Genomic DNA, 498477 nt, shown 5'->3' on the forward strand with positions numbered 1-498477 from the left:
TGATGGTAGCTTGTTTCTCAATGAACAAAAGACCCATAAGGCGGTGTTAAAACTCAATAAAACCTGAATTTTCAGAGCTGAGCAATTATGCATGTTCATTGTGAAAGTCATAAAGAGAAGGTGATATGTCCTATGTGGTTTTTTGAATGGTGGGGAATACGGAGATGGCGATAGCTTGCGTCTGTATGATATTGCTTTGGGATGCAAGGAATAAAATGGAATAAAGGTTTCGGCTTTGAACGGAATAATAGAACTATGGCCATACATTCCTACTGAAAATATAGGAAAATGAACAGCTGAGAACAAACCTATGGGTTAGCACCGGAGAAGAGGTTAAAATAGAAATCCTTTCGCTCGTCTGGATGTAGCTCTCGCTTGATCTGAGCCGTGTGTGTCTTTTCCTGGCTGCAAAACAGATGGTCTTTATCGGCAGAGTACTGGGAGCGAGAGACCCAGCCAGCACTGGGAGGGCACGGTGCCCACCTCCTGGGGGGAGACCAGATTTTGCAGTATTCACCCGCAACCTGTCCTGGAAAGCGAAGGAGGGACCTTCGCGGAGCTACAAAGCGGTGATTAGTTTGTCTTAGTCACAGTTTAGAGCCTGGAAGTCTTTGCCGCAGGGAGGAGGTGGAAAGGCAAGCAGGGGCTGTGCACGGCGCTGGTAGAGTTGAGGGGAAATTTGGGGAAAATAAGGATCCCGAATGCTTGGCTCAGCTCCAGCTGTGCACGCTCCGCAAAGGATGGCAAACCGAGTCAGGGCTAAACAGGATCCGAGCGTCCGCTTCCAATTACTTCAGGATCAATAAAAAGCGAAAGAGGGAAATAATTTGGCTGAGGTGTATTTTGGGGCATTCAAGCCCTGGTTCTGGTTAGCGAGGCGGCAGCGCTAAACATTTGGGAGTGTCTCTGCTGCCTGCACCATTTGCTATCGCCTGTGCACTGCGCTCACCCGTTGGGTTTGCTGCAACCTCGCTTTATGGTGCGGTAAAGAAAATCCCTTGGTTCTGCAAAGGCGAGCTTCTTCCAAGACAGCAAAGCTCTTGAGACCTCGTTAATTGCTGCAAGTGTATCGATAGTATTTTTTTCTTGCCAGTTTTAAAACATGGTCACTTGTAACTATGAAAAAGTAGGATTGGTGGTCAAATATGGTTGCAATATAGAAATAGCAGTTTCCTGGCACGCCACAGGATCAAAGCTGAAGTCAATAATTTTGAAATGGTTATAGTATTTATAAGAGGTGTGAGATGGAATAGTTACCATATGTAGATATCATTATTTTTACAGAAACATTTTTTTGTAGTAGTATTTACATACAAACATGCAGATGTTCAAGACCCCGATCCCACTTGCTATTCCAGACATTAAAGGCTGACAGAGACAATTCGGTGAGGGCAGGTTGTGTTATAAGCTGTACCCAAACTTGCAAGGAAGACAGCAGGACTTCCGAAGTAAAAGCAAGCCTCTGAAGCTTTGGGTGACTCTCTAAAACGTGTGGAATCTTGGGCTCATTATCATCATATAACCACTCAAGTTATTAAAGGTGAACAGAGTGGGGGCGCTGAAAAAAGCTGCATTTGTCCAGCTCCTCGGCTTTCTGTGATTGCTGAACGGTGTTTCTAACTGGGAGTAAACAGCAAAGTCCCTGAGCAGAAGAATAGATGGGTAAAAAGCTGCATTAGAAAGCAACTTCCTGGATACATCAGGGACAATAACGGAGCTTTTAAACAACGCTTTGCTCCGTAGGTGTCACGAAAAAGAGGGCAGCCAGAAGGCAGCCTGATTTCTGGCACAGGCTGGTTGCGAAGCACTTGGTGGTATTAGAGCGTTCAGCTGCCTCGGGCAAAGGAGGTTAGCTGCGAATCCTAGGATAGAAACCTCAGCCTTGCGCTCCTTATAAAAACGAGAGATCTGAGTAATGTGTTTTTAAACAAAATCCCCAAACAAGGGAACAGCTGGAGGTATTTGTGAATGGTCCCAGTCTGAGGAGCTAGCTGGAACTTTTTCTGTGGGTTTCTGAGGCTCTCGTAAGAAACTGAACCGAGAGCTGGATCTGGGATAAAATAGCCCAGAGAGCAGAGCGAGCTGTGAAAGAGCTGTAATTATCTTCTGACAAAGCAATTAAAATTTGACAAGCAAAGGCAGTCTTGGGCAGCAGAATGAAGCTTATGGAGGTGGACAGGGCTCCAAATGTGAGTTTCATAGTGAATCCAAAATACCGTGGGGGGGGGAAAGTACCCAAGGCAGAAACCAGGGTAACACTCAGTGTGAGAGTTATACCCCATGGAGCCACGCTTAACTCCTCAAATACCCAGACAACTAAGGAATTGCCTCCTGCTTATGTCTTTCACTAGGGACTTTGTGATTTTCCCTTCTAGGTTCTCCAATGCTCCAAACTGATTTAGCTGAAGACTGATCTTTTTAATTCCTCCCCCCAGTACTGTGGTCTTGCTTGCACTTTGGGACAGGAGAAGAACAGAAAAGCCATCATCCTCCAACACCTTCCCTGCCTAGGGCTGATAGCTTTTGAGCATTTGAAGGTCTGCAGAGAAAGGCTGTGTGTGTAGTTACTCAGCCAGGTGTGCTGCTGGGTTATTTTAAAGAAATGGCTTTATATAAATTTCATTACTATGTGAAGGTGGATATTTGGTCTCTTCTACCAGAATTTTGCCATTTGTTACTATTTTAACTAAGCCTTGTTAAAGAAAAATGGCTCTATTTTGCTCTTGTCTCTCAGACGTGACAAGAACAACATACACATATGTGCCTGGCTACTTTTTCTCTGTGGCTGACACTCACCAATCAGATAAGCTATGAAAAGAAAATAAAACCAAACCAGCCACTTAAGGACTGTCACTAAGTCTGACATGGTATTGTGTGTGAGCTCCACGTTTTCTCACATTTGAGAAAACTGGCGCAATAACTTGCAAATCTGGAAGAAATGTACGTGCAGGTTGACTGCACAAATGAATTTAATCGTTTGCACAAAATCTGTTTTGCTTCTTCACGCTGTAATGACACTGATCTGATTATTTTTCTTTGCTTTAACTGACAAAATGTATCTCGTTGGTGTTTGAATAATTAATGCTATAGAATTCGGCTTTGATCCAGCGCCATGCCAGGAAATGCTGTGCTATCCAATCTGCTGCAAACCAGCATTTTCTAGTGCATTATTTTTATTCTAATGCTGTAATATGGAAAGCCCTGCAGTGCATTGGCTAATGTGGCTTCTTCTGTCTCTTCATCGCAGCGGTTGGCTCTTCCCTAACCTGTGAGAGCTACAAATCCCATTAGTTTAAAAGCAACATCAGCCTGAATATCTTCCCGCTTACAAACTCCAAACTGCGTTTGTCTGTTAGATGTATCTACAGAGCCTGGTTGTAATTGGGGTGTTTTAAAACCTGCTGGAGCAGCAAAGCCCCACGAGGTGGGAAGTCCGAGGGAACTTATACAAGCTTCACGCGGCGGGTTTCGTGATGCAACTCCCCGGTTAGATTGGAGACTACTCAGATCTCTGCGGGAAAGCTCATCACGGCCGCCGCTGTCCTGGTGCTCAGAGGACATATCTGCTATGGGGTAGGCTGGGTTACCTGGGAAAAACCTTGGAGGTCACTTTATTACTTCTCTGAATGATTCATGGACCTGCTGACTGAAAGGGAAATCCTTCTTTCGTTTTCAAGAAGAGGGAAATATTAATAATGACACTGTGCCTCTCTCATTATTGTGTGGTGATATAGCAAACAGGGAATGTAATGAGTAATATCAAATAATATAATCACAACAATGAAACAGTATAATCGATAATATAATCAAACAGTTGATTATAACCTAATAGGGAGCACGTCCCCTCCTTCCCTGTGCAATCTGCAGGAAGGCTACCTGTGGTTCTTGCTGAGCACGCAGCCCCGGAGCCTTTCTGCCAGCGGAGTGGGGCAAGGACTTTTGGACTCAGCGCCTGCCTTTTGCTGTAAATGGATCGAGAAGAGCTTTTTTAAAATTATTTTTTATTTTCCTTTTTTCTCCAGCTTACTCTTGCATGCTGCAACCCCCAACGCCCTTCCCTTCGGTACGATGCTTGACCAAATGTGCATTATCTGGTAGGGTGGAGCATCCAAGCAGAAGCTGGGAACGCTTTTGACTCTTCTTCCTTGCTTTGCTACCATCTTGCAGAAAGGTCTTGGACCAACTGCTTAACCCCTTACGGTCTGTTTTTCCATCTGTAAAGCACAGAAAGATTACTGCCCTTGGCCATACAAGTGTTTGCCTTGGGATGAGTAGGGGGGTTATTTATACAGCGCTTTCATGATTTGAAGGGCTGCTCTAATCTATCTTTTATCACTTTAAAACAATAATGGCAGAAGGTAATGGCTTAAATAACTTGACACATCTGGCCAAATATCAGTGAGCATCAAATTGTGCCAGACCTCTCAAAATGCATAGAGAAGAGTACTTCTGTGCTGACTAAAAACCTATCATGTTATTCCATTTTTCAGTTCCAAAAAATGCTCACAGGGTGGAGGGAAGGCGGGTGGGTGAAGTTGTACTAAGCAATTCTTGGTACGTTTGGAAGGTCTCCTTTTCATCTAGCAGGTATATTGCTTTGCCTGATAAGCACTGTAGACGGCCTGATTTGACAGGATAAAATGCAGCAAGTGGCAACATTAATCTCCTTTAGCCAAATGAAAATGATATCTTCCCTGCAGATCTCTGTCTTCACAGATCTGAGAGGCTGCTGCCAGCAGTGGAGATGTTTTCTTCCTGGCGTCCCAGCGGCTTCAGTGTGGAGATACAGGTTGGGTACACCTTGGCATCCCAAATTCCCATGAACTACTTTAATTGCTTATCACCAAGCACCTGTGAAAATCACTGCCTCCTTTGCAGCTCTGTTCTTTGAGGATATGGATAAAGAAATAATTGAGTCTCAAGTTCATGGACCTGGTCTCCGTTCCTCTGCCGCAGGCAGGAGGAGTTGTGTGGAGGACAGTGGTGTGACACCAGTATGAGAAAAGACAGAAATGAGAGGGGGATGAAGGCTTTTGCAAGGCAAACTGTGGCATACGCTCCTGCAAATCTAAGCCTGGCAATGTGGATGATGGATTTGTTGGTCCTGGGACAGTCAAAAATCAAAGGCATAATTTGACGTGTTCATCATTCCCACATCCACACCGTGTTATTCAGTACACTGTGATCAAAGCAAGGTGTGCTGTACTGAACAGAGTTAGAGTTCAGCTTCTAATTCAAATGTTAAAAAAGCCATAGGACTTCTAATTAGGAAAAGAAAGTTTAATTCTGATAATTAGTCAAAGAGACATGCTTGAATTTCAGTTTTACTTCTTCTTTTAGATGGCTCAGAGCAATGAACAGCTCATTATTGAATAAATGGACATACTTGGCTATACTTACTGCGTTATGCTAACAAGATGCTTTCCCTCCTGCCGTGTGTTGGAGGTTGTTGGTTCCTTTTCCCCCAGCACGTTCATAGAGAAGGTCCTTGGGTGGGTCGGCTTATTGGCAATGCGTCAAAGGTTTGCTCTGCTCCCAAACTCATAGCCAGTAAACCTGTGAAGGCTGCTGGGACTCAGTAAGGAGGCATCACCCAACAAAAATGACCTGGGACCAGGCAGTGGAGCCTGCCGTTACCGCCTTATGCAAACCCCAATAAGCAAGATTTGCCTAAGATTTCTTGTATGAGCAGAACATATCAGTAGACGTAGCAAACAGGGAAGATAATGGGTATTATATGTAATGGGTATTATTTATGTTGTATAATGGGTAAAACTCCTTTTGAGGTTTATTTTCAGAGCCTGTTCATGAGCGCGTTGAGAGAACTAATGGGCAATGAGAAAAGAGATTGTTTGCTGTGTTAAATGACCATCCAAACAGCATCTCTGAAATAAAGGAGAGGGAAAGGGCATGCAGTGGAGTTTTATTACTGGAAATCTGTCAGTTTTGGTAATTCTAGGACAAAAGGAGGAAAACATTAAGCAAGAAACCTAGAGGAACTTTGGGGGAAAAAAACCAAAACCCTAAAAAACCCCAGATGAAACCAGCTGTGGGTTTTTTAAGGCCATAAAGCAGAGTGAAGCTGGTGATGGCACTCCCAGGCCATGCACCTTCACACGGGCAGAAAAGCAGGGAACATTAGTGCTAAAAGCCAATATGGGTGGTCCAGTAACACTCAGAGAAAGGGACATAAAAGGGAAGTGTGCTTCTGGGTAAGTTTCTGAGCTAAAAATATGGACAAAATAGAGGTAAACTTCCCAATGTCGTTATTAATCACCTAAGGAGTTGGACAAGTGTGCAACCTGTAGGTGCACGTCTGAGGCAGGGTAAGCTGTGAACACTGATGTCTGACAAGAAACAGGGAATTTCTACTTAAGCTTTTGATGCTGGTTATAATGGGGGATAATTTCTGAGTGGAAAACACATGAAAAGTGTCATTGTTTCTACAATGCCCTGATGAACATTGTTCAACTTGAGCTTCCTCGTCTTTTTCTTTCCAGTACTAAAGGGGTCACTGTCACTACACAGCCACCACAGATGGCTTTGCCTCCCATCAGAGCTGGCTAAAGGTTTCTGCTCTTGGCTTCCAGTGATTTCAGCATGCGTCTCCCATTTCCTTCTCTTCCATCGTTTCGTTACTCAAGTAACTCCTGTCTTTGTCTCCTATGGAGTAGTTGGGTAGTGAAGCTTTTCTTTTTTTTTCCCACTTGGCAGAGGGAAAATAAATTTTCTTTAGCACGCCAACAGTTAATTTTTAAAGGCATCGTTCAGCAGAGCAACTTAAAGAAAATCTCAATCAAATGAACTAAATAAGAATGGGATCTTTTCCGTGGGTTTATAGGTGGCAAACTAAAATGTCAGGGGGTCATGTATTCATCTGTCAATGTGTAATGCAATTAGACAAGATAATTGGGCAAAGTAAGTTTTTACTGAGGGCTGAAAAATGTATTAACTTTCCTTCATTAGCTTTGATAGCACTGCACTGTCATCGGGGGTGGGTGTAAACTGCAAAAATTAGTCTGGATTTAAGATCAAAGCAAGAAATTTTCTAACGGGGAATACACATCCAACCAGCTTTCTGAATGTCCCAGGCTCAGCTTGCAGGAGAAACAGTATCCTATGCTTGCTTTGCTTCACGTGTTGATTGAGGAGGGTTCAATAACTGAAATGGCGGGGGCAGTTGTAAATATGAGCCCAGTAATATCTCTTAATTTAATCAACACTTTACAAAAATCCCATTGGAGTGTGAACAGCAAAAATGGATTAGAATTAGGAAACCTGAGCTCTACTTCTTTTTTTTTTTTTTTTTTTCTTCCCCTAAGTTTATGAAAGACATCTAGATGTCTTAAACAGGGTCATAAGCAACAGGAACCCATGGAGACTGGGGCACGAGTTTGGAGTGCTGCCTTCTGCGTCTTTAACTGTCCCTCCAATTGTCTGTATACCTTGCACATTGTCCATGACTTTATATATGCTATCATTTTCAATAGCTGGCATATTTCAAGTATTGAGTCTGAAATAGTCGTAGCCTATACAGGAGAAAAGGGAAAGTAAAGTCTGTAACAGGGAGGTTTAGAATTATTACCACCGAATTAAAAAGCATGCTTCAATACTCAATGGGAAAGTATTAAATGGTGTACTGACAGTTTTGTTAAACTCAAGTAAGGCAGCACACGTGATTTAGTCTATCCAAGCTTTCTATTCACCATGTGTATGAAGTCTTGTGGTAGTAATCAGCTGGCTATATTCAGAGGAAATTGTTTCTTTATGGTTTAAAGTGGAAAGACTCTTCTAGATAACAATATATTGCATCCAACAGGACCCTTCTTTAGCACATTCAGCGTCTGGAGAAAGGAGCAAATAGCAAAAAAATTAAGGGAGAAATTGAAGAGCAATGGCCTTGAACTGATGTAGGGCCCTAATTCAGCAAAGCACTCAAGCGCATGTTTAACTTCTAATCTCTGTCAGGTTTGATGAAGGCGTTGTGAACCCAAAAGCTTTCCTACTTTTTTCCAGTTACACCAGCGGGTGTAACGAAAGTTATTAATTCAGGATAAAACTTTGTTTCTTATGTCAGTAGGTCATTACCTAGATCTGCATTGCTGCTGCCTTGCACCATCCAACCTGCAGGGATCTTGGTTATTGACACTTATTGATTATTGATGCTTATTGACACCTTCAGCACAGGCTCTTCTCAGACCTGATTTGCGGCATCAGGAGTAAGATTGTCTGGGGTCCTTTTTAATGAAGCAACATAAACATATGGTTTTTATGTTACAGCTGAAGGTAGAAAAGAATTATTTCCCATAGCCATGAGCTCCTGAGTTAATCAAACAACAGTGTGTAGCATCGTAGCAGGTTTGTTACTGCGATTTAAGCACCGCATAGGAACAGCCACCAATGAGGAGAAGGATGATGTATTGGTACGAGCCTGAATTCCCTCAAGATTTAGCATTTAAGGTAATTACTGCACTATTCCTTCATGTTTCATGTACAGGAAGCTCTTGGATAATTATCAAGTTCAGAGAGAAAAGCACACGAATAGAAAATTTGTGGGTTTTTAAGATGTGCTTAAAGGTGGCTTTTTGTCTGCTGTGCACCATTCTGTTCAGTTAATGGACACGAAGGCAGTCTGCTGCTTTGTAAATAGAGTCGGAACCATTTACAGAAACTCAACGCAGCCAATAAAACAAGCAGAAGGACAGGATGGCATGCCTTCCCCGCACAGACCTGGGGCTGCCTGGCCACAGGGGATGCCCACGCAGGCGAGGCACCGGAGGGATGGCCCCGCTGGGGAGAATTAACATGGAAATACAGCCCCTGGTCCTGGGAAAACGCCAGCGCTGTAGCTCAGGAGACAGAGGAGGACCCCAACAGGGTTTTAGCTGGGATTTATTGGCAGCAAGTGAGTTATGCTTGTCCCTGTTCCTCAGCCACGAGCTTTCCCTCTGCTATAGGACTTTTATTCTCCTCTGTATAGGTCAGGCGGGGCTGATGAGATCTTCCCTCGGATGTCAAGTGCAGGAGGGATGACGAACCCGGCAGGTCCTGAGCAACCTTTGGCTGATGCAACGGCCTGTGCCAAGGCAGCCTGAGCCCCCACCATGCCCCCTTGTCCCCTCCATGCCCACTTACAAACGAAGGCATGCCCGCCACCAGGTGCCCTCTCCTTCTTTTGGAGCAGAGCTCGTTGGCCCGCCAGCACTTCTCTTTCTCCGCAGCCTTTGCCAACGTTAGCACAGGCAGCTCCAGTGATTTTCATGCAAAGTATAAATGCAAACATAAACCGTGGGGCTGAAAACCAAGCATGGCCTTTGCCCCTACTGCAAAGGGCACGCGTTCGAGTCCATCCCAAGAAAGCCCACAGCTTGGACAGAGCTTTCATGGCGTGAGGGCATCAGGGGCGTTAACGAAGCATTTGTACTCGATGTATCGGGACCCCCGTCATTACAGATTATGTGTCGGATGATCTTGAGCACCACTGACAATATGCATTTGCAACAGACAGATATCGTTAGCTGTTTCTGATTTCTCCCTGAGGATGCAGGAATTTTTGGAAACCACCGCTTTGGTAAAGCTCTCCAGTAGGAATTGAATGATGATGTATGGTACTGCGGAACCTAGAATTTGAACAAGCTAGGTTAATAAATGCCAGCAAGTTACCATAACTCACAAATTAAAGGCCCTAATTTTCACAGTCAGGCTGCAAGATCTAATTAAGGCTGGTGGTGCAATTCAGTGTTTGGAGAGTAACTGCCTTGTTTAATTTATCAATGGATTTTGCTACCTTCATTTTTAAAAAGTACTTCCCATAATTTTTATAGATAAGCATGATAAACGGGGTAATGTGAAGGGGACTGCAGGGCGTGAGCCGTGCAGTCCCTCCAGGACTGGCAACCAAGGCGAGAGCTTGTTTGGGGCCATTCAGTACGAGGAGCGTTTTTCCCTACCAAACCTCTGTTCAGGGTCAGAGAGTCTCTTTACCCAACCTGTGCAGCCCTACAAGCAGGAGCTGACCCTCATCCTCATCTGCTGCGTATTGGCTAGCACGGATTCATCCCTTGTGCTTGGAGAGCCTAAATAAAAGAGCGTTGGGAACTTAGAGGTCTTTGTTTTCAGCTGGGTGATGGGAGGGTGGCTGAGAGCGGGGTGAGGGGAGCTAACGAAGGAAGATAAAGGAAGACAGAGACCTCTTCCTCGGGACCAGGTCCATCCGCAGGAGAAAGCTCTGATTCCTCGGTGGTTTGCACTTGATTATTACTTCTCGCCGGGTTTATTTTATAACCTTCATCTCTTCAAACAATGTCAAAGACAGCTAATGCCCAAAATGGATGGTTCGCTTTTTATAAATATGAATATTATTAAGTATAATTGGTACATCGCTGTTATCTTAGAGGCGTGCGCCTCAGGCTAGGCACCTCTGATGTATCTGCAGGCCATCGCGTTAAGTCTGGCAGAAGGATTAAACAACCCTCAAGTCACTCTTTGTTTCCCAGGAAATGAGCAGCTAATTGCAAAGCCCACACCATGTGACGCTTTTGGGTGCTCCCGTTCGGCCGGGTTATCGGGATATTCTTGTTATACCACAGGCTTCTCCTGGTGAGAGCAGAAAAGGGGATTATTTATGAAAATTCATGTCAGATGCTTAGAGCAGCTTCCACCCTGGGAAATGAAGTCTTTGCATCTTGGCACCTTCAGGTACTAGCACCCATCAGATTGCAGCATGCCGGGAAACTGTTCTTCGCAGGCTTTAAATAATCCAGCTCCTGCCCAGGAGAGCCGAGCTGTGCCCACATGTCCTCACTCCGCACTGGCTGCGGGGTGAACGGGCAGGGCAGCCAGTACCCAAACCCATGCAGCGATAAAAGATGTGGCTGTCAGAGTTTGGGAGAGGATGCCTTTAGTGATACTAGTCTCCCGTAAGAGATACAGGATATAGAGGCCGAGCAAATGGACTCCGACACTCCTGCATGGCACTCATGAACTACAAAAATTTCCAGAGGAGCTTTTATTTCCACATTATCAGCTCTTCTAATCACCTCTCCTACTAGAAAATCAGCTGGGAGAAAGAAACAACGCCAGTGCTGCAGAAAACTCACCCGAGTTGGCCGGTTAGATTAGAGAGCTGCTTCAATTCGGGAGGTAGATACCATCTCCCTTATGTTTGTCTGTGCAGAGTTATCTCCTCAATAAACCTTTTTTTGAGCCTTCAGGTAATCAAATATCAGCTGTTAAGTAAAAACCAAGTATTTTGAGCGTGGCCCCTATGCGTGCATTAACTACTTGATTTTAACGGGTAGACGATTAGCTCCTCATAGCAGGGTTAGGGTTAGGCAGCCCCTTTTTCTGGTATTTCATGCTGTGCTCAACCTGCCCTCGCTCACAGTGCTGCACGCACAATTCATCCTGGTATCTGTTGTGCTGGAGCAAACGAGAGCCCTGCAAAGGGACAAAAAAGCCCAGCTTTGCCAGGGAAAAAAAAAAAAAAAAGGCATCACCTCGTTATCCATCTAAAGACCCATGCGAGAGATGAGTGTGATGAGAAAATTTAGCTGTGAGGAGCCTGCTCGGGCAGCATCTCCTCATGGGGCTCCTCCGCTCGGCCCGGTGGGGACGAGCGCGTGGCTGGCTCGTCGTGGGGGGGCAAGGTTCCTCTCCTGCCGTCCTTGGCCAATTTTGCTCATAAAGCTGGTTTTTGGAGTGGTTTCCTGCTTTGCTGCTTTTCTCCATTTGGCTGGGCATATGCTATGAGAGCTGGGGGATTTGTTGCACAGGGTTTCTGTGTGATGGGAGACACTCGGGCCCTCGTTTTTACTGAAGGAGCTAAATATCTGGCATCAGATTTTTGAGCACCCACCGCTCCAGATGAAATCAGTGGGGAGCTGCATGCACTTCAAGTTTCAGAGCTGATTTAGCTTTGATTTGCATCTGGTATCTAGGGCAAACTCTGGGAAGTGTCTTATTTCATCCAGGCTCACCGACGTCTGTGATTTTATCAGAAAGTCTCATGGTATTTGGTATGTTTTTTTCTTAACTGTTCCAGCTTTGACTGTCAATTGATCATGTCAGAACTGAATCATTCAGTTAAAAATAAAAGCCCGTGTCCCCTGAAACGTTGAGTGGCAGTCGGGAAAACATAGAAGCTGCAAGAAAAAGAGAAGACAAATTGCAAGAAACTAGGACTTTCTGTTGTGGACATCTTGCAAGGGTTCCCCTGCCCAAAAAGCAGAGGTTTTGGGGAGGTCCGGGTTTGGTAACGCTGCAGGAGAGCAAGCAACGTGGGGTAGTGGAGGGGTTTCTGGATGTGTCATTTGGAAAGGCAGGCTGCCCAGCTCTGCCTGGTTTTATCACAGGTAAATGATAAAAACATTGGGTTTTTAAAAGGTAAATGATGTTTTAACAAAGCAGGGAGAAAGCGGGAGAGTGACTCCAGTTGCACAGTCCATAGCAAATGGGGGAAGAGCTCTGCTGGTTCAGCCCTACCGGGTAATGCTTCTTCCACGTGTGGTGTGTTTGTGTGCATCGCTCCTTTGGCAAGTCCCTGTAGCAAAAACCTTAAAATGAAGAAATATAGAACAACTGAGCAAGCTTAAGTATTTTTTCACTTCAGGCACAGAGCGGCCACCCCAGCCTGGGACTCACCGCAAAGGCATGCAGGACAGGCTGGGTATGAGCAAGAGAGATGCTCTTTTTGAGCCGTGCGTTTTTTCCCCATCGGAGGGGATAACCGAACGGGGGGGCTCCGAGCCGTTTGGCGCAGGGAATGGGAGCCGGGGCTGTGGCCGGGCTCAGCGTGGCACCCGAGGGACGTCCTGATCGGCCGCCGCCTGAGCAGCGCATCGTTTGTTTTGCATATTTGCCAGCCCGACATGCAGAATCGAAACGTGCACTTTGGCTGAGGTATCGCCGTAAGCATTAATCTTGCATGAAGCTCTCGAGGCTGCTGGACCCGCAGCTCCCCCAGCTCTGTTTGTGAGAACCAGACAGCTGATAAATGTTTGACCAAAGCTGCCTTTCCCATTTTTAGGGTTTTTTTTCTTTCTCTCTCTGCACACCCAGCGTCATTTCTCACGTCCCCAGATGGATGGAAGGGAAAAGGCAGCTCCTTGCCCATGGCTCTCTGATCCCCTGTACCGGGCTGCAGCCCACACCGGGTCCCCGCACATTAACGCCGTGCATTCAGCAGCGTGCAAGGAGGAAAATTTCCTTTAAACGCGCGGAGTTGGGGAGGTTTCCCACATGGACGGCTGCCCTTTTGTCCACAGCTATGACTGCTGCTTTGGGCAGATGGTTCTAATTACAGACGTGTAATTGCAGCGCTGCGCTCGGCCATCCCAATGAGGGCCCACTGCAGGCAGGGCCATTCCTCGGAGAAACGCCAGCCTTGGGCTTCCAGCACCAGAGTGAATAGTTGGGAATATTTCTTCTTCCCTCCCTCTCCGCCCCAGCATTCCCCAGGCTCCACAAATCCTAACTTTCACACACCCGGGGAGGCACAGTCATTGTTATCTCGGGCCCGTAAGCCAAGGAAAGAAACATGAGGACAAAAGAGCAGCTTGTTTTGTTAGTTGTTTTTTTTTTGTTTCGCCTCCCCAACGTCATAATTCTTATGTTACTAAGTCATTCTCTAATTCCAGCCTGCTTTAGGATATCTTTTGCCAGCCATGGATGCCCTGTGGAATTGCCCTTTTTCCTCCATTGTATTTGCCTGCTTTCTTGCAGATAATAGTGAATACAACATCTTGCATCACAGCACTTCTTGGAAAAAATACTGTGTGCGGTAGCCATGCTGTCTGACAAGGGGACACCCAGATGGCATGAGGGAAAATGTCCCATCCAAGCCTGTAAGGGGTAGAATAGGTGCAATAAAACCCTTTTTGTTGCTATTGTGGTTGCACAGGTCCCCAGTGTGCAGCTACTCCTCAGCATAACATTGCAAACAGCACGGTAGCAGGAATGAAGGGGAAGTTTTCGCTTCCCATCAAAGCAGGTATAGGTAGGCAAGGCAGCTTTAGCTGCCTGAGATTGAACCCTGCAAACTGGGTGAATGAACTGGAGTGCTGCAAGGTTTCCATTAGGACTGGCTGAGCTCTGCCTTTGAATTGCTGCCTGCATTACGTGCGGCTCCAAAATTGCATTTGGCTGCAACGGGAGAATTTGTCACTCTGGCACCTCCTAACGCAGCGCACCCAGGCACAGGGGGTGATGTGCTGTGATTAAATCAAAGTGGAGGCCAGCAACCAGGAGCTGTAGTAGTACTGGAGGTAGGTGTGAGTGTGTGGTGGGGTATTCTCATCCCCTATTTAATTACAGACTTCTCAACCTCAATGTTTTTTTAGTGTAGCTTTCAGCGTGGACTGCATTTTATCACCTCTTATTCAATTACTATGTAGATTCTGTTTAATTTACAAACACGAATTTAGTAAGGGAATACAATACAACAGAAGGGCATGTGCTTAAAAATAATCTAAACTATTTGGGAGGCAAATGAGAATTTTCTGGCCTAACGAGAATGAGATGTACTTAGTGCCCCTCACAGATACCAGTCATGTAATTCACCTGCAGATGTTGAAGCCTTTGAGAAGATAAATTGACATTTTTTAAAAGGGAGGAGATTGGCCACAGGACTCGGTGTAGCTCATCACCAGCGAAGTCAGGCAGAGTTAGCCCCGAAGATCACAGCTTGTCTAGAAAATTTCTCAAAGCCTGCTCAGATGGTGGTGAGGGAAAGTGTATGTTCAAAGAGATGTCAGTGTTGTAGAAACATTGCAGGATGAGACTTGGATGCCATAGCATCCTGCAGCGATATGGGCACCTACACCCGGATTCCTTTGTGCTTCTAGATGGTGGATGAGGCATCCCACTGGGCTTCACGCGATGCTTTGGGGTGGAAAAGTCCTTCTGAGTCCAGATTGCAGATTCAAGACTGTAGGGACTGGAAGCTCATTAGGTAAATGCAGAACCATAACTCAGAAAATTAACTGTCTTCATTGCTTGGGCCGTTCTTCAAAGCCAATTTTGAAAACTAAAGTTTCTGCTGGACTCTGCACTTTTAAAATGGTAGGTGGAGAAATTATTTGAGAAGAATTATGCTTTGGTCCCCTCCTTCCTTACCTTCATCCCCCTAGTCCAAGAAGCTGTTTTCCAAACCTCACCTGGACACAAATCTAAGCAGCTGTGGTAGAGAAGAGAGTTACGCTGGCGCAGTTTTAGTTAGTGAGCTGCCACGTGCCCGTTGCCCCTAACTCGCACCGAAGTGCGTTGCGGCGGATGGCAGGACACTCGCTGACTTCAGGGGCTTTGCGCCAACTCTGCGCTCCATGTCCATGCGTGTCCATGCCGTGCACGAACACCCGTGTGGATAAGCAGGGCTGGGTATCGCCTGTTATTTTGCACGTGGTGGTCCAGCTCTGTTGATTGAATTCCAGATTGCGGGTCTGTGGCCGTAGCAAATCAGAGCCATGCCACTTAACCCCAGAGTGGGTTTCGCCAGCAGCGGGGATGTTATTTCTCCTAAGATGCTCTGATACATTTGGTTTTGTACTGGCTGTCTTCAGCTCTGCCGCCATAGGCATTTCATCCACCTGGTCAGAAGATGATCATGGTGAACTACAAATGCTGCATTTGTTTCAAATTGCATTGATCCGCGGGCAGGCTTTATTCGGTCCTCGATGGCTGCCAGGAATGGTAAGTAAGTGGCAGGTGCCAGGGCTCTGTTTTCCTCCTTTTATAATCGTATATTCCAGAATCAGTGATTATAAGTCATTAAAAGCAACAGATTTCTTATTAATGAATGCTTTGTGCCAGCTCTTGGGGCTTTGCAGTCATGTTTCCAGTGCTCATTTGGCTACGAACCTCTCCAGAAGAATGCCATCTCCATGCACTTTTCTGACGTTTGCCACTTGCTCGCTGCTGTAAGGACTCACTTGTGGCACAGTGAGAACTCTGGAAAGTGTTTCATTTAGAAACAGTTCTCTCTAACTTTATATAGATGTTTATTTCTTGTCCTTTATTTATTTTCTTCGCTAATGGTGCTAGCACAGAAGGAGACTTTTTTTTTTTTTTCCTAAAGCTTTTCATCTACTTTTAATGCCTCTGGTGTACCTGGGCTCACGCTCTGCCTGCGAGTTTCAGACGTGTTTGTGTGAGGAACGGGTTCCCTCGACAATTTTCTCGAAGGAAAGTGCTGGCCGGGTGGGGAAGTGCAAATAAGTATGGGTCAGAGGCAGGACGACTGGGAGATATGAAGAGGTCGCAGGAATAATTTGCTTAATAAGATGTGTCTTCCTACCTACCAGCAGTTAATGTTATGCTTAGTCCCTGAACCGTGAAAGGTTATAAATTACTTGTTTATCTACTTCATTTCTGGATGTTTTCATTCACTGCATGACATTCAGATCTCTTTTTCTTAATCCTTCTGCTTTTGTGCACTTAAAATCTTGTGGCAATGGTTCTAATGAATAATTTTTTAAAGTAAATTCAGGGTTCCAAGGGCCTATTTTCCCCCAGCAGTATCTGTTTTGGAGCTTCGCTTCTTTATTTCGGATAGTATGTTTAGTAAATTATATTTTCACTTCTCTTGTAAAATGCTGTTAAAATTGGGGGGGAGCATTTAAAGGGGCACGGGGAAAAGACTCTTGCCAGAGTTCATCCCAGCCATGAAGGGCTCAGATAAAAGCCCAGTGCCAGGTAATCCCAACATACGAATCCTACCGGCACTGGGCTTTGGAGGACTCTGTGCATTCCCATGACGCTTTTTTTTTTTTCCAACGAGAACTTTTCCATAGTGTCTTAGTATCAAAGTGGGCAAAGACAAGAAATAAAAAGGAGGAGGCTGGAGGACTATGTAAAATTCAGAGAGAGACAAGAGCAGAGGAGGAGGAGGAGGAATACGTGCCCCAAGGCGAGGGACAAGGTTCCAGGGAGGGGAGAGGACACAGGGATGTTTGAGAACTTCTTTCCTCTTCAAAATCTTATTTCCCAAAACCCACCTGACAAGTTCGGCAGCTTCACTTGGGAGTGAATACTCTGGTTGAAGGGGAAAAAAAAAAAAAAAAAAGCATAAAACTCTGCAAGACAAGTGCCAAGATTGGCACCGGGGGTTGCAAATCTGTTGGTCAGTCTGTGTCCGGTGAAATCAAAGTTAGAAAAAACAAGAAAAGGCTATCATGAACTGATTAAATACTGCAAAATCACCTCAAAGCTATTCTAATATTTTAATAGAAATTTTTAAAATTTTTAAAGCCCACCTAAACATCGTTATGAATGTTTAACCCGTGCAAGTGGAAGCTAACGTGGGCAAAAGGTACGAAACAGGCGGTTTAATAAAATCAGGTAAATTTTTCAGTGCTCGGTTATAACAAACGGGTCATGCAAAAAGAGCCCTTGTATTTCCTAACGCTAAAACTAATGTGAGACATACCAAAATAACCTATTCACCATCAAACTGAAACCAGAAAAGTAGGTCAAATTTCTAATAGAATTTTCCATTTTTCCCCAGGTCAGGCTACTTTGTCCTTGCCTACACCACCAGAATCAAACCACCTGTATTTTCCTGGTTGCTTAAGCGGTTGCATGAAAATTTACTAAATACATTGTATTGCCAAAACATTTCTAAGCAAAGTTTATTTGTGCCCATTCTGTTGCTAATTCCTCTTGTAAATATTGTGTGAAGTGTTTGTTGTTTTTTAAAGTGTGAGCAGCTGTAGTGGTCTGGGAGCAGCTCTAATGAACAGATGTGTATGTTAGAAAAAAACCTTATTATCTTGCTTTTGTTCACCAAAACTTGCTAATTTGGGGTATTTGCATTTCAAGCTGCAATTTTGTTATATCCCAAAGGTGTAATGGTGGCCTTCAGAAGGAGAGACTGTTTTTGCCTTCGCCTTCCCCTCTCCCTTATTTACCTATCTGTAAAATAGAAACACGTGAATTATCTGCTCCAACCGAGTTTCCTAATGTTTCCTTCTGGTCTGCAAGAAGCTCACATAAAATACACTGGAAAAAAGTTGGCTGTAATTCAGTGGAAAATGAGGTGTAGCTAATGCATACAGAGTTTCCAAAACCCTAAACAGTTTACATTAGCATAACTTATACAAGGAAGCATAATAAGGAAAGAATTTGGCATCCCTGAACTCCTCTCTTCACATCTTTATTTGACCGCGTTCTAATTCTCGCCTTACCTAAATAGCAGAAACTCTTCTAGTGCTTCAGTAGGGGTAGGCTTAGATTTTATCATTTTGGTGGTCACAGCCATTGCTGTTCTCCAGCTGTTTCCAGGCTCAGGGAGACCTGCAACATGCAGCAGCAGCTACTGAATTCCTTTGTCCTCCGGGAGATGGTTTCCTTTCCCGGTCTGCTCCCCTGATTAAAATAAATCCAACACATTGTTCAGCGTCTCATGCATCACTGTTTTTGGGTTGGGTGTTTTTTTTGGTTTTTTTTTTTTTTTTGATGCTGACTTTTTCCTGCGAGAAGAAAAGGAAAAGATTTAAATCAGTTTGGCATTGTTCGGGTGATTTTTCTGTCTAAGCCACCAGCAAAAGCTGGAAATCTACTAAAAAGCAGTGCAAAAGTAGCGTTAGTCATCTGAGGTCTTAAACTACGTGTCTGCTGGGAAACTGAGTGTTCAAGGTGTTAATGTCATTGGGTGGTGATCGGGGGCTCAGCCTGGGAATGGCCCGTTGACGCATTCGTAACAAGAGATTATGAAAAAGAAAATCAAAGCATCTTCCTGATAATCCAGAAAAATCTTCTGCAGATCCCTCTGTACCACCATTGTGTGGAAATCCTACTGAACACCATGGATCTGTAGAAGTCAAAACCAGGGGATTTTTACTCCTTTCCTTAGATTGTTCTTCCTGAAGCTAAGATATACATACATACATATATATACGGTTATAAGTATAGAAGTTTATATGCATATATATATAATAAACGTGTGTGTCACTTTGGGGATGTATTTCCCTGGCCTCCGCCTGAATTTCCCTTTATTTCATTTCATTCCTTTGTTTCTAGCTCTGTCCTTCTTCAAACTATTAATTTCCTCCATGTCTTTGGCACTGGCATGTTTTCAGCACGTTCCGCCTTGTATGTCATCTCACTGTGCTGCATGTATTAGGGATCCTTTTTAACCTTTGTTGTAATTGAGTGTTCCAGTAACAGGTCGTTTGGGCTGCTTTTCTCCACCACGAGGTGAAGGTGAGATTATTGTAGGGTCATTTAAGAACAGGGTGATATCCTCCCTGATTTGCAATGGGAACCTGTTATTACGCAGCTTGAAAACGTACTGGCAGTTTATGCACATACCTCATGCTGCAAACTCATATCTTATTTATTGCCCACCATTTAAATTAAGTCACATTTTCAGTGGCTCCAAGGCATCTTTTCCCCCCTGAATCTCTGTTTCCAATTATTTTCCCCCAGATGTCATTAGTTTGTATTTGCCAGGTTGCATCTCATTTTGTTTTCTGTCTTTTTGCTTAATAACAAAAAACATAAGGGGTCACTTTGAGGCAGTGGAACTAATGGGCAATCATGAATATTAGGGAAGCTTGAAAAATTATTAAGGTGATGAAATCTTTCTCATGCTACATGCTAATGAAAACTCAGCATGTGGCTGTTTCTGAGATAATCCTATTGCTAGACTGATTGAAATATCATTGTGAGTGCTTTCTTCTAAATATACGTATTCTAAATACATATACATTTAGCTTCCCGTGAAATTGGAGTTCCTTATTCTGCTTTTCATGAACTCTCATATGAAATATATTAGATGGATGTTTGTAAAATCTTATAAAGCTGCTGTTGCTTGACATTTTATGCATTTTATAGAGTGATAATCTTGAGTAGCCAGCTGAGCATGCAGATGCTCAGTATGTTGTACCTCCTGCCTACAGCCAGTTAATGCCTCCCTTGCAGGTCAGTGGCTATAATGCAAGATGGGGACTTAGTACCCTGCTGGTCTACAAGAAGCTAAGTACAAAGGATTTTTAAACAAATCTTGGAAAATGGTCATATTCACGGCCATATTAAAAAGCAAAATATTTCCTTACTTTTCCTCTCGCCAGGACATACTGGTAATGCAAGCACAGCTTTACTGGGATGGTGTAGGGAGGTAACATTTGCTGCGTGAGCCTGAGCTACCGCTTAGCACAGTTTGCAGCAATCGCAGCGTGTTGCAGATACTGGACGTAATTGGGGTTGGTTTATGGCAGTTGGGTGGTTACCAGGTTATTGCTTCTGTGGTCCTCAGCGAGCTGTCATGAGGTGGCAAGTGGTCAGGCTCTTCAAATGCAGCGAACCTTGACTCGTGGGATCGCCACGGGTTCCTCGTGTGCAGGGGAGTATGTAATAAAAAACAAGAGAAGAGCTTTTCCCTGCATGACCCCTTCACTGTGCTTTGGGTGACTTTTATTCGCTCCATGGGCTGAGTAAAGTCCCAGTCTGGGCTTGGGCTGAAATAAACATCTGTAGCTGAATAACTGCACTAATGCAGTGAACACATAATAAAAGTGCGGATTGTGTGCTGGGATTTTTTTTTGATTCGGTACAAGCAAAATTCTCTCTCCAGAATGAATGGCAGCTATTCATGTCAATGAGAGGAGGGAGAAAGAGTCAGGACAATTTTACTAACCTTTAGTAAGGCTCTCAATCTATTTATAAATTGCCATCAATGTGTGGCTACACATTCAGCTAAAGACAGATGGCAACAGTTTAGTTCAAATGCTCTTTTTTCTTTAATGCACTAAACCCATTATGGACTTTGTTGCGGTTTTTACTTCAGTTAGATGCCAATGCTTAACGTTGCTGCAGCTTGGTCCCTCGTTACCCCCGGGACGACTGCAGGACTCTTCCTTGGGAATGCCTTCCTCACCAGCCCAGCACACATGGATCTCTCCTCCTCCTCCTCCTCCTCCTCCTCCTCCTCCTGAAAAGCCCCATTGTCACGTCTATTCCGAGACCCCCCCTTTGCTTCTCGCTAACCCTTCCACCTGCGTTGTTGTCCTTCAGCTTCACCTTTCCTTACCTTTCACCCTCCCTTATCTACTGACTTTAAGTTGCGTTTGAGGGACATCAGCACCCGTAAGGATGAAGGCCGTGGGATTAGCACCTCTGAGAGCTGCACCAGTGCAGGAGGAGATGGTGGGCAGCCTCCTATGTCACTGTCTTTCCAGCTTCAGGGACTGGAAATAGTCTCTGTTAGTCCTAGCAGATAATTCCTGCTTATTCCCCCAAGAAGAGGTCCCTTGATGCTGCTCTGACTCCCTGCCAGGCTAACAGACCTCTTTTACTATTTTGTTTCTATGAAATAAAAGCTGTGGCTACTTGGATGTATTTCCCTGTGGTTTTTCCAGCGGCACGGCTGCGAGGCTGTGCTCCTCGCTGCACGCCGGGCAGGCAGCCCGCCGGCGCCTGGCTTGAGCACCCACCGCATTCACCTGCCAAAGGGCTGAAGTTTGCGTGATTAACAAGGGTAAGGGGATTTCCGAGCAGTTTTAACATTCTAAATAATGTATAAAATAATAATAATACAAAAAAAATCAGTAACATGTCAAAATGTGTCTTTTTGTGTTCAAAATATCCCAACAATATCCCTATTTTCTCCAGGTGAAGCTGTTGGATGGAGGTAGCGTGGCAGCGCAGAACGGTCACGCTCACCATGGCCGGGGTGGGAGGTGATGCTTTAGGAGAGAGCCATTAGTGGGTTTTATTGACATTGAGGAAAATCTGGAATTCTAGACTTTATATAAATAGTTGCTGGGTTTTTTTGGTAATATGTTGAGCTGGATTCTCAGAAATCATCAGGTGAACTCTCTGGCCTGTGCTCCATCTCAGGCACTTGTAATGATCAAGTTTGGCCCTAAAAGCTGCGAAGCTGCTGATCACGTGCGTTCCTGTATTGCAGTTTATTGGATCCAAAGGTCCCAATTGTATACTTACTTTATCTTTTTGGTTTTTTTCCTGTATATCCACGTTCTTTATGGTGCTGAAAATGAGACTCATACATCTACTGATTAATCCCGTACACCAAAACCTTCCTCCGATGGAAAGAAAGGCCACCACTGTCTGTTGTACTTTCAATAGACCCTTCTCGGGTCTTTTTGTACCAGGCTGTAGTTTGGCATGTTATGGGGAAGTTTGTAAGGAGGAAAAATTTCTGCTTAGCTGCTGAGATGATTTTCTCTAGAACTATCTTCCAGGAGGCTTCTCCTGATATTTTACATCACATGAAGCTAACCTCTTTGGCTTTGTGGCATATGTGTCTTACAAACGTGCTCTCTTCATAAAAGCTTCGGAAATGCTCTGAAGCCCGAGACTGCAAGAGCTGCAGCAAGGACCAAATTCATGCTATGTTGTCATAACAACAAACAATGATTTGAAATGCAGATTTTTCATCTTTACTCTTTAGTTGTGATTGAAAGCTCCGGAAAATGGGGGATTTGCTGTACAGAGATTGCACCTATTAGAATAAGAATGTGATAACGGAAGTTGGTAGGATGCCCAAGGGATAAAGAGTATGATTTATGAAGCATTGAAACCAAGAATTATATGTGTTTATAGGGTGGCCTATCCAGCTATTTCAATTCAGCCTGTAAGACGGGTGTCACTGCTGGGGAAGCTCTGGGATCTCTGGAACAAACTGCTTTACTGCAGATAAAGCATGAACTTCTGACCCTCTGATAAACCCATGGAAATTACAGTCTTTGGTGTTTGTTTCAAAACAGGTGTTTCATCCCTTTGAGCAGATTAATTGAGTTTGCTGTGTTATTTGCAAATAGCTTTTACTGCTAAAAACCGGTGTTTTCGTTTTCCAAGGAAGGAGTCCTGTTATTCCCCCGCATCTGTCCCTTCATTAGCCACGGTGCTGGTGTCACCCTGCTTTTGCACCGGTGCCGTGGATCCGGTTTGGCTCCCGGCTCAGCTCTTCGCAGTTGAACCCATGCAAAGCCCCCATGCAGATGTTCTCTGCATCTCCTCCATGAATGCCCACCTGGAGCTGTGCCCCTTCTCTCCTGCCATTGCAAACTTACAGGTTGCTCGTGAGCAAACCCTCCCTGGGGGAAAAAAAAAGCGCTTTTACTGTGGTTCGGCACACGCGTGGCTCAGTCACCGGGTCCTCCAGGAGAAACCCCCGTTGCCATGGGGCATCCCAGGCTGCCATCCCCACCGCTCCTCCTCGCTCAGGTGGTTGGGCCACCACAGCAGAGCAAACATCGCTTCAAGGAATGCAATTTCTGGCCCTTTCTCTTTTGATCCTGCAGGTCTCTTAACAAGCACCATGAGTTGGGGAATTGCATTCGAACTCAACAGCCAATTTTCAGGAGCGATGTCTCGCTCTGCTCTTTCCACCTCTCGGCTCACTTTGCGAGCGCCGAGGTGAGCAAAGCGCCAAGCAAAATGCAAAGGGAGAGAAGGGTCGGTGGAGCGGGGGTATTTTGGGGACCATTTCTGCAATGCCAAAGTGCCGGTTTTGAAAACAAGGTCTAATGTGGAAAACCCGCATTGCAAGACAGCATGAGTTTGCACAAGGATGCTCAAAACTGCATTCCAGCTTGCTCAGCTGGTTCCCTTAACAAACCTGTCACACCAGAACAGAGAGCTGCCGGGGGGGGGGGGGGGGGTTGCCTTTTACAGCATGGAAAATAACCTGTGCTGGCACCGAAGCGTTGATGCTGGGCCCTTGGGATCAGAACCACCCACCCTCCAAAGATCTTCACCCCATGAGCTGGCAGATAAATCATGGGAGAGCAGTAGAAGGTTTTTCTTCCCTAGTTATCCAAGCATAATACACAGGACCACGTGGTTATTTTGCTTTGCTGAGCAGCCCTTCTTCCAGAAGGGGGTGAATCACTTTTTCCTAAATTATGCCATTTTTTGTACGTTTCTTTCCACCTTGTGATACAAGATGCGGTAGCCCAGCCACAGTGGTGCCTGGGGAGGGAGGGGTGAATTCACAGCCCGGTGCTCAGCCACTGCCTCCACTTTAATATTTTATTTTCAGATAATAGAAAATCACATTCTGCATGTGAACTCCAGTCTGTTTTCTCTACCCTTTCTGGCTTGATTCATGCTCCCTTTGTTACTCTTCATGTTTCATGATGCCTCAAATGTCAGAAACCTTCTTATTTCCCTTGATAGGTTTTGTGATTTCCTTAGTCATCCATATCTGTCCTAGCTCTTTTCTTGTACTAATATTTCTGAGAAGCCAACTCATTTCCTGAGCTTTAGACAAGGGCTGTTTCTTTTCCTTTTTATTTCTAATCTTAATTTCCTTTTTCTGTCCCTGTCCATCCTCTTTCCATTCCCTCATTTATGCTTTTCCTGTTACACCAGCACTTTTCTCAGTTTGCCTGGGTAAAATCTAGCGATTTTGATTTTTATAAAAGAATAATCATAAATAAAGTGAATATGCTTGGTATGTCAACACAGGCAAGATTTGTTCTGAGCAGTGTAAATATTCTTGAGATCTGAGAGCCCTTGAAATGAATCTTTCACCCTTTGGAAAAAATGTGCTTGATCGCATTTGTTCGTGCTCTGCAGAGCGCTGGGCCAAGCAGGAAGAGCACATCAGTAGCCTGCAGTTATTTTCAGACATATACTGCCAGCATCACCTATAGAAACAGCTGTTAGACAGAAAAAAAGATAGGGGAAAAAACGGAAGCAAGTTTCAGCTCCAATTATTTCTGGTGACAGGTGCAATCTCCAAAGCTGCAGAGATTTCTGCTTGCTTCAGATAACTCTCTCCACTTTGGATGTCTGTCTCTGAACCTCTTTCAGCGTTACTTTGCAGGAGAGCGGTGGGACGGTCTGGTGGTCCTGGCCAGCTGGCCGAGGCGCGGGGTCCGGGGCTGCCACGGGTGCTGGGGGACCCGCAGCTGGCCTGCTGCTTCCCCTGCAACCCTCCACGCTTGATTTGCACCCTAAGAATGTGCTTAACTTCTGCCTCGTCTTATTCAGTAACAATTCGGGAATCAGCGACTCTTATTTAATAATAATTTGCTGTTCAGGACAACTCACTGCTATGGCTGCTGCGGCAAGGGCAATAGCTTCATTAAGAGATTTTATATGCTAAATTATACTCTGCATTTTATTCCTTGTGGCGGAATTTATTCCTCCCTTCCTCCCCTGCAGGGTCACAGTTGCAGCCTCTCTTTTGCCCATCTTTCTTAGCAAATACCAAGGCAACACATTCTTAATATTTCAGCAACATCTATTTCCTCTGTCAGCAATCTGATCCCACCACATTTCCAGAGGCCCCTTGAGTCTCTTTCAATGATCCTTTTTTGTATTCCACACTTGGAAAAAAAAGGAAAAAAAAAGATATTTGTATTTGTCTTAACCTCTAAGGCAATTTCCATTTTCTTTCTCACGCTGCTCACCTCCACCCCACGCACACGCACTCCCTTCACGCTGCGCTGTTTGCTTCTGCCTCGGATGGGTCAGGGGCTTCTTCCCCCTCTTGACTATTTCTGCACCTCCCCGTTCACGCACTCTGCACCATTACACATTTATTTATCGCTAGAGAACTCCAGGGCATGCAACCATTTTCTTTGCATTGTTTTCGACCCTTCTATGGCTCAATTGTTTTCCCTCAGCAACTTCAGCTTGAGGCTCTTGCTGTATATTGCTCATCAGGAGCAAATTGGCCACCCTGACTAATGATAGCAGTGTTTGGCTTGCTTTACACAAGCTAATGGTCAGGTCAGAGGTCCGTGAGTATGTGCCATTGCGTGTTAACTAATGTACATCAATGGCAGGTGGATATTTCAGACACGGGCACGGAAATGGATATGGATGGATAAGGTTGATCAGCCACAGAAAAAGAAAAACTTGGCCGGTTTAAGGTTATGAAAGACCTGAGATGCACTTATTCAGCAGGCTGCATTTACAGGCAGGTCTCCATCCAGCCACAAATTTGTATTCATAAAGCAAAATGTCTCCTCCTACCAGTGAATAAGACATGCTCAACTTCTGCAGTCCTTCTCTGAAGGCTTAAACAGTGCATGGCATAGAGGGTGCCCTCTGCAATTTTACTCCATCTGTGTTAGGAAAATGGGCACATTTTTCAATGGAATAAATCAACATAATATCCCCACACAGACAATACAGGTTGAGACGTTTTTATTTCTGTTAGTAGATCAAAGTAAATAGTAGACTTCCCATTAAGGCTTGCTTTAAACTGAATACGTGTGTTAAAACCCTAACTGTTTTGTTTACAAGTAGGTTGCTAACACATCTTAAACCACATTCCTCTTAATCCAGATATGATCAGAGAGACAGGGCTTTTATGACTGGCTAAGTGCTCCTCCAGCATTTCACCTAGCAGGATCAGATCAGCCAGCGGCAGGAAAGCTGCCGGGTTGTCATCAGACCTGTTAGCAAAAGTTGGGGGCATCTGCAAAATCACTGCAATGCTGGGACGAGTCATTTTTCTCTTCCTTTTTAATAATTTAATTGTTTCATGCCTGACTATGTGGATGATAACAATAATTACAGCATTTTTAAGGCTGCCTCGGATAGCAAAATCACTTTAGAAATAAGGGAAGTGGGTTTATTCTCCTTTTAGGCATGGGGAAAATGAGGAGTGGCTCGGCCAGCTTGGGTCATCCCGGCTTGGAGGGGTTGCAGGAGCAGGTCTGCTGACGGGCTGAGCACCTGCGTGCCAACGGCCGGGCACGGCAGCTATTCTAGAACTGCAAATGTTCTCCAAAGCCAGCAAAACTTTCTCAGAAAAAGAGCAGGCAAGTCCCTGTGACTCACGGCAGTGACTCAAGGATGACCTGAAGCCCGAAAGGTCTTTGTAAAGGCCAGAGAATTACGTTTGTGTCTGGGATTTTTCATAAGAGCTCGAGTGCTTTTCTCCTGCTGCAGGTCAACAAGTTCTCATTCATAAGAGAGGTGAAATCTGGTTACCTGCAGCTCCTTGAGCGCCTGTTTTCAAGTAGGTTGGGTGGAGGGGAGCAGTTGCCTTGAAACACTGTTCTTGTTCTGGTGGGGACCTTGAAATCATGGGATAAACTCAACCTCTCCTGAAGTTTCCTGAATTTACCAACTTAACAGGCAGGAAAATGTCATCTACTCTAACAAGCTCTGGATAAAATTCAAATTGTTATGGTGCTTGGTCAGGGTGAACCTGTGGCTCCTGGGTTTCATCTGTTTCTGCTCAAGATACTTAATATTTTGAAAAAGCTGGAAAGGAGAGGGGTTGTAGGACAAGAACAAGGAGCTGTGGGGCAACTAGGTCGTACAAAGGACCTTTTGATGGAGACTGAAGTCTGGAAAACTTCAAAGCAGTTTGTTATTAAGGATAAAACCCATGCATTGTTATTTGACTTGAACATACAGCCTTGCAGCTGCCAGGATGTAATTCCTTTAATTTTCATTCCTGGGGTAACAGGTTGGTGTTGGCTGGGAGCCGTGCATTAGGAGGGGGGTAGTCACTTTTCACCTGAATGTACTGTATGGGCAGCAGGAGTTCAAGAAGTAGCGCTTGAAAAACCAGCTATTTCCCGATACGTTCCAGGAATGTATCTGGATGTTGGTGCTTCGTCCTCAAAACAGAATTTGCACTTGACTTACTGCCCGGGATGCGTTTGATCACAGCTTGAAGTGCAACGTGGCATGTGGCAGCCGTTCCCAGCAGCAAGGGAGCCCAAAGCTGTTTTTCTTTACCTAGCTCTGCATTAATAGTCTCTCTTTCAGCATTTTGCCCTTTTCTGTGTAATCGAGCAACCTCTCTAGAGCTTCCTTAAAGTTTGTGGAAGAGTCCAGGTTGGTAGCTATTAAAACTGGTGGGGTTTTTTTTTAATCTGAAGCAGCAGAATTGTGCATTTCCTCGTGCCAACCGAGCGAGGTGTTTGGACAGGCACCCCGCCACAGAGAGAGAAAGCAGCTGGCCCAGAACCCGTTGAGTCCTTCATATTTTCCCTTGAAGTGGAGTGCTGTGGAGAGCCATCCACTGGGATCACAGACTGGCTTTCCATGTCTGAAACAGCCATGGGTAATCCTGGCTGGATCAAAATCCATGGCCAGAGCTGCAGTTCTTCCAGATGCTGGCTGCTGCCACAGCTAGTCTGCTTTTGTGCAGTACCTGCCCTTTTAACTCCTTGCTGTGTGCTACATACTAAATATGTGGCATTGCACTGGCCAAAGAGGACACACAGTGTTTCCTAATCCGTTTCCAGTAGCGCCAGAAATCGCTAAGAGCCACTTCACAGAGAGTCGTGATGAGAATTTTTAATTCCCCCTCTTTGCAGCACAAGATATTTTCGGCCTGTATGGCTCTATTATGATGCTAAGCAGTCTAAAAATGGCGCTTTTTTTCTGCTTCCGTCATTTTACATCAAATACAGAGTGTCATCTCTTTGCTAGCAGATCGTGAATGGGGTATGAAAGTCCTGATGTCATGCGCAACAGCAGAATGCTCTGCAGTTCTCTGGGCTTCGAGGAGTATCTCTGGCAGCGCTGATAGGTCTTTGGTTTATGCGGTTCAAATAATTTGTTCATCTTCTTATTCTTCCGTGAATATTTCCAGCCAGCCAGGGAGAAAAAACCTATTTTTAGGCTCTCTTGCTGTCGCAGGTGTAGCTGAGCTGCTAATAGGAAATTCTTTGCAAGGAGCTCGGTCTGCACGAAGTTGGGTGAGCTGTGGGCAGCGCACGGCGCTCATGCTGCTCGCTTGCACGTTTCTGTCGGGCAGCTCGTGACACCGAGTTTGGAGGAGACAAGTGTCGATTTGTCTGTCAGTAATTTTGGCAGCATCACAGTGACTTTTAATCAACTATTTAAAGACTTCGTGGCTGGTGGCCAAACTCCTGCTGCAGATTCAATGAAGCAATTTACTCTTCTGCTTTTCATCACGCCTGGATCTATTGCACGACGAGACGATGTCGTCTGAGGCGTGACAGCAGAGCCGTGCTGCGTGGCTGCAGGTCCGGAGGCTGTTAGGCATGTCCCTATACCCGCTTACATTTCTGCACTGGCACAGGGTTATGCAAATCTTTGGTGAAGGTCAGGTTGCTGCTGGAGCTGAAGCTCAGTCTGGAGACAGCAAAGGACAGAGTGCATCTTCTTCGCCTTCCATTTGGCTCCTCATGAAGCTGGTCAGCCCACCACAAAGATAAAAGCCAGGGATAAGGTGGTCTTACCCATCCCTATCACATGCACGCTCAGAGCAAGGATGCATTTGGGATTGCACCCCCCGGTTGCAAAACGAGGTGCAGAAGCTTCCTCTCCCGTCCACGTTGCTGCAGGCGCTCTGCTTTCTCTGCAGGGTACAGAAAACAAGAGGCTGATCTATGTGCCCCTAAATCCCCACTGCCCGCAGAGCTGCTGCTGGCAAAACCACTGGGCCAGTGAATACGTTTTGTTTTAACTTGACGGGCTTTTTTATTATTATTATTGTTATAACAACCCTTAATCATCTGGCAGTCTTTAGCTCTCCTCGAGGAGGAGAACAAAAGATACGCGAAGGGACTCCTAATGGGAAAATGTAAGTCAGTTTGACACTGAATTCCCCCTGCTCCTGGAATTTCCTGTAGCAAAATGAGTTGCCAGAGCTGAAGCAAGAAAACTGCTTCACTGTTGCGGCTGGAGTATTTTTTCACTGCCTTGCCATCAGAGCAATCATGCACAGCTCCATTAAAAAGCCAAGCCTGAACCCCAAACTGGTGTTTCCCTTCAATCCTCAACTTGGAAAATATTGGCATCGGTGACATGCCTGATGTTCTAGCTAATAATGCATCATTTTGAGATTGTAAAACCTAGAACCCACATCTATTACTTGTAGGCTTGCAGTCAGGCTACCTAAGGAATTTCCATTAAGCCCTTAATGGTAATTTTCCTGAGGTCCACTCAACCAGCAGGTGAGATCTCTTTTCAGCTGGAAACTATAGGAATGTGCTGCAGCTGCTCCCTGGGAGATGGGGTAAAAAAGGCTTTTCTATAAAAGTAGAGGAGTCAGCATGTATTTGGGACTATGCTGTAATCTAGGCAACACCTACTGAAGGTCCAGACCCAACTCTGGTATTTAAACAGCTCGTACTCCATCTTAAGGTATGTTGGAATTGTCTTTACATTTTTGAGGACCAGCCCTAGTTTTTCATTTTAGAGTGGCTGTGTTAAGCAAACGACTGCAGTTTTTCTGCAGCTGAAAAGCTTAATTTCTTTCAGTGAAACAAAAAATGAAGCCCTGTTTCTCTGATCCTGGGCTATTTGGCAGTGTGCTGGATATCACTCTATTCACAGGAGACGTTATTACCAGAAATACAAGCAGGTTATTATTACTCATGCCTAGCCTGGGTTGTGATGGGTCTCTCCAGGATCCTCTTCTATTCACTGTTTATTTTCATTAGTGGTTTGGATGATATAACAGATGATAGAGTTAGAAAACTTGCAGATGATCTGGAAGGCAGGATTGCGATTCAGATTGACCTTGGCTCATTGCACTGCTGCTCTGCACAAGATGAAATTCACTGTGAAGGGTAGCAAAGCCTTTCTCTTAGTAGGGCAAAATCAACTCTGCAAAATGGGGAATAGCGACCTTGGCAGAAGCGTGTGCTAAAAGTATTTGGGGTCCATCACAGATCACAGTAAAAACATGGTTCAGCAATGCAATGCAGTTGCTAGGAGAAAAAGCAAATACCATTTTCAGAGGGCAAGAACAGCGTTGTATGGAAAGTCATTTCTCCATTTGGTTCATCACGGGATACATTGAGGCCAGGTTTGGGGGGAAGTGCCGTGCCTGTCAGGTTAGTGGGACACAGGGATGTGCTACCTGTGGATGCTGTAAGGTCTCCAAATGGGTTTGTCGAGGCTGGTCTGGGGGTGCGTCCCCCAGCTCCGGGGCAGGAGGTGGGACTGGGTAGACTCCTGAGACCTCCCTGCTCCGGCTTTCATGATTACCTGCTTCTGGTGTCACTGTGCTACCGAAGCACCCGGCTCACAGCTCAGCAAGAAACACATTTGTGCTGTTAGTATTTACAGTCTTGTGTCTAGATAAAAGCAGGTATTTATATACTTGCAGTAAACTAAGATCTTTATCTGTGCAACTGCTTCTAGTTGCCAGTAAAGAAAGGTTTGGCATTTTCAAGCCTTTAAATGTTTTCTTTAGAAAATAAACCTGAATCTCTTTGAAACTCTTTTTGGCTGAGGTAAACAAGGTCCTAAATTGCTCCAGAGTGTTTGAGTTTTGCTGCCCTAAGAAAAAGCGTCTTTAAGGTAAACCAGTTTGAGCTTTGCTTTGGCAAAGTTAAGCCCTGACTTTTCTCCCCACACTATCAAAATCAGAACAAGCTTGTATTTGTTAGTGATAAAATGAAATCAAAGCTTCCTCCAAATTTCTGCAGAGATGGATAGCCTGGTCAGGTCCCATACATTTTTATTAAACTCAGACTCAAGTAATCTAGGTTTTTCAAAACGAAATCTCTCTCAGTCCTTGGCCTAATGCTTGCACCTTCCTGGACATCTTGGCCGCATCACTCAGATACATGGCGTGAAGGCTTGTCCTGCTTGTGCTAAGGCTGAGCACACAGGCAGAGCTAAGTAGATCTTGACTGGGGGTTTCAAGTCATGGTTGCGGTCCCCTGGGAGCCTTGGAGCTTCTTTGTGGGGTCTTTAGGACTTGATTAAGAAGGATGCAGTGGAAAATTGTGAAGGTCCATAAACCAAAAAATGGTTGCAAGCTTTTGTTTTATACTCTAAATATATATATTCAGGTTTATTTATTTATTTATTTAACTTGCTGGCCTATGAAGACAGTATTTTCATGAGGTGGGCAGTGGGCTAATGCTTCTCTCAGAGTAAGACAGCTTTTAATGTGTTTCTTAGCTTTAGCCTGTTAGAGGAGGTCTCATTTAATCGTGGCAGGACTCACCCTATTATTAGCAAAGTCCATCTTTGTTAGGTTTCCACTGGAATAAAATAGTATCTGACCCCATAACAGATTCCCTTTCAATGAACTACTGGCAAAGATCCTTGTGAAGGCTCTCTTTCGAATAAATTCTTGGCAGAGCTCTGGGTAATGAGATTTCCATTGAATAAGCTGTTAGCAGAGCACCTTTTAACTCAATTCAGAGAGTCAGAGAGGAGCCCTGGGAGCCGGGAGTCTCCAGTTTGGTCTCCGGCGGTGTCACTGGGCGAGAAGCCGGAGGTCTGTCCTCGCCGTGTCTGCAGGACGGGGGTACCCTCGCCTCCGCACCCAAGCTCAGCTGGGACTTGGAAATTCCCCCAAAGTCGTCAAAATGTTTTACTGGGTGCGATGACATGACCCTTGAGGACAAGCATTTCTGTCCCTATGAGCTGAAAGTTCCAGGTTTGCTGTTTGATATGGGAAGTGGGGTGACCTTCAGTATAAACTTTTGGGGTAACATCTCTATGTAACTTCTTTAAAACTTCCCTTCACTGTATTTCTGGATATACCCAGTCTTATTCCCTCATTTGTGTCATTTCTGAAAGGCGGTAGCAAGTGTCCAGGCACGGCAAGCAAAATGTACCTCTTTCTCCTCCCAAATGTCATTTGCCTGTTATTCCAGCTTTCCATCAGAGCTTGGGATTATGAGTGGTCGGCTTTCACGCTACAAATCTTTATAATGGGATTAAGCGGATAAGGACACGTAGAAAATGATTAGTGCTCTCCTGAGAGCCATTAATGGTTTTTAAAGGCCCTCACAGAAGTAACATCTACTGAGTTACGTTGCGCAGGAAGAAACTTGCACTTCCTTTAATGCTAATTTTAGAGAGGCTGTGGCTCTTTGGGTAATAAGCACTGATTCCTCAGGGATCTGCTGAGAATTGTCAAGCATATAGATTTAATCACAAGTGGGATTCTGGTTGTAGTGCCGATAATACATAGAAAATCACGCATTTCATTAACTGTTTTTTTGGATGAAGGCAGGCAGGCAAGACAAAAAGTCTCTATTCCCCTTCCTTCTGATCCTACACTGCCTGCTGCTCTGCAGGACCAAAAGCAACATCTTCCGGACAATAAATTTTTGCGAGAAAATGCCCTCAAATTCCCTTAGGTGAGGTCTCAAGCACCTCTCCAGCCACGTCGAGCCAACCCGTGAGGGCTGCATGGGGGCATTTGCACTCCAGAGCATCGTCTGATGCCAAGGTTTGCAGCAGGTTCAGGGGTCCCCAGGGCACACAAATACACGTGGGAGTGCAACAGGGAGAAAGAGCTCCTCCGCGAAGATTTTATTTACCGTCTCAAACACCGCAGTGATGAGCTCTTTCTCTGAAGGCACCAGCCGTCCTGGTCTGCTGTAGATAAGAGCCGCAGGATTAGCTCCCCCAGAGGGAAACCCTCCTCTTGCTCCGAGGTTTTGGTGTTTCACGCCAGCTGCTCTGCGAGCCGCGAGATCTGCGTGCAATCCTGTTTGTGTCGCAGCCAACTGGCATCCTACTCAGATTTAGTATATTCGTGGAGCATGTCAGAAACCTGTGTCTTGTTGAATTATTACCGTGCTGGCTGGGAATTACTGCTGCAATCAGCCAGAGGGACAGGGACCCCCTCTCACTCCCCATCCTGACAACTTCAGCAGGCTCAGTGTTGTGTGTGTTTTGAATAGGGTTACTATGTGGAGTGACTGTCACCTTCTGAAGGGAAGTCTGATTATTCCAATTGCATTTGGATATCATCATGGATTACACTTTTTAACCACAGCAAACTCTCTGGTTTACAGTGAAGGATGAATGCGTAGGTAAATAAACACACACTTGGTGAAGAACGAATCGGTTTAAAAATCTGGAAAGTTCCCTTATTGGCAACGCTAAACTCAAGTGCAAGGCATGAGAAGAGCAAAGATGGCTAATAGTGAACAGACAACAAGAAATACCATTCCTCCAGGCTGGGTTCCTGATGCTGAAAGTAGCAGCTCCTTGGGGAAATTCTGGGCTGCAGGATAACATGGCTAGCAGCCAAAGTAGCCCTTGCTTCTTCAGATGCTTCCTAATTAAGTTCTGGCTATTAATCCGTCTTCCTGGGTTAAAGTTCTTCTATGAAATAACAAATTAATGTGAATCATCTTGAGGTAGAAGCATGAGGTTGGTTTGATTTGCAATCGGGTATCATCCAGCCCATTTAAAGTGGAAATGGGCTGGTTTGTGTCCGAGGCATAGTGAAGGCTTTGGAACTTTTTTTAATTGCTCCTAAAGCTGTATGGGCTGCCCTATTCTCCAATGCACTGATTAAGGGTGATTATAGAATTAGCTGGAAAAAAAAATACAGCGGGATGTCATTGCCATGCAGAGATATTCTTGTGTTCCTCCGTTCCAGGCTCTAATCCTCAGAATGACTCATCCCCTTTAATATTTTTCATAAAGCTACTGACATGGCATTGTTATTTACCCACCTAAATCTGTTCATGGCAGCAGCCTTCAGCTGCTCACCTGCCTGCACTCCTTTTGAGCGCAGCAGAGAAAGGCATCCTTCTCCATCCATCGGCTGTGCCCAAGCAGGAGAAGCTCTCCTCCTTTGGTGAACTTTGGGCTGAGCTTTTGGGGAATCATCATGGCAAGGCTGGTGGATGAAACTCATGCTTGAAATTAAAGACATGCTGGAGCTGAGGACCTTGAGGACCAAGGGAGATGACAGCAAGCGTGACCTCCTGCCTGTCCGTGCAAAACACAAGGTCATCCACTTATTATCAAAGGATCTAAAAAGCTCATGGGGAAAATGGGGGTTGAATTCAGACCATAACCTGATAGTCTTTGGGCACCCCTGCCCTAAACCCCTCCTTCAAAGGGCCCCAGAAATTGCAAAAATTTTTAATAAATGGGGATCTGTTTAGCCCTGAGGGTCGGTGGGGTTAGGGTGACCTTGCTGTTCCTGGGAGCATGCATCTTGAACCCCAACGTGGTTGGGGGTGCTTTTGTCTCTTGTGGGCATGCCGAGTCTTTGCCACTGCGATGCTGCTAATTTCTTTTGTCTGCTGGGCTCTTCCCAACTGTCGGGGTTTAACCCCAGCCAGCAACTAAGCACCACGCAGCTGCTCACTCACTCCCCCCCATCCAGTGGGATGGGGGAGAAAATTGGGAAAAAAGAAGTAAAACTCATGGGTTGAGATAAGAACGGTTTAATAGAACAGAAAAGAAGCAGCTAATAATGATAATGATAACACTAATAAAATGACAACAGTAGTAATGAAAGGATTAGAATGTACAAATGATGCGCAGGGCAATCGCTCACCACCTGCCAACCGACACCCCGCCAGTCCCCGAGCGGCAATTCCCTGTCCCCACCTCCCAGTTTCTAAACTAGATGGGACATCCCATGGTATGGAATACACCGTTGGCCAGTTTGGGTCAGGTGCCCTGACTGTGTTCTGTGCCAACTTCTTGTGCCCTGGCTGGGCATGAGAAGCTGAAAAATCCTTGACTATAGTCTAAACATTACTTAGCAACAACTGAAAACATCAGTGTTATCAACATTCTTCACATACTGAACTCAAAACATAGCGCTGTACCAGCTACTAGGAAGACAGTTAACTCTATCCCAGCTGAAACCAGGACAACGACCCGTTAGATTATAAAATGTTTGGGGCCGAGTCTGTCGTCTCCTTTGGTATACACCACGTGGCAGGAACTGGATCTTGGAGGTGCTTCCTAGGCACAACCATAATAAACGTGATTAACGTGTGAGGGTGCAACGTGACTTCTATTTAATTGGTGAGTGAGTGAGGTGGTTAGGAAGGAGTGACTCAGATATCACAAAGCTTCGTGACAAGCCTGAGTGCCAGGGGTGCTCTCTGCTCTGTACCACCCACCCCTGCAGTGCTGGCGGCTGCAGCGCAGCAGCACGCAGCTCGTGGCGACGTTCCCATCCTCGGTTCCCCTGTATCCTACTGCATGAAAAAACCACCTCACCACGCTTTAGGAGAATCTGTTGGAGTGCAGTTTTCTCTAAACACCTAATTTTCTACCAGGCCAATTGCACCTATTTTCTAATATGCAGCTGTGACACTGTAATGACTTGAAAAGCACCGTTCTGGGTGCCCTCCTATCTACATGAGAGCAGTCATGGCATCTAACCACTCTGCAGTGCTTCATCCTTCCCTGACTTAAACTGCTTGCAACATCCTGCTTTTATCAGGCAAGAGAACCTCACAGCAACTCTGTCTTTAAGTTGGACAGCTGTAGTCCATTAGCAACTGCCCGAAAGCCGAGCTCTGCCTTCCAGAGTAGCTGATCCTTCTGATCGGTCATTTTTATTAGGCTGAGATTTGACTTGAGAGACTCATGAGCATGAAGACGGACTTTTTTTCCTTGGGTTGAAAGTGCGGATGGAATTTAAAGCAGGTGAGGAAGGAAGCTATAAAAGATCTTGCTGTTATTCACCTTTATTGGGCAACACGCGTCATGTAAAAGGGAGAGGAGGAAAATGCATCACTGGTAATTGAGGCAAGCTGCATGGAGAGAGAAACCCACAGAAGCCAATAGAGATTCACATGCTCACCTGGATTCAAAAAGCACATTAAAAAAACACCAGCAGAGGAGCAAAATTAAAAACAGTAAAATGGAGGGGAGAGATTTACACGCCTCTGCTTAGAAAATTAGCATTAAAGTAAGATATCCTGGGCAAGCAAGCATGATGTCTGGTACATTTAACAGTAGCTTTGTGGAGTAGTTCACGGATCTCATGGACACCAGTGACTCTCCTGTCTGTGCTATGGAAGGTAGCCTTGTAGATTCACCAAGTGGAGTTATTAAGGAAATCACAACAATTAATAACAGAAGAGCTGGCTCTGCAAATCCTACTTTTGCTTTCTCAGCCCTCCAGTTCAGCCCCTAGAAGATGAGGGAACAAGTCTGCTTCTCCATAGCCCTGGGGGTCAGCTCGCACTGGGGTAATCTCCTCTTTCTGGGCTTGGGTGCCCACTGGCAAAGCCCCCCACTTCTCTCTTTTTTTTTTTTTTTTTTTTTTTGGTGGATAGGAATGAACACGTGTGGCTGAAGCCAGACCAGAGCAAGGTGTTAATGCAGTGCCTGTGTGCAAAGCGCTTCTGCATGTGCTGGATGTGCAGCCGAGGAGGAAACTGGAAAGCAATTTTGTTTTCCCTTTATCTCCACCTCCTCCTGCTCTCCCCTTCCCTAATTGAAATCTTCTGCTGAAGGAGATGCGGAGGCAGTTTGGGGGAGGTGGGGAGAGATGCTTTTTAATAATATGCCTATTGAAGGCTTCATGTGTTCTGCCTAATGCTTTGTTTGCCCTTGTTCTGTATCAACTCGGCGCACACAAGCTATCAGTTTAATTAATGGGAAACAGGTAGTGCGAACAAGGACCAGCCATTCAGAGTGCTGCCAGAGCTTCCCTCCCTCTCTCTCTGATCAGATCATTCCCGACTGTCCCTCCAGGCTGGAGCTATGTTTTGACCTTTGGAGAAGGTATTGGGAGACAAGATAAAATGTAGGGCTGCTATTTGATGTTGCTTTTAGTTTCTGCTGCAAAGCTGTTCTGACCAGAAAGCTGGAACTTGGGCATGGTTGGGTATCTCAGTGGTGCGGCACATGTAGAAGTTTGTGATCATTCCCTTCTGCAGGAGCTTTATTTTGCAGGATATACCCCAGGACTATATTGCTACAATAAAGGCAATGGTATCTGGGAGCCAAGCGAGGTATGGGAGCAGTTCAGAATTTCTCTTTATGGAGCCCTGGTTTTGGAGTGGAGGGGAAAAAACAGGAGAAGGGGGAGATTAATCTGTGCAGAGTGCACTGCCCCTAATGCTACCTTGATGGGTAAGTAACAGCTAGGGGTATTGGATACAGTTTTCCTGAGAAAAGGAACTTTCAAAGCCTACTTTGTGGCATTTGGTTTCGATAATCATTCTTTAGCCTACACCCAGAGCGTCCACCACCATAATATCTCACCCGCTTTAGCCCAAGGTATGATGCAGCTCATCAAAGTGCAGCCTTTAACTAGCCCATTGCAGCAAGCAGGTTGTTTCTCAGCATCGCCTTCCAGTAAAGCTGTTTTCTCTTGGTGTAGGTTTGTGATTCCTTCTGTCCTTGTAGTAGGCAATAACCTAGGTCAAAACAAGTCATCGCCTTTTTCCTCAAGATGAACAACCTGTTTTCTCCTCAGAAAATGACTTGTAAATCTCTTCTAAGTCAAGTTTTCTCCTTTTAATTGTTCCTATAGTTTAAGATTGTTTTGTAATGAAACTTTTTAGGACTTCAGTTCATAACAATTTAAAAAAAAAAACCACAAACAAAACCCCTCCTATGCTGTGTAACTCCTATGACCTGATTGTGTGTTAGCACTTATTGACTCTGTGGACCACGGGAGACTTAATCTAATGGGGCAAAACAAAGGTCAAAAAATGTCCCTAAAGGTGTGTGTGTTAGATCTCACCTCCGGAGTTGTTACTGTTCTCCCAAGTAAGTAATTTGGCCAATTACACATTTTTAGGTCTGCACTGCGCTTGCACAGAAAGCATGTGTGAAGATTGCTGATTACAGTAGGCTCACACAGTTGAAGAAGAGTTTTCATCACGAAAATCCCACTCTTGTTCAGAAACTGTTAAAATGCCACTGAAGACAGCAGACTGTTAGTGCTCTGACTCCAAGTTGTTTGGGTGTAGCAGGAATAGTTCCTGGTTGCCAACAGAAGTTTGCAATTTCTTCTCGGTTTTGAGGCTAACTTTAAGCATCTCTTTGTTTGGAGCAGCACGATTTTTCTCTCTGAGTAGTAAGAGATGATTTCCTGGATGTCATATCTAAGCCTCGATGAGATCTGAGGTGAACCTTCAATCAATTAAATATTTTTCAAGAGCCCAGAGCGACACACAAAACTGACCCTGGTTTTGCTGCCTGCAAGCTGTTGACTCCCAGAACGTCAGTCCCCCAGCAAAATTATTTTCACTATGCAGTAATAAGCTTAGCTGCTGCTTAGATGTCTAAGAATGTTAATGAATGATATTAAAGATGATCCACCCTGGGGTGGATGTCCCTCTTGGAGGCACCCGGGAGTGACATTTTGTTCCTTATAGCCAGTGTGGCTTCAGCATCTGGCCGTTGGTTTTTGGTATCTCCTTTTTCTTGTGGAAGTCCTTATATTCCAGTCACTTAGTCTTCTTGGCATAAACCGAACAGACTAAATTATTTGTCTGAGTGACTCTTGAGTAAGATTTGCAGGATCAGGCCTCAAATATCCTCTCTCTTCCTTTCCAATGTATTCGTACTGGGACAATATGTGCAGGCGATATTCTGGGTGGGTTAACAGGGTGGCAAATTAAAATAAAGGAATCGATGTACTGTATACATGTCGAAGGATCACCCTCTTCCTCTGCGTGCTTGTACAGACGGATTAGGTATGTTACAGTAAATCAATGTATTCAATTCCTCTGGAGTTGCTGGAGATACCCGAGGACTGCAGGGATAGAGCAGAGGTTTTATCGCTCTTTCATCAGTAAACATTGCAAATGATCGATTAGACAGTGAAATGTTTGGGATGGCTTTTGATTATCAGGTCTTCAGCTGCTTAAGCCTCTCTGAACTGCACTGGGGCTGCCAGGGGCACTCCAGCCAGGAGCATCTCTTATCGGTGTCGCAGGACCGAGGGTTTTTATCCCTTTTACGAAATGGCTCGTCCCTTGAGCATCGTCTGCGCCAAGGGTGCGGTGTTTCTCTCATTCCATCAAATCCCAGGCACGCTGCAATTATTGAAATGAAACAACTTTAAAATATCTCAGCAAACAGCACTGATTTGGAATTAATCACAATTTTAATTTGACAGAAAGCGATCCCGCTCTGCTCGCTGTGATTTCTCCTCTTCCCACCCACGCAAGGAGCCTGCTGCAGGGTGTCTGAGGGAAATGAGACATACAGCCTGTCCTGCCTGGTAAAAGCCTATTTAAGTGATCAGCCATAGACTTGGTTGGAATATTAGGCAGTAAAACAGTTTTTTGAGAAAACGAGATTGCCCCCGGCACTGGTAAATCCATTCAAAGATTCAAGGAAGCTGGATGGATATGGTGACATTTGGGAGGCAATAGGTATTTTTCTTTCTTAATAATTCGTAGACAGAGAGACTATAAATTAAATAGTTTTCAAACACAGGACCAGATCCTGCTCTTGTCCTCATTTTGTACCTGTTTCAGTCTCACTTATTTCCTAGGTTGTAATACTGGGAGGGAAAGCTTAGATGTAATTTCTGAAATACCAAGGAAGATGCTTGGATTTTAATGTTATTTGGTAGGGTCCATGCACATGGGAAGTGACTGGCTCCGCTCCATCAAAAACCTGATGTTTTAATGGTGGGGGAGGGAAGCAAATCAATGTTTTACCCAGGCCAGGCAGTGACGAGGACGATTCTTTTGGCCTCGGACATCTCTCGGAAAGGATCCCCCATGCCGGCGGTGCATTTAAAACGCCTGTGATGGATCTCTATCCAGGCTGGCTGGTTTAACAAAATGCTGATTTCTCTGAATGGAGCAAGATGGGAGATCTGTGCAATGTGTGGTTTTAGTAAATTAAGTGTTACAAATGCTGCCACCGCCCATCCCCCCTCGCATATGTTCCCACTTTCCCCAGTATTAAAAAACAAATAGTCTGCAAAGCAAAACTGTCTTGAATCTCATTGCCTCATCTACTGCTTTCCAAACAAGGAGAAATCTTACAGGTCGTATATACCAGCTGTATATTGCCGGTCCTGACTGTACAGAATAGGACCATAATAAAGAGATTATGCGTGTTCATGCCTAGTCCTTGCTAGATTAGCTTTTAAATATTTCTCTTTTCCAAGAGGAAGAAACAAATAAATGAAGTGCTCTTCCCTGGGGCTGCAACAACTGTTGGGAGGATTTTGATTACTGTTGGCTGTGTTGCTGGAGTAGACGTGTGTGATTAAATATTTGGTGTGGGGCTTGAAGAGACCAACCCCAGCAGTGGCAGAGGACGCAGTGGTGGTATCCTCGCAGCCCTTGGGCAGCAGCGGGAGGTGAGTCTGGAATGCAGGATATTTGCATTCCTTTCACCCAATACTTTCTCCAGAACTGGGAATAAAGGAAGATTTTTTCCAACAGTCCCGAGCCAGGATTCATACAGGGAGGAGAGGAATTGGTGCATGGGGGGCAGGAGCAGAGCGAAGGAGCAGGGACCGACCTCTTTGGGTATTAGGCTGGATGCAGAAGAAGGTGTAAAAGGCAGCCCAGGGCTGAAGCCTCGCATAGGGGGAAAAAGTAGTTGCACTCAGGTGTTGCCCCTGTCTTGCCCTCCCTTACCCTCTTGTAAATCAGGAGGAGCTTTGCTGGCTTCAACAAAGAGCATCCCTAACGCTTCAAGGGAGGATCGATGCTCGAACGGAACTGGTGGAGCACATGGCCTGATTTTTGGGAAGCGCTGAAGGTAACTCTGGCTTCAGCTGAAATCCGTGGGAGCTGCAGGTGTTTGCACCGCCGGGTCTGACAGAGTAAGAAATACAGCCTCCCCGTGCTGCCTGGCTTCCAGGAATATTAAGGGGCTGCTGTTAAGCAAACTGTTACAGTGTAGTCTTCAGGGTGCGTGCCAAGTTTCAGCCTGGTGCAATCTGAAAAGTGAAGATAGAGAACCTGGGAAATTGAGATGCATAATGGAAGCACTGACAGATGCTTAACTGAAATATTTTCAGGCCCTGATGGCAGGATAATTTTTGTATATCTGACTTTATTTTTAGAGTTTGATTGATAGTCACAAGGAGGGAAGAGGAAAGCTTGAATCTTTGTTCTGAAGGAGTCTGCAAGACCAGGTTTCCTGTTGTGCCATGTTACAGTTACTTTCAACACGATTCTTGCTTCTGATTAAAATAATTCAATGTGTTTCTACAGCTGGCGGGAGGTTGAAGCAGTTTGTGCAATGCGAAATGTAATAAATGTTTCTGAAGGCAGGGAAAAATATTTAGCAAATCTAAACTAGAGTCAAGTCCCGTCTCTCTTAATTTGACTAAACAAGGCGGTAGATAAGGCTTTTGCTTTTGCAGAGCAGGAATTTCAATTACTCGCAGGAAGTTTTCAAATTAAGGAGGAGGAGGCTAACAATGAAAATCATTTCCTTAGGTTTCAAGTTCTGCAATGTGATGAGCCAAGATTTAGAAGTGATTAAAATGATAAGCAACTCCGTAGTCCTTGCCAATGCCCATGCACTCCAGCTAGTTGTGGCAACCAGTGCTGGGGGAGCAGGATGCCATCCTCTCCCAGCAGCCGACGGCTACTGCTTTGGTGCCTTGCGTAGCGTGAATGAATTGTTGGTCCTTGTTAGGATTTCAGCGAGGCCCTATGCAAGCAGAGAGAAATCGTCAAGAAAAAGGCTGCAGGAGTAAAACATCAGCCTGTGAAACGGGTCTTACCTCCAGCAAACCCACCGCTCTGCACGGGCGGATGGATGGAGCGGCCACGGGGCTGCCGAGGCGGCTTCGTGTTGGGAATGGGACTATGGCGAGGCAAATGCAAGAAGCCTAGAGGCAGGACAATACAGGGGTCATTTTTTATTTTTTCTGTAGCACATTTTCATTCTTTCAGATCTTTCATCGTTCCTGATGCTTTGCTCTGGGTTGTCCCTATTTCCTTACAGTTTTCCTTAAGTACAGTGGTGCAAGTGGGTGGCACAGTTTGAGCCAAGGTCTCCTGCGAGAGAAGCAGGGTACTTACCTCCGGCTGTGTAGCTAAAAGCAGAGTTATTTACTTTTTTTTTTTTTTTTTTTTGTACCACTGGACCTAAGGACCCACCTCTGCCTGTGGCATGCCCCAGCCACAGGAGGGAAGCAGCCAACAGCCTAATGCCCTCTCAGCGCTGCAAGGAGATGCCATCTCCAAATGTGCCGGCACCTCCAGAACCTCCTGGCCTTGCCTGGACGTCTCGGACACTTTGATCTTTCCAGGGAAAAAACAAAGGCATAAGATGTCAGAGGTGTCTGCAGGACCGACGTTTTTTCATTAGTACAAGCTCAGCCCGGGGAAAGCTGCTGATCCCATAGAGCCTCTGTGGAGGCTTGATGCAAGTCTAGATCCAACCAGGGAGCTCATATTGTGAGTTTTTGGCCTGTGACTACCTTAATAAAGAGGCTAAAATAAGCCTCAAATATTGTTCCGAGAAGCTAAACATGAGCCATCCTATTTAAGAAAGAGAAAAAAAAAAAAAAATCAGTATTTAAGTTGAAATGGAATTGGGGCTATTCTATAAAAGCTATAGTGACGGGATATTTGAGGAATGTGGATTATTAGATCTGAAAGCCCAGGTTAGTCTGCGCTCGGTTCCTCTGGCCGCTCTCAGCAGCTTTTCAGCGGGATGAGATGGTGCGAGGGGCTGAAAGCCGGCGGGAGGCCGGGGCAGCCAACGGCCCCCCTCAACCCTCTATTGATGGCTCCATCAAACCCAGCAGGAGGTCATTTTTAGGCATAACACTTGTGCATAAAGCCCAGGGATAGAAAGATCATGGCCAAATTTAATAAAGCTACTAGCATTTTCAGAGTTGTTTTATTTGTCTTCTATTATGTTTTTTATCACCCTCTTATTAGGCAGCAGCTATTCTGTGGCTGCTTTCAATCTCTTTCTATCAGGCGGCTGCATTGATAATCAATTTTTTGAAGCACAGATCTTTTCCGGGTTTGAATTATTTGGATTTTATTAAATAAATGTGCATTTGTGTAGAATTGAAACTTTGCTCCTTATCAGGATCATCTGTCTTGGTGAAATGACTTGTAACAGCTGTTCCGTGAAGCAAAATCTGATAGAAACACTGGGAGTAGATATAAACACAAACATTAGTCACCATGGAAACAAAAGTTACTGCGAGATGGCTCCAAAAGCTGTGCTTCTATATGTTTCTTATCCTAACTAAATATTCCCATGGGATTTTGCCAGCCACTTCATTTAAAGCCATCTAGGAAATGTTCTGCTTGCATGCGTACCGATCGCTCGGGAGTGGCACCTCCAGATTTGGGTACCGCGTAACTCCGCTCTTAAAATCAATGGGCTTCTTGATTTACCCCGACTGCCGGAGGCTGGGGAGGGACAAACCACCATTTTAAAATACCAAAGGGCAAAGTTGAATTTAGGTACTTGCAGAGGAGAGCGCTTCCGCTTCAGGCTGCCGGTTTAACCCAGTTCCAGCCCGGGATGCTCTAAATCCCTCTGCAGCAGGTACGGCTGCGAGCGCGGTGTGAAGGGTCTGGGCTGCTCTGCCCACGTGCTGGGCTGTAATCTGGATAATCCGGGGGGCTTTGCTTCTCCATCTGCCGGTTCTGCGATTTCTCCGTGCTCTTTAAAAAAATACATCGATGAAGGAAGAAGGGCTGCGATTCAAAACCGGTTTCTCTGTTGGCAGAGGAGCTGCATCTTGAGATAACCCTTGGAGACTGCTGAAATAAATATAATCACTGGACGAAGACTGGCATCTTGCAGAGACGAGCCAGCAAAGACCTCATCGGTGATATTGGCCAGGATATAGAAATAACCACCGCGGGGCAAACGTGGGTCTGTTTGAAGGGACTGACTTGCTCGGCCGGAGGTGGTATCACGGCTCGGGGTGTTGTGCGGCATCTGTACGCGGCCCTGAAACCACCCGGCAAAGGAGCTGCTGCTCCTGTGCTTTCCTGGGCCTTCGGTCTCCTTTTTGCAGGAGTTTTAAGAAAATCCACGATCACCATAGCAACCGCCAGCTCCGTGGCACGTGCGGCTTCCCGCGGCACACGCGAGGGCTGGGTGCCTTCGACCAGGGGTGCGGGGCTCGGCACCCTAATAACGACCAAAGCACTGCCTGCTCTCACCCCCCCGAGCCTGGCAAACTGGCCAGACCAGCCGGAGCGGATGCACTCAACCGGTACATTTTCTGCCTTCGATTTGTCGACGCGGTGAAGGTTTGGGTGCCCACGGGGAGCTGAGATGCAAGTTCTCCCTGTTCATGCCCTTTATGCACCAAATCCCTGTCCTCGCGCCGTTGCAATCCTTCCCCGTTTGGCTGTCTTGGGCGAGGCAGGGAAATTGTTATTAATTGTTTTAGCATCCGCTCTGGGGGACACCTGTGCATCCTGATCTCATGATGCAGACCGTTAAAAGGCCACCTTCTGCCTTTCCGCGCTGCTTCCACAGTCAGACAGTCCCCGCTGCTGCGGACTTTCTTTTTTACGCAGCCTTTCCAAAGGTGTTTCGTAGCCCGACTCACCCGGCAGCATCGCTGAACAAGGCAGGCGGGTTTGTCCTGGGCTTTTGCAGGGTTTCGGTCAACGCAGTGCCTAAGCATTTTGCAAACTTTTGCTGAATTCCTCGTGGCGATGCCTGGCCGAGCTGGGAACGTGTCGTAGAAGAGGAACAGGTTGGGTACAGGCCTGTGTGTGAAGGTCTTATCTCTCCAGTGACTGACAGCTGCTGGAAAAGTGCTTTTGGTTGGGGGCTTTTCCTTTTTAAAGTTCCACTGCCCTACTTCAGAAAATACTGACGTATAATTGAGTGAGCCACTGGGTGCGTTAGTTTGTCGATCAAAAAAAGGTAAAATCCAATTATTTTTTTTTTAATGGCTTCTTTCCATAGAAATCTTGCTCCTAGTTATCATAAAGATCTATTTTAAAGGAACAGAGAAGAAAAAGAAAAGAGCAGAAACCTAGGTGGCAGGCTCCCTTTGAAGTCTGGCTGCTCCCATCTCTGCAGCAATTCCAAATTGTTTTGAAAATGGTGATGGGCTGACTTTTATCTGCCCGGGAAGCCCGGGCTACCAGAGATCTCATTGACCCAACTGGCACAGGCGGATGCTGAAGCTTAGAGGAACTTGCCACCCAAGTTCAGTGTCACAGGTACTGAGGGTTAAGAAAATTAACTGTGGTTAGGGAAAATTTGGGACGACATTGAGAAATGCATGCATTAAGGGTGGTGGGTTTTTTTTTTACAGTATGCAAAAATGCAAATTTTTTTTTTCCACAGGAAATTTAAGCATTGGGTTTTTTCCCCCTGTGTCTGTCTGTCTTAATTGTTTTACCTAAAACCCCCTTTTTAACTTAATCCCTCCTCCCCACACACTTGATGGAAATCAATTGATCACCCACACTAGCTACTGGCACTTGAGCTAACAGACAAACCCGAGAAGGAAAATAATCCCGGGCTGTCTGAATAGCCAGTTCCTGCTGAATCCGGTGAGATTTGGGTATCCAATTCACTTAGACTCCTCCTCCTCTTTGCAAATCCCAGCCCAGTTGCTCCCAGTAAGTCTATCCCACGCCAGACTGAGCAGTCTTGGCAGGCACCGGGCTCAGTAGAATAAATTATCCTGGCTTGTCAGCTCATTCCCCCCGACTCTTTGCAGGGATTTCATTATTATTGGGGAGAGGGGGGTGTCGTGCTTGAGTAACCACGTCGGGTTTGGCCTCGGTGATTATGTCATTATACCCACGGCAAACATTTTGAATAAATATTAAATAATCTTACAAAGTCAGACCTTGTTAGCGCTGGCAGCAGAAGCCAAGCGGCCGCGAAGCGAGAGCGCGGGAGGGGGAGGTTTGTGCCATTCAGCCCTTCTAAGGAGCAATTCACGATGTGCGAGCCGAGGGAGACGCCTCTTGCATAACTAAATGGGTTCGTTGTGCCATTAGGATTCACGAGGCTGCGGGGAGTCGCCGGGACCTCGCAGCGGGGACACCCCGTCGTTCTCCCCTCCGACCTGCAGCAGCAGCGGGGCGAGACGGGCTGAGAATCTTGCTCAATTTGCAAGAGCCCCTGCTTTGCCGCCTTTTTTGCATTTACCGGCCCTTGGGACCTCCAAAGACCCTCCTTTTCAAAACAAACAAATAAACAAGACCTGTGAGGATAATAGTAATAAGTAGAATATTATTATTAATATTATTAATAATAATAATAATATCAAGGATAATGATAATTAGAAAAAAATGGAGTCTTGTTCATGTACCTCCCCTTTCTTTTGAGTTTGTATTAAATCCCCAGAGGCCAGCTCAGCAAAGCATCACAGTACCTATTTCAGTACATCCCTGAGGGCACGTGCCTACAGCGGGCTTTGAGGTACGAGCGCAGGTAACGTGAAGGGGGTAAGAAACATCTGTTGGTAGATTGGGATAGAAGAAAACCCCATGAGATAAGGGAATTGCTTTCAAGAAGATGGTTTCATGGCCATGCAAGTGCTGGTGACCGGTGTGATATGGTGATCTTGCTGAGGGAGGGAGGCTGCAGGGGCTGTGAGCTACTGAGTGTTTAATTTGGGGTTTTATAAAGCACGATGGATTCAGGCTGGACAGTAGGCAGCTTCCTCAAATCCAACATAATTGGGTCTTTAATCTGCTCAAGAGATTCCTGAGCTGGATACCGACACTATCTCCTCCTTTTGATGAGGGTGGTACAAAAAGAAAAAGGAGAAAAAAAGGCACATGATGTGAATTTATTTGCATCTTCCAACAATAATCCAGTCATTCTGCCCGGGAAATGCGTGTCCTGCTTAATGCCCCTTTATGCAGTTTTTTTTTTATGATGCCCAAGAGTTTATTTACAGATTTATTTTGCAGAGGTGGGAAACGACAGGCAGAAAATGCCTTTCCAATTTTTTTTTATTTATTTATTTCATTATGGTTTTTTTTTGTCAGCAGTGGATTGGCTGGGGGTTGGCTGAACCCCCTGGCAGGTGGGAAAACGCCAGCTCCCCGAGCCCCAGCTGTGCCGCTGCAGAGAGCCATTGGAGCAAGTCCCGAGGTCTGCAATGCAATTGCATTTCCTACAGCAATAAATGGCAGTTGTCAGAGCTGAGCATTTCTATCCTGCCTTTATCGCCTGGTTTTGCCTGTTCCGGCTCAGAACGGCACAAGCAACAGCCGCTGATGCTGGTCCCGGCTGGGGTCTGAGCCCCGGCTCTGCGACACCCCAAATTTAGGTATTTACTAAACATAACTAAAGCCAGGTAACAGTCAAGACTCCGGCTCCATATGCAAACGTCTCAGAGTCCCAGGCAGAAAACTGCACCGTAATGTTTTTCCTCTTTTGTATAAATTACATCTGGAAAACACAGAATTGTTAGGATTTTGAAATAGGTGCCTTATTTCAACTTGGTTTGCTAGAAACGATGCTGTTGCACAGAGTAATTACATCATAAATTTGTTAGAGGAATATAAAGCCATAAAAGCAGTGGTAATGGTTTGCAATTTAATAGCTGAATTGTAAATGAATTTTTCTATAGCAGCTTTAATGTAGCAGGCTGCTACAATTAAGAGAACATTTTTTGGGGTGCCTTTAATTTTTTGTTGTTGTTGTGAAGTTCAGTGTCATTAATTCTCTCGTTTAAAGAAGCCGTATAGTTAACCGCTTCAAGTAGTAGAAGACAACTTTGACTTCCTTCGCCACCGAGAGAATATTGTCCCAGAGAAAACGTTTTTAGCCCATTTGGCACTTATATTTTCCTATGGCAGCTACCGTGGAGTTGCACCACGTCCTGAGCCTATGACCTTCATCTCCTTTCCCTGATATCGTCCATCTCGCTCCCGTGACATGTGGCATCTGCCATGGTGGTGGAAAGCGAAGAAAAGTGAGCCGTGCTGTCTGGCTCGGGCAGCAGATACACCCTGCTCATAGCATTTAGTTTATCTTATTTATTTATTTATTTGTTTGATAAAAGAAGATATAAATGGAGGTATGTGGGTATTGCAGCGCTGCAAGGATGCTCCATCCAGCGATGGAGCTCCATTACCCTCCTTGCACGAGACTGTCCCCTGCCGCAGTGCCCATTTCTTGCTCTTCCCCTTTCCGTCCCTCTGGATCCCAAATGTCGTTCAAAGGCAGCTCAAGCTTACTCAGACGCAATTTCGTTTGAGCGGGTGCCCCCAGCCCCAGGCCGCTGACCCTTCACGCGGCGGTTTCAGCGACAGGGTCCCCAGTGCCGGTTTCTCTTGGTTTGCCTCATCAGGATCCTCTCCTGCTTCTCACGTTCGCCTAATTACAGCTTTCTACTTCGATACCGGCATCACCTCGGTGGCCTGCGTTTGAAGGAAACGCTGTGAAATACCGTATCCGATTTGCTTGCAAGCAACATTGGGGCAATTTAAATTTTTTATAATTATTGATGGCATGTAATTACGTTGCCAATAACACCTGCTATTTCTATAGAGGAGTAGGGAACTGTTGCACCGTGGTGTGTTGCAAATGCAAATTGACACAGGCAACCCTAATCTGGCTACGGTGCGCGATAATTAAAAGACACTGTTGTATGTAAGGGCCACAGAAGCTGATGGAGACCTGACACTGCTCCGAGGGGTGATCCTGAATCCCCTCCTCCCGGTGATGAATCCAGTTTTAGGGGAATGCGTAAGGGCAGTGCATGTCCCAGTGCAATTTTCTCTCTTGTGCATCCTTATTACTGTAACTAGAGCTTCAATTTCAGGGGTTTTTTTTGTTCATCAGCCCTTAATAGTTGGTAATTTGCTAGTGCTCCAGTCGGTGGGTGCAATGTGTAGAGCCCTGCCCCACTACCAGCAGGGATTTGACCTTGCAGTTATTCCTCCGTAATCATAAAAAATCTGCTCCCTTGCTGCATTCTAGACAGAGGCGGGCAAGAGAGAAAAATAATTCAGCGAAAATTGGTCTGAAAGCGTGCTCTCGACGTGCCCCCTCCCCTTTGTCTGAAGACTGGGAGTGCAGCAGTGCTGTTTGCAGGGACCTGCTCCTGGATGCTGGACACGGCCGAAGCACCGGGCTGTGCCAGTTTTCGGGGCATCCCCTCGGTCTGTTCCCAGCGCGGCCGAGGGACCCGAGCAGCCGATTTCTGCGTCACCGTGCTCGCTCGCTCGGGTGGAAGGTAGCTGGGAGATGACCGCAACTCTGCTGCACCCGAGGGTTGGGAGAACAGGCTGGAAACCATCCTCTGCCTCCTTCCGCCCCCCTGAAAAATACAGTTTATCTGTCATCTTGCAGCAAAACCCTCTCCAAAGTCAGCACTAGCTCAAGCAGGGGCAGCCTGCACCTTGCTATGAGGCCTGTGGGGCGCAGATGATTTGTAGGGTGCTGTGTGACCGAGCAAAACCAGGGTCCCCTATTGCAGAAAGTGCCGCCCACCTCTCCCCCAAAAAAACCCCAGAGGTATCTTCGGAGCAGAGGGGTGAGCCCTGCACAGCGAGCTCCTGCTGCTGCCTTCGAGGGATGGGAAGGTATTAACTGGTCTGATGACCAGGGATGCAATTCCTGCTCCGGAGCTGCCACTGTCCCGCCAGGAATCTGCTGGGGAAGGCAGCACCGTTGTGCGCAGCAGTGGGTGCCACTTTCCAGAGCATTTATAGATGCAAATGGGGAGCAGGGGAGGGGAATGGAAAATGTAAGAATCCATTGGGAACCCTAAGGGCACAGCGAGCGCTGAAATCTGAGCTCCTGAGTGAAAGCTGGTGTCTGTGGCAATGGATTTCAGGCAGTAAAAAAGCTTCAACGAGGATGTTTCTGATGAACTTTAAATCCCTGACTCTGCTTCAAATATCCCATACGAACACGCCCCACGCGAGGTCGTGCCATTTAGTGGACACACTGCAAATTTCTCAACTTTTCTTGGAAAATCACAGAAATATTTTGATCTTTCAACCCTCCACCCCAATGCTTGATCTTGACCTTGAAATTTGTCACCTGCCATCTCACCTCTTACGTGGCCGAGCCTGGTCGAACTTGTCACACGTCAGCATTTGCGTTTGCTGGGGATGGAGGTAATTTCTGTAAGTCTGGGAGAGTGTTTGTACAGCACCTAGCACCGGAGCATCTCGGCCTTTTTACCTAACAAGTGCTTCCACAATATAAATATTTAAGTATAATAAACAATTATGATCAAGTTTCTTGGGTGACTGCACACAGCAAGTGAATTTAAAATTCATTTCCCATGGGTATTGAGGCTTCAAATTCACTTTCTGTGAATGTTCATGCTAATAAAACTCCATTGCACAGGAAGAGAACACAAGAGAGATGCAAATACGACAAGGGCAAATTTGCTTAGGTTTTCAAATGAATATTCACCAAGTTTTTATTATTTTTAAGTATTCATCCCTATTTGCTATAAAAGGACTATTTTATCTTTACTCTCCAAGCTCAGTGAAGCATGTATGTCTGAGGTATAATATACATTTCCTTGTACTGATGGAAAGTTTTGTTACTAGCAGGTAATGAGTACATTTAAAATGGACTTTATCTTCAGGAAAAGTAAACCCACATGAGTTATCACCATCTTGATTAACATCTGTATTTCAACACATCTTGCAGTTTAAGGCTGGGATTCTTCCAATAAGCCTAAGGGACGTAAGAGCCACCGCTCCTGCTGAAATAAAGAGTGGGTCAGAGGCAAATTCTGTTACTCTCCTTTCTAACCCCCCTTACAGCTCGGTCTGGATCAGTGTCCTCACAAAACTAAACCCATCTGAGCAGGGTTTCTGTGCTATTTTGGTGGCTTGTTGCCAACCTCCCTGGGTTTTTTTCCGCTCTAAAGCCGCAGATTTCAGATCCAGATTCTTACACCATGATTTTTCCTCTGATTTTCTTTGCTCATCTTTCATCTAGCACTGCCCTCAATTACGAGGATGCCGGAGCTGCTTTCTCTTCACGCAAGCTAAGCTCACATTTGGAAGGACTTGGGGGGTCACTGTGTCTCCTTTTTGCCTGAGGCAGAGGTAGCACTGTTTTGACATCTTCATTTGATTTCCATCCTGGAATTGAAAGAAATGCAAATTAGCAATAATGAATATTTTCATTAAAAGTGTCTAGACATTATATCTGAGAACAGGATAATGATGATGCTACTTTCTATAAAATAGTATGAAGTAGACCCAGGCCACTTTATTTTTTTCATCAGAAAAGATAACGTTTATTTTAAAAAAAAATGTAATTTAATGTAAGTGAAATTAGGGTAATTGCTAATTATGTAACTGCAAATGAGGCAGATCTTTATCTTGAGGCGAGCTGGTCTGGTGCAGATGATGAACCATTAGTTCTAATCGGGTGTCATCAGAAGGCAAGAAAATCAGCCAAACAGTCCTAAGTCATTTCTCGCTCTTGTCCGGACCTTTTGGAAAGCGGGGGGCGTGAGGGATGAAGCATCACCCCCTCTCACTGCAGGTCTGGCCTAATATTTAGCCTAGGAATGTAAATGTGGAAGTTACAAAAGGTACCATGTTTTTTTTGTTCCTTGTCCCTTTGTCCTGCGCCACGACAGAGCGAGCTCCCCACCTACCAGCCCTGCATTCCCCGCACCTCGGCTCACATCTTCGCCATCAGGTTTGACGTCCCAAATATTTTCAAGCTTAGTATCCATCCTTGGGCCTCTGGCACTATGACAAACTACACTCGATGCCTGAAAAAAGTTTTGAGACTTTTTATTTTTTCTGTATGCACTGGAAGTTAATAATACAAAAACTGCCCTAGAGCCAAGTACTGCGTTATGAAGTCACTAACTTTATCGGATAAACATATTACCCTCACATGAGCTGCGGTACATGGGTATCAGAAAAATTAAATGCACTTGAATAGCTTTGTAGGTATATATCTCTGTATCTATAAAACCTACTGACAGTGAGCAAACACAAGAGCTTGGCAGTTGTCCTGCTCTGTTTAATTGCCATCAATGAGTTTTATACGTATCACCTTCTTAAAATCCCTCTGCCAACAGTCCTGCCAGCTTAGTGATTTGAGTCTAGTCCTGAAGACCTTTGGGGTGACGAACGTGCTGGTACCCACAGAACCTCCTGCATGCACTGGAGCTTAACTGCACGTCTAGATTTTTCTAAGGAATCCATCCAGCTGTGCTTTTCAAAAATTATTATTAATTTAGCATTTTGCATCCTCATTTTTTCCGCTTCTCCTATATATCTGCTCGGGCTTTCTCTGACACCACCCGCAGTGTTCCCTCTCTGATGAGAACAGCAGCTTTCCCTTGGATGGATCCCTCTTGTTCCACGAAGCCTTCATCCGAAGGCACCTCCCTCTTCTCTGGTGCACCAGGCTTGGGGAAAACTTCCCCACTTTCATGAAAAGCTATTAATATCTATAATATTAATATTAATAAGCCTCACCTGAGTTAGCCAAAGGGCTAGATAATGCTTCAATCCTTCTCTGCGATAGAGGACTGAGCTCCTCTTGGCGTGCCAGCTGACGACCAGTGCCATCCATCTGGGACCCCAGATTGCTCCCAGTGGCAGCCGGGAATCAGACAGAGGGACCTGGGTCCAGCTGGTCACCCTTATCTCCAGTTATCCCCCAAAGTGTAGGCACCTGTACGAAAACCTTGACAGCCTGGGGCATCCCCTCCGGACGCGGGCCGTCCTGCCTCCCCCCTGGACATGGGCCAGGGAAAAAGAAGAAAATGCAGGAATAACAGGAATCATTGCAGATGATTTTACCTGTTGTATATCAGAAGCAAAGAAAGAGTTGACAGCACCTCCATTTGATCTCTGCCATGAACTGACTTAGAGCCAGAATTTTTCAAAGGCTGCTAATCACCTTGGTATTGATTTTATACCAAGATACTTTATCACACTTGTGTGTTTGCTGTGGGTTTGGGAGGGGGAAGTGGGTTTTTTAAATTTTTTTTAAAGTAATCTACGTCAGAAGCTAAATGGACTTTATTAGAAGCAGCATACCGGCCACCCTTCCATGCCTGGGTGTTACATTAGGGTAAATCAACCCCCAACAGATTTCATTAAAAACTCCAGTTTACACAAAACACATGTGCTTGTGCAATACCTAAAAAGCGGGGGGATTTGCTACCATTTTTTGGTTTTGTACACTGCACTAAAGTAGAATATATGCTGAGCCATTTTGAGTCAAGATAGCCCGAGGAGCCATGCCCCCGTGCTTACAGCTTTGCATTCCCTGGTTTTTAATCCTAATTTCTCTGCCTCTGCCTCATTAGTGTCGGAGCACCACAAAACTTGCCCATCACATGAGAACTAGCGCTCCTCCCAAGTGCGGCACTGTACGAGAGCACCAATAACACACTACGATTCTTTAGGCAAGAGATGAAGGAATTGTTCCTTATTTAACTGGAAAGGCTTGCTGTGTTCTATGGGTTGCAGCAGGTGCCCTTTTCCACCGGGTTGCAGCAGCCTTTCACACTCAGTTTCAGCCCATCTGTGCCTCAGTTTCCCCATCCTGTGAAACAAGGTCTGCAGTATTTTCCTACCTAACAAAAGAAATAAAAGTACTTGTGAATTATCTCATGTAAAGGGGTTTCTCTCAGTCCTGAAGAGGTGTTATTTTTCACAGAGTAGACGACTCCAGCCAATCTGCATTACGAACAGTCAAGGAGATGGACACCATTATGCTCCAAGTCCCAAATGCATAGAATCAATGAATACATACTGAAGCCTTAAAACATGACTATAAATTATATAATGTGTATATTTATGAATATTGCTCCAGTTTTTCAGCTGCCTTCTCAATGCTGAAACTTTATCTATGTATATTTTTAGAGCTTTCATAATTTAGTGGGGAATGTAATTGCATGTTTGTAATCTTATGCAATACAGGATTAGTCCACCCTGCTGGTAGCATCTTGAAAAAAAAGAAAAAAAAAAGAAAAAAAGACAAAAAAAAAGAAGCTAGTTTTACTGTTCCACACTCCCCAACCACACTCTTTTGTTGCAAAAGTGGCTGGTTTGCCAGCAGGGCGATCCCCAAACCAGGCGTGCCCCCGGCATCGGTGCTGCCGACAAAACAAGGGAGGATGACGACACTTACACCAAAGCGTGCTTTCTCTCACCTGAAATGAAAAGGAAGGATGCTTTGCCTTGGGTAGCCTTGTAAGAATAAATTAAGTTTCCCTCTTGTCTAGATTGCGCTGTGCGGTCCCCGAAACACCTGCGGGAATTTTGGGGATGCCAGCATGCACCCTGGGTGGCAGGTGGCAATGGGGAAGGAGCGCTGCGCATGCTAAATCCCCTCTCCTTTACTCTGTGGAGCTCTCCAGTTCTGCATTAATCTTAGGATTATTTTAGAGGCCTGAACCACACTCAAGATCTTATCTTTTCCTTACTTCACAAATATTATAGTAAAAAATTACATTTCTCTCTAGCATCTTCCTCTTCCAGGATGCTCTAGCTGACTCTACCCATGTGCGCTGCCCTGCAGACCCCGTTTCTAGTTTTGTTTGCTGGGGAGAGAGGGAGGCAAGGGCTGTTCTTCCACTGGTTTTGCCGATGGTATTTATTGCCACAGTTGAAATGGATGGGTACAAATGTTTATTCGTGCCTCTTGCCCAATTTAGGACAGTGGTCTTGCCTGTAATCTGCCAGGCTAAGGCATCTAGAGGGTCATGAAAATTCAAAGGCGTCTGAATTTCACTCTGCCTCTTGCTAATGTCAGATCTTCATAGGAATTGACTTCACAGGACAAAGAAACTGTCAGCTGAATGCTGATGCTGTATTAATGATAGGGTGCATTGACCCACCCCGGTGTGTCATCATTGTTGCGAAGGAAACACAGAGGCAACCCATAATCACCTTTCCTGCATCTGTCCCACTAACACCTAATTTAAGTACATATTTGTCTGCTGATTGATCACAGGATTTTTTTCACGGCACCTATTATCCTGCTATCTAAGCATTTCAGAATCTCCCTATTGATTTAAGTTTTTATATGATCCTTATAATAGTGTCTGAACAGCTGGTAAATTGGGTCTGCAAAGCAAATGTCTCTGCAAACTTCCCATTCTTCCAAGAGGATGGATGATTTCTTGTAGTAAGTCAGTGGTACCTGCTTTTCCAAATCACCCCTGTAGTTCTGCAAAACCCAACCACGTTTTCCCCCTTGATTTGTGACAGGGAAGGGAAGGGGAAATGGCATTTCATACAGACTTTGCCTGAAGTTCTTTCTCTTTCCTCCCTATTTCTCTCTCCCTTTATGGGAAGCTATTTGTGAAATCCAAGCAGTTTCACAGAACTGGCACGTAGACTTCACCACTGCTGCCAAGCGCGTCGGTACCGCGTGTCCACGCTTGGGTCCACGCTCGCTCTCCTTGCTCCTGCGAGTGTATTCCCGCCGGGTGCTGCTGAGCTATTTGGTAATTCCCAGCCGCACTCATGGGTCTCCGTGACTTGCTGGCGTTCCACCCGCTCACCCACCCATCGCTGCCAGAGGTCCCGTGCTTTGCAGAGTCACCCCCAAGCACCCACGCAGCCCCTGCCAGGCAGCTCAGCCCTGAAACCACCCGGGGGGGACCAGCACCAGAGCTCAGGGCATCCTTCTGCATCTTTCTGCATCCTTCCTTCTGCATCTTTCTGCATCCTTCTGCATCTTTCTGCATCCTTCCTTCTGCATCTTTCTGCATCCTTCTGCATCTTTCTGCATCCTTCTGCATCTTTCTGCATCCTTCTGCTGGGAAGTGGCTGGTGGAGGGCAACGGCTGTGGACCGGTTCAGATCAAGTGGGACCTTGCACTTGGTCGATGCTAAACCCGGCTCCTTAGGGATATTTCAGGCCTAACCACAGTGAAAATAGTTTTTGCAGCGAAGTACAACCAGGCGGCTCAGCTGACGTGGATGCAGCTTTGGGGCTCACCCCTTCTCTTAGCCAGACCTACAGCACCTATGTAGGAACAACCTGGCGAACCTGCTCCTGGGTGGGGAGAGCTGGGCTGGAGCCCACCACAAATCAGAGGTCTCCATGCAAGAAAGCTAAATTATCACAGCACCATCATCGTTACTGCTTCTATATGCCGTGAAAGGGAGCACTTCACGCACAGTTTGCAGCAGGAGGTATGTTAAAACAGGAGGGTGGATCAGAGTTAGATTTTTGTCCAGGTCAATATGACCCACGAGATGAAGATGAGGTCATCTTGGAAATAGCTGCAGCATGTCAACCATGATTGACTGTGTGAGTTTTAACGGCTTCATTCACTTCTCAGTTGCATGGACTGACCCGAACCAGGTGGGAGACGTCTGACAGTTTATACGTCTCAGATGACAGACATCGTTCATCAATGGGAAGAAACCCCCCCAAATTTGCACTGAGTCCAGTTTTATGTTAAGCAGAGACCCTGAAACTCCTGGGTAATTGCACTTACAGTTCTATAAACCTAAACAGCAATCAACTGCCCTCAATAGTCAAGAAAGCAGAAACCATTAAAAGTTTTGGGTACATTGCAGCAAGAGCTCATCACTGACACCGATACCTGCTTGTGAAAAGCTGGCTGCTGACGTCGTCCCCATAAACATTTAAATATAGGCGGAATGTACACAGATTCATCGGATTGCCGTAATTCATTAAACAAATGTTGGGTTTAATAGAGCTGCGTATAAAGGCTGGTGCCATAGATGCGCTCAGCTGTGAAATATGCTGTGGAAGTCATTTGTTTGCAAGGGGTCGAGAAATCTGCTTCCTATTAACGTAAAATGGGTTTACTGTAGAAAAATCTCTGGGATCACATTTTTCTCTCAATCATCCCTTCTCAGTGGGATTCCTTGAGGTTCGCACTGGGTAACCGAGATGTGTCTAAGCTGGGGGGGGTTGGATCTGGGGTTTGTTTTGATCCATTAAGCTTGTATCTCGCCGTGGTGATGTAATTCCCCCAGTCCGAGACACTTTATAAACATTAATGGGTTTGTTTTCACGGTCCCAAGGGATGCGCAGTGCAGGAAGGTCACCGGGACCCTTTCACTCGCACAGAAATGGAGGTGGGGAAATGTGTCACTGCAGCATCATGGGGAAAAACAGAATATTCACCCAGATTTTTTTAACCTGTCCACCTTAGGTCTGTTTAATCCTGTTTTAATAACCTAACTAAAGCACTAGCATTACAGTTACAGCGCAGCAGTAACACATCAGCAAGGTTTGCGTTAAGATGCTGCTATATACTCCAACCAAGGAAGGAAAGAGTTGGTGCTGAGTATTTTAAGAGCAAGAAGGGGGGTCAAATGCAGTTGTAAATACACAAATAGAAATGTGATCTTTGTAGAGGGGAAAAAAAAATTGTAGACATTAGCAACTATTGTAACTTGGATGGAAATGACTTAGCGGAGATGTGCTACAAGAGACTATTGAACTCGGGGCACGCTGTGCTTTTTCTGGTGATTGCTGCTAAAGTTTGCTCGTCTCTCGGACCGGATTTTCTTGGTGAGCTTTTCTTTGCTGGTGAACGGCCACACAGATGCCTCTGGTGACATTTGGAAAGGGCCAAATTGCCGCTGTTTGCACTGCGGTGTGCCAGGGCGTAACAAAGTAGAGGCGCAGATCAAAAATCCCGTCTTTGGCAATCTTTTTTCCAATCACAGAAAGTCAGTTTTAGAGGATGTGCTGAAAGAAGCTGGTGATACTCACTGCCCTTTCAGCAGGGAATGGTTACTGTAAGCAGAGATACATGGAGCAGATGAGAAAATAATGTAAATATACTGACAGAAGGTAATTTTTCTTGTGGAAGTGAGATACAAGCAGATAAAAAGTGATCAGCAGAATTTACATAAGTCTTCACCATCTCAGAGGTCATCATTCTGCAGGGTGACACACTGAAATTCATTTTTATTAAATTCTGGTTGATTATTTAATTGGAAAAGAAAGGATTTAATTGAATCAAGTCAAAGGGCTGTATTAGATTACGTTCAACCTTAACACAAAAGGCTTTTCCCATTTAGTTAAACTGGTTCCTTTGCATATTGTACATATTAAACTACAAAAAGTGGTAATCTGAATAGCAAATTGAAGTGTTTGGAAGGCCTGAATGGTACCCACGTACTACTCAGCCCTTTTTCATCCCCTAAACCTTCTCATATTCCCTTTACTGCGCTCCTTAGGTTGAAACAAGAACAAAGACGATGGGTAATAGTCTCAAATCTTCCTCCATCCACGTTTATGCCATCTATATATTCTTGAGAAATAGCCTGCCTGGATGTGATGCTACTACCAGAACACGTTGCCCAAAACTGAGGGTTTTTTTCAGGTTTTCAAGGCTACCCTTGCACCACCTGAAAAGATGCTGAGTGTAGCTAAGGCTGAATCGCGACTCAAGACTTGGTGGCGTAGACTCAGGTTTCCCGTGTGTCCTTAGGAATATTCCTGACCTCTCTGTGCCTCATCTGCGCTGTCAGGGACTCTCATCCCTTAGGGACAGGCACTTGCTGCAGAGTCGTCAAGCTCCTGGTAAAAGCTGGCATTAAAAGAAAAAAACGCAAAGTAATTTTGGGAAATAATATGTTTCTAATTTTGGCTATTTAATTAGCTTTTAATTTAATTTTTTGTTAATTCAAAACTAACACAAGAAAGGGAACGAGGCCTAATTCCTTTCCTAACGCTTCATTTCATCCCAATTTTGAGGATTTCTGCAAAGGCTTGGCCTTCCGAATGGGAATCAGCACAGTCCAAAACAATCCTCAGGTATCGCACTTTGAAAATATCGCACACCCTGGTGAGATTTTTAGTCCTCCCTTCCTGAAGGCAGTTTTGCTGCCTGAGCAACGATCGGGACCTTTCCGCAGCTTTGTGGGTTACCCGTATCTCAGAACCGGGGTGGTGGCGAAGGCACATTTGGGGTTGGGAATGCATAGGGGTGCACACACGCGACAGGGCATGGGATGGAGAATCAGCATCGCTGCAAACCCGGGGCAGCAACGCCGCGGGGTACATCCCACCGCTTTAATTGCAGGCGGCCAGCAAACCCCGGCCGCTCTCACGCTGGAAGTCCCTTTGCTGCCCCATGCTCGTGCTGGCACTGCTAGTTTTCTGCCAGGCTCGAGCTCTGCCAGCCGATATCTCGGGATTGCTGCGACATTGCACGCTCTTTCCAGGCGGATACTCGGAGAAATCAAATCCTGCTTTGAGAGATGGAAATCAATTTTAAATGGACCCTGCTGTTCCCTAGTAAGGACAGGAGGAGGTATGAGGAAGGGGAGAAAATCTTTCAAGATATCTTCAGGGGAATCTCAAAAGGACTTAGAGTAATAAGGAAGATTTTTTAAAGCGAGGTTATTAATTTACGGATGAGTCCACAGGCAACTTTAAGAAACGTATTTTTTAAATAGCACACACGCTAATGTAGAAATTCTCTTGCATCGGTAAATTAAAAAGATTCCAGCGCTGCCAGTATAGCAACTCAACTAGTCTATTATTAAGGTTAGATTGAGTAAGAAGCATAATTTGGACTTTGCTTCAGCAGCTGAATGTGTTCTTGGAAGGCTCAAATCAGTTTTAACCTGATTTTTTATGATAAAAATAATGTGCTGCTACTTTAAAGCTGAGTTCCTTTCTGCTGAAGTTTACATTTTATTCAAGCGCAATGACTAAGTTTTGCATATATGGTACTGCGATTGCACATGCAGGTTATCTGGTTACATACATAATTCTCTCATTTGCAAGCACAGTTTGCAGCAAATACTCATGCAAATTAGGCATGAAACCGGGTATTTATCTTGATTAGAATTCAGTTTCTACATATAGTTAAAGAACTTTATCTCATTCAGGGATGGCTGCATAGATGATGAAGAAAGAATTTCAAAAATTGCATTTATTCTCCTTGTGCGTTGTTTGTCCGCCCTTTGGGAATTCATTAAGGAAAGGAGACCTTGCCACCAGTATTCTGAGTGCCCCGGCCGAGCACTAGTTGGTTGGGTTGCAGACACTGCTGGAACCTCTCAGTCAAAAATACCTTTCCCTTGAAAAAGCCACTGCACCATTTATCTGAATACTAGATTTTCTTTGTTTTACAAAATCCTGTTACAGATTACAAGGCGTAGATGCCACTTGACAAGGACTCGGTCCTTTCCACTCTTGGAGAGCTGGCTGTACGCCCGATCCAGACCAGGTCTGAGGTTTTGGGGGACCCAGGCCGATTTTAGTGTTGTTTTTCAGCAGACTGACATGACAGATTGACCCGATTTCTGTTCCTAAAAGCTGCCTGGGGACACCGCACACCAAACCCCTCTGCTTCTGCAGAGCTGCATCCCAGCGCGCCCCGGGGACCCTCACTGCGTGGGACAGTGACGTGCTTCTGCTTCACCTCATGTCAAGCCTTTCCCAGAGTCATCTTCGCAGCTCTCAGAGAAGGGAAGCCCTTTTCTATCATTTTCGCTGCATTTTGCCTAAGGTCTCTGCGACGCCAGCGGTGACACAGGAGGAGCATCCTGAAGTTCAAGGAAATGCCCCCAGTTCTCAGGTTGTTCAGCCAAAAGCCTGCGTTTAGGCAAATATCGGAGAGTTTAGCAAATCGTACGGACGCGGGCAGGACCGCTTCCCCCTCTTTCCTTAGGGATTGTGATTTTCTCTGGCTTGTCCCTCAGCGAGAGCCCTTCCTTGCCGGCCCTGTCTCCCCACCCCGCTTCCCGCACCCACTCCACGTTTCCGCAGGCTCCCACCCCGCTGCCGCGGGGGGCTCCTAAACCCCTCCGTCAACTTTCTGGAGGCGCACGTGGCTCAGACGAAACCAGGCAACGCGGCTGCCCCGCAGCTTTCGGAAGCAGGGATGGGTTCGGGGCGATGCAGGCCGCGGTTTCCAGAGCAGCATCATTTCACGGGGGGGGTGAGGATGAGCGCGGCTGCCTGGGCGAGGATGGCAGCTCCGCAGGCTCGCTGCAGCCCAGGCCCTGGCAAACGTGCCTGCGGATCCCTTCGAGGCATCGATAAGGCACAGGGAAACATCAGCGCTCCCTCTAGCAGTCGCCGGCGATGATACCAAATAATTCTCGATTTTTCACCCCGGGTTCGTGCCACATGAACCGCCAGCGTAAGGACTCTCGCATCGGTGTCAGCGTACTGCTTGTTCTTCTCCCCCCCCCCCCCCCAAATTCTTCCAGGGGGGATTTTTTTTGGAGCCCGTTTTACCTCCACCTGCTGCACGCAGCTTTTGGCTACGGCCGCCCACGCGGGGTGAACCTGAGCCCAATTAGCAGAAAGGCACTTCATTAAGCGGGATGTTCAGCCCACTGCAGCACTCGCAGCACCCCTAAACTTCCCGGGTGGGGGGGTGGGTGTGGGGGGGGGGGTGTGTGTGTGTCTCGCTATAAACGCAGCGCTACCGCGGCCGCCGCAGGGCTGCCCCCCCCCCCCCCACGCTCCCCCACTCCCCCCCCCCGTCCCTTGCCCGCCCCACGCAGGCGGGACCCGCCCCCACAGCAGACGCTCAGCGCCGCGTTAACGCCGCGCAGCGCCGCGGATGCCCTCGGCCGAGCCGCGATCGCCTCCGTCGCGGCCCTGCCCGGGCTGCCGGGGGGGGCAACAGGTAGGGGGCAAACACCCCCCCCCACCCCCAAACCCCTCACACAGCCCCGCTCCCCTTTGCGCACCTCCCCCCCCCCCCGCCGCTGGCAGAGCCCCGCTCCCCTCACACAGCCCCATTCCCCTCACACAGCCCCGCTCCCCTCACACAGCCCACTCCCACTCGCGCGGCTCCCCCTCAGGCAGCCCCTTCCCCCGCCCCCCCCCTCCTCCTCCACCGGCACAGCCCCCTTCCCGCCCTCTTTCCCCCCCCCCCCCGCGGCGGCGCATGCCGCTCCCGCTCTCTCACCTCTCTCCTCCTCTTCCTCCCTCTCCCCCCCCCCCCCTTCCCTCCCCAGGCCAAAATCCTGCACATGATGGACGACAACAAGCAGCTGGCGCTGCGCATCGACGGGGCGCTGCAGGCGGCGGGCCAGGAGGTGACGGCGCTGCGCGCCGAGCTGGCCGCCACCGGCCGCCGACTGGCCGAGCTGGGCAGCGACCCGGCCATGGAGCACGGCCCCCACAGCGCGCAAGGTGGGTGCCGCCGCCCGCGAATTCCCCCCCCCCCCCCCGGGTGGGGGTGGAGGTGATTTGGGGGGGGGGAGTGTGGGGGGGGTGTCTCTCCGCGGGTGCCGCTTGGGAACCGCCTTCCTTCGTTATTATTTTTTATTGTTTGTTTAGTTGCATTCTGCGGGGGGTGGGGAAGGGGGGGGGCTGGAGCGAAGCCGCCCGGGGGGGGGTCGGTGCGTCCCGTCGGGACCCGGCTCCACCCGCCGGTGGCGGGTTTCCCCCTTCCATTTCCAGCTGCCTCCTAATTCCCTGCTACTTCTTCCACCTCTTTCGCCTCAGCACCGCCAGCCCAAGGAGGGACCCCCCCCCCCCTCCTCACCCTTCCTCCCCTCCACGCTCCCCCAGCACGTTGCCGAACTCGGCTCCCCCCCCCTGCACCCCGGCTCCCCCCCTGCACCCCGGCTCCCGTCACCGGTTTCGTAATTCGTGAGGAAAGCAGCCATGTTACAACCGAGAGCCGGGCGCTCCGGCCCCGCCGTTCCCCCCCCCCCGCCGCCTCTCCCGGGTTGCCGGGCTGGCCCGGGGTCCCGGAGCTCGTCCCGTCCCGGGGCGGAGGGCAGACCCCGGCGGTGCGGGGGAGGCGAGCCGCCCGCCTCGGCTGCGGGAGGGAGAGCTCTCGGTACCGTGCGTGGCTGCGGGGAGCCCACCCCCCCGAAACGACCGGTCCCCGAGGCAATGCCGCCTTAGTTCCGAAGTCTGGCTTTGCAGAGACACCCCCCCCCCGCCGTGCCATGCGTACATCCCCCCCTTCCTCCGCCCCTGAACCCCCCAAAAGTTGTCAGCAGGCCGCGGAGCTGGAGCAGGGGGAGGCCGAGGGTGGAAAAACGGGGCGCGGGGGGAGCGGGGAGGGATTTGCACTCTTGGCTTTGCGTGAAGGTTAGCAAACGGGGTCCGAATTGTTGCTGCGGCGCTCTTGACAGAGCCCGGCTCTCGCCTGGCTGAAATCTGCTGTTTTCTGCCAATCAAAGTAGGGCTGCCATCACTTAGAAACATTTAAATACAAATATATATATATTTTTACCAAATACTTAGGCTTGCATGACAGTTCACCCCGGAGCAGCCTTGGTGTCAGAGCAAAAATAGTGGAAGCGCTCCCCTTTCCCGATAACTGAATTTACACCCATGTGTACTGACATAAAAATGTCAGTAGCTGTTATTTACTTGTTCCTTATTTTCTGTGAGTATCTCTTGGTAGGGTGGTTAGGTATTATTTAACAGTTGCGTTTTGGTTAAGCTGTAGCTTTTTAAGGGTAGTGTAGGTCTTGGTGGGCATCGCTGCTCCTGGCAGGCTGCTATTGCACTGCCGGTGTTTTGTTGTCCGTGGCGTTAATGCAGATTGATTTAGAGGGATTTAATTTGTGGGTTTCTTCCATCCACCTTGTTGTGTTTTGGCGTTTCGGTAGCAGGGGTGTGGTGTGCGAATTCTACCTGTTAAACAAAGTTAATCCATCATCAGGTGGATTTGCTGTGTGGCAGGAGCTGGACCCAGCAGAGCTTCCCGGTAGCTGCGGGTATGCGGGGAGTAAAGTTCCATGTGCAGTCAGGTATTTTCAGAACTGATACATGCATAAGTGCCTGTTGGTATAACCTGAACCAGACCCTGCCATATACCGCATCCAGGCTACGGAGGCGCTTTCTTTTATTAAAAAATCTGCTGAAGGGGCAGAAGGAGGATGCCTTCGTCCTCCCCTGCCGGAGCGAGGGGATCAGGAATGCAGCTGGTGACACGCTGTAGAGGGCATCAGCGTGAGCGTGGAAATGCAGCCTTCCAGCTAGAGAAGCAGGTAAAATCCTTCGGCTGCTCATGCACACACCTATTTCCGTGAGTGTGCTCCGTGTTTTGTTTCGGTTCCTCTCAAGGAAACTCTTGGAGAGAGATGCGTGTGTTTTTGCAGACAGGCAGTGCCTTTGTTCACACAGCGTGCCCGGCAAGGGAGGCGTGTGTGTGTGTGTGGTTCTTCAAGGGTCAGGGCTTCTTTTTTGTTTTCCTCAGAGGTTTTCTAATCTGAGTGATGGAGGAACTCCTCTTTGGGTTCCTTTACTGTTGGCATGTTGTAAAACAGTCTGGTATGCTGTAATGGTGCTGAAGAAATGTGCTCTGTTCCCCAAAGTGCACGTATTTCTGCTTAATAACTGTAATTACGTGTGTTTTGTAGTTGTGGGGTCCCTGTGACCGGTGGCGAGGAGCAGTCCCATCTTCGGCTGGTTTTGAGAGCGCTTTGGTGGCTGCTGAAGTTGCTGGAGGGGTCACTCCATCTTCCCACTCCTTAAGCTGGCAGATTTGGCTCAGCGTGCTGGTTTCTAAGAGCTAGGAGAGAGGACGCTTCCCTAACGAGGCGTGACTCCGTGGCCTTGTAGCTGTAGATGTATTTTTTTCCTTCCCTACAAGTTTAAGAGGCTATTATTTAAAATGTGATATATCCAGCCGTGTACCACTGGTGTTGTAACAGAAGCCAATCAGTTAAGTGTAAAATTGCATCTGAAGTGCATTGTGTTCATGGTGCTTATTGAGGAGAAGGGGGAGAGTGCTTGGTCTCTGCAAAACCCGCTGATTGGATTCACTCTCTGTTTTGGGTTTCCTCCCTAAGTTTGGTACTATTGTTTATATACTGCCATAAATGCTCTCCTACATCACTCTGTTTGTATAGGCAGGAGGCCCAAGGTATCTGTAGGGAGCCTTATGCTTTTTCTCAAGGATTTTGAGACGACGTTCAGAAGGATGGGGTGAAAACAAGTATCTCTGAATAGCTCTGCTGTCGTGCGTCTCGGAAGTAGGAGGGTTGCCAAGCTGTTTGATTTAGGCAAATACATTAAAGGCAGCAGGAGTCTGGTGAATGGGGTGGGCAGCTGCTTACCTGCAAGCGCAAATGTGGGATATGCTGGTGGTGCTCGGGTGGCTGGTGGGTTTGTGGCAGGGATCTGCTTTGGTCCTGGTGGAGAAGCACGTGGCAGAAGCAGCAGGTCCCTTTGCTCGTCATGGGAAGGAGCTTGGTGATCTCACCGCTGCAGGCGGGTGCTCCAGGTCAGTCCCAAGTCACGCGAAAGGAGGTAAATGTGTGCCTCCGTGCTAGGCTCAGTCAGTAATTAATACCGAGTTTGTGAAATGTGTTATTTGTATAATTATGGTGCAGCTTGAGACAGCTCGAGGTAATAACTCTGCCCCTTTTGTGCACACTGAGACTTCTTTCCGCTATAATGCGCTATTTTTGTGGCGGTGAGGTATCCTTCAAGGGCCTGTTTTATGTAATTTAAAACAAAACTGGAAGAATTCAGCAGAGAGGGAGAGCGGCACTGGAGGGTGGGTGTGCGTAGGTAGGTAGGAATGAAACTTCTGTGTTGTTACAGTCCTTAGCGCGAGTGTTAATCACTCGAACCTCTCAGTCCTGGCAGTCTTTTTTAAACGGTGAGTTTGCTGGAAGAAGTATTTTGGCTGCAGCCTCTGTGTAAACCTGGATGCAGATGAGGGTGGAAATCAATACTGCATGTCCCCGGCACTTAGCACAGCAATTACAGGCAGCTCTCGGTAACATTACTGGAGCCGTGTGTCAGCACCCTCGTGTTTGAATTCTGGTTTGAATTAATATTGGTTGAATTAATTGCAAGCAAAAGGCGTGCCTGTGCCCTGTGGTCCGGGGCAGGATGCTGGTGCTGACGGAGGGGGTGCAGGTAGGCAGGCAGAGCATCACAGCAAGCGCTGTTGCAGCGTAAGGGTCAGCTGTGGCCCCCGCTCATTTCTGAGTGCACCTCTGGGCTTTTGGCTTAGGGTCTTTGCTGAATCTACGTCTGTATTTTCGGTAATTTGAGTAAAAGCAGTATCTGTGGGGAAATCCAAAGATTGGGTGCAAGGGCTTGCCGTGCTGAATCAGGTGGTTGGTCTGTTTAGCCTCATGTTTTTGCTTTAGTCTCCTCCCAGCATTAAATGGAAAACACCTTAATTAATTAACACTGGTAAGGTGCTTGAAGATGTGACGCGCAATCAATAGCTAAGTGTTATTAATAATGCCTCCCTCAGCATTTGGCTTATCTCGCTTCCTATTTCAGAGCATTGGTGGCACGGGGTGGTCACTGTATCCAGCGTTGCGTGGAGCTGGGGTGCGATGGTGGGGATGGTGGTGGTTGCAGGGACGCTGCCAAAATTCAGCTGGGAAGGGAGCAGGAGCTGCCCCCTGCTCCTGGAATAAAGGATTTCTCCTCCTTGCTTGTGCAGTGATCTCGAGCATATGCAGCATAAGAAAGATTTCAGTCGTGTCTTGGTAGTTGGTGATGCCAAAGGGCCAGGAGGACCTTTATGCTCATGACAGCCTAAAATAGAGTTTTCTCTTTTTCTCTTTGATCTCTGTACACTTTCATAGCTACAATGCAAAGACTTTGACTTTTGCCCAGGAGGCAATCAGTTACCTCTGTGCTGTTGCTATTTTGCAAGTAATCATCTCGAGCTGTTGAAAATGTACCATTTTCATCTTTTCAGATATCTTCTCTGCTATTTGTTCTTCCAGAGCTTGAGAGCTGATAGTGTAAAGGAACCTGAGGAATTTGGATACCTCAATCCAGTTGTGTATCGGGAGCATTTTTGCACCACACTTATTGCAAGATCAAGGTCTTGCTCTACTATTACTCTTTCTAATAATTTCCCACTTTATTTACCTCTATCCTGCATAGTTTATGGGGTAAGGGAGCAACTAGTTTCATGCTCTGGAACAACTGCAAGCGCTGGGAAATAAATCTGTGCGTAGCAATATTCACATGGTTGGTTTAGATGCAAGGAACTGGCTGCAGGTAGCACTTCAGGTCCCCGTTACATCTTAGTCTTTGAAGATATTAATTTGAAATGTCCTTTCCAGTTTTCCTATTCAAAAGCCTCATCTGCCATGGTTAGCATAATATTTACATTATCCTTCTTTTAGGGTCTGTCCGAGGGACTTTCAGTGAAGTTCCTGAGGATGAGTAAGCTCAAGTAAACTCTGAAGTTGAAGGAGGACTTAATCCAGAGTTTCTGACTTGCTGATTCGTAGCATAACCATGAAGATGTTTGGTGTTAGACTTGCAGATGGGGAGAGGGAGGTATAAACAGGTCCTGGTCTTAAACTTGGGGAAGATTAAGGGCAATTTTGTCTGTTGGATTTAGGCACTCTCAGATAATCACTGGTGGGGCTGGGCATCCTCCAAAAGGACAGTCTTTCCTCCCATTACTTAGTTCTCCGTTACTACGGATACATTAGTAAACTTGGTGTTCTCTGGGACTGGGGCCAGGTGATGCAGAAGAATCTGCATCCTTAGTGTGAAACTCTCTGAGCTGCCAGAAGAGGCTTTGCAGCCGGGGATGCTCATTGCCCAGCCTTTGGGGGCAAGCATCTTCCCTCGAGTGGTCCCTACTCCCCTCCTTGCACCAAACAGGGCCAAAGTACATTGCTATAAATTAGGCACTAAACTTCAGCATTAGCACGATATATAGCAAAGCTTCAGTCTCCAGCTTATTAAAATTCAATTCTCATAATTTCTTGTTGACAGTGAAGCGTGAGATAAGAGCTCGTGGTACTGATGCAGCAGCTTGCAGAACCGGTGTGCTGGTAGCGCGGCGTGCGGGGCCAGGCTGCGGTTACCTCTGCGTGCGAAACCCTGGGGAATCAGACAACCAGAGGCCTTGTGTTTCAGAATACGTCCTCGCCCATGGTATGCTGAAGGCTCAGGGAGTTGCTCCTCGCTGCTTTGCCATCTATTCCTGCTTTCCCTTGCTGTATAATTTTGCCTGAGTCTTTATGGCTGATGCTTTCAGGTATTGAGATGGATTTTGTGGAAGCAACAGGTCTGGAGACCTCAACCTAGAGAAATGCATGTTTTGATGTTTGGAGATGTGTACTGTGTTAGCAGTAGGTGGAATGGGTTTAGCTTCTTTTAAGGAAAAAGAAGCAGCAGGCCTGAGCTGTCTCACCAGAATACAGACATTGAATAACTGCTTTTGAAAGCATTGGCTGAAGTCCTTTTTGTAGTCAGTTTGTTTGCAGGAGTTGCAAAAGGGAGGAAAAGCCCTTCCCGAGATTTTGCTCGTGCACCCCTGGCCAAGGGGGTTAATTGGGGGAGCAAGGGTGAGGGTTTGGGGGTGCCTCCCCCGGGCGAGAGGCTGAGGTTGAGCAATGGTGACAGGCTGTGAACCGGGGAGACCTAAGATAACAGAGGCTTTATAGAGGGACAATGTGTCGCCGGGCAAGAACAACTTTGCAGAGGTATTGATTATGATTCAGTGTGACACTGGCTGGAGGCAGCGGCTCGCAGGAACATCCCGATACCCCAGTGCCCCTCAGCCTGGCTTTGGCTGCGTGGCTTCAGTAATCTGATAAATTGCTTATTTCTCTAATCTTGTTAGTCCTTTCCTTCCCCAGATCCCTGTAAGGAGCCGCCGGGATGGGAACGGAGCTGGCCGTGTGCGATGCAGGCTGGCTGCTCCCAGCTAGACTTGGTGTGGGTGGCTTTTGGGGCACGTTTCTGGTTTTTGGCCTCGCCTGATGAAGTGATGTGTCTGTGTCCAAAAATTGCTGAATTGCAAAGACCTCTGCTTTTGAGTGCAGAAGACAAGCTGCAGCAGAGAGCTGTTTTTGCATAGAGCACCTGATGAGAAATGGGCTTTCGTCATTAGGATTTCTGACACCTGCGTGGTGTGAGCACTGCGGCAGGCAGGGCCGTGTTTGCCGTGCATTTTGCTTTTCAGATGTGTGGTCAGCCGCAGATTTTAAGTACATGTGACACCACGGCTAGAGTTTGCTTTTGGATCTCTGGGATGATGGCAAAGGAGCAAAGATGCCCACAGAAAGATGAAGGGGAGTGTGGTGCTGTCATGAAGTCATCGTGGATCTCCTGCGGGCACCCAGGAGACCCAGCGTTTGGGAGAGGATCAACCTTATCCTTGAAGAAGGAGAAGGGACTGAGCGATGCTCTGCTGCAGCGTGGTCCAGGGCTGGGCTGCATCCTGGTCTTGGAGAATCACCCGTGTCTCTTGCTGCTTCTGCAAACTTTTTTTCTGGAAGGACCATCTCTTCTGAAGGCATCTGTAAATCCATTTCTCACCCTTCTTGGTCCTTACAGAGTCATTCTGCCTCACATCTTTTCATGCCACTTCTCCCTCTAAATTAAAATTTCACAGGTTTTACGGGCTGCATCTGGGAGCTGAACTGTCAGGGTTATCTGACGGGGAGCTGGTGTGTCACTGCCTTTGCTGCTGCTATCCCAGGGGACGTGCTCCTCTCCCGTGCAATCTCTGCTTTATTGTCCTGCTTTGCTGGGTGGCATCCGGGGGAGAATCCCAGACCTTTCCATCACCACCTCTCTCGTGAGAGCGTGCGTCCTCCCTCGCTGAGGAGTTAAATCGCCTTTCTGCAGAAAATAGCATGCATTAGCGGGGGGAAAACTAGTATTTGGTGTGAATACTTGTGATATGTGGGATGTCAAGAGTGCGAGCGAGCACAATGCCATGCTGATGCCTATCTTCAGGTTTTTCTCTGACTCCTTTTTGCAGCAGCAGTCAAACCTAGAGAGCTGACATTGCTGTGGAGAGGTAGTTTTTTGCAGAGAAGGGGAAGCGGAGCTTGTGCCTCTGCTCCAGCAGATTGAGGACCTAGACAATGTTTGGTGTTTGTAAGCAAGAGCCTCTCTAAGTCTTGAGTATCTGGTTCATTTGCCTTTTTGTTCTTATAAAACCGTGGGATTTGCAGAAGTGGACCTGTCTTTCTGATAGTGACAACCTGCACCAGCCAGTACGTTAACTTGCCAGCCAAATCCCTTGGCCACCTTACAAGTGGAGGGTTTTCCAATAGTGAGTGCACACAAGCATGCATGGCATTTAAGCACAGAGATGATGATAGATGAAGGCTGGCAGCATACTCGCACACTTCTGCTCCAGCCCGTTGTTTTGAAGCAAACTGTCCATCATCCTCCTCTGGAAATTAACTGGGGAAAAATAGTGTGGGGTCACTGTCGGCCTTTGCCAATGGGCTGAATGGGAAGTCCAGCACTGGGTCTGCGTGGTGGTCGTGCAGCAGGCTAATTGCCTTAAGTAACAGCTTCCCTTGCTCCCTTCGAACAGCAGAATATCCTAAAAGGCTTACTTTGGTGTTGTGTTCTTGTGTAGATATGCACGAGAGTGTTGCATGCCCTTCAGGGATGAGTTAAAAGGTCTTTGTAAGATTCTGCTTTTGGTACTTGGGCTGGTTTGAGCAGTCTCTGTGCTCCCATCATAAAGCGGTATTTTTTTTTTCCAGGATATTTCTGATTGCTGTAAGATACCGTTGTGGGTCAAAATTTGCTGTAGGCTCACAAGCATGGGAAGTGTTTGCCTGTTTTCCAGGGAGATGTGCTGTCTTAGGGGTGGAAAGCAAAGTGAATTGATTTGGGGAATAGATTTGAGGAACTTACCTTTGATGTCTAGATTTAGACGGTCTAGATGCTCTCTTAAGTTGCAGGCGGGGAAAAAGAACATCTTGGAAGAAACCTAAAGGAATGCCGTAAAGGTTTTAGTGGGACTATACTGAGATTTTCAGTCGGAAAATCTCCAAATGCAGCTGCATTTTGAATTTTGAATAGCAGCTGCCCTCTGTGAAAGCCAGGAGGGCACAGCATTTTTTTGGCACGGCTGTCACAGCCTGCTGCCTGGGGTCTGGGCACAAGGGTGCTGCTGGAGAAGACTTTGGGGGCTTGGTTTTCAGCTCAGAGCCGTGTACATCTGCAGTGCTTCTCTGGAGTGAATCCTCACTGAGGGTGCAAGGAAGAGCAGAGCCCAGCTCGGAGTTACTTGTTGGGCATCAGGTGCTTCCTCGGAGCAGAACAACATCATTTTGTGATTTCGTGTGACAGCAGCACGTTCAGAAAATAGATTCCTCATCCTGTGATGGCAAAATATTCTCTCCCTCTGTGTGTTTGGCATTGTTTTTTCTAGCCTTAAACGCACCCAATTATTTGCTTTTATGTTTGTCAGTTATTGCATTATCTGCTCAGGCAAAACATGTCATTTTATCCACCTGCAGATTCTTAATGTTAATTCCTTGAACTTTTACATCCCCCGTAATGTATCTGGAGTTGTTAAATGGCTTTGCCCAAATTTGTCATTATTTCTTTGCTACCAAAGCGATGGTTCAGGCAGGAGAGGGGGGACCACTTCAGGTGGAGATGCAACGTGCTCCCCACCACATTTGCATCACATAATTGAATCTGCAAAGATTGTTGTTGTCATCCTTGGGAACAGAGCTCGTTTTAAAGCCGTGCAGGGTTTTGTTCAAATGAGCTTTGGTTTCTTGCATGATCTCCCTTTGCGGTTGAGAGAGGTCCAAACAAACCGACAATTTGGGGTGAGAGGGCTGATTAATGGAGTTCCCTAAATTTCCATGAAAAGCAGGGAGAGTTGGTGGGGCTGAAGCTGTGCAGTTCCTGGGGGAAAAGCCATCAAAGGAAAAAGATCCTGGCGGCCTGGGTCTGAGAAACCATTGAAAGGCCACCTATTTAGCAAAATAGCTGTATTTAGTGCCACAAAGGTATATTTTGGAGTAGCGTGTTGTAATATCTGCAAAAATGCTGCAGGATTTATTAATTACAAGGTACCCGGACAGTTACGTTGGCTTCGGGATAGATTCCTGCGAGGCCCTGGAGTCCTGCTGCTTTTGTACACGGATGCTTTTGGTCAGTTGTTGGAGCTCCTGGGAGCGGAGGGGAGCCGAGCGGCTCTCCGCTGGCCGGTCCCCAGCATCTCCTCCTGGGGATGTCCCCTGCTTGGTGCCCAGCGCTGCCTGCCCCAGTTCAGGAGCTGCTGAATGAGCAGTCTTCAAAGGGAGAGAAAGGGGTTAACGGGGCATGCTGGAGCAGGGGTTGCGAGCTGCCACCTTGCCCTCCTTGCCTGTGTTCTCATGCCCATGTCATTGTGTGGCTTTGGTCCGGCTCTGGGACTTGAGCTTCCAGAAGTTGCTTGCGAGCTGCTCGAGGTTTGCTGCAGTGGTGTAAGGGTCTGTAGCAGCCGCTGTCCCAGGGGCAAGGTCGCCGGCAGCTGCTGAGGTTGCTCCCAGTGCAGCAGCGAGTACAATTTATTGTGGCTTTCAGGCAGAGCAAAAGCTTCGAAAAGCACTTTGCATTTTTGCCACCTTTGCAGAGATCCTTTTTATGTGCTGTTTCTCCTTGAACATGCATCATTTCCAGGGTATTTTGGTAAATGATCGAGTTTAACTCATCTACACCCTGCTTATCACTGTGGTTTCTGAGTGCATTCGTTAGGGACCAGTTTGATTTTGGGCATAATTCCTCTGATGGGCGCATTTGCTTTGTAGCAGCAGAAGGTCTTTGATTCAGCATTACACGTATGGCAAGATTAATGGAAAGCACTTTACTAAATAGCTTTGAATACCTTATAGGTTCCTTAAGGATTCTTTTCTTTTTCATTTAAATGGAGCCATATTATCTTGGGCTGAGGTTTGTTTGATGCCGTTGTGGTTTGCGGACTGTAGTGCTCCCCTGCACTGCCGGGGTTGGACTGCTGCATGCCAGAGTGTCTGTAGCTCCTGGAAATAGCCCGATGCTAAAGCTGGATATATGGTTGTGATTATTTTATATTTGTTTTACTTTGTGGGGGGGGAAGCATGCATAAAAAAGCCATGAGAGCTCTGCCTGTTAATTAGTCCAACAATAACGTGGTAATGACCACCCTGCAGGATTAAAAACCCATATGCAGATAGCGCATTAACTCCGCTTGTTGGCAGCATTAAATGATCCAGATAATATCAAATGAGCAGAGCTGGCTGGTGTGCCAGTGACAGCCTGTCGATACCATGATGTCAGCATGCATACCTTTGACCTCATCACGAAGTTTAGTCAAACCTGGCTTTGCACCGTCACGTTTTCCAGTGGATGTGAATATTGCACATGGAGAAATCAAGTAAATCCTCGGTGGCAAGAGACCCTGTGTGGATGGCCTTGGGAGCAGTATTTGGGTATAGATTTGAAGTGCTACAGCCTAGTTCAGGGCCTTCATTAATGTGCTGATATACCTGGTTCTTGGACACATGGATTTGGTGGGGCTGCCAAGGATCATTTACCATAATTTTGGAGGGTCATTTCCACCCCTTGGTGTGACCTTTATGCCAGGAGGTGGTTAGCAGCTCTGTGACAACTTGAGTGACCTGATCTAGTTCTTTGCCACCACGTAAGCTGAGCGCCTGGGGTTGTAAGGTCCGACGAGGAATTTTGGCACCCCTGTGGTTGCAGGGACCTGCCCCTTGGTCAGGACGTGCGTAAGGGGCTTTGGCTGTTGGGTTGGTAGACACCTGCTGCAGGAACTCGTGCCCAGCGTCATCTTGGTCTGGTTGCTTGAAGTCGCCCAGATACCTTCAAAAATGCTGGTGTTGGATCCTCCAGCGTGTTCGGAGCAGGAAACAGCTGAGCTTTTGCATTCTCTTGGAGAAGGAAAATTATCCGAGCCTTGATGACTTGCAGTGATTTATGCTGGTTTCTTTTAGTTGCAGCTGTACATAAAGACTCCAGATTGGGGGATATTTTGCTTAACTGCAGTTTTTGTGAGGTAGCTTTCATTTGCCAATTCATTTTTAGTCATTACTGCCAATGCAAGTACAAGCTTATTTTGCAGCAATGTTTCACATCTTTCCTGGACTTGAATCAGCAAATGAGTGTTGATATCTTGGTGACAATCTGGTGAGGAGAGGGGAAGTGGAAAAATTGGAGTGATGCTCTGAAGATAATTTTGTTCATGCCTTTTTTTAATCTCAGTGGTCAAAGACACTTATCAAACCAAGTATCTTGAGCAAGAAGGGTGAGCTGTGTATTGCTGGCTACAGGTGGATGGCATGAATGGACGTAGTGCTGGAGATAACCGGTAGAAAATTATCAAACATACTCTGGTTCCTCTGGGGTGTGTTTTCAGTGTATCTTGAATTTCTTTAAGTGTGTGTACACAGTTCAGAGGGTAATACCATTAATTAGACCAACAAGAAAGACTAATAGAAGTGTGTAACCCTCTATAGTATACTAGGTTTATTCCTGATTAGTAGAGCTGCTCTGATCTCATCGTAAATCTGTGTATATGTCATTAGGAGAGCAGTATTAAATTGGTAATTAACATTGCCAAAAAGTTTTCATCGTTTGTTCTGTTGAAAATGAGTAAAAAAGGGTAAGGAGAACAAACCAGCACAGAACTTTGAATATAGGATAAAAGCACAAAGATTTTCCTTTATTCCAGTCTATTAGGGAACAAGGGTGGAGAGAGGAGGTGTAGGGTACCACAGATGCTATGGCGGAGGCTTGAATTAAATCAAGGAGGATGTCAGCTGCCCGCCTGTAACTCATCCCCCCCCATGCTGTGGCTTTTGCAGGCACCCTGCAGCACTGGGCCAGGGCCCTTTTCAACATGTATGCTGCGACAAAAAGTCCATTTCTGCCTCTGCATGCCTGCACGGCTCCCATTAATGTCGGGGAGTTACAGGAGCCTGTCCAGAGCAGAAAAGATCCCATAGATCCCAATACAAGTGCTATGCAAAACACCCTATTTTATCAGTGCGCTCACGCTCCAGCTGGGTGAATATTGTCCTGGGCAATATACAGCCAATTCTTTCTGAATTTTAGCCAAAACTTTGCTGGGTAAAGCAGCAGACGGCGTGCTTGCTGGCGTGCTCTGCAGGCATCTCCATTTCGTAACGACAGAGAAGGGACGTGCAGGAGAGTTGTGTTATTCGCAGGCGAGTTGTTCTGGGTGGTATTAAAAGTATTATCACGATGAGGTGCTGGTCAGGCGCTGAACTCCGTAAACACAAGTACGGTGTCTGTCTGGGTGACTAGTGCCGTTGCCAGCAAAGAATCCTAATGGGGAGCCATTGCCGGTGCGTTATCCTGCCGGGCTGGGATCCGCACACGGCAGTTTCCTTCCTGCCTGTTTATTCAGGCAAGCACGAACTTGCTTTGTTAGTTATTTCACCTATTATAAATGATGGCTAGCAGGGAAGATTAGCTACTTTCTGATGAACTCATGAATGTCTGGGGTTGTTTTATATATTTTTATTTTTTTAAGTTTATTTTTATGGTGGAGAATAGCATCACAACCAGGAGATTTTTGTGGGGATGGTACCTGTGGTGGAATTTTGTCTTTGGTGCTCTTCAGCGTTTCCTTTAAACTTATTTGCATGAGATTGAACTGCTAAGCAAATGTTCCCCATGTTTTAACCTGTTGCACAGCTACACCGTGCCTTTCTTTGTTAGCCTGCTATGGAAATGAAGGCAGATAACTGGAGCTCCTGTTGTGCGGATGTGCTCGCAAACAGACGAAAAGCAGCGAGGTCCTTATCAGCACCCCGTCGATAAATGAGGGCGCAAAAGCCCTGGCGTGGACCCACATCTCCTACTTATTTGGAGATTAAAAGCTCTTGAGGCTTTGGTTTGTTGTGAAAGTTAATTGCGAAGCACTTGAACCTTGGCAGGGCTCCCATGCCGAGACTCGTCATGCCTGAGCTGAGCCCTCCAACAGGTACGGCTCTTGTCCGGGCTGGTCGCTGGGGCTCTCTGTGCAGTTGCACAGGAGGGACCGGGACCTCCAAATAATTTGGATGTCCCAGGAGGAGGTGAATGGTCCTTGGGAGATGCCGGTCTCTCCCCATCGACCGTAGCGTGAGCCAAGGCAGGAGGCGAGATGATCCCACCCATGGCGTTGATCTCTCCCGCTGGCTGCATCACTGCTGAGGCACCGCTTCAGCTTAATTAAGGGTTGTGTTTGGTAAAGGCTGTTGTGCTTGCGTCAAATTACGTCTGGAGGTGCCTGCAAGCGGAGTTGGTTCCTTGAGGGTGTTCCCAGCGCTGCTTGTTGCCCAACACGACTCCATGACCCACTCGGGCTGGCATCTCTTCTGTCAAGTCTTGGTGTCCCAGAGCATCCACTGAGATCTTCTGGGGTCGTGACGCACATCCAGGACCACTGTGTTTTTGGATTGATCCTCCAGGTCCTTCAGGTGAAGGTGGTAAGGAGGTGTGAGTGCTGTCAGGTGAATGAACCCAAAAGGCCCTGCCTCTTCTCTTCATGCTTCGCCTTGCCCCTTTCATTAGCATTTAAATAGGCTCACCGTAGGAGCTTTCCGCATTGCTGGTGCTCTGAGAGATGGGAAGTTCTCAGCCGGGCTGCTCGGCACAAACCTGAAAGAAAAGCAGAAATAAAAGCCAAGCCACATGATTGCACAGCGACAAGGTTTGTTTTGATTTTTTTTTTAAGATACTTTCTGATAGCTCCTTCCTGGCCAATGCCTGTGCAAAACCTTATTCACCAAGTAGCTGAGGGATCTGGTGAACTACAGGATGGGTGGTCAGGTTGTAGGTATTGCCATGCTGGACATCTGCGGTGGAGACTGAGGGTCTAAGGCTCACTGTTGTGGGGCTGGTTTAGACAGGTTGGTCCAAAGTTGATGCTAGCTATAGATGTTGCTTTGCTTCGGTTTTCAGTTTTCATCACAAACTCCTGTGGTTTTATTAATGCCAGGGGTTGTGCACGCAGGGAGGTGCGATGGGAAAGCCCCACTGTGCACGAGGGATCAGCTCGATTGTCGTAAGAGAGGGCAAAAAACCCCTAACAGTCTCAAGTATGACAAATAGAGCGTTCCCCATTTTGTGTCTCCATCCACCATTTAAAATAAATAAAAATACTGCCCCATCAGTATTGTTTTCTACCTGCGCTTTTATGAAACAAAAGTAAATGTTACTGATCTGGCAGCACGAATGAAAGGAGAATGAGAAGCGAAGTATGAAATGAATTGCCAGCCAGTTTTTATGTTTTTCTGTATTGGTCTTGTGGCATTTCTGTCGAGCAGGCCAGAGCACAACGTTCCCTTACATAATGCTCACATTACTGGAGTATGATTATATCCGACTGTCACAGATGAGGATGCTGTATTTATGTCTCAATGAATTTCATTCCTTGGTTTACATGTCCCAGTCCTCTGGGGAATATCACAAATCCAGTGTTACAGAGTACAATGGCATGTTTGATTTATCAACTCTATTAATGATCTGGTTGAAGGGAGAAACAACACATTAATTAAATTCACAACCGATGATTAACTTGGTGTTGCGAGCACCAGGCAGGACAGAGATTTAGCACGGAGAGAAGTGTAGGCAAGGGATGGCAAACCGGAGTGCAAATGCTACCGTTGCTCGCAGTAGCGGACAAAAATGTGAAGAATGGGGATTTGGTGAGAAGATGATGCTTAGAATAAGTGAGGGTTGTTGGGCTGTCTGCAGTCTCCACTGATTGTGGCCAAAATCAGTGTTGCTGTAGGTGTTGCAGGCTTATACTGGTATATACTGGTGCAGTGGGAAAGGGGGAGTGCTGGGTATTCACGCTCAGGAGGACAAATTAAAAAAAAAACCAAACCCCTACGGGTTGTCAGGCATGAGTATTTTGGCGCTGCTCTGTTGATGGTATTAACATAAATTCAAGCTGACCTAAGTGCACTGGGATAAAAACAAACATTTACCCTCGGAAAATCCTCCGACTGAATGTGATTTTCACCGTTGGCTTTGGGCTGTTTCGTGTTTTGCATTTCTTTTCTGTGGGTTTTAGTAATGAAAACAAACAACTTGGCTTCACCTTGGGTTGTACTTAACTTCATTTCCAGTCGTTTTCTCTTGTTCCCATGCATTAACACACTTAGTAGCTGAGCTGCAAGTAGGCAAGTGGATGTACTTTTTTAGTTTGGATTTAAGGTGTTTGTTTTCTAGCACAATGCAAAATCTCTGAAGTCAAGGCTGACTAGTTTCTCTTGAAGGATCTACACATACAAGTATTCCTACATGGTATACTAAGTGCCCAGCCAGTTCCATAGGCTTTGGTGTATATAGCCACATGCTCCAAGCTAAATGTGTGTATAGTGGGCTATTGGCCCCTGCCAGTGCATAACCTCCTCCCCTCTGCTTTTTGGTTTATATTCCTCACCTTCCTAATTGTCTCCAGCTGAAACTCTCCCTTAAGAGTGAGCTCAGATGGAAAATATTTTTGGGCAAAATGTTAACAGTTTTTTGGGGGGGAAAACTTTTTTTTTTTTTTTTTTAAGGGTGGAGTAAGCTAGAGGTGGTGTATTCATGAAAGAAACCAAAGATGCTTTATTTTAATAAAGGTGCCTGTGGATTGTCTGAAAGGAGAAAAATGCAGCAAACCCACCTGTCATTTACAGTGTACTGAGCACTACAAGGGGAAGTTTAACCAAAACCCTCTTTTCATCTAACTTGGTGTGGGTTATTGGAGGGAGGAATTTGAGGACCCATTTGCAAGGAATGACATGAATTATTTGGGGCTGGGCTAAATAAAATTAACTTTGGACACTTAAGTGAATTAATTTGTCCTTGTCATAACCCCCAGGCCACACGAACAGTGCTCAGGTTGTTAAAATACTGTTTTAAAATGAAGAAGAATTTTTCTAGCTCACTATCTTTCTTCTTGGTCGGAAGAAGGATGTTATTTTAAAGATCAGTTACCATTGTTCAGGTCCTATTATGCCATCTCAAAGATTTCTTTTATTTATTTTTAAAATGTTTTGCAATCGATAGTTTTCTTTTTTCTCTATAGTTTTTTTTTTTTCCTTTTTGTGCTGCATTTTCTTTCTGTACTATACCCTGGGGTACAATTAGGAGTGTGTGCTGCCATTCTGCATCTGAGTAGTGCCAGGACTGCAGCAAGCATTAAAGCCCTCAGAAGGTAAATATTGCAAAGGATGTAACAGAAGGACTCCTGGAAGAAAACCAAGCCCACAGCGTCTAGGGGATTTATCCACCCCTTGATGTCTGAAGGCTGCAGAGGGGGTGGTTGAGGGCTTGTAGGATCTCGCGGACCATGGATGGGACAGACCAGGTCCGATCTGGGATTAGAGAAGAAGGTGTAAGGTTGGGCGCTCGCAGGGACGTGGGCAGAGCAGCCTGTCGGGTTTGCAGCGGCACTGGGCATTGCTGCGGTGGCAGAGAGATGTCCCTTACTCCGCATTCTTGAAATGCTCGTCAGATGCTGTAGCTCATCCAGCAGGACTAGGGTCACCCCTTCCTGGGAGGGGGAACTCAAAAAAACCTCCACTTTGCTTGCTCTGCTTCTGCTGAGTGTCCTTTGAGCACTGGTTGTAGACTAAACTGTTCCTCGTCCTGCATCAGGACGGGAAGAAAGGACATGGTTAAAAACCCTGGTTACAGGATCCTTGCAAAGGTACACAGGTTGTGCCGGTAATGATGGTTGAGCAGGTAAGCAAAGGGCTAAGCTTTGCTGTAAAATGCAGGTGCCCAGGTGTGTTTCACCCAAGAGCGTAGGCTGGAGTAGTCATGCAATGGGGAAACGTCGCGTTGTCCATGGGGGTACGCGTGGGAGAGCGTGGGGATGGAGAGCTGTCCTGAGAGCAGCGAGAGGCAGGTTTGAAGCTGTGCATCCCCCACTCTTCCTCTCCTCCTCGTGCCGTTATATAGGGCAGGGGCTGAGTCTGGTTAATGCGCAGCACAGAGGGACCGGGTGATATTAAAAGAAAACTGTGAGAACGCTTCCTGCGTTGAGTGCTTGAAGGCATCCCTCGTTCCCCTGGCTGTTATCTGCAGCAGCATCCCTGTCCCCCACCCCGTCTCCTCTAACGAAGCAGTGACACGCACAGAAGTGTGCTTGCTCCCAGTAACGCTGGGAGAAAGTCACTGGTTCACGCAGCGCCTTGGCAGGTTTGGCAGGAGTTGTCCTCCCACAGAGAGCCCCCGCGGGCCAGGGCTGGGTTTGCACCTTGCGTGGTACGAGGAGCTTCTGGCTGGACCAACATTTTTTGTATTCCAGAAATTTTTGCGTGTCAAAGGGGTGTGTGGGCAGTGGAGGCAGGCTGGGGGGGGTTGGGGAGAGAGCAATGCTGTGAGCAGCAGAAGCAGAGCCTTAAAAGGAGTTTTCAGCAATTTTAAGGTGAATTGTATTAATTGAATTCCAATGGGCTTCAAATGTTCCTGCCATTTGATGTGTTGGGAGAGATCAATCGCTATTTTGGAAGATTAATTTATACAATTCAGATCACACTTGTAGGGTTTTTTGTTTCATAGCGTTTCTTGTTTTACTAATGGCAATTGTTTCACGTCCTCTAATCTATTATACTTTTTAATAAGGCATATAATTCATTATTTAAGTGGTAGTGTTCTGATAATTAGATGAGTTATTTTTGTCAGTGCTGATTAGTTGGTAAGTACAGATTAGTATTTGAAGACGCAATGTGGTCCCTTGATATTTTTCTTTCAAAGAGGTGACGTGGCACTTGTTTCACGGCGTTCCCAACAACTTCATCCCTTACAGCGGGAGGAAGGTGCCTACAAATTGCGAAGAGGGTTTGAAAGGCTCCAGATCTCATTTCCCCTGTAAAACTCATTATGTTAGAAAAACGCTATCGAGCGTAAGCTGGGGCTGGTGTATTGAAATTGCAGCTCCCTGGGCAGGCAGCGTCTCTTTCTGCACGTGCAGCACCGGGTGCCATGGGGGCCGTTACCCCAAATGGGGTTTTGGGGTGTGCAAGCAATATCTTGCATGTTGCAGGGCACGAACCTGCTGTTTGCTGCGTATGTCCTAGAAAAGCTTTGCCCCTTCACAAATAGAAAGCCTTGGCCTTTTTTTTTTTTTTCTTTTTTTTCCCCTGGAGTTAATTGCAGCGCGGGACAATGTGGGCTTTGTGCGCCCGTCCCCGCGCTGGGGGAAGGTTTCTCCTCTCCTCCCCTGCGGTGCTGACAGCGGAGTTTTTCTCGATTCATGATACAGAAGCCGTTTGCAGGATTAAGGCTTTTTTAGTTCATTTGCAGACTGCTTAATGGAGGGTGTGGTGGCCAAGGGGAGGGAGTGGGCACCTGCAGACTGTTATGACTCAGGTGCAGATATCCATGGGGTGAGACATCCTGGCATTCCCTGTCCCCTGCAAGCTAGACCAAGTGAAACAGTTGATACGCTGCAGCGTAATTAAGCATGTGTTTTTGGAGTTGCAGCCTTCTGCCTTCTCCAGGATAATACAAACCATGCTGCTAGAAGAGATGATGTAGTTGGAGCTGAGCCACCGCATTATTCAGGACCAGATCTCTGGGAGGAGGGAGTAAAACAAATTTATTTTGTCACTTGGTCACCCCTACCAAGGAAACCACAGTGCTCTTCAGTGGCTCGCTTTTATTGTAGACTGTTTCAACCCTCCCCTGGTTTAGCAGATGGCTCCAAACACAAATAAGCCTCAGGGATGCCTGTCGCTGCCTGTGACCCCAGGGAAAGTAGAAACCACATCGGAAATGAGCAGGGATGAGAAGATGCCTAACATTTTTCTTGAGCAAATAAATGTGGCATAGGGAAAGCCGGGGTAAGCTCTGTGCATTTATCGGTGCTGTGAGCGCGCCTCGGGCAAACCCCTCACACCGCGCTGCGATGCAAGTGGGGTTCCTGCTGCTTGGTGGTTCAAGGGCACCTGTGTTAATCAGTGGTTTCTGGTGTATCTGCAAAGGTGTGGTAGGGTTTGCATGTGTTTGCGGAGCCCCTCTGCCTGAGGACGGGAGTTGAAGTCATTGGGGTGCTCTCCCTCAAGTTACTGAGGGGGGTGAATTTGGTACTTGCTGTGTCTTTCCCATGGAGATCCAGCTGAGAGTGATGGTGGGATGGTTGCACGGGCTTTGGAGATGAGTTTGCAGACCAGTGTAAAAGCAGTGCAAGAAAAGGATTTACCGAAGTAGAAACAAAGGAGTGATACCGAGGGTTTCCATACTTCCCCTGGTTTTGAGTCTGTGGGGCTGTGGAAATAAATGAGGGGCTCAGCAGCTGGGAATGGGGGACAGGAGGGTCGGCCAGGGGGGCAGAAGTGGAGCAGAGAAGACCAATGATGTCTCCATCGCCCCATTGCAGTCCTGTAACGCAGCCTGGGATTTCCAGCCCCTCTTCGCTTGGCCTGCGGCGTTGGAATCGGCGTGTTGTAGGAGAAATGGCTTGTGCTTTATGCACAATCTCGCCGCTGCTGAAGAGGGGGGTCAGAGTGTAAGTCGGTTAAGTGGCCGGATTGCCCTGGTATGTTTGCCGTGGGATAATGGAAAATTCCTGCAAGGAGTCTTGCTTGATCTGGGGCCAGGGGAAACAGGATGAAGTCTATTCCACCAGCGAACTGATAGAAGAGTACACTGTGCATCTTCCGGCGCCTGCTGCCAATGTTTTTATAGGCTTCAGATTTTATTTTGAAGAAGAAAAGTAACAGCGCGCAAGGCCAACCTGCAGTCGTGCCAGACTTCTTGCCTGGTGTCCTCTTGCGCTGCCTGTGTGCCATTCCTTTGTATAATTTTGGAGGACTGCATGCACAAAGCCTGCGATAGCTTCATTTTCTGCTTCCCAGGATGATGGGAGGAATTCAGGGCCACATGGGTCCCCTGCCCTTAGACCCTGCGGTCTCTGCCCTGACACGGCATACCAAGCACGTCAAGTCTGTTGACACGGATGAGAGCCTTTCAGGGGCTGCGATAGTCTTTACATCCTCTTGCTTTCCCTAAGTGGGTTTGGGCCCACACTAATGCATGCAAATTTAGAAATGACCATCAGAATCTGTGGAGTTAAAGGGAATCTTAGAAAACTAGTGTCTAGCAGAAGTCTTTGAAAGGAGGTTTTAATATCTCTTAGGTCTTTGTGGCATCTTCGTGTTACAAAACTATTTGTGCTATAAGGCTTTAGACTGAAGGATTCAACTTGCAGTTCTTAGACTGTTATCATTAATAAAATAACTTTGCACTTTGATAGGCCCTTTCATTCAAGGATCTAAAAGTACTTTAAAAATGCTAATGAATTAAGCTCCTTGATAGCTCTTGAGTGCAGCTCTTTGTACAGGAATTTGGTCCAAAGCCTAGTGAAGTCAGTGGAAAGATGTCCATGTCATTAGCTCAGGCAAATCCGTTAATCTGTCTGTCCCTGCTTGTCCCATCTGCAGCCAGAGCTAATGACATGGACATTTTCCTGTGCCAGGAGCCCTCATCCTTTCCCCATTGGGATTTTTTTTCTTGATTTTTTCTGCCTGGCTCCACTGCTGAGGAGCACATGGTACATTCAAGGCCAGGGAGGGAGACATAAAGATTTAGGGCTACCTATCTTGTCTGCTATTGAGCTCTGACTTAAGGTCAGAGATTTAAGAGGAGTCCGGGTTGGAAATAACATAGAACAATCATGTAAGGGAAAGCCCTGTTAGCCCAGCAACGATGCAGCGTAGAGCAATAGCTTCGTGCTGTTCATGTGCCATTGCGGTCCAGCTCAAGGAGCGGTGGTTTCCTCCAGGAAATCTTGCAGCAGTGGGAAGAGCTTACCTGTCTCTTGTGGTTTCCAGTCCAAGACCATCCCATAAGCTTTATTCCTTCACCCATTTCTAGTTTGTTGAAGGTTTGCCATCACGCTTTGGAGAAGACTGCTCCTGTTGCTGTGGGATGTAGCTATGGACATGAGCAGCAGGGCTGGGCTGTAAAGCATGCATTGCTGCTGGTGGAAACTCTCTTTTGATCCAGTTCATGGCTGTCAACTGAACTACCAGGGGAATTCTTCTTGCTGTATTAAAAAAGATAAAAGCAGTTATGCCCCTGGCAAAGCTGTAGACACAAGGCACTGTGAACGTCTTGATGCCCCTTTCCTCTTCCAGCCGTACAATGGGTAGTGTAATGTCCTTACATCTGATCAGCCGTGACAATCTGTATTTTATGGATTCTCGCTCTTTGTCACCCTGTTACAATCTCCCCTCTCCCCTACCTTTCATTAATTGTCTCTCAAAACATCTCGTCACTGCTCTGATGATTTTTTCCAGTGGATAAGCCTGTTAGAGATAATCTGGTTTGCTGAATTTCCTTTCTGCTGGGCAATCTCCGTAATAGCCGCCTCAGAGGATTTCATTGTGTTTAGTATCAGGATGTGGCTTCGTATAAATATTCTGTTTCTCCATGGTTCTTCTGCTGATTAAGGTCTGTTCTTTCTCCTAAATAAATTGTCTCATAAAATACTTCTGAGAGGGGAGAGCTTCACGGAGACTTAGCGTGTGTTCGGTGCTTCTGAGCACACGGTCAAAATTCACTGTTGATTTTGGACATGTCAACTTTGACAGTTCAGGGGCCAAAACAAAGGGAAGAAGAGAGATGAGGAAGAGGAAAGAGTTACAGTCCTTAAATGTGACATCCTTTGTACTACAGGGTAGAGTCCTATGTGATTCTGGGGGTATCCCCTTTGGGATGCCCCATGGAGAAAACACGGCAGCCAAAAGGCACATCCTTTCTCCTTTTATCCATTTCCCCGCTATGCAGCGATCAATAGCATCATTTAATCTCTGTCAGAATTTTATCAGACTTCATGTAACCTGATAAGGACATTTGCCACTACTGCTCCTTTTGAAAAAGCTCATTTTCAGCACTTTTAAAAACAAACCTCTCCCTTTTTATATGTGCTTCAAGGATGCTTTTTCTTTTCCCTTTCCCTGTCCAAATCGGTGCTGGAGGGAGGGTCAGGAGATTACAGTTCTGTTCCTGGCGTTGCCAGTGAGTTGCTGAATGATCTTCAGCAATTCATTTGATCTTTCTGTGCTTCGTTCTCACAAATAAGGATGCTGGTAATAACTTTCTATTGTTAAAGCTCTGGTAATAACTTTCCATTGTTAAAGCTCTTGTATAGAAAGTGCTATATGGGAGTTAGAATAATTACTGTAATCGTTCGCAAGCGAAGGTGCTGGAAATAAAAGTTTCTGCAATGTAGGACCTTAGTTCTTGTTGAAGGGAATTATTAGAATAATTTTGGCAGGAATGACCAATAAAATGTGAATAAGGAAACCGCTTCTATTGAATTTATAGTTCATGGGGAGCTAGATGATTGAAAGATATGAGAGGTGTGGAAGGTGTATGTTTCCATTTGAACTGCCCTGGGAAAAAAAAGAAAGCATCTGCTTACTCCAGCTGATTTTGGTCTTGTCTAGCATCTATACACCATGTGGGATCCTTGTACACATCAGCAATGAGCCATTTTGGCCATTATTAAAAAAAACCCAAACAAAACCCACAAAACCACAAACAAAAAACCAACCCCCAAACTCCGAGAAACAAACCCCAAACCAGTGACATTTCCCCCATCACTGCTCCTCCTTCCCCTGTGGCTGCACAAGCTGATCTCATGCAAGAAGGCAATTTTAAGCAGTAAAGGCAATATACTGCTGACCATGATTGTCCATACAGTACCTTGGTACAGTAATTATAGGTGCATTAGGATAATGGAGACATAGGTAAGTTTGTGCTATACATTTCTCAACTCCTGGCTCCCACCTGTCCCTTATTACTTCTAATTTACAGCTTGCTAAAAATAGGTCTTGGAGAAGACTTGGAGCTGTTGAGATGGAGACAGAGCAAGACCGTAAATCACTTGACAGCTCATTTCCTTATAGCAAATATCTTACTCTTATGACTGTATGTTTAGATTAAGGAAGGGATAAAATGTAGCAAGAACTCGGTTTGGTTGCCGCATGTTTTGGTCATATTTCTTTTTCCTTTAATAAATAATAGCGTAAGTAGACAGGAACGGGACAAATCCTGTAGGAAAGGCCGGAACTGGGCATCAGTTTCTGTCGTCTGAACATCTGGGATTTGGGGTTTTTGGGTGCTGGTGAGGAAAGGAGAGCTGCAGTTAGGGCAGGAGCTGGGACCTGAGTTGCAGCGTCGTGCGCGGCTCTGCAGCAGGAGCAGCGATGCATGCACCGGGTGCCGTGGCACTGACCCGCCTGGGCTGGGTTATTTCACCTGACTCACTGTGAGGTGATGGGCAATATGCCTCATCTTCATGTCTCCTGAGCTCTTTTAGGCTTCGTTGTCACTGATTCTCTGCTCTGCAGCCCTTTGAGCCCCATCCCTGTAGCCAGGGGGAACTTTGCCAGCAATTCCAGCTGGGACGGGATTGAGACCTCGATGGTAATTTCCTTTCCTTATGGGCACAAGGGTCTCCAGAGCTCTTTGCAAACACCGCTTAACCTAAGGTGCTCTTGTTAGATGGGTCAGGGGCGTTATTCAGTCACTGGGTTAGTTTTATTCCCTTGGGATATTTGCTTTATGCTCTGGCTGGGGATGAGAAGCCAGCAGCCACAGCTGGGGCTGGTTTTTTGAAAGACATGGGCAGCTTTTTCAGAAGACCTCCATGTCCACCTCTGTCTTCTGCAAAAGCCACATTTCAGAGGGATCTGGTGGAGGTTACCTGTCTTCTGATGCATGTTTAATTTCCTTTGGCGCTACACCCCACGTAGCCTAAGCCGCTGTTCCCGTTCTTCATCATCGCCACGAAGGGACCAGCCAGATGAGAGCAGGTTGTGCTAAACCTCTGCGGTGCAAAGAAGAGTCAGAGGATCAAGCCTGTAATAACAGACTTCATCTTCTGGTGTGGCAATGTGTTTTAGATGAGCAGAATTTGAGCCTTGTCTTTCTGGATGCAGCTTCTAATAATCAGATCCATTATCCGAATGTCGCGCTGTTTTTTCACAGCAAATATTTTGATGGTGTTATGCGTGGCTGGGTATTTGCATCGTTTAATGGCAGCTCAGGAGAGACGAGTCTTGCTTCCAGATCTGACAATAACCCGTGATAAGATCGTGGACAAGGCTCTTCTTTCACCTGAGCTGCTGTTTCCCGACCTCAAAGTCTTTGCAAGAAAAATGCTATATGACAGCCAGGGGTTATAGCATTGCCTTAGATTTGTGCTAGCTATCTACATTGCACAACAACAAGAAAAAGGAGTTATCGGTGTCCCAGGAGGCAGAGAACAAATTTAGGTCCCGATCTTGCATGTGCTTATACAGCTAATTAGCTTTACTCAATGGAGCCCATTCAGCCTGTAGCACTTGTCCTTCATCTGTTCAGGACCACGCGTGTGAATGCTTATTGAAAGGCGAAGTCAATTGGCGCATTGTTGCACGTACATTATTTCTTATGTTCTTGTTTGAAGCGAGGAACAGTCTCTCGATTATAGAAACCTTTTTTTTTTTTTAAATGTAGTGCAGCTATTGCTGTGAAATTACAGGCCCAGGTAAATTTATGCTTTTCAATTCTCAGGTCTGAAATTGCTGAGCTCGGCTGTTTTGGGGCAGGAAACGTTTAGCAATATTTGTCATCGTGTGGGTTGATGTGGCTCCAGACGTGGGTGTCATGCCAGCTCCGGGACTTTGAGTAATAGACACATAATGACTGATTACCTGATTGTTGTTGGGTGGTTGTGTATCAGGACCTTTCTGTCTTAGCAATTAATCTGCTTGCTGATGAAAGCTTGACCAGACCTGCCGGGATCTCTCTTGTCATTTCAGTCATTCGGCAGCAAAAATTGCAATGCGACATTTATCACATTTTGAACTAGAACTTTACTGATGCTGTTTAAGGGTATAGGAGTACATAAAAACAAGCAAATCCTGTATGCAGCAGGAGAACATGAATGCTCAGTGTGCTGTCCAGATGGGCTCTGTGCATCTCCGCATCGCCGGGTCCTCCTGGGCACTGAGCCCAGGTAAGTACACGAGCTGCTTTTAGTTTGCTTCTACATTAAAACTACCTTGTCATAGCTAAGACTGAGCTTAAAAACTAGACTTTACACAGTGGTTCTGTGTTAATGATATTAACATAATGGTACTAACAATAGCTTGTTATGGGCAAATCTGCAGAGATGTCTCTTTCCATTTGACCTTGAGTGCTGACATTGGACTGGCTCGGTATTGCATTTTTTTCCCCATGTTTCAACTTGAAAGGTTCTTTAATACTCAGCTCGATGCTTCTGTTTTGCTTTTTCAATTCCTTATTATTTCCCATGGCTGTAATGCACAGTGATACCCCGTGCCAGGTCATTTCCAGGACTTGGACCCGAATTAGATTCGGTAGCTGGAAGGCGCCGAGCCTCAGAAATGTTTGTACATGATTCAGTTCCTGGAGGACAAAGGCTTATCCTTGGCCATGGAGCATCGTACACGCGACTCTCCTTGTGCTTCCAGGCACTGTAAGAAGAGAAACGTGGAGGCAGGCTGTTCCCAGGATAGTCCTGCCTAAAATTTCCCGCCTGCATGGCTAATTTTGAGTTTTGTCTCCTTTCCCAGCCAGATTCTCACTCTGAATCTTTATCAGATGCTAATTAGCATTCGTTCCCACCCAGCGCTGGGATGTTTATTAAGGTTTTTGAGAAAGGTTTGCACTTCTGGCGCCGTTGCAACCCTGCTGATGAAATCTCCCGTAACCCCTTCGTGCCTCACCTCTCCCCCTTGTGCCACTCTGCAAGTGCCCAGTGACCCCAAATTATTAAATTTCAGCTCAGGCATCTTGTGATGAGTAAGGTTTTGGGATAGATAGGGTGACGGCAGGATCTGCTGCGCTGGTATGACTTCTGCCACTGCTTGCTAGGGGTGCTCCGGTCGTGTGGTCCCGCAGAGCCCGGGGAGTCGCTGGTGTTGGTCGGAGACCGAATTCAACCTGTAGTTTGAAACTCCAATACAAGCTGCTGCCTGCCGGGTCTGTGCTGTGTATTACCCAAGTCAGCAGATGCCATCACGCACTTGCTCGCTGTTGCTCCCTGCTTATTTTTATTTGCATGCCTGGGATTCTTGCTTTCAGCTCAGCAGCAATAAATGAGCCATTTGCATAATGAATGGTTTTAAAAACTGCATCCCTGCAGTGCCTTGAGCCTTGCCCTTCAGAACGGCCCGTTTTCCGGGAGAAGGTGGCATAATTCAAAAAGCTTAAATTCCTCTGGGAAATGGAAGTTTGGGTGGGAAATACTCGGGTTATTTTTCAGCTAATTTCTCCCGTGGTTACATGGTGCCCTTGCACAGCTCTGTGAGCACAGCAGCATCGTAGAGGCTTTGGAAGCAAGCGGGGAAAATGCAGCGTATTGCTCTGTGTTGTAGCTGGGTGGGAGGGGATGCAATGGGCAAGAAATGGGGGGGGGGGGGAACGTGCTGGAAAAAGCCGCTCTGCTCCACTTCCTGACGGTCATTTGCTGTAGAAGTAACTTCATTTCTCCCCGCCTTGTTTTCTCATGTGAAGTTGCTGGGGGTGGGGGTTGTCTTTGCTCCTGGGTGGGGAAGGCAGCCTGGTTTCTGGGTGCTGCTGTCTTTCGCTCTGTAATAAAAAAGCATGCAAGCAGGTTTAATTTCCTACCCGTGTTTCCTCGAGATCCTCTGAAAAGAAGAAAGAAAAAAGACATTCGGCTGATTTCGTGCTCTCCTTTCTGCTTTTCCTTGTGCCTGTTGCCATCCTGACAGCGGTTTTGGCTCCTTTGGGGTAAATGTTCATTTAGTGCACCGTTGTCACCCTCCTGCAGCGATGCTCCCCCAAGGACAAACCTATGAATAGGACATGTGGCTCTTTGGGTAGAAAGGCTTAGCAGAGGAGTGTTTCTGCCTCTGCCGGCGTGCCCAGCGGCACGTTAATGTGAAAGGGGCAGTTCGGAAGGGGATTTCGGTGAAAGAGGTGAAGAGAGCGCACCTGCAGAATAGCAGGGAGAAAGCAGCGTGGAGAGCTGTGTGTTGGTCCCAGCTCAGCGGTGCGTGTGCCGTACGGGGGTTTCCTTGGCAACTTTTTCATCTGGCCTGCTGGGCATTTGGGAGCAAAAATGATGCGTTGATATTCTGTGCTTGGGAGGTGTCAGTCCCCTCTGATCCAAAAAGAGGAGCACGGCTTGCCCTAATAATCCAGGCAAGGCATGAACTCTCCTGTGTCCCCATGGATCCTTTTGGGGTGACCCATCTGTGGCCACGGGGCCACCAAGTGCCCAAGACCTCCACATCCTCCACCTGAAACTGGGGCATCCCCCAAACGTAGTGAGGTACTTCCCCCCCTGCATTGGGATCCTGGAGCAGAAATTGGGGTGCAGGACCCCCAAATCAAGCCCCGCCACCCCCAAAGGTGCAGGAGCCCTTGGTCCTTGTGCACGGGGAGTTTTCTGCTGTGTTCGCGCTGCCAAGGAGCCCTGCAGCTCAGCGGGTGATGGGTTTCCTAATCGTTCCTAATACAAAAAAGGAGGATGAATAATGAGCAGCGATAACTCTCCTGCAAATGTTAGCATCCCACTCGCTCTGATAAGACGTCGCTCCCTTTCAAGTCCCTTAAAATGCTATCTGTGTTTCCAGGACTCTTATTGCAAAAATACTGCAAGGCACCAGTTTCTGTTTGTTTTCCTTTAAACTACTTTCAAATTTCTGTTCGCCAAGTTTGTGGAACATGTAGCAAGCTTCATTTGAGGAAGAGGAGATGAGTGCAGTCGAGTCCTTAATGGAAAATGAACATGAATCAAAATCTAGTCCAAACCCTGTAATCTCTGCCCCACACAAGAAAGCTCCACTTCAAGGAATAAAAGTAGGAAAAAAATAGGTTGGATTTAATTGCTTTGGATGCCCTGTTACAGCAGAAGTGCAAAAAGACGATAAAAGATGCAATTTAAAGCTCAGCAGCGGCGGGTTGGAAACGCTGGTGCTGGTGTGCCGGGAGAGGGATACTTTATCCCCAGCACATCTCTGCTGAGTTAAGATAAATGTTGAGCTATTAAGTTCCTGAGAGCAATAAGAGGCTGGAAGAAGGTCACTTACTGTTTCCCCTATTTTGGATTTGCCTCTGTGCTGCATCACTTGCTCTCCGGTGCTGTAAGGAGGATCCCCTTTGTCCTCTGGCATTCCCCCAAATGAGCCTCCCAAAAAGTGCCGGGGAGCTCAGGACAGCCGGCCTCAAGGCACAGGGGGGGGTTGCTTCCCCCCATCCCTGCGGGACAAAATGCTCAGTGACTGAAATACCCCTGGGGATGGCAGGTGCCTTCTTGGGGCGGTGGGGACCCTGTCTCACCGCCCGTGGGGGTGAATAAAGCTCCTGAAGCTGGGCTGGAGCTTGTCGTGATGTGCGGGCAGGGGTTGGGTAGCACTGGGAGTCTGGCGTTGTTAGGATGTCTGTCTGCTGTAAAGTACTTTTGAAGGGCTTTAAAACTCACTGTTGTCTTCTGCTGAGCAACTCCTGGTAGAATCGTGATGCTCAGTATTGTCTGGCCAGGCGCAGATGGAGTGTGGAGTGCCAACAGCATCCGCAAACCCTGTGGGTACCCCAGTTTTCTTGCTGTCCTGCCTCTGTCCTGGGGTGGAAAAAAACAGAGCAGGGGGAAGACGCTATGGGGAACGCGACCCAGCCAGCGACTCTGCTCCGTCTCCCTGCATAACTCCTGATTTTTCTCAGGCACGGCTCTGCCAGATAAAAAGACTGAACTGCAGGAGGACAGAAGAGGGGAAGAAGATGAATCTCCCGCATTCATTATTCTGTATGCAAAGAACATCAAAAGCACTAATGGAAAAGCCTTTTTATATTTTTCATCAAAGCAGTTGTTCAGATTTGGCAGGCTGATTTCTTATCGGTAAAATATTTATGAATGAAGCAGCTGTGGGGTACTGCTTTAGGAGGACAGCAAGTAAATGTTCCCTCCCTCCTCGGTAAATATGTTTTTCCACTTGGTCCTTTTTTTCCCTCCTCTGTTCTATTTGTATTACTTCTATTAGAGGAACTTGTAGGTGAGTTGGGACTGAGTTTGCAAACCACAGGTAGTAAGATGTCTTTATTGTTTTGCTTTACTTAGCAAAAAAGAGGGGGACAGTGATAAACCAGACCTTGGGGAGGCAGATGGGCTGGATGGGGACAGCAACGGGGGTTGCACCCTGACTTCTCTCTGCTGGTGCTTCCATGTTTAACCTGAAAATCTCTTCACTTATTTCTATAGCTAATAACTCATCAAGGGTTTTTTTTCCCCACTAAGAAAGGCGATTCCACTGACCTAAATGAGGTTTATCTTTTTTCTTCTCTAGTAATTACACCCACCCACACATAGGGAGCATGAAATGATTTATGAAGGTGTTTTGATCCCAGTTTATTAATTCCTAATCCTGATTTATTATTATTCTTTCTAACTTTGCATCGTCACTTGGTGAGTAAGGTAGTTCAGAAAGCATGGATGAAGAGCTAATATTGAATTTCTGTGAAATATCGGGTGCTTAGAAGTAACAGCCCACAGAGGGGAACCTGCAGCACTCAGATTCGTCCGAGGGAATGGGAAGAGCAGCAGTCAGTATCAGTGTAAATCAGTGTGTCCATTCTCATGGACAGTGATGCTCTCAATTTATTTTAATAATAATAAACTGCTTTTCCTTCTGGCTTTGTCCAGAAGATGGTAAATCCAGTGCTGCAATAAATCCGTGTTTTGTACAGCGATCCTGTTCCCTCCCTGGAGATGGTGGGCAGATACTGCTGTCACTAGAGATGCCTGGGGTGGCAGATGCCAAGTTTGGGATGTGGGGCACTGAGCTGGGGTGGTGGGGGGACGGGGAGGACCTGCTGCGGCGTTGTAGAGAATATGGGAGTTCTTGGGCATCTCCGATGGCTCGGCGTGTGTCTGTGCAACGCGTAAGGAGGAATACAGCTATTTAAAATTTAAAGTTGCATTGCCATCGGGGTATTGCGTTCTTTAAATATAGAGCCTTTGAAATGCGGTAACTTCGGTCGTTGAAGGATAGTAACAGTAATTGTATAAATATTTATGTCATGTAAATGAGCAGAAATTAGTGGTGCAGAACTAGGATAGTTCTTCGCAATTTCAAAAAGTTGTCTTGAAATCTCAAGTTTTGACCACATGTGTAGGTGGATCAGCCCATAAAAATAGGAACAGTTGTCTGGGCTTGTTTCTATTTTTAAAAAAGTGCATTAACGCGCTAAAAGAGTGTAAAGTTCCAAACCTGCAGTTTCTGAAACAGAATTGCAGACTACTTGGTGCTGAGGTTTGCACGTCTCCTGGCTGGCGCTCGCTGGTATTTGAAGTGGGTGCGCATATGGTTATGTGTGTAAGTCCTGGCGAGTCTCCCGAGCTGCCGTGAAGCCCTCATTTCTGCATGGCAAACAGAGAGGAAACATAATGACATTTTGCGTTTGTTTGCTCTTTTAATGTTTCTTTTATTTTTTGTGTATTTTAATATTACAAAGCCTCATAGCAGACTTTCTTATTAGATCCTCATGTTGATTTAGCATCTGGTCAAACACTGTGTAATCACTTGCCTCTGACCACATACGTCCCAGTAAGAGGAGCTCCCCGTTAAGGAGCTCTCGCTGTCTTTAATGACCATCATACTTGTTTGGTTCCCTTGGTCATGGCAAAAAAATGCCCTCGGTGATGCTTTTCCAGGGATGGGGTGCCAAAGGGAGAGCACCAGTGGCTGTCCCGTTGCCTGGCATGCAGCAAAGCCCGTCATTGCAGCCACCCGCTCGGTGGCACGTCACCTCTCCCGGTGTCGGCAATGCTGAGTGGGATCTGTAACGCGTGTCCCTGCTGTGGCCGTGGAGAGGAGAGAGCCTCCCCGGCTGAGCTGCCGATGGCTTGGTGCTTAATGGAGAAGATGTAAAACTTCACACGCTCGGTGCGGCGTTAACTCTCCGGTCCTAACACGGCTTCAGCAGCGAGCTGGAAGGAAATGAGCTATTAATCGTCCTGACATCCCCTTTGAATACCAACATATTTCAGTCCTGTTAAGCCGTTGTGCTGTTGTTTATGGGTTTCGTGCAGAAAGGAGGAGCTGTGCTGAGTGTGCAAAATACCGCTTTACTTCTGTAATGCCCCCGCGAGAGCAGGCAGCTCGTCCTCGCCGCCAGCAACCCTCCTCCGGCCCCAAATCCTGCCCCACGCCCCACTGAATGCTTGCCTCGTGCAAAGCCGTGCGTGGTCAAGCATCGTCGGCTACTTGGAAATAATCACAACTTTGTGCAGATCCGCTTGCTTGAGGGAAATACCTGTTTGTCTGGGGTAACTCAGTTTCCCCTTCCTTGCTGTGCTAAGAAGTGGGTAATGCAGCCAGAGGGTTCCCCTCTGCCTCCTTTCTCCCGGATATTGTCTTGCTGCTCATCCTTTGCAGAGAGACTGATTGAATTTGAATTTTGCGGGATAGTGGGTTGGCGTGTTCATTAACCTGCACGCTGCTTTCCTCCCTTCGCTTGCATCGCTTGCATCTGGTTGAAAACACAAGACATAAGGGTGTTGGCAAACATGGAGAGAAATAATTAAAGCAGCCAAATTAGAGCCTGAATTGATGTATTCTTCTGTGCTAAATCCTTTGCTTTCATTGTAACATAGCTTGTTAACCAAGGCTAATCAGAAGGCCTGTCCACCAGACAGTGGAGGGCAGCGTGAGCGCAGCCTCCTAACGCCGTGGGCTGAAACGTAGCGTGACAGCCCATCGTTCTCCGTGCAAATTTTAGGATGCGCCGGTCATGAGCCGATCAGCCGGGACCCACACAGATGGTGCAATGTGCCGGAGGTAACCCTGGTCAGTCCCTGCTCTCGCCGCGGTGATGGAGACGTGACTGACGGAGCTGCTCCGTGAAACCACCCGTCTCTGGAGGGCAGCTTCGACGTGGGACTGTGACAGTGGCACCGCAGGGCTCGGGGTGCTCTGTGGAGGGAGGGGAGCAGGATGGGTCCTTGCCAGCAGCACTGGCCTCGGTAGCAGCTTCTCCAGCCTGTGCTTTATTAGTTGGGTTTTATTTCTTCCAGTTGGCGTTCCTAAACCCCAGGGTTTTCTCGCATCCATCTTGCTTGCACATGTTTTCCTTAGTCCGTGGGGAGGAAAAATACCTTTCTGCTTGTCTCTGCCACGTCCCAGTGCCAGCTTGGACATCTGTGCCTGGGGAAACCAGGGCACAGTGGTGCTGGGACCAAGGGGGGTGGAGGGTGTTGCACTGTCAGTCGTGTCACCAGCCACAAAAATTGCATTTAGCTGGAAAAACAGATTTTTCAACCAGGAGCCAACGGTGCCTGCTCACCAGGTTTGAGGGCACCAAGAGGCAGCAATATTCAAGTCGTACTTTTATCTCAGTGTCTTGCAGCAAGTTTGCTTGATGCACACGGGCCAACTGAGAGATTGCACTCGCAAAAGGGAGGGGAGGCAAATCCCACCCGTGGCACGGTCCTGCCTGGTGAGTTTGTGGGTGCCTCCCCAGATGACCGTGCAGCTGCAGCTCAAGCTGCTGACCCTGCTCTGCAGGAGAGGCTTGCAGTGATTTGTGGGGCAGGGAGCTTTCCTCTTTCCTCCTCTGCAGGCTGTAATTCCCTGGCATTATAGCATGTCATTTTTCTAGCATACCTGAGGAGCTGGTAAATAATGTCTAAGCCTGGAGAACCAGCAATGATGGAACCTCCAAAGGGAGGAGGAATGGAGAGATTAGGGCAAGAAATGAAAGTTGTCATTTATTTCTCTCTTCCATTCCTCCCAGCCTGAAAAAGTGGCCACATTCCTGGGGATCCCTTTATTTTACAGCTTGGAGCTTGGTTTGTTTTGTTGTTTTGTTTTTTTTTTAAAAGCCAGTGGATGCTGCCAGTTCCCATCACCTAATCAAAGCTCCTCTGTCAAAGGGCCGGCGTCAAATGAGCCGGCGGTCTTGTTATTACATCCCATTATACCCTCCGGCAGCGGCTGTACTTTATAACCGCCCAGGAAGGCTGACAGGTAACCAATGAGATGCATATTCCAGCGACAACCTCCTGCCCCCCCCGGGGGAGCCGGGACCCTCTTCGGTGCCGGAGCCGGGTCTCATTGTGGCTGGGTGCTTCCCAGGGAACAGCTGGGGCCATTGTCTGCCCGGCTGCCCCTCAGCCGCTGAGCGCGAGGCCATGGCGCAGCGAGGTTTGCTCTTTTGTTCCCTTCTAATTTCATTGTCCGTTCGGTATGGATTGCCATTAAATGCCTGCGTGTTTGTTGGCTGGATGGGAAAGGGAAGAAGAGTCGCCCAGAGACACGGGGATGGCTGAGATGGAGATGGGGAGGGGGGGAGCTGGGAGTATGGGGAGGGATGGGGGGGGAGATCTGGCTAAATAATTTTATCGTTGCAGATAGGTATTGCACCTCAGTGTGGCCTGATGGTGTATTAATTCATACCTTGTTTCACTGATGGGATCCAGCCTGCAGCCTTGGCACCACCACCCTTAAATTGGTATAACACGGTGCACCTGCTGCCATGTCTTGGGCACCAAAGGAGAAGGAATTGTGTTGATTTTGGAGCAGTGTCTTCCCTTCATCCCTCCCTGGTGCTTGTTCATTGTGTTTATTGTTTGTCATGATGAAGTATGGAGAGACTGAAATATTTGGATGTTTTATTTTTTGGGGGCTTGTGCCTGGGGCAGGGTGGGAGGCTTGGGCTAGATGTGGAGGGGTGAGGGATAAGTTGGGGTTGGGAGGGATTTTGCAGTTGGCTGGGGTGGAGCATGGTGCTTGGGATAACTTGGTGGATTAGAGTTACTTGCTGGTTTGTTACTGAGTTAATTGTGGGCTGTTTCTCTACTTAACTACTTCTAATGCAAAAATCAAAGCGATGCCAAACGTGGCTGGTTCTGCTCCGAAGCCAGGTGCTGGTAAACCCAAGGATGGTGATGCATCAGTGAGCTGCAAGCAGTGTGTCCACTAAGGCACGTGGGCCTGGGTGGGTAATATTGGCTGCAACATCTCATTTCTGCAAGGAATTGAGATGTCATTATAGCAGCCCGAATAATTGGCTGTTAGTGAGCTCTGGGCAGCCTCGGGTGAGACCCGTGTGTCAGTCTGCACCGTGCGTTCAGGTGGTTTTAAGCATCCTTTGGTCTGAGCCTCCTGCTGTGGAGGGCTGGGGGTGCAAGTTCAGGGCTGCAGCACGACGGTGCAAACCGAGTCTGTGGACAAGTGGAGTCTTTTCTGCCATTAAAGTGAGTTTTGCTCTCTTCTGTCGTCTTCTGGCTCTGGTGGATGTGGCAGCCAGGGGGACTCCAGGAGCACGTTTTTATTTGACAGAGGTTGCCTTCAAATCCTCCAGCCCCTGAACATGACAGCTGCTAAATCACCTGTTCTTACGCAGAGAACAAAGCTGTCCTCCGTGAACAAAGGAGAGATAATGGTCTGAAACTGGGGGGAAGGAAGAGCATCGCAGTGGAAAGGAGATGGTATCCCCCAGGTGAAATCAAGAGCCGCCAGCAAAGCTGCTGGGACTCAAGGGGTAGAAAAGCCTCCCAGCATGGTAAATAAAACCTCATTTGATGGTTGCAATAGTGGCTGGATCCATCCGGCAATGCTCCAAACAGTGCCCGGCCACGTGCTGCAGCAGCTAAAGACCAAGGAAGAGCCGCATCCAGGCTTGGCTGCAATTTGGGTTGAATATTGCTCAATTCCTTTGAGACTGTCCTGGGTGGCCGTTTGGGAAAGAAACAGGATGTAGACCTGGATTTCCCCTCGGTGTGTCTGTGTTTGCTGATCTGGAATCATGTTGCCCGATGCCGGGCTGTCTGGCGGGGCTTTGCTTGCATCCCTGTTGCAGCTTTTCGTTCTGCAGCTCAGCCTGCAGTGAAATGATGCAATCAAAACCCCAGCGCCGACTTCCCCCAACAGTGTGTTTTGCGCCGCCTGAGGTTTTCCTGCAAGCTGTTTGACCTCCTCCAAGCCAAATCAGCAAAGCAAGAGATGCTTCTAATAGCCTTTTGATGCTAAAAAGTTAATCCCTTGGTCCCAGCCTGGTGTAGCTGTTGGACATGAACATCATGCAAACAGCGGGAGCCGCTCGAAACCCAGTCTGGACGCGGCGCGCAGCGGTGGGCAAAGCCTTTCTCTTGCGTTTCTGAAAAGCGCTTTGCTCCCCCACGGTGCTATCTAAATAATATTAATAATTAAGGGCTCAAGCTGGGTGTGGATATGTGCTTCCCCGGGGTTGCCGTCGTGCACTTAAGCAACTGCGCCCAAGCCAGCAGATGCCACCTCCTCTGCCCGATGGCCTTGGCCGTCCCCGGCAGCACCACGTGGGTTGAGAGGAGCAGCAGTGATCGCAGCGGGAGCCCTTCTCAATATTTAAAGACTATTGATGGGCGAGTCGGGCTGGGATGTTAGAAAAAAGAAATGTCTAGACATAGCAGAAAGCGGAGAGGCTGCTTTCCCTTGGTGGATGAGGTCCGGCAGGAGAAAACAAGCTGCTTTTATTAATTTTTCCTTTCTTTTTCAATTAAAAAGTTGGGGGTTTGCCCTATTCTGCAGCCCAGCAGATGATGCAGGGGGAAGTGTGTTGTGTTGCAGGAAAAACTGGCTGATGCCTCTGGATGCCTCTAAATCTGTCTTCGCCTGTCCTGGCAGCAGTGGGACATCTTCCCCAGCATCTCAGAAGTGAAGGGAGAGCTTCAAGTTTTGCTGTGTTGTCAGTAATAATTAACCAAGAAGTAGGAGGAAGTCTTGTGAAATAGCTCTGGAAACGGCTCTTCGAGGAAGAAAAACGCATTGATGGGAAGACAGAGTCATTAGTCTGGAATTAAAGTAAATGGCTTTTCCTGTAAATCTAAATTTCAGGGGCAAAGACAGACTTTAATTTCTTCTGCGACTATTGCAGCGGACAGTGTTCTGAAATAAAGGTCTTGCAATGGCAATGTCGTTCGTGATCACTGTGATTTAGATTATATATGTTAGAGAAGAGGGGGGGTGGCTGCCGAAAGCCTAGTGTGGAAGTCACTGTGGAGCATCAACTAAAGAGGAGGCTTTTTAAGGTTGCTGTAAAACATAAGGATAAAAGAAGTCAAGCTCATTTTTCTCCAAGGACCTTTAAGGCTTGATTCTACTTAATATTTTGTCTGTCCTCTCTGGGCTGTGCTGTTACGGTTTAATCTGTTACAGTACAGTTTTGTGAATTTAGAGAGACATTTGAGGTCCGGGCGCTCTTGCTCTCTGCCCTCCCCCTTTCCTTGCTGTTTTTTTTGGTGGAGGAAGAAAGAGGTAAGGTTTTAGTGTATGTATTATAAATGACGAGAGGTGTTCTGTTTAGGTGACTCCTGCCTGCCCTGAGTGACCCTTTGCTGTGGTTACCTGTTCAGGTATCCTGCTTTTTTCATTTCTGCGTTCTCTCTGTTCAGATGGTCCATGTCTCTCCGTGCTCTCAGGGCAGGGAGCTGAATTAATTTTACGTATCTGTCTCTCCTGTCAATATTTGTGCCAGGAAAGCACTTGTGCAATTTCTTAGAGAAGTCACCGTCTCCCTTCACTGACCTTTTATTTCTTCTGTGGATGGAGCGTTTCTTCTTTAATATCCTTTGCAATCTTTGTTTCAGCTGCCGCTTATTCTCTTATCACTTTTTATACACTCGCCTATAATCTCCCCAGTTTGCATCTACGTGTTGCCTCAAGTGCTTCCCTGCTCTTTAACCCTTGAGAGGCTGCTTGTGGTTCCTCTCATGGATGGCAATGGCCCATGCTGCATACTTCAGCTGAAGGGCACCATTAGCAGTTGAGCATATTAATTTATTTTAAAACAGTCTTACTGCATAATTGCACTTGTCTTGAAGCAAAATGCGTACTGTCCAAGGGCGTCTCACAGCCTGAAGAGGCGAGATGGCACCCCGTGCCCTCTTCTCATACTTCTTTGCATTGATCTTGCATTTACCCTTCTCCAAGTCCTTTGGAGCTGCTGAAGTGACGTGAAATCAGCTGTTGCCTTTGGACCCCTCTCCAAGTCAGGATGACAGAGTGACTGTAGTGGGACCACGTTGTGTGTGCATGTGTGGTTTATGCTAGCCATCCCCACGGCACTGCAAACCTGCTGGCACCACTGCCCTAAAAGCTGGTAGGCCATGCAGAGCTCTGTCTTTGACTTTCAGACCATGAATTTCCTAGTAAATGCTTTCTGTTTTCTTTCTTGGTCTTTCCTCTCTATTATTTTATTCCATTTATCCTGGTACTTCAGTACAAAGCTGGTAGGTTTCTTACAAACACTGAAGAAAGAAGGCAAAATGGATCGTACTCAACATTATTGGTAGAGAAATGTTTGGGGCCACCTTTTTTTCAGGAAGAAAGAGAAATTATTGGCTTTTCATTAAAATTTCAAAGCAATAAGGTTTTGTTGCCCCAGTGGCCATCCACAGGGACCCAAACACTCTTGAATCTGTGTTGGCCCTTTTTGCCCTCTGCATGCCGTGCATTCCTCGTGTCCGGATGAGCTGGGGTCTGGGAAGTCTCATTAGTTCCTCATGATCCCCCTGGCTTTTTGCCATTTTCCCAATGCTTCTGTCCTTAGAGGAATTCCCCTTTTCTCTCAGATTCCTGTGTTCAGCTTTTGGTTTAGGAGAACATGCCCTAGCACAGGGCAGTAGGAATTATTTTGGTGACTTTAATGGAATTAGAGGAGCTGAGAGGACTTTCCGGGGTTGCTGATGGGAACAGACCGCTGTCGTCTTGTTCAGCAACCTGATTAAACCCACCCCCAGTAATTGCCGTATGTGTTACCCTGCTTTTGGAGGCACCTTGCCATGGTTCTCCAATGGCAAATTTACAGCCCTGCAAGAGCACAGAGAGGGAGACTGTGCCTAAAAATGCCCGCTCTGAGTTTTTGCAAATAGTACTTTACGTTGTTAAGATGACATAGTGGAGACCACTAAGCAGATAAACACCAAAAGCAATGACGATTTGTCCTTGAAAAGCTCCGTGGGCGGTTCGTGAGGAAAGGGGAGATGCATTGACTTGGACAGCTACTTATAGAAAACAGATGTGCAAGTTAGGAAACACAAGTGATAAATCTGAACCCATATGGCAGCCTTCTCACAAGCATTTAGAGTCACAGCCGGCCATGAATGGCGCTCAGTTTCTTTTCTGAAAGAAGAACCCGCCATCTCTTGGAAAACACGAAGACAGTTTTGTTTGTGTGTGTGTCCCCCCCCGCAAGCCTCCACTCTTGTTGGATGGAGCAACCTACATCCTACAGATGTTCCTCGTGCGCTGGGTAGGGAAGGAAGAACAGGGATCTATATCATTGGGACAGGTTTATGGTTTTTTCCTTTGCAAATGCCAGGACCGAAGGCATGAACAAGTAGTGCAGGATCTGTGCTGGTTTATGTAGCTGCCGGGGGCTGGCACTGATGTGGGTGGCTTTCAGCAGCACCCACAGTTGGGTTGGATTTTAAGCAGTCACAAAGTCTAGTTTCTTGGAAAACAAAAAAAACCAATCCCCCCACCCCAAAAAAAGGGGGGGGGGACTTCCTGATTTGCTGTCTCGGGACCTTCCATGGCTTCTCTGCAAGGCTGAGGGATTTCTGCTCACTCCCTGCCAAAACAGGCAGGACCCCTTAAGTGATGGACATCTTGGAGGTACCTTCAGGAGGACCCATGTTCTGCTGGTTTGGATCTCAGCTCTTTTTCCCTTTCTTCTCCCCTTTCTCAAGCTTATAATGAGAGGCAATTTCCAAGCTAACTATGGACACGTTATTTTTCTCGTACCCATCTGAAAACTGCTTTTCAAGCAAGTTGGGGCTTAGTGAGCTGTGTAACCTCCTCTGCATCGGAAAGCTTTTTCTGCAGTCCTCCGCCTCCTCAGCTTGTGGCATCTCCTCCTCATTGGCTCTTCTAAAGTCTTTGTATGGGAATCTAATGGGTTTTATCAGTTATTGTCTTATGAAATTAGAGTCCTTTCCCCACAATACCATAAGGAGACTAAAAAGAAAGCCCAGATTTATGGGAAACAGAATGAATACATTTATAACCTGAAGAAAGACTGTAGAAATGTATCATAAGGCAGCATTTTAAACTTCAGATCCCAGTTTAACCCAATTACTACTGTTCAGGAGTGGGTTTTTTCTGTTCCGGGGTGTGGTTTGTAGAGATGACTGTGGTGCAGGTCCCCTGGTTTTTATCGTTACCTTGGTCTTGCTGCTCATGCCCTGGCCAGCCGACATTCCCGTTACAGCAGGGCTGGGCTGTTGTATAATTTCCATCTCCTTTTTGATGTATTGCTGCACCCTAAATTAATTTCTTACCAATGCCATTTGCAGCCCCATGGAGTGAATGGGTCTCTGAAGGGGACTACATTGTTAACACTGACAAACTTCACGATAGAGCCGTGCACAAATGGACATAATGAAGGGAAAGAAGTGCCATGAAGTAATTAAGGAGTCTGGTGCTCTTTTCAGCCTGGCTGAAATCCCATGTCCTCTTGCAGCGCTTGCTGAGGGTCCTGGTTTGGAAGGAAAACCACAAAGCACTTACTGAGGCCACAGGTAGGAGGAGTGCTGGGGAACGAGGTCCCAGGCAGAGTTCCAGCTTGCCAAGGTTCGTGGTTATCCTGCAGCAGCACCGCCCAGAGTCAAAATTCTTGTGGGGTTATTCAGGGACTCATTCTGCTCGTGGAGCAGCGGGTCCCTGCTGTCCTTCACTGCCGGTGAGCGGCTCCCTCCCCCGAGGCTTATGGTTTGTTTTGTGGCTTTTGCTGATGCAAAGGTTTTGGCATGGAGTGAGCAGAATCATGAAGGTTGGCCTCCCACCCTATGTATGTGGTGGTTTTATATATATATAAGCGCATGCGCATTGGTCTGTTGCAAGTCTAATATGCTGCCACTGCTGTGCTGGCCAGAATTGCCTTGTCTGCTCCTGTTCCTCTCCCATCTCTCTGTGTTAAGCTGGCATCTTGCACCTTATCCTGAAGACTGAGAGTCATTTGGAGAGAAGCCATCCGTTTGTCTTCCTAGTGCCCCGCTCAGGCGTGTAATGCTGATACCTTGCACATGGTCCTGTGATGCTTTGGAAAATCCTCCCCGCTGCGGTCCTCTGGGCTGCTCTTGGGACTAGATGAGAAATGCACGTGTGTGGCACTTGTGAATGAAGGCATATGAAACTCGGAAGCGATGACAGCTATGCCAAATTACCTGTTAAAAATGACCTCAGTAATTATAACAGGAGAGTCAGATGAGGATAACAGGCTGTCTAATAGCATAGGCGAGGCTGTAATTTACTGAATGGATGACCTTTAGAAACTTGCAGGGCTAAGGACTTGTCTACCAAAGAGACCAGGACAACTGTTTAATAAACTTGGTAAAACCCTGTTAATTAACACATTTTTAAAGACTATTTAGTGCTCACTTCAGATGAACAGTGGTAGCTTCTTCAAGAGCAGGTTAACTCTGGCCTTTTCAGATACATTTCTGGTGTTGCTGTGGTTTCTCTGGGTTTGAAGTAGGATTTTGTAACATGAGGGAAGACTCTTGTGCTTTGTTTGAGTTAAGCAGGCTTAAAGCTGACTCTGAAACATCCCAAGAACCCAGAAGATCCAGGAGCTCAAATTCCCCTGGCATCTTCAGAAATCCCAGCTGCCGCGCCTCCCGCCGAGTATAAGTTTAGATGTTTTGCAGATGGCATTAAATCAAAATACTTGCGGTCAGTCCTTTCGGGTCTCGTTTGTCAGTGGCAGCAGTTCATTTAAGGGCAGGGCTGACTTGCGTCCTCTGCATCCCGCTTAGCAGCGGAGCTCAGAGGGCTTTTGTACTTCAAAATGTGAGGAGGAGAGCTGGGCATGTACAGAGATCGGTGTCAGCTCTCTCCAGCCTCTAGAAGAGCAATTGCTGATGGCTGATGTCCTGGTTGGTGCCATGTAAACCTTTTGCTCAGGGTTGGAACTAAGTTCTTGGCAGAGGTCTACAGGGTTTGGTGGACTCATCCTGGAAGCGATAGCTCTGGTGCCTCCTGCCCCTACCTGCATAGAGCCCACTTGCTTGTAAGCTTTCTTTTGCAGTGGAAATGGTAGAAAAACGTGGAAATTGTGCCATTGGGGAGTCAGCGTTTGCTGTGGCAGTTGGCATTGCCGAGCACTGTTTGCATAGATTGGAGCGGAGGCAATTAGGAGACTCCCACTGCTTTCACTAGAGGTTTTCCTGCATAAGGAGGCTTGAAGCAGAGGGGAGGACCATTACAGCATATAAACACCGTGCAGGCGAGCGGCTGGGGTCTAGAGGCATCTCGCAGCCTCGTTGAAGCCTGAAATATTCCTTGCTGACTGGCAAGGGGGCCAACAAGAAGTACGTGTCTCAGCAATGTGTCTCGCTGGCTTTGCGGCATGTCTCTGGGGAAGGTGCCATCCCCTCTTGCAAGGGGTGATGAGATGTGGAAGTGGGGCCGGACCCCTCCTCACTGGGCTTCATCTTAGGGGTTTTCCTCCAGTACAAATTTCTCAAAAGTTCCTTGTTCCTGGACTTGTTCTTAGATCTGCCCATACCCCATGCAAGTCCTTTTTTGTGGTGGAAAATTATTTCTGTCTGTGACGAAGCTGAAGCTGTAGCTGTGAAAGGATCGTTTCCACAGATGAGAGGAGTTCCATAGCATATAAATTGTCCGCATGGAGAATTTTATGGCATTGCTTCCTTCTTCTCCATCCCGTGCTCTGGGTTAGTGTTGGCATTGGCCACAGGCTCAGTCCTTGGCTGCTGGGACTTTGTTTCGTTCCCAGCTAGGAAATAGTTTCCTGTGTTTGCTGGCAAGAGTTTGCGAGTGTGAAATGTAAGAATTTGGGATGGGTTGTAGGAAGTTAATTTGATCACTTGGCAAGAGAGTGGGGTAATCCAGTTCTCATGTGTTTTTTATATCTGTGTTATTTTGTCGTGAAAGAAGAGAGTGGCAGCACAGGAGTTTGGTTCTCAGTGCATTAACACATCCCTTATTGTCCTGATGTCTTTAACATCTCTCTTTAAACATGATATTCTGCAGCGGCCCTTAGAGACCCCAAATCCTGTTTAGACAAAGTAAGCCTTGATGAAGCTGGACGTTTCTAATTCAATAACGTGGCTGGGAAAGGGCTGGTGTGAAAACGCTGGAGAAAAGAGCAAAATGCAACCTCCTCTCGCTTGCGCTGTGATATCCCCTTCTCTCTTACGCAGGGTTACTTGCTGGAATTTCACAATTTGTGTTTTGTTTAGTAGTAATGTGGATAGTCGTTTGTCTCACTGCTCCTGTGATGCTGACAAACTCTTAGGAAAGGCAGCAAAGGCGTAGGTGTTCCCCAGCGATGCCGTGTTAGGGGAGGTAGGCTGTAGCCTTGAGGGCTCGTGCAGGATTTGGGTCCCATGAAATCAGTGAGAGCTGGTGGCAGTGGGGTGGGAAGAGCTGGAGGAGGGTGTTAATGAGACAGCAGTCACCCCTCCTGGCTTTGGAAGAAGAAACGCAGCCCTGGTGCTGTGCTGGGTTGGGCAGCGTGTGGTGGGATGTGACTCTCCACGCCTCCAGAGAAAAGAAATTTGAAATTGAAGAGGAATTGCAAAAATGCGTCTAGTTACTTGAAGCAAACCAAACCAAACCACCCAAACTGGATCTCATTTTCACATTAAAATTATGCCTTTGCTCTTAGTTCGAATTCTGCTGGCATGAAAACTCAGTTGCTACTATAATTGAGAAAAGGTGGAGGAAAACGCGTTTTCTTTTGTTATACCTTCTTGTGCATTCGACAGCTTTGGGTACGTACTCTTATTTTCCCGCTCAGGATTTAGTTTTCTTTTAGTAAGGGTACCGAGAGATGGTGGGGGGTAACACCTGGGAGTGCTTAAAACTCATCGTAGAAACTGAGGATGGCTCTGTAGTGTATCATAGAGCATAGGAGCATCCCATTTATTCTCTGAAGCTTTCCCCTTTCTGCTTTGATCTGTGCCAGAAGAAACTGCCCAAGTCCGTAGAGCCAGCAGAGCAGCACCGAAGCAAAAGGAAGCAAAATACAGTCTGCGCTCAGTGCTGGTCGATCCAAAGGACTAAAGCAGGGCAGGTCTCTGGGCTGTGCAGAAGGAGCAGGAGAGGACCGCAGGGAAGGGCTCGGTGGCCTCGGTGACAGCCAGCCCCAGCCAGAAAATATAAAGTACCAGCACGCTAAGCCTCTTGTTTGCTTTAAGCTGTTTATTTTGCTGCTGAAGGATTTTATAATCTATTTGGCTGAATGGAAGCAGCCAGAGAACATCATTGTCTGAAATTCTCTCCTACCTGTGTTAGAGATACATATATATTTATATATTTTTAATATATATATATGAAATTAACTAAGCATACATTTTAGTAAATGCGTGTGTATTTACTGATGTTCAGCAAGGGGTATTTGTCTTCGATAGCATGCTGGGACGCAAAGCACAGGTCCAAGGCCAGGTCACTAAAGCAGGAATACAAAAAGCGTTCTGGAAGGCTGGCTCGCATCCATTATAATATTGCTAAATGCCATAATCCTGTGAGCCTTTGCTTTGTAATACGATAATGAGTTATTAAAGACTAAGGCAGGGTACTTTGGGGAGGGAGAGTGAGGTTTTGAGTCTTTTTGTTGTTGTTGGTTGGTTGGTTGTTTTTTTTTCTCCTGCCATGGCTGAGCCATTTCTCTTGGTTATTCTCCATTCATAAGATGCTGTTTCAGAAGTTAACGTTTTTAAAGGCTATAAAAATGCCAGTTTCAGTATGTTGCGTGCCTTTTCCAGACAAGATGAGCTGTTTTACTCTGTTCCCTGAGATATCAGCTTGCCCCACAGCCCTTGGGTCCTCTCCAGGGAAAAAAACCAAGGTTATTAGCTAAGTAAACAGCCAGGCACTACTGGAGTTTGGGACCGTGCTGAAAGCACAGCCTGGGCAATGGGAAAGGTGTTCCTGTGGCTACGCGTGTGCTCTGCTCCGTGTTAGCACCTGGCAGAATAATGTTGTTTGAATAAAAATTTTGGAAGTATTCTCGCAGCCACTCCTGCGTCTCGAGCCAAGGGCTGTGCATGTTTCTTGGAAATCCAAGTGAGGAAATTGTGTCATGCAAAGTGCCAGGACTGCTGAGGGGGAGGGAGCCGGTTCTTGCTTGCTTGGAAAATAAAGCAAGAATGAAAAAAAAAAAAATGTAGAGGAATGTACAAGCCATTATTTGCAAACTCATTAACTTTAGTTTTGGGAGCACTTGGCAGCTGTGGGCTATGTTCAAACTAAAGGCAGGTACTCACATAACTCCTCTACCCCACAGCGGAGGGAAGCCTGGATGCTTTTTTTACTGCAAAATACCCTTTTTAAACCTTCTTTTTCTCTGATCAAAAATAAACACCTTTCAGAGTCAAGTCAGTTGCTGGCTTTTGCTTTGTTTGGGTTTTAAAGCCCTTCAGATGGGAATGGGGCTGCATCCCTTGGCCCACCACACTGATTCCTCCAGCCCTAAGCTGCAGCACAGAGCACCCCGCTGTCCAGATACTGTTGTCCAGCAGCACTAGGATGCTTATTATTAACTATCAGTGGCAGCTTGGAAGCTGATACCGATCTTTATTATTTTACAAGCACAATAATTACTAGGTAGAGATGTTTTCCTACAGCTTAAGTGCTCTGCTGGTCCTTTGGATGTAGAGGATATACACGTTTGTCCTCAGTTGCTTGAATATTGTCTGGAGAAACTGCGATTTCTCCCAGCACACTAAATATCAAAGCATCACCTCTGAAGAGCTGTTTGAACCTTTTTTTTTTCTCCCCTAATTGTCAATGCGAAAGTTGAAGAAGGGACAGAAGAAGAGATTTGGATTGATTTGCTCCAGTACTTGTTAATTGATGTTGTACTGAAGGACCCCTCCACTTCACTATCTGGAAGAAGACAGCCCATCATCACTCAGTGATGGCTTGGGGCAGAGGTCTGTGGTGGGGACCGCGCTGTCGGGTGTTGCAGAAGGAACCTGTACCCCTCCGCCTTGTTGAGAAGTGCTGTCAGACATGGGAAAACATGAGGGGTTTGTCTTCGCTGTGGTGGGTTTAAGCTGTTGTGTGCAAGCCCATCGTGCTGTTGGTACGCTCTTCCCATGCAATTTGTGTGCCCCTCTTGGAGGGGGGAGATTTCTGATGGAAGATGATGGACAAATGACAAAGCCATCAATCCAAGCCTGGCTGCAAAGCGATAGGTAGGAGCTGGCAAAAAGCAAGGAGTTGTGTTCCATACTAAAAATAATAATAATATCCACGTAAATCTGAATCTGTATTAGAAATAGTAATTTCCAGGTAGATCTGCACAGACTTATCTCTGGCGTAGGAAAGCGACGGTGCATGGATGTAGGAATGCCAGCACTTGGTGCGTACGGATGGGAGCGTGGGAGGGAGAATGGATGTCATTTTTGAAATACATGTGCTTTGACAAGCCACCTGTGATAAGGGGAGCAAAAAAGGAAGGGTTTTATGCAGATGTGCAGCAGCCATCTCCCCTGGCAGCACATCTGGGGGCAGGGGTTAATGCAGAGCATGGAGGTCATCTCTGGTCCCCCCCATGTTGGGTGGCCATGAGGTCCCCTTTGCGGTTGCGTAGGCTCTGCCATCGTTCTCCTCCCGAGGCCGTCGCCCTGGTACCTGTGTCCTGGCATTTTGGACAGCAACTGAAAAGCTGCCTTGGGCACAGTAGAGCTGGAGGAAAGGTGGGAGAGTCCGTGTTGAAGCAGTGGTTGACTGGGACGGGAGGTTTGCAGAAGGTGACGTGGGGATGAAGATATGATGCTCAGGTTGGGACAGGGCAGCGCTTCCCCACTGTTTCAATTTTTCTTTCTTTTTGTGCTTCTCTTTGCTGGAATATGTGTATTTTCTATTTTTTTACCCTCCTTGTCTTTCTCGGGGCACAGCAGGTGATATATAAAGGGCTCCCTGCTGGGTTTGGCTGATATAAATCTTGACAGCACAGAGATATCTCCACTGTGGGATGCACTTCGGCTGCTGCCAAGGCACGGAGTCATGGTGGAAACCAAAGGGTGGGTGAAAAAGGTGAGAAGCCCCATGGTTTGGGGTAGCTGAACTCCTCCTTCCAGCTTTTCCAGGCTCTTGCTTTCCATGGCAGCACATGCTATAGGTCAGTAGATGCAAAGCCACTCGCTGGGTGTAACCTTCGGGTGATGCCTGCATCGGTCCTGTCACCAGCGTCTTGCCCAACATCACGCTGTCCCGTTGCAGGGGACCATCACCATCCAGGTGGCACTTTAAGTGACAATTCCAGCTGAATAGCGACATAAATACACCGTGGGTGCGTTTTTCTCTCTGGATGTCAAAAATGTGGTCTTTGACTTTATAGCTCACAAATGAGCAGATCATGGTTCCTCCGTGGTAATGTATCTCTATCAATTTATTTCTCATTAAATATTTTATGCGCTGCAATAAAAGTCAATAGTGAGAAAACAGTGGAGCTTTATAACCTGTTAAATCAGGCCTCTGCTTATACATACGGCCGCCTTAGGCTGTCGTTGGGGTTTAGAGTGAAACCGAATCAATCCAGCGTTCCCCCCACCATGTGACTGCGTGATGCTCAATACAAAAGAAGGGGGAAAAATCGTTGCATTTCAGTGACTCTTACTAAAGAGTTTGGCGAGTGGGAGAGGGATCGATCTCTGGGTGATCTGTGTTACAGACAGCTTTTTTTTCTTCTGTCTCCTTTCTCTCTGTGCACATGAAAAAGCAAAAGAGGTTTGGGTTTGAGGGAGACTATAGCGAAAATCTTTTTAATTAACAGTGGATTAGCGCTGGAGCTGTGCTTTAGCTGGCACAGCGGAAGATTGCACCTTGTTTTGCTGGGCAGGCAGGCGGCTGTTAATTATTGTTTGTGAGGGCAGGAGGGTGCAGTGGGGTTTGTCCTCCACCCCGTCCCTTTCCGGCACCGGACTCGCCCCTTACGGCATTTGCTCCGCTTGCGCTAATGGGAATTTATTCCCCCTATTTTTATTCTCATCAAATCTCATTCATTGCCAACCCCAAGTTCACTCGTGCCCTCTGCTTTTGGGAAGGGCTATGCTGAATCTCGCTGTTGGGGCAGGAGTGGGGCGCGCACCCCGAGCGATGCTGCAGGAGGGAAGGGGGTGCCTTGTGCTGGTGCCAAATGTCCCCACTGTGTCCCCTCCCCACCGTGTCCCCTCCCTGCCATCGATTCGGCTCTGTCGCATCTGGAGGCTCTTGCCGCGGTCCCGCTTTGCTCTAAGTGCAAAGGAAGGGAGAAAAATCAATTCCCATCAGTTGAACAGTGCCCTTTAATTTATTGCCGGTGGAGGAAGAAATTCTTTATCTCCTTCTCCTGGAAGGGATTGCTTTGCTGTTTGTTATTAGGGAGCGATGCTGTAACAACCCCCTTCCTCCGAACCCTGGTATTTTGATAACCTTTACCAGCCCGAGGATGTTCGCCCTCCTGTTTTTACTGTGAGAACTCTCTTTTGGCTAAGTAATTACAGGTATTTAATTATTTCTTTAATTTTGAGCTGCAAGGCTGTGCAGCCACTATCCCTGCAGAAGCAAAGTCTGCAAAGGGACTTTATTTTGATTTCAAACACAAAGGAACACTAAGATGACAAGAACGCATTGGATGAAGCTGGCTCACAGCCATCCCCAAAGGTCCTCTGACGTACACACGTAGGGTATTTGATGGCGTTTTTGTAGTTGGTACCTTGCATAAGGTCTTCTCATAGCAGCAAAGCCATCAAGCACCCGTGTGCAGGTGAGTTGCTCTTGCACAGGGTAGTGCTGTGACAGCGGTCTGGTCGGGACAGACGGACAGCAGTCTGGGGACATGTGGACTGCAAGGGGGCATTTTCCTCCCATCGTTCAAGGGATGTTCTAACCAGGGAAGAGTGTGCAGGTTTGGAAGCAAAAAGGCCTCATTTACAAGTGGTGTCTAGGGAACGCGATTGAGGTAAGTGGGAGGAACGTGCCCAAAGTTTTTGAGAGGGCTTCAAAAATCTCTCTCCATGTTTTTTCTCTGCATTGTACGTGGTACTGTGTAATTTCTGGCATTTATCAAAGACAAGTTACAGATAACTTGCATTTGACTTGTTGCCCATGCAGTTCCCCCCATGCCACGTAGTCATGAAATTATTCCACCCCTTTTATCCCTGAAACAGGAGGATGGTGCATGTGGGCAGGGTTGCAGTGGCTCTGCCCCTTCAGAAAGGAGAGCAAGAGCTTTGGGTGGCATGGTCAGATCTGCAGGTAAACCTTGAGGGCACATCCCCGAAATGCACCTAGGAGCAAAAGCTTGACAGTTTTTTAGAATATTTTTTTTTTTTCCCTCAGAAAAGTTTCCTGTAGCAGGATCTGGCACTGGAAGTCAGTGTGCACAGTTCCCTTGCATGTGCGTTCTCGGCACAAGTTTGGGGTGGGGGAGAATAAACCCCTCTTCAAATAATACTTAGTATTCAATAATACTTGATAGAAATGTGTGTCCCTCCCCTGCACATCTTCCTAGTACCAGGGTGGCACCACCTCAGCTGGGGGCTCAGCAAAGCCCCTGTATTTAAGGGGCTATTGAGACCTTCCCCAGGCCCGTATTCCTTAGGTTGAATCATAGAATGGTTTGGGTTGGCAGGGACCTTTAAAGCTCATCTAGTCCAAGCCCCCTGCAATAAGCAGGGACATCTTCAGCTAGATCAGGTTGCTCAGAGCCCCGTCTGTTGAAGAAGAGTTGGAGGCTCTGGTATCTTCTCTGAAGATGCTCCCTGCAGACACGGCTCCCTTGGCATCACCAGCTTCCCCGCCGCCTTGCCTCTCGCTGCCTCCCCCCTTCTCCTTTGGGGCCGTTTAGTGTAAAATCGCAGAGCGGTGCGGTCTGGGTCAGCCCTGCTGAAGCCATCGTGAACTACGCAGTCAAGAGAGGTGTCGAGCCTGTAAACCATAGGGACAGAAGAAATGACATTGGAAAGAGGAAAATGAGCTGGCTTCGGTATATTTGTGTGAGCAGAACAAAGCTCGGATGGTCCTTGCAGGCGTCTGGGCATCGAAATGGTCTCCCTGGCGTGCAGTGAAATGGGGCGGTTGTTAATCTGGTCTGCTGTGGTGGTTAGCAAAGGTCCAGCTCTTCTCCGTGGCTCATGGTACGTGGTGGCTTTGGCACCGCGTTCTGTTCTTGCATCTGACCGGGGTTATTTTTGGCCTGTAAACAGAAAACAGCAACGCTGCACAGAGCAGAGGGGGTTGTCTTGGTCCTCCTTGCCTTCCGACGCCGGTCACCTCTCCCGTTGGTGTGAATTGTCGCACTGTTGCAGAGGATAGATGTAAATGCATTGATTTACACCTGTTGAAGGTTTCCCCCTTCCTTCATCTTCCAGCTGAGGTCCTGAGCAGCAGTGGGAGATGGGCACACCAGAAATCAGACCTCATGGCGCTCCTCTTATGGGGAGTGATTTGAATCATGATGACTGCAGGGCGATGTTTTAATTATCTGTAATTGCTAAAGCGGGTTAGTGGCCAAATGAGCAACTGCAGATGCACAACTGGCCTAATTTGTTGGCAGCAAGTGTGAGCTGATACCTCAACAATGTGATTAGTGCTAATTTTGCATTTCTGCCAAAAAAAAGCCAAAACCTTCCTTTTGGGGTCTGAGGTTAGTTCTGGTCTCGGTCCTCCTGGTCAGAGGCTGACAGCGGTAGCAGGAGGTGGGCGACCATTGCTTCGTCTGCAAAAGCTCTTCTCGACGGAAATGCAAGGCGAATTCTTTGTGCCGAAGTTGCTCTGATCAATACCTTTCCTGCAGGGTGACTGATTTGCAGATGGTTTTGTACGTGGGCGATACCAGGACTGCGCAGCAGCAGTATGTGTGATTTAGGGAAGATGGAGAAAATTCAGATCCTCTCAATACCACTTAGTGTCAAAATTAGCTTGTCTCCCCTTTTAGTTACTCTGATAGTGTTTATTTGTGCGACTTTCTAGGACATCAAGGTTTTGCATCATCCACAATCCATCAGTTTAATTCCCTCTTTAAAGCAGTGATCATGAGTCTTAAAATAGAAAAAAGCAAGCAGCCTGATAGGCAGCAGGGAGCTTGTTTGCAGCCTCAGGCAATGCAGCTGCAGGCATGAAGTTCTCCTGGAGGAGAACCACCTGGGGGGTGGTCGTGCCCCCCCAACAATCCTAGGTCTTTTGCAAAGTCTAGTGCAAATCCCAATTTTGGGGGGCAGCAGTTTTGCACAGGTGAACTTCAGGGCTTTGTGAATAAAGAGACTTGCTTTATAAACCAACTGTGGGCTGGATTTGCATAGCTGATGGTGATATCTACCCTGGTTGGGCTTGGATGAAGCTTCTGATTTCTATCACCTGCCTTGAATGCCTTCCTTTGGGTCTTTTCCTCTTTGTTCCTTAGCAGGAAAGTTAGAGAGAAAGTGGGAACATCTGAAAGGAAGGGTGGGTCTTGGAAGACCTGGATGGCAGAGGACGCTGCCCACAGCTATCGAGGCGAGCAGAGCTGGTTGAGTGCTCCGTACCTCCCTGGGCTGGCCGTGGTGCAGAAATGCTCTGTTACTGATGGCCAGCGGTCAGCTCAAGGTAGGTTTGTGACAAAATCCCGTCGTTTTATGAGCGAGGCATATGAGATTTTTAATAGAGTTGCCAGTGAAGGTAAATGAAATGCAGGGGTGGTGACCCTGTGGAGCATGACCATCAGTCTGGGTTATGGGGATGAGGTATGTGGTGTTGAGTAAACCTCAGAAATCTGAGAATGGTGTTAGTTTGGGCTGGATTCTGGTTTTAGGGTGAAGGTAGCTCAATCTAAACTATTGCAGTTGATTTAATCTACATTTCTTTTGTGTGATTTTTAGTCTCTATTGTGGTCTCTGTCGTTTTCACGGGTGGTTTTGGTCCCTGTTCATGAAACATGCCAAATCCCGCAGTGGTAACCATATAGAAGACTCAAAAAAAAAAAAAGTAAAATTTAAGGGGGAATAAAGCCAAGAGGGTCCATTGGACTTGTGCAGAGCTTGGCTGAGGACCAGCACATATCAAATGTGCTGCAGAGCAAGTTTCTTTCTGCAGGATTTTACAATGTAAGGCAATTACAGAGCTAAACAGCATTCTTTAAGAAGATTATAATTCTGCCTTGAGTACGGACAGCCTTTCTGCAAGGGCATCCCAGTCCAGGTTGTGGCAGTTCTCTGGTATATTGGGGTTGAACCAGGTTGTTAGTGTTGTTGCAGCATTAATTACTCTGAAAGCAAAAGGTTAATTTGAATTTTTGTGGGTTGCAGAAGGTACCAGGAAGTGTGAAGCCTCTAATTTGGTGCTGTTGTGTAGATGCAACAGAAAAATGTATTTTTGCAGGGATGGTTGGTGAAAATGGTTGGGTGTGCTGGATCCAAGGAGATGCAGGGTCTGTGAGGTCCGCTGCTTTCTGGAAGCCAAAATAAAAGCAAACCTCTGTATTTCTTGTATTGATTTTGCTAGTATAGCCTGGATTTAAAAAAAAAAAAAAGGCAGGAAGGATGGAGATCTGTCAAAATGAATTGTTAAAGAAGTCATACTTCACATTTCCTTCCAGTCTGAGAAAGCAAAGCATGTCCCTCACTATGATATAGTGGCTTTTTTATCTCCTTTTTTTGTTCCAAGGAAGCTTTTCCAACCAGTGGGTATGCAGTTATCGCTCTGCAATAACTCAGTGAACATCAGATTTCTGCCACAAATCTTCTGAGAACAGCTGGAATCAATAGATGGTGTTTGTTTATTTTGATGCAGCAAAGCAAGGGAGAAAGAAACAATCAGGCAGGTGAGGGAAAACAAGAGCTTCAGCAGATTTTGTTTATATAGAGTTGTTGGGCTTGTTTTTTAAAAAATAAAATGAAAGTGCCAATCAGATTAGATTCAGATTTCCAGCACGGATTCAAAATGCGCACGATGTTCCCGAGCACAAAGACTGCCTTTCACGTGTGGCTCAAAGGAAAGATTTGTGCTTTTCTTGCTGGTGCTCCCCGAGGAATATTTGAATTATTACGCTGTGGCTGCTATTCCCACCTGCCAGCTCCATTACGGCTGGGAGGTGGGATCCTGCAAAGGTGGCCCCAGCGCTGAGCATGCCGGAGAAAACATGGTGTGGGGGGGCTGGAAATCTCGTTTCCCAAAGACGGTGACTACCTGTGCAAAATGCTGCTTAAAATTTGCCCCCGCTTGCTTGGTGAGGGAGGAGCTGCTATGGCTTCACGGTTTTATTGTGTGCCTTTTGTGTTCTGAATGGTCCCATGGCTTGCCCTGCCCTAGAACCCCCAAAACCAGAAACCGCCTAATATTGTCCCTTACAGAAGCCTGAATGATGGTGAGAGCCAGCTTGGGGGGGGAGAAGGCAGAGACCTCAGACAGACATGGAGCATCAATCTGGTTTATGGTGTAATTAGAGCTGGCCAAATTAAACACGGGAAATAAAATTATCCCGTGAATTTAGCTCTTTTTTTTGTGTGTGTGTGTGTGAATTAATCGCGACCCCATTCAGGTTTCTGCGCTGGCTGCTCATCATATAGCCCGGGTCGATAATTCCTCGCCCAGCGGATAATTCACAAACCGTCCGTGTCAGCGTTTATTTGCCGTGGGGGCTCTGTCTGTCGTGGGCTTATCATGTTTCTGTCCCCCGATCGAAGGGATGGAGAAGCAAACAGCAGGTGCTGTCATCTGCCCGTGGATGCGAATAAGGCTATCGATCAAAATATTAGAGCCGAGTGGTGATGATGGAGGGCCGGTGCATCCTCCCCTGAACATCAGGCGTCCGGGGGGCTGGTCTGCTGTGCCTGTACGTACAATGGAAGGGGAATGTGCCCCCCCACCCCGGGGTGCTCCGTTAATGCCACGCATCCCTCCTCCATTCAGTGGAGGAAAGGGAGAATCTCTCCAAATCCCTTACAGTTATTAAAATTGGAGTTTGCTGCCTGTTCCTAGGTCGTAGCTAACTTGAAACATCTCGTGATGCTTTGGGAAGAACTGCCCTTTAAAAGCTGATCGTTTTCTTCCCATTGCTGCAGCCCCTTGTTTTTAATACCGACTTGCTGAGGAGCACTAAGCAGAGGAGCGCATACGTTTCGTTTTTGCTTGGGTATAGCAGGCATGCAGAAATTATCACCAATTAAAGTGTATTTGACATGATATGAGCCAAACATGCTTGGGCATGTTCTTTCCCTGTGCTATTGGAGAGGTTTGCAGGAGAATTAAATTGGCTCAGGGGTGGGGGAAAGAGAGCTGGGAGGGTCCGCACCCACCAAAGCACACCTTGCAGCTGCCTCCCCTGTCCTTGCAACCTCAGAAAGGTAAAAGTCACCCCAGATTTGGAGCAGTGGTGTATTTGCCGGGACAGATGTGCAGTAGCCAGGGTCGGATTTTGCAGCACCTGCAGCTGGAGCACCGGGTGCTTCCAAAAACCACAGCTGCATCCGTGCATCCGGAGTGCCGCTGGCGTGCCGAGCGGTCAGCTCTGCTGCATCTCCCTCTCGGGTTGCCCCTTGCTTTAAAGGTTTATCCCACGCTGGGGCCGGGGTGGGGGCCTGTGCGAACCAGGAGGAAATAATAGTTTTTGTTGTACACCCGTTTCAAAGAGACTTTGTAGATAGCGATCTTCCCTTCATCACGATGTTCGCAGAGATAGAGCAAGAAGGTGGGGGGAAAAAAAAAAAAAAAGGAGAAACCCAAACAGCCTTCGCCACACTGTGTTCCCGGGTCAGCAGGGGAGGGGTGGGAGGTGGCACAAGTGGGTGCCTGCCTGGTCTGCCCCAAACTGGGGGTCCCCTGCCCCCATATTGCAGAGCTGGTGAGCTGGCATCTGCGGCTCGTGGTGGTCAGCAGCTTCCCAGCAGCTGGATTAGGACGTGTGGATGGAGGGAGGTATTTAAGCGTCTAATGACACTAATAAACACGGGCTGGGATTTAGGAAGGTAGCAGTATTCAAAGGGACTTTCAGTGGGATTTAGGCACCTAACCGGCTTAGGTGCTTCTGAAAATCCTGCTAAGCTCTTAAATAGCTGCTGAAAACGTACCCTGAAGTGAGGGATCCCAGCCTTCCAGGCATCCCCAGGTGCATGGCTTGCGGGGGTGCAAATGGGGGAAATCCTCCTTGCTCCCCAAATTAGCCCCAGGCTGCCAGTAAAGAATAAAACTGAGCTGTCTGCTCTATGCCTGTGAGCCTTTTCCTGAATCACCCTGTCCTTAGCTCAAACAGCATCCGGGGAAGCGGACATATTCTTAATTTAAAATGATTCTTAATTTAAAAATTGATTTTTTTTTTCCATCCTACCACCCTTGGTGCAGTTTTTTTCCATTTTTTTTCTCAGTCCCCTACAGCATTTCCCTTTCTCGTGTTTTTTTGCTGAAGTGGAGCTGTTGCAAAAAAAAAAAAACCCAAACAAGGAGGAACTCTTGGGACGAGTTTCAAAACCAGGATCGCCCGAACGCAGGGGGAACGAGTGGGAGACGTGAGCGAAGCGCTCCGGGTCGTCAGAGCGGTGCCAGATATAATTGTAATTAGGGTAATATCTTCAACTGAACTTGGAAGCTAAGTAAAGAGGGTAAAGGTTGAGCTGGAAATGAAAGGTGGGACCGGATGGCTGTGGGAATTGCCAGTGGGATTTGGGAGCCTCCCAGGTGCGGGTCGGCGGTTCCTACCTGGCCCCCCAGCCCTGGGTATGGGGCTGCTTGGGAGTTTCTCCCAAAAAGGGGGTCGGAGAGCTCATGTCGGGTGTCAGCATTGCCTTGGGGGTGGTTTTTCCCTTGCTGGGACTCCACTGGAGCTGCTGTTCCCCATAGCAATAGTCCTTCATGCAGGTTTGGAGGAGCTTTTGCATGGGAGCGTATACTGTTTCAGCTGCATGAGCAGAATACAGCCAGGAAGCAGGAAAAAAAATTACAATTAAACATCTACGGGGGGGGGTAGGGGGGAGAGGGAGGCCTTGTAAGCGTGCTGGGACTGGGTGACTGTGCTTTGCAAGTCGGCTGCTCCTTTCCTAGCAGATCTCTTCCCATGTGTATTCAGAGCAGCCTCTGCTTTCAGGTTAGGGATGGGTCTCGATTTGTTTGGCTCCATAGACCCAGCAAAGAGGAGAATATAAGGCGGTTCTTAGGCGGGTGCCGCAATCCTTCAGCGATTCCCAGGCGGGCTGCAGCGGGGAGCTGCTCTGCCCGAGGGCTGGGAGCATCGCTCCCACTGCGCTGGGGAGGCTGGAAAGGCTTGGCTGGCCTGCAGGAGCTTGCTGGGTCAGAGGAAAAAGAAAATAAGGCAAACAAGCCCTTTCCCCTCTCTCTTGTTTCATGAAGGAAGCGTATTTGATATGCAGATTGCCGAGGGGAGTTAAAAAAACCACTTGTGGAACCACAAGTGCCTGGTTTTGGCATTTTAAGGGGGTTTTGTTTAAATGATATCCTAGGCAAATGAACTGGGCCACAAGCTGAAAACGGCTTGGTTTAAACCCAGTGGTATTGCTTCCAGGAAGCAGGGTTGAGCTTAGGCCAAATCTGTAGAAAAGCAAAAATGGGGGAAGCTGCTGGCGGGGGCCCGGCATTTGCTGAAGCAGCCTTGCAGGTGGCAGCCCTGGGTTTGGGGCTGGAGGGCTTTTTATCTTTTCTGTCCCTGATCCAACATGTGCTTTTTATCCGTGCCCTGGTTGCAGCTCGATTTCCCCCTTCTTATTCCCACCGTGTTTTATCCCAGGTTGGAAGAGGGGCTGGGATGCTGTCGGCAGAGGGGGTGGCTGGGACCCCCCCGTCCTGGTGTTAAGCTGTTCAGACGCCCTTTGTGGATGGGATTTATTCAGGTGAGGTTTACTGAGGTGGCCTTCTGCGGGAACAAGCCTCTTACCTGCAGCAAAACTTTGTGCACGGTTGCTTATGGGATTTATCTCGCGGCGGATAAAATATTCTTTTCAAATGCGCTTGGCAAACAAATGAGCGAGGCAGAAATACAGATTGTGTTTGCTAATGGTAATGCGGTTGCCAAAGAATGTATAAACCGCTATTTGCTGGGAGGGAAATTCCTCTCTTTCATGTGAGATGTTGGAGCTGAAAAGCCCAGGATCGCAGCTTTTCCGAAATGCCATTTCTTGGTCTGCGTTTTGGTGCGTGTCTTTGGGGGGGGGGCAGTTAACACTGCTGTGCTGAAGGAGGACCCAAGTCAGCCAAGCCCTCGCTGACGCTGATTCATGGTGAGATCCTCTGGACTTCAGCAGGTCTTTAGGCAGCAAAGATAAATGCCAGGGGTCTGTTGCATGGGTAGAGATGAGGTCTGTGCTTGCGTCTTTAGTGCCCCAGCCGCTCTGGGGAGAACTGCTGCTTAGCTGCATCTTGAAAGATGATTTTGGAGCTTAATCTGGTTAGATGGCATGTTCCCCAGCTCCCCGCATCCTCCTTGGGCTTGTTCTTTCTGGGGTGTCAAGTGTTTTGTTGTACCGAGGATCAAAAAGTTCCCTGTCCTTGTGTAGTTTTTGCCAAGGAGGAGCGATGCTGCCTGGCTGGGGGTGGGTTTTGGCCCTCGGTATTTTCCTTGGCCAGGTGCAATCAAGGCAATATATGGGTTTATAGATGTAGTAAGGCGTAGTGGTCATTTTGGGGTTAGTGATCCCTGAGCGGAGAGGGGACTCGCCCAGCCCCAGGGAGCTGAGCATCCCGGCTGCCCTGCAGCTCCTTGAATCCACTGGGGACCACCAGTCCATGGGTTTCCAGTTGGAAACAGGGTTTGGCTTTGAAGTTACTGATTGCAGCTTTGGGGATAGATAAGAGGGAGAACTGAAGGATGGGGGAATGATTGGGAATATTCATGTGTGGAATTACCTCTTGCAAATATTGTATTTTTGGAGTATGCTTGCTTCCCCCGCCTTGTTTTGAGTGATAATCAAAACATGCTTTTGATTTCAAATTAAACAATTTAAATTAAAAAGACCTCCATGTATAAAAGAGTATATAGGCTGCATTATATTATTCTTGGGAACTCCTCCAGAAGACGGAGAGGGCCCGGGAAGCGCAGCCTCCGTGGTACGTCGCTGGCATCGCAGGATCCACGGGAGCTGCTGGAAATGTACAGTGTGAGCTGGGGGTAGTGATGTGCATCCTGAAGCAGGCTGTAAAATCCTGCCCAACTGAGTCAATACTACACATGGTTTATGCCAGCTTATAAAATTACCCCCAGTGTGGCGGAGGTGTATATCTCCATCGTACCGGCTGTCTGTATTTTTCCCAGAATGGAGTGAAGTTCTGCTCAAGGAGCTGTTAAAGGAGCAAGGAGTAATTGTTCTGTAGAAGGTGATGGGGGGGGGGGGAACAATCAATTTGTAACCCTTGGTGGGGCTGAGCATCCCCTTCATCAGCCTGGCACCCTCCCTTGTTGTATATTGCTGAATATAAAAGGGCTGTAATTATTAACATGGTGTGTATAGGAGAATTTAGCCTCTCATTTGAGTTGTCCTAATGACGCTTCAACAACTGGTGTGGAAGATAATAGGCTTTGTGGCAATTACATAGCCAGGGAAATGCCGTACGTGAATGGTTAGGATTCAGGCTAGAAGCCGGGGTGATTTTCTGCGTTTTTGTTAACGCACAGCTGCTTTGTAAAATATTTTGGCAAGACTTGCAGAGCTGTCCATCTCAGCCGGTCTGCTTCCCCTCATGGGGTTTGCTGCTGGCTTCCTCCGTCAGCCCTCATCCCACGTCGTGCGCTCACTGGGAGCGATACCTGTGCCAAAGTGGATGTGCTGGGCGCTGAGGGTTTGGTGTTGGAGTTATCTTTATGCCCCACTATTGCTTCTTCAGAGCAGGTACTGTTATTTGTTTCCCAAAAAAACCCCTTGGGTGTCTAAAAACTAGGATTTTAATTCACATTTGCATGCCGATGTGCCCTGCCATTCACTGAGGCTGTTGGGAGCATTCAGGGCCACGGCATCATTACGTGCTTACCTTTTTTACCAAAAAATAGGAGGACTGTGTGTGCGTTAAGATAATATTCTTGCAAAGCATGGTTGCAGTCCCTGCTGAAAAGCTGTTTTCTCTCTGAAAGCATGTTGTGTGTGTGTGCCCATGAGTGCCTGGGAATGTGGTCCTTTGCTGTTTGCAACAGGTTTGCAGTTCCTCTATGTTTTCCCGGCATCCTTCCTGAAAAACCCAGTGTACTTAAAAAGTCAGGTAGCAGGTAAAAGAAACTCAGTATGTCTGGTTTTTTTATTCTTGTGATTTTTTTTTAAGCTGGTTTCATGGTTTTGCAGGGCAGGGTCTGGGGATAGGGTTGTTAGCTGCTGACCGTACATTTAATGGTTGTACAGCAGGGTGCGCTTCTGCGGGTAACAGCCCCAAAATGTGAGCCTGCGGCAGGTGAGCAGGGAGGTAGGATGAATAGGAGGTGACGAGCCCAGAGCTGGTGACCCGGTAGGGTTGCAGCCCGGGCTGCGATGTTTTTTTTTCTGGAGGAGGGCGTGTAGCAGGATCTCCTCCAAGCGCTTTATTAGTGGGTGCCCTTTTCCTTCCCATGGGTATAAACCAGTGAGCACCTTGCCGACAGCAGCTGAGCAGAGGTGAAGCCGGGCTAAGTGCAAGGAAAAACCCTTCCCTTGGCTAGAGGAGTCTCAGCTGGGGCTGGGGGTGCCGGCAGGAGCATTGCACCAGTGAACGAGGGGCTGCACGACATCGACGTGGTCAGTGCACGGCATCGCCTTGGGTACCCGTGCAATTGTACAGCATGCGTTACATCCCCCCTGTACTGCCTATGGATTTCTCTGGCCCTTATTTGCTCTGGATTGTACCTTGTGCCGCTGGCACAGTCAAAACTCACGATTTTCCCCGCGTGGCTCTTGAACTGGTTTTCCTCCGTTCCTCTGCAGCAGTGATGGAGCAGAGACCGTGAGAATTGGCTGGAGCCGATGCTGGTTGTCTGGTCCTTAAGTTGTGGCAGTCCTTAAAATATGGGTATCCCCCCAAGGGCTCCCCTTTTCCTCCCTGAAACACAATTCCTCCAGGCATTTGGAGAGAGACTCCCGCGTGTAAATCTGCTCGTGTTACTGTTACAGGGTATTGAAGGCTTACAAATCCCCTCAAAGGTATAACTGGCACCTGGTGGCATTGATCAAGCCCAAGTAACAACAGCTACTAAAGAGGGCGGAAAGGAACCTGCTCCCAAACAGATGCAATTTCCAGGGAAAAGCTGGCTTTGGGGAAAACCCCGTTCTCCTGCACCCGGTCTTTGTCTCTTTTAAAGTTGAGGAGTGCTTTGTGTGGTACTGGTCCTTTCACAACCAGGCTTAAGGAGATAAGTTGCTCCAGGTAGCTTTATTTGTTGACCCTAGATCTAAAAAGAAAAAAATATTTTTAAAACCCCCCCAGCTTTTATCAATTGCAAATCATTTCCAGCAGCAGAATAGTCGTGGTTGCAATTTCCCAGGGCGACTTAACTGAAATAACTGCGTTAAGCATCGCAGATAACATCCAGTCCTACCCTATTTATAGCTGCGAAGGCAGGGGAGAGTTTCTTTTGGACTGGTTGTCTCTGGAGATGCTGCTTGTGATGCTGTAAAGCTGAACTGGGCTCTCTGTGGATTTCTGGGAGGGCAGCCTGCATTTCCAGCCCTCCTTGGGACCACAGCCTCCACCACCAGGATGCTACCAGCAGGGACGGGCCGCTTTCTGGCCAGCTGGCTCAGTTATTTGCCATAAGGAAGGGATTTTATGACATTTTAACTTTGCACGTGTGTTGGTCTGGTACAGCTTACAGGTGCTTTTTGCCGTATAAGAAACCAGAGTCACAGGACACCCGATTTCCTGGTGTCTGTTCCCAAAACCGCCAGTGTGCAGGTCCCGCTGTGCATTTCTGTTGCTGTATTTTGATTTTCTTCAGAATGCTTAGGGCTGCCAATGCCTGGAAGAAACTGTCTTCTCCTGGAGCCCTCCCTGGCTGGAGTTGGATCAAATAATGTCTCTCTGCCACACTTCGGAGATAAGGCAGGAGGCTGAGCAAACCTGCTGCTATCTCTGTTTTAATTTTTATTTGCAAATAGCGTTGAGCCAATGCCTCTCCGCTCGGATCAGCTTTTCTTATCAGAGGGATTATAACTGGCTCACTAAACAATATAATCCCTGTATAACCCCCAGCAATCTTCCAGGAGGATTTTGCAAGTGGGTGAAGAACAGAGTAAAATCTCTGACTATAGGATTAATTGGTATAAAGTCAAGCTTGTATTTGACCATGTGTTTGAAAAAAAACGCCAACAAAACACAACTACTGTCTGTGTATAAATACAAGTGACTGTATTTCAGCTTGTTTCCTCTTACATGATCCCTCAGCAGCTCCTATACACGTGGAGCCTGATTTGTGGGCACAGCAAATTGGAGGTATATGAAAGCATGCAAATTTGGGACTTCAGGTGTCCAAAGTGTTTGCTCTTGGGGCAGTGCTGCAGGTGTGCGTGTTTTAGAGGGAGATATTTTTGTATTTATAGGCCGTGTCTTGCTGCGGATGCTCTGGGGCTGTTCTTCATCTGCATCACTGCTCCCCAGCCCCTGGGATGAGCCCGGTCCGCGCTTTGCTCCAGGATGTGCCATGCTGCTGGTCTGCAGCTCTCCTGGGCAGATGTATTCGTGCCTGAGCAGGTTCGGCAGCCCAGGGGATGATTTTGTTTCCAAATCTCTTTTTTATTTGTTTTTTAACTTTGGAAAACTCAGAGCAGAGTTTGCCAGCGGTTTCCTTGTTGCTTGCTGAGCTGCTGGTATCGAATGCAAGTGGGCAGGCTGGGTTACTAAAGAGGTTTTGGTTTCCTTGTTGACTGTTCGCTCTTTTTTTTTTTTTCCCCTCCAATAAAAGGAAATCGATAGCAGCGAGCGGCACCAAATAGCTGTGTGTTGCATGATTTGATTCTTGTCCCAAGAACCGGCTGGGATTATCGGTTGTCTTTGCACTTTGAATTTTAATAGCATTAACTATAGCGTAGTCATGTTATTTTAAAATCCCGTCTAAAGTTGCCTTTGTAACGCAAAAGCAGACACTGCTTGGGTTGTGCTTTTCTCCTCCCTCGCCTGCAGAAATCACAACCGGAATTAAGAGACAGATTTTGAAGGTTAAAACTTCCCAGATTGTTTCCCTCTCAGTTGTCATTTTGGGACGGTTTTGTTTTCTTTCCGATTGCATCAAATATTTGTAATCCTGCAGGGACTGTAGTGCGAGGGTGAATCTCGCTCAAAAAACATAAAGGGATTTTTTTTATCCTTTCTGCAGCATAGCTGGGGGAAAATTGGTGAAAAGAGCAGTTACCAAACGCAGCTCAACTTGGCGAAGGTTGGGGCCGTGCTCTGCGGTGCCTCTCCTCACGCCTCTTCAATTGGGTATTTGAAGCATTGCCTGAGACTTTTATATTTAGAAATACTGAGCTGTCAGATGGAGACCCTTTCAGCCAGCCTGATTTTTAATTTTTTTTTTTTTTTTCTTCTGCTCTCGCAGGCGGTCCCCGGGGGAGAGAGGACTTGGCTAGCGTCCTGTCCCAGCACACATAAGACACAAAAGAGCTGAAATTTTAAAAACCTCCCTGTCTTGCTAAAGGAAAAAATAGCTTTGAACAATTTTGAGTCTTTCTGAGTGCACTCTGTGTGGGGTGTTGCGTGTCTGGTGTGTGAATGACCAGTTATTTCTTTAATTTTTCCAGTTTTAAACCTAATCCAGGGGTCATTACTGGGTGGCAAGCATGTCTTTGGCTCCAGGGGACTGCTCCGAGTGATCCTTAGAAACTCTTTATTTACCATGCCGAGGGTTTAGAGTACGGTGACCAAATCCCTGGGTCTAACCAGGTTGAATCCCCACTCATGGAGGCAGTTGTGCTGGTCACTCCGGACTTTGGTGCCTGTCACTGCACGCAGCCTGGCTTTCCCCAAAATGCCTCTTTATTTCATGCCCCCCTTGCAAATGCCCTGTGCCCAAGGCATCTTGCAGACAGAGCTGGGCATCCTTTTCCCACATACACAAAGTTAGAAGTATTGCATTTGCTCCTTCATGGCTTATTTTTCCCCTCTAAATCCCCAAGTTGCTTTGGTTATGTTTTTGTTATTACTGGCCTGATCTTTTCAGTTCAAAAATATTTTTTCTGGGGCAGTGCCCAGTGCTGGGCACAGCTCGGGAGAGGTCCTGTGAGGGCAGGGTAGAAAAGGTGCATGACATCGAAGTCTTTATGCGAGTAAATAGCAGGAAAGAACATCTTTTTTTGTCTTGCTCAAGTAACGCCTTGAAAACCCGTGCTTGAATTATTATTCTTGATCACATTTAGTTTTGAGTTAATATGATTGCTTCTTGGGTACCTATCTCCTAGGATCGTTTATTACTATTTTCATTTTCTAACTCTAGCTGTTTTAAAACCGTGGTTCAGGTTATAAAGTATATTTGGAAGAGATAAGGGTTCCTTTTATTTGCTTTGCTTTCTGAGCAGTACATGGGGAAAAATGCAGCAGACTTCTATACTGGGGGAGGGTCATGAACTTTTATTTATAAGCTGAAAGCTGAGATTTTCATGAGTTCATTTGAGTTAAGAAACTGAAGGGGGGTGGGGTGGGGGGAGGAAGAATCCAAACCAATAAATACTATTGAGACTTGTGACAAAGTAGTGAAAATTGGCAGCTCCAGTTGCTGCACATCTTGTTCCAGGAATCTCTCTCTCCTCTTTGCTCCCTGCATAAACTCCTGTTCCACCTTTCTTCCCTTCACGAGGTGCCCCTCGTCCTTCCCTGGTGCACGCTGTGCCCCAGCGCTGATGCCAGGAATATCAAGGATGTCACATCGGAGCCAGGATCCCTCTCCATGGCAGTGTCGCCGTCCCCAGCCACCATCCCATGCAAGGGCAGCAGGACTCGTTAAAATAGAAAGGGTATCGAGGGTTTTGCACATTCACCCTATAACTTTAACTAAGCACTTGGATGCCTCCTGGGGAGCTTTGAAAGGCTTTTAATGCAATTTAAAAATCAAACTGATCCTTCAGCTGCCTGTTTCCAGCCATGGTGCAGAGTTTGGGTTCATCAGGAGCCGGGTATAAACGCTGTGTTTTCTTGGAGCTTGATGTTCTCGGCTGCTCCGTGCTCACCTGGTGCTTTGTTGCTAGAGGAATTGTAATGCTTGACCTCCCCAGGCTTTCTGCATGTCCAGATAAAACATTTCAGAGCGTGGCTTCCTCCAGAAAGCATCACTAGTTTGCTTCATCTAGTTGGAAATAAAAAATACAAGGGGTTTTTTGTCTGCTTAGCTGGGTTGCTGCGCTTCCTCGTGTGCCTGGGATGCAGTTTTCCACCCTCCCCAGTCGTACCGATGCTGAGCTCATTCTGGGGGGGTCCAGCCCCAGACTCCAACCCATGTGTCCTCAGCCTGATGCTGCCAGAGCCTGGCCTTTTGCTCCTGGCTTTGGCATGCATCTTCTGTGGCTTCTGCTGCTCCCTTTGGGGTTTTTAAAATTATTTTTTTAAATTTTACTTTTTTAAAATTTTGATTTTATTTTATTTTCCCAGCCCTAGGTCTGCCTGGTGCGACGCACTGATAACTTTGTGAGGGCGGCTGCCTGCTGGCTCCGAGCGCTGCGGTGCGAGCTAAGATTAATAAAAGGCTGTCACTTTTATTAACTTTGCAACCTAGTGCATTATTTAATTCCAGGCAGGCACCAAGTGCAGCCCTCCAAGCTTTAAATGGCTTTTTCTGCCTTTGTGCATGCGTATAAAATAGATGCGCAGCGGGCAGCGTTGCACCACCCATCGCAACACTCCCATCGAGTAATACTGCAGGTATTTCAGAAAAAAGCACATTTTTGGTAGCGCTTGGTGTTTGCCTCCCCATTTCAGCCTGCCAGTACCGATTTGGGGTCAGTTTGGTCTTTTTATGGGGCAGGGGTATATTTGTTTCATTGCAGGCAAGTATGCCGTGATGTTTAGTGTGGTGGTAAAGTTTTTGGTGAAAAAATGGTTGAAAACCTTCAGGCCCTTGATTTTTGTTCTACACCTGGCAGGGAAAGACAAACTTTGCTGCAAAAGAAGTTTTAATAAACATAGTTTGGAAGTTCAATAAGTGACACATAAATAAAATATATATCCCTTGCTGCTTTGGCGCTTGGAAAGACCTTCATGTTTGGTTTTTGGTTTTTTTTTTAAATAAAAAGAAAAGGGCAGGGGGGAAAGCTTATGGGAACAGGGCTCCGAGTCACTCACCGTGAGGGGCTGCAGAGCAGGAGTGGAGATGCAGTGGGGCTGCTGGGGAGCATCCCGGTTAAGCGTGATGTGGGTTCAGCCTGCGAATTCGCCAAGATGAGCACTAGCCTTTTAAATCGACGCTAGCCCCTTTAAACATCAGAATTGGGGGCAGTTTTCCTGCTGTCCGCCCCTAACTTGCCATTAAATTGATGGGCTGTTTTAGCAGGGAGAAAGCTGCTCGGTACTGCCCTGCACCGTGCCATCCGTCTCCTTGCTGCAGTGCAGTTATTTTTATCTATTATATATTGTTCTCGGTAGAATTATTCTGCCCCCAGCCTGTAGATAAGGGCTGTTACTAAATGAATTTGAGCTCTTCCTTGAAGGTTAAATTGCTGCCTTGCAAGTTGGTGAGTAAGGCGAGGAGATGCTTTCTTTCCTTCCCCTCCACAAAACACATGGGCTTCAGCCCTGACCTGGCAATTTTGTCGAGTGTTACTTGAAAAAGGTGAGTATTGTACTGAAATGCTGCATTTAGTCCTCTGTATTGGCGACTCTTCCTGAGCCCTTTCTTACTAAGGTGCCCACCTGGGTGTCAGCTCCCAGGTGGGATCGGAGGCGGCAGTGCGGGGATTTTAAGTCACAAATTTGGGAAAGCTGCTCGTAGGCATCCCCGAGAGCAGTCCCATAGGATGTAGGTCACAGCCAGGGGACGTGGGATTTTTGGGTCCTCCTCAAAAATGAAGTGGCAGCTTGTAACCCTGCCTCAGAGCAGCAATTTGGCAAAAAGTGCATGGTTCTTGGTAGCACTGTCATGGTGATGCTGGTCCTGCAGACTGGATTAAACCTGGCCCTGGTGTTGGCATTTTCTGTGGGTGTGAAATTCATAACTAATGGCAGCAATACGGCTGCCGATCTTGTCCTGAGACTCCACTCCCCTTCCCGAAGCTTGGCGTGGAAGGATGAGGATGGAGAAGTCCGTAGGAAAACATACAGAAAACTTGACCGCCGGCTGCTCTGCCCAGAGGTTAATTTTTCAGTTGGCAGGTGAAATGAGAGTGTATTTAGTACTGGCTTTGCTGACAAGGAGTGGGTTGGCGACTGGAAGGCTGCCGTGGGATACGTCGGACGGGTAATATTAGGCCTTGCATCCCTGGAGGCTTTCCCTCAAGCCCTGTAGTTATTTCTCCGTTATTATTTATAACTCAGCTAGAAGGGGTTGCTCACTTAAATGAACCCAGCAGGACGGCAGCGTCGGCCCCATCCAGCTCAGAGTGTCTGCACAAACCTGCCTGGCTCCAGCCCCATCGCTCCATCGCGCCGGGTGGCCGCGGGGGATGCGGGGATCCGGCCCCGGCCGAGCATCCCTCCGCGGCACGGGGCGATGCTTCCTCTGCGGGTCCTTTTGACGGTGGGCCGTGTTGGTTAACAAACACGGCTGCCGCAGGTTTTTAGAAGCTGTTAGCATAACCATTAACTCTTCCTTTTAATTATTCAGGTTGCCTCTTTTAAATTTCTTTTTTAAGTGGAGCTAATAGGCTTTGCAGAGGAGGCTTCCAACCACAGCGGTTCCTCCCCGGAGGAGCTCTGTTTGTGCATCGCCAGCTAATCTCTTTTCTTCATTATCCCTTATCTTCCTCTAGCTGATTAATTGCTTTCAATTGATTTATAAATATTCTGTTGATACACGCAGCGGACAGGAGGGGAACGGAATGTGTCCGGGCATATGGGGTCATTGATCCACACAGCCCCCCCCAGGCTTTCCTAACCTGCATTGCAAAGCCCAGCAATTTCAGCCAGGCTTTATTCCCCCCTTTTTTTTTTTTTTTTTTCTTCCCAATTCCTGCAAGCAACCCAAAATTGCACTGTAGCATCACTTTGAGCCTGTGCCCATGAATGAGCCCTGTTGCTTTTCGTGGTCCCAGTTGAATAGCTGTTGGGACGCTGGGCACAATCAAGGGCATGCTAAGGTGGGTTTTGTGCTTTGCCAGCTTCACCAGTGGGAAAGGAGGTGCCGGCGTGATGCAGGTTTCCGACTCCATCGGTGCATCACATCCACTCCCAAATCTGTATCTGACCGCTGCGCCTGGCCCCAAAAAACATGAGCGGCTGAAACGTTCTTACCTTGCAGGTTTGGGGCTGCGGGAGGTGCAGCTGGGGAGGCGAGCGGGGTGTTGGGTGGTCTCTGCCCGACCTCCCCTCCGTGCAAAGCCTGCTCCCGTGCCTCGTGCTCAGGGAACGGCAGGTTTGGGGAGTGAAGAAATGGGGTTTGGGTAAGGTCTGTCCATATTGATAAATGCGGCAGGTTGCGTGGGCAGCAGCTTAGCTGGCAGCAGGTGTGGTAAAAAGATGTTTTCTACACCGAACTCCCTAATATGCATATATATGTATTGCTGGAGTGGTTAATGAAGAGGGATCATTAGAATTGCTTATTGGAAACTCTCTGGAAGCTAAAGGGTAGCTTCAAAAAAATAATAAAAAGGCAGTAACATCTGGTTAGTAAAGATAGTGTCCAAATCTGGAGTTGAGTTGCCTACCTTCAACCTCATTAAAATCATGCATGTCGTTGAGGATGCAAAGTGATTTTTAGAAATGAGAGCACATTTTTACGTATGGATAAATTATTAACCTTTTCTGGTAGGCTGGCTTGCCCTTTTTTTTTCCCCCACTGTTATTTCTGTGCATGCAGCCCATTCCCTGCCAGTGTCTCCATGGTCCCTGCTCCGGTGGACTGAGCTGGGTGGCTCTGGGGACACGATGGCCCTCGGTGGCCTCACGGTGACGTTCTGGCTGTGCAGAGGGTGAGATGAGGTTTCGCAAACTTCGACAAGAAAATGTTTCCCAAAGTTTGAGACCTGCCATGCAGCTCTGGGGTTTGTTGCTGTTTGATTTATTATTATTTTGGTTTATTATTATTGTCCTCTTTTGCGGTAAAGTGGCTGGTGGCACAGGCACAACCTCAATGTATAGCAACCTAATTACATGTTGCTAATGACAGACTGCCGATCGAGCGGGCTGTTTTAGCAGCCCAGGCTGCCGCTTCATCCTCTGTTTCGCAGGAGTTGTGTAATTTCTTTGTCATCACATATGGTAATATATTCGCTGCAGCGTGACATAGGATGAGGTTCAATGAATAATGTAAAACCCAGAATAACACTGAATCTATATTAGATGTGCTTTTCCCCCCCAGTGTTATTTTAAAAAGGAAAATATTGATTCTTGTGGGCTTCAGCGGTTCAAAGCTCTCGGAGAGCCCACGTTTTGCCGATCAATACCCAAGCCGAGTGGCTGGCCGTGCCCGCTCCCCTCCACGGCCGCAAATGTCCGGCTGTCGGTGCCATCCCTCACCTCCCCGTGCATCGTTAGCGCTGACGAAGCTGGGGAGGGCAGGAAGGAGTCGGTGACGTTTGCCGCTGGATCCACATGTGGCAGGAGCTGGTGCCACCCCGGGCAGGGAGCTCCAAAGGGCGCAGCTGAGGTTTTGGGTGCGTGGCCCATAAGTGATGTGAATTTAAACTGGCAACGAGCTCAGAAATGACAATTTGGGGCTTTCGTTCCCTTCTGACTGCTCTCTGAAGCAGAGGTGCTCGTTGCCGGGGATGGAGCAGGGCAGGCCTTTTTGGGGTTTAGGAAGCAGGTGAAACAACCCTCCCCAGGATACATTTTTTTTTTTTTTTTCCCCAGTTACTCTCTTTGAATGCTAATTAGGATGGATAATTTCTATTTTTTTTCTTTTTTTTAACCAAATTCCTCCTATTCTGATCTGTATCATTTATTTTTGTGGTCTATTATCTTAGTCTCCTTGCAGCCTTTTAGCATTTGAATGAATATATCATAAGGAACCCAGAAGTTGTTAGGCATCAAATGTCTGTGATGATAACCATCATTCTCATGATAAAATAAAAAACACAATAGAAATAACTGTGATGAGTTCAGGAAGCTGTACCAAATGAGATTGCAAGTGGGAGCACAGGAACAGCACCACGATGTTTGCCCTTTACTCGTTACTTTTTTGCCTCCTTTTTTGCCAGCTTTTGCAATGCTATTTTAAAGAAGGGGCAAGTCACTTTGTATGGCCCAGGTAGAGACATAAAAAAACCAAACTTTGGATTTTTCTCGCTGTCAAGGCTTGCTTTATTCACGGCAAAAACTCTGGGTGATGCACGTGCAATTGTTGGGAGCTTAAAATACTCCGGCAGTGCTGGAGGAGGAGGAGGTGCCAAGCGGTGCCAAGTTCCTGAATGAAAATTACTCTTACCGCCTCTGTTTCTGGAGCCAGATCTATGTTAATTAATCCTTCGCCTCACACGTTACATTTTGCAACCTCGCCGCCTTCGATTTTTAACTCTGTAAAAGCAGACGGAGGCTTCCTGAAGTGCCTCTGAAATTCCCAGCCGAGCGCTCTCCTCAGTGACAACGCCAATTTGTCACGAGTGAAATGTTTGACAAAAATGTGTCATTTCAGAGAAAAGTTTTCCTTGAAAGAAAAACTGGGGGGAAAAAAAAGAAATTGGCTCTGTTTCGAAACATCTCCTTGCTTCATTATCTTTTTTCTCCGAGAGATGGGGATGAGGAAGGGAGTTTCCATGGGTGTGGGGAAATGTTTTAGCAAATTTTCCTGGAAGTAGGTGGCGTTTTGGCGCAGGAGCCGTCATACGAGGTCTCCTCATTTTTCTATTCCAATCGATGGGTGTGTGGTTTTTATGGACAGCTGTGTTCTCCGGGTTAAACGTAGCTCTGCAAGGACCAGCTCCTGTCCAGAAGTGTATAAATGTGTCGCTGACCTTCTGCTGAGATACTTCTCACAGGGCTTAAGTTATTCAGCAATCACTGCAGGTGTCTGTGCCTTCAGCGCAATAACATACATCGACATCCATATGGTCAAACTGTATTTAATCAACCACCAACTGCCATGAAGTGTTTCGGTGAGAGCCGTATGTTTTTGAGTGGTGATGCTGAAGTCGAAGTGCTTCTTAACCCCAACTTGACTCTCCACCGCAAGTCTCTGGTGGACCCTGCCCTTGTAGGTGATGGTTGGGATTTTCAGCCCGACCATGAAGGAGTTAGGAGGGTTTGGTGGCGACCACCCATAGCCGGCTTGCTCCAGAGCTGTAACCCTGGTGGAACCTCCAAGCCCGGGAAACTGGAGATGCAGGTTTGTCTTCCGGAGGAGGACTTGATGGACAAAAATACCTTCCCCCCCGCCGAGTCTTGGCTTCCTCCTGGCTGGCGTCCCCTCCCCACCCCACTCCCACCCTTACTCAGCCCCAAATGGCAGCACCCCACACCCACAGACAGCGATAAATCTTTGCAGTAGCCGTGTATTTTTGCAGTTGCAGGATGGCAATATTTTGGGTTTGGGTTTTTATTTTATTTATTTCCTCCTTGCGCTTCCAGCTGCAGGGCTCACAGAAGTGCAAGAGGCCTCACCAAAGGAAATTTTGGGGGGATGCCGTCCCTTCGGGTGCACTGCAGCCTCTGCCGTGTCGTCCTCCTGAATCAAGCATTGAGCTTAAACTTTAAGCAACTCATCTCCAAGAAGAACTGAGCTCAAACAGCTAGATTTTGCTGGGTTTTGTGACGATGACTTTTCCCTAGAGGTTACAAATCAGCTTGGGGTTGTATGGAAATCCAAATTTCAGGCGCTGGCTCTAATACTGACCTCTTCCCTCTGCAGCCTCCCAGTTAGTGCACTGTGACCCTGGGAAAAGCCAGCTTTCCTTAGGGCCGATGCCATCTCCGGAGGGGACGCTGCACGAGCAAAGCTCCCTGTCGTCGTGTCACCTCCCTCCTGGCAGCAGCCACCACCGGCACGCAGTAGCGGGGTGCTCTAAAGGAGGGAAAGCAAACCCAGACCACAACCCTAATTTAACCGCAGCCGAAAGCGCCCGGCTGCATCGCGCAAACCCAGCCGAGACACGCGCCGCCTTTTAATTAACCAGCACCCGTTTTTCCGTGCACCTTCCAAAGGGGTTTTTCATTCAAGTAGGAAGGGGCAGGGAAATTCCCTGCAGGCGGCATCGCTGGGTTAAAAGCAGCGGTGCTGCGCTGTTGCGGCAACTCCCGCCGCATGCGTGCGATGGGGATGAGGACGGGTGCTGCGGGTGTGAGTAATGCTGCTTGGTCTACCATTAGTCAGCAGGAGCAAAGACACGAACCCAGCCTGGCCTTCCCGCTCCCTCGCCGGATTCCTCTGCCAGGGAGGAGCGCAGCGGGGTCGGACGAGGCTCCGAGGAGCTGCTCTTTGGGGAGCTTGGGGCTTGTGCAACGCCTGTGACGCAGAGAACCTCCTCCCTTTGCTTTGCTTCGGGGACGTCGCTGCTCTGCACCTTCCCGTGCCGCGGCAGATCGCGCCAAGAGGCGCACGGTTACTTCTGCGCTGTGCTCGTTCGTAAAGCGGAACTCGATGGGCAGGTGCTCCCAAACCCAGCCGTGTTTTCCTTGCTGGCGTTGGGGTTGCTCCGGCCGCCGTGGCGTCCCCGCCGCATCGAGGAGCTGAGTCGGCACGGGCGGGCGCGCTCCGACTTGATCCCCAGGGAGGGGAGTTGTGCAAACGGGGAGCGATGGGAGGTGACGCGGCGGCCAAGAGCGGCGCTTTTGTGGGCTTCGAGGTGCCGCGGTTGGCGGTGGCAGGAGTTGGGGCAACGGGGGCATCGCATGCCCTGGCGGCGATGCTGCGGGCGGTGCCGCGGCATGCACCGGGGCTGCCGGCGGCGCGAGCCGTGTCAGTGCCGGCCCGTTGCGTGCACTGGAGTTTGTTGCAATGAGAACCAGGGCTTGTTGCAAAACAAAACCAACTCCCTCCCCCTTCCCAAGCCGGTGTCGAGGAAGCGGGAGGGGAGGGAGGGGAGCAATGCCCGGGAGCGGGGCCTGGGGCCGGGGAGGGTCACAAGGTGGGTAAGGACCTGGTTTATTGACCCAGGCTTGCTTGGTGTAAGAGATGGCCGTGGCTGTATTTCTTCCTAGCCAGGGATGGCTCACTCCTCCCATGGTTACACTCTGTCACCCACTTCCCAAAAAAGCCCGTGCGCGCAGGGTGTGCCTCAGTTTCCCCATGCCTAAGATGCTGCTGCTGTAGGGCGGGGAAGCTGGGTTGGCGGTGACTGGCAGAGGCTTTGCATGCTGGGCGCTGTTGGAAAGCAGAATATGGTGATTTTCTGTGGTGGACTGTGTCTTCTGAAGTTTGTGCAAGTGTTGCCCTCCGGGGCAGAGCGAGAGTGGGAGCGTGCTGGGAGCTGCCTGCAAAGCATCCCCGGGGCCGGTGGCCACCCAGCCCTGAGCAACGCGTGGCCAGGCAGCGTTCATCTAGTGAGGAGAGCAGCGAAGAGACAGGCACAAATTTGTAAACCCAAAGTGCTTCTGCCCGGTTCTTCATCTCTTCGGTGGGGTGAAGAAGTTTTAAAAGCAGGGCTGCTGTGGAGGGCTTGGAACACGCGGCCCAGGCAGCTGGATGAAGGCAGGTAACGGTGCAGCGTGTGCCATAGGGAGCAAAAAAGCAACACGAGTCTGCTTGGGATTCAGAGAGTTTGTTTTTTCTGGTGTACGTTTATGCGGCTTTTATTATAGAAAAGCAAGCGGCCCCTACTTTCTCGCTGGGTTTTGCCGTGTCCCTGCTCGCCGCATCCCACCAGCTCCCCCTCTGTGCCCTTCCTCGCTGTGGGTCCAGCCCCGGTGGTTTGCAGGGCCGGTGGGGGGGGGGGGTCTGCCACGGCGCTCCCGCAGCCGCGGCTGTGGTGCAGTTGTAACCCGCCTGGACAAAACAAACAACAACTGCATTGCAAGAAAAAAGTACCGCATCTATCCCCCTCGCAAGGAACAGCTAGCACGAGCTGCGTGCCGGAGCCGGGGCCGCTTCACGGCGCGCTACCTTCCTCCTGCCTCAGTTTCCCCACCGTGCTGCCGGCGACGGCTGAACGTCGCGACCAGAGCGGCGGCCGAGCCGGCGTCGCGGGCGTTCTCCGCTGCCGCCTGCTCGGTGGGTGGCGGCAGGAGCGATGGCCGGCGAGCCGGGAATCATTTCCGCCGCCGGCCGGGCTCCCGGTTCCTGCGCGGCCCTTCGCTCCTGGGGCGGCGAGGAGAACGCTCGCCCGTTCCAGGCCCCTGTCCCACGCACCTCGGCTCGGCGGCGGGCAAAGCCACTCCTCTGCCGGCGTCACATCGGGCCGGGGGAAACTCGGCGACCGGCGAGAGGTCAAATTCCCGGCGCAGGTAGCACCCGCCGTGCTTCCGTGCCGTGCCGGGGAGGAGCCTGCCCACCCGGGGAACCCCCGACCCCGGGGACCCCCCAACGCTGCCGTTCCCCCGCCATGAAGTCGGAGCAGGAGGAGAGCAAGCCGGGGACGTGCCGCTGCGAGCACGGCTTTCCTCCGCGCTCGGCCTATTGTTCGGGTCCTTGGGGACGGCGAGGGGCGACGGGGGACGAGGCTCGCGGCAGGGTGCCGTGCCCCTGCGTAGCCCACGCAGGTAAGGGGGTCCCGGGGGTCGGGGGGGGGGGTTGTCCCGCCGCCTCGCAGGGCGGCACTGGCGGGGAACGCAGCCCGGCGTTGCATTTCTTTCCCTCGCTCGCTTTGTGCCGTTGGAGCTCGCTTCCTCCTGGGAGAAACAAAACAACGCCGGGCAGCTGGCCGAGCGCGCCTCGAAGCTCGCCGGGGCCGCGCAGGAGGGTGGCTGCGGGTTGCCGCGCTGCGGGTCGTCGTCCCCCCGCCGCCCCGCGCCGAGGGCGAAGCTCAGGGCAGGGGCGAGGGGCTTCGGCTCCCCCGCGGCGGTGGGGAGGGTGGCCGGGCGGCTCCCCGCGCCCCGTAGTCCATTTTGTCTGGCGGAGAAGTTGGAGCGCGCCGGGAGCTCGCGGAGGGCTCGGCGGCCGGCTTTGGGGGCCGGCACGGAGGTCGCAGCCCACCGGCCGGCTGCTTTTAAACCCTGCGTGCTTTTGAAAGCCTTTGCAACCTCCAGTCTGCCTCCTTGAATCCCTCTGCCCCCCCCCCCCCCCCCCCCGACCAGCATGCACAGGAGGTTTATATCAGGTTTTATTTCTTTACATGCGTTGTGAGACACCCGCCGGTGTGTGACCGGGGCAGCCGAGCGAGCGGGCTTCGGCTTGCTGGGAACGGTCCTTTGGGTTTTTTGGGGGTGTTGGGGGGTGCCAGGACACTGGGGGCACTTTGCAGGCAAGCGGTCTCTACCTGATGGCTGCGAGCGAGACGGGCGCGAGTGCGGGTTGATGGTGTGCGGTCAGGGCGTATGGCTGGGGGTCCTGTCCCGGGGCTGTGACCGTATGGAAGTGCCAAGGCTGAGCTGGGGTCTAACTCGGGAGATGCTCAAAAATGGTGTTTGTAAGGATTTAAGCACGTTGGGTGAAAGCTTTAACCCAAACTTGCTCAGGGGTGTCCGTACCTGTGTCCAGGCATGACAGCTCGCTCGCTTGCAGCATCACAGGGGTCGCAAGGGATGAAATCTAAAGCTTCCTTCTCTAAAAGATGGATGTCTGGAGCCAAAATTGACTTTCTTTATTAGCCTAGGAGGCTCTGCAGCGTGTGGCTGAGCACCCCAGTGCCCACCCAGGAGGGAGCGGTGGTGGCCGACATCTCCCCAGGGTCACGGAGCACTGCGGTGCTGCGGGAGACGCTGTGCCCGGGGATGTAGCCGGGATGCACAGCAGCGGGACTCGGCTGAAGGGGTGCGATGGGCAAATTACGGGCCCTTGTGCTTATCCCCTCGAGGAGATGATGGGGTTTGGTTTGGAGCAGCTGCGAGTCCATCGGGGTGTCCAGGTGGCAATGGAGGGGGTTGGATGTGTTGGCTTTGCACCAGCAGGTCCCAGGCAGTGGTGGTACCTGGGTCTTTTTGCAAATCCAAGTGTATTTTGAGCTAACCGAAAGGCTTTCTTGAGCACGACCCGTGCTCCGCAGAGAAGCTGGCTGTTTGCATGCCGGGGTGTGGCAGTGGTTGGTGTTCCTGCTCTGCCCCAGGCTGTCACCCAGCCTTGTGCCCGGCCATTTGTGCTTTTCCTCCAAATTACTCCTTGCAAAGATGTGCTGAGAGGGGAAAACTGCACGTCGTGCGGGCTGTTTGGGGGGGAGTGTTTGCTTGAACCTTGCTGCAGGAGACTCGGGTCCCAAGCTGGGGAGCTACTTAACGATCAAAGGTGATGAGATGCTTTTTAAAATACTAGCTTGACTCATTCCTAGGGCTTGAATCATTATCTTCTTCTAATAATGGTCTTTATCTCGTGGCCCTTCTGTTTCCCATCCCAGGACAGAGGTATATGTACATATGTGTATTTATATGTGTGTGTGTATATATCTTTTGGTCTATCTATCCTGGGCCAAAGCTCTGCAGGAGGGAGGAGGGACGAAGGGTCGCACCGTGCTGTCGATGGTTGAGGATCTCTTAGGTGATGCCGTTAGCGCAGAGATTTTGCATTTTCCCATTTTGCCCCTTTTTCCCCCCATTTGCATCTCTGTGCAGGGCCTGTGACGTAACCCTTCGGGGTGATCCACTGCTGATTTTAAGCTCTTGGTCCACCAGCGAGGCTTTTCTCTCTGCACACTGTTGGCCACCGTTGCTGATACACCGCTGCTCCGACCCAGGTCACACACTCTTGCATCTTCTGGCCGTTTATCTTGCTGATGTCCTGGATTAAAAAAAACCTTGCCTTGTGCCCAGCAAAGCAAAAACCATCTTGCCGGTAAACTTGCAAAAGCGGCACAAAATGCAGCTTTCACCTAAGATACTAATTTCACCAACATAAAGCTTGTCGTTTATACTGCATTCATTTTTAATATGTACCCTCCGAAGACAGAAGCGCGTGTACAGCAATTGTGTCAGCTGAGTTACATGGGAAAAAAAGGGCTTTTAAATGGATGTTTTTAAATGGATGCATGCTCCAAGACCAGTAAAAGGCTTTGCTGCTGCATGGCTGGTGGATCTGCTGCTGAGAGGAGTCCAAGACGGGATTTGCAGGAGCAGGAGTGGAAACTTCAGCCCCAAATGCTGTCTGGAGGTGTTCACCGCAATTAAAAAAAAATAAAAAATCTTATTTACTTTGTCTGTTAACACTAATCAGTACTTAAAGCATAAAGGATGCAGAATCTGACAGTGCTATGGAAGTTTGATGCTATCAACTGAAATATAATTAAGAGCCAATTATTTTGGTGTTGAATGGTAGTTTTCGTCAATTAGTCTGGGAAGTGTTTAAATTGCATTAATTTCATCACTGCCCACTTGCGGCAGATTCAGAAGGGGCTGGAACGAGCCAGCGTGCGATGGGGCTCGTCCGCACGGGGTGATGCCTCCTTCCCCCTGGGGGGTCAGGAGTTACAGTGCACAGACACCCCCCCCCCCCCCAAAAAAAAAAAAAAAAAGGTTAAAAAGAGGAGGTAAAAATAAAAAGGGGCAAAAATGCTGGGGAAAATGTGCTGGGGAAGCTTTTCTCATCAGAGCTATTGCAATTCAGAGGCAATTCCGAATAGCAAATGTAACTTTGTGCCCCAATATAGCAATGCTTGCAAGGTTGAACTGCAAAAAAAAAAAATTTCAAAATTATTGTGTTCTCTGGATCGTGTTTTGAATGCATGTGGACTCCCTCGTGCGGGGCCCTGAGCCCGGGTCCCCGTTCTAGAGGGCTGATGCTCGCTTCAAGCCACGTACGGCTCCTCCATGGCTTCAAATAGAGGCACAGACCCAGCCAGCTCGCAGGGAAGCGTATGGGAATCCCTGCCGAGCCATCTGTATGTGGAAGAAATAGAGGCTGGAATGAGGTGTCTGAATAATTGGCCCTGTTTTCTTGGTTATTGGAACTTTTCTGTAACAATTGTGAAGAGCTGCCTGTAAATCGCACTTTTTGGGTTGTTTATTTAGGTGCTTAAACTTGGCATAGCAGCAGGGATTTTTACCCCTCCCTGTTTTAAAATGAAGTGAAAATTTCCCTTTCAAGCCGAGTCATTCTCTTAATGCAATTTATGCAGATAAAATGGGCTTTCTCCTTAGGACTCTCTTGAGCCAGAGATGCTGGTTAAGACGGGATGGAAACTTGGCGGAGAGTGATGGCGAGCAGATGCTGGGTGTTGGGGCTGGGGGAACTGCTTTTGGGGGGGGATGATTGTGTTGGTGTCGTTTTGGTGGATGAGTGCTGACGGACTGGGGATATATCAGCGCAGGGTGAAAATCCTCTATGCAAATGAGGGTAATTACAGGTGTAAGGCAGCATATGGGATCACTGCTTCGGTCCAGCGTCAGTCCTCCTGGCAGCAGGTACTATGACGAAGCTTGATATAATGTCATATATAATTGCATTAAGTGGTTTCCAGAGAGAACTGAGGAGAGCAGGAGATGCTGTAGCCCCCATCGCTTTCCTGAAATGCCAGCTTCTTTCCCAGAAAACCCTTTAAAAACTTGCTGGGAAGAGTGCGGAGGGTTTGACTTGCCTTGAAGCCCATTCCTGGTTTCTACAGCGAAAGCATGAGCGGCAGCCCCAGGAGGGAGTCAGGAAGAGAGCAAGGACTACAACGCTTCGTGATGTGTTACAAGAGCTGACGGCGTGTCTTTCACTGTTTGAGCCTAGCAAGAGGTGTAGGGTTGTTCCCCTCAAACCTTGGCTGCGTGGATTGTGCTTTGCAGTTTTTTTATATATCTTTCTCTATATATACAAAAAAAGGATTGTGCTTTGCAATACTTATCTATTGCAAAAGAGATATATATTGCAAAAATAAATACATACTCCAAAGCACAATCCGTTTTTTTTTGTGTGTGTATATATATATTAAATTATATATATATAAAAAAAAAAAAAAAGCAAGTATCTTGAGTATCTGACTGATCCCAAGTTCAATAATTCAGGTTTCTCCGTAGGCTTTGGCTTGCAGCCGAAGCTATGCGTCCAGCAGCCGGTGGTGTGGGGAGCGTGGTGCTGCACGCTCCTTTCCAGATTGCACCTATAGCTTCTTATAGGTCTTGAATTTTAATCTTTCAGTAGTTTCTGCCTGTATCGGGAGCCGAGTACTAAGTTGGGGATTAAATTGCCTTGCTGCATGCTTTGGAGGAGGAATGCTTTTCAGTTTTTTCGCCATTTTCTAACCGGGACCAGAGGGGCATAGCGCAGTTTTGGGGAAGCTGTGTTGTGCAGCTCTTTATAGAAAGGAGCTTTGTAAAAATCAGCTGCAAATCTGCTTTCGGGCCCTGCCAAAGGACTTCTCCGGGATTCTCTGCTGCAGTGATCCCCGCTGGGCTGCCCTTCCTTGGGCTTGTTTCCCCTCTCCCCTCCCCAGAGCGGTCCCCGCCAGGTGGGGATTTTTTGGGTTCCCACCGAAATGCTGCAATTTGCAGAAATCTGCCGGGATCGGTCGCCCTTGCACAGACTGCCCTGCCTCAATCCTCCTCCGCCAGTTAATCATTTGCCAGGGAATAGCCTGCTGTATCTCCGGGGTGAAGCAGTTTGTAATGAAAGGTGAAAGTGAATTATTGGGGGGGGGGGGGGGGGGGAAGCGAGCACTTAGTGGCAGCCACTGGTGTTTTGGGGGGTTGCACGGGGCTTTCTGTGGCCGGGGAAGGTGCTGGGTGGGTTTTCCACAGTAAATGTTATACCGGGTACGAGTCCCTCGTGTTGTCCCCGCCTCGGGTTCCCAAAGGCTGGAGGGGAAACACTGCATTTCTGCAGTCCCTGGGGAAGATGACTTTGGCCTTGGCCGCCTCTCGGTTCCTGCTTTTCATATGGATTTCAGGAAAGCACTTTGGACTGCGCCGAAATCCCCAGCCCGGAGCTCGACTGTTCCTCGTTAGTGACTTTATTGCTAAATAATTTACAGAATGGGGCCTTGCCAGTTTTCATACGGGAAGCATTTCAAGTATGCAAACCAGATTTTATGCCTTCCTGGCGCAGCTGCTGGCCGGGCTGGGGGGAGCCACCTCTCCCCTCGCCCTGTCCTGCCGCCGGCGTCACCGCCTCGCTTCGCAAACGGTGGCGGAAAGGAAACGGCCCGGCACGTGTGCCGGGGGGACCTTAGCAAAAATAAAGGGAAAACCCACTATGTTTCCTGCTCAGCCGCTGTTCCCCAGGCTATCTGGTACTCGGTGGCACTGGGGAAGGGATCCCACCACGGTAACTTGGAGAGGGGGCATTTATATGTGATTTCTGTTTTATTTTTCCGGTAACTGTAATGTGTGCTGAGGGATTTGTTGGTTTTGGTTTTTTTTTTTCTCCCCGTGGCCAGGGGCATGGTGCAAACCTGGGAAATTAGTAAGCACCTTTGGATGAGTAATGGGTTTTCTCCCGCGTGTTCTCAAAGGGGGTGGGAAGCCAAGTCAAACTGTTCACACGCTCGCGTGAGTCATTTTGGATCACGATGTCTGGCTCGTGTGCAGGGTTGCAGCAGCGCATGCACGGCCGAGAAGTGTTTTGCAAGAAGAGGATAGCGAGGGGAGATGAGGGCGATGGGTGCAATGTGGAAATAGCAGAAAAGTACTTTATTACACTAAGCAGTGGGCACAGCCGTAGGAAATGAGATTGCCAGAGCTTCCCCCGGTGCAGAGGGGACCCGGACTGGGGTGATCCTGTGACCTAGCTGCTTTGAGGGGGTGTAGCGGTCGCTGGGCGTAAATCTGAAAAATTCAAGATTCAGCTCTGCAGGTGAAAGCGTCATCTTCCCCTTTCCAGTCTCAGAGGGATTTTGTTGAATTTTGTTGAGTATGCCTGTATGAACGGCTGGAGGCAGAGCTGAAAGCGTCTCACGGGGCACGGTGGAGCTCGGCAGCCTCTGTTGGACACTGGCCATATGAGCACCCCGTCGGCGAGTGGTTTGGGTGGGGAGGTGGTTCTTGGTTTATTATCATCATTATATACCATTACTTATTTTTAATTTCTTAATGCAAAAACCAGAAGCTAACACCCAGTGGAGGGCCCTCCCCAGCACGTTCCTGCCTTCTCCTCCTCTTCCTCCTCCTCTTCCTCTTCCTCCTCCATTCCCGGGGTGCTGCGAGCACCGCTGCGGGTTTTGGGCTGTGCAAAGCGGGTTTGCACGCAGGGTGGGCTGGGCACCCCAGCAGGATTTGCCCCGGGGTTTGAGTTTGCAGCGGGGCCGTGCCGGGAGCTGTCGGTCACTTCCTCGCATTGTGTCTCCTCTTCCTCCAGCGCTGCTGCGGGAGGAGGTGGCCCAGCTGCAGGAGGAGGTTCACCTGCTCCGGCAAATGAAGGAAATGCTGACAAAAGACTTGGAGGAGACGCACGGCAGCAAGTCGCCGGAGGTGCTCTCGGCCACCGAGCTGAAGGTGCAGCTGGCGCAGAAGGAGCAGGAGCTGGCGCGCGCCAAGGAGGCTCTGCAGGGTAAGGGCTGCGCGTCCCTCTTCTCGGGCATCTCTCCCCGGGACCCTAAAGTTGCAAGAAGTTCATTAACAAGGAAAGGAAAAGCCGTCCTTTCCATTTGGACTCTGAAGCGTGCGTTCACCGTGTGCACGGGCGGGGGGTTTGAATCGCAGGGCAGTGCTCCCCGGGACCTGCTGTCCTGCCCCGGCGAGGGGTGATGCGGAGCCGGGATGGACCAGGGTGCAGTGACGGGCTGGGAAATGGGATTGGGGGGGGGGGTGTTTGCAGTGTTGCAAAGTAATTCCCCTACAGCTAGCTGTAGAGTAGAGCCAAGAGAGCAGCTGAAATGCAGCTGGAGACGTTTGCGAGGTGAGGGCGGGTTGGATTTGAGCCCCTCGGACTTCTTTAGGAGGGAAGCAGCGAGTTTCCTGGTGAGTGCAATTTTCCTTATCCCGCGTGGAATTCTCAAGTGCTGTGGAAAGCAGAGGCTGGGTCTCCAGGTGACGTGCAGGGTCTCCTCCTTTCTTCATGCATTGATTTGGGTGTTTTCCTGCAGTGGTCAGGGCCATGCTCTCCCTCCTCGGAGAAGGAAAACGCAACATTGCAGCTTTTTCTCCCCAAAACCAAGCTGACAATAAGTCCGGGCGGGACAGTTTGTTAGCCGGAGTCAGGAGGATGATCCTGAGCAGGGGAAAGCTCTCATGCGTCAAACCCTGGCAGCAGTGCGGCTCTAAATATCATCTCAAATCCCCAACATGCCGAGTATAACTTCCACTTGTCAGCTTGTGTTTGCGGATTATGAAGAGAGGCTGTCAAAAGTTTTCAAGCTCAGAGGTTGAGCGGCACATGAGGAGCTGTGGGGTGGGAGAGCCCCAGCCCGCTGTGTTTCCCCAGGTCTGAGATGCTGAGATGCATGGGGCAGGCAGGGAATTGGGCTGAGTCTGGATTTGGCAGCGGGGAAGTTGGGAAAATTTTATTTTATTACTCTCTGATTTGCAAAAGCATCCCTATAAATTAGTAACAGCCGAAATATCTTCAAAATCTTGGGGCCCCCCCTGCTCCCCTGCCACTGGTGCAGCCTCCGGCAGCAGGAAATGCTCTGGGTTTATAAAACCGTAATTGGAGAAGAAAAACCTTAAGTAGAGAGAGAATATTTGCTCTATGCGGACAGGGAGGAGGAAGTGCTGATAAATGCAAAATACAGAAAAGCAGAACTATTTTAAGACTATTTGAAAAAAAAAAAGTCATCTAAGAGGCTGCAGTGAGGTCATATGCACTTCTGTGGAGGATAGTACAGAGGGAAAGTGAGTTTGGCTTGAGAATCGTGAGTATTTAAGGAATATAATGTTGGGTTTTTATTGGGCTTTTATTGGCCGCCATATGAGCTGCTGGGATTGGTTTTCCAGGACTTCTCTGCAGGTGTGATGGCTAGGAAGAGGGAATCTCAGCTTGCACTTGGAAAGGCCCGTAACAAGAAGCCTTTTTAAATCAATGCTCCTTCCCTCCCTCTGCAATATTGGAAAGCTTTTGCGTAATTTGGAAAAGCTCGCCGTGCTGGATCCGGCCCCGCGAGCTGGGCTGGAGGTGCTGGGCAGCAGAGCAGGCTTAGCACGGCGGTGGGAACAGAGATGGGTAATGTGGAAACAGGATCAGCAGCTGGAGGGGGGGGAATCCTTTTTCTTTTCCGCGAAAAATTGTCCATAGAGAAACCGTAGCCAAAAGGGGAGGAAAAATGGCAGTAACTGTGCCTAGTGAATGGTTCTGCCAAGGAGAAATGTATCTGCTGATAGAGGTATTTGGGGAAGTAACGGCTCTAGCGTAAGGAGCTGCAGGATAAGGCAGTGGAAGGAGCGTAGGGAAACCTGGCTGTGCTGTCCCATAGCTCAGGGGTTTGTGTCGGTCGTGTCCTGCAGCCAAAGAGCATCTCCCAAGAGCACGTCCCTCCTCGCAGCATGCATCACCGCAAAACCCCGCGGTCTTTGCTGAAGGATGCCCCGTGCCCAGCAGCATCGGCTGCAGCATCCCTGTGCCTGCAGCGATGCGCGACCCACGTTGGGTTGTGTGTAATGTCATTAGCAGATAAATTATATGGAAATCTGTCGTCGTTGTTGGCTCTGAGCCTGAAAGTACGACGCAGCTGGTTCAGATAGATGCCGGCTCGCCGGGACCTTAACGCAGAGGGAAGCGGAGAGGGTTTGCTGGCGGGGTTTGCTTTCGGGGGCTCCAGCAATTTTAAGAGCCTTCGTTTTGCGCGGCTGCGCAGGGTTTGGTTTGTGATGGTCTGGATGGAGGAGGGTGGGTTCATCGTTGCTCCTTGGCAATGCGTTTCCAGCCCTTTCCGACAGCATTTAGCACAGGGTAGTGTGGGCAATAAGCCTGTGCAGTGTCTTCCCCGTGCAGTGCTAACAAGCCCTTGCTGCGGAGGGAGGGAGCGAGGATCTGGAGCAGCACAGGATGCTCTGCGGGAGTAACCCGAGAGGTTTCTGTATCCCTGGCAGTATGTACTTTATGCGTCTTTATTGCTCCTTTTTCTGGGCTAGTTCCATCTCTTGCACTTTTTTTTAATCAATTAACTTCCAAATAAAAATCCTGCAGCGCTACATCCTATCGTCCTCTCATCCTTTGCTGGGTCTGGGACTCGGTGCCGTGCTTACAGTTTTAACAGAGTTATTTTTTGCCCTGGCCCTGGCTGGGAAGGGATGGATGTGGTCTGGATTCCTGAAGTGGAAATCTCCGACGGGAAAAGTTGCAGACAGCTTTATTACTGCTGGGTCCTGCTGCGGGAAGGGACCGTGCCCGAGCGCCTGGAGGACTCGAGGAGCCTCTTGGCCGGGTGACATCTCTGAGCGTGTGGGCTAATGGCAGAAACCCCATTTCTGGGAAGGATTATCCAATATGCTGGAGCTCGCCTGCGGGATTATCACGCGGAGAGCAAACCTGGTTTCTGTTTCCTTTTCAAGTGCCAAGGTGGAGACCTCGGGCTCGCTTTCCCTGCTGCTCGGGAAGGCGTGAACTGACTTCACGTCTGCTCTGCAAATGGGTTGTAGCCCGGTCTTCTCCCTCCCAAACCCACAACTCGGAGCTGTGACCCCCTCCGGAGACGGCATTTGGGCTGGAACAAGCCTTCTGCAGAAACCCTCAACACCTCCGGCTGGCCGCAGCAAGGGGGGGATAGCAAAGGAATGGGCGGATGGGCGTCCCAGCGGGTGGGTGTCCCAGCCATGGACCCAGCTGAGGAAGCCTCTTTCCACCAAAAGGACATGGGGCTCTGTACAGAAAACCTGTTCTTCTCCTTTTGAAGACCCACCTTAAGTTTGCAGCAGAAGTCATTGACCATCTTGTTGACCCTTGAGGGTTTGGTTTGAAAAGCCCTTGGCCTCACAGCAGGGTGTTTCCAGGTAAATTCCCCCAAGGCAAATGTCTCACCTAATCTTTTCCTCAAATTTGATGTTGCACTTGAATTTCCTGCCTGTGCCGAACCTCCGCACGCCCAGGAGCGAGCGCTGGCTCTGCCCAACACGGCGTAACATTGACGTCTTCAACAGCAAGATATTCTCTGCAGACGGTGATGGCTGCGCCCGGGGGGTGCGCGCGCTGATTTAATTACAAAGCGAGGAGCGGCGCTGCAATTCCTGCGCGGGGCTGGCTGATTTTATGGGTTAGTCATGGTGACAATATTGAATTTCATAGTTGGGATGGAGAAACAGGAGAAATTAAGTAAATGTTAATGGGACAGGATGGATTTACGCGTTCCTCTTGCACAGGGCATCACCGAGGCTTGAGCGGTGGCCCCTGAGGATGCTGTTCCCAGTGTTAGAAAATAAGTGTATGATTCAGTAAGTGATAAGTCAGCTCCAGTTCCATTCCTGGTATGAAAATCCACATCGCACAGGGTGAGAGAAGTACTCTGAAGCCGATGGGAGTCACAGGGAGCTGCCCTTCAGGAGGGTCAGAGGCAGGCTGCATGGGCTGCCAGTGCCCTGACTTGTGTTTGGCTCTGCTGCTTCATCCCGGGAGTGGGAAGCCAGGCAGAGACGCTGTTCTTGCAGTCCGAACTTAGTCATTTTTCATCTAATACCACATTACCAAGGTAACTAATTACTAATAGTAAAAAGCAATAAACTAATTACATCTTCTAAGCAAACCTGAGCTAGATGGTGTGACCACCACCCCATCATTCTCCCTCAGTTTGCTATTATTTATTTTGAAGTGGGGGGGAACGGTGTTTATAGCAGCCCCTATCTTAGAGAGGGAGATGCCTGGTTTTAGCATGCAGTAGCTAATTCCGATGCAGAAGTTGTTAGGTGTTGGAGCTGGACAGGGGCCGTGGGGTGGTGGCACCTTTGGTGGTGGCATTACGGCAGCTAGAGCCGTGCTGCTGCCTGGGGCAAGGTTGGTGTATTGGAGCGATCAGATTTCAGCTTGTAGGTAAAGTTGGAAACAGAAGGCACTGGGGGGGTGCGGGGGGGTATTTTTAATTGTTTTGGCTGTGGGAGGACCCCAACACAGAGCAGGTCCCGTTACTGCTCTGCATCCATCATCCTCCCGAAGGAGCGATGCTCGGGGGACGGATCGTGTGGCAGGAGGCGGAAGCTCAGGTAACGGGAGCGCGGTTGACCTCGCGCAGGATTAATGGTGCGGGGGGTGGTGGTGGCAAGAGCTGGGGGGGTTCACAGCACCGTTCCCGACCCGTCTCTCCCATCACTTGCTGCCGGGGCTGGTGCCAAATTGCCGAGTCTGTGGGGGGCTGGCACATCGCCCCCTCTACTTCTGCCATGTGCTTTGGGTGGGAGGGGGAAATAAATAATGCAAATAAGCTGCATGAGAGAAACACTTCCCGCTCACGGGATGGGTTTAGGATTTCTTGCTTCTCTTGTTGTCTTGGGTTTATGAACAGGTCAGAGGTTTTGCCAGAGCCCGCCGTGCAGACAGGCTGTGGGAGAGTTTCTTTAGATATTCCTGGGGGGGTTGGGATACAGAAACCTGGCCCTGGGTCATCAGATTAAAGAAAAGCCATTTCACTTCCTTGGATGGCCCCGATGGCCAGTGAAAACCCGCTTTATTCCTCCTTGGCTGCCCCTGCCGTCGTGCCGTGGATTGCAATGGCTCGTTTTCCCCGGCCAAGTAATTAGCAGGGCTTGTTTGCTAAGAACGTATTAAGCTGCTGCACCAAGCGGTGCTCAGTCCAGGAGCCGCTGGCAGCCCTAACTGCTCACTTCTGCCTAACTTTTTTATTTTTCTCCTGCCTCTTTGAATTAATTTCCTATTAATTGGGTTTGGAGTGAAGTTCTCAAATGACTGATAAATCTTCTTTAAGCTTAGGAGCTAATCGGTTTTGGAGGAGGGAGAGCAGTGGTAATAGAGGGGGAAAAAAGTGCAGTAATTTTAGCAAATCTCTTGGATATGAACTGAAACAAATGGTAAATTGTCCTGTTGGGTTAATAGGAAAAAATGTGCTCTTGCAATACCCCGAGTCCATCACCGTCTCGCATTACTGGTTGGTGTGAATATTAGTAAATATTCAACCTTGGGAGATGGTACGTACTCTTCTCCTGTACTTCTAAGCATTTTTTTTTTCTTTCCCGGCAAGCAACAAAGTGTTTTCCATAAGTCTTGAGAGATCCTGAACGCTGCCACTAATTAAAGCAGGTTGTATGCTATAGGGGACCCAATATTTAATTACATTCTTTAGGAGTTTTTTGTTGCCTCTAGCATCAGAGAGTGCAAATGTGACTTAAACTTTTATAAGAGCCTCTTGGTATCCTCGAGGCAATTTAAAAAAATAAATATATATATGTGTGTGTGTGTGTCGCAAAGTGTTCAAGGGCTTGAAAATAGAGGGGTTTTCAGCAGTGTGCTATCCTACGGGGATGGGGCTGAGACCGACCCTGCCTGGGAAGGGTTGCAAGGAGCAGAAATTCCCCCTCTGGAGCCCAAAGCACTTAACGTGTCCTTGAGTTGCAGCCAGTGCGGTTGGTAACTCTGGGTACCTGCTTCTGTGGGGTCTGGATCTCACCCCAGTATGGCTCAGTCAACTTATCATTAATTTTTCTTTTCCAGCAAGTTTTTAGTTCATGTGAAATAACTGGGCAGGGGCAAGGATGTTGTTAAATATACACAGGCGGCAGGAAAGTGCTTTTTTTTAAAACTTAGATGTGGTCTGGTTGTGATTATTTTTAGAGGGTTTCTGTAGTAATTTCCCAAGCTGGAAAAAAAGTAAGGAAAGTCCCAGTGTTGGAAGGGGCTGAGTTGTCCCAGCAGGAGTCACGGTCATTGAAGTGGGCAAGGAAGAATCCCAAGCGCTCCCTGTCATGGGACAGTGCGAATCGTTGCAGCATTTCTTAGCTGGTTTGTTGTTGTTCTGGGTTTTGATTTACCTCCAATGCTTAATGGCAGAGTAGTTGGTCCAAAGAATTTAATATCCTGGTTTTTAACAGATAAAAATCTCTGTTGTCCCAAACATCTCCCTCTTCTTCCACTATTTGGTCTGATTCCCCCCCCCTTTTTCTCTGCTAACCTGCAAGCTCTCTCCCCTCTTTACTGGCTCTACCCCAAGCACTTGTTTTATTATGCATCTTCCCAGCACACACTTAACAGTAATACCTGTACTCAGAAATAAGTTCCTACCTGAGTAAATCTCAAGCTGGCGGTTGTAACGAGCTTGGATGGGATGCGGGAGGTAGTTGAAACGTGTTATATAGAGCTGGCTGAGCAGGGTGCTGCTGCTCTTATTTAGGGGCTATTGCAGTGCATTACGGGGGCATGTTATATATGGTGCTGGGAGAGACCCTGTTATTAGATTATTCTGCCTGATGTCTGCAGTGCATATCTAATAACAGTGCTGTCCCTGCTTACACGCAGGTGGAAATGCTTTTATTATTTAAGAGAAAGCAGCTTGGGGGGGGGTGGTCCCCAGCTGTAGGAAGGTGGGAGCGGAGTTCCCCAGCATGAGCTTTCCTGTGCTGGGAGAAGGCAGAGACATGAAGCCAAGGGTACCAAAGGTGCTAATTGCGCTATTATTTCCTTTTAAGAGTGCCACAGTAATGATTTTTTTGTATTCCTCAGTCCAGTCTTTATCCCACACGCGCCTCATCAGGAGGATCTCAGAGGCACGTCGTGGTGTAGTTTAAGCCCCCAAAAGAAGTGGCAGATTGGACGTGTGCGTGGAGATGGGTCCCACTCGTGATGGTGCTATTATCTTCTAGCGGCTTTTGTAATACAGACAGCTCTTGGTGGCTTTGGGGTTGGTTTTTCTGGTGGGTTTTTGGGAGTTTAGGGGTTTTTTTTAAGTTAGAGAGACGACTTGCAAGGCTCCTCTCCTTGCAACACAGTGAGTGCAGGGAGCGTTGGAGGGACAGAGGGTGTTTTGTACCATCCCACTCCCTCAAGAGCAGCACTTCTTCAGGGCAGAAAAGCATGCAAAGTCTTTCCTATAATGAAAAGCAATATTTGTATTCCGATTCCTAAATTGGGTATTATTTTGGTGGGTGGGGTGTATCTGGAGCAGGGAGCCACAGGGCGTCTCTGCAGCACTGCCAAGGACCGGGTTCAAGGCTGAGCAAAGCACTTAATGTGCAGAAATTACTCAAGTCCCTTGTCCTATGTGGTATTTCTGTAATTCTCCCTGGTTTTACCAGACTTCCACCAAAAGCTGTCCCTGTGTCGGTGGTCAGCGACCATCTCTCTCGCTGGCGTGTGGGTCTCGGTTTCATCTCGGGACTGACGAAATGCCCCCATCGCATCCCGTGGTGTCCCCGCTCCCCCAGCCTCCCGCTGTGTCCCCTCGCAGCATCGTTGAGCTGGAAGGGGACATGCAGGGAGCCGTGTCCTGGGCTTGTGGGAGCGCTGCAGGAATCCGCCTCGCTGCTAAAAATAAACTGGTTGTGGTTTATTTATCCTGGAAAGGGAGCAGCAGGTTTTCCCTGTGCTGGGCCCTGAGGCTGCGGCAGCGGTTTTGCTCCCGAATCTCCTTTTCCAGGGGCCAAGTTGCCTCTTGGAGGGTGGTTGATGATTAGGAGCCACAGCGGCAATGTGGTGGGCGTTTTGGGGGGCTGCTGGGCGCATGCAGGGGGTGCAGCAATAGGGGTGAATTAGGTGTCTGCTCCCAGCCCAGCCCTTGGGGTCATAATTTTGGTACTTTTTTCTCAAAAAATAAAAGAGATGGAGGCAAGGGGCTGTCGTGACCCCCACGCTCAAGCTGTTGTCTCTCCTGCAGCCATGAAAGCCGACCGCAAACGCTTGAAGGCAGAGAAGACGGACCTGGTGAGCCAGATGCAGCAGCTGTACGCCACGCTGGAGAGCCGCGAGGAGCAGCTCCGCGACTTCATCAGGAACTACGAGCAGCACAGGAAAGTGAGTTGCGGGAGCCCAGCACCGTGGTCTCGTGGCACGGGGGGGCTGGCGGCAGCGTGACCGCGAAACCCAGTTTGCCATTGGGCAAAAACCCACCAAAGCTCCAGCCGGCCTCTTGTGAGCAGGCAGACTTGCAGCAGGCTAAGGATAAATAGAACCAGAGAAAATTGGGCCACCGAGCCAGACCTGGGAAATTCGATGTAATTTTTGCCAGGTGCACGGCAGGCATCCCTTTTCAGGGGACTGGCCATATCCCGCAGCTCCCTGCTCCTGCCATCCCTGCTGGCATAGGGCTCCTTTGCGGTACCTTTGGGTGTCACCAGTTGGGTGGCTCCGAGGGGGTCATGGCAGAGGGTGGGAGAGGGTTTTGTAGTAGCGCATGGGTTTCCCCTTCCTGATGGGCACCTTGCCTTCCCCCCCAGGAGAGCGAGGATGCAGTGAAAGCTCTGGCAAAAGAGAAGGACCTTCTGGAGCGGGAGAAGTGGGAGCTGCGGCGGCAAGCCAAGGAGGCAACGGACCACGCCAGCGCCCTCCGCTCCCAGCTCGACCTGAAAGACAACCGCATGAAGGAGCTGGAGGCCGAGCTGGCCATGGTGAGCTCGATAACGCAGCGGGCACGGCTCAAGGGTCAGCCCTGCACCGCTGCTGCGGGCGCTCGGCTCGGCAGCTCAGGTGCTTGAAACACCCCAGTGAGTTTTGCTGAAGTGAAATATTTATTGCAATATTGCATTTAAGCGTTTGCCGCTGTGGCGGCATGCGCGCGTTTGCTGCTGTTGTCGCGTTATTGCACTACTGGCAGAAAAAAAAAATGCCATAGCTAAAAAGGAGCCAGATTATCCTTGGTGCAGGGAGCATTTACTTGCAAAGAGGAGGGTGGGTTTGCTGCAGTGTGTTGCTGCTGGTTCTGCTGCGCCGGGAGATGTTCATATGGTTCCCCCCACCACCAACAACCACCACCACCACCTCGGTGTCCTTCCCCAGGCCAAGCAGTCCCTCGCCACCCTGACCAAGGACGTCCCCAAGCGTCACTCCTTGGCCATGCCGGGCGAGACGGTGCTGAACGGCAACCAGGAGTGGGTGATGCAGGCCGACCTCCCGCTGACGGCCGCCATCCGGCAGAGCCAGCAGACCCTCTACCACTCGCACCCCCAGCACTCGGCGGACCGGCAAGGTGAGCCCCCCTGCGCGGGTCAGGGCGCGGGGCCAAACCCATTTTGGGGAGCTGCCTTATTCCCCCATAGAGGTGAAAAAACAGGCCAAACACCCCCAAAATAGGTTTTTTGGAAGTATTTTTGCATGGGGTCAGGTTTGCCAGCGTGATGTTAACTCCCCGATTGCCCCCCCTTGCCTTCCAGCGGTCAGAGTGAGTCCCTGTCATTCCCGGCAGCCGTCCATCATCTCCGACGCTTCCGCGGCCGAGGGCGACCGGTCGTCCACACCGAGCGACATCAACTCGCCCCGGCATCGAACGCACTCGCTCTGCAACGTAAGGCACTACGTGATGGGGGGGTGCTACGTGGGGGCTTGCTTCCCTGCTGTGTGGGTCTTGCTGGGGAGACGGGCTCTGGGGATGCTGTGGGTCCTCTGCTTCCCAAAATGATGTTGATTTTGGGGTGGGGTACAGGTCGGAGGTTTGCTGACCCTAGAGAGTTGCTTTCCTGGGGGTTTATCCCACCCCACAGCAATTCGGCTGCCGGAACAAGCTGGTTTTTGTTGTGGAGGTGGGGAGTCCCTGGCTGTGTTGGGGTTGATTCAATGGGATCTGTCTCCTTCTGCCGCAGGGGGACAGTCCTGGACCGGTACAGAAGAACTTGCACAACCCAATTGTACAGGTAGGGTACAAAGCCCTCTTTAAATCCTGCTTGTGAGACCCAGTCCCGTGCTAGCCAGTACTCGGGACAGGGGGAGGGGGTTGCTCAGAGGCACCGATTTGGGTTTTTAAGAAAAAGAACAGAAGCTGTCCTGAATTGTAAGTCTGGCATGTGTCAGATTTCCGTGATTTGCCCCAAAATCCAGGTGCTGCCATAGGCCGTTGCTGTGCTCAGGGCCCATCGCAGTCTCGATTTCTGTAAGGCACAGCCTAGATCAGGTTATTCTTCTGTATTTGACCCTGAAACATTGGGGTATTTTTGCAAGCCGTGGACAGACCCTTGCCTCTGACCATAGGTTCCTGGAGCTGAACTCCTGAACCAGTTGAATTAAGAAGCCAAGATCACAGAAATGCGGAGAGGGGGCCCAATTTCACTGCCAATTCCACCACACATATTTCAGGAATTTTTTATTATTTTTTTTTTTTTTTGGTCCAGGACCTTAACACTGCTTTTGACCTGGACCCTGTGGTCTGTCATCCCTGATGCAAGACATATGGGGGGGGGGGGCTGGTGGTGGTGGTGCAAATTAAACGCTCAGTGGCCAAACCTGTGTCCTCTCTCCCCACCCCTGCAGTCTCTAGAGGACCTGGAAGACCAAAAACGGAAAAAGAAGAAAGAGAAGATGGGCTTCGGCTCCATCTCCAGGGTGTTCGCCCGGGGGAAGCAGCGCAAGTCCCTCGACCCTGGCCTCTTCGACGGTACGGCCCCTGACTACTACATCGAGGAGGATGCGGACTGGTGACCCCCCCGCGCCGGGTGAGCGCCGGGAACCTCTCCCTGGCCTCGCCGTCGCCGATGTACATACCCCCAGCCCAACCCCGCCTGTGGACGTGTTACCTGTTGTCTTGGGAGCGATGCAGCTGTGTCGTAACTTCAGTTTTTTTCCTTTTTTTGTGTTGGTTTTTTTTTTTTTTTTTCCATACCGGTGACTCCTTTGTTGTCGCTTCAGTTTGTCAGTTTGGGTTGGTTTTTTTTGTTGGTTGGGTGGTTTTTTTTGGTTGTTTTTTCCTTCTTCTATTCACGAAACTTGAAACTTGAAGGACTGCTGTGTCTCTGTAAATACCAGAAATATTGTGCACTTTGTGCTTGTGACGTCTCTTGTCCGAAACCCGCTGTTTTCTGGAGCCCAGCCCGCGGGATGTCCTCGCTCGGGGACGAAGGACCTGCCCAGCTGAGGGACCTTAGAGAGAAAACACACACACACACACACAGAGGAAAAAAGAAAAAAAAATCTCATTTGCTGTGACGTCTTCCTGGCCGAACCCCGCGGAGGCGACACGGGCTGGTTGTAACGCCTGCCAGTCTGGAAATAAGTGTTTTAACGTTCCTTTTTAGTTGTTTTAATTTATTTGCACAAACCCAGAGGAGCTATTCTAACTAAATTATTGCAGAAGTTTGGGGATTTTTATATTTTTCCACGTCGGTTGGGATGGGGTGGGGAGGAAGAAGGGTGTGTTTGTACTGTACTGTCCTGGGAAGCTGCTGCCGGTGGCGGGGGGGGGCCGGAGCCGTGGACCCCCACCCTGGACTCCCTCGGCCCCACGGCTGCAGATGCCCCAGGAGCACTTAACGCCTTGGAAAACGCAAACCTAAAAATACATGCCGGGAAATCGGACGGGGCGGAGTGGCGGGGGGGGAAGCTGGTGGGAGCTTCGCCCGCCGTTTTTCCCTACATTTGGGGGGCTCACCCTTTGCTTCGAGTAAAGTTTGGGGAGATCCGGCATGAGCTGGGAGGAGGGGAAAGGCGATATCCCAAGATATCCCCGTATCCCGAGACGTTGCCCGGCCGGGGCTGGCCACCCCGCTCCCATTCGGGGTGTTCTCGCTGTCGGGGGCCGGGGAAATCGGTACGAGTCCCCACTGGGGGAGGTTTTTCTGGCGCTGGGGCGATTTTTAAGCGCAGGTGCAGCTTGTTGCTTCCAAATCCCCTGGAAATGCCCCAAAACCACCCCCCTGGCGCGGCGACCGCTCCCCTTCTCCACTAACACGCACCGCGCTCTGCTTATGCCAAGATAAGTACCTTATGCTTTAATGCTTACGATATAATTTTAAGCTCTTAAAAAAATTGTATTAAGATTTATTTAATGATGCTATCATAGTGTATTATTTTTCTTAATTCCGATACGCACGCCCTGATTGAAAAAGGGGTATTTTGTCTTAAATCACCGAACTAAACCGCCGATGCCCTCGCGCTGTGTAATTCCTGCTAATGGGATGATGCGGAGAGGCCATGGGGGGGGCGAGCGGAGGGTCTGACCCCCCCGGGCTCTGCCGAGGGGCGGGCCTGGGGTGGCAGGGCAGGGTTTGCCCCGTGGCATCTTTCTCTGCAGAGAAGCATTTTTATACGTTTTGTTGGTTTGGGGGGGGTGGGTTGGGTTTTTTTTTTTTTGTCCTCCTTGCATTTTTATAATTTAAACTATAAACCACCGGAACAGATGAGCAATCTCCTTGTTATCGAGTAGTTTCCTTTGCATTTCAGCTTTTTTGTAAATTAGGAAATAATTCTAAAAATTACTAAGAGGATGATTTATTTAAAAGAGAACTTCGATAAATAGCATATGAATTATGGGTAACATTAGATTTAACTTTTCCCCACGTGAGTGGGGGAGAATCCTTGAAGGCATGGATGCAAATATAAAATTATAAAAGATCTAAATAAAGCTTATTTTAAAGTACGGATGAACTCCACGTCATTTAATTGCTTGTCAGATGGAGATCCTGGGCTGACACCGGCGGCGGCACGCGGGCATCTCCGTCGTGGCACCGGGCCCAAGCCGTGAGGGTGTTGGGCAGGGTGGATGTCCCCCCTGCCCTGGCTGCCGTGTGAATCGGGGGGTCCCTGGGGCGATGGGGGATGCAGGTGGGATGCAGGAGGCGGCTGCATCCCTGGACCAGCTCTTTCCCAGGACCGGCTGCCGGCCGAGCGCTTGCACCTGGATGCGGCGATGCTGGCGAGAGGCTGGGGCTGTCGGTGCATCCGTATAAAACGGGGATTTAAGGATTTAAGGTAAGTGAAGATTTGGGAATGTGGTGGAACAGCTAGGAGATGTCCCTGTCGGATACAGAAGGTGTAATGCAAAGGGCCAAGAAAAGCAGGTGGGACAGAGAAATGAGGTTTTGTGCTCGTAACGCTCGTTAGTGGATAAATTATTGCTACTAATTTACGCATGGATAAGTTATTAATTTGCGGATGGCGTTGGTCACTTTGTAGGGTCGTGCCAGCGCTTCCAGCGGGGCCTGTGGGTGTTTTGGGGTTGATGGCCGTGTTTGCAGGCTGGAGTGAAGCGGAGGACGGCCGTGTCGGAGGCGAGGGCTGCGGGTGCAGCGGAGCTGGGTGGCTGGTGCTGCGGTTGATGGTGGTGGTGTGCCCGAGGAGGCCGTACGGGGGGTCAGGGTGTCCTGCAGGGAAGGTGTCCCCCAGACTGGCGCTCTGCAGTCAGAGCCGCTCGAGGTACTCTAGCTACAATGGAGTGGGGGGGGGGGGACCATTTTGGATAAGACCTGCAATGATTTTGTGTTTTTTAAAAATAATGAGGGTATAGATGAAGAGATGTACCTTTTTTTTTTTTTTTTTTTTTTTAACAGAAACATCCTTCTGGGTTTGAGAGCAGCTGCAGAGCAGGTAAGAGCCACCACAGTCTGAAATGGGGAGAATAAGGAAAAAAAAAAAAAAAAAAGGAAAAAAAAAAAACCAGAAGCCATCTGGCTATCCAGCTCTGTCACTTGAAGCTGTAATACGGTATTAATGGGAATTAAACATTGCATTAAAGTGTGACTGTTGAGAGCGGCAGAGGTGAGCCGGGCGCAGACCGTGGCAGGGTTTGCCGCACTTGGAGCGGTTCCCTGCAACTATTTGGTTTTGTCCTTCACTTGCAGTGTGCAAGGGACGGGGTGCGGGTGCTCGCCCACCCCACCCATCGTTTTAAAAGCTCCGGGTGCCCATCGGCAGCTGGGAACGTGGCAGAGCTGTGGGTGCAACACGGGTCCCGGTGTCGTTTCTGCTGTTGTCCGGTTGTAGCAGACGCCTATCCCTGCGCCGTGGAGACCGTGCCGGGTGTCCTGGGCCATCGCCTGGCCCTGGAGAGGGGGAAAACGGGTGTTATTGTCTGCGCCAGAGCCGGTTGTGGCCGAGGGATGTCTCCTTGGTGGCTTCATCCCCCCCCCAAACCTGCATTTCTTTGGCCGTGGAGGGCAGGCACGCCAGGGCTGCAGCAGCCTGTCCCTGCTGCATGGCTGCTGCATGGCTGCTGCATCCCACTTGCACGTTGGCTTCGTCCCCGCTGCGGCACGCTGCGATGCTGCCATCGTGTGAGCGGTCCCCGAGCCGCATCCATCCAGGCCTCCGGCCGGGAGCACTGCAGCCGCCACGGGGAACGCAGGGGACACGGCAGCCGCCTCGGTGACCCTCGTGCCCGCCGTGAATCCCCGCGCCCACGTCGCATCCCTGCTGCCGCATGGCCCGAGGTTTGCGTGGCCAGTTGACTTGCGATGCCCAAAGTCAACGAACCGCCCCCCCGCAGCGCTCCTGGCTGAAAATAAGCCTCATCCGTGCCTCAGAGACACAGAAAGCAGCCCAACAAATGCAACGCGAGGTAGTTTTTAGGCCTGGCCCGAGGCGTGTTTTATTTTGGGTCCGACTCGCGGCGTCGGTGCACTTTGCACCGACGACGTTGTTGTGCAGGTGGAGTCGCAAGCGCGTTTCTGCGGCGAGGACTTTAGACCGAGAAAGGAAAATATCGCAGCTCCATGGCTGGGGCACGAGGTGTTGTGCCGGGACGGCCGGGGTACCCGGCAGAGGCGGGGGGGGCACGCAGGGACTGCTGCACGCCTTCACCGGCACGTAAGCAAACAGTGCTCGTCCCGGCTTTGGTTTTGGGTGACGTTACAACCAGAGCCGTGTTTCCCCACCGCGCTGCAGCCGTGCACTAATAACCTGTAGATGGGGAGCAGGTCTCCGAGGTTGTAGAGGGAAGCAGGGCTGAGTCCTGGGGAGGTTTCTGGCTCCGGCGCTGACTCACCCCATCGCTTTAGGCACGCGATCTCACCTCCCTGGACTGTATTTTTTGCGTTAAAGAGCTAAACCTGTATACAGTAAATAGCTGAATAAATCATCGGGATGGGTGGTGGTTTTTGAGACGTGGTAGGTCGCAGACTGTGGGTGATGGGGGCCATGAATGGTGGCATCTCCCTCAATGCTGGTGTCAAGGGCTGCCATGGAGGCTGCTGGTTTATTGCTCGGGATCGCTGAAAATTTGGAAGCATCCCTGTCGTTTATGCACCCATTTTCAGCGTTTCCCTTGAAGGTGTCTTACTTTTGCTGCTTTGTGTGTACGAAGCCAATGTTGGAAACGCCTTTCTGAGTCCTCGCCTGCGAAGCCCGAGGGATGTGGCAGTGCCCGAAAGCATCCCTCGCTGCTGGCATCCCGTGGGGCCTTGGGGACATCCCACTCTGCCAAGCGAGCGTCGTCCCTGCAACTGTCCCCCACTTCAGCCCCGGTCCTCGGCTTCCCGCTGCCCCGACCTGATGCAGCCACAAGCACTGGCAGTGGCACAGATTGAGTCGCTCCGCTCCATCTGACCGGGATACTGGAGCTGCTGTCGGGCCCCGTATCCAGGTAATAAGATTTCCTTGGAGTTTTATCACCGCTGGTGAGTGATTTCCCAGCGTTTTCCCATTCTCGGCACAAGCCATCGCTCGCCATCTGTTCCTAATTCTGCAAAGCTATGTTCAACCTCTGCTCAGCTCTTTTAAATATCTAGCCGCACGACACCACCATAGCTCTCCTCTTCCAGCCCTGTTATCCTCAATCCCTGGATCTCATATTCCCAAGCCCTCCCTTGTCCCGATCAAGCCACTCGCTTCCCGATGGTGCAACCCAGGACACAGAAACCCCAAGGAAAATGAAGAATTTCTTCAACCCTCGCTATCACGTCACACCGGCAGCGACGGGGGGGTTCTCCTGCCCAGCCAAGCTGCGCTTCGGCAAGGCACGGCTAAGCCAGAGCATCACCGGTGAGACGCAGCAGCCCCCAAACCGGCGCCAGGAGGAAGCCGCAGGTTACTTATTATTTAATAACAGCAGCTTTACTTATGCAGTTTTCCAGGTTGCAGACGTGCGTGTGCTTGAAATGGCAGACGGCGACGTGGCGCGGCGGTTAGACTGGTTGTACCGGAACCGCCGTCCTCTACACCGCGTCCCGGCAGCCCCCGGGGACACCCGCTGCCCGCACCCCCTCGGCAGCGCAGTCCCGGTGTGAAGGGCACCGCAGGCTCCTCGCCTCGCCAGGGAGATGCCGGCAGGTCGCATCCTGCCACCGAGGATTGTGCCAAGCAGGAGCGTGCGGAAAAGCCTCCCCGGCTGCCGCTTTTCCTCGGTTTTTCCGCTTGCGTGGCAGGTTCCCAGCTTGCAGCCTTGGCAGGGGCTCTCTTAAATCGGGGTATAGATACCAAAGCACGAGGGAGAGAGATACCAGTTACAGACCAGTGCGTGTGGGCTGGGAACTGGGATCTGAGGGAGTCCATCCCGGAGCAGGCTGGGATGGACTTTCATCCCAGGGGCAAAGCCAGGCCTCTGCCGTGCTCCACGTCCCCGTGGGAAATGTTGGGAAAACTAGCCCAGGCTGGAGCAGGGGACCAGAAATTCAGGACCAGACTCCGGCTGGGAGCGGGCGGCCGCGGCACGGCCGCCGAAGCCGGTTTGCCGGCGCAGATGGCTGCGGCATGGCTGCTCCCCCAGGCAGATGGTGTGCCTGGCAAATATTGCGCTCGTGTTTCCCCACGCGCCGGCAGCCGCGGCGAGCGAGGAGCCGGGCGCTTCGGTCGGCGGTGCTGGGGAAGGGGCTGGATGCGGCTCCCGAGGGCAGGTTTGCCCCGCACGTCGGGGGCTTTTGCCGCCGCTCTGGGCAATGGGGCAGTGGTTAATTAGCGCAGCCGGGGAAGGATCATTTAATTGGTGCTCAGGCTGCCCCAGGATCCCCTATTTTGTTTTCCTGGGCTGGTTGCTGGTGTAGCTTTGCGGGCCGTGGGCAGAAATTCACCTTCCCCGCTGCCAGCTGCTGGTGATCTGCCTCTCCTGGAGGGGTGCAAGTGCCCGGGACAAGACTTTCCCCCAGCCCGGGGAGGGAGAAATCAAACCTCCCCCCTCCTGAAGGGCTGTGCTGTCAAGGGAAGGGGCAGCTCGGGGGCTGTAGGAGCAGGGAGACGGAGGGAGTAGAAACCTGAGCATCCTCCCCAGCCCTAGATGTGTTATACTTCTGGTGCTAATTAACTGTAAAGAATAATTCTCTGTTTTCATAGATATTGCAGTCTGGTGGTTCTGATGATTTGACTCAAACGGTTGGGCTTTTCCTCTTTCAGGACAAGCCATCCAGCTGTGCAGGTATCCGGGGATGGCGTGTCACCCGGAGCAGTGGTTTTGGCGCTGTTGGAAAGGTTTGGAGGAATCCTGGCATGCAGCTGGGCATTGGAGTGGCGATTTTAATGTACGTGTTGAGCACCTTCCTTTGAGCAGAAAAAAGCAGGGGAAAACTGCCGGTGAGCAATTTCTACCACTAACGTAGGGTAACATGAGTCCCTGGCATCTCTGCAAGTACCAGAGCATCAAATGCCTCTCTGAAAGGCCCTTTTGTTGCCTGCCAATGCCTCCTGTTGGGGTTCCTGTTTCTCCTTGGTGCTCTGTACAAGTAAAGGCTTTATCCCACATATTTGGCTGGATAAACACCCCAGAGAGGTACCAGCCCGCCCCAAATTGGGCAGCAAGTGTTTGCAAGGGGAGGATTTGAGCTGCCCGTAGATAAATACCCACGCCAGGACAGCTGCTCTAGCTGGGAAGGCAAATGACGCCAGGGTATGGATGTAAATGCATTAGCCCGCAGCAAAGGGCACGGCAGAGAAGGCAGGCCCATTAGCAGCCATCCAGGCTCTGCCCTTTGAGGGATGTGAGCGAGACCCCTTAATTTAAGGATGGGCAAACCGGTCTGAGTCAGCATCGCGAGGGGAAAGGAGAAAGAAATCTGCTCCAAAGGCAAGAACTGAGCGAAGGAAGAGCTGAAATGGCTCGAGCGTGCCAACGCGGACATGTGCAGCCGCCTCCGGCTCGCCTGGCCCCGCTGCTACAGAAAAGGCGGTTTCTGGCCGATACTCAGCTCCGCGGAGCGGGACAGCGGGAACACGAGGAGCCGCTTTATGAATGTCCCCTCTGTGCTCGTGGTCTCTAGGGCCCCTCTGCGGGGGGGGTGACCTGGCTCCAGCTCGGGCTGGGCTCTCCCCGCGCAGGATCAGTGACAGTCACCGCGTAAAGTGCATTTTCCCCCCCGCTTTCTCGCAGCTAACCTGCAGAGAAAACAATACCCTGCTATAGCTACCAACTGCCAGAGCTGCTGGAGACGACGACAGGTTTGTGTTTGATACAGGAAGGTGCTGCGAGGAGGGGAAGGAGCGGGGGCAGTTTGCCTCAGCAGGGTGGCAAAGCCTGAAAATGCATTAAATAATCAGTACAAGGGAAAAAAAAAAAAGATACACAGATAAAAACCATACGCAGATATATTTAATAATTTATTTTTTTTTTATAGTACGGCTCTCGAAATTGGCCTTTGATTAGAGAAGGAAGGTATCGTGAGTGGGAAAGGGCAGCCCTGCTGTGCACTGGGAGGAGGAGCCGGCGCAGGTGAGTCAGTGGAAAATACCACGGGCACCGTGCAGGATTGTGCTGGTGTGGAGAGATGCAGGGAAATGGGGGGTTCCACCTGGCATCCTGAGCACGGGTGCCCCCGAGGCAGGGCTGCGGCACGCTGATTCACAAGAGGGGACGTGACAAGCTATGTTGGGTTCGTGATGGCTTTTCCCTTTGCAAGGACTTGCAGGGCTTAAGGGACAGAAAAACTGCAGTGGCTGGTCGAGCAAGTGTAGCAATGCTGCTTTTTGACTTATGGTTGGGAAAAACCCACCCTGAGTGTCACCTCCAACAGAATTTCAGTCCTTGGGTGTGTTTAGTATTAAGGCCGGGTGGGAGAAAGGCCTGGACAAACACGTCCCGGTTGCCGCTGGGATGGCAGCCGGGGAGAGGTGTCGTGGGACACGGCATTAATTGTGATGGGGTTTGCCAAAACCGATGCCCAGCGTCTAACTGCCCCCACTGTGCCACTGCTTGGGGAGCATGCTCCAAACTTTAATTATTGTATGTATATTGCATGGAAAGATTGTTTAGTCACATCTTCATAGATAGGCACAGCAACGTGCAGAGGTTCCCCGCTTCCACACCTCGGAGCAGCCCATGACCCCATGCGTAACTGCGGCTGTTAATTGCTCGTTAGTAACCTCCTACCAAATTGGGGGCAGGAGCCCGGTGGGTCGGTTCAGCCTGGAAACCACGGGACCGTCTGGCTACGAGGCCAAGGCACGTGGCTAGCAGCCTGGCCGAGGGCCATACCCAGGAACGGCTCTTCCCGGTGAGCGGATGGTTAACTGGGAGCGTTTACAGAGGGCAGCGGGGTGGTAAAAGCGCTTTCCAGGGCTTGTTGTGAACACAAGCCTGGCTTTGTGGGGATGTTGGCTTTGCCCTGTTGAACGGAGCGATGAGCCCGAGCGGTTGTGGTTCCTTAAAACGGGGCTTTCTGCAAACAGTGCTTGGAACTGCTCGCTTGAGGAAAGGCTCTGCTCATTGCTACGAGCCGGTTTTCCCTCGCAAGCTGGTTTTTAAACTAGAGATGGGGGCTGTGATGCTTGGGGCGCTGTGCGGACCCTGCTTGGAGTGGGTGCGACACAACCCGCAGCCCCAGCCTGGTTTTCCCTATTCCGCCTGGGACCAGGCGTGGGAAAACATATGATTTTTATCTACTGCGCGATGGATTGTAGGAACTGCAGGAAAGAGGTGCTGCAGGACCAGCCTCCGGGGTGCAGGGACCCCCAGGAAAGCTGGCAGGCTGGTGTCCGTCCCCTTCACGCTTGGGCACGCAACTAGGGTGGGAAAAGGAACAGATTTTACTGGGGTGCCACCACAGCACATCCCTTTCCTGACTGAGCTCGTTCTTGCCGGCAGCGCAGACCTTCTGGAGAAGGGGAACCAAACTCAGCCTGTGCAGTTCCCCCCTAACCCCAACCCGCCCAGGCTTTCTGAGAACTTTGAGAAAATACCAAAAGAAACCACAGCTCCGGAATAGGGCTGGAGGAGAGCGTGTCGGTGATGGTCGGGATCAGCCCAGCCAGGCTTAACACGATGTCAGGAGCTTCCAGGAGAGCAACTCCCCCTCTGCCTCCCCTCGGGTCGCTGTGCGCTCTGTTAATTGCCCTCAGCCGGGGCAGATGTGAAGCGTTTGCGGAGGGGAAGGAGAGCCCTGCCTGCACCCCGGAGCCTCGCCTCCCTGCCCGGCCCCTTTTGAGGCTTCTCCTTGCTCCTGCCCCTCTCCACCCTCCCGGTTTCCAGCGGCGGACCCCGCCGCGGGTGGGTGGGCCGGGGCCGGGGCCTGGCCGGGCCGCCCCGCCGCCGAGGGCCGGGCGCTGCCGTAAAGCGCCGCCCCGGGAGGGCCGGGCCGGGCCGGGCCGGGCCGGCAGGGCCCCGCCGCGGCCGGGAAGGAGGTACGTGGGGTCGGGGTGGGCCCGGGGGCGAAGGGACCCCCCCCCTGCCCCGGGAAGGGACCGGCTGGGTGCCCGGGACAAGGGGCAGGCCCGGGGGGCAGGCTGGGTTGGGACCCCGGTGGGGTTTTGCTCTGTGGTGGTCGTCCCCCCCCCTCAGCACCGGGGCAGCTTGTGAGGGCTGGGATCCGCCTGGTGTGGGGGGGCCCACGGGGGTCTCTGAGCCTGGCCTGTGGGAGACAGGGCCCCCCCCCGGGCGAGCTCATAAAGGTGAAAGCACCCGTGGGGAGGGAAGCATCCCCAAAAGCGGGGTGTGGGCCAGTGGGCACTAGTGGGTCGGGGCGTCAGGGTTTTGGGGGGCGGCGGGGGTGACACGAGGGCTTGGGGGCACCTCGTCAGCCCCCGCCAGGTATCGGGGCGGCCTTCGTGAGAGGAGCTGTCCCTTGGGGAAGGATGAGCTGCAGCAACACCAGCGTGGGGAGGAGACGAGCCCCACGCCAAACCCACCCAGCGCCGTCGCGGCCGGTCCCCGCGGACGGCAGCGTGGCGGGGGGGGTCACGTATGGCGAGGCCGTTGCTCGAAGAGGGTCAGTCCCCGGGAAGGTGTGAGGGACGGCGTGTGCGCGAGTCCGTTTGGGAAGCAAACAAAGAGAAAGAGAAGGAAAACCTGCACCAGGCAGGTCCGTGCCGGGCGGTTTGTGAACCGAACGCCGGTCGGTGGGGTTTTGGTTCTTCTTATCGCGCCGTTACCACAAAAAGAAAGAGCGGCTCAGGGCTTTGAAGGGCTCCGGCAAATCTGCAAACGTCTCCCAAGTGTTAGTTTAAGAAAGAAATCCCACCATGAAAGCAAGTCGAGCAGCAGCAGTGGGGGTTTGGCAGCCGGAGTGGCCGTGGCCCCCGGTGTGTGCGGTTAGTCACTCTAGGTGTGTGCCGGGTCGGCACGCACCCTCCTGCGCCGTGGTTTTGGGATACGGCCCGTGACAGGCGCAATTATTTTAGGAAGCTCCTATCTCCGCTTGCTGCGATGATTAATTCCTGCGTTATCTTAAGGGGCAAGGGAAGGACAGCATTATGCTTGGGTTGGAAGGCAAGGTCAGGTAGGAAAGCCTGTCAGGTGGGTGTTTCTCGGTGGCTGCGAGTTTCGGTAGCCCGGTGCCGGCAGCTGGGAGGGAACGAAGCCTGGCCGCCCCACTCCACCAGTGCTAAGCTTGGCCTCTGTCACAGCCCTGTGTCGGGACTCGTAACTGCTGGGGAGGGTGGGTTTATTGACTTTATTGCTGACAGCTTTGCCTGGGTGTTTTTTCCCCCTCTAAGCCAGCTCTGCCCATTTGTGTGTGTGCCGGGTACAATCCCAGTGTGCATCTTCCCCTTATTGACTTAAAAACGGGCTGTCTCGGGAATGGCAGTGCACCCAGCGCCGGTGCAACAGAAGTAGATTGAGGTGCCTGGCTGCTGCGGAGGTTGCGTGTGAGGGACCCCCGTGTCGAGGGTTGCCCGTGCCCTGCGGAAGCTCCCTGGGTCTGGGGGAGCAGCGCCGGCCGTCAGCAGCGTGTCCCAAAGCAGTCGTCTGCAAAGACATTGTTGTTTGCTTTTTGGAGGTGATGGGGTGAGGATGAGCGTCTCTGAGCCCGGCGTAGCTGGGTTTGTTGGGAAGCAGGACCGTGTGAGCAGAAATCAGCAGTTCTGTGAGCAACATCCCAAATGAGACGGACTGCGCTCGGCTTCGTGTGGTGGAGCCTGGGTGAGATGAAGCTGCACCAGGACGCGTGCTCCTGGCTTTCAGCTAATGGGCTTTAGCTGCTGGTGGGATTTCAGGCTCCTTAAAAGCTCCTCCGGTGCAGACCTTGGCCATTGCTTGGTGGGATGCAGCAGCATTCCATCCCTCTACAATGTAGCTGAGTGTCCTGCAGCCATCCAAGGCCCTGGACGTCTTGGCATGACAGCCAGAAGGGAAAACCAACCTCCCAGGTGGCAATGAGGAATGCGTGGGTGTGGGGCTGATGAACCCAGCCCTCCACCGAAATGACACGGAATTATGTGAGATGCCTTTGATTTTATCTGTGGGTAATTACACGGGTGGGAAAATTCTCGGGAAGCGCCTGGGGAAGGAGGAATGTTTGGCCGTCGGTACCCTGAAGATAGCCGAGTGTTGGTGACGCTCAGCGCCGCGGCGGTGCCGTAACGTGCTGCCCACAGCTGCGCTCCCGTGGAGATCCTGGGAGGCCGGGGCCAGGCAGAGCTGTCTGCCCGCACTCCTGGCCGGAGCCCAGGAGGAGAGATCCCTCCGGCAGCCCAGGTATGTGTCTCTCTCCCGAACGCTGCTCAATGCGTTTCTTGTTCCCAGCGTAGTTATTAGGCAGAAACTGCTGTCGAGGCTCTGCTGAAGCAGCTGACTATCCTGCGTGAGCTGTGCAAGTAGCGTGCAGCGACATAATCCCCCGGCAAACCTCCATCCCTATCAAAATACCTGTGCCCGCCTCGCTGAACACTGTTGCTTTGTGCCTGGCTGGCTCCGTCCCTCCCCCTGCACCGCCCGTCTCTCCCTTTCTGCCCTGTTGGCTCCTCTCTGCCGTCTGCAGCGGGTTTTGTTTGTGGGTCTTGCTTGTGGGAGAAAGCTGTTTGAAAAGTGTGGGGAGAGGCGATGCTGCGTCGGGGGGCAGCGAGATGAAGGATGTTGCTGAAAATCCAGGCTGAGGATGAGGAAGGTGGCACTGGCGAGGCCGATGGCAGTGCAGCGTGCTGGATTAGTGGCTCGTAGCGAGGGGAGCAATGGGGAGGGAAGATAAGGCTCCGGGGGCTCCCGTGGTGTGACAGGAGCTGCTTGGAGCGCTCTGGGAGGGCTGGGAAGTGCTCGGAGGCAGTGAGAATGCCAGATTTGGCTTTGGAAGGCATCAGAAGGGCAGAAGGATAATGTCTACAAGCGCTGAAAGGCACTGGAGGAGAGTGCATTTTCCGGCACGGGGACGGCGCGAGGTCACAGACTAAAAACCATGCGCAGGCTGCTGGGAGGAACGGCTTTATCTCCGGCAGGAAACAGCAGATTTGGAAAACTGAGGAAAACCAAAACCAAACCAAACAAAACCCAAACGTGCAAAGTGGAGTCATAAGGAAAGCAGGAAGGAGACAAAGTCAAAGCGCTGGGATTTTCCCAGGCTGGCGTGCTTTCCCAGGCCTGGGCGCACAGGGTGGGCTGGCAGTTCGACTCCCTTGTCTAGCCCAAAGAGAGGTAAATGCCCCAAAAGCCCCGTCTCTGGCTCAGCAGAGCCTGGCCGGGAGGTGTTTGCCTGGCACCAGCTACAGGTGTGAGCCGGGCTCGGGAAAAGCCACGGGACGCTGCTCACGCAGCGGGCTGGGACACGGCGCGGGCTCGCCGACCTCCGGCGTTGCTGTGAGTTTGTGCTGGCACGGTCTCGGTAGCTGTGGCAACGTTATCCCTGGGAATAAATGGCGATGCCCTTAAATATAAATTTAAAAGGACTCTTTGTCCGAGTCCATTACTGGTTTGCAGCAAGCACTGCTCTGATGGCCGTAATGAAATAACAAGGAGAGGAAGAGTCTGGAAGGCAGTATCCCATATGTCGACGGCAAAGTTCAAGCTAATGGCCGGCTGCTGCATAGTGACGATTAAGGCTCGGGGGATATAGTTGCTGTGGCTTGTGTGATCTGTGCCAGCTCTTTAAACCGGTGGCGACTTGATTGCCCACCTGTGTCCGGAGTTAGAAAGGATGCAGTGGTGGTGGCAGATGCCATCAGCTGGAGAAGGGCCTGGCGCTGTGTTGTGCCGATGGGGCGTTCTGCGAGCCCCGTCCCTGTCGTCCTGCAGCCGTCAGCGGCATTGCGGTGGCCGCAGCGGGCAGCCGGCCGGGCGGATTTGCAGCATCCTAAGCCCGGGAGTGGGCTGGGCGGCCTTTGCTTTCCCGTGACGCCCTTGTTTTGCAGGAAACTGCGGCACTGGGGCTGGGGGCCCTGGGCTCTCCTCTGGAGTGGGCTGGTGCCAGACCCGGACAAGGGGGGAGCACCTCGTGTAGACTTTTAAGAAAACACTGCTGCTCGCCTGGTGCTGTCTGTAAGAGTGCGAGTGAGGAGGAGGTGTTAAAAAATAAAAATAAAATAAAAAAGATGGTGAAATAGCTCTTAAAATGTCTGTAGGGAATGCTAAGAGTGATGAATGTGGGTGCATTCCTGTGCGCTCTTGGCAGGAAGCATAAGCAGCAAAACGTGGAAAAGTCCTGGTAGTCTGCACGGGGCTGTCCCTCTGGGTCTCTGTATTCCCATGTATGCTCTAAAATGGGCTGGGTATTTGTCCGAGTGACCAGGAATTGGCCAGACGGGCAGCAATGCTGCTTTTCCCAGCTCAGCTGGATATCTCTAGGCATTTCTCTCCCCATTTTCCCTGCTGGGGCAGGGGAATTCCTTGCATCCCCTGGGCTGCATCTGGCCAGAAATGTCCCTGCTGCTGGGGCAGGTATAATGTGGGCAGCGAAAAAGAGAAAATATTGCCCGAGTCCTGACCTGTTGGTTGTCTGACTCCACGTGGAGTTCTGTGTTGCTGGTGGGTTGAGCCCTTGCGTAACGAGGGCTCCGTGCAAGGTTACTGCCGCTGTGGGAATGAGCTCCTGGGGATGTGCTGCAGTTGCTAATTAGCAGGGAGGGTGGTTAATGAGAAGGCTGGCTGGGCGTAAGCATGAAGATGAAGGTAGCTGTCCCTTGGAGCTGGGGCCGGGCAGGGAGGTGAAGCACAGCCTGGTTCAGTGTTACCCCCGTCTCCGATCATCTCACCCGACCCAGGGCCAGGGCCAAACCCCCTGGGACTTCCAGCCCCACCTCCAGAAGGCATAAAGCTCTCTGGAAATGTCCACGCATGAGCAACAGATCTCCGGTGTGTTGAGGATTGCTGCTGAAAGGAGCCAGGGGGACTCGTGGCCGTGACTTGGGAATAGGTGGGCACTGAACCGCCACCAGCCCTGGGAGCAGCTTGGGAAGGGGGAGAGCTGTGGCTCTGGTCATCCAATGTGAGCTAATGTGCAGTGGGCTCTAGGCTCTTTGGATGTTGGGAGAATAGATTTTTTATTCCCCCCCCCCAAAAAAAAAATTTCTAGAAAATTAGTCTCATATTTTTGGACTGGCGCTGGAGTTGCACACTGGCTTTCGGAGGCAGGCTCCAAGGGGACGCGTCGCGAGCTGTGCATCGTGCTCCGACTCCTCCTCGGGAGCGAGGAAGCCCTGGAGCTCAGTGTGAGCGAGCTCATCCCGTGCCCTGTGACTGTGTCAGGGTTTGACCCATTCCCCGAACTGCAGACTCATCTCTCGTGAACCCGTGACAAAGGTATCGCTGCTGGAGCATGAGCGGGAAGGTGATGTCATGAAACGGGAAAAATCCAAAGGTCGCGGAGGGCAGAGGAGCGTGGGTGCTGCCGTGGGCAGCGATGGGTGTCGTGCTTCCTCGTGAGTCACCCTGACGGGGTTGGCGTTTCACCAAGAGTACCGAGATGTGGAGCGTGATCCGGGGCTGACTCCGTCGGGGGGTCTGCGTCCCCGCGGTGGGACCGTTGTTGCGGAGGACTGGTGTCTCCCACAGAGGAGAAGGTGCTCTCTGCTGCTGGCCCGCCTGCGTGCCCGTGCCAAAAGCTTTTGGGGCACGGCCAGGTGTGTTGGTGTGCGGTGCTCGAGAAAGGGCTTATCCCGAGCGCTCCCGTGCCAAATTAACAGTCGGAAGCATCCTAAGAGAAATTGCAAAGCGTCCCTTGGCTCCGGCAGCCTGCAGGGAGCTGGTGAGAGGTGAGAGAAGCCTGGCTGAGCGCGGAGGGGGTGCGGGTGCCCCTCGGCTTTGCAGCCGTGCCGGTGGAGTTTAATGATTCGGAGATCCTGGTGTAAATCATTGCCAGCGCGGGGCCGCAGGCATGCGTGGGACGGGGACGAAGGTGGGTCTGGCTTGCAGGGAAGACCCCATGCCGCGGGTGGAGGGAAGGGGACGTGGGCAGGCGGGGGCCGGAGCGGGGCTGGAGCGCTTGACTAGCACTTGCCCCCCTGATGGAGGGGTTTGGTTGCCAACGGGAGCCGCAGCTCTGTGGCGCTGGTGAGCTGAGGGGGGAGAAGAGAACGGGCTCGCCTGACGTGGTGTAAGGATGGTGAGTAAGGGTCAGGCGCTCGGGGCTTTGCACCGTAGGAGAGCGCGGTGGAGCGGTTATGGTAAACAGGGAAATCATGGCAGAAAAATCCTTTGAGGATTATTAAACTGGTACAGCCATGGAGCAGGGAATTCCCCCATTGCTGGACCTGGGAGTACGGCGCTGTACGTGTGCTGCTCCAACCAGTCCGCTCAGGACAGCCGCAGCAGATGCCACCTTGGAGATACCGGCCACAGTGAGATTTTGGGAGCGAGTCGGTGGTTGGTTTGAGGCTTCCTTGAACCCTCAAGTTGCGGCACCCTTTTGCCGTGCTGAGCGGTGGCCATCTCGCCGGGGCCGTCCCTGCTGCTCCAGACAGCGCCAGGAATGCTGGATGTGAGACAGAGATAGCAGCAGCTCTCTTCTCTGGCCGTTGACGTCAGGACGCCGGGGTTATTGCTAAAGCAGCGATAGGAGTGCGCTCTGGGAAGCCAAAAGAAGAGCTAATTCAATGGAGAGACAGACTTGTATGTCAAGTCTCCTGCTTTAATCTGATTGCCAGGGCTGCAGGGTAGCACAGCGAGGGATCTGCGTAAAACTTTCAGGCATAGAGATGATGTAGCAGCTGAAGTCCCACCCGCTTCCAGGGGTGAGGTGCCCAAGGGAAGCCAGAAAGGTCAGGAACAGGCATGGGGGTTTAGACACCACGGGTAAATGTTACCAGCCCTGCATGTTTTCTGTGGCCACCGTGTGTGCGGTGCAATTTTTCTTCCCCAAAGCCATCGCAGCAGTTTGCAAGGGAGATCTCGGCTGGCTGATGTCCGATTGTGAAGTGCCTTCCCAAATACCATAGGGATGGGAGCTCATCTGGATAAATAGGTAAGGACAAAACCCCACAGCTGCCCATGCAGTAAAGTTTGGAAGACTGCAAATGAGAAGCAGGGGTGCTGATAAATCAGAGCCTCAGTGGTCCTCACCGCAGGCTCGGGCATCACCGGCACGGCTGGGAGCGGGGCCTGATGCAGCAGAGGGTGGAGGAAGGACGAGGACGTATGGTGCAGTTTGCCTTGTGCATGGTTTTATGGGCTCACGCAGCATGGCGAGCGTGTGGCAAGTTTGCATTGCAGGCACTCTCCAGAGCAGAGGGGGCTGTTTGGGAAGCGTGGGATGTAGACGGTGCTCTACATAGGCATCGCTTGCCCCAGCGCGCTCAGGGGCAGGCAGGGAGCAAAGACTTTGTGTAGGAGGGCAGAGGCTGCTGCTGGGACCCGCAGTCTCAGGTTCAGAAGCGCTCGGGTAGGACGTGCTGCCGAGCTGTGATGGCTCTCAGGATGTTGGTGAGGACCTTTTGGGTGTAGCGTTTGCCACAACCTCGGCAGCTGCTTGCTAGGACTGAATTAAAGCCGGGGGCAGGTTAGCGGGGCAGGGGATGCCTTCCCCGAGGGGCAGATGGTGCTGGCTCTGCCAGCGGGGCTGGGCATGATGGGCTTGCCCCTGCCTGCCTGCCTGCCAGCAGCTTCCGTAGGGCAGGGCTCGGCAGCTTGTGTTTGCCCAGTAACCCTGGACAGACCGCGGGAGCGAAGACTTTGCCCTGCCCGGATCCGTGTGAATGCTGACAACCCTGATGCGGGGCTGGAGCTGGGACATCCCTCGGTGAGCTTCTGAAGCGGTGCTTGGGCACAGGCGGTGAGCGGGCTGCAAGGGAGAAGTTGCTCTGCAGCTTTCTCCTCTCCTCTCCGGGCTTGCGTGCGTGTCTTTTCCTGTAAGCAGCTGGAGCTGGTCTGTTTTCTGGGAATGCTGGTTTATTCTGGCCCTTGACCCTGTGAACTAGGCTTGCGCTCGAGCTAAACAAGCAAACGTGAAGCTTGGGACCATCGGACAGGACGGCCGCGCTGAAGGGTGAGGGCGTGTATGGAGACAGCACGCAGCAGCAGCGTACCCAAGGGCGATTTCTAGCACAAACAAGTGTCGAGAAGCCGGGGAGGAAAGGATAAAACTCTGGCACGTTTGCGCAGCTGCATGCTGGTTTTGGCACATGCGTAAAACTGGGAGGCTGCAAAGGAGGCTGCTGCAAGGCTCGTTCGGGTGGAGATGGGGGAGCTTTGTTGCAGGGGTCGGAGTTACTCACCCGCGGTTTGCAGGAAGGAGTTGCACTTGCCATCTTCGCAAGCTGAGGTAAGGGAGGCGAGCGGCCAGGAGATGCAGTTCCACATGTTTGTTTTTGGAAAGCGAGCGCATCTGGTCCTGGCGACTCAGAAAACGCAGACGTTCGAGGCGACAGCGGAGGAGGAGTTCCCATCTGTGGCCTGGCTGGTCAGGAACGGCGGTGCTCGGACGGACCCGAGCCCGCTGTGGTCAGCAGGACACAGCCAGGGGACTCAGCGCCAGCATGTGTTACTCCGGGGTGGGCGAATGCTGGCCAGAAGCGAGAAGGGCTGTACTGAAGGCTCGCTTTCGCAGCAGCCCTTGCCCCAGCAGCGGTTGGGGGAAGGCGCAGGGTTGGCTTGGCTGGGAGAGCGGCAGTTTTGCTTTCTCTTCTCTGGGCAGGGAGGCATTGCAGTGCAGGCAGCCCTGCTCCGTCTCGGACAGAGGAAAAAAGAGAAGTTGCACAGCTAGAGGTTTGTTTCTGAGCGGTTTCTGGTTAGTTTGCATCGTCAGCGGCTGTTTGCCTAAGGCAGTGCAGCTCCATAAAGCAGGGAGTATTTGTATAAGCAGTGAACTTTTTTTGGGTGGCATTTTTGCTGGTGCTGTGAAGAGGTCAGTTATCCTGTTCCTAGGGATGGTTAATGTAAGTCCTTAGCAAATGTTAGTAATTCAGTTCTTTCCTAAGGTTGATGGATATTATGGTTGAGGAAGTAGCAAAGGGTCACGATGAGAACAGCCAGCAATGATCCTGCTGCCAACTGCCGTGTTGTGTCCTGACACGCGGGGGAATTAGATTTCCAGCATGAGTTGGATAAAACGATGATATCGCGGCCAGCGAAATGGTATCGGCGTAGCCTTTGCCTCCCGCCGTGCCCTAACCATCACTTTCCATCTCTTCCCAGAGCTCGCTGCCTGCCGTGGGAGGGGACCGCACGCATGGTAGCAGGCCTGTACCCGTCCCGACCCGAGCCATGCTGTAAGGTGAGGGCAGCCCAGCCGGCCAGCCAGCAGCGGGAGCGATGGCCCAGTCTCGGACCAACGGCTCGCACTACGCCCTGACGGCAATAGGGCTGGGGATGCTCGTCCTCGGCATCATCATGGCTGTCTGGAACCTCGTCCCCGGCTTCGGCCCCGCCGACAAACCCGCCACCCATGCCGGGAACAGCAGCAAGCCCGACCGCGGCACCGGGGGCATTTTGAAGAGCAAGACTTTCTCGGTGGCGTACGTGTTGGTAGGGGCAGGCGTGCTGCTGCTCCTGCTTTCCATCTGCTTGAATATCCGGGACAAGAAGAGGCAAAACGAAGATATCGTTCGCGTGCAGCACCAAGCGTCTGTGGAGCCCTCGCACCAGGAGGACAGGTGAGCCTTTTGGGGGAGAAAGAGAGCAGGAAGGAGCGTAGGAACGAAACTGAGGGCTGTTACCCTTCTTCAGCGAGGTCAGGAGCAAGAAGAGTCAGGCTGATAGCAGCATGTGCTATAAAATAAAGGCAAGTGTGTCTCGGGGTTTAGGGTTTGAATACGTTCCCAGATCAGGAAGGAACGACTCCAGCTGTATTTATGGTGCTGTAGGTGAAAGGGAGCATTGTTTGTGTATAAACCGGGGTCGAGATGGAGCCGTGGCCCAGCCAGTGCTGCCAAGACATGCCACTCCTGGCTTTGTCAGCCTGCGGTCAGCGTGCTACAAGGGAACGCTGGGGGCGGTGGTTAATGGTTAACGCAGAATAGCGGGCTCGCTGCTGCGAGCCAGGCGAGGAAGGGGCTGCAGAGGGAGAGGAGCAGGAGACGCAGGATGTGCTGTCTGGCTGGGTGCAGCCAGAGGTGGCAAGCAGCCTTTCAGCTGCGGCAGCAAATGGAGTTTAGACCCGGTGAAAGTTTGCAGGGCTCTCCTGTTCGCTCGGGGAACTCGCAGCGAGCGGAGCAAAGGCTGCTGCCGCAGCAGGCACGGTCTGAACAAACACAGGGCGCGGGAGAAGTCCCCGGCCGTCTCGGCAGCCTGGGGAATCGGCACGGTGCCCGGTGAGGGCTGTGCCTGTGCAGAGAGAGATGGGGGGCATTGGGACGCCCTGGAGTGTGAGGTGGCAGGAGGAGACGATGGCTCTGCTGGCTGCTGCCTAGGGAATGCTGCGGGGGAGAGCTGTCATCGGTGACTGCAGAGAATTACTCTGTGTGCAGATCCACCCAGAAAACTGTTTTCCCTTATTAGATTGTAAAGGTAACTTCGTAATGCAGAAGCAGTGCCAAGTACGTGTGCGCAGGTACCTGTGGCATAGATGGTAATGTATTGCAGAGCCGAATCTTTGCAGAAATGCTCAAGGTAGATACCCAACCCAAAAGACCTCCAAATGGCAAAGGCAGAGGGGTGATGCCCCTTCCAAATGTGTTCTGGCTGATCATCGAGAGGGGGGGAGAGAAATCAGCGTTCTGCTGGGGGAAATCTCTGCTGCACAATAGAAAAAGAGGTTTTGTGGGCAGAGAAAGCGATGACCAAAGATGGACCTATGTCACAAGGAAGTAAAACCAAGTCTGAATATAGGTGGGGTTGTGATCTGTTCTGTCAAACAAAAAGGAACTGGTACATAATGTAGAAGGGCAAATAATTTGTTAAGGTTTTGAGGCAGGGGGTGGTTTTATTCTCTCTTCTCCAACCCCTACCCACAGTGAAGCTGAAATGATGTGCTACTGACAGCCTGATTTTTATTTTTTTTTTCCCTCCAGTCAAGAAGAGGACGAAGACGTGTCTTCCCAGTACTACGTCCCCAGCTACGAGGAGGTGATGAACACAGGCTACTCTGAGCCCAGAGACTCAGACAGGAGCAACAGGATCAGCGTCTCCCTGCCCTCCTACGAGTCGCTGACGGGGCTCGACGAAAGCACCCAGCCGCCGGGAGCTGCCAGCGCAGAGCCCGGCACGGAGCGGCAGCCCAGCCGGCACAGCTCGCGCCTGAGCAAGCGGCTGAAGCCACTGAAGGTCCGGAGGATCAAGTCAGAGAAGCTGCACTTGAAGGACATCAGGCTAAACCTTGCGCAGGGGAACAGCACAGCTCCTATCACGATAGAGCCGCTGACCCCTCCACCCAAGTACGAGGAGATCCAGGAGAAAGTGCCAGAGAGCCAGCAAATGACTTAAAAAAAAAAAAAAAAAAAAAAAAAAAAAGAAAGGAATCTGTGATGCTGCTGAGGGTTTGTTTTTTTGGGGTAGTTTTGTTTTGTTTTGTTTTCTTTCAAAATAACCACACTAAGTGGGGCTCGGTCTGTGGGTGCAGAAGCAGTCAGGGCTCCCTGGAAGCTGCCATGCAGAGGACACAATGGGTGCATAGCGCTGCGACATGGGGACGGGACAAGCTTTTCCCGGGACGGGGCTTTACAAAAGACTAGGGGGAAAGAAACCTGAATGCCAATAGCTCTGCTGCTCTGAAGTAAATGAAGGCTGGAAGTACCAAAAGCGTAATTTGTGGTGTTTTGCATAAGGACCACCAATGCATCTTCTTACCCCCTCTCCCCTTTGCTGCCAGCAAGACTCTTCCAAGCCACCAAACTGATATTGAACAAGGATTTTCCAAGTGGAAAAGGGAAATGTTCCTTGTTTTTTCAGTGCCTTTTCTTTGAGTAAGGGAAACCGCGTTGCCAGAGTAGCACTGCGGCTTTCCCCTGGCTCCCGGCTGGAGCTGGGATGGTGGCCCAGGGCCAGCCCCAACTCCTGCCAAGGTCTGTGCTTGCTGGTGGGAAGCGGGCCGAAACAGACCCCGTGGTCCTCGGGGAGAGGATGGATTTCTTGCCTCGGTTGCCTTCCCCTGTTGTGTCTTTTGCTCCAATGAGAAGGGATGGTCCGTTCGAGGCAAGTGGATAAATCCAGGGGGTTGGGAGCCGAGTGCGCTGCTGCCAGGAGGTGTGCAGGGTGAAACGACGGCTGAGCATGCTGTGCGAGCAGTTCTGAATAAATATTTTTTACATTGTGTTTGTGTGTGTGTGTGCACTCGTGCGTAGTTGGCCCTTCCCAAGGTTTGCAAGGCGAAGCGCCCTGAAATCAGTCGGCTGTTTTAGAGCGGATGCTGCTCCACGGGCATCCCGGCCATGCGCCGCCTCCCGGGCTTCCAGCAAAGCCATCGATGACAAAGCCGTCGGCATATTCAGCCACAGGCTCCCTCGGATGGTTGGATTTTGGAAGGTGTGGGTAGAGAGGAGAATCTCCCATGAATTTGTAGCAGATGTCAGCATGGCCAGTCTGCTCTCTGCCTCTGGGCTGCCGGTACGGATGTGGCTTTGTTGCTATGACGCTGATACTGATGTAGTTACGGACTGTTCAACAGAGGTTGACTTGGCACTGTGGTTGATAGAAGGTGTGAGAGGAGCACAAGTGACCGAAACGAAGGCAAAGAAGAGATGCTGGTCCAAATCCATACAACAGTTTCTCTTGTTAGTTATTATTTCATATTGCAGCTCTTAATTTCTGTTGTAGCGCAGGAATTTTACTTTGCCATGCCCCAAGGCACAGTCTCAGATAGGCAAAACATTGTGAAATAAGGGACTCCCTTACAGAAGAGAAGGAAGAAAATAGTAGAAGAATATACCCCAGATTGAGGGATTTGGGGCGGGGGTTCCCACGTGGTTCTCGTTGTTGTTGAGGGATTGGAAAGGTGGTGCAGCTCCTCAGAAGTTGTCTTCTGGACATGTGTCCCACTAAGAGCCTGCCTGCAGCGGGAGGCAAGACATGAAGTCCTCTTTCCCTGGTGAAGAAACGCAACCCTAACCGTTGTTTTAGAAAATCTGGGTTAATAAAGTGAAGCTTCTTGTCTGAGCAGTTGGGAGTTGAAGTTTCATTGAGCTGCTTTGCCAGAAAGTCGCATTTAATGGCAAAAGCAGCGTCTTTCCCAATATCTCACGTAGGAAAAGAGCTGCAAAAATGGCGTTAAGTGCAGTGGCTGCAGTGAAACGGGCCGTGACTAATGTGGCAATTATGCCAAAAATGCCTGAATGGCTAACGAGCATCTCCAGCTACTTGCGTACTCATCCTTTGAGAGTATTTGGAAAGCAGAGGGAGACGTGGGATGCTGAGATGTGCGAGTACTCCCAAAGCTGTGACCATCGCTGTCCTAGGGTGGCTTGTCCCCGTGGCACTGTAACATACGGCAAGGGAATAGTTATTCGTGAAGGTGAGCGTGACGGAGAAGAAAGGGGAGAGAGCACAGCAGTCTCCTCCATGTACATCCTGCAGCAAACGCACCTAACCCTGACTTCAGGCTGTTGTGCCTGGGAATAGCAGGAAACCTTTGTCTGCACGATATTTGGAGATGAGCAATTTATTTTCTGGGGGAAGTGCTGTGGTTTCGCGTACGTACATCCGGACAGATTTGCTGTTGACTTGCAGCCCGACGGGGCAATAGCCGCTCTCACAACACGATGCCTGCTCCTGCTGTCTGTGTGCTTGCAAGTTTGGCCGAAGGGTGAATTTGTGCTCCGCTTCCTGCGCGTTTTGGCCAGATGATGTGGGAATTTCTCACCCACGGGAGCGGGACAGGGCCAAAAGGTGATCTCGGGGTTTGCTGTTAACAAAAATGCAAGGTTTAGGCTCATTTCCAGCAGGCCTGGGCTGCTTATCAAACGGATGATAGTCACGTTGCAGATGACCCAACACTGAGGTTGAGGGAAACACTGTCGTTTGGGGCAATATAGGGCTGGCATGCTTCCCTCCTTCCCAAAACCCATGGCGGGGGGGGGGGGGGGCATGTGCGCTTGAGAAGCGCCCAGCTCACTCACCTACCCACGTCCAACCTGTGAATTGTGCCGCAATCACGCTTGAAAGACACGCTAACGAAATTCGGAAAGCAGTGTGGGAAAGGCATGGGAATTAGCAGAGTGCCATGGTGGCAGCCCGCGCTAATTAGGGGCTGTCATTTGGGGTGCCATTTGCCAGCGGTGAAGGGGAGACAGGTTTGGACGGCACTGGGTTGGGAGGTTGGGGTTGGGTGCTTGGATGGGGGGAAAAGAGGCTCAAGCGTTGCTGGCAGAGGTGAGGCCAAACCGGAGGCTGCCGGGGGGGTTGTTGGTGGCAGGTGTGTTATTTTCCCTTTTTCTGCTGAAAAAGGGTGTGTGACAGCCCACGTCGACGGAGAAGTGTGCCAATGGGTGACGGTGTCCCCATCACCAGGTGGCAATGTTTATCCACTTGCCTGAGGTTGCAAGACCTGTTTGTGCACACGTGCAGGGTATTAAATAAAATATAAGTAATGAAGGTGAAAAAGTGTTCACTGGCAGCTTGCATGGTCCCCTGTGAGTTTTTTTGGTACGTGGGGAAATGTCCCCGCCTGTCACCAGCTGGCAAGGAGAGCTGTGGCTGGGTGCGGAGCTGTGTTGTGCTGCTGGGCCAGTTGCTTGGAAAAAGGAGAAGAAAAAAAAACAAAACCAAACAAAACAAATAGAAAAACTCACCCAGGAGGGCGGGCAGGCTCCAGCACGGCTGGGGTTTCCAAGGCTACTGCCAGGCTGCGGCCGCACCGCCGGCCGGGGCAGAGCCGCCTTTGGGTTGATTTTGTACAATTTCTAACACACAAGTTGGTCGAGACCTTCTTGGCTCAGTTGTGTGTGTTGGATGGGGGATTGCTAAATGAGTAGTTGTGTTTTGTTTGGATTTTTTTTAACACAAGCCTTGCAGGTGAAGGGGGCGGATGATGCGAGCCTTTTTGAAGAGTTCGGAGGGGTGTTTTCAGCTGAAACAGCACACCACGACGATAGGCAGGCACAAAGCGTCCGACATCGTCCTGCAGGTAGGGGCGAGGAAGCCGATCGTCATAAAAACGGATGGTGGTTTGGATGGAGTAGGATGCACAGGGATCCTCCATGCAAAGCGTAGAGCTTGCTTGTGTTGAGATGTACAGCAAGGAGAGGGGGGCTTGGCAAATCAGTAACAAAACCTGAGCTGCTTTCCGGCAGGTTTCCCTGCTTGCCTGTTGATTGCCCGCTGCCAGTCCGCAGGTGTAGCAGATCATCACGCAGCCCTTGAATTTGCTGCCTCGGACACCAGCTTCATCCTACAGGACTTCAACTCCCCCCACGGCACCTTTGTCAATGGCTGCCAGGTCCAAAACGCGGCCGTCAGAGTGAGTCCGGGGGATATCCTGCGCTTTGGGGGAGCATCCTTCGAGCTGGTGGTGGATGGGGCTGCCCAGGTAAGGTTGGGGTGCTGATGCCCAGATAAGATTGGGGTGCTGGTGCCCAGGGAAGGCCCCGGGAGCAGGAGCAGGCTCCCAGGCTCATCTGGGTGATCCTCGGGCAAGGTTCGGCAGTGGCGGGGCGGGGGGGGATGAAAATCTTGAGTTCCCTCTGCTGAAGAAACTTGGGCAGTCGGTAAGGAAAAGCGCAGGATATGAGCGAAGGTAGGTCTGGAAAATGTCCTTTTTCTCTTTTTGCTTTTTACATTTCCTCAAAAGCTACTTACTTACAGAGAAGTTGGGGTTTGGATCAAACCTAGAGCAAGCTCAAAGGTGCAGCCCCGACCGGTGCTTTGCTTGGCAGCGGTGTGTGTAGCTGGAGATACCAAGGGGTTCTGCACGGCCAGGGCATCGCAGCTGCCTTTGGAGTGCAAGAGAAAGCCAAAGCAGCTGGAAACTGGGGAAGAAGGTGGTTGAACATAGTGGTAGTCTCCTGTCTCCAGGAGAAGAACTGTTTAGGGATGTCTGTGGAGGTTGTTGAGCCTTTGGGTTATAAAACAGTTAAGGATAGATAAGTTCCAGTATTATTTTTATTATTTTGGCTCTTGGGGAATCCAAGAAAATAAATACCGAGACACAAGACCCAAAGAACTCTGTGTGTGTCATGTGCCTGGTAGCAGGAGTCACAGAGCCTGGTCTAGCAGTGCCCGTGTATGAATAAAACTGAATTGCAGTCAGCCAGTTTGTGCACCCAGACACTGGGTTTGGAGGTATTTGGCAGGAACCCCGGTGCAGCAAGCTGACCTGCTGGACCCAAAGGCGTCCCGAAAGTGTTGCCCAAGAGAAATTTAAAAAATGCTCAGCTGCATGATGAAGCCAGAGCAGCTGGGGTGCCAGTGCTGGTTAGGTAAAGCTAGTTCCTGCTGGAGCAGTGAGCTTTTTAATTTCCAAAAGCATACGTGTTGGATGCGTCCAGAAAAGCAGTTTTTCACCGTGACGCAGAGGAAGCCCTGCGGGCGCTTCTTCATTGCTCTAGGCTCTGTGATCCTCCTTTGGTGGAATAGCTTTGAAGCGTGACCCTGCTGACTGCAGAGAGTAAATCACCTCTGCGTTGTGCCCTGTGAAGTGTTTATGGTGTCTAATATAGGGAGGTCTCTCTCATTTTCAGTAGTATTAAAGGAACATGTTGTAAAGAGGAGCAACACCCAGCTAGGAGTCACATCCCTGCAGCGCCTCGGGGCACGGGCCAAGTGCCCCGAAAGGGACGGCGTAATGCTATGGTGGAATCCAGCCGCGAGCAAGCGCCCAGGGTAGCATCATTAGCAAAAGCGACAAGGCTTAGGTGTGCTCCGGGAGAAGACAAGGTGCTGGGGTAGTGGGGAGCGTGCGCTGGGGTCTTCGGCTCTGTTGCAGAAAGATGCCGGGATAACAGCCGGCTGTTGGAGGTCTGCAGCCTGGCTGGGTCCGAAGCCACGTTGGCAGATGTTTAGTTCAGCCCTTGTAATTGAGGGCTACACGTAAGGTGACGTACGAGACCTTAATGGTGGCTTGTCTCTACCGTACCGGAAAGCTGTGCTCGTAAGGAGAATAGCAGATAGTGTCCCAATTACATGTCTGGCAGGCCCCACGTAAGGTCCGATAAATGTGATGGCAAGCCAGGAGTGCAATGAGAGGCTTTGGTTCAGCGTGGTGACAGGGTGGGACTGCTTTTGTGTGAGCCAGGAGAGGCGTGAATTCTGCACAACGTGCAGAATTAGGGTGGTCAAATCTAGAGAGAGAGGGAAGAGCTCGCAAAGCAGCAAGCCCCCAAAATTTCTTTCCATTCCAGCAAAATATTTGGGCTTCCCGACTGAAATCTGATAACTTGGGCAACGGAAATGGGAAAGGACTGAAACTCTGCATCCGCTCAGATCCGCGCCTGGGTTTTGCACGACATAACGCACGCGCATTGGGGGCTAAAAACCTTCCTACGCTCTTGCCGACGTGGTCTTTTCCCCCCGCAGATGTCCTATCCCCCCGTGAAGCGTCGCACAGCGTGGACCGGGCCGCCGCAGCTGGTTGCGGAGCCCAAACCCTCAGCTCCTCCATCTCCTCCCCACCTCCCCTCGCTGCAGCGGCAGCAGCCCCCCAGCTCTCCCGGCAGCTGGGCTCCCGGAGCAGCCGGCCGCGTGCCCCATCCGCCCCTGCCGAAGCGCCCCGTGAGTGCCAGGGCTAGGAGCGCGGCCACCGCCGTCTCGCCGGACGCTTTCAGCGGGACCTCCGCGGGGAGGCCAGGTACTCCTCGATGCCGACCCGACCTGGTGGTTCGTAGCTTGGTGTCCTCTCCGAGCAACTTAGTGTTGAGCAGAGTTGATCCGAGGAGAGGCAGTTCGATACGAGCTAAGGGACGAGCGTTGCCAGCGACCGGCTGTGAGTCCTGGTCTGGTGGAGCTAACGGGAGACTGTGTGTTGTCCTCGGTGGCATTTGGGTCAGTAAAGAAATGGGCTGTGACGTACAAAGGGGAATGCACTTGCCCTTGTAGCTGAGAGGGGTGTTTCCTCTTCGTTTTTCCTGGTGTGTGATGGGGAAGGGCGATGAGTAACTTTATCTGCACCGGTGACTCAGGCACCTATTCCCATCTGCTGTTTGAAGGGATGTTTTTTCCTCCTTTGAAGCACGGTTACCAGCTGCCTTGAGTGCCGGAACTTTAAACTAGGTTTGTAGCTGATATGCTTCTGAAAATACAGTGTGCGATAGTGGTGGAGCAGAGGCAGGGGTCTGGGAGAAAAGCACAGCAGGAGAACAAGACCCTTGCCATGAGTATAGCTTGTTATGGCCTGATACGCGATCGGGTTGTTTTCCCGGTCTGGGGTTGGGTTGTTTGAGGAGTTGTAAGTCAATAGTGAAGTGCCGAAGTTCAGCTGGTGCTCCAGAGCAGAGGCAGTACCGTGCAGTCCCAGCGGCATCGCATAAAGACATGTGGACAGGCACAATTTGAAATTGCAGGGAAGGTAAAGGGAGGGAAGCACACGCTCCAAGCTAGCACGTGCTCATCTGATTTTGGGGAAATAGATCCAAAAGGATCTGCACGCGCTAATGGCAGCGAGCACTGCTATTGGCATGTGGGAAGCCAGAGAAGCATAGCTTCTTTCTGTGGGGCTGGGCAATGCTGAAAAATCAGAGGACCCTCTCTCTGCTGTGCCTCTGCTGCCTTCGAGGCTCTCTCGGTTCCCAGAGGTGTATTAGCCCCGTCTGTTGTGCAGACTGTTTGCACCAGTAAGTGTCTTTTTAGTGCCAAATCGTGGGTTTCTTTTCCGGTTGCGAACTGAGCTTGTGGCCTGTAAAGTAGCCGCTGCCTTAGTGTAGTTTGGAGACAAGCGAGAGGGATGCCGCAGGAAGGGTTACCGCTGCCTGCAAGCGGTTCTCGTGCTGACATTTGCTGCTGTCGTGTTTTTCTTCCAGTCTCGACCGGCATCTCGGGCGACGGTGCGAGGGCAGCCCCTTCCCCTGGGACTCACGACGTGGATTTCCTCCCGCAGGAGAAGGTGATGCTGGGGGAAGGCGTGAGGAACGCCATCCCCGTCCTGCTCCTGGGCAGAGCGGGCAAATCCTGCCAGACTGTTGGGTGCGCGACCGCGCGTCCCAGCAGGCTGGGGGGGCTGTCACCAAAGGGGTCTGCTCCCGGGGACGGGGACGGCTGGGGGCACGGTGGGACGTGGGAAGTCGGGGTGAGTGGGTCCGTGTGGTCGATGGCCGCGGGTTGGTACCCCCTGGAGCGGGCAGCCCGGCATCTCCGTAGCCGGAGAGTGACTGACGGCACCCGTGATCTGCCCGCAGGGTGAAAAGCTTCTACGTCTGGAGAAGGAAATCGGTCGCCTCTCTGGTTTGGAAACAGAATCAAAGCAGAAAGACGCAGCCATCAGAGACCTGCAGGATGAGATTGCAGCGATGGCAAAGACGCTGGCTCGGGCGGCGGCGAGGAACGAGGTAGAGCTGACCCAGAAGCTGCTCACCTTTGACCGAGAGCTTGGAGCCAAAACGGAGGAGATCAAGGCCTTGAGGGAACAGGTACCGACTGCTTCACCAGCCACCCAGCAGGGAAAATATCTCCCTGATACAGGTGTATTTTTAGTGTAACACCCAGGTTTTAGGAGTAGCAGGCCACGCGTCTGAAACCAAGGCAAACAAGGGACAGGGTGGTGTTTTCTCCCAGTTGTTTTGGTTTGCACATTTTCCTTACTTTCCAGGCAAGTTTCCCTTGAAGAAGCTGGTAAATAAATTTCCCCTGTATGTGGTAGGTTCTGTAATGCCGCAGAGGGAAGGAAAACAGAAGCTTAAGCAGCCTTCGGTCGGGGAAAGGCACACACGACCACCTCGGGCCGGACAGCCGGACCCCTTGCTCCCCCCTCGCCCCAGGGGTGGACTGCGTGGTCATGTTTGCAGGAGGAATACCCGTCCCAAAGGCAGCGCAGCCCCTTGGCATCCTGGTGAAAATAGGTGGCTGGGTAGAGAAGAGAGGGCTTGTAGTTGTCTTCCCCAGGGATATGTTATTAGCACGCCCCCCCCCCCCGCTTTACGAGCCCTCAGAAAATGTCTTGGAGAGACGGTGACACGGAGTCATCCTGAGTATCTCCAGCATGGGAAAAGGGTCAATCCAAGTTGTTGGTGCAAGGTGCGACACGTAGGTCAGCAGCCGGGCATCTTTGCCGGCCCCTCTGGCCGCATCCTGCCCTCCCATATCGGACTGGTTCTGAGGGAGGTGGTGAAATGCTTTGTGCTCGTCCCGCCCATCTGTCATGGAGAGGCGCTTTTGATAAGCAGGTTCGCGGCGGAGAAAAGGCAGTTTCGTTTTGGGTGCTGTCAGCATCACTGCTGTTCCTGTGCCGAGATGAGACGATGTGCGGCGCCTGTCTTCCTGGCAGCTTTCCTTTGACAAAAGCCTCCTCCACCGGCGAATTCGCTCTTTTACACCCTCCGGTTAATTGCTTCGTGAAACTGGTCACTTGAGCCGTGGGAAGCACGTTTGTGCTTTCTGCGTGGCGATGTGAGCAGAAGTGGATAGCGCAGGCTATTCCCCACTCCTGATTTCCTGCAGGGACCGTAAAAAGTGTCTCTGCAGCAGAAACGCGAACACTAGTTATTAGCGGCTCTGGATCTGCGTTTGTGAGCAATAAATATGCGTGCCCTGAGCAGGCGATAAATCGGCAGGCGTTTCTGCCTGCTGCCACGTTAGCAGTGTCACCCAGCCCCAGCCGTGGATTCCCAGCATGGCACGCAGCGGGAGGCAGTGCTTCTCTGTGCATTTTATATTATATAGGAGTCATATATTATCTAGGATTTCAGCGTGAACGGCCAAAACGAATGTAAGGTGATCCTGTCAGAAGCAATGACTGCTGAGAGTTAGTCAAAAGTGCCAAAGAGGAACCCCATCAGACCATGACCTTGCAGCGCTAGATTTCCCTCTCCGAAGGGGGCTGTAATAGAGTTAGTAAGCGATCCGGCCAGGAACATGGGTGAATCTGTGTTTTGCAGATCAGCCACCTGCAGAAAGGCTCGAGCCAGGTTTTCAGCCATTCCCTCTCCGAAAGAGACCTGGAGATTGGAAGGCTGCGGAAAGAAAGTGAGAAGTTGAAGAGGGACCACGCTTTGGCTGCAGGTATCGTATCCCCGGAGCTCTGTGTAGGGGCACGAAGCGGTTTGGGACCGGCTCTTGATCACGAGCGAGCGTTGGCAAAACCGGCCACGCAACAAACGATTTGTAGCGGCTGGTAGAAATCGTCTGACCTCTGTTTCTGTGTCCTGAAGCTCTGCGGGACTTGCCGGCAGCGTCTGACGTGACGAGTGCCCCTGGAGTGAGGGACAATGTGGGGACCGAAGGCGGGGAGTGATGGGATGGAGAACTTTGGTAGCGGGGAAAAAAGCCTCAAGCACCGATTGCAGGGTGGGATCCGAGCGGCTCGGAAGTGGTGCTGTTTAACGGGCTGCCGTGCGCCCCGTGGGGGGAAAACTGCCCCCCCCCCAAGCCACGGCAGGGCTGTGCCTGGCTGCAAAGGGCCACCTCAGACCACAAGCCTTTTCCAATGGCTTTTATCCCTGCCTTCATCGGGCCCGAGGAGCACAGCATGTGCACAAAATACTGGCCTTTGTAATGCATTCAGATTAGCAGAAGTGTTCATTGCCCCGGATAAGGGAGCAGTATCGGTGCTTCGCAGGGAAAAGAGCCCATAGAGCCATGGGTCCGACCTAGCGAGGCAGCAAAACCGCATCCGTAGGAGCTGCTCATCCTCCGGGGAGCATGTGCTGCCAGGTCCCGAGGAACTTTGTTAGCGGTGCTGTCGCGGAGCAACAGCCAGCACGGCGTGCCAAAAGCTGAATCCGCGTTCCAAGGCCGACGGTTGCCAAAGAGGGAGGATGGCAGCTCAGCGGCTAGAGGGCTTTTGCAGGGACGTGCTTGGGTAGTCTCTCACCAGAGCTGTTTTTCCTAGGTCTGGTGACCAGCCTGCAAAGGGAGGTGACTGGCAAGGAGCAGAAAATCCAGCAGCTCAAGGAAGACGTTGACAAAATGAAGAAGGAAAACAGAGAAAAGGACAATCAGCTAGCAGTCGTTTCTGCCAAGGTTAACATCCCTAAGAAGGGGCTCAGTAATTTATGGTCTCGCATATGGCGGGTTAGCGTGGGAAACTAGGATGAGAAGGGTCGTGCTCCTCGCTGTTCAGGAGCGTAGCAGCTGTATTTGTGTGGCTGTTTATCGGGGCGGTTGTAACGCGACGGTCCCGGCTGCACGCAAAGAGAAGTTGCGGAGCCGTACCGCTGGGAGGGGGCTGCGGTGGTGCTGCGGTGCCGGGCGATGCCCACGGAGCCGTGTCACCTTCCCCGGCTGAGTCCCGCTCCTCGTTCTGCATTCAGGTACTGTGCGCCCTGGATTTCTGCCAGCACAGTAGCTGTTTGTACGCACAAAGCGCTCGTGCCAAGATGCTCCCGAGGAGCCGTGGAGACCCCGGCTTCATGTGGCTCCCTGCAGCCCAGCCTGGTTTTTCCCTTAACGAAAGCAGCCTGTGCAGCAGGTTGCTTCTCTGTATTTGCAGCTCCCTCCTCAACTGGCAGAGCTGCATCGTCTGCATAATAAGGATAGAACAGTGGGCACTGCACGTTGGCCGGCTGAATAAGCCCTCTTCCAGGAGATTTCAGTGATTGACTGTGATTTTAAAGTAGCAGCAAAGATGTGTGGGGCCCCTGGGGTGCAGGCTGGGGTCACCGCGCCTGCCGGCCTGTACCTGGCTGAGCATCCTCCTTGAGCAGCTCTCCGGAGGTGAACGACGTGCCTTGCTTTGCCGAGTATCAGCCCTTTAACCGAGAATCAGCCCTTTAAACGGTGGAAAGGGGATATGTATGAGTGCTCAAGCCCTGCTTTCTGTGGGAGGGGGACCGGGCATCCCGGGGAAACATCCTGCTGGGTGCCTGGTGACACTCGGTGGTCCACAGTGCTCGTGTCGAGGCAGAGAGCTCGCCCCAGAGCATCCCTCTGCGGCTTGCCCCGTTCCATGGATGCGGGAAGACCCGGAGGGAGGCGGGAGCTGGCGCACACAGGCTCGCGGGACAGGCACCCGGCCGCTCGGGGCAGGCAGAACAGGGTCGGTGTCCGAAACACCGATACCCTGGAACGCGGACCTGCAAAGCACGGTCCCATACGGTGATGGAATGGCTGTTACTGTCATGGTCAGCTTAGTGTGGATGCTTTGAAGAAGCCTTTGTTTCCCTGCAGCCTTTCACCCTGTCCCTGTTATACTGTTTCTAAGGGCAGAGGAATTTCCCTCTGTCGGGTACTCCCTGCGGATGTTTGTCCTTCGCTCAGCCAGGCGATGCTTTAATATGAGCAGTTCCAGTTGCGGATGCTCTCGTGCTCTCAGTGCCTTGATGGCCCCGTCATGGGCACTCCGCTGCCCATTAGGTATCCGAGCACTTTAGCTGGGCTGCAGCACTGGAGTATGTGTTGACATTTGCTGCAAAGACAACGCTATCTGCCTGCCCTCATGGTTATTTTTCCTCGGTTGCCGTTCATTTTAGTGCTCTAGAATTAAAGAGGAACTGAAGCATGAACTCGGAGAGCGAGAAGTAACTGCGTGCCGAAACGTGAGTCTCAAGTCGTTTGGGGTGATGGAGCACACGGGAGAGCAGCGACTGCAGGAATGCATCTTCGAGAGAATAAATAACGGGGCATTTTAGGGGAGTTGTTTTGAATCCGGCTCCTGTAATGGAAGGCACCTAATGTGCATAATGACCCAGAGAAGTGTAAACTCCTATGAAAATTGTAACACTGCGTTCCAATGCGGGAGAATGCTGTCAGAAATAAGATTGAAATTCCACTAGAAAGCCAGTCTAACCACAGTAAATATAGGCTAGAAGGAAATTCCCGGGTAAACGAAATAGGATAGATGGGGAAAATGTATTGCTTATTGGTTAAAGTCCTCCAGGGACTGGGTGATGCCCAGCGCCTCTGGTGAGACCTCTGCCGTCCTGGGACTCTTGCAGCGCATCAGGCAGCTGGAGCGTGACCTGGAGGGGCTGCAGGGGGAAGTCCAGAAGTACTGCGCCAAGCACGAGAGCATCCAAAAACAGCTGGCCGAGAAAGCCAAGGTAACCGTCCAGCTGTGGGGTATGCGGCGGAGGGCAGGCAGGTACCTCGGCTGCCTAGCAGGGGTGTACGGGCAGGGGGTCAAAACCTGCGGAACTCTGCCACGGACCCCGAGGGAAGCAGGTAACTGGTGCAGCGGAGACCGCCCTGTGCGAGCGGTGTGTTAGAAAGTCAAGGGCGGATGATGTCTTGGGGACCAAATCCAGGCAAAAAGCAGCGTTAAGGGTCCGATGCTGCCAAGCCAACCCCTGCAAAAGGACGGACTGCTGCCTGTATTTCGAAGCTATATATAGAGATGTCTGATGTGTGGATAGTTGGGGTAGAAGTGCTTACGGCACAATTTTTCGGGTATCGCTTTGATATGCAAATGCTCTCGTGGTTGCAGGCTGAGGAGGAGCTGAAGGAAGGCTGTGCCAGGCAAACTCTGCAGCTGCAGGAGATGGGGCGCAGGGAACGCCTGCTGAGAGCCGACGTGAGCCGGGCCAAGGAGCAGGTAGGGAGGAGGCAGGGATGAGCGCGTCCCGCCGTCTGGGCCGTAGGCGGCACAAGTACGGGTTTTCCCGTGGGGAAGGACGTCGTGCTGGAGCGCAGGAAAGGGAACGCAGGAGCCTGAGCGCCAAAGCCTGGCACGGGGCTTAACTTGTCGTCGGGTGCAGCGTAATAGGCTTATCCACAGGATTTGTGTAGGCGTCGTAGAAGGTGCAGCGAGTTTAATAGGATACAGAAACACGCTATGCTCTCTGTAATCATAGTCACACTGCCCGGGACCCATGCAAAACCTCCTCCGTGGCTAGGTAATGCTGCTCCGGGCAGAGATGGCCCTTTGCAGAACAGCATCGTGCAAGATCACCAGGATAAAGCCATGCTTCGCCCAAGAAGGTCGTGCCCCCCCATTAAGCTGCAAGGCAGCGTTTTGCTAGCATGAATTTGTTAGGAAGCCCAGTCATCGAGAGGCAGGAAAAGCTACGAGTTGTTTGATCACAGGTTTGGAAAATAACCCTGGGTTTTGTGCGGAGCGGAGCCAAAGGGCGACCTGAAGCTTTTAAAGGCAGCTGGAGACGTTTGGGTCTGCCACGTAGGTTAGCACAGGCACAGCCATTTGCGGAAGCCCCACGAGGAGCCAGCAGCAGCTGCGATACAGAAGTGTAAAGCACTAACCTTGGTGGGAAGGGTTGTCGTCATCTGCAGAGAGGCTGGGGACGGCATCCCCGGCTGTCCCCAGCCTGCCCCAGCTCTTTTGCTGGAGGAAATAGGAGTCAGCCATGGGAAATCCCTGCTGGTGCGTGGGATAGAGCAACCGCCTGGCTGAGGCGGTCCGCGCTTCGCGATTTATACCGGCCCTCCGTCGGCATAATCCTGCCGCAGCAGTAGGAGGGCAGCAGGAGGTGTTCAGGAGTCACGTTGTCCTCGGCGGCGGGGAGCCGACAGCCTCCCCTGCGCACGGTGCCGAGGATTACGCCTTGCGGGCAAAGCAACGAATGCGAGTAGCTGCAGCGCCTTGCTGCCGTCGGGGCGTGAGCCAGCAGGGTCAAAGGAGGGGTGTCAGGGAACCCTTGCCGAGTTGCACGGTGAAGAAGGCGCGTGAGCTAAAGCGATGCCCTGCGGGGAGGGCAGGAGCGTGCACGGGGCCTCGGTGTCGGAGAGGGCAGGCACCGGCACATCCCGTGCATTGATGTCTGCGGGGTTGGGTAGGGCAGAGCAGCAGAGCCGATAGCAATTATCAGTGATTTTTGTTTTCCTGCGTCCATCTCTGCTGTAGCTGGAGTCCTTCAAAACCCGAGTGATGCGAGCCTGCTCTCCAGCAGCAGCAGCGGGCGTTGCAGGGAGAGCTGTAACGGAGCAGCAGGTGAGTTTGGATACCAGCGCGCGGAGATGCTCGGTGCCTCCGAAGCCTGGCGTGGCTCAGGTTGGCCGCAGCAGAACGGCCACGGCGCCTGCTCCGTGCGCGGTAGTGCTGGTAGCATCCAAGCTTCTCCAGATCATGAGTTGTGCCGTAGCTATCCCAGGTTAATGGCACCGCTCTGTGACGTGAAGGAGACACAATCCTTTTTGTCCCCCAAAGCTTGGAGGGAGTCAATGGGCTGCCCAGGAGTCTGACATGGCTACCGGTTTGCAGCAAGTCTCAGTTGTTGCTCGCTGAGACAATCTACAGTCCCTCAGCTGGAAAACGATGTTAATACAGTGCCTTATTCTCATCTTCCTTCGCATGCTTTTGCCAGGTGATAGAGAAGGTCAGGCAGATCTCCGATGAGAACCAACAAAGTCAAGAGAGAGAGAAGTGTCTGCAGGAGGAATTGAGCTCCAGGCTTTCGAAGGAAAAGGAGGTTTCTGCCAACCTCGAGGTGTTCAGGAAATCCCTGCAGGAGCTCCAGGTCAGTCCTTTAAATAGCAACGACTAAGTGGCAGCCAGTCGATAAGAGTGGCAGAGGGCATTTTTTTGGCCTGAGGATAGGTCCAAGAAAAGATGCGCTTGGGTCTGGGCGCTAGCCAGCGCGCAGCTCTCCAGATCAGTGAGAGGTGAGCGTGGCCCCAAAAAGAAAAGTGTTGGCTGGAAAGAAATAGGAGGTATCGCAGAAGTGTGCCCTCCCCGGGGCCTGTCCGGAGCCATCCCCACCAAAGATATCGACCCACAAAGTGAAGTGTCATACCAAAATGTTCATGCAGTTGTACCCAGGACTTTTTCAGAGATGATGTGTTACTGGCCAAGTCGCAGAAGCCCGTTGACTGGGGAGGCTAGCTTGTTCACCAGTTGTATTTTTTCCAGGCTTGCCTGCGGAGCTCCTGCAGCAGCGACAGCCTGCGAGGGGAGCTGGGGAGGCTGGAGGCGACGCGCCTGGACCCCTCCGTCTCGGCCATAGCGGCAGCAGTGGTGGAAATGGTGCACGTCCCCTTGTCCTGGCTGGAGGGTGCGGAGCGGCTGCTGGCCAGCGTGGGGATGGACCCGCGCGCCTCCGGCAAAGGTCTGTGTGCCGCTGGGTGTCCCTGGGAACAAACCTGCTCCAGGTGGGATGTCCTAGCTAGCCAGCCGTCGAGGAGAAAGTCCAGCGTGAGCCGCCGCTTGGGGATGCCAGGCGCCCACGCTGGTGTAAATCTTGGGCAGTTTGGGCAACTGAGAAACTGGCTCAGGCAGCGTGCGTGCTCTTATTCCCTACCTCTGCGGCCCCAGTCATGCCGTGTAGCCAGTGCCACCCGTAGGACTCGGGGGGGCAGGGAGTCCGGGGTTATCTGTGGGATGCGACGTCTCCACGTGGTGGACCTGATGTGCTGACGTCGTGGTTATTCAGTCAAAGTGGGTTTTGCTTTGGTGGCCTATGGGAAATGCTTCTCGGCGGCGGTGCTGGCTGAGATCCGAACGCCTTGTCTCGAGGTGACGAGTTACTTTGCCTTCCCTTTCTGGTGCCACCTCTGATGTGGAGTGGAGGGGCAATTGCCGAAAATAAGCTTAGGTGAACAGTGCGTGGGAAAGGCAGCAGCTATAGAAGCGCGGGTCTGTGTCAAAGCATCGCGTGTTGCGGAGCGTCACTGCCAAGGAGTAACGGCTCTGGCGGCGGCGTGGGAAGGGGAGCGTCGCTGTCACGGCAGGGCTGCGTGGGGGTGCAGGACGTGCCGCGGGGTGGAGCGGTGTCGGTGAGGGCACAGGAGGAGCTGCGAGGCCGTCATGGCTAGCAAAGCAGTTGTTGTGGCACCAGGAGTGTCGGGCAGCAACGAGCCATCCTCAGCTCTTGCAGAAATGTTGGGCTTAGAGAAGACGGGGTGACGCAGCAAAAATGGGGGACCGTGCGTGACAAGGAAAACCAGTCTCCCGGTGGGAATGGGGACCTGGGCTGTGTGTGCAGTCAAGCTCCCTTCCAGTGATGTCTTGGAAATAGCCACGATCTCCATGGGGCAGGAACGTGCCGTGCTTCCACTAAGTGCAGAGGGGAAGCCCTCGGCTGGCCCCTAGGAGCCTTTCCCGAGGGGATCGCTGATCCTGAATCCCATAGCAAGAGGCTAGTGAGGGTCTCCAGGTTCGTGAGGGTCTCTGGGCACAAGGCACAACTGTTGCCCACGGGTCTCTCCTTCCCCGACAGCCGACACCAGCGCATCCACCGCCCCAGCCAGGGAGGGAAACCCACGGCGAGTGGGTTTTCTGGGTACCCCAATGAGCACGGGGGGGCAACCGTGTGGATTAGCAGCGGTCCCTTCTCCTGCCTGCTGTCTATGGATGAAGGGGGGGACACCTTCCCTCCACCCCCAGTCCCAAGGGGGGTGAAGGCCAGGGCTGTGGGTCAGCAGTGCCCAAAGTGAGTTTTTGCAAGGAGGCAAGCAGCGTCCGCAGGGCCCCGTGGACACTCCAGGTGGTATCCATGGGCTGTGCGAGCACCCCCGTACAGCGAGACTGGGTTGGCTTTTGCAGGGCTGTTGGCCGCTCTCGAGAGCTTGTTGGAAAACCGTCAGGAAACTGCACGGAGGAATCAGTTGCTACAGGTACAGAAATGCCTACGTGCAGAAAGCGAGTTGCTTGGGGATCTTTCTATCGGTAAACATGACGGTAGTCCCAAGCGAGCCAGTGTGGGACCCGAATTGGGAATGTACAGCTGCAGAGGTCCCTGGGTCTGCGGTAAATGCAGGGGAACGGAGAAGTCAGAGCCCGCTGTCGGTGTGTGTCGGTTGCCGTACCCCTAATGTGGCAAGGGTGGAGGGTATATCTCTTTTTGAATTGTCTGTGAGTGAATGTACGCGGGATGTTTGTTTCTTGCCCTGCTGCCAACACGCTTCCTTTAACACCTCGGTATCTGCCGTTTCCCCATAGGCCCAATTAGAGAGGGTCCAGGAGTCGCAGGCAGCGTTGCTGCGGGAGCACGCGAAGGAGCTGGAAGCGAAACACGAGCAAGACCTACAGATAAAAATCGAGCAAATGATATTGGAAAAGGACGAGGAGAACAAAGAGGTATGGTGGCGTGGTTGGTTCTTAGGAAAATAACTGCTATGCAGGAAAAATAAGTGTCTATAATAGTGTTGCCTAGCAAGAGAAAGAAGTCTCTAGCCCTGAACTGCCTAGGTGCAGTCCCCAGAGCCTGGCTATCGGCTATGCTCCTATATAGATGTGGGTGATTTTTACATCCCCAAAGTATCCACGGTGGAACTGGAAAGTGTCTCTGGGCAATGGCAGCACACGCTGCTGCCGGTCAATCCCTGGGAGAAAGCAGAAAGCAAGGAGCGTTATCCAGATATGTCAGCTTAGTAAGACATTGCATGGGCTGTAGTAAATGGAATGCAAGGGCAGGTGGGCTTCCTTGCAAGCCTTTTGCTCTCACCCTTCCCCATGCTGAACTCCTTGGAGGTCTCTTTTGGCTGGAAAAACGTATCCCCTGTGGAGCAGGGGGGGCTGCCTGGCGGGTTCTCACCGGGTCGCCCTCAGTCCCAGGGAAGCCCGAGTCATCAAGTCGACGGCGCTGGTGCAGGACGTAGCGTTAGTCAAGGCGCGAATGGGTGTTTTGCCGTGTCTGTATGTTGTGACAGGGACAGCACAGCGCGGTGGTCTTGTAAGACAGTTTGTAGTGCACTTCTGTGCCTGTTGCTTTGGGAACGGTTGTTGCCCAGCATTGCATTTTCGAAGGAGGCAGGTGAGGAGCAGCTAAGCGGCTCCTCCTCGGTCTCTCAGCTGTACCGAGGTGCTCACATCCCCCCCGCATTGAGTCGCCTCATGTTCTTCCAAGCTTTTCTCCCGTAATGTGCCCCTGCTCCAGAGCGGTGACCCTCCTGGTTGCTTTCCTTGTTAGAGCTGAGGTCTTTTGCCAAACGGGATGATTTTTTCTGTACCAAAACCGTGGGCTGTCAATTCTCAGGCTCTGGAGAGCGCTGTCGCCAAGGAGGAGGAGAAGTGCAAGCAAGCTGTGGCAGAAGAGCAGAAGAAGGTCCGAGACCTGGAGAGCCAGCTGAGAAGCATGACCGAGGTCAGTGGCACGCACGGGAGGCACAGCGGAACCGCTCATGCTTGGAATAAATCACCCCGAAAGCGCTCTGTAGCGTGGTGCTGCGTTTGGTCAGGGGTCATCAGTGGACTGGGGCGAGGGGGGTATGGTGTGTGTTTCCCCCTAAATACACATAGATGTGTATCTGCAGGGAGAAAGGTGGATTCCCGCAAGCTTGTTGACTTCTCAAATAATGCAAATTTCCTGATGTAGGCAATAGCGAGGAAGTCAAAGGAGCAGGAGGTTGCAGACTGCGAGCTGAGAGAAGCTGTGCAAAAGCTGGAGGAAGCAGCGACGCGCGAGGTAGTTCCAACGACCCTCGTGTGCGGGCAGAGGACGCGGCGTAGATGCGGTTTCGGTGAAGGTGGCTTTCCCAGTCCTTGCTGATGAGGGGACGGGGCACTGAGGCCTCCCCCCTCCCTGAAACCTATCCTTTCCCTCTGTCCTTCCGAGTGCTAGCCGGGAGAGATGATGCCGATCGTGAGCCCAAAGGAAAACACGCGCAACGCTTCCAACAGAGACCGTACGTCTTGTTTCCTAGGTGGCATTACAGCAACGGGCGCTCACGGGAGAGGAACGGCTCAAGGCCATTCAGGAGGAGAATGAGCTTGAGAGGCAGAAACTGCAGGAAGCGATAGTGGAATATAAAGAGCAAAGCAAGCAGCATTCTCTGACAATTGTGGCTTTAGAGGACAGGTTGCTGGAGGCCAAGCAGCAGCAGAAGACGCTGGAGGAGGAAAACGCAGCGCTCGTGGAAAAAATGGAAGGTAGCCGAGGGTTGCATGGGTCGAGTCTGTACCGGGAACCTTCCTGGTTAATGTGAAATGGATCTAGAGATGGAGTGGTGCATTGGCCACGATGGAAAGCATTGTGTGAGATGTTGGTCTGAGGTTTGCGTGCATGCAGGACAAGCTCCGTGAGTGCCCGAAGAAGCCATTTCCCAGGGAATTGCAGTATATTGCCGTGTGACTTTGGGGACTGTTGGTCATGCACCACGGTCATAGACAGGCCTTTCCCACTGGAGAAGGGCTCTGTGCCCTCTAAAGCGATGGGACTGGAGCACTTCGGGCTGTGCCCAGGCACGTAAGTGATCCTGAGGGAGGAAGGATGTAAGGAACTGTCTAAGCGCTGTTGGAAATGGGCCCTAAGAGAGACATGGGTTTCCCAAGAAACGGTCCTCGGTCTGCAAAGCTGTCATGAAGGAAAGGATATATGTAGTGGAAGCAAGCAGGCTGAACGGGTACGCACTACAAAGAAATAATTGGCCTTTGTCGTTGTGTCCTGTAGGATTTCGGGGTGATGGCCGCAAGCCAGCAGCGGGAGCTTGGCTGGAGGTTTGTCCTGCTGCAGGGTCGCACAGTTGTCTGAGGTAAGCAGCGCTTGCTGAGGGTGGCCTTGTTCAGAGGGGCTTGGAGAAGAGCACTTATTGCTGGGAGAGCTTAAGGAAGACCAAGGGGCCGACTGCAACCGGTCCCCAGACCTTTTTTATCAGTGACAGTGAAGAGGGTCCTTTTGCTAGGCTGAGATGCCCGTAAGGGCTTATAGTGTCAAAGCAATGCCAAACGGCGTGTGAGCGATGTGCTGTCCCGTCCAGACGGCTCCAGGTAAGAGCGACCGGGCTGGCAAGTCCCAGTGTCACAGGCATGAACCTAGGGGACTGAAAGGTGGTTAAAAAAAGTAACGTGCATGTATTAATCGTGAGATGCAGGTCAGGAAGTTGCGCGCAGGCTCCGTGAAATGAGCCTTTCAAATGAGCAGCGAGATTGGCAATTATCGTTCTCAGGGAACTGAGGGAGGAGCTGGCAGCGGCGCAGAGCACGCTTCTGTCCAAGGAGGCCGTCATTGCCAGACTAACCAAAGAGCTAGCGGAAACCAGAGCCAGGATGTCGGACATGAGAGGTGGGTGACGCGTGCTGCGTGGTTTCCATCTTACCATCCCTCTTCCAAGCATTAGCAAGGGTAGGTACTAGTGGGCCCTCGCAGGTAATGGGAAATAGATGTCACTGTCCTAAAGCGATGCTGTCGCCCTGCTCGGGGCAAAGCAGGCGGTCCGTTCCCTTTGGGTGGGTGAATTCCTCCCTGTCCTTGGCTAAGCGATAGCAGTGATGGTGAGCAAGGGTTACCAAGTGGAGAACGGGTGGACAAAGCCGAGGCAGTCTTTCTCCAAATCCCGCTGGTGAGCTCCTTTGAGCCTAAGGGATCATAAGCCAGTAGGCAAGGAGAGCACTGCCTGGGACTGCTCAGTGGGCATGGTTGTGCTTTGGGGGAGGCTTTATGGGAATACCCAGCGGAGTGGGCAGAAGGCGAGCCAGACCTCGCACTGTGATTTAGTAGTGCAAGGTCTGCTGGCCCAGCGCAGGATCCGAGGGCTGCTGTCGAGGGCAGGACAAGGGTCTGCGGGGACAAGGTCCGTTGTTGCTGACAGCCCCCGTGAGGGCGCGCTGGTAGAAGGGGGGACGCATCCGTGAGCATCGTTTCACCAAGAACTGCGCGTTCCCCCGGGTCTGGGTGCTGAGACGGCCAGAAACCCACGAAGCTGTTGTGTGCCTAGGAGAGCTGAGCGAGGAGCAGAAGGTGGAACTGGAGCGGAACCTGAGCCGGCTGGAATGCCAAGAGCGGGAAGCGAACCTGCTGAGAGAGAAGCTCTCCCGGATGTCAAGCCTGGTGGAGAAGAAGGATCGAGCCCTGAAAGCAGCAGCTGAAGAGTTAAGGTATGTGCCGCCCTGACCCGACGCTTTGCAAAAGCTGCTCTGTGGATTCCCAGCAGCTGGTGGCAGGTAGGTGTCTCCCCGGGAGCAAAAGGCATATGTGAGAGCATCAGAATTGAGCTCGGCCACGTTGTCTCTGTGGAAACGCCACGTGAACTGAAACGGGGGTTTAGTGGAGCTCATGCCAGCAGATGTGTAGCTAAGTCACTTGTCATGAAGGGAATGTTCCCACCCACGCCGCAGTAGTCACCGGTGGGTGCCCAGGGTGCTGCTCTCCGCAAGCTGTTTGGGCAGCCTTCGCCCGTCACAGTGTCCCACAACGGTCTGGCCTCTTGGCGCAGGCAAGCCCGAGCCCAGTGCCAGGAGCTGAAGGATGCCCGCAGAGAAACGGCGGAAAAGTCGGAGGATGCTCCTGGGACGCCAGTGCAAGCGGGCGAAGCCTTCCAGAGGGTAAGTCCGCACAGAGGCCGCCGAGCTCCAGGCCTGCCAAGATTATCAATCACACACATGGTGCTTCTCGGCTTCGTGGCATGACCTGGCCGTGGCCAGCCAAGCCTCGAGCCTGCTTTGGAGCTGACTAAAGGCAGGAGCACCGGATCGCCGGCTGCCTTTTTCCTAGCTGAGGGCTGCTGCCTGTGCTGCCAGCGAGCTGGGGTAGCCGTGCTGGCAGAGCTCCCGCGGAGGCATCGCTGCTGGCTAACGAGCTGACGTTTGTACCGCACTTCGGAATCGGAAAGTGTTGTGTGTGCTAATGGCTGCGGTAATTGCCAATTAGAGGGTAGAGCAGCGGAAAGTTCTGCAAGCGTTCCTTCCTCTTCCCAACCTTGCTGGCTGTACCGGTGACACAAAAGCAGTTACAGGGTCGAACGTGCAGAAGCAGGGGGAGCTTGTTGCACAGGACGGGGAGAAAAGTGCTTTTTTTTTTCCTCCCATGCCGAATCCCCCGCCTGACTTCCCTGGCGCTAGAAATGGGAAGAACTCAAAGCTGGTTGCAGCAGCAGATGGAGGGACTGTAGAAATCGTACGTCCTGTACCGCAGCGGTGGCAGACAGCGTGCCGGCGCGCGAGGCTGGATGTGTGGGGGGTGAGCGGTGACTCACAGCCAGCTGACGAGCGGGAGGTATCGCCCGTCCTGTAGCGACGGAGGGGGAGCGCAGGGCGCTGGAGGTGCTTGTATAAACGTGAGGTCATGTATAAACGCGGGCCATAAAGCATAGCGGTCTTTGTGCGCGGAAGATGGCGAGTGCTCCGCGGCAGCACCGAGCGCGAGAGGGGGACGTGGCCGTTCAGAGCCGCGCACCGTCCCTCTCCTGGCTCTCTGGAGCGTTTGCGGGGCTTACGGCCTCACGGGGCTGTTGCTGGCGCGGCGGAGCACGAAACGGGTCTCTGACGCTGCTCTTCTACCCCACGAATCCACGGGGAGGGTATAGGGCGGGATGCTCCATGGGCTTTGCTCTCGGCGCGCGCCAAGTGACCGGGGTCTGGCAGCGAGGCTGTGTTTAAGGCAGGTTTAAGCTGAGCTCGTGTTGAGCCAGGTGCAGTCTGGGCGAGAACCAGACCGGCTGCTTCTTCCAGGAGCCGGCGTGGGACTTGGCCGACCTCGGCGCGAAATGCCGAGGCCTCAGGCACGAGGAAACGATCCGGCGCCAAAAAGAAGGCTTGGCCGAGCTCCGGGAGAGAATAAAGATGCTGGAGAAGGGGCAGTCCTCAGGTAAGCGTGGCCGTCCCTATAAAGGGAAGACACGTCCGTTTGGCTCTGGCAGACCCCGGGGTCTGCGCCGGTGGAGCATCTAACGCCAGGGAAGGCGCGATGGGCTGTGCCAGGGGCTCAGGCTCTTTGCTCGCCACGGGCTCGGGCTTTTCCCTCGCCAAGTCGGCTCTCCCGTGCGCGCTCATTAATGCGCGCAGGTGATAGGCAAACCTCTCTGAAGAACGTGCGGTGCGGCTATAGGCTTTAGAAAGGCGCTTGGCGTCATTTGCAGGCATCGCGCGTATACGCGTGAGGAGGTAGCACTTGCAGGAGTCGGCAAGGAGAGGCGGCTGGCGAAGGGTTTTGCAGCGGTAGCTGCCGTGCCGTCGGAGCCAGGAGCGAGCAGGCGCCCGGCTCCGCGCACGATCGCTCCCCGCGCTCGGGTGCTGCTCTCCTCAAGGCGAGAGAGAGCAGCGGTTGCCTCCAGGAACCGAGCCTTGGCTGTTGCGGTCTTGCCGAGCCTTGCAAGTACTGTACGTTGTGAGAGTCTTCCACTTGCCCTAACTCATTCTTTTGGTCCCTGTCCATCGGGTATAGCCCTGTAGCGAGAGCAGTAGGGAAAAGCAGCGCCGTTTCCTTGAGAAGCTACAAGTAGGGTAGCAGTTTGTGGCGCGATGTCTGAACGGCCACCTGAACGACAGGTTTGCATCCTACTTAGGTAGGGGAAGCGATGCCCAAACGCTGGGATAACGATGTCTGCAGGGAAGGCTGGTGCAGGCTTTGCTCCATAGCCTGTGCTTCTCTCCGTGCGTGGTCTCCCTAAGGGGAAACGTGGCACACCTCCAAGTGGCGGAGGTACGAAGGCACAGCACGTCGCACGGAGAGCGGCGCAACTCGGTGGGGGTGTGTGTGCCTCTAGCTGCCACGAAGAAGGGTTCGGAGACGCTGGCGGTCCTGCTGAAAGATTTACCTGAGGAAATAGTCCAGAAAACAGTTCTTGAGAAGGAACCTGCACCCGCGACGGGAACGAAATGGAAGGCCGGCAAGGTAAGAAGGCAGCTTGTGGTTGGTGGCGATCGTGGCTCTGTTGCAAAAGAATTCCCTGCAGCAGGGAGTACTAGGCTCGTGGGTGTGCCGAATAAGAAGGCAGAGGGGGAGATGTAAAATCTGACGGTCTGTAAGATGCAGCCTAACGGAAGGCAGTGCTCATGGAGAGGGCGGCAGCTCCTGTCAGGAGCAGCATATTGTCCGGCACCATTGGCGTAGCGCTGCTCAGGGACGCCGCAGGCTGAGCGGGGCGGCAGGCTTTGGAGCATGGCATTGCCGGAGTGGTTTTCCCGTGTGGCAGAAGGGAGGCTCGAAGCAGCTCGACCCAAAGCCAGGCAGTGTGTGGGCTCCGTTGGTCTTTCCCTGTCTGTGCAGGTTCCCGGCCGGGTTCCTAACGGGGGCTCGCATGGGGCCACTGATGGGGTGGCGAGCTCAGAGATGGCCGACACAACGGACCTCGGCGAGAAGATGGTACGTCAGCGGTAGACATGTTACAACGGTACCTGGCCCTCATAGAGGGTAGATTGTTTTCAAGCGCATTTCAGAAGGAAGCGATGGGTGTCTGGGCTCCGCAGGAACATGGGTATTGCAGGATGCGGGGCGTGCCGGGCATTTGCCGGGAGGTCTCGGGACCCCAGAATGTGCGACAGGGTGCCTCCTTCTCCCCTTCCCACGTAAGGTCTTTGGGGGCATTCCCTCGGGCAGTCAGGGGCTGATCCTCGTGGAGAGGTCGGGTTGGTGAGGACAGAGACCTTCGCCCGCTCCCACGCCTGCTAAATGATGTGAGAGAGGCTGCGGGGAGCGATGGAGGTGGCTGCCAGAGGAGGTGTCCGTTGGTAGCGCAGCGGGTAGGTTGAGAAAGCGGGTCCCCTCCCTCTGACAAGGGCAGAAAACTGTCCGGCAGGGAAAATGGGTCATCTTGAAAAAGTCAAAAATCCGACCCCAAAGAGTCGTGCGGCTGGCAACGGAATGCCAGGTGTGACAGGGTCCGGTCTGGAGCTCGGGTGTGCGCCGGTGCGGTGCGGCACCTCTCCGAGTGCCTCCGAGCACACAGACCAAAGGCACGGATGAGCCAGAGCCGGCCGTATTGTCAGGAGCGCTCAGAAAAGCTCGCCCAGGGAAAGCACGCGTGGAAATTAAACAAAGGGGAAGGCAGCAGTTTTCTTGTGATGTTTTCGTCTCCTTAGCAGAGCAGAATGGAAGCAGATGGCTGAGCGGTGGGATGTTATGTGGCGGAGGAGTTGGCAGGCCTAGTAAATAATGCATTCCCTGTTCTTGCCACAGTACCTTGACGTAATTGGTGCTCTGGGAAGCCTGATGAAGGTGAAGGAGCTGTCAGGAATGCAGTCTCTGAAGCACCTGCCTCAGGAGGAGAGGGAAAAAGCGGGACTGCAGAGGCGGAAGGACCTGGAGCTGCTGTACAATCAGATCAGGAACCTCAAGAGTCGCCTGGAGAGAAAAGAAGAGATGCTGAAAGATTACGAGGCCAGCATGGAGCAGCTCAGGTACCGAAGGGCAAGGTGGCCATTCCCGGCCACGGGTCCGAGCAAGACCAACTCCTGGGATGCAAAGTGATGGGGAGAACTCAGGGAAAGGAGGGGTGCAGCCCTGTCCCAGGCCATACGCCTGCCTGTGCGCGGTCACGGTGTGGCCACCGTATAAAAAGGAAGTGTTGGAAACGGCCTCTTGGGTCTCTGCAACGGTGCGTTGCACGGTCCTCCGCGGTTGAGCGGCATCGGAGTCGGGAAAACCTTGGCAGCCTCCCTAGTCTGGGGTGGCCGGGCCCTGGGACGGCAGTGGCATCGGCTGGGCTGGAGGGACTGTGGGAGCCGATGGGAAAGGCCATCCAGATGGAAGGTGCCGCTCCCGCTCCACGAGCTGCCGCACAAACTTAGGTGTTAGGGAGCCGGGAGGCAGCCGTGGGCACGCTCGTGCGAGCCCCGCTGCTGCTCGCCGCACAAATGCAGAAGTCGCTTGGCCCGCAGCGCCGGAAAAAGCGGTGTAGAAAGATATTTCTGGGCTGGTGCAAACGCACCGATGTTTTCAAAATAGGCAAGAGGTCTGATAGCCATCTGCGAGGCAGAAGTGCCGACGCGGCCACCCAGAGTCCCTCGGTGAGCTCGTACGCCAAACAGAAGGGATCGCAGCCATCGGGTGGGGAGGGAGGGGGGGAAGCCTTGAAGAGGTGGCATCTCGGTCTTTGGCAAAGGTGGGAGGAGAAGGTTTTTTCCAGGGTGTAAGGAATCGGAGCAGGGAAAATGCTTGCTAAAACACGTGCAGGTCTTCACGAGGTGTCAGCTGCTCTGATGCCCTTCAGTGTCACCCCGTGGTGTGGGGGGTCCTAGGAGGGACGCAAGCACGTTATGGTTTTGCTCGAAAGGCGTCTCTCCCAGGCAGAGCCCAGCTGGGGGCCGGGGGGGTCAACGTGGGTGACAGACACCCCACCACCACCATCACACACCGCTCCCCCAGCCCCCTCTTCCCCCCCATTTTGCACAGGCTGAGCCAGGCATCCCTGCGAAGGTGCCAGGAGGAGATGTCCAAACTAGAAGACGAAGCCGCCAGGGATGCAGAAGAGAAGGCTCTGCTGAAAGAGGCTCTGGAGAGGACGCAGCTCCAGCTGAACCAGGAGAAGAGGCAGCTGCGAGCGGCCAAACTGCGCAAGGTGAGCGCGCGGGAGCGGGCGAGCGAGGCCCACGAGGACAGCTGGAGCCCCAGGAGCCGAAGGTCCTCGTTCCCCGAGCGTTCGAAGGCTGGTCGCGGTGGTCGGCAGGCACCTCGGAGGTCAGCCAGGCGCTTCGAGCTGCGTCTGCCCCGACGATGTCGGAAGGCAGCGGGGATGCGCGGCGCAGCCTGGATGCTCAGCTGTGGGTACGATGCCCGAGGCAAGTCCTGCAAGCAGAAGGAGGGTGACTCCTGGTGTTATCCGGAGGCTTGCAGAGGACAAGGCGAAGGAGCCTCCAGGCTGTGCCGTTCTCCAGACGGCAGCGTTGGGAAGGCACGACGCCCTCCGGCCGCTTGGTCGCACGCGGTGGAGGCGAGGAGGAGCGAGCGAGCTGTTGGCCGCCACAGGAAACGTCTCCCTTTGCACGGGCAGACGCACCTGATTTTGCTCTCTCGGAGATGACCACTCAGGAGGCGTTTGGTAAACGAAGAGCGAGACCCCCGGCGCATCGGTGGGCTGAAAGTCGCAAGAGCGTCGTCGGCTCTGGGGACGCTTCTCCCCCACGGGGTGCCTCTGCGGCGCGCTTGCTGCAGCCAGAAAGGCGAAGCAGCCCAGCGCGGAGCCTCGGCAGAAGCCGCGAGCGCCGTCTGATGCGCTTACCTAGCTTTGGCAATCGGTTGGGAACGCGTGGCGGGCCTGGCGCGGTTTTCTGGCCATCAGGTACCGTGGGTGGCTGCGCCCTTCTGCAGCAGTAGCGGGGCAGACGCCGGGCAAAGAGCTGGGAGCTCCGCGCGATACCCGGCTCCTGTGCTTTATGCCGCAGCCAGCTCCCTCTGTCAGGGACGTGGGAGGTCGCCGTCTGTTTCGGTGTCCCAGGGCCCGGCTGCTCGGCCGGGCAGCATCCCCATCACCCAAGTTGGAGGGTGATACGTGGCTAGGCAGCTGTATCGGTGGAGTCGGGCCACATCCCGGGGTGAGGGAGAAGGGAAGGTCACGCACGTCCCGCAGGCGGTGCGAAGGCCGTGCCGAGCTCGCAGGGACGAACGTGGTGTTCGCTGTCTCTCTGTTCTGCAGCCTGGAGCCGAGAAGCCTCACTGCTCGGGAAAGCTGAAGGCCAAAGAGAGCACGGCAGAAGCTGTCACGACGGGAAGCGTGTAGGAGAGGCACCGCGTGGGCCTTTGGTAGGCGAAGGTCCACGGTAGGAACGGCTGGTCGCCCCGTGGACTCCGTAACGTCGGACGTGGTACAGGCACCGGGTGCGTTCCGAGGAGCTCCTGTCGGTACCCCGCAGCTCCCAGGCACGCCGGCCTGACTGTGCGATTTGTAGGACCTTATTTTTCTGCAGCGCGTGTCCTGTACCGCATGGTGAGGTGTATGGCAATAGAAGAGGTTGCGTAGCTACAGCCCAGCGTACGCGTGTGTGTATATAGATATACGCCTATGTGCGTGAATACGGCCCGGCGTATACAGTATGTGGGTGAAGTCGATTGCGTGGGCTCTGTCCTGTCCCTGCCGCGGTGGCTTCGAGCGTGTGAAGCCTGCGTGGCTGGAATTGTCCCTTGCGAGTCCCGTGGCGTCACGGGGGAGTTGGAGCCGAAGGCATGACACCGACTGGAAACGTAGCGCCCTAGGAACGCTGGAGCGCGGTGCCCACCGGAGCCGCGGTGAGCTGCCACGCGGTAACGGGAAGGGAAGAAGAGGAGCCGCGTTGGCTGCGCTGGCACGTTATGGCAGCAACGTGAGAAGGAGCCTGGGGACACAAGAGCCGAGTCCTGGTCGGTTGGGATGGGGCAGGGACCTGGGCTCGCCTGCGTGCCCGCTATTGCCATCGAACGTGGTCCTGCTGCCACTATGGCTGGTAGCGAGGGTGAGGGCAGACCCTGGTTTCTGGGGGGCCAGCGGTGTTTTGGGGAGGGGGGGGTCTCTGCAGGGAACGGGGAGCTCCGGCACGCGCCGCCCCTGCAGCCGGTTCTGCCTTTGCATTGCTCGGAGCAGCCTGGGCCGAGTCCTTGGCAGATCTTTTCCGCCGAGGCTAATTTGGCTGCGAGCGCAACCCCGTGGGTTTTTTTGTTGGTGGGTTGGGTTACTTAAATTTTTTTTTCCAATTTTTTTTCCTTTTTTTTCCATTTTTTTAATTTTTTCAATTTTTTCATTTTTTTTGATTTTTCGAATTTTTTTCAATTTTTTACATTTTTTCCAATTTTTCCCCAAATGTTTTCAATTTTTTTCTTTTTTCTTTTTTTTTTTTTTTAGTAGGATCAAAAGGTCTGAAAGCAGCCCGGACGCTGCCAGGCACCCAGGCGATGGCCCGATGCCTCAGTTCTGGCGCAGGCAGTGCCGCAGGGCTCCGGTTATGGATGGGGGGGGGCCTGGTTTTTTTTCCCCCCTGGGGGTGCGGTGGGCTTCTTCCAGGGCTGGCCTGGGCTTATTTGGGGGCAAGGCGTGACCTCGTGTGCCTGCGTGGGTTGAACGCTGTCCTGCGAGGCTGGCCATCATCTGGGGGGGGGGGGGGTGTTAATCCGGTGGGGTTCGGGCTGGGCTACGATCCTCTCGATCCCACCCGGGCGCTCCGGGATGGAGCTGGAAAAGGAGCGCAGGTGTAGCCGGGGGGGGGGGCTGCAAAAGCCCCTTCCCCTCCCTCCACGCCGGTGCATGGGACCGCCGCTGAGAGCCCCCCCCCCCCAGCCGGGTGGTCTCCGGGATAGGGGGGGGGCGGGGGGAAAGACCGGGGAGGCGGGGGGGGGGGGGGGGGAGGCGGCAACCGGAGAGGGGGAGCGGGGGGGGGGGACGGGGCGGGGCGGCCATCCGGGCACCATGGCGGCGGAGGAGCTGGTGGGGCGGCGGGGCCGGGGACCGGAGCCGGGACCGGGACCGGGTAGCCCGGTGGGGCGGTTAGGGGGAGGAGGAGGAGAAGGTTCCCCCGGTGGGGGGGGGGGAGGTCGTCGCGTTTTCAGCCCCGCCGGGGAGTTTCGCGAGTTTTCCCGGCGGCAGCTGCGTGACATGGAGCGGCTCTTCCGACAGTGAGTGCTGGGGGGGGGGGGGGGGGGAACGGGAGGGGAACCCCTCGCCCCCGGGTGGGATCACTGGCTCCCCCGGCATCCCGCCTGCTGGGGGGGGGGGGCTGCTTCTGGCAGGAGAGATGCCCCAGCGTCTCCTGCCCGTGCTTGCCGGAGGGAACCCCCCCATTCCTCGCAGGAAGGGACCCCCAAGCCCCCCCGGCTCTTTGCGGGAGGCCCCCCCCCTCCCCTCTCAGCTCGTTGCAGGAGGAACCCCCCCCCCCCAGCTCCTTGCAGGAGGGATGCCTGGGACCCCCCCAGCTCCTTGCAGAAGGGACTCCGGGGACTTCCCCCCCCCCCCCCCCCAGCACCCTGCAGGAGGGACACGGGGGACACCTGCCCCCCAGCTCCTTGCGGGAAAGAATCCTGCACACCCCCCCCCCAAAAAAAATCTTGCAGAAGGGACCCCCTGCTTCCCCACCCTGGGAGGAGGGACCCTGGCACCTTGTGCCAAAGCCAGGGAAAGGGGGGGCTGGAGGATATCGCAAGGCCCCCCCCCCCCCAACATTCCCTCTGCGGCAGCACCGAGGGACCCCCACTTCTCTGCCAGCGGTGCGGCCGCCGGGGCTGCGGCGCCAAGGCCGGCGTGGGCAGGCGGCACGTCCTCGGCATCCCTGTCCACGCTGCGTGCCACCACGGGCGGCGGAGCGTGACTCTGAGCTCGGCCCCCGGGGTGGGGGGGAAAGCTGGCAGCGAGCACCGAGGCCTGGAAATTTCCAAGGGGAGACAAAAACCGGGGTAGCTCCCACGGCGGTCACGCCAGGGGCGAGTGGGACGCCCCGGAGCATCCCCACAGAGCCCACGGCGGTGGGAAGACGGCACAGGCATGGCTGCGGTGTCCTGCTGCCCCTCGTCCCGGCCGGCACCGGGGGGAAATCTGCGTTGGCGTGCTGACCGGTTTTGCTCTTGGCCGAGTGATGGAGAAAGCAGAGGGGATGGAGGCGGCGAGCCCCCCAAGCACAAGGCTGGGGGGTTGTTTGGTTGGGGGGGGGCTGTTTAGGGTGCTAACGTGCCCTCCCAGTATCCCTGGGAGCGCGAGGAGTCCCCCCCGTTCCCCGCTTCTTCCCGGAGGGCTGTCGCCCAGCCGCCTGGACGTGGCAGCGAGCGAGACGTGCCGATGGCTGCCAGCAGTCCCTGGGACTGCAGCAAAAGGGAACTTGAGGGGGGGGGGGGGGGGGACACGGACCAGGCTCGGGGTCCCCGGGGGCAGAGCCGCATCCGGAGCGGCTGCTCCCGGCACCGGCGGTGATGGGCGCGGGTGCTCGGGCCGTGGCGCAGATGGCGGTGCGGGGAGGAGGGGGCGAAGCGGCGTGCGGTGGGAGTCTGGCCGGCGCTGCGCAGACGAGGGAGCCGGGCGTGCGAAGCAGACGTGTTTGCTCTGACACCTGCAGCGTCTCGCTGCAGCGAAAGGAGCAGCGGCGGGGCTGCGCGCTCTCCGGCGAGGCGGCGCTCGGGGGGGGGGTCTCCCCGAGGGAAGGACGCTGTTGAACGAAGCCCTGCCACGCTGCCCTCGCCACCGCTGCCGTCCTCACGATGGGACGACCCGGCTGTATGGGGTAAAGCAAGGCGTGGAAGGGTTTTTGCTCTTTATGGGGCAGATGTTGCCCTTTGGGAGCTTCCCTGGGATGCTCGCTTTGCTGAAAATCAGTGAGGAGGGGAGCGAGAGCGAGGAGGTGCCCTGAAGGTGGGGGATGGCTTGCAGGGGACGAGGTAGCAGGGCCATGCTAACCAACGCGCCCTTTGCAGAGAAACTTCGTGGTGTGATGCTCCGAGAGGGGTCTCGGAAGCAGAAAGCGCGTGGGGTCTGTGCTCCCGGGGTGATGGTGGCGGCAGCAGGCAGAGGTGAGCGGGGCCAGCCCCGTTTCGGGGCCCCCGACAGCGTGGGAGAGCAGGAAGGCGCTGCTTGCGACACGGTCGGAGCAGACCACAGCGGAGAAGGTACAAATGAGTCATGGACCAGCAGCAGAGCGGCAAGCGTGGTGAGCCTGGTGCTTTGCGTGGCTGCTGCAGTGCCTACAGGCGCAGAAAAGACGAGCCACACAAAAAAAAACCCAAAAAAAACCAAACCCAAACCCGCCTGGTCTCAATGTGTGCAGCCGGGTAGCTGCTTGCCTACTTCTGCATTGCGCCGGGACGTGCCGCAGGGCCTTGGTCTTGTGCCTGAGGTTGTGCCCAGGGAGGGCGGTGGGGCGACGTGACAGCAGCGAGCCTCGCAGGGGCACAGCGGGGAGAGCAGCTGCCCACGCCGTGGAACCGTGCCGAAAGGCTTTGGGCAGAGGACGGTGTGCCACCGGCACAGCCCGCGGTGCAGCAGGCAGCAGACAGGGCGAGCTGCCGGCTCCGTGCAGGCAGGGCGGTTGGGATGGTGGCGTGGTTGCGGGCAGGGGTCCGAGGCGGGGTGTCCCTGCCAGGGTCCGTCAGCAGGCTCGGTAAAGAGAGATGCGCCCGGATCTCTGGGCCGAGCCTAGGTGTCTGGCCAGGGCTGGAGCGTGGATGCTGAGGGACTCTGGGCAGGCAGGAGCGGTCACCTGGAGGTGTCGTGAGGAGGAGGAGGAGGCGGCGGTGGCTGCACGCCGTGGCCCGTTAGCCCTTGTAGCGGCCAAGAGGAGCGTGTGCTCCGGCTCCTGGCCCAGGGAGCCAGCAGCAGGTTTGGCAGCATCCCGGGGGGTTGTCCTGCCAAGTGCCGCACGGAAGCAGAAGCGATCCCGGATGATGCTCCGGGGGGCTGTTAGCGGTTCACCGGCAGCTTCCCCTGGTCTGGCAAGGCGCCCGAGATCGTCGGTGCCCGTGCCCTTGCTGTTCCCTGCCCCTGCCTGCCGCCTCGCTCCCCCGCCGGCGCGGGCACCGCGTGTTGGGCGCACGCAGAGGGACCACTGCGGGGGGGCTGGGACCGCTCCGCGCCCCGCGGCGATGTGACGGAACCGTGCCTCCATCCCACAGGTACGACGCTGGAAAGGACGGCTTCATCGACCTGATGGAGCTGAAGCTGATGATGGAGAAGCTGGGAGCGCCGCAGACGCACTTGGGCCTGAAGAACATGATCAAGGAAGTGGACGAAGACCTGGACAGCAAGCTCAGCTTTCGGGAGGTGGGGGGCCGTGGGGGCCGCCGGGCTGGGCTGGTGGTAAGAAGGTGGGGAGGGAGTTGCGGCAGCTTTGAGGTCTGGGGGGGAGCTGACGCCAGCGTCTCCCCTCGCAGTTCCTGCTGATTTTCCGCAAGGCGGCGGCGGGCGAGCTGCAGGAGGACAGCGGGCTGCACGCCCTGGCCCGGCTCTCCGAGATCGACGTCTCCACGGAGGGGGTGAAGGGTGCCAAGAGCTTCTTCGAGGCCAAGGTGAGGCGGACGCCAGGGCGCGAGAGGTCCCAACGCAGGACGGCGACGCGCGAGGGTGGTTCGGCGCCGGCGCTCGGCCGCTGGCGAGGGCTGGGGGCGGGAGGCCTTGGTGGGGGGCTCAGGGGACCCAACGGGACGTGCCGCTGTCCGTAGGTGCAAGCCATCCACGACGCCAGCCGCTTTGAGGAGGAGATCAAGGCGGAGCAGGAGGAGAAGAAGAAGCAGGCGGAGGAGCTGAAGCAGAGGAAGGCGGCCTTCAAGGAGCTGCAGTCCACCTTCAAGCAGTGACGGGATGCCGGCGCGGGGCCGGGCAGGACCGGTCTGCGGCACCCGGGTTGGAAACGCTGCCGGGAGCGATGCCTAAGCCGTGTGCCGCCCACGACTCCCCGAAGGCCGGGCTGGCTGCTGGCCCGGGCTCGGCACGGCGCCCGCCTTGCTGGCAGACCCCCATCTCCCTCCCCTTTGCTGTGGTGTCTGTAGGTGTTGTCCGTGCCCCCCTGCGTCCCCAGCGTGCCCTCCTGCCGAACCGCTCCTGCCCCCAAGGGCAACGCCGCGGGCAGCGGCACCCCGTCCCCAACCCGCAGCCGTGCCAGGGGATGCTGCCGCCGACTCCCAGGGGAGCCATGGCGGGCAGCGCCTGTCCCGGGGTTGTCGTGTGTCGTGCACGTACTGCGAGGGTCGCAGGACGGGGGCTTGCCCGGGTGGCCGTCGCGGCGGCCGCGTGCCCGTTGACGCTGCCGACGCACGCCGTGACGCCTGTGCCGAAAGCCGGGGGTGCTGCGGGGGAGCGTGGCGAGGGGGCCAGGTGCCGGCGGAGGGGCTGTGTGCGTGGCGCTGGGGGGTGGGTGCCCACCCCGCTGGTGTGCAGCCCCCGAGGGGCTGAGCAGCACCGCACCCGCTTGCCCGTGCTCTCTCTAAAATGTGGGGAAAGACGGGTGGAAAGGCAGCTGCTGGCTCGCAAAGCTGTTATCGTGGTTTTTTCGTGCTGTATTCAGCCCGGGAGGGGCGAGCGTTGTAGCCACGAGCGGTTCCCGTGGTTGCGGGTGGCTGCAAAGCGGCGCGTCTGTCCCGCGGTGTCCCCTGCGCGGTGGTACGGGGTGGGGCGGGGGGCGTATTGGGTTTTTATTTTAATCCCAAATAAATATTATATTTCGTAAGCGCGCTGGGTGCCTGTGCAGGGGGCTGAGGCGCCGCCACGGTGCGATCGTGTCTGCGGCGGGGGCTCGGGTATGGGAAAGGAGCCTGCCGGGGAGGGAGGGGGTCAGGCTATGGGGTCACCGCTGCTGGAGCCGGCCCCCCTGGGCAGGGAATGGGGACGAGCCGCGGTGGCGCTGGCGCATCAGCGTGGGAAGCAGCGGGGGCCTGATCCAGGCGCGTGGATGTGGTGTCGTCGAAGGTCTCCAGCATCCCTGCTGGCATCTGTGCACCCGGGGGCTGGCCTTCTTCCCCCCCCCCGACGCGCTCTGCAGCCCTGTGGGCACCTGTGGGATTTTGGCCGACCTTGGCCGTACGGAGGGTGAGATAAGGGGACCTTGGCCGTGTGGGGGAGCGGGCTGGGGGGGCCACGTCCTGGGGCAGCTGGTGCTCGAGGTTGGGGTGCAGTTGGGCTGGCCGGCACCCCACGGAGAGCGGCACGGCTGGGGGGTCCTGCCCACTAGCCGTACCCCCACGAGGGACCTTGCCCGTCCCCAAGTTGGGGCCGGGCGTCCCTGCCGCGGCGTGGTGCAGCCGTGCCGACGCACCCTGGGCAGATGTGGCCGTTCCCAGGTGGGATGGGCGAGGGCGATAAGATGGCCCCCGGCCCCCCCCCATGGCATGGGACAGTCGCCACATGTCGGCGGCAGGAGGGGCGACGCCAAGGTCCCCGGTGGCGGCGGGCGCTATAAGAAGGGCGAGCGGCCCCACCGCAGCACCTTGGGACCGCACGACCATGCTGGGGGCTGTGTGTCTCGCCGTGCTGCTGGGCTACGGTGAGTGCGGGCGGGGATGGGGGGGGGACGGGACCCCGGCATCCGCCGTGGCCCCGGGCCTAGGGGTGCAGGCGGTCGCTGAGGTCCCTTCGCCGGGTGTCGCGCAGCCTACGGATGCGGTCAGCCGGCCTTCGCGCCGGTGCTGGGCACCCGGGTGGTAGGCGGCGAAGACGCTCGGGCCCACAGCTGGCCGTGGCAGGTAAGGGGGACGGGGAGGAGGGAGGCGGGGAGGGGGACATCCCCGCTCTGACGCTTGCGCCCCTGCCCTCGCAGATCTCGCTGCAGCGCAGCCGCTCCGGAGGTTGGTCCCACACGTGCGGCGGGACCCTCATCGGTCCCAACTGGGTGCTGACGGCCGCCCACTGCATCAGGTGGGCGTTGAGTGCCAAGCGGGGGGGCGGCGGTGGTCCTCACCGGGGGTGGCAAGACTTTTTGGGGTGACTGACATCCCTTCTCTTCCCGCCGGCAGCTCTGGCTCGACGTACCGCGTGGTGCTGGGCAAGCAGGTCCTGTCGGAGGTGAACGAGCCGGGCTCGCTGGCCGTAGGCGTGGAGAAGATCATCGTGCACGAGAAGTGGAACTCCTTCCTCATCGTGTAGGGGACGGGACGCGTTGGGGGTGGGTGGGGGGCGGGCATCGTGGCCGGGGTCCTCCCCCCTCCCCACGGCTCGGGGTCCCCCGTCCCCACGGCTCGGCTCTCCCCGCAGCAATGACATCGCCCTGGTCAAGCTGGCGCAGGAGGTGGCGGAGAGCGACACCATCCAGGCCGCCTGCCTGCCGCCCGCCGGCCTGATCCTGGAGAACAACTACCCCTGCTACATCACCGGCTGGGGACGCCTCTGGAGTGAGCGGGGCGGGGGTCCTCGGGGAGGAGCGCGGGGTGGGGGGGGGCGCAGGCGCAGGGTGCGAGGTGCGGCTGTCGTTGCAGCGAACGGGCCCGTGGCCGACGTGCTGCAGCAGGCGCTGCTGCCCGTGGTGGACTACGCCATCTGCTCCCAGAGGGACTGGTGGGGCAGCACCGTCCGGACCACCATGGTGTGCGCCGGCGGTGACGGCGTCGTCGCCGGCTGCAACGTGAGTGCCGGCGTCGTGGGGCGCTGGGTGACCCCGGCCAAAGGTGGGGGGTGGGGGTTGGCAGCGGGGCCGGGCTGCGTCCCCGCCGTGGGGAACACGGGAGGGAGGAGAGGGGATGGAGCCGCGGCGGTGGGTGCCCGGGAGTGGGTACTGAGCGTCCGTCTGTCCGTCCGTCGGGGCAGGGGGATTCGGGCGGCCCTCTGAACTGCCAGCGCAACGGGCTCTGGGAGGTGGACGGCATCGTCAGCTTCGGCTCCGGGCTGGGCTGCAACACGGCCAAGAAACCGACGGTCTTCACGCGGGTGTCTGCCTACATCGACTGGATCAACGAGGTGGGTGCCCCTCCCTTTGCCCCCACGGAGGGGCCGACCGCGCTGTCCCCGTCCTCACCCAGCCGAGGGTCTCACCGTGAGCCCACCCGTGTCTTGTCGTTGGCAGAAAATGGCCACGAACTGAGGACGCGGCACGCGGCGCAACCAGCCTCGAGTGTGATAAAGGCAAAAGCGCTGAGCTGGCCTCACGTGTCCTGCTGTTTTTTTGGGGGTGGAGGGGGCACGTGGTGGAGCTGGGGGTGGGTGGATGGCCGGGGCCGTGTCTGGTGATGTCAGGGTTCAGCCTGTGCGCTCCGGAGGGTCCCCCGCATCGTGCAGCGGGGCTGGCCGGGCTCCTGGGAAGGCCGAGGTGGGCAGCCATCCTGCGAGGTGCCCCCAGTTGGCGGGGGGGGGGAGCGGGGAGGCGAGGCGTGCCCGTGGCACTGAGGGGCTTGAGGCTTGGCTGGTGGTTTGGGGAGAGAAGGGCTGGGGGCTAGGGGCTCGCTGGGTGGTCCTTGGGGGCTCTAGGGGACTCGGTAGGTCCCAGGATGCTTTCGGGGACTTGGCCGGCTCTGGGATGTCTCGGGGGGGACCTTGCTGGTAGTGGCCTACTCGAGGACAGCTGGTTGTTAATGGGGGTCTTGAGGGAATTGGGTTGGTCCTGGGGGGGCCTTGAAGGGGGGCTGGCTGGTCCTGGGGGAGCTCGAGGGAGCCCAGTTGGAGCCGGAGCCCCTGGGAGCCGCATGGCATTGCCGGCTCCAGGACCTGCAGTGCGGTCCAGAAGCCGTGCGTCTCACTGTGGGTTTAGTTCCACGGGGGCAGGAGAAAGAAGGGGGGGGGCGCTGGCGGCGTGGTGCATGTATCCTGGCTGCGGGGGTCCCCAGGAGGAGCCGGGGCTGCCATGGCAGGGAGCTGTGGGGTTTGCTGGGGAAAGAGGTGGTGGTGTTGAAGCGAGTGGGTGTCAAGGGGCTGCCCGGGGGGTGCGGGTGGGTGCCGTGCCCTGAGCCCCCCCCGAGCAGAGCCGCCCACCGGGGCGGTGCCACGCTGTCATCTCATCGTGGCTGCCGGAGCCCAGCGGGGAGGTTCACAACGAGAGGAGGACGAGCAGAGATGGACGGCAGCGCCTCGAGCTCAGCGGTGGGACGCAATAGATGGTCCTCAGCTCAGGAGTCGCGCCGCCACCGGACCGGCGAGTGCCACCGTTGGCAGACTTGGCGAACGACGCCGACGCCTGTGCCGGACCGGCGGTGGACGTCGGGAGCGCAGGCACGAGCCGCGTGCCCAGGCTGTGGCTGGGTTGTGGGTGTCTCTGGTTGTGGGCTGTGGGCTGCAGCCCTTGGCAGCCCGGCCAGAGCTTTAGTAGGCAAAGAGGGGCGCGGGGTGGGAAATTTTTTGGGAAACGTGCTGTCGGCGAAGGGACCGTACGCATCACCCCACGGGGTATTAAAGGCTTGTCTGTAGGATGCGTTGAGAGGGACGCCGTGTGTGCAGTGCCTGCGTGCGAAGAAGGAGCGGGGCCGGGCCGTCGGGGTGCTCGCGTGGGATGGGAAGCAACAGGCTGTGTACGTGAACTGGAGCTGTCGGGGGGGGCACCCTTCCCCTGTGGTGTGTACCGCGGGGGCGGCTTTCGGGGCTGGGGAGCAGGACCCCGACTGTGCGGGAGGCGGGGGCCAGTGTCGCGGCCTGTCATATTGCGATGTGACGTCATATCGCGTGTGCACGTCCAGCCACGCGCCGCGTCCCCCTCCTGGAAGGTGGTTTGGTGGGTTGGGAGCCCCGGGCATCGCCGCGGTGTGCCGCAAGCCTCGGCGCTGGGGGGTGGTACCCAGCGGGCCGTGTCCTGCGCTGCTGGCGACGGTCAGGATGGAGCGGGACCATGGCCAGCGCTGCCACCCCCCGTGATGCGTGTTGCCCCCCCAAAAAAAAACGTCCCCTCCCCGAGGAGGTGGCAGAAAGTCATGGTCCCTGCATGAGACGCGGCCAGTGCTGGCACAGTGCGGTGGCGACTGCGTGTCCTGTCACACCGTGTCTGCCTCGTGGCGGCTCGCACGAGACCCCGCAGCGGCGGGTGGCCAGCAGCATGCGGCCATAAGGTCGGTGTGTCACCCGAGTGGGTCCCTGCAGGGGGGGTTACCAGGGGACAGCGGACCACTTTGGGGCACCCGAGTCCCCGCGTTGGCTGTATGAGTGGCCGGCAAACCAGAGGGGCAAGCGGGGCGTGCTGGGGCTGTACCGCATTGGGGGGGGGAACGCAAAGCACCGTGGTGTTGCTGTTGTTGCTGTGTGCCCGTAACGTGCTGGAATTACCCGTAAGCGCGGGGGTGCCGGTACAAGCTCTGGGCGATGCTGTGGCTGGGGGCTGCTGCAGGGCTCCCAGTACGAGGGCACTGGGGGGTACTGGTGCCAGGGGTGGTGTGGGGGGCATCGGGTGGTGTAGTGAGGGTGGGCATTGGGGTCGCGGTGTAGGCTGAGTGGTCTGTAGGGACACTGGTAAAGAAACCTGTAACTTGCAGTAGCTAGAGCTCTGTTGCGTGTTTTCTGTTCAGTTGGGGAATCTGCGGAATGGCGACACACGGCATCGGAAACCTGGGTTTATTAGGAAACGCGTAGCTCTGTTACCTGCCTCTCGATGCCACCCTTGGTGGCGGTGAACACCCCCCAAGACATGAGAGGTCGGAGGCTGGTGCCGGTGCGGAAGGTGGAACTGATCCTGTCAGAGCAAGGAGAAGCCTCCCGACAGAAGGCGACCCCCTGTAAAACATGTTGGGTAGAGGCGTTGGGGCTTCCATGTAGATGATGGGGGAGCACCTAAGGGCTGGCAGGGCACGTAAGCCATGACAGGTCTTTTGGGTCCTTAGGGTCAACCCCGCACTGTCAGGAGTGCTGTGGAGAGGTGCCGTAGACCTACAAGCTTCCCACAGTCGGGCATAGGGCCGCAAGGTGAAAGCGGGAGCACGTAGTGTCAGCTGGCGTCCTTCGCTTGACTGACGACAGTGCCAAGTTCTTTTGGTTGGGAAGACGCTCCCCTCAAAGTCCCCGTTGGGAGGCTGTAGGTGTTTGGGCGTAGCTAGGGCACAATTTACGGTGAACCCTACCACCATCCTGGGTGTGGGCAGAAGGAAACTCTTAGTTAGGTGCGAACGTGGTGCGAAGGTCTGGGTTTGAAGGTGGTCGACGACGCCTAAAAAGGTCGGGCTGTAACATTTTTCTCTTGGACCTTGTTTGTTAGGATGGTGTAGGTGAATAAGTACGGCTTGAGACGCAACTGGAGTTGCGCAAGGTTAAGCAGTGGCCAAAACTTCAGGGCGTAAGAGCCCTCCTTTTTAGTCACTGAGCTTGTAATTTTTTTCTTTCTCTCCCAAAGGGTTCCTACAAGTTGCAATCTTTCTTATTGTTATCCTGTTTGTCATGATTGCCTGTCAGACTAGTTAGGCATTAATAAGCAGGTTTTTGTCAGGTTTTAAAAATGTGCAAAGCGTTGTTGTGTTAGTTTAAGTACAACCAGGTAAGAATAAACTCATCGGGTTTGGGCGTCGTTTACTTATTAGTTCAACTGGATTCCAGGATCACTGTTTTAAGTTTTGGGTCTTAGTAGCACCAGATCTTTGAACAGACTAAAACCAAGAGCAGGTGTAACTATTGTTTTGTTTTTAAAATTGTTAAACAACAGCATCAAGTGGTTTCCAAACGTGTTTGTTTCTTTTACATACCAGAATGTTGTTTAAGGAAGTTTTTTAGATTGTGGGTCACACCAACCTAAATTTATTTTAACGTTATACATTTATAATTTGGTGGGTTTTTAAAGCTATTAAAATAGAATTGTTTTAACAGTGAACCTAAAGGTTTTACCTACTGAAGGTTTTTTTTAAATCGTAGTTAGAAACCAACATAAACCAACCTTTAAAAAAACAAAAAACTGTAATCAAACTTATTCATTAACTGACATAACTGTTATAGGTAACCAAAACCCTTAAACCTCCAACGTTTAGATTAAATGGAAAACTTCTCAGAAAGGGTTTTTTATCTAGTTTAGACTTAAGAAACTAAACTTACACTCATTTAGGTTTTAACTAAATCTGGCTGGGTTTTGGGGTTTTTTTTAACTGAAAAGGTTTGGTAATCAGTTTCTAAGAATAATCTCCAGTAGTTCAACTTGACCTATGTCAAGTCACTTCAGCATCTATCTATCTATCTATCTAAAACTAGGTTTCACTATCTATGTAAAAAGTGTGGGATTGCACAGTTCTACATCTAACCTTCAGTTATCCAGAAGAGTGAGATTTTATAGGTATCTAAGTAATTCCTATGAAGACTTCAGGTTTAGCCAGCAAACAGTAGAGGCTTGTCATCTAATCTAGAGTAGATGTAAAGAATTTTTTTCACTGCTGAAGATTTACATCTAATCTGTTTTAATGTACCCACTTTGTAACTATGTACAAAGGTAACTTTAGTTTAAGGGTAAGAGGGTTAAAACTGAACTGCAGATTGTCGTCGTTGTAGACTTCAGCAAGACATAGCTTTGGTTGAATTTACAAAGCCAGGGTTTATGTTAACATAGTGTAACTTCAAAGGTCCTAGAATAGTTGAAAGTAGTTTATAAACATGTTTTGAAGGTTAAAAAACTTCAGTGTTACTTAGAAAAAGTTAAAGAAGTGTTTTTTAAGTGTCTGAGTTTCCAAAAGGATTTGTACAGTTTATAGCCTGCAATTTTGTTTCATCTAACAACTCTTTTACCTAAAAAAGGTGAATAAACTTGAGGAGTTTCCCTTTTTTCAGTTGAGACTTCTAAACATTTTCCCTTCTTTTTAAAGAAAGGTTTAAAACTTAAAAACTAGCACTTGGTAAACATGTTGACACAAAACCTCATAGTGTGTTATACACCTACTTGACAAAAAATAATTTTATGAAGCAAAAGTTGTAACAGGTTTTTAACCTTTACAAAAATGTTACACCTTTCTTAACCTAGTTTACAACCCTAAGTAACCTAAAGGATTGGAAAGAAAACTTTCTTTCATTTAAATTTTTTTAGAAATGAGAAATTTTTAACACTCTACCAACTCTCTCTGTGTCTCTTTAAAGAGTAGGTTTCTAAATTTAGTTTTAAAAAACTCGTATACTCTTTTTAAAAACCTCCAAAGGTTAAAAAAAAAACCCTAGAGCTGTTTAAAAACTTCAAGTTTAGATTACTCTAGCTCTTTAAATTAGATTACAGTAATTGCTGCTTTTATAACCTTGTGTACTGGGTTTGCATGGCGGGGGTTTTGGTAGCGGAGGAGGGGGCCGCAGGGGTGGCTCCTGTGAGAAGCTGCTGGAAGCTTCCCCGGCTCCGAGTCGGACCTGCCGCTGGCCCAGGCCGAGCCCATCAGCGACGGCGGTAGCGCCTCTGGGAGAACAGGTTTAAGAAGGGAAACCTGCAGCGGGGGAGGAGATTGGAATGTGAGAGGAAGCCCTCTGCAGATACTGAGGTCAGTGACGAAAGGGGGGGGGGGGGGATGCCCTCGCAGCCCGTGGTGAGACGGCAGGCTGTCCCCCCCAGCCCATGGAGGGGAGTGGGGGAGCAGATGCCCACCTGCAGCCCGGGGAGAGAGGAGCCCACGCCGGAGGAGGGGGATGCCCCCCAAGATGGCCGGGACTCCATGGGAAAGCCCGCTCTGGAGCAGGCTGTGCCTGAAGGACTGCAGCCCACGGGAAGGACCCACACCAGGGAAGTTCGTGAGGAACCGCAGCCTGCGGAAAGGACTCATGCTGGAGAAGGACTGTCTCCTGTGGGAGGGACCCCACGGTGGAGCAGGGGACGAGTGAGGAGTCCTCCCCCTGAGGAGGAAGGAGCGGCAGAGACAAGGTGTGAGGAACGGACCCCAACCCCTATTCCCCAGCCCCCTGCACTGCTAGAGACAACCGGGAGTGGAGTTGTGCCGGGAAGGAGGGAGGGCTGGGGGGAAGGTGTTCTGAGGTTTGGTTTTACTTCTCGTTATCCTTGGTTTCATTGGATTGGGAGTAAAACAAATGGACTTTGTTTCTTCCCCAAGTTGAGCCTGTCTTTTGCCCATGACCACAAGCGGTGAGTGATCCCTCCCTGGCCTCGTCTCGACCCACGAGCTTTTCTTTATATTTTCTCCTCCTCATCCCACTGGGGCCGGGGTTGGGGGGGTGGAGGAGCGAGCGAGCGGCTTTGTGGTGCTTTGTTACTGGCTGGGCTTAAACCGCAACACCTTGATGAGGTTAAAGAGTCTGGAAAGGTTTTGTGGGAGAGAGTTTAGATTTGGCGAGAGTTTAGATTCTAGAGTTCAACTGGAAACTCTACAGGAGTTTAGGCTCTCTGTGAACCTCCGGTCAACTTTGGTCAATTGTTAGGAGAGTATATAAAGCTGCAGGTCAACCATTTAGTTTTAAGGAGAGTTTTATAGCTTTGTAGAGTTTTATTTTTTAAACAACTAAAAACTCTACAAACACAGTAATCTTGTATAAAAATCTCTGCGTGTAAAAACTCTGTGGTTATGTGACTCGAAAAAAATTTAACTAGAGTCTAGAGTTATTTTCAAAGGTCTGTCTTGTGTGATTAACAAACACCTTATTCTTTTATCTAAAAACTTTGTTTGTGGAGTTTTTTTGGTTGTTTTTTTTCTTCCTTTTTTTTATATACAACTCCTAAGGTTAAACAACTCCTCTAAACTAAAAAAAAAAAAGAAGAAGAAAACAACTCCAACCAAAAACCTCTACTGTAACTCTGTCTATGCCTAGAGTTTTAAAGAGCTTTGACTCTTTCCAACTCTCTCAAATGGTTGAAGCTCATTAAAAGGAACTTGGAGCTGAAGAGTTTAGAGGATTTTTAAACAACTTCTCCAGATTCAGAGTTGTCATAAATGCAAGAAACCCCTGTATGATTAAAACTCTCTCTCCTATTGGAGGAGGTTTTTGACAGTTTCTATGCCTACAACTATAGGAACTCACAGTGATTTCCTAGAATCTTAAACTCCTTTTAAAAAATCTTGCCATACCACTACAGAGAGAGGAAAGAATCAAGAGTTTACTAGGAGTTTGATAGTCAGTGATGAAGAGGTTTTGAACAAGAGTGTTTACTAACTAACAACTCATTTGCTCCCACACTATAGTTTGTTTGACCTCTCAAAACTTTCTTGGGGTAGGTAGTTCTTTGCTGGGTAAGAAATACAGAATTCAGAGAGTTTTTCGCTTGCTAAAATTATAACTCTCTTCATTTTTAAAGTTCAAAAAAATCCCGAGAGTTCCACAGTCTTAACCAAGTTTTTAGAAACTCTCTAAGGTTTAGTGTAGGTGAGGTGGTGATATTTACAGTACTATTTTTACATTTGTAGTCGATGATAAAATACAAAATTTGTAATTATTAATTTTTTTTTTGTATTAGTATTACTTAAGAACTCTATGTTAAGCTAGGTGAGTTTAGTTACACAAAAAAAAGAGTTTCTTCAGGTGAGTTCTTAATACTCACAGATCTTAAAAACTGCTAAGACTGTTACAGTTTGAGTTTTTTTGGAAGAGTCCTATACTACAGTACAGAACTCGGTGTTCTTACAACTTTGAGTTAGATGCACTAGGTACACTCAAAGGTGACAAGATGTTATGCTCACTTACTTAAACTCTGTGTAGTTTTGGGGGAGTTCTTTGAAGGCATTTTTTATGCCTAAGAACAACTATATCAGCCCTTTTGTACCTTTGCAGTTCTGTTAGAGTTCCCAGTGTCACTTTTATGAGTTTTTTACTTTAACGAAGAAAGAAGTTACAAAACCTCAGTTTGGGTTTTTAGCATTTTGAGTTTGGTATTCCTTCAAAGTATGAGAGGCGGTTTTTGTAATGCTTTTTTCCTAACACTACACTACACTACAAAAAAAAAGGCATGTGAAAGCTCAAAGACCTTTTTTGTGTGGAAGGCTCTCATTTTTTTTACAGCGGTATCCCAAGCACCTTTTGTGGAGTTTGTTATGGTCAAGAGGTCTTTAGTTCTTTTTTGTATATTGTTACACAAAAACTAGCAAGCTCTACAGAACTGGAACTTGCACTAAGATACCTTTGGTTATACAAACAGTGAAGGTATAAAAGGGGTACCATCGGTTTGAGTGTACTCTGAAGTAAGCTTACACCCTGACCTGGTAATTGGTAAGGTTAAAAAAAAACACCTGCACCACTTGAGTAATATACAGCAGCATGTTACTACCTGTAATATTGCAATTAACAAGACCTTAACACGTGGAAGACCTTACGCGAGTAAGTTTACATTGGTGCCTAAAGACCTTAGAGAGTAAAAAAGAAACCTGAAACCACGCACTGCACTTTAAAAAGCTTTTTTAGGTCCTAGCGTACAGTTGTTAAACTACTGTTAAAAGGGTAAAGACCTGTTTGTGCGGGTCTTCAACTAAAGTGTAAAACCAGTAGGGTTTTTTAACAGGTCTTCCACACTCAGAAAGAACTCTACACACTTCTTAAAAAGACCCTGAGAAAAACTAAATGTGGTTTTACAGAAGCTAAAGGTCTTTATACACCAACTAAAACAGAAACCACTGCAGTTGAAGTGTTTTTGGCTTTGTTGGTGTATGAAGTGCAGTGGTTTACACTTTGTTTGTTAGACTGTAATGAACTTACTAAGACCTTTAAGGTCTTTTTAAAAAATAAGGTAATTGAAAACATAACCTTTGAAGGTCTTCGAGACCTTCCAAAGTTTGTTTACAGTCAAACCAAGGTCTTGGAAGCTCAAAAGACCGTTTGAGAGCATGAAAACCATTGGGTTTTAGTTGTTTTTTTGATTGAAAGTTCAACAAAACCTAAACACAAACACAAGAGCCTATGCTTTAATAATCAAAAGCAGTACTTGTAAAAGAGCTTCTCTTCTAGGCTTTCTAAGGGAACTAACTTCTTAGTAAGGTGTTTAAGTTCATTACAGGCCACGCTATACAATAAAGGTTTTTTTTATTTAAAAAGGTATATTAAAAAAAGGTGGTTTTTTTTAAGGTCTTTATAATAAAGGTCTTACCTTGTAACTAAGAAAACCCTGAAGTTTTCCAGACCTGTTCTTAACAAGACTCTAAAAGGTTTGTTACACACAGCTGGTGCTTTATGTTCCTTAAGTGGTTTTAGGTTTAGATTTTGAGAGTCAAATGAGGTAAAAAGCTTAGGTTTGGGAGTTATAGGGTCTTTGGGTTTTTGGTTTAAACAAAAAAACCCAAACAGTGTGAGGTCTGGAGCGTAAAACCAAACTTATGCACTTACGTCTTGTATAGACCTTGTTTAGGTCTAACTACATGTGAACTCGGGTGCTCCTAAGGTCTTAAAAGCACCTTAGAGGAAGTTACAAAGTGTACAAAGGTGAAGTTACTGAACTGGTCACATTTGTAGTGAAGAGGTTCAGGACCTCTTAAAGTTTGTAACTTTTCATGGTCTTTCTTTTTTCAAGGAAACCAAAAATTCTTACTTTTTTTTCCCCATTCTGTTTCTGTTTCAGTTACATGTCTTAGCGCAAAGGAGACCTTTTAAGCTTGGTTGTAACAAGACACACAGAAACTTAAAGAGGTGCAAAAACTGAAACTTTTTTTATACAGAAGAAGTTCTTTGACCTACAGGTAAAATCTAAGTTTTACAGGTAAAAACAAAGTTCTTGTTTTTGAAGTTCAACAGAAAATTTTCAGGTTTAACCTAAGATATATACATCACAGTTTTCTAATGAACAAGGCCAAAGGTCTTTGTGGAGGTTTAAGCAGTTCTTCCAAACTCCCAGAGAAGAAACTATCCTAAGAAAAACAGGATCTCTGCCAATGAACTTGGGAAGATTTTAAAAACAGTACAGTGTTAGAAGGAAAAAACCCTAAATCCTTGAACTGGGTATGGTAAAAGAAACGGTTTAGAAAACAAAAACAAGGTGTGGTTTCTTTGTTTGGTTTTAATTTATTTTTTTTTAAACAATTTCCTCAGTCCTGATTGAAGAAGTTAGTTGTTAGAGGTTCATGAACCTCTGCGATGGGTTAAAGAATCCAGAAAAAAGTGGGTTTTTTTTTTTTCAACTACTGGAGCTTTCCAATTTTTATAAACCCAGTAACATTTTAGGAAAGCAGAAAAACTAAAAAAAAAAGTTTCCTGACTACTTACAAGATCTTTCTTGTTTTCTAGTAGAAAAGAAAAAATTCAAACGTAAATTTTTTGTTTGTTCTGCTGCTTGTTTTTTAGTAGAAAAGAAGAACAACACACCTCTTCAGGAGTGGGTTTTAGAGGAGAATTAAATTTTGCCGAGGTAAATTTTCAAGGTAGGTTTCAAGTCACGCAAGTTCGTGTAGTGGTTTAAAAACTTTGCGATATTTTCAAGTGTCTGTTTTGCTAAGAGAGAGACTAAACCTTTTGGCATTTTCGAGTCTAAGTATTTTGTGTAACTTTTCTTCTTACTTAAAGTCTGACAAAGCTTTAGGAGAAAAGGTTTATCTTAAAAAGAAGAAAACTGTCTGATGAAGTTCAAGGTAATTAAAGGAACTTTTACCATAAAGAAAACTTACAGTTAGAAAAGTAAAAAGTACTTCTTACCCTCTCCTAAGAAGTCTGTCAAAAAGAAAAAGTGTCGTGGGTAACTGCAAGTAAGTTCTACCAAAAAGCTCTTCTGAAAAAAGATTAGTTTTTTTAAAAAAAAAATTTAAAAACTAATCTTTTTTCAGAGGAACTTTTTGGTAGAACTTACTTGCAGTTAAGAAGAACTTTTTGCGGGAAAACTGCTTCAAAAAACTTAAAGATGAGGTAGAAGAAAAAAGTTCAAAACCTTTTAGAAGAATAATGACAAGAACTTTTCAAGAACTGTTTGAGACAAAAAATGTACTTGAGGTAAGAAGTTTCCTAACAAGGGGCCTAAAATCCATTATTAACTTGTTGAAAACTTTCCTGTTCTAAATTCTAACAAAGACCTTAGACTACTGTAGTCTAAGTAGTAAGTTCTTAAGGCACCTTGAACTTTCTCTGTAGGCTCAGTTCTTTAACACAAAGTTTTAAACTGTGTTGTAAAGGAACTTCAAAAAACCCCCAGAAACAGCTGCCGCTTTTTGAAGAAAAAAAACTGGAAAGGAAAAAAGGTCTTGAAAATGGTAGAGAACCTTTTACTAGTTTTGAACCTTTCACTACTGAAAGTGTTTCAGGTTTCCTCCTTCCTCCTTAAGGTACACTTTTTTCATTAAAAAGGCATAGGGTTGTTTTCTTAAGGAGAAGGAGGCAGCAACCAATTTGAGTCTTGTTACTATTCTTCTGACAACTTCTTTAAGAAGGTCCTTAGGAGTACAGAGCTGTAGGTTTGAAGCTTCAGATCTTTGAGGCTTCACTTAGTACCAATTTACCTTCAACTTTCTTCAGGGAGTGGAAATTTTTTTTTTTGTGAAACTAACAAGTGTTTAACTTTCACTTGTAAAGTACTTTTTAATAATAAAGGAACTGACTTCTTATTTACACTTTAACTTACTTCTTAGTTTAAAGCATAAATTTACACTATACACTTAACTAATACTGTTTATGTATAAATTTAACACCTCAAATTAAAGAAAGTTTTGTAGTAAACTTTTTAGTGTAGATAAATTATATACACTAAAAAGTGTAATACTGTACATATACTAGAGTACACTGTTTGTATATGTTTTGTGTATAAAGAACTTTAAGTTAGTATATAATACTTAAAACTTAGATCTAAGTTTTAAAAGTATGCGGTGCTTGTATAAATAATATATAGGTATTTTAGTAAAAATATATTTCATGTATATACAAAGTATTAATATTTTTAAAGTGTAAAGTACTTGTAAGTAAGTATAAGTGTAAAGTATTATAAGTAAAGATTACTTGTATATACAAGTTCATACACTTTACAGTAAAATGTATAAGTGTATAATTATACACTTAAAGTTAGTATATAATACTTAATATATTAAGTTATACTTACTTTATACAAAGTAAGTATATACTTAACCTTAAATTACTTGTAAGATAAGTATACTTATACACTTTAATGTTTATAAATTTATATAACTTTGCATACTTTATGAGTACTTTAAGTATAAAGTACAGTACTGCACTTAAGTATATTTGATAATAAGTTTTATAATTTTACAATAAAGTATATATTATATATCTATAACTGCTTTTTAAACTTAAGTTTCAACTAAAGTATTTAAAGAAGCATTATAGTTAAGTGTATATCTTAGTATATATCTATAATTAAAGTATAAGACTATATATTAAGTATAAGGTATTAAGTATATAGATATATTATACTTGTTAAAGTGTAACTTATAATAAGATATCTTATGATGTGATATCTTAATATTATTATGATATACATCTTTTGTACTGTCTTAATATCTTCTTAGGTTATATTATCTTTTATATCATATAAAGATATTTATATAGGTATACATCTTAACTCAATATATCATAAGTTATTATCTTATATCTTTTATATAATATGATAAAAAAGATATTTATGTACTATCTTAATATCTTATTATGTGAGTTTCAACTGTATCTATAATCTTTATATATAGACACTTATGGTATCTTATAATCTTATATTTTATTAACTATATATAATCTTATAACTAATAAGTATATTGTATAAGTATATTAGTCACCATAATATTTTATGAGGTATATATCATAAGATATATCTTATTATTAGTTATATATCTTTTCTTACATAGCATAAAGTATTATATCTTATCTTTGTTGTTATAATAGAGTATAAGTATGTAAACAATAAAAGTATAACATTAATATGATATATCTATGTATCTTATTTCATACTAAGTATCAGATATCATAGTAATCTTTATATAAGATACGATTTATAACTAATATACATCATATCTTTTAACATTAAGAAATCTTAATGTTATAAGTAAAGATATCATCTTAGTATATATATCCTAGGGTATATATACTATTATAAGATTATACACAGTGTATAATAATATGTAACAGGATATATCATATAGCACCTTATATCCTAACACAAATAAGGTATCATAATAATAATGTAATATCTGCTTATAAGTAGATAAGTATATATAGGTACAAGATATTATCGTTTATTATAATAAAAAGATGAAATTTATATAATATCTTATTTTATTTTTATTATTTAATATTTTATTACTAAGTATACACTTGTATACTTAAGATAGTTACAACTATCTTACGATAGATATCTATTACAAGTAAGATATCATATAAGATGATATAAATCTTTATATACATCTTGTATGATAAGGTATACACTTATGTGTATACCTTATCATATATCTTGTATCTTATATATATCTTATATCTTTATAATAAGATATTATCTTATGAGTACAATATACTTGTACCTATCTATGTAATATAGCTAAGATACATAAAGTACCTTATAATTATACCTCCTACTTAGGTATACACTTTTATATCTTATTGAGTATACATAAATGGTAAGATATATTAAAATACGCACTTATAAGATAGGTATCTTATCATCTTAGATACATAATAAATATATCTAAGACAAATATAAGTACATAACCTTAAGATATAAGATATCTATCTTATACGTATATAACATAAAAGATAGAGATCTACTTTATCTACAAGTATACACTCATTAGATAACTTAGATATATCTTTCTACCTAATTTTACTCTTATACTCATCTAAGTGTATACTTACTATATCTGTCATCTTATATCTTTATAAGGTATCTATGATAGATATCATCATAGTTAGATAAGGTATAATTTTTCTTATGTACTTATATTATCTAAATCTAAACATCGTTTATCGTAAGATTTATTGTTATACTTAGATATCTGTTAGATATTAAGATAGATAAGTCATAAGATATTATAAGTACATATCTTAAAATAAGTACATAGATAGATATATACATAATGTAAGTATACACTTAGATCAGTATATACCAAAGTTATATACTATACTATTTTAGATGGATATGATAGGTATACCTATCTAAGGACTTATATACACAACTTATACTATATGATCATACTAACATACATCTAAGTGTATACTATCTATAACATAGGTATAAACTATGTAATGTTCTTATATCTAAGTTATTATAGATAGTAATGATATAAAATCTTAGTATACACTTTAGTCCTTAGATGAGTATATACTAATCATGATAAGATAACTTAGATATGATAGTATATACTTCAGTATATACTAAAATTATCTTATGATAGTATATACTAGAGCTAGGTATATACTAATGATAGTATACACTTTATATAGGTAAATAAGTTGTTTCATATCTATCTATATACTGTCTACCTAAGTACACTGAATATAATCTTATAACTTTATAACTTATAACAGCATGTATCATATCTTAGTATACACTTTTAGATCATATCTAAGTATAACTTTATACTTGATATATCTATTACTTATGATATATGTTATATCTTATATACTTAGTATACACATATATCTTAAGTACACACTAAGTATATATGTCTAAGTATACACTTATGTTCTTAGTACATACCTATATATATACTAAGTACTTAGTATACTATACTAAGTAACATTCTTATGAAAATATACTAAGAACTTATAACATATGTAAGTTCTTCTGTTATATGTTATATAGTGTAACATATGTTATAGTTATAACTTGGATAGGTATATGCCTACTAAGTTATACTTAGATATGATAAGTAGTGTATATATACTTTTATGCTACTATGTAACTAGGTGTATGTTAGTATATCATTATATGAAGATATAACATAAGACCTTTTAGTATACACTAAAAGTTAGTATATATCATAACTAGTATATACCTAAGATAGAATTTTAATCTATTAAGTAATGTTCTTTCTATGTTATAAAATGTACTTTTAGTATATACTACCTTATAAGTTTAATAAGTAATGTATATATACTTAAATCTTAGTATATATAGGTACTAAATCTTTATTTTAGTATGTACCTAAGTTATACTAACACTTAAGTTGTTAGTATATACTACTAAATCATCGTAAGTTGGTAGTATATAAGTACAGTATATAAGTACATTATTAAACAAATATAATTTCTTAATAGTTATATACCTGTTAAAGTTGTATACTACTATTAATGTACATTAAGTGTATATATAAAACTTAGTGTAACTTAGTAGATCTTATATACAAAGTAGTAGATAATCTATGAGATAGATAATGTAATTTGGATTATATCTGATAGTATATCAACCTAATTAGATAATCTAAGTAGTATATACTTAGTATAAAGTAAGTTAGTATATACCTATCAGAATTTAAATTATACTCTTGTAAAGTTATTATCTAATACTTAGATAAGAATGATAGATTATAAAAGTGACTCTAGATAGTCTATTTTAATTATAAAAGTTTTAGATGAGTATATCTTTTACATACTACTAACTTAGATATCTATTAAAAGTTTTATATACTACTAACTTAGATATCTATTAAAAGTTCTATATACTCTTTATGATATTAAGTTACCTTAGATTATATAAGAGTATAAATCTATCACTTATATAGAGAGATGTACTTAGATATCTAAGGTATACTCTTAGATTTACATAAGTACATATCTAAAAAAAGTACAAGTTATATACTCAGATAGATAGTAGATAGATATATACTTATAAGAAGGTATATATCTGATAGTATTAGATTCTACAAACATACATACTTAGTAGATAGATTTATAATCTAAGATAGTTTATTGGGTTTGAGTGCCAAGGTTTTGGTAGCGGATGGGAGTTACAGGGGTGGCTTCTGTGGGAAGCTTCCCCCGTGTCCGACAGAGCCAACACCAGCCGGCTCTAAGAGGGACCCACCACCAGCCAAGGCCGAGCCCATCAGCGGTAACGCCTCTGGCATGACATTTTTAAGAAGGTAAAAAAGTTGCAGCAGGCACAGAAATGGCAGCCGGAGAGAAGAGTGAGAACATGTGAGAGAAACAACCCTGCAGACCCCCAGGTCAGTGAAGAAGGAGGAGGGGAGGAGATGCTCCAGGCGCCGGAGCAGAGATTCCCCTGCAGCCTGTGAGGAAGACCATGGTGAGGCAGGCTGTCCTGTCCCCCTGCAGCCCACGGAGGTCCACGGTGGAGCCGATCTCCACCCGGAGCCTGTGGAGGACCCCACGCCGGAGCAGGTGAGTGCCCGAAGGAGGCTGTGACCCCGTGGGAAGCCCACGCTGGAGCAGGCTCCTGGCAGGACCTGCGGAGAAAGGAGCCCACGGAGCAGGTTTTCTGGCAGGACTTGTGACCCCGTGGGAGACCCACGCTGGAGCAGTGTGCTCCTGAAGGACTGCAAGCCGTGGAAGGGACCCACGCTGCAGCAGTTTGTGAAGAACTGCAGCCCGTGGGAAGGACCAACAGTGGAGAAGTTCATGGAGGACTGTCTCCCGTGGGAGGGACCCACGCTGGAGCAGGGAAAGAGCACGGTGAGTCCTGCCTCTGAGGAGGATGAAGTGGCAGAAATTACATGTGATGAACTGACTGTAAACCCCATTCCCTGTCCCCCTGCGCTGCTGGGGGCGGCGAGGTAGAGAATCCGGGAGTGAAGTTGTGCCTGGGAAGAAGGGAGGGGTGGAGGGGAAGGTGTTTTGAGATATGGTTTTATTCCTCATTACACTACTCCGGTTGATTGGCAATAAATTAAGTTAATTTTCCCCACGTTGAGTCTGTTTTGCCCATGATGGTAATCGGTTGAGTGATCTCACCCTGAGGGTGGGATGGGGAAGTGACAGAACAGCTTCAGCCAGGACCCAGCCTTCAGCCAGGGTTAACCCACGACAGATAGATAAGACTATAACTTAGTATTAGAGAGTTTGTGTGTACATAGCTGACAGTATTACATAGATTGTGTATATATATATGATAGTATTTGATAGAGTGTGTATATAGCTGACAGTATTAGATAGATTCTATGAAGATATATACTTAGTGGATAGATTTATAATCTAAGATAGATAAGACTAACTTAATATTAGATAGATTGTATATATCTGATAGTATTTGATTGTGTATATATGTGATAGCATTTAATAGCTTGTGTCTATATCTGACAGCATTTGATAGATTCTACAAAAATATATACTTAGTGGATAGATTTATAATCTAAGATAGATAAGACTGTATCTGAGTGTCTGACAGATTCTATGAAAATATATACTTAGTGGATAGATTTATAATCTAAGATAGATAAGACTTAATATTAGATAGATTGTATATATATCTGACAGTATTAGATTCTATGAAAATATATACTTTGTAGATTTATAAACTAAGAGTATCACATATATATAATCTAATACTATCAGATATATACACAATCTAATTCTAAGTCATACTCTTATCTAAGATTTATAATCTATCTACTATGAGATATATATACACAATCTATCTAATACTGATATATACACTATCTATCTAAGAGTATAAGGTATCTATCTATAGATTTATACCATAGTGTAAGATATAAAATATTTAAAACATATAAGTATACTTAACAGGTAAAGTATACATCTTCTTTTATAATCTAATACCAAGGATATGTTACCATATCCTTAGTATAGTATAATTATCTAAGATAAGATATATATCATAACAGTTAATATTAGTGTACTAAGATTATTATTACTCTACCTAATACTCTAATCTTTGATCCTATATACTTATGATACACTCTAAAGTTTATACAGTTCGTAGCATACTATATTAAGATATTGATAGAGTAGTATATAAGTTATATAATAGCAGCTTAGTATATAACCTGTAAAGCTTATATTATCTGATACTTCTTTAGGATATAAAATGTTACACATCCTCTTATTACACTAATACTGTATATTTGATAGATATATTGTAAAATATTAAAATTGTAAAAGATATACTTTGTATACTTGTACCTTATAAATTTTTACAGTTTCGAAAATTTTCTAAACTGTAAACTTTACATACTTGGGTCTAGATGAAGTAAACTGTATACAGTAAATTAAGTAATAACTCTGTAAAAGTACTATATCAAAGTATAAAATTTTATTTACTTAATTTTTCACACTTGTGTATATGTATATAGAAGTATGAAAATTTAAGTATAGTTCTCTTTTATATAGTTTTTATTTTTAAGTTAGGTCTATATAACTTAGTTTATGTATAGATAAACTAGGTAAACTTTCTAGAGAAAAGCATGTATCAAAGTATACTTTTTACTTTCAGTAACTATATATATCTATTATAATGTACAATATATTTATAGTACTTAATAAATAGTTTACTTAAAGGAAAACTACATATAAAGGTAGACTGAAGATACACTTAAATACCTATTACCAAAATTATAGTTTCAAAGTAGTATACTAAAAAGTTTTCTTTTAAATAAACTTATACTGTAAGTAAAGACAACTCACTCCATATTACACTACTAGCTTACATATAACTTAGGCAGACATAGACAGATATTTGAGTATAAAAAAAAAAGAAGTATAAATTTTGGGCTCTTTAAAAAAACTCCTTTTAAATTTAAGGAAAAAAAAAAAAGGCAGGTTCTGAAGTGTAATCTTCTCTTCTTAAATTTTTTTTTTAATAAAACCTACAGTGCTCTTTGTTGTTATTTATGCTGAAAAAGAAAAAAATTATTTTCTCTGCAGCAAAATGACTTCTAAAGTCTTATCCACCTCCAATCTACCCCCGATTAATAATGTTTAAGCATTGTAAAAACTTTTAAAGGCTGACAATAGCCATTCCCACCTCCTCCACCATCGCCTCGCCACCTCCAGACCAAATATCCTCCTCCTCTTCATCACTCTCACACCCCCAACCCTCCAAATCACAGCCACACCTCCAACCCAGGGCCCCCCTGCCCCCAAAACACCACCAGCCCAGCACGCTCTCCATCCCCGCCAACAAGGGGTGTCACCACCTGAGGCCAGGACACACGCAGTGGCACCGCTGCCCTCCTGTTGAGGACCCCCCCCAACCAGGGGACATCCCCCATGGCCCCACCTTACCAGACATGCCCAGGACTGCTGAGGAGGAGAAGACAGAGGCTGTCCTTGCCATCACCCCAGCTCCAGGGGGGGGGTCTGCACGCTCCACCTGCAGAGACAGAGACACAAGTTAGGAGCTGTGCCTCAAAACAAACAGCCCCCAACCCACCCCTTAACACCCCACCAGCCATCTCCACCCCCTCCCCAACACCACACAGCATGGCCGGGGATGGCCACAGCACTCGGCAGAGCCTCTCCTCCCTCTGCCACCCTAGGGGCACCAAGCTTCAATCACAAGGGGGGGGGGGTGCTTACAAGAAGAGGGGGGCTCTGGGGCACCTCTGACAAAGAACGAACCCCTGGCAAGTGAAGGATGCTCCCCCCTCTCCATCCCTCCCAATAAACAAGCACCCCAACCCCCAGAACAGAGGGGCAGCACCCATGCCACAGCATCACCAAGCTCTCCCTGACCCCCCCCACTCCCCCCCAGCTCAGCTGTCGGTGCCTGCTGTGCTCAGGAGAGCACAAAAACCAAGAAACACCCAAACAACTACGCCGCTGCAGCACCAAACCATTTAGACCCCACACTAAACCAACAACCTAAGAGGAAAACAAAACAACAAAAAAAACCCCAAAACCCAGCACACCCCGCTTCCCTGGGCACAGCTGGCAGATGAGAGAGACCCACAGCCCCGAGGCCATGGGGTCCCCTCCCAGCAGGACCCTGAGCTCGGGACCACCCTGGGCGACAAGGACAAACCCCCCCAGGGCCAGCACTCACCAGGCGAGGGACGGACCGATGCTCCAGGACTGGATAATGCTCGGCCGCCGACAGGAGAGAAGGGAACAAGCTATAAGTCCCTGCACCAAGGTCACCCCCCTGCGCCCGCTTCCCCAAGACAGAGGGGAAAACAGCGAAGGGCAATGGAGGGGTTACAGAGGGACTAGGAGGAGATTGAATCAAAAAACAACAAAATAAAACCGAAACAACCCAGGGCCATGCCATTTTTTCCCGGTTCTCCCTGTTGCTGTCCATCCAACTCCAGCTGGGGAGCCACGACCTGGGGTCCAGAGAGCGGGGAGAATATGGAGAAGTAACCCAAAACCATCAAGCCAGGGGGTGCAGACCCACACCATGAGGGAGAGAGGAAGGAGGTAAAGCTGGGGGAAGGGAAGGGGAAAAAAAGATTAAAAAAAAAAGGTGGGGAGGGTTAGGGATGGGCATGAAAAAGGGAAACAGAGAACACAGAAAACCTGAGGGGACAAAGAAGGAACACCATGGCAGGGGGAGAGAAAAGACAAAGCAGGAGAATACAGAAATAGCAAAAAGACGGGGGAGAGGGAAGGAAGGAGACCAAGACCAAAAAGACAGTGGCAGTAAAGAGGAAAATGACATAAGGGGGAGGAAGGTGGAAAGAGAGGAAAAAGAAAAAGACCAGGGGGCAGGAGGAGAATGGAGAGGGGTAGAAGGAACTAAAAAAAGAAAATGGGCAGAAGACAAGGAGAAAGAAGGGAAAGAGGAAAACCACAAAGCAGGGGGACACCAGGAAGAAGACAGGGACAAGCAGGCGGAAGAGACTTGGGAGGAAAAAAATTTTTAGAAAAAGAGAGCTAGAAAGCAGGATAAGATGGGGGGGACAGCAGGAAAAAGGGAAGGAGGAAGAAGACAGTGGAACAGACAGGAGGAAGCCAGAGGAGGGAAGAGCAACATAAACGTGGAAAGAAGGCACAAAATAGACACTAGGAGGGGAGAAAAACGCCCAGGACAGGGAGGGCAAAGGGCTGCCCACCCCAGAGGGCACCGAGCTCTCGTCCCTGACCTCAGCACGTTCAGACCTGCCATGGCTGTGGCCAGACCTGGCACACACAGTGCTGGCCACAACCGGCCACTGCGCCCCATCCATGGGGACGCCCCATCCACGGGGACGCCCCATCCACGGGGACGCCCCATCCACGGGGACGCCCCCTCTCCGGCAAACGGGGACAAGCCCCCGGCCCCTTGCCCGCTGTGCCCAGGAGAGCCCCTCTCAACCACAACAGAAAAAACAAAACGGCTGCAGCACCAAACCATAAACACAACAAACTAAACCAACAACCTCACAGAAAACAAAAGACCCCCCCCCAAATCCCAGGCACACCCCCTCACTCAGACACACGTACCCCCCCCAACCACACACACACTGGCCCCAGGCTGGCCCGGGCACAGCGAGCGCTGAAGGCGGCCGAGAGCAGACAAGGGACCGGGGTCCCGCTCCCGGCTGGGGACCGGCACCCCCGCCCCAGGGACCCTCCCCAGGGAACAAGAGCTCAGGGACACCCCGGGAAACAGGGACAAACCCCCCAGGCCGGCACTCACCACTCCAGGCAAAGGATGGAACAATGCTCCAGGACAGGACAATGCTCAGCCACTGGTGGGGGAACGGGAGGAGAGAAGGGGACAGGCTGTAAGTCCAGCACCAGGGCATGGGTGCCAACACCCCCGCCGGCCCCCTGCACCCACCCACACCCACTGGCCCCAAAGCAACCCCAGATCCTTCCCTGCGCTGAGCCCTAACACCCCAAACTCCCAGGACAGAGAGGAAAGATGAGGGATGTAGGGGGAGAATTCACCAAAAAAGTCTTGGGACCCCCAGGGCCACACAGGCAGTTGTGTTGTCTACGTATCGTCATCCCTCCATCCCCTCCCCTCCACTTTCCTTTTTTTTTTTTTACCCAACCAGGCCACAATGGGTTGGGGGACAGAGAGGTGGAGAACTTGGGGAAAAATAACCCCAAGCCATCAACCAGTGGAAAGGAAGGAGAACCGCAGAAAGGGATGAAAGGTATAAAAAGGGAGGGGGGAGCAGGCAAAAAAAAAGGGAAAGACAGAGCAGACACAAGAGCAACCAAGGACAGAGAGACATAGAAGGATGACAAGAGAGCTAAAAGAGGAAAAAGAAGAAGAGGAAAGGGAGGAAGACAGGGGACAGGACAAAGACATGCAGGGGGATGCCAGGAGGAAAGCAATGAGCAGGAGGAGGAGAAAGAACAGGGAAAAGGACAATGGTGGAAGGGGACAAAGACACAGGGCAGAAAGAAGACAACAGGGGGCAGGAAGACAAACAAGGGGGGGGGGGGGGACACACACAACCACCACCAAGGAGGGGTGAAAAAAAAGGGGGGGGTGTCAAAGACAGAGAGGGACCAAGAACGAGGGGGGGATGTCAAAAAAAACAAAAAAGGAGAGGAGGGGGGGATCAAAAAAAGGAGGAAGGGAAGACAGTTGATGGGAAAGAGGAAAGGGGGGTGGGGGGGCAAAGGAGAAGGAAAGGGGGGTAAAGAAGGAGGAAGGCACTTGACAGGAAGGAGAAAATGCCCAGGACATGGGGGCAAAGGGCCCCCCACCAAAAGGGCACCGAGCTCTCGCACCCACCTTGGTGCAGGCGGGGCTGCTGTGGCCGCGGCCAGACCTGGGGACCCCCCTGCCCCTGGACAGTGGGACCTCAGCTAATGCCACCAAGTACCCACCATGCCCAGGAGAGCCCCACTCAACCAAACCAAACCAACAGAGCAAACAAAAAAACAACGGCTGCAGCACTAAACCATGAACTCAACAAACTAAAACAACTACTTCCGAGAAAACAAAACCCCCCCCGCAGCCCAGGCACACCGCCACACTCGCGCCCTACTTTCCTGGGCACAGTGGGCACTGGAAGCGGCCGAGAGCAACCCAGAGCCCCGAGGCCACGGAGGTCCCCTCCCTGTGGGACCCTGGGATGTCCCTGAGTGATAGGGACAAATGCCCCGGGGCCAGCACTCACCAGGTGAGGGACGGCCACTCCACCACAGACAGGACGATGCTCCAGGACAGGAAGATGCTCAGCCACCAGCAGGAGGAAAGAAGGGGACAGGCTTCAAGTCGCTGCACCGGGGCATCGGCACCGACACCCTCACCGGCCCCCAAACCCTCCCGTCAGCCCCAGGGTATCCGGCGCACACTGGCCCTTCTGTGGGCCAAGCCCCAGCACCCCAAACCCCTAGAACAGAGGGGAAAGGGGGGGGAAATGTGGGGTGAGATTTCCCCGAAACATACCTGGACCCCCATGAGCACCACGTCAGCTTTCTACCTCTTTTCTCTTACTTTCTTTACCAGACCTCAACTGGGTTTAAATGGATTGTGGAACACAGAGGGGGAGAACTTAGGAAAAAAACAAACAAAAAAAAAAAAAATCAAAAACCATCAACCTTGTGGGAGAGTGAGTAATACCAGGGGAAGGAAGAGGAAACAGGGGGAAGACAAGAAAAAGGGAAAAAGAGCAGAGCAACCAGGAACCAAGGACAGGGGGCAGGATGAAGAGAATGGGCAGAGAAAGCAGAAAAACAGGAGAGCTAATAATAAAGAAAAAAAAAAAAGGAGGAGGAGGAGGATGACGGACACAACAAAGACAAAGCAGGGGAACACTAGGAGAAAAGAAAAAAGGAGGAGGAAGACAAGGGGGAAGGCAGGAGAAAGACAACATATACAGGGGAAAAAAAGCAGGGAAGAGGGGGCAAGGAAGAAGGCAGGAGGAAAACAAAGGGGAATATCAGGAGGAAGAGGAAGACAAAGACACAGAGGGGAACAACAGGAGAAAGGCACATGGAGGGAGGAGAAAATGCCCAGGACGGAGCGGGCAAAGGGCCACCCACCGTGGGGCACTGAGCTCTTGTTCCCCTGCCTCGGTGCAAGCAGGGCTGCCGTGGCCACGACCAGACCTGGCCCTGGCATGCACGGTGCTGGCCATGACCAGCCACTATGCCCCAGCCGTGGGGACAAGCCCCCGGCCCCTCGCCCTCTGTGTCCAGGAGAGCTCCACTCAACCACAACAGAAAAAAAAAAAACAAAACCAAATTAAAATGGCTGCAGCAACAAACCATAAACATAAACTAAAGTAACCTGACAGAAAACAACAGACACACCCCCCCCCCCCAAACCCCAGGCACACCCCCCCACTCACACACCCCCCCCAAAAACACTCACACACGCCAACCCAGGCACAGGGAGCACTGGAGGTGGCTGAAAGCAGACAAGGGACTGGAGACCTGCTCCCTGCTGAGCACCAGCACCCCCAACCCGGGGACCAGAGGACCCTCCCCAGGGAACAAGAGCTCAGGGACACCCCAGGAAACGGGGACAAACCCCCCAGGGCGGCACTCACCAGGCAAGGACCACTCCAGGTGAGGGATGGTCATTCCAAGCAAAGGACAGGATGATGCTCAGCCACCGGTGGGAGGAGAGAAGGGGACAGGCTGCGAGTTGCTGCACCGGGGCCTCTCTTGCCCCCACGTGCCCCCGCCAGCCCTCTGCACCCCAACCCAGCCACCCACCAGCCCCCTAAATCACCGACCAGCCCATCAATCCAGCAAGTTCTGGGGCACCCAGTGCCCGCTGGCCCTTCCCTGGGCTGAGCCCCAACATCCCAAATCCCCAGGACTGAAGGGAAATGGGGGGTTGGGGAGGGGAGAATTAACCAGAAAATACCAGGGCCCACAGGGTCACACAGTACCTTTTCTCCCCCTTTCATTTTTTTAAACCAACCCCAACCAGGGAAAATGGGCTGGGGGACAGAGAGAGAGAGAAAACATGTAAAAAAAATAAAAAGCCCAAACCTATAACCCTGGGGGAGAGGATTTAAAACAGGGGGGGGGGGGGAGGAAGGAGAAACAGAGATAACAACAAAAAGGGAGGGGGGGAAGCAAGAAAAAGGGAAAGACAGACCAGAGAAAAAAGGAAACAAGGCTGGGGGAAGAGGAAGAAAATAGGGAGAGATAGAAGGATGACAAGGGAGCTAGAAGACAAAAAAAGAAGAGGAGAAAGAGAAAGACAGGGACAGATCAAAGACAATGCAGGGAGATGCCAGCAGAAAAGAAAGGATGAGGAAAGGAAGGAAGAAGGGGAACAGAGAAAAGGAAGATGGGGGAAAGATGGGGAGGCAGGATGATGACAGAGAGGAGGGGGAGAGGGGGATGAAGACAGAGAGGAAGACGGGGACAGAGACAAAGCAGAGGGACACCAGGAAAAAGGGAAGGAGAAAGAAGACAGTGGAGAACAGGGAGCAGGCAAATGGGGGCAGGGGGGAGCAGGACACAAATCAGGGAGCAGAGGGAAAAGCAGGGGGGAAGAAGACTTGGGGGGTGCAAAAAACAAAATAAAGTGGGGGGAAATAGGAAGGCAGAGAGACAGGAGGAAGACAAATGGGGGAACAACACAGGGAACACGCTTGGAAAGGAGGAAAAAACGCCCAGGACAGGGGAGCAAAGGCCCACCCGCCACAGCGGGCACCAAGCTCTCGTCCTCCACCTCGGCACATTCAGGGCTGCTGTGGCCGCAGCCAGACCTGGCCCTGGCACGCACGGTGATGGCCACAACCAGCCTCTGCGCCCCGGCCGTAGGGACGCCCCATCCCCAGCAAACAGGGACAAGCCCCCGGCCCCTCTGCACCTGGGAGAGCTCCACGCAACCACAACAGAAAAAACAAAACCAAAATAAAACGGCTGCAGCGCCAAACCATAAATACAACAAACTGAAACAACAACTGACAGAAAACAAAAGACCCCCCAGACCCCAGGCACACCCTCACACACCCCCCCAAACACACACACTGGCCTCAGGGTGGCCTGGGCACAGCAGGCGGCCAAGAGTTGACAAGGGACCAGGGACCCGCTGGTGGGACAGAGAGCTTGGGGACACCCTAGGAGACAGGGACAAACCCCGCTGGCACTCACCAGACACCATGCAGCACCCCGATGCTGATGGGACAGAGGCAGTGCACAAACACGACCCCACAGCTCCGGCCATGGCTGACAGCACCAGTCCACATCCAGGGCACAGCCTGCACCGCAAGAAGGGGAGGAGCTGTTGGGCCCATGGGGTAACCCCAAAAGACCTTCCCCCACCCCTCCCTGAGCCCCTGCCACCCGCCAGCCCCAACACCCCCCCCCCCATACCTGTGCCACCAGAGCGGTCCCGTTCTGCCCTGCCAATGGACACCTGCTCTCGCCTCCACCAAGGATGCTCTGGGAAGGAACCAGGCACTGCGGTCCACGACATTGAAAAAAACGTAAGGGACAAGACTACGAGCCATCTCTGCCCAAAAGCACCCACCAGCCCCCTGCACTCCCACCCCAGCCGGGTGGCCATAGGACAGCCCCAGGCCCAACGCTCCCATGGTGGGCAAACCTCAGAAAACACCAAGGGAGAAAAGCCCAGGGTCACCTTTCCCAACGGAGGACAGGTCCAGCGGAGATGGGATCAGCCCCAGGATCACCCACACACCAGGGTGCTCTGTGCACAAGGGGTCAGGACAGGACAGGGACCACCAGCATCCCGCAGCCTAGGGACATAAGGAAGGCACATGGGGAAAGGGACCACTGTGGCACCAAGCTCTCACCGTGCCCCCTGAGCACGGGCAGGGCCATCACAGCCACATCCCAGCTTTGGCTGGCCCCCCCACCCTCCACCCCAGCACCCATGGGCACCTTGCCCGAGGCCAGCACTCCCTGGCCCCGGGGGGCTCAGTTTGGCCCCGGCTCCGGCAGAATTGGCTGCACCTCCCCGGGCGCTCGCCCCCAGCCCCACAGGGGCATGGGGCCCCAGCCGCCACCCTGGGGCACCTGCCACCCCCAGGAAAGCCAAAAACAAAGGAAAAAACCAAAAGCGAACAGCTGCAGCTCCAAACCATAAACACAACAAGCTAAAACAACAAACAAAAAGCCCCCCAAAAACTCACACGCTCCCCACAGCCATGCACCCCACACACCCCCCCAGGCTTTCCTGGGTACAGCAGGTACCACTGGCATCAGAAGGAACGCCGTGGCCACAGCAACGGCCAGGGCCCCGGTCCCCATGGCCCCAAGGATGGGGACCCCAGGTGGACCCCCATCGGTAGGGACCCACGGCCACCCTGTGCCAAGTCCCCCAGGAAAGGTGGCACTGGTCCTGTGCCAGCCCTGACCCTGGGCTGCTCCCGGCATCCCGCTGCGGCCGTCACTGGCACCGCAAGCCCTCCTGCTGGGGGGCAGAGAGCTCAGTGCCGTGGCAGGGACAGGGATGGGAACAGGCACTAAAGCCGCATCATCAAAACCTGCTCTCACCTGCATCCATGGGCTGCAGGACCTCGGGAACGCTCCTCCGCTGGCTGAGCGCCAGCTCCACGTCAAGCACAGGACAAAGGTGGTCAGCCCCATAATGGAAAGGGCATCCCAAAACCGGGGAGGGAGGTTGGCAACATGGCTATGACTCAAAGCCCCACAGGCACCTCTTGCCCCTTCCCCATCCCACCAGCCCTGGCCCCCTTACCTCTGCCACCAGATAGACCCCACTCATGGGTGCCTGCCCCCGTGCTCCCCTCTGCCATCAGACACCAGGGACAGGGATGTCTCCGCAGGGAAAATCCAGAGGCCGCAGGAAAGGAAAGAGGAGGAGAAAAAAAAAAAAAAAAAAGAAAAAAGGCTGAGAGTCACCTTTTGCCAGACCCCATCCCCAAAAACACCCCTCAGCCCCACCATCCCAGCTGGGCAGACCCTGGGTCACCCTAGTCCCACCACACCCTTGGTGGGACCATTAGGGGAGGGGAAAAAACCAGGGAGGAAAGTGCAGGGTCCCAAAGGAAAAACAGGACCAGGGCAGATGGGACCAGCCCAAACATGGGGACCCAACAGGAAGGACCAGGGCACCCCAGCACCCAGAGACCTAGGGGCCCCATGCACAAGGGACTGGGATGGGACAGGGAGCACCACAGCAACCCACATCCTGGGGGGGACAGGGACGGGACACGGACACCGTGGTGGCACTGAGCTCTCGCTAACCCCCTGAGCACGGGCAGGGCCATCACAGCCACATCCCAGCTTTGGCTGGACCCCCCGCGGGCACCCTGCCCAAGGCCAGCTCCGGCACAGGGCCAGCACCCCCTGGCCCCGGGGGGGGGCTCAGGGTGACCCCGGCTCCCTCTGGCAGAAGAGGCCGCACCTCTCCAGATACTCACCCCCAGCCCCACAGGGGCACGGGGCCCCCAGCACCACCCTGGGGCACCCACCGCCCCTAGGAAAGCCAAAAACAAAGGGGAAAAAACCCAAAAATGAACAGCTGCAGCTCCAAACCATAAAGACAACAAGCTAAAACAACAACACGAGGCAAACAGAAAGCCCCCCCAAAAAACTCACACATGCTCCCCACAGCCACACACCCAGGCTTTCCCGGGTACGGCAGGCACCACCGGCATCAGAAGGAATGCCACGGCCATGGCCCCGGTCCCCACAGCACCAAGGGTGGGCACCCCAGGTGGGGCCCCACCAGTAGGGACCCGCAGCTGCCCTGGGCTGCTCCTGGCACCACAAGCCCTCCTGCCAGGGGGCAGAGAGCTCAGTGCCACAGCGGGGGGGGGGCACAAGGATGGGGATGACGTACACATGAAGTACCACTCTCACCCACCTGCGACGGATGGGGCTAAAGAACCTCGGGAATGCTCCTCCGCTGGCCAAGCACCAGCTCCGGGGACGAGGAAAGAATGGAGTCCAGCAGTACCTAAGATCCATTTTGTTTCCACGTTCCTCTGTTCCTCTTTGCTGCATTTCCACCATGTCATCTCAAAAAACAGTTTTCAAGTACCTTGCTTTTTTTCTTTTTAAATAAAACCCATAATGCGCATCTTTTCTTCCCAGCTTTCTCCTCCTTCCATTGCAGGATCTCATAATGGTACAGATCTCCTACAGGATGCTGCTATCAAGTGGTACCTAAAATCAGAGCTTTTGCTTACCCCAGCAGTGCAGATGATGGGCATCAGCCCCTCCCGGCCAAGCCTTCCAGCTTCACCAGTAAGGATTTGCTGCTCCTGCTCCAGCACTATCATCGACTCAGGGGCATTTGCAAGCCCCAAGGGGAAACCAGATCCCCTCCAGATCCTGCCCTGCTCGCCCTGGCCCTGGCATTTCAGCCCCCAGCACCGCCCTAATTAGCTCAACCCAATTGCCCCCACCTGGGGACAGGTGGTTCCCTCCCCTTCCCAATTGCCCCCACTTGGGGACGGGTGGTTCCCTCCCCGCCCTGCTCCCTGCCAACTGCTCCTCGCTTCCAGCCATCCCTTCGCCCCGATCCCAAGCTCCTGTGTTTTACAGGTGGGGGGGCCTGCACGTCCCGGTCCCCTGCACCAGCTGGGGAACGTTCTGCTCCTCCCCATTCCCCATTTCTGGGGCAAAGCACAAACTGCCTCGAGGCTGCGCGGCTCTAGGATCTCCCGGCGATGTCTCCCCACCTGGCTTCACACCACCCAGCCCCTGACCCTCACAGCAGCCCCAGTGGGTCCTTTCGCAAAGCGGGGAGCCCGATTTGGGGGTGTCCCGCTGGGGCAAGAGCCACGGCTGCCCAAAACGGGCCCCCCCAGCATGGGGTAGCACCCTTCGTGCAGCTCACCTTTTGGAGCCGATGGGGACAAAGCACGACCAGAGGGACCCCATGCTCATCGAGTAACTGAGGGGCTTTTCTTTCCAGCACAGATGCTTCGGGCGCACGTGGGGGACGGCCAGGCGTGCACCCCTGCGGGACGCAGCTCCCTGATCAGTAGGGACTGGAAGCAATTGGAGGGAAGAGTTAACACACTCTGGGGGAAGGAGCTTCCCCCCCCTTCCCCACTTTTAATTACTTCTTTCCAGTTTTCAGCTCCTTTTGCCCTCTCTCAAGCCCCAGCACTCTTCAAAAAATAGTTAAACCCAAACCCCAGGCTGAGAATCGCTCTGCCGGTAGCACTGAACCGCCTCCAAGCACCAGAAATGCTCCCAAAAAAAGGAGCGTGGAAATTCCTAGTGACCACAAAGGCAGACTGGAGATCCACAGGTTCCCTGCCCACTCACAAGCATCCCTCGCCCCCCCGGCAGCAGAGAGGTGAAAGGGCATAGCACAATCTGCCTCGGCAGCGCCGAAACTCTTGCACGGCTTCCCGAGAGCATAAAAAGCCCTGCATGACGAAGACAGGCCAGGCCAGGCAGCTGCTCGTGTGGCTCTCGGCCCTGTCCCAGCTCTGCACAGCAAGCGCGGCAGCTCGCCGACGCTTCCCTTCCCTGCGTACCCGAATGCTGCTCCTCTGTTGCCGAGGATGCTTTCCCCTCAAATCCCCCATACATCCAGGGTTTCTGACCCAAAACCATCAGCGCAAATGCCTCCAGCAGCTCCTCAGGGCGAGTGCTTTCACTCAGCTCTGGTATCCAAAGGAATCCTTATCAGTTGCCTGCTGTAACTCCCATCTAGCGTCTGATCAACTGCTCAAAAGGACACGAGAGCTGCTGCACTGGCGCAGCCGCATTGGAAACGCTACCAGTAATACCAGCAGGCTAAAAAAAAAAAAAAAAAAAAAAAAAAATAATTCAAGCAAGTTTATTCTTGCTCTTCTCGTTTCAGAGAAGCCTTCAGGAGATGCTGAAATGGCATTCACGAGACGGAACGGACAAGGGAATACAACACAGAAGATTTTTTTGTCTTTTTCATTGCATTTTATTGGAAACGAGAAATACCGATTGCAAAAATCATTCCATTCCACTTAAGCACCAGATCTGGATTCCATCAATCAGTTATCCAGGCAGCCAAGGACAAAAACACCGTGATCACTGAAAAAAGCCACTCGGAGGCTGAGCGCAGCCACGTCGCAGTGAGCTAGAGGCGCTCTCAGTGAGCGTGGAGGCTTCAGGCTGGCACATGCCCTGGCAAAGGGGCTTCCTTTGCCTGTCCCTAACGTTTCCCATCAGCACAGCACCAGTCTCCAACTTCTCTCTATTGCACAGCAAGGAAAACATTCACCGATTATGTTTCTCAAGACAAACATCTCAACAGACAGACGGACAAAGGCCACTGGGAGCATTGATGCCGAGTCACGGCGGGCACGGATGTCATCTGGCAGCAGTGAAGTAACTCTCACGCTTGGTGGGGACCTTAGAGCCCGCACGTCATTTGCAGGCGAAGAAGAATTTTTTACGGAGGAAGTTGAAACAGCCCGGCATCTGCTTGTACTTCCCCTTGGCAGAGACGGCGTCTGCCACCTGAAAACAGAAGGAGAGCAGTCAAGGAGCTTTTCCAGCTCATGTGTCGGGGCACGACCTCTCGCAGGAAGCACAGTGACAAAGACAGGGAACAGCATTGTGGGACACGAGAGCCAGCAGGTGTCCTAAAATGAGACATTTTTGCCAGCACAATTTAAGGGGACTCGAGGGAAAATGGCCTTTCAAGAAACCCCGGCCATAGCAGCCACCACCGCCTCCAGCAGGTGCATCTCAGCATGAGCTGCAGCTCCCTCTTTCCCTTCGGGTGCTTTAAAGCAAATTCCCTTTCTGCCCATTTTCTTCCCGACACACCTGTCATTTCCCTGAGGCCGCTTCCCTTGCACCAAATGCCAAGCAGCGGAGAGAGGGTCTCGCGCTACTCCCTGGAAATCGAGGGCTGTCAAGCCACTGCATGCCGGAAAAGCACCGTGATGTCAGGAAAATGACAAAAAAGCACGTCCTCCCTCCCCTGCTGCCTCCATGTAAGACTTTTCTCCTACCCACAGACAACAGTACAAGCATCTAGAAGTCCCTATGCTTGTCCCCAACTGTGGCACCCTCCTCCAATCAAGAGGGCACGCAAAGGAAAAACATGTAGTAGCCACACTGGTTCTGCATTCCCTGCGCGCTGCGCTCCTTGCTTGCCAGGACATGCCAACACAGGCGTGCGGCATCACCTTCACGAGGGTGAAATGCTCCTCGAGACTTACCACAGTGTCACAGGAGCACCAGCAAGAGAGCAAGTGCCCATGGAGATCTCCAGGCACGAGAGACCCAGCGGGTCTTCCCCGATGGTGTGATCTGCCCGGACGTGTGGCTGCACACTTACAATGGTGCCCCGAGTCCTGTCAGCTTGGACTTTTGAGGGCGGGATGAGCTACGCAGTTTTTAGCAGTTCCCACGGAACAGATTAGCGCCCATATTTTCAGGATTACTTCTCACAAGAGAAACCTTGAGGTGATTTGTGGCAGACCAAGGCCAGTCGCTTTCTTCATAATTAGACCTCTCCACAGTACCTCCAATCAGCTGATCCATAAACTGAATGCTCATTATCGTCATTCCTTTTTTAAGGGTAGGCCTCCATGCCCCGACCGATTGCAGCTCTGACCGTTTCCTTCATAGTGACTACAAAAAGCAGGAAAAAAAGACACCTACCCACACTAACATGTTGAGCAGGTGTTCTGAATGGGCGTATTGCTCCAGCACACTGTCCAGCGTTTCCACGTACCACGAGCCTCTCGACGTCTCCCTCCAGGAGACAAAACCTTCAGAGAAAGAACAAGAACATTGACTGCTAAAGCCAGTCTTCCGTTCTTGCCTCGCTGAGTGATCGCCGCTCCCCGGGCACCACCTCCAATGGAGCTGGTTGCCCCTACCCACCCCCCGCTTTGGTCAAAAAGCTCCCACTTTTTTGCCAATTCCCCCGTTCCCAGTGAAGGATGGGTGCGGGCTACCTCACCTGGAAAAGTCGAGTAGGAGACCAAGATGTCGCTGGGTGTGGGCAAACTGGCTACGGCGTCCGGCTCATCCACATTACCCAACGGAGCCTGAAAAGGAGTCGCGTCCGACTCCAGAGAACCTCCGGGAGCGTCGTCTCCAGGCGAATTGCAATCCACTACAAAGCCTCGATCTTTTTGCTCTGCAAAAAGCAGCAACGAGACAGTCCCTGATGTTCATCTCACCCACACGTTCTGACAATCGTACACCCTCCATTAAGAAAAGATGGAAAAAATAAAAAATAAGGGTCCTCCAACAAAACCAAGCTTTTGGGCCCTTTGGCTGCACTGGCCGAGTCGAAGCCGTTGGTGATTCACACAAAAGCCCTCGGTCCGTGCTGCCTGGCCGTGTGCTGCGATCGCTCCCCTCGTCCCATCCCACATCTCCCTACCGTGCAGTAAAACTGTGCCAGTGCGCACAAATCGATACCGCCCTCCTACAAGAGGCTTGCACCTGTGCCCTTAAACTCAGCCCGCGCTAGCGGTAAGAACGCGTGGCCAAGAGCGAGAGAAGACAGCAGGAGAAACGGGCAATGAACCCAAAAGGAACAAGAAGCCAAAACCTAACCACATCTCCGAAGCCTGCTTACGCCCAACAGCCAATTCACTTCAGGAGCCAAAACAAAGATTCACCTCCACCACAGGCCTGGATGAAGAAGAGTTTGGGTTTTCCTCTCAAACTCGGGCAATTGTACCCATTGAAATAGTTCACAATCTCCTCTACTGGAACGGTTTTTCCATCTGTGCCGTAAATGCCTCCGGGAAACTGAATATGGCTCATCTGCAAGAGGAAAATCCAGGAGCTAGTAACGCGGAAGGTGAGGCCGGTTCTGGGGGAGCCCATTTCCCATCGGGTGCTCCACAGCCTAAAGCGACTGGAACAAATCTCACTTCCTCGTGCCCATGCGAACGCGTGCGCCACATCAGGGTGAGAGGGCACCCGGAGGTCATTCAAAACACGCTAAAACCCAGCAATTCAACTCCTCCTACTGTCCAACTCCTCTCCCACCTCCTCCGGAGAAGGGGTGCTTCATCCTCTGGGACAACAGGCACATAACATACTCCATTTTCCTAACAGTTGCTCTCCTCTCCTCGTCCTTTGAGGCTCTGGACTCGCGATAAATAAATAGGCTTTACTACTAATGGCATCTCCCCCACCACAGCTGGAGGAACAGGAAGGACTAAACGACCACAGTATGTGGGTTAGCGCTACCTCCCACTGCTCTCTGGCCATCGTTCAGTTCCGAATTATACGCCCCAACATTGAAAATGGAGAACGCTCATCCGCAGGCGACACTGGATCAGACTATACCGGAGAAACTCCCGTTTTCTCTAACCCAGATAGGACAGCACAACGTCTGCATTGGCAGACGTTGGCGTCTCAAGATGGCAGAATGGCCATCGGATCAGTCACAACAAACTGTTTCCCTCCCACTCTGCGCAAGACCGTGGCACGGGGAGTCGACCCCTTCCCACGCAGGCAGCCTGCCTAACGAACAAAGGGAGAGATGCGACGAACCCACCTGACAACCGTGGGAAAGGATGACCACGACGCAGCAGTCCAAGGCCCTGTGGTCCTCCCGCGCCAGCTTCCGCAGCTCAGAAACCATTGCCTAAGTGGAAAACGTCATGGTAAGAGTTTTTTGAACCGTATCTCAGCCACAGATCATGGCTGGGCCCTGCTCTTATCAGTATATCATGGGCGTGCCACTCAGAAGAATCCAGTTGATCTCTCTGCCACTTTCTGTCCGGCACAAGCAGGATAACACACACCCCACCTATGGGCAGCAAAAGCCAGGAGCAGAGAGCGAGTATTTCTGTGGTTCTGCCCTTTGTTAACGTCAGTTGTTTTAATCGCACAGATTCCTCTCCTTGCCGCGGTCTTTACGACACGGCGACGTAAAACATAACCTGCTTCCAGGTGACCGATCCACTGAAATGCACTTCTTCTGATTAGGGGCCAGTGGGCGAGCCAAGAACCTCATTTTACTTTCAGCGGCCACTCCGGATGATTGAGCTCCCCACACCACTTCAAATAACGGCTGAGGACCGTATAGACAGGCAAATCACACCCCTGGCTGCACGTGACACAGAGGCTGTCAGAGCTCTCATAGAAATACAGCCTCACCGATTTGCCTACAAATCACAACTGGGAATCAAAGTTCAGGCAGAAGGACGAAAACGTGCAAGGTCCTTTCTCCTTCCGCAATCGTGGCACCACAATAAAGTAAGAGGATGCAAGCAGTCGATTATTTCTTTGGGCAGCGCAGGCTGGGGCTTTCGGCATGCTGCCGACACGGGGGTATGTCCCGTGATGCACTCCCATCGCTTCTGGGGGCTCGCCTCTCGTCCCTTGTGCTAGCTGGACATGGCCAGCCTCACCTTAGCTTCCAGATTCCGCCGAGTCAGGACGTTGAAGCGCAAGGCCTTGAAGCGCTTCTCCAGCTTCCTGCAGTCCACATCGGAACCATCTCGAGTCAACAGATGCGAGTCTCTACTGAAGTTGACGTTGTTGATGATCAGACAGTGTCCGCACGGGTCCGCTTTCAGCTCATAAACCTGGCAGGCACATGTGGCAATTAAACACCCTCTTACTTGGAGCGCTTGCTGGCTAACCCAGCAGGACGCAACACCAGTGAGGAATGGGATTCCTTAAAGGAGCACATTTCACAGCTTTTTCATTTCTCCAGGCCTATGAACAGATAAGAGTATCGGTTCTCTGCATGTGCGTTGTCATCAGCAGCCAGGGAACACAAAACCACCTGCCAAACCGGGGACCACCTTTGCGGAAAACCAGCCACTTCTTTAGTTGCAGCATCTCTGATGGCAAGGTGAAGTTTCTGGGAGTTTTTTTTAGGCATCATCGTCAAACCTTGCCACGAGAGCCCACGCAAGGAGCCAAGGGAACGGGCAGGTAAAACCTCCCGGAGACTCAGCTTTACCATCGATGAACAGCACCACAGAGTTTTATGAGGGCTACCCGAACACCTGCACCGATACAGCTGCAAGCCTGGCGCATACACAGCCAAACTATTCGCTCCGCATAAGATAGATACCCATAGGCTGCAGGCTATCAGAAGGCCACTCCAGACGTATTTGCAATACTCGCTGCTTCCCTGCCTGTTTCCCAACATGCCAGAGCATCCTGCACGTGTTCACTGTTGTTTTCATGGTGTCTGCCTCTTCATGCTAGGATTACAAAGTCTAAACACTGCTTTGCAGATGACGCACCGCTTGGTGCCTTCCAAAATTACCAGTTGCCCTGCTGGGAACTGTTTCAGCGCAAGGTTTAGCTCTACGTTACGTTATTTACGTTAGAGCTGCGGTAATCTCAAGGAGGAGCTGACTAACAATTGACCCGCTTTGAGCCGATCGGCCCCGTTACAGCAGCGGTGGCCTTGGAGTGATTGCTCCAGTAACACAAAGCAAGAATGGGCTGTCCCAGGGCTATCTTCTGGTAGCCACCTGCGAGGCACGTAGCTTTCACTTAACAGGGAACGTTTTTGGCCTAACCAAATACCAACCAGATCGCGGTTCCTCTTGTCAACAGCTGAACCTACAACACACAACAGAGACACGGTATTTAGCTCTCTGTGCTCCACAACAAGATGTTGGTTATACACCTTTCTCCTAGAATTCACGTTGATCCCTCCCCATCACCCACAACGCATCTGCAACACGTACAAGTTCCCCCTTCCCACCCCACCACGCGCCACAAGCAAACGTTTGGCACGCCATCTCTCTGAAAGAGCCTGGGACGTGGCTTACCCCGGGCTGGCGTGGGAGGCATTTGAGGTCTTTCACTCTCGGCTTGGACTGGAATGGACAAATGTTCAGGAAAGCTCACATCTGTAATGAGACAGGACAGCCGGGTCTCACCTTCTCCCCCTTCTGAGTTCATGCTACAAGTAACCAACCCAGGGTGCCTGGAAGGAACCGAGCCAACAGCCACTTCTCACAGCAACCCAGCTGCGAGGCTGCGATATGACATCACGTCCATTTCCCCCTTTTCAGGGTTCAACAGACCAAAGTTTCTGCTTACAACTGCACAAGCTGGATCCGCAGGTAGATTCAGCGGAGCACAAGATGGTAAGGACGCGGCAATATCCATTTTCACCAAGGTACCGCAGAGGTTGTGGGCAAAAATACAGAGAAGGAAGCTCCTAACACCACAAGCACGTAGCCTGAGCTTAGAAGCTTCCACTACTGGAAAGCACAACGTTCTCCCAACAGCTCAAGTCTGCGTACTTGCCTCCACAAGCCATGCTCCAGGATAATAAAAATCAGGATGTCACAGACTCTTACCCGTGGCGAGAGGGATCCCAGCCACCACCACCCCCATGCTGCCATTTGCCCAGAAAACAACTGCGCCCTCAATACTTACTTTTACGATGCTTTTCCCCACGTAAGTCCAGCTCAACAGGCCTCAGGTCTACCAGCTGCGGCGGTGCCGGTGGGCATTCGCACTCCTCGATCAGCATGTCCGCAAGGTCGCCCTGCCCGGTGTCCCGCAGGATGGAGAGGAACACAGGAAAAGCCCGTTTCCCTCGAGTCTCCAGGTCGATGACCAGCTGCCGGGCTTGCTCTCCTCGGCTGCCGGCGCTCTGCAGAGGAGGAAAGCTCAGGACAACATGCTTTCACCCCAAGCCGAGGCGCACTGCCCGGCCAGCCCCTCCGACTGGCACCCAGATAGGGGAAACGTGGGGATCCACGCTGAGCACATCTATGCGGGCTGAAGAACGCCGAGACCTAGCAGACGCAGTCACAGAGACCCCTAGCAGCTACCCAAACCTCAGCCCCGATCCCCCTTCAACCACCAAGCCCTGCTGCCTCCACTGGGACATGCAGTTGCAGCTCACCGTAGGGCCTGGAGGGAGAAGGAGGAGGGAGCACCCCCAGCTCATCCCCAGGGGACAAACAGGCACCCCCCTGCCTGTCACCAGTGCGCAGGACGAGATAAGACACTCCCAGGTTCTGTCACCAGTAACAGAGAGGGGAAACAAGAGCCCCTTAAGCCTGTCACCAGGTTGGAATGGGGAGCCGAGGAGAAACCCCTACGCCTGGCACCGGCTGGGGCACAGAAGAAGAGACAAGATGGGGGTGGGTCTTACATCTCACACCTGCAAGGTCCATGGTGGGGAGGCACAATGGCCACCCCCTAGGCCTGTCACCGGCATGACTAGACACGGGGGCCAGCCCCCACGGGCCTGTCTCTGGGGTGAGGGGACACAGGGGCCTCCCTCGGGCCTGTGAGGACACGGTTCCAGCCCCTTGGGGTGAGGGGACACGGGGGCCATCCCCCTGGGCCTGTCAGCGGGGTGAGGGGACACGGGGGCCATCTCCCTGGGCCTGTCACCGGACCTAAGAGGACGCAGGGGCCACCCGCACCGGCCTGTCACCAGGGCTGAGGGGACAGGGAGCCCTCCCTCAGGCCCGTCGCCGGGGTGAGGGGACAGGGGGCCCTCCCTCGGGCCCGTCCCCGGTGCTGAGGGGACGCGGGGCCCTCCCCCGGGCCCACCTGCAGCTCCTCGACCATGGGCCGGGTGAAGAGGCCGCGGTCCTCCAGCGGGTCCCAGAGCGGCGCCACCCGCAGCTCCGCCACCAGCCGCGCCCGCCCGCGCCGCAGGGCCCGCCGCTGCGCCTCCTCCATGGCGGCGCCGCCGCTCTAGCCGGTTCGCCTCGGTGACCGGAAGCGGCGCCCGTCTCTATGGTGACGGCGGGGCGGGCGCGCCGGAAGCGGCGGCGCAGGGTGGGTGAGGGCGGCCCGTCCGCGGCCCTCGCCGGTCGCCGGTCCCCTCAGCGCCGGTGTCCGTCCTCCGGCCACCGGCCCCGCCGAGCCTCCGCCCGCCGGAGCCATGGAGCTGGGGCGGGCGGGCCTGGCCTGGGCCGCCGCCCTGCTGTTGGCGGCCTTGGGAGCGCAGGCCGCGGCGGCGCGGGATTTCGACCCGTACCGCGTCCTGGGAGTCGGCCGGAGCTCCAGCCAGGCCGACATCAAGAAGGCCTACAAGCGGCTCGCCCGGGAATGGTACGTGCCTCCTCTCCGCCCCGGCCTGCCCCCGGGCTCCCATCCGCTCCCCCCCCCCCCCGCCGCAGCACCCCGGCGGGATGGACAGACGGACACGGGGACGGACACACGGTGTCGTTTCGCGTCCTCTCGCTCGAGAGAGCTAGGCCGCTGCGCTTTGAGCGGCGGGTAACGCTGCTGGGGGGTGGCATTAGCCACCTTACCTGGCTGTCCGCGCCAGATGAGGCCGGGCAGGCGGTCAGAGGCGAGCCCCGGGTCTTCCTCGCAGGCCGAGAGTCATCCTGAAACCAAACGGACACCTTCACCCTAGAGATCCATACTGTAAAACCCTCCCGGAGTCTGGCTGTGGGGAAAAAAACTTCTCCTTGACTCAACCAGGAACGTTTAGTACGCCAGGGTCTAAGTCCCGGTTTGATACCTCAGTGTCCGAGGGCAACTCAACCCCCACGCTGGGGAAGGGGTTGGCTCCGCAAATGTTGTGCTCCTCAGTTCGGTGGCATGCACCGAGGAGCAAGCTCAAGGCATTGCCTCGGAAAATAGCCTCACCCCGAGCTTTTAGAGCCTGCGTCGTTTTGCCCAAGACATCCCCAAGGGCTGCGGCAGGAGGTGTTTTACAGGAAGAACTCAGTGGATATGTAGGGCAGGAGCTGAGGGATGCATTGCTGTAGCGGGCAGGAAAGATACGTGCTCCCTCGTCCTGGGCTCGGGCCCCCAGCAACACATCAGATGGAGGAACAGGTCTGCAGGTGCATGGCCAGCGTCCCAGTGCGGCATTTTGGGATGGGGTTTGGGTAGGGAGAGTGCGTGCTGGGTATAAAATCTGATCTCAGCCTCGGGGGACGCCGCCGCACACCCTAACTGTCCATGTCCCGTTCACCTCTGAACAGAGGCCGACAGCTCCCTGCGCCCCCCCGGGGGAAGTGCTGACCCCTTTTTCCTCTGATTCTGCCCCGTAGGCATCCTGACAAAAACAAGGACCCGGGAGCAGAAGACAAATTCATCCAGATCAGCAAGGCCTACGAGGTAACACGCTCTTCTTGCTAAACTCCTGCTGTTGTTAAAAGTTAAGCAACCTTATTTTTCCATCTGGGGCTCTGCACTTTTTCTGCATACATCTGCACGGGAAAGGCGCTCGACCCTGTGGAGGCGGACGCTACTGACCCAAAAAGTTTCCTCTACTTTCTCAACAGAGTGCCGCTGGATGTCACCAGCGTGACCTCTGTTGCAAATATTTTGCTACAGCTCTGCCCTGTTTTCGCTAAAAAGCCTCAAACGAGGGAGGAACGGGTACGCACTGAGCCCCGCGCAGCTGGGCAGCCGTCTTGCCCATGTCACATGTACATATAAGTATTTTGGGGGTGATGTAAGCAATATTAATCACCACAGGGCTTTAGTCACTTCAAATTATTCTTTGCGTAAGTAGTTATTTGCACATTGCTCCCGCGCAGCTCGCAAAATCGGCTGCCCCAGTTTGCAGCAGCTGACCCAACGCTTCCATGGCAAGCAAGCTGAGCCCACAGAAATGAAAGTGGATCGTCAGCTCCCAGCCAAAAACCGCAGTTTCTCTGGAGGGGCTTCTGGCTGCTCGGTAAAACTTTTGGCACTTTGTGATGCCCCCAGAAAACCCTCAAATGTTCAAGCAGACGCCAGGCAAAAGCCGCTCCAGCAAAGAGCGTTAATGCTCAGACAGTGCGACGCTCAGGCTTGAGGAGCGACTGGTGTCAGAAATGGGTACGGCGGTCTTGATTCACAGGCTCCTTTTCTTTGGGCTTTGGCTTTTTTTACCCTTATTTACTGCAGCGAGCCTGGAGGCTACACGATAGTTCCCTTTTCTGGAATATTTATCCCTCCGATGCGCAGCAAAGGCTGCACATTGCCTTGTAGCGCGTCCTTATGCCGCTGCAGTTATTTGCTAAGGGATTATCATCAGGGCGGTTCCCCCTCACGGTTTCAGGCAACCGTCCCTTCTATCATCTGCTTCCCAGATTCTCTCCAATGAGGAAAAGAGGGCAAACTTTGATCGCTATGGAGATGCCGGGGAAAGCCAGGGCTACTCTCAGCACCAGCATCGCCAGTTCCACCACTTCCACGAAGGCTTCTATTTTGACGAGTCCTTCTTCCATTTCCCCTTTAATTCGGAGAGGCGCGATACCTCCGACGAGAAGTATTTGCTCCATTTTTCCCACTACATCAACGAAATCGTGCCAGATAGTTTCAAGAAACCTTACCTCATTAAAATAACCTCGGACTGGTGTTTCAGCTGCATCCACATCGAGCCCGTGTGGAAGGAAGTTGCTCAGGAACTGGAGGCACTGGGTAAGGACGAGGCCGTTTAGGCTGGGCACGCATTGCTCGCCCAGCGAGGCTGCGGCGGTTACCTTCAGCTTTGGAGGACTGAGTTTAACCTGTAGATTTCCTCAGGGATTTATCCTAACGCTTTCCCGAATGTTACTAACCTCATAATGGATGAGGCTATACGTTAGAAATGAGGAAAAACTAGTTCCGTAGATCACAAGGGCAAGATGCCTCTTCTCCTGTCCGCATAGCAAGCAGCTTAGTCGGACACCGATGATAATAAACAATGGCGCGGCTGAGGACCGATCACACTGCTGCGATTTTAGGCCACCAGCGTAAATGCCACATTGCTCTTTGTCCTGTGCTTGGCTGCCTTTGATAAGCAAAGATCCCTGCAGAATACGTCCTCAACTTTAGGGCCGCTACCATACAGTGAAGTTTTGAGACTTAGTGAACACGTTTGGATGACAAGGAGGTATTTTGTACTCACCCCTCCGCCCCCAGCTTCCTCATTTTCCCTGCAGATGTTGTCTGCACGCGCTTCCAGAAAAACACAAACTCAACAGACAGCTGGAGACACAGGCAGCGTAGCTCCCCCTTACTAAGATTTTTCTCCTTGAGGTTTTAATGTAGCACATGAAATACCAGTGGACAGAACAAAAGAGGACAGCACGTTCTCTCTCTCTCCCCCCCTCCCCCTCTTTCTCTCCCCCCCACCCCCCCGCCAGATAAAGCTAGGAGTTTTAAAGAGAATGTTCAAGGAATGCAAGAGGAGGAAAGTACAGAGTTGGGAGGGACAGTCACACAAATAACTCCTGAGTTACGCAGGGCGCTGGGCAAGGCAACAGGTCTTCAACCTCAGTTTTCTACTATGCCTTTTAGAACATTGATGACGTTTCACTTGAGCCTGCTCTCCTTTTTCAGGAGTGGGAATAGGAGTCGTTCACGCTGGGTACGAAAGGCGCCTCGCCCATCACCTAGGTGCACACAGCACACCGTCTCTACTAGGGCTCATTAATGGGAAAATAACCTTCTTCCACAACGCTGTCATTCGAGAAAACCTGCGGCAGTTCGTGGAGAACCTTCTGCCAGGGAATCTCGTAGAAAAGGTATGCTCTAGTGAGAACGTCACTTGCCCCTTCTTGCGTCTGACTGGATATTCACCTCTCCTTAGCTGTTTCAGTGGCTAATCTGTTAATTCAGCCCGCGAGCTGCGCCGTGTCACGAACACGAGACAATCCGACCGAGGCTGGTGAAACGAGGTGTTTTGAGAGCTGTAATTACAGCTACAAAGCCCAGAGCTGTCAGAAGTGATCGCGCAAGGTGGCTCCGTAACGCTTCTTGCGACAGGGCCAATCCCTCTACTACGCAGTTACGCCAGCGACTTTGTGTGCCTGCTGTCCCCCCAGTTGTAATACCCTATGGCTGCCAGAGCTCTACAAAAGCTACCCCCAGGTTAGGAATCTGTGATTAGGCTCTACCTGCCTGCTGGATTTCACTTCCCTTCTCCTTTTTTCGGAGTTTCATCCAGCAAATTAAGGACCGCTCCTAACTCGTAGGCACCATCTGCTAAAATTCACCCGCACAGAGACCCATTGTTTATTTCATCCGGTTTTGATTCAGACCTCTGAAACTGGAGCTGGCAGCAAGAGCCCTTTCCGAGTTATAGGTAAAACCTCCGACCAGATAAAAAATTCCTGCATTTCAGCCTTGCTCGGTTGTTTTTGGGCAGAGTCCTAAGCACCCCCCACCTCCTTTCAGTGCAACATAGCTGGGTCAGCCCCTGCAGTGCTCTCACCTGCCTGCCCTCTGCCTGGAGTCTTGTTCACCTCACCTTGTTTTCCCTTGGGGTCTTCAGCAAAGGCCACCCTTCCCAACAGACCCTTGACCTGCTGTCCTCCAAGTATTTGAGTTTTCACCCCAGAAGCAGGGCCTGCTGCCCTCTTGCACAGCTAAAGCAGCCATTTCACCTCCCACAGCCAGGCACTCATCAAAAACAGAGCCGGCAGTCCACTCCTCTCCCCATGGGCCCCTAAATGAGCTGTGAGCTCCCTTTTATCTCTTTCCTCTAGGTCAAAGAGGTACTGCAGCTAAAACAGAGCAGGAGCAGGTTTGATGGAGCTCACAGGTGCCTGTTAACCCTTGGCTTCCCACTATATATATAAAGCATATGGCCCCAATGAACAGTTATGAGAAAGAAAGCAGCATCGGCACTGACTTGAGACGGCATCGACAAGAGGGTGCAATAACTTGGAGGGTTGGTGGGGGGTTGAGACTGATAGTTTTAATTCAATTCCTGTATCAGACAAGCCCAGATCAGGCATACCTGTTGGAAAGACAAACCCACGGTCTGCTTCCTGTAACACCGGGACAGCTTTTCCAGACTCAGTTCTCATTCAGACACCTAATCGTACAGCATTGCATGTGTCTGACGGCTCAGAGGTTAAACTAACATGCTGATTCTGTTTCAAGATTACAGATAAAAACTACATCCGCTTTCTCTCCAACTGGAAGAAAGAAAACAAGCCCCACGTCCTTCTATTTGATCACATGCCAGTTGTGCCGTTATTATACAAGGTAATGTGATTTCTGTCGCTGCATTGTTGACTTGCTAATAAATCCAGCAATTCCAAAACAAAGTGCGATACGGCTGTGAGCAGAGGCAGACCAATGCCTCTAAATACTATTGACCGGCTCTAGGGGAGAGCAAGCTGATTTGTGTCGGCTGACAACAGCACAGCCAGGTGAGCGACTTCATTGGGAGATTGCTTCTCTGCGCTGCCGCGGATGTACCCTTGGTGGATGCAAAGGTGTGGGTGGGTTTTGGAGGTAGCGGCAACAGGGGCATGTACTAACCTTTATTGGTAATGAGAGATTTTTGCGGCACATCTAATTTGGGTTGCCGGAAAGCCCATTTCCTAAGAAACCCCGCTACCGCGCAAAACGTCAGGTTGTAGAATAAGGCTGTGGATCCATTGAGGCTCCCTGTACGATGACTAAAGAGAATGAGAACTGCAGTTTGGCAAGGGAGAGGAAAGGCTTTTACCTCTTGCAGCGCACGCCCAACAACATTGAAACAGCAGGAGGTGTTCTTGAAGCAAAGTCACCACAGGCACTCGGGGCAGAAAATGTTGTTTACTCTCTAACATAAACATGCGCTGGTGCTTTCTTCCCATCCAGCTGACTGCCTTTGCATACCGCGATTACTTGTCCTTTGGTTATGTGTACGTCGGACTCCAAGGCACCGAAGAGTTGTCCAGTCAGTACAACATCAATGTCTACACTCCCACCATGATGATCTTCAAGGAGCACATCGACAGGCCTGCTGATGTTGTGCAGGTATTGCTCAGAGCCCTGTCCGAGAGCTCACGTGAAATGGATGCTGAGGTTTTCTGACCGAGCTTGTGATGAGGGGTCAGTTGGTGGAGCATTTCAGAGTAAAGAGCATTCATTCTCGGCCTAAACTCGGGCTCCAGCAGAGGCAGAGTGCGACCAGTGGGAGGGAGCTCAGCATGCTTCAGCTATGGTGTGTGACCTTTGGAGGAGGTTGGCTGCAGGTAGCTTCTCAGTCTTGGGGCCTCAAAACATCTCAGGCAATTTTAGCAAGGACCGTGATTGATGGCTGGCAGCCATCCCCAGGCTTCTGACAAGGATGTCACGGCAGCTTGACTCTCCTCATCTTGCCAAGTTCTGACCTCTGCTTTCTTTGTCCTCACCAGGCACGAGATATGAAGAAGCAGCTCATTGACGACTTCCTTTCCCAGAATAAGTTCCTCATGGTGGCCAGACTCACCAACCAGAAGCTGTTCCAGGAGCTGTGTCCCGTGAAGAAGTCTCACCGTCAGCGAAAGTACGGCTCCGTGGGTGATGTGTCCTCCTCTCTTTTTGTTCCCTGAGGCTGCTCCTAAAGCCGCCTTTTGTTTGATTCCGAGGGAGAAGGGAAATGACTGCATTGGATCGTGCTGGGTATCTGCACCATTCGATAGTTTTCCTGCCTTTACTAGGCATATCCTGGGACAGAGCGTAGGTGGAAAGGAGGAGGAACAGGGTGACAGGCTGGAGAGCCAAGTACATGGAAGGTGGGAGTGGGCTGCCTGGAAGCAACAAATTGTATTTCTGGCTCTTCAGGATCATTCAAGCCAGCAGAAAGGGGATGGCTGTTTCCTCTCGCGTCCAGACTGGCTCTTAATCCTCCATCTCGTTGTGTTGCCTAGGCACTGTGCAGTCTTACTTACCGGAGAAGGTGATAAGTTTGCTGAGGCTTACGAGGCGTTTTTGACTTTTGCTGCGGCCAACACAAAAGACACGCTGAAGTTTGTGCACATCTATCGTGATCGGCAGCCGGAGTTTGCGGACGCCTTGCTGATGGATGAGGAGAAGTATCGGGGAAAATCAGCTGTGAGGGTTTTCTTTTTTTTTTTCCCCCCTTCCTCCTTTTCATCTGTCATTCTACCTCGTGTCGTAGGATGCTGTAACTCGATCTGACACCTAAATCTGGGTGGTGATTTGAAGCGTAACATCCACCTAGTAAAGAGTACCTTCCTCTCTGACATCTGCGATGTTATTGGCTCGTCCAGGTGGTCATTTTGGAGAGACACAATAACGCGGGGAAGATCACCTATAAAATCTTGGAGGAGGCCTGGCAAGGCAGCAAAGAGGACAACTTCATCCTCCTTGATCTTCTGGACCAGCTGAGGACAGACCCCGGCCTTCTCTCTTCAGAGACTGTCCTGGCAGACTTGAATGACGAACTCGCTCCCGTAAGTGCACGGCCTTTCCAGCTGCCTAACAACCGCATTACCTTTTAGGGCAGTCCCATTAGGGTGATTCACGGGCATTATTTATGTTTTAAAACACCAAGGCAAGACTCTTAGAAGTCTTCTCACTTGTGGAAGGAAGCTCATGGCATGTTCTGAAGCCGATTTGGCCCAGGGTTCTGTTTAAGGGGTGGGAGTCCTATCGGGGCTCTGGGTAGCGGGTCAGTCATTTGCTTTTTTCTTTTTTAACAGATGTTCCTTATCCGATGGCTCTACTCCACGCTGGACTATATCTCAGACTGCTGGGACAGTTTGTTTCACAGTAACTGGTACGGATTGGGTGTTGACAAGTCTCGATAGGGAGCAGGATTGCTGTTTTCTGGTTCAGAGGCATAGCAGAACCAGGTTCTCATTACCAGGAATTGAGACTGTATCATCACACATAGGTGCCTGTACTCTCTCGAGATTGAGGCAAAGAGCACTGAAACCACAGTGAAGTCAGCTTCTGCCTCAAGTACTGGGTACTTTGGCCTTGAGGCTGAGCGTGGACATTACGCTCCTGAAAACACACATCCACTGTTGGGTTTTGCCACTTCCCTGTCGCCTTATTTTAAAAAGGATCTGTTTTTATCCTCCTCCCTTTGGGTGGGAGCGGGACAGTGCTCAAAATCTTGATTGTCTTTAAGACCCCAGGAAGCAAGCCGAGTTTCTGGGGAAACCGCATGGTATTACACGAGGCAGGCAGGAACTGCAAGTCGAGCAGAAACAGCACAGCTCGCGGACCTGATTGCTCTTTGCAAATCTTCCCCTCAGGCGAGAAATGATGCCACTGCTGTCCTTGCTCTTCTCTGCGCTCTTCATTCTCTTTGGCACCGTCATCGTTCAGGCTTTCAGGTGAGTGCACACCAAAACGTCCTAGGGGATCTTACGGGCCAGCCATTAGCACCTCAGTCCAGTCTGGTGCCTTAAACACACACAAGATAATCTTCCTTCGCAGTGATTCGAGTGATCCCAGGGACTCTCCTCCCTCTGAGAAGGAAGAAACTGCCGCAAAGACAGAGAAGAACGACACAAGCTTCAGCAAAGAGAGCAACAGGTTCCTTCTCTAATAATTTCTCCAGAAATGTTTTCTGCCAAAGCATTGCTTGGGGAGCCTCTGTGCAGAGAGAGCACATGGAGAGCATTAGGAGGACAGCAGAGACCTGCTAGAGCTGTGGACATAGCGCAGTCATCGCGTGGGGCAGTGCGGGCACAGCGAGGCGGGTAGGAGTAGTGTTCAGCCAGGACCCAGACCAGCAAGGACAGGGGTGCACAAACAGAGCTATTAAGTGAGTCCCACTGTGTTTGCCCCAGACAACATCCCTGGAGGAAAGGTAAAGGTCTGCCTGACCTGTCGAGGAAGAAAGATCCAAGTCTGGCCACTGCACCAGTCAAACCGGCTTTAGCTAGAGGGCATGGGGACAGCTCAGTGTAAGGGGGCGGGGAACAAGCGCACGGGTTCTCCGTCCTTGGTCGCACCCGGCCCCTCGTTCCCCTTTCACTCAGTCACTGTTTTGTTGCCACAGGATTCCCAAAAAGGGCTTTGTCGAGGTGACTGAGCTAACAGACATCAACTACAACAGTAACTTGGTACGCCTGAGGCCGGGTCACATGAATGTGGTCTTGATCCTGTCCAACTCGACCAAAACCATCCTCCTCCAGAAGTTTGCCCTGGAAGTCTACACGTTCACAGGGTAGGCTGGGGCCCTCTACCGGGTTTCTGTTACCGTTTTAACAACTTGCATAATGCTGCTCTGACAACAAGTTAGGAGCGGTGTCGGCTCAATTGCCAGGAGAGAACGCTTCTGGCAAGCCAAGCAGCCTCTGTGCTCGTCAGTAGCAATGAGCCACTGAAAACCGAGTGACCTTTCCTGGCCGTACTCGGTAAAGGTGGCCAGACGGGTCTGGTGGTGCCACTGCTTTGGCCATACCCACATTTTGACAAACAGAGAGCACGACAGTACTGCGTGCTAGGTAATTGTCATCTGTGCCAAACTGGCTTAAAAAAGGAGCTGTGGCAACACAGCTCTGCACCTGCCCTTGTTTACAAACACTTACCTGTCTGGTAGGAATCCGGCCTTGACTCGGAAGACACGCTAATCCCACTTCTCCTCTGCTCTTCCCCCAGGAGCAGCTCTCTTCATTTTTCCTTCCTCAGCCTGGACAAGCACCGAGAATGGCTGGAGTACCTGTTAGAGTTCGCGCAGGATGCGGCCCCCATCCCAAACCAGTACGACAAGCATTTCCTGGAGCGCGACTACACGGGCTACGTCCTGGCTCTGAACGGCCACAAGAAATACTTCTGCCTCTTTAAGCCTCACAGATCGGGGGATGAGGGGGGAACCCCGGGATCCTGCGAGGATTACGATTCCTCGCTACACGCAGAAGCCAGAGGGAAATCCTCCTGCAGCCCAGGATCTAGATCCATTAAAAACAAATTACACAAATTGTCCTTTTGGATGGAACGCCTCCTAGAGGGTTCCTTACAGAGGTTCTATATCCCCTCGTGGCCTGCGCTAGACTGAGGGATTTTAAAGAGATTCTAACGGACAAACTTTTTATGAAGATGACAAGGGACAGCTCTTTCCGGGAATACGCAAACAAGCGTGACGAATGGACCTTAGGTTTTAGATGAACTCTCCTAGGGCCGGCGACTAGATAGAAAATATCTCCCCACGTCCAGAGCCCAGGAGTGCAGCCAAGCGCACCAAAATCCCCTCCACTGACTTGTCATGCGTTTGGATGCCGTACTGCTGAAGAGCCGAGAAGTCCGTTTTTCCCTTCTTGTCCTGCCGCATCTGCTTCCCGAGTCGCCCCTGTTCCGTCTCTCGTTTTACCTCGGTTGAAGAAAAACCTGTGACTTCTCTGCCGCAGTGACTCGGTCTGGACCGAAGGCAGCCGGCGATGCGGGTGGGGTCATGGTTCTCTCTCCCATTCCCCGTGCGCTTAGCCTGTGGTGCATGGTGTAACACCGGCAAGACCCTGCAGACCCTCCCAGGCCCTGCCCTTCTGAAAGGCCTCCTCCCACCAGGCAGTCGTACTTTATTGGCTTTCCCTGTGGTAAGTGATCTAGAGTATGGTCGGGAACATCTCCCTCGTAGCAAACCTGTAGCTGGGACTCGCCTGTGGTGCAGGCTAGTAGGCGATCTGCATGTTTCATGCTCCTCGTGTCATAGTTCCACACGCAGCTTCACCGGCCAAACCATAACCATGGAGGGAAGGGGTTTTGCACGGCCGTAAATACTGTAAAGGTGTTGAGCCATTTAAATGTCACATTGATTTTTCAGATGCCTTTCTGCTTCTGTCGATTTTTAGACGATCTATCCTAGAGCCATAACTTTAACTGTGTCCTCAGATTGTAGGTGTGAGCTGCTATGAGCCAGTAGATGTGTAAAAGAAACTCTACCTAGCTGCTAGGGAGTCGGTGTGGGCTCCTTTCAAACACCCTTACATCTGTAGTACAAACCAACCTTTCTTTGTATCAAGGAACCCAATTCTCTGATGATTGTATTCTTGAAAAGTTGCCCCAGAAGTGCTGTATCATCAGACCATCGCTTATGTGTGAAATTCCTTTTTGGTTTAGGCGTGGGTTCAGGATGCTCAGTTTCAGCCTCTCGCCCATTTCCTTCTTGCTGCAAACCTTTGTTTCTCAATGTGCAGGCTGCTGCCTTGGGTTTTTTTGTTTGTTTGCGTTGGGCTTTGGGGGTTTTTTTGTCTTTTTGAACTCATAGGTCTGCGTGAAGCTAGAACAGTCGTAAAGCACAGGTTTGGTTTACGCTTTGCTCTAGCAGTGCTCCAACAGCCATTTTCAACACCATGGGGGGAAAGGGTGGCCCTTTGTAAGGCGGAGGGAAGGCGAGCAGACTCGCGACCGCTTTCCACTCCTCAAGCGATAAAGCAAAGCAGCAGGGTTTCTCTTCACGGCCGGGACTGAAATCCTGTGGGACTGGTTCTTCCTTTTCACTGCGCCGGGGCAGACACTGTCGCCCTGGCTGGTCCTCACCGCGCCTCTTCTGGCCACTCCGCACAGGACCCAGGCCCCCGCAGTCCCAAGTTGCCATTAGGCTACGGCACTGCCAAAGCACGGGGATCCGAACGGGGTGGCCTTTGCTGCAGGGCTCTGACGGTAGAGCGCTTGGTCGAGCATGTGGTGTTAATGCAAAGCTTGCTCGGCCCTTGCCACCTTAGCTACCATCTTAGCGGAGCAGCCAGCGCATAGGAATAACCATGCCAATCTCTGAGCTAGCTGCCAATCCCATATGAAATCCGGGAATGCTCAAGTCGTTTCACTGCCTACGTGACCCAGTTGCTCACAGACCCTTGGCTTGCTGCATTCCTCCCTGCCCTGGGAGTAGATTGGCATGCTTCGACCACCACAGGTATCTCAAAGCCCATGTATAATGTACTTCCAAATAAAGGCTACAATGCTACCAACTGACCCTATGTGAGGTTACTTAATTTTAGCTCAGCGGACTCTGGGCCACAGCTTGCGCTGCTGCACGGATAAGGCACTCGAGTAGAGGGAAGGAAGGAAGGAAGGCGAAGTCTTCTCCCTGCCAAAGATCTCTGAGGCACACACGTACTGCTGAAATAGAGCGGGAGGGGAAACGAAATGCTGGCCTGATGCTGCTAGACTTTGTTTTCTTTTGGCTGGAGCAATTGCTGTAGTGCTGCACTCATGCTTCTCCTGCAGCTTGCTCTGCAGGATGTGGCCAGAATGGCCTTTAGCCCAGCGGAAGGCTCCACATAACTTTTTAAACAGTTGCAAAAGCAAAAAAATACTCTCTGGGTCTTTTCTGTCTCTTCAGCTAGTCAGAAACCAGGAGAAAACCCTTGACACATGAAAAAAGTGCCTAGTTGTGCTACAGCAAGGGAATTCAGCCCTGCCCCAAGTGAGACGAGAAGGCCTTTCTGGCCTTCAAAATAAATGCAGTTCACGTGCTGCACACCTGTGGGAATCCTTTTTTAAATTTTCTTTTTACCACCAGTAGCCTCCCCTTTTAGGCTGAGTTTTGCTTAAGGAGCACTTGCAGCAGTCCACCCTTGCTGGCTGTGGCTGGATGGGAGCACAGCTCCTGTTTAGCTGTAACTCTGCCCTTCACTGCTTTTAACCAGGTCAGACGAACTCGGCTTGTGTCGCTGTTCTATGGAAAATCTTCTTTCATGGGCCAAAGCAAACACCAAACTGTGCTGAACCCCTCGTTTAGTTAGCTTTGGTGTCCTTCGTGGAGCGCTGGGCGCTCGCTTTCTCGTAGAAGAGCGTGGTCGGAGGCTGCTTACGCTGGAGGTCTGTCTGCCCTCTCCCAGCAGTTGCGAGCCCTCTCCCCCAGATCATTTCCTAACCTGCCGCCTCCAGCGGCGCTCAACCCATATCGTAACGTATCATCAGCGAAACGCACTTGCGATTCTGTTATGCACATGGTGGTTGGTAATCCAAAGATTGAGAAAATTCAGTCCTAGTGCACTATTCTAGTGAACTCTGAGTGATCGCACGCCGCTCAGAAGCTGAAGCAAAGGGATACAGGCCCCCAGTCTAAAGGTTGTACCAAAACTCCTCCCTGGACTGAGTGCAGTGGGCAGCGGCCATCTGCGGCTGCCGGCCTCCGCTCTGCCATTCACGGAAAGCCTGCCAGGAACTAGTACACTAGCGCAGCCTGAGAAGTAGGACTGAAAACTAGGTACCTATTTTGCACTTTTGATACTGGGGGCGGGGGGGGGGGGGATTAACTTATTTGGCAAACTTGTCTTTTTTATTTTCGGTTTTGTTTTGGTTTTTTTTTGTATTTGTGAACAGGCACTGATGTCATTTTGTTCTAAGATGATTACAGATTCGCAACCAAAATAAACTATTTTAATGTGTGATGAGGTGGCTCTGTGTTTCCATGTACAAACTACCCTCATCTCCGTGTCAGCTCAGAAATTCCAGGAGCGATAAAACTGCTCCTGCTGTAGGAGATGCCTGGTTATCCCCAGCAGGCAATGTAGTCACATATGCCCCTACTCTCAGAACAGGACCCAGGCCACCTTTGGCTGCCCTCCCTTCCTCTGTATTCATTGTCCAGCTGCTGCGCCTTAATGGGAGAAACCTTTCGCCAGTGACAGTTTTGCCAGGAGCCCCTACAAGCTGGGTGAGTAATTCCAGCTGGGAAAGCAGAGGCGAAACGCCATTAGCCTCATCTTTTCCTTTCCCAGGCAAACTCAAAAGCTACAGACACCAGTCAAATGGGCTGTCCCCACCCATCTGCTACCTACAGTTTATCAGCTTAAAAATTACCTTTTCTAGCGGTAAACAGCATTTATTTCTCACTGCAAAGCCTGTGTTCACCGTGACCGGTGGAGGGGAACAGGACAGGGAAAGCCTGGGCTGAGGTCAGGGCTGTGTTGCCCCCGGGGCAGGCGGGAGCTGCCCTCATCTTGTCTTCACTCCAGGGAGAACGCAGAGCATCTCGAACAGCAGGTTTGCCCCCAGGAGGGCTGTGTTACCTAAGACAAGACAAAAAGGGGGAAACAACCAAGCCATGAATGCCCAACTGCTTTTGCCCACAGTGGTCAGCTGCCTCTGCCAGGCACACACGTCTTTCTTACTCTCAACCATCTTTAGACTCACCAGAGACATCGTACATCGGTGCAACTTCTACAAGGTCACATCCCACTATGTTCAGTCCTTTGCAGCCACGAATGATCTCCAAAGCCTAGGAAAAAAGAAACAGATTTGGGATCAAGAAACACATCTGACCTAGCAGACTGGTGGGGGCTCTGCTTTCCCCACATGCAGCTAAGGAAACCCAACCTATGCAGGCCAAATCACATCGGTTCAACATTTCCTTTCCTCATTACCACTACAAAATGCTCCCAGGCCAACCTCACCCTTCCCTTTGCTGCCCTGGCAGCATGGCCTCCTTTAACAGGAGCAAAGACGTCCCCTTCCCACTGGGAAACAAAGCTGCATCCCCCTTACCTGCACAGGCGTGAGTCCGGCTATCTCCGGTGTCCCGGTGCCTGGCGCATACGCGGGGTCTAGTCCATCGATATCGAAACTGATGTACACCGGCTTGTCCCCCATCTGCGTCCTCACCTCCCCCATCAGCGGCACCAGGGACTTCCTCCAGCACTCTTCAGCCGGGACCACCCGAAAACCCTGCGGGCACACAGACACGCAGGCGCCCACTCAGGGAATGGCGGGCAAAGCGGAGCATCCTCCTGCCCCGCCAGGGATTTCTGCCGGGATAAATCCTCATCCCAGGGCCAAGCTGCAGAGGTGCACCTCGAAGCACCCTCCGCTCACCCCCACTTTCTTATTCTTCCCTCCCTCAGCTGATGGCTCGGTGCGCCGGGAGCGTTTGTCCTGCGGGCCAAGCCACCGGCGTGGGACAACATGCAGAAGAGACATTTCTTTTCCTGCTGAAGCTAAGGGAGTATTAATGACCTGGGAATATTAATGGCAGGGAAAGAAAGAGGTGCTCTGCGCATGTCTGCAGCTGAGCTTACCTGGTCCTGACAGTACTTGTAAGGATCGGGGTCATAGGAGGAGCCTCGGATGCCGATCTGGACCACACGGCTGCAATCCAGCAGCCCTTCCTCCACGCAGCGCCGGAACGGAGTCCCGTGGTAGATCTTCTCCCCCAGGGCTCTGTCTCCAGTGTCAGTGTGAGCATCCACATGCACAAGTCCCACAGGACCATGCCTAGTAGAGGCAGGGTGGCCACGTTAGTCGCTGTCCCGTGCGCGATGGCCCTGCCTACACCGGGGACGGCAAAGCAGGAGCCTTCTCAAGGCTCCTTCCCAGGTCCTTATTCTACATCTCCAGGTCAGAAACTTACTTTTCTGCCACCGCCTGCAGGATGGGGTATGTTATGGTGTGATCTCCACCTGCAACAGGCCAGGGAAGAGGGTGTAACGCACTGCAAGAGGTGCTCAGCGCTCACTGTGTTTGTTCCCAGGTGATTTCCCCCCCGCCCCTTGCATTTATCCTGCCTTTGTTTATACACCCCAGGGCTTCATTCCCAAAGGAAAACCTGAGGCTCCCGGGTGCAGGTTGCTTCCTCTCTCCTCTTCCCTCCTCGGGAGGACCAGAGATGCACAACTGCTGGCAGGGGCAGCCCATGGAGCAGAACCCTTGACGGTTTATAAATAGGTGCTTGATTCACTTCCGAGGACGTTGTAACTGATAATTTGCCCCACGCTACTATATACACTTGCTTCATTTAGCGATGCCAAGCTGCGACAGCTGGACACTTGAATACGCATCCAAATCATGCCTCGTGCAAAGCAGCATGCTGCTAGGCACTCGCTCAAGCTTGAAGCTTTTCAGAGGGACACAAACTGCTCTTGCTTCGGGTCCTGCTCAACAGGACACTGAAAGCATACCGCTGACTGGGTTTGTGGTTGAGCTTCAGGCTGTGCACTGGAACAGTCTCTCAGCTGACCCATTCTCGCCATTTTTGACACGAGAGGCATCATGGATGGCAGTAATTTCAAGAGAGAGCGTGTAAATTTACCCATGATTTACCCATCTAGCCCATGATTTAGCAGAACACCCCCTGCAGAGGAGAGATTCATTGCTCACCTTCCACCGTGTTCAGACTGAACAAGGGCTGGAGGAGAGGGAGTTTGGATGAGCGGGGAGGCAGTGGCACGGCAGGGAGATGTGGGGTCCTTACCCAAGGTGAGGGGCACGCAGCCAGAGGCCACTATCTTCTGGTAGGACTCTCGGATGAGGCGGCAGCTGTCGGGCAGGTTATAGAGGTTCACGTTCACGTCCCCGATGTCAGCCACCTGCAGGGAGTCGAAAGGCGCTGCCCCAGTGCTGGCGTTGTACCTCCTCACCATCACCGACTCGGCCCGGATCTGGCGCGGACCGAACCTGGGGAGACAGCGCAGCCGGGAAAAGCTGCTGGGCAGAGTTCCCGATGCCAGCACCGCGCACCCAGCGCTCCTCTCACGGGAGGAGAGCTGTGGCGGCCGGCCGGAGCAATGCAGCGGCTTCCCTGGCACTACAGTTAGCCCTTACCTGGCTCCCGGCCGGTTGGACGTGCCCGTGTCTAGAGGGACGCCAACGAAAGCTGCATCGAGTCCCTCTGCCGATGCCTGCATGGGCAGCTTCATCATGGAGCAGACCCCCACGGGCCGGGCCACGAACTGGGCACTGGGGGGCACGTTGAACTGCGAGCCCCAGCGGCAAGGGGCCCCGTGCCCCAGGGCCAGGGGCCAGAGGCGCCCCATGGATGCACCGGGTGAGGAGCCAGAGGCAGCCAGGGACCATGGGCTGCGGCGTGGGGTGGCCGCCACAGCAGCCGCAGACAGCTTGCGAGCGCAGAGCCCGGCTTCCCAGGACAGCAGCTGGCTGCAGCCAGCCCAGAGCAGGCGCCTCATCCTGCCCCACGGGCTCCGACCCTCCACCCCACACGGAGTGGAGCGCGGGGTGCTGCGGGGAATGTTCCGTCTCGGCTGGAGTGGCGCAGCCAGGCAGAGAGCCAGCCGCCTCCACCATCCCTCCCCTCCGCCCTCCCCGGGGTTCAAAGTGCGGCCAGACACCCTGCTGCTCGGAAAAGGGCAGAGATTCAGCTCAGGCCTCGCGTTCCCCCTCCCGGCCACCCCCTTTCCCCACGGCACAGTCTGCTTCCCGGCAAACACCGGGAACAAACGCGGCAGCAAGGGGCTTTGGCTCGAGCATCTCCAACAAGAGCCTGCCTAGGGATTAGCACAACAGGGCAAGAGGGACGCGCTGGGAAATGTTCCAGTTTCACTCCCCTCGGGCGTTAGCAGAAAGTAAGGCGGCATTTCTTGTGTTATACTTTTAAACTGCACTTTACAAAAGCACCCGGAATGCTGAAGAATCATAAAATGCCTCATTAACGAAAGGCAGGCAGTGAGAGAGAACAAAAAAAAGTCTAACCTCAGCAGAATCATAGACAGACAAAATGCAAGCAAAGGAGAAGTGATAGTAGGGATTTAAGAACCAGAGGCAGTGCTGCGGGACAAGCATTTTAGGCCATTTCTAAGGACAGAGAGATGAAATTAGATGATTTCAAGGGGAAGCAAATTTCAAATGTCTGGAGTTAACCAGCACAGATCAAACCCTGCTTGGCCTAATAACAACACACTTGAAATCCAATGGCTCCGGCTCCTAATTCTGCTTCCTACTCATGTAGCAATTGGACCTGTGAGGAAAATCAAGGGGAAAAAAAAAAACAGAGTATGTTCACAGCAGAACGCCTGCACCACACAGTTGGTTTCGATAAGTAATATGTGTGTATTCCACACCCGGTACCGCAGGGACAAGGTAAGTCTTGGCATGTCAATAAGCCGAGCTGCACCTTGCTGACCTAACCAGCTCTTGCTGGCTCAGAGAAACAGCAGAACAGCAGCAAGAGAGGTTGGAGCAGAGATCTATCAGAAAAGAGACAGTATTTACCCTTCAAAAAGCTCCAGAGACAGAGTCCGGGGAACAGGCCTTGCTGCTAGACACGGGCACAGAGCTCACACAAGAGTGCATGCACAAACCCAAGGCAGCCATCCCAGCTAAAAATGTGCTGCAAGAACTCAGTATCTAAGAAAAAGCAGCAGCAGCTTCGGTCAGGGTCAGGTCAATATTAAAAAGTTCTTTTTCTGCAACTTTTTCCCCAAAGAGCTCATTTTCTGTGATTTCCCAGGCTCTGTGCTCTTTGCTGAGCCTTCTTTACAGCCCCAGCAGTGTCCTGTGTTCACAGGCAAAACAAGCAGGGCCATCCCCTTGCAGGTAGTCTTGCACCGTTGCTGAACTAGACGCCGCTTCAGCCTACAAGACCTTGATGGCACATTACTGCATGACAATTAGAGATATCAGCCAGCTGACACACGATGTCATCGACCCGGAAACTGCAGGAGCAGCCAGCAATTTACCATTCAGGAGAGTACAAAAACGGGGACATTCATGAGGCAAGGTCCGCTCCTCTTTGGGAAACTCCACTTGGTGGCATAAAATAACGCGTTCCTCAGACAGCTCTGGAAAGAGCCGAACATCTTTTAAGACGCCACCGAACCAGGGCTACGTTGCCGCCTAGGCCTCCACAGCCTAAAGTCTGGATCTGACAAACAGCAATGAACTAGATTGAGAGAACCCACTCAGCAGCAGAGCTTAATCTTCAATTTATTGTGCAACAGGCATAAACAACTTTCTCCCCAAGTTCCTCTAAACACAATTACAGACAAGAAATATATGAAGTTTTCATAAACACAACTGTTGTTGTGCAAACATCGATGTCTCCTATCCTCCCCGACCAAAGGATATTACTTCATTGTTCAACAGAGAAAACAGGTAGGTAAAACAGAAGAGCATCACACCAAACTCTTTAAGCAGGCACTGCTGCTCAGCCCTATTTCTCTTGCAGTATTATCCCTAACCGGACACAGTTTGACTCTTCCTCGGACCCCATGGCAGCAGTCACTGCACAACTACTACAGTGAAGAAACAAACATAAGCAGGTTTCGAGCTGACTGCACTTCTGCTATTTTGCGTACAACTAGAGAGGCATTTAATGGTGCATTATCGTAAGAAGCGAGCAGCTCCTGACGCTCACGTTACCAGGCAGCACCTCACTAGGAGGCTTTTAGGCTGTCGTTTTATAGCAAGATCTGTCTGTGGCTGCAGAGGGATATCATCTTAAGACCACTTCTGGTTTTTTTCCCCTAAGAAAAGAAAGATCACCTGTCCCTTCGTCAGCTCTGCTTTCTCAGTGTGTTCTTTGAATTCATGACGCTTCCGTGTAAAGAGCAGCTAGACAGTGCTTCCTCCCACACACACCCTCTTCTGAAAGGGAACTTGCTTCATTCAACACACGACTTAGAAGTCGATTAAGCATTCCCAAATGTGAGCAAAACCAAGCACGTACCTCAGGACACCTGCAAGGTCCACGCACCCTCACACCAAGAGAGTAACGAAGCAAGGGCATTTCCTCTAGCAGAGAGACAAAAGCAATGTGTACTAACACTTGCTAGAGATAAACTCAACCTCTTAAACAGAGGCCTGCAGGTTTGTTCCCTAAGCACTACAGGACTGCAGGCAGAAAGAAAAGACAGATTCCTATGTGCCTTTAGAAAGTGCCATTTATCTATCACACGGTTGTGTCCCAAATGATGGTGCTTTTCACCCAGAGCGGCTCCTCCAGGCCAGCAACAGGAATATTGCTGCCCAGAGGTCTTCATACTCAAGGTTGGCCAAAAAGCACATCTTCATTTTGGTTTCTACGCGGCTTTTATCCACCAGTCTGTCCGTGAGCAAAGCAGCCGCAGACTGGCAGAGAAGCCAGGCGATCATCTGGTCGGGTTTCAAGGTCTTGGACGCCAGAACACTTTCACCCCAGAGGCTTAGGTGAAGCACGTTAGCAGCAACTCTAGCAGACAATCTCTGCAAAAGGAAGGAGAAGATTAGCCAATCCTGCTGCACTCGGATCACATCACTAGCATGTAGCATCTATGCTGCCAAAAGTCCCCCAGGCCTCCTCTAAAGCACCGCACATTCCCCATGAATTAAAAAGCTCTTTGTGACAACTAACACCAGGCAACTGCATGCAACCCCTCCCAATTCAAGGTCCAGTCCTCGACACAAACATCCGCTGAAATCCCTGAAACTTCAGTGCTGCATGTGAGAGGCAGCACTGTACTTCAGCAAAAGACTTTTTGGTTGTCTTTGACCATTATCTAGACTGCAGTGGTATCTGGATTACAGTCCTGCACCCATAGCCCTCCAGGGCAAAACGATCTACAAACAATACTCCCAAAGACTGGTCAGATGACTTCAAGACAACAGTTTCTTACCTTGTCGGGATCCCTCTGAAGTAGCATCTTTATCACCTGCTTCACCTCAAGGGGCACGTGATCAGGCAGGCTTGGCAGCTGGTCTTCCCGGTAACTTCTGCTTTCCAAAGTCGACTCCCCATGGCCATAGAAAGGATTGGCCAAGCCAAGGATTTCATAGGCGATCGCTCCAACAGCCCAAGCATCGGCTTTGCTGTAATTGATCACCGTGCCCGGACCAGGCGACGCTGTGATCACCTGCCACAGAGATGGGGATGTTCAAACAAACACCTCTAGCATGGGCTCTGTGCTAAAACTCATTTTCAAGGGTTGAGTCAGCATTTCTGCCGTCATAAACGGAGAGAGGCTGAAACCAAAGCTAGGTTTCATCTAAACCTCTGGTGTAAATATTCCCTATTGGCATGCTCTAGACACTGCTCAGCTCACCAGGACACTGGGACGAGTCCAATTATTGCACCTAGGCTTTAGTCGTTGCCCCAGCCAGCATTCACAGATTTCACACTGGGATTTTAGACAGGCAGGAGACAGGCGGATGAACAATCAATGCTGCACTGGCACTTAAGCAATGCAAGGCAAGGTGCTCCAGGTCAAGCAGACAGTTAAGGGTGTCTTTGCTTTTATTATGGTTATCATCAGAGAAATAAAAAGGAACTGTCAATAACTTCACAACCACCCTGAACTTCATCCAAAAACTACTGTCGCAACGCAAGGACTGCTGCGTAAACTTCTTTAATAGCTACACAGAAAGAGGCCTGAAAAAAGACTGAAGAGCAAACTTTTTGCAGGAAAGGTCAATTCTGTCTCATAACACTGACTGATTATGTTTCACTTTTGAGAGCTCAAGGCGTCTGCTCGACAAGTGCTCAGCACAGGTCCAAAGAGGACTTTTTTCATTAACGCAGAGATGTTTAGCAAGCATAACTCAAGTTAGGACACAGACCTCTGACACCGCTTTATGGGACACAGGTCTCCAGGACGGAGTGTAGGCCAAGGCTAGTTAGGCACTAATCAGCTATGGTTACTGTCTCGCACGACCGAGTTACGTCAATGAGCGGAAAGGGGTAGAAAACGATCGATCTGATTGCAGAGGCTTTCAGCAGGTATTACTGTGTACACACACCAGCAGAGACCACATAAGCAAGTATCGGCACGTGTACATGGGGGAAGGTTCAGCACCAAATGACAGCAAAGTGACGTGCACACATGCCCTCCACTGCTTCTAGACCTAACCCCACTCTTTTTCAAGTTCCTATCATAGCGTGCACTGCAGCTGGGGCCGAAACTTTTTAGTCCTGACAGCAGGACAAGCAGACAACCAGCAACACAAACCATTACTACAGAGGGATTTACCTCGGGTGCCATAAGACAGCCGTTGCCGCCCCGATCCACGTAAGAGCTGGTCAAAGGCAGCCTCAAGCCGATGTTTTCATCTGCCAAACAGCAACCGAAGTCCGTGATCACCAACCAGGGGCAGCCAGCTGCGAACAACACGGGGCTAGCAGAGTTAGCGTTCAGTTCAAGAGGACCTGGCTCTATTAGCCACCACATCACATGAACACCAGAGACAGTCTTCTGGATCAATCTCAATACCCCCCAGGAATCAGCACAACCGCACGCTGTTTTCCTGCTTTGCCTCTGTATTCTTAGGTGAAATACTGGTTTTATTAAAGCAAAATTCATTCTTCTATCTCCTCTTTAGAGGATGTTACCTCTCCCCATGGGATGTGCGTCTGACAAAATGTCATGGGTATCGTAAAAATGAGGACACTTAAGGTTAGGGACTTATCCACAGTGAAGGAATATATTCATTTTTTTTCCTTTGTTTTTACCTTTAGCAAAAGCTGTCGACATACAGATATATACTTAGCTATAGCAAAAGGCTGGAGAAACTTTGCATTAGTTAACAGTCCTTGTCCTGATGACAAGTCAAGCATTGCAAAGTAGAATCATTACTTCTCCGGACTCTGATACAGAAAAATCAATGCTTAAGATCATTCCTAACCACATTCAGGATAACTCCAGAGCTTTTCCTTCAAGAAAAAAACGGATGGCATTAGTATTGCTGAAAACCTTCCACGGCTGCTGTACCAAGACCTTTAATTACACAGATCTGGCTGCCTGCTATTGTTTCCTGCCTATTTGAATCGCAATCATGCCGAAAAAGAACCCAGGTAATTAAAATCTCAGTTAGAGAGGCTGACAGGAGAACAAGCCAACGAAAAACGCTGCTTTTGGCTTTAACACTGTTGGTTCCCTTGCCTTCCAGCCAATGTTTCATCATCCCAGGGTGCAGCACTATTAACCTGACCAAGAGGTGGGATTTTAAGAACCGCCCCATGCTATTTGGCTACTGCGAGACAAGACCCAAGAGCCTAAAGCAAAGGCACCTCCAGCATCACAAATGTGGTGTTAATCTACGCCCATCTGCTCCAGCCAACATTTGCTGTGCTTGTGCAATGCATCACGTTAGCAATATGCTGCGCCTCTCCATCTGATTACAGCACAAAGCTCCTTTCGAGTTCATTTTAATGATCCACAACCTGAGGCACAGACAGGATAAATGACTTCCCCGGTGCCACAGTGACAGCAAGCGATAACCTAAAAACTAAACCCGAGATTCTTCAAAGGGTTCAATGCTCATTTCTCCCCTAAATGCACGCCTGGGTAGGACTTCCCCACACTTCTGTGTGTCACTTAATTGGCTTTTATACTCAGAGCTCTACATACCAGAATCAAACTCAACCAGTATGTTGTCAGACTTCAGGTCTCTGTGCGCTATTCCATGTCGAACAAGATGGTCCACGCCTTCCAAGAGCTGTAAAATCATCATCGTGGAGAGACAAACATCCGGACTGCTCTCCCTCAGATACTGGCGCAGCGTGCACGGATAACTAGTCGTAACAAGGAAAACCTCTGAATTAGCATCCTGGAAGCTTACCGCTCGCTGTTCAACCTCAGCGCTGGCTGGCTGGGGATGTTTGGCACACTTGTATGTACCAAATTCTTCCTGACCTCCGCGATGCCTTCCCACCTCCCAACCTCAACCTGACACCGCTCCCGTCTGCTGTTCTCAAATCCTCTGTTTTGCAACAACACCCACCACTGAATTTTTGGTGCCCTTGCCAGAGTTCAACAACTGCAAATAAAATAAGCCTCTTAAACAGCACGGCGAGGGGTTCCAGCTATACAGCAGTTGTTCTTCCGTGTTTTTAGGTACCAGTGTTGTATTTTGCATGAAAGAGGAGGCAGATTAATAATGCAGATTGTACGAGCAAAGTGAGGAGATGTGCTCATCAGGAGAAAGAACATATTCTTGAAATACAGAGAGGACAGAGCACTTCTCCAGATGCGGGCAGAACAAAAGGTTGGGAAACAGAAGGTGCTTTTATGTCAGTGCCACAGCAATACCCATTCAAAACCAAAACCCAACTGAGAAAGCCAGAGATGCTGAGAACTAATAAATCTTGTTACCGATTCTACTCTGTAGCAGTGCGTTCAGACTAGGGTTGAAGTTCAGCCTTAGAAGGGCAGACAAATGGGGACAAGCTCCACATTTCTTACTTTAATTTGGGGTAATTAGTAAAAAGAACAGCTTGTCTTCATTGTCAAACGAGAGGTAAAATCTCAAGGACTTGGAACGGGTCTTAGGAGGTGTTTCCAAGAGCATACTCTGCTTTTTGGCAGCAGCCGAGGCCAAATCCTTGAAAGGACCTGCGTAGCAGAAGAATACGCAGCCCTGCTGGGCAGTGTCACAAAAAGCCTGAGTCGCATAACAAGCTTCCCTCTACCTACTTCTTCATCACCAAGAAGAGTGTGCGGCTGTGACCGATCCCTCTGGGATTCAGGCTTAACGGAAGAACATCGGGATAGTCTGTGAAGGCTCCGGGCAGCAAAGGGACAGAGGACGTGAATGCTCGGATCACCTGGATTATATTCGGATGAGGCTGCAACTTCTTCCTCCCAAGGACAGGTTTTCTGTGCAAAAGTATAGGCAACACAGATTACAGCAGTCTCCTGGTCAGGTCTGATTCATCACAGACACATCTCTCTCATTTCTGGAATTACTTCTCATTAATATGGCCCGTCCTCCCCACCAAAGGGTTCCAAAGCAGTGTGCAAACACGTTTATTCTGCAGTGAAAACCTCATTCGAGACAGCATTAAGGCCACCCAGTACAGATTACAGGACTCCACATCAAGCAAATATTCAAACGTTCACATCCTGGAAACCATTTGGTTAGAAAGAACACCGACAGCAACCTCCCCGCCCTCACGGCCGATTTCCGAACCCACGCCTCAGCCCAGCATTTCCCACATTGATGCAGAACACCCACAGCCTGAGCGGGTCCACCACAGCAGCGGGCAGGTCCCAGCACTTTCTCCAGAGTTCAGAATCTACTCTGGGGCTTCCCGCAGCAAAGTGAACCGTCATCAAGGCAGTGCCGGCTGCTGACACACCAGCGGAGGCTACACAGACCAAGACTTCATCTGTGGCTGTCAGAAGGACTCTGTTGTAACTGGATTTCCCTACGCACAATGGCCAAACACAAAATACAGGCACTTGACCTGCACTGCAAGCGAAGCTTTGCTGCAAACCCTTACATGTAACATGCAGCCTTTCAGTTTATTCAAACCCTACTAGCCTTTCCATGCTGCTAACAAAGGCAGAACTAGTCACAGGCTGCTTCTTGGTTCGCATAGGACTGCAACAACAGCTTTAGAGAAAAAAAAACACGCACAGCTACTTTGTTAGACACAAAATAAAGGTCAACTTCACACTAGGCATATCAGTTTAGACCCTCTCTTTTATGGCACAGGCAGGAAGCACTCACTACAATGAAAGGCACATTACCAATCTCTATCTGCAAAACAGATCTCTCTCCCCTCTCATCCCCTGAATGTCAAATACCCCTTTGGCTGCTCTGTTGCGTTCTCAGCTAGAAGTACCACACAGCATTCATTATTCATTTGTATTAGCAGCTGAGATGTATTTGAAATTTAAATCAGACAATCTGGACTGCAGACTCCATTGTTTCAAATCGAACAAAAAGAGGTATTTTTGAACAAAAAGATAGCTAACTCGAGATCATTAAAAGTTTCCGTGCCATTTTCCACCTTCATGCTGTTTGCTCACTTCTCACTCGGGTGGAAGAGGGGGAACCGAACCCTCTTCCATTTTCTTTCTTGCCGGTTTCCCTGCACCAGAAGGAACACTTTCCACCTCCCTGCCCCACACCCATTTTACAACCAAACCAGTTCTAAAATAGTACAGTCAAACTGTATTACAGTCAAATTGTTTGATGTTTAATACGGTCAAATTGTTACCGATTGTAGGTGTGTATTTCTGTAATTAAAAGGCACCACAATGCCCATTTAAATGATGTTTATTTAATCAGAAGTAGCTCCTCCCAGCCTTCAACTCTGTAGATATCAACACATTTTACACATGGGGAAACTAAGGCATGGGGCACAGAAGTGCCTGGCCACAGTCACCCATCAGACTGCTAGCAGGACCCCAACTGGTCCCCAGTTATTGGCGTACCCTTCCGACACCCTTCTGGACTACGCCATCCAAACCACTATGGTTTAGCTGTAGGTATTCCCTGCACGCCAAAAAGCCGCGCCACAATCTGCTCCTCAGAGTAAACAAGACTGTGTTAAATCGCTATTTGAACAGCAGTATCGCTACGCGGTTTCCTAACTGTGCTGGAGAAAAGCATGCTGGAGAAAAATCCCCAAGGCAGCCAGCAGCCCATCCCTGCGTGACATTCAAGGCATGCAGCACTTCCGAAGGCACCGTCATTTAGACAAAACATACGCAGACGCTTCCTGAGCCATTAATAATCCCAAGGCTTTGTTTTTATCTGCTTTCAGGATCTATTATAGAAACCTCTGGCCATCTTCTTAACAGTACAGATCTGCTGCAAAATTAATTGATGGATAAAATTAGCGCGTCACCATTTGAGAACTGCTGCTATTTCCATAGCGACTGTACCTGCGGCCAGAGACAGCTCCATATTCTCCGGCTAAGGCAAGCCCCGTGGCTGGAACGAGCTCTCGGCCCATAGCATCAAGGATGGCTTCACTTGATGAACCAGCCTGCAACAGCAATTACACACCACATTGGTTTAAGATCATCCAGCCTCAATACAGACCGAAAGCAGATAATCCTGACGCTGGCACTGTATCTGGAGTTAGATCAACTGAGACTAGATTGAAGGGACTCCCTTCTCTCCTTTCAAAATCGGGGAAGGCAATTAACTACTTAAAGAATTTACCAAGGGACGTGGCAAGGCCTTTGCTTGCAGAAAGAAATCCGTTTGTCTCTTCAAATGCACCCTCGACTGCTAGCACGCTAAGCTGTATGTTAACACTCATTTTCAACCTTAAAACCTGGACTGGCAAAGCCCACAGCTGAACACCAGTGTTTCGGGAGCCCAAGGGATTTCAGATGTTAGTGTTTTGGAAGACTCTCTTAGAACACCCACTTGTTGCATCAAGTGTCACAAAACCTCTTCAATGTGAAAAGCCATGTGGATTTTTTTAAGTGTGGAATAGCCACGTTGAGGGCTTGGATCATCAGAGAGTCACCTGGGCTGGGAAACACTACCGCAGATCTCACCCGTTCACTTCACAGCAAGGGGACCCAGCACGCAGGTTACTGCCCCACCCCCTGTGACCACTGACTCGCACCTTGGCCGCACTTTGCGGAAGAAAATCTATCTCTGTCCTGACACAGTCAAGGACACCCATTCCTAAAGCACTGGCAGCAGTGGCTTTCCCATTCTTATACCTTAGCATTACAGCCAGCTTCAGAAAAGCTTGTCTTCCAAAAGCATCACCTCCAAAACCAACAACTCCACCACCACCAGCAGCTCTCAATGCTGATTCTGGAAGAATGATGAATGCTAATTACCTTGCTCTGGGACTGTTCGCTAACAATCAACATCTCCAATGTCACATATCAACAGCTTTGTTTTGACATGCTCATCGTGTGCTACATAATTAGCACTTTCAACACTTAAGCATTAAACATTTCAGACGGACTTTCCCAGTGACAGACAAGGAGATCAAGAGCCGACTCCTTACCGAAATGTTCCACATCATTTTGATAGCTAACGGAAAAGCCTCTTTTGGTTGGTGTTTCTCTACAGGCTCCTCTTCAGCCACCTGTGAAGGCGAGCCACAATCCCGCTGCACGGCTGGCCCCTGCCCTGGAAAACGGCTGCTCTCCACATGACCCTGACGATCGCGAGAGAAAGGAATAGCTGCTTCGTACACAGCAGCGCTGCAGCCCTTCCCGATGGGTTGGCCAATGAGATATTCTTCCAGCTTGAAGCCCTGCCAGCGGAAGGAACTCAGGGGATCTTTCTGCGGCTTGTTCTTTCTAGCAAACACTGTCTGAAAGGAGTAAGAAAAGACAAAGATAAAAAACCCACTCAGTTATTCAAGACTTCCCAATGGAGAACTCCCTTACTGTTTAAGTGGTATTACGCATCCCATTGGGTTGGTCCAACCTGAAAGCCACAATCGGGCTCTAACCATTAGGCTCAAATCACTGTAACCATAGGGAAAATAATCTGCAGACCATATCTTTTTGTCTGAAACAAACTGCCCCTAAAACAGTCTTTACTAAAGGTGTCCTTTCTGAGGGCGCTGTAGATGCACAGGAAGAAGAGGAATGGGGAGGGGGGAGTCATTCGCTAATCTAGAACATAAATATGTTTTGTAAAGACAAGTCTAACTAAATACTTCTAGAAAGAGATGCACTATTACACTTTTCTCCCCATCCACAAATAAATCAGGCAAATAGCATTTAAAAGAAAATCCAATTAAGAGCAACAAGAGATGGAAAAACAATGCCCTGAGCTTTTGTGGCAGCCGAGTACGAGGGTTGGTTAGTCCGAGGAGGAGTGAACAGGTGATGGAAGAAATCTGGGGGAGGAAATCAAAAGAGACAAGAGAAACCAACACACAGGAGAATTGTTCTGGAGTTTAACCACAGCACTCATGATCCTGCAGGTCTGGTGGTGCCACAGCTGTCACCTGGACTGATACAACCAAGTGCACTTCTCCATGAGCTACAACCTCAACGTGCCAGTGGCTGCCCAAGGGATGTGCCCCGTGGCAAAGGGACACAGATTCAGGGATGGTGGAAGGGGGAAGACAGCAAATTTAACTACCCAGCCAGGGCAGGGGACAGAAAGCATCCTGAGAAACTTCAGGGAAAGGCAGAACCTCTGTGGGAACATGTTTGTCTGCCAGTTAGTGGGACAGGTGGCAGCTGGCTCTGAACACCAAAGGTCTATTTTTACCCACGAGATACGTTCAGCACCGTCCGTCCCCGGTGCCCTGCCAGCGTGGCCTGGCCCAGCCTCATGGGCCCCCGCCTGCCCTGGGGAGAGGGGACGGACCTGGGGGCTCAACACCAGCCTCCTGGGACACAAGATCCACATCACCAGGGCCGAGACCCCTCCCTTTTTGTGGGGACAGGGAGCGGGGGCCTCCCCACAGTGAGGACACCCCCCAGTACCTGCTTTAAGGTGGTGAGGGGCTGCCGACCGAGAGGCTTCCCCAGTACCTATTTTTGGGGAGGAAGAGGTGTCTGTGGGGCTGCTCCTAGCAGGGCTGCTCAACCTTCCTTGGGGGCAGAAGGGGAGGTGTACCTGAGGGGCTCCCCACAGCAAGAATCCCCTGTGCCATTCTGGGGGCTGTCTGAGGGGCTCCCCACAGCAAGGGCCCCCCTTTCCCCTTCACGGAGGCCGTCTTGATGGGCCCCCCCACAGCAAGGACCCCCCCCCCCCCGCCTCCCCTTCACGGAGGGTGCCCGAGGGGCTCCCCAGAGGGAGGCCCGGGCCTGGGGGTCCCGCAGCAGCCTCCCGGCCCCGAGGGGACGCCGCACCTGGATGTGGCGGCACGCCGCCTCGGCCCGTCGCTGCTCCTCCAGGCGCGGCTCCACCAGCCCCAGCGCCACGGCCAGCGCCAGGCAGACCCCGCCGCGGCCGCGCCGCGCCACGGTCGCCAGCCCGACGGCCGGCCCGCGCAAAAGGAGGCGGCGGGCGGCCGGCAACCAGGAGAGCCAGGGCCGCCGTGGCGAGGGCGGAGGCTCGGGCCGAGGCTCGGGCCGAGGCTCTGGCCGGGGGACGCGGGGCAGGCGGCAACGCGGCAGCAGACGCAGGGCCCGGGCCAGCAGCAACCGCACCGCCATGGCGGCCGCCCTTCTCCTCACAGCAACGGCCGCCGGGGGGCGGGGCCGCGCCGGGGGGCGGGGTCGCGCCGCGCGGCGTCACGGGCGCGCGGCGGGACGCCACGCCCCCCCTCTCTCCCCGCCCACCTTCCCCGCCGCCCCGCCTCCGTCCCTGCCGGGGGAAAAAGCCCGGCCCGGGGTAACGGGGGGCACGGACGGGGGCACGGACGGGGGCATAGCCAGTGCACCGCAGGGCACGGAGCGGGGCACAGAGTAGTGCCCGGCAGGGCACGGAGAGTGGCACCAGCAGAGCGGTACCGCGGGCACGGCTTGTGCACGGCCAGGGCACAGCCTGGCATGGAGCAGGGCACTACCCTGGGCACGGCTTGTGCACGGCCAGGGCGCAGCCTGATGCGCACAGCAGGGCATGAACGGGGGGGGCATAGTGCACAGCAAGGCAGGGAGCAGGGCACTACCCTGGGCATGGCTTGTGCACGGCCCAGTGCACAGCAGGGCACCGAGCAGGGCACTATCCTGGGCACGGCTTGTGCACAGCCCAGTGCACAGCCAGGCATGGAGCAGGGCACTATCCTGGGCATGGCTTGCATGCAGCCAGGGCACAGCCCGAGATGCAGCAGAGCCCTGCCCTGGGCACGGCTTGTGCACAGCCCAGTGCACAGCCAGGCATGGAGCAGGGCACTATCCTGGGCATGGCTTGCATGCAGCCAGGGCACGGCAGGGCACAGAGCAGGGCACTACCCTGGGGACAGCTTGTGCACGGCCCAGCACACTGTAGGGCACGGAGCAGGGCACTAACCTGGGCACGGCTTGTGCACAGCCCAGTGCACAGCCAGGCATGGAGCAGGGCACTATCCTGGGCATGGCTTGCATGCAGCCAGGGCACAGCAGGGCACAGAGCAGGGCACTACCCTGGGCATGGCTTTTGCACAGCCCAGTGCACAGCAGGGCACGGAGCAGGGCACTACCCTGGGCATGGCTTGTGCACAGAGCAGGGCACTACCCTGGGCATGGCTTGTGCACACAGCAGGGCACTACCCTGGGCATGGCTTGCATGCAGCCAGGGCACAGCCCAACATGCAGCAGAGCCCTGCCCTGGGCACAGCTTGCATGCAGCCACGGCACAGCCCGACATGCAGCAGAGCCCTGCCCTGGGCATGGCTTGTGCACGGCCCAGCGCACCGCAGGGCACGGAGCAGGGCACAGCCCAGTGCAACGCAGGGGACAGCCCGGGACGCAGGTGGAGACGGCCTCTGCGTGGTCAGGCAGGGCAGGAGGGTGCTGGCTGTGCGGGCAGCACTGCCCTGGCCACGCTGTGGGCCACGCAGCGTCCTGGTCGTGTCCTGCCTGCGCAGCCAGCACCCTCCTGCCGTACCTGGCAGCAGGGCAGCCCTAAGGGCCCCAGCTTCCCGTTCCCTGTGGTTCATCATTTGCTGCACCTACAGGAGATAAACCAGGACTGCTTTTATTTTGCTTGGGCATAGGCAGTATTGCCCAACCCAGCGCTGGTTGGGAAATGGAGCACACTTGTTTTTCATTGTGCATCATTAAATTAATATTACAATCAGCAAACGGCACTACTCTGGAGACGGAAAACTCTACAGAAACCCTCAAAAACTCCTCTCCCTCTTCATCCCCATAAACGGAATAAAAGCAAAGAAAACAAGCCAGAGAGAAACAAGCAAAGGACACGCTCAGTGTGATAACTGTCCAGTTCCAGTAAATCGCCTAATCTGAATTAGCTTATAAATAGCTGCTGGGGTTGATGGAGCCTTTCCTTTTTGCTTCAAATTTAGAGCTGAAGAATTCAGCATTTTCCCAAGCAATAATTTTGCATTATTCCGGAGTGGTTTCTGTACCAACAAGCCCGAGCTGGAGCCGTGCATCAAACCCTTCTCCATCTGTGAAGTCCCCTCTCGCCTACAGTGATATCTGGACACTTTTTTTCTAGTAAAAAGGAATTTCTGTGATTTAATTTCTCCATTTCCCTGGGGTAAGGTGGGGCCAGCATCTGCAAATCGGCACTGAATCAGAAGATGAGTGAGAGGAGTGAGTAACAACACTATAAACACATTTCCCATTGCATCGTCCCCAAAAAGCCGCTTACATGCTAGGAAAATTGGGGAAAACCGTCCTCTCCCCTGCTGCCAAAGGGCAAAGGCCGGCGGCGGCCGCGCTGCTCACACCTTCTTCAGGTCCTCGGGTCCGAAGGAGAGCGGCAGCAGCTCCTCCAGCCTCTTGACGATATAGGTGCCATCAGCTTTGGTCAGGTAGATGTCCCAGTCTGTGCCGAACTGGAGGAGAAGAGGGGGGAGAAGTGCCCGATGCAAAACCTGTGCTTCTTCCTCAAATTACTCAAATAGTCCTTTTTTTACCCAGGTTCATGGGGAGCATCCCCCTCTATTACATGTATTTTGGGGTGGCTTTTGGGCATCACCTACCCCAGCGGGGATTTTGGGCTCAGATCCTGTGGCTTTGCCCCCCCAGGGTGAGCCCTGGTACCTCCAAACCTGCCGAATCCAGCCTTGGAGCTGAGTGCCACGACCTGTTAAATATTAACCACCCAAAAATGGGCTGCGGGTGCCAGGGTGCCTGTGGGGAGGAGAGAAGCGAGAGCAGGATGGGCTCTGCATGGGGCTTGGATTTTGCAGGAAAACCCCCTGTTTTCAGGCTTGCCAGAGCTGTGGCGGCGGCCCTGGGGCCAAACTCTGCACCCAGCAGCTCCCGGGAGGAATAAAACCGCCTGGGGAGGGCAAGTTAATGGATTACCACCGGGCACCTGCTCCTGTGGGACAGGGAGCGATACCCCTTTCCCAGGGGATAGTGCAACTTGAGGAACCCGGAGCCAGCCCTGGGGCTGGGGTCAGGAGGCTGCAACCCCCCACACCCCTCTTTGCACCTCTGGGTGTTTCGGGGGGGGATGCCTGGGGTCAGGAGACGTGGGGCCCCCGCGCGAGCCATCACCTCTCTCATCACTTGTCTGCAGGCGCCGCAGGGCGTGATGAAGTGGTCCCCCATGTCACTGCCAAAGGAGAAGGGCAGAGAGTTCAGTCTTGCGGTCAGAGGAGTGGGGGGACATCTGCAGAAGACCTCCACGCACCAATAAATACGGAGCCACGGCAGATTTTCCCCCCACTTCCTGCAAAAAAACATGCAAAAACCTGCCTCCCCTCAAAAAAACACTCGCGCTGCTGCAGCAGAAGTTGCCCCTTGGGCGCACCAAGGGTTTTCCCGATGCCCCCCCTCCCGCCCATCTCTCGCCATGCCGGCTCTCAGCGTACCCTTACCTGGCGATGGCCATGGCCCTGAAGCTGGTGTGTCCCTCCGAGATGGCTTTCTGGATGGCGGTGCGCTCGGCGCACACCCCCAGGCTGTAGCAGGCATTCTCCACGTTGCACCCTGTGGGGAAGACCCCGGCACCCGCTCAGCCACCCCAAACCCCACTGGCTTCCCTCCAGGCGATATTTTTTTTTAGGCGATTTGCAAAGAAAAGCCATTTTTCGGTGTGCACCGCCTGATCCCAGGCTCTCACCAACGCGTTCCCGCTTCCCCTATTTATTTCCCGTATTTTCCCATCCGCCGCGATCTTTGGCTCGCACAGGGGTGACGGCTGCCAAGAAGCAGCTGGGAGGGGACGACGGGGACCCCAGCACCCCATGCTGACCCCGCTGCACCCCCGTGCATGGCCAAAGGGTTGCAGGGGGGACCCCCAAAACCCAAGAGGGAGGTCACACGGCCCCGGCTTACCGGAGAAGATCTCCCCGCCGGCGGTGAGCAGCGCGGCGCCCACTGGGAAGCGGCTGTAGGGGCAATAGGCACAGTTTTTGGCCTCCCGGCTGCGGCGCAGCAGGAGCTGCAGGCGCTCGCCGTGGGGTCGGCCTGGGGGGGCAGTGGGGGCCGGGTGCTGGCCGTCACCCTCCATGCCTGCACCCGCCTGCCCTGCTTGCTGACGCCGCAGTTAAATATTTCCTCGCCTGGAAAATAGGCTGGCCGGCCCCGCCGGGATAACGCCCTGGCGTGCAGCCGAATGCCGGGAAGCATCCCTGGGGGACAGCCCTGACCCCCAAAGCATCGAGCTCAGGGGGTCCCGCATCCCCTCCCTGCCTGCTGTCTCATTTTTTCCAATTTGTCCTTTTTTTTTGGTTGTTTTCTTTTACCTCTTCCTTTTTCTGTCCCGGCAGAGCGTTTTTCCGCCACCGCCTCGGTGGTTTTTTTCCTCCCCGGTTGAAAACTGGTTGCGCGGCTCCACAGGAAAATGTCATTAAATCACTCCTGGCGGGGGGCAGGAGGGGAGGCAGGGAACAACAGTTCCTGATCAGCGAGATCAAAAGAAATAAATTAATTTGATTGAAAACAGAAAAAATAATATATATACATATCTCTCTCTCTCTCTATCTCACATTTTCCCAGGCTGTCTAACTACCAGCTGCCAAGCAGCCAGGAAAGCTGGTTGAAGTCAGAAGCGATAAAAGCCCGTTTGGGGATGCCCTCGTGCCACCGGAGCCCAAATTTGGTTCAGCTGGTGCTTCTGTGGGAATCAGCCCACGTGGCGTAAAGGGCTCCCAGGATGCCAGGCTGATCAGCAAATTGCTCTCGAATTAAAGATATCTCTTTTTTTCCCCTTGCTGGAAGAGCTTAATGCCCCATTTAACGGCTGCAAGGATGGGTGTCACGGCCCCCATTGATTTATCACTGGGATTTTTTGCCCAGTTTGCTGGATTTTGGGAGGATTTTGACCTTACCCGCCGGTTTTGCCAGCAAATCTTGCCACTGGGTCGCTGCTGACAAGCCACGACAGGCTGGGACACAGCACCCGAATTGGCAGCAGCCAATGTGTGGTGTAAATGCCTGGAGCTGAGAACGGAGCATGGGGCAGCAAGAGGACCACAGGCACCCCAAGAAATCAAAGCCAGGACACTGAGATCAGTATTGTCCCAGGGGATAACTGGGCGACCCACCTTCTTTGCACTGTGCGGGTGTTCGTTCACCCTGGAACCTAATGATGACAGCTACGTGCAAGGGCAGACAGTCAAGGCAACAAGCAGCTAGAGGAAGGATTAGCAGCACTGAATCAGCTCAGAGCCCTTTGTTCAGCTTTCAAAACACAAACCCCGGTTATTTTCCCATCTAAAATGAGCCGCAGATGCTCCTGTGGCCCCCACCCTGTTACGCGGCACGATCCCCCCAAAACCTGGGAGAGAAAAGGAAAACAAGCCCCAGGGCAGCTGGTGGGAGGCACCGCGGGAGCAGACCAGAGCAAGGGACCCCCCCTCCTAAATAATGTGGGATCTATAAATAAACGAGCTTTCAAGGAGGGTTTAAACCTGCCTCGTCAATAGGAATAGCGAGCAATTAAATAGAGTCCTTACCTCTGCCGATGAGGGTGAGGACAGAAATAATGAGAGACAGAGGCTGGCGTGGATAGAAACCTTCCGCATTTGCACTAATTCATTAATTGCCACCTCCCCAAAACCATCCTAACGCCGGGAGCAAACCACACACCCCAAGCTGCAGCAGAAAAGCCGAAAACCACACAAACTCATGCAATTTTTATTATTTTGGCTGCAAAAACCTACGAGGCTGCCGAGGCCATGGCAGCGAGAGGAGCGGGGATGGTGCTGCCTGCCTGCGAAGCAGCTATTTTAAGGTTGCAGTTGCTTTGCTCAAACCGTAGAAAAGCTGGGAAGCTGCTGGGAAATGGCTTCCCACTCCCTGCAACACCGCGCTTGGGTTTTCCTCCACAAATGGACTAAAACTGGGGGCACGTGCTGTTATTTTACCCCTTTTTCCTCCCCATTTTTCAATCCCAAGGCAGCCGGAGCATCTTTGTGGGTCCCTGAGCCCGGGGGGTCCCCCTGCTGCATCTGCAAGAAGCCCCAGGTGATAATAAAAAAGGTGGAAATTAGGGTTTGAGCCAGAGGAGCTGAATCCTGAACAAGCTCAGACTCCACTGTGGAGCTGAAATCTCACAGGGATCCCACGTGCTCCCCAAAAGTCCCCCCTATTTCATTTTCCCTGGAAAGAAGCCAGCCCGGGGCCTTGGCCGGAGCTAAAAGCAACAGGTTAAAAGCCCAAAGCTCAGCCCAAGAGGAGCCGCAGGGAGGTCTGGCTGGCTTGGAAATAATGGGGAAAAAATAGGGTTTCTGGAGCAAAAACCACCAGCAAACCCGCAGGATCTGCGAACCCCCGTGCACTCCCTCGTGCAACACTCAGGTTTGGGGGGGACACTCCCCCCCATCTTTTCTCATGCCAGGTTCGGGAGCCAACATCCCACCCTCCCAAAAATCATCCCCCCCGCATCCTGCCCTAATTTCCCACCACGCAGGTGGGCTTTGGTCCTGGGGGGGGGGGTGCGGATCTGGTCGCTGCATGGCTGGTGGTGATGGAGGGGGGGTGGGAGGAATCCTTGATTTTCCCAGCATCTTTCTTTCCCTGCCCGAGCACGAAGCGAACGCGCATCCGGCGGCGTGCACGGCGGCGGGGGGTGTCCGCCGGCGGCTCCCCGCGTGCTCGAGGCCGGGGCGACGCGGCGTCGCGGGGAGGTGGAGCAGCCCACGGAGAGCGAGCTGCATCCCCGCAGCCACCGTTCCCGCAGCAAGCGCAAGCGGCAGCCGGAGCACGGCGGCTCCTCGGCCAAGCGGTTCCGCATCCTCCCCGGGCAGACGGCATCGCGTACGGCAGCTGCATCCCGCTGTGCTGGGGTAGGGGCTTTTCCCTCCCCACCACCCCCCCCCCCGGGTGGGGGGGTGTGGGGACACCCCCCAGCCAGCTTTGGGGTCCGGGGGTTGGCGGTGGTGGTGGGGGGGTGTCTTTCTGCTCGCAAGTGGGTCGGTGGGGAACCGTCGCGGCAGGGCCGGGATTAGCGGAGGCGTGCGGGGTGGCCCGGGGGGGCCCCTCGGCAGAGCGGAGATGCTGCCCTGGCGCCGGAGCAAGTTCGTGCTGGTGGAAAATGAACGTAAGTGCAAAGGCAAGAGCCTGGGGCCGGGGCTGAGCTACGCCGCGTTGCTGGCCGGCTTCCTGCGCTCCTGCCCGGACCTCCTGCCCGACTGCCCGCTCGAACGGCTGGGCAGCGTCTTCCGCGGCAAACGCCAGAAAGTGGAGCTGAATAAGGAGGACCCGACGTACACGGTGCGGTACCTGGGCAACGCCGTCACCCTGCACGCCAAGGGCGAGGGCTGCACGGAGGAGGCGGTGGGCAAGATCTGGGCTAAGAGCGACGCGGGGGCCGGCGGGGCCAAGATGAAGCTGACGTTGGGACCCCAAGGCATCCGTATGACCCCCTGCGAGAAGGGAGCCCGCCGGCCGGGCCACGCGTACCTCCTGCACCGCATCACTTACTGCGCTGCCGACCGCCGGCACCCCAAAGTCTTCGCCTGGGTTTACCGGCACCAGGTGAAGAACAAGGCGGTGGTGCTGCGCTGCCACGCCGTCCTGGTCTCCAAAGCCGACAAGGCTCGCGCCATGGCCCTGCTCCTCTACCAGACCTCCGCCTCCGCCTTCAACGAGTTCAAGCGCCTCAAAAGGCAGAACGATTTCCGCCACGTCCAGCAGCAGCTCCTGGGGGACGCCATCGTCCCCTTGGTGCCCCTCCGCCGGCTGCTCAACGCCAAGTGTCCCTACCGCCCGCCCGCCGAGAGGGCCCGCTGTGCCCCCCGACTCAGCTCCATCCTGGAGGAGGAGGAGGAGGAGGCCTTCGGCACCGGCGCACCCCGAGGGGACGGCGGCCCCGGCGAGCGAGCCGCCGTGCTGCGGCTGGCCAGGGAGATGCGGGGATGCAGCCTGCGCGGCCCCCGGCCCCCGGTGTGCTGAGCGGCAGCGGTGGGTCACCCCGTTTGGGGGACGAGGTGCCCTCCCCGCGCCCCAAGCCGAAGTCAGACCCGCCTCGGGGACAAATCTGGACAAGACGGTGGCTTCGTTTGCAAGGAAGACCCCTGGGGGGGGGGTGGGTTTGCACCCCAGGGTCCCCCCCCGCCCCGGCCCCTGCCTCTGAACCTGTTCTCGTGCCTCCTCCGCGGCAGCCATAATAAAGTTAATGTGTGTTTTCTGCGGTGTAACGGCGCCTGTGTCTCACCTGGACCGAGCCCTGGCAAATGGGAGAGGAAGAGTTAAGCTCGTCACCGGGGCAATTTGGGGGGATTTATACCAAATTTACCCCCTGCAAGGGAAGCCAAACTGGGGGGGGGGGGGGCTGCGGGGTCCCCTGCGCTTTCTGCACCCTTCCTGCGGCACCAAGGGCTGGCGAGAGCTGCTCTGTGTAGTCATGGCAACTTGGTTTTTTAAATATAGAGCTGGGGGGGGGTGGCACAAGGCCGCCCGCGCCAGGGAGGCTGCAATGGGGGTTTGGTCCCTCAGCCCCCCAAAGAGCGCGGCTTTTGCCTGCAGCCCCCACTGCCCACCCCATAAGCAGCGCCAAGGCCCTGAAGATCAATAATTTTCCAAAAATTACTATTTTTTTCCCCTCCCCTTTTGCTGCTTTCCCAGAATAAATAACAGCAAGGGGATAAGCTGGGGGGAGGGAGCAGGGTCTTGTGTGTGCCCCCCCCAGCACAGGGACCTGCCAGCCTGGGCCATGGCCCTGTATGGGGTGTGGGAGAAACACCCAACAAAATGGGGCTGGGGGCTGCATCCCCGCAGGCCCCGTGCTGAGCCATGTCCTCACAGTGGTGGTGGGGGGGCCCTTCGGGGCCGTGGGGTGCTGCTGCCCCCCACCCCGGTGAGGGGGTGCAAACACCTCCCCCCCCAGGTGCTATAGGGCTGGGGTTTGGGCAGATATCGCCCCCTCCCCAGGCCTAGGGGGGATAGGCTTTGGCTTGGCCTTCCCAAGCTCTGCAGGGGGCTGGGATTTGGGCTGCCGGCCCCCCCCCACCCCGGCCAAGGCCCTTGGGAAGAGGGGGGGGCACTGGGGGTATTAGGATCTGGGCCCCGCTACCAAGATCCTGAGGGGGATTTGGGCTAATCCCCCCCCCAAGGCCTTGTTTAGTCTCCCCTCCAAGACCCGGGGCAGGGGGGTCCTGGGATCTGCCCTGCCCCCCCCCCCAAAAAAAAACCCCGGGGCTGGGATTTACCCTCGCTAAGGCCCCGTGGAGCCGGGATCTGACCCACCTCCCCGCTCCCAGGCCCTGTGGGGCTGGATTTGGGCTCCCCCGGCCCCCCAGCAAAGCCTTGGAGGGGTGTGGAGGGGGGGGTCTGCGCCCTTCGTCCCTCATTGCCCCCCACCCGCCCCTTCCCGGAGCGGCGGCCCTGGCGGACCGCGTCTCTATGGTATGGCGGTGCCGGCTGCCAGAGCGTCGCGGGTGACGTCATCACTCGGCGCCGGCGGGCGGTTGCCGCGGTAACGGCGCGGCGGCGGCGATGGAGGGCGGCGGGCGGCCCTCGGCCGCGCAGGCCGTGCTGCTGGCCGCCAGCACCGCCCTCACCGCCCTGGTCTACTCCGTCTACCGGCAGAAGGCCCGCGTCGCCCGCGGCCTCGAGGTGGGTGCGAGGGGCTCCCGGGGCGGGGGGGTGGGTGGGTGGGTGTCGCGCAGGGGCCCCGGCCCGCACCGCGGCCTGGTGTCGTCGGTTGAACCGCGGCCTCCGTTTCTTCCCCGCAGGGCGCCAGGAGGGTTCGGCTGGACGGAGACCTGCGGGCGGTGCTGCTGGAGGCGCCAGGACGCTGCGTCCCCTATGCGGTCATCGAAGGTAGGGGCAAGGCCTAAAAGCCAGGGCGGTTGGGGTGTATCCTCACCCCGGCTGCCCCCTCGCCGGCTGGGTTTCATCCCCAGCCCCGCGGTTCCGCTCCCAGCAGCTCATCTCCTCCCTGTCAGGCAGCCTCTTCAGCCTCCCATCTCGTTCAGATACTGCCCGTACCCGCTGTATGCCATAAGAAATGGAGCAGAAAATTAACAAGCACCTCATGCACGTGCTTCGGATTTGTCTTTCAGGCGTGGTGCGGTCCGTTAAGGAGACCCTGAGCAGCCAGTTTGTGGAGAACTGCAAGGGTGTCGTTCAGAGGCTGACGCTGCAGGAGCATAAAATGGTGTGGAACCGAACAACCCACCTCTGGTACGTGCCCAGCGCCCACGAACATCCGGCTTTCAGACTGGCTGAGGTGCCCTCGAAGCCCCTGAGATGCCAAAACGACTTCAGGCCCAGAAATGCCCCAGACCCAGACCCCACAGTGGCCCAGTTACAGCTGCTGGAACCGGGCACGTTTGACTCTTTTTAGGGCCGTAGCCTTTCAGAGTTCATATAGGGGCTGTAGGGGACGAGCACATAGAGTAACCCAACATGGACAGAACATTTATCAGCAGCCCCATGTTGTTGCTATGGAGGTGGCCACGGGACAATATTTCCCAAGCAAAACAACACCTTCAAAACAGAAATTCAGTTGGATTTGGGTGATACCCACACCCAGGGGACCTAAGGATGGTCCCGAGAGCAGCCTGGCCCGCAAGAGCTGCTGAAACAAGAACATGGCAATGTTCTTTGAGCCTCACCTAGGCGAATAACACTTATCAAATTTGCACGTGTGACAGGCAGCACTTCTCCTCGCAGGGTGGTTTCTGGCAGCCGGGAACACCACGGGGAGAGGAGGGGGAATTAGGTGGGCCAAAGTGCTCTCCTGGTGACAGTGGAAGCCCGCGCTACTTCTGCGGGAACTGCAGAAGCGTTGAGATGAGGGCGGCGAGCCTCCCTGAGGGGAAAGGCGCCACTCTCCAGAGAGTCCCATCCAAATAAACTTTGCTCAGGGCAGGGGACATCTGGCAGTCCCCAAAATCGGCAGATCAGCCCACGCGGTGTTTCCCTGCCAGCCTCGGGGGAAGCACTAACGCTTGCATTTGCTTTATCCCCTTCTCCTTCCCCAGGAATGACTATGAGAAGATCATCCACCAGAGAACCAACACCACCCCCTTCGACCTGGTCCCTCAGGAGGAAGGCACCGGTGTCACTGTCAGGGTGATGAAGCCGCTGGACGCTGCCGAGCTCAGCCTGGAGACAGTGTACGAAAAATTTCATCCCTCTGTACAGTCCTTCACCGACGTCATCGGCCACTACATCAGCGGAGAGCGCCCAAAGGGCATTCAGGAGACGGAGCAGATGCTGAAGGTGGGCACGGCGCTGACAGGGGTGGGAGAGCTGGTCCTGGATAACACCACGATCAAGCTGCAGCCCCCCAAGCAAGGCATGCCCTACTACCTGAGCAGCGTGGATTTCCACACCTTGCTGCAGAAACAAGAATCGAATGTCCGGTTTTGGAAAATCCTGACCGTCATTTTCGGCTTTGCCACCTGCGCTGTCCTCTTCTTCGTCTTACGGAAGCAATACCGGCATCACCAAGAGAGGCGGCACCTCAAGCAAATGCAGGATGAATTCCGGCAGGCCCAGGAGCGCCTGATGCACGAAATGAACATGGAGGGTGGAGAGACGCTCAAAAACGCCTGCGTCGTCTGCTTGAGCAACACCAAATCCTGCGTCTTCCTGGAGTGTGGGCACGTTTGCTCTTGCAGTGAGTGCTACCAGGCTCTCCCCGAGCCCAAACGGTGCCCGATCTGCAGGCAGGCCATCTCCAGGGTGGTTCCCTTATACAACAGTTAAATTTCTGTGGCCGCGGGGAGCTTTTGGTGTTAAAGCTGCCTCTTGCAAAGGGGTTTTCTCGCCTCGCTGCTTGGGTGGTTGATTTGGGGGAAGGGGAGGGAGCTTGAGTGAGCAGGGTGCTTTGACTGGGGCACAGAGCCGGGTTTAGAAGGTGACGGTCCAGCTGATCAGGGCTCACGTCGCATTCCAGAGGTTTTCGGGGTGGGAGACGAGGAGTCCTCGCAAAGGATGTGGCACTCAGCTGGGAGATGCAGTTTCAAGCTCTTCTGTAAAGAGTCGGACTCTTGGGGTTTGTGTCATGGTTTACTGAAATACCCGGCTTATAAAAGGCTGTAGGGGGAATAAAAAGATGTATTACGCCTTCTCAGAGGCTGCAGGATTTAGACGATGCTGTCACCTGGCTCTGGGGACTGACGGGGCAGAGTGGGCTTTCAGAGAGCTTTTAGGGGGGTTTGTGTGAATGCAGCTGATTTTGTGATCATCCGCAAAATCAGTTTTTGACCGTATCATGCCAGGACATGAAAACAGGGAGGTGAAAATGCTGCGGCTGATTTCTGCACTTGGCTTGAGCTGGGATAGAAAATGGGACGTCAAGTAATAAAATAGATTGAAAAGTGCGTTTGTCTCTCATCGTTACGTGACCCTGAGGGGAGTGACGGCGTCTGCTGCCCTTCTGCGCTCCCTGGGGCGTCCATGCTGCGCTGGTGAACGCCGGAGGAATGTGAATCACCCTGAGCCGTGGTCAAGGGGGGGCGTAAGGGGGGGGTGGGATCCCATCCCTCTGCACTGAATCCGACACCAGTTGGGACAGACACTGCTGTCCCCTCCTCTGTAATGCAGAGCGGTACCAAACCCCCAGACTTTCACGCAGAAAAGGAAAATTCCCTTCCCCGCCTCCCCCATTTTGCCATAAATCACGTACGGTAACTGCACCCGAGAGGGTTAATGAACCCAATTAACGAACTTCAATTAACGTTTGCTGTGGAGGGCATCGAGTTTTCAATTAGAGAAACACAGGGGCGGGGCGGGGGAGCCCCTGGTTTGGGAGCCTGGAATAGGATTTGGGGGAAGACCCCATGCTCTCTCCAATGCCTGCTGGCAGGCAGAGCCACTTGCGTCCCCCCCTCCAAGAACTCCCCCCTGCCCCAGCACATTTAAAAAGAAATAGTTTTCCATCAACTGCCAGGAAAAATGGTGACTTTAACAAGGAAACCAGTTGTTTCCTCGTTAAACGTTAACTAGCCTGGGCCGGGCAGTGTCCGAAGGCCGCTTCGGTTGTGTGGCACCGGTTTAATTTCCCCGCTGGCCCCAGGAGCGGGGGCTTGGGCAGCCCCAGCGCCGGGAAGGGCCGCATCCAGCCTGCCCGCCGGCTGTAGATGGCGGTGGCTGCCCGCCGCAGTGAGCCTGCCTGTTTGCTTGCCAGCGGGAAAAGCCAGAATCCCAGAGGGAAAAGCCAGAATCCAGCTCACTGGCAGAGGCGTCCTTCCTCTCCCTGCCGCTATCGCCCTGCCTTGCCCTTCACGCCCTTCTGCTGCTGCCAGAAAATAAAATCGCCTTTTATCGGCACCGTGGGGAAAAAAATGAAACACCAAGAAACCCCCAAGGCTTTCCCCAAGTGATCGGGTCTGCAAAATCCCACACCAAACGCAGCTGTCTTCCCAAGAGTGTGGATTTAAGACCTGGACCAGCCGAGACCCCGACTCCTTTCGTTAAAAGCAATTTTCTGCTGTAAAAATCATATTTAGAGATTTTTTTCGGGGGGGGGGGGGGGGTTACTGCCCATCACTCCCTGTACCCTAACAAGACTTCGCCTTTCCCTCCCCAGCTGCGGTTTCCTGGGGACCAAGCACCCCAAAAAGCCTTGTCCCCTTGACGGGGACAGTGGGGAGGTCACCTCCCCTCGGGCAGCCAGGTGCAGGATGCGGCCTCGAGCCTCGGCGTTTTGCCCAGGGAATGGAGCCATCATGCGAAGCCTAAAAATACACTTTTGGGGGGGCTGAGCTTTCCCCGTTACCTTTCGCCTCCTGTTTTCAAGCTTTCCCCCGTGATATCTTGGGCGTAGACGCAACCTTATGTAAGGAGTTGACAGCTCGGGGGTGTGCGGGGGTGCACGGGAGAGGGGCTCGCTTGGCTCCGGGAGCTGAGGATTTCAGCAAACGAGGGATTTTGGAGATAAGAGAAGCCCCGGGGCAGCGTGCCCTGGCCCCGGTGTCGCAGGGCACCCTGTCCTTCCCGTGCGTCCGTCCTGCTTGGCCCCAAAACGAGCCGGGCTCCCGCTTCCAGAGAAATCCGCTGGTGCAGATGTTGTAACCCAGCCTTGCACAAACGGGTTTTTTTGCTGCTGTTCCCCACTGTCCCCCCACTTTGCTTGGCAGGGGATGCACCAGGGATGCCTGGTGCATAGCTGCAGTCTTCCCCGAAATGGTAGCCCCAACCTTCCCATCGCCCCTTGGCCGGGCTGGCTCCCTTTGCCAGGCAATAACTCCGATGACCCACGCCGCTGCGGGAACACTGCGGGGAAAACCCAGCGGAAAGCTCGCAGCGACCCAAAAGCCCTCCCGCAGTCCCCCGGGAAAGGCTTGTGCAGGGACACGTCCCGGGCACCAACAGCCAAGCGCGCCCGGACCGTCCCCCCACCTTGCAGCCCCCCACAAAGTGCCAGAGGCCCCGTGACAGCTCATTCCTGCTGGGATCTGCAGGGGGGACGTGGGGCTGAGCCCACGCTCCCTGGGGACAGCCGCTGAGCTCTCCAGGGCTGCTGTGGGGCAGCCTGGACTTCCCAGGGATGCTGTGGGGCAGCTCCAGGCTCAGCAGGAATGCTGTGGGGCAGCTCTGAGCTCCCCAGATGTGGCTGTGGGGCAGCCTCGGCTCCCCAGGGATGCCGAGGGGCAGCTCCAGGCTCTACAGGGATGCTGTGGGGCAGCTCTGAGCTCCCCAGGGATACTGCAGGGCTCCCCGGGGATGCTGCGGTGCAGCTCTGGGCTCCCCAGGGATGCTGTGGGGCAGCTTTGGGCTCCCTAGGGATACTGCAGGGCACCCCAGAGATGCTGTGGGGCAGCTCCGGGCTCCTTGGGGATGCTCTGGGGCAGCTCTGGGCTCATCAGGGGTTGCTATAGGGCAGCCCTGGGCTCCCCAGGGATGCTGTGGGGCAGTTTGGGGCACTCTGGGGATGCTGTGGGGTAGTTCAGGGCTCCCCAGAAGTGCTGTGGGGCAGCTTAGGCTGCCCAGGAATGCTGCAGGGCAGCTCCGGGCTCCCCGGGGATGCTGTGGGGTGGCTCCAGGCTCCCCAGAAGTGCTGTGGGGTAGCTCCAGGCTCCCCAGAAGTGCTGTGGGGCAGCCTAGGGTCGCCAGGGGATGCTGTGGGGCAGCTCCGGGCTCCCCAGAAGTGCTGTGGGGCAGCCTAGGGTCGCCAGGGGATGCTGTGGGGCAGCTGTGGGGCGGCTCCGGGCTCCCCAGAATTGCTGTGGGGCAGCCTAGGCTGGCTGGGGGATGCTGTGGGGCAGCCCCGGGCTCCCCAGAAGTGCTGTGGGGCAGATCCAGGCTCGCTGGGGGATGCTGCGGGGCAGCTGTGGGGCAGCTCCGGGCTCCCCGGGGATGCTGTGGGGTGGCTCCAGGCTCCCCAGAAGTGCTGTGGGGCAGATCCAGGCTCCCCAGAAGTGCTGTGGGGCAGCCTTGCCTCGCCGGGGGACGCTGCGGAGCAGCGCCGGGCCCCCCCAGGGATGCTGCGGGGCGGCTCCAGGCTCTGCAGAAGTGCTGTGGGGCAGCTCTGGGCTCACTGGGGGTTGCTATAGGGCAGCTCCAGGCTCCCCAGAAGTGCTGTGGGGCAGCCTAGGGTCGCCAGGGGATGCTGTGGGGCAGCTGTGGGGCGGCTCCGGGCTCCCCAGAATTGCTGTGGGGCAGCCTAGGCTGGCTGGGGGATGCTGTGGGGCAGCTCCGGGCTCCCCAGAAGTGCTGTGGGGCAGATCCAGGCTCCCCAGAAGTGCTGTGGGGCAGATCCAGGCTCCCCAGAAGTGCTGTGGGGCAGCCTAGGGTCGCCAGGGGATGCTGTGGGGCAGCTCCGGGCTCCCCAGAAGTGCTGTGGGGCAGCCTAGGGTCGCCAGGGGATGCTGTGGGGCAGCTGTGGGGCAGCCCCGGGCTCCCCAGAATTGCTGTGGGGCAGCCTAGGCTGGCTGGGGGATGCTGTGGGGCAGCCCCGGGCTCCCCAGAAGTGCCGTGGGGCAGCCTTGCCTCGCCGGGGGACGCTGCGGGGCAGCCCCGGCCCCCCCCAGGGATGCCGCGGGGCGGCTCCAGGCTGCCCAGAAGCGCGGCGGGGCCAGCTGCGGGCTCCCCGCGGCCGCAGCCGGGGCACACGCCGGTGGGGGCAGCCCCGGGGGAGGGGGGGGGGGGGGATCCCCGCGGGGCGTGGGGCAGCCCGCCGGGGGCGGTGCCGCCGCCGGGGCCGGTGGGGAGGAGGGTTTTCGGGGGACGACGGGGGCCGGGCCGGTCCCGCCCGGTCCCGCCCCCCGCTCCTCTATCGCCGCCGCCGCCGGAGCCGCCGCCGCAGCCGCGGAGCCGCCAGCAGCGCCGGGCCGGGCCGGGATGTGACGGGGCGGCCGCCCCGCGCCCCGCTGCGCCGCTGCCCCGGGCCCGCGGGGCCCCCCGCGCCCCGGGAGGCTGTCGGGGGGCGGCGGCGGCGGCGGGTCCCCCCCCGCCGCCCCCATGTCGGAGGGGCCGCCCTACGGCGAGGGGCAGCTGGCGGGGGACGCGGCCGTGGGGCAGCTGCCCTTCCCCGTCCGCCTCCGCGGGCCCGACGGCCTCCTCGCCGGCGGGCAGGGCAAGCGGCCCCCCAAGCTGGGGCAGATCGGCCGCAGCAAGAGAGGTAGGTGCGGGGGGGGGGGGGCGGGAGGCGACCCCGGGATGCAGGGCGCTGGGAAGCATCCCTAGGACTCAGGGCGCTGGGAAGCATCCCCAAGATGCAGGGCACCGGGACCTTCCCGGGATGCAGGGTGCTGCGAAGCATCCCTAGGACTCAGGGCACTGGGAAGCATCCCTGAGATGCAGGGCACCGGGACCTTCCCAGGACGCAGGGCGCTGGGAAGCATCCTTAGGACGCAGGGCGCTGGGAAGCATCCCTAGGACCCAGGACAGCAGGACCTTCCTGGGACGCAGGGCGCTGGGAAGCATCTCCAGGATGCAGGGCACTGGGAAGCATCCCTAGGACGCAGAGCAGCGGGAAGCATCCCCGGGATGCAGGGCACTGGGAAGCATTCCTAAGACCCAGGGTACACCGGGAAGCATCTCCGGGATGCAGGGCACTGGGAAGCATCCCTAGGACCCAGGGCAGCGAGACGTTCCCGGGAGGCAGGACGGTGGGAAGCATCCCCGAGATGCAGGGCAGCGGGACCTTCCCGGGATGCAGGGCACCGGGAAGCATCCCTAGGACCCAGGGCACCCTGGGGGTTGTCGGGCATCGTGTCCCGGGGACCTTCCCTGGGGTGCTGGGTAGTGGGAACCTTCCTTGGGGACAGAGCATCGTGCCCTGGGGACCATCCCCAGGGCGCAGAGGCGAAGGGACCTTCCTTGGGGACACGGCCCCATGCTCCAGGCCCTTTGCCGGGCCGTAGGTACCTTCCCCAGGGACGGGGCACCGGGCACCGTGCCGGGGCGCGGGGTACCGGGGACCCTCCCCAGGGACGGGGCACGGCGCACCGGGTACCCCGCGGGGTGTCGGACGCCGTGCCGCCTTTGCCGACGGCCGCGCCAGGGACGCGGGACCCCCCTCCCCAAGCCCAGCCTGGGGTGCCCACCGCCCCGGGGTGACGTTGGGCAAGGGGCGCACGGCGGCAGGGTATTCACCACGGTTATGGGTTTTTTTTTTTTCTGCTTTCCAGTGGTTATTGAAGATGATAGAATCGATGACGTGCTGCAAAATCTCTCGGAAAAGGCCCCTCCCGGCGTTTAAAGCCTCCCCGGGGACGCTTGGCTGAAGCCGGAGGCGGGGGGGCTGAGGGGGTCGGTTTACAACGGCACAGGTTATCGGCAAAAAAATAATTCCCCCCCCACACACACCCCGCCACCAAGACCGCAGCAAGCGCGCCGAGCAAGCACTCGGAGAGCCGTCCTCGCCAGCCTGCAATCCCCTCCGCACCGCAGCACATCCTTGCCCTCCGACAGACGCGCCGAGGGGAGGGCGGCGAGCGAGACAAAGCCCAACGGCAAATAAAAAAAAAAAATAATAAAAAATTAAAAATAAATAAATAAAAAATAATAATTGGAAAAATAATCACCCGCTCCAAAACCCCCACCCCAACCCGCCGGCGCGAGGGATGAACGGAGGCGTCACGCCGCGGCTCTGAATTACCGGTGATTTCTTTTCTCGGTCCGATGAACCTTGCACCACGCTAGAGCGGGGGGTAAGAGGAAAGGGGGCAGCGAAAGATGGGGGGGGGGGGGGGCGGCCCCCGGGGTCTCCCCCCAGCCAGGGTTGTTCCCAGTGGGCACCTTGTTTACATTATTTAATCTTGCAAAAATGAATCTGTGCACTTGGATGTACCACGCTATCCCCTTCCTTATGATTTTTTATGTTGATGTCTTTGGATGTTGGAAAATGATATAAAAAATATATATATATATATTTCATTTTAGTCACGTTTTAAGGTTCTCGAGGGGAAAACCAAAACTTTTATAAAGGAAGGGCCTAGAGGAGGAATTGCTGGTTTATTTTTTAAAGCTTGTACTTCTTGGTTGCTGTGAGCAAAGGGACAGATTTTATATGTACAGGGGGGCGGGGGGACGCTCGGCTTTTCTAACTACCATGCAGTCTGTAGTGTGGGTGATCTTGTTTTGGTTTTTTTTTTTCTTATATTGTGGCAGTTTCCTCTCTTTAATAGACTGTATTAAAAATATATATATATAAAAAAAAAAATCTCTAATGTAATCACAAGAGTGCCAAACACTTGGAGATGCCGGAGGGCAACGATTCCCTCCCCGAGTCAAGCGGCACTCGGGGCTTTCTGCTCTTTCTAGGGCTCGGTCGATCTCTCGTGGGGTTTTCTTTGACTTCTCTTTTCTAATCTTTCTTTTTAACTATTTTGCATGATGTGCATAGAAAAAAAAAGGGAAAAAAAAAAAGCACCTCTTGCGCGAGGGCTTGGTTTCTTGTTTCTGTTTGCGACTCTGACTGACAGACCTCAAGGCAGGTTTTCTTTCCTCCTTTTCTTAAATATTGTGTATGTTGCACTTTTATCCACTACACAGGGCTATTTCTGCAATGTCCAAATAAAAAGGAAAATGAAACAAAATGGAAAAAAAAATAATAATAAATGCGGATCTGCCGTGCTTTCCCGTGTGCTGCCGGGGCCCAGCGCCGCGAGCATCCCTCCCCATCCACCTAAATAATGCCAAAAATAACCACGGAAAACCTCGCCGCTCTCTGGCACAGACCCCCCCGGCGATCGGGGTCATGCCCTGAATAATTAATTATAATTAATATTTATTTATGGGAATTTTTTTTGTTTGTTTGTTTGATGGGAAAACTCCTCTGGGGCACAAATTCCATGGAAAAAATTCAACACGAGGTCCCGAAAGCAGCTACTGGGAACGGGGACCCAAAAAGGCATCCGTCCCCTTTGCTGCTGGGAAAGCCTGCGGAAAATGGGGGTTTTCATCCCAGTGTCGCTTCCCCCCCCCAAAACCCAAATCCCAGCCGATTCCCCGTGACCGCCGTCGTTAATCATTGCCCGGGAGCGGGGCGGCATTAATAAGAGCCGTTATCGCTCCTGCCCGCGCGACCGAGGGCACGAGCCAACCTTTGTGCCGGGGGAATAAAAATACAATCACGCCAGGGGAAATGGGTCCCCAGGTCAGGGTTTTATTGCAAAGAAAATAATATATTGCAATAAAAGCAGCGTGCCGCCGCGCAGGGCTGGAGCTGCTTTGTATGGTGATGGCCGGGGGGGTGGGGGGACAACACATCGATTAATTTGAGGTGAGACAGGGTGCCGGTGCTGCCCAAACACCCCCATTTTTGGGGTGCTAAAGCCACAAGAATCTGCGCAGCGCTGCGCTCCCCTCCCCACCAGCTTTGCTATTTATTTCTCCATTTTTAACCCCCCCCCCCGCAGCCTCTCAAGGGTCCAGGATGGGATGGGGGAGATTTGCTAAAGTGCTCCCTTGAAAAAAAAAAAAATCCCCAATTATTTTAATTTTTTCCCCAGCGGGTTCAGCTCTGAGGTCGCAGCCGCATGGGTTGGACGCAGCGGGCACCACCAACCCTTTGGCCCTGGGATTTTCTATTTGGGGTGACCCGACGCGTCTGCAAAGGACAGGGTGGGCCCATGGGAGGTTGTTTGGGTTTGGGGTGTCCCCCCACACCCCCAGTCTAATGGGGTTTGCCTCAACCAGCATCTGGGTGCAAGCCCTTGGCTTTGGGGAGAGCAGACGAGGCAGCGCTGGGCAGCTCATAAGACACATAACCACGGGCTGGATGCGGCCATGGGCACTTGGTTAATTAAGTTTACCAAAAAGCCCCCGTTTTACGTGAAAACCTGATCTATGGGTCCAGACCCAATTGCCCACTTTCTCCCCATGCACCAAAAAAACCCTCCGAGCACCCAAAACCCAGGTCCACCAAACCGGGTCCTCTGGGGATGGGCTCCACGCACAGCCCCAGGAGCCCCCCCAAACCCCCTCGACACCCGAGAAAAGCCGGAGATGAACCGGAGAAAACCTGAAGCCCGAGGGGGAAGGGAGGCTGAAAGAAGAGGAGATTCTGCTAAATTATAAACCGCTCTTTTATATGCGCGGCGCATAAATAATGGAGCAGGAGAGCCCGGCATGCCGGCAAGCTCGCTTACGGGGAGGATGCGGGATGGAGGGGCGAGAAGAGAAGGTTGCGGGGTGGATGGTGGGGAAAGATGTGCCCAAGAGGCCGAGCCGGGGATCCCCCAGCCGTGCATCGCCGGGAGATGATATTCTGAAGGAGGATTTAAGGATTAAGCTGACCACGGGGCAGGAGTTTATTGCATACATTATTTAACAGATGGCCCAACGCAGGCGGGCGGCTGCCTACGGTCTCCCCGGTGACCTTGGCCAGGAGATGCCAGGCTGGGCAGGGAGCCTGGTGCCACCGCTGGGCTCCGGTTACGGGGACTGGAAGAAAAAAAAAACCCAAAAAACCAATCCCCGCCCTGCCGGGAGCCAGCACCCAGCAGCTCCAGCGCCAAATCCCCATGGAAACTGCAAAAAAACCCACCCAACCCTGGCCCATATGGGCTGCTTGTTTTGGCAGTGGTGGGGGAAAAAAAAAAAAAATAAAAATAAATATAGAAGAGCCATTTGCAGGTTTATTTACCAAAGGAAACTTGGCACCTTTGGAAGAAGCAGGGTGCTGGAGGGACGAGCGAGGTGCAAAGGTCCTGACAGCACCCAGAGCACTTGCAAAATCCCGCTCCCAGAGGTGCTTTAATCCCATTTCCCCGGGGATTTTGGCACTGGGGGAAGGTGCTAAAACACTTGCTCCCCCAGCAAAGCCAGTCCCGACCCCTTACGCCCAGGAGCTGGGAGTAGGGTATTTTTATCCGTCTCTAAAGCTGCTCATTTTCCGCAGGCTTGAAATCCCTGCGGTGATTGCAGCATCAGCCCTTTGGACCACATAACCCCCCCCAGGGATAATACCAGCCCTGGGGGTCCCAGGGCATTTTGGGGCTGCATAAGTGCCCCCCACCGCTCATTTCCCACCTCACCAGAGCAGTTTGCAATAACCCACAGAAAAACATCCCAAAAATTGAGGGCAGTGGGCTGCAGCTGGGGCAAAGCAGAGCATGGGGTGGGGCGGGGGAAGCAGGTGAACCCCCTAAAACAATTCCCCCAAAAAGACGCCCATGCAGCAACCACCCAAAATAATTATTCTTTTTTTGTTTTTTTTTTCCTCCTCTCCACCAGAACTAGGGCATGTTAAACTAGGCCAGCACTCCCCTGCAAAATGATTTATTTATCATGGGGGGAGCGAGGAGGGACAGCGTGGGACTGGGGGCTGCAGAACAGCATGTCCGGGGCAGGGATGCTCCATACGCCGTGGTTTCAGGGAAGAAAATAGGGTCAGTTTTTTCCTCTTTTCTCGTTGAAAAAAATCACAATTACTCAGAAGGGGGCAGTTTTAGTGACCTTCAGCGGGGAAGATATGAAACTGGTCATTTTAATGTTATCAAACCCCTTTTGATCCATTCGCTCGAGACCGCGACTGTTTTCAACCGCATGTGATTAATGTTTTATATTGCGGCATTACCAACATAAAACATGCTTTAGCAAAACTGAAAATGGATAAAAACATGAAGGAAATTTTGCCCTGCAGAAAAACTCCATTATTTTTTCCCCTCTCTGCTTTTTTACCCAGGAAGGAGAAAACCCCAGTGGCTGCCCACTCCCACGCTCGAGATCTCTTGGCCCATCCCTACCAGGCGATGGAACCACGGGCAATGGGGCTGGCCAAGGGCGATTTTGGGTGCAGCACCCTCCTGCTGGGTGCTCCCCCCTCTCAAATGTGGCCTTGGGGCTTTTTTTTTTTTTTTTTTTTTTTTTTGTGCTTAGGTTCCCCTGTGCCTTTGGGTTTCACCCTGGGAGAAGGGCTTCTCGTGGTGTGGACCCAAACCATTGCTTGTTTGGGGGATTTTGGGGGGGATGCGGGTCCCCCATCCCTGGGCTCTTTGTCCCACAGCCACTAGAGGCCACTGAGGCTCTGTCATCCCGCCTGATTTATTCGCGTGGGACATTCAGACTCCAACATTAGCACTCTAAAGGCTGAAACTGGGCAGGGGAAACACACAAGGAGGCAGCAAAATTTGGGGAAAACAGGGCAGAGAAGGGCTCATCCCCAAGCTCCCTCAGTATCCCCCAGGGGCACCCCCTCCCCGGGACCCCACGGGTGACGGGGAAAGCACTTTTCTCACCCCAAATCTGGTCAAGCCACTCAGCTGCCCAGGCCCACACTGAGCCCTACCAGGATTTTTGGGCATTCCCCCGCTCCTCCCCAAGCTAAACATCTCCAGAGGACAGGGAAACGCTGCCCCACGTGCGGGTTCCCTCCCAGGCCAGCACTCGGAGGTGCTGGGCTCACCAGGAATTTTTTGGAGGGGTCAAGCAGCTGCTCCCAGGACATGGTATTTCCTACCCCTTGGGAACATCCTGCAAAAAAACTCCCAAATCCCTCCGGATGCCTGCCTCAGGGAGCCTGAAAGCAGAGCTGCCTGCCTCCCCAGGCTCCTTATTTTCTTTTCTTCTTGCCTGGAGTTATATTTTCTAGGATATTATAAACAGCTGTTCCCGCTAATGAGAACTAAGAGAAACATCAGACATCTTAATTTATATGTTGCTCAAGGTGTCAGACTGTTACATTACAATACCAAGTGGAAGACACCTCACCAAAAAATGGGAAAAGTTTCACTCGGAGCTAAATGCAGAAGCAGATGCTGAAATAAAAACCAAGCCCAAGCAAAGCACCAGGCTCTGCAACCCTCCCAATGTTTTCCCAGGTAAATATTCAAGGTTCGGGGGGGATTTTGGGGGGGGGGAGGGTGGGTAGAGATGCCTGCACAGCTTCACATTTGTGCAACCCAGGAGCATTTTCACGCTCTCCGCGGGCAGGCGAGGATCACCGCTGCTTTCTTGGGCCTGCCCCAGTTCCCAGCCTCATTGGCCTCAGCAGAAGATTTCCTACCGGAGTTCTTCCACACCGGTTTCTCCCGTGGGTTTCGGCGGGATGTGCCTGCGATAGCGATCGCCCAACCTCCTGCCAGGGATGCAGCACGGGGGATATGAAGGAAACCAGAGGAATTAGGACTCCCCTCCACTCTATGGCATTGCAAATATTAATATATATTATTTTTGCAGAGGTGCACGCGTGGCACCCATATGAGCCCTTTGCTTTGCAGGCTTCGGTCCTCCCGGCGGCTTTTGGGCATCTCCCACCCCGCTCGCCCTTTCCCATGGAGTTGCTGTTGATGAGCAAGCACGAGGGGGGAAAAAAAGGGAGAAAAGCGGCTGCCGGGAACATCTCCCGGGGTGCCCGGAGCTTTGTGTGCACGGCTTGGAGTATCAGCCCCTTCCTGGGGTGGGGGCTAAAAGAAAATAAAGGAAAAATAACCAAACCACAAAAATAAACCCCCAAGCAGGCCATGTGATGTAACACTCCAGAATACCCGGCGGTGAGTCACGGCGCTGGGTGCCGAGATGGGGCTGATCCAGCTCTGAGTCAGCCCGGCGGGCTGTGTTTGCCCCCCCACCCACCCACACCCCCTGCAGCTCCCCGTTTCCCATTTTTGCTCCAAACCCGCACAAATACAAACAAATACGCCGTGACTCAGAGGCACACAGTGGGGCTTAACCCGCAGGACCCCATTCTAGCCCCGCCCCCCCCAGGCACCCCAAATCCCTGACAGTGATCCCCACAACGACAGGGCCAGACACACCAGCATCTTGCAAAAGCCAGGCCTGGGAATTGTTGAAGTATTTAAAGGGGCTTTAAATAAATTAAAAAAAAAAAAGTATATTTTTGGAGGGGGGGGGGGAAACACACACAGAGGAGGTTCTCAGATGCCACTGGAAGGAAGCACTTAGGATTTTCCAACTAGCTCTAATTAATGAGCATTTCCTTGCTTAGCATCATTTTAAACCTGAAGCACCAACAAATTCCCCTCAGTCATGAGCAGAGGAAGCAGATTCGGAGCACAGACGCTGCCCAGGGCTGGCTGAGATGATGGGATGAAGCCCCACACCTGGGACACCCACACTGCGAGGGGTGGTGGGTGCTGGTGGAGCTGGGATGAGGCTCAGCTCCCAACTGGGTGCAATCCAGTCCCAGCCCTTCCCAAGCCACAGCATCCTATAACATCCCCAGCGGGATGGAAACCAGCAAGAGTCAGGGTTTATTTTGGAAGAGGTGCTTTGGAAAGCTGCCCTGGGGCTATTTTCACCTGACCTGGACACATACATGGAGGGGGAAAACCCTTACAGCAAAAAAATGTGTGCTAGGTCGAGCAGCATTCAGGACCCAGCATGGTGCAAAGCCGAGCCTGGCGCTGGATTTAACCTCCTGGGATTCTCCCACCCGGGTCAACCCCCAGCCTCGTTGCCCAAGTTAATGCACCTTCCCCGTGCCACAGGTTAAGGAAAGGCAGAAGGCAAGTCGCCCCACACCAGGAGCAGGATGAGACCCCGGCAGCATCCTCAGCATCCTCAACGGGTTGTCATAGCAACGGGTTCAGCCCCAAATTGGCCATGGGTGCCGGGGAAGCAGAGGCAAGGAGGGGGCTCAGAAGGACACCCAGCACACCAAAACAGCGGCGTTTAATAAGAAAAAAATCATTTTGCACCTCGGTGCACCGGGAGCAGGCGTGAGGGGAGGCTGAGGTCGGGCTGTCGGGGCTGCGACCCGATGCAAATCCCCCCCCAGGCCAGCCCCATTGGGGGGTTTTGGGGAGCTGCCCCCCATCCCATTGCCCCTGCAAGTGACCGCTGCTCAGCACAGTTCCCCATCAGCCCATTTCAGGTGTATCAACCTTCCCAGTTTAATTCACAACCCGGCTGGGAAGTCCGGAGCCCTGCTATAGCCTTTCCTGGCTCTAGCCAGGATCAAACAGCCACAAGACACCAAAGCACTAATTTTACAGCCCTGAACGCCAGGAAGAAAAAAAAAAAAAAAAAAAAAAAAAAAAAAAAGAAAAAGCATCCAGAGAAGGTGCAGGCAGGAGGGAGAGCCTAGGCAGGTGCACGGATGCTGCCGGGTGCACGGATGCCTGCGGGCCCCCGCAGCCGCCCACCCCCACGGCGGTGCCCGCCGGCTGCGGCACTGTTACACAAGGCTCCCGGCGCTTGCATAAGCCGCAGCGGTGTGCGCAGCCCCAAGAAGAGAGGAAAAACGAGGAGGGACCACGGCCCCGAAGCTGTGCCGTGGGATGGGACCCGTGGCCTGAGCCCGTTTCCCGTGGAGGGGGTCCCCCCCCGTGGGTGCCACGGCAGGGACATCACGCAGCCGGAGCTGTCCCTAAATGCAGTGGCGTGACCCCCTGCAGCGTGACTGACCCCATCCCTTCACCATCCTTGCTGGAGAGACCCCCTCGCCCCCCAAAAAAAGAGGAATTTAACTCGCCACAGCTCAAGCCCAGGAGAAAGGCTGCCAAAAAACCCAAAGCCAGCGAGCAGCACGCGCAGCAGCCCTACAGCACCCAACACTCATTGCCTCCACTTCCAGCCTTGGGACTAGGGGTATCCCCACGGGAAGACCATTTTTTAAAGACTTTTAACCAAGCAGAAAGGGGTGTGCGGCGGGGAGACACTTTGCAGGGCTCGGGCAGGCTGGGAGCAGCATCAGCCACTCCCGGGGAGCCTCTACGGAGCCGCACGCTTGTGGGCGAGCATCTGCCTTCGGCTCCCAGTCCTCACCCCAGGAGGAACAAGCGCGGCCTTTAAACCAGCGTAACGTCGCCAACCCAGGGATGCATTTGGTTAAAAGCCCCGGTAATTTTGCACAGGGAGGCTCACCTTCTTTATGCACCAAAATACGTTGTTTCTACCCGTCGTGGCGCTTTGGCATCGGCTCATCTCATCGGCTTGCACAAGCCCGTGGCAAGAGAAGGTTGTAAGGACCTGCAACCCCAACCAGACCACCTCTTCCAAAGGATTTACACCCCACAGCCCAGGTGATCACACTTTCCAGGGGCTGTGCCCCACCGCATTGCGGCTGACGTGCATTTTTACCCCAACACCTTCCCACCCCACAAACCCACGTAACCTCACCACGCTACCTGCGTCCCTTGCTTTCCTGCCTTGTACACAGAAAGGGTTAACAGCAACAACAAAAGAGCCAAGAAAGCCCCTAATTTAACGAGCAGGGGGGGAGGGGAAGCTCACAGACCTCTAGCTTAGCTTTTTGAACCTCTGCAATATAGTATCTATGGGTTCAGGAGACTTAATGATTTTTAACAATTAAAGGGACCTCCTGAGAGGCTGCGCACAGAGGGGACAAGCGCTTGCGGGACCCGTGCTCACGTGTGACATCCCAGCCCGGTGCACGTTTCCCCTGGCAAAGGTGACTTCTACAGGTGGCATGAACAATAGAAAACCAGAAAAGGCCATTGCACAGGGGGACCGATCCTCCTGATTTAAATGCAACCCCCAAAACCAGCGCTGCAAAGCCATAGGCATCCCCGGACCCCAAATAAACACTTACCAGTGGCCCTCGGGCAGCGATGCCAGCCCCTTGCAGCACAAGGGAACAAATTTCCATCCTCCTTCCTCACGTAGGCTGGGGAACGGCACTGTGGGGACAGCAGCCACCCCAAAAGCAGAGCCCTGAGACAGGGACAACCATAGCTTGCTGGCAGGATCAGGCTCCCCAGCACCCTAGGCACGCACCCATCCCTCCTCTGAAGCCTCCCCAAACCTCAGCCTCAGGCCTTTTATTGCCTTCAGGAAAAATAAATTACAAAAAGTCAGCGCAGCTGTCCTGGGTGTGAGTACAGGGCGAGAAAAACCAACCCAAAAGGCCCCAAACCCCAGGTGCTTAAAGAGCACCCAGCCCCAAGGTGAGCACTGGGCCAGCTGATGGCCACTAAAATAACATTATTAAGGTGATGCCCAGCAAAGTGCATGTGCGGGGCCACCGAAACGCCGCCGAACCCTTCGTTTTCCCGCAAAGAGGAGCGGGGCCAGGGCGAAACAGAGCCGCGGGAGGCAGAGAAGGCGGCGTGCGAAAACGCGGGGCGGCCGGCAGCTATTTCTGCGCCGTGTCAGCACCCACTGACAGCAGCCGCTGTTTGCTTCTGCGACGCATCGGCGTGAGCGCCCCTGAGAACACGGCAAAGCTATAGGCCTATTTTTATAGATGAAAGCCACGTGTATTTATATGTATTTCTACGTTATCCCTGCAGTGCGCTCGGCGGGATTGCGAGGCGTGGAGCTGATTTTGGGTGCAAAGCTTGGGAGCTTGGGGTCCAAGCGAGCTGCTGGCAGGTGCTGGGCTGCAGCCGTGGGGTTCGCGTTTAGGGACTCCCGGGACTCCTCATTTCCCCTTATCCGATGGGCAGAAGCCTCTGGAAATCCCTTCTCCTTCCTTGTGCTCAGGGTCAGTCTTTTTTTCCTCAATTTCTGGGACTTGGAGACAGAGCCAAGCGAATGCAACCGATTGTGTAACATTTTGCTCAAAAAGCTTCTTAAACAGCCACATATTTCTATTGGATTTCCCCTGCCCTTCGCTGCTGATTACAGGAGTATTTATATATAAATAGAAGCTGTCTTCCCCGTAATCTGCTTGTTTCTCCTAATTAACTCGGGGCTGCTCTCATCGGGCTGCTCAGCCCCTGGGTTTTGGGGGTGCTGGGACCCAGCGGCGCTCAGAGAACCCAAATTTGCCAAATTTCAGCTGGAATTACTTTTAAGTTGGTTTTGAGGGAGCAAAGCCCTCCTGGCTCCCGGAGGCTTGGAAAAAAACCGTTTTCCAAACTTCATCTGCCCCAGCATCCTCCCTGTCCACCCAGCCCCCTGCTCGGGGGAGTGCTCGAACACGATTTCTTCACCGCACCTTCCTCCGTCCTCACAAAGCTCTCCCGTAATTTATGGAACGTCTCGATTTGCTAATTATTTTAATCATTATTACTCATCTTTCCCCTTCTTCCCCCCCTTAAAACTTCGTCCTGAGCCTGTCAATCACTTTAATAGCTGTTTACAACCTATCATCAAGTCTTGCATAACATCCACATGACTTCGCTCAGATGCCTCTGACACCCAAAAGCTGCCCCTGAGCTCTATTTCGGGAGCGATGAAGCCCACGGCACCAACCGGCTGCATCCCCCGCCGATGCGCCGGGGCCCTGGGATGGGGAGAATCAAAGGGACAAACAGCCCCCAAAGCAAAACAGTTTTTTAGTTAACGTAAGACAACCCCACATTCCTCCCTGGCCCAGGTTTTGGGGGTAAGGGCTTGTTTGGGTGGCTGCTGACCCCCTCCCCGGCATTGCGGGTAGATGTTGCTCTGCTACATTTATTTGGAGAGATCAGGAGCAAAAAGCATCCGGAGCAGCCCTGGACCACTTTGTGGATGCTCTCGGGGGGCTGCGGCTGCAGCACGGCCTCTGCGCCCCGCTCTCCTCGGCCCCAATGGGACACACGCACACACAAAGCACAGCAAACGCTGTTAAAAAAGCTCATTTTCCAGCAAAGTTCTCCACGCCACGGCATCGCCCGTCGGCGGCGGGTTGGCAGGCGGACGGGGGCAGAGGCGCAATCTGTGCTTGAACGGCTGCCGGCACGTTGCCAGCCCTTTTCGGCAGGCGATGGCTGGGTTGCGGGGGGGGACACACAACACCACGGCTCTTTTTTAAGCTCTCCTGTCCTCCCCCTCTCCCGCAGGTTTCATAACCCTTCAAAGCAAGGAAAGGCTCCTTCGGTTGCCAGCTAACGAGCCCCTGTGGAGGAAAAGCCATGGCCCTGGCAGGCAGGGATGTTTGGCAGCAAAATCTCCCCACCGCGGCACATGTCGGGGTGGAGGGGACGCGGGGGGGTCTCTGTGGGACGCCACCATCCGCCGTAACTCCCTGGGACCCCCACCGGCAGCCCCAGGGGTGCAGTTTTGCACCAGGGCTGCCCCAATTTGGCTGGTTCTCTCCCCAAAACGCCCCTTGGCACTGATGGCGGCACGATGCTGCCCGGGGCTGGGAAGCCTTTTCCTCCCTCCCCGCGCGGATGCTGCATGCAAATATTTATTTACGCAGTGTAAAGGGGCTTATTTATTAAGCTACGGCTGACAACTGTATCCAAACTAATTTCTCTTAATGAGGCACTTGCAGTCACCCTGGCAACAGCATCGGAGCACCCTTCCTTAAGAGGATGACTTAATGGGGTGAAAATCCCCTTGGATGCAAAGGGGGATGCTGAGGGGGACCCTCCGGAGGCGCTGTGGCCGGAGACACCCGTCCCCACTCCTGGGGAGACCTGCTCCATCCCCAGAGAATATGGCAGTTCCCAGCCTCTTCCAGCAGCCAGCCCTGCTCTCATTAGTGGCCCAATTAGCCAACCGAAGGCCAGCTAATAAATCAAGGGTTGCTGCAGCACAGCAGGCAAGCATGGCCGGGCACTTTTTTAGCACACGGCTCATCCCTGGGCTCAGTCCGGGGCGAGATGATGGGGAAAGAAGCGTTTTCCATCCACGCGGCTTTGCCAAGGGTGCAGCAAAGATGGGCAGTGGTGGGGCAGGGCGGGGAATTTGGGAAGGGAAAGAGGCTTAGAAAGCAATTGCCAGTTCCTTGCCCCAGTGCTCTTCCCCAGCAGGAGCTGGCAGATGTGGGGGGATGAGACAGAAACAGCCGGCCCTTCTGCTTTAGTACAGAGAGGGCAAATGGGGCCACAACTGTCTCTTTTTTTTAATACAGGTATATATACATAGGTCACCAAAGGCAGGAGAGCATCCGAGTGGGTCCTTGCTTGCCAAGAGGAAAATAAGGGACAACATAGCTCCTACCTCCTGCTTTGGGTTGGAAAACATGATGGCTGCTTGATTAATACCTGTAATAACAACACTAATTAAGGAAGGTGTAGGATGAAGGCAGAAGGATTTTGGCACCCTTCCAACGGCCTGGGTGACAGGGTAAATTGCTGAAAGCCCCGATACTAGATAGAGACAGCAGCAGGATTTCTCTGCTCCTCATCTCTGCCTCATGGAAGAATTAAACCAGACTGCCCCTGTTTTTTAAAACCCCGGATCCATCAGCTTACAAAGTGCTGTCAGTTTGGGGTTTGCAAATCACAGCTCCCCAGAACCCGAAGGAAGCTCCTTCCCCTCTGAAATCCAGATCTTAACTCATGCACCAAATTAGGATGGGGGTTGGGGTTTTTTTTTGGACATCCACACAGTGCTCCAGCCAGCTGGGGTGCCCCTGAGGAAGAGGGCAGGCACAGACCCAGAACCACATCCCCCCCCCCCCAAAACAAAGGACTCACACCGGGCAGTTAAGCAGGCTGTGATTTACTGGGACAACAATTTCTGCAACAGAGAACACGACTGCACCAAGGCACCCAGCCGGCAACCCTGCAGCGTGCCGAGCATCGCCACGCTGGGGACCCCGGAGAGGTGACACCGAAAGCAGAGACCGGAGGGATGCTTCTGGTCCCCGGCACCAGTTTCCCTCCCGTCTACCCTCCAGACACACAGACACAAAACAGAAACCTGCTGAAACACGGCAAGGCTGCTACATGCCAAGGGAGGGAGTGAAAGGCAACAGGTTTCGGACAGGCTCCACGGGCATTGCAGCCACGCCGGAGGTGACGGCGTGCGATTCCCTCCATAGGCACTTGATCCGCGGAGCTGCCGCCGGCTGGATCCTGCAGAAAAAGCCCGTCCTGGGGGCTGCCGGGCAGGGCCCCATGCCACCGGGGCCGGGCAGCGAGCTCGATGCCTCCCCGGTCGGCAGAGAGTGAAGTGGGAGGCCTGGGGGTGAGGGCACCCACCTCCTTGCAGGGCACGGGGTGACGATGGCGAGCATCCCCATGGCTGCCGGGGTCCCAGGCAGCAGGTTTGAGGAGACTCACCCCACTTCGTGTCCCAGCACGGACCATCCTGGAGCATCCTCCGACGCTGAGCTGGTCACAGCAGCTGGGCAGAGGTGCCAGTGGCATGCACGGTGCAGGATGGGGCTGGAGAAGTGAGAGCGGCGGTGAGAGCAGCGTTGGGCTCCGAAACGGGATCACCCACTTCATCCCCTTTGTCTTCCCTGAAAGCCAAGGGGATGTAGCAAGGGCCTGCACCGCTGCCGCACACTCGCCCCTGAATGCAGAACAAGGGACCTGTTGACTCCAGAAGCCCCCCAAATTGGGGCCATGCTCGTTTTGCCGATGGCTCCAGATTAACAGAGAGCTGGGCAGCTCCTAGGAGTCAGCCTGGGTCTTTTGGGAGAACCAAGGGATCAGAAACCAGCTCACGAGTAACCCCAGGAGGGCTGAGATGGACGTGCCCCGGGAATAAACCCTGCTCTGGTAAAGTCACAGGGACCAGAGGGGATCATGGTGGGCAGGGAGCTGAAGAAAGGCAGAAAACAAGAGGTAGTTTTTGCTTGTGAGCTAAAATACTCCTGATCTCCACCAGCTCTGCTCAGAAAAAAACCCAAAAGATTTCATACAAAGCAGATTCCTGCTCACAACGCTTTGCTAGGGATCGGAGGGGATGCTTTCCCCCATGGGAAGGTTTCAAAGAAAAGATGCTTTGTCTCAGAAGGAAACACCCTTTCCCATATTCCCACATTTCCCCAGTTTCCCAACTGTTTGCAGCTGGACAGTATTCAGCTCTTATACTCACACTCCCTTTCTTACCGATCCCTCTTCGGCAGAGGAGCCAAAACCCCTATGCCTGTGAACCAACTGCATTTCCTTTGATTTTTCTAAGCCCCCAGACAAAACCAGCCTAAGTCCAACCAGAACTGGGGCCTTTCTGCAGCGGAAAATTAAAGATAAAATTAATAAAAAAAACCCAAAACCTGGAACCTCTATTTCCCCCTGGGAACGTCACTGACTAGTAACAAGTGAGCTTGTGGTTGAAAAATGTCCATTCCCAGCTTCTCCTCCCTGTCTCCTCCTCTTCTTCCCATCAGCTTCTAGAAGCCACAGTCCTCACGGTGCCTCCAGTGCCCTCGCTCTGCTATGAATTACGGCGGATAACGAAGCTCCCAGAAATCGCCTGGGGATCGCTGGGCTGTGCTGGAGCCAGTGGAGGGATTTTGCTGCACCATGTTGAAAGCTGCCCGTCACAGTGAACAACTTGGCCGGGCTCCCGTGCAGCCGTGGTACCCACAATGGTTCTGGGGATGCAATATGTGTCCGGCCACCTCTTGGCTTTAAGCAGCACGAATGCAAGAAGCGGAGATGGGGAGAGCAATGGCTCCATGTGGCTCTGAGGTTTGGGAGGGCTCTTCTCCTCTCTTCCCTTCAAGAGGGATGAGGCAAGGGCAGGTCTGGCCATGGCTCTTGGGACAGATGCTGCAGGGGTCCCAGTACAAGCCCACCAGCTTGGTGGGGTTCAGAAGGTCCAGCATCCTTAAAAGAGCAAGGCTTGGAGCCGTCGGATTCCAAGGCAGGTCCCTGCCATTCAGATCAGCACACAGGAGGCTCATGTGGGGAAGGAAGGATTCAGCATTTTGGCAGGGAATAAAATTCCTCCATTATTTTAATGCAGGGGAATCTCTATTCCGTGTCAAGTGCAAGGGGCTGGTTTCCTTAGCCCGTCCCTTCCTTCAGTCCCCGGCACCCCTGCCCTGCCTGCGAAGCTCTGAAGGCACGCCGCCGGCTGCAAGGGGTCTCGCAAACTCCCTCTGGGATCACAGAGGGGCTGAGAGAGCCCAGCACCATGTGGATGTGATGGGATTCGGTCCCAGCCTCCGACTGGCCTGGCTTGTCGGCGCATCGCTGGGCTCGAGGCAAGGCGGCATCCTCCCGGCCGTGACAGCAGGATTGCTCTTCAGATGGTCAGTCCCAGCCTGGATTTCCTTTGGTTCATGAGATGAGTATGTTGTCGGACGTTCAGCTTTGGCAAAAGACATCTGAGATGGCAGAAGCCAGGCAGCAGCCTCAGGAGAGCAGCGACTCGGGGCTGGGGGACCGCAGCAGGGGCTTGGCAGCAATTTGGGGCTGGAAAGAGGCAGCCAAGCGAGGACAGGGCAAGTCGAGCAGGCATTAGGGAGACCTGCTGTGGGAACAGGGCTGAGAACCAGAAGAAACCAGGATCAGAAGGAACTGCTGTAGCTGGAGGTGCTGCAGCAGTTAAAAATAAAGAGCATCCTATGGTGGGCAGCTGGTAGGTACCTTCCCAGGGCAAAATACCAACCGCTGAGCACAGGATTTTGCCCGGGCTGCTTCTGTTTGCAGGGCTCGCTCTAATAAACACACGTTGTCCCTGCAGAGGAGGAATTGAGCTCCTTGGAGGTGTTTCCTTGAGGACGGGTCCCTGCTCCTGCGCCCTCAGTAAGCTGCCCAAGCCCCTCTCTTCGTCCTCTTTACACGCTGCTTGGGTTGTAGCACAGCAGGTTGAACTCCAGGTTTTCATCCCAGTGCCGGAGCAGGACAAAGAGCTGCTGGGCTGCAGCTTTCACCGTGGCCAGGCTGTATCCCTCTGGGAAGTCCTGTTCGCTCAGCCACAGGCTGGCCTTGGCAGCCACCAGCTCCCACTCAATGAAGTAGGAAGCCGAGCTGTGCTCCAGCCAGGCCAGGGCCACCGCCGTGGCCCACAGCATCCCCTCCGGCTCCGTCTGCTGCTGCAACTCGATGTCAAAGAGCAACGCCTGGACCTCGGAGCCATCCGTCTCCGAGCCCCGGCCGCTGTCGGCTTGCCACTCGGCCGAGGCCGGCGTGCTCTCCGGGGAGGAGAAGCGGCGGATGGTGATGGCTGGCGGAGAGAGTTCCTTCTCGGCTTTCAGGGCTTTGGAGATGCTTTCCACCGCGCTGCCCGAGAAGTGGCGAAGGCGGCCGGCATCCTCCGCGTGGCTGCCGGGTCCCTCCGGCACTGCACCTAGAGCGACGTCTCTGATGGTGGGACTCTTCCCGTGCCCACTGGGAACCAGGAGCTGCCGATCGGAGCCGAGGCTTTTGTGCTCCCTGGAGGGACTGGTCTTCTTGGTGCTGTAGGAGCTGGAGGGGCTGAGGGCCAGGCGGTGGCAGGCAAATGGAGATGTCCACTTCAGCTTCTCCATGGGGATGTTGACGGCATCGCAGAAGGCTGAGTTCATGAGAAAGGCACCGCAGGCCAGCTGCAGAGACGCCTGCAAGGAACGGTGGGCACACAGAGAAGCTGTGAGATACCAACCGCTGCTGGGAAGCTCAGGAAAAAGGCATGCATGGATGGAGCAGCTCTCCATCTCTGAGCAGACCATCAGACATGGCCATCAGAGACAGCAAGAGGCAGGATCCAGAGGGATCCTCCTGCCCTCTGTGACCTCCTCCCTGCAGTGACTGTGCAACCCCAGCAAGACCTGGGAATGAGCTGCTTACCAGGGGAAGGTAGTCCATGTTCTCATTGTCGCCCTCAGAGCTGGCTTCGCTCACTCTGCTTGGAGATTTACTCATGAACCCTTTGGCGGCTCGAACCAGCAGCCTGGTTTTATTGAGGGTTAGCCTGCAGGAGGACAAAAAGGTCACCATCACCTCCGTGCCCCTCCTGACGCCCACCCTCCCCTCCAAAAGCCATCCCTGGTCCCCAGACACTGGCATCGCGTTCGGTCCCGGCTCCGGACGCTAACCCTGGGGTGTCCCTTCACTCCCCCTTGCTTGTGTTTGCATCGGACCCGTGGAGGTGCAAGACATCTGCTAAGGTCAGAGGAAGGTCGAGCTGGCCCATACCTAGCAGCAAAGAGGCTCTCGATGGATTTTGGGGCTTGTGCAGAGGAAGCAGACAGGCTCTGTAATGGCCCTGGGAAGAAACACAAAGCTGGGGGTAAAACGAGGTGCTACAGGAGTGCGAAAGGGAGCAGAGTCTACACGCTGGGACATGGGGTGGCTTGTTCTGCTGCTGACTCTTTGGTAAAATCCTTCCTCTCCCCTTGCCTCATTTTTCCTACGTGGATAATGAAATTCCCACACATCTCAAAAATGAACCTGGGGGAAATCTATAGCAAAGGCCCCATCAGGCTCTGTCCTTTGCACCCTGGAAGGAGTCATGTCTTGTGCTCAGAGGCCTAATTTTAGGTCATAAGGTTTTATAAAAACCCCAAAAACTCAGCAGAAGTATTTGGTGAAGAGCCCAAATCACGGACTCAATGCACCTGCACCCCGACAGGTACCGTCAGCTCTTTTCCCTACCTTCGGGGAGGCTGCAGCGCTCCCAGCCAGAGGAGGAAGGGGTGCTGCAGGGCGACAGGCTGCTCTCCTCTGCATCTGCAACGGAGGAACCACATCAGCAACGCCGCCCGGCTGAAATCGCCATCGCGCCGGGCTGCAGCACGGCCGCTCTCCCTCTCCGCAGCATTATCAGGTTAATGAGCCTGATCGGGGGCGATTTTGATTCAGCTGCAGATCTGACAATGCCAGACAAGGTCCAGTCCAACTCATCTTCATTAGCGGAGGATTTGGTGACAAGCAAGTGTCTCGCATCCCCTTGCCTCTAATTACACCCGGTTTCATCCCTCATGTTATCTGCGTTACGGCTGCCAATTAACTTCCAAGCATTGTCAGCAGCCACTGCCTGTGATTTGGGAGTTTCAGGGGAAATTGCAGCTTCTTCCCCATTTGAGGAGATGGACTCCAGCCAGACATGTGTCTGATGAGCACCATATTCAAAGAGGAAGGCAGAAGAAAAAAAGACCAGAGAAGACGTCCCTTCATAAACCACTAAACCACTGAGATCTGTAACACCAGGAAGGAGACAAAACCCCAGGGAATCTTACTCATGCCGTAAAATCCATCGTCTCCATTCTGGCCACAAGCTGACTGGGGACGTCCAGGGGAAAAGCCACGATGCCTCCTGTTTCCCAAGCTCAGGCTCCTCTGGCTGCCTTGCTTGGATGCTGCCCCTTGGCACAAGAGAAGGGAATTGCCAGTGTTAGAGAGGGACTGGCACACAAATGATGACAACAAAACTCACAGACTGATAAGCTTGGTCATCTCTGAGCATCCAGACCTAAGAGCAGACCTTTTGCCTGGCCATGGGGAAGAGGTTCTTGCCACCAAGAGCAGCAGGCATGCCGTTAGGCTCAGCCATAGCCTTGGGTACATAGGTCTGGTGTCAGGTTGAGCTGTGGCTTCACAGGGTTTGCTCTGAGCGAAGTTTCTCAGGTAACACCCTCCCTCCCAGGACAACGTTTCACCCCTCCACCAGCCCCACATTACCCGTGTGGGTGTACTCGACAGCGGCGGGCAGGTAGGTGCTGGTGCTCAGGTCCACCGGCATGAACGCCGTGTACTTGCTGATGACGTTGCAGGCCTTGCTGGTGTGGACAGCGTTGACCTGGTACCGCCGCCCGGACCCTGCCACGTGAGAGACGCCGGGGTTAGAGTCCATGTGCCCTGTGGGCTCCATCCACCCTTCAAGACCCAGCTCCCAGACCCACCTCCATGCTTGGGCTCCATGCCCAGCAGGGACTGTATCCCTCGAAACTCTGCCTACTGCTTCTTCTGCTCTTATTTTACATGCACAGATGCACTTCAGAGAGGAGAAGTTTGACAGGACCCAGGGACGTGTGCAGCCCAGAGCAGTGATGTGTGGCTGCTGTTGGACCCTCTGAGTTTGATACCACCTCCCAGCTCCAGGTGACTAACTCCTTAAAAATAATCACTGTCACCCAACGTGTGAAGCAGAGGAGCAGGAAGGAGCATGAACTCAAGCACGTTAATGTGCAGTGAGGCTGCAGAAGCAGAAGAAAAGCACAAGGCAGCTGGAAGGGGCTGTCATTTGGGAACTATGTGAGACATTCCCTAATATTTCACCACTGCCTGCCCTTGTATTAACTTGAGAGGCTGCTGAAGCTGCTGGAAAGCCCACCCCGAGGCAGGGCAGGGTCTGCCCGCGGCCAGCTTGCAGGCTGGCTGGGAGCTGCGCGTTACCGTGCTCGATTTCACACTCCTTCTCGGCAAGCTGCTCAAGGTCCCGGATGACCGACTTGGCTGCCAGATGGTGGAAGGTCTCGCTCCACAGGTCTGTGTCACCGTCCGCCTGGCTCTCCCGCTCTCGGAAGAGAGGGCAGATATCAAAGGCGATTTCCCACTGCACGGGCTCGTTGCTCCTTAGCCCCTTCACCACCGCCTTGCAGAGGGTCCTGGGGGAGCGTGGGGAGCTGCAGGCAGCGCTGAAGTCGAAGTCCTGGGGCTCCCAGTCGGAGGAGGTCTCCGTTTCAAATGTGAAGGAAGGATGCTGGGCAGACTCTGCACAGAGGGGAGAGGCAGGTAATTAATCACATCTGTGGGAGCTGAATTCCCCCGCAGCCACCGAGAAGCCACAATTAATACTTCCTAATTTTCACATGGTGGCACAGAGCGCAATGCAATGCCACCGAAACCCCGGCACGGCCAGGTGAGGCTGGCTGTGCCTCCCTCTCTCCCCAGTTACCCAGATCCCCGGGGCTCCGGCTGTCCGACGAAGACCGCAGGCTCACGCTGGCATCGCGTGGTCCCAAGCCCCTTCCCGGAGCCACCTGCTGCAGCCCATCCGGCACTGGCGGGGAGTCGGCGTCGCGGCAGAAGGACATGCAGCTCCGGTGGAGCAGGGATGGCCGCCGGGCACCCGCGCCACGGATCTTTGTGGCAGAGGCAAGCGAGCTGGCTGCGAAGGGCTGAGAGCAGAGCAAAAGTTAGGGCTGGAGCTGGCGGCAGCCGATGGCACGGCCCTGCTCTGGTCCTTCTGATCCCGTCTGCTCCCTGCCCGATCCCAGCGTGAGATGCGATCGTGCAAACACGCAGCTCCCTCTCTGCTCAGCCCTGGCTGGGATCTGTGCCCAGACAGAGCGCTCCATCAGACCTGCAGGGTGTCCCCAAGGGACCCTGGCCCCAGGGGCTCCTTCCCCAGACATGTGGAAGGTGAAATATGAGTTTCATCCCTCCAGACATTTTAATGACTTCACTTGGGAACCAAAGGAAAGAAGAGAGACAGAAAGATCAAGGACCAGTTGCTTAGTAACGAAAGGAGAGAGGCGCAGGGGATGGGCAGAAGGGAATTTTTATCTTTTCTTTTTCCTTACGAGACTGTTTCTCCACTTTCAGGAGACATGATTTCCCCCTCCAGCATCTCCAGTGCCACATCCCGCAAGGACGTCCCGCTCTGCAGCTAGCAGAGACACCAAGCTCTGGCTGTTTCTATCCATGTCCCCAGGGCTGTGGAAGGTCCCCCTAAACCCGACAGTCTCTCTATCTTCCTAGCACAACACCAGCAAGGGGCAGAGGTGGTAAAAAGTGGTGGATCGCAATGATGGATGGAAAGATGCTTACTCTGGGCAGCAGGCAAGAACATGGCCTCCATCACCACTGAATTTTGGATGCTCTATGAAAGCACCAGCAAAAATGGGAGACAGGCAGCTCCAGGAGCTACTTACCAAGCTAGGATTGAGATATTTAAAAGCAAGCTGGTCACAGAAAGCCTTGCCAGACCCTTTTCATTCAAAACCTGCTCTTTCTCCTGCCTGAGCTTTCCTCCCAGCCAGAAGAAGCCAGCCGGGAATGGAGCTGGGGGTTTAAGCTGCCCATCGCAAGTGCTGACCTTTCCTTCCCAGCACGGTGTGCGTGCAGAGACGAGCTGAGGACTCACGTTCACACCCCCGAAAATGTCAAGCCCTGGCAGCCAGACTGGGAGCTGGGAGAGCCGCTGGGAGCCCTGGCAGCAGGAGGGATAGCAAAACCAGGCTGCAATTAATTAAGACCAGGCTGCATGCTGTTAACCGTTTACTGCCCTCCAGAAGGGAGTCGTTTCCATCCCTGCCTTCATGCTGAGCATCCTGTGGGCAGGAGGATGCTCTGTGGACCTTCGCAATGCAGGCAAGGTCACCGGTACGCCCCAAACCTACGACTGCTCGCCCTTCGTCAAGCGATGCTGTTCACCACCCTCCCTGCTGCAGCTGAAGGGCAGAGGTCTCGTTCCTCCCTATGGAGCACTGGCCCTTCTTCCCCTTCGCCCCCTCATCTAACCCCCAGCCCCCCTTTACCCAGGCAATCTCTAACCCTCAGCAGAAGAGAGAAAGCCTCAGACATCCCACTCTGAGTTTCCATGGGAACAAAAGTGCTGCCGGTCCTCCCAGCCCTGCAGATGCTGATTTCAGAGCAGAGCATCCTGGCGATGCCAAGGATGGGAGAAAACTGTCCCCACCCTTCCGCAGATCAGTTGAAAAGCCTTCCCAAATTTCACCTGCTATCTGCTGCAGCCAGGGGACATAATGCTGTTCGGCAGATGTATCATCATACAGGTCCAGGTCTCAGCCTGACACTGCATATGGGCTGTGGTTCCAGCTAGGGCAGTGGAGAATACGCTTCGGGACTGACTTCCTTTTCCCCTGCAGGGCACAGATGTGCCACAGCCCTATGGAGAGTTTGCATCGCATGGCCAAACTCTGGGGAAATAAGGAAGCAGCAGCCTGGGGATCAGATGAGCAGTAAGGTGAAGCACAGAGGAAGGGGAGAGGCATTTAGCAAAGAAAAGGTGGGCTCCCATGGGGAGGCACTGCTATGGGATATCAGGATGCACCCTGCTGGCTTGGTTCCTACATGTTTGTGATGTGCTGCAGCACAAAGCATGGGCGTGCATATCTATATCTATATCTATATCTATATCTACATCTATCTATATCATCTATATCTATATCTCAGGACTAGTGTAAACCAGGCTCTTTCCCTTACGTATCCGAGATTTTTCTGCTGCTGCACGCTGGCCTCTGCCTGCAGGCAAAGCCTCTCTGGGGGTGACGTACCTGGAAATCCACCTGCCAGGGCTCGGGGCTGACCTGCTGCAGGTCCTGCAGGTGGGTTTTCCGAAGGGGATTTTTCACCAGGGCAGTGCCGGGATCGCTGGCCGTGGGCACCTTCTTGCAAGGCTCGTGATCGGCGATTTGGGTGGTGCTGTACGCCCGTCTCCTGGAGGAAGCCTTCACGTCTGTTCCTGCATGGTGGGAGAGAGGATCAGCTCCACTTTGGAGCGGGACCAGCAAGCACCATCCACCCCTGGGTCCCACTGGGAAGTGGGCAGCCCACCCCTGAGGGGGCCATGCTCAGCCCCGCAAGGTTTTAAGCAAAACAACTAAACCACAAAAGGAAATAAGAGCCTTCACTCAAAACTCCTGGGGAAGTCAGGACAGCAGATTGGGGAGGTTTTGTCTGAGCAGTTTTCAGCCAGAAAAAGCCTGACTGCATTTCCCCAAACCTCTCTGGAGAAGACAAAGGGTTTACTAATGAAATTTCATTAGCGCAGACATTTTCCTGTCAGAGCAAGAGTAAAATTTCATTTGGAAAGGCATGATTTCTCATAGCTTTTGACAAGATTGAGGGGATGAGCAGCACAGTTCATCTCTGAATATAAGGGAAGAACATCCCGTGAGTAACAGAGGTCTCCTTGTTGCATGGAAATGCAACCAGCTCTGGGGTGCAACCCGCCGCTTTATGCCACATGTTGCTGACACAAGCGCCCAGCCAAACTGTGATGGTGAGGGGTGACACCCTGGGGACAGGGCTTTGGATCCGTTCCCCTCTTCTCCTGACCTCAAACTGCACAGTCAGGCTTGCAGGGAAGCGACTGCTTTGCAGGTGCAGGGACAGTCTAGCTGGCCTACCCATTTGCTCACTCTTCTCCTCTGCACACCCAAGGGCAGCTTGGGAAGCTTGTAAATAATTATGTGGCCAAAGCTAAAGCCGCTTTGAAAATCTCCGGGGAAGCCAGTTCTCCAGGGCTTCGCTTGATTTCCTGACAGGTTTGGATAAAACATCCAAACCAAATAGACTCGCTCAAACCTCAGGAGATCTGTCATCCCTCCTGCAAACCCCTCCGGCTCTTTGCAGAGATACAGCCAAAGAGACTTATTTGTCAGACAAGCAAATTGGCAGAGCAGCGACAGAAGCTTGATTAGAAAGACAGGGGCATCACACCCATGCTTGTACAGAGGAAAATCTGACCGGTGTCCGTGTCTGATTCTCCCCCAGGATCTCTGCCCACCACCAGGTGATCGGGGGCACGCTCGGCAGGGCAGCAGCCCTCCGAGTCTCTGGAGTGGTTCCAGCTCTCCATGCCTGCTCCCTCCTCCTGGGAGTGAAAGAAAACAGAGCTGCCCGACTCCTGGGAACGCATCATGCTGTAACGCCGCCTCTTGTCCTGGGAGAAAGCAGAGAGAGGGAATAGGTCCTACCGCAGCGTCCACCAGCCACCTCCCGGCCGCGAAGAACCACTGCTCGTGCACCAGCAGCCTTATCCACTGAGCTCTTATTTCTCCCCGATGTTTCACCCACCATTTCCCTTGAGGACAGAGCAAGAAAGCAAGAGACACCTCCTGACCATGCACAAATTGCTGGGATGCCCTCTTGTGCATGCGCACACCAACACTCCTGCTCCCGGGTGGCCCCACGAGCCAGCGCAGCCTGGACTCACAGATCTGGGGTTAGAGACATAGGGTGAGGTGTCACAGATGATGCCGTAGCTGACCAGGCGGTCCCCAGGGAAGAGGCAACTGGTGCTGATGGGGGAAACCAAGACCTCGGTGCTCTCAGGAAAGACCCACTCCACGGTCACGTCACTCAGGACCGGTGCCATTGCCTTCTTCAGTGACTTGATCATCTGAGGCAGAAAGCAAGGGAGAGCAGTAATACAGCAACTGGACGTTGTGCATGCCGTGGTGCACTTGTCGTGTGTTGCAGGGAAGGGGAAAATTTCCCCAAACAAATCCATTGGCTGATTCCTACCCTCTCCTGACGTTAGATGGGAGCCTGCTCCCTCTTAGACTGCTCTGACACCCATCCCAGCACCCCCAGCCCCTTGGCACGGTTATACCAAGGGCAACAGAGCAGATATTGATAAAGCACAGGGCTGATCTCACACCACGTGTTGCCAGCTCAAAGCAAGGTGGGAGCTTGTGGCCAAAGTTATCTTGCTCTGGTGTGAGGCAGCATCCCCTGCTCCCCCCCAGCGCCCAGGAAAAGCTGTTGACCTTCACTTGTCTGAGCCCCAAGCCCCGACACTCACGCACCAACCGACAGCACTGCTATTTTCGGTACAGGTCCTTGCTGGCACAAGCCACTGCCGGAGATGAGCAATGCTCTGCCAATTACACATGTGGAGAAGACCAATATCCGTGAATATCTTGTGGACAAACCTACCAGGGAGCCACCTACAAGAGCTTCCCTGCACACCAGGGCAAGCGAACACCAGATTTAGATGCAGAACAGCTCAAATGTTCTCTATTGTTCACTGCTTTTTCACAGGCTCAGGAAGACACACCAGGCTGTGTTTTATAAGGCCATTAATTGATGCCTCAGACTGCTGAAGGCACCAAGCTGCACAGCCCGCAAAGCTCTTTATTAATAGCTCTCTAAAAAAAAAACCAACCCTCCCTTCACTGTCTTTGCTTTTAATTTACATCAGAAATGCTGATGCCGTTCTGTCTTAGAGAGGTTTTTGTGTGCTCCAGGTTTCTGCAGAGGGGTGGACTGCTGAACTCCTTCTTTTGAGATCAAGAACATGGGACCCAGCTTTTCAGAGCTATTTAGGAACTAAAGACCCAATTCTCTCTGGGTTTAGTCATCCAGCAGATGACCGTGCTTTCACCAGGGGACAGAGCCATTCTTACGGTGTATTTGAGGCCCATCGGTTTACTCGATCTTCATGGGGAGAGTGGAAATGAAGAAGCTTCCTCCTTTGCTTTAAAGTTGGCTTAATAGGCAAAGCTATCACAGCGTATTCCTCTCCCTCAGACCCTGGGTACTTCTCGCCTGAGCAACGCCGGGGCTGAGCCTGACTTCAAAACTAATTGGCTGCTTTGATGCTGATTCCTCTGCCCTCGCTGGTGTCTGAGGCAGCAGCTACCTTTGAAGCCAAAGCTGCTGTATCGCGGCTATCGCTTCTCCCCATCCCCATGCAGAGGGTAAACACACCCTCCCACTCCCTCTGACAGCCGGAGATGAAGATGCTCTTTCATCCCTTCCCGCTCGCCCACCTGCTGCTGAGTGGGAGTTGGAAAGGCAGCACCGGGATGGGGAATAAGACCTGCTAGTGAGCCGTGGCCTCCCTCTCGCTGAACCGGAGCATCGTTAGAGCCTTACAAGGCAGTCTCCTGGAAGCAGGCAGCCATACCTTGGGCTGCAGCCTCTCACCCTCCGCCAGGAACTCGGCGATGCCCCTGGACACAGCAGCTAACCCCCGAACCAGTCTCCTGCAGGCGTTTGGCCCGATGCCGAAGCTGTAGCACCTGCAAAGCGACAGGGAGCATCAGGATCCGGGGGACAAGCCATCCCACCCCCAGACCCATGCAGCACACCCACTCCCTGCAGGCAGAAGACACCTGCCCAGCTTTATCCCACTGCTATGCAGCTGTCCAGCATGTCCGGAGGAAAATAAACCAGCTCCTCTTTTAGGTGGCTGGCAGGAGGGTCGGGAACAGGCATCCCTCTCTGCTCAGCAGACCTCAAATCCCTTCCCTGAAGAGCAGCTTTCAGCTGCGATGCTCAGGGGCTTCCCAGCAGGACCCCAAGCCCTTGCCTCCTCTGGAAACACAAACAAGCTGCTTTGCTGCCAGTTCAGCTCTTTTCCCTGCTGAGTGTCTGTGGTCAATAGCACTAAAGATCCAGTCATTATCTCTGCTCAAAATGAAAATAAATGTTTTCTCAAGGAAGGAGGAAGCAGCCAGGCGAGGCTTCTCCCCTGACTCCCAGCTCAATGAGTCAGGATTTGGTTTTGGCTGAAGGCTGCAAACCCAGAGCCGAGCTGGAGCCCGGGCAGGGAGGGCAGGAGTGAGCAGTGCCCGGTGGGGACGGATGCGATAGGAAGCCAGGAGGGATGGGTATGGGTGGGATACGGCATTCGGCCAGGGCAATGGATAGCTGAGGAAGAAACCACCTTTAAACAGCAAACTGCATCTGCACAAGGGGCTTTTCTCTTAGAGGTTTTTAATCCCCATCTGGCTGCAAATCTTAGGTCAGGCTCACACCCCTCTTAAACAAGGCTCTGATCTTCTTTTGAGACAGAGGCCACACACACAACTCGGCGGTGCGCTGGGCACTGCCTTCCAGGGTCACTCGAGACCATGCTCTAATTCTGCTTGCATTTAGCCCACCACCATGCCTCTATAAGAGTGAGGGGTGGGTTGCCCTACACAGCTGGTAGGCAGTTAGACCTCCATATAGTAAAAAAACCACAGAGCAGCTTCCCTGATAAGCCCTGAAGTCTGAGGGATGGAAGAGGACTAAGGTTTTCTTATATTTTTATGTTTCATGCCCCTTAAAGAGGCAGAGGAGAAACCAGACCAGCCTGTCATCAGGGCTGGGGAGCCAGGCTGGGAGCTCGATGCACAAATTAGCTGCTTTTTACATTGCTCTCTTTCAGCATATTCAATTCTGCACAGCCCCATCCTGGAAGCAGCTGGGGCCAGACCCAGATGTGCTTTAAAAAAATAAAAAAAAACCAGCAAGGAAGATTGTTCGTGTGTCAATCTCTCCTAGCAGGAAGCATCAGACGAGAGCCTGTGAAGTTGTCAGCCCAATTATCCTCCTTTTGATTGTTTAAAAAGCATCTGAACTTCTGGGATCTGTTCCAAACCCTTTGAGGTTCTCCCATGGCTCATACCAGCAATCTCTCCTGCCTCTGTCTCTGAAGCGGGGACGTCTGTCAGATGGAGCCGTGTTCAAGGAGAAGCACGTCCCCTACCATACCAAGCTTTCGCCCCTGCTGCGGCGAGCCCTGCTGCCCTCCGTACCTGGTGGAGCAGGAGTGGTTTCGCAGCAGCTCCAGGACCTTCCCCGTGTTGCTGATGGCCCCGTTCGTCAGCAGAAAAAGCAGTCGGGGATGGCCCCTGTGGATGGGCTGCCGAATGACCCACTTCAAAGGCGATAAGATGTTGGTGCCACCCATATCGGCCCGGATCCTCTTGATGCTCTCGCAGGCAATGGCCAGGCTCTCCTGCCCAAAGGAGCAGCAGAATCATCAGCCTCCACGCCTCTGAGCACCGAGGAAATGCGGCTCTCCCTTCACCCACCTCACAGTAAGTCTGACTGGCAGGGAAGAGGGTCTTGAAGGTGGATCCAAACCCAATGACGTTGAAGAGACACGCTGGCATCAGGCTCTTGAGAATGACCAACAGAGCATCCTGGGGGGCAGAAAGCAAGCAGACTTCAGGCACATCGGGTCTCTCCCTGGCTGCCCCAGCTTCAGCAGTAAAAGCTCTGCTCAGACCCTACCTTGCTATCACACCTTATTCCCACCTGCATTTGGCTGCGTGCATTTGATAATAAAACAACTGCTTCTTTCACATGCACTGCACCGAGAAAGCACTGCATATTACTCTGCTCTTTCCAAAGTCCCTTAATGATATTTGGGTCCCACAGCAGTGAGGAAAATGGGGAGCCTTCAAAAAAAAAAAAAAAAAAAAAAGAGCTGAACAAATCTTTCTGTTTGTTTTTAACTGATTAAATTTGTGCTTGCAATACGGTACTGCAGCATGGAGCTAGTGGGTGAGAAGTAGAGTGTGAAATTGAGAAGTGCGACATGCAATGCATTTCAATGTCCAAACTTGCAGAAAATAAACAAACAGCTTAAACTTACACAAAAGGAAAGAAAAGCCTCCCCCATCCCCAATTCTCTTGTATTCATAGCTGGCATCAATTAAAATAACTGAGAGAGACGGTTTTAAGCTATTTTCTTTACCAGAGGTGGTTATCTAACTTGCCTATTCCTGGTCTTTACATAAGGGAAGAGCAATTTAAATTGTCTCAGACTTGTGAGGCCGTGGACAACTCCAGGACGGAGCTTGTGTTAGCAGCAACTGGGCAAGAGCTACCCAAGTTGCTCCTGAGCTTGCAGGGGCAGCAGGAGCAATTAGCGCGGCAGGAGAGGGAGGCCAATTTCAAGCATAGTGCTGACAGTGTTCAGGAGCGGCTTGGTTCTTTCGGTTTATATGCTGATAAAGGCAGACTCCTGCCAGTCTGCCTAGGGCAGCAGAAACCCTAGAGCCAGCCCCAAGAGAAGAGCTGCCAAGGTCAAACGAGGAAGAGCAGCCTCCTTGCTTTGTCATATGCAGTGGCAAAGACCGAGTAACCGCAGAGTGTGGGTGCTGGAGCTGCGCGCAGAGAAAACCCCCGCCTGGGAACGGCCGCAGGGAGATGGGTGGCAGGTCAGTCCAGTTCCTGACCCCTGTAAGACTCAGCAGCGAGGCAGAGCCAGAGCACTGCAAAACAGCAAAATAATGTACGAGAACAAGGCTGCCCTTTAACAGGCTCTAGAGTACTTTAAACCAAGCTGTTATCTCAAACCTACGAGAATATATTTATACTGCTGCTTCCCAGATGGCTCCTGGGATGCCGGCTCTTCCAAATCTCAACGCTGACATCCCATCTTGGAACTAATTACAAGAAAAAAAACCCCCAAATTTCCAAATATTTCTGTTAAAGCACTTCCCAAAGTGGGCAACCGATGCTTGCTTTCTGTTTCAGCAAGCAGAAAGATTTATTGCTTCTTGTGGTAAATATTGATCTTGATCCTGTTGCACTCAATATCTGTACGGCAAGTCAATAAGAAGAGATGTTTGCCTCCAGAGAAGTTATTAGCCTAGTTTTGCCAGCGAGCCCACCCGACGCAGGCACCGTCACAGGCCTGGCTCTTCTCCCCAGCTGCAACAAGCCGGGAAAGGAACCAGCTGCAGGAAATTTAAACCCCTGAACTTTCCACCCCAGCCACTTTGGCCGAGTGCCCTCCTGCTCGGCGGCGAACCGCGTCCTCCCGGCTGCGCGCAGCCAGCCCGCGCCGGACCATCCCCTCCCCGTTTGCATCGCTGCCAGCACCACCGCCCTGCAGCTCAGCTTTCCTCACTGCGCACGTCCAAGCCCTGCCACGCCGCTCACCCAGCAAGCCGAGGACGATGCAAATGCCTCCATCAAGCGTAACCCACCCAAACCCACTAAGAACAGCCCCTGCCCCTGATATTTGCAAGTCATAAACAAGGATGGGGGACTCAAAAGAGAGACAGTGGTTTTCTCCCTTGAGGTATCTCCTCCAAAATCTCCGATATCTCCCCCGCATTGTTTTTCCAGAAGGGGAACAGCCTTTTTCCTGTTTTTACAGCCCACCTGCAGATGGGAGTCCCAGTTCAGGACCTCTTGGACAATATCTCTGTCCCTGCAGGATCCCCATCCCCATAGGACGAACCAGCCTCCACTGAGGCTGCAGAGACTGCGGTACCTAAACCTGGCCACGCTGTGAGTCAGAAAGCAAAAATCCGGCTTGGGGCAGAGTTGCCTCCTGATTCCCAGGCTCCAAAACGTGCTGAGGGAAGGGGGTACAACCTCGGGGATATCCTGGCCCCTTTGGTGGATGCAGGGTCAGGGGACAGCCTCCCTGTCCCACGGGACCTGTTGCAGCCATCCACGAGCTCCCCGGCATCCCAATCCTTGTTGCCGGAGGTGGCTGTCCTCCAGCAGTTCCCATGGAAACTGGAGACGGATGGGTAAGGAGATGGGTTAAAAGATGGACAAGCTCAAGAAGTGGGTCACTGTGAACCTCATGAGGTTCAACAAGGCCAAGTGCAAGGTCCTGCACGTGGGTCGGGACAACCCCCAGTATCAACACAGGCTGGGGGATGAAGGGATGGAGAGCAGCCCTGCAGAGAAGGACTCGGAGGTACCAGTGGATGAAAAGCTGGAAATGAGCCAGCAATGTGCGCTCGCAGCCCAAAAAGCCAACCGTATCCTAGGCTGCATCCAGAGCAGCGTGGCCAGCAAGTCGAGGGAGGGGATGCTCCCCCTCTACTCCACTCCGGTGAGACCCCCCTGGAGTCCTGCGTCCAGCTCCGGGGTCCTCAGCACAGGAGAGACACGGACCTGTTGGAGCGGGTCCAGAGGAGGGACACAAAAATGATCAGAGGGATGGAACGCCTCCGCTGTGGGGAAAGGCTGAGAGAGTTGGGGTTGCTCAGCCTGGAGGAGAGAAGGCTCTGGGGAGACCTTGCAGCCTTTCGGTACTTAAAGGGGGCTTATAAGAAAGATGGGGACAGACATTTTAGCAGGGCCTGTTGCAATAGGACAAGGGGTAATGGTTTTAAACTAAAAGAGTGCAGATTTAGACCAGATACAAGGAAGAAATTTTTTACAATGAGAGTGGTGAAACCCTGGCGCAGGTTGCCCAGAGAGGGGGTCGATGCCCCATCCCTGGAAACATTCAAGGTCAGGTTGGACGGGGCTCTGAGCAACCTGACCTAGTTGAAGATGTCCCTGCTCCCTTCAGGGGGGTTGGACTAGATGACCCTTAAGGGTGCCTTCCAACCCAAACTATTCTATGATGCTCCTCGCTGCTCACCCTGGGTGGCGAGTCCTGCAGAAGGGGGTGCAGCCATACCCAGGGGAGCATTTGGGTCCAAATCTGGGTGGCACTTGTGTTAGAAAAGGGTGTGAGCAGGACACCTGGGGACACACCAGCTCGGTGAATCTCTCAGACATCCAAATGCAACCAAACGCCTCAGATGAAGCCTGCCTCTGCAATTCCCTCACTGTCCTCAACAAAGGTGCATGGGGCAGTGCAGACCCATGCCCTGCTTGGGAGGATGCGATTTTCAGCAGGCTGTTGGGGCTCACCTGGCCCCAAAAATCAAGACAGAAACTTTCCAAAAGAGCTTTTGCCAGAGACTACAGCTTCTCACCGCGACCTGCCAGCTGGCAGGCATCGGACACCAACCTGGCCTCCAAAGCACGTTAGGCAGGGATAACGGTAATTAAATAGTTACCAGAGTGATTTTCCCTTTGATGGACAGAGTGGTCCCCAGCAGGCGCAGGGCAGGAACCTCTCCAGATCCTTCAGGCAGTGGCACAAAGCCAAGCCCAGCGCTCATGGGCCAACCTGTAGCTGGGTAAGAGGCATACCTGACAGGGAACCTCAGACCGACGAAATATTATGACAAGGCTCTTCTATGGCCCCTTTTTTATCCAGCGGTCTCAGCACACTGCCCATAATCCTCCAGCAGACTGCTGGTGTTCATTTGTCTTTGAAAAAGGGATCCATCATGTTCAAATGACTTCTGCGGCGCACAGAGGCGCCCGTCAGCAAAATGTCATGGTCAGCATGTCAGCACATCGCCCTGAAGCTTCCCTTGGAGCTCCCTGGAAGTTTCCCCCCTAGGCAGCGATTGCCCCAAGCCCTCCTGGAGACAGGGAGAAGTAGAGAAGGGATGCACAAGACATGCACACCAGCAAGAGGGGGAAAGAAAACATCTTTGCATTTGATGTGCTGATAGGAAGAAGAGGGAGAGGAACAGAACCGGGGAGAGTCAGCTTCGCTGCAGGTACCTAACAAGCCACACGGTTGAGATGACTAAAGCTACAGCATATAATTACCCCCCATCCCCTCATAATGAACACTCATCAGCGCTCAGCAACCCCCACCGCTCTCTAATATTCATCCCTCATCGGCACGCAGGCACCTTCCCTCCTGCGTGGTACCTTGACGCGGTTGATATTCATGCCGCTCATGCTTCTGCTGCGGTCTATGAGGAAGATAAACTCTCCTTGGGCTTTCCGGAGGTCTGGCTGGACGGTCCTCAAGTCAGGGCAGAAGTTGAGCATGACGACAGGGTGGTGGGGGATGTCCTTGTTCAGTCGCTTCCTGATGATTTCCGTCTGCAAGAAAGAAGGAGAGAGCTCGAGAGGTTGATTTTTCTGCCCCCTTTTCACTTCGAGGGGAATCGGAGCAGGGCTGCGTGCCCAAAGATGTAAGTGCGTGGCCTTTTGTGGGCAGGGATCGGCTAGTTCTGGCCTCAGCGGTGACAACACCTGAGCTCAGGCTGCGCCACAGGTTGTTCTGTCCGTATCCCCTGCGGAGCTGCTCTGCGGGTGAATGGGATTCCTGCTTCCTCCCAGCCATGGTCACACTTTACCTGGGGGACAAATGCTGGCAAAAAGCCTAAATCAGGGACCCCAGCACACATGGAGCAGCTGCATGCTCGTATGAGAGCCTGGAGGAGAAATTAAAAGATCTAGCCCTACACAGCACCTTGCAAAACTGATTCTCCAAACATTTCATTAGATCCCTCCTGAAAACCTGGTTCATTAGCGCAGTTTAGTATCCCACCAAGGCACACTGGAGTTTTTGTCCATGGTCACTCAATAATGAAGTGCGAGATACAGCCCTCAGCACGCTGTATTCACCACTTCGATTCATTCCTGCCACCTCTGGTTTGCTGTTTTTTCTGCCCATGTCTTTTATCATTTTTCTTTGTACAGATTGAAACGCTTTGCAAAGCCGAACCGGTCGCTCAGGACATCGTTCGATAGGAACCCGCATGATATATGTCTCTGTACTGCACATAGCTCTAATGGCTCTCTGCATTTTCCCCTCATTCTATTTCAAGTACCAATCTTCATTAAAAATGTGATAAAATTAAACTGGAAAAAACCTCTTGCGATGGGTTTATAATCTGCTGTCATGTGTGTATAAAGCAGTCCCGGGTTCACGGTCTCAGCTGCAGTGAATCAGCGCATCGCTGCTTTCGAGGGAGCTCTGGGACCTCACATCAGCACGGCCCGTGGCCTTTCATCCCTGGTTTCTGCAGTGCGGAAACATGCTCCACAATAAGCAGCTTGGTCCTCAGGGGCTTTGTTTGCCTTTTTTTTCCTCTTTCAAAGGCTGCCGTTTCTTGCTGGTTTCACCAGAAGTAAACCAGACCCCAAATAACCAGGCTTGTTTTCTCCAGCCGTGAGTCATATTCCTAGATCTACAAGCTAACGACCAACCTTGATTTTACATAACTCACTAAACTCAAGAGTCCCTGTAGATCAACACGTACACACGAGCTTCGCTTTCGGCTGCGCTGCCTGAGTGCTGCTTCTCTGACCCCTGTGAAAAGACAGTTCCCATTCACAGGAACAAGTGCCTCGCTGTCACCCCAACTCTTGCTCGTCCTCCTGCATCTCACTCTCACGCTTTGGAGTATAAATTAATCAGTCACTGCGATATCAAAGGGCTTTTTCCATCCCCATTTTCCTCCAGCCATATGCCATTATTTTGTTTAACATCTTTCCCAGCACAGATGTTTATCAAATTTCACACTACAGGGATCCTTGCTGCCTCTCTGTCCAAGGACCGAATCATGGCCCCAGACCTACCCACAGCACTCCCTGGGATGCTCTTGGGGACCCAAGACATAAAATCCCTGTGTCATTGGGATAAGCCCATAACCTTGATTTCCCACTGACTTCAGAGCGAATTTTACAGGCAAGCCTTCAGTAAACAGCCTCAGAGCTGCTGCTACGGGTCAGCCAGAAAAGCAAGCATCTCATTTGCGCCGTCTCTCCTCCCCACCTCCCCTCCATTCCCCTTCACCCATTATCCAATTACAGTAAACTAATCAGATCTTGTCGACCGAGAGTTGATTCCAGTGTGCATTCGTCCTCACCACCCTGCTAGCAGACAAGCATCCAAGGCTTTTGCATAACAAACCGAGGGAAGAGAATTAATTATCATTTACTGCTGAAATTTCTGGGCTAATTTAATTTCAACCGAGAGGTGCCCAGTGTCATGCTCTGAGCAGTAGCAATTCTAGCCCATCATCTACCCCAGATATTCAGGGCATTTTCTCTGCTTTTTGCCCTTCTCTGTGCAGTTGCTTCCCAGTCCTCCCGGGGCAAAGAGGTGGGTTTCCTGCAAGGAAACAGCTCCAGAATGATCCCCCCTAGATAACTTGACGTGCTAAAGACATAGAAATAATTAGAGAGCCATCTGAGCCGTAGCGTGGGAGTTTCATTTCATTCCACCTGCCGCACGCTGAACACAATTAGAGGAGATGCCTGCCGTGCGAGCAAGTGCAGTCCTGATCCCTGCATCGCGCTGCAAGAGAAAGCGAAGGGCAAAAGGAATGAGAAGAGGTTTGATGTGTCTCCGGTGCAAGGAGAAGTCACGGCAGCACAGGGAGGCACCTCTGCGGCAGGTCTGGGACATCTGCCAAGCGGGGGCCCAGGCTCAGACACATGGAGAATGAGTTTAAGGGGAAATGAGCATCCCCGGTCAAAAACGAGAACACCGGCGCGTGTAAAACAGGGAGCTGACGGTAAGCCGGGGGCAGTGGTTACACAAGTGCGATGTGTGCCTCAGGTGAAGACACCCACCCTGGAAATTCAGAGGGCTCTGCCCAGTCCACTCCACTGATCTCAGACACACTGATGTGGCAGCTCAGAAGCGCTAGGCTGTCACTCATTGCTTCAGAATTACTGAAAGATGAGGCACAAATCCCAGAGCAGATATTTTTCTATTTGCTGATCAGCAGAACAAAGAGAAGTTTCTCCTACCTTGTCTTTAGTTCAGCTCATTATTCCAAGCAAAATCACTTATTTCTCTCTGACAGCTATCCAGAAATGGTAAACATTTACTAAGCAATTAAAAGAATATTTTATTCTATGTCATTGCAATAATTATAATACCCTTAGTGCTATAACAATGTACCTATCTAATTATGCTATGCTAGACTAGTACTAATTATACACACAATAACCATCTCAGAGCTTCTTCCTCAGTCGGTTTATCAGAACCACCGCAGAATTTTCCCCTCTTCCTCCACATAAGCCCCTCTCCAAGGGAGGATGCTGCAGAGCTTATTGGGCCAGTGTAATATCTGGTACTGCAAGCAAGCAAGCAATCATTTACTTGCACAGCTCCAGTCCCAAGGAAAGCCTCAGCTAACGCCTGCAGCTTTTGGTTCTCACCTTTTTCTCAGCACTGGGGTCTTTCTTAGTGCCTTTAATGAAATCATTCTTCCCCTTCAGGTGTCGTTCATACTCTGCAGGTGTCATATCACCTTCTTCCATTAAGACATGAGGCATGTGGGGCTCTGGAAATGCAGAGAATCGAGTGAAGAACAGCCTTAGCTAAACTTCAGGTTTGGCAGAGCTGCAGGCACCCTTGGCTGTGAAACAAGAGCAATATCTCTGAGCTTGGGCAGCATGGACAACCTTGAGAGGGTCCGGGATTATCTCCTAGGAAGCCTAACCCCTGACAATATTTGCCAAACCAGAGCTAATCTAGCTGTCTCCAGCACTATGGAGGAGGATCCCAGGAAGGGGCAAGACCAGCAAAGAGGGAGCAGAGCCCACATACCACTTGGATGGATCAGGATCTCCACAGGTCTGTCGAAGGTGTGTTTATTGGCCAGTGTGATCACGATGCTCTTGGCGGAGCGAGCGGAGGGGTCGGCGTCTGCTCGGATCTCGTGCGTAGGGCTCTCGACACCTGCCCACGGAAACCGAGGTGCGGTTAGGGAACTGAGGACAGGGAAGATGAGGGAGAGAAGACAGCAAGGGAAGCTGGCAGAGGACAGGAACCAAGTAGACTACACGATGCCTCTGCCATATCAACCCCCCCATGTTAATGCCAGCACTGTACTGGTAAATCCACCCCAGCACAGTTAACTTGCCAAAACAGACCCCACATTTGGGAGGCAGAGAAGGAAGAAGAGCATGGATGTTGCCTTGAGGTGGTGATAAATCAGCCTGGCACTCCTACCTGCCAGCAAGCACGGCCCCCGGATCTCCAGATGGAAGCTGAACTCGTACTCAAAGGGGTTGGTGGCCTCGCTCTCCAGCAGCTGAGCCAGGCAGAACCTGCTCCCTTGCTCCAGGCTCCCCGATCCACAGTAGTGCTTGTCCCTGTCAGTGAGGTGAACCCCAATCAACACTGTGCATGTGCTATATCCCCTCAGGAACTGCAGATCTGCTGGAGGTAAAGCCTGCAGCAGCTCTCCAGCCTCCCACAGCAACAGCAGGCTTCTGCTCTGCCAGTCCTGCATCCCCCCAGATCAGTCCCAGCCAAAGCCCATCCTGTGGTTGTTCGTACGTTCGGAGCTGGTGGCTGGAAAGGCTGTTGGCATTCTCCAGGCTGGGCTGGGGGACCCTGGGGACGCACACAGCTGGCAGAAGGACCCTCATGGCTCCGCTGGGCAGTGTCTGCAGCTCAGAAGAGGTGCTGATGAAGATGGAAACACTTTCCAGGGGAGGAATCATACCCAGGTTAGCCACAAAAACAATCCTCTCCAAGTCCTCATCCATCATGATCCTTCCTGCATAGAGAGAGGACCACACCAGGGAGACACAGTGTCACAACCATGGAAAACGCTTCTCCCCAGGCCCCCCACAACCACCCCAGCCCTCCATCAAATACCCAAACCAGCCCTTGCTGCACACATCAGCATTTCTCTAAAAAGCCCAAGACCCAGTCCTCTACACTACTCCTTCGTCTGTCCAGAGGCAACAATGCTTTCCAAAACAGATGAGACTGCCACTTTTGGCAGATGCTGCAGGGACACGAGCACCACAACCCAAGGCTCAACCTTTCAAAAGGAGCCCCCTTGATGCCATGGCATATGACAGCCACCACCTCCCCATTCCTCTTCCCCTGCTTTTCTTCCCCACATTCACTAAACCGCCCCCAAATCCCTCACCGCTTCCGTCACGAGCTCTTCCATCAGGGAGGCTGCAGCTGTCGAAATACGTGTCATCTATCTTGGCTTTGTCTTTGATCTGCACCGTCACGGCACGCCGGGACACGGCCGCCTCGAACCCAACGACGGTGGTGCACTCGTCCAAGGGGTAGACAAAGAGACCTGCCAGCCAGAAGGTTTTTTAGCAGCACCGAGCACTTGCCCAGACCCACCAGCCAGGACCGCAGCAGGGCAGCTCCCTCTTGGCACTTCCCTGCACGATCCTGGGATTTTTCACACTTAAAAAATTGTAGCCTTGGACCATGAAGGGTACAACTGAGAACACAATACACTTGGTTACTCTTCCCGCAAGCATCGAAAGGTTTAAGGCACACACAGAAACCCAGCGCTGTGATATCCCTGCCTCTAATGCTCCCACAGTAGCTCTTGCACTGGGAGCTTCACCCCTTGAAACTTGCCTTCAAAAGCCTGGGCTTCTGAGTTGCGGTAGGTGAGCAAGGCTGTCATCCCGAAAGCATAGCCACTGACACATGATGTCACCTCTGACGCGGTGAGGGGGAGTGGGGAGCAGGTCATCCGGTTAATCAGCCCTGGCATCTTCCCGGGCGTTTGTCGGTGATGGTGGGGTCACCCGCAGCAAGCTGGAGAGAGATGGAAGGGCGAGAATGAATGAGGAGCCCCGAGCGCCCAAAACACTTGTGTGCCCCTGCCACCTCATTTTGGGTTCTGCAGCCCTGAGGACAGAAAGGCAACTGACCCAGGTTGGGATGTGACCTGGGTTTGACGGCTCCACTGGTTCAGATAGGGATGGAGACAAGACCCTGGTGGGAAGATGCAAGGCAAACACTTGCCCCAAATCCCCGCCGGCGCAAGGGAGGAGGTTCAGATTAAACCTGCCTGGCTGGGGACAGGCAGCCCCAGATATCGACATGGTGGATCACGCGCCTCACCAGCTCCCGCACCCACCTCCTGCTTGAATCTGGGCAGAACGGGTTAACCTCTTTTTTTTTGGCCCTCCTGCTTCTCATTATTCTCCAAACTGACAAGTTTCTGGAGGATAAGACCATGATCCTGAGAGTTTTCCTTTAGCCTGTGGGAAGGAAAAGCAGGCAAGCAGAGCCAGGCATCCTCGTTGCCCTCCCACGCCCTTGCCCATCCTCAGGGGGAGGTGGCATGGCTCTGCTGCCTCCCATCTCCAGATCCTTTCTGCAAAGGCTGACTCATCCCTCCGCTTTGCTTAGGGGAGACATTCAGATGCAAAGTGGCTACTTCTGCCAATTACATTTCAACCCTTTTCCCCAGCAGGTTTTCCGCTGTTCCAGCTCATCTCCCCCAAGACGGAGGGTTTCAAAGGAGACCTTTCAGGTAGCTCTCGGGCCACATCCAGCTCCCCTGGGGCATCGGGAGAAGTTGCTAGGCAGCAGTTCTCCCTGGCTGGTTCTGCAATGCTTTATGCAATGATTTACAAGGCCCAGGAGGAGCCAGCAGCAGTGAAATACATCGGTTTCTCATTTCCTAGCAGTCCTGCGTTATTAAAACCACCTTTATATGCAAATACCGTAGAAGACGCGAACGCTCGCCGAGCACTCGGGCAGGAAAACGGCATTGAGAGAGGAAAATGGGAGAGCAAGCAGGGCTGGCTGGGATGGGGGAGAGCAGCCAGGGCACCCGAGCAAATAAAACAGCAGTGGAGAAGGTGATGGAGAGCAGTAAGCTCAAGGCACACTCCCAAATCCCAGCCAACAACCTCGGCTGTTGCTGATTTAATTCTCCTCTCCTTCCACCACAAAGGCTGCTCGCGCCAGGAGCTGCCCACGGAGGTCGGGGGATGCAGCCCTGCGCGGTCAGGAGTTGCAGGAGCACGTCCAGCTCTGCTGCTCTGGCATGGGAGTCCTCCACGAGCTCAGGGGAGGCCACCACCCCCCGAGATGCTCCAAGCTATGCTAACAGGGCTTGTAAAGTCAGAAGCTGGCAAGAGTTCACCTGCTACAGGGAGAGATAATGAAGGTCCTCCTGCTGCCGAGATGTGGCAGAGGCCATCAAGATATCGGGAAGTGATTAAATACCAGGCGGGGGAAGAAGGAGGGGGTATTATTTTGCCTCGGGGAAGAAAGCAAGCAAGAAATAACATGGGGAAAATGCTAGGCACAATGGGAATTCATTACAGGGTTGCCAGCAAGGTGAACTCAGGCTCCAGGAGCGTGGCTTCAGCCTGGCAGCTCTCTTGGCTGCAGAGACTTACAGCAGAGCCATGGTTGAGATCCAAGTCCTTCACTTCTGCACCCACAGGAGACTGAGGACATGCCTCCCATGGGAGCTGCTCTGCCAGCGGGGATTTCAGCATCACCGAGGCCAGCACAAGTGTTAAGGGACCCTTGGTGGGACGCAGAGCCCCGTGCCATGTCCTGTACAAAGCAAGCCAGGAGAGTTGCACCCATCCTGCAGCTCCAGTGTGGCTCAGAGGAGCCCTGCGCCAGCCCTGCCTGCTATGCCAGCTGCAAAAACCATCCCACAAGGACAGAGAGGGCTCGGAGGGCTCTTCCTGGCTGCTTCCCCCACGAAAGCCCTTTGGATGGGGCTGGGAGACAGCAGGCTCCTACCAGCACAGCCCAGGGGCTGCTCCGCACAGATCGTGTCACCAACGCCATCAAGTGACTGCAGCATGGAAAGGGGAGAGCGGGGAGGCTGGTGTGGGGGAGAGCAGTAGGAGAGCTGGCATTTCTCTCCTCTGCCCTGCCAGAAGCCCACCACTGGTCCCCCTCGGCTGCTCCCCATCCTGCCTTTGCTGCTCCAGGACCTGCGCTCCATCTCCATCCAGGTCGTGGGGCTGGACCCTCAGGATGGGAGCTGGCAGGATCCCACATCCCAAAAATTACCCCCGGCATCACTGCCATACAGGGCATCCCTGCATCCAGCATGTCCCTTCACTGCCACGAAATGTGCCCTGCCTCCTGCACACAGCAGGCGTGGGGCCAACCCACAGACCCGGGCAGATGCCTCCCGACCCACGGCCTCACGCTGCGTTTGGCATCCTGGGAGAAGGGGAAACCATTGGTAAATACCTTCAGCCAGCTTGCTGCATCACCTAAAATACCCCACACCCATAATCCCATCAGCCAGGGAGCAGGTCGGAGCTGGGGACAGAAATCATCCCTTGGCCAGCCACACTCAGGACCTGGCACACCAGGATGCTACCATCTTTTCCTTTTTTTTTTTTTTTCCCCTTGCTTTGTAAATGTTCTTTCCTTGACAGTCTGCTCCTCTTCATGGCCACGGAGGAGGGAGCGATGCTGGTAATGTGCTCGCCCCACTCCAGGTTATACCCCTGGCCAATTTCTGTGCACGATTTACAGGCAAGGCACTGATGCTGCACTGACGTCTGCGGACGGTCCCCATGACGTCCAGAGTGCGCAGGGCTTTTGATTTGGAGCGCAGACGGCACTGCGACGCGCAGGCTCGCCCAGAGCTTGCACCAGCCACTCCACCTGGCTGCAGGCGCCTGCCCCAACACACGGGTGAGGTTTAGGGCTGGATTTTAAAGGACTGGGTTGGAAAGGGTGTTTATGTGCCTGAAAAGGGGGTGCGATGCCTGGAGAGCTGCTCAGAGCTGCCTGGGTGCCTACCTGCATCTCTAAGCACTGATGTGCCCTCAAAAAATCCGGCTTTTGAGCACATGTAGTAAAGACAGAGGCAGAATAATGCTTTTCTAAGGTGTATTTTCATGCATTGAATAGAAGAACACAGCAAACTCTGAGCACACAGCCTGGCTTCTGCACAGGGCCCAACTCCCAGAAGCAGGCTGGGGTCCCAGCAGTGCCACCACCACAGGGTCCCTGGCACCCACAGCCAACAACAGGCCAGTAAGAACCAAACCAGCACTTGGCAGCTGGGATAAAACCGCATGCTGCCTGCAGCACATCCGCACCTGGCCCTGGTGTCTGAAGGGCAGATGTCCAGAGGCAGCCCCGGTTGCTTTTGCCCCTCCAAGACAAGAACGCGGCCGTGTGAAGCCCAGCCCTGGTGTCACACGTTGCGACGGATGCATTTTGGGGCTGCTGAACCGCTGCACCGCCCTGCTGTAACCTCTTACCAGCCCCAAATGGGTTCCCTTGGAAATCTCACCTCCAGCTCCAAGCCAGACCTAGGTCATAGCCACACTGCTAGGAGGGTGACTGTTTCTCTGCAGCTGTGTAAAATAGTCCTTCCACTTCATCTGTATCAATCAACACTGACATCCAGTGGCTTGTCAGGATGATTACAGCCGGTGTGCCTTGCAGAGACACAGATGTACAGCCCTGGACAGACCTCCCTCGCTGGTGGCGGGGTGCCTGTTGCACCACAACCCTGGGAGCTGCTGGGCCACTGCCACGGGGAAGCAAATTCCCACCTGTTTGCAAAACCAAGAAGGAGAAGCCCTGCGCTGCCCAAACTTTCGGGGCTCTCGAGTAGAGCCACGCTTTGGTATTTCCCCTGGTTTTGCAAGGGCAGTATGGCTTGGGGAGCAGCCATGGGCACGTTGCAGGGGGATCCCTACCTGATCTGCATCAGCTGCAGGTCACGCCTAAAACATGCAGGACCTCTCCAGCCACTGTCCCCCAAAGCACGAGGCTCAAACCTTGCCAGGGGACTGGGATCAAGCCCCCAAAACATTTCTAGGAAGCAATAGGAACAAACAGTGTCCAAAATGGCACATACAGCACTCTCCTGTCCGAGCCCCTGCACAGGGCAGGGGGGAGAGGCGTTGCTGATTAACAGCAGCACCTCCGGGAAGAGATGTGGATCCACCATGGCAGACCTGTGGGAACCTCTCATGAAAAGCTCCGGGAGCCATTCTCCCATCTCACCTCAAACTGGAAGTGCGGAGTATCTTACCTGCCGGGAAAACCAGCAAAACAGCCGCTGTGCTTCACCCCAGAGCCGCTGCAGGTCTGCTGAAGGGTGACAACGTGGTACCCCGCTGCCAAAGCAGTGACAAAGATTTCTGGCCAGAGGCACGCATCCCTTTGGGAGCCAGCCAGTGCTGCCCCAACGGGCACCCCGAGGCCTCGGATATGGAGAGCGGGGGAAGGTTGGGGGAGCACACGGCTCCTGCCAGCACCCAGCCAAGAAGGGCACCCAGAATAAGCAGCTGGGGTCCCCCTTCCCAGGGTGATGCAGCACCAGGTTGAGATGTGATTGACAGCCCCAGCAGAGCCAGATTCCAGGGACTGTCAATCATACCCCTGGCAGGTCTCTTGGGCCATCAGTCTTGCCCCAAAGCTGGGTCTCAAGGACCACGATTCATGTCCCAAGTCCTGTTTCTAGAGATGTCAATCACGTCCCTGTGCAGACGGCATTTCTGATACAGGTTTAGTTAACCCCTGCCTCGCTGGGCTCACAGCTGCACCAGTGTGTGGAAGATCTCTGGGCTGAGCCAACGAGGGAGGTTTTAGCCCAGACACCCTTCGGCTGCGCTAAAATTGCCAGGCAGCCAGCCTTGGGATACACCCAGAGCCAAGGAGACACACAGGGCATCCAGGAGCAGCACAGCACTTCTCCATCCACCCCTGTCCTGCCCTGCCCCATCCAAGCGTGGCGAATGCGAGCCAGGTCCTTGGTGCTTTGGCCCTTAGCAGGGGGAGCAGAGTCTCCCCTCACCCTGCCAAGGTCAGTCCTCCCTTCCCCCAAACCAGTGTGTCCACAGCTGGGATATCCCACCTGGCTGCCCAGGAGAGCAAAAGCCCATCACCCCCAGCACCATCCCCCCCACCAGCCAGCCTCCTTTGCTTTCCCTGTCCCCTGCCTGCAGGGAGACGAAGACAGTCACTATTAATGTCTGTACAATTTTGGGGAGGGGAGGGATGCTCAGGGGCTCACCATCCAGCTGGGAAAAGGCAAGGCAGGGAAGCAGCAGCTTGCAAAGTGTGGGCTTGTGCCTGCAGAAATATTATGACAGGGATCTTTTCACAGAGCGGCTTTGTGCTGAGATTGTGCACAGCCTTGGGAAGTAACAGCCCGCACACACACACACACACACACACCCCTGCAGAGCACACACAGCCCAGCCTGCTAAAAAGGTGCAGGAGCAACTGGAGAGTAGCCGCTGCTTTTCTTACCTTTCCTGGAAGAAGAGAGAGGAGGAGGAAGAGGAGGAGGAGGAGGAAGGGGATGGGGGGGTTGGAGCAACTTCACCCACTCCTGCCAGCCCCTGCAACTGCCCGCAGCTGGGCTTGGGGGGGCAGGAAGGGCAGAAGAAATCCCGAAGGCGGCAGGCACAGCTTCAGACTGCTTTTGTCTCTGAAAGACACAGAGAGACGGAGATAAGGAGAGAGAGGAAAAAAAAAAAGGAGGGAGAGAGGGAGAGAGAGCAAGCGCCAGGGCTTGGGGTGGGGGGGAGCGCTGCACAACAGCCACCTCAGCAACCTGTGGCATTCGCCCCCTCCATACCCTCCCCTGGGCCCTCTCCACCGGGCAGCGATGCTGGGGCTGCGGGGTGGTCCATGGGGGTCTGGGATGGGGAAGGGGGCTTACCTAACGGACTGCAGCAACATGTGCCCCTGTGGTGAAGCTCTGTCCAGGAGCTGGGGAGGGTTTCTCGCTACCGGGAGCCAGCACCCTGCTTCCCACTGACAGCCAGCTGATGAGCGCACACTTTCCGGAGCTGTTTGGGTGACCATCATTAAGTGGAGCCATTTGTTTTGTCAGGGAGGTAACCATGACAATCACCCTGTACACACACCGCTGGCTTCTCCTCGCCTCCTCCCCTCGCTCCCCTCCTGCTCCCAGCGGCTGCAGAGGAAGGGGCGAAGCCCACCCAGGGCAGAGGAGATGCCCTTGAGATGGGCAAGTTGGCAGAGAAAGAGGGATGCAAGCCGGCGTCCGAACTTATCTTACCGATCACCGTAAGTTGCTTCCCCACAGTGAGATTTTCCGCAGCAGCTGCTGGGAGTGGAAACCCCCCCTTTTTCCCATTGCCTTTCACTTCTGTCCTCCCCCTCCTCTTTTTAAAAAAAAAGGAAAGCATCCTAAAGCCCCAAAAAATCGGGTCTTCTGCAGCCCTAGGCCAGATCTCCCCTCTTCTCCCCTTGGTGTTGTCTTCTCTGCTCATCCACCCTTTCCTCCCCAGGCACATCCCAAAGCCCCTCACCGAGCAGTGCCCCGGCTGTGGGGCATACAGGAGGTCTAAAGGGGACCCTCCCCACGGGCAAAGGGGAGCAGTGCTGTTACAGTGGGATGTGCTTGTGCGGGATACAGTCCCTGCCCTGAGCAGCTTACACTTAAACGCAGGAAAAACGACTTGTAGATGAAAGGGGAAACTGAGGCAGCAGGAAAGGCACGAGTTCAGCCACTGTCCCAAAGCAGAGCTGGGCGCCGAGCCTGCGTCAGAGCACGCAGATAGGTAAAGCTCTTCCTCGCTGCTACCTAAATTCAGTGATAACGGCGCTGCTACTGAGAAGCAGCTCGCTATCATTGAAAATATCACTGTCTCCCTCGAGAGGAAAAGCTCCCCTATGCAGCACTGATCTGCAGGAGGACAGAGGGTTTTTTCCCCCCCACCTCATCCTATGCAGAGATGCGGACCCACCCACAAATCTGTCTGGTTTGAGTGTCCCACCACAGACCCGTCCCTGGCAGTAAATCCACCACCGCCGGCAGACCAAGCCCTTAAACTCACCCACTGGACTCTGTGCTAAAACATCTTCTCCCTGTAACCCCCAAATCTTCCTTTCCACCTGCATTCAGATGAAACCAGAGTATTTTCTTCCCCCCCCCCCATCTCTAAACATACATCCACATCATAGGAGGACTGGGGCGACCAGATGTATGGCATCCCTAATAAACCATCTTGTGTTCACCGAGAAGGACGTGCTTTAGGGAAAATGGCAAGAAACTCTGCAAGCAAATGCCTAGTCAAGAGCTTTTTCCCTAAGCCCAACTCCCAGAGGCTGACTTAAGCCCTGAAGCTTGAGAATTTATGGTTCTTGCTAGACAAATAAATCAGCCACAGAGAACCCCACGTCCCATTTTTCCAGCGCCTATTAAAATGTTTGCTTACTATGGCTTTTGGCTCCTATGAAGAAAATAACATATGTCAGGAGAAATCCTGGGATTCATACCAACAAATCTGGTAGCTGCGGCATATTTATTTATAAAACAGAGCAGGATCCGACATGGAGGCTGAGGCAGATGTGAGACCTTGGGAGAACAGAAACAGAGTCGTTTTAGCAGGAACTAATATTTAGCGCTGAGGGTGAGGCTGCATCACCCAGGGCACCAACATGATGTTCAAATGTACTGCCACGTGCCAAAGCAGCTCACCGGGGCCTTCGACCGGCTTTCTTTCCTCCTCATCTTCTCCAGGTTGGCCATGCTTAGGAAACCCCACTGTCAGTAAGGGCCACCTCCTCCCAGGGAGCAGCAGCTGAGAAATCAGATGGGCTGCAGCACAAGCGTAAATGAGACATGGATTTTGGGGGAGGACAAGCTAAAAATAGAATTTGAGCTCACCAGAAGTCCCATCTCTTCACTTGTGGCTTACCCACCCAGGGTCAGATAATAAGCAGTGGTAGGCAGCATCTCTAAACATCAAGGCACCGCAGAGGAGTATTTCCAGTCCTGTTTCATGCCTGGGACTAGCGCAGGTGAGTTATGAGACCAGCTCAAGGGCATTCAGTGGCCAAGCACAGGGCAGGCTTTCCCGGCTTCTGGCCCACTCATTATTCAGCTCACTCATGCTTGAATGTTACACGAGTACGCAAGCGCAGCGCCCTCATGTTTGCACACCCTGAACACCCTGCGTCAATGGGCTGGGAGGTTTGGGCATGATGGAAAAAAAAAAAAAACCAAACCCAGAAAGAAACCCAACCCTAAACCAAATATCCTGCTAGATGGAGAGCAATGAGCACTCCTCCTTATCTCCATGCACTGCTCTGTATGTAAATGCAGTTTTCCTCATCCTGAAATGCTCTGGAAAAAAAAAAAAAAATCACCCTGTTGGTAGATGGTGGTGATAAAAAGGGGTAACACAGAGCTAAGCAAGGACTGCCACCTCCTCTGTGCAGGTATGTGTACAGACAAGGAGCCTCCGACCTGTTTGGTGGATAAGGACCACAGTTAATGCCAATGAAATTCCACGGTGCAACACCTGCCCTCCTGAGATCTCTAGTTCTAGCACAGCCAAAGTCCGCTGATGAGGGGAATTAAGTATTTAATTAATGTTCAATTAATCTGAATATTTATTTCATGTTTAAAAGTATAAATATTTAATTACATGACAGCAGAGTGCCCAGGAAAATCAAGGACCCTTTACGGGTGGCTGAGCACATGCTCTAGAAACCCACCCCTGCCCTAGAGGCTGATGGAGAAAAGTCTTTCTTCATGTACAGAAGAGGCAACACAGAAACACCCACAACCGCCGGCATTATCACACCTCACCGGCAGTCCCCAGAGCCTTGAAAATCCCAATAAATTATTGCAGCTAAGGTAGAGGATTAGAAAGGAGGGCTTGGCAAGGTCTGCCTCTAGCCAACGCTGCCTAACCCCAGGCAGTTCTCCTCGTTTCCTATGCCTCAATTTTCTCATCTCTAAAATGGGGCTAATCCCAGTTACATCTCTTTACTGGAGGTGTGTGTCTCTGCAAGAAAACATTACACTGGGAAGCATGAGCATCTCTTTTTTTCTGCAGCTAAAGTGCCCATCGGTCTCTGGGACTTCCCATGTTCCTTTTTCTTTTTACCCTAATTAATTAATGAATGTCTCAGACTTGCTTTCAGCTGCCTGCTCTGTTCCCATTGAAAATCTCCTCGCGTTCAGTTCCTGTGTTCAGCATCCTCCTGGGCACTGTGATGAGTTGCCATGGAAAAAAGCCATGATGTCACCTCTACAAATAAAACTGCCAGACCCCAAAGTTCATGTGTGTGGCTGGGGGCAGGGGATCCTGACATACAGAGGGACACAGGGCTCTCACCTCCGAAGAGGAAACTTAATTAGATGGACAGGGGGAAAGCATAAGATGACAATACTCAATAATCACAGGTTATAGCTGGAAAAAAAAAATAAAAATCAGATGGTCATTTGAAGAGCAACAGTGAAGGGCCTGGTCCTGCCTAGGCTAATGCACCAGTATCAGCAGAACTGTGTGAGGTGTGGACAAGATTTCTTGTGCACAGAAAGAAATAATGGCTCAGATGGAAAGTTTCAGGCTGTGGGAACAAAGTGGCTCTGTGTCTTCATTAAAAGGGAGTGTGAATATTGAGACAAGGAAGTAACCATCACCTTGGGAACTTCTGGCTGATGCCTACAGGCTTGGCCATTTTACTAGTCCTGCTGCATATAATAAAAAAAAACCAATGAAGACCCTCCTCAAAGGCTGCTCCTTCCACATAAGGCTCAAGGAAGCACAAACACTGCGCAGGGAATGGCAGCCCAGTGAAGAAATCCTGCAGGCTCTTCCCACGTTTCTTTCCTTTCTACTTCCCCTTTTTCTCACCTTTATTCCAGGAGATTTAAAGAAGAGGTTTGATACCAGGTCTAAGCCAGCTCCTGCCCTGCAGCGAGAGACAGGACACAAATGACTTTTTCCGTGTTCCTGCCACTTCTACACCTCCGTGACTCATTCTACAACCTTGTTTTTCACCTACATCTCTATTTCAGAGACAGAAAGAGCCGCGGTTCCCTCGCAAGCGTCACAGCCTCCGTGTGATTTCCCCCCAGCCTCGCCTCCCAAAGGGACTCCATTACAGGGGAAACCCAAGCCCCGCTCCCACGCCACACAGGAGGCCGGACCCCACACCCCACAGCCAGGCAAGCCCTGACCCCAGCCCCACACCACACACCGTCTCCAGGCCCCACACCACAGAGCCAGGCAGGCCCTGACCCCAGCCCCACACCACACCGCCTCCGGGCCCCACACCAAGGCCAAGCCTGACCCCCAGCACCCCACAGCCCAGCCCGGGGTGGACCACCGACTCCTCACCCATTCCTACACCCCCCCAACTCCATTTCTGTCCCCGCTTTAGTATCATTCCCCGGAATGAGGGGCGGGGGGGGGGGGTCGGAACTGCCCGCTCCCGGAACGCCGCCGCCGCGGCCGCGGTTTCCGCCGGGCCCTTGAGGGGTCGGGGTCGGGGGGGGCGGCGCTCCGCGGGCGGCGCAGGCGCCCTTCCCGCGCCCGGCGCCATTGCGGCTCCTCACGGCGAGCCCGGCGCCAGCGCCCCCCCGGCCCGGACATGGCCACCGACTCCTGGGCCCTGGCCGTGGACGAGCAGGAGGCGGCGGCCGAGTCGGTGAGTGAAGAGCGGGGTGGGGGCGGCCGGGCCCCCCCGCCTCTGGCAGCGGCCCGGCCCGGCCCTGAGCCGCGGGGCCCCCGGGGCTGCGCTGCCGCCTCCTCCTCACAGAAAACAGCCAGCGCCGGAAACCCCTTTTCTCCTCGTTTTCTTTTCTGGTTTATCAAAGGGGCAGGGAGGCCCCTCTCCTACCCTTTCGCGGGGCGTCCCTGCCGGCAGCACCGCCTCGGGGCGTCCCTGGGCCTGGGGTCTTCCTTTAGAAGCGAAAACAAACCCTCCTTTTTAAATTTATTTTCTATCTCCTTTCATTTTTTTTTGAGTACCAAAAGAGCGGGGCGACCCCTGTCCTTCCCCTTCATCCTACATCCACACACAGCCCTGTCAGCAGCACCACTTCAGAGGTGGCCACCAAGTCTGCGGTCTTCTTCCAGGGGCCCAATAAATCCCTTTTCCTCTTTTTTTTTTTTTTTTTTTTTTTTTGTGACAAGATCTAAATTTGTTTGAGGTGTTGAGTTTTTTGTTGTTTTTTTTTTCTGAGCCGCTCAAGTGCTGCGCTTTAGCATGGAGAGCATTAACTCAGCCCCCGAACGTGCAGCAGGACCCTCAGGGCTCCTTTCCCTGTCATTTCTGGTGGTAAAACAAACCCTCGGCGAGAGGAACTCGTCCTCGGGCAGCTTATGTCGGTCAGGACTGCACTTGGCTCAAGTTTCTGTCCTGGAATGTAAATTTTCTCCCATTTGCCCGCAGCAGAGCTATTGGGGAGCAGAGATGCAGGGACAGAAAACAAACCCCTTCTCCGTGTTGTTGTTACAGCTTAGAAAGAGCTGTATTTGTCTTAAAACTCTTGAAATCAGTTCATCTTGCTAACTTCATCTCATTTGCCTTTGAGCACGGGTTTTTGCTGGGGCCTCTGCAATAGCTTTAGCTGGCAGTAAATCTGGAAGCCTTGATGAAAGTTCAGGTTTTCCTGGCCAGTAGTAAAATGTAGGTACAGTAGGCTTTGAATGACCCTGATTTTCTGTTTTTCCTCACTTGTAGTTGAGCAGTTTACACCTGAAGGAAGAAAAAATCAAACCAGATGCCAATGGTGAGTTACAGCCACCCAAATGGTCTTAGAAAGGGTGTAATGTTTTTCTGTTGGGTTTGGAGCACTGCTGCTAAAGTAAATTCCTGATTAGTCAAGAAATTCCAGAAAAGGGAAACATAAAGCTAAGATTAAACAGCAGCGTAGACTAAATATCTGGCTAGCACATTGTTTTGCTAGGCTAACTTTTTAAAATCATGTTTTGCAGCATTTAAGGAGTTGTGCGGGCAAAATCTGTTGGTGTGGTTGATAAACATTGGTTTGGCTGTACAGAGCAAGATGTAACTTGGGTTTCCCCTGTGCACCAATAGAGCAGGGCTCTTGTCAGGAAAATGGGTTGTTTTGTAGCTTTTCCCACAATATTCAAAACCTAAAACTGTGGGTGTGGGCTGCCTGGCCTCACATCTGCCACAAAACCGTCTGCTTTAATTTAATTTAGGTGCTGTTGTCAAGGCAGATGACAATGTAGAGAAGACGGAGGATGAGGAGAAGGGTAAGTGCCTTCTTGAAAAAAAACTTTGGCAAGGAATGTTGAAAAGAAACTAATTTCGTATATACTTAAAGTAAGTCTGCCTTATGTCTCAGGATGGATGATCTTGTATCCTGCCCCAAGGACTTAATTGTAAGACATGTCCTTCTTCCATAATACTTTTAAAGCCATTGGGTCCTGTAATAACTTGGGAGACTCCTGGATTAGAGTGGAGAGAAATAAGGGGATAGCAATATCCTCAAAGGCAGGACTGGATACAGGAGCAGTTGGATAACCCTGGAGCTGGAATTGCTGTAGCAACCAACATGTTGCGTTTATGAAATGGCGGTTAAGAGGTGGGTAATGGCTCTAAATCTTTCAGAAGGTGGCTTTAGAAAACAGATTTTTTAGCAAAACCCCAAAGTGCAGTAGTTTAACCTTCTGTTTTGATCTCACTTATCCTCAGCCCTTGCTGCGCTTCAGCCCTGGAATCTTTTCAAAGTACCGTTTGTCCTCAGACTTTCCGAAAAAAAAACCTAAAAGGTGTCTGCCCACATGTCAGATAATAGTGAGGCTTTAAGAGGCTTTTAGCCCTGTCCCACCTTCCAGTTAGATGCGAAGCTATAATACCTTAAATAAACAGAGTTCTGTACCTGTTAAGGTCCCTCTTAAAACAGTGCTTGTTTGGTTTGTCTTTCTGGATATTAAATGTGTATTTCTGGGATATTTTGATAGATGTCTCATTCAGAAAATTTGGGCTCTTTTATGACATTGCTCTCTAATAGAGAATTTCAGTATGTGGATGCATCTTGTCCTTTTTAACTGGCTCAGCGATGCCAGCATTTCAGTGGGAGCGACACTTCAAACAGGCTGCAATTTATTTTTTTCTACCTCCTTTTTCAACAGAGGACAGAGCTGCCCAGTCCTTGTTGAACAAGCTAATTCGCAGCAATTTGGTTGACACAACAAATCAAGTGGAGGTGCTGCAGAGGGATCCCACATCGCCTCTCTACTCCGTGAAGTCTTTTGAGGAGCTGCGACTGTAAGTGCCTGTTGGTTCAAAGCTGCTAGAAGGGTAGCCGGAGCCTTCTCTGTGTTGAGCTGTTAAAACCCGGGAACAGAAATATAAAACAGGCTCCCTTATGAATATATTTTTCAGCGTATTGATTGGCCCACTGAGTTGTAGGAAGCCTTGCTCTTGAACTCAGGGAGAGCAGCGCCGACTCACTTCTGATGAGACTGGAAGAGCAGATGTGAGTTTGGAGCTGATCAGGTAGTTAGTCTCCCCTCGTGTCCTCATGGATTCCCTGGCTGCGTAGGAGATACCACTTAAAAGTGCATGGGTTTCTGTTTCAAGTTACTGCAAACTTGTCGTTAATAAATCAGCTTATCATTTATTGTTTTATTTCAATGCAAGGAGAATTATTTTATCTTGGTGCCTTGTGAAGGCTTCCATCTGAAACAAGCTCGTTTTAATTCCTAGTCTGTGTAGAGCTAGCATTGCTTTCTATAACCAGCTGTAGCAACACTGTTCTGAATTTTAATGTATGGGTTTTGGTCTTCAAATGCATGGTGGAGCTGGCGTGTGGTAAGCTGGATGAGGTGAACAGAGGAGGGAAGGCTGTCCTTCCATGGCCACTGTCACCAGGGTTGCATGAATTGCAAAGTGAGACCTTTTCTGTGTCAGAGGCATTGTTGTTTGGCCACCAGTTCTCCAGCAAATGCAGGGATGCTCGGAGCAGGTGTTCCAGCAGCACGGCAGTGGTTTGGAAAACATGAGATTTGTTTTATTGGCAGAAGTAATGAACACAACCATCTTCTGTGCCTGTTTCCTGACAGTTATGTGTGAAGGTCCAGCAGCCGCAGTGAATAGCACAACGGGAAAAGCTTATCTTTTTTCTGCCAACTGGATTTATGTACTGGAGAGACTACTAGCATTAGTATTTTCTGACCTTTCCTATTGAATACCTTTACCAGTGGAGCTTTCAAGCAATGATAGCTGTATTTAAGGCACAATAGATTTATATATTTTTTTAATGTGCTGAAGAGGCTGTCCTGCTGGGATTGTTGTTGGTTATATTGGTGATCTCAGTTTTGTTGCTCCTTTGCAAGCTCTGTGGGGAAATTGGAGCCGATGAGACTTCTCATCGTGAAATGTCAGGATGTCATTTCACTTCGTTAATGTTAGTGGTTGAATGTCTACAGGAAAAGCTGAGGTCCTGTAGTGCCTGTTAGACTAATTCCCATCTTTCAAAAGCCAAACAATCCAAGTGAGTTAATGATGGGAGCAGCCAGACTAATTGAGTCTTCATTTTGTTATGACTTGCTGTATCCTTGGCAACTGTTGCAGAGTTGGGCTTTGTACGTCCTTGCTTCTGAGCAGCACAAGGTTACATTTTCAAAGAGCTTTTGTTCCAGACATCGTCTGAAAGTAATATACGATTTTTAAAAAAGCATGTTGTGCTGAATAGGAAGTTCTTAACAGCAGGAAATGGTGGGCAGGAAACCTGTAGCCTGCTTTGAAAGGAAAGCCCTTACTTCTGAGCACCACTAACAGCACTCCAGGAAGCACTTGGAGGTCATCAGCAAAGAGTTTGCTAGCACCATAACCTGAATTTTAGGTTGTTCTTGGATCTCCTTGTCTACCCAAGTGTCTGCTGAGACTAGAAAGCTCCCTCGAGAAAAAGCAATTGATGAGCATTTGAGGACCAGCAGTATCACCGCACACTTAGGTTTGAGTGCTGGGTTATAACAGTGGATCGCTAGGTGTAGTCATGGTGAACTAAGCTTATCGGTCATTTAGTGGTTTTGTGCACTAAGCCAGTATCACTCTGGTGTTAAGACATCAGTTTGTATTACAGAATCCGTCTCGACTTACTGAAGTCCTTGCAATGATTTCATGACGTTATGCTTCATTCTGTTCCTCATGTACTGAGGTTGCTTTGTCCCGTATTTAAGTCTTCAAGGAGTGATAATTTTGGCGCTGAGATTAGGCATGGCTGAGGAAAAGAGATTGGCCTAAAGGACAGGATTAATGCTCTCTGCTCTGGGATTCCTGGGATTGTCTGAAAAGCTGCTTTAGGACAAGAAGCCCAGCGCTAGCCTTAGAGCTGTGACACAAGGTTTTCCGTGTAGGTGCGAAAGGCGGGCATGCAGGCTGACTTACTATATCGAGGGGTTTTTGCAAAGCTTCCTTTCCAAACTTTCTGCTGTCATTTGTTGTAGCTTCTAGGCACTGATCATAGTCACTTCACCGATGCAATTATAGCAGGTGCACAGAAAGGAGCGGCTCTAGGTCCAGTTGCAAGGTTTTTTCTTGCCTTTTTGTACAAAAATGAAAACCAAATGTACTTTAATAGGTCACGGTATAAAAACTCCTCTGTTTTCAGGAAACCACAGCTCCTGCAAGGAGTCTATGCCATGGGCTTCAACAGACCATCTAAGATACAAGAGAATGCCCTGCCCATGATGCTTGCTGAACCGTATGTACACATACTTTCTACTCCCTTCCAGTACAGGAAGGATTTGAAAGATTGAGTGTACTGTTACTGAGCTTTGGAGGGGAGGATGGTGATGGGGGAGCTGTCCAGGCTGTGGTGAGAGGGTTCCCACGGCATGGTGTTTCTGTGGTCACAAACTATGTGACAGCAGCCCTGGATTTGTCCTTTTCCTAGGGCTGGTACTGAACACGCAGTGCCGCAATGTTTGGCCAAGGTCAATCCGATTTTCCTAGTCAGCATAGGGGAGAAATGATAAGTCTGCTATGGAACATAGCTCCAGAAATCCTGGGTGGGTGGGAGTAGTTGAGATGCTGTGTTGCCTGCATGGCTGGTTTTCCTCTCTGCACCCCTGCGCTGAAATGTATGAAGTATTAAGACAGTAGGGGGAGATATGCAAAATGGAAAAGTACTGACAGATAATTGCAGTTTTCCTTCCAAATCTCCATAATCAAGAGGTGCTGAAAGAGAGAGTTGGTAGAGAGCAGAAAGTAACTTCAGCCCTGTGGAGCATAGTTGGTCAAGTTAGCCAGCAGTCCAGAGCAGTGGTAAATCTAAAAGGTATTAAAACACCACTCACCGCATTTTCTTTGTCATTCAACCCTATGAATATGTTGTCTGGGTGGTTCATCTGGTTGAGCTCACATCTGCTGTATGTTCTGCAGCCCACAGAACTTGATCGCACAATCTCAGTCTGGTACTGGCAAGACGGCTGCCTTTGTCCTGGCCATGCTCAGTCGTGTTGAACCTGGGAACAAGTATCCACAGGTGAAGTTTCTGGGACGTGGCTGTTTTGGGGGTGTTTTGTGGTGGTGCAGTGCCACCTAGTGAAGAGGCTGGGCTTCTGTTGAGACCTTTGATAATAAATTCGTAGCTTGATGAACCCATCTCTGTGATGCCATTTATGTAAAAGTGCTTAGCAGGGGCTTGTGATTTGGGGATCTATCAAAATGCCTTTAACGCAAAAGACGTGGATTTTGCTCACAGCTTTTTCCTTTCAGTCCCCCCCTTGCATAACTCAGGAAGCCGTTGCTCTGTGAGGAGTTACATCAGGGGGATATCATTCTGGGAGAAATTAAATCAGAGAAATACTGCGGGCAGAAGGGGTTAAGTAAGTGGAATTTGGGATGGAAGAAAAGATATCTGTGACAACAGAGCAGAAATGCCAAGAAAGGGGCTTTTTAAACCCAATTTCCTTATGAGATAGGTGAGCAGTGTTATCAAGGCTAGAATTCCTTCCTTAAAAAATGCCGTTCTTAGCTCTAACTGTAGGTGTTGAGTTCCTTGTCACTACTGTCCATATATATATTTCCTAGCAGAGTATCTGCACTCTTAAGCCTGAGGAGCAGAACTGAACACAGAAAGCCAGCAGCTAGGCGACTGTATTGTATCAACTCATTCCCTTTGTTTCAGAAAGTGGAACCAATGGGCTTTCACAAACTGTTCAGCTGCTTACATGTTCATTTTCAGGAAAACTTCAATAATAAGGATTTTTAAAAGCAAGTGTGATAGTGTTGCCCAGGACCTTGATCATCTCAAACGCGTTATCCTTCTGTCCCTCCAGTGTTTGTGCCTTTCCCCAACATACGAGCTGGCACTTCAAACAGGAAAAGTGATTGAACAGATGGGAAAGTTTTATCCAGAGCTGAAACTTGCATATGCTGTCCGAGGCAATAAATGTGAGTAAGGTGAAATGCTACCAACAGACTGTAAATGAGAAAATGATTGTCAGGTGCAATACAGTAAATGAACAATAGAGCAGTCAGATGGTGAAATAGGCTGTTTCAGAGAGGGGCAGAGCATTTCACTGTCTGTGCAGCCATCTTATAAAAGCCTTCCTTTTTGTCTCGGCAGTGGAGAGAGGTCAGAAGATCTCCGAGCAGATTGTAATCGGCACACCCGGCACTGTGCTGGACTGGTGTTCCAAACTGAAATTCATAGATCCCAAGAAAATCAAAGTGTTCGTCTTGGATGAGGCTGACGTGATGATAGCAACCCAGGGCCATCAGGACCAGAGCATCCGCATTCAGAGGTAAGGACTTGGTGTACATTGCCTGAGGTGATTTTTGTTTCTTTTAATTATAGCTATTCTGTAACGTAGGGACAGCAGGGCTAGATTCTTGACTGGTGTCTTCACTGATAAAGCAACAAGATTAAAATGATATATTTAGCTCTAATCCAGATGGTTAATAGAGGCAGAATGTCAGGGCATGACAAGCAGTTTCATTTTCTTACAGAATAAAAAGCCTGTCCCTGGAGCAGGGTTTATTCATTTTTAAGAATGCAAGTCTGGATGCCACTGGTCCGTGAGGGAACAATCAGGTGTTGGTAAGATTAGCATTAGTCTTTCCAGCCACTGAAATAACTGGTTCTGAGGTTATTGTTCTGCTTTGCCTGTAGCATTAATCCCATTAGGATATCAGGGGGGTGACAGTGTTGCGTGGGAGCCCTGCCCATTTTGCTCTCTCTTGCAGAATGCTCCCCAAGGACTGCCAGATGCTTCTGTTTTCAGCCACTTTTGAGGATTCTGTGTGGAAGTTTGCTCAAAAAGTTGTTCCTGACCCAAACATTATCAAACTGAAGCGAGAGGAGGAGACACTGGACACTATTAAGCAGTATTATGTTCTGTGCAATAACAGAGATGAGAAATTCCAGGCTCTCTGTAATATCTACGGCGCTATCACCATTGCCCAGGCCATGATCTTCTGCCATGTGAGTCCTTTCAGGCAACGTTAGTCCCAACGACCCTGTTAGTGTCTTCTAGTGCTAAAAACCTGGCCAGGCTTTTCAGAAAGAAACTGAGAACACAAATTGACCTTTTCTTTGGCCTTTCTGGCTTCCTTTTTGAGGGAAATCTGGAGACCCATGATACCACTAGCTGGTTTGGCTCCCTCGGTTTGTCCATCCAGGTCATTTTTATTCTTGAAGTCCACTGAAGCAAAGATCAGAGTAATGCACAGTTTTCCAAAACAAAGTATTACTCAGAACTACTGAAAAATCTCAAACTCCTGAGGTTGGAAAATGGATAAAAATAGGGCAGAATGAGGGATGGGGACGTCTTGTAGTTCTATAGCTGATCATAGCTTTTCCTGGGACTCCATTTCCCTCAGGTAATTGGTGATATACCTCTGGGGTCTCCCAGTGAATCATACTGAGACTTTTTTTTTTTTTTTTTTTTCCCCTGGAAGCCACCATAATAACTCTTAGGAAAAAAACGGTGCTGACAGCACCAGAACAGCCATGTAAAGCTAGCTCAGGCAGGATAAAACCTGTATTTGGAGCCTGCTGCAGCAGTCTGCTTTTAGGCTGTCTCGAGATGTAATAATATCAGTCGTAACCAGAGCTCAAAAAAAATCGTAATTGGAAACAGTTTAATTCAAGACTGCGTAAAGCCTCTATTGGATTTCACAACTACATTCAACTGAAACCCTGACATTTTCCAAGCTGAGTAGTTTTGTTTACTTGACACCGCTTGTGAGTTTTTAGCGTACATATGTAATCCTCATAGAGTGAAAGCTGAGGAGCAGAGCACAAAGAAAACGCATACTTTTCCTAAAGAAGGGTTCCTGCGGTGGTGGATGCACACTTTCCTATTTCTGATCTGAGAGCTGGGAGCACAGTTTGTAATGGGGAGAGGGTGGGCACAGCACTTAGGAGCTGTTTCCTTTTGAGATACAAAAACTGAACAGCTGTGGAGCTTCCAGCTGACCCTAGAGAGGTTTGTTCCTGCTTTACAGCATTAAAACTTCCTCCCAAAGATGGGCCTCACTTTGTGTTTCAGACTCGGAAGACAGCTGGCTGGCTGGCAGCAGAGCTCTCGAAGGAAGGCCATCAGGTGGCATTACTCAGTGGGGAAATGATGGTGGAACAGAGAGCCGCGGTGATAGAGCGTTTCCGAGAGGGCAAAGAAAAGGTGCTGGTGACCACAAACGTCTGTGCCAGAGGTAGGGCATGACAGAGCTGGGCCAGGGAGGGGCAGAAGCAGCAGCTCCTAAGATAAGATACTGCTGGCTGGCTCGCAGAATTCATATCCTCAAGTGTTCCAGTCTGGAGAGATTAGGGTCCTTAAAGTAATTCCTGGATTTCTGGGCTGCTGACCATGTCTGTGCATATAAAGATGCCTGTGGGCAAACACAGGATTCCTTGCAGGCTTCCTGCAGCTCGAGATTAAAAAGTCCATCCTGTGAGAATTTTATGCTTCTGGCGCTAAGCCTGGCTTGTACTGCTGACCCTCAGTGTTTAAAATAAACATGTTCCGAAATACGGAAATGTGAAGAGTACTGAACTCCAGTAGGAATTTGTGTTGCAATTTGACATCCTAGAACAGTTAAGACAACATAGTACTTGGAAAAAACCAATAGGCCTTTACAGCTTTGGAGAGGAGGAGATTTTCCAGAATATCTAAGTGCTGGTTAAAGAATCTCCGACTGCTTTTCCATTAGCCATTTCAGTGGGGTTCTCTGGTGTAACAGCCAGATAGCTTTTATTTCAAAGTACCCCATAAGGATATTGTGGAAAAGATGCACTTTGGAGTTTGAGACTGGCTTTTAACTCTTCACTTAATGCGGAGGCAGCTACGTGGCAGCTCTCCAAAAGCTGTTGGAAATGCGGCTGTTGGGTAACCTGGAAATGGCGACCAAACTGCACGCAGGTCAGGCCAGAGGAGGCTGTTCCTGCTGTAAAGTGGTTTAAATGTAGTTGTGTAATCTAATGCTTTCTTTTTATCAGGGATCGATGTAGAGCAGGTCTCAGTTGTTATCAATTTTGACCTTCCTGTGGATAAAGATGGAAATCCAGATAATGAGACTTATCTGCACCGGATTGGACGTACAGGTCGCTTCGGCAAGCGAGGACTGGCTATTAACATGGTGGACAGCAAGCACAGCATGAATATTCTCAACAGAATCCAGGAACATTTCAGTACGTACCCTCAGACTTTCTTCTTTCTCTAAAATTAGATGTCATTTCTGCAGGATTTGACTAGCTGTATACTGAGCAGGTATTTATTGAGCCTTAAACTGACCACAGAAGAGCACATCATTGTGTTTTGTGTAATGTCACCTAGGCTTGTGAACTGCCGTGCATGATATGAGCAGAAATAAGTCGTCTGTTTGCTGGCTACCTGGATAGTCCTTAAAATGGATGTTCCAGAGATTGGTAACATTGGAGTACCCAGATGGGCCTTTGGTAAAAGAAAACAGTTTTATGTTGTAGTTTTAAAAGCTGACTGAACATTTTATGGATAAACCTGAACTCCTCAAGACCAGCTAAAGAAAGCAGCTTTCCCTTTTCTCTGCTCTGTGTTACAAAATCTGACTTATTTCTCATCTTTCCCAGACAAAAAGATAAACAAATTGGATACTGACGACTTGGATGAAATTGAGAAGATAACTAACTGAAGTACAGCTGCTGGAACTGGTGTGTACCCTGCTGTGGAAGTTCTCCCACTACAATTGGATCAGTGTTCAGATTGGCACGCCTCTCAGCTAGTCCCGAAAAGGACTCTTTAAGATATGAGTACACAAAAATTACCTCATTTTAAAAATTGCAGTTGGACTTCAAATTGTGCAACTATGGGGAGGAAGAGGAAATGTTTACAGAAGCTTTTAACATTTCTTGGTTTTAGCCTTAAAACGGGAAGATCTTTTGAATTCTAAGAAATACACTTGCCAAAAAATGGGCAATATGTAATTATCTTAAAACGAATTTAAAAAAAAAAAGCTTTATTGCTTTTAATTGGAATAAAGTTCAGCATTAACCTAATCAGTTAAAATTCAACAGCCGAATATATAGTGGACTTACATAAGAAAAAAGAACAACCAAAAACCAAAACACAAAAAAAAACCCCAAACAAGGCAGCTGGTTTTTGGCTAAATACTCAACTTGTACAAAATAGGATGTCATTTTCTTTGGCGCTCCCCTGAGCTATTTAAGACTCATTTCTGGCTTCCTGATGGATTTGCCCTGCTTTTCCTTACGTAAATTGTCCTAAGGATGTCTCCAGTAGCTCATACTCGCAAACACAGGTGCCGTGTTGCTTTTACTGGGCAGTATTTTCTTTTAATTTGTCCTTGATTTGTTAGAATGGCCACAATAAGTAAAGCGGTGCGGTGGTGACAGTGCTTAAGTATGTACTCTAGAAGTTCATCTGAAGTGTTTAACCTCGCCAAGGTGTAGGTGGTTTGGGTGGGGAGGGAGGGGCAGTATGAAGGGAACTGTACTAATGAATTTTCTGAATAAACTCACCTCCATAAAATGCTAATGACTGTTGGGAGTGGGGTTTGGTCACCTTTAGGCAGGTGGTGCCAGTTCTAAGATGCTGCTGTGAAGCTCTGCGTGAATAATGTACAGAGCTGCTGGGCTTCATGGATCAGTAATAGGAGTAAAAGAAAAAAGAAAAAAATCATGATAGCTTGTATTGACCAAAAAAAATACCTTTAGAACACCAAATTTAGCTGTTACAGTATGTTTCGGTACCAGAGTTTTGAGTTAAATTGCTCAGCCAAATTGCAGATGGGAAGCGCTCCACTTTCATTGTGCTCGTAGTGCAAAACAGGTCATCGGTCCCTCACCCCAGGGTGATCCTTGCTGGAGAAGGAATGATTTGCAACTCCTGTGCTCGGGCTTTCAGTTCGGTTGGGACCATTCTCGTGCGCGCAGCTGAAAACCTGTGGGTTGTTCCCCCAGCCCGGTTTCCAGGAGAATGAGGCTCCTGAACTAGAACTTAGGGTGCACAGCTCTTTTTGGGGAAAATGGGACATGCGTGAGCAGCCATCAGCCTGCTACTCGGTGCAGGAATCACTTCAAAACAAATGTATAAATTGTAAATTTAACTAGGAATTTTCTTTGCAATTTTGGCCATCATATTCTGTTCAAAGACAGGAACATGGATCCTTTTACCAAGTAAAAAAAGGCTCATTTAAAATGTACCTAAAATTTTAGGAAATTGTGCACCCTTTTATCAATTTGTATAAAGGCTTTAGTGAAAAAAAAAAAACAACTGTTAAAATTAAACTTTTTGTATTCTGGGGTGTATCTATTTTTATTCTGTTGGAAACCTATTTAAAGTGGCAGGTGAGTGAGTGCTTGCGTGTCGAGTGGAAGACTTGTTTCAATCACCTACTTTAATAGTACAGCTGAATGACCTCGTGACAGCAGAGTATTGGGTTGAATTGTCATGAAAGCTGCTGCTGGTCCTGTGTGCTGTTTCTAATGTACTTTTAATTGGAATAAAGAACACATACTGAACGATGCCTCTGCTAATTTCTTGCTTGGTTACTTTTGTTGTTGTCTAAAAGCCTTAGGTAAGGACGTTCCCAGCAAGGAGTCCTGATGAGTTTTCCGTTTATGACCTTCCCAAAGCAGTGACAGACTGAACGTCACCTGATTTAATGCTGAAATTCTTAAAAGCTCCCCACAAGGAACCTTGTTAAATGAAACCACGCAATAAATGAGGTCAGATAAATACTGTTCTTCCCCCCGCTAGTGCTTCTTGCGCTGGACTTGGCAGAGTTGCTGCTAAGACCTGACCTCCCCTGCATCCTCACAAGCCTTTTGAAGGGAAGAGGAGAACTGGGGGAGAGAAGAAGGGTTTTCCCTGCACTGCGCTTGCCTAGATCAAGACTTGATGTGGAAAAGGAAATAACTAAAATGCACATCTTTGGAGATGCTGTAGCCTGGGTGAGTTTGTTACAGGACCAAACTCACTCAGCTTTATCTTAGATGGAGATATTCAGGAGGAATGTCCTCCAGCATGAGAAGTGCTGTCCACCATGATCCAAATTGTTTTTATTCTTCTGCTCTTGGTTAAAGCAGCAGCCCCCTGTACACTCTCAAAGCTGTGTGGCAGTCACCATCTCTGTGGTTGTTAGCAGCGGGTGGTCACTGATCCGAAGGGCTTCCTTCTTTGCTGCGATCTTGTCTTTAATAAAGGTCAGAGGTACAAACTCCAGGAAGGCATGTGCAAGATGGTGTAGATGGCAGCTGACCGTCCAAAGTCTGACTGGGACAGTCCCTGAGGTATTTGCCATCAAATTAACGGCACGCATTGTTTTAAGAGGAGATGTGATGGCTAAGCCTCCAGTTCACATAAAGCACTTCAAGTTTCAGCCTAAAAGGTTTTATTGACTGTACTACCACACAGTATGAAAACTCTGAAACGTGGAAGTAACATAGTGTACACAAAATCAGAAGGGAATTAACCACCTAACACTGAATGAAATGCAGAAAACTGTTCCTGTTCATGAAACTTAAGTGAAATACTTCGCTTCCCACTGAGGTTTGATTAAAAGCACCCCTATGTTTCGATATCCTGGTCTTCCTGAAGACACCAGGATTGCTACTGTTCAATTAGCATCACCTGTAGCAGCAGATAATACTATTATTTCATTTGGTACCATTTTCGTAAAGCCGCTGGACCCTGAACACTTACTTTAGAAGGAGATGCTACGCTCTCAGTCAACACCAGGGTCAGCTTTCTACTACTGTTCAAGTTGGTTTGGCCATTACACCAAGGTTAAAAAAAAGTTGGGTTTACCTCAGATTATTAAAACTAGCTCATCTGTGTGGCAAGTGGCCCATTTTTTTAGTAGATTGAATTACTGCCTTTGAACCATAAGAATTTCCATTAGAAACCTAGGAGATCTTTTTTTTAGCACAAGCACGCTTTATTTATCCAAAACCTGCCAAGTTGCCCTACCAGCCTTTTTTAACAATGGTTTAGTAAACTATGGTCTAGTGCGTGAACCAATTCCTCAGTCAAATCCAATTAATGTATTTTTATTTAAAAATTCTCAAAGAAGCAGTTGCTTTCTTAGAATAACTCATTTCAGTGTAAAGTTGTTAAATGGAAGTATTTTATAACATCTCATCGTAACTATCCATCTACTCTTACCTATGAATCACACGAGTTGAATGAGAGAAGGAAAACTAGGTAGAAAATCCTGCTGTTCACCAATACTGCCAAAATAATAACTATCTGTTCTTAAAAAGATGATATAGTCACACTGTTAAAAGCTGCACTGAGGTTATCCAGAAAGAGCTGAGCCTTCACAGGTCTTGCAATTTAATACTTCACAATAATCCATTAACAGGTTATTACTGTTATTTCCAGATGGAGTTTGGGTTTGATCTCCTTTTCAGTCATTCTCAAGAAGATGTTCAGGATGATGATAACCTACTGAAGATGGTCCTCCAGAGTAAACCAGTTCCGTTTCTACCTTCCCAAATAGATGCCTCTGCATCCGGCTCCACTCTGCAAAGTGGTACCTCCCTGAAATGTAGAAAAGGTCAAGGGGAGAGGTCTTGGAAACTTCAGTTTTCAAAGAAGAACATCGGCAATTTCAAAAAACCAAAAAGGCCAAAGGTCGGTGGCACTCAGCAAGCAATTTGTGATGGCACATGTGAAAAAAGATGCTATTTATGTAGCAGGTATATCCACTTGAAATACTATTTCAACACATATACACAAGTCTGCTTCACGGGGAATTTTGGGAAGATGGCAAGATGAAGAAGTAGGCCCAAGAAACATCAGATTCCCAGTTTTTCAGAAGAATTAACACATCCCACTCAGCAGAATGACCCACGGCGGTGTGGCAGCATCTCTGTGCGCCTAAAGACCGGTGTCATGCTGCTCTTTCTGTCGGATACACAACACGGACTTGTGGAGAATCCCACATTCGTGGAGGGACCTCGTAAGGTCAGAGAAACTCCTTCGGGGCACCTCCATTGTTTCAACGCTGCAGCGTTTGTATTTGGCCGACATTTTCTGTTCTGCCACGGCAAGGACTGTCTGAAGACTGTCAGTGGGCTTGAAATGATGTTCAAATCTCTGACCACAGGGAGATCGAATAGCAAGCAGGAAGTGTGACTCTTCTTTCGGCTGCTCTTCCAAACTTAAAGTTGACGTCGAAGGGCTCGTTGACGTCAAAGGGCTCTCTTGCCTCATTTTCCTTCCCGGCTTCTCAGAAGGAAGTCGCAGGTGTGAGCTCCCTTCATCGGGGACATCACTTTCTGACAATACACTGGCAGAGTCTTGTTCTCCAGAAAGGATTTTGATTTTTAGAGCGTCCTCCCGCCCCCTGCTCACTTTCAGCCGGTCAGTCTGTTCAGCCACCGCTTCCACAGCACCACTCCCTGCGCCTTTCCAGCCGATGGAAGGGAGCACCCTGTACTTGTTCAGGGAAGAGGAGGTCCTCAAAGGCACTTGCTGCAGGAGCTCCGGGATTTCCTGAGGAGACACCTGGCTGGCCAGGAATGCTGGTTTTGTGAACGATGCTCTCTGGCTGTTCGCTAATTCACGGGGAGCTGCTGGTGGTGGGGAAGATGGCACTTGGCAAGGACAGGCTTCCACGCTCTGAGAGTAACTGAAGTTTGGCCTCGTGCGTCCCTTGGCAGATTTTGGCCTGGTGACGTGCATGTCGGCGGTGTTTGTCCACAAGAAAGCAGCTGCTGTGCTTGAAGGGAAGCAGAGGTGAGATGGTGCTAAGTTCAGGAGAGCCACTGTGGCCATTGCTTCTCAAGGCACCTGCAGTTGAGGTAGCAGAGGGAAAAGTTACAGGAATTGGCCAGAAAGCTTCTGGAGAGCTTAATCTCCCTACAGCTCCCACTTTTGTGCTGCATGTCAGCTAATAATAGCAATAAATCTGGTGTATTACCGTGTAGGCAGGCAGCAATCCTACGGTTCAGTAACGGCTGAGTCAGAGACGGCGGGATATGTGTATTTATAGGTGCTGGCTTTGTCAGGAATTGTTTAAAGTTGACCCAGAGCATTGGGAAGTTGTGCCCTTCCCAAGTTAAAGAAAGTTTTTGATGGAAAGAACAGAAACATTTTTTTCTGAAGCTAGAAACTCAGTGAAAACGGGACATGAGTGAACTTCAAATCACAGATCTGGCCTTTTCACTGTTCCTGCAGTGACAGATTAAGTTCCTGTTGTGGACTCCTGGGTAAGACTGACTACACTTTGCTTTTTAAAAATCTCTGAAGACCTTTGAGATTGAGTAAGTCATACTCAGTACAGAGAAGCCCATTCTGACTTCTCCTGTGACCAAAAGCTGCTTAACAGAGATCGATACTAACCACCATTAAAAATGAAACCATGTTCTGATGTGTGTTCTCCAACTCAAGCTGCACTCAGACCACTTGTGCTTTACTAGGACAAAGCAGTCCAAAAGCCCAGACAACCGGGCCACGACCTCACAACAACATTTTGGAGAGTGCAACAGGGTCACGCACCTCCTCTTCCTTTTCTGTGGTTTGCGTAGCAGGATTTGTCAAGGGGGGGGGGGTGGAAAATGTCAACTTTGATCACTTGGCATTCTCCAGTAATGATAAAGTCGGACTCACCTGCTGTTCATCACCCCAAACCAAACAAACAGAAGGGAACAGTCACTGTGGTTGTTCCACAACCTTTTGCCAGTGATGCACTATTTAATGCTCAATTTCTTCTCCACCGCAGTGAAATGGAAATGCTCAGCAACCCAATTCTGAGCAAAGCCAAGGCAGAGTCCCAGCACACACGTGTGCCCTGACCAGTGCCAGTACGAAGCTGCTTGGCGGTACAGGTGCCTATCCCTCTGTCAGCCTCGAGCAGAGCTACAGACAGGGACATGCCGCCCAAGCGACTCATCGGAGTTTCCTAGGAGCCTGTGGGGGGAAGGAGGTGTTTGTGCCTTTCACATACTGCCTCTAACAAACAAACTCTAAGGCAACAAGCTGTAGTTCGGCATCCTCTGAAGAACTCCAAAGCGCATTGGTGTGCTTAGCAGATATCACCAGTTACACTGCCAGTTCAAAGAATAAAAACTCCACAAGAAACAACTTGCCAGAAACCATGGTGGGACCTTCCTGAGCGAGGGTCTGTGCCACTTCAGCACGGTATATATTAGAGGTTCACCGTGAGGAGCTGTATTAAATACAGCCGGTTTTACGTTCATGTGCCTGGGTGAGAAGTTGGGATGAGGAAGGGCAGTCAGGGAGGGCTGTGCCCACAGACAGCCCCAAACCACTGTGACCCCAGGGCCCGGGAGGGTAGGCAGCCCCAAATCCCTGGCCCTACAGCACAGCCCCAGCCCCACAGCATAGCCCAGCTCCCCAGCAGAGCCCTCAGTGCCACAGCCTGGCCCTAACCCCACAACTAAGCCTAGTCCTGGCCCCACAGCACAGGCCCCACGGCATAAGCCCAACCCCACGGCCAGGCCCCGACCCTATAACCCAACTCCACAGCCCCACAGCTAAGCCCCGACCCCACAAGCCAGTCCCCGGGCCCTACAACCCGAACCCGGCCCCGCCGCCCCTCACCTGCCGCCTCGGGCCGCCCGCGCCCGCCAGCAAACACTGCCGCGTTGCCACGGCGACGGCCCCACTTCCGGTCGCGCGGCAGGCCCCACCCCCCGCCCGCAACCACAGAGACGAATTGGCCGGAGCGCCGTCCGTCACGGTCCTCCAGCCGCCATGTCGCGGCCCGAGGGCTGACAGGGTCGGGATCCCGCCGGGTCCCGGGGAGGCCGGGGCCGCGGTGGGCTGCCCGGCCTAGCAGCGGTCTACGGGATGGGTTCAGGGATGGCCGTGACCACCTGGTGTCTGGGGGACATAGCCAGGCCCGGGGACGGCCGTGGTGGCCACCCAGTGTGGGCTCAGGGGATGGAACCAGGCCCGGGGACGGTCGTGACGCGCTGGTGGAGACGGGAGGGACATACCTGAGTCGCCTTCGGGCTCAGCACTGGGATGGGATGGGGTGTCGGGGCCTTGGTGGCGGCGTGAGGGCATCCCTGCCGTCTCATGCAGGGCCAGAGGCTTTGTCCTGAGGGGCACAAGGAGATGGAGGTGGTAGCAGCCCCAAAACCAGCCCCAAAACCAGCCCCAAAACCAACTGCTCCAAACCCTGTGAGTGTGATACCGAGGTTGTCCCCATCCCTCCTGCAGGAGCTCTCCTTTCCCCCATCCCACCCAAGGCAAAACCATGCTGTTGTCACCCCACTTGAATACCAAAAACCTTTTTTTTTTTTTTTTTTTTAAGCCCTGAAAAAAAAAAATACGGTGTTACACTCTCTCCTGAGCAAAGGCAGCAGAATTGGAGCAATGTGACTAGGTTTTAACCCCGCCATGACATCAGTTTCACGACAGTGTGATTGAACAGCTTCAGCTAAGCAATGGCTGAATAAAACCAGACAAATAAACACCAAACTCCTTAGTTTTGATGACAACACCTTCAAAAAAAAAAGATGCTTTACGCGCAAGATCATACAGGGATCTAAACCAACTTCTCTGGGGGACTTCTAAGCTTTCTTTGTGCCAGGAGAGCCGCAGCCTGCAAGCTTGGCATCCTGGTGTGTGCTGGCAGGGAGGGGGAGTCCTCCCGATCCCCCGGGCTATAAACGATCCCTGAGTCAGTTTTCATTGTGGGAACACACCACGTAATGCTGACATTTCCATCTCTCCCCGTTAATCCCTTTTTAAACCCACTTATAGTTAACCAGATGCTTCTCCCACTAACAGATGCCCACCAAAGGCAGCAAGAAACAAGCAATAAATAACTTAAGATAACTTATCTACCCTGCGAGCGGGGAAAGATCAAGGCGTACCTGTGCACTAAAAAGGTAAGAAATGGTTGCATATCAGCTCATTCCATCCACAGGACGTTCAGCAGTATTGCAGTATCGCATGGAAGACACGGGCTTTGTAGATCAAAGCACGGGACATACTTAAATTTCAATAAAGCCCTGAACAAACAGATGTGTGGGTTGATACTCCTCTTTGTTTGCTCCATAGGAAGGCTGAGAAGTTTCATATTTCCAATGGGATAATAACTTCCACGGGTGGTTTTTAAGCCCTCGGGTTTGTGGCTCGATTAAAGAGGGGGTTTAGCTTTGTGTGCTCGCTCTCCTGAGATCCTCCGCAGAGAGGGAGGACTTAAAATGAGGGGATTTGGTTAAAGCCACCTGTGGATCCCTAACCTGCGTGATCCCAGCCCTCCGGACTCTGTTTAGACCCCTGAATGGTGCCTTTCACAAAGGTTTAGCCAAACTTTACAGGAGAAACCCAGGAAATCAGGGCCAACACAGCAGCAAACGCACCCCGAAGGGCAAGGACCTGCAACACCAAAGCACGCGAGCACAAGCAGTGCAGATAATGAACACCACAATGGGAAAATCTTCTATAATGGAAGTTTTTTGTGGATGAGGTGGGAAGGGGATGCCTAATCATCAGGGGTGCCATGGTTTTAAAAGTCAGGTGGGGAAAGCAGGGGGGTTGGGTGTCAGTGTGATGCCCATCAGTTTGCATCATGGCATTTTGAGGTAGTTTCTTGTGCAGGTGGTGAGGGGTAAGCCACTCAGCATGCCTGACTGGGGAGCCTGATGTTGCTCCCCATCCTTTCCTTATCAGGCTTGGATGGCTTTTTATTCCACTTGGCAGCAGGAAATAAAAGGTTAGAGGGAAGAAAAGCCCCAGGACAGACATCTCTGCCAGCCTTGGAGGACAGCTGGGAGGTGACGTCCTTTCCAGTGAGCAGCTTTGGTGGCTCTCAAGAAATTCAACAAGAGGTTTTCTTCTTGAATACAGACCCCAGAGCCTTTTTCTTACAATCCCTCCTCTCGACCCCCAGCCAAATTCCCTTCCCTCCAACTGTGGTTAATTACAGAGGGTGGAGCCCCGCATACACATCTGATATCGTGCATTTGTGTGTGTTTGCTCTCGGCCCCACAGTTTCACAGGGAAGATAGCAGCTTTTGATCTTATCTCCTCTGGTTTTCTGCCTCCCTTGTGTCTTCGTATCATGTCTCAGTTATGGTGATTAAATAAACTGTATTCAAAAAGCATTCCAAGTCGGGTTTCCATGGCATTTCCAGCCTTTGCTGCTGATGATTTAATTTTGCAGACCCCTTCCCATGCACTGCTGGGGTGTCTTATGCCCTGAGGGCAGGACAGGAAAACTACAGACCCACAAAATGAGACCACACCTTTCGCTGTCCTCCCTTCAGCTCCCCTTGTGATTCGGCGTGGTGGCATTTGGATGCAGACTTGGATTTGGGAGGCAGGGAGGCAATTGCAAGGGAAAGAGCCAAGAGGAACCGTCTCTGAGGTTGCAGGGCGTGAGTTGGCAAAACCAAGCAGCCACTTGAGATGACACCGAGGCCAAAGTGCCACCTCTGCAGCTGGAACAAGGATGCAGTGAATTCTGCGGTGTCAGCTCTGCACCTCCTGGGCATAAATCGCTTTTGTCCTGTCTCTCCAGCCACCGAATCCTGCAGCTTTTAAAACCATGGCCAAGACCTTGACTGGCCTCATCCAGAAGCTGCGTCAGCCCAAGATGGAGACAGCTTCGTGCCCAGCCAACAAGCAGGAGCGAGGTGACGGAGGGAGCATCGCCACTGGCCACGCTGGTGGCACACCGCTGCGGGGAAACTCGTGTTTCTTATAAAGGGGACAGATGGGAACCTTCTCCTTTACCGAGGGGCGACTCGGCGAGACCTGCTCTGCGATGAATAGCACTGCCAGCGCAGATAGAGGAAGGGGTGGACCTCGCCATCTATATAAAGCAAACCCACTAAGCCAGCAGTCTTGGAGCTGCGAGGTCCAGGCGGGGTAAGGAGAGGGGGGATTTATTGCCACGTTATTTCATCAGACAGCTTTGGGGAGTGGCGGAGGGAGGCTGCAGACGGTGAGCTTCTCCATCAGCCCCGGGCAGGACAACCAGTGTGTCCCTGTACACATCCCTGCCAAGTGCCGCATCCCAAAACCAGACTCAAAAGTCCCCATCGGGAGTCAGCTGCGTGCACTCGAGCACGGTGATATCTTCACAATGCTGTATATCCACGGTGACACTAATGTCACCGTGCGGTGCTGCCGGGGTGCACCCGATCAGCTCTGTGCCCTTGGTGCGGGGACGGGGGCAGCATCTGTCCTGCCCCCAGGGTGCTGCTCATTGCCAGCCATTGCTGTTTCCTCCTTCAGGGCCAGCCTGAAGATGAAGAATCTCCTCTTTGCCATGCTCTTGGCTTGCGGTAAGTGCCTCGGTTTCACCAGGCCAGGCTGGGATCTCGTCTGCCTGGCAAAAAAGATGTACAAATCCAGAGTCTTTGTGCACGGCTCAGGTTTTAGTTTAAATTTTGCAGTTTCTCTCTAATGCTTCATGTAGCACTGCTGTAATCCCGGAGGTCTTCATGATGGTGAGGCTTTGGGATGCTCAGATCCATATTTATTTTAAGAGGCCTTGGAGCCTGTTGTCAACTGCTTTCCTGCCTGTGCCAAGCCCAGGGCTGATCCTGGCAACGTGGCATTGCTAGTTGCAGGATGCAAGCGTGGCACAGCCTGTACAGAGAGCAATAATATCTTCTGCCAGACTGGAATCGGGTAGCTGCAGAAACCAGACATAATCCTGAGGGGTTTTTTGGGGCTTCTCATGTCTCACATGCCTGAAAGCCTGTATTTCCAGCAACGCCAGACTTATTTAATTCCTCTGCCCAGTGCAAGGCGTGGGGAATCCCACCTGCCTCCTCACCCTGCACTGGCGTGAGCCTGTCCCTCTGCCCTTCCACAGGGCTGCTGCCGGCTCGTGGCAGCGTTTTGGAGCTGGAGCAGATGATCAGGTCGGCCACAGGGAAAAGCGCCCTGCTTTCCTACAGCTGGTACGGGTGTTTCTGCGGAATTGGGGGCAGAGGGACCCCGGTGGACTCCACTGACCAGTGAGTACCTGGAAAAGAATCGCTCCTCGCTGCCCTGGGTGGAAAGTGTGCCGGGCGTCCCTAAAAAACTCCTCGCTGGCAGCCTGCCGGTGCCGGTGTGCTCTGAGAGGGGGTTTTGTGCCGTTCCCCAGCCACGTCTTGCTGCTGCCTTGTCATCCTCTCCTCCCAGTCACCTTAAATTTGAGGCTGGACCTTCGTTTACCTTCCAAGCGTGGTGAGGGAGGGTTCGGGGGGCAGCGGTTTGGCATGGTGTCCCCCACAGGTGCTGCCATGCCCATGACTGCTGCTACAGGAAGCTGAGAGAGGGCAAGTGCAGACCCCTGATAACCCCGTACCACTTCGACGTTGCCGATGGAGACATCGTCTGCAGTGAGTACTGCCAAGATGGGGGGGGGATGTCCCACGGCGGTGGGGAGCCAGCACGGCTCCCTGCGACACCCCAGCCCCGAAGCAGGGTACACAGGAGGGCATCCCCCCCCCCAGGGATGAAACCAGCCTGATGCCCAGTTGGGTGCCTACGGGAGGACACAGCTTATGATAAATAAATGGGCATTGCGAGGGATGCGGGCAGGTTGGAGAGGGCAAGCAGCAGGGCATGCTTCTTTATGCACTTCCCCTGGGCAGCTCCAGGCATTGGGGGTGCCCCGAGGGGACCCCATTACTGATGCCAGCCAGAAAAGCCACTGCAGAGCACGGTGTTTTCTCCCCGCAGGTAACGAGCAGAGCTGGTGCGAAAGAGAGACCTGCCTTTGTGACAAAGCGGTGGCTTCGTGCTTCTCAAGCGCTTTGCATTCCTACAATAGATCCTACCACTTCTATTTCAGGCTGAAATGCCGAGGAAGTAAGCTCCAGTGCTGAGGAGGGGAAATCTGCACGTAAGGTTGCAGATTTTGACTGGGTTTCCCCATAGCTATGGCAAGAAAAGCCTGATGTGGGGGCTGAACGGAGCCGGAGCCAGCAAGGCTCCCCGCAATGTGATGCTCAGGGTGAGGAAGGGCACACGCACGTTACGGATGGAGATCCCCCAGTTCCCAGAAAAACATGTCAGCTTCCATTTTTTGTCCCTTCCTCATCTCTTTCCTCTCTTAATTTCATTTCCCAGCAAAGATAATTAAATAAAAGGTATTCAAAATGACTTTCCGTGGTGTTTTTTCTGTAAGAGCCACTGAGATTGACGCACTGCAACAGTGGCATCTGGGCTGCCGAGTTTGGGGAGCATTTTTGCATGTCACACCTCAGGCACACCATCTGCCTGACACCCCAATATTTCCATGGTCCTGACAGCAGCCTGAAAAAAGCCAAAGGTCCAACAGCAGCTGTAATTTGCAGGTCTAGCACCAGGTCTATCCCGCTGCGGAGCAATATTGCTGCTGCCAGATCCCCAGCTACAGAGGAGCACTTTGCAGTGAGAAACGGCGGCAAGTAAATGCCACCAAGTAAAACTCCAAGGGGTTTGTTAACAAAATAATTCCCCAGCAGCGAGCCCTGATGGCAGTTGGGTTTTTTGGTTTCTCTGAACACCCCTTCCTGCCAGCTGAACTCACTCGCAGAGCTAAAACAAAATGGTGCACTAAGGGGCAGGTGAGATATGGCCAAAAGATGTTTTTACAGGAATAATGAAAGTGGGAAAATGTGGGAGATGATTTAGACCTTCCTGTGACACTTAACTAAAAATGGTGGCCAAAATTAAGGCTAAAGAATGGTCATCTGCAGAGGAGGGAAAATTTCAAAGCCTCACCCATCCTAAGACAGACGCTAATTTAGGAGGGCAGTTAAGTTGGTGACTAAATGGTTTCTCCATAAGGGATGAGTTCTGCACAGGGGTTGCAAAGAGGAGGTGGAAAAACCATACAGAGAGAGATAAAGGGAAGTTGCATTCTCTCATCCCAAAACATCCATTTTGCTTCATTCTCCTCTCATGGTGGGTGAGCGTTTAATCATCCGGTATCTGCGTAATGCCTTGTTTCTGGGAACTGCGCATTTAAAGATGCTTTTATTGTTGCCCATATACTTCTCCCAAAGAACTGATAACTCACCCTGAATCACCTTTGCAGCATGGCAGAGGGACATTTCCCAAACCACACGACCCCTCAAAAACCCCAAACCCGCTTCGTTCGCAGCTGCCGGGATGCAAAAGCTGAATCAGGGCTATTATTTCCCCCTGATACGACACCGTGGTGCTGGGGAGGGCAGAGAAAAAGGCCCACAGGCATCTCCCACGGGGGGACAGAGTGTTGGCTTCCTCCTTGGGCTGGAAATGATGCTGCTTTGGCAGCCCATCTCACCCAGCCCTGTGCGTGGCGTACGGAGCTGGGGCACTGGGGGGGGATTTCTTGCCTGCCTGTGAATGGGAAGGACAGCACCTTGTCCTTGGCAGAAAAGTCCTGTCAGCAAGATTTGGGCAAAACGAGCATCCGACAGTGGGGAACAAACCCTATATAAAGAAAGCGTTGCGGGCTGCGGGGCCCTGCAAGCAAGCGATGGCTTTCCCAAGGTAAGTGAGGATGGAGGAACGCTTTTCCTCCCATTCCTACTTTAAGCAAAAGCCACGGTGAAAGCGGGGAGCGAGGTCCATGCTGGAAGAGCAGGAGCAAAGGAGGGGCTGCCTGAGATCCCAGCCCAGAAGGCAGAGCAGTGGGGTGCAGCCCTCGAGGGCTGTTCATTCCTCCAGCTTTTCTTCCTTTCCCTTCATTTTGCTTTTTCCGACCCCTCCGCTATCTGATTCCCATCGCTTCCCATCCCCGACGCAGCAACGCTTTGTGCCGAAGCGATGGCGACGGGTCCATTCTTGCCCCCCTCGTCTCCCCTAATCCCCGGAGCTGGGGAGCATCTCTGCCCCCAGACAAGGGGAGAAGTATAAAAGAAAGTGGTTGACATAATGGGGAAATGGTTTGGTTTCCTCTCCCAGGGCTGTTGAAAAGATGAACTCTCTCCTCGCCTTTGCTGTGCTGTTTGCTTGGGGTAAGTGTCCTCGCTCACACCAGTCCCATGGCTCCCTGTGCAGTTATATCCATGGAAATTGGGACCAGGCTGGTGATTTCTTAACCTTTCCCCATCACCACCTCTCCCAAACACGCAACAACTCTCCTGCACCGAGCTGGGAATAAGTTTCCTCTCCATTGCATCTACTTGTTTTTAAGACATCCCCAGTCTGGTACCAGTTTGGGGGCCAGAGGGATGGGGATGCTGCTGGGGAGTTGGGCGTAAGCGTGAATCCCGCTGGTTTCCCCCCCCCCAGGCTTGTCCCCAGCTCACGGGAGCCTCTGGGAGCTGCAGAAGATGATTACAAAGGCGACGGGGAAGAACGCCTTGCTGTATTACTCCTCCTACGGTTGCTACTGCGGCTTCGGGGGCAAAGGGCAGCCCAAGGATGCCACAGACAGGTAAGGACCCGCTTAAAAATCTCCATGCCCGAACGCATCCTTGAACAGTTTCAAATTTGGGGGGTAGGGGGGAAAATTGGGGGAAAAAACCCCAATACCCAAAGCCTCAAGCTCCCATGCAGATGCTGCCAGCTGCACGATACCTGCTACGACAACCTCCTGAGCTACCACTGCAACGCCAAGATGCGAGGCTACCACTATGACTGGCACACTGGCAGCCCCTTCTGCAGTAAGTAGGACCCTGGAAAAGGGGGTGTCCCCACATTCCCCCCCCCCACCCCGCAAGCCGGGGCTGACCCTGAGCTTCCCTCTGCCCGCAGGACAGGGCTCCTGGTGCGCCCAGCTCTCCTGCGAGTGCGACCGCAGCCTGGTGCTCTGCCTGAAGCAAAGCCTCGGGAGCTACAGCACACGCTACCGCTTCTACTGGAAGCGCCGGTGCTAGCGATGGGAGCCGGGATGCAGGGCCGGAGCACGCGTGTGAGTTCTGCATCTGGATTGCCCTACGTCCCTGCCTGCACGGACCACGTAATTGCTGCTGTAAATTTAATCAATGTGAAAATAAACAATGTGCTTAAACCTCCATGAGCTGCTGCTGGGCAAAGAGAGAAATCCCTGTAAATACTCGACATCATCCTCCCCAAACTTTGCAAAAAACTCGGTCTTGGCCCCTGCGTCATTCCGGGCTGCAGCCCACGGGGAGGGGGGGGGGGGGGTTGGCCAGCAAGGGAAGGGGCGTAGCATAAAGCGTTTTTGGGACAGACGAGTCATTTCAGCACTTCCAGTTCAGAGCCCACGGGCCGGACACGGAGGGCAGCCTCTCCCCGGGCAGACAGGCTGGCAGCGAGGAAGCGGAGCCGGAGCAATCCCCCGGTGAGCAACTCCCAACCTCGCCCCACTGCTGCGATGGGGTGGATGGATTGCTGCTGCGGAACCAAAAATAGGGGAGGGATGTTGGGAGGAGGCAGCAGACACGCTGCCTTCTGCCCTTTTCCATGCCTGTAGATAAAGTGTCATTGCTTTCAGATAAAAACTCAGCTGGGGATTTGCAGCCCCAGGGGTTGCAAAGTGATGCCCTGGGTGCCAGAAGTGGTGGGACGGGAGGTGGGAGATGCTGGGGCGGTGGGACAGCTTCAGAAAGTGTTTGCTTTCGGCCAAGAGGCAGCAACACAGATGCAAGGGGGCACGGCTGCCTTCCTCCCTCCAAATTTCAGGGTAGTTTGACTTGATTTCAGAGGGACAAGGCTTGCACAGCAGCGCCTGTCAACCAGTCACGCTGCCTGGCTAATTCCGTCCCCTTTCTCCTCCCAGGCCTGAGTGAGAGGAAGATGAAGGTCCTGCTGACGCTGGCGGTGCTGTTTGCCTGCAGTAAGTGCAGCCGTTCCCCGATCCGCGGATGGGAGCCAGGCTGCAGCCCCGCACCGATGCAGGGAGCATCCCCAAACCCCTGTGCACTCCACGGGGAGACTCCCAGCAAAGCCCTCCTCTCTCCCCTGGTTCCCCGGGCCTTATTTCTGCATATAACTTGCAAAAATCCCATTTTCCGGTTACTCTAGGTGTGCTCACGGCTCACGGGAAGCTCCCACGCATGTTCACACCAGGACTCGAAGGAAGCACCGTAGGAAATCTGACCGCCTACGGCTGTTACTCGGGATGGGGCAGCAGAGGCACATCGAGGGCTTCAGTGGACCGGTACAGGCAATGCTTCCCAGGAGGGCTAACGCTGGCCCCAGGAGGGCTAACGCTGGCCGCGGGGTAACCCCGAGGCTTGCGAGCAACCCCAGCAGCACCCTGTGAAGCTTTGCAAAATGCAGACCAGGCAATGGGAAGCAGCAGGAGGGGAACAAGTTTTAGGGAAGGGGGGAAAGCGAGGCGGCGTTCACCCCTAATTCCAGTCCTGTAGTCAGTAGGGTCATGCCAGCGACAACTTGCCTGAAGTCAACGGGATGCACCAGAGGAGAGGGACGGTCCCAAAGCTGGGATGCACAAGGGCTCTGGGACCTGGGCAGGGGTTGGCACAGGGAAGCGGAGAAGAGGCTTGGCGTGGGAACGGGGTGGAAGGAGCAGCTCCTGGGTGATTTACAGCAGGAGGATGCAAACGCTGGTATCTCTTCCCACCCAGCTTGCAGAGCCTGTTTCAGCTAGGCTAGAAGCAGCTATCACTGCGTTTTGGATGAGGCTGGGCTCTCCTTCCTTCTCACTGCAGGTGCTGCTTGCTCCGTGCCTGCTGCTACGCCAAGCTGGCTGCACGGCGGTGCCGCGTGGGACCCATCCAGCCCCTCATGGTGCCCCCGGCAAGAATCCCCCCCATCTGCCGTAAGTCCCTGCAGTCGCAGTTCGGGATGCCTCTTCCCAGACCATCTCCCTCCTTTGTGGTGCCCTTTTTTGGGGCAGCACCCCGGGGATCTTCCCGAAAAGAAGGTCTCAGACATGCTTTCTCTCCGGTCCCCGCAGGCTCCGGGACTTGGTGCCAGAGAGGTGCCTGCAGGTGCGAGCAGGCAGCCTGGCTCTGCCAAATGCGTGGCCGGGGGCTGCTCCGGCGTCGCGGCAAGTGCCGGGGACGAGGCGGGCGGTGTTGAAGCAAAAAGCTTCTTTGCAAAACCACCTCCAGGCTGATAAGTAAAGGGACGGTGCAGCGCCAGGAGCGTTTTCCCAACCCTGGCGGGTCTCCTCCTCGGGGCTTTTTGGCTTCGACACGAGGACAACAACGCTCTAGTGAAGTTGCGTCATTATACACTGGATCCGAGGAGGGAGAGCAGCGCAGATGCAATGTTTCAGCACAGAAAAACAAGGGAGGGGTGGACACCTGCGCTTCGTCGCTGCGAAGGGAGAGATGGAAACCAGCGCGAGCCTCTGTGCTGACACTCATTTCCCCTTGGCTCGAGCTCCCCGTGCAGCCTGTCAGCTCCCTCTGCTTTTTGCTTCACCGCAGATTCTCTTCCGTTGCTCCAAAATAAAACCAGAGAGCACAAAACATCGGTCCTCAGTGTGATGTGACTCGGCTGAGCCCAGCGACCACCCCTTGCAGGCAGCGGAGAGAAGCTAGCCGCTTAGCTAGGTTTCCCCTTGAATTACCCAGAAAAAAAAAATGACACCTGAGAAGTGATGCATCTCCCGCTGACATGCATCTGCACCCCCTGAATTTCCCCCCCACTTAGCCCTGAGCCTTCAAGCTCTGAAAATTTGCCATTGCTCCGAGACAGAGAAATCAAAGCTGGGGCAAAGGGCTGCCGGCAGGCACAATGCTGTGGGAGGGCCGGGCGCTGGCAACCTTTGTTGCGACGGGGTGGCCCGGAGCTTGCCTCATGCCTAGTGCGGAGCAAAACATATTTCTCACCAGAAAAGAATGTTTTGGCCCAATTCTGCAACAACCCCGGGCGCGTCCCCTAGGAAAAGGCAGTTCAGGCGGTGGCTGCTTCCCCCCTAACCATCGTAGCATCCCCACGGTGCAGGTTTTCTGCCCAGTTCAGCAGGGTTGACCCCCTTGGGAGGGCTCAGCAATGAAATACCGCCACAGAAACAGCAACAAAACGCTATTTCCCCAGGGGCTGATGCCCTGGGCATCGGCAGCTGAAATTCCCACCCTGGCTTGCCCCAAAGCTGAAGTCAACGGCACCAGGAAATATCCCAGAAATGCTTCCCGCCAGCTGTAACCCAGGCATTGAGCTCTACCACCCTCCTCGTCCGGCACGTTTAGTCCTGGGGGAGACGAGGAAGGAGCAGGCACAGCCCTTCGCCCGACAGCTGCTGTTTGCAAGGCATAAATCAAGGATCAAATCCTTGCTGAGATGGGAGAGGGGCCATCACACAGACAGCTTGCAGGCCAGGATGAGCTGGTACACACTCTCCCTGTTTAAATTCTGAGTGAATTTTAACTATCTATGTATTTTTCAGCTCAGACATCTTGGCTGTACAAATCCGTTCGTACAGAGCTCCAAGTCTGATGTGTTGGCTCAGATACTGCACCCCCTCAGAACATTGCAATAAATGGGGCTGCAAAAGTTATGTTTTGCATACTGCAGACGAGAAACAAACTCCACATCCTCCCAGGAGGCATTCGGCCCAAGGGGGTCCTATTTCACGTTTGGAGAAGGGCTACTGCAAACCTGCTATACATAGAGGAGTTGGGGCAGAGAGTCTGTCACCTGGAAGCTCAGCAAGTTTGATGCACAAAAATATACTTTATTCCCTAGTGATAAAAACTGGCTGCAGACTCAGAAAATCTTGAATTATGGTAAGCTCTGGTTCAGCTAATTAACTTGTCGCTGTCCCAGGGGTCTACTTAAATTGGCCCGGAGAGCTGACAAGGCAAATGGCATAGCCAGAGAGGGGAAGAGATTTTGCTGAGGCCCTGACCCGAGTTCCCTTTTCTCACCCTTTCTCTGATTTCCACACCAGTCACATCCTTGTTCCCTGCCTCGGTTTCCCTGTCAGCGACTGGGGGGGATTTCCTCCCCCTGGCTCGGTGCCTGCCCTTGCCAGGGTTCCCCACAAAACTGTGCAGAGCCCTAGGCACTTGCAATGCCTGCCAGAAGAAAAGTGCTAAAATTATTGTTCGGCATCACCTATCTAATTAGAGATTCTCTCCAAGCAAGCAACACACCCATCCTCTTTTTTTACCCTTCCATTATATACCACTTGCATTTTTTTTTTCCTTACTCTGCTGCTTGCCTTATTTTGCTTCTACATAAAGGCAACCAGACACCTCATGCAACAGTCCGCAAGCATTGCCTGATGTTTTGAGAGCAAGACTATGCGCAGTGCCCCGTGCACATGGGGAAAGCGATGCAGCATCCCCATATACAAGGAGCATCTAGGCTTGATGCTGACAAGCTCCTGCTAACAAGAAAACCAGCGTGCAGGGCCCTTGCTCAGCCCTATCTTTGACCGCAGACTGTTCTGGAGGACCACTGGACCTTCCTCTGCTCATGGCACTGTGTCTTACCCACTTTGGTAAGTCAGAAGCGGAGGATGCTTTGCGCTGGCTGCATTTTCTCCCTGCCCAGGTGAGTCATGATGGAAACAGCAAGATATGGAATGGTGTTTTCTAATCAAGACATCAAAAAACGAATAGTCATCCAGGAACAAAGTGGTTTCCATTCTCCCTTGAGTTCTCCCTTTTTACTCAGGGAGGCATTGGGATGCTGAGATACCCAGAGCTGTGCACGGACTCGACACCAGTCTGCCCCACTCACCCCAGTCCACTGAAACCTCCCCTGCAAAGGGCTCTCCCAGCATAGGGTGTCCCGCAGCTGGGGCCTCCAGCAGCACTGAGAGAATCTTGCACACATAGCGGGACCAATCTGGTGAGGATTGTCAATGTTTGCCCACTTTAGGTTCTCCAAAGGAGAGGCCCTGCAGAGTGGGTACACGGTGGTCATAAAAAGCGTGACTGGTGGCACCTCGGGCTCGCCCAAACACGGGAGCTGCCACCTCCAGACATGAAGCTCTTCTTGCTGCTCCTCTGCTGTGAGTACCCCCCCCCCCACCAGCTCTCACCCCGCCAGACGAGGCGGTGGGGAAAGCCTGGTGCTCGCAATTTCTATCCATAAACAATTCAGTTGGGGAGGGTGAAAATGCTCATTTTTGCTATGGAAGGGTGGGACGGGAGGTTACTTTTCCCGGTGCTCCTAACCCCGCATCTCCAGTCGCAGGGCTGGCCCCCGCCGGCTGCAACATGATTCAGTTCGGTTCAAGGATTAAGCACAAGACAGGGAAATCGCCACTGTCCTACAATGCTTATGGCTGCTACTGTAGCTTGGGGGGATCCAAACAGCCACTGGATGTGACCGACTGGTAAGTCGGGACCTGGTGAAGGCAGAGCGGGTGCCCCCAGACCTCCTCACCTCCCTCTCCCTGGGTACAGCGAGGGAATGCTTGCCCCTGCCCCTGGGAGCTGAGAGCAATGCAAAAATCGTTGCTCATCCTTAACACCTCCTTAAAAGTTGCTTAGCAGCAGTAGCTGCTGGGAATGGCACGCATCGGTGTTTCTTCTGCCTTTGTAGCATTAGGCAGAAATGTGTTGGGATCCAACTACCACCTGGGCTAATTGAAAGCAACCATGCAATGTTGCTGCAGCAGAGCAACGGGAAAGCAATTAGAGAGCTGTGCTGACGAGGCCAGGAAGGCGTGACTCCCCCTCCCTTGCCCCTACAGCATGGGCAATGCCGAGGAGAACAAGGGTGCTGCACGACCTGGGGCACAAATGCAAGATATTTCTCACGGGGGCTGTGTGCCACCAGATGTTCACTACCGTGATATTGTCCCCACCGTTCCCCATCCTGCCCTGACCACAATTCTTGTGCTCCCAGGTGCTGCCATGCCCACGACTGCTGCTACAAGAAGCTGTCTTCCTCTCACTGACCAGTTCCAAACTGGTCACGTACAAATACTCCATCTGGGGAAGCCAGATAATGCAGTAAGAGACGGCGCAGGAGCCGCGGGCAGGAAGGCACAACCATCGACACGCTCGGGGAACCTCTCTTCTGAGATGTCCTTTAGACCATCCTGGCTTGGAAACCACTTGCTAGGAGGGGGGTGGAAATGAGGGAAAAGTGCCAGGAATAGGGAAATATTTATTTGCTAGGACTATAATGAAGTTTAGAGCTTGGAGACCTCCCGAAGGAGGGGGCTTGCCCTTCCGTAGAGGCCAAATACTGAGGGTTTGAGGTGACCCTTCCATCTTGACCTGGCACTGCCACCCCGACTTCCCCAGAGCAAACACTGTTGTTTCATGGCAAGCGGATCAAAACAAAGCACTTCCCCATGATCAAAGCAAATATCTATACGTACGCAGGTAGATAAAGTAAATTAAATGGTCCCTCCAGGGCCACGCGTGGTTCGTAGCCAGGTAGCTCCATGCACCAGAGGTAAGAGGAGGACTGCCCAAGACATCCCAAACTCAACACGGGGGACTGCGTACGTCGCAGGGACAGCCCAAAAGACATCCCCCGACTCTCACATCCTTCACCTGACTCCATCCCCCCAAATTTTCTTCCAGAATCCACAACCCGGTGCAAAAGATGGCGCTGCAACTGCAACAGACGGGCGGCAGAGTGTTTCCAAAGGACAGCCAGGACCTACTGCAACTCTTAAAAGAATTACCCCAACTCCCTCCTGCTAGACATGCCAGGCTCAAAACCTGACAGAAACCATCCAAATTGCGGGGGTTTTGCCTTCCCTGCAGCCAGGCAGGGACCAGCCCAGCCCTGTAGCACTGAAAAGGCATGCAGTGCCTTTCCCCAGTGCTGGCGCACAGGGAAAGCCCACTACTTGCGATTAAATAAATCATAAAAACAAGGAAATCCCTGCAGATAAAAATAAATTTTCAAATGCAATTTGTAAAGCGCATTCAGTGTTACATTCGTGTTTCAGGAACTGATGGTGGAAGGGGTAGGAAACAGCATGGAGCTTCACGGCTGATTTTCTGAAGTAAATATTTACACATGCACACAGTTTTGCATCTTTTTCTTAAAAAACATTTACCAGAAATGACATTTTAGCAGCTGACCTGTAAATCTTGAGAGCTTCAAAGAAAAAAAAAAAAAGAGATGAACAGAAACAGTGAGGAGCTGCTGCGCCCCAACCCCAAACTAGGCTCCAAACCCAGCTCCCCTCAAGGACCTTGGCCACAACACAGCCCCAACCTGCTCCTAATGACAATTTAAGCAATTAATACTTACTAAAGCCACGAGGAAGCACGGTGGTGGTGATCTGAGGGGTTTGGGGTCTGCAGCAAGTCCTCACAGGGCTGAAGCTGCCTGGACAGGTCTCCTCAGGCTGCAGCTCCCTGCAGCCACCTCCTCCCTCACCACAGCTGCACACAATCCACAATTAGCCTTAACGAGCCAGGGCCAGCTGCTGCTCACACCTGGGCCTCGATGGAGGCACCTCTGGTTTAAATGCTACCTCCAGAGACGTTTAGCACACCTTCAGAGCAGGGGGTCCTAAAATACAGGTGCTTTAAGGGCATTTTCTTTTGAGTTTCACATCAGCATCGAGGGCTCCTGCCTGACTCCGTTAAGCATTTCATTGCAAGCAATGTCCCTACCCCTTCCTCACACTTCCCACAGTAAATGTGGTGCCTCTGTAACTTCAAAACACTTGTTTCTCCTTTTACTCATTTTCGGGTGCCACTCAAGGGCTTTGGGATGAGAGAGGAGAGAGCTGGGACATAGCTGATGAAGCCGATGCTGCCCTCTAAGGTTTGTGCCTGCAAACAGACTCCACACGAGCATAAACCATCTCCATTTTAGACAACACGGGACGGGAGCACGGGTCATTCTTCATATGCAATTTCCCTCCCTTTCTGCAGTATCTGAACCTCGTGAAAGCCAGCAGGTGAATGTATGCCCCAGCAGCCGGATCGCATCCCCAAGAATGGTTCAGGTTGTGCAGACTCGTTAAATTAATCTGAAAGTTTTGCCTTCTAACCCACAGCGTGCCCCGTACACACAGCTCCACTCACACAGTTCAGCTGGCATGTCTTTGCAACCTTTATTGCACTCAGCATCCAAAAACCAGAGGTGGTTTGATTTGGTAACAGAAACAGGCACCCGGCTGAGTCCCAAGGGGGAAAAGAGAAGAAAACTCTCTTGTAGTTTCAACAGACTCCAACAGAAAAGGAATCCGAGAGTACTGCAGATATGGATACCACTGATGACGTGACTTCTGCTGCTGTTCAGGCACTGCAGGTAAGGCGAAGCTGTTAAATAAACTGAAAGGCATCCCTCCAAGAAGGAACGAGGTACACCAGAAACCGAGCAGCACAAGCACAAAAGCCCTCCTATACATTGTAAGGCCAAGACATGCTTATGGACAGCACACAGAACCTGGTTAAATGCTTAAAACTTCTGGTTCAACTCAACTCCTTACCTGCAGGGGCAAGGATTTGGAAAAAAGAAGTCTGGGGAAGACGACAGTGGTAGGTAGGATGCAGGGAAAGCAGCTTTCTACATTGTCCTGCTGTGTGCTCGTGTCCAAGTGGCTGACAGTGACCCTGCCGGTCCAGCAGCAGTCAAACACACCCCTGGCCCTCTGCCCACTGGTGACCCTCCACAATGTAAGCTAGCAGTGAGTAACAAACAGTAATCCTCCTCAAATACCATGGGAACGTGCAGTGCTTGTTGTCCTATGACCACATATTATGAAGCACGGTTAGCTCCACCAAAGAGCAAACACAAGCTGTGAATCATGATGTTTCTCTTCTCTTGTTTCTCGCCTCCCTTCCTCCTGCAAGGAAAATCGATGACCTGTTTACAAAGCAAATTTTCTGCATAAAAGTGAGTTTCCTGAGGAACACTGCATAAGGATTACCTAGAAAAAATACACATTGTAAGAGCAGGTGGAAATTTCAACAGCTGAAGGAAAAATCTACAACAGAAAAAATGAAAGTTTTAACACCTTTGGATACAAGGTGTTTTTGCAGGTACAAAGCTATCCTGGCAAAAATAAAGAGTATTTGACTGGCCTAACAAGACTTAATGAGCCCAGCACATCAAGAGTTTGTGTTTTAATCAAATTACATGTGGAAATGAAAGCTTTTTCAGCCACATATTTGGCTACAGGTATCAGAGGCCATGAGCTGAAGGTCAGCCTCTCTCTGCTACTTAAGATGTGTTGCTGTTGCAAGCCTGCCCGTTTCTTGTGGACATGGACGAAGTGAGGTTTTGCAGGTCCCTTCACACCCATAGAAGCTCAGCTTCCTGTCTGCTGCCTACAGGACAACTCCCTTCACAGCTCTCCAGGTCCGAAGCAACAATAAACCTCTTAGCTCTGGCTCGGGAAGACAAAAAAGCAATTCATTTAAGATCAAACATCGTATTCGTAGCATACAACTGCAAATTCTTATTATCTTTTCAAACTTGCAGAACCCACCTGCCTTCCAATTCAAAATACAGCTGGGCAAGGCAAAGGTGACACATTTACCTGAACCACCTTGCTATGCCTACTGTCTTCAACTCATTACACTAGTGAAGTGACTGGCACTTTCTCCCCGTTAAGCTACGATTTGCCATTCTTTCCACTACTGTAAAAGTGACTGTCTTGGAGAAAAAGAATTCCAGGAAGCAACAGTGCTAAAAGGCTATCCAAGGTTCGCACAAAATGGATTTCACCAAAGTTGTTTTTCACTTTAAGAATAGTCCTGTGAATTCAAGGCTCATTCATGCCCTTCCTACCTATTAAATACTCCTCAGACTTCCCTCTACAGCTGTTAGTCACGCCTACCACCGGCACTTAGAGCAGCACTTAATACGCTGCTTGACTTGCCAGACACTATGTCCCACCATAAAGCACAAGAGCTGCTTTCTATTACTTTTTATTTCCACCAAGCTCACTACAGGAACCAAAGGAACTTCTTCACCAGCATTAAAGCCTGATCTCCTACACCACTGTTACTTAGAAGTAGAATTCCTTTCTTTCTATTCTTCAAATGCTCTTGATAAATAGTCGCAGAGCATATGAAGAAGTACGAGCTCAGATCTCGGCAGTTCAGTCAAAAAAGGCATTTGTACTTCCACGCTGATTTGGAAACTTCAAAGAATGCATAGAATTTTTTCAAAAGCAACGTTCCTTACATTCAGAAAATCTATTTTGGCTCTGCCCTGGCTGATGAGGTGTCTCCTGTTATCTAGTGTGCGTGTAAGTGGACATGTGCTTTCTTCAAGCTTAGTGCTTAATCCAAGTCCAATAACCTGAGTGAAGCTGAAACACTGCAAGCCATAAATCGAGGGCCAAGTCCCACAGTCCTTACACTTGAGTCCAAATTCACAATCCTATAGTGGAAAGCATCACAGGATTCAAGCTGTACTTTCTACAGTACTTGGTGACCTTACCAAAGAGGAATTTAAGATGAAAAAAATCCTACCCTGGAAAAAGCTTGATTTATGAAGAGTGAAGTAGGCAGGGTTCCCAGTGATCACTGCTACTTGGAACCTTGTTCCCAGGAGTCTTGATCCTTTGGCTGTATTAATTTCATTTGGAGACTAACAACCGTCAAGTTCCTGGCTTGGACTAAAGCTCTGGAGCAGCCCAAAAGCTCCAGAGTATGGCAAAGGAGGATGAGATTCCAGATGTCCAAGTAACAACACTCAACAGAAATCTCATGCCTGCTCGTGTTGCATTTTACAACCTCAATTAGACTTCACCAGATCAGATGAATCGGCTCTGCTGTCTCATGAGCCCACTGGTACTTTTTCTTTGTCTCTACAGGTCTCAACAAGCATGTACGCAGCAATCCCATTCTCCCTTCATGTATTAATCACTTCTGAAACAGTCTAGTGCAACACAAGCAGTTCCAGTTAGATTAAAACTGATCACTGCATTCTTGCATGGGAAAAGAAAGAGGAATGTCATGTTTGATACAGTGTTGGCTGACACACTTCGCTTTGGAAAGGATTCTGGGAATCTGTTCCCTTACTTTATTTAAATTTAAATAGGAAAAAAAAAACCCACCATGTTCCTGAGTTGAGAATTGTTAAGCTTTCCCTGACAGCAAGGTAAAAATAAAGCTCCTCCAAGCATAACCAAGTAAAAAGTCACTATAAAAAAAAAAATAATCTAAGCACTTCAAGAGATGTCAAAGGAAATCTGACACTGCTGTGTGAAGAAAAGGTTCTCACCTTCATCTAACTCCAAAATTATAAAAACAAGTCTCTACTTTTTGTTAAGTTCAAACAACTCTTCTCACACACAGGCTGATGCAGAATTACTGAACAATTGTTCGCCCCGCAGCCAAAGAAACAGGAAATTCATGTGTGCTTAGAGATCTCCGCAGAAACGGATTTGAAGGTAACAATGGGTGCCTGGAGATTTGCTTAAAGGGAGTTTTGTCTTCATCAGTTTTATTTGCTTTTCTCACCAGCGCACTCAGAGCACATTCAGTCATATGTTTAGCGCTGCCATGGCCTTCACCAAGGTGACCTGGTTGTTTGAGTCTGTCTCTCTCCTGCTGCTATCTACACAGTTACTCTTGTTGGCCAAGAACTTTTGTCGGTGCCTTTCTTCCTGCCGCTTCTTCTTCTCTAGCCGCTGCTGTTCCTTCTTTTGTTTTTTAGATACCTGAAAGAAAAGGATGAAAACACAATGTTAAAAACACATATTTTCTGTTTAGTTGGGGAAAAATAACACACTGTAAAGAAGACAAGCAGATATCAAAGCAGCTGCCAGAGAATGTTTATTCCCAACTACTTATCAGGACCTTATTTTGTGTCATTTTGGGAGGAGTGCCACCTGTCGCTATTAAATGTTTGTATCAGGGAAGTCACAGCTATAGCAGCAACAAAATCCAGTAAGCGGAAGCTCTTTTGAATTCAAAGGAGAAGACAGTTGCAGATTAAGCAATCCTACGCATCCCCCTAATTGTTAAAGGGCGTGCAAATCACTGCCAAACCACCCTTCACATACCTTTGAGTTTCTGCTAGCTCGATTCTCTTCATCGGATCTAGCCTGTGCTTTGTTGTTTTCTATTTCACCTTGATGCAAGTTCCGATTTTCAAAGATTCTTGAACCACTTCCATTTTCTTCCTGCAGAGTTCTGCTACACGATTTCTGATCTTTGCTCTGGGGATCACACTGCTCCTCAGTACCTACCAAAACCAGAGGTTTTTCAGACACACTCTACCCAGAAGCTGTCTCACTGTCTGCCAATTCCTTCTTCCAGAATTTCTGGAACAGTGGTTTTTTTTTTTTGGAAGCTGGATTGAATCCACCCTCACTAATAACCTTCCTGACCACAGGAAGGCTGAAGCGGCAGCACAGTCAACAGTAAGCTTCAACTGCTACTGTCCCTGTTGAACTGCTGTTTACAGTGAACACCAATGTCAGACAGCGTTATTCTGAAGCACCAGAGGACAAACTCCGTGTACTTACTGATTCTTTCCACTTCGTTCATTTGAAAGATGGCAAATATTGCAGATTCTATATTGTAGTCTTCCACTTCAAGAATCTGGCTTACTAAGTCAATGTCCTGTCCACAAGAGGAGAAAGAAAACACTGCAGAGAGTTCAAATCACTGACATACATTCATTTAACAACCATCTGAACCACTGAGAGGGGGCTGCTGTCTGCTTTTATGACCTTTCAATTAGCCTGTATTCCATTTCTGAAAAAGGTGAGGGAGAAAATCTTGAAATCCTGAAGATATCAGGAAAAAGGAATATGCTGTTTCAGCGTAACTGTTTCACTCTTGGCCCTTTCTATTCCATGCATTTGCACAGTGCAAGCAGCAATCTGCAGGAACCACACAGGCTATCCAGTGACAACAGCTAAAATTCACAGATTATCTAGTCATTTGGGATGTTTAACTACTGACATCCTCAAAGGATTTCAAATCCTACAGAATTTGTTTCAAAGTGAATTTTCTGAGAGAACACAAGACAAACCTTCCAAAATTATTAGCTGTCCACACAGAGTACATATTTCATGGGCATTTAAGGGTCAAGTCTAGGATTAAATGCATCCTTATTTATGGCTGTGACACTGAAATTGTCCACAATGGCTATTTTTTTGCATTTTTCCCCAAGGCTACTTTCATGTATCAAGAAGGTTTGGACATTAAGCACAAAAAGGCTACTCAATACTTACTGAACATCCAGTTGCATTACACACTTTTTGTATAGCATCTTCCATTTCAACTTCAATCTCATCTTCAGAGTCACCCTTCTGTGGCTTCACTTCCTCCTCCTTATTTGAATCATTTTTGCAAAGCATCTGCAAGAAAAGCAAAGCCCAGCAGATCACACAAGCATGCAGTAATCTCATCAGATGCAGTAAAAACGAACTGACATCATAATAAATTTAATTATTATGGCACACTTTTCTCAGAAGTATCTTATGTCAAAGCATCTTGGAAATTGTGTAACTTCCACCACCACTGACACCGTTTCCCATGACTCATACGCTAGAGAGCAAGTTCTCACATACTACAAGATCATGCATACCAATAAGCAGTCCTTGGCTTTTTAAATGGAGTATTAATTTTATTACTATACTACACATTATACAGTTATGTGCAGAGAAGCTCGATGACAGCACAGCTTACTCCTTAACACGAAAAAGTGAGATATGAAGAGGACTACAGTATCCAGCTGTCGCATTTACAGCTCGCTCCTTCCTTCCCTTTGTTTTTGCATTCGAGGTGCATGAGTATGTAATTTAGATGGGGTTGCTTCAAGACACCTACAGCCCGCATCACAGCATCAGATTTGGGATTGATTTTCAGCCCAGTAATTTAAACGCTGTCTCAAGAGAGCAGGCAGCACTAGTTACAATGACCTTAGATGCTTTTCTATCCCCAGCATGACACAGGGACCAAACTCTTTTCTCAATCTCAATGCAAATGAGAAAGGAAATCAACTGGTAACATTGATCTGTTTTATTTATCACCCACAGCTGACTCGGGTCATCCTGTCATAACCAACCTCCATCTGAAGATACGCTGGAGCTTCGGAATCGTCATTGATTCTCCTCACGCTGTCGTAGTGCTCTCCATAACGATACGCAATATGAAGTTCCCTCACATTGTTTTTGTCTGTGCCCTGAATCTAAATGAAACAAATATATTGCAAATGAGGATTTGGAATCAAATTCAGCATTGTATTTTTCAAAGTATTATTTTTTTGAGGCAATGATAAACACTGTGATCAGAAGCAAAGTACGTAGCTACCGAAGCATCTTTAAACAGGAAGTGTTGACCTAATAATCCAGATGTGCCTAGAGTAACAACAGAGCTTCTGTCTCAAGGATAATGTTTGAAAACCAGGTACACAACATTGGGTCAGTTACATCATAACAAACAAAATATGGTATGAAAATATTTCACTGGAAAGCTCACAACTATTTTCTAAACTTTCCACTGGAGCTATTTGTTTTCTGATCATCTTTCCAGACCCGATTTCAGTGACAGCTCCCATTCAGTGTACAATGGCTTTTTTCCCCTCAAACGTGAGGAAAAAAGTCCATTCAAGTTATGACCACAGTGGAAACAGTCCCCCAAGAGTAAGTTTTGTTCTGCAGCTGGGACAAGATGCTGTTTTAACAGTTAGCGTTCGAAGTGGCTATGTTTTGGTTTTGAAAGAAAGACTAATAGAAATAAAGCCAAACCATGAAAATATATTAACTCCATTCAGGAGCACTGTTAACAACCGAATGTTCCTTTGCTTGTTAGCACCAAGTACAGCAGTTTCCATAGAAAATTCCTGCTCTGAGTATTATCTGTACTGATGCAAGAGTAATTCCTACCCCAATCACCAGTGTCTCAAACTATTAGCTAAAAGCTACACAGCATTCCAACTCTTGCAAGGAATGTAGACAATTACACTGCATTTGCAGATGTCCTTTGCTTACCTGTCAAGCCAGACTTCAAAGATCTGACAGCTTTCCTGGACAAGATGTCAGTAAGCAAATGACAAGAAATGCTTGCTTTAGGGCTCCAGAATTTCCCAATCCTTTTGCGTCTTTGAATCAACTTATTCCAACTTGCAGAATATACACCAAGTCACCTTTGAGCTACATCTGCGGTTTATGTTGCACTAAGGACTTCAGATTTCACAACAGATATTCTCCATTCATCTATTTTACACTTGCTCACCTTTAAGTTCCAACTCAACACTTGGTTATACTTCACTCCTGCCTTTTATCCTATTAAGTTATTCTACATGTTGGAACTCAGCAAGATTGATTTTCAACATTTCTCCTCTGCCAGAGCCTAAATAGGTATCTAAGCACTCCCAAATCTCTTGAAAGATTATTCTGAAAATTAGCCAATTTAGCTCTCAGTAGTGAAGCCTCTTTTTGCACGCTCTTTCCACAATACACTGGAACTGTAAGTAAAAGATAGCTGCAGATAAAAAAAGGCAAAAACAGTGAAAAAAGGTAAGAAGTTATCCAAAAAGCCGATAAAATAACCTGTACATCTGAGCTAACCTGAAGCTCTACATTTACAGTCACTATCAAAAAAGGGAAAGGGTGTTTAAAGCCCTAAAAAGTCCATGCAGAGATGCCTACCTCCAAAGAGCTTTGGATTAGGCCTGAGCTTGAGAAACAGCTGGAGGTCCTGAACACTTCTGCTCACATTTTTCCAGCTTAGCTGTACTGGATACAAGTGGTTCTCTTAAAATTAAAGGGTAACTCACCATCTGCTTCAGAGTTGGGACCAAAGGAGATATTCACACCATCTGCCTCTCTGGAAATGCTCTCTTTGGAATCTAAACTTTCTAAAATTTTGCTGGGGCTCCAAAGCAGAGGGCGGGGGGGAAACAGTATGCCCAAGTTTAGAAAATTAAGAAAAAAGGGTGTCCTGGGTTATTCGAGTCTAGCAACTTGCTAATATTATCACCATGTTGTGATACCCTACATACTTTGATGTCCTGATGTATCCTCTGTGCGGGTAGGAGACTCCTTATGTTACAACTATTAACAGCTCTCTACTTACACTATTCTCAAGAGCCTAAGACAACCTCTCACCAACAAGATTACGCTCAGGCAAAACAGAACCTCATCACAAACTCTGTATTTACAACCCTGGAAATGTCAATGAATGGGGAAAAAAAAAGTTTAAAGTTTTCAAGAGAATATACAAAGTGTCGGTAAGAGTTAAGTACACTGAGGTGAGCGCCTGGTTCAAAGCAGTAACAAAACATGAACAGCACCCCCATGAACTCTCCTGCAGGGTCACTACCTCTGTATACTCTCGCAGGTCAAGCAGTTGAGTATTTCAGTTAGCTTACCACCCATGGCTGCCATATAAGTAAGAGTTTAAACTTGTTTGGATTCAGGAATCCACCTGACACTTTTTCAAATGTATTTAAGACACCACTGACAGCCTTCATCTGGTCTTTTATCTTTATTGCCCTGTTTAATCTATATACTTCATTGGTTCTGTATGTAAATTGGGGCCTGACTTGAATACAGGTTCTCACTTGCTCAATGAACAGGCAGAGATCGAGCGTGGACCCCTGCCAACGTGAATAACAAAAAAGAGAGTAGGAAGGACCTGATGGACTACTTGTTCCAGTGCCCCACTGTCAGAGGAAACCATACCATGCAGTCCTTTCCAGAAGCTGATTAAACACCACCTTAAGGCTTTAAAACTTCTTCCCTCTTCTGCCCGGTCCAGAACCTCATTTCTTCAACTATCAGAAACCTTCTCATCACAAATCCCATGCAGAATTGCTGGAGCTTCATTCCAACACACTGTAGGGACTGCCCTACTATACCTTCACTTCCATATTCCTGCCTGAACCTTATCATACAGGTTTCCTTAAGGCTGGCTCAAATTCCTCTCAGAAAAGTCAACTCATATGTAGTCTGATCTTCAGGAGAGAGAAACTTATCAATGAAGCTAGTAGCTTAAAACCAAACTAAAACATGCTGCTCTGTCTCCACATACTTATCTTTCATGCATTCATTGTTTTCTTTCATACCCTCTCCTCCTAACTGAAATCTAGAGTGTTCTCCTTCAAGGCCGAAAAAGCGAGCACAGCTTTATGCTATGCCCAGCTAACTACAGCTACCGGCTGCTCTCTTTTATTAGATCAGGAAGTTTCAACACTATTTGTATTCATCAGCTAAAAATTAGGCCAAAATATAGAAGTTTTGTTTCTCACCTGCCACAGTGGAGCATTAAGCTGATGAATAACCACATTCATTTGATTGTTCCTTGCAAAGGCCACAATAGCATCGTTGCCAGCAAAGGTACCAGGCTTTGCCAAATTGGTAACTAAAGGAAAAAACATTCAGAAGAGTTGGAAACCTAGTTTCTGACACTTCCAAAAGCACTGGAGGGATAGCGAGTAATAAGATTTCAACACAAGCCCAAGAAATTCTGGAAAGGAAATCCCAACTGTGAAACAGTGACTGCTGCAGCAAGAATTTGGCAGCAACAGAAGTTAATGTGTCTTAAACGACACAGAAACCTCCAAAAAATGCAGTGCACCCTTAGATTATGCAAGGCCATCAGCTCTGTGTTAGCTCGGAAGGAAGAGTGCCATGTACTAAATGACCAAACTGCTTTCATGTGTCACCTGCATGGTACTTGGCACATCTTCGAAGCTGTTAGAACAAAGGCTGTATTCGTCATTGCTTTGGATCTTCCTCTGGGTTACCACTATGAAATATCAAGTGTCAAGGAGAAAAAGAAACCCAAAGAAATAAGCCACTCAACACCCACCAGTGTTCACGGAGAGCTAGACAATTTTTGCAAGTTCCTTTTGAAAACATCAAATTTTTACTTCTTGCCTTTTTTTGCCTCTCTTTCCTTTTCCAAGTCTCTCCTAAATTTAAACAATTTCCAAGACAAATGTAATACAAGTTTAATAGCTCACCTTTCTACAGAAACGTAACAGAGAGAAATGTAAACTCACTGTTTCTAAAAACTAGAGAGGAACCCTAACGTAGTTTTGGGATGAGGAACTGTTTAGTAAGAAGGTGCTCAAACGAGATGTAATCACATTACACAATAACCCCTTCCATTAGCATCCTATGGAGACCATACCGTGTTTCTCAAAGGGTACATCATCCTCCACAAAAGGCTCAAAATCCTCCCGCTGCTTTATCATGTAATCCACCGTTTCCTGGCGATGTCTGAGGTGGTTCCGCGAGTGCCCCTCAAGCTGGTCACCGAGGGCCCGAAACAAACAATTGCTGCCGAAAGAGAAACTGCAAGTTAGTGTGTCTGAAAGGCCCCTAACAGATACACCGTTAAATCAATGACCCTGGCATAGCAGCGGAAAGAATACTATGTTAACAGGAAAGAAAAAGAGCTGTGCTCTTTCTGCCCAGGAATTTCAACGAGGATATGAATGTGAAGTAGCACCTATTCCTTGTGCTTTGAACGGCTGCTGCTATTAGAAGAATTGCTGGTAAGAACAGAAGGTTTTGAGCAAAAATGGCATCAACTCCAACAGGGTAAATCAAGGGCTGGGCCAAACTGTCTTAAACTGACACTAAGACAAATGCAGCAAAGGACAATCCAATGATCTACTATGCATCTTCTCAGCAGACACATCTAATGCCCCTTTCGCCCCATACTTATGGACCTTCCTATGCTCCGCCCAGCAGGCCACTGGAACCTTCAGCCCCCCTGGGGATCGGGCCTAGGACTAGCAGAGCCCTCAGACCAGCAGGTGACAGAGGGCCATCAGCCTCAGGGGCACAGCCCCGCACAACCACAAAGCGGAACCCCCGATGCTTGTGGGGTACAGCGGGGAAGCCCTCATCTCTGCGGAGCACTGGCCCCGAGGGGAAAACCTCGCACTCAACCGCGAGGGGAAAGCCCTCAGCTCCCGGGGACAGGAGCCCCAGGGATATCGGGGAGAACCGTCGCGGCGCTCACCCATCGCCCGGCACCTCCCGCAGTTTGAGGCCGAGGGCCCGGAGCTGCCTGGCGAGGCCCCCGCCGTCCGAGCCGCGGCTCGGAGCCGGTCCGGCGGGGGGCTGCCGGGGTCGCCGTGCCTTCTTGGCTCCGGCGGCGGGCCGGGCCTTGCCCGCCTGTTTGCGGGACATCCCCGCCGGGCGCCCACTGCGCCTGCGCCGCCGGCCGCCCCTCACGTGACCGCGCCACCATCGAGACCGGCGCACGGGCGGCCAGAGCGCCGCCGCTCTACCCCCCCCCCCCCCCCGCCGGATTCCTCCAGGAGGAGGAGGAGGAAGAAGAAGAAGAAGAAGAAGAAGAAGAAGAAGGCGGGAGGGAAACTGAGGCGGGGGGAAGCGGAGGGCTTTAGGGATCAAAGGCAGCGGGAGTGCGAAGGGAAGGAGGGTACAGCCAAGTGTCAGGAGCAGCTGGGAGAAGGGTGACCCGCGGGGAAAAGGCTGGGGAGGGCGCTAAGGGCAGCCCCGTCACCGACACTGCCGGATTCGACGCCTCATTAGCTTCTACTGTTAATTGCGCTGCTCCGTCCAGGAGCTTTTCCTCAGGGGCACGGCGGCAGCCTCCCCCCAGCACCCCACCCCACTTCCCGCCGTGACCTCCCACGGGTGGGCGCGGGAGCCCGCTCCCGTCGCCCACCGGCCGGAGTGACCTCGGTCCGGTACCGCATCGGCGCCCCGAACCGAACCGAACCGAAAAGGAGATCGAGGAGGAGGGGAGAAGATGGGACTACCCGCGAGGTGGCACCACGGGAACGTGGCTGGCAGCGGCGACGGGTCAGGAGGAGAGCTGAAACGGCGACAATTAATTAAACGCAATTAAGTGTCAGAGGCTGAACCGTCGCGTCCTGCTTCCCGGGGCACCGAGGGGAACCGCTCGGAGCCGTGGAGGGGGCTGGAGAAGGGGGCACAGCGAGAAGAGGGTGGCTCGTCCCGAGTTGGGCTTTTGGGAAAGGTTTCTTGCTGTCCCCTGCTCTGCCCCGCTCTCCCGCTCTTCCCACAGCGACCAGTTAAAGAAGTGGCATCCACCAGTAACGCCCTCCTGGGCTGCCCCCCTCAACGCACCTGTGCTGTCCCTGGACTCCGGTTTTCCTTGCCCTGCTTCGCTCTGCGGGCGTCGCGACAGAACCGGCCTGGCGCGGCCAGAACTGCCGCGCGTCAGTCGAGTTCAGGTCTGATTCCTAGCTCGCTCTGTTCAGAAGGCGCATCCAAACGACTCTGTGATGAACACTAAGAAAACACTCCAAATTTGGGAACAGACACTGAGATAACGAGTGAATTAACTCCCTCGGCATCAATATTACAGATGTGCCACAGAAGCACATCGCAGACTAAGGACAAGATAAAAATCGCCAGGCAGGATGTTCCTGTCAGGTGTTTCAGGTCCCGTTTATCAGGGCAAATCGGCATTTTTTGGTACCAGCTATAAGGCTGCTTCTGAGCACGACCCACTAGAGCTTTATTCACCACAACAAACAACCTCCTTTTCAACCTCAGGGTAAAAAAATTCCTCGTTCCACGGGACAACGTGGTGTAAATCTGAAGGCATCTGCCTGTTCATGGCAGCTCTCTGCTTCGTTCATACATACGCTGGGTAACGGGGGATACAGTAAGAGGCTTCGCATCAAGACAATTTTTAAATCGTGTTTGTTTGTTTTGGTTTTGTTTTTTTTTAAGTTCCTTGTGTCCAGAGTGATAGCAATCTGAAACACAGCCTGAGCCCAGGAAGAAGCTCAGGGGACTACCAACAGTATCTTATTGGAGGTTTTGAATATTATTGTGCTCAAAGCCCTACAGCAAGTGAGGATTTTACCCTGAAATGACACGACTGCTCTTTTATATCCATTTCCTGGCATAAACAAGTACGTAAGAAGTGTTCCATAGAAACTCATTTTCGTATGCAAACATACTAAAAGCAGGAAAACAGGATGAGTATATAAACTGACTGCAAATGATTAATGGAAACAGTCATTAGCCTCAGTAGCGTTAAAGGGCTATAGGCAATTCAGTTACGTACAACCTGCATGCAAGCCAGCGAACATCACTCGTGACACCAAGGACAGAACTGAATCAAAATTAGGACAGATCCTTTGACACGTGGCAGGAAATTTCATCAATGGAGGACAACAATGGACAGATGTTTTTAACCCGATACGACCAACAAAAACTGGGCAAAGAGAGCACACACTGCCTGACCTGCAGTGCTGAAAACACAGCTCAGGAATTGCACGCTTGCGGCCTCCTGAGCCCCCACACCAGGTCACGCTTCCTCTCCTGGGGTCCATGATCCTCGTGGCAGTAAACCGCAGCCCTGGGGAAGCATGAGGACCTCTCCGACCCATGACGTGCTCCGCTTCCCCTTCCCTCGAGTGAGTCGTCCTCGCTGCTGATGTGCATCTGTAGCAAAACAACCACGGCTCTCCACCAGCTCTGAGTTTCTAGCACAGACAGGCAGGCAAAAGTCACTGCCACCCCTTGCTAGAAGACAGAGCAAACAGACATGGAGGCATGGATTCATCTCATCTAGTTTTTAACTGAAATGCTTAAGTTAGGAGCGTAGTTGCCCCTGTTGGTGTCTGTTCCAGCTTCCCAACACCCGCAAGCCAGCTTCATACAGTTCTAATGAGTAAGAATCTGTAAATTTTAAGACATTTCCATTTTGGGCATGGGAACTGACAGACTGAATTTGAAAATTCTAAAGCACTGTAAAAATGGCAGCTCTGTCTTCTGTTTTCCCAGATCTTTTCTTTTTAACAGCATTAACTTACTAATAAAGAGGTATGTAAAATCCAATAGAAAATTCTCCTATTTTTAAACATAAATGAGCCTTGCAGTTCACCAGCCCACCTCCAGACGTTCATGCACTTCAACTCTGAGTCCCACTTCTGCAACTGAAAGATCTTCAAGGTCCTGAAATTTGGGGTCACCCAAAAGTCCAGCAAACACTGCTATATGCCACATCAGCAGATATACAGCAGGAATGCCTAGACACGTTTACAAAGTTTCCTTACAACAAACCTTCTACTATTTCTCAGCAAAGAACAAGCTCTTCTTGCTTCATCCCCCCCATCAGCAAGTTCACGAGATTAGAGTCTTCCTGAACTCCTTACCCTCCTAAATTGCAGTTGTTTCATTTCTTTCTGCTGCTCCTCTGTTGGGAGGGACAGGCTGGTACATGGTAGCACAGACAGCTTGAGCATTCAGGTGCACTTGAGGCTACTGACTTGGTACTCTGTGTCTTCTGCCAGTAATGCTGACCTAGCCCAGTTTTCTGGGATTAGTGATCCTTCCTTTTCTACCTTCCTTCCTTCCACAGGATTCTTACTGAGAAACCATCTCTATTTTACCCCTCAAATAAAAAGGTAGAAAGAATTAAGAGACTGAGGGATTTTGTTCAGCCATATTTTTCAGACAAGGCGAATATTCACAAAAACACCTAACAGAACGGTATTCCTGAGTGCATGAGGTTGTCCTGTGAATGCCACAAAAAAGAAGATGGTCCCACCAAGACATTAACCTTGCTTTTAATTTCTAGATCTCTCCCATGGGCTCTGTGAGAACCTATGTGACCCTAAGTCATGCTTCAGTTCACACCTGAAGCCCTCTGATGACTGAAACCAACAGGGATGCTCCTAGGATAAAAGAGTTGGTAATAATCGGACATTCAACACTCAACATTAATAATCTCAATCTCATTCCTCGCTTTGTGCTGTAGGGTAACAGCTCTACGGTAGCAAGTATTGCTAAAGCAAGAGCAGACTTCCTACCCAGAGCACTCAAAATTAGTGATACTTACACTCTTTCTAATCAAAGCACTGCATTCAGTACACCAATGTTAAGATTCAATAAATACCTCTGAATCTGTCACTGTCCACCAAAGCAGTGTTTAGAGACCAATGAAATTGCTCTCAACGAATAAAGTACTAATTTAGTCATCATGGTAGTGTCTGGCTCTCACAGTGAACAAAGCTGCAGTCTGCTAATGCCACGGGGTCTGCTTCTGGACAGAAATTGCTCAGTGATATTATCAGCCGTTGTAAAATGTCTTGGTCACGAAGTTAATCATTAACTCAGGTCACCGTCTCATAAAAACATCATATTGTAAGAGCACAACACGCTTAAAGCTAACTGTCACTAATCAACCATGCATACAACAGCAATAAAGCAACACATAAAAGGAGCCAGAAACTCAGCAAAACCTTCAGCTAAGGGAAGACAAACTGCACCGAGGTTTATCTCCATGGAGAAATCCACTGACAAGCTGAACCATGAAAATGGATCGACAGCTCCTGGAGTACCACAGGCTGAAAAGGACAGTCCTGCGCCCACTGCAGAAGGTGCTGCAGAAGTGAGCAGAGCAGGACCCCTAACAGAAAACACTGCAGATGTGAAGAGACTGGGATTCACTGAAGAATGTGTTAAAGAAATTGAGAGACCTTCAGGCACAGAGCGAGGCAGTCCTGATGCCTTTAAACCATCGATTTCAGAAAGAGACTGTCCAAAGTCAAAGCCTCTCATTATGCTAATGAACTCAAACTCTCCCGAAGTACACAGTTTTGAAGTGAACCACCAGTGTTCAACCACAACATCTATTGATATGGACTGCCTAGTCTGCTTCAACAAGTACAACATCTACAGAGTACCAAAGCTCCTGGACTGCCAGCATGCCTTCTGTGCAGTCTGCCTCAAGCTTATCCTCAGGAAAGAGGAGAGTACCTGGATAATCACCTGCCCCCTGTGCAGAAAAGCCACTTCTGTGTCAGGAGGACTCATCCGCACACTTCAAAATAAAGAAGACATCATGGAGCACTTGGAAAACCCTGATTCTAATCCTGAGGTACATGTCTCTGCCATAGGGCTAGACAGCAATAGCTGGACTCAGACCAGCCAAGATGCTTTATACAGAGACGAAAACATTCCAGCAGACAACAGACTGGCTATACAGAGACTTGTGCTGCTCCTGCTTCTTGTGGTGATTCTCACTATCGTCATCCTCCCATTTATATCCTCAGGTCTGATAAAATGGGTAATTTGTCTCCTGCTTACTTTGGGGTTGGTCATGTCTATAGTGCTTTGCTGCACTCCTAAATTCTACTGGAGGTGTAATAGGGACTCGCTCGCCTCCTCCCACAAGGAGACCCACATCACTACTATTGCCTGAAACAAGCAATGTGTGCTGCCTAGAGATCATGGACTGGTCCTGCCTGCAAAGCTTGCATGTTAGGCATGCTAGTCAGTTGCTGGACTTTGAAAGCAATCATTCACGTAATAAATTCAACAGGTGGCTAAGCTTGCTCAATGGCAATGCACAGTGTTGTTAAATTTCACTACTGGAAACATAGTCAAATATTTATATGTTGATATTTATGAGATAAAAATTATAGGTTTTCCACACAATAATTTTGTTGTTTTGCTTTTGTCATTTTGTTCTTGTTCATGTCATCATCTGATTAGCACTGCAGAACATTATCTGAAACACCTGAGAGATGGTGTCCTGTGAAAATCCCCAGCTGTGGTTGCGTTTTCCCACTCTACTAACACACATACACTTCTTCTTGTGACAATGTGGGGAAATAAGACTGCTAAAGCAGGGACTGCGTGCCTAGTCTCAATGGAAGATAGTAGTCTTAACCCAGGTTATCGCTTTAATCCCAATCACTACCCACGTGGTTGTTGGCAGGGATGGGAAAGGGACTGGGAAAAGGGGATGTTGGTTGGTGCACACCAAACTAGAGAGGGAGAGGCACTATCAACACTCCTTATCTTCAGTCTGTGGTTTACAAAGGGCTAGGCTCTCAAAAGCTCATGACACTCCAAATTCCGCATGTTATTTAGCACAGAAATAGTTCCTCGCACCTGAACTCCTTTATCTGGCTACTTGCTCCGCACCTCTTCTTGCCCTCTTTACATGAAGTATGACACTGCCCTTGGAGATGCCCACAATTCTCCTTCTAAACAGAAATCTGTCAATTGCTATGCCATGCCACATGTGATATTTTTATATGGAATGCGTCCATTAAAGTTTAATAACATTAATTGCTCATTGACTTCTGTGTTTCCATTCCTCACTGACAATTAATGTCAAAACATTTCACAGTTTCCTCACTGACAGGAACTACAGCTGAGAAAGCTTATTAGGGAGTCTGCACAACTGAGTTAGTGAGCAAAGCATAGTAATGCATTGGTTTTTTCCTTTATTTAAAAAAATACTTAGTTGCTAATAAGATATCCTGTAACCCAACTAAAATTAAATTGGAAAAAAATTAGAAGTTTGCTCTTAGTTAAGTTACATTTTCAAGACTACCATGGATCTCAGTAGACCTTGGATCAGGCCTGTGGTAAATATTTGTGTTCGATAAGAATGGAAACTGATGTACTCCAGTTGCTCAGTATATAAATATACATAGTGTCTCACCAGCAGATAAAACAGATTAGACTAAGAGGTAAGGAGCTGTTGTCCTCCTAAAGTCTTGGAAAAAATGGGTCTATTTTCTGCCTAAGAACACAAATCTTCAAGGGAAATAGACAGCAACTGGCTGGTTGCAGAGCACATACGTATTAACATTTGCTAATAACCAAGCAGAAAAAAAGCTTTTCAATTGGGAAAAGGCAGGTAGTTTTAAACCCAGATATTTTATTGAACTCTATTATTCCAAATACAAAGACTGGACCAGATATTCACCTGTACTGAAAATAATTTCAGAAACTCTTGCCAAGTCTTTCAGCTCATAGACAATTTTCCTGCCGAGTTCCCTCCACCAACACTGGTGGGTGACTGTACTGTAAAGGTTTGTAACAAATATATTAACATTGGCTTGAAAGTAGCATGAATGAATGCATCAGAGTAAGCTGGAAGGGTTAAAGGAAAATCATGTGCTAATTGCTACAGAACATTGATCTCATTCAAAGGACCAGATAGCAAGGAAGAAACAGATTGTCCTACAGATAAGATGACAAAGATGAACTACACTAGAGACATAAAGTAATCCCAATTTAAAAAAAAACAAAAAAAACCCAAAACTTGGGGAATTTTCCCTAAGAGGGGAAGAGACCAAGCAAGATAGCAAACAACACCTACTCTAGAAGGGTGTATGTGTCACACTCACTATCGGTTTGCCATCATCAGTCAAGAAACATGATGAAGATTTTTAGAGTCAGCATCCCTTGTCCTTCCTATCACTCACAATGGAGCCTCACCAGCCCATGCGGACTTGTCAGCATATGGGTGCGAACAAATGAAATCAGAGAATGAATGTGAACAGGAAAAAAATCCATTTGTTACCTATCACCCTGCCCTTCCAAAAGGGCGTATTCAATTTTATTACACTAATCTCTACAGTGCCAAAAAAAAGGCCAACAGAAAAAGGCTTCCCTCAAGGCAGTATACACCAGTGGGAAGGAGGCATGCATGCTCTGTGATTACCAGTGAGAGACTGGCCCTCTGAAAAAAACCCTGTGGATCCATACAGTAAGATTATCAGCTGTGGAAGTCCAGGTTTCCACCCCCACTGCTTTGCATCAGCACCTTCCAAGCCTGCATTCAGCAGTTCAACTGAAATGTTTCTTCAGCCTTTGAAAGCCACTAACAATCAGCTGATTCAGAGTTCATGGATGTTGGTGGGAGTCATTAGGCCCTAGAACCCAGTATCTTTATAACAGCTGTTGATACTCATCTGACAAGATAAGGCTCGATGATGATGCAAATCTTTGAAGCAGCAACTAAGTTTATGGAGAAAAGGCCAACAGAATTGTACTCCTATTCCAAAACATAAAGGAATTGCTTGTATCCAGTTTTAATTCATGCCAGTCTTTTTGGGAAGGAATTTTCAACTCCACATTACCTTGCCCTGCTTACCTTACCTAGCTGGCTCGCAATTTCACATAGTGATGAGGTAACACATTGTAGCCTGAAAGGGAGAGGTTCATAATAAGAAATGGGCCCACGCAGTAATATTCAGCTGTACCTTACGAACTGCATTAATATCCAAGAACTATGATTTACAAAGACAGAATCCCATCAAGACAGTAAGAGCATGATAAGACCCAACAGTGGTATTTAAGGATTATAGTCTGTACAGAGAGAATCCTAGACCAGAAACTTCAAACGTGACTTGTTTAACAATGCATATACACAAGCCAATTTTAATTCAAAAATATAGCTATCCTTTTGTCATGCTGTGCTCCCACTCTGCCCCTCTGTCCACAGGGCCCTTCCCAAAGCCCCAACTTTCCCTATCCCAATCTCTTTTCAGGCTTCTCATCAACAAACAGCACCATCATCGCCCACCACAGCCACTAGTTACATAAGAGAGGGAGACAGGTGCCTGAAAAATTTTGAGTGTAGGTGTTCTAAATTACTGTTAAATGTAGAAGCCTCACTTCATCTACAGAACTTTAAATTATCTATAATTGAGCTGGCTTTGATTACTGTTAAACTATATAATGAGATCCCAAGTCTACAACATCTGGTAAAACTCACTCCTAATTGTCATTCCACTCAACTTATGTTTTGGTCCAGTTTTAACAGCTCTTCTGTGTTATCACATAAACAGACAAAAATATACATGGAATAAAGAACACATTTCACACTTCCACAACACTCAGATTCTGTACAACAAGAACTTTAGGTCCTCAAACACAGAACTGTCAAATCTACAAGAAACTAATTTGCAGATCTTGGTCTGAGAGCACAGATTCGTGCCCAGGTGATTCTCTGCTTGTTGTGAACCATTTGCAACTTGTCTGTTGTGTTGTGCAGTTACCCAAGCCACAGGTAAAGTAGATACCTTCTGCACCTGAACTGGGATCAATGGAAGTTGCCTTCAGAACTTCAGTGTCACATTTAACAACTATATGATGATGCTGAAAATACCTATACGTAACATGAGTACTTGTGTGAGTAAACCTGAGGGAGTCTAATATTAGTTACAAGCAACCTGGACAAGATATTTGGCCAAATCAAAATTGGCTTTTAAACAGAACTGGTACTCAGATATTTTTTTTTTAATTATTTATAAGTAAGTCCCACATAACACATTTTAAAGTATAAATTGGTTACCCCGGCTACCAAGCAACCAAAACTAGTTTTGCTTTCATGAAACGCAATCATACAGAAACACTGCTCTCCTTCCCCTGAAAAAAAGGGCCTTTCTCCAAAAATTACTACACACTGGACTTGGGGTTTCAGCCTGAGGCTGCTCTCAGGGCAAATGCATTTCTTAAAACACCCAAAATGCAATGCAAAAGCCTTATGCTCAGATAGCTGAACTAACTCCAAAGCCTTAGGATTTCTGCAAGGCCAATTAACTACAGTGGAGCAAAGCCTCCTGAGCTGACTGTGCCAGTAACCCTGCTGCTATCAGAAGCAACATATACATGGCCCTCATATTTACCTGATGAGTGCATATATATATATACACGCACACTTCAGCTTCTGTTCATATGGCTTTGGGAATCCCACCTGGTAACACAGCACAAAGCACGGAACACCTCTGGGGCTTTAATCTTCCTCAGGGTAACCCCTCAGAGACACCAACCTGTCCTGCATGGAGGTGGCAAAGAAGTCTTGGGGCAGCAACCTGCGAGCAGCTTCACCAAATGCACATCTCTACCTCTCTCTGTAACCCTCCCTCAGAGAGAGAGGAGTTCTCACAGGGGAAGAAGGGCTTTAAAGGGAGTAAAAGGGCTAGCACCCAGCTAGGCCTAAGCCCCAAGCGAGCCACCAACGTGGTGGACAAAGCCCAAGACTGCAAATAAAGATGGGCAGCGACAAAAGAGCACCTATAGCCATCTCGCGGTGCAGACGGACCGACCACCACCCCTGTGAAAGAGCCGGGTAAGGGCCGGCCCGGGGCCCGCCGCCAGTCCTCGCCATCACCTCAGTCCAGCGAGTCTCCCACCTCCGCTCCGCAAACTACGCGCCTCGCTACGCCGATCGCGTAGCGGCCCACAGGCTCGCCCAGCGCAGCCCGCCTGCCGTACGCAGACTGCGTAGCGGCGGCGGGAAGGGCGCGCAGGGCAGGAAGAGGCGGGCGGGAGGCGGCGGAAGGGAGCGCGGCGGCTCCTGGTTGAGGCCGGGCCGGTAGCAGGTCGGGGCCGGGCCGGGAGAGGTGGGGAGAGGGGCTGGGAACGGCTGGGGTACAGCTCTTTGGGCTGAGGGGGTCGAGCGGGTGGGACCCTCTCCTCAGGCCGCTCCCTGAGGGAAGGGCTGTAGCGGCGTCCGCCCTGCTGTCGGGGGCTGGTTTCCTCTCCTCAGTGGTTGTCGAAAGTGCTACTTTCTGTAAAAAAAACCCACCGCTTGTATTCTAGCACCAGAGATTTCAGGCGCAAGGGACTCGCGATAAAGGTGAATGTCGGCAGCTGTGGAGATGTCGGTCCTCGCAGCTTTCCCAGCGGAGGTGTTTCCTTCGTGTTTTTCCCACTAGCGATTTCTTTCTCCTGGTCGTGTCCTTCTTTGCAGCTTTGCTCACCTTCTGTGTAATGCCATCGCTTCTCAGTCACTGCTGCTACAAACGTCTGAATTAACCGGATCAAACATGCTCAGTTTTGCAACTACTTAAGCTTTTAGCATTTCTATGTCCCCCCGCCTCCCCTTGGTCTCTCATCTCTGTTCTACATTTAGCGTGCATTACTGCAGCGGCCGTCTGTATCGCATTTGCATGTTTTTGGGGCAAGATGCGATTTTATCTGGGACTGAATTAATTGCATTCTGTATTTGTACTTCGTATCTATGGATTAAAAGCAAGGGCTGTGGTGCTTCTGGTGTGTAAGCATGTGTGTGGCTCTGGAGCCGTGCGCAAGTCCCCAAGAAAACTCACCTGCCCAAATGCTTCTGCAGTCACAGCGTTGTGTCTGATGCTTAACCACAGTTTGGCCGTGCCATCCTCTGGTGTGCCTTCGTAAGGGACTTTTTGGCCAGGCCCATGTGAATAATTATCTACAGCTACTTCTCTGAAGTTGACGAGATGCCTCATTGACTTTTGAGGGTCTCTGAGATTAACGTGTTGGTGGTTTGATCACTTTTGTCATGGCTTAGGACAAAAACGATGCCAGCATCTCTGTATTTCTTCTTCTAGCAGTAGGGAGCGCATGCGTATTGTACAACTTTAGATCCACAAAAGATTAACTTTCTGCTTTCCAAACCAGATTGTGGGAGCCGCTATATAAAATCCACCGCCTCTCAAGAAAACAAAGGGCTTTGTGTGAAAATTGAGTGCTGGAAGTGAGAAAAAAATTCTGCCACAAACTGTAGATAACTTGTGGGATATATTTCTAGCTCTCAATTCCCTCATCTTGGATTTAGTAGCAAAACTTCTTGGCCCAAGTTTTGTTTACTAAATTACATGTTGCCCTTTTTTTTTATGCTGCACGTCTGAAAATCAAAGCCCATTTTTTCCTAGGTATTTATGAAGAAATAGATACCTATGTTGAGGGATGCACATCGAGTGTACTGGTCAGAGCATCTTCAGAGCCAAGTATTTAAAAAACTTTCTCTAGGTATTCTAGGTGCTCAGCATCGTGAATTATTTGTTGCATAACAACAATAAAGTTGCATGCAACAAGCCACTATGGTGTTGCTCCATAATTGGTCACATCTTTTATGTTACTGGGAAACAAGGTTAAACAGTTGTACTGTTTCTGGGTCCTTTTTAGCTGTTTCACTTTTCATACGAACCTGTGTTAACAAATCAATAAATCTATCACAACAGGGAAGGGGATTTTATTTTCAGTGCTGTCTCCCATAATAAGGTAATAAATCTGTGTCCAGAGGTGAGTAGACATGCCAAGTAATTATAAAGATATTGAAACTTTAAGTGTTAGATTATTTCTGGGCAAGTTGGTCTGTAAGTCTGGATGTTTTGGGAAGATCAGAGCCTAGTGAGTGATGTGAAATGGATTTGGGGTGTCCAAATGAGGGCTTTGGAGCTCCTGAGGTCATAAAACAATCTTGGGATTTTGTAAGAGAGTCCTGGACAGCATGGAGACATGTCTCGCATCACCTGCAATTCAGCAAGCTTAAATGCTGCTGCCTGTTGAGGTTGGTACTGGAGCGGGCCTGCTGGGGCCGGGATTGATCCCAGGCGCCTGCTCTCCCTGGGGAAACGTCATCTGGCACGTCCCTTCTCTGGTTGGTACAGAAATAACAGTTTATTCCTGCGGACTTTGTGCTCCCATATTGCTGGAATGTGATGTTTCCATGGAAACGCACTGAGATGCCTTAGACCCGTGTGCTCAAGCCACGGACGGCATCAGGGGGTACATGTTGTGAGGGGGTGAGCTCTCCCAGGGAGAGAGGTGCGAGTTATGATAACCATCAGCCCTTGAGTGATGAGTTTTCTTTGCATTTATACATCAGCAGTTAAACAGTGCAAGCCTTGAGACATACAAATCGCCTTGAATAAATTTCTGAGTGGGAAGGCAAGACAGACACCTTTCCTGAAAGACCATGACAGACAGCATGCAGATAATAAAATCTCTTTTAAAAGACCTGATCCTGTGCTGCTTTTCTTTCTTCTAGGACTCTCAAACTATCCCGTAAATGGTGTCTGCATCCTCTGAGATTCAGTTGTAGTGTCATGGGCTCTTAATTCCTATTTAGGCTCTTTCCTTTCTAGAGGGTTCAGAAGAAAGGAAACATTTAAATAGGAAGTATATAATGAAATAAGTGATTTGACCCCTTAGAAACCAACAATCTTGATGAAGTCAATAGAAATTTCACGTGATGTAAGTGAGCTTTGGAGCAGATTGTTACCCATGTTGAATTGTGAAATGAACTGTTGTCACATCTGCCCGATTTCAGTCATCTCTGATGGCTGCTTGTATAATCAGGGGGGCTCCCGAGGAGCACTCGTAAGCCTTTCCGTTGGAAGCATGCATGTCTGCGCTCTAAAAATTAATAGTTTTTCCCAGCTCCAGGTCCTTGTGGTGCAGGGATCTTATATTTAGGCAAAAAGCAGTGAGAGGTTGTATAGAGGAGAGAATGTTACAAGCAAGGCATTGCAATGTCCATGGGACACATTAAAAGTCCATCACATCAGAGGCTGCAGCTGGACTCAACTTTCTTAACACCTTCAGCAAAATAAACAGAGGAGCAATTTGTGTTGAGGAGGAGACAGGCAAGTTATTTCCCAGGCAGCTGTACTGGTCCCTGCACCAGGTGCAGAGCTTTTATTTTACATGTTATTTTTGCAGTAAACGTATGAGTGATGTGCCTGAGCAGAACCCAGTCTCTTTGCATCTTGAAGGGGACTTCTTCTTTTGTTGTGTGAAGTATTGTTGGCTCATTTTGTCCAAAACTGTTGAGAATTGGTGAACAGAAAGTCTCCTGTCATCTTCTTTGGTCGCAGCACCATGTTGGGGGGGGATACACAAGCTGGACTTTGATAGACTTAACACCGACAGCAAATGTGAGAGTGAAAAAGCAAAGGCAATTTGTCTCCTTGCTTCCTGGTTTCCAACTGTTTGGGTTTTTTTCTTCTGCTTTTTCCTCTTTGAACTTGCAGGTAAAAATGGCTGCAGAAGAGAAGTGGAAAGGTTGGGCTTCGAAAGACCATAGCAGCGCTGAACAGGCAGGTGAAAAGGAACCATGTGTGCTTCTGGGCCAGCGGCTGGGCGAACCGGGAAGATTTGCTTATGCGGCGCTTTGTGGGATATCCCTAGCATGGCTGTTCCCTGAAAAAGAGCAAAGGTACTACACGGGGTAGCGAGGGGTGAGCAAAGGAGGTGGCTTTTGGGTAGCAGCTCAGATGGAGCTGGTATCAGACTCTGTGTGGGGTCTTCTGAGGTTAGGAGAGTGGAAGATCCTTTTGACATAAGGTGTTTTCTTAATTGTATTAACTTTCTCTCTGACACCTTTAAGACTTTTATACTTCAGCACAAATTGCATCCCTTAATATTGCAGACTTCAGAGCATGTATTGAAGAAAGGTATAGCTCTGTTCAGATTGCTTGCTTGTTTGTTTAGCCAGCTTGCATAGCAACTCGACTTCTGCTGGCTTCTTATGATGCTTTGATTTTTGTGTGAACAGCAGCAGATCAACATCTGAAAGCAGGGACCACTCAAACTTTGCAAAAATACGCAGCCACGGAGCCTTAACCGCTACTGTTGCCTTACAGCTCTTTCAGGATGGAATTCATTGAGGGCTTTGTGAAATGGCTGGACCTGCCCGATGCCGTCTTACCTGCCATGACAGCATTTGCTAGTGGCTTAGGAGGTGAGGGCACAGAAACTTTTGCCCAGATTTTGCTGAAGGATCCTATCTTGAAAGAAAATCCAGTTGTCGTTACCCAAGTAAGTTCATATGTTCCCCTCGCCCTTGTTTGCTTTTGCAAAAGAGATTTGTCATATATGTGTGTTTGCAACTGAAGCCCTATTTGTACAGTCAAGGAAGTAAAATCAATATTTCTGATATGCATATAGTTCTCAGCAGCTTTGTGGGTGACTGGCAGTCTCTCTATCCATAAACAGCTCATGGAAGTGATGAGCATGAGGCACAGTTACTATCTGTTGAATTAATGGTTTATGTCTTTGACACTTCTGCTCTACAGAAGAGAGAACTGTCAAACTTTTTACTTTGACTGTATTTGTGCAGTGGTTTTTGATTCATATGTGCGTTCTACAGATTTTGGTGAAATACTGAACATGATAGACAGGATTTTCATTTGTTTAAAAGCCCCTTCACCATACCTGTAATACAAAACACTTCTACATGCATGCTCCAAATAGCACAATTTCCAGAGTCGTTCTTCCAGAGTCAGCTTTGGCCAGAAGGAAATAATTTATTGTGACTTTATTTTCTTTCACTGAGGAAGCATTAGTGAGATTGGGACTACTCCCTAATGTTCTGATGTAAAAGCTGATGTAAAGATAAAAAAGGCGAGCATTTCCATAGATAAACATTTCCAAGATAAACAATCTTTGCTGCAGAGTCTCAGCTGGGGAAGATACCTCCTCATCCAGCCTCATGTTATGCTGTGTGGGGTGAAGAGCATGGTAGGCTGCTGCTGCCACCACGCATAATGTGGCCGCTGTCACCTCGCACCCTGCGCTGTGCGCTGCACACAAGGAAATAGTGAGATATCCTGCCTGCAGACAGTACTCTGGTATTGAGTAATAGTTATCATACACTCACCTTTAGCAATGTCAGGCAATTAGGCCTGATGGAACAGCAGATGTGAGAACATGGCTGTGTAAGTAAAGATATGATAGCAGTGAACTTTCTTGGTCATCATGAACAGCTCCCATTATCTCAGCCATCTTTTGTGTCTCCTAGTCAGTCCATAAAAGGCGTCAGAGGATCTGCTCCAAACATCCAAATGTTGCAGTGCCCAAAGCCCTGTAATGGTATGAGTATAGCGACAGAGAATCTTAAGCTTAATTAACAAGTTAGGACAGATCTTCTAAAATAAGAGCAGCTATTTCGATGTTGTTTGCCCAAAATAATAAATCCACACTCGTTTTTTTCTGTGTGGTACTTCCCAGGTTGTTTCCCTTGTTCTTGCTGCTTCAGAATGGATTCTCTAGATTTAGACACATCTTCCTGCATTGCTGCTGAGTTTATTAAGGGAGAAATTTAGCTTGTGCTTGCTCCGAGCTTATGTTGCATAAGGGCTCCATGTGCTTTTACAAAAGTGACTGCATCAGTGGGAGCGCATGGTATTTTGCTCTGAGCCAGAGAACTGAGGCACTTATCACCTGGATTCAGGTGACAGAAGCTGTAGATAACAATTCTTTGATTAGTTGAAAGCAAAGATCAGGAATAGCTATCAGCCTAATGCCACAACATCAGTACCTTATGCAGTCATGTATATGGGCAAGGTGATTGATTTTGTCAAAGGAAGGATAGAGTTAAAGACTTTTGTAGAGCAAGGCAGCAGAGGCTTGCAATGTGTCTTTGGGAAAGCATACTGGCGTGTGGGAAACTTCAGTGTATCAAGGCTGAGATCAGCTTTTTCCTTCTTACCTGAAAATAAACAAGCTACAGGTCAAAACTTTGTGAATTCTTGATATGTTGCTTTATGGTGCTCTTGCTTCTTTGTATTCAGCTGCTCCTGATGCAACATTTACTGTTTATTTAACAAGTACATGCTTTAATTGCTTAGTGTGTTCAGTGGCAGGGTCCTGTCAGCACTAAAGCCTGCATTTTTGAATGCCCTCCATCTTAGCGATGCTGAAGGGATGATACATGAGGTCAGGAGATTAGAGGTGAGCTCACCATTGATTCAATGAAAATTTGAGGATTATGGATTTTTATCTTTGTTTGCCTTCATTGCAGATGACTAATACAGGCAAATGTTGGTTAACTGAATCCTTTAAGGATAGTAGTCATAACACACAGGCTGTGGGTGCGGTATGAGAAGGCAGTGCAACAAAAAGAGGTGAAGAATTGATGATAGGGGAGAAAATGTTGAAAGTTCTTACTATGAATAATTTTTTTTCTGCGAACATACTTAGAATGCCCATTTTCCAGTGTTTTTCTACATGCATCCACCGTGATGTGGATTGGATGCGCTCTGTTGTTGAGGAAATGGGTTTTGAACTTGCAGCAATTCATAAAAAGCTAGCAAAGATTCTGAATAAAGATTGCTTCCCTTTCTTTGTAAGGCTTCTCAGTCATATGGGTGGTAATCTTGCGCACAGAGTTCACAAGGAGATTCAAAACACCAACTTCAAAATAAGACTGCAATATAATAACTTCTGTTTAGAGGAGGAAAATAAACTACTTGTGAACTAATCTAATCAATCAATGCTGATTGGATTCCAGATGACTGCACAGCAGTACGTGCAAAGCCTAAACCAATTAGAAATAGTTGAGAATGCTAATTGGCACAGATGCAATAAAAACAGTAGTTCCAGTTTATCACCTGATCCGTCCCTTACCTTCTGAAATGCAGGTATGTAAATGCTGAGGCCAGATTTTTAAAAGAAGTTATTTGATACTAGGTGCGACAAACAATACTGGGCATATCGTACAGGACCTGAGTCAACACCCACAGCTCCCTTTGCAACACATAGGGAGAATTTATTGCCTACAAATGGGCTCTGCACAAACCAGTAACCCTGTTCAAGAGGCTGCCCATATTAGTCCAAGGAAAATGATGGCAACAAGGTCGCAAGCTTCACCTTATTCTAGACTTCAGGCTCTTTGCTTGGTCAACTTTCTGCTTAGGAATCCCAGCCCTGGACCTTCTGCTGGGCTTTGATGCCTCTATGCTAACCCTTCCCCACAAAACTGCAGCCAGGGAGGAGGTGATGGTGCCCATGTATCTAATACCTGGGTAGTTACAGTACTCGGGCTTTGGGAAACCAGGGTTACATTCCTCCCTCTGCCTATGGGGATGAATGTCCCCAATTCCCACATCCCACCAACGAGTCTGGGGAACAGTCAGCAGCGTGTGTGCATGCACAGAATACTAATCATGGCCAGACCTAAAACATTTTTTCTGCACTGTGGTGATTAGGGGAACAGAGGAGACCTGATTCAGTGACTAACTTAAATTAAAAGGGTTATTCACACACTGGAGATAGCAAACCAGGACCTTCCTTTTCTTGGGTGAGCGCTCTGGCCATTGGGATGCAGGATGAAGGAGCAGTGATGACTGCTTTGTGCAGAGCCCAGCCTGACAGATACCTTCTGGAAATCCTTATCCCATTAGGATTTGCAGGACAGGCAAGCAAAAGAAGGCATCTCTGTGGATGGTAGCAGCCACCCAGATATTCAGCAGCAGAGGGGTGTGTGTGAAAACATTAGGCAGCAGTGGAGCAAAGGTTTTGGGGCTATACCTGGTCAAAAAGCACCCATAGGTGGGAGTTCAGCTGTCCTAATCACTTGGTTTCCCCAGTCCTATGCAAAAGCTCTCTTCTCCTTTATGAAATAGCAGACTCTTCTCAAGTTAAATTGATATTTGGAGTCCAGGCACTTACTTTTCCTTGGATAGTATCTACAGTTTGCCCTTCTTCTAGTAGGAGTTGGTTAAGGATGGCTTGTTCTCCGTTCTACACTTCTCATGCAGTAGGGGAAAGATTAGAGACATTTTTACGATACAGGTTTTGCTTAGGAGCTTATGGGACTAATAATCATCAACTCTTTGGCAACCTCCTACATCTTTGGCTGCATTTTTTTGTGTTCCCAAAGGGCTGAAGGATTCCCTGTAAAATTCAGCTGTGCTTTATTTATGTGTAGGAGAGGGAAGTAGCTAGACTGAGCTAGTGCTTAGTGTTGTAGTTACATAAAGAACTTAAAATTTGTCCAGTGACAATAAAAGAGGAGAACACAGTAGTAAAAACACTGACCTCTTTCTCCATAGAAACCATCTATTGGATTGATTTGTTTTTCTGATTTTTTTATGGTGAAGAGCCAACACAGAAGTCAAGTCCCTCAGTCTTGACAGATGGCCATAAATTCCGAGTTTTCTATTTTTGAGCACTTAATCCAAAAGAACTTCATGCCAGTTCAGCCTTACCGCCTAGAGTTATGAATTCCCAGAATGCCAAAGAAAATAGGGGCCACTGGTCCATTAGAGTAGCATTCAAACCTGTTACTCATGTTGAAAATATGAGTATATATGACTACATAGCAAGCAGAAGGCATTAGAGTTGTAGGAATATTAGAGCCCTGTTTCTCTAAACTTTGAAGTCCAGTGTAATTATGGTGATTTCAGTTGCGACAGGATCGCTAATAATAAAAAACATGGGATGCTCCAGGCCATACCAAGCATTGTCTACTTCTGTCCAGCCATTCGTACCTGCCTATGGAGACTTTTGTGCTGGAAGCATCTGGCTTTGCTCTGTGCTGCCTTGCTGAATTGTAGGCTTGCTGGCTTCCCATGTTTATGAACTGACATGCTGCAGTAATTAAATCAGTCCAGTGGGTTTTCATGCCTCCATTTTGATACCTCCAGGCATATGTCATCAGTTTTAACTTGAATATTCTTTTTTTCTTTTTAGGACCTTCTATCCTTCTCTCTTAGAGATGGTAAGTTTATCTAGCATTTGTTTTTTGTAAGAATAATGTAGATGAGTTTACATCTGATACTTTAAAATGCTCAGAAAGCTCAAAGTACCGTCCTATTTTATCTTTGCTTCCTTTATAGCAAAAGCAGCACACTCTTTCCCTACAGGGAAAGGCAACTATTATATTAGGAATGATTAATAATACCTGTTAAAAATTGAACAACTGTTCACCTCCTTACTTTCACATGCCCTGCATTGGCATGCAAAAGTCTGTGATGGTAGAAAAGTTCTGAACTGAAATACCTAGAGTGGGGTGGTTTTTCTCCAGTATTTCCAGGAGAGCTGGTGACTTCTTCCTTTAGGAAGGCAGTAAAGCTGTTACAAAAACCTCAGCCTAACAAATTTTCTGCAGATCATTTGTTGCCTAAAAAGAAAAAAAAAAATATTCAGGGAATAAATTCCAGAGTGTCCTGTGAAGCCTATTATAAATAAATGTGATTTTACTCACATATTATATTATGCATAAAACAATTTTCTGGTTTACAATCCATAACATGAATTAGTCTGATAAAATTCATGAAATAAAGATTGCCTACTGAACAAAATGTTCATTTCTAAAAGAAGCCTGTTTTATATCACTACTTGTGTTTTTTTAAATCTCTGTGTTTTAACATGTTCTCACAGGAGAGAACTCACTGGTTGCCAATTAGCGTGTTTCAGTGCAGAACAAAGTACCACTTTTGTTCTTGCTTTGTTTTTAATGGAAAATTGACAAGTCGGTTATTGCAAAACTGCTTATTTTGCTAAGCTAGAATTTAAAAGAAATATATTTTCAAGCCTTGCTGACTTACTGCCAGGCTGGCTAAATAAAAAGCTAAGTTATGTATTAGCAGACAGGAAGGAAGAAGGCTACTCGTTAAAACACCTGCTTGGGCTTGCAAGATGTGGCACATATTGGTGATGAAGTGAAGATAAATACTATCTGTATTTCTCAACCAAGCACAAATCTTAAAAGTGCCATCATTAAAGCCTACCGAAGTAGTTTGGTATTTGGTAATGATGGTAATAAATAAATAAACTTAATAGATTGCCAAATGCCATATTTGATCTACGTGCAGCGGGTATCAGAAACATACTTTGTAGTTGGGTCTTGCTGGTATCTTCACCCACCCCTAGAAAAGCAATTGCATTTTTCATCCCAGAGTGCACCAAGAACCCTTTACAAAAGCCCACCATCAGGAAGCAGCAGGTGCTACTGAGAGAAACACATTAAAAAAGCAAGAGTTGGCACAAATAATTTAAAATCTATTACATTTAAAATGTCTTTTCTTTAAGAACAGCTGCATATAAGCCCAGGATCAATCGTTTCTCCTATCGCACATTGTCTGAGTACACTGTCCACTCCTGCACATCCAGCAGTGAAGTATAAATGCAAACAATTATCAGTGATGCTGCTAGGTGAGCCGGTGTGTAGCTTTAAAACTCCAGAGTGCCTCTTGTTGCCAACAAGATGAATTGAATATAAAGCTTTTGCATGGAGGTGCATTTTTACAAAATACCATATCTTGCATTGGTGCATCGTTGAGGTGTACTGTGTCACGTTACGCATATATATATATATATATATATATTTGATATTTCCAGTTAAGACTGGTCTTGCTGCAGCATTTCTCTGTTGAGAAGAAAGATGCAGCCTACCCAGAGCCAAAAGGCCTCTGTCACAGAGGATAAAGACCAAAGGATTTGATATCCTTTTTCTGCCATAGAGGCAATTACCTGGTGTAGTGAGGTTTGTAGGGAGGGAGTATTTTATATTTATCACTCTCTTCTCTAGATAGTAGGGGTTGTCTTCCAATACATGGAAGACAAAGAGGGCCTGAGAGAAGGAGCTATGCTTGTATGTAACATGGTCCTCTAGGACAGCCAAGTGCACCACTCGCTGTTTAATCTGGTGTGATGAAGACTGATTGATTTCTTGGTCTTCCCTCTGTTTAAGGGTACTATGATGCTCGAGTGAGGGTGTTGATCTGCCATATCACCTGGCTGCTGAGAATCCCGTTGGAGGAGCTGGAAGTCCTGGAGGAATCTCTGCTTGAGAGCCTGAAGGAACAAAAAGAGGAAGAGTCAGAGTAAGAATATTTGGATTGACTATGGGATGAAAAAACACTGCTGGTGCTTGAAAGCTTAGCAGTAATTACTTGTGCCTAAGTCCAGTCTCTGATCATTCCCCCCATGGCTCTTAGCGTAATCATTTATGGCTTGATTAGGGTTGCAGAGCCCTCACAGCACTTCAGCTGCACTGAGAAGCAGGAAAGCTCAGCATTCTTAAAATCAGAGCCAAGACCCAACCTTGCAAGCTGGTAAAGGCTACTCCACACTGAACTGCCTCATTTCCTTGTTCCAGTTGCCTCTCCTAGACTGCAGATTGTGCTTAAATACATCACAAACATCTTGTGTCTCTTATCTCTTGGCCCAATATTCTTCAGATAGAACTGCCTCTTGCAGAATGAAGTTTCTATAAATTTCAGCATTAGATCCTCAGCTGCTCATTTTCTATGGATCTGTCCTTCTCTGTGCCTGTTTAAGAAACAGCTGTCTAACTCCTATTGAAGGTAGATTTCTGAGGGCAACAGTCTGCGTCTTTAGATACTTATGGATTTGACTCCTAATTCTGTGTTATTAATATAAGATTAATTCTCTTAATCACCACTTCTCAGATGTGAAACAGCCAAAAATTTGGTATCTATAAGAAATGTAGTATTTTTATATTCCACTTATCAGCAGGAATTGTGGGAACGTTTAGCGATATGTAAGGCAGTAAATGTGTCCGTAGTGGACTTCCAAGGGACTGCTGAATATTTTTATCTGTCAACTCAGCAAACAGGTTATGAGATTAACCTGAGTGCTAATGAAGTCTTTAATCAACATCCCTTTAATCAACAGTTCAGACATCACCATGAGGTCCAGCATGTGATGGGTATCTTTCAGTTATAGCTTTATTTAAATTAAGCTTAACTTTATAGGGTGCTGTAAAAAGGGAAAGTCAAAATAATCTCAAAGATCATGGACTGCTAAACAGGACACCATTTGGCATGCAGGAGCAAAGGTTGGTATTAATGGGGACTGTTTTGCTGTGGCTTGTGGAAACAACCTCAATCCTGGGCCTTTAAGCGCAGGAAAACACTGATGCCGACGGTGGGGCGTCGCTTGCAAAGATGGTGCTTCAGTACCTAATTCTGTATCAAATGGACTGTGGCTCCTGTAGCACAACCCAAAAAGATAGTGGTGTGTCTGATAATGGCAAGAGCAACTGGAGAATTACGCCGCATGCTTACAAGCGTGGCTTTCAAACATTGCAGCTAGCCCAGTGGGTTTTGTGCATAGCTGGTGTGGCAAAAGCTATGGATTTCAATCTCATTCTTTGCCCAAGTTGCAGCCATGGAAGTAAATACCTATAAGATAAAAAGGAGAAAAGTCTTTGTAGTGAGAGTGATGTAAGACCGCACTGGGAACACATTCGTTAGTACAGTGCTAAAACAAGCACAAGGCTGAGATTTGTGGGGAATCAGTGACCCTTTGTTTGTTTGAAAGTTAGGAGCCAACAGGGGACGGAAGCAGAATATAAACCTGTCACCACTTTGACCTCACAGACTTTTGGGGGCAGGGAATACATTAACATCTGCTTAGGATGCTTCCAGCTTTGACCATCCACTGCAAGAGGTTTTGGAACAGTAGCAACCAAACAGGGTTTTGGCAGCTTCTGCACAGGCATTTTTTACTGATACTTGTTAACAGAAGGTTTTGCTCCTGCCTTTGCTGCTGTAGATGTGTTGAACTGTGGCCCAGAACCTGCAAGGTTAAATGTTCAATCATCTGTAGAACAATGTTCCAAACACTTAAATCCCTATTACTAGCACCAAACATGTTCTGACTTGCAGGTGTGAACCTCTCTTTTGTACATGGTTCTGTATGAAACTGGAAAACATGACATCAGTTGCTCGCTGACATGTACTCTTGCCACTTTTCATCATTGGAAAATGACCTGAAATTCCACCTATAAAATCTCTCTGAACTTAATTTGTGGTTCAGGCAAGAAGCTGCACATCCAAGATCACCGAGGATAGAGAAGTACCAGAAGAAGCAGTTAATTACCATAGTGGATAAAAAGCAGTCTGGTAATCAAGTGATAATTGTAATGCAGAAGCTATTAGGAAAGCAACTGTCAAAAGCAGTTGCTAGCAGCTACGGAAGGAAAGCAATGACAGGTAAAACTTCTCATGACAGTAGTTCTACTTACTGCATCTTCAGGCAGGATTTAGCTGCAAACTATCTACCCACATAACTCAAATTGCTCATTATTGCAACTAAAGCCAGGTTAGCCGTATTTCAGCTCTCTCAGTGTCATTATTTTCAGCCGGAGACAATAGCACATTGACTGTAAAAGCTGGTGAACCACTATGTAGAACAGCAATTGCTGGATATTGCCAACTGAGGTATTAGCAATCAGACTGCAGCACTTGTTTAAAGAACTCCAGGAGCATTTTTTCCAAAGCCAGGCATTCAGATTGGTGACTGCATGCACAAACTAGGGCACATCCAAACACTGCTTTGACCATGGGGTTGTAGAAAGTGAACTTGGTTATACAGAAATTGCTGAAGAGGTAGCCATTGCAGGCTGCACTCTTGTTCTCTGCAGACAGTTACATTTGCAGCTGCAGAAGGTAACACACTGTGTTTTTTCGGAGGATCTCTGTGGAAACAAAGTCTCCGTGCCATGCAAGTCAGCGGGAGTTCTGCCATTGACTTCAGCGACGCAGGGATTTCGCCCACTGTGCTCCATTGTCCTCCTGCTGTGTTTTACAAAGCTGCATATTGTTTGGGACTCATCGAAAATTGTCTTTATCAAAATTACAGTGCGCTTAGGGGGGTCCAGGAAGGATTAAGCAATTATATGGATAATGAAAATCCACAATTAGGCTAGGATTAAGAGGGAAAATATCCAAGTTTGGAAGCAAGATAAATTCTCATGTTTCAAGGCCCGGATTAACCACTGCATAAGCAGGCTAGAAGGAACCTTGCTCTGTAAACAACTTATTCCAGTATCCTCAGGTTTTTGCACTTGACTCTGAAGTGGGAAGTATTTCTTGAAAGAGAGAAACCAAAGACAGTGGAAAGAAGCCAGAAGTAGTGCCTAATAAGTGATATTTGTTCCTTTTAGGTTTATTTACCTGTTTGTGATAAGCTTGTTAAAGTGTAGCTTAAATGCACACAGACAAATGAACTAATGACTGTGTTTAATACCTATTATATTATTATATTGTGACGTGCAATTAGAAAGCGGCTCAATATAAACAGTTGTTGGAACACAGTTTAATTGCATCTCTTTGTTTGTTAGCACAAATTACCCCATTCCCTTTTGTTTCAAACACTTTGCCCTGTTTCCACTTAGCTTTCTTGTGTTTTTTTAAGACACATAGGCAGTATACAGTTACTGAAATGCTTTTGACTTTTTGTTTCTTTTTTTTTACAAGCTTCAGCCCTATTAGGAAGGGTTTTCCAAGTAAGTAACATCTGTTGGCTTTTGTCAGCAATTAAATCGTTTCAATTTAAATCTGTGGGTTTATGTCCATGCTTATAAATCTGAGTGTGTTGTCACAGTCCACACCTGCACGTTAGTTTTTACTGTTCCTGGTAGAGAAATTACACTGAAGAGAATAAAAGCAGATTCTGATGCAGCACTCCTATCCATCAGGCTTTTCCGTCAGTTTTTGTGCTTCTAATCCCCCCACAGAACTGCAGAAGTATCAAGAAAAAAGAAAGAAAGAAGAAAAAAGCTGAAGAGATACCTACTGATTGGTTTGGCAACCGTTGGGGGCGGAACAGTGATCGGTAAGGCTGCCCTAGGCATTTTGGAGACTTGCTCCTGAACTGCATGCACAGCACTAGGGGTGGAGTTGTGGCGGGGCGGAATTACACATTCAGTAACAGAAGCCATCATATCATACCTTTTAGCCCAAGCTCTAATTTTAAAATTTTAACTGCTTTTCTTTGCCAGGCTGAACGTAGTGTGTCACTTCGGATACCAAAAAACCACCCCAAACAAAAAAAAACAACACAAAAAAAACAACAAAAGAAACCCCAAATCCAAGAAAAGTATTTTCAGCCACATGAAAATGAAACTGAAAGAATTAGCTGGAAAAGTTATTCCAGTGTAGCTTCACTGGCTGGGGGAAGTATTAAACTGAGGTCATCACCCTTAAAAAACGTTTTCACCTCTTTTGCTCTTGTGTTGTAAGAGGATCAGATCTTCAACTCTCAATTCAAAATAGCATGAGACTAGATCATTTCCTAAGCAAATAGGGCGTAGCTCACCACAATCTACCACACATTCTTCCTTTGACTTTTAAGTTATTCTTCATTTTTACTGAAGTCAGTCAAAGAATCTGTGCTGAGATTCAGGGCCTGGGGAGGGTCTCAGAAAGCCCCTTTATTGGTGATGCAAAAAAGACCATCATTTGTGCTCTTTCAGTAGCATTAGCAGTAGTCACACAGCACAGGGAAATGACTGCCTGGTTTTTGTAAGTGATAATAGTTTGGTGATATTACTTGTTGCATCTTCAGGCTTGACGGGGGGTCTTGCTGCCCCTCTGGTTGCTGCGGGAGCTGCTACTATCATTGGAAGTGCTGGAGCAGCTGCTTTAGGTTCGACTGCTGGAATTGCTGTCATGGCATCTCTTTTTGGAGCAGCTGGAGCTGGCCTTACTGGTAAGAGAGTCACTGCACATTTCTCAGCTACTGAGGGACAGGATCATGTCTGCAAATGCAGAGCTAATGACTTCACTCAGCTCTGCAGGCAAGGAAAGCAACTTGAGGTATAATCTTACAACTATGAAATTTTTATTTCAATGCTGATTAAGATACTGTGTAGCCCCTGATGACCAAGTAGGAAAATAATATTTGGTATGCGGCTAATGAAGGAAATGAGAGCTTGCTGCTTTGGATTATAAAGATGCTGCCATGGAGAGCAGCAGCTGTTACAGCCGATGTCTGGTCTGCAGCAAAAAAGCCTTCTGCTGGGATTCCCTCAGATCATACAAGCTTGGAAGGATGGTGTTGGCCCCATACCAAGCTCTAAGTAATGCATGGACTTGCTGAGGGTTTGGGGAAGGAAAAAAGCCTTATCCAAATTACCCAAGTAATCTTTTACGAACTTCTACTGTTAGCAGAGTCTGTCCTTGCTGCGTTATTTCTGACACTCCTGTTTCTGCCTTTCTGTGTGTAGGGTACAAGATGAAGAAGCGTGTGGGGGCCATAGAAGAGTTTGAATTCCTCCCACTTACTGAAGGAAAGCAGCTTCATATCACCATAGCAATTACTGGATGGCTGTGCACTGGCAAGTATGGTAAGAACAAGATGAGGAAACTGAGAGGAGCCTGGAGAGCCACATCTGTGTTCCACTCCAGGCACTGTAAGTGCTCTCATTGCACCGTGTCTTCCCCACACTTGCATCACCTGCTGACTAAAAGAGATCAACTCTCAATGTAAGACTTTGTAACCCAATCTGCAATCCCAATCAAAATAGAGGAAAGAGAGAGGACAGTAAATTGGTAGTGATAGTTGGATTGCTAGTAGTCATAGCAGGACTGTTTCTGTTAATAAATGCTGTCTGGTTTTTCTAGGAAAGGTCTGTTTGGGGTGGATGATTTCCATCACTAGTACAAAGTGTCTCACGTATCTCTGAGACCTTATGCTTATCCTCCAGCAATTAACAGAAAATAGTGTCTTTTTTCTTTCTTGCTATCTGCCAGATAATAAGGTTTATTGGCAAGAAAGTTCTGTCAAGTAAATCCTGTTAAGCACAGCACTGAGGAGCTGAACTTAGAGGCAACAACCTTGAAAATTCTGCAGTGTTTCAGTTTCCAGTATAGCTTGTCATACAACATATGTCAACTGTCTGCTGATGTGTTCAGCAACCTGACTGAACAGCTGCCAATTTATTCAGAAGCATCATGATTAACATTGGGTATCATTAATGCAGAAGGATGTGTCTGTCCTGTTTCTTGTTAGGTTGCAGCTTGTTGTCAGAGCAAGGTTATTTTCACTTTGCAGTACTGTGCTTTGGCTTTTCTCATTGTCTGCTTGCCAGGGGTCCAAATCCTTGGGGTTGGAGGGCTCCCAGGCACTGTTACAAAGACAAGTGCGTCCCTTCAGGAACCTTTTTGTGTCTGTTTGCCCTTAAAAGGGAGTTACAAATGACACACATTCTTCTTCCATAACTAGCAATCTGCTATAATGTTTAAAAAAGCAAAACTAGAATTGTCATCCATTTTCCTCCTTACAGCTGTGTCTGTCTATTCACACACTTGCATGACTCCTTAAAACAGAGAGACTGAGGACAGAATTTTTACAGAATTTGCTACCTTGTGATTTTTGAGCTCCCAGTAGCTATACATTCACAAATTTGACCGTACATTGTGATGTGATCTGGCATGGGGCTCTCTCATGCCACTTTGGTCAGCAGCTGCCTCATCCTGCCCTGTGTCATTTGGGGAAGGAACAGTGTGGGAGGGGTTTCAGTTAATTAAAATGAAAATTCTGCTCTGCCCTTCAAAGTTCATCTGTCATTAATAGCGTTGCCAGGCCCCTCGTGCCCACTTAGTACAAGCTACACTACAAACAGGAGAGAGTATGGCTTAAAAATTGTTCTTTCAGCCAAAAATTAGACTTGCACAGTGGAAATTATCCATTATCTCTCAAACATCCAGGTACTGCTTTTGAGTAGCACCTGGAGGGAAAAAAATTAAACTCAAGTGGCTAACTAGGCTAGATGGCAAAGTAAAAATAATTACAGTCTGGATCTGCAAAGGCAGATTTCTTGTTTTCAAACAGGGCCATTACTGCAGTCCTTGCCTACCTAACTGAAGTGCTGGGAAGATGCTCTGTGATGGATTTTGACAAGATCTTACACATTTTCTATGTTTCTGGTCCCATAGAACTCAGTCCGTGCAGCCATTCAGCACTTCATCTTTCTCAGGACAGGCCCTCCTTTGGTCTGTATGAGAAGATGGAGCTGCAGGACTTGGCCTGATGTCTGATAACAGGAGGAATGTCCTTAATACCTGACATAATTAGTGTTAATGTCCATCTGTCTTGGCAGTCTCTGAGGCAACTGAATGGGTCATGAAGTCTGAGCCTGTCCATGCTGAAGACTCTTTGCCAACGCAGCTAAAGCTGCACAATTATTTACAAAGCCCAAATTTATTTTAAAACAGTGGAAATATGGAGTCTAAATCTAACAGTATTTTTAAATATGATTCCTTGTTATCACAGTATATCAGTACATTCCAGTGTCGTGCAGGTTCTTTTCTGATTCTCTGTTGGGCTCATCTTGCTAGGAGTCATCTGTTGTTGCATTTTCTCTGAACATAAATTCCATCTTTGCAACCTTTCTCAGGGAGCTTCACAGCACCATGGAGCAGCATGTTGCAATCGAGTGAGCAGTATTGTCTGGCCTGGGAATCCAAGTACTTGATGGAGCTTGGCAACGCCTTAGATTCCCTGCTGAATGGTTTTGTGAACATGATGGCTCAAGAAGCCCTAAAATTCACTGTCTTGTCAGGTAAGAACCTAAATGTTATCAGATCTGCTCAAGTGGCTCTTGTGCAGTTTCACTGTTGGTGTCTGTTTAAGGGAGCTTTCCTAAACAAGATTTCTGAGAAGACATCTTCCTTGGCAGTATTGGCACCACCCTGCAGATGTGGCCTGAGAACCTTCTCTGCCACACCTGTAATTTACGTTTGCTTTCCTGGATCGCTTTGCCTCTGTGTCATTGACTTGTTCTTTTAAAATTACATCTGGAAACACCTCCCTTCATGTGTGACTTTATTTCTCTATGTTATTACACTGTGTTTTACTGCTTTACATAAACCTCTCAAACATGCAGGTTACATTCATGCATAGCGTCTGTTTGCCTCCGTATCAGAACATCAGATTCTTTCTTATCTTTATTCTAGCAAAATATTTCTCAGATCAGCTCTTGAGAAAGAAGAACTGGAAATGACAAAAGGTGCTAGGTTAGCTTTTAACTTCAGTGAACCATCTTGCTTTTGATGTTTCCTAAGAGCAGCCCAGATTTGTGACTATGTGGTGCTGTTTGCTTTGTGTGTTGCAGGTATTGTGACAGCCTTGACTTGGCCAGCTTCACTCTTGACTGTTGCCAGTGTCATTGACAACCCCTGGGGAGTGTGTCTCCATCGGTCTGCTGAAGTAGGCAAACACCTAGCACATATCCTGCTCAGTCGACGGCAGGTAATTGGCTAGAAATTATCCAGGAATAATAGTAGCTGGAAGGGTTTTGGCCCATGGAGGTTAAGTTTTGTAGTCATGCTAGTTAACTGTCGAGTGGTATGTTTCCAGGCAGACAAAAATTAATAATAAACTGAAAAATGAAAAAATGCTGCATGAAGGTGACCAGCATGTATCTGGTTCACTGGGGAAAAATAGGAAGTCCCAACTGAGTCAGAGAAATCCTGCTAAGATTCATTCCATTTAACCTAAAGTTTTTCTAAATGAAGAAGTGATCCAGGTCATAAATGACAAGTGGCTTGACCATGTCACCAGCCAGGCCAGCTCACCTAGTGGACATCTGAGAACAGAAAGTAAAGACAGGTGAAAGAAAAAAGAGAATACAGAGTGTTAAAAATATTCACTGATAATTAAGAGGCACTAGCACAACAATGGAAGAGAAGACTGTGCAGCAGGAGATGCACCGTAAGCCACGTTTTGCCTACAGAGAAGTGGAATGGGCTGGTACCTGAAAGAAGTGACAGAAGTTATTAAGCCTTCCTGCCCCCCAAAAGCCTGCCATTATTTGCTGGGCTATCGCTGGCATGGAGGGAGGCTCTTTTCTGCTGGCCATGTGTTTGTCTCACAGGCACGCTAGTCCGGTATCTATTATAGAGGAGCCCTATGGGAGCCATGGCCCCAGAGCTGCGTGTCGTAACAATGTGAAACAGCCGAGTAGAAACAAACTTGATTTCTTATAAAAATACAATCCCAGGAAAGGCAATAAACTTTATTTCATACAAGCCCTTTGTTTTGCTTGGGGGCATTTGTTACTGCCTTTTAAGCATTCGCTATTGTGAAAACACACATTCCAATGTGCTGGAGCATCTAAAACTAGTTAGCATGATGTCTAGGGAGTCCATCACACACCTGCTCACTGGTTAATACAAAGACCATTTTTCATTGTTGTTGAGATTAGGCTCCCTTTGATCTTACAGAAAATCTTATTAGGTTATTCAAAATAAAAGCTTAACCCATATCATTTTTTGTAACAGCTACACAGTGCTGCTGTCATTCAGTCTGAAATCTAGAGTGGTCAGTATTTTTGTATTACAGCTTCTTCTGTTTGTTGAAACATTTCGAGGAAAATTTTGCTCCTTGAATTAGGCTTTCATTTGGAAATTTCAAAACAATGACAGCATCTGTTTTGTTTCTCTTTGAAACATCTGCTTTGTTGTAACTTCTGATCATTAGATTCTTTTAACTGATTTTCTGAATATCAAAACCCACAAAATACTCAGATATGCAGAATTCTCAATATTGAACTGTGCATAACTTTGAGGATACATAATCCCTTTGAAATCAACCAAATTGCTCAAATGTTTAAAAGATCATGCACAAGCAGAATTGCTTTGTGTATCAGGGTCTTGGGGATCCTGCAGCCAGTCTCTCTTTCTAGGTCTAGAACAGTATTTGATGGCATTTTCTCCTTTCCATCTTTCTTAGGGCAAGCGACCTGTCACACTGATTGGCTTCAGTCTGGGTGCAAGAGTCATTTACTTCTGCCTGCAGGAAATGGCTCAAGAAAAAGGTAAAATTCACCTACTAACCTTTTTCTCCTTTATTTTCCTTACTGCTGGTAGAGTTTTTCTTCCAAGAGGAAGAGTTCTTCTGGAGCAGAGCTTGAGTCTTTTAGGATAGGACAAATACTTTAAAAAATGGTTTTGAAATGCATTTGGAGCCACATTCTACTGTCATTTCCACCTGTTCAGTGGATTAAATCCACTGTCTTCACTCGAAGTGCTCCAGTGTGTCAGTTTGGTCTCCAGTCTGTAAACAACAACTTGGCATTCTATGACATTTGGCTGCTAGATCAGTCTGTGAGCTGCCCACGTGCCACTGTGATCTTGGCAGAGGATGCTTTGCCTTTATTGGAAGCTCTCTGTAGCTATTGTATCAGATTCCCTGAGTCCTCCCTTCCATTTAAGTCACTGAAATGCCACTGTCATCTGCTATTTTCATGGTAATTTTCCCCCAAAGTCAAGTATAAAACCATCTGTCAATTTATTACCCATTGTGGTTCTGTTTATTAATAGATTCTATTTTTAATTTAGAAAAAGAATAAAATAGTTATGATCAGTTGATGTAAATTGCATCTTGGAGTTGAGTCAGTAGTGAGTATGTGCATGCAGCCTGCCTTCCCCCCACTACGTAGCTAATTTAATTCATTAACCATTTAGCCTCACAAAGAGTTGCTAATAAATAAGGAGCTTTATAAAGGAAAATGTTCAATAAAGTCCAAGAAGGTGGGAAAAGAGTCAAGTGAGGATGGAGAAGGTCAGCATTTTTTCTGTTGACAGCTGTGTACCAGAACTTCACTTCTGGTTTAAGATGGAAGTCCTCAAATACAGGAATTCTGTTCTCAAAATAAATCTAATAAAATCCAGAATGATCGTAATGGAGTTATACTGAAGCCAGAACCCAGATCCTAATCTGGCCCTAGATCTACTCTTTTTGTGTCCTAAGAATGCCAGGGGCTGAGATATTTTCAGGCTTTTATTTAATGCTCTGCAGTCTCTTGCTGGAATAACATGGGACCGTAGCTAAGTAATACACGAAAGGAAATCATTAGGGGTCTTTAAGGTTGGCTGCCATTCTAAAGAAATCTAAGCATCGTAATTATGTATCATAGCAGCTCCCCACTGTACACTAATTTTTCAGTTCCTTAATTGAATTATGAAAGCTGAGCTGTTTGCGAGATGAAAAGCAGCATGTTTAGCACAGATTGCCAAGGCGTTCTTCACATGCACATTCCAGCCCAAGCCACAGAAGGAATGGAGCTGGGACCTGGGACATCTGAGACTGATTTGGGTTTGGACTTGGATGTCTCACAGAAAAGAAATACAAGGCCTAGTCATGCAGGCCTTTTGTATCCAGATGGCAGTGGCATTTCTGAGGACAAATAACTAATCATGGATTATCCAGTGAAACACCATAGCAGAAACTCAAATTCTGTTAAAAGAAAATACTCTTCTGTGAGGCAATTAAACAACCTTTGGGATACATCATCACAAATGACTTTGGAAGCCAGAGCTTAGCAGGTTTCCAGAAAATGACATTATAGTAGAAGATGTAGTAATGACCCATCAGAGACAAGTTACTGCATGAGAAGATCACTGGTTTGATTTCTTCATCATGATTCCCATGCATTTTAGTTAAATAAGAAGTGTAAGCTAATGAAAACTGATAATGGCTGTTACCACCAGAACCTGAACCTTGACACCAAACTGCGCGTGATGGGAGTGAGGTATCCCATATTACATAGCTGTCTAATACTGATGACAGCATCCTACAGAATTGCTCCTGTGACCAGTATCACCACTGGGTTATCATCTCTGCTGTGGTTAGGTATCAGGAATACTGCTGCCAAACTCTGCCATGAAACACTGTCCTTGGCACTGCATCTGCCCAGAGAGAGCTAAATTCCACCCCTGTTCTCTTTTCAGTGAAGACTAACATGATGAGATGCTTTCCGCTTTGCCCAGTGAGTTGTACCCTAAAGGCATAGCAGAGCCCAGCTCCCAAGGACTGGTTATGGCCTCTGGGTCAGCTTGTATCTTCCACACTTTTCCTGGACAAATCATCTTATCAGTTTTTAATTTTTTCCCATCAGTAATTCCTTTTTTTTTTTTCTATTTTCCTGCTTGTGCAGACTTCATTGTTCATCATATAAAAGATTTGTAAACTGTGAAATACATTTGATTTATCTAGAGTGTCAGCAACTATGTAGGCCAGTGATCTGTCCTCAGGTTGCTGTCGCCCTCTGTCAACGTTCAAAGAAAATGAGTATTTTTCAGCCAGGGCTAAACATTTCTGTTCTGAGCAAGAAATAAGCTGTACAAAGGACTGGAGAAACAAAAGCTTTCAATGCCTTGCCCAAATGTTTGGGATCCTGATGAATTAGCTGTTTGTTTATTCAGTTGCCTCACACTGTGGCCATGGAATTTAGTACCTTGGTTGGAATGAGCTCCCCGTTTGCAAGGCTCTGGGTTTCTTTTTCATTGCCCATGATTATGGGAACAGGACTTTATTGCTCACAGATTACACTAACAAAATTGAATTGCTCTTTGCTGTTCTCTTGATTGGTGCAAAATTTGCTTTGCAATAAGAAATAATACCACGAGAGCTCTTTTGGATTGTTGTCAGGCGCTGGGATTTACACTGCAGAGAAAGATGCAGGCACTGCAGGCAGCTCCAAGTCGTTTACTGCTATCAGGGAAAGGAAACCAATTGATTTACATTTAAAAAGTCTACCCAGGCAGCACCTCTCCGTCATAACTTGATGTGGTATGCAGTCATTCTCACTTTCACTTCCCCGTAAACTTCAGCATGTTATTTTATGAACCACAAACACCAGCCTGAGAATGGTTTAGCTCACATCTTGTGAACGCTGGTCTCCCACACGTGGAGAGTATGGCTTTGGCATGCTATGTCCAGGAGTCTCCCAAGACTGCTGTGAATTTCATTTCACTGCTATGTCATCAGGTGCTTGATCTCTCTTTACAAAGGAGATTTATGAATAGATATTAATATATTGTTTAGGAGTTTAGGAAAGTAGCAGAGCTGCCCAGTATTTCTCATTCAGTCATTATTTCTACTGTTCCCCAGCTGCAGCTGTCTGATAAGAGAGGAAGATTTGTTACACTTAGAAGTCAACATTCCTTTTCAGCAAATTGTGCCCTGGGCATTCAGGTTAAAGTACCCTTCAAGAAAATCAAACCAGTTGATGGTTTACCACTTCATGTTGGTAAATGACTTCATTGTTGCTAGTTCCCAATCCATGTTAAGAATTTGGGGGTTTCTGTTGCGTGTACAGGTCATATTTTTCATGAACTCCAGAAGAGTTTTATTGTGCTTACTATATGACAGCATTTACTCACTATATGGAATGTCAGTGCCCTTCACCTGTTTCAAAGTGTAATAGTTCAGCTCCGTGCACACCCAGATCAATAGGTCTGTGGAAAGAACTTTCCACAGGTTTGCTGCTTGAACTGCATCTTTCCGGACAGAGGCCAGGCCACTTCTCCCTCTTGCCTTCAGCGTAGTTCCTTTCACTCTCTCAGGATCTCTAATTTTCATGTTTACTGACTCCATCTGGAACTGCAGACACTTAACATTTACTCAAAATGATGTTTAAGATCCTCCTTTTCATCATTTTTGTCTTTAAAATTTAAATCAAAGAAATGATTATTTTTCTGTAGTGCACATCTGAATGTACCCCTTCTTCATGTATATGCAAAGATATATTTTCTGATGTGTCTTCTAAATCTAAGCTGTTCTGCTTTCACCTGAATAGATTCTCAAGGGATCATTGAAGATGTGGTCTTACTGGGAGCTCCAGTGGAAGGTGAAGCCAAGTACTGGAAAGCTATCACAAAAGTGGTGTCGGGCAGGATCATAAATGGTTATTGCAGGTCTGTACATGCTCAGTTCCCTGCTTCATTATCCTAGCATCACTTTGAAATGATTTTGTACATTTATCCCTTTTAAACATTTTGTAAGTGAATAATTGTTCAGCTGGTGAGTACGTTGATTCAGTAGCACCAGAGACAGCAGTGCCAGAGCCTCTTCCTTCTGGAGGTCTCTCCCTCAGATTAATTGGAGATGACAGTCTTCAGGAGACACTTGCAGGCTGTTCTGTCTCTGGCTCCTGGCTGTTTGCGATGCATAGTTACGCTGGGAGCCTGAGGCGCTCAAAATGTAGGTCCTGTTCATCCAGTGGCAGTGTTACATCACCCTGGCAGCTTAAAGCTGGGTCAGTGTGTTTGTGTCCGTAATTTGACATATTCTAAGGGCCCTTTAAGTCTCAGCTTTATGTAAAGGACTATAAATACGGCCATTAAGTTCACTGACAATTAAAGAATGTGAATTAAAATCTATAAAAGCTTTGAGATACAATTCACTAGGGGCTGCTTGTGGGGAACAAGATCTGAAAATTGCAATGGAAGGGAAGGAGCTCCAGCAAATTGAAGATTTTTTATGTCTGGAGTCAGTTTCTGGTCAAGATAGTCCACATGAACAAGACATTTTACTTACAAAGGAGGTATAGCTGGAATAGCTGTAGCAAATTTACTAAGGATGTGAAAGAATAGATAGGTTATCTCGAAACCAAGTATCAGCCTTTTAAAACTGCACAGCCAAATGCTGTGCAGAGTTGTGAGAGCTGCTGGGTGAGAAGAGGGAGATCAGAGGCACAAAACAGCTGAAGTCAATCTTATAAAAGCTATTAAGAATTCAAGTGACAGTATCAAATCTAATGACTGTGTATTGGAAGATAATTGTGACAAGAACACTGCTTACCAGTACAATTAGAAGAGGGGAAATTAAAATGAAGGAATGAGGCAGGGAAGACTAAGATCATGGGAAAATAAATTGAGAAATAACCAGGCAAGAAGATTAGCAAAGAACATGTAACTGCAAGTCAAGACAGCTTCTAAAGCCATAAGCCCGCAGGTCAAGGACAGTTGAAAATGCTGTCGGTACTTTCCATACACACATGCATACGTATGCCTACATATATATGTATAAGATGAGGAAGTATTGCATTACCATGCATCTAACATAGTATATTAATTTACAAAGAAGAACTAAATGAAAGAATTAAAAGCATTCAAGATTAAAACAGTAAATTATTAATCCCATCTGTCAGGCTGAAAATTGTTGCTTTTGTCCTTTTTGGATCACAGGAGGTTTTATGGATGCTGGATGTGCACACCAGTTACAGTATTTCTTCATGTGACATAAGGAAAAAGCAATTGCTGCCTCCTTGGGAGTGCTTCTGTGTTCTTCCAAGAAGCCATAAATGATAGCAATTGTTGCATATAACTGAATTTGCCCTGGCAAATATTGTTCCTCCCTGTGTTACACAAAAATCAATTTCACTGCAAAAAGCTCAGTGTATTCATTTCCTATAACACACACACACACAAAAAAGGATCTTCTTATAGTTTCAAAGCCTGCATGTGCTGTTGGAATAAAACAGTATGTGTGTTTGTACCACTGTGTGTGCAGTAAGTTGGTTAGTCTCTGCTTTGGCAAGCTCATGTCTTGAATGTTGAATGAAAAATGATGTAGAAATTGTAGCTTATTGCTCACAAATAAGAAGCAGCAGGTGAGGAGACTGTCAGGAAATATTCCACTATGCTGGTTCTCTATTTTGCCCTCAGATGGTGAATTTGAGGGTTATTCAGTTAGCATGAGGGCAGCTAGCATGAGCAGCTAGAGGGGGTAACTGAGAGATATGGAAAATTTATGTGAGGATATTAGATATGAGAGAAGGTTGACACAAACATTTCATGGTAAGACCTCACCTGATTCTGATTTCTCTGGTCTCTCACTTACACAAATTGTGGCCTCATTCTGTCACTTTAGGAGTAACTCTGTTTAGGTCAGATGAATTACGTTGAATAGAATTCCTGCAAGATCAGATTTGGGCCCAATTTGTTGAGCTTCAGTCCAGTGTAGCTTGTCTCCTTTAGCTTTGAAGTCTGAAAGGACATGGAGAGTGAAAGCCAGCTGTCAGAGCTGTCCCATCCAATTTCACAGCAGGGTTACAAATTCCTACTGGGAAACCTTAGCCAAATTAGTTAGACTTGCTCAGCTTTGGAAAGAACCCATGCCTAAGTAGCGTGGATGCGTTGCAAAGATTTTGCAGAGCTCTGTGTAGACTTACAACTTCTAGCATGGGCCATTTTGGAGTGGACAGGAGCAGCCAGAAATGGCCACCCGTGCAGGTGCATTTCACCTGCTGCCATCACAGAGTACAAATACCACTCACATCCAACTTAAATCTACTCTACAGAGTGTAGTGGCGTTTAGGTGCCCAGATTTTATGCTGTTGCTCAGCACAGGAGAAGAGGTTATGTATTTCCAAAGGACGCATCGCCTTCTCTCATCATGCTATAGGCTACCCTGAAACTGTCTCAGTGACTTACGGCAATACTTTACAGTGGGAACAAACTCTTCCTAGTTCTGTCTTTGAAACCATGTATTTATACAGTACCTATAAATCAGGAGCACTCTGGGGAGCTTCACAGTTGATCTTTATGTCAGCAACATTGGTATTGTAGGCCTCATCACATTTACAGCTGTCTGCAGGCTGGAGAACTTCTACCTATTTGTACATTTAAAAGATTAAACATGTGAATGTGTTGCAGTCTCTGAGCAAATACATAAATAAATAGAAGGGTCAGATTTTTAAACCTACTGCATGTAATGAGACTACAACCATGAATCAGGATTAAATTCAGACTTATGCTACTGTGTCCCAGGAACCTGCCCTGAATTCAGCAACTGCTGTGATTCCTACATCAGACAAAGCCGCAGCAGGTCTTGGTCCAGACATCACTGTGCTTCCCAGCACTTCTACTCTCCTCGTGGTCTGAGTAGTCACTTATTGCATCGGTTTGGCAACAGGATTTATTCACGCTCTTCTTCTGCTCTGCTCCTAGGGGTGACTGGCTGCTGGGGTTTGTATACAGAACCTCTTCTGTCCAGATCAACGTTGCAGGGCTCCAGCCAGTCGACTTGGATGACAGGAGGATGGTAAACATGGACCTTTCATCTGTCGTAAGTAATACTTCTTATATTCTCAGTTTTTTCCATGTGTCCTTTTCTTGCAGCATTGTAACCTGACACTCATTGATTAGGGGAAGACAGAATACTGAAGAGAGCATCTCTATGTACATTGTCCCTCTTTCCTTTCTTTGAGATAAATCTCACCTCAGACTTCCCTATAGATTTTGCTGGCCCAGCCTGACACTCATTGATTAGGGGAAGACAGAATACTGAAGAGAGCATCTCTATGTACATTGTCCCTCTTTCCTTTCTTTGAGATAAATCTCACCTCAGACTTCCCTATAGATTTTGCTGGCCCAGCCAGCACTCAGTATTGAGCAAAACAATGAGAATTTGCCTCTCTTGTTGGATATGTTTCGGGTATTTTGGTTCTGAAACTTCTCATACTGGAGACAGAAAATGCCATTATTCTCCAAGAAAGAACTTGCTGTTTTGCAAGCCCCGGATCAGCAGGTAGGTAGGATCAGCAGCTGGGAAACCCAAAGCTCAAACACATGACTGTGGAGCAGATACAACCTGCAATCTTATCTTGGTGGAGCCTTCGACACTGTTCTGGTTCATACAAGGGCAAGTTCATAGGCCTTGTACCTTGGTCCCCTGGGCTGCATTGACGCCATGGTGCAGGAACCAGTTTGTAATTACAGAAGCTCCGTGATACCAATGGCTGGTTTGCTAGGTCCAGACCTGGGCTGCTGCCTTTTTGGAGTGTAGGTCTCCAGGAAGCAGGAAGAGATTCACCTCTATATCTGGCAGACATTTAGTTTCCTCAAAGCTGTCTGGTGTCATTAATGATAAGCCACTGTATTATATGTCTAGCAATATTCAACTCAATTACCTTAAGCAAACTAATGATGTCATTACCTTGTCTTTACTCATGAGTGAGCTCTTCCACAGAAAATCATGCAGAACTTAGCTTGTGTATTCATATTCACAGTAATCTTGGACATGCAATCTTGTTTTTCCATATCTTAATGTTTTAACTCATTTTTCACTCTCTGCAAACTGGACTGGAAGATGCTCAGCACAAAGCTTAGGATACTTCCGTGGTCATTGTTGCTGCCTTGGCTCCTCCCCACTGTCCCCACGAGCGGGTAGGGACCGTCAATGTTGCTCTGGAGCCAAAGGCACTTTTAAGTGCTTTCAGATTTTTTGGAGCACAAGCCCGCTAGGCCTATAAATACCCAGCTGTTACCAGCTCATTTCATTCATTATAACTGAGCTATGTACAGCCCTTGCCAAAAAACACAGCGCTTAATGCTGTACAGATAAAATAGAGACTTTGCAGAACAAAATATAGGCTTCCCAGAAGGAAGTGGTGTAGTAGAGGCTTTTAAACACGGTCCAGCACTGTAGCTGTTCTTGTATCTTGCATCTTACTGGGTTGTCTTGGTTAGCATTTTCACATGCTCCCGCATCCATTTTTTCACCGTCCCCAGAGTTGCCATTAGTTGCTTGCGAGCAATGACATCTGTACTGGCATGAAAAGAAAAATGGCCAAAGATGTCAAGCAGTGTTGGCACTGGGGTGACTTTTCCTGTTAGTTCAGTCCGTCTTTACTCTCCTCTTTTTGACTTCTCTTCAGAGACCCTCTTTCTGTTGACCTTCTGCTTCCTGAACTTTGAAACCCCCTGGAGTCCTGCAGGCTTTATCCTGCCTGGCTCACAGCAGCCTCTCCATTTTTCCCCCAGAGGAGCAGTATTTACATTTCAGCTAAATGAATAATGGTTGCAGAGCTGCTATCTGCTAATCTTCTATTGTTGTGCATCTGTATCTGTGCTGCCTGATGCCAACAGACAATCCCAGCGCTGTTCTCGTTTCAGAAAGAGCTGACACTTTCACTTGCTTAATCTTACTGCAAAGCATTTGGGGAAAAAAGAACAACCCCCACAGGGGGAAAAAACCTATATTAAGGAGGTGTCGTTCTCTTGATCCATTTTCCAGACCATGGAGCTTTATGAAAAGAAATACAGTGCATTCTGATGAACATTTTAAAAGTAAAAGGAGCAAGAATGGGGAGGGAAATATTCAGGGACAATATTTTTTAAAGCGGCAAGAAAGAAAAGATGGATTTTGCTGCAAATACAGTACTATATTTTCTATAATGGGGACCAGCTCCATCCCTGCAGATGCTCTTGCTGGAGGTCCCATGAGCCTACTGCCAGGAATAAGAAAGCACAAGTTGTGATAGAAGAATAAAGCATATATGATGCAAAGGTACTCAGCGTGAAAATATTATGCAGGCAGCCTCAGTATTTTAGCCACCTCCCAGCCCATCCATGATGAAAACTGAACTGGATCCAAAGGGCTTGGTTCTCTTTGCTGAGGTAGCATCAGAATCCTCAAATGAGTGGAGGACTAAGAGACCTCAGTATAAACAGGAATTCACCTCCAAGGCATTTATTGCATGTCTCTCTTGATTAGTATGTTTTTTATCTGACTGTCAGTAAAAAAACTGAGAGAAAAATGTCCTCCCACTCAGCAAATGCAGTTATAAAAGCCTTCCTAATGGTTACAATGGGACTGATTTATTCAGTAGATTTATTTGACAGCACCTGTTACAGAGACCAAGGAAGTAATTGAGCTGTAGTGTATTAGATTGATTGCAGTTTGTTCAAATGGGATATTGTAGATTACATTTTGCATTAACATTTGAATATTGCAGAAATGCTCAGAGTCAGAATGTAGGCAGAGCATTTTCATCGAGGCTCACAAGTCAAGAACAGGTGCTTAAGTTTCTCTGGGCAGTTTTACTGCAGCAGAAACCAGGGATGAACTTGCAAGCTTGGGGACAGTAGGAATGCCTGGCTGGAAGTCTAGTAGAGAGCATGGACAGATCGTGACAATTATTGCAGAAGGCAGTACTGTTCTCTCATTAGTCCAATGTGAAAATTGTCTGAAAGAGCTTTAGGCTATGATTAAGTTTTGCATTGACTTTAAAATGCCTTCCTTTCCCATGCTTTCGATGGCAGCTAAATTCTCCTTTTCTTATTCTTCATCAACACGTTGTCCAGATGGCAGATGCCTACCTGCTGCTGGCGCTCACAAATTCCTGTAAACACAACATGCAGCAACACCAACTGAGAGTAAACCCCTCCTTATGCAAACATGGGGAGTGCCAGAGCCATGTTCTGTACAGCCCACAGACTAAAGATACAAGGTACTTTTTAATCTCTTGAGCAGTCATTGCAATGGTAAGTAGAGAAAACATGCTGATGCATTTCACAGCCATGTTCTTCTCCTGCAGCATGTCTGCACAATGGAAGGCAAAACAACAGAGCTTCTTTTTAGAATGATCTGTATCGCACATCAACACACCTTTGCTTTTTCCCTCCGAGATACCTCAAAAGCTTTTTACCTCTGCTTTTCTTTGCTGCTGTAACTGAGCAGTGGGAGAGCTTTCTTTATGACAATGATTAAAACCCAAGAATAACTGATTTGTCTTTCCAAAAGCTCTCTCAGAAGAGGGGCATAGTATTCCCATTATGAGGGAAGGCAAACAGATTCAAGGCAGTCTGGCCTTCAGCCAGGCAGGTACACAGTGTACATAAATACCATAAGCAGATGAAAAGTCTGAATTTTGTGAAATTCAACTGATTTGGCACTTCTGAGAGTCAGGTTTTTTTCCCAAAATGCATTAAACTGTGGGTTTTTCCTCTGTATTCCCAAGACTTGCAGCAAAGAATTAATTGTGATTACAAGATGTGAATTAATTAAGAACCCCAGGGAGTTCAAAAGGCAAAAGGTTGCCTGTGTCTCATTACACCTTTGTTTCACTTGTTTCAAACGAGCAGTGCCACCTCCCATGGTGACAGGCATTAACAGGATCAGAACAGCAAGAGCTAGGAGCAGAACTCAGCTTCAGGCAGCGGCTCGAAAGAGCCTGGAGACCCTTCTCTCACACCTGGGGGACATGCAAGTCTCTGTGAAAACAAGTCTATTTGTCTGCTAGGCTATAAGGTCACAGGGATGATTTCTTCCTCTTCATATGTCCCTACAACCGTGGAGTCGTCAGTGGCTTAGTTTTCTATGATCCTTCTTGCTATTGATTTGGGAGCTCTGAGAATCACACATTAAATACATATTAAATCCATTTTTCCCTTTGAGATGCAAGCGGATGGTGCTGGCAATGTCAGTATCTTAGAACAGAAGAAGAAACTGAAAAAGCTTTTCCAAAAAAGTGCAAATGGAGCCATTAATAACTTGCAGTTTGTTTTTGCTTAGTGGCAGACAAAAACTCAAAGGCTGGTGTCCCTCCTTGCTTCAACACAGATGTATTGCTCCATTTTGATGTACTCTTTGGGAGGCTGGGGATATTTAGCTGCTTCTAAAAGGCAGAGAACCATTTTATAGTGCTCCTTGAGCCTTTATTTTGTAAGGCTGGTGCCAAAATTCGCATACACGCTGCCACTCAGAAGCAGCGTGGTGCTGTAACAGTGTGGCCTTCCTGCAGATTTATAGAAGTAATTTTCCCTTTTCATCCATTGTGCCTGGAACATGTGTGCATTGTTTCACGGTGGGTTTCCACAACATCTGTTCGAGTGCATGCAGTGTTTGGACATACCAACTAGCCTGGGCAAAACTGAATTTCTGGGACTGCGCCCTTCCTTCAGAAAAGCTGAGATTACCAAGTGCCACATTTTAGAAAGATTCACAGGTAGTTTATGTTTACATCTAATACAATTCAACATAGGAAATTTGCTATTCCACTTGAGTAAGCAGCAAAGTTTTGATACCATTACATCTTTCTCCCATGGAGCGTAACAATTTGCATCACTTGCCACCTTTTATAGATTTTTCTCTTACACTTTACACATCAGAGCACCTTGCATTTGAAAATAGGACTGTTCTTGCAAAGCCAGACGGTGCAGACTCCATTCTTGACAGGTTTGCAGTGAACGGGTTTGTAGCTGTTGACTTTGCAAGCAGCTATCCCGATCATGCAGACCTTACTTGAGCAAAACTGCCAGCAGAAGCAGTGGGAGTCCTCCCTGAGTAGTGTTAATAATGTTTGATTCTGCAAGAGTGGCTACACAAAGCACAGTAAGGTGAATTAAGGATAGAGAATTTAGCTTTCTATTTCCTGTCTTTTGTTGGAACACAAATGCTAATTCTGTATAATTTTTTGTGTTCAGTTTTGATCTTTGTTTCTCACCTCTTCAGCTGACATGGAAAGAAAATTCAGTTGCAACATCCAATTAAAAGCGTTAATCAAGGGGAAGGCTGATTTAGCTGACACATTGTGTACGTGAGATTTTCTCCCGTAGCACAGTTTCAGCTAATGTGTTTGAGATCTTGCAATTACAACAGCATGTATTATTGATATTAGCTGAATGTAGCTGAAATACCATGAAGCTTACCACTGCCTGCTGCCCCCGTGACACCAGGGTAAGGTAAGGTCTTAAACTTGCTGCAGATCCTGGTGTGATGGATTTGTAGGAGATGGCATTGCTAAGGAGAGAGATTGCACTACTCCATAGCTGTTGAAATTTCCCAAATGCCCAGGACTTCTTGCCCAGACATTATTACCATCAACTCATAAAGGAGATTAAGGGATGAGTAAGATGAGAACAGGTCATTGTCCCCAAAGATGGCAAAAATTCCCTTAGTTAACCAAAAGTGATCTTGTTTCGTGGAGTTGAGGTGAGAAGCTGGTTTGAAAGCCGCAAAGATGGTAACGTTTCAGCTGCCAAATCTTGTGTATTCCCAGAGCAAGATGGGGAGAGGAAGGGTGATCAGTCCCTTTTGGTGTTACAGAGGAGTCATCCTCTGCCGCAGGTCCTATTATACCATCCTGATTACGGAGACTGAATCTCATCTCAGTGTTTTCATCTGGACTCTTGAAAAATTCTCCATAATCCTGACTTGATCAATATAGCAGATATTTTGGGTCACTAGTCGGCTGCTGTAGTTTATCATGTCAGATACCTGCTATTTTCAGGAACAGTCCAGTTTGATATATCAATCCAGTCTTTATTTTTGGGGATCTCCCTTCCTCCGAGGCCCAAGAGATTATGTTTAAATTATTCCCCAGTGACAATTACATGCACAGTTTATGCTGGGCCTTTTAAAACATTCTTTATACCATCCAATTTAAATAATTTCCACTTGGTTTAGCACTGAAAAATAAGTATTTGATTACAGCCACCTTAAAAGTGAGTGGCATGTTTTGCAACTTTGATATAGCTGGAAAGACTCTTGAGTGTTCAGACACCAACCTAATAGCTAAAAAGAAAAGAACCAGTTCCACTTCTGGCAGTCATCAGTGAGAGCATCAGCAAAGAAATAGTCAACAGCAGCTCTGCAAACAGTTGAAAAATTCACGGAAGCAGCTGTTGCCTTCAGCTGGCTGCCTTGGTGTGCGGAGTGCATTACCTGTCAGCAGAAGGACATTTGTGAAGGCTCCTTTCCCTTGAAACTCCTTCGAGGGCTCTCTTATTAATTCAGAATTTATGAAGCTCCCTCATCCTAACTTTGTCCTGTCCGTCATCACTGATGTACAGCTGCTCTCCATCTCACCTCCTTAGGGCTTCAGGCTTCCAAAACTGATTTCCTCCATTTACTTCCTCTGTTTTCTTGTTATATTCTGTATTTTACTCCTTTCCATCATACAGTCCTCTTGGAATTGGTGAAGGTAAATTGAGAGTAAAGCTGGCAGAGTTTTTCAGCAGTGGATGAATCCAGCAAAAACCCCAGTATTTACTCAGAATTTTCAACATCGACATGTTCCCACAAAACATATCAAAGTTTGATGGAAGAAGTCCTTGGAAAAAGTTATTGCATTGGTGTGAAATTGGCCCGAGTGCTGTCTGAGGGTAATGTCCCTCAATTATCATCCCAGAGGTGACAATGACTTATCATGAAGTTATAGCTGGAAGATGACTGCATGTAAAAATTAATCTTGCTCAAGAAATATCGCTGTAATTAAAGGAGAACTTTTACTGGTCAAGTTAGTTTTTAAACGAGAAGAAAAATAAGAATTGAATGACTTATTTTATGCACGAGAATTGTAATTGTGCGAAGGGATGATTTAGAAGCAAAGCTTATTAGCTTCAGCTGAATCATGCTCCAACCTTTATTCCATCAGTTTTCAGAGCAGAAATAGAAACATTAAAGAGGAATAATGCAAATGACATTGACAGTATTTTCAAAATAAATTCAGCTCTATAAAATTTTCCTCAAATATATTTTTATTAGCTTCTCCTCTGCTGGAAGCCATGGCCGCTGATGCTCAGGATATATGTATAGTGCAACGGAGGCCTTGCCACAGGTGCCAAATTCACATTTTTTAATAAATCCATTTAAATTACAGCTTCTGAATTAGTGGACGTGTTCACTGTCCTCACTTTTGGAAGACATTGTTTTCTAAGAACCCAAACAGAAGAATTTTATTTCTATTTTAATTTCATTCAGCCACAGCGTCTTTCAAGGTTTGTTTAATGTTCTTCTGGTTCTCATGACAGGAATCTGCTCTGCCACTGGCCTTTGCCAGGTCCAACCGTATCCCCCTGCCTGGGCAGTGTCAGGTCTTTGCTCTAAGCTTCCAGAAAACTGTGGAAAACAGATAGGACATTTTCTGCCAGGCTGAATGCTCTCTATCATGCAAGACATACCCAGCACTCTGAATTAAGGTTTAGGCTGACATGTGGGAATAACTCTGACCAGAGGAGCCTGCCAGCTTGGCAGAGATGACTGCATTTTGAGTGATAATCTGGCATAGCTTGGGAGTCCTATAATCAATCAGTCTTTGCTACCATCTGGAAGAGGAGGGCTGCATGGGTTTGGAGAGAGTATCCAGAACTGAGGATTTTTTGGAAAGCAATAGTGACATTTGAGTTTCTTCCCTTCATTACCAGGGCTACCCCGAAACTGGCTGGCAGTTTATTTCAGAGCATGGGGTTGCACTCCGGTTCTCTTCCTGAACGACAAATTCACGGCCACTTTTGGAAACGGAGAGTAAACCCAAGAGCTGAACTGGCAATAACAGAAGTTGCTGAGCTGGCTCTATTGAGATATGCCACCCAGAGGCAGTTTGCATTTCATTATGTGTGTACACAAAGTGTCTGACACACCAGCGGGAAGAAAGGGCTGCTGAAAAGTGAGGTGTGATTATTATCTGAGCTTCAGAAACTGCAGCTCACCCTATTAACTCTTTTCACCCCCCACAAAATACCATTTTCTATTAAAGCAGACAGTATTTGTCAAAAGGGAATCCTGCAACTGTGATGCCCTCCAAGGTTGTCATTACTGCTCCTGCTGAAATAACAAAGCTCTGGAGAGACGTTTTAATTTGAGGGTATCTTTCTCCTGCATGGTAGAGTTGCTCTTTGGATGTGATGGGCTCAAAACAAATCCAAGAGGTGAAATTCTCAGCCGTATTAATGGCCTGTGCTCCTGTGAGTTGCAGAGGGTAACTGTGCATCCTCTGCTCATGCTGCATGCCTCCCGTGCTCCTCGGTAATTCTCTGTGAATCCATAGGACGTTCAGTGAAGGAGAACGGGAGGAAGGCACAGCCCAGCAGCTCTGTCCTTTATCTCTCCCTGCAGGTAGCAGAGAGGCCAAGGGACTTTCAGCTGAGCTCTTGCAAATTACACAGCCCTGCAAAGCAAACAGTTTTGCGATCTGGGCCAGGCTTTGGAGCCAGTGTGCTCTTTGCATTGGCTTCTTGGAATCGGTGGAGGAGGTCTTTTTGAAGGAAACCAGACAGGATCTTAAAACAGTTGGCTCTGGAGCAAGCAAAGACTTCTGCCATATCAAATGGAGTAATGTCATTGTGATGCCCAGTGTTGTGATGGAGTAAGAGCTTTGCTCATGCGAGTCCATGGCAGAGTCAGGATCGTACATAGTATCTCCTTTCTCCCAGGTCCCTTCTCCGTCCACCACTTGGCAGGCTCCCCAAGCATCCCCCCTGGGCTATGGGGTACACTCTGCGTTCCTATAGCTCAAAACCTGAGAGAAGTCCTGGTTCTTCCTCTGTCCTAAGGAGCTGGATGCATCCTGGGTTGGTGCTTTATCTGTTCTTTCACAATGCTGGGGAAAACCAACCACAAAGGCAATTGAGTGGAGCCGTGGAGATGGCACCGGCTTACTGCTAACGGAGAGAGCTGCACGGTAACTGCAGATTGATTCCATTACCATCTCTTCTCAGACACGCTGATCTCTGTCCCCTGTCTCTCTCTATCTAGAACTGCTATCGTTAATACGGAGAGCAGCATCTGTGCTGCAGAGCTCACAGCTCGCCTTGGCACAGTGGCCACCAGTGGGTTGGTTGCAGGCCCAGGGGTGGCATTATTTGTTTTCAAAGCTCCCGTAAATTGAACTGTGTTTTTATGACACCGTAACCAGAGGCATTTATTGTACCAAATAAAAAGACTTCCATTTGAATTTAATAGATGCAGCTGATTATGCTTAATGACATTTTTTATACTTTTGGGTGGATTTGAACTTGAAAACCTTTCTGAACTTACTGAACTTACAGCTCCTTTCAGCTGACTGATTGATCCACCTGAGCAACGCTATCATCTGTAGTCCTTTGGAGATCTTTCGGTGTGGTGCTGTAGTCCTGCAGCAGCATTAGTGATACAGGCAGTTGGCTTGTGTTTTCCAATGAGTCAAAGGAACCATAAAATCAGATATAACAGGGAAGAAGTCACCTAAGCACACTGATAAACCTACCCCACTGCTTTCATTTCCTTATAACAAGCATAAATATTATTTGCTTTGGTTACAAGAACAATTTTCTATTCCTTTTATTCTGATATTCATCCTGCACTTTGTTCTGACAAATATTCAAACTATTGTTTATTTCCCTTTAAAGTTTTTAGTGTCCTTTACAATGTTATAGATGTTCCCATCTCTTCTCCAGCACAGCCAACCCAGCAGAAGAATTCAGCAGATGAAAACAGGCTTTTTGAGAGATGGAATCACTGAATTTTTCCACCAGGATGGCTTCATAGCTTTCAAGTGGCAAGGCAATTTGTTCGCTGTTCTTTTGCTGATGGCTTAGTACTTAATGTCACAGTATAGCAGAGGAAGAGTCCCACCTCCTCTTATGCTTCTCAGGGCTTGCATTGGTCTGGCTTTATGGAATCCTCTCCGGGGCTATCCTGGAAACAGAAGTGAGTTTCCTTTGAAGAGATTTAGAGGTATTAGCAGACCTGCAGTATGGGACAGACTTTCAGGAGGTCTCAGCTTCTCTTTTAGCTGCATGAGAAAAGGCTCAGCTCTTCAGAATTGCTCATACCTAGTGTCTCTCGGTGATGGTGGTGCTCAGGGAAGAGGAATTCCCCATTGTTCTAGTGGAAGGTGCTGGATACTGAGGAGTTATGAAACTCTTGTCCTTAGGGTGACAGAGGAAATTTGTTCTCTCTGACTAACGACTAGGTAACATAACAGGCTGAGAAATCCCCAAGCGCTGACCAGGGCAGGTAGATTGTGATGACTGTAGAGGTTTCAGAATACAGCAAACCAAGAGACTTCAGCAACTCCTCCCAGCAGGTCCATTTCCTTCTTGTTTCTCTCCACCTTGTCCCACGCTGTGCTCATTCCTTTCTTTAGCCCCAAGCCCCCCTACTGAGTAGTAAAAGGTTCATACTTTTTCAGAGAACAATGTACACATCTTAACAGCCAGTCCGTTAGTCCTTCAATGGTTATTTTAATTAACTAATCTGTTGAAAACATCAAGAGCCTGTTGAGCCATCTGGACTGATTAAAGTCACATATTGCATTACTAACGTGCTGATTAAATCCTTCATTTTGCTCCAAGTCCTAAGTGCATCCAAATGTTACCACTCAAAAGCTGCTTCACGCAAACAGCTAGGAGGTTTGAATTTTGCCTGTGCAGGAAAGGAGGTTTGCTTTAGGTTTGGGTAGAGGTGTGCTGGTAACCCTGATTGCTGGCATAGCAAGGAAGGACTGCTCAGGCATCAGCCAGCCTCCCAGACTGAGCTGGCAGGGAGGTGAGCAGAGCGTCCACGGCTGGGTTTCTCTGCAGACCTCTGCAAAGAGCTCTTACCGTCTTGTACGAGCAGACAGCCCCTTCCTGGAGCACTTGTACACGTGGCTGGGAAGCAGGAAACCTGGGACTGTGGTGTCGGGTATTCCTAGCAAGATTTGGGAAAATATGAGGCAGTGTTGCCTGAGACAGCTTTCTGGCTGGGTCAGGAGGGATTTTAACTGTTAGAAATTGAATTTATCAAAGATGCTAAAATATCTTGGGATGCAAATCATACCCCTTAATCTTTGCTGAAATCTACAGGCCAGCTGGTGAGTGTACCATGGAAATAGCCTCAATTCAGCCTGACAGCACTTTTCCTCTCCACAGAAAAACCCACTATAAATCCACCTTGCGCTCACAAGGGCTTCCTCCCATTTTGGCTGTGAGTACAACAGCAAAGGAGATCTGAAGGCTGGTCTCTAGGAGGATCTTGGCTATCATTACTTCAAATGCTTGGCTTGCACAGGACACCTGAAAGAGAGAAGGCAGTTTCTGCCTTTCCAGCCAGGTAGCCTTCAGCATATGACAATAATAACCTGCAGAGGAGGTTTTCTCTCCCTCCTGTGCCCTGACTGGAAGGGTGCATTCCAATATCCATCTCAGAAGGGTTTATCTTATCATAGAAATCACCTTACAATGAAAATGTGTGGGGTTTTGCACGTATTGTTGACTTTAATTTGGTTTATGAACCCATAACTCTCAGGCTCCCAGTTTTATATGGTGTGGAACAGATCAGTGCACCTTCCAGCCAAGAACCTTAACACACTTGGTAGTTGTTGTGAGGTTTAATGACTATATCCTAATTTAAATAAGATAATATTTGCTTTTACAAGGCAGCTAAGGCACAGGGAGGACACGTGATTTAGGAGAGAACACGGAGTTGAGCTAAGACAACTTGTCTCCTACCTGGGTGTCCCTCACCATGGCAGATCACCTCCTCTCTTACCCTTGTGGCACCCAGAATCAGGGGTTTTGTAACTCAGCAATTTCCAAGCATTTAAACATACACGTCTTAGAGGAAAAGTAATCTGGCAGCAGCGTGTGCCAAGAAGGGTGCAGCCAGTTCAGGTTATTTAGTGGACAACTGCTTTTTTCAGACCTCATTCTTCCAGCCTTTCAGAGCTAAACCCAAGTCTCACGGCAGCGGTGGCTTTTGAAATGAAGGACTTGACTGAGCTGGGTTCCCCACAGCTTCCCTTCTAACAGGACTCTCGTTGTTGCTTGCAGGTAAATGGCCACCTGGACTACATGAAGCAAATGGACACAATCCTAAAAGCTGTGGGCATTAAAACCAGGGAGTGTCAGCTGGAAGAGAAGGGCAGCGGCAGTCTTTTCTCCCCTCTAGCCAAGAAATCGCAGCGGGCAGCAGGCAGTGAGACTCAGAAAGAGGAAAATACCGTGCAAGAGGAAGACGCAGCTGACAGTGAAGCTCTCCCAGCCGGCCATGCTCACCACCATGATTCCCCCAGCTATCTCTTGGGAGAAACCTCACTCCCCTACCCGGACTGTTCAAACAGCAGGGACAGCAAGAAACAGGCAGCAGGTGAAGGAACAAATTAGAGCTCTTCATGTTGGGCAGAGATGCTCAGCCAGCAGTAAAACTGCTTTCAAAGCACCGTCCGTTGCACTGGGATTCCCAAAGGAGTACTGGTAGAGCCAGCAGAGCTGTAGCTGCAGTTTTCAGAGCATCCTGTGAGCCTGGAGCATGGCACTGGCATGTCACTGGATCAAAGCTTTCGGAACAGCAGCCCACGGCATCTCCCACGGACAAGAAAGGGCTGATTCCTGCCTGAATCAGCATTGCTCCTCCAGAAGCGGTGGCACTTCCCTCCTTGCAGAAACGGGGTTTATTCTTGAGGGGAGCAGCTGTCACCATTAGGGACTGTGTCTCTGCTATGTAACTCTTGGGAAAGCAGGTGGCTTTGTGGGTATTTTTAAGCATATCGTGGAGAGGGGCTTGGCACTAGGAAATTAAAAACCTTTTTCCACCAGTGGTCAATTTGATTTTTGGTTTTCACGTGAGCAGGTATGTTGCAGGCTCTGGCTGCCCGGCTATGTATGTCTCAGCGTTCGCGCTTCAGCTCTGCTAACTGGGGAGGCGAAAGGCTCAGGCTACCTGGCTTCTTTCCCCAGTCTGCTGCAGGTTTGCTGCCAGGGCTTGGGCACTTCCCGATCAACAAGACCATTTCCCTATCTGCAAGCTGAGGGCGATGAGTGTTCGAGGCCTCATTACTATTAGAAACATGCTTTGAGTCCCTAGGTGAAAGACAGCAGAAGAAACAGAGTGGGCTTTTTATGATTTATTACTTTGTGAAACTTCCTTCCAGGCTTTGCAAGCCAGCAACCCACAGAGACTTTCGTTTTGTGTCCCACACACATCTCCAGCCTTAAAAGCCCCCTCTAGACATATTATTAATTGGCTTAGAATAAAACCAATACTTGGCATAGGATAAACATCAGTCTGTTTGATTTCTACCTCCTTCCATAAAAGCAAATTGGCATCCACTCTCTTCTCCCCCAGTCTCAAACTGGAGGGAGGGACCGTGCTTTACATCCCCTGCTATGCAGAGTCTTCCAAAACCGTATGGGACTGATCCACGTTTTCCATAAAAGGTCCTTTTCTGGCCTATTTTGCTGCTAAGCCCAAGAAAACGCATCTAGCAGGAGGATAAACCCCCTTCTGAGAACACCTCTGTGTTTCTTCTGTTTTAAAACAAGTGCCGGATGGTATAAATACCTTCCCACATCCAGATCTGGAAGGTCTCATTGACTCACGAGAGGGGAAATACCGCAACTGCAGCTTCCGATTTTGGTTCACACGGAGTCCTCCTCCTCCCTCCCCGTTCCAGCAGCTAGTTTAATAACCACCTCTCCTTTCTTTCCCCAGCTTTCTAAAACCTTACCTGCAGCTGACGTCTCACGAAGTCAAAAATGTGGCTGTTTCTGGGGGTGGCAGTGTAACCTGGCAATGCACGGCAGCTTTGGGTACGGTGCCCGGCTTTTCCTCTCCCCAAGTCCTGCCGCTGAGGGAGGCTCAGACCTGCTCCGCTCTGATTCTCAAGCGGTGCCTCGCTGCCGAGCGACGGGAGACGTCTCCAGGACAGGCTATGGGATCCCACAGTGACGGGCCTGTTTTGCCGGTCGGTGTTGATGCCGTTGGCTGCAGGAAAGGGATACGAGTTCTCCACCGCATCAGAGGATTTGTCCACAAGCAAACACCTTCTTACCAAGAATTAGCTCAATGAGAGAGTAACGTGTTATTGCTTTTGAACATTTGGCTTGAAGAAGCGGTCTCTCTCTGTTCATCTCCTGAAGCCTGTGTCTGCTGATTTGGTTACCTAACGGACTTTCAGAGTTCATCGTGTATTTTTCTACTCCTTTTTAACTGGAGTTGTAGTCAAAGTATGGTTTTATATAAAGCCATTTGTGGAAGGATGTACATATTTATCTTTGTGCTCGATACCAAACCCAAGCTATCTGTCCACAGATATGTGGCAAAAATGTATTAAACAGTTTGATATTGGAACCTATGCTCAGTCCTCCGTTTGTCACGGCCATTTATCATTGATCGCTGGGCCAGCCGTCGGTTGCAAGGGGATTTGTACCAAATAAATGACAAGTTAGTCATAAAAACACTTGTTGTTCAGTTCTGGAACGTATGTGGGCAACGTGGAAAGAAACCCAATGAGACTTGCTTGGCATGTGGCTGCTCCTTCCAGCATCCCATATCCTACGGATACTTTGTACTCGTTTGTATAATCGTGAGCTTCAGGAGCACAGTCAGACTCACTAGTGTGAGCTCAGAAACAGGCAGCAAGGCTTGGAGGGTACGAGTCCAGGGAGGGGACAGCAACCAACTACCAACCCATCTCTGCATCTGAAAGGCACTTGAGGAAGAATTTGCTAAAAGCATTTGTTGTTTTATTTTTTTTTAAGTGCCCGCTTACCAAATTACTCACTATTCTCTCTGCTTATGGCTGGGGGGAAGGCGGGGGGCTGGCATTGTCATTTAAAAGGCAATATTCATTTAGATTCTTCTTTGAAGGGGAAAAAATAGTATATTTTCTATTTGCATCATCTAAAAATTGATGGATTGTCAGAGCAAAGTATGATGGTCATATGCCAAAAATAGGAACCTGTAGGATGAAATCTAAAGGGAAGCTTATCTCCTTACTTACTACTGTCAGGATACCCATAGAGCCACAAACAAGTCGAACACCCACACCCTTGCTGAATATCCAAAAAGCAGCGTTGAACGTTTTGCATCAAATTTAATCCCCCGTAGCGCAGGCTGTTCATGATTAAACACAATGGTTTCACTGTGTTGCAACTCACTGCTTTCGCAGGAAACTGAGACAGATACAATCCAAATCAGGCAAGGAAATTAAACTCCAAGAAGACGTGATGTTCTGTGGACTGAAGCAGCCCCAAACCTCTTGTCTGTGAGTCACGGGATGTGGTTTCGACTGGTCCTCTCGGTGCACTTGGTGAGATAGAGGTGATCTGCCGAGCTGCGTGAGTGGAAGCTGAAAACCAAGCCCTGGTTTAAGTTTAGGGAGACATAGGCTGGCAGAAGGGTCTGGAGTCCCAGGTTCAGACTAACCGGAGATGAAAAGGCCACGAGAAGCAGCTCTTGGAGAAGGGTGAGGGATTGGTGACGGTGAGCAAAGGAGGGATGGAAAGAGAGAGAAACAAGGCAGATGAATTCAGCAGTAAAACGTGGCTTTGCGCTGTTTAAACCTACCCGCGGGAGTGCTCGGTGACGACGTCTTCTCCAAGGAGACGCACGTTGCGTTTGAAGAGGGTATCGAACAGCAGTGCGTGGGCAGGGAGATGTCTTGCAGCAAATTGGCCCTCCGGACAGTTTGCATTGGGCTGGGGGTCCATAACCCCCCGTTGGGACACCCTCGCTCAGGCCACGGGGGTGCCGAGCTGCTTGGGCTGCAGCTCCGCGTCCGAGTGCTCCATGTCAAAAAGGTTGACCAAGCGGGCGCTGGGGGCCGGGAGAACCGTGGGACCGTCGCCAGCCGGCAGCAGGCTGGGTTCGTTCCCCAGCACCCCGGAGTCAACCGAGTCGGTCTCAGCCTGCAAGGTGAGGACGTTCTTGAGGGACGTGGCGGCACGGGGTCCGCTGTTGGAGTTCCTCATGGAGAGGGAGATGGCGCTGGGACGGGGCTCCCCCGAACGCCGGCAGCAGGGCAGGTATTTGCCCATGGCCCTCTTGAAGTCCCTCATGAAGAGCGGGTAGATGATGGGGTTCATGGTGCTGTTGCAGTACCCGAGCCAGGTGAGCACGTCGAAGAAGCTGGCCGGGACGCAGCTGCAGACTGCCTGGCGGGGGGACACCGCAAGGATTAGCAGCATCTCCCACCTCGGCCCTGATCCAGAGCAGTTTCCCAGGCATGCCAACGTTTCCCTTTCGAAGGAACCCTCCAAAAATCCTTTGAAGGGTTTTTCCTTGCTGTTGCTCCCTGGGGAAATTGCATCTTTGGTCCCAGAGGCTTTCCAGCAAGACCTGCAGGTATCTGAGATCCAACCCAGCTGGATTCAAAGTGAAAAGCTTTAGAAAACTCAACATAAAAAACCCCACACGTGCTTACCTGTGTCACGTTGGTGACGAAGAAGGGGAGCCAAGCCACGAAGAACATGCCCAGGAGGATGCCCAGCGTCAGGCTGGCCTTCAGCGCCTTCTTGCTGTGCTTGCTGGCAAACCTTCTGCTCTCGCTGCTGGCCGCGGGCTGGCTCGGGGCGCAGGGAACCTGCAGTGGGAGATGGAGCGGTGAGTGAGTGCTTCTCCCTCGGTCGGAGCCGCCAGCGCCGGCACCAGCCTCCCACCCAAGAAAAGTGGTGTTTGGTGCTGCAAATCCTGCAAAAAAAACCCTGCTGTTGTTTCCCTTCTTGCAAGGGGCAGGAGGATGGCACGCACCGCAGTCCCTGAACCATAAATCAGGAAGAGGAAGCAATAGAAACCCTCAACGATGAGAGTATTTTTTTTTTTTTACTGTAAAATAGGGGTTTTATCATTAGGCTGGTTCTTTTATAGAAAAATTCAGCTCGGTCAATGTTTTGGTGAGGATAAAGCATGCCCTAAAGAGGCAGCTCTAGCTGCTGATTAGAGCAGCAAACTATATTTTTAAAAGCAGGACGTCAAACATTTCAGCCTTCAAACACCATAACTAACTCAGTCCTCTATCCACTCTTGCAATCTAAAATTAAGTTATTATCTCAGCCCTCCGCCGTAATTAAACGAGGCCCTGTTGCCACGCAGCTTCCTGTCCAAAAAAAGAACAAAAATCCAGTTAAAAAGATGAAACTCGAGGGTTCCCTGACCGACACCTTCTTTTCAGCTCGCCCTCTGCCTGAGCTGATTTGGGGCTCCTAGAAATCTGCTGGGACACTTGCCTCTGCTGAAATACGGGGAGTGGATGCTGGTTTCCCATGGCCGAGCAAAGCACCTGAGCATCCCCTGGTCCCCTGAGTGGGGCAGCACTGGGGCCATAGGGCTGTGGCAGGTTGTGTTTGTAGAGTCCAAAAACCTGGCATCCGGGGAGAAAATAAACATTTTATGATATTGTCTGTTTATTCTTTGATTCTCATTTTCCTTTTGAAAGTCTGGTACATCTTATCACGTGTGGGACAGCTGCCCAGGTCAGAGAGTCCTGGCTCCTTTCTTAACAGAGAAAGAACAACAAACTAAATGAAGGTATTTAAAGGCAATTAAGTTTGTCTTTTTCCCCGTAGGATACGAGGTCAATAAAGCCTATTATAGGGAATTAAAGCTGTTAGATTTAGTGGCAATTACCTTCTCCCAGAGAAATGCAAACAAGTGCAGCCACGTTTTGCTTATAAAAAACACACACAGAGGTTTAACCAGCAATCGAGTAAGGAGGTATTTTGCAGTTCCCATTATAGACCAGGTAACAAAAATAGAAGCTGGCTGTTCAAAATAAGGTGCTCTCCAGAATTTGGTATTTGCTATTATTTAAACTCCTTCTCCCCCATATGTCTCACACCCACCATGGCCAAGATTTACGAGTGGAAAGTCAGATAAGATTAAAACCCTTTGGGATAATGCTAGCCAAGAGGAGGTCGAAACTGCATTTATTTTGCGCTGCTGAGCGTTTTCACCTGTATCTTAATGTATTTCTCTGCTTCTGCTCATGCTGTTTCTGTGCTCCTGAGCAGCTTAGAAGCGCACCATTGGTGGGACAAGACATGGGCCACCTCGGGGGACATCGGGGAGGGGGATGTTGCCCAAAATCTCCCTCCGTGCAGTTTGGTTGCCAAAGCCCTTTGCCGGCTGCGGCCCCGAGGCCATCTGGAAGGCAGAAACACCCCGGGCACCCAAATCACGGGGGTCTGCAAGGAGCAACGTCCCTGTGGCCACCTTACCTGGGGCACGGTCTCGTCGGTGGTGGCGGTGGCCACGTTGGAGGCGAGGGAAGCCACCTGCACCGCTTGCTTGCGGGCTGCCAGGAGGATGCGGCAGTAGGTGAAGGAGATGGCGGCAGATGGAAGGAAGAAAGTCAGGCAGGAGGCCACCAAGGCGTAGGGCAAGCTGACCAGCAGCCGGCACTGGTCCTCGTCCCCCTGGGAGGTGACGTTCGGGGACCGGACCTCGAACTCCAGCTCGTGCCAGCCCATCTTGATGGGCAGGAAGGAGGCCAGCGCAGCCAAGGTCCAGGTGGCCAGGATGAGCCAGAGGGCTCTGCAGGAGGTCATTCGCAGCTTGTATTTGAGGGGGGAGATGATGAGCAGGTAGCGGTCCAAGCTGATGACGCAGAGGTTGAGGATGGAAGCGCTGCAGCACATGACGTCGAAGGAGTACCAGAGGGAGCAGAAGTCACCCCGCAGCACCCAGCGGCCGTAGAGCTGGTTGAGCATGGCTGGGGGCATGACCACCAGCCCCACCATCAGGTCGGACATGAAGAGGGACACCAGGAAATAGTTGGAGGTGTTGCGGAGGGAGCGCTGGGTGACGATGAGGAGGATGAGGAGGAAGTTCCCTGCCGTGGTCAGCAGGATGATGAAGCAGAGGAAGGCGGCCACCCAGCTGCTCCCCACCAGCAGCGAGCGCTCGCCCAGCACACTGGCATTGGGGGCCCCCAAATCGCCCTCCATGAGGAGCCAGGCGGCAGGGCTGGCTCTGGAGCTGGGGGGACCTTCTCTGGCCGTGACCTGTGCTAGGTGATCATCGCCGGAGCCAGCTCCAGGGGAAGAAGTACCATCTCTCTCTCCCCGGTCTGTGTCCGTCCTCCTTTCTCCTCTCCTCCTCCTCTCCCTTTCTTCCCCCACTCCCTCTCTTCACTGGCAATCAGGGCAGAGTGACATTCCCAGGAGCCGATCAGCTGTAGCAAGGTTCCCCTCCCCGTTACTCACAGCCAGGCATTTCCTCATCCCTGCAAATCCTCTGGTGCTGGGATGTCCCTGGACACTGCTTCTGGATGCTGGGGATGCTCGGGACACCAGGGAGGCTTGGGATGCTCTGGATGCTGGGGTGCTCGAGATGCCAGGGGTGCTCTGGATGGCAGGATGCTCTGGATGCTCTGATGCTCTGGATGTGCTGGACCAGGGAATAATCTGGACCCCAGGATGCTCTGGATGCTCTAGATGCTGGGATGCTCTGGACCCCAGGATACTTCGGATGCTGGGGATGCTCTGGATCCCAGGACGTTTCAGATGCTGGGGATGCTCTGGAGCTCCGAGGCTTAGCTCTCAGCCCTCCAGCCAGGCTTGGCTACCTGCAGAGCTCTGTTCCCTGGGGCAGCGGGGCTCCACCGAGCAGCTCGGTGCCTGACTTGTGCTGCTGCTGCAGCCAGAGACAGCAGGGAGAGGCAGAGCAGCCCTGAGGCGAGTACAGGGATGCTCCCAGCCAAGCTCGCCCATGAGGAGGAAGATGCAACACGCAGGAGCGTGGGAAGGTGTCTCTCCCCCAGCAGAGGTGCGTCCAGCGTGCAAGGGGGGGTGTGTGTGAGCGTGAGCGTGTGTGTGCGTGCAGGTGCCAGCCAGACTTTTACCTGCCGATCTGTGATGCACAGAAAAGGACGCAGAAATGCCGATTCGGAGGAGGTGGGGCTGGAGGGGGGGAGAGGAGGAGATGAAATGAAATGCTAATGAAAACAGGGATCTGGTCTAAACTCCACAAAGTGGCAGCCAGAGAGTTCCCTTTACTGCCTTAAAGAAACAGCCAGCACCGTGCTCTGCCTCCCCTGCGCCTGCCACCTCTGCCAACACGGGAGACCCCCCCATTCGCCTGGCCGGCGGGCAGCGACCCACAGGCCAGCAGGTCTGCAGCTAAGCCCAGCCGGCAGCACCGAGCACCAGGCTCTATCCTCCGTGCCAGCTGAGAAAAAGCAAAATTTTGCAAATCCAAATAAAAAGCAACAAACCCTGCATGCAACAGCCCACAGTTGCCTGCTCAGAAAGCAGCCAGAGGCACGGAAAGGACTTGCTGGCTGATTTTCCAGCAGTCTGCAGCCAGGGATGGAGGGTGTGAGCAGAAGCCAAGGGAAATGGCTGCACTCACGCCAGGACAGCCAGGAGTCTTGCTCCTCCGCTCTGGGGTTATTTGGGCTGGCCTCGGTGCAGCCAAAGACCCTGCCTTTGCAGGGGCAACCCCAGATGGACCCACGGCAACTTGCCCTTTGGCTAGTGGGAGGCAACGTGTCAGAGAACCCAGCCAGTCCTGCTTCATCCCCTCTAGTTCAGAAGACACTTCTGAATATTTAAGTGCTGTTTGGTATCCCATGCTACCACCTCCGCGCTTCAGGGCCAGTACCTCAGGGTACTTGGCAGGGACTGATGTGGTTTTTTTAATTAGCCAGCTGCCGAAAGGGTTTTTTTCTCCAAACAAATGGCTGCAATTTCTGTTGGGGGGAGACCAGAGCAAAGGGCACTGACTCCAGCACAAACTGGAGCCGTTGTGTGTGTCTCTTTTGTGCCCCTGGCACCTACCCCTGCGGTCAGAGGGCCAGACACTGCCAGCTGCTGTCCTTTCCTTCCTGCACCGCCGCCAAAGCTTTCGTTAACACGCTTCCCCTGGGAAGATGCTGCTGCAGATGTGTGGGCGAACGCCAGCTGTGCATACCGCATGCTCCACCAGCCCTGTCCCGCTGCACCCCCAGCACTGGCTGTGCTGCCCAGCCGCCCACCCGGGAACAGAAATTTGTCTCTTTACCAAGATCTACTTCTCTAATCACCTTTTCAACAACTTTGTCGTGCTTTTCTCAGTGGCTGAATGGGCAATTCAGGTCTCTGAGCAAGGGACACGGGAGATGCAAAGCAGGGTTCACCTCTGTGCATGGACACAGCCCATAAGCACCCCATTGCCCCCCCCAGGATCTCCGTGCCACTCGAAAGCTGTTCACTGGGAAACGGCTGCTGTCACTCATACCCGGACAAGCTCTCCTGGGAGCTTGTGCGTGGCATCTGCCCTCCCTCTGCTTCCCCAGGACCCTCTCCTTGGATGCTCCCAGCCAAACCTCCCCAGCCACCTCTGCATCACTCTGTCCTGGCAGGCATCCCAGGGCAGAGCACACACACGCGAGGCTCTGATCGCAGCAGGAGGTTTCTTTAGAAAAGCGCTTGTACCAGGAAACCCTCACTTCCTCGTCCCATCTGTGCTGGGAACAAGCAAGAAAACCCAACCCAAGCCCACACTGCGGCAGCCTCCCCAGCTAGGATAAATCAATGCAGCAGCACAGATTTATCCCAGCTGGGTCCACACTAGTGCTCAGCAAGGAAGTCATGCCACAGTGCAAAGCCATGCTTCCTTCTCGGCCCTGCTGCACCCCAACCTTAGGAGCATCTCAGTTTATCTCCAGAGCTTTTGCTTCAGAGAAGGAGATTGGATCAGGAGTGTGTCCTCCACAACTAGGTATGTGGGAGGTTTTGTACGCTTGGTTTGGATGTGTTTGCTGGGGAAGTGAATCTGAATCGATCGAAGCAAAATGTGTTTAAAAAAACCTGCCTTAAAATGAGGTCCAACTCCTACCGTTGCCCCTGCAAAAGCTTCTCTGCTCCGGCAGCTCTGCTGGTCTCTGTGCTCTCTCCCCTGCGCTGCGTTTCTGGACACATCTGCAGGGGATCATGGTTTCCACCAGCTCTGCTCTCCAGTACCACTAGCAGGGAAAGCAAAACCAGGTTGTCAACAGCCACCCAAATGTCAACATGGCAAAGAAAGGGCTGGTGAGCCACAGTGAGTAAAACTGGAAGGCTGAGAGACCTCGGTGAGGACATCCAGGCAGCCCAGTGCTTAACGCAGCGGACTCCAATAGTGCAATCTACTCTCAGGATCTCATTCCATCTTTTAACTGGGATGGCTCCTTAGGGCCTGTTTTGGGCAGAGCCTGGCTAGCTATCTTTAAAAGTTTTGTGTTTTCATCTGCAGAACAGCCCTCCACTGCCTGCCTCCACTGAAGCTCAGGTTGTGTCGAAAGGAGGTGGAGACATCCTGCTCCGAACACCCTGAACTGCAGCTCCTGGAGTTTATAGGAACAGTCCCCCTGCTAAATCCAGCTCCTGTTTTCACCATACACCAATAAAAGGGCCACATGATGGTGGCTGGTGACAGCACGGATTTCTCAACCTTTTCCTGCCTCCTGGCTCTCCAGTAAAGCTCCCATCCTTAGGACACTTCACAGCCTAAAAAAATTATCTTAATGCACAGGACACCACCACCCCTGCCAGGGTCCTTCCTTTTCAGCCCATCCCCTTCGTCATGGCAACTGCTGCCTTAACACAAACCCTCTCCCGCTTCACCACCCGGAGGACTGCTCTCCAAACTTGTGCAGAGACCCCAGAGCCTGGGACTCAAAGAGAGGGGCAGTAAGAGCTGGCTGCTTGCACAGCACAGCCTCCTGCCCCTCCAGGAGCAGACCGGACCTTCCTCAGGGTTAGGCTCAGACAAGGGAGCATCATCTGATCGCTTCTGAGGGCACAACCACGCTGGGCAGCCAGGCATCAGTGGGAGCAGAGGTTTGCAAGGACACGCTCTGCCCTGTCCAGGGAACGCTTGATCCAAACGCCCTTGGAAACAGCCCACTGGTTTTCAGCCAAAGTGCTTGGGTCCTCTCCTCACCCACGACGGGATGTCCATGTCCACGTCCAAGTTCGCCTTCCTCCAGTCCAGAGGCACTCCTGGAGGCCATGAACATCTGGATGCCACCAAACACGCTGGATCAAGAGTGTCACCTAGTGGCAACAGAGCTGATAAAGGTTGCATGATCCCGCAGAGACCCCACACACTTCCCACGTAAGTGGGACCAGACAGCCCTTAAACCTCCAGGCTGCAGTGTTAAGGGCCCTAGAGTACAACCACGCCTGGGCGACAGCTGATGTGCAGGCTCCCCGTGTCCACATGCAGCCCATCTGCTGAGTATTTAGGGTCGGTTTTCCTTTTAGCGGCTCTCCCTCCTCCTCCCAAATTGAATGCAGCAGAAAACTCAAGGGAACCATCGCTCTCCCATGCCCTGTACCCTCCTGCGCTGCTGTCCCGTCTGGTGTCCTGGTGTAAACGGCCTCTCCCCCGTCAGCACTGAGGAGCCTACTGCCAAAAACCAGACAGGCATCAGAGCACTGAGAAATGGAAGTCAGAACTAATTTATTTAAGAAAAAAAAAAAAAACAACCAACTTGTAAAAAGGAGGGGGAGGCATCGATTACAAGCTCTGGAAGCTCTTGTCAGGACAGCGCCAAAGAAATCAGCTTTATACAACAGAGAGAAAGGGGTAGCAGGAGGGGCCCGGGGCCGTCCCCCCACCCCGAGCCTCCCCAGCCCTGCATGAGCAGTCCCCCGCGAAGGTACATGGGCACCCCGGCACTCGTCCCCCTTCTCCCTCCACCACCATTAAAGTGCAGCAGGGAGAGGGGGGAGAGGGGCTGGCTCCTACCCAGACCACCCCAGCGCAAGCCTGCTCTTGGCTTTCCCCTGTGGGCCATGAAATGTGAAGCCCCAGCGCCCATGGCATGATCCAGCTCCCTCGTCCCCAGGGAGCTACGTGGTGGCCCTGAGGACCAGCAAGGAAAGGGCTCTCACTCCCGTGGTTCCCAGCAACCTCACACACGCGGCCCCCAGAGGCACATCCTGGGGCAAAATACTCCCCAAGAGCTACCTAATACGAGGAGGTTGGGGTTGAATTAAGATCCAGCGGGTGCCAGGAGGAACAGTACGTCCACGCTGAGCCCACGTGTCCTTAGGCAGGCAGGGCAGACAGGAGGAAGAAGGGATGCTGCTGGTCCCGCACACCCCAGGAAAGATGTGCATCTCTTGTGGGACTGTGGAGAGGCTGCATCCCTTCTTCCTCCAATCCGAGCATGAGCCGTTTACAAGAGAAAAACCCAGAAGGACTCAGCAAGGGCTCCACAGCAGGTTCAGGAGCCTGCAGACAGCCCCTGGGGAGCCCAGCTCAGCTCTTGCTCTCAGCCGAAACCCCCCTTGTCCGGGTTCCCGCTCCTCTCAATATATTATTACTATTATGTGCAAGTAGTTTTGCATCAGAAAACACCGAGCCCTCCTCTCTCACCCTGCAGCTCCAGCCTCACGTCCGCCTCTCAGCCCTGCTTGTACCTCAAAATCTTCCTCCGGCCCCGGGGTGTCGTGGAGAGCAAAGCATGAGGGTAGCTATTAGACAGGAAAGACTCCACCACCCCCCTCCCTCCCCAAACCCCGGCCCTCTCCCTCGCACACACCCCCTGCCCGCGCCGCTGGCTGCAAGGACAGTTCGCAAGGGCCAGGTCACTCGTCGCCCTCCTCCTCGTGATGGTGGTGGCTGGAGGCAGGAGGTTCTTCCACCTCCTGTTGGTGGTGGGCATAGTGATGGGGGCTGGGACCTTCAGCGGGCATGTTCTCCTCCGCGTTCAGGTAGACGTTGAACAGGGCTCCCTCGTGGCTCGGCTCCTTCCCGCAAGCCTGGCAGCTACAGTGAAGTATCTTCTCCACCAGCTTGTCAACCCTGGGGATCTCGTCATTGCCTGGACAGTCCAGTGTCACCTGGGTAGAGGGATGAGGACACAGTGAGTGTGCAGGCTCAATGCCTGGATGGCCATCCTGCTGCGGGCGCTCTGACCTGCCCCATACCCTGCTGACTTGGGGTATTTTAAGCCAGAAGCGAGGGTTCGCTATACATATAAACAAATATCTACAGTCAGTCTGCAAGGCAAGAATTCTCTGGGAATGTCTCGCAAGGTCACGAGCTGCAAAGACCCACGGAAAATGCACTGACTCAAGTGGGACGCTGCTCCCAGGCACTACTGGCACAGAAATATCGGTGGTAACTGCAAAAGCCACCCACAAGACACGTTGCTGAGCATCTTAGATAGTTTGGACTAAACCATCTGCCCAAATGTCTGAGCTGAAAGCAAAGCAGAGCGCTGAACCCAGCTCCCTGCGTGCCTAGGCTTGCCTCGGAGGCAGGGTTTATGGCTCTGCCAGGATCAGTTGTGGCATGAAACTGGAAGGTCTGAGGGTGACTGGCAGATGGGCTGTGGGAAGCACTTCTGGACATCGAAGAAGGCAAAAACTCCCAAGTGGGAGGAGGTGACAAAGGCAGTGGTGAAGAGAACAGGCAGCGGGATGAGCACAGGGATGAATAATGCAGGGACTGGCAGGGAATTCTTCTGCAAACGGCGTGATAAATGCATCATTTATCACAGCAGTCATGTTGCTTCCAGCAGCCCCTTCCACCCAGGCGTCTCAAGACAGGGTACAGTCATCTGAGAGACACCCTGGAAGGGAACTACAAGTAGGAAAACCTCAGGGAAGGGGAACAACTTGCCCTAAAGTGGTGGCAGAGCAGAGCTGAGAGCCCCTGAGCAAGGCCCCACAGAAAGAACCGTGGAGCAGGCAGGGATACTCACGATTTCCCACATGGACTGGGCTGGCATACAGGAGTCGCAGTGAACCAGGGACTCTGTGGACTGAGGGAAGGTGTTGGGGACGCTGTAGCTGAAACACTGTCCCAGACAGGCCCTGCAAAGACAACAGGAGGGATGAGGGCTCAGCAAAGGTGCCTGCTCTTCCCAACAAAGGCAGAGGAGATTTCACCTTCCACTGAGACAGACAGAGAGCAGCCGGGCAGAGGCAGGACACGGTGCCTGGCTTCTTGTACGAGTGACAGTCCCCAAAGCCACTCCGGCGCCATCTGCAAATGGAAATCAGCTGCATCCAGCTCCACACTGAGAGTGGATCCATACCTGTTCTGGATGGACTTGGACTCGCAGCCGCTGTGCCCCACGATCTGGGTGATGTTCTTTGCCTCACACCAAGCGCTCTTATCCGGGAAGAGGGCGAGCTTGTTTATGGGGGGTGGTGCGGCCAGGAGCAGCGCTGGGAAGAGGGTACCAACCACGAACCATAACATCATGGCCAGCTCTGCCAAAATCCTACAACTGGAGACAGAGAGCAAAGCGTTAGCAGGAAAGAAAACAGGCAAGCCGGCCCATTTCTTCAACCCCATGGCAGTTCTTGGCTGCGGCAAGCACAGGTATGTCCTCCCAGCGCGTCGGTACTCACATCTCCCTCTACGTCCACTGCTGTGGCCAGGAAGGCTCCCCAAAACACTTCACGGGAAATGGGACATGCTGCTCTGCCTCTTCCTTCTTCAAAACAAGCTCTGGGGCAGGCAGATACCTGCATTACTTCTCCCAAGATTTGTGCCAGGAGCAACAGCAGGCTTTTTTCATCATTGCCCACCCAAAGCTGGGCTGGGAGAAGTTCGCAAAACAAAAGCGTCACCGCCACGGGCCGAGCCAGGTTGGAGAAGTCATGGACCACAGAAATGTTTTTATTTGAGGAAGGAGCAGACTTCCCCACTTCCTTTTCTCCCACCTTAAAAGCCAAAGCTGGCCTTGCTGCAAGCTTTCCCAGAGAAAAGGGACCACTTTCCCGGGAAGGAAAACCGCTTTCCTCCTAGAAGTGCGCAGCAGATGTCGCTGCAAGGCAGCAGCAAGCAGGGAGATGTGGAAACCTCAATCCAGAGGCTAGAAACCCGCAGAAAAGACCAATACAGCACTTATTTTTATAGAGCCACTCAAATTCAGCAAACGGCTACTCTGAGGATGGGAACTCAGTCCGCAGACAAGGGAGGGCCTTTCAACAGCAAGCATAAACCTTGCTCGCAAAGGTGGTCGGCCGAGAAGGTTACTTACCACCCCCAGAGAAATCCCACGCAGGGTTTTCTTGCGGGCCAGCTGTATTCTCCGGCCAAGGTGCCTGCATTAACACTCCCAATCACTGGGGAAAGGCAGATGGAAAAGCATCATAGAAATAGGGAAATTTTTTCCTTTGTGGGGTTTGGATGGAGTCATAGTGAAAGGCAGACATTTATACTTTCTAAAATATTTGTTAGAACCATGTTATTTGTTATTTCCTTCTATTTATTTATCCAGACGAAGATCCAAAGCCCACACTGGAAAGGCTCCTGTTGATTCCCATGGCTCCTAGGCCCAGCCCTCTAACACTTGCTGGGGAAGGAGAGGAAAAATGCCTTGTTTATCAGACACTGGTGTCAGAGGCAGCTCTGTGCTGGGGACTCCCAGCGGGGCGTTCCTCCAGTCACGCAGTCTATATCTGCACCGTCTTCACCAACACATCCTCAGCTGGAGGACCACCACATTTATCTAAATGATTGAGATGGCCTATTAAGCACCTCTCACAGCTCCAGCTCAGATATTTTCAGGTCATTATGGGGCAGAGGGTTTTGCCCTGTTACCCCTCCACTGAGCCCAACCTCCTGGATCTGAATCAAGAGAGAGATGCTTCCCCATCCTCCATCCCAAAAGGGCATCCTCATTCCCTGGCCCTGGGATCTCTGGGGGAATCAGGTGGGGTGTCTGCTAAATTTTCTTATTTCCTGGTGATACAGGAACCGTAACGGTATAATGCAGCAACACCTTTATAGCCTTGGCTTCCTAATCCTCCCAGCACTTGTTCACGTGAATCCCACAGGCCCCCAGTGAGAATACCTGCACAAAGCAGGGTTTGCAGGTCTTGGTTTGAGGTAAGCAGAGGGTTTTAGCCCCTGAACTTGCACTGCCATTAACAAGAGCGGTGTGATTAAATACATTTGTCCTGAAAAAAACTCTTACGGCTTACTTCTGCTCCCTGAAATTTTTTTCCATTTCAGTGGGGGAATTCTGTAATTTCTGCTAAGAACACGGCTAAGCTGCACGCGCCACACACTCGTTTTGCTTGGTTTTCTGAAATGAGCATCACTCATTCCTCAAATGCCAGCAGCTCCATGCCGAGGAATCCTGCTCCCAAAGGCAAGTCCGAGATCAGAGCTGGGATGTGACCCAAACAGCAATCACAACCCCCCCGGGGAACAGCCGAAATTCCTCTGGAGTCAGCACACAAGTTCACTTCCACATGCCCGATTAGAGAGCAATTTCCTTCTTTCCAAAGAAAGGTGGTGGCTGATTTTTTTTTCCAGGTTTCTATGCATCTCTACCCAGCAGCAAAGAGGCAAACGTTTCTGTCTGTGCTGACAGCCCAGCTTCTCTGGGACCTTTTATTTTCCTGGAGGGAAGTGTTCACCAGAGAGGTGTTTCTGCAGCACTGGTCAGAGCAGACCCACAGCCAGAGGCATGAAGGATCATCTCCGAGCATCTGGGCTCCCGTCTCGCTCTAATACCGAGAGGAAGATGAGCGAGGTTGTGCTCTGCTAAAGCACAGGACCTGGCCTGGATTCAGGAAAGCACTTAAACATATGCTTAAGCCCTCTCCTTTCCTGCGCAGGGATGTCTTCGTAACCAGAGCCCCGAGCAGCACGGCCGCTGGTCCGGTTTGCAGAGGGGCAGTCGTCGAGCAGGGGAACCGGGTACCTCTACAGAGCTGGAGCAATCGCAGCTTTATACCCCGTTCTTCAGGGCACTCGGGTGCTGAGCGCTGCTATTGCCCACTGATTTTAAGCCTTGGAACAGGCCACATCCACATGGTGTTTTCCTTCTCCCAAGAATGCCCTGGAACCCGCAGGGCCACATTTCTAGTAAGTAACAAGGTTTATGCCAGTGCCTAGGAAAACATCTGATGCAGCTGAGTTTGGGAGGGAGCTGGGGCTGGAAAGAGCCTGCTCGCAACCGCGGCGTGTTCGCTGGCATAGTTCAAACCAGTCATGCGAACAGAGCGGCCACTAAAACCATTCATCTGACAGCAGCCACAGGGTCGGAGACAAAAGCACCGTGTTCCCTCTCCCCCCAGCTGGGAAGGGAAGGGGAAAAGGAAGACAAGGCACCCGAGCAGGTTTGCAAACTCCCGATTAAATAAAGGCATTGAGCACATTCCTCCGTGACAAGCTAAATTACACGTTGCAGCCCCTAAAGGAACAAGTGTGTGCTCCCCGGCGCTGACCCCGGCCCTGGCCTGCACTTCCCTGCACACAGGGGCTTCTTTCTCTTCTCCGCACCGGGGCACATTTTTTTTCCTGCTAGTCAAAGCTTTTCAAGCAGAAAGTTCAGCTCAGTTCCGGCAGACCCATCGGCCCGTGAGGGTCTCCCCCTGCCTTTCCCTCTGCAGGGAACCACATGGCAGCTTCCTCTGCCATCCCTTCAGCACGCATTTGAGAAATCCAATGACTCAGCCCTTGAGCCTGGCACATCCCGGACTCCGGAGACAAACAACTTCTCAGCACACGCACAGCTGCAGCCTTGTGGTGAGCGGCCCCGGAGCCCTTTTCCAGCCTGTCCCCATGCCCAAGGAGCTGAGGGGCAAAACGTCCAAGGCTGGTGGGTCTCAGCTGTACCAGCTCAGCATCTCTTCGAGGCTTGGAGAGCCTGGCAGGAGTCCTGCTGACGGCTGAGCCTGCCATAAGCCTGGTTTTGAGGTCTGGTGGTAGGACGCTCAGATGTTTTATGTCACCTAGAAGAGCTCCTTCCTCCCATCCTGGCAGTCCCGGGGACTCTCAGGAGTCCCGCAAGAAGGACGGTCCCCGCCAACGCCTGGAAGCAGCTGGGAAAATCTACATTGTTATATCGGCCGGAGGACAATCACGGGAATTACCTCTGAGGCCGCGTTCCCACCGCCCAGCCCACAGCTGTTCTTGGCCATTTGGAAACCAAACACTTCTGGAGGAAAATAAAAAAGATCTAATCGGTTTTACTCTCTTTTTCCAGTGGGAAGTTTACACCATAATACAAGACAAGCCTGCAGGTGGACATGGAGAACATTTCATGAGTAGTTTAATATATTTATAGGTATTTTTCTTATGCAGGATCTTGCAATTTTGCCAAACACATAAAACCACAGACACAGGTATATCGTGCTCATGGCCACACACGCAGCATCCCAGGATCTGAGAGACAAGAAACCCCTAAGCTTTACAAACATTGCTTAGCCAAGGCTCAAAGCGTGCGAATGCAGCACAGAAACAGTGTCTGCTCCACGCTGCGGCCAAGGAAATTGAGGTACGAAGCCAGGAAACGGCCTTAACTCAGTGCCTGAATCACTGATTCAAGTCCTCATGTGAGATGCATGAGATCTCAGTAGAGATGGACAAGGCGAAGGTTTCAGCTCCTGGTCTGGACCACAGCTGGGACCTCTGACCTTCCTCTCCTGCCTCCCTGGAAAGGCGACTGTCCTGCCCGACAGAGCCGGCTTCCCACCCAGCCTGGCTCTCAAGCTACACCATGCCAAGCTGCCAAGAGCAACCCCAAGTTGGTGTTAGACGTGAATCACAGCAGTACCGGGTCCTGCCTTTGTGTTCAACTAGTTATTTGTGCCGTTTTGCTGAGAAAAACTGCTGCACGGCACTGCCGGGGGAGGAGGAGGCCCCGAAGACGTGCTGCTGAGCGCACTGCTCCGTGCCTCAGTTTCCCTGCTTGTAAGACCAGAGACAAGGGATCGCTGTATGCCGAGTGAGCTGATGCGTGCCGACAGGGTGGAAAAGCACAGGGAGGTCTTTGGAGCGCCAGATCTCCTTCGAGGGAAGAGGCTGCCCGGGGCAGGAGGGGAGGGATGGCTGCCAACAGCTCTCGCCCCACACGACGCGGCACGCGTTCCTCGACGGGAAGATGCTCGGGGTGAACGCCGTGCTGCCGGGCAGGTGGGAGTCAGGCCGGGACGTTGCTGTGCGGTGAGGGAGTCACACAAGGACACGGTGCTGCAGGGCAAGGGGGGGATCGCTGCCTGGAGAAGAGAAAGCTCTCCAAGGACTTGGGTGGGATCACTCCTGGGTGCGGAGGCGGCCAGGAGCGTTCTCCTTGCAGGTAGCTGTAAGCGTTAAAAGGCAACCCATTATTTAGGCGCCTAAAAGGAAGCAAAGCCACAGTTAAGTGTCTGATTTGGTGGCGACTGGAAAGAAACATGTATCTGTCCGAGACGGATCCAGGGCATGGCTCTCCTCAGACACAGGATTTTGTCTATACAGTAACTTCGGAATACTACAGGGAATTGCCTCTTGGGAATCTCAACTCAGATAATATTTGGTTACATGGAACGAAAAATATTATAAGCCAGCATTATTAGCAGGAAAAGTTTAAATCTAAACTGTGAAAACCTGAGAAGTCACTGTGTACTGAAAAAAAAATCAAAACAACCGATTTGATTCAATACTTGTCCTTATTTAACACTTCCCCCTTTTTTGAAATTCGCATTTAGCTAAAACTTTATATTTTTGCTGCAAAAAATACAAAGTACAACATTCTCTTGGGGACTCTACTGTTGTGCCTGCAATAGACCAAATTAATCTGATCGATATCATGACAGTATCGCCAGGGGAGAGGGAAGAGAGCTATGCGCTGAAAACGTCTAGAGGTAATTCTTCAGGACAGCAAGACAGATGAGTGCTTAACTGAACACAGAAGAGTCTCTTCTGAGCTGAGAGTCTTGCTTTGCTGAGCTGCAAAATCTGGGAAGAAATTACAAAAAAATAAAAATGGAACTACCATAGGAAGACCTTTGATATTTAACATGCAAAAGAATTAATCCTAAAAACTTTTTGATAATGGAGCAAAAGCCATGTCATTTCTCACTGTGGATCTGGCTGTCTCTGCTCTTTTCAAAAGCAGGAGATGTTCGAGCTTCCCTTTCCGTAACGTATTAATTTCCACTCAAGCATGGTTGGGCGATTCACAGAAATAAAGCAGAAATAGAGAAAAGCAGTGCAGCATTTTTAAAGCCCTCTCCTGTCCCCACTTCGGACAGAATTTCAAAAGAGTTCGGTACATGGGAGTTTAAATCTGGCTTCTTGACCACGCACTGAGCACTCGAGAAACATTTTTTGCAGCTGGAAAAAAAATCCAAGCTCCTTTACCTACAAAAATCATTGGAAAGCTACCTACGGACTTTGATAGGCTTAGAATGGGGTCCTAAAGGAGCTCTGCTGGAAAAGGGACACACTAATGGCCTGTGGAGGAGGCAAGAGTAATATAAACAGTTTCTGGTAATTTATTTCAATTGCTCAATTTCTTCAGCATTAAGAACAATCACGGCCAGGAAAATGCATCAGCCTAAAGCATAGGAATATATCCTGGCCCCACACCACCCTCCACTCCCTCTCCTCTTCTAGCACCTGCTCGAAATGTGGGGCTTTGCAGCCCCTAAGAGCAGCGGGGCAAGCGGGATGGGAGCAAGGATCAGCTGCCTTGGGCACCTGGCAAACAAGCCCGGTACTAGCCTCCCGCACCCGGCAGTTTTGGGGAGCGGTGGGACGGGGGTGCCTTGGCGAAGTGGGGGAAGAGAGAGCGTACGGGCTCCGTCTCAGACCCCGCGCAAGGAAGGACTCGTCTGCCGCACGCTTCGGCTAGAACAGTCCCCAGCGGTAGGTCGTATCCAAGCGCGCTGCAGATAATATGAGAAATAGGCGCTTTCAAACACAGCTGTTAGCAGCATTTCAGCCAGAGGCCTTGCTCGTCGCATGTCTCGACCTGAAGGAGACTCGACTCCCTCCTGCGTTTCCCCTGGAGCTGGTGTTTCCCACACAGCCGTCCCACACCGCAGAGCAGGCAGGCAGAGCCACCCGGCGTGGGCAGCGCTGTCAGCCTGGCTGGGGCTGAGGGTCTCGACTGGAGCTTTGGCCACCCAGGAGGACCATAGGTGTCCGAACGTGAACCGTGGATCCAAAACCCTTTGAAAATTCCAAGCAGTAACAGCGACTGCTGCCCTCCAGCCGGGGCTGCTCTCTCCGAAGCTGTCCCTGACCCCTGCAGGCAGCAGTTTCCCACCAGGCGTGGAAAGAGGACGACTTTTCCTCCACCACAGCATCACTAACCGAGAGCCTGACCACTGTTGCTCGCTGACCGGCGTCTCCCCAAAGCACCTGGCTCGCTCTGGAGCACGCAGTCACACCGTTTCCCCTTGCAACCGAAGCCGCAGCCTCTCCCCTCCTTTTTCGGTGAAAACAGCTTTCGCAGGGCCGGCGGTAAAATCCGCACCGCCTCTGGGAAGGGTCCCAAGAGTCGTTCACTTTTCCCCGTGTCTGATTTGCATGCAGGCACCAGCAATTTCCCCGGGGAGCGCTTCTCCCAGCAGGCCCAGTTCTGCTTTCACTTAGAGTGAGGTAAACTGGGACCGGCTCCTCCAAATGACTCCACTGGTGCAAATGAGATCAGAATCTGGCACCGCTCGTCTTACTCAAAACAAGCATAACTGGAACCAGATAAAACCAGTTCTAGTACATAGTGGCCACCAGGATTATTATTTTTTTAATTTAGCACACACGCCGCGTAAGGCCATCCTGCAGTCAGAGATGGGAGTTGTCTCAAATGCCAACCACGCTGGCTTTCGGCTTGCTCGGTCATTCATTACCAAACTTGCATAAAAAAATCAAGCCCTGTCCTACGCAGCGGGGTTGCGCTTGCAGGATCAGGTTCCCAGCTGCTGGAGCAAGAGGTGGAAAGAGGGAAGGAGAAAAAGGGGTTTGCGGCTGGAGCTGTGGATCTTTCAGTGACGGTTCAGGATCCTTCCTGCTGTTTCCCTCTCCCTTTACACCCGTTTAGGCCATATCCCGGTCACAACAGCAGAAATCCAGTTGACTTGAGTGCTGTTTTGCTGTCTTTTAATCTCTGCTTTGCACTGCACCAGCCTTCTCAGTTTTGACGATGTAAAACCCAACGTCTGTGTTATTTACCCACTGCACTGACTGCAGTGTCTCCAATACCGAAGCATAAAAACACGTGGCGGTGCGGGGCCAGAGGCTTTCGGGGGTAACGTAACAGTTCACAGCCCAGTTGGTATTTTCAATTGCTACCAGACGTGCTGGGGGCTGACCTCACACTTGACATTTAGACGGTCTCTCCTAAAACTGCAGGATCAAGCCCAGTAACCACAATGAAATCAACCCGTGAACCAAACGCCGGTCTCTTCCCCTCTCCGGACAAGTCGTCTGAGCTCTGTATCAGAGAAGAAGGAGGCTTAAGCCACGTCTGAGAGAGTGACCAAAGCAAGGGCCCGATCCTGGCACCATTTCCAAAGCTAAGCTCCAAAGGATTAAAATCTTGGCTGGAATGGGGGTAGCGGCCCAGCCCAGCTCCACAACTGGTAGAAAGGAGTGCTGGGTTGCTCCGTTCCCACCATCGGAGCTAGTTTACACCCAGGAAAGCCCTGGCCCCCACCGCCCCGTGTCGCTCCCTCCCTAAACAGCGCTGTGCGAGAAACAAAGGTCTGGGGAAACGGCACGCACAGCTCCTGCCAGTGCTAACGGGAGGCGCGGAGGACAGACCACCCCATGTTCTCACTCCGGTCCTGCCCCAAAAGGACAATTTTATCAGCTGCTCAGGTTTTTAAGAATCCGATTTGAGCGGCGGCGAAGTTTCTTTGCCCTAAGCCGTGCTGGACCTGCCAGCACTCTGGTCCTTGCTTTATTGCAGGGGATCTCCAAGCCTGGGCGACTACAGAGGAGGGTTTTTTTCCAGCAGACTTCAAAAAAAAAAGAGCAGGAGCAAGGCCCTAGGACAGAGCAAGTCCCCAGCTCTGCCTGCCCCACAGTCGCTGGAGCTACAATACGGGAGCAGGCGGAGGTATTGCTAACACTTTAATGGGAACAGCACAGAGCTTGGGGAGGAATACTGCCCGGGAGTTTACTCTGCTTTTCAGGCAGGTTTCCCACGACTGGACCAGCTTAACACGACCTCGGCAATGCCAACACGCACCGCGAGCAAAGTTACTCCAATACGGGCAGGTCTTCAAGGCTACTTTAAAAGCGTTTTGGCTCAGGGCCCAATCCTGCACTTCCTGGGCACCCAAAATTCCCTCCAGCTTGACCGTTTTCCTCGCTCCGGAAAGATGACCGGGCACTCGGAAGACTTTGCTCGTTAGCCCTCTTTGCAAGACCGCAAACTCCCCAAGCTGGAATTCAGTGCAGAGAGGTCAAGCCAAGAGCCCGGATTCTTCTCAGGGCTGTTTGCAAACACTTGGGATTTTTATATTGAAGGCAAATTCCATTTCCCATCCTGCGTTTTGCAAATTTGAAGCGAGCTGCCTTTTTTGAGATGGGAGACTGCCTTCGAAAAGCAAAAGTGCCCATTGTATGCAGCTGATTTTTGGCTGGTTGGATGTTGCAAAGAGGACATTAAGTTCTTGGGCTAAAAATACAAGGGAAAATCTGGGCCTTGCCATACCACTAGGATCTTTCCCACTTGTTTCAGTAGGGTGCAGATTTTTCCCCAAAAAACCTGCAAGGCAAAGCTATGGTGCTCCAAATCCACAAACACTTCACACAGGCTGAATTTTTAATTTGATGGGGTTAATCCTATACGTGAAAGTTAGATTGCGGAGCACAGCATAAGTTTCTCGTAAGAGTGCCCTCGTAAGATAAATGCTAGCAGGCAATAAGGGATTGTCCGGATCCACTTTAATGCAGCCTGAAAACGAGCTAAAGCATGTTCTGTCCCTGGAACATCTCTCAGAGAAAAAGAGAAATCCCCACTGTGCATAAAACGCAGGGATTGTTGTATGTAACAAGTAAGAACTGCCGCAAATACTTAGACAAACTGAAATACTACGTTACGCCTCAAGAAACAGGTAGAGATGTATGGGACATAAGCCTTTGTAATATTCCAGTAAGCACAAAAACTACGCGTAGGATGCAAGGATGTAAATTCACCCCCAGCGCAACCTTTTCAAGTAACAAAACTTTCCCTGCCTTTCCATCGGGAAAATCTCCTTCCTTTATGACACCCGAACTACTACACGTCCTCTGGCATTGCGGTGAATCGATACGCTGAACGTCCCCCCTTCTTTCCTCCGCACTTTTGTTCGAAACCCGAAATAGATGGGAAGGGCTCTGTACCACAGATGTGCGACCGATAGAGCGCGGCTCCCCATATCCTATTCTTTTATTTTATTTGAGCTAAAGCGGCGGTGGAAATACTTTAACGATTGCACAGCAGATCCCCCGAAGTCCGCCTCATCTGCAACCGATTTCTGCCCGTGGCAATATTCTCATCCTCCCGGCCATCAATCACCCGTGGAGGTTGGGGGGGGGGGGGGGGGGCGAGAGAAGAGCAGGGAGAGAGGAAAAGAGGCGGAAAAATCTGGTGCTGATCAGCGGCGGAGGAAAAAAAAGCAGCAGGTCCGCTTCGGTTCGGGCCGGGGGGTGGGAAGGAGGTGACGGGGAGGGGGGGGAAAAAGACCCAAACCCCGAAGGGGCTACTCACCACCCAGGCGACGGTGGGCACATCCCATGGGGGCCGCGGCGGGCGGGCGGGCGGGCGGGCTACAGCCCCGCGGTCCCCGGCGGTTGCCGCATCCTCGGCTCGGCGGCCCAGGGAGGTGCGGGGCGGGCGGGAGCCGGGAGCCTGCCCGCCCCCCCCCCCCCCTCCGGTGCCGGGCTCCGGGCGGTGCCGCCGGCCCCGCCGCTCGCTATTGCACAATCGGGGCGGAGGATTGGGGGGGGGGGGGGGGGGGAGAAGGGAGAGGAGGGGAAAAGAGGGGAGGGAGGGAGGGAAGGAGGGAGGGAAGGAAAAAGGGAGGGGAGCGGAGGCTGCAGAGCCTGCCCGCCCCGCCGGGGCGGCCCCGCGGCAGCTCCGCCGGTTGATGGGGCGGGACGGGGGAGCACGGACCGATCTGCCCCTCCGTCCGGTTCTTCTCGGCGTGTTCCCGTTGGCAGGCGGAGGGACGGGTGCGGGAGCCCCGCGGATCCCCGACGGGGCGGTCGCTCCGAACAGCCGGGGCCGGCGGGACTCGCAGCGCCCGGGGCGGGCAGGGAGCTCACACACTCACCTACCCACACACACACTCACCTACCCCCCCCCACACACTGACCGACCCCCCCACACACACTCACCTACCCCCGCACACACTGACCTACCCCCCCACACACACTCACCTACCCCCCCACACACACACTCACCTACCCCCGCACACACTGACCTACCCCCCCACACACACTCACCTACCCCCCACACACACACTCACCTACCCCCGCACACACTGACCTACCCCCCCACACACACTGACCTACCCCCCCACACACACTCACCTACCCCACACACACACTCACCTCCCCCCCCTCACCTCCCCCCCCACACACACACACTCACCTACCCCCACACACACTGACCTACACCCCACACACACTCACCTCCCCCCACACACACTCACCTACCCCCACACACACTGACCTACCCCCACACACACACTCACCTACCCCCCCACACTGACCTACCCCCCCCATACACTCACCTACCCCCCCCACTCACCTACCCCACACACACACACTGACCTACCCCCCCACACACACTCACCTACCCCCCACACACACTCACCTACCCCCCCACACTGACCTACCCCCCACATACACTCACCTACCCCCCCCCCACTCAGCTACCCCACACACACACACTCACCTACCCCCCCCCCCACTGACCTACCCCCCATACACACTCACCTACACCCCCCCCCGTCTCCCCAGTCCTGGGCGAGGGAGCCCCCGCCAAGTGCTAAAAACTAACGGGGAGAGCCCGCTGGCAAGGCACGTCCATCAAAACGACGTGTCTGTAAAAGAAGAGCGGTGCCCGAAGGTGATTTCCCAGCGTTTGCTCCTGCAGCGACAGAAAAGCCTGGATGTGGCTCGCTGAACGCAAACAGTTCCTATTTAAACGTAATACTCGATAGAGAGGGCTTGGGGTAGAGCCCTAGCTGCAGTGAAGACTTGGGAAAGTTCTCCAACACCAGACGATGGTTTTCTCTTCCTTTCTTTTCCCTTCCTCTTACTCAGTTTTTTCTCCTCTTTTTCTTTCCTTTCTCTCTTTCCCTTTCATTGCAATCTTTCAGTTACGATAATTGTTGGAGACCGGAAAGGCTCTGTTTCTGTAAAGGCGCAATTAATCTAATAGAGGCCTCCACATTAAACACTGGCACGGCACTACCCAAATCGAAAGATACCTGCAAGGCTTGGATGGGCTTTCCTGGCTCCTGTTTGTGTGAAGATTTGCATAGAGATCAGAGAAGCAGGAAGAGGAGATGCTAAGAAAGCAACAGCTGTGCTGAGGGAAGTGTTGGTAGTGCCTTGGCAGCGGTCCTGGGGAGAAGCCAGGAAAGCCAGCTTTGGGGCTGGGTGTTAGCTGAAGGAGGCTGGAGGCTGCCAGCGAAGGAACGGTTTCCCGCTGCTCGGTTCCTTCCAGCTCCGGGACAAGAGGATTTTGTAAATAGGGTGGCAAAAAACCTGCTTCCAGCGTCGCTTTCTTATCCTGCTAGATGCAACCTACCCAGCCCCAAACCGTACTGAACTGCTCAGCTCCAAAAGGGCCAACAACAGACAAAGGAGCAGCCTTTTGCCATGACCACGTACCCATGGAACTCTAATCTCCCAACATTTTCACCCACTGCTAGACTTGAACTTTTGACTAATGTCTACTTGCTCCTCACGGCCAGCGAGACCAGCAGTGAGCTCCTGCCCGGGAGGCTCTTTTATTCTGAATAATGAGTGAAAGAGGAGACATCAGAGGCTTGGAAGCAAGTTCTCAGGTCTGTGGATAAATGGGGAAAAATAAGATGTAGGTGCGACCAGTTATGGAGAAACAGACCACGGGCATTAAGGTTAAATTCACCCAAGTGTATCAGGTCCAAGGTTCAGTATTTTGATGGTTTTTGTGGGATCCTCGGCAGCGGGGTGTGATTACTCTTGAGCAGAGCACCAGGCTGCATGCAGATATGCGAGCCAGCGTGCAGTTCATTCACTGCTTCCTACTATTCATTCGTGTTCCAGTAAACAGCCAAACAGCAGAAAAGGGAAACACAGCAATCTGTAAATCTGGGGGTGGGGAGGCACGATGCGCAGAGTTCAGGTTTTCTGGTTTTCTGGTGTCAGAAGAAACAGGCAGAGGTGCTGTATGACAGAGCAGCCTGGCTGGAAGATGAAAGAAGCTGCCGAGAGGCTGTCAAAGCCTTGGGCCAACACTTTTCCCCATCCTCTCTGGCAATGCGGTATTGCGGCCAGAACAAGGAGTGAAGACCTGATGCCTGCAGATGTCATTTGGACAGACGCTGGCTCAGGCACGGGCTAGAGGCAGCCGCTCTGCAGCTGGGAGCAGACGGGAGGGAGACAACACCAGCAGGAAAGAAGCCATCCTCACCGGTCAGGCCCCTCGCCCCTAGCCAGGTCACTGGCTTCAGCAACGTTTTTAGACTCTTGCTCCACATCACGCCCTCGTTTACCAGCTCCCGCTCCCCACAGGCTCTGGGGAGCTTGCTGCCTGCCCCTAAAACACCCGAGCCAAACCACGCTGTTGTTTTCACGCCGAGCGGTGCGACACGTAGTACGACACAACTCTCCGCTCTCACCCCCTGACGACAGCCCATTTCATCAGCCTGTTGTTTTCCACCACAGATAGACACCATATGAAAACACAGGTGCACAGAGCCTTGCCCAAAATGTCTACACACCCACCTACATCTTCCCCCTCGGCCCTTTCCCCTGCTGCTGGATCACCAAGGCTTCCCTGCACGGAGACACAGCAGAAACCTGCTCTCTGGTCTCCAGGAGCTTCCCTCCCTCACCCTCTGTTGCTGTTTTGGGCCTGCTGACAAACGCCCACAGTGCCAGGGGCTCCCCGCTTGTCAGGACAGGACTAGGAACTGTGGGCGTGAGAATTAAAAGGGTGTATTTGTAAGTTAAAAATAAAACTATTCCTTTTATTTGTGTCTTAACGCAGATTCCAAGGCTCCCTGCCCATAGCTGGATGCTAGAAAACACATGCGGGGAGAGGCAGCTGGGAAAAGAGAGAGCAAGCGAGAGCGTGTGCATCCGTGAAGGGCTGCAGTGAGCAACGAGGGGAGAATTGCCCTTCGCAGATCCCCGTAGCTGGCCTTACACTCCGTCTCTCCCCCAGCAACTTGTGTTTTGTTCACCGTTCCCGAGATATACCGCGTAGGGTCCAAAGAAGCACGCGCAAGGGCTAAACCCCCCGGCCTGACTTGGGAGACTGATGTTTGGGTCTGCCACGGACTGCCCTGCCCTCTCTCAGATCAGTCAGTTCGCTTCACCTCTCCACATGTCATCTGCAAAAGGGTACAGAATTGCATTGCAGCTCCCCGCAATAAATACGGCTCTTTATCAGCTCCCTTCTCTCACCGGACCATCACCTGCTGGAGCTGAACTCCTACTTGTTGGTTCCTAAATAAGCCCTAAGACACCTCCAAGATATCAGCTCAGGACCTCAAATCGCTGTCTGTAAGGGCATACGTGCCCGAGGTGAAAGGGAGCAGTACTCACGCAAGGAGATGGAGGCAAAGATTTTACTACTAAAAAAGCTGGGGGGTGATTTCTCATCACCATCTCGGGTAGACGAAGGGAGGGGACAGTGGTGGCAGGTGAGGAGCGTATCCTCCCATGACTGCGAGCGTTCAACTCACATTTGTGCAGTTCCAGCAGCCACGGGCAAGGATAGAGCAGTCCTTACAAATACCATTCTTGCTTTTTAAAATTCACCCAAAGCATGTGGGTACAACAGCACTTCACTGCTCGTTCAGACCACCAGGACAATCCCGCCTGAGCACAGTACCTAGCTTAATAACGTACACAGAGGTAAGGAGAGGCTAGAGGGGAAGGTTCAGCCTTGGGAGAAATTTGGACTAGCAACCTCCAGCAGGCCACAGCTTAGGATAACAGATTTGAGCTCTGTGCTGAACCCCTTTGCATAGGTGTAGCAGAAAGGCACGAGTCCTAGCGGTAATTTGGCTAGCTGGCTGGAACTGCAAAGTCCGACTTGCCTGGCCGCGTGTAGAAAGAGAGATCTAGGGACGGACCTGGCTGGCAGGGACTGTGCTCGGTAGTAAAGGAAAAGGATTTATCATAGAGCTCATTAGAAAACATCTGGGCTCAGCAAATGACCTGGAATGCGACTCGGCAGCGGGGCGCTCCTCTCTTCCCGAGTCCTGAGAATGCGAGCTCCCGCAGGGTAAGACTCGAGCCAGCTGTTTCCTCTAATCCCATCAGCCTTGCCTTCGACAGGGGTCCAAACGCTCGGCAAGCAGGAGAGAACGAGAAAGTCCCATTCCCTCCCCTTGGTGACTGGGATTAGTGGTTTCTCTGTAGTGCCGTGCCAATGCATTTTGGGGCCCTGGGGCAGCAGTAAAAAAAATGTACCCCTCCCATCTCCGAGCAAGTCCAAGTGTGTTTAATCGCTTTATTTTCCACCTTGCCCAATCGCTCCCCGCTCCCAGGCACTCTAGGCCCCTTCGTCCCTCCCTCCCTCGCTTCCCCAGCAACTCAGGTCATGCAAAATCCTTCTCCTATTCAGTTCATGTCTGCAGGGGCAGTTTCTATCAGGGAGGGCTGGGAAGAAGCTGCTGGGCTTCATTTGCAGGTGCCCTCTTGCCTATGAGTTCAAACAGTTTTTTTCTTTCCACTTCAAAAATACCAGTTTCCTCCAACTCCATTACAACTGGCTAAAACCCCTCTGATAACCATCTTATTTTCTGCTGCACAACTTCCTCCTGCTGCAATCACTCAGAACTTCTTATTATATTAATTATTTTTTCTTGCAGCACTGCCTGAAGGCACCAGCCAAGCTCAGGGCTTTGTCACAATAGGTGCTTCTATGTGTTTAGAAACAGTTCTGGCACTGAAGCGCCTACAAACTGTCAACCAGCAGTACAAACTTAGAACACACACATGTGTGCAGGGAACATTTTGCACATTACCGAAAGGAAACCAGCACCCGCCTGAAACGGGGTGACTCAGCTCAGAGCAATATTGCACTGCTGTTGCATGGGAAAGAGGCTCATGTACAAACTCTCTGACCTTTAAGAAAAGCATCCCAAATCAGAAGTCTCAAAGTGCCAGTTTCTAAAGTCCTGCTACTGTAAGAGAGTCAGCATTTTTTTAAATTAGGGTAACGGAGAAAAAAGAATGTGTACGTATGTATTCGCTAACAGATTAAACTCCTCTGCTCCCAGTCCCCCTGCCTTACAGAAAACAAATGCAAATACAATCCTTAAGGTGATAACATGATTTCATATTTTAGAGGGTGTGGTTCATAAAATCATAGAAACGTGGGACCCTGAGAAATCTGCTTTCATTGCCTCCCTCTCCTCCTGCCCTGAAGCAGGATCGTGATTTCTGAGTTTGTGAAGCAGATACTACTATTGCAGCTGACAAGGAAATGAATGAAACTGGCCAGGAATCGTAGTTTATCAGTGCTTTCTTGAACATGCCAAGCAATCTGTGCTAGCACTGAACCAATTTTTCATCATTCTGGTTTTAATTTTGGTAACAGGGACTACCTCAGTGACTGCTCCAATGTACGGTAAGAGTTAACGTTGAAGCCTCAGTTAAATAATTACAGGTTCATCCTGTGCTCAGAGGAGTCACAGTGACCTTCTCTCTATCTGCCAGCCTACCTCTATTTATACCTAATATGGATATAAAATCCACAACTTAGCAGATAGTAAACTAGAGCCTCCCACAAGCATGTTGCCTACTAGGACGCTCCCAAAGATTTAAGGGAATTATTTCTCAGGCCTTAAAAGAACCCAGTAAATGCACTTTCTCTGTTCTGTCTCACGTTGTACAGACAGCAGAACTATGTGGACCTTCCCACACAGTCCTTCCAGCGCACCTCTAGTCCCAGCCCACAGACACTCCTGCAGTTCCAGCCCCAGGCTTCCATCCATCATTCAAAGATGCATTTATTGACATACAAAATACCCCAACTCTCGACAGATTATCTACGAAACCATGTAATCTTCAGAGAGAATTAAACAAAAATTGGGCCTCATGCCCGGAAAAAGGAGTGGGGGGAAGCACACACCATCAGCCATTCCCTCAAACAAAACCAAGGAAAACAGTCCAAAAGGGAGGAGCTGGAAGAACAAAGCAGCAATGATCAGCATAGAAATAGGTTGTCTTGTATCTGAGGACCATGCCAGGGACATCTTCAGGGAGTGTCTAACAAATAGGGTCCTTGAGCTGAAAATATCTGCATTTAGTTCATACCAGATTAAGCCGTGGGGCAGAGACCTGGAACAATGCAGTCAACCTTTATGGCCTTGGAAGTTTAAGAGAATTTACGGCCAACAAGAACAGTTAGATCATCTGATATGAAACCATGTGTGTTACAGGTCATTTGATTTCACCCAGTCACTCCCAGGTGGAGCACAGTAACTTCCACTTAAGACATCAAGAGCTGAAACATCCACCCATTCCTCTACTAGCTTATCCCAGTCTCTCTGCTTACAATTCAGTGCCCCACTGCTCATCTGCATGGGTCAAGCTTCAGCCTCCAGCCATTGCTTCTCCTTACGCCTCTCCCTGTGAGCAGCAAACCCTTCAGTTCCTGGGTTTTCTGTGCTGTTTTCGGAGTCCTTGAGACCTCTAGGTATGATCAGCATTTGTTGCCCCTCAATGTCAAACTTTACATTTGACTATATAAAAATCTACATTGTTCCACTTTCTTTTTAGTTTACATAGCATCCCACCAAATAGCAATTATTTGTCTGCCACCATTTATGTATTTAGTTCCAGATAATTAATGAAAATTACAGATAATACAAAGCATTATACTGACTCCTGTGGGAGATATGGCATCCGCAGACCCCAGAGTGCCATTGTTTTGCAAATCAGACACAGGGCCTTCAGGACACGAAATCATTTTCTTCTCCTGTGGCCTCAGTCAACCTTTGAACCTAGAAAGAGGCTGCTAAGGAGAGAGATGACACAACCCATGGCAGTTACCTTCAGCCTAAGCCTCTCTTCCCCTTACTCCCTTGGTAACCACAGCCCCTTCTCCCTTATTGCTCTGTGCTATGTAGCACATTGTCCTGGAGGGAAGGTACAGGAGTTTGGCGACGGAGAAGCAGGTGACTGGAAGAAATGAAAGGGTGAATAAGAAAGTGCAGAAATACTCCCCTTTCCACAGCACACCCTTACCTTGTTATTCTGGCATCTTCAAAGAGCAGAAGCCAAAGTCTTTTGTGAACTGTGGAGTGTGGTTCAATCCAGTGCAGACGGGTAGTGAACTGTAGGGTCCCACAATGTATGCTAGCTGACTGTACAGAGCAGAATTTTACCTGGGAATGAAGTAGGTCTTAAAGCCATGACCAAATGGAGAGAGTATCACCATTTCCATTTTACAGGGGAGAAAACTGAGGTGTTATCACAACTGGACTCCTAAATCCCCAGGGAATGCATGGCTCATGGGATTAGTAATGGTTTTGGGTTAAGCTGTTAGTCACTACTAACAACTTCAAGTGCAGCACCGAGGGGGAGGAAGACTACCCTCTAAAACTTCTAAAAAGAAACACACTCCTTCATACAACAGGAGATTTATGAACTGAATTTGAACTGATAAGGGCATGACCTTTTCCAGGAAGGGGCATAGACTCCTAACCCAGAGCTGGAGTCTTTACAAGCACGACCAATAAAGACTATAGATGAAGAGTGATTTATTACTCACCAACAACTTTCTCAGCATCTTTATAAGCTACAGGAGGTGGGTATCCACCACCACGAGGAACATCCAGCTTTAAATAGCTAGCAATGCTGTACAGCTAAGTGCTGACAGCCAGAAGTCACAAGAGAAACAGCAATCCACAGCTGAATTTCCATAAACTATGTTCCCATTTAGTTTCAATCTCAGCTAAGCATTTCACTGTGGGTGGGCTATAGGCTGGACTCTCAGAACAGTTAAGACACAGTACGCATTGCATACAGCTGCCTACTGAAGCTGATGTGCCAAAATTTGCACCAGTCCTATTTACAAAGGCAGGGGTGGGGTGGGAGACGAGGAAAAAGTTTACTTCTTACTGACAGGACATGTGTGGTAGAGGGGGAAAGCAACAAAACCCAGCCAGCTCAGAGCAAAAGGAAGGGTCAGCCATGCCTCGCTGATTCAGAACACTGTTGAAAAATGTGGTTTTCCTAGCAGGTCACTGATCTTGTGTTCCCCAGCTCTGCCACTAGCCTCTCCCTTCTAGCTAAAGCATAAGAGCTATACCTCGTGGCAGATCACTACCACAACAACCACAGTCTCCCTTTAGTCCACTCATGCACCCACTGCTTGCATTTGCAAGCAAGCACCTTTGTGATTTCTTTTGCATTGCTCCAAAAACTCGGAGGGAACCCAATAAAAATATCTGGAAAACCGATTCCTTCTCCTTTGGAGAATCATCTGTGTGAGCCCTCTGGAAGAGTTGCGTTACGCCATCACGGCTGTGTTTCCACTACTGGAATGATACTGTCTCCTTGATATCCTCCCTCTATCTCGACCTGTTACCTAAGTTCATATTTAAAGTAGATCTACTAAGGCAGTGACTATCTTTTGGTATTATGCTTATGTTATACCTAACACAGCGGTGTCCTGTTCCATGAGATGCAAAGAATGGGTAACACATGTCAGTATTTTCTGTCCTTATCAGATTCAGACTTACACCAAAGTCAATACTGAGGATCTCGGTGTTTTACACCTATTAGTGATTCTATAAGGAATCACCTGCTGGACAATAAAACAGAATTCCTAGCTTATCAGAGATTTGCCATTAAGAATTTGGGGCAATGGGAGGACAGCAAATGGATTGCAGAACATACCCTTCTGGAGTCTCCCAGACTATGAAGTGGGCAGCCTTCCCCTGAGACTCCATGACCTGCCAAGTAAAAAAACAGTCAGAAAGGCTGGCTGATGGCTCAAGACTCATATTAGAGTCCCAGCTGCACGCCACATTCCCTCCAAGACTTATCACTGACCTTGCCTACAGCTTCTTCCATCTTTAAAATGGCAATTATAAACCTTTCTACCTCCCTTAATCCCATCTGTTTAGTTTGTAAATTCTCCAGGGCAGAGACTGTTTTTTATTTGTGTATACAGCACCACATACAGCAAGGTCCTGATCTTGGCTAAGGCTCCCAGGCATGATTGAAATACAAAGAAATGACGGTATCTTGATCAAACATGAAGAACTCGGGTAAACAATAGAAAAGCAGCTTGATGTTTTTTTTCCTGCAGTCTCTGCTTTTCCGTGACTTGTTTATTCATCTCAACATCTCAAAGCCTCAGCAGACATCTAATCAAGCTGTTAAGAGTGAGATTTGTGGCCAGTCAAGCACTTAGGGAGTTGTTAAATGTTCAAAACCAGTTCTATTCAGCAAACAGCTGCTTTTTTTTTTTTTGACCCCCTTTCTCCTAGATAGTGGCATGGTTTCTTTACTCACTGTATACTCACCATTTTCCTATTAAGATTACATCGAGGTGATACAGTAACTTCTCCACTAAAAGGTCTCATTAAGTTTTGGATAGGGACACCTGACTTTTTTAGGCCTATCTTGTTTGCACTTTTTGGTACTGATCCAAATCACGCTACAGTTAGACGAAGCAATGATTTCAGCAGGCTTAAGAAAGAAGGAAAAATGTGATAGTTTCCAGATGAGTGTATTATACTAAATTTAACATGCCTTTTGGTACTTAGAATTTCCACTTTTCCCCCTTCCATTTATGTAATTAGAAATCAAGCAGCAGGAAACCGTTCCTATTCCAACCTCAGTTGGGAACAGTATGGTCTCATTCCCATAGAGGGAAACAGGAGACTTGTCCTCACAAGGAGACATTTTGCACAGCTTACATGGACAGGTTCAAAAATAGGTTTTGAATAATACAACTTTAATTAAACCAAAACAAATACAGGCCCATTATGTGCTAGTCATATATACATATATATGTATGTCTCTCAAAACAAACAACAACAAGCAAGGCAGCTGTAAAAAACAAAAAAATTAAGTTCTCACCCCATTTAAAGAACAATGACAAATTTTAAATTCTGCTTTTTAAAGTGTGCAGTTTTTCCACGCTCACCCTAGTGGATTTCATATTAATGAGCAAGAACATTTGTTCTGATTATTCTCACTCTAGCAATAAAGGACACATTGTGAATCAGTATCTACAATGGTACCCTCTGAGTTCCAGGGCCAGAAGAACCACTTGATGACGGTCACAGTCGATCATACTAAGTAAGAATTAACCCCAGGAAGTCATATCTGAACTAAAGCAGAGCATACCAGCACAGGACAACTCATTATCAGGGACACTAAATAAAAATGGAACCCATCATCATGGCCCAAATGACACAGTGCTAACTAAAGCTTTTTCTGCTTGTTGACAGTCATTCTATTCAGAGCATTGCTACCGCTTTTGGTTCTCCTGTTTCTCACCAGGTTGATGCTCTTCCCTCCAGCTGAACCCACTGGCTTACCAGGCTGCTAGCATCACAGCACACACACAGAACTCAATAAAAACACTTTCCAAACCACAGAGGAGCTATGGCTCCAAAGTACATAGTTCAAATTAAAAATTGGGGCCAGATAAAATGATTCAAAATTCGGAAGAAAGAAAGAGATCCTGTTTCCAATAAGCTGTTTTGACCTGACTGATGAACGCAGTCCGGCAAGGGAGGAGGTGGAAAAACAAGGACATGCTCAAGCAATGGTCCTGGATGGTATCATGCTTTGACAGTCTTTAATGCTGCTCTGGCATTAAAGCTATTTTATTTCACAAGTCCATTGCTCTAGGCGAGCTCTTCAGCTTCTGTTGACTCTGGGCACAGCTCAACATGTTTCTTCAGCGTGCAAGATCCTCACACAAGTGCCCAGGGGGATGTGGGAGTGCAGGACTGCTGTAGCACCCAGACCAAATCTCAGTCCCATTGCTCAGTAATATAAGGAGTTTCTCAAGCTCTCCGAACTCAGAAAACTGCCCCTCAGTCCACCCCCTCCCTTTTTTGGCATGGTTTAAAAAAACCAAATATTGCGCAACTTGTTTTCCATTGTGTTTTCCTTTCTGGAGAGGAATTTTTTTTGTCACTCTCCCATCTGCCAGCACTCGCCATGCAGCAGAACAGGCTTTCAATAAAGGAAAGCTCCGAATCAACCTATATTATTCCCTTTCTGTCTCAGGAGACACACATTTACATCTTGTGTTATACAGACAATATGCAGCAAGCATGGGAGAAAGAAAAGAGGTCCTCGAGAGCCATCTCAACAGCTAGAAAATTGTGCTGAGTAAAGAAGCTGTGAAGACAACCTCTCGAGTCAGGAGAAAAGCAGTAGACAACATGCCAACAAGTAATTACACAGACTGGGGTAAATGTAAAGTAGAAGGGAATACTTGGACCAGTGACTTGCCAAGGTAATAAAGAGCTTTAAATATTTGTGACCCACTCCCAGACACTGAAACCTATATGTTCTCCCACAGAAGAGGGGTGAAAAAACAATCAACCTCAAAGGTAAGCTCAAAGCCAGATGGCATGTGCATCTGTTTAATTCGCCCACTATCCTGGGAAGTTTCAAACTTGGGTCACTCCATGAGTCAAAGCTACAAGAGACAGCACTGGCTAGCTGCATCAGTCACACAGCTAGGATTCACCCCTTCAGATTCTGTCTCTTTGGAAGGGACAAAATTCCAATTTTAAAGGGCAACTGTACAAACAGGACATAGGAGTATTTATATTCCTCTCCAAACACCGGCACAAGCAGCAGGGGTCTAGTGGGTGATTTATGAGGTGGGAATGCTTCTTTGAACTGTATGTTAGATGGGGGTTGCCTTTCCAGAGTGGAGAGGAACATACGACGGCTGTCTTTTCTGAAGAGCTCTCACAGTGGCTTTTACCCAGGTGGTCACAGCTGCTAGGTACTCAAAATGAAGTCCTCTCCTTCCATTCTCTCTCTCTCTCACTCACATAGAAAGTCAACACACCAGAGAAGGCCATTTTTCTTTTATTTATTTCCCAGAAGAGCTCTTCCTTGCACTTTCCAGACATGATACAAAACAAGCAACAGAACTTTGTTTCATGTTCAGAAACAGTTTGTTGGAATATAAAGAGTTACTGGTGATCGTTACTGAAGAATGTTGGCTTATTCCAGGGGCACTTCAGTATTCCTGAGGAATAATCATTGATTTCTCCTTCCTTCCCACTGGGATAGTCTTAGTCATTAGTCACTGTTCCTGTAAAGCAAGAAGGCTTATATTATTAAAAAGCCATTTGGGTTCCTTACATGGAAGGTGCTGCACGATGTAAAGCAAGCCACTTAGCTTTGTAACATTTCCAGAAGGTAGGCTAACATTTTCATCCTTTGCTAGACTGCGAAGTTGAGTATGGAAAAGTTAAGCAGCTATTTTCATACCAGAAGCATGCCATGTTTTCATGCATATAAGCCTCCATTCTGATAAAATGGGTACTTCAAAAAAGCCCAACATTATTGTTCAAGTTAACTATTCACAGATTGAATAGAAATCAGACAGAAATCAAAGCTACAAAGGGCAGGAAGAAAGGCTCCAGTTGCCAAACTTCTTGTATTGTTGCACATCAATATAATCCATATTGCAATCAAAGTACAGGGTTGTGGGGTTTTGGGTGATAAATAATACAGGTTAAATAACCTGAAAAATGTGATACTTTCCATTTTGCAAGGAAACCTTAGGCCGTGTAATTCTCAGCCATACCATTTTAAGCCTTGAAATAATTGCTAGATTTTGATTTTAATTCAGCTGGAGTCACAGTGACATCCACTTGATCAAATTACTTAAAAAGCCCTCAGAATCTTAGGACCACAAATTAGAACTTTTCTGCATTTTAAGTCGTCTCTTGGCCTAGATGAATGGCTCTTACATTGGCGTTAGCATTTCATGATCAATTTACTAACCCCAAAGGATGGGCAGCGTGATGATCCAAGTTACAGCTAGAACAGCTGCAAAGTTGCTTTGTAATCTCTTGATTATTTGGTATCATGAAGGTCCTCTGTCCTCTCTCATTCTCACTTAGGATTCAGAACTAAGAACTTCATCCTGAAGAATCAAGAATCCAGACTGGATAAAGCCCCAAGTAACCTGGTCTGACCTCAGAGCTGACCCCGGTTTGAGGTCAGACCAGATGACCTCCTTGAAGTCCTTTCCAACCTGAGTTATCCTGTGATCCTATGAACTTGACAGGTTTGGAAAACTAGATAAAATTTTCTTCAAGCTAATCCTTGTTCCATTTGTCTCTCTCTTAATAAAGCTGATTTTCTTGCAGAATCTCACATTTTGACAAGTTAACATTTTAAAAAAACCTCAGTTTTGTAAAGGAAATCCTATAGAGTTCAGTTACAACAGTATTTTCTAGGAAAAAAACAGATGAGTGATAATGCAACAATATTTTCCATGCTCCTAACCAACAGAAATGAAATAATTTTGTTGTAATAACCCTGGAGCCATTATCCATGACACGACATTTTGGAGAGATTAATGACATTAACCATTAGATGGTTTCATCCGCGTCTTCCCTCTCTCAGCATGTTCAGCCTCTTTGTGCCAGAGAAAGCTAGCGGAGACAGTGCACTGGAAACTATTTGTCTAGCCTTGTGCCATGCAGGCAGCTGTGCTTCTTCTGTGAAGTGTCCTTTCAATTACCTCATGCTTCAAAGGACCACCCTTGCTCCAGAACACAGATTAGTCCTTAATCCAAACAAAATCCCTTACTAGGCTGACCCGAAAGTCAGTTTTCCGTTGCCCAACAGCCCTAGTAACAAGCATCCTTGAATGAATAATGCTTTCTCAGAACATGTGAACAGGGCATTTACCATTCACACGAAGCCACAGAGATGTCATTCCAGCTTCTTGTTGGAGACATAAATTGGAGGAGCAGCCTCAGGATGGTATGGAAAGCTAGCACGTTTTAATGTTAACAAATCTGGCCAGAAGGGGCACGCACAGACTTTTGATTCTGGGCCGAAGCTGACAGTGTTCTATCAGCTGCATCTAAGTCACAGTTTCTCTGTACTGTTATCCAAAATATTTTATTCTGATAAATAAGTTGTTCAAGAATCTTCTTATTGTTTCCCTTACTTAAAAGGCAGCTAAGAAAATATTTGTAAATAGGTATGTCTGGTAGGGCTGTAGAAGGCTGGCAAAACCTCATCTGCCGGTAAATTAAAGGAACACTGGACTCAACTTACAGCTCTAGATGCATCAGGAAAAAGCCTAAAAACACCTTCAGGCCTCCTTCATTAGGCAGATGAGCAATACAGGAGCAGTTTTTGCATTCTGTGTACTTGCCATGAAAAGCGCCTGGCAGAACATTTTACCTCAGTACTTTCTGAAGTGCTAAAATAACTGTAAATATGTCCTGGTGGATGCCTCTCCACCAGCATCAGTGAAATGCTTTTAGCAGTATATGGTTTTATGGATCCAAAATATGCAGGCACACCTCTTTTTTTTCCTCCAGATGCCACAATGATAAATTACCATAACAAGAGCCCCAACTTTTATGTGAAGAAATACTGAAAATATTAATGGAGTCAGTTTGTGGCCTTAGTGCACTGAAGGCAGTTTGCAAGCATACAAATGGTTCCTGCTAATTAATCTATTTTTAAGTATTTTCTCTCAGCATGGTCAGTGATAATACTGAACTCATTTAAATTATCTTCTTCAAAAATAAAGTGTACAATTTTTTCAGACTAATTATTACATTACTATCCAGCTAAACAAGCCACAAAACTTACAAGTGATTAGTATTTTCATGTTGCAAAAAAACCCCCAAACCCCACAGAAGATCAAAGATCTGCTTCCACAGGCAGATCTACCTGACATGCTTCTTCCTAGCTCATCTCTTTCAAAGTCTGAAGACACGATCTTACTGTTAGTTTAGTTTTTCAGCCTTTCTAACATGTATTTTTATTACAGATGTCTTCAGGTTGTGGGGAAACCTACCTGCAGGACCTGTTAAACTAATTCTATGTATTCAGCCTAGTAAGTTCACTGCTAAACACACCAGATACTAAAAATTTCTAAAGAGCAGGGGAACCACCCCCTCTTTGGCAAAACGAGTTTCTTCTTACTAGCACCCTTTTGAGAAAGGCAGAGGAATATCCATTTAAATGGTGTCCAGATGCATCATTTAATGCTAACTTCTAAACTGTTACCAATTAATAGTAACTAGTACTGGTACTTACTTTTACAAATTTACCATGGAGAAGATATGGAGACTGGAAGTCATGTTGACAATTGGAATAAGCCATTCCTAACCCCATCCCTGACCCAAAAGCGATAGGCCATGTCTTTCCTGTGGGGGAAGGCAAGCAGAGAGGAAAAGTTAAAGTCAAGAAAAGCTGTTCATTTCACATGACAGTGATAGCATTGTTAAACAAGCACCAAGAAAGAATAAATTACTGGAAGATGCATATTAGGCATTTCAAGTTCTACGAGTCCTAAAATCAGCTAAAAACCAGACCACTTCAGAAGAACAACAAGAGTAACAGTGAGTAAGACATCATATTTAGAATTTAACGGAGAGCAATCTCTGAATTCAAGATATTACTGGAAATTATTCTGTTACCAAAGCATAACTAAAAAAGAATTTAGATCAGTTTTAAAACCCTGGCAAGAGTGGCATAAACTGATGTCTAGACACATGGCTCCAGTAATTCGGCTCAGGGTTTCCTGCAATCCCAGAATGTGAGCTGAGCACAGTAGGAGCTTAGAGAGATGCCGCATGTAACAACCTTGTTACACAACAGTTAAAAGTTTAGGTAACTCCATTTCAACTGAAAAGACATGACCAATAATGAAAGAATTAGTCTAACATGCTGATTAAGTTTTACATGCCTCAAAGATCTCTTAATTTTAAACTGCATCTGTAATAGACAGAAATTAGGAAAACAAGCAGTCAAGACTACTGCAGTGTACTTACTTTTGAAGAAGATGACTGAGAAAACAATTCCTAATCCAAATCCAGCACCTGTAAGAAGAAATGCACCGAGTGAGGTCTAAGATAATGCAAAGTAATGGAAAATTATTTAGTTCTTTACAGTAATTCTTTGTTCCAACTGAGGAATATCAGACTACAAGTTATTTCAGCACACCAAACAAAAATGTTCTTAAATACCAATTCTGAAAAAAAGTAATTCTTGTTTTCTTAAGAAACTGTAAGCAGCTAATTCAGATTAGAACCCCAACATACCAGAAAGATTTGGGAAACAAACCAGACTCTCATCCCAGGGAAAGTTACTGAATTTCTGTCACCATTTACAATGTGAAATTAAGATTTATTTGGCTCATTGTCAGCAAATGAGAAACACTTAAATGAAAACCTATTGTGTCCTTGAGCTTTAGATTCTGCAGATGAATATCTTATTGTATTTCGTTTATCTCACTACTTTAACTACTTCAATGTGTGTCCTGCGGGCAGCAGAACTTTGATGCTTTGTGTTACCCTATACCTTGCAAAAGAAAGCTCCAGGCTGCTTATCTTTCACATCCACAACATTCATTATGGAGCATATTTAAACACATTAGGAACGAATGACTTTTCACATCCTTATACTATATATAGAAATAACTGCAGCAGTTGAAAAAAAATTTATCCAGCACCATTAAAAAACTCGGCTGGCATATTTAAAAATAATTTTTGCTTTCCTTGGAAGGTGTGCTTATGATTTTTTGCAAGAAATCAGGCAAGTCTGCAAAACTCCTCTCATGACCCAATAAATATAACAGTGAAAACTTTGAGCTCAGTGGGTAAATCCTACCTTTAACTATATCAACTAAAGACAAGAATTTCAGATAAGGTTGCAGAAGTACAAAAGTTTAAAAAAGGAAAAAAAAAATATCAGTCATGCATATGCTCATTAAAAAAATACCTAATAGTTTCAGGTTTATTTTGCAGCAGACACATCCTGTTATAGGTTTCAATTCTCTCCTTTCAATACGAGAAATCTAACTTAAGTATAATGAATTTTATTAATTAAAAGACATACTTTTTTTTTAAATAGTCCTAAAAACACGTGATCTTTATTTAAGCTCCTGTTGAATGCATTACTAAGTGGGTTGAGTCCAGAACAATGCCAAAGAATCCTATACCCTCTTGGCGTATAGGAGCACTTTTTTTTTTTTTTTTTTAAGTTTCCTTCTGCTCTTTAAACCTTTTTCCTCGCAAAAAGCATGTTAATGGTAGCTTCTATCGAGGCACTTATTATTGAAACAACACTTAACTGCACTACCTAGTAAATTAAAATTAACTAAGCACCCCACGTTTTTCATTGATTAAAAAACCTTAAATATTAGAACAGAGGTGACCGAACAGATGATCTGAGCAAACCCCCTTATGTTTACTCTCCTGTTAGGACTTCACTCTCCGTATTTAATGAGAGCTGGAAATCAGAGTTGCTTTTGAAAACTCTTTTCATTTTACTACAGATTTTCAATTGTGACAGAGGTAACTACTTTACCAGGTCATTACAACTTTGGAGTAGGCTTACAAAACATGCAACTGCAGGGAAGAACTTTGACCGCTTGCCAAGTGGTCCTGACATAACTCCCCCAGACACTTTAGAAACCGAGCATTTTGCAGAAGGTCAGGTTTTCACTCTAATCATTTGCACAGCTAAGGGAAAGTCTCAGTTCCTCGGATGTCTGCTCAGAGCTTCAGGCTTTTTCGGCATTTCAGACGGTAAGAGATATACTACTTGGAGCATCTCAAATAAACAGCTAACTACTCATACTGTGTCACTGACCGGCATTTATACGTAGACTGGAAGAGACATCATGCATTACTAAGAGCAGCAGTTCATCCGTGCTAATTCCTCCACGCCCCCTCCCCAAGCACGGTCTTCCTTCTCTACCTTTGCTATAATACAGCTGGTGTTGGCTCTTGCAGAATGTTTATGCTATTGAAGATAATTACTATCTTCAAGAATTCATCCAACGGACAACTGTTTGGCCCTCTGACCCAACTCCCTCTGCCAGTGTTCTCCTACAATACGTAGTTATGCTGCCTTTTTGTTTTGGGCTGTTGTACTGTAGGTCTGAAAAGGACTTTCTGGAGGTAATTACTTTCTGTTCAGACAGCACTAGGCGTTGTTTGAAATGTCCAGTTCAGAAGGGCTGTCATGCAGTGAGTGATACTGGTCCTACGCTTCCTGTTCAAGAAAAGATCCCTTCTGCCAATCCAAACAGTTTAGCTAATCAATGAGAAATGATTTACAGGATGACAAATTCTGCATCATCTCCATGCAGAGCCCAGGCAGTTTCTAATGTCACCACATTTTCCACGTTACCACTCAAACCCACATTCTTCTTACCAGTGTGGTGGTAAACTGCTTACGTTCTTGTCTTAAGAAAAGCCTGCACTAAGGAAGCAGCTATCGTTAATACAGTTTCTTTCCATCTACTTCCAGAAATCATCATTATCTTGTATTCTCTTCATCTCCTTCAGATGCTATCTCACATTACAGCCCCATTTGTAAGAGCTCCACACAGATGCCATCGATGCTGCTTCCTGTTGGCCATGGGGGAAGCTACAGGAAACACTCTAGAGGTGAAAAATTTATTATTTCTGCCAACTGCAATTCAGCCTAAGCCTAAAACAAAACCTAGGTCTTCCCCCACGCTAATACCCAACACCACTGTTAAGCAGATGTGGTCCAGCATGACTGACTTAGGAAAGACCATTCTGTCTTTCTTAAGAAAGCTTTTTTCTGAAGCAGTGAATCTGAAGGGATTCCTCTTTTTCATGAAAACACAATTTTCATGCAATTTTAGAGGCTATCACTGCACCCTGTTCCAGCAGGAAGGGGGGAGTACAGTGGCTGATTAGGTTAAAAAGATGATGGTAAGATATCTAGGGCCTTGCTTTAAGTAACAAAAATGCTACAGAAAAGTAAAGGAGGAGATCTGACAGCTAATGGTTTTTTGTTTTCTGTACAAGGCGGCAACTTGAGAAACAAAGCCAAAAAAGAACCTTAACTTCCCTCATGCCAAAGGCAGTTAGGTTCATTCCTTTTCTTACTGAGGAACAGATTACAGTCTACACTGAAAACTGCTGCTGATCACCAACACCCAATCAACAAGAAATGCTCAGATCTGCCCCCTCACATCAGCCAGTGCATATACAGCATTTGCTCTTTTCTACTTGGTTTTAACATTTAAGCATTGGTTTTAACTTCAAACCAGAAGCTTTAGCTACATTTAATTTCTTACCCCATCTGGTTAAGAACCTGTTTCTGTGGATAGTTTGTCACTCATCTTCATTCCACTAGAAAGTATTTGTGGTTATGTGGTCATTTCCTGTGTCTCCAGGACCAAGGGGGAGCTAAACCACCTTGTCTTGGGAGCAAAGTAACACTTTTCACTTTAATTCTATATAAAGTTACACCAGAGATAAACAATGGCAGAGCTGTTGATGAGTTTTACAGGTTTAAGTTCTCACATGCTCAATTTCCTTTTAAAGGGGCAACATGTTGCTTCAAAGAGCCTCCCACCTGACCAGGGGACACTCAGTCTGCAGCTGTTTCTACTAAAGATCAGCACCTCTAGGCCAGGCTTTAACTTCATAACAATAAAACATGAAAGGTTTATCTTACAATAAAAACAAACGAACATGGAAAAGCTAAGGGCTTGATCCATGCCGGGCACATTTTCCCTCCTTTTCTTGCATGACAGCCTCTTTGCAGGAAAAGGCCACAGGAAAGAGTACAACGCATTTTTCACCTCCTCTGACAGTTTAAAATGTTTAACTAGAAAAACAGCCTCTTCCACCCTACATCTATCACTTCAGCTTAAACTCATTTACAGTCAGTGTCAACAGGGGACAGGACAGTTCTGTGGACATCTTATTCCTGCTCCCCAGTAAGTATCCCAGCCATACGGACCAGCACAGCCTTACGGAATTGGTATTAGGCAGAAAGCCCAGTCTCCAAAACTTTTTCATTCTACTTTTTTGGCTTGTACACCTTCCAAGAAAAATGTCACGGTACCTCAAATCAATCTAACACACAGAAGAGCACGCGCCGTATACCCAACAGGACATCATAAAAGTGTCTCGGAGAGAAACACAAACCTTCAGGATGGGCTCCTGCCCCATAAGAACATCTGGGAAAAGCTTTTTCTATAAATTTAATCAACAGTCTCTCCAACGGCGATACTACATGGTTCTTTCCTAGGCTACCCAAGTAGCTACAGGCTGAAGCAGCTATTAAGACTGCCACACCTAGATATATTTTTCTTCAATAGCTTGAAACTTAAAATAGAAGGATTAAAATGTACTTGTTGACATCTGGCAAATGTGTTGCTGTTACTATAGCAGCTGGAAGTTTTTAAGTTACTTAATAGTTTTCTTTTTGTCATCACATTATTTTCCTCTGCCATTCCTTACACACAAATACAAAAACAGTTTCAGCCTCCTCTCCTTCAGATTCTGTTAATTTACAATTAGAAGAACTAAATGATTGAAATAAAATGAAGAAGGAGCTCCTGGAAGATGGCTTCTTGTTCTAAGAAAATAGCAACCACTCTGTACAGACAAGACTCTCTAAAATAGGTCAGGGACTTGTCCCAACAGGGAAGATTTCTTCCCAGCTAGAAAGACAGCTTCCATTAGGATCAAGAAAATCTATCTAGCTCGGTTAGCTTCTCTCTGGAGATAGTGACAGCAACAGCTTCAAGGTCCAACAGCAGATCTCATCCACAGGCCTGATGCACTGGAAGCTTCAAATAAGCATCAGCTCAGTCCAGCACTAAAATTTGCTTTAGGGAAGGAAATACCTGAGAAAAGTCAAGATCTTCAAAACAAACAAAAACCGCAAGCAACTCTCAAACTATATTCTCCCTCCTGTTGTAGGGTGTCCTGTCCTGCCCCCCTCCAATCCCACTTTAAGAAGATACAGAGACAATCATTGTGCAAAAATAGTGAGGAGATCCTTCTTCATACACCAAGGCCTTTATAGGGCAGCACTTAGCACCAGTTAGAAGTCTGAGACCATGAACTCACTTATTTACAGAGAGAATTAATTTTAAGCAGACTCTTAGCAAGGTCTTTCGTGGCAGGAATCAGATTTTCTTCAAACACCAACTTTGAAGCTTTCATTCTCATCTCCCCTGTTGTGTGGACTGTTTACATAGCAGACAGAAAAATGAGCAAGGACACTAGAAGAAAACATAGTGAAACTATATACCAAGTACTCGAGGAAGAAGCAGGAAAAAGCGTGTTTTGTTTTCTTCTAGCACTTGACTGTAGTAACACAGAATACTTGGAATGACAGAATATAAATATCCACATACCATTATAATACAAAAATCCCAACATGCTTTCAGGGGCCGCTTTCACCCTTAAGCAGTCCTGCAGTTCAACCAGTGCCCAAAGGCTAACCTTAGATAAACATCAGCACTTTTGCAGATGGACACACAGCAGCAGGAAGTATCGCTGTTAGCCCATGATCTCCCAAGCAATCACAGCGATAGTCTCCTAGTGGACCAGAAACTTTTCATCCTCGCACCAGTGAATGAGGTGGTGAGATGAGACACAGATGCATTTCCTCCCTCTTTTAAAAGGGGAAGGGGAGAAGAGTAGAAGCTGCTCTTTGAATAGACAGCACAACAAAGGATCTCATCAATACTGCATCAAGCTTTTAGACAAAATCATGGTTGCACTCCCTTTAGAAGCACACATATAAGAGATCAGCAAGATACTCATAATACAGAAAATACACCTCTGACAGAAAACTCTACCTTGTCTTACTGCAATAAAATATTCCACTAATGAAAATGATAGCATTGCTAAAAAGAAAAGTTTTGCTGGAGTAAACATATCCACATTTAGGGCTTTTGCAAGCCTAACTATTAGGGTTGGCAATCATGCTTCTTCACAACCATCCAACGTAGGTTGACTATTACTGACGTCTACTGGCCCAGCTAAGAAACAGGAAATTTAGAGCAAAAAGTGTTACGGTGACATCTCACTAGCAGAAATGCTAAAGAAAGAAGCCTGATCCTTCTCAAAGCTCTCGCTATTAATTTATTATCATCAAGGATGTGCTGGCAGCCCCAAAAGGATTTTCTCAGAGAACTATATCTGATGTAACAAAGAACAAAGAGTTGTTCCCATCTACTGCTGTAACATCTCAAGGACCAAACGAGCGGTTTAGGATATCACTTGGCTGGAGTTCCCTTCTACTGGACAGTGTCACTGTGCGCCACCTCCCAAAGAAGGCACAGCTGGCATCTTATCAATGCACTAATGCAGAGGACAAGGAAGTCAGTGCACTTTGGATTCATTTCCAGCAGAGGAGATCTTACGTCGTCCGGGGTTTTCAATGGCTGCACTACCAGACGGATGCCACAGCTCTTCTTTCAGGTTTTCCTGTACACCAGAAGCATTGCCAAGACAGGCTGGAACAAGGGGCAAGCAGGGCTTCCCCCAGCGTCGCTCACCGCTTTGGTTAGTGAGCTGATCAGCGCAGGGCGCAGTTTCCTGACTCAGTCAGATGGCCAGCCAAGAGGAACAGCAGGACACAATGCAGTTCGGAGAAAAGAGACCTGGATTCCTAAAGATTTTGCTGTCTCTTTCTTCCAAAAGAAGATAATAACCCCTTAATTTGTAGGCAGTCATTGTATTCAGAACTCTGCTAACAACATAACTAAATATTGCTGTTAGATTTTTGAATAAAAGCCTATTCTCAGTACAGCATTTGTCCACCTCTTCCAAATGAAACATTTTTTCGCTGGCTGTATTGCCTCCCTGCACAGCCTAAGCCATAAACAGTTATTATTTACACTACTTGGTCTGCTACAACTAGCAGAATTGGATCTTCTCCTGTATGACAAAGGAAAATAACTTGGGGTTACAAACAAAGCTCACATAACAATGCAGTTGTGTGCTTGCATAATATTTGTGTCCTCCAGTATTAAAAACAAAATCCCAAATGAAGAACAAGTCTGTTGACCTGGTAGCTAAGACTGGATGGCCACATTACAATTGCCAAGCAAAAAACCACTTCAAAACAGGAATTTCAGGATTTGTATATATTTAGAGAAAGTCTAATCCGGTTTTCAGAAAGTATAATCAAGTTTTATCATTATATAGACCGACTTTATCCTATTCATAACCATGTGAAGGATTATTTAAAAATACTGACATTGAATATTTCAGAAAGAACCATTGTATGGATTGCAATCTGTGGCATGACACAAACAATACAATTTCACCCTTGCCATTGACAGAAACAGCTATTTAAGCAGGCCAGATGATGCAAGTCAGAAGAAATCACGTAGCAGTTGCAGGAGAACTGAAAGTGCCCTTTTCTCTTAAAAAATTCCTATGAAATGGAAATTAGAAGTGTTTTATTTTCAGATGTCAAAACAGAGGATTAGAGGAAAATGAACATTACTACACTGGGTTATTTACAAACTTCCATGCTGAATTTTAGTCAAACATACATCAAAACATTTGTCTCCTGCAAAAAATTAACTTCAGCACAGCAACTTAACACACAAGCCAAGCAGCAAACAGCTTTCCTAGGATTACCTTTCAATATCAGGTAAATTACAGTGTTCAACTCATTTAAAACTACAACAGTTTCAAAACAAACCAAGACACACAGGCACACAAATCTCCCTTCCCTTACACACATACTCTTTATTGTCTCCCTCTTCCCTGGAAATGGCATATAATAATTTGTCCAAAATTACAGCCTTGTAGAGAAAAAACAACTCTGTCAGTCCTTCATGAGTAATTGTCTTTCCAAATAAACAGGCATGAACTATCAATCAGTTAAACAAACAAACCAACCAACCCTTTAAACAGGGTTTGAAGCCAGTAGGATGGAAGACAACCACAATACAATTACTTCCCTGTCTCTTCTCTGCAGAGCTCTACTGATAAGAAGGAAGAAATGGTTGTGAAGGCTGGAGAGGACACAGGAGTTTATAAAGTTTTGCAAGCTCAGAAGAAAAAGAAAGCCACTACAACTTGATTCTCCTTCCCCACGTGTAAAACAAGCAACTTTTCTGATGGGTAAGAAAAAAACAGTATCAGGAAGAAAGACGGAAGAGAAAGTTATATTATTTAAATGACTGCATGGATGAAAAGTCTTGAGAACAGTGCAAAGCCAGAGCCAGCACGAACTGGATCGCCCATCAGAGAAACCACCTGGTCAGCCAAGAAAGCATAACCCAGCCCACTACACACAAAACACTGTGGCTACAGCTAGATTTAGAAAAAGGGAAAGAGAACAAAAATACCCATCCTCATCATTAGCAAAACAATTAAATGTCAGTCCTAATAAAAAGGAGGTGAGCATATGAACTCCATTTAACAATGTTTCGATGTTTTGTGCAGGCATACAGAGGTTTACAGTACTTAACTCTTTGAAATGAAATACTGTCTTAACAACACCTGACAACATATTCTGTTTTGAATTAACAGGAAAAAGAAAGAGTTTTAATACTAAATTACAAGATACACACAGGTAGTGACCAAGAGCATTTCAAAAGATGTAACATAAGATAAATACATATTTTGGACATTTTAGTGGCAGGAGATCAAGTTTTTTCCAGGAGCTTGATCTCCAACTAAAACAGTACAGCACAACTACAAACACCACAGCCAACTACAAATACGCTTGCTTACACAACTGTAGTGGAAAGCCTGACAGACTAATACAAGATAGGACAGGCTGCATAGCCCCCAGCTATTATTTAAAAACATACTATTGCTAATAAAGTCACCCTGATAGCGGCTACGTCCCATTCTCACTCTCTTGTGCTTCCCATGTCCCTCCAGTCCTCAAATTGATCCATAGGAGTTATCTGCCTTTACAGTTCTCACAGACAATGGAAAACTGCCATGCGTGTAAGGCTTCAGAAGTTCAGTGCTTTCCTTTATTTATGGGGTCTGGAATGGGAAAACACAGGGCTAATCCCAATGTTTGTTACTCCCCAGCCACTGGCTGGAAAGATCTCTCTTGCAATAGCACCCAGGAAGGATGTAAAGGAACACACAGGAAGGAATCTGTGGCCACCAAAAGGAAAAGTCCAACAAAGAAGCGAGGATTTGGTAAACTTCTATATCCCACACAACAAGCATCAAAATTCTCAGGTAAAAAAGTTTCTTTTCTTTCTTTCCAGTATAACAACAACTGGCCTTGATGGTTTATTGGAAACTCCAGCAAACTTTGCAGTAATATAACAAAAACAATCATCACAACCACGTAGGTTTTTAAAGTCCCTGCAGAGAAAACAATCATTTCCACTGAGATAATCTGTGAAAGTTTGTGTTGTCAGCACTCAGTTAAAAGTTTGCATAGCTAGGCCACCGACTCACTTTGCATTTAAAGGCCATCACCATCTTCTGTCACAAACTACTGGAGTATGAAGCAACTTCTGGGTTGTTCCACTTCCAAAGTTCATACTGAGTCATTTGTTGTTATTACCACGGAGGAGGTTGCCAGCACAGTCGCTTCAGTCACTGGATCAATCGTAAAAGCACATAAAACAGAAAAATGCTATCACATATGAAGAGAAATGTGTCTGAAACCATCACACTGCATATAGTGCTGAGGACAAATTAAGAAAGCTGCAGCCCACGTGTCCTTTTTGGGCAATCTAATGAAAAAAATGAATTTTACCAAGACCTCTACCCAATGCCATCACGAAGGAAACATTGGGAATCCCTGGTCTAGAACACTAGTGCAGAAAGTCTAAGCACATTTTCTTTCTTCTGTTGCCACTTTAGGATGGAAGAAAACACCAAATTAAAACAAAAGGCCTGCTGAAGAGACATGCTGCATCGAAATCAACCCTGTATCCACTTCTTTCAGCCTCCCAGACAGACTTGTCCTGTACAGGATTCCTACATGTACATGTACAGCTGCAGCATGGAACAAGTTCTTGTTTATAATTTGGCATACTTAATATTTTATGATAAAGCAACCAATGCTATGGAAACATAAACATATCTGGATATGTTTGTCAGACAAACCTGAATAGAATTTCATAAGGCAAAACATTGCTCTGGAGCACTTGACACTTTTCAAAGGCCTGTTATAAACAATGGAAGTTTCAGTTTACTTAAAATTATTAAACAACTTTTCTAATGGAAAAGTATTAGGCAACTAAAACTCTGAGTTCCTCATCAGCTTTCAAGCATAAGGCCACTACAGCAACAAGAAATAAACATTCGCATTTCTCAGACATTATTTATGGCTCTAAAAGAGACTTCTGCACCAACACGGAACGCATGCCTTCTGTGTCAGACACTTCACTTCTTGCTCTATACATTGCATTTAACAATTTGCTTTGGCATACACATTTCGTAAAGCCAGAACCGCCATCTAGTCGATTTGCCAGCCTGTCACATGAAGAGCACTGAACTGTGCATACACAGTTGCAATCAGTCATAAAACTCACAGTTCTAAGTGAAATGTTATGAATGGTTTGTTGCAGATCAGAAGCACTGCAGGCATGTGCATAGTCCTAACTTTAAGGACAAATAAGCATGGAAAAAAAAAAAATCAGCGGAACTGTTCCCCTACTTAAAGAAAAGGCACTACCGTCTGCAGGGTTGGGACACCAGACGGAAAGATCCTCAATGTCAAACTGCGCACACTGTACTAAGTAACACATGCCAAAGCTATCAGCGGGTCACGCTGCGTACTGCTTTTAATAAACACAGCCCACCTCGTACACTGAGTGATGTGAACAGCTCTGCAGAAAGAGATTTCGAAAACCGAGCCGTGGTCATAGCGAAAGTAAAGGCGGGCAAGGTCGTGGCACTGAAGGACCCGGTTATGCCTGCCCGGGGCCCATTCATTCGGGGCAGGAGGCGTCCCGCTGGCCGCGGAGCTCAGCGCAGAGCGAGATTTCCCACGGAAACCTCTCATCTTCAACAGAGGGAATAACCGCAGGTCAAAACCCACCCTCCGCTACCGGATCGCGGGTAAGACGGGGCCGGGTCGGGGAGAAGAGCCCCGTCAGCGGGCCCAGCGGGGGTCCGAGCCCGCGGCCAAGGTCACCTTGCCAGGGCCCCGGGCCCCCCCGGCTCCCTCCCGCCACGCCGGTCCCCGACCCCCGTGGGTAGCGCCGTCCTGCGCCGAGGGCGGAGCCGCAGGACACCCCACCCGGGCCCACAGCGCGCCGAGGCCGCCGCCGACCTAAGCCGGGCCCGGAGCGGCGGAGGGGTGTCCCGGGCCTCGCTGGGCCCTTCCTCGCCGGGCCCGGCCGAGCCGCGGGGCCGGGCGGGCGGCGGCCCTCCCCAGCCCCGGGGCGCCCGAGCCGGCCGGCCCCGCTCCTCCCCGGGTCCTCCCCCTCCGCCCTGCCCTCCCCGCCCTTACCCAGCTTGACGGCGGAGTCCGCCAGACACCGGTCCCACTTCCTGCCCAGCTCGCCCTCGGACGCCATCTTGGCCGTCCCCTCCCACCTCAGGCCGTGCCCTCGCCTCCTCCCCCGCGCAACTCTCGCGAGATCTGCCGCGCCGCCAGCCAGCGGCGGCGCCCCACATCTCGCGAGATTTTTCTCCCGGCCGCCGTCGTCAAGGTTACCGGCGGGAGGGCGCGATGGCCGCCGCGCTCGACCTTGGGCTCGGCCCAAAAGCCCGTTTTGACCCGTAGGACCCGGCCCACCGCAGCCCTGGCCCTTCCTGGGAACCCACCTCTTCAGCCAGGGCTTCCGCTGTGTCCTTGTTAGGCCTCGTATCCCTCAGCTTAAGGCACGATCCCCATTTTCTCACAGGCCCCCAGCTTGGGCCCACCCCCGTCGACCTGCTCCCCCCAGGGTTCTCACCTCATCCTTGGTAAGAGTCGATCTTTGCTGTAGGGTCCCATCTCTCTCACTGCAGGGTTGGGTATATCCCGCTGGACGCACATTCCCGGGTAGGTTTTCCCTCAGAGGTCCTGTGTCCTACACAGCTCCTGCATCTTTGCTGGCTGTCCTCAACTTCTCTTCAGGGCCTGAAATGAGGTACACCTGTGTGTGGGGAAAAAAAAACCAGCTGTTGCCAATCCCTGTCGATGTCCCAGGGATCACCTCTTTTACTTAAGCGCAACTTAGGCCCTACACCTTGCTTAACTGGGAGAAGGAGCTGAATAATACCAGGAGGAAAAGAATGCTGTGTTCAAGAAATTAGTCTATACAAGAGGATGTTAATATTAGAATGAGGAGTTGTGGGAAGGGTTCTTAGTGATTTATGGGTCTTTGGCATATCCTGAAGTGTACTACAGCGTTGTGGAACCAGGAATGTAAGTGTGAATAGTTTCAAACCTACTGTAATGAACTTTATGTTGCAAACATTGTATAGGCTTTCTGGGAATCATTCTCCAGAAGCCTTGTGAAAAAATATAGAATGTTTTTTAAGTAATAATGTCTCTGTTCACACTTGGTAAGGCAATTTTTAGCTGCAATTACTTACTTTTTTTTCAACTTCTGACAGTTTTCTTTATCAGATTGGAGAGGAGGAGGTTCTACTGATTTATAAAATGAAGTTCTTTAAAAAGTCAAAGGCTAAAGCCACAAATAGAAGTCAAAACTCTGAAGTTGGCAAAATTTTTCTGAAGTTATTATTGTTTGTGGTCTTTCATTTGTCTTAAAAGTATAATTGGTTTTGATCTAGAGCAATGATGAAAGATTTTTCTTATACTTGGTTTAGTTCAACTTCACATATCGCTGAATGATCACAATTGCCTATTATTTTTACTTAGTTAGAAAAATCTAAATGGCTTTTTAAAAAACTTTTTTGGAAGGCACATGGTTAAACTAAGCTCTTGCAGGTTCAAGAGGCTTCCTTGGAGAAGGCAGTTCTTGCCCTTCTGTAAAGGGAGCCTCCTTTTCTCTTCTTCCTGCTGCAATTTATTCAAATCTGACTGCATTGCTGTATAGTTGGTATCAAAAATAGAACCATGCATCACGTTACTTAAAAATACCAACAGGATCAAGCAGATTTTCTCTGACTGGATAAAGAAGTGTTTTCTGAAACCACTGACCCAGTGGTATGTCCCAATGTGCCAGTTCCACCCTCCCATTTCCAAACAGCTCTGGAAAGTATCAGGAGGGGAAAGCTGCTTGAAGTCTCCAGATAATTCTTCAACTTTTTTTCCCCAAAATTAAATTCCAGAAATCAGTGTTTAAACACAACCCAGAAATGTGGTCTTCTCTTTGGCAAAAACAAATACCTGGTGCAGGCCAATGTGTAGTCTCACTTCACACTTACTCATTTTCAGACTGTTAGGCTCACTGGAAAGCGCCGTTTCTTTGGGGGTGAAGGAAGCAGTGGTGAGCTGTTGGACTGAAAGGTGCTTCATAAAGGGTTGTGTTGCTGTGTAATGGGTCTCAGTGTATTTTGACAGCCTTGCGTCAGGAACCTGGTGCATTAAACCCTTTCTAAGGAGATGGAATAGTTCAGTGTAATTGTTTTGAACATCTAGCTTCCTTCTGAGAAATCAGTCTGCTGCTTTTAAATCCTGGAGTCACTGAATGATCAGAGGGTGCTCTGGAAAACGTTATCCATTAAGGATCTAGAGCACATTCTTTGTACCCCTTCCCCACTCCAGGGAAAAATTAAGGCTGGAGGGCACGTGTCCAAAGACAGCCTTTTCTCTCCATTGCTATAGTTACTTGGCAATTAGACCCTCTCAGTGTAATATTGAGTATTTATTATTGTATGACTCCAAGGTGATGTTTAGAACATGCAGTTTTGCAAAGCTTTTTTTGCATTTTACAGCCCAGCATATGCTGTCCTAGGCTTCCTTCCCTCCCTTCTGCCCTCATGCTCTCTTCTCATTTCTTTCCAGGAAATAAATAAATGAAAAAAATAGAGGAGGCTGAAATGAAGCCAGAAAGCTTAAAAAAAAAATCCCTGCCTTTCTCTGGAAGTCAAGTTTTAGTAGGTTCAGACCTTGTATCACCACTTTTCTCAACTATATACCTAACTCATGTATTAAATTAGTAAGACTGCTCACAGACTTAGTTAGGCATTCACTTAAACTGCTGGTTAGTTTTTCAACAGATGGCCATGAAACAAGCTAGAGGCAGAACTGGGACTCTATGATGAATAAGTATAGCTATTATTCTTCAGAATTACTATTTCCCTGGTGTCTAGTGGGAGAAGCCATGCAGAGGGTACATCCATACATGCATGTGGAGGCGAGGAGCTTCTCTGGGGCTGCACCAGCTGGAATTTGAAGCCCCTTTTCAACATAATAGACTTTCTTTTCTTTTCACTGTTAGCCCTATCTTTTACATAGTGCAGTATAGGATGGTTCAACCTCACCCCAGTAGTTTTTGTTTGAAAACTTCTAAGCAAGTTTCTTTAAAATCTTGATCCTTCCTCAGGATAACTGTATTGCCTCCTACCCTGTTTTTTCAAAGAATCCTATAGCATACCTTCTGTCAGTTCCCCACTGGATACTAACATGCTCTTGATGTCCTCTTTTCCACAGAATACACATGTAAGTTCTCCCATAGTTTTAAATAACATGAATCTCCTCCCACACACACCTTTTTTTTCTTTTTTTTTTTTTTTTGCCTGCCAAGAGTAGCAGTGATTTGCATAGGAAGACAGCAGTGTAGGAGTTATCTGCTTGAGATGGTTGACACAGCCTTGGTAGTGGGCCCCCACTTTGCTGTCTGTACTTCCAGAAAGCTTCTTTTGTGTTACAGGGAGAATCAGTCCTGGGCAGGAAACTTCAGCTCTCGGTCTCTGCTCCAGTTTGTTGGGTTTTTTTCTCCTCACAGATACAGGCCACATTCACCAGCAGATACTGATGCTTATTTTTCTCTTTGAAAGCCTTCTTCCTATCCAAGCAACAACAAAAAAAGTCTAAGTCCGAAGTCTGAGGAAAAAGAAACCTCTCCTCAGCAGAACTTTGCACTAAAATGGGAAAAGTGCCAGAGACTCCATTAAGTCTACTTTGCTATTCTTACTGATTTTATGTGGAAGGCAGTCAGATACTGTGGGGATGAACAATAGTCTAAAGGCTGAGGTAGACTTGCATTAGGAGAGACAGCTTGTGATGCAGAGTGAAATACCATTCAGTCTTTTCATGGTGATCACATTTACGTTAATAAGCAAGTCCATTTTCTGTCTGTGCTAATGTATTTTCATGCCAGTTTTGCAAAGCTGATGTAATGTTATATTCAGTAGTGTGGTACTGCTGGTTACAGTTGTCAGGTACGGCTGATTGAAGTGGAACTTTGAAAAATGGAACAAGATGTGTCACAGCTCGTTGTGCTAATTCTGCTTTAAGCTGCTTTTGCTGTGAATATGAAGTTTGCCCCAAAAATCTCTGGAGGAAAGCACTTGCATGGAAAGATTGATCTGAGTTTTTGCTAACTTATGTTACAGGCATAAGCACTGTTATGACATTTCTTGTCTTTAATTGATGTGTACTATTTGTGATAATTTTTTAGTTCAGTAGTAGAACTAGGAAAAGAACTCATGCACTATATTGATAGAGGTTTTCTAATGAATAAGCCTGCAAAAGAGTGCTGTTTTTCAGCTCTTAAAGTATGTTTTTCCATTCGTCCATGTCACTGGCTAATTCTGTACAGATTCTAACTAGTGAACCGTGACTATTGTATTAAGAAGGAATCCAGCCCCTTACAATTCTTTTGGCTGGTATATTAGCAAGCTTCAAATGAAGTGCAACGTGTCAAGGAAAAAGTAAGGGAATGGAAAGTTTTGTTTCTTTCTGGTGCATTTAATCAGCTTCTTGACTTTTTTTTTAATGTCAGGCTGCAGACACTATTACTACAGTTAATGACCAAGTTTGACAAGCATGTTCTCAATACTCTCTTTGCTCAGGCTAAAGACACTTCTGAAAGCTCCTGTCTATCAAGCTTTCTGTGCTTAAAATATAAAGTTAAAAGAGCAGTTGCAAGCACAGAAATCAACAACATCCTAGGATATGTAATTGAGTGGAATATGGTGGAAAACTAGTGATCCCAGTAGTCCTGCAGTCCACTATTCTGGACTGATATTTAAAAAAATGCCTCATAGTCCTTTTCTAAACAAGCACTGCTGGGTTTCTTGAGGTGGGATTTCAGGTATGTCTTGGTCACATTTGTCCATCTTGTATTAAACATCTTGTGGAATACAATTGGATTGAAATCTGTGGGACAGATGAAAACAGTGTGGCTGCAAACAACTCCAAGGCATGGCCAGACAGTGTTCTCAGAATGTGGGTGGATACTTTTGGACTGAAATAAAGCAATTGTTATTAGTGGATGAGGATGTTACTTTTTTTTGGGGGGGGGGGGGGGAGAAAGTAGTTATATGCCCCAAGATATGGACCCAGATTGCAGAGATGTGACTTTTTAATACAACATCTCTGTGGATGTTGGCTTTAGCTGAGTGGCTAAGTCTGCCCTTCAGTCTGTGAAAGAGGGATATGGGACATGACTTGGTCTTACCTATTTAGGCAAAACAATTATAAGAAAATGGTCAAAGCCAGAAAAACTTAATGCCTCTAGTGATATGTGTGCTTAAGTGATGTGTAACCTTTAATTTCTCTGCCATTACTGTGACAGTGCTGCACTGGTAGTAGAATGTCTCATTTTTGGCCAGCATATGGACATCTTAGGCTGCTAGGTTTGTCTTATTGATCAAATGAGCGGATCTGCTTGGGTGCTGATGAAGTGGAAAAAAGTCTGGGTTTAGTATTCTTAGTAGGGGGAAAATGCCTCAAACCTCACACTAAATGGGCAATATGTTGTTTTTCATTAAACATGTATTTTGATTTACTCATCAGTTCCTGCAGTGAATGGGGGAACTCTTAAAACCTTTATATTCCAAGAGTATCCTCAGCAAAGTTGCTTTGGAATTGGAATGGGAGGGAGGCTTTTTTAATTGTTTGTGTGCTATTTTGACAGTGTGTATAAAGATCTCCATAGTGAGAACTATCTGTGGCCTGACTACAGAATTCCAAGACGTTGGGTAGTGTTGTAGGTACCTTTTTCCTATATTAGTTTCCAAGAAATGCTTGGTTTTCAGCCTCAAATCAAGTGATGCTGCTGGTTTACTGACTCTGACTAATAAAACCCAGCAAGCTAAACTTTACCATTGCTGGAAGACTCTTGCAGCAGTAAATTCAATTTATGAGAACCCCTAATAAAAGTTTACATATCTTTCAAGTGCCACAAGGTTGACATGAAAGAAAATGGGCAATCTGACCTAAAAAACCCTCAAGATGTCTTTTTCTGTAATAGAAAAATGAATATGCAGTGAAGTATGAAAGTTTTCTCTAGGACCTTGTTTCTAAGCATGTTCACACAGTCACCCTTGGTCCTGGCTAAACACTGGAATAAACAAAATAGCATTTCACCATGCATGCAGGAGGATAAAATAAAAACCACATTGTGTTGGACCACAAATGCTCTACAAAGTTCTGGCTAAATGTGAAAAGTACTTTGTAATGCTAATAAGTATTTATCCTTCTGCTTCCTTGAATATAATCAAATGTACAGGGAAAGCACATGTATTTTATAGTTGCTGATTGCAAGATCAAAAGCCTTGTTATTAATTGCACATGAATCTGATGCTGTAGGGCTGTTAAGCCGTCAACTGACATCATCGTTTGCTTCCTTTGTTTATAGGGCCTCGTTTTAAAGATGCATAATGCCTGACACGAAGCCTTTTGAGCACACTTTTCTATTTAGGTGGGTGATTCCATGCCAGGAGGTGTAAGAAGTGCCTGTAGTGCAGGTAATGCTACCTCACAGCACTCAAATTTATCAAATGTCCCTGAATTAGCTGTATTTGGTGTCACCCCCTCCACGAATCACAGCAGAAGGCAGGATGGCTACAACTGTAGTTACACACACGGAGCCTTCTGCCTGCTGAGATCCACTCCATGCTGCAAATTGCAGCCTACCAGGAAGAGTCTGGTCCTACATCTTGATAAACAAACAGAAAAAAAATTCCCTTAAGCATGTCCTGCTATAAACAAGCAAAGCAAGCAGCTGGTCCTCATTTGAGAAGATGTTACATCAATTGCAAAAGGAATCTGCAGATCTTCTTAATGCAAATATTTTTGGGAAAACAAAAAGCAGCTGTTTATTCTTCTTGATACCTATTAGCACGAAAGCAAAATCCAGGATACTTGTATTTCTTCTGCTAAGAAAAACATCCTCTTGTCCTCAACATTCATTTGGATCTCAAATTGTTTAAAATATACTGGGCTGCC

The 498477-nt window shown here is 50.0% G+C and overlaps 26 protein-coding genes and 1 long non-coding RNA gene across 37 annotated transcripts; 16 read left to right on the forward strand and 11 right to left on the reverse strand.

The window, feature by feature from the left end:
* The first annotated feature begins 62051 nt into the window (after positions 1 to 62051).
* Positions 62052 to 155503, forward strand: KAZN (kazrin, periplakin interacting protein). 2 transcript variants are annotated; one of them, XM_075027493.1, is made up of 9 exons: positions 62052 to 62113; positions 62448 to 62625; positions 142435 to 142626; positions 150821 to 150957; positions 151380 to 151550; positions 151939 to 152128; positions 152313 to 152443; positions 152739 to 152789; positions 153403 to 155503. In XM_075027493.1, the coding sequence occupies exons 2-9, from the start codon at positions 62463 to 62465 to the stop codon at positions 153568 to 153570; spliced, it is 1203 nt and encodes a 400-aa protein (XP_074883594.1). In that variant the 5' UTR covers positions 62052 to 62113; positions 62448 to 62462; the 3' UTR covers positions 153571 to 155503. The 2 variants fall into 2 exon arrangements, with proteins under 2 accessions (XP_074883594.1, XP_074883593.1); XM_075027492.1 differs by lacking the exons at positions 62052 to 62113; positions 62448 to 62625 and adding an exon at positions 135281 to 135776.
* Positions 155504 to 161208: 5705 nt separating this feature from the next.
* TMEM51 (transmembrane protein 51) lies at positions 161209 to 175606 on the forward strand. 5 transcript variants are annotated; one of them, XM_075029225.1, is made up of 4 exons: positions 161209 to 161223; positions 161400 to 161494; positions 172553 to 173010; positions 174367 to 175606. In XM_075029225.1, the coding sequence occupies exons 3-4, from the start codon at positions 172670 to 172672 to the stop codon at positions 174776 to 174778; spliced, it is 753 nt and encodes a 250-aa protein (XP_074885326.1). In that variant the 5' UTR covers positions 161209 to 161223; positions 161400 to 161494; positions 172553 to 172669; the 3' UTR covers positions 174779 to 175606. The 5 variants fall into 5 exon arrangements, with proteins under 5 accessions (XP_074885326.1, XP_074885325.1, XP_074885328.1 ...); XM_075029224.1 differs by lacking the exons at positions 161209 to 161223; positions 161400 to 161494 and adding an exon at positions 163343 to 163401; XM_075029227.1 differs by lacking the exons at positions 161209 to 161223; positions 161400 to 161494 and adding an exon at positions 165526 to 165694.
* A 2396-nt stretch (positions 175607 to 178002) lies between these two features.
* On the forward strand, positions 178003 to 202746 carry FHAD1 (forkhead associated phosphopeptide binding domain 1). Its single transcript, XM_075029230.1, is given in 30 exon segments — positions 178003 to 178412; positions 178614 to 178814; positions 180800 to 181070; positions 182239 to 182321; positions 182614 to 182844; positions 184309 to 184432; positions 185262 to 185392; positions 186841 to 186906; positions 187306 to 187410; positions 187794 to 187901; positions 189168 to 189254; positions 189628 to 189780; positions 190173 to 190368; positions 191805 to 191875; positions 192201 to 192338; positions 193237 to 193344; positions 193576 to 193665; positions 193904 to 194129; positions 194650 to 194731; positions 195146 to 195261; positions 195914 to 196073; positions 196412 to 196520; positions 197037 to 197086; positions 197088 to 197190; positions 197646 to 197781; positions 198680 to 198807; positions 199183 to 199278; positions 200092 to 200312; positions 201307 to 201472; positions 202547 to 202746. Coding segments are annotated over 30 exon segments (3939 nt in total). The 5' UTR covers positions 178003 to 178313; the 3' UTR covers positions 202631 to 202746.
* A 1539-nt stretch (positions 202747 to 204285) lies between these two features.
* Positions 204286 to 209012, forward strand: EFHD2 (EF-hand domain family member D2). Its single transcript, XM_075029231.1, has 4 exons — positions 204286 to 204492; positions 207469 to 207616; positions 207727 to 207861; positions 208015 to 209012. Exons 1-4 carry the CDS (start codon positions 204287 to 204289, stop codon positions 208147 to 208149), a joined length of 624 nt encoding a protein of 207 aa, XP_074885332.1. The 5' UTR covers position 204286; the 3' UTR covers positions 208150 to 209012.
* Positions 209013 to 209612: 600 nt separating this feature from the next.
* On the forward strand, positions 209613 to 211361 carry CTRC (chymotrypsin C). Its single transcript, XM_075029232.1, is given in 9 exon segments — positions 209613 to 209663; positions 209666 to 209831; positions 209939 to 210030; positions 210105 to 210202; positions 210301 to 210426; positions 210539 to 210675; positions 210760 to 210905; positions 211088 to 211237; positions 211344 to 211361. Coding segments are annotated over 9 exon segments (984 nt in total).
* Positions 211362 to 241687: 30326 nt separating this feature from the next.
* On the reverse strand, positions 241688 to 249435 carry CASP9 (caspase 9). Its single transcript, XM_075027494.1, has 10 exons — positions 249281 to 249435; positions 248147 to 248366; positions 247531 to 247611; positions 247287 to 247318; positions 246145 to 246321; positions 245286 to 245375; positions 244396 to 244543; positions 243726 to 243905; positions 243422 to 243531; positions 241688 to 242266 (listed from the first exon to the last, which is right to left on the reverse strand). The coding sequence occupies exons 1-10, from the start codon at positions 249410 to 249412 to the stop codon at positions 242174 to 242176; spliced, it is 1263 nt and encodes a 420-aa protein (XP_074883595.1). The 5' UTR covers positions 249413 to 249435; the 3' UTR covers positions 241688 to 242173.
* An 80-nt stretch (positions 249436 to 249515) lies between these two features.
* Positions 249516 to 262580, forward strand: DNAJC16 (DnaJ heat shock protein family (Hsp40) member C16). Of its 2 annotated transcripts, XM_075027495.1 has the most exons (14): positions 249516 to 249787; positions 250744 to 250810; positions 251773 to 252103; positions 253007 to 253191; positions 254555 to 254659; positions 255263 to 255421; positions 255802 to 255932; positions 256297 to 256480; positions 256660 to 256842; positions 257092 to 257168; positions 257653 to 257733; positions 257837 to 257935; positions 258405 to 258572; positions 259007 to 262580. In XM_075027495.1, exons 1-14 carry the CDS (start codon positions 249618 to 249620, stop codon positions 259401 to 259403), a joined length of 2337 nt encoding a protein of 778 aa, XP_074883596.1. In that variant the 5' UTR covers positions 249516 to 249617; the 3' UTR covers positions 259404 to 262580. The 2 variants fall into 2 exon arrangements, with proteins under 2 accessions (XP_074883596.1, XP_074883597.1); XM_075027496.1 differs by lacking the exons at positions 249516 to 249787; positions 250744 to 250810 and adding an exon at positions 251401 to 251518.
* Positions 262581 to 263059: 479 nt separating this feature from the next.
* Positions 263060 to 266272, reverse strand: AGMAT (agmatinase (putative)). Its single transcript, XM_075027497.1, has 7 exons — positions 265889 to 266272; positions 265539 to 265741; positions 264699 to 264747; positions 264367 to 264562; positions 263837 to 264016; positions 263486 to 263570; positions 263060 to 263361 (listed from the first exon to the last, which is right to left on the reverse strand). The coding sequence occupies exons 1-7, from the start codon at positions 266248 to 266250 to the stop codon at positions 263288 to 263290; spliced, it is 1149 nt and encodes a 382-aa protein (XP_074883598.1). The 5' UTR covers positions 266251 to 266272; the 3' UTR covers positions 263060 to 263287.
* Positions 266273 to 267989: 1717 nt separating this feature from the next.
* PINK1 (PTEN induced kinase 1) lies at positions 267990 to 278917 on the reverse strand. The gene is made up of 8 exons (XM_075027499.1): positions 278575 to 278917; positions 276762 to 277073; positions 275668 to 275771; positions 273466 to 273648; positions 272401 to 272564; positions 271024 to 271151; positions 269674 to 269910; positions 267990 to 269263 (listed from the first exon to the last, which is right to left on the reverse strand). Exons 1-8 carry the CDS (start codon positions 278878 to 278880, stop codon positions 269003 to 269005), a joined length of 1695 nt encoding a protein of 564 aa, XP_074883600.1. The 5' UTR covers positions 278881 to 278917; the 3' UTR covers positions 267990 to 269002.
* Positions 278918 to 280327: 1410 nt separating this feature from the next.
* On the reverse strand, positions 280328 to 282949 carry CDA (cytidine deaminase). The gene is made up of 4 exons (XM_075027501.1): positions 282625 to 282949; positions 282165 to 282276; positions 281842 to 281899; positions 280328 to 281171 (listed from the first exon to the last, which is right to left on the reverse strand). The coding sequence occupies exons 1-4, from the start codon at positions 282797 to 282799 to the stop codon at positions 281058 to 281060; spliced, it is 459 nt and encodes a 152-aa protein (XP_074883602.1). The 5' UTR covers positions 282800 to 282949; the 3' UTR covers positions 280328 to 281057.
* Positions 282950 to 283195: 246 nt separating this feature from the next.
* On the forward strand, positions 283196 to 287424 carry FAM43B (family with sequence similarity 43 member B). Its single transcript, XM_075027500.1, has one exon. The coding sequence runs from the start codon at positions 285787 to 285789 to the stop codon at positions 286684 to 286686; it is 900 nt and encodes a 299-aa protein (XP_074883601.1). The 5' UTR covers positions 283196 to 285786; the 3' UTR covers positions 286687 to 287424.
* A 775-nt stretch (positions 287425 to 288199) lies between these two features.
* Positions 288200 to 291063, forward strand: MUL1 (mitochondrial E3 ubiquitin protein ligase 1). The gene is made up of 4 exons (XM_075029233.1): positions 288200 to 288348; positions 288468 to 288555; positions 288798 to 288918; positions 289722 to 291063. Exons 1-4 carry the CDS (start codon positions 288229 to 288231, stop codon positions 290449 to 290451), a joined length of 1059 nt encoding a protein of 352 aa, XP_074885334.1. The 5' UTR covers positions 288200 to 288228; the 3' UTR covers positions 290452 to 291063.
* Positions 291064 to 294996: 3933 nt separating this feature from the next.
* CAMK2N1 (calcium/calmodulin dependent protein kinase II inhibitor 1) lies at positions 294997 to 297825 on the forward strand. Its single transcript, XM_075029235.1, has 2 exons — positions 294997 to 295309; positions 296322 to 297825. Exons 1-2 carry the CDS (start codon positions 295150 to 295152, stop codon positions 296390 to 296392), a joined length of 231 nt encoding a protein of 76 aa, XP_074885336.1. The 5' UTR covers positions 294997 to 295149; the 3' UTR covers positions 296393 to 297825.
* A 14632-nt stretch (positions 297826 to 312457) lies between these two features.
* VWA5B1 (von Willebrand factor A domain containing 5B1) lies at positions 312458 to 334144 on the reverse strand. The gene is made up of 21 exons (XM_075029236.1): positions 333991 to 334144; positions 333533 to 333694; positions 332929 to 333151; positions 332599 to 332741; positions 332194 to 332325; positions 331803 to 331927; positions 328548 to 328724; positions 324101 to 324211; positions 323822 to 324024; positions 322204 to 322318; positions 320506 to 320691; positions 320037 to 320232; positions 318842 to 319029; positions 316498 to 316720; positions 315996 to 316313; positions 315282 to 315419; positions 314840 to 314965; positions 314256 to 314330; positions 313797 to 313866; positions 313449 to 313572; positions 312458 to 313219 (listed from the first exon to the last, which is right to left on the reverse strand). Exons 1-21 carry the CDS (start codon positions 334127 to 334129, stop codon positions 312458 to 312460), a joined length of 3936 nt encoding a protein of 1311 aa, XP_074885337.1. The 5' UTR covers positions 334130 to 334144.
* A 10507-nt stretch (positions 334145 to 344651) lies between these two features.
* On the forward strand, positions 344652 to 357099 carry LOC142030942 (ATP-dependent RNA helicase DDX19B). The gene is made up of 12 exons (XM_075027502.1): positions 344652 to 344796; positions 345835 to 345883; positions 346320 to 346373; positions 347256 to 347391; positions 349739 to 349831; positions 350512 to 350614; positions 351411 to 351525; positions 351701 to 351878; positions 352321 to 352558; positions 353628 to 353790; positions 354575 to 354766; positions 355184 to 357099. Exons 1-12 carry the CDS (start codon positions 344740 to 344742, stop codon positions 355243 to 355245), a joined length of 1440 nt encoding a protein of 479 aa, XP_074883603.1. The 5' UTR covers positions 344652 to 344739; the 3' UTR covers positions 355246 to 357099.
* Positions 357100 to 357618: 519 nt separating this feature from the next.
* On the reverse strand, positions 357619 to 362216 carry UBXN10 (UBX domain protein 10). Its single transcript, XM_075027503.1, has 2 exons — positions 362145 to 362216; positions 357619 to 360371 (listed from the first exon to the last, which is right to left on the reverse strand). The coding sequence occupies exon 2, from the start codon at positions 360354 to 360356 to the stop codon at positions 359457 to 359459; it is 900 nt and encodes a 299-aa protein (XP_074883604.1). The 5' UTR covers positions 360357 to 360371; positions 362145 to 362216; the 3' UTR covers positions 357619 to 359456.
* A 3580-nt stretch (positions 362217 to 365796) lies between these two features.
* LOC142031577 (group IID secretory phospholipase A2-like) lies at positions 365797 to 367394 on the forward strand. Its single transcript, XM_075029237.1, has 4 exons — positions 365797 to 365848; positions 366385 to 366529; positions 366792 to 366898; positions 367242 to 367394. Exons 1-4 carry the CDS (start codon positions 365812 to 365814, stop codon positions 367385 to 367387), a joined length of 435 nt encoding a protein of 144 aa, XP_074885338.1. The 5' UTR covers positions 365797 to 365811; the 3' UTR covers positions 367388 to 367394.
* A 2056-nt stretch (positions 367395 to 369450) lies between these two features.
* LOC142031578 (basic phospholipase A2 daboxin P-like) lies at positions 369451 to 370354 on the forward strand. Its single transcript, XM_075029238.1, has 4 exons — positions 369451 to 369490; positions 369768 to 369912; positions 370035 to 370141; positions 370233 to 370354. Exons 1-4 carry the CDS (start codon positions 369451 to 369453, stop codon positions 370352 to 370354), a joined length of 414 nt encoding a protein of 137 aa, XP_074885339.1.
* A 312-nt stretch (positions 370355 to 370666) lies between these two features.
* On the forward strand, positions 370667 to 372883 carry LOC142031579 (basic phospholipase A2 A-like). The gene is made up of 5 exons (XM_075029239.1): positions 370667 to 370782; positions 371221 to 371277; positions 371466 to 371601; positions 372116 to 372225; positions 372364 to 372883. Exons 2-5 carry the CDS (start codon positions 371238 to 371240, stop codon positions 372486 to 372488), a joined length of 411 nt encoding a protein of 136 aa, XP_074885340.1. The 5' UTR covers positions 370667 to 370782; positions 371221 to 371237; the 3' UTR covers positions 372489 to 372883.
* Positions 372884 to 375350: 2467 nt separating this feature from the next.
* On the forward strand, positions 375351 to 377004 carry LOC142031535 (group IIE secretory phospholipase A2-like). The gene is made up of 4 exons (XM_075029177.1): positions 375351 to 375378; positions 375558 to 375705; positions 376221 to 376256; positions 376839 to 377004. The coding sequence occupies exons 1-4, from the start codon at positions 375351 to 375353 to the stop codon at positions 377002 to 377004; spliced, it is 378 nt and encodes a 125-aa protein (XP_074885278.1).
* A 4297-nt stretch (positions 377005 to 381301) lies between these two features.
* OTUD3 (OTU deubiquitinase 3) lies at positions 381302 to 389439 on the reverse strand. Its single transcript, XM_075027504.1, has 8 exons — positions 389243 to 389439; positions 388403 to 388551; positions 387516 to 387628; positions 384330 to 384452; positions 383494 to 383619; positions 382780 to 382876; positions 382315 to 382496; positions 381302 to 381969 (listed from the first exon to the last, which is right to left on the reverse strand). The coding sequence occupies exons 1-8, from the start codon at positions 389410 to 389412 to the stop codon at positions 381793 to 381795; spliced, it is 1137 nt and encodes a 378-aa protein (XP_074883605.1). The 5' UTR covers positions 389413 to 389439; the 3' UTR covers positions 381302 to 381792.
* A 4075-nt stretch (positions 389440 to 393514) lies between these two features.
* Positions 393515 to 394435, forward strand: RNF186 (ring finger protein 186). The gene has a single exon (XM_075029178.1). It carries the CDS (start codon positions 393515 to 393517, stop codon positions 394433 to 394435), a length of 921 nt encoding a protein of 306 aa, XP_074885279.1.
* A 4837-nt stretch (positions 394436 to 399272) lies between these two features.
* Positions 399273 to 440131, forward strand: TMCO4 (transmembrane and coiled-coil domains 4). Of its 4 annotated transcripts, none has more exons than XM_075027505.1 (14): positions 399273 to 399362; positions 402777 to 402961; positions 403389 to 403563; positions 408220 to 408247; positions 410222 to 410354; positions 414017 to 414114; positions 414847 to 414990; positions 415508 to 415693; positions 417680 to 417844; positions 418397 to 418533; positions 420016 to 420100; positions 423866 to 423983; positions 427020 to 427137; positions 439368 to 440131. In XM_075027505.1, the coding sequence occupies exons 2-14, from the start codon at positions 402783 to 402785 to the stop codon at positions 439698 to 439700; spliced, it is 1899 nt and encodes a 632-aa protein (XP_074883606.1). In that variant the 5' UTR covers positions 399273 to 399362; positions 402777 to 402782; the 3' UTR covers positions 439701 to 440131. The 4 variants fall into 4 exon arrangements, with proteins under 4 accessions (XP_074883606.1, XP_074883609.1, XP_074883608.1 ...); XM_075027508.1 differs by having other exon boundaries at positions 415508 to 415627; XM_075027507.1 differs by having other exon boundaries at positions 399319 to 399383.
* Positions 404105 to 420972, reverse strand: LOC142030948 (uncharacterized). Its single transcript, XR_012650362.1, has 5 exons — positions 420120 to 420972; positions 410265 to 410325; positions 408529 to 408649; positions 404405 to 404608; positions 404105 to 404327 (listed from the first exon to the last, which is right to left on the reverse strand). It is a non-coding gene; the product is annotated as an uncharacterized LOC142030948 (long non-coding RNA).
* A 2816-nt stretch (positions 440132 to 442947) lies between the features above and the next one.
* Positions 442948 to 446261, reverse strand: HTR6 (5-hydroxytryptamine receptor 6). Its single transcript, XM_075027510.1, has 3 exons — positions 445533 to 446261; positions 443741 to 443899; positions 442948 to 443471 (listed from the first exon to the last, which is right to left on the reverse strand). Exons 1-3 carry the CDS (start codon positions 446259 to 446261, stop codon positions 443052 to 443054), a joined length of 1308 nt encoding a protein of 435 aa, XP_074883611.1. The 3' UTR covers positions 442948 to 443051.
* A 4436-nt stretch (positions 446262 to 450697) lies between these two features.
* NBL1 (NBL1, DAN family BMP antagonist) lies at positions 450698 to 463903 on the reverse strand. 2 transcript variants are annotated; one of them, XM_075027511.1, is made up of 5 exons: positions 463727 to 463903; positions 454286 to 454370; positions 453332 to 453526; positions 452996 to 453107; positions 450698 to 452129 (listed from the first exon to the last, which is right to left on the reverse strand). In XM_075027511.1, exons 1-5 carry the CDS (start codon positions 463752 to 463754, stop codon positions 451875 to 451877), a joined length of 675 nt encoding a protein of 224 aa, XP_074883612.1. In that variant the 5' UTR covers positions 463755 to 463903; the 3' UTR covers positions 450698 to 451874. The 2 variants fall into 2 exon arrangements, with proteins under 2 accessions (XP_074883612.1, XP_074883613.1); XM_075027512.1 differs by lacking the exon at positions 454286 to 454370 and having other exon boundaries at positions 463727 to 463894.
* A 12352-nt stretch (positions 463904 to 476255) lies between these two features.
* Positions 476256 to 491755, reverse strand: MICOS10 (mitochondrial contact site and cristae organizing system subunit 10). Its single transcript, XM_075027513.1, has 4 exons — positions 491635 to 491755; positions 480222 to 480269; positions 479485 to 479594; positions 476256 to 476500 (listed from the first exon to the last, which is right to left on the reverse strand). The coding sequence occupies exons 1-4, from the start codon at positions 491699 to 491701 to the stop codon at positions 476492 to 476494; spliced, it is 234 nt and encodes a 77-aa protein (XP_074883614.1). The 5' UTR covers positions 491702 to 491755; the 3' UTR covers positions 476256 to 476491.
* Positions 491756 to 498477: the final 6722 nt, after the last annotated feature.

Source organism: Buteo buteo, chromosome 5, assembly GCF_964188355.1.
Source record: "Buteo buteo chromosome 5, bButBut1.hap1.1, whole genome shotgun sequence".
In the NCBI taxonomy this organism is placed as follows: domain Eukaryota; kingdom Metazoa; phylum Chordata; class Aves; order Accipitriformes; family Accipitridae; genus Buteo; species Buteo buteo.

Coding starts and splice junctions, on each gene's coding strand:
- NBL1 (XM_075027511.1), bottom strand. CDS start 463,754: ATGGGATGTGCCCACCGTCGCCTGGGTG. Junction 453,108..453,331: donor TCCAAGTCCATCCAGAACAG/GTATGGATCCAC, acceptor TTGTCTTTGCAG/GGCCTGTCTGGGACAGTGTT. Junction 452,130..452,995: donor CCCAGTCCATGTGGGAAATC/GTGAGTATCCCT, acceptor CCCTCTACCCAG/GTGACACTGGACTGTCCAGG.
- KAZN (XM_075027492.1), top strand. CDS start 135,308: ATGGCCGGCGAGCCGGGAATCATTTCCGCCGCCGGCCGGGCTCCCGGT. Junction 135,777..142,434: donor CCCCTGCGTAGCCCACGCAG/GTAAGGGGGTCC, acceptor CTCTTCCTCCAG/CGCTGCTGCGGGAGGAGGTG. Junction 150,958..151,379: donor ACTACGAGCAGCACAGGAAA/GTGAGTTGCGGG, acceptor CTTCCCCCCCAG/GAGAGCGAGGATGCAGTGAA.
- MUL1 (XM_075029233.1), top strand. CDS start 288,229: ATGGAGGGCGGCGGGCGGCCCTCGGCCGCGCAGGCCGTGCTGCTGGCC. Junction 288,349..288,467: donor GCGTCGCCCGCGGCCTCGAG/GTGGGTGCGAGG, acceptor TCTTCCCCGCAG/GGCGCCAGGAGGGTTCGGCT. Junction 288,919..289,721: donor AACCGAACAACCCACCTCTG/GTACGTGCCCAG, acceptor CTCCTTCCCCAG/GAATGACTATGAGAAGATCA.
- LOC142031577 (XM_075029237.1), top strand. CDS start 365,812: ATGAAGAATCTCCTCTTTGCCATGCTCTTGGCTTGCG. Junction 366,530..366,791: donor CCGGTGGACTCCACTGACCA/GTGAGTACCTGG, acceptor TGTCCCCCACAG/GTGCTGCCATGCCCATGACT. Junction 366,899..367,241: donor CGATGGAGACATCGTCTGCA/GTGAGTACTGCC, acceptor TTCTCCCCGCAG/GTAACGAGCAGAGCTGGTGC.
- CAMK2N1 (XM_075029235.1), top strand. CDS start 295,150: ATGTCGGAGGGGCCGCCCTACGGCGAGGGGCAGCTGGCGGGGGACGCG. Junction 295,310..296,321: donor GATCGGCCGCAGCAAGAGAG/GTAGGTGCGGGG, acceptor TCTGCTTTCCAG/TGGTTATTGAAGATGATAGA.
- HTR6 (XM_075027510.1), bottom strand. CDS start 446,261: ATGGAGGGCGATTTGGGGGCCCCCAATGCCAGTGTGCTGGGCGAGCGC. Junction 443,900..445,532: donor CCGACGAGACCGTGCCCCAG/GTAAGGTGGCCA, acceptor CTCCCACTGCAG/GTTCCCTGCGCCCCGAGCCA. Junction 443,472..443,740: donor TCGTCACCAACGTGACACAG/GTAAGCACGTGT, acceptor TCCCCCCGCCAG/GCAGTCTGCAGCTGCGTCCC.
- LOC142031579 (XM_075029239.1), top strand. CDS start 371,238: ATGAAGGTCCTGCTGACGCTGGCGGTGCTGTTTGCCTGCA. Junction 371,602..372,115: donor TCGAGGGCTTCAGTGGACCG/GTACAGGCAATG, acceptor TTCTCACTGCAG/GTGCTGCTTGCTCCGTGCCT. Junction 372,226..372,363: donor AAGAATCCCCCCCATCTGCC/GTAAGTCCCTGC, acceptor CGGTCCCCGCAG/GCTCCGGGACTTGGTGCCAG.
- MICOS10 (XM_075027513.1), bottom strand. CDS start 491,701: ATGGCGTCCGAGGGCGAGCTGGGCAGGAAGTGGGACCGGTGTCTGGCG. Junction 480,270..491,634: donor GGACTCCGCCGTCAAGCTGG/GTAAGGGCGGGG, acceptor TTCTTCTTACAG/GTGCTGGATTTGGATTAGGA. Junction 479,595..480,221: donor CTCAGTCATCTTCTTCAAAA/GTAAGTACACTG, acceptor CTTCCCCCACAG/GAAAGACATGGCCTATCGCT.
- LOC142030942 (XM_075027502.1), top strand. CDS start 344,740: ATGGCCACCGACTCCTGGGCCCTGGCCGTGGACGAGCAGGAGGCGGCG. Junction 344,797..345,834: donor AGGAGGCGGCGGCCGAGTCG/GTGAGTGAAGAG, acceptor CCTCACTTGTAG/TTGAGCAGTTTACACCTGAA. Junction 352,559..353,627: donor AGGCCATGATCTTCTGCCAT/GTGAGTCCTTTC, acceptor TTTGTGTTTCAG/ACTCGGAAGACAGCTGGCTG.
- FAM43B (XM_075027500.1), top strand. CDS start 285,787: ATGCTGCCCTGGCGCCGGAGCAAGTTCGTGCTGGTGGAAAATGAACGT.
- TMEM51 (XM_075029225.1), top strand. CDS start 172,670: ATGGCCCAGTCTCGGACCAACGGCTCGCACTACGCCCTGACGGCAATA. Junction 173,011..174,366: donor CCCTCGCACCAGGAGGACAG/GTGAGCCTTTTG, acceptor TTTTCCCTCCAG/TCAAGAAGAGGACGAAGACG.
- LOC142031535 (XM_075029177.1), top strand. CDS start 375,351: ATGAAGCTCTTCTTGCTGCTCCTCTGCT. Junction 375,379..375,557: donor CTTCTTGCTGCTCCTCTGCT/GTGAGTACCCCC, acceptor CCGCATCTCCAG/TCGCAGGGCTGGCCCCCGCC. Junction 375,706..376,220: donor CCACTGGATGTGACCGACTG/GTAAGTCGGGAC, acceptor TTGTGCTCCCAG/GTGCTGCCATGCCCACGACT.
- CASP9 (XM_075027494.1), bottom strand. CDS start 249,412: ATGGAGGAGGCGCAGCGGCGGGCCCTGCGGCGCGGGCGGGCGCGGCTG. Junction 248,367..249,280: donor CCATGGTCGAGGAGCTGCAG/GTGGGCCCGGGG, acceptor CCTCCTCTGCAG/AGCGCCGGCAGCCGAGGAGA. Junction 246,322..247,286: donor ACAAGAGGAACCGCGATCTG/GTTGGTATTTGG, acceptor TGTGCCTGCCAG/GTTTATGAGCTGAAAGCGGA.
- VWA5B1 (XM_075029236.1), bottom strand. CDS start 334,129: ATGCCAGGGCTGATTAACCGGATGACCTGCTCCCCACTCCCCCTCACC. Junction 324,025..324,100: donor CCAGTCAGACTTACTGTGAG/GTGGGTGAAGGG, acceptor TCCTTTGGGCAG/GAGAGCCTGGCCATTGCCTG. Junction 313,220..313,448: donor ACATGGACTACCTTCCCCTG/GTAAGCAGCTCA, acceptor CGTTCCTTGCAG/GCGTCTCTGCAGCTGGCCTG.
- AGMAT (XM_075027497.1), bottom strand. CDS start 266,250: ATGAGGCGCCTGCTCTGGGCTGGCTGCAGCCAGCTGCTGTCCTGGGAA. Junction 264,563..264,698: donor CTGCAGGCGGTGGCAGAAAA/GTAAGTTTCTGA, acceptor TGCCTCTACTAG/GCATGGTCCTGTGGGACTTG. Junction 264,017..264,366: donor ACAAGTACTGTCAGGACCAG/GTAAGCTCAGCT, acceptor GTGTGCCCGCAG/GGTTTTCGGGTGGTCCCGGC.
- TMCO4 (XM_075027505.1), top strand. CDS start 402,783: ATGGCTGCAGAAGAGAAGTGGAAAGGTTGGGCTTCGAAAGACCATAGC. Junction 403,564..408,219: donor ATCCAGTTGTCGTTACCCAA/GTAAGTTCATAT, acceptor TTTTCTTTTTAG/GACCTTCTATCCTTCTCTCT. Junction 423,984..427,019: donor ATCATAAATGGTTATTGCAG/GTCTGTACATGC, acceptor CTCTGCTCCTAG/GGGTGACTGGCTGCTGGGGT.
- OTUD3 (XM_075027504.1), bottom strand. CDS start 389,412: ATGTCCCGCAAACAGGCGGGCAAGGCCCGGCCCGCCGCCGGAGCCAAG. Junction 382,877..383,493: donor GTAATGCAACTGGATGTTCA/GTAAGTATTGAG, acceptor TCTTGTGGACAG/GACATTGACTTAGTAAGCCA. Junction 381,970..382,314: donor GAGCTAGCAGAAACTCAAAG/GTATGTGAAGGG, acceptor CTTTTCTTTCAG/GTATCTAAAAAACAAAAGAA.
- CDA (XM_075027501.1), bottom strand. CDS start 282,799: ATGGAGGGTGACGGCCAGCACCCGGCCCCCACTGCCCCCCCAGGCCGA. Junction 281,900..282,164: donor AGGGCCATGGCCATCGCCAG/GTAAGGGTACGC, acceptor CTCCTTTGGCAG/TGACATGGGGGACCACTTCA. Junction 281,172..281,841: donor GCAGACAAGTGATGAGAGAG/GTGATGGCTCGC, acceptor CTTCTCCTCCAG/TTCGGCACAGACTGGGACAT.
- EFHD2 (XM_075029231.1), top strand. CDS start 204,287: ATGGCGGCGGAGGAGCTGGTGGGGCGGCGGGGCCGGGGACCGGAGCCG. Junction 204,493..207,468: donor ATGGAGCGGCTCTTCCGACA/GTGAGTGCTGGG, acceptor TCCATCCCACAG/GTACGACGCTGGAAAGGACG. Junction 207,617..207,726: donor GCAAGCTCAGCTTTCGGGAG/GTGGGGGGCCGT, acceptor CTCCCCTCGCAG/TTCCTGCTGATTTTCCGCAA.
- RNF186 (XM_075029178.1), top strand. CDS start 393,515: ATGGAGAAATCCACTGACAAGCTGAACCATGAAAATGGATCGACAGCT.
- UBXN10 (XM_075027503.1), bottom strand. CDS start 360,356: ATGGCCACAGTGGCTCTCCTGAACTTAGCACCATCTCACCTCTGCTTC.
- PINK1 (XM_075027499.1), bottom strand. CDS start 278,880: ATGGCGGTGCGGTTGCTGCTGGCCCGGGCCCTGCGTCTGCTGCCGCGT. Junction 275,772..276,761: donor AAATGATGTGGAACATTTCG/GTAAGGAGTCGG, acceptor TTGCTGTTGCAG/GCTGGTTCATCAAGTGAAGC. Junction 273,649..275,667: donor GGAGCTGTCTCTGGCCGCAG/GTACAGTCGCTA, acceptor ACTTTTGCACAG/AAAACCTGTCCTTGGGAGGA.
- DNAJC16 (XM_075027495.1), top strand. CDS start 249,618: ATGGAGCTGGGGCGGGCGGGCCTGGCCTGGGCCGCCGCCCTGCTGTTG. Junction 255,933..256,296: donor AAGTCTCACCGTCAGCGAAA/GTACGGCTCCGT, acceptor TGTGTTGCCTAG/GCACTGTGCAGTCTTACTTA. Junction 257,169..257,652: donor AGTTTGTTTCACAGTAACTG/GTACGGATTGGG, acceptor TCTTCCCCTCAG/GCGAGAAATGATGCCACTGC.
- LOC142031578 (XM_075029238.1), top strand. CDS start 369,451: ATGAACTCTCTCCTCGCCTTTGCTGTGCTGTTTGCTTGGG. Junction 369,491..369,767: donor TGCTGTGCTGTTTGCTTGGG/GTAAGTGTCCTC, acceptor CCCCCCCCCCAG/GCTTGTCCCCAGCTCACGGG. Junction 369,913..370,034: donor CCCAAGGATGCCACAGACAG/GTAAGGACCCGC, acceptor GCTCCCATGCAG/ATGCTGCCAGCTGCACGATA.